General features: G+C 46.7%; 6 protein-coding genes across 23 annotated transcripts; 2 read left to right on the forward strand and 4 right to left on the reverse strand.

Moving 5' to 3' along the window:
* Window positions 1-4773: 4773 nt before the first annotated feature.
* CRAMP1 (cramped chromatin regulator homolog 1) lies at window positions 4774-125110 on the reverse strand. Of its 4 annotated transcripts, none has more exons than XM_054041597.1 (21): window positions 124688-125110; window positions 121793-122142; window positions 105238-105431; window positions 103870-104023; window positions 100878-100961; window positions 89436-89484; window positions 77811-77896; window positions 76482-76605; window positions 72480-72561; window positions 64940-66166; window positions 52416-52590; window positions 46947-47128; window positions 42858-42932; window positions 23224-23305; window positions 22282-22386; window positions 20564-20742; window positions 19773-19853; window positions 17355-17592; window positions 14108-14272; window positions 11133-11278; window positions 4774-9504 (listed from the first exon to the last, which is right to left on the reverse strand). In XM_054041597.1, the coding sequence occupies exons 2-21, from the start codon at window positions 122139-122141 to the stop codon at window positions 9340-9342; spliced, it is 3942 nt and encodes a 1313-aa protein (XP_053897572.1). In that variant the 5' UTR covers window position 122142; window positions 124688-125110; the 3' UTR covers window positions 4774-9339. The 4 variants fall into 4 exon arrangements, with proteins under 4 accessions (XP_053897572.1, XP_053897570.1, XP_053897571.1 ...); XM_054041595.1 differs by lacking the exon at window positions 124688-125110 and adding an exon at window positions 122650-122787; XM_054041596.1 differs by lacking the exon at window positions 124688-125110 and adding an exon at window positions 122603-122684 and having other exon boundaries at window positions 17364-17592.
* Window positions 125111-172392: 47282 nt separating this feature from the next.
* IFT140 (intraflagellar transport 140) lies at window positions 172393-401021 on the forward strand. 6 transcript variants are annotated; one of them, XM_054041945.1, is made up of 31 exons: window positions 172394-172645; window positions 179032-179211; window positions 188669-188890; window positions 203868-203989; window positions 205866-206008; window positions 215115-215290; window positions 225859-225950; window positions 228543-228649; window positions 229184-229332; window positions 240704-240907; window positions 241433-241505; window positions 245653-245744; window positions 268505-268632; window positions 275836-275953; window positions 280790-280920; window positions 309849-310005; window positions 314902-315033; window positions 316372-316407; window positions 318381-318580; window positions 385100-385277; window positions 389172-389362; window positions 390526-390621; window positions 391121-391253; window positions 391345-391488; window positions 392207-392335; window positions 394065-394247; window positions 394720-394926; window positions 395294-395506; window positions 395590-395756; window positions 396148-396289; window positions 398306-401021. In XM_054041945.1, exons 2-31 carry the CDS (start codon window positions 179065-179067, stop codon window positions 398510-398512), a joined length of 4419 nt encoding a protein of 1472 aa, XP_053897920.1. In that variant the 5' UTR covers window positions 172394-172645; window positions 179032-179064; the 3' UTR covers window positions 398513-401021. The 6 variants fall into 6 exon arrangements, with proteins under 6 accessions (XP_053897923.1, XP_053897920.1, XP_053897924.1 ...); XM_054041946.1 differs by lacking the exon at window positions 172394-172645 and adding an exon at window positions 173596-173678; XM_054041947.1 differs by lacking the exon at window positions 316372-316407 and having other exon boundaries at window positions 172395-172645.
* Window positions 281527-362017, reverse strand: TMEM204 (transmembrane protein 204). 3 transcript variants are annotated; one of them, XM_054041961.1, is made up of 3 exons: window positions 360902-362017; window positions 341287-341442; window positions 281527-282383 (listed from the first exon to the last, which is right to left on the reverse strand). In XM_054041961.1, exons 1-3 carry the CDS (start codon window positions 361179-361181, stop codon window positions 282361-282363), a joined length of 459 nt encoding a protein of 152 aa, XP_053897936.1. In that variant the 5' UTR covers window positions 361182-362017; the 3' UTR covers window positions 281527-282360. The 3 variants fall into 3 exon arrangements, with proteins under 3 accessions (XP_053897936.1, XP_053897935.1, XP_053897934.1); XM_054041959.1 differs by lacking the exon at window positions 281527-282383 and adding an exon at window positions 323375-323807 and having other exon boundaries at window positions 360902-362007; XM_054041960.1 differs by lacking the exons at window positions 281527-282383; window positions 341287-341442 and adding an exon at window positions 323372-323807.
* On the forward strand, window positions 283984-289373 carry LOC128844318 (PAX-interacting protein 1-like). Its single transcript, XM_054041958.1, has 2 exons — window positions 283984-287877; window positions 288771-289373. The coding sequence occupies exons 1-2, from the start codon at window positions 287583-287585 to the stop codon at window positions 289271-289273; spliced, it is 798 nt and encodes a 265-aa protein (XP_053897933.1). The 5' UTR covers window positions 283984-287582; the 3' UTR covers window positions 289274-289373.
* On the reverse strand, window positions 362103-445757 carry TELO2 (telomere maintenance 2). 6 transcript variants are annotated; one of them, XM_054041955.1, is made up of 21 exons: window positions 445476-445636; window positions 444068-444419; window positions 442177-442454; window positions 441973-442041; window positions 440017-440164; window positions 438365-438467; window positions 437296-437364; window positions 434111-434252; window positions 431683-431819; window positions 430697-430785; window positions 429443-429553; window positions 427323-427411; window positions 415978-416069; window positions 413434-413550; window positions 412628-412699; window positions 411784-411954; window positions 410750-410841; window positions 406379-406478; window positions 405840-405904; window positions 404852-404967; window positions 362103-362213 (listed from the first exon to the last, which is right to left on the reverse strand). In XM_054041955.1, the coding sequence occupies exons 2-21, from the start codon at window positions 444397-444399 to the stop codon at window positions 362158-362160; spliced, it is 2448 nt and encodes an 815-aa protein (XP_053897930.1). In that variant the 5' UTR covers window positions 444400-444419; window positions 445476-445636; the 3' UTR covers window positions 362103-362157. The 6 variants fall into 6 exon arrangements, with proteins under 6 accessions (XP_053897930.1, XP_053897928.1, XP_053897931.1 ...); XM_054041953.1 differs by lacking the exons at window positions 362103-362213; window positions 445476-445636 and adding exons at window positions 400567-402087; window positions 445687-445757; XM_054041956.1 differs by lacking the exons at window positions 362103-362213; window positions 445476-445636 and adding exons at window positions 400567-402087; window positions 445687-445711 and having other exon boundaries at window positions 444367-444419.
* A 2435-nt stretch (window positions 445758-448192) lies between these two features.
* On the reverse strand, window positions 448193-466543 carry RNPS1 (RNA binding protein with serine rich domain 1). Of its 3 annotated transcripts, none has more exons than XM_054041903.1 (8): window positions 466459-466543; window positions 463391-463582; window positions 462923-463078; window positions 462393-462584; window positions 456803-456905; window positions 455699-455852; window positions 454953-455094; window positions 448193-449358 (listed from the first exon to the last, which is right to left on the reverse strand). In XM_054041903.1, the coding sequence occupies exons 2-8, from the start codon at window positions 463459-463461 to the stop codon at window positions 449253-449255; spliced, it is 924 nt and encodes a 307-aa protein (XP_053897878.1). In that variant the 5' UTR covers window positions 463462-463582; window positions 466459-466543; the 3' UTR covers window positions 448193-449252. The 3 variants fall into 3 exon arrangements, with proteins under 3 accessions (XP_053897878.1, XP_053897880.1, XP_053897881.1); XM_054041905.1 differs by lacking the exon at window positions 466459-466543 and adding an exon at window positions 466339-466419; XM_054041906.1 differs by lacking the exon at window positions 463391-463582 and having other exon boundaries at window positions 466459-466535.
* Between the last annotated feature and the right edge of the window lie 71140 nt (window positions 466544-537683).

A 537683-nucleotide genomic window follows, 5' to 3' on the forward strand; every position in this document is an offset into this window, starting at 1 on the left:
GGAAGACCTTCGCCTGCTGCTCCATTTCAACATCTTCAAATTGACTTTGCAGATATGCCAAAGGCTTTTGGGAAAAAGCACCTCCTTGTTTTGGTTTGCCCTCTAGCTTCCTGGGTCGAAGCTTTTCCTACTGCTAATTGTACTGTTGCCACAGTGGCGAAGATTCTCCTTAGAGACATTGTACCCCGTTTTGGCATCCCTCTCGTGCTTGACTCAGATCGCGGACCTCACTTTACTGGTCATGTCCTTGGCCGTTTAGAACAAGAACTGGGCATTTCACACTCCTTTCATACACCCTACCACCCCCAGTCTAGCGGGAAAGTTAAGCGTATGAATAGGAAGCTTAAGTTTACATTGGCTAAATACTGTCAGGAAACAGGGTTAAAGTGGCCTCAGGTACTTCCCTTGGTCCTGTTTCACCTTTGTACTCGCCCAACCTGTGTATTGGGATTATCCCCCTTTAAACTGCTCTATGGACACCCCCCTTTCAAAGGCGGGGCGCTACCACGTGCTGATGTTTCACTATTGGGAGGGGATCATATGACCGCGTGCCAGTTTCTCTCCCTACAGGCTCGCCTCCGTACCCTTTGGAAAGCCTCGCAGTTTTCCCAGACCATGCCGCTGGAAGAACAGATCCACCCGTTCCAACCAGGGGACTTCGTCTGGGCCAAAAAGTTCGTTCGTGGCGACACCCTCCAGCCAAGGTTTACTGGACCCCACCAGGTTCTTTTAACAACCCAGACTGCAGTGTTCCTGGAAGGACGCAAATCTTGGATCCACCACTCCCACGTCAAGCCAGCCGTAGTGGACCACAGTGACGGACCAGCAGCTCTTGCCACCACTGAGGACACTGCCTCTGACCAGTGGACCAGCTTACCTCTTTCAGACATCAGACTTAAATTGACTCGGAAAAAATGAGAGGACCTTTTATTCTGACAACTGTATGTTTTTTATTATGCCTTTTTAGTTTATTTTCTGCTTATGAAGATAATGCTTTTATTAGATATTCCCACGAGGTTAAAACTCGTATTTTAGGAAATAGAAGTAATTGCTGGGTATGTACTCAATTTCCAGTAAATGCAGAACAGGGACTCCCCTTCACACCCATTCCCCTGACCACTGCTAATATGACTTGGATGCCACTGGCTAGAGTAAAAGATCCAGTCCAACACAATCTTACATGGAACAAAACAGGAGTGCCAATTAACAGATATCTCAGGGTAACCAATCAAACAGGATCACTGTGTTTTGTTAAAGAAAAGGGGTCAACTTTTGTGGGAACAAGTAAATGCAACATGTATTTTAATGGCACCGCCTTTAGTAAAAATCTTGGCTTCAAGCCTTGCGCATCCCACTTATCCCATATGTGGATCCCTCACCCCGATCCAACTTTTTCATGGGTGGGCAAGCCTTCAGAGTCAGCTTTTAAGAAGCCCTGCTCAGATCACGAGGGTGTCCAACTAATTGCTAAGGGACATATGATTGCCTTCTACAACTGCTCAAGCAGTACTATACTGCCCTTTGAAAACACCACTACCAAATTGTGCCTCTGCAGTTTGCACAACGACCCGTCTGCGTTACCAGGGGAACAGTGGTCCAATGGGTGGTGGGTTACCTCCTACTTTGAGAAATGGAATACCCGAAACGCATTGTATGGAACATACTGGGTGTGCGGGCCCAAAGCTTATTACTTTCTCTCCCCTGATTGGGCAGGGTCATGTTATTTAGCGTGGCTAACACCGCCTTCTCGCATCTCCCTCACTCCCCCTCATTTTCCCCATGTTCGTAACATCCATGAAACCTTCAGAGATATTAATATCCGTGATGGTTTGTCGTGGCAGTGGTGGGCTGGTCTCATTAGCTTGAGGGGTGGTGTCATCCATCTACAGGGACTACTAGAATCTTTAACCAATGAAACTGCGACCCTATTTGAGAATCAGGCTGGGGAAATGTCCCAGCTGCGCCAGTTAGCTTTGCAAAGCCGAATGGCTTTAGACATAATGTTAGCAGCCCAGGGAGGAACTTGTGCCCTCATAAATGAAGAATGCTGTGTTTTTGTAAATGACACCTACTCTGACACTTTTCAACGTACCAAACATCTAAGGGAAATGGCTAAGAACTACTCCTCTGGCCAGCCACCTTATGATTGGTGGGGAGCCTTATGGAATTGGCTGCCTGGATTTGGGTGGGTTAAAAAACTCTTGGTGGGTATTGTTGGGGCCGTAGTAATCCTTATAATACTGTGTTGCTGTATTCAGTGTGTCCCCTCCCTCATAGACTCATGTGGGTCAGTTTATTCTTTTCCTACTTCAGCCAAGGGCCTTACTCTCTTCGAGTTGGCCCAGGCTGAAATTGCCAAGCGGCCCTTGGCTCCTTAAAATGGGGTGTAGCTTTTGGTAAATAGTTATCCCAAAGCTACAAATGGAGGAATGTTGAGTCTGAACTTTTGATGAGCTTAAACTTAACCCAGACTTGATGTCTCTGTCTGAACTTTTAATCAAAGCTCTGGACCTGCAAACTACTCATGACACCCCCCTCCCCTTAAGTAGCCATCTCCCCTTTTCTCTTTCTTAATTTACATTTTTAACCTGTTTTATCCTGTAGAATCTTGATTATGCATGACCATTATGATCTGTTAATCACTTTGTTTACTTCTGTGTATAAATATTGATGCTCACCTCTAATAAACTTGCCACACTTACTCTGAAGCCTTTCAAGCTAAGGATAGTGTGAGCCCGTTGATCAACGAATTGGTGTCTGGTCTCTGACAGATTGTGAGCCCCATACCAACTCCGCACGAACTCGGGTGCTGGAGAGGTGAGTGAGGATTTGCTTTTTTACCTAACAATACGTCAGCAGCCCCCCATGAGCTCCCCCGCTCACTCCCAGTGCCTCCCACCCACCGACCAGCACCTCCCCATCAATTGTTTCGTGGCATGCAGGAGGCTCGGGGGGGGGGGGGGGAGAAGTGAGGGCACAGCAGGCTCAGGGGAGGAGGTGGAGTGGGGGTAGAGCCTGTAGCAGAGCCAGGGGTTGAGTAGTGAGCACCCTCTGGCACATTGGAAAGTTGTCACCTGTAGCTCCAGCCCTGGAGTCAGTGCCTATACAAGGAGCCACATATTAACTTCTGAAGAGCGGGTCTGGCTCCGGAGCCACAGGTTGGTCACCCTTGCTTTAATGGAAGATCTTCCCTGTCCTCATCTACCTGAGCACTTCCTAGGCTTTTGTTATTTTTCCACATTGTTAAATAGCATTCAGGTACCAGTGCAGTTACTACACAGGCTTAGTGTTTTATGCAGCCCCACAATCAAGTTAGCTGTCCTCTTCTTCTTTCTCTGCAACCTGGTGGAGGGGTGTTTGCCTCTTTGGAAGAAAAGGAAGCATTAAAAAAGGAAAAATATAAAAGTTCTTGCTTTTATTTATATTCTCTTCCACCTTGCCCCCCAAAAATCAAATCTAGAGCTTTTGGAATTTTTGTTCAGATGATATGAAACAAAGTAATACCTCAATTACATGGCTCCACACTGTGAAACTGAGTAAATGCAGGTATGACATTAAGAACATAGGGTGGCAAGGATTAAGAGTGACAAGAAATGTCTTTATAGGGAGTCTGAACTTTTTTGTAGGATGGAACATAGTTTAAGGCACTTTTACACGCAGGAAAATTAATCCAAATTAACCATAGGTGTGAATTTAGAGCGTATTAAACCACATTAAGACCCTATATGGGCACTCACTTGGCATTAAAATGCCTTTAATTCGGTTCAACTTTATTCCTGAGAATTAAGCTAAACCAAATTAAGGTCATTTTAATTCCAAATGAGTGCCCACACAAGTGTTAATGTGATTGAATGAATATGCTTTAGATTTACCACTTTATGTAATCTGGATTAATTTACCTAAATTCCTCTAGCTCAGGTGTTGGCAACCTTTCAAAAGTGGTGTGCCGAGTCTGAATTTATTCACCCTAATTTAATGTTTCACGTGCCAGTAATACATTTTAAGATTTTTAGAAGGTCTCTTTCTCTAAGTCTATAATATATGTAAAGTAAATAAGGCTTTAAAGATGTTTAAGAAACTTCATTTAAAATTAAATTAAAATGCAGAGTCCGCCGGACCGGTGGCCAGGACCCAGGCAGTGTGAGTGCCACTTAAAATCAGCCTTCGGCACGCGTGCCATAGGTTGCCTACCCCTGCTCTAGCTAGACAAACCCTTAGTGACTCTCACATTTGACCTAGCCCCATTCCCACCTGAACATTCCACCTCCCCTCTCATTCATCCAGCTTTGTTTTAACACCCTGAGGCACCTACAATTGCTTATATGTGTGAAAAGTAATATTATGAAGGTAACATTCAACTGTCTTTAGTGTGATGCAGAGCAGCTGGAAAAAGGGGCAGGATCATGTGACTAGACAGCTCCTTGAGGCCTCTAGTCCATAGAACACAGTTGAGGACTTATGTTGCTAAGACAAATAGGAGTGAAGAGGGGAGTTGCAAGATACAGAAATATCTTAAGGTGGTTCTCTCACCAATATCTTCTAGACACCTGGGGTGAAAAATCTTGGCACCACTAATCAATGGGAATTTTGTCACTCACTTCAATGGAGCCAGGACTTCACCCCAAGAATTTAAATTTTGAAGACAAATCTCAATCGCATTGTTTCCAATGGGAACATCACCAGTCACTACCTAGTAAATACTGGTTAAAACCCAAAACTTAATGAGAGATTGCAAGGCAGAAACTGCACATGTAACAAACAACTGAACATCAGTTAGACCAAGTATTAGTATGTATTTATGCACAATAAAAACAGCTTTACAAGTTGAACTGGAAATTTAAACAGGAAGTTTAACAGCTTTTGTATATTATATTAAATAACCAAAACACCTTTTTCCAAAATTGGTAAAGAATAAATAATATAATTTACAATATGGTACAAAAAATCAGTAAGGACAGGCATTCTGCTTTATACATACACTATATTTGTATATTTATAATCTATAAAACAAATTCACATTTCAAACAAGCCAAAAACCTTAGATGATATGGCTTAACTATTATTAAAAAACAGCAATAAATTTTGCTGCCAAACCAAAAGCTCTAAAGCCAGTTATCATGTTTCAGTAACTAATGATAACTTATTGCCGTAGTGCTTGCCAAGGTTTCACTTATTTAACATTTATAAATCACTGTGAACTCAGGAGATTTAAAGGTTTGAAAAGATTAAAAAAGTGCAGTACTTTCCTTACAAATGCATCTGTCTTTTGAGTGTAAAAAAAATGCAATAGTAATTTCCACTGCGGGATTGATAGTCAGTAGACGAGCTTTCTTTGTAGATTATGTTTGATCCAAGCTATTTACTTCAATTTAGAAAGATAAGTAAGAAGGGTGTCAAGGAAAAGTTACACAATGCCATTTTAAAAACCAATTAAAATTCCTATACTGGGTAGATTTACTGACGAAGGACAGAATGAATTGTTTGGCTGAGCAGAATCTGATGCCCTGGTAGCTGGCCCATTACTAAGTGCACACGTGCAGAAAAAGGCAGATGTATTCTTTAGGAGGTAATATTGTTTTATACCCAAACTACAGTGACAAGTTTCATGTTTCCAACATCCCACTTTAGGGGAATACAAAGAAACCAGTTACATCATTCCATGTACACTCACAGGCTTGCCAGTCAAACAACTGAGGTTAAAAAAAAAAAAAAAAAAATCTAAACTTTAAGTCAGAGCACAAGTTTTACAGGAACTTACATCAGAAGTAGAGGCCAGGTTGTCAATGTCTATTCCCCCCTCCCTGCCTCTTCACAGTGCCTCATGAAGATAAGAAAATAATGGAGTAAGCGTTACTCCCCTGAAACAATCCTGCCTGCAATTGACTAGCAACATACTTGAACAGCTGTTCAGAAAAAGCTGAAAAGTTGTTCTGGTTACTTAGTCATGTTAGAGGAGCTGAAATAGCATAATTCAACTTTTATTTTTTTTACTTTAAACAAGATGTTAGCTTTCCCCACGGCAGCCCTAGGTACAGTCTGTTGAAGTCCAGCACACAATGGGGCATCTGCTAGAGATCCACCAATTCCTAGAGAAAGGTATCTCCCAAGGTATGTCTACAAGCAACTTCACGAAGACTGTAAGTTCTCTATTGATCTGAATTTAAAATTTTGTTTTAAAATTTTCCCTGACAAGAAACTTTGCATTGTAATAGCAAAACCCAAGCAAAACAATGTGCAGGGTATCATAACATTCCTGAATCAGAGACCAGATATAGTAGGTGGGAATATTCTCTGTGCACTGCAAATATCAGGAAGAGGGGAGCGAAGAAGGGGGCCATGGAGACCATGGGGAGAGGAAAGGATGTTCAAATATGTATTTATAAGAAGAATTTTTTAAAAGGCAGATGCTAAGCACATTTTTATCATAGAATTTCTGGGTGCTGAAAGGTAGCTCTGCCCTATTCTTCATATTTGCCTCCCCACCTAGTGCTCCTGTTCTGCCTTGAGAAGTCCAGGATATTAAAATCTGCTGGCCTCATGGGCCATTACAAATATCCACCACATTGAGATTCATCCTGTAATAATTTTTTTGCTGTGGCAAGGCACATGGGCTGTAGACAGCTCACTACATTCTGGCGATAGTCTCATAAGCAGATCCTGGTGAAATGTCATACCCTTCACTTGCAACAGAGTTGGCATAATCTAGACCCCATGCGGGGAAGAGTGCCTCACAAGATCAATGTGACATCCGTCCTATTATCAATATCTATTTTGGGGGGCGGGGGAAGGTTGAAGTAACTAAATATACTTGCCAGCATAAGGCTAACTTCTCAAAATTTAAGACATAAAAACCAACTGAAGGCTCAGATTTGTTGCACTTGACTAAAACTTGTCACTTCTCCTTCTACTTGTGCTAAATGTCATTATGTTTCGATAATCCACGGGCACATCTATACTAGGAAGCCTCTGTTAGTTAGCAGAAGTATTTCTGGAGAATACAGATGGCATTACTAATGCGGGTAGCCAAAACCTGGAGTTTGTGCTTTGAGAAAGACTGGACTGAAAGACATCTGAACTACAACAATCACTGGAAAGATTCAGACAGTGGGATTAATGGAAATCCTGGTTTCTACCAAGTTTGAACCCTTCAGAAACAAATATACATGACTAAGTGTAGATTTGACTGGCAACCTTAAATGTGTCTGTGTTCTAGGACTGTGAGAGACCCTGTAAACTGTGATAGGATTTTAGACCGCCTGTTCTGAGAGGAAAGAACTCAGGTGACTTATAGCCAAAGAAGGGAGTTAGCTTATTAGTATGAAATCTGCCCCCCCCTTAATGTGCTGACCCACTGCTTGCTAGTGATGCAGGTCTGAGTCCCTGCTGGGAACACCCAACTGTACGAATGCGGTGTCTAGCTGGGCAGGTGGTTCCAACATCCAAGAGAAGAACGAAGCAACCAGACACAAGGCATCCTACAGCATGAATCAAAGGAGTGGCCTCCAAGTCTTTCCACCCATTAGAGAAGGAGGTAAATAAACCTGCTCTGGATCACAGAGTATGAACATCAGAAAACTGGTTAAATTCTCTCTTAAAGCTAGAGAAGCACAATGCAAAGAATATGCCAACCAATATCAAAAACGTCTAACTAGGTGGGGGTAAAGTGACAGGGAACATTGTATGCCCAATCAGTGCTTTGTGGTCAACATTTTAATAAGACTCCCAGTCAAATGCTTTGTAGGAGTAGGTAGAACTACATCCAGAGCACAGCACGAGTTGAGAAAATGAAGCCCTGGTAATGGCCTTAAGGATAGAGGGGTTTATGTTTGAATCATTAGCGAACAGCTATGTATATAAAAGTTTGAGGTTTATACAGGACTAGCATCTATTTCTTCAGAGCGACCTAAAATAGTCAAGGGGAATCCTTTTACTGGAGGCTGCAGATAAATGCTTTAAAAACAGGCACAGTAAAAGTATCCTTTTCAAGACTGATGGGAAAAGAAATAGGAGAAGGAAGGATGTATCCTGAGCTATTAAAAAGCAAAAGGAAAACCATCTGTAAAGGAAGTAACGTTACTAGAACTCCTTTGGACCTGCTGATATCAGGACTTGGGTCTTTCAGGCATTAAAACACTATACCATAGAAATGCATAACAGCTTAGCTGGGAACTTCTGGACCCATCAGTGCCAGGGAGGGACTACAGTGAAAAATGATGCCCTGAGGTACCACAGAGCATCTAGGTAGGCCACGACAGGGTGGAGAGGTCAGATTAAGATAAGACTCATTGAAAGACATAAGATTGCTGAAATCTAACTTAATTATTTATATGAACATTATTCTTTCCTATCTCCTCTCCCATAAGAATCCCCAATGAGATGCTGGATCTGGTGTTTATGTGGAGAAAGATGGTGATATACAGATTTCCTAACAAAAACAAAACCTATTAAGACAAAGCGTTAAGAGTGATTCCAGGAAGACCCCTTTCTGCAGTGTTTTCTCTCCTGGAAAGTAACCATCTTCCAGGGAAAACAGACTCCCATTGGTGGGGGGTGACTCAGTGCACTGTCCAATGCGATGAAGAATCCTGTGTCAGCCTGCTAAAAGGAGCAAATAGATTCAGTCAGAAGGATGGTGGCTGTGATGTAGGGTAAGATTTAAAAAACAAGAAAAATCCACAGAGATCCCCCCCAATATTTAGGGGAGCCTACATGAGCCCCAAAACAAGAATGCAGGCTTTTGCCCCACTGGAATGTTCAATAAACAAGGCGTAGCCAAAGAAACAATGTTTTTTAAATTGCAGCACAAGCATCACAGAGGAATGGTGCCTTTCAGGAGAGTGCAAGAAACTTCAGTTTGACTGATTCAACAATCGTGCCAAACAGTACGTTTCAAGATGTGAATAGAAAAAGGATTTCCCTCTCCCTCTACCCCTCAATTTCAATGTGGATCCCAAATCATGGTATGTTGATCAGCATGCAAAAAAAGATTCAAGTCGAAGAAGTTTCTAGCCATACTCTTGTCCAAGCTTCTTGCCTAGGCCATGCCAAAAGTACAAATCCAGGACCACCTCAAACTCATTTATTCACCATCTTATATCATTGATGCAGACACATCACTCCCTGTAATGTTTCACGTTACATTTTCCCCAGCGTATTGCACATTCTAGGACTTGCAGATACTTCTTCAGACCTCTAAAGACAATGCTGCTCTTCTAGAAAGGCGTGCAGTGGACGACAGCATTTGGACATCAATTGCATATCCTCAACTTGCCTCTCAGATCCAATACAATAAATTCCACTAAGCTGAACAGTCTCCACCAGCGTACTGGTCTCTTATGCTCACTGTGAGAGGTCACCAATGGGGGGGCCGCTTCCTCCTCCATCAAAGAGGATTTCCCTACGGGTTGGCTCAGGTATTGACAGCTCCTGGGCAAGATCGTTGAAACGAGATATGTAATCTATGCTGTTCTCATTCATCATGCAAGCTAGCTGGGAATCCACCACCTAGAAAATGGATAGGAAAAAAGAAACCCACAGATCAGCAGAGGTTTGTCTCATTCATTTGGGTTAGAGAGAGTAACACTTGCCTGTGACTAATAAGGGACCAGATAATACAAGCTGAGATCAGGGCCACATAGGAAAGTACAAGATTTTCACCTCTAATTTATCTGTTCCAATGCAGCCCAGCTCAACAGTTATCTGCTGGCTCTTCAGTGGCCTCTCTGAAATGAATTAGTAGCCTCAGTCCAATTTTAGTTGACAAGTGTCCACTTCACAAAAAAATTCAGTTTGGTATGTCTGTGGCCACCTAAGCCAACAGGTTAAGAATGAATGGTACATACCAACACATCTTTAAAGCTGACCCTCCAGATCAGCAGTGAGATGCATTGGCAGAGTGATGTGGGGTAAGCTTGCACAACTGCTGCCTGCACTGTACCTGTTCTGTACATAAACAAGACTTCCTTCTGCAGGATCCTTGATGACAGACCTTTTAGAACACTGTTTTTGTTAAGAATATTATTAAACTGTTGTGGCTGCTTCCCCCACCCCCAACAACATGACAGCTTGCCTAAAGTAACAGCTAACATATCACCTTCTCTTTGAAGGGAATGTTAACCAGATGACTGCACTGAGTCAGTTAAATTCTATACAAGTACAATGCTATGAGCTCTGAGTTAACATAGGCTTAATTCACTACAGCAAAAACTGGCAGTCTTTGCTGACAGAAAGTTGGACTGGAGGCTGCAGTGGCATAAAGGTGCTCACTCTCTCACCTCCCTGTCCAGAGTGGAGGCATTGTTATAACAGCCAGCAATGTATATTGAATCAGCATAGTTCTGCTGCAGGTCTATGGATCAAGGTATGGAGAACAGCTGGACTAGAACTCCCTGTATGCGGAGTTCAAAGCATATCATCTATAGCAGCGTTTCTCAAACTGGAGTCATGACCCACTGATCAACTCCACCCACTCCCTCCCAGCACCTCCTGCACACCGGGGAACAGCTGTTCAGCAGCATGCAGGAGGCGCTGAGAGGGAGGGGGAGGAATGGGGATGAGGCATGCTCGGGGGAAGGGTTGGAATCATGTCATGGGGCCTCCAGCCACGCTGATCAACTCCACCGGGGAACAGCTGTTCAGCAGCATGCGGGAGGTGCTAGGAGGGAGGGGGAGGAATGGGGCGCGCTCAGGGGAGGGGGTGGAAGGAAGCAGAGAAGGGGTGGGGCCTTGAGGGAAGGCCTGGAGTGGGCACAGGGCCTGGGACTGAGCAGGAGGCTTGGGGGTCCCCAAAATTTTTTAAATCAAACTGGGGATTCTTGGGTTGCTAAAGTTTGAGAACTGTTGATCTATAAAATAGACCTGATCTCCACCAGCCAGCGAGGCAGGAGTCATAAGGTTGCTCACAAGAGTTCCACATAGCAACTCATGCAGAACATACCACCAGTTCATTTTGCACCTTCTGTGTAATTCTGTTTCTCTGCTCTGTTAAATGTAAAGCCTGGCATCTGCCATAAGCATCCCAAGGAGATAGAATGAGTAACATGAACAATATTATTAAAAACGGAAGCAAGCAGGTCCATTCAATGGTAATTATTTCAGGTGCAAATACAGCCTGATGTGCTTTGACCACTTACCTCTGCTACATCTGCCAGAGATCGAGACACAAAAGAGTCCCGTGAGTTTCCATCCAGCAGGCTGGGTCCCAATAAGGAGGTGCCACTGGCAGTTCCAACAGGAGTTGGCAACATTTTCCGGCCCTTCTCGGGGGAGATGAAACTTGCTGTACAGAAAGGAAAAGCATAAGAGCATAAGAATGGCCCTACTGGTTCAGACCAAGGGTCCATCTAGCCCAGTATCCTGTCTTCCAACAGTGGCCAGTGCCAGGTGCCCCAGAGGGAATGAACAGAAAAAGGTAATCATCAAGTGATCCATCCCCTGTTGCTCATTCCCAGCTTCTGGCAAACAGAGGCTAGGGACACATTCCTGCCCATCCTGGCTAATAGTCCTTGATGGACCTATCCTCCATAAACTTATCTAGTTCTTTTTTGAACCCTGTTATGGTCGTGGCCTTCACCACATCCACTGGCAAGGAGTTCCACAGGTGGACTGTGCGTTGTGTGAAGAAATACTTCCTTTTATTTGTTTTAAACCTGCTGCCTATTAATTTTGTTTGGTGACCCCTAGTTCTTGTGTTATGAGATGTAGAAAACAACACTTCCTTATTTACTTTCTCTATACCAGTCATGATTTTACAGACCTCACAATCATATCTCCTCTTAGCCATCTCTTTTCCAAGCTGAAAAGTCCAAGTCTTATTAATCTCTCCTCATATGGAAGCCATTCCATACCCCTAATCATTTTTGTTGCCCTTTTCTAAACCTTTTCCAATTCCAATATATCTTTTTTGAGATGGGGCGAACACATCTGCACGCAGTATTCAAGATGTGGGTGTACCATGGATTTATACAGAGGCAATGTGATATTTTCTGTCCTATTATCTATCCCTTTCTTAATTATTCCTAGCATTCTGTTCGCTTTTTTGACTGCTGCTGCACATTGAGTGGATGTTTTCAGAGAACTATCCACAATGACTCCCTGATCTCTTTCTTGAGTGGTAACAACTAATTTAGACCCCATCATTTTATATGTATAGTTGGGATTATGCTTTCCAATGTGCATTACTTTACATTTATCAACATTAAACTTCATCTGCTATTTTGATGCCCAGTCACCCAGTTTTGAGAGATCCTTTTGCAGCTCTTTGCAGTCTGCCTGGGTTTTAACTATCTTTAGCAATTTTGTATCATCTGTAAATTTTGCCACCTCACTGTTTACCCTTTTTCCAGATCATTTATGAATATGTTAAATAGGACTGGTCCAGAACAGACCCCTGGAAGACACCACTATTTACCTCTTTCCATTTTGAAAACTGACCTTTATACCTACTCTGTTTCATATCTTTCAACCAGTTACCAATCCACGAGAGAACCTTCCCTCTTATACCGTGGCAGCTTACTTTGTGAGAGAACCTTTAGTGAGGGACCTTGTCAAAAGGCTTTCTGAAAATGTAAGTACACTATATTCACCGGATCCCCTTGGTCCACATGCTTGTTGACCCCCTCAAAGAATTCTGTAGATTGGTGAGGCATGATTTCCCTTTACTAAAACCATGTTGACTCTTCCTCAACAAATTATGTTCATCTTTATGACTGACAATATTGTTCTTTATTATAGTTTCAACCAGTTTGCCCGGTACTGAAGTCTGTAATTGCCGGGATCACCTCTGGAGCCCTTTTTAAAAATTGGTATCACATTAGCTATCCTCCAGTCAGCTGGTACAGAAGCTGATTTACATGATAGGTTACAGACTACAGTTAGTAGTTCTGCAATTTCACATTTGAGTTCCTTCAGAACTCTTGGATGAATACCATCTGGTCCTGGCGACTTATTGCTGTTTAATTTTATCAATTTGTTCCAAAACCTCCTCTAAGGATACCTCAATCTGGGACAGTTCCTCAGATCTGTCACCTAAAAAGAATGGCTCAGGTTTGGGAATCTCTCTCACATCCTCAGCCGTGAAGTCCGATGCAAAGAATTCATTTAGTTTCTCCGCAATGGCCTTATCCCCCTTTAGTGCTCTTTTAGCACCTCGACTCTCCAGTGGCCCCACTGGTTGTTTAGCAGGCTTCCTACTTCTGATGTACTTAAAATTTTTTTTGCTATTACTTTTTGAGTCTTTGGCTAACTGTTCCTCAAATTCTTTTTTGGCCTTCCTAATTGTATTTTTACACTTCACTTGCCAGTGTTTATGCTCCTTTCTATTTTCCTCACTAGTATTTAACTTCCACTTTTTAAAGGATGCCTCTTTGCCTCTCACTGCTTCTTTTACTTTGTTGTTTAGCAGCAAGTCAGTGTATTGAACTTGTGCATTTGAAGGAGGAGGAGGAGAGGTACGTGGAAACGTAGCACAAAGGAGATCTAAAGCCATCTCTCTCCTCTACCTCCTCAGAATAAGAAATTACTAGCATGAGCACTACCAGCAGGCTGCCAAATGGATCAACTAATCACCTTTGCCCAAAGGAGGTAAACACACATTACACTGGAGACACTAGCCATAAAGCTATTCATTTTTTGAGCTAACTCAGAAAAAACAATTCTCTCACCTCCTTAGAATTATGCACCATGCATACAATGAAACCTACAAGTTCCAAACAGAAGAGCTGGTGGCATCATTTTGCTGTTTTAGCAGAACACTCAAAATGTTTCAACCTAAAAGAGGAGTCTGACTTGCAAAACCTAGCAGACTACAAAAAGGTCTCAGTTACTCGCTCCAAGGTATATGCTGTTGCCCTGTGCCAGCTGAGCAACTTCTATTTCAGGAGCAGACTTCCAAATCTGGGCTGAATGAAAAATTAAGTCCATCTAGGGATAACAATTCCAGTTAGAGAGGAAGATGGGAAGGAAGGGGAAAAGTCTTCCAATGTCCTACTGAGTTTACTCTCTTCCAGGGACTCCCTCCAAGTCAAGGGATTGGGGCTGGGTGAAGAGAAGCTCTTTAGAAAAGATAGGACCATTCCTCCATCATAGTTTTCTGTGTACTGACACTCACAAAACAGGCTGCTGAGAGAAGAGTCGGTAGAGTCGTTGGGGTACCACTGTGGATCATGGCTCGGAGAGGCAATCCAGTTCTGCTGAGGACTGCTGGAGGGGGATGGAAGACTTTTGGAGCTGTCACTGCCATTCAGTTTCGCAGGGGAGAGGGAAACACCTTCATCTGTAAGCCAATGCAAAGAATCAATGACCGAGTCAATTCTGTAAAGCTACCAGGACAACTTCAAATACTTTGGGGTGTTCAACACATTTTCAGGCAACTGGAAGCAAGGCACTACATAATACTCTTAGTAGTAATGCCATTGTACAGAGAATCAACCAACACCAAGCTATTCTGAACTACAATGGCACTACTCAGTGGAGTAAAGAGAACTGGATTTAGTCCTAAACTAACTCATCTTAAGGATATTGACTGGTTGATGAAAGAATTTAGCTATGGTGTAGTGCAATTTCCCGAGGGAGGAGTGTGATAGTGGAAGGTAGGGATCTGAAAGGCCCAATTTAGCTCAGTCCTAATTGGACTAGGTATGTCAAGATTTCTGTGGGAAAAGGAAATAAGATGGAAGCTACTGTCCACACTCATTTAAACAAACCATAAGCAAACTGAAAATATAAAACCTTTAGGGGACAGTTGGTCAACTGGATAAGTGGCACAAAATCACCATAGTGTGAAAGATCATTTGATGCTGTATCCATTGGGTGTTGGGTCTCTCTATAGGTTCTCTGCTAGTAGGTGAAGAGGTTTAGGCCCTTATTGACTACCAGGTAAATGAGACCTAACCCACTCCTGCATGCCCAATAGGGAAGGGTTCTGATGTGCAACTGGGCTAGCCAGACATCTGGAAAAGAACACCAAGTTGCTCAGAATTCAGATCCACAATTCTTTTTTAAAAAATTCCCCAAGATGTAAATTTTTAAAAACTGATGTCAAAATTTTTTTGAGTAAAGAATATTGTTTTTAGAAGCATACACTATTACATCGTAAAGCATGTTCACAAATGAGAAACAATACAATTATTCAATCTAATGCAACACTTTAAAGGTGAACTGCAAATCTGAACAAGTAGAGTTAATCCCAGATTTGTATGCCAAGTATGAGTGGGTGCTTAGTCCTGCGGGAGGTTTTGACTGACTTGTTTTAAAACTGCATCCCCCACTTCTCAGTACATGCTGCAACTTCACAGATAGTTTACTAGATCAGTTACACTACCTGTCTCCTTACAACCCAACCCATAATACTTCTGGTATCTGCAATATCCAAAATTTGAGTTTTAGGCTCTGACACTGACTTTTTGTGGGGTCTTGGGCAAATCAAATTAGTATGGCATTTTAAATGACAAAAAGTGATGTGATGGGGCTCTATGTTTGTTTAGATCAACATTTCTAGATCAAATTTGCTCAGCTGACCAGTAAAAGGATGTTTTAAATGTCAGTCCTACAAAGTCACCCTGGAAATGGCTCTTTCCTTCTTCTGTAACCTCAAAGATACTAAAGATGATAAGTATCAGAGGGGTAGCCATGTTAGTCTGAATCTGTAAAAAGCAACAGAGGGTCCTGTAGCACCTTTAAGACTAACAGAAGTATTGGGAGCATAAGCTTTTGTGGGTAAGAACCTTACTTCTTGCATCTGAAGAAGTGAGGTTCTTACCTACGAAAGCTTATGCTCCCAATACTTCTGTTAGTCTTAAAGGTGCCACAGGACCCTCTGTTGCTTTTTTCCTAAAGATGATGTAGGTCAAACTATGCAACCCCATTGATCTTTATTACCGATGAAGATGCAGGAGAAGTAAAGAACCCACTTTGAGTCTCAAAGATCTCAAGGTGAATTTGCAGACCTGAATTTAAAACACATTTTTCCTGGTAAACTGAGCAAATTTTACCTGGAAACACTGACACACAAACATAGAATTATAGAAGTGCATGATGAAAGGGACTTCGAGAGGTTATCAAATCCAGTCCCCTGCCCTCAAGGCAGGGCTAGTAATAACTAGACCATTCCCGACAGGTGTTTGTCTAACATAAAACACTCTGTATTTTTACAGAGTAATATTTTAGAGCAGAAGTTCACTTTAACCTGTCTCAGTTTTCCCTATCTGTGAAATGGGGATAAATGTTCCATTCGCTTGCATATTTATTACTTTAAGAAATCCCTTACATACGAAAGTCATGGTATAAGACCACCAAGGCCATGTCTCTACAGGGTTAAATGAAGGACAGGATGACAATACTTAGGCCATATCTAAACTAGCACTTATGTTGGCAAAACTTTTGTCGCTCAGGGGTGTGAAAAAAAACCACACCTCAGAGTGTCATAAGTTTTGCCGGCATAAGTGCGTTTGTGCACAGCACTCTGTCCGCGGGAGACGCTCTCCTGCCGGGGTGGCTCCAGGCACCAGCGCAGCAAGCATGTGCCTGGGGCGGCCTGCCGGTCGCCGTGAGGGCAGAAGTCAGGCTGCCTTCGGCGGCATGCCTGCGGGAGGTCCGCCGGTCCCGCGGGTTTGGCGGCAATTCAGCGGCGAGTACGCCGAAGGCACGGGACCGGCGGACCTTCTGCAGGCATGCCGCCGAAGGCTGCCTGACTGCCGTGCTTGGGGCGGCAAAATACATAGAGCCACCCTGTCTCCTGCCAACGTAGCTACTGCTGCTCATTAAGCTGGTTTTATTATGTTGATTGGAGAGCTTTCTCCCGTCGGCATAACGCAGCTACAATAGTGCTCTTACAGTGCACAGCTGTATCAGTACAGCTGTGCCGCTGTAAGCTTGTAAGTGTAGACATGGCCTAAGTTCAAAAAAATAATTTCTTATGAAGACCCATGGTACCACTGGTCAAAAGGCTGCCTAATTCACTTAAGGAATATGTAAGAAGCCATATTCCCTTCCTCATGTGTGTCTACAGTGCTACCACTGAAATCAATAGGTAACTCACAGGGAGATCAGAGAGAAGATTTTGGTCCTTACTATTTAGTAAGCTATGGAGGACACTGCTGCAGAGCTGTTCAGTAAGTTCAGAGAGCTACCAAAGCTCTCTGCTAGGCCAGCAACAACTTAAATGTACATTAATTTAAAATGCACAGTCAGACTCGTTAAGAAAAAGAGGAACTACACAATTTAGCTTCTCAAAGGATATCATTAAATCCACGATGATGCCGCCTAATAAGGGTTTTTCTGATATTTAGAACATGCTGCAGTTAATAGCATTTTTCTAACTTTAAGTCAAGATAAGGCATTCTCATTACTAGTCTTACTGTATTGACCAGAGCTGATAGCGATTTCAATGATAGAGTCGCTTATTTGAGTGGCAGGTTCTCCCTGAGAAAGCACATCTTCAGGTGGTCCAGGAAGAGAGATATCCAGCAGAGCAGAGACGTTGGGAGGACACAGATGCGTACTGGAGGCTTGTGATGGAGGAAGCGGAGGAGTGGAGACACCATTCTGGAGAGGAGTCTTGGACAGTTCTGACAGAGAAAGGACTGATGTGTCCTGCTGTAAGAGTCAGAGAATGAACGAGTCACTAGTTTGCATAGGACTTGGACACTTCTAAAAGTTACAACAGACAGATCATGTGTTGCAGAGATCCTGAGCATTGGGTTGAAAGAGAAGAACAGCTGGATGCAACAGAAGCAGAATAAAAATCAAGCAGAACAGACTCCTAGCATACCCTGTTCTGCCAGTCCAACTACCTGATGAAATATTTTTTTCATACCAAGAATAAGAGATCTACAGGTTCTATGCTCTGGACACCTATCAAAAACTTAAAACCACACAAAACGACAGCTCACAAGCATACTCATGCCACTACTCAGCCCATACCCTCCTCAATAGCCTGACAAAAGTTGGGTTTTGCATCACACCCAAATGCAACTGATTTAAACTAGAGCATTTCCAAAACCTTCTACAACTGAAACCAGTGAGAGAGTTAATGAGAGGAGTCCCATTATACTACAAGACCATTCTTAACAGCTGAATATTGAATCAGGCTTTGTCAGCTGAGAAATATGCAGCTGCTTGGATATCACCCCTGATTTAATAAGGCTTATTTTTCTTGACTAGACCCAGTGTCCGAGAATAGCTTTTCCCTTAGTAACACTACACCCACAGGGGTGGGGATGATCACTTCAGTACTATAAGCATATGGAATACTGCATGGCCTAACAAGTTGGAAAATATGGAGGACTTCTGCAGCCAGCAGATTCCACTCCAAAAGTTAGCCCTACACCTTCTTCCACTAAAATAACTGGAGTTCCACCATTAAGTGCTCACACATATGTCCTTGACGAGTGTCTCAACATCACATTTGAAGTTGCATTAGCCACCAGACTAGTCTGAGGTTATAAAATTAACATCCATTGAACAATCCTTGCTTCTGTAATTAGCCATGAGCTAGACACAAAGCAAAGTGTTTCTCTTAAGAAGATATTGGTTATGCAACTAGTACTTTCATCAAGATTACCTATTGGATAATGTTCCTCCAGTGATACAGTGACAGCTCTGCCAGAATGCATACTTTACTCCTGGGGAAATTCTGCATCACTGCACAATGCAGAATTTGCAAAGAATTAATGTTCTGTGCAGAATTTCATTCCCCCCCTCCATAGAATTGATGCTGCAGAGCTGCTGGCTGCCATTAGGGGCTGCTGGACCCAGCAGAACCTGCCTCTCCAGCTCACAAATACAGGACACCATATGGGAGGGGGTCAGAGCTGGAGGGTTCTGGGCAGCTGCAGTTCTCAGCATGTCCTGAAGGAAGGAGGCAGCATGCAGGAACACCATATGAGCCTGAGACCCAGCATCAGGCTGTTTCTCTCTCTGGATCCCTGGGCTCTGGTAGGTAGGGGGTGTCCCATGGCTGGGCTCTCGGAGTAGGGGATGTGGGTGTCTGAGACCAGAGGAGCAAAGTCCCCCCCCCCACCCAAGATGTGCCCATTTGGCACGTGTGACACACCCACAGTGAGGCACACAACGAAAACATAACAGAGAAACAGGAACTAAGTTGTTGTAGGGGTTTCTTTAACTCTCTACTCGCTGGGGGAATTTTTGTTTTGTTTTGTTACAGACATACTTGCTGACAGGTATTTTGAAATAAGTTACCAAAATAACTGAAACTAGTTTGATTATATTATGTTATTTTGGCAAATAAAATATGCAGAATTTTTTTATCGTGCACAGAATTTTTAATTTTTTGGCGCAGAAGTCCCCCAGGAGTAATACTTATTTCAGTTCCTGGGGTCTACTTTCCCTTCAAACAATGTTTAAAATAGACTGGTGCAGTATAAAGGTACTTGTTTGCTTTGCTAAACACCTCCACTGTACCAGTCAATGCACAAGCATAGCATTAAACAAGACTGGTTTGCTCTTCAGAGATCAGAACTTGTCAGTTTCACTCTGCTCTTCTGCTCTGAGGAGTATAAAATCACAACATAAGCAGCTGTCCACAGCAACCTGTGAGACTTCCATTCCAGCACAGTAATAGTCATGGAGAACAATTACCCTGATGGCTGTAGGAAAGGCCATATGACCTGCAGACTATTTCTACAAGAATGGTTAGAAAATGGGGGCATGGTGAAAAGGGGACACTGGAATATGAGTCCCTAAATAATGCTTGTGTGAAGAAAATCACTGCTATAAACTTCATGCAGCTGCTGTTTGATCAGCTCATACTGTACCTGGAATCCATCAGGGACCGCCTTCTGCTCTTGCTGTGTGGGTAGGTTAATGAAAGGAACCCGACACCTACTGCTTGAACCCTAGAAGTGCAAAAGGGACTACATGAGTCACACTCATACACCAACTATAGCAAACTTAGCAGGAGCTACAAGAGACAAGCACATATGATCATCCTTGCCACAATTTCCCCCTTATCCCCTCTTCTGAGATGGGATCTCAGGGATACTGCTCTCTCCACTACCTCCCTGGGATGGTGGCAAACACTGACACCTCTTCTAGGTATGGATAAGGGAAACAGTAAGGGCCATCACAACTCCCACTTATAAAGTAATCTCCTGAAAGAGGATGCAGCTGGAAACAGAACGCAGGCACTTGGAGACCCATGTGAATATTCTGTCACGGTAGGAGAAAGCTATTCACTACTAGCACTCTCTTGTTGTGCCCACAATTCCTTACTCAATACATCTTTCTCAAATGGTGCCTTGCCTTTTGGCTTCAGACTTCTGGAGTGCAGATCAAAATTGCATGGCTATAAGATTCTCTACAGGATGGAAACCTATTTTCCAACACAGCAGTGCCTGTTTCCCTAGATTCTCCCCATCAGGTCCTGAACATCACACACCCACCAATCCACTCCGGCCTGGGCTAGGCTTGCTCTGAAAAATGCATCCATTCAACAAACCTCAAGAGGAAGCTGACAGCAGAGTCACAATTAATACAGGGGCTGGCTTTTTACACAAAACAAAGGAGATGATGAATGCTTTGACAAGCCTATTCAAGAGATACTGACCCCTACTGTGCCGATGGAGCTTCCATTCTGATCTGCCTCTGCCGACTCCTGCCCCGTGACCACTGCAGCCACACCGTCTGGTGACAGCGGAGACACACCTGACAAGCCCTCAGAATCCAGGACAGGCAAGGGGCTGCCAGGGATAATACCAGCACTTTTAGCTGCCAAGTCAATAGCACCTTTGGTAAAATAGAGAGAAAAAGATATTAGAGATCTTTTCTTTCATTGACTGCCCATCTCTCCTATAAATATCTTTGTGGAGGAATTGAATCAGGCCATGTAGCTAAATCTTAACATAAACATAGAGATGCAGAAGTGGTCATATTAGTTCAGATCCTGCAGACATGCTGGTTGTCCATATTTAGGAGGTGCAGCATTTTTAGCAAAAAATATTTATCATTTTTCCACTCTGTTCCCTTAAGGCACCCCCAGTCCATTGTACTGCATTTCAATGGAGTTTAAAAGAGATATCCCTATTTTTCTCCACAAATGTTCCTAGTAGCATTTAAATGCAGATATGCTGTTTGTCCACCTGGTTTTAAATTTTGCAGTACTGTAATGCAGTTGGTTGTGTAATTTCTGGGAAGTGCCTATAGTTTGAGAGAGGTGCTGTAAAACCAACGTAACAGTCTCATCTAGTACCTTGCTTCTGGCTGCAGCCTAGGCTTGATATTTCTGTTGGAGGAAAAACCCATAATGCACTTGGCCAGCTGTGTTATTCTGCATGAGGGAGGAAGATTTCTCCATATTAGCTCATCAGCTTATTCTCTGAAGCATAAAGTTGTGCTCTTCATTTTAACTTGCACAGGGCACAGCATTTAGGGAATTTAAACTTATCCAGCTCTTACAACATTTAACTGGGTCTTCCTGTGGCAGAGAATTCCCTAGGCTAAACGGCACACAATATGAAACAGGATTCCTGGTTACATGTTCTCACTACCAGTTCATTTAATTAAGGGGCATGTTCTTTTGTTATGGGGCAGGGTAGGAAAGGAGGGATTGGTGAGGTCCCCTCCATGTCCAGTATTCCAAATCTTGTCTTGGTGGATAAACTATTAGGGCTTAAAACAAAATGTAACACATACATATGCAGAGCTGAACCTGAGCCACAAAGTCTGTGGCCTAGTCTTCACTTACCGGCTGGTCCGGCGGCACGCCATCGATGTTCTGGGATCGATTTATCGCGTCTGGTTAAGACGCGATAAATCGATCCCGGAAGTGCTCACAGTCGGCGCCGGTACTCCAGCTCGCCGAGAGGAGTACGTGGCGTCGACGGGGGGAGACTTCCAGCCGCGTCTGGACCGCGGTAAGTCCGGACTAAGGTACTTCGAATTCAGCTACGTTATTAACGTAGCTGAATTTGCATACCTTAGTCCGAAGTCCGGACTAAGTGGGGACCAGCCCTTTATTCTAACTTTCCCCAGAGATCAGGAGATCCATGATGCTGGGTTTGGTTCAGATCCATAGATACATCCATTCATCCACATGCCAAGTGTTAGGATACGAGCATGGTATGTGATACTAGTTTGGAGTGTGTCATCAGTGCCCACTCTCCTTCCCTACAGCAAATCTCTCCATCCAATCACCTATTGTGATGCAAACTGTTTTTATGTACAGCAAAGTACATATAAAAGCAAGCAAAACATTTTAAAGGCACCAAGGATTTGTACCTGAATGCAGGAAATCAAAATATGCCACTTTTATGAGGGGAGACTTACTGGACAGGTGATTGGTAGCTTGTGTTGGAAGAACCTTGGGCACAATGGGTCGAGAAACAGCAGCTTTAGTCAGTGAAGACTGGATTGGCCGAAATGAACCTCTCCCTAAAGGGTGAAGAATTAAATCTCAGAAGGAGCCAAAACTGGACATCTTCCTTAAACCAAAACACAGCACTGTTAAATGGGAGCAACGTTAACAATCAAGAGGTAGAGGGAATTCTAAGCAGCTTCCAAACTAAGCTGACACTGAAAGCAGTGATGAAGTTAAGACTTCAAATAGTAGCAGCACAAGCTAATCAGCAGTTCATTGCCAGGCAAGGCAATGGCAATGGCAATATTACATGTAACCACTGCTGCATGCCATTATTTCCAATTAAAATAACCTTGAGGTTCTAATGCTGATTTTGAGATCCATGGTGGGATGCAAATTAACCTGTGTCAGTGCTATATTCAAGAAAAGGCCAGAAGGAAAGGCCAAATGGCAGACAAAATACTGGTCAGTGAATCTATTTCACCATATGAAATTCACGTAACATTCTGACGCTAGACAAAGCCTAACGTAAAGTTGAGTATGACTACTCTCTAAGGAAAAGAATTCCTGGCTCAGTATTTTCACCCACAAATTCTGTTTCTTTATATAGAATCCCATGGAACTGGGGTTAGAAAAGAGGGAGAGAAACTGAGGAGAAATTATTACAAGCTATGTAAAAATCATCAAGAAACAGAAGCTTGTCACCCCCTGGGACATGACTCAACTAAACTGGTGAATGTTTGTGGTTTTGAAAGGACTTTTTTTTTTTTCTTTTAAAGATTATTCCCTTACTCCTCACCACACACAGTGGTAAGAGAGCTTTCTAATTCATCCCAACGCAGCATCAACTCAGAACTTAATATTTCCCCACTATGGATCTTCATTTTGTAATGCAGAAAGGGCAGAAGCACCTGTTATGGAAGAGTTGGATAAGATGGAGAAGGAGCAGACATGCTGAGATGGATTTCCCGATGGCCTGGGGAGCAGTGTTCTCTGCATGGGGGGAGATAACAGACCAAAACAAATTTAAAATCAGAACAAAGTGAGTTGGTTTCATATAGTGCCTTTTGCAGTTGTGATGCCTTACAGAATAAGGAGTTGAATGTCAGTACAGCAGAGACTACGTGGGCACACACCAGTCAGACGCGGCAAGAACCCTTTCTGCTTCTGTTTGAGAGGAAATGTAAGCAACATGCCTCTTCTTTCTCTGCAAAGTACCATGACATTGAACTTCCATCTAGACTACATCCAGAGATAGATGTGAAGTCAAACTCAGCTCCTGTCTCACTGTTAGTATAGCAGTCTCCAAGTCCCTAGAGCAGTTGTTCTCAAACTTTTTTTTCACGGACCACTTGAAAATTGCTGAGGGTCTCGGCGGACCACTTAATCATCTTTCCAAATGTTGTCTGTACCGTTAGCTAACTATTGTAAAGTGCTTTGGATAAAAGTGCTATATATAAAAAAAACGTAATAAACTTTTTTTTGTTCTACAAATAAAAGCCCACAACTCATATTTTAATATTAGTAGTCTTACCTTTCTAATGCGATGATGTGCCCTCTCTCCTCCACCATGGAAACCACAGAGCTGAGGCTGGGGAGAAGGGGGGGTCTCTCCCTCTCTCCCCCACCGTAGCAGCCACAGAGCTGAGGCTGGGAAGAAGGGCCATCTCTCCCCAGCAGCCGCAGCCCTGGAACTGGGGAAAGTCGCCTCTTTCTCTGGCCGCTGCAGCCCTGCACATCCCAAATTCCTCTCATCCCCTCTTCCCACCCCACTGTTCCCTCCCACCTACCCCTTATTCCCCCCCCAAGGCCACCAGTTGCATCTTCTCCAGGGTCCAGGCATCTAATTAGTGGAACCATGCCTGCACAGCTCCACTAATTAGGTGGGTGGCCCTTCATTCTCTTGTGTGCAGCCGCCCAGGCACGCACCTTAGAGGGAACTATCGGTGGACCACCTGAATGGAGCTCGTGGACCACAATTTGAGAACCTCTGCCCTAGAGTATTACACTGTAGTGTCACCTTTGAGCATGGGCACAAGCTTTTGTGTGGGACTTGATCCTCTGTTATGGTTATTAACTAAATGATAATAAACAAGGAAGGAAACTACATTCAGAAATTTTAAAAGATGGAATTGTATGGAACAGAACATCTCACTGAGGCCTGTCAAATGCAATTTCTTAGACACCGGAGACCTCTAAGGCAGAGCGTGGACTCTCTCTTCTTGTCCCTTACATATAGCTAAGGGGACTAAAGAGCCCCTGGTCACACGCCAGCATTTCATAAGACTTTCAAACAAATGTCAAATAATTTTCCCATTTTCTTGTACTTTGTTGTTCCTGCCAGTCACATCAGCCCTGAGTCTCCCCTTCCCCCCCCACCATCTGTGCTTTTATAATCATATTTTTCTTTTTTGGCTGGGATTTGCAGGGAGCCTTAGAGAGGCCAATGATAACCACCTACCAGTGAAATTCAGAAGGAGCTGGACACCTTGCTCCCTTCAACCCCACTGAAATTCCCAGCCTTCATTTTTAAATTAGTGCCCCTTTGAACTGAGTTTGTTTTTTCTGGTATAATCTGCCTCCCCTGCATTCTGTAGACATTTCAAAAACAAACAAACAGTCAGTGGAAAGACAAATTGAAGATCTTGTTGCAATAAGGAATGGAGACACCAGGATTCCAATTGTACACAAGAGATAAAAGTCTGCAGGACTGAAGTATAAAGCAGAATCCCAGTTAGAATATTCCATTTGTTCCAAACATTCTTCCAGACCAAGTATATTTTTGCTTTCCCAACCTCCCTTCCATGTGGCTACACTACACTGTTACTACAGCTGCTGAGGCAGGAATCTAACCAGGTTAGTTATTAAAGAGGCCAAAAGAGAAAGTTACTTACCTTGTGCAGTAACGATGGTCTCCCCCTCCCTCCCCACCCATGGGTGCTCCATTTTAGGGGTGTATGTATCCCTGTACTTCTAATCAGAGACCTTTGGTACCAGTCTCTGTTCAGCCTGCACATGGTCTCTATCCCCCTCCCTCTGTGCTCTGCCTCGAGGCTAATTAGCACTGCACGGGTGAACCCTCAGTTCCTTCTCTATTCTGAAATAGAGGGGAGGAGGGAGGAAGGGTTGTTCAGCAACCATAGGGGGACACATCTCGAAAAACCATCGTTACTGCACAAGGTGAGTAACTTTCTCTTCTTGAGTAGTGTTCTATGGGTGCTGCACTATAGGTGACTCCTGAGCAGTATCCCCAATGGGAGGTTGGGGCTTCGGAGTCTAGTTTGTTATGGATGATAGCCCTATGAAGCTGAAGATGGTGTCAGAAACAGTCTCCAGTAATCGCAGTGTTCTGCGAACGTATGAGAAGATGCCCAAGTCATTGCTCTGCAGATTTCCAAGATAGGGACATTCTTGAGGAAGGCAACCAAGGAGGAAACCAACCTCGTGGAGCGTGTGCGGATTCCAGATGGAGGTACCACATTGCAAACAATACAGAAGTGTTTAAAACAAGTTCAAGACCCATTTGGAGAGTCTTTGGGCTGATATTGCTGTGTCTTTATACCTTTCTGCAATGGAAAGGAAAAGCTTAGGAGATTTCCAAAAGGCCTTCATCCAGTCCAGATAAAAGGCCAAAGCTCTCCTAACATCTAGCACAGGGGTCGGCAACCTACGGCATGCGTGCCAAAGTTGGCACACGAGCCGATTTTTCCTGGCACGCAGCGTGGGCTAAGCCACTCAGCCCCGCCACCACTCTGGAGTTCCCGTTGCCAGCTACCAGCTCCTGCGGGACCCGCCACGGGTCCAACTCAGCACCTGCTGCTGGCCTGAGGGGAAGGAACCGCAGGCTGGCAGCGGGCTGAGACCCCGGCTGCAGGAGCCGCTGGTGAAAACCCCAGAGCCGCGGCAGGCTGAGCTGCTCAGCCTGTCCCGCTCTGGAGTTCCCACTGCCGGCTCCTGCCAGCTGGGGTCGTGCCGCGGGTCCAACTCAGCACCGGCTGCTGGCCTGGGATTCCTTCCCCCAGGCTGGCAGCGGGCGGAGATCCCAGCTGGCAGGAGCTGGCAGCCGAAACCCCAGAGCGGTGTTGGGCTGAGCCGCTCAGCCCGCCCTGCTCTGGAGTTTCCGCTGCCGGCTCCTGCCAGCCGGGTCCCCACGGGTCCAACTCAGCACCTGCTGCTAGCTTGGGGGGGGGGGGGGGGGGGGGAAGGAACCCCAGGCTGGCAGCGGGCTGAGACCCCGGCTGGCAGGATCCTGCAGCCGAAACCCCAGAGCGGGGGTCGGGCTGAGACCTCAGCTGGCAGGAGCTGGGGGCAGAAACCCCAGAGTGGTGGCAGGCCGAGCCAGTCGCTGCTCTGGGGTTCTGGCTGCTGGCCCCTCGCCAGCAGGGGTCTCTACCGCGCAGCTCCACTCACCTTGCTTCCGGTTGGAGGCTCTCTTGCAGATAGGGTCCAGGTCTCCAGCCCTGCTCAGGCCTACCAGCCACCTACTCCACTCACCTCAGCTGCCAAAGAACGGTTACTTACCTTCTGTAACTGTTGTTCTTCGAGATGTGTTGTTCACGTCCATTACACATTAGGTGTACACGCGCCGCATGCACGGACGTCGGAAACTTTTTCCCTTAGCGGCTCCCGTCAGGCCAGCAGAGCCCCCTCCCTCCCGCCAGAGCAGCGCCCCGCTCTAGGGTATATATATCCCTGCCGACCCGACCCCTTCGGTTCCTTCTTGCCGGAGACTCCGACAGAGGGGAAGGAGGGTGGGAAGTGTAATGGACGTGAACACCACATCTCGAAGAACAACAGTTACAGAAGGTAAGTAACCGTTCTTTCTTCACGCCCATTACACATTAGGTGACTCCCAAGCTTACCATTGGAGGTGGGTAGGAGTCAAGGTACAACTGACTGTAGCCCAGCCCTTCCGACCACCGCGTCCTCTCTGGTCTGATGGTGGATCGCGTAGTGGGCTGTGAACGTATGTACGGATGACCAGGTGGCCGCTTTACAGATTTCCTGGATAGGAACCTGCTCCAAGAAGGCCGTCGAGGACGCTTGGGCCCTAGTCGAGTGGGCCCGGATCTCTGGGGCCGGAACGTTGGCGAGCTCATAACATGTGCGTATACAATGCACAATCCATGCCAATAAGCGCTGTGTCGAGATAGGCAGGCTCTTATACGTTCCGCAATGGCAATAAACAGCTGAGGTCCGCTCCAGGTAGAATGCTAATGCCCTTTGAACATAAAGGGTATGGAGGCTGCGGTGATAAGGGTCCGTATGGGGTTTAGGGAAGAACACCGGTAGACAAATGTCTTGCCCCATGTGAAACTGCGAGACCACTTTTGGGAGGAATTTGGGGTGCGGCCTCAGTTGCACCTTATCCTTATGAAAAACTGTATAAGGGGGTTCTGAAGTGAGGGCCCTCAATTCCGATACCCTCCTGGCCGATGTGATGGCCACGAGAAACGCCACCTTCCACGAGAGGTGCATGAGGGAGCAAGTGGCTAGGGGTTCAAAGGGGGGCCCCCCATGAGCTTAGTTAGGACTAGGTTCAGACTCCACGCAGGGACCGGTGGGCGCGAGTAGGGGAACACCCTCTCCAGCCCCTTGAGGAATCGGGCTACTGTGGAGTTGGTGACACTCCCAACTCCCCCGGATGGAATGCCGAAATGGCAGCCAAATGCACTTTAATCGAGGCGGGGGCGAGCCCCTGATGCTTGAGGTGCAGTAAGTAGTCCAGGATCGATGGAACTGAGGCCTGCAGAGGCTGTATGTGCTGAGGCTCGCACCAGTGGGAGAACCTCTTCCATTTGGCCAGGTAGGTCGCTCTTGTGGAGGGCTTCCTACTACTAAGGAGAATTTGCTGAACCTGGTGAGAGCACCTGTGTTCCGCATCATTCAGCCAGAGATACCACGCCGTGAGATGTAGCGACGACAGGTTCGGGTGGAGCAGGCGACCCCTGTCTTGTGTGACTAGGTCGTGATGGAGGGGGAGGGTGATCGGGTCGGCTATGGACAATTCCAGCAGGGTCGTGAACCAATGCTGTTGTGGCCAGGCCGGGGCGATGAGTATAATTGTCGCCCTGTCCCTGCGGGTCTTGAGGAGGACCTTGTGGATGAACGGGAATGGAGGGAAGGCATACCTCAGGCTCCCTCCCCACGGAATCGTGAAGGCATCTGCCAATGATCCCGGGCTGAGGTTCTGAAACGAGCAAAACTGAGGGCATTGACTGTTGTCCTTGGTGGCGAAAAGATCCACCCGGGGAAAGCCCCACCTCCGGAAGATTGAATGCAGGATGTCCTGCCTCAACGCCCATTCGTGCATGTGGTAGGATCGGCTGAGGCGGTCCGCTAACCCGTTTTGAATCCCTGGGAGATACGTTGCAATAAGATGGACCGCATGGGCTATACAGAAGTCCCATAATTGGAGTGCCTCGCGACAGAGGGGAGAGGACCAGGACCCGCCCTGCTTGTTTATATAGAACATGGCAGTAGTGTTGTCGATCAGGACTGCCACGCTGTGACCTTCTATGGTGACGTGGAAGGTCTGACAGGCGAGGCGAACCGCCCTCAGCTCCTTCAGATTGATGTGAAGCAACCTGTCTTCCCTGGACCACAAGCCTTGGGTCCGCAGTTCCCCCAGGTGTGCCCCCCAACCCAGGTCCGACGTATCTGTTACTAACGTCAGACTGGGTTGTGGGGCAGCGAAGAGGATCCCTTCGCAGACCTGCTGTTGATCGAGCCACCAGCGGAGCGAGCCCAACACCCGAGCCGGGATCGTCACCACCAGATCCAAGGGGTCTCTGTTGGGGCGGTACGTTTGGGTAAACCACAACTGCAAGGGCCGGAGCCTTAGGCGGGCATGTCTGATTACATGTGTGCAGGCTGCCATGTGTCCCAGGAGCTGCATGCAACACCTTGCCATTGTCGTGGGGAATTTCTGGACGGAGCTTACGGCCCTCTGAATTGTCAGGAACCGCGACTCTGGGAGGCTTGCCCGTGCGGTCACCGAGTCCAGGACTGCACCTATGAAGTCCAGTCTCTGTGTGGGAGCTAACGTGGACTTGGGCACGTTGACCAGGAGGCCGAGCCTGCCGAACATCTGTAAGGCCAGCGTCACGTGAGAGCGGACCTCTGCCTCCGACCTGCCCGTGAGGAGCCAGTCGTCCAAATATGGGAACCTTCTTTTCCGAAGGAAGGCTGCTACCACGGACATGCATTTCGTGAATACTCGTGGTGCTGATGCCAGACCAAAAGGCAGGACCGTACATTGGAAATGGCGCTGGTTGACGGTGAAGTGCAGGAACCGCCTGTGGGCCGGATTGATGGCGATGTGAAAATAGGCATCTTTCATATCGAGGGCAGCGTACCAATCCCCCGGATCCAGGGATGGGATAATAGTTCCAAGGGAGACCATACGGAAGCACGTTCTGACCAGAAACTTGTTTAGTTCGCGCAGGTCCAAGATAGGACGGAGGCCCCCTTTTGCCTTGGGAATCAGGAAGTACCTGGAGTAGAATCCTTTTCCCCTTAGGTCTGGTGGGACCTCTTCCACTGCTTCTACTGTGAGACGGGTCTGTACCTCCTGCATGAGAAGTTGCTCGTGAGAGGGGTCCCTGAAGAGGGACGGGGAAGGGGGATGGCAGGGAGGGGGCGAGGAAAACTGGAGGGTATAGCCCGCCTTCACTGTGCGCAGGACCCAGCGGTCCGATGTTATGCGCGACCATGCCCGGTAGAAATGGAACAGGCGGTCCTTGAAACTTAGAGGAGGATCCGGCATGGAATGTGGTACGCTGTCCTCGAGCGTAACTTCAAAAGCCTGGTTTGTTCCCTGGCTGCGGCTTGCCCTGGCTGTGACCTTGGCCCTGGTTAGGCGTATTGTTACGTCTCCGCCTGTTATCCCTGCCACGACGGCGGTACGGTTCGTGCCGAGGGCGAGGGTGGTACTGCCTCTGCGGTGGTTGAGGCTTAAAGGGCTTGCGCTGTGTCACCGGGGTATGCATTCCTAATGACTTTAGGGTTGCTCGCGAGTCCTTGAGGCTATGTAGTCTGGCATCCGTTTGGTCTGAGAACAAGCCCGAACCTTCAAACGGGAGGTCCTGCAGGGTGGTCTGCACCTCTGGCGGAAGGCCTGAAGCCTGTAACCATGCCGAACGCCTCATCACTACCCCTGACGCGATTGTCCTAGCCGCTGCATCGGCTGAATCGAGGGAGGCCTGCAATGAGGTCTTGGCTATCGCCATCTCCTCGTCCACCAGGGCCGTGAACTCAGGATTTGCGTCCGGAGGTAGGGAGTCTTTAAACTTGGAGACTGATGCCCAAGAATTAAAATTGTGTCTATTTAGAATCGCCTGCTGATTAGCGATCCTCAGCTGGAGGCCCCCAGACGAATAGACTTTCCTTCCAAACAAGTCCAATCGTTTTGCCTCCTTGCCCTTGGGCGCAGGGGCTTGCTGGCCATGACGCTCTCGCTCGTTGACCGCCGAGACCACCAGCGAACAAGGAGATGGGTGCAAAAAGAGTAAGTCAAACGCTTTAGATGGGGCGAAGTATTTTCTCTCTACGCCTCTTGCAGTTGGTGCACTGGAGGTCGGCGTTTGCCACACCGTCTTATAGTTGGACTGGACTGTCCGTATAATCGGGAGAGCGACTCTGGAGGGCCCCTCCGGGCTCAGGATGTCGACCATGAGGTCCTCCTGTTCTACAGTCTCCTCCGCTTGCAAGCCCAGATTGAGGGCTACCCGGCGAAGCAGGTCTTGGTGCGCCCGATGATCAATCGGGGGGAGGGCCGGACACTGTCGTGCCCGCTACTGCCTCGTCCGGCGAGGAGGAAGAGGTGGGGGCCTTTTGCCCATCCTCACCTTCCTGCAACCCGTCATCAACTGGTTGTTCCTCTGGGGCCTGTCCCACGGTGTGGGACTGGGACGGTACCGTGCTCGGTGCAGAGTCCGCTCCCTCCCGCTCCTGCGGTCTAGAGATAGTTGCCTCCTTGTGAGAGGGCGGGCGGTACCGCGGAGAGCGGGATCGGTACCCTGATGGCCCGGATCTCGAGGTCCTAGATGGGGGCCCTTGCTGGTGGTAGGCCCAGGGTGTCCAGAACGGCCATTGGCTTGGTTGGCCCCATTGGGGATGGCCAGAGGCTTCGTAGTCTCTACTAGCCTGTGCCCTATGGGCATACCCGCCGTACCGGCCCGAGTCAGTCTCCGACACCACGGACGGTGATCTGGAAGGCCACGGCGGAGCCGTGGAACGGTGCTGGTCCAGGTTTGGGGAGTAGTGCCTCCACAACCAGGACTTGGAGCAGCGTCTCGCCGACCTGGACCTGGATCGGTACCGGTGACCGGGAACGACTACGGGTGGTCGGTCTCGGGGAACGTACCGCCGACGCATCCCGGTGCCGACTCGTGTATGGCTGCTGAGTCGGTGCCGACCGCTTACTGAGGCCCGACTGCTGTGGCGCTTTCTGCGCGGAGGGCAACCGGGAGTCCACCGAGGCGGAGCTCGACCAGGACCGGTGCCTTGAACGGTGCCGAGATGGCGACCGTGATGGGCGCACCATCGCCGGCTTGCCTCTGTGTGGCAGTCTTGGTGGAGCGTCCTCAATTTGTGGAGGGCCCTCAACAGACAATGCAATGAGGGCCTTTGCTGCCTCAAATGTGTCCGGAGTGGAGGGCTGTTCCAAGAGCTCCTCCAGCCCTTCTTCCTCACTTGACGCGCCTATCCCGGGGCTCGACAGGCCTTTCGGCGCCGGAGCCACTATCGGGGCCTGTGCCGGGGCCGTGCCGGCCTTAGGCGCATTCGAAGTCTTCGCCGGCGCTGCCCTGTTATGCGGGGAGCGTCCTCGGGCCTTGGGTTGGCCCTTCGATTTTGTCGGCGAAGACGACCGGTGCCGTACATGCCCCCGTTGGGTCGGTGCCGTGGGCTTTGAGTGACCCGCCGGTGCCGGTTCCCGCACCAATGCCGGGGCGCTCCACACTGAGGCGGACGGTGCCGCCGAAGTGGAGGGCTGTAACGTCGTCTCCATGAGCAGCTGCTTGAGGCGAAAGTCTCTTTCTTTCTTAGTTCTGGGCTTAAAGGCCTTGCAGATCTTGCAGCGCTCTTTCTGGTGAGCTTCCCCCAGGCAGCGGAGACACGAGTCGTGGGGGTCGCTCAATGGCATAGGCTTACGGCACGTGGCACAAGCCTTGAAGCCTTGGGCGTGCGGCATGCCCCGCCACCCAGGGCCGGTGCCGGGGTTGACCAAACAACCACAGCAGGAACTTTAAGTACCTAATGAGCTGTTAACTACTAAGCTTAACACTAACTACTAAATAACTGATAACTGTTGCAGATAACACTAATGACTATGCTAAGGGACACTCTCAGACGAGAGACAGAGTTGTTCCAATGCCGCCACGGACGGTAAGAAGGAACTGAAGGGGTCGGGTCGGCAGGGATATATATACCCTAGAGCGGGGCGCCGCTCTGGTGGGAGGGAGTGGGCCCTGCAGGCCCGACGGGAGCCGCTAAGGGAAAAAGTTTCCGACATCCGTGCACGCGGCGTGCGTACACCTAATGTGTAATGGACGTGAAGAATCACTCGAAGGAGAATCTTGGTTTCCAGCCCTTGCTCATCCTGCTTTCGGGCCTGGAGTCCCAGCAGGCCACCCTTTACATATAACAATAATTTGGTTATATATTACAGACTTATAGAGAGACCTTCTAAAAAGCGTTAAAATGTATTACCGGCACGCGAAGCCTTAAATTAGAGTGTATAAATGAAGATTTGGCACACCACTGCTGAAAGGTTGCCGACCCCTGATCTAGCATGTGCAGTATAGCCTCCCTGTTATCACAGTGAGGCTTAGGGTAAAAAGTCAGAAGATTAATCAGTTGGTTCATGTGAAAAGACAAGGTCGCCTAGAGGATGATCTTTGGATAGGGCCAAAGAGTAACCTCATTTTTAAAGATTATAAAGAGTGGTGCACCATTAGTGCCACTATTTCCCCTGTTCTCCTTGCCGAGGTGAAGGCTACCAGAAATGCTGTCTTCATTGACAGGTATGTGAGTGAACAAGTGGCCATAGGCTCAAAAGCATGATCTAGTGAGACTCTTTAAAACTAGATTTAGGTCCCACATTGCAGTGGGATGTCTGGGTTGGGGAATGAGGTTCACTATGTCCTTGAGGAATCTTTTTGTAGTTGGGTGGGAGAAATCTGAATATCCCTCTACTTGTTAATAGAAAATTGCTGTGGCCGCCAGATATACTTTGAGTGAACTGAGGGACTGATTGGCCTGACACCTTGAGGTCAGCACACACCATGGGAAGGGTAGAAGATGCCAGGGTAATTTGTCTGGAATTGCCCAAACCTGAAACCTAGTTCGCTTCTGCAGGTAAATATGACGGGTAGTAGATTTTCTACTGTGTAGCAGCACTTCCTGTACCGCCATGGAGCAGCAGCATTCTGTGTGTTGGTACCACGAAGAAGCCAAGCCTTGAGCTAGGATATCTGCAGGTTGGGATGGAGAATGTGTCCTTCGTTCTGAGAGAGGAGAGAAGGAGTGGGTTGAAGAGAGATTGGTGGACACATTGCAAGCTGTGACAGGTATAGGTATCATGTTTGTCTCACTCAGGTGGGAACAATCAGAACAACATTTGCTTTCCCTCTTTTTATTTTTAACAGGGCTTTCAACAGCAGAGGGAATGGAGAAAAGGCATATAGAAGGTCCTTGTCCCATGGAAGAAGGAGAGCATCCCCTAACAAGTGTTTTCCAAGGCCAATCCTGGAGCAGCAGTGTGGGAACTTCCTGTTCAGTTAAGTAGCAAACAAGTCTACTGTCGGTGTCTCCCATTGATAGAATATGCTGGGTTCAGTTCCCATTTGTGGTAATGTGAGAACTTGCGACTCAGAGTGTCCGCTGTTGTGTTCTGCATTCCTGGGAGGCAGGCTGGCTGCTGATATTAGAACATTGTGGCAGATGCACCAGTTCCAGAGCTTTGGTGCTTCCGCACACAGGGAGGCCAATCTGGCACCGCCCTGACAATTTAGATAGTATATGCACACAATGTTGTCTGTCATGACCTTCGTGTTTGTACCTCTGATCAGTGAAAGAAAGTGAAAGCAAGTGTTCGGAGGTTGATGTGGAGAGTCGCCTCCGTGGACGACCACTTGCCGAGTTGTGAGGTTGTTGAGATATGCACCTCAACATATGAGGGATGCAGTTGCAGTGAGAAGTAATATCAGGATTGAAAGTTGTGTGAACTTTGCATGAACACCAATGCAAACATTTGTTGGGTCTTTCCACCAATCCAGGGAGTGTTTGACCCTGGAAGGCATCAAGAGAGGTTTGTCTAACTTGTCTGTTTCGCCTGTAAACCGAACTGAACCCTGTCTACAGACATCATATGTGAAGTCCGGCATGATATATTACAAACGTGCCAGCTGCCATGTGTCCTAGAAGCTGGAGGCAATGTCTGGCTGATGTTTGTGGACTAGTTTGAACTGTCTGAGTGTTGACAGGCTGTGAAATCTGTGTTGTGGGAGGAGCGCACACACATGCAGTGCATTGAGATCAGCCCCTATAAACTCCAAGTACTGTACCAGAGTTAAGGTTGACTTTTTGATGTTGATTAGTAGCCCTAGCTTCATTAATAACCCCCCATTGTCCTGTTGGTTGGCCATAGGGCGTCTTTGAAGGAGTGGGCCCTGAAGAGACAGTCATCCAAATATGGGTAGATCATGATCCCCAGGGTGCATACGTGAGCCGCTACTGTGGAGAATACTCTGGGAGCCAACAGAGGCCAAAAGGGTAAGGATTCTGACCTAGGGTAAGCCAGAGGAATTGTCTGGAAGATGATAGAATCGATATGTGGAAATTGGTTCTCAGCTCTCAACCTTCAGGATGCCTATCTCCTTATTCCATAGATGGAATAATCACTGGTAGTGTGACCATCTAGAATTTGTTGAGACTTCACATATTTCTTCAATGCTCTAAGATCCAGTATGGGTCTCCAACCTCCCTTTTTCTTGGGGATCAGGAAATATCAGGAATAAAATCCTTTGCTTCAGAGATGTGCGCGAACAGGTTCTATGGCTCTTAGAGATAGGAGGTGATTTATTTCCTGTCTTAATAGTCTCTTGTGAGAAGGATCCCTGAAGAGAGAGACAGATAGGAAGAGTAGAGAGGGAGGTGACGTGGACAGAATACCCATGGGAGATAAATTTCCAAAACCCATCTGTCGAATGTTGTGTTCCCAGTTCTCATGGAACAGAGCCAGACAGCATCTAAAGGGATGTGAGAGGTCGAGAGAGCTGGTGTTTTAGAGTGTGGCATCAAAATTGGTGTTTTGAGGTGGAAGGCTATGACATGGAGGCCTGATGGTTTGCGGCTGTAGCAATGTAATGGGTAATTGAGCGGAAGTGACTTCTGTGATGGCTGAGGACTAAGTTTCCTTTTTTGTCTGGGCATATAGATCCCCAGCAACTGAAATGCGACTATGGAGTATTTCAGAGTGTGGAATGCAGCATTGGTCTTGTCTACAAACAATTTCAGGCCTTTGAAGGGGAGGTCCTTGACCATCATCTGAATCTCCTTCGGTAGTCTCAAAGATGCAGCCACGATAGCTGTCAAGTTCGAACAGGCTGCAGTTTCCACGGCATCTAATGCGGTCTGGAATGCTGTTTTTGTACGATGGCCTGAAATTGGTCCCTATGTGACTCCGTCAGGTGATCAATAAAGGTGTTAAGCTTCGCGTAATTTGTGCAGTCATATGTGGCCGCTAAGGCTTGGTAGTTTGCAACTCAAAATTGCAAAGTTGCAGAAGAATAAGCCTTCCTCCCAAACCAGTCAAGTCTCTTCTGATTCCTATCATAAGGGGTGGATTTTGAGTAGTCCTAGTGGCCATGGGAGTTCACCGAATTCACCATGATGCAATTAGGTGGTTGGTGGGAAAAGACATACTTCTTGTTGGCCCATTTGCACATTGGTTTGGCCGATGCTGATGTTTGCCACATGAGTTTGGCTGGATCCAAAAGCCCCTCGTCAATGAGGAGGGCGATCTTTGAGGAGGAGGGTGTATGTAAAATGTCCAGCAGCTTATGGTGGGTGTCCCTCACCTTCTTGAGAGGTATTTGTAATGTATCTGCACCCTCTTTGTAAGATCCTGAAAGTACCTAAAATTTTCTGTCATGGAAGAAGGAGGGGACATCACTGCCTCATCTGGAGAGGAGGAAGAGAAATTAGTTGATGGTGTGGTCTCCTCTTTTAGCTAGATCTCCTGTTGTTCGGATATTTCCTCAGGAGGTGCTGAGGCTCTAGATGTAGAGGCAAAAGGAGAGCGCCTCACGGATTCCCAGTGGGTTCCTGTGATGGGATCCCACGGTATCTGGAACTGGGGCACTGCTGTGCCGCCTTAACTCTCCAGCCTGGGCTGTCACTAGCAAAGCATTGTGAGAGACAAGCAGCAAACCCCTCTAGGTGAGGTTATCACTCAGTACAACAGCATGTGGAGCCCCACACCCAGCTGAATTGCACAAATGTTCCCTGAGCCACTCATGAATATCACAGAGAAAGGAACCAGCAAATCTGCCAAGCCCCCAGAACTGTATTGTCGTGACCAGTATACGTTCATTACCCGGTCCACCCTCTCTCAGTGTGGAGAGGACACACACCAGCCTTCGTAACCTGAGCAAAGATTTCCCAAGCACTTCAACTAAAAAACACCGTTTTAGGTAAAATATAAAACAGATTTATTAACTACAGAAATATAGATTAAGTGATTATAAGTGGTAGGCTTAAAAGTTCAGAGATAGTTACCAAAGAAAATAAAAACTAAGCACACAGTCTAAATCCTAGACCTTATTAGACTGAGCAATATTTGGATCAGTTTCTCTCATCCCACTGGATGTTGCAACTAGGTTACAGTCCTTAATACACAGGCTTTCCCTTTAAAGCCTTGGACCAGTTTCCTCAGTTCAAGTCTTTGTCTTCCCAGCATTCTTCTTCCCTTCAGCATAGGTGGGAGAAGAAAAAGGTGAACAGTGTCATCACAAGGACCTAATTTTATACTTTTAGTCCATGCCCCTGGAAAAAATACTAGCCCAGGCATGCCTGATGGGCCTTGCTGAGTTACAGGGTTGAGCAATCCCCATTGTGTGGTGCTTCTCTTACACAGTTGTAAATCCCTTGTTTACAACTCCCCTGCTGATTAATGGTCTTTTAACACCCGTATGGGTGTGGATCACCTCCTTTGTTGCCACTAGAGAACTAACAATGGATGATGCCCAAGTTTGCAACATATTTCAATAACACTGCTCTACAGCCAAAATGCTTCTGAAATAAACGTAGTCAAACTTTACTAATTCTGGGTCACTGAGAACGAAAATGATGCTTAAAATTGTTGATTGGCTCTAGTTTTCAAGATATGCTATTGGGTCAGTATATACGACCCTTGACTTGGGAATGGCGGAGGATAAGTGAGTTATAAAGGGAAGGGATCTCAATTTAAACCAGAAATGACTAAAATACATCTTTGACTGGATCTATGAATAAATCTATGACTGGGTTTGGACAGTACTTGCTTTTTAGGCAAAACAATGAATGATGCAATCTGAAGCTGGTATTGCGTCATACATGATATGAATTGCATCATGTTATTCCTAGATGTCATGGATGATGCAATCATAACGAAGCTTACATCACTCTGCTGAAAAAATTGCCCTATATCAGCTCTAGAAATCATACAGTGTCATGTCTCTTATTTGTCAGTGTTTGGTTTTGCAAAGGGACACATTTCTGTTTAGCCAAAGTGAGCTGAGATGCCTTGTACTTCTGTGAACAGTGCAGATCATCACAAACATAGCAGAAGTTAAGTGACTTTTGCATCACAGAAGCGCAGTATAACCACTATGGTTAAGAAAGCCTATCACCTTTATTTTGGCCGCAAAATTGGAGATCAGGACAAGAGGTGGGCCCCACACCTATGCTGCAACACTTGTGCAACAAATCTTCGCCAGTGGTTGAACAGGAAAAGGAAATCTATGCCTTTTGCAGTGCCAATGATTTGGAGAGAGCCAACAGACCATACCAGCAATTGTTACTTCTGCATGGTGCCTCCAGTTGGGAAAGGTGTGTCAAAGAAGAAAAAGTGGACTGTGCATTATCCAAACATTCCATCAGCTATACGCCCAGTACCCCACGGAGAAGGACTGCCGGTGCCTGATGCACCAGAATCACTCTCATTTGAGTCAGACGAGGAAGAGGATGAAACTTCTGGTCCTGAACCACCAATGTCACAGGACCCACATTTTCTCCCATCCTCTGAACCACACCTCATAAACACAAGGTGAACTGAATGACCTTGCCCAAGAGTAAGGCAGAGCTGTTGGGCTCCAGACTACAGCAGTGGAATCTCCTGGCAGGTGATGTTAGGGTTTCCATGTTCCGTGACCGTCCAAAGGATCTTGTCCCATTCTTCTTCATGGAACGTGATCTTGTAGCCTGCAACAACATCGATGGTGTGATGGCAGCCCTCAACATCGTTCACAATCCAGATGAGTGAAGACTGTTCATTGATTCATCGAAGACAAGTCTTAAAGCTGTTTTACTGCATAATGGCAATGTTTTGCCATCAATTCCAGTTGGTCATGCAGTCCATATGAAGGAAACCTATGACAACATGAAACAACTTTTGAGGTACATAAACTATGACCAACATCAGTGGCAGCTTTGTGGCGATTTGAAGGTTGTTGCTCTCTTGCTTGGTCTGCAGACTGGATACACAAAGTACTGCTGTTTTCTCTGCAAATGGGATAGTCGTGCAAGAGATTTCCACTACATCAAGAAAGATTGGCCACTCCGACAGTCATTGGAGCCTGGGAGGAAAAGTGTTCAGCATCCACCACTTGTTGAATCAAGGAAGATCTTGTTACCACCCTTACACATCAAGCTGGGTCTGACGAAGAACTTTGTCAAGGCCATTGACAAAACACAAGCAGCTTTCAAGTACCTCTGTGGAAAATTTCCAAAGTTAAGTGAAGCTAAGATAGAGGAAGGTGTCTTTGTTGGTCCTCAGATTCGTGAACTTCTTCGAGATGATGCATTTGACCATGCACTGTGTGGCAAGGAAAAGACGGCATGGAAAGCCTTCCAGTTAGTGGCAATACATTTTCTCGGAAACAACAAGGCAGACAACTACAGGTTGTTGGTGGAAAACCTCCTCAAGGCATACAAAAGCCTTGGTTGCAACATGTCACTAAAGATACATTTTCTGCACTCTCATCTAGATTTTTTTCCACCGAACTGCGGAGAAGTGAGCGACGAGCACAGCGAGCGATTTCACCAGGACGTTGCAACAATGGAGAAACGCTATCAGGGCAAACGGAGCCCATCAGTGCTTGCAGACTATTGCTGGACAGTGACAAGAGATGCTCCATTTAATCAATACAAGAGACAAGCCAAGAAGCGCCGAGTAAACACTGAATAGGACTAAACTATGTACATAATAGTTTTTTGCCTTTTGTTTCATAATAAATTTTATTTATATAACCTTTTTGGTGATTTTTAAAGTGTTACATAAACAGGACAGGTGAAATATTATCCTGTAAAGCAACCATAAACACATGAAAAGACCTAGGTTTACAATTTATGATTAAAACTCTACTATCTACACAATATACATAGACATAAAATGTAAAAACTTAAATATCTTAGAAACAGTAGTTGTTTTAATTGTCATATTTGAATTCAGCACATCAAAATACATAATAAATAGCACATTTTATCTCTGAAGCAGACGACTTCTCAAAAATTGTAGACCAGTGTAACCACTACACAGCAAAATCTCATAAGATCATACACACTGATGTACATATTTTCATCAGATCATGATTTTTTCTATGATATATTATATGGCATGTTTTGTATGAAATATCAAAATCATATATAAATGATGAATATGGGGATTACAGGGCACTACTTTGAGGTACACAGTTCTACAGTGACCCTGGATGCCTGGGAGGCCTGGTGTGGCCACTGTGGCAGTGGAAAGGGCATGGGTGGCAGAGCCCATGGCTGGTCATACTGTGGGGTTGGGATCCAGAGTGAAAATGTGCCTGGGAACGTCTGAGCTGATGGTGGGAGGGAGCATAATGTGAGTGAGAGAGAACCTCCTGCTGGCCGCTATCATTTGGAGGTGCAGATAAGGAGACTGGAGGCAAACTGCTCAGTACTGGTGGTGATTTAGGGTTTGAGATGCATCCTGTACTGAGTAAAGGAAACTCTGGGGTTTCAGATATCACCAGGTTGTTAGAAAATCTGAACTCCTGCAGTGCCATGGTCATCAGTACTGTCAGGGCTTGCCAGTGCTGACTCGTCAGTACCGAAGCAATCTGATCTTGACCAGGATGAGCGGTCCAATGAGGTTTAGTTGGTTTTGGTACTGAGGGTTTCCGTATCGGTGCCAACTTCCCATAGGCAGTACGGTCTGTGCTTCTGTCTGATAGGCGGTACCACTACCTCAGCACCTGTGCCCAGAGGGTCCTTAGGTTTACTCCAGGTGTCCTAAACAAGTCGTGTGGGTCATCCAGTGAGGAGCCATCAGTACCAAAGTGACTCAATGTGATGGGGATCTCCTCTAGCTGGTTAGGGACTCACTGTGAGGGCTTGTGGCGCTCTTTTTGGAGATGTTTCACAGGGAATCTGAAGGTTTCTTCCTTGGTTCACCCGCTTTGGAAGTAGAAGGCTGCAGTGATGGCTCTCATCGCTGAGGAGACTCAGGACCCAGGTCAACTGCAGGTTGCAGAGCTCCCACCATCAGAAGTAGTTTTAGCTTTATTTCTCAGTTTTTCCAGGATCTGGCTTTCAGTTGCTGGCACAACACACACTTTTGGGGAATGTGGGCCTCCCTGAGGCACCATATGCAGCGGGACTATCCATCTGTTACAAGTATGGACTCCTTACAGGAGAGGCACCCCTTCAACCTGAGGGAGCTGGGCATGCCCCTTGATAGGGGCAATCCCCAGTAAAGGGGGAAAAAAATAAAATAAAAGCTTGTGGGGGTGTGTGTGGAAGGTAAAAGAATAGCAATGGACCCTATCACCTAAGAAAACGCACACAAAAACACTAAGGCTATGTCTGTGCTGCACTTTTGTTAAACTTCTGTTGGTTAGTGTGTGGGTAAAAAACCCCCACCCCTAACTGACAAAAGTTTTAGTGACAAAAAACACTGGTGTGGACAGTGCTTTGTTGGCAGGAGATGCTCTCCTGCCAACAAAGCTTCTGCTTCTCATGGGGGGTGGCTTTATTTTGCAGGTAGGAGAGATCTCCTGCCGGCAAAGAGCAGCTACACTGCGTACCTTAGCCGCTGTAAGGTACGCAGTGTAGATATAGTTTAGATCTTTAGAAATCCTTTATCTTAGTCATTCTTAAAGTATCTGTGAACTGACTGCTAATCGCGCCATCTCTAGCCAGGGGTGGTTGAGAAGGAAGTAAAGGCGGCTCGCCGCGCATAATTAATTAGCCTACAGGCAGAGCACGATGAGAGAGCATGTGTATAGGCCGAACGGACACTGCTACTGAAGATCTCCGATCAGAAACACAGGGACGCATACACACCTACAGTGGAGCACCCATAGGGACACTACTCAAAGAAGAATCCTTGTTCCCTACGACTCTTCAGTTTTATTTCCCCAGAGGACATGACAGAGGAAGCTAAACTCTTATTTTTAGGTTTCAGAGTGGTAGCCGTGTTAGTCTGTATCAGCAAAAAGAACGAGGAGTACTTGTGGCACCTTAGAGACTAACAAATTTATTTGAGCATAAGCTTTCGTGGGCTAAAACCCACTTCATCGGATGCATGCAGTGGAAAATACAGTAGGAAGATATATATACACAGAGAACATGAAAAAAATGGGTGTTGCCATACCAACTGTAACGAGAGTAATTAAGGTGAGCTATTATCAGCAGGAGGGAAAAAAAAAACTTTTGTAGTGATAATCAGGATGGCCCATTTCCAACTGTTGACAAGAAGGTGTGAGTAACAGTAGGGGAAAAATTTAGCATGGTGAAACAGTTTTTACTTTGTATAATGACCCATCCACTCCCAGTCTTTAGTCAAGCCTAATTTAATGGTGTCTAGTTTGCAAATTAATTCCAATTCTGCAGTTTCTCATTGGAGTCTGTTTTTGAAGTTTTTTTGTTGGAGTATTGTGACTTTGAGATCTGTAACTGAGTGACCAGGGAGGTTGAAGTGTTCTCCGACTGGTTTTTGAATGTTATAATTCTTGACGTCTGATTTGTGTCCATTTATTCTTTTGCATAGAGACTGTCCGGTTTGGCCAATGATAATAGCTCACCTAAATTAATTACTCTCGTTATAGCGTGTATACATCTTCCTACTGTATTTTCCACTGCATGCATGCAATGAAGTGGGTTTTAGCCCACAAAAGCTTATGCTCAAATAAATTTGTTAGTCTCTAAGGTGCCACAAGTACTCCTCATTCTTCTTATTTTTAGGAAAACCTCACTGACGGTCTACACAGCAAGAAAGCAAACTCCAGACTCAGTCAATTTCTCTGACCTGTACCACCAATGGCTTCCGCAGGTGCCTGTTCCGCAATCTCCTTGGTTTTGGCAAGAAGTAGTCTGACTGCATCTGGGAGTGGGGGGGGAGGAAGGGGGAAGAGGGAGAGAAAGAGAAAGGAAACACGTTACACAATATTTTGACCACCCAGTCATGAAAAATTCCTCCCTACGCTCTGTTGATGAATAACGTATCTATAAAAAAGACACCAGAAATAAAACAGCTCTTTACCAAAACACCCCAGCAAGAAGCTGGGAATGGATCACTTGATTACCTGTTCTGTTCATTGCCTCTGAAGCACCTGGCACTGGCCACTGTCGGAAGACAGGATACTGGGCTAGATGGACCTTTGGTCTGACCCAGTATGACCATTCTTAAGTTTCAAACCAGTCTAAAGTTCTTCATGCCAAAACTACCTGCAGACCATATATACCTCCCTCATCTTTGGTGTATGTACAGAGTATTGAAAATGTATATTATTCTAACTGCAGGCTGCTTAAAGTTAGACTTCAATGAGGGAAAAGCTCCACTGAACTATGTACACTATGTTTAATTTCCCTAAACTAGAAATTGATACTTTAAGGTCATCTTCCAGGTCTCTGCAGCATTGAAGCAGCTTGGTCCAACTGACCGGGCATTATACTGGGAATCAGGAGACCTGGGTTCTATTCCTGAGTCTGCTCCCAACTTGCTGTGAGACTCTGGGCAAGTCACCTCACCTCTACATGCTTCTGCCTCCCCTGCTCCCCCATACTTGGTCTGTTTGTCTATCTACACTTAGGCAGTTTGGGGCAGGCCCAGTCTCACTGCGTGTTTGTAGAAGGTCTAGCACAATGGGGCCCTGATCTCTTTTAGGGCCTCTAGGAACTACTCCAATAACTTTTTCTGTCAGGAATACTCATTTTGTAAACTAAGCAATACATTCTTTTACCAGTTTTATGGGGAGGAAGCTCACTCCCAAAGGAAATGTTTTACTAACTACTCATCTATCATGGTTTGGTATGAGGTTACTTACCTGTTACTGGAGGTTCCTGGAGATGAACCTATATTCCGCTGTGGATTACACATGCACAACAGGCACTCAGAATTCGAAAGTAGTGTCTGTTGAGCCACACATACGCCCCAACTTGCTTCGTGCTTCTGTCTGTAGTGACAAAGGGCAGGGCAGATCGCATCTCCAGTTCCTTCTCCAATGTGAATCTGGTAGATCCGAAGCCAAGGAGGAGGAGGGCGGGAAGTGGAATACAGATGGTGACCACCCATCTCAAAGAACCTCTACTTAGAGGTAAGTAACCTCTTCAAGTGATGGTCCCTATCGTATTCCATCGTGGATGACTGACAAGCAGTACCTATGTAGGAGGAGGGTGTGAGGATGACAACAGAAGGGTCGTGTGGAGAACCACCATGTGAAAGGAGTCATCTGCCACCAAGTCCTGCACCCAGGTGTAGTGTGTGGCAAACATGTGGACAGAACACTCCATGTGGCTGCTCTAAATAGGTCTATGAGAGACACATCTTGAAGGGATACCTTTTGGGGTCCCCTCCAGTTATATGAGATAGGTATATCTCCATATAGAAGATAGTTGCTACCATGGTTGTGCCGGTCTATGTGGTGGTGCATAGGAGTGGTATGGGAAAGGCGATTCTTCCGTCAGTTCAGATTCATCCGAAAAAGAGGACTGGTTCCAAAGGCAGTACCATTGGAGCCAATGGAGAGGTGTATAGCATACATGTGAGGGGGCGACAGCTCCTGTACCACAGGCACGTCTTATGGCAGAGATCTGAGTTCCCTGGAAGTGGAAGGACCCGATGGGAGGAGATGACTATGGATCCAGTAAAGCAAAGACATCTTGGGGTGCAGCCACAGATTAGGATCTCCCTGGCAGAAGGGACACTACTGTCTCATTTTTGGCTGCTGGTACTGGTGCTCTACTGGTGCTGGAGGGTCTCACGTTTTGTGAGGTGCTGGAGATGGTGGTACCAAGAGGTTCACTGCCTGGAACCAGTGTTCTCACTGTTTGTGGGTCTTTTTCTTGTGCCTGTGAAACGTAGAACATATGTTGTGCCATTGGGCCAAGCTGGTGGAAGGAATGTTTCTTTGAGGTAAGACTTGGAGGAAAATTTAATCACATGCTTATGGGAGTGCTTCCTAATCTCCCAAATAGGCCCCTCCCCCAAACGGCGGAGCCACCCCCTGACATCAACTCTGTGGGAGTGGCTCCGCCGTTACCAGAGTTGGATGTAGTAGCAGCATGAGGCACACTCCTCACTGATTCTGGCAGATGTATGGGGGATTCTCCAGCCTGGGTCTCATGGCCTTCTCCAGAGATACTTCCAGAGACAAAGTGCTTGACCTTCTCTGCTACAGCTGGGAAAAGACTGACAAACACTGCACCTAGCTGCAATGAGAGCTTCTTCCAGGCTGTAGAGACAGCATTGGTGGTTATTGCTGACTGAGAAGGATTGCGGGCAGGAGGTGCAGTTTGAAATGCTGGGCATAGTCCAGTACTCGAATGAGGTATAGGGGGCATGGGGACTAAGGGTATGTCTACACTTACCTCCGGGTACAGCGGCAGGCAATCGATGTTCTGGGATCGATCCCGGAAGTGCTCGCTGTTGACGCCAGTACTCCAGCTCGGCGAGAGGAGTACGTGGCATCGACGGGGGAGCCTCCCTGCTGCGTCTGGACTAAGGTACTTCGAATTCAGCTAAGTTATTAATGTAGCTGAATTTGCGTACCTTAGTCCGAAGTGGGGGGTTAGTGTGGACCAGGCCTAGGGGAAGTTGCTGACCTCTGTTCTGAACTGTTAAAACTACAACTAAAACTGAAAACTATGTACAATTAAAGGTATTAGAGCTGCATCAGAGATGATGACACTGAAGGTTCCAACCCAGACCACGTAGCGGTGAGAAGGAACTAGAGATGCGGTCAGTCTGCCGTGACTTTTATCACCTCGAACGGAAGCACGAGGTGAATCAGGGTGCATGTGCAGATCAACGGACACTTCTTTCAAGTTCTCTGACTCTGGGTGCATGTGTAACCCACAGTGGAATACAACAGGGACCATCACTCGAAGAAGAACAAGTAGTTATTGAGTCAACAAAACTTGATGGGACATTTCAAACTTTGATAAATAAAGATAGATATCAACTAGTTTTTCTACATGTGTAAATAAGACAGAACTTTGGCTTCAACTGGTGAACTTTGCTAATTAAAGTGCCAGCGAGATGGCATTCTGGCTTTCAAGTTGGTGTAGCTTTGAAGCTCAGCTGTATGCTCAAGCACCTGACAAGCTTCTTCCAGTGTAATGCCAGGTCTGAACACTGCTGGAGGCATTTCTTCGTAAGGAAGATGATGCTTTTTAATATTCAAATCAGTCAGTCATTCTTGGACTAGTAGCATTTTAATCCCCACCAGGAGCTTAGTCAGGCTCCAGCATGCTACATTTTTTGTTCACTGGTCTCTGTAAGAGGGTGTGCCTGCCTGTAGTGCCCCCTGCTGGCCAAGTGTGGCCCTGTAGAGGCCTGCCTCAATTTCCCCTTCTTTCAGGACTCAAACTCCACACAGGCTCTCTCATGGCTAACACCATCCTTGCTTCAGACTGGTTCAACAAACAGTTCACAGCAATTCTCAAAGTCCCACAATAAAGTCCACCACCACAACACGAACGTTCATATTCAGCCAGTTCCGGAGCTCTTCTGTCCCAGTCTGCTCTCCACCAAGCAGCCGCTCCCTGCGCTTCCTAGCTGGAGCTCAGCCTTCTTCAATTCTTTTTCTCTTGGTCAGAAAAATCAGCAGGCAACCCCTCTTTGGGCTCTCTTGGCCCTCCCCTGGTTACTCTGGGTCTCCTGTGGGAGCCTCCTGCTCTCTACAGCCTCTGTCACAGCTTCTTCCTCTAGCTGCACCCTTACCTCTCTGGGTTGAGACATCTGTGGGTAGCCTATCTTCTCCTGCTGCTGTCTCCCCCTATATAAGGCCCAGGTGCCATCCCTTAAACCCAGTTGGGCAGCAGGTAATCAGTCAGAGGTACACTGGACCCTGCTCCCTCTTAAAGGTGCCAGTCACCCTGCAACAGTTTCACTTACACTAATTGTGTCCAAGTGCTGTCGGAAGGTCAGTTCTGCTTCCTTGCTAGGCACGAACAGCTTTCCATGTCGGCTATTGGGTGGTAGAGTCGTGGGAACTGCAAAGAGCCCACCGTCTGCATCAGCTCCTCCAGAACTTGAGGGACCAGCCGCCAAGAGAGGTCTAGGGGGGTTCCTCAAACCTGGAAGATTTTAATCAACCATTTAACAAAATAAAAACTAATGGAATTATATTTAGTAGATGGAGAACAGAACTGGGAATCAGGACTCCTAGATTATATTCCTGGCTCTGCTACCGACTGACTCACTGTGTGACCCTGGGCAACTCTCAACCTTTGTGTTTCAGTCTCCCCATCTATACAATGGGGATACACTTATCTACTTCACAGTGATATTGCAACTCATTCATTTGCTTTGAGATCTTTGGATGAAAATAGTTAACCAAAAGCAACACATTAATACAGACAGAGACATCTATGGATCTGATTCAGAGTCTCACATGACTATACTGAGAAGTGTATCTCTTATATTTGCTGAAACAGTTGAGGGCGGGTTTCCCAAATGGTAGATGTACATGACTGATATTTTCACTAGCAAAAGGAGTGTAATGCAAATATGGGCTCAGTGTCCAAGACTCTTGTATTGTTTATTTCTGGTTCAGATTGATACTGTATTTGAAAAAACTAAAGTATGAAATATAGTTGAACAACAAGGTAAATACAAGGGTACAATCCCTATGTAAGTTTCTGATTACAGTAAATTGAGAGACCATTGCTCAGTTCACTAGAAACACCCCGCCACTATTCCCAGAGGTACGAGGCAATAGATTTTTGCATAATTAAATACGGTTATGATGGTTTAGTGATAATTTCATTTTTTGAAAATTAAATGTAAACGGAAAATATCTTGGTTTGGTCAACAATGCAATGTCACACTCCAAGCAGCCAATCAGTTTTGAAAGCACACTGGCTGAAATCCAATATTGCTAATATGCTATGATGACAACTGGAAAGTGTGTGAAATTTACATTGTTCATATAAAATTGGGTCTCTATATAACAGTTTATTATAATGCATAATACTTTACTTAAAGAGTGCTTTGAAGAACATTAACCCTGACTTACCTAGTTTGCAGTGGATATGTGTTCCCCATTTTACAGATGCGGACACTCAGATACATATGAGATAAAAGCGTAGGGCCGCATTTCAAATGAGCTCAGCACCCAGGAGCTCCAGCCCTTTTGAAACTTAACTACAATCGTGGATGCTGAACTCTAAGAAATCTATTTCAAGATTTTGAAGAGCTACTGAGCAACACAATTCTCATTGACTTCAAATGAGACAGTTTAAAAAAAAAAAAAAAAAATCAATTCATAGTAATTTGGTTAAGGCCACACAAGTCAGTGGCAGTGGCCAGGTTCAGTTAACTAGGCCACACCATCCTTTCTAAAAATCACCTAGAGGTTTTGGTTACAAACCAGGAGAGCAAAGCCCACATGGTTTGTGATGCAACTAGTTACCAATTTTTATTTGGCAAAAAAAAAAAAAAAAAAAAAAGAGTTAAACAAAACTGACATCAGAAGGTATTTTCTTATATAAAGCAGTAAAAAGGGGTATCAAATGTACAAAGTAAGACACCATTCAGTGGATGCAATATAGTTTATGGGATCAAATTTAATTTTGTTTAAACTTTCTAGTTCACACTGTATCTCTCCTAACTGCTCTGCTTGTTTTTCCCCAGCAGTGTACAATCCCCTTTTTCCTCATCCTGGCCTCCTTTGCTGCTGCTCTGAAGCTGCCTGTTAGTCAAGGCTTTCAATTCCCCTTAGACTTAAGAGTGTGCACAAGCTGGCTTTCAAATTGTTACTTTCTGTTGGAAAAGCTAACTCAATTTAGCTATAAGAAGAAGTTAGAAGTCAGAAAGGCTCAGGATAAAAAGCACTGAGAAACCACAGCTAGATGGTTCATTTCTAAAAACCTGACAATTTATTTTCTGGCAGCCATTATACTGCAGACTTTTAATAGCACTTCATGCATGGATGAGATGGAGTTTGTTACTGTGTACTAACAAAGTTATGATCCAGACCACTGAAAATACATCTTAGATTTACTATCTGGGAGTAATTTCCAAATTCAGCACCCAGATCAGTGCTACTAAGAACCATATTGATAGTGTAAAAAACTACTTAAATTCAAATTATGATTTTACATTATTTTCACCTTAGTGAGTAAAATCCTGTAACATAAGAGTGGCACTATATCTCTATATGTTGTGATTAGCAGGTGTGAATGATGCAGGCTAACGTATAACTAGTAAGAGATGTGAACAAGAAGTTATATAGAAGCAGGCACCTTTTTTTTTATTTCTAAGGGACAGATATACAATATAATATCTCAATTAGAGCTGTGTGTATACTGGATTTTCTGTTTCACTGGCAGGAATACCATTTCAGATTTGGTGGGGGGGGAGCAACTTTAACCATGATTCCAGGGGCTACTTAAGCACCTGAAAACTTACTTTGCAGATGATAGGTATAGTGCTCCTGTCAGCTAATTTCTAAGTTAACTCCTATATAAAGAAAGAAAATTAAATGAATATCTGACATCTTGTGGCTAGTCACTTAGGGGACACTGTTTAACATTGGAATAGATCATTTCACTTTTGGAAACATCCTACTAGGAGAAGGCCTGGTGATTTTAATACTGCAGCTGCATGGAGCTCTAGGGGTGTTACCAAAGGCCTGGTCTACACTGGAGGGTTGGGGGGGAGGGGGAGAAGGGGAGAGGAATTGATCTAAGTTACGCAACTTCAGCTACGTGAAGAATATAGCTAGAGTCGACGTACTTAGATCTACTCACTGCGGTGTCTTCACTGCAGTGAGTCGACCGCTGCCGCTGCTCCGTCGACTCTGCCTGTGCCTCTCACAGCAGCGGAATACAGGAGTTGACAGGAGAGCGTTCAGGGATCGATTCATCGCGTCTAGTCTAGATGCAATAAATCAACCCCTGCTGGATCGATCACTGTCCGCCGATCTGGCAGGTAGGACATACCCCAACTACAAATAAAAATAGGCTAGAAACTGACTATAAACAGGAGTGAAACCAACAGTTTTAAAAAGCAACAGAGGGTCCTGTGGCACCTTTAAGACTAACAGAAGTATTGGGAGCATAAGCTTTTGTGGGTAAGAACCTCACTTCTTCAGATGCAAGAAGTGAAGTTCTTCTGAAGAAGTGAGGTTCTTTCCCACGAAAGCTTATGCTCCCAATACTTCTGTTAGTCTTAAAGGTGTTACAGAACCCTCTGTTGCTTTTTACAGATTCAGACTAACATGGCTACCCCTCTGATACTTGACACTTTTAAGTCACTTTCACTTTGGTTTAAAGGCTAGTTATTTTTCAGAAGGCCCTTAAAACAGCACTACAGTGATTGAGTTGCAGTTCTCACAGGAAAATATTTAAAATCGAGCACCAAGAGAATTCCACATTTTAAATTTGAGGAAAAAAATTGAGCCTTATTATTTAGAGTTTGTGTGCGCGCATATATAATTTTTTTTTTTTTAAAGTACCTCTGTGTTTGGAAGCTGTGCCTCAGTTCCCATTACTATAACATGGGAATAATAATACTTGCCTTTCTGCCGTATCGAATTATAAGGGAGATAATTATAGAGATCTGTGGAACAGGAACTGGGCCTTCTTAATGGTTTCCATGGTGCTTAGCACAATGGGGGACTCCTACTGATTAAGGTCTTTGGGCACTATTGTAACATTAGTCAGCTGTTGAGATGCCTTCTGGTGGTAGCTGAAGGAGACTTATCTGGTGAGTGGGATGTCGGTGGAGGACAGGTCAATCTCTGTGTTGGCCAGCAGTGCAGCCTTCATCCCCCACGAGCTCAGCACTGCTGGCAGAATTTGCAGCACAGCACGGACACACACCCGTCCTTGAAGCTGCAACTGCCAGTGGTCAAGATGGCTGTGGACCAGAAGAGTCTGTCCGCAGTCTCCTCCCAGGGAGAGGTGAGGGTGCTCCCTGCTAGTCTGAGAGCAAACTGACCCCCACCCTTCTTCAGCTCCCCCTCCCTCAGGATCCTTGCCCCAGAGACCGTTTCCCCTCAGCTGCTCCTCCCACACACACTGCCTGCCCCCTCCCTCAGAGTGTAGTCCTATGCCCTCACCTCTCCTTTCCCCTGGTGATTGACTTCCCTTTCCCACCCCACTGCCCCCATCTTTCTTTTCACTAACAAAAAGGTTTTTTACAGTTAGACCTAAAAAATTACTGGGCTCTTTCCTGAAAATTAAAATACACTCGTCTGCAAACAAATGCAATGAAGATTTAAACTAAGATGAAACTGCTACATATTACTCTATAATGAGAAACACACAGAGCCCTAAGTACTGTGTTTTATAGCATTAATTAAATTGCTCATTAAGGCACTGGCATTACAATAATGATATAAAAATGCTGATATAAAAAAGCTTGACACCTTCATGGCCTGTTCTGCAAGCCATAAAATGTGTGATGACAAAAGCAACTAGACTGAGAACATTGAAATTCTCTGTTCACACAGTTGTGGCTGACAAGTGACTAACTATCCCCTCTAGTGGAATAAGAAGGCAATTCATGCTCATTCAGTATTCCAACTTGGTAGAATGACACAGGAATGTCTCATTTTAAATGTTATTTTACCTGATCTTAACCAACATACTTATTATCCCCACATCCTTCACCCTTATAACACTGTACAATCCAACATCAGTCATTATCTCACAGAAGCAAGCTTCCCCAGGAAGACTGACTAGTGAGCGGCTTCCTTGATTGGAAAATGTTTTAAAGTCACATAATGTTAACCTGCAGTATTCCCACATGTAAATTCATTATTGAGGTGGGTAGTTTGTAGGATTCAAAAAAATAAACCTGTATACAAGTAACTTGTAGTCACTCTAGATAAATTACCAGGGATATGCGTCTTCAACTGTCAAGAATGAATTATCATCCCTTCCCAACCAGACACAGAAATAATATTGCAGAACAGACCAGGTGCATTATGGGTAAGTTTAAGATTTTTGTCATGGTTATTTTTAGTAAAAGTCAGGGACAGGTCACAGGCAATAAACAAAAATGCACAGAAGTCCATGACCTGCCCCTGACTTTTACTAAAAAAAAAAAAAAAAAAAAACAACTGACAAAAATGGGGCTGACAGTGGGATGAGAGCCCAAGCCCTGCTGACGGATGGAAGGAGGGGTGGGGGGTTCAGCACCCACTACCCGCAGTGGCTGAAAGTTGCAGGGCCCCTACCACCACCTGCAGCAGCTGAAGCTGAAAGTGTCAGAGGTCTCACCGATTCCGTGACTTCCATGACATAATCTTAGCCTTAATTATGAGAAGGGTTTCCTCTGAAGGATGGAACACTGGGGTAGTGACTTAGTGGACCAATGGTATGATCCACTGAAGTCATTCCCATGGGTGCTCACCTGAGGAGCTGGAACTAACATTGGGAGAAAAGGTCTTGTTGCGAAGAGCAGATTGGTTTCGTGCACAACCTGGACTCCTGGTGCTGACGGCAATCACCTTTCCAGGAGGAGTCAGTGATTGCTCTTCTTGAGTAGGTTTTATAGGGGATGTGGCGACAGAGTTCATCTCAGGGGTCTGAAAAAACAAGCACAATTGTTCAAAACGCTGCCAGAATATCAATAAATTTAACAAATGCCCTTCCAGGAAACTTAAAAAGTCATTAAGAACGTATCCATTATAGTGGGACTGATCAGCATGTTCCTGCATTCGGTTAATGCATACCATATGCGTGGGGTTACCAGATTTCCCTATGCTGAATACGGGACACTGGTAAAATTAGCCCGTTAAAAAGAAACACTACATACAGTAACTCCTCACATAAAGTCGTCCTGGTTAACATTGTTTCCTTATTAGGTTGCTGATCCATTAGAGAACATACTCGTTTACAGGGCCGGCTCTAGGATTTTTGCCGCCCAAAGCAAAAACAATTTTGCCCCCCCCGCCCCTAATTTAATTACCCCGGCCCCGCCTCAACTCCGCCCCTTCCCCAAATTCCCAGCCCTGCCTCCTCCCCCCAGGCTCTCAAGCCTAGGAGGGAGGGGGAGAAGCGGCACCATGCCGCGGCCGCTCGGGATCTCCCCCTCCCTCCCAGGTTTGAGAGCCTGGGAGGGAGGGCAAGTAGCGGCGTGCGAATCAACTGTTTCGCGCGCCGTGGCAGCAGCAGCGGAGGTGAGCTAGGGCGGTCGGGGCACATTTTTAGGGGCGGCATTCTGGCGCCGGCCATGCCGCCCCTAAAAATGTGCCGCCCCAAGCACCAGCTTGTTTTGCTGGTGCCTAGAGCCGGCCCTGCTCGTTTAAAGTCGCACAATGTTCCATTACAAGGTTGTTTGGTTCGCCCCGCTATGCTCACCCGGCGAGCGAGCAAGCCTCCAACCCCGCTCCCTGGTAGGAATGCTGGGTGGGCAGAATGGGGCAAGCCCCCGTGCCCTGACCCCACTCCCTGGCTGGAACACCAGGCGGGCAGAGTGGGGCAAGCCCACATGCCCCAACTTTGCTATGCCCCTGCCTCAACCACGCTTCACAATCATCACTGGTGAGTACAGTATTAAAATGTTTGTTTAAAAATTATTTAAAAAAACTTCACTGTATATGTATATAATGACTTTTGTCTGGTGAAAATTTTTTCCCTGAAACTTAACCTCCCCTATTTATATTCATTCTTATGGGGAAATTGGATTCGCTTAACATCGTTTTGCTTAAAGTAGCATTTTTCAGGAACCTAACTACAACATTAAGTGAGGAGTTACTATAGTTGGATTTTTTATTTACCTTATCTTTAAGGCTTTAGGGTTCACACCAGGAGGAGTGATACATATACCCCTACCCCCACCCCACAAACACATGGGGAGAAGTAACACAGACACACACACTCTTCTACAACTCTCTTATACGGGGGAGGAGGGGGGAGGTGAATGACCAACCCAACCTTCCCTGCCTGGCATTCTCCGCCCGCCATGCCTGGCTGGGCCCCGGGATGGACCCGCCTCTCCTGGTACCGCGTCTTCCAAGGCAACACACTGGGGGGAAGGGGGCGGAAGGGGGCACAGAGTCACATGGCCCCGTCCCCAGATTTCTGCCACGGTTCACACCAGAATGTGGCCAGCAGCAGCCTTTCAGCACTGTGTGGTAGGGAAGGGATGGGAGTTGCTTCCAGTTGTGGGAGGAGGGTGGACGAGGGAAAGGTTGACTTAGCCCATGTCTTTGCAGAGCTCATCTCTTCTCCTTCCCCCCGCTGCTGGAAGTAGCTTATCCCTTATTGCCTACAAAGTGTCGAAAGGCAGCTAACACCTCCAGGCTGCTGCTGGCTGCAGACATAACACAGCTGCCTCCTGTCACTCGGCTACAGCGTGGGCAGGAAGGGGTTAAGCCCTAAGGATGCACTGTGCACCAGGGCCCAGAGAACCTGATTGCAGGGGCTTCAGCGAACCCAGCTCAGCAGAGAAGAATACCTAGGGGATGGAGCAGCCCCACACTCCCTGGGGGTAGGACCCAAGGGGGTGGGCAGGCAAAGAGGGTGCTAAGCCCCTGCCTGGGGGGCTGCTGTGGAGCCTTGAGGGTCAGGGCACAAACAGGCTGGAAATTGCTTCCCACCACCACTTCAGAGCTTAGCTGACAAGCAGAGAGGCTTCCCCGTGGCAGCACTCTGTGGGGCTTTGGCACATGCAGGGTTCGGCTCCTCCTGGCCAGTGCCCCGGGCCGGAGGGTCTTGGGCTTTCCTGGGGCACCAACCCAGCCAGAGGCAGTGGGGGAAGGAAGGAGCCTGACAACCAGGCTGTTGGTGAGCTGAGCACTCCGACCAGAGGCTGGTTCTCCGTGCAGTGCTGGGAGTGGGACGCACACCGCCTGAGACAATATGGAGGACAAACGGGGCTGGGGAAGGGGTGTGAAGGGGCACAGCAGGGAGAGGATAGCGAGAAGGGGAGTACGTAAAGGGACGGGGGGTGGGCAACAGAGGTGATACATAGCTGGCCACCGCCTGGTGCCTGCCTGCACTTACCAATCACCGCAGCTCGCAGTGCGCAGCCAGTGCTGGCTGGAAACAGGACGGGGGGGGGGGGGGGGGAAGGGGCCTGCTGGCCAAGAGACGGCATGCAGCAGGGGGCTGTGCTGACGGAGCAGCAGGAGGAGCAGCTGGCCCCATGCACTGTAGTTTCGCCACCAGCCTTGCACACCCACCCCCATCCTCGACAACTGGACCCTCTCACTCACCGCTGGTGGGTGGGCAGCTGGCGAGAAGAGATCCAGCCAGCAGCAGGACCCACCATTACTGACGGGGGGAGAGAGAAAATACAGGACATTTTGACGATTTTTAAGAAAGTCAGGACACCTGCAGGATGGCTTAAATATAGGACTATCCCCTTTAAAAACGGGGCATCTGGTCACCCTACATATGTGAAACTTATTTTGTTAGAATCAAGTTGGCATTTCATAGGTCTCATCATAGTGCCAGCGGTTTGGGATCTTATCAGAAAAAGCCATAATGGAGGGAGGATAAAGACTTTCTTTAAGCTACAAAAAGGTCTGCTTTTAGGTTCAGTAGCAAAACTGACAACTTAACTATCACATACTCAGTAACCATCCAGTCAGGACCAGCTCCAGGCACCAGCGAAGGAAGCAGGTGCTTGGGGCGGCCAATGGAAAGGGGCGGCATGTCTGGGTCTTCAGCAGCAATGCAGCGGCAGGTCCCTCAGTCCCTCTCTTCCTCTTTGAGCTGCTGCTGAAGTGCTGCCGAATTGCCGCCGATCAGCTTTATCTTTTTTTTTTTTTTCTCCTCTTTTCGCTTGGGGCAGCAAAAAGCTGGAGCCGGCCCTGCATCTAGTTGCTTTCTTTTGTTGCAAAAATATGTGGACAACAAAGTCTGGCTGTAAAATGAGCTATTCTGACGGCATCAAAGGTGATCTGTTCTGAAATGCTGCCATTTTCCTATTTCAGATTATATCATAGCAATTAAAGTCAGAGCCACATGGTGAGGCTCTTTGCTAATGTTCCAGACATATACAGTTTATTTCACTACAAAAGTTGTTTATGATGTTTTCTAACAAAGGCTGTCTTTTAAAAGAATCCGTATGTAACCACAGGCATAAAATTACCTCCCACACTTAATTGCAATGCAATTTGCTACGGTTTGTTTTATGCTGATAATCTTCATTTAAAGAAAAGAATCACAGCACACTTAACCATTCTGGCTTGGTTAGAATCATAGAAATATCAGGGTTGGAAGGGACCTCAGCAGGTCATCTAGTCCAACCCCCTGCTCAAAGCAGGACCAATCCCCAAATGGATCAGATTTTTGTCCCAGATCCCTACATGGCCCCCTCAAGGGCTGAACTCACAACCCTGGGTTTAGCAGGCCAATGCTCAAAACACTGAGCTATCCCTCCCTCCTGGGTTACATACAGTCTTGTGAAAAGAGTCAATCAATGCATCTTTTGTTAAAGCAGATTTTTATCTTTCACCTCAACAGCATGGATTATCCAGACAAGCAAAGCTGAATTACAGTCTGAAATTCACAACTTCTAACCTGCTATTAAGAAGGTATTTCCAGGGCAGACCTGGAGAAATTGCAGCAAGAGAGAGTAACCTCTGATCACATGCTTCATGTGGCAGCAAAGATCAGGCACAGCTGACAAAACTGATTTCCAGTGGAACTTGAAGTGCCTCCTGGCAGAAGTATTTTACCTTCCCTATAGCCATCTGAGCTGCAGCAGGTTTAAAAGAATAAAACTGCAGGAGGTTTCCAGTTCTATAATTGCTGCAATTAAAAAGTAAACATTTCCTCCCAGAATGCCTGTCATCTCCCCACAATATCACAATACAATCGATATAAGAATGTTTACTTTTTACTGTCAGCCACTGTCATATAAACTGGCTCTGGTCATATAAAGAAATGGGTGTACTTACCTTTTAAGTTTTATTATCTGAAAGGACTGTTAATTTTTCCAGGATATCTCATTACCCTGATGAATGAAGCTGAAATATCAGGAATGTACTTCCAAGTTAATGCCTTCACTGGGCTTTTTATTAATTAATTATTATTATATTATTAATGATATTGTTCCTCTTCCTACTTTGCATCTACTCACATTTATAATGAATGTGGTTTCCCTGGATATTACATGTGTCTCCAGGTGTGAAGCTTTCTATCACTAACTGCTAGGAGAAGAAAGATCAGCACAGATCTGTACGATGCCTGACCACAAGGCAAACCAGAATGAAAGGCAAAACACCTCTACCCCGATAGAACGCGGTCCTCGGGAGCCAAAAAATCTTACTGTGTTATAGGTGAAACCGCACTATATCGAACTTGCTTTGATCCACCTGAGTGTGCAGCCCCGCCCCCCCCGGAGTACTGCTTTACTGCGTTATATTCAAATTCATGTTATACTACAAATTTTCCAGCACAAATGATTAATGTGCAATTTAATTTGAAATAACTATGTAAATATCACCTTTAACTCAAGTTTATTCAGTCAGACCTGTTATATTCTAATTCCTTCCAGCTCATCAACAGAATCATTTATTAAGCTCCAATCAGCTACACCATCGAAAACAACAGGCTGAATGGGCATCAGAGGGCAGAATTTGCCCTGTAAAATCCTTAATATTGGTGAATGATGTGCAAGGAAGGAACACAGACTGACTCAAATCCCATCTGAGATCCACAGGGCTGGCAGTTGATAAAAAACAGTTACTCACCTTTGTAACTGTTGTTCTTCGAGATGTGTTCCTCATATCCATCCCAATTAGGTGTGCGCGCGCGCCGCGTGCACGATCAGAGAAATTTTCTACCCTAGCAACACCTGGTGGGTCAACTGTGGAGCCCCCTAGAGTGGTGCCTTCATGGCGCTGGATATATACCCCAGCCGACCCAGCGCCCCCTCAGTTCCTTCTTGCCAGCTACTCTGACAGAGGGGAAGGGGGGCGGGTTTAGAATGGATATGAGCAACACATCTCGAAGAACAACAGTTACAAAGGTGAGTAACCGTTTTTTCTTCTTCGAGTGCTTGCTCATATTGATTCCAATTAGGTGACTACCAAGCCTTACCTAGGCGGTGGGGTCGGAGAGAGACATCGCTGTGTGTAAAACCGCTGATCCGAATGCAGCATAGTCTCTGGACTGCTGTACTAGCGCATAGTGAGCAGCGAAGGTGTGTACCAATGACCAAACCGCTGCTTTACAAATATCCTGGATCGGGACATGAGCCAGGAAGGCAGTTGAGGAGGCTTGGGCCCTCGTAGAGTGGGCGGTGAGGCACGGCGTCGGGACACCGGCCAGGTCGTAGCAGGCACGAATGCAGGACGTAATCCAAGAGGAGAGACGTTGTGAGGAGACCGGTAAGCCCTTCATCCGGTCGGCCACTGCAACGAAGAGTTGTGTCGATTTCCTAAACGGCTTTGTACGCTCAATATAGAAAGCCAGGGCTCTGCGTACGTCCAAGGAGTGCATATGCTGGTCTTGATGGGTAGCGTGCGGCTTAGGATGGAAGACGGGAGAAATATATCCTGGTTCACATGAAAAGGTGAAACTACCTTGGGAAGAAAGGCAGGGTGGGGGGCGAAGCTGCACCTTGTCTTTAAGGAAAACTGTATATGGAGGCTCAGACGCAAGGGCCCTGATTTCAGAAACACGCCGTGCTGAAGTGATGGCTACAAGGAAGACTGTCTTCCAAGATAGGTACATGAGTGAGCAGGTAGCCAATGGCTCGAACGGGGGCCCTGTGAGCTTGGAGAGAACCAGGTTGAGATCCCACGCCGGAACAGGTTGGCGTTGCTGTGAGTACAGTCGCTCTAAGCCCTTAAGGAATCTAACAACCATTGGGTTAGAGAAGACCAAGGAAGCGGGTCCTCCTGGGTGGAACGCCGATATAGCGGCCAGGTGAACCCTGATTGAAGATATCGCCAAGCCCTACTGTTTCAGGGATAGGAGATATTCGAACACAAGGGGGATAGACGCCTGCAAGGGGGGGCGTGGCTCGCTGCCCGCACCAACAGGAGAAACGCTTCCATTTGGCTAAGTAGGTGGTCCGTGTAGAGGGCTTTCTACTTCCCAGCAGAATCTGTTGCATGGGATGCGAGCATTGCAGCTCTGTCCGATTCAGCCATGGACATCCATGCCGTGAGGTGGAGCGACTGCAGGTCGGGGTGACAGAGTCGGCCGTGGTCCTGAGAGATCAGATCTGGGCACAGAGGAAGCGTGATCGGTGTTTGAACCGATAGCTCCAGAAGCGTGGTGTACCAGTGCTGTCTTGGCCAAGCTGGAGCGACTAGAATCATACGTGCCTGGTCTCTGCGTAGCTTGAGCAGTACCCTGTGGACCAGTGGGAATGGAGGAAAAGCACAGAACAGCTGGTCCTTCCACGTTAGAAGGAAAGCGTCCGACAGGGAGCCCGGAGATTGCCCTTGTAGGGAGCAGAACGCGTGGCACTTCCTGTTGGCTCGAGATGCGAACAGGTCGACCTGGGGAAATCCTCACCTCTCGAAGACGGAATAGATTATGTCTGGACGAATTGACCACTCGTGTGTCTGGAAGGACCTGCTGAGACGGTCCGCTAGCGTGTTCTGGACTCCAGGGAGGAAAGATGCCGTGAGATGTATCGAGTGGATAATGCAGAACTCCCACAGGCGGATAGCCTCTAGGCATAGGAGAGACGATCGGGCTCCTCCTTGCTTGTTGATGTAGAACATGGCCATGGTGTTGTCGGTGAGGACTGACATGCAACGGCCATGTAGGAGACCGAGAAATGCCTGACAGGCTAGGCGCACCGCCATCAGCTCTCGAACATTGATCTGCAGAGCTACTTGGGATGCAGTCCACCGGCCCTGGGTATGGTGCTCCCCGAGGTGAGCGCCCCAACCTAGAGATGAAGCGTCGGTGACCAGGTGCGGGGAGGGTTGTGGGGCGTGAAACGGCACTCTTGCGCAAACCGCCTTGTGATCCAACCACCAGGGGAGAGAGGTCAAGACCGAGTTTGGAACCGTGACCACCATGTTCAGGTTGTTCCGATAAGGACGGTACACCGATGATACCCAGGCCTGAAGTGGGCGAAGCCGAAGTCTGGCATGCCTGGTTACGCAAGTACAAGAGGCCATGTGACCCACCAGGCCAAGGCACGTCCTTATTGTGGTAATCGGGAAGGCCTGGAGCCCTCGAATGATGCTTGTGATGGTGTGAAACCAATTGTCTGGTAGAAGAGCTCGGGCGAGTCTAGGACTGCCCCGATAAACTCTGGGTTGGCTCCAGAGTGGACTTCTCCTTGTTGAGTAGGATGCCTAACTCGTGGAATGTTTGTAGTATTATCTGGACGTAGGCTTGAACTTGCTCCCTGGTGCGGCCGCGCACCAGCCAATCGTCTAGATACGGGAACACCTGTATCCTTTGCCGACGAAGGTATACTGCAACGACAGCCATACATTTTGTGAACACTCTCGGAGCGGCAGACAAGCTGAAGGGAAGGACGGCAAATTGGTAGTGCATCTTGTTTACTACAAATCGAAGGAAGCGCCTGTGTGGGGGGTAGATTGCTATGTGAAAATATGTGTCCTTCATATCGAGGGTGGCGAACCAGTCTCCAGGATCCAGGGAAGGGATGATGGTCCCCAAAGAGACCATGCGGAACTTCAACTTTACTATGAATTTGTTGAGTCCGTGTAAGTCTAAAATGGGTTGCAGACCCCCTTTTGACTTGGGGATCAGGAAGTAGCGGGAATAAAACCCCCTGCCCCTTAACTCTGGTGGCACCTCCTCTATGGCTCCCATAGAAGAGAGGAGGCCAAAAACCTCCTGTATAAGGAGATGCTCGTGAGAAGGGTCCCTGAAGAGGGACGGGGGGGGGGGGGAGAGGGGAGGGGAGGAACGAAGAAAACTGTAGAGCGTATCCCCTCTCCACCATGCAAAGGACCCAACGGTCTGATGTTATGAGGGACCAAGCACGGTGGAAATGGGAGAGGCGATCCCAAAAGGAAGGAGATGGATCCTGGGTAGTGGCTGGGGCGCCATCCTCGAGCGCACCTTCAAAAGTTTTGTCTAGGACCTGAAGGTGGCCTAGGCAGGCCCTGGTTCTGACCAGGTTGAGGGGCGGTCAACCTTCGCCTACCACCTCGTCCCCGCCTTCTGGCGAAGTCCTGTCTCAGACGAGGCGGGGGAGGGTAGAACCTTTGAGGCTGGGGCCCTGGGACATGCATCCCCAGGGAGCGCATGATAGTTCGAGTCCTTGAGGCTCTGTAATCGAGAGTCCGTCTTCTCAGAGAACAACCCCTGGCCCTCGAAAGGTAAATCCTGCAGGGTCTGCTGCAGTTCTGGCGGCAAGCCCGAAACCTGAAGCCAGGAGACGCGTCGCATGGCGATGCCCGATGCTAGTGTCCTGGCGGCCGAGTCCGCTATGTCCAAGGAGGCTTGTAAGGAGGTCCTAACCACCTTCTGACCCTCCTCCACTAAGGCACCAAACTCCTCCCTTGAGTCCTGGGAAACCAACTCTTTGAATTTACCCATGGAGTTCCATGAGTTGTAACTGTAGCGGCTCAAGAGCGCCTGTTGGTTCGCGGCTCTGAGCTGCAGACCCCCCGCCAAGTACACCTTACGCCCGAACAAATCGAAGCTCTTAGCGTCCTTCGATTTGCGCACTGCGGCCTGCTGGCCATGACGCTCTCTTGCGTTCACCGAAGACACAACCAGTGAGCACAGTGGAGGATGGGTATACAGGTACTCATAGTCCTTGGAGGGGACGAAGTACTTCCACCCACAGCCAGCGGGGTAGAGAGGAACGGAGGCAGGGGTTTGCCATATGGTAGTGGCATTAGCCTGAATCGTCCGAATCAGTGGTAATGCCACCCGGGATGGGGCATCAGCAGACAGGATGCTCACCACCGGGTCCTGCACCTCTACTATCTCCTCCGCCTGGAGGTCCATATTACGCGCCACCCTACGTAATAGGTCCTGGTGGGCACGAAGATCTATTGGGGGCAGGCCCGAGGCTGTTGTGCCCGCCACCGCCTCATCCAGGGAAGATGAGGAGGATGCCTCCGGGGGCAAGGGGTCTAAAGAGGGGTCCTGTTCTAAGGGTCCCTGAAGCGGAGGATCCCCTGCCCCGGGGTCCATGGCCTGAGGTGGTGTAGGCACGGGAGCCTCCATGTCCCCTGGGGGTGCGGGAGATGGTGGCCTCCGGGACTCTGGGTTCAGAGCGTGCCGAGCGAGAGGCTGATGGTGGAGCCCCTTGCGCCTAGTGATATGCCCAGGGGTCCAGAAAGACCAATGCGTAGGGTCCTGCGCAGGGTCCTCTGTCCCCTCCTGCCAGTGACCCAAGTCAGCAGCAGCCTGACTCTGAGGAGGGTATGCTGATCGCGAAGCCCCGTCGGAGGAGCGAGACGCTGATCTCGAAGGCCAAGGCGGTGCTGAACGCGGCTGAATGGGCTCAGTGTGATACGGTGCCGATCCGCAGGCGATTGGTTTCTGAGCGGTGCCGGTGAGCGGTACCGTGATCGGGATCGGTACCGCTGGCCATGTTGGTGCCGAGACCCGGATCTGGACCAAGACGAGGACGACCGCCTGTAGACGTGGTACCGGGAGCGGCCCCTCGAACTGGAGCGGCCTCGTACCGGTGCCGAGAACTACATCGTGACTCTGATCGGTACTGATGATCCTGACGGTGCCGAGACGTAGATCGGTGCCGTGAAGAGGAGCTAGGCCGCGAGTACAACCGGTGCCGGGGTGAAAGTTGGCGCCGGGACTGTGAGCGGCGTCGGGACCTGCTCCGAGACCTGGAGTGGTGCCGCGAGTCCATGCTTGGAGACGGCGGGCGTACCAGGGCAGGCTTGCCTCTGGATTGCACTGTGCGAGGAGCGGGCGGTGCCGCGGGTTGAGATGGAGCCGATAAGGTCTTTTGCCGTCGCAAAGGTCTCCGGAGTCGACGGGAGACAGGGCTCCACCACTGATCGAGGTGGTAAGCCAGTTCGCACCGGACTCAACGGCCCCGGTGCAGGAGTGAACGGTGTAGCCGATATCTGCGACTTCTGGCGCTCTAAAGTCGGACGCGGCTCTACCACTGGTACCGGGGGAGCCGGCGTCTGCAGGACAGCAGTCCCCTGCGTCTTGCGGGATTTCTTATGCCCTGGAGACAGGGAACGGCGCCGGGGCCCTTGTGGCGGCCGCGGTGCCGAAGGAGGCCAGTGCCGTGAGGCCTTATCCGCGTCTGCTCGCAGTGTAGTACCGGTCGGTGCCGCAGGGGCGCTGCGCACCGAGGCGCTCGGTGCCAGAACTTGGCGCGCCGAGGGAGGATCTGGGCTAAGTGCTGCCTCCATGAGGAGCTGCCTAAGCCTAAAGTCCTGCTCCTTTTTGGTCCTCGGTCTGAAAGCCTTACAGATCTTGCACTTTTCTGTCCGGTGGGACTCTCCTAGACACTTCAGACACGGGTCGTGTGGATCTCCCGTTGGCATAGGCTTAGCACAGGACGCGCACGGCTTAAAGCCAGGAGCCTTGGGCATGAGCCCGGCTATGCACCGGGGGGAAAAGGGGGAGAAGAAGCCCCCTTAACCCCCGCTAACTATTTACAACTATTTAACAATCTAAAGACTATACAACAACTATAACTACAACTATCTACAAGAATTGACAGGATAAGCTAGGGAGAGTGGAGAACAGCTATGCCGCGCTCCACAGTTCCAATGACCGTCAGGGGCGGTAAGAAGGAACTGAGGGGGTGCTGGGTTGGCTGGGGTATATATGCAGCGCCATGAAGGTGCCACTCCAGGGGGCTCCACAGCCGACCCACCGGGTGTTGCTAGGGTTGAAAATTTCTCCGACGATCGTGCACGCAGCGCGCGCACACCTAATTGGAATAGATATGAGCAAGCACTTGAAGAAAAATATTTTTTACGTGTAAACTGAGCACATTTATTCTAGAGTCACTAAGATACAAACACACATTGCCACTTCTAGGGAATCACTTTCAGAGCTCACTTCTAGACCAGTAGTTTGTTTTTATATCTATCTATCTATAAAATCATCTTGGAGTCAGAAGCATTTATCATTTTTTACCACTGCAGCAGAATGGAGGACCTGACTGGTTCAGCCACCGAAGAGAAATCAGTTCATTTTCATGCCAATACTTTAAAAAGTCAAATTAACAATAGTAATCAAGGGTTTATAGTCCCCCCTAATAGATTAACCCTAAATAGCCTAGCATGCTGCTAATCTCATGACTTGGCTGCTACAGCAGCCATGTTAAATATTCATCATAACTAAGGCTATGATTTGGTCATGGAATCCGTGACTTCCGCAGACCTGTGACTTTAGCCCACAGCTGCTGGGAGCTCCAGGGTATCCCCACCTCCTGTGGTGGCCTGGAGCTTTAGGGTATCCCTGCCGCCACCGGCGGGGGGTGGGGGAGAAATCACCCGGCAGCTCCCCATTGGCTGGGAGTTTTGGGGTACCCCAACCACCGAGGGCAGTGCGGGGGAATCCCCCGGCAGCCGCCCAGCCTCCGCGAACAGTGGTAAGATCCCCCGCAGCCACTGGGCAGGGGCCACAGCTCTCAGTCATAGCAGGGCAGGGTGCTGGACCCTCCTCCCTGTTTTGTCATGGACATTTTTAGGAAGGGTCAGGTAGAGGTCATGGTTTCCGTGAATTTTTGTTAATTGCCCGTGACGTGTGACTTTTACTAAAAACGTTCATTACAAAATCGTAGCCTTAATCATAACAGCTACTGAAGCTGAAGACACATGGAATATTCAGTTAAAAGTTAAAATGGGATAAAAACTAGTAGCTGCAGCATATAGTGGAAGGCGTTTAACTCTGCTGCAAGCTGCCTGGGATGGTTTTCAGATAGAAATCTCTAAGGTCTCCATAGGGCTTACCATGGAAACAACAGGAACAAGTAATTGTCTCCAAAAATCAAGTGTCATGCATAGGTCATCAGTGCTAGTTACTTACTGGTTTGGGGTTGACTTCAGTGGAAATGAGTTTTAAGAGGCAGTTGAGGAGTCTTTGTTTGTGAAAGATGGAAGATGTGGGGACAGCACTGGGTTCGGATGTTTCCTCCCTGGAATCCTGGGTTTCTGGCCCTAACACAGCTCGCCAGTCATATTCCAGCTGCAGCTTGTTTGGCTTGCCCATCATGAGGTAAACCTCAGCCAACGTAAGGCTCTCAGAGTTTCGTAGACTCCATCCCTCCTCTCTGACCTGTTGAGCAAGTCGGCTCGGGTCATCCTTGAGAGGCTTTGCAGAAGATTGTCCCGGAGGTGAATGCAGAAATGAAGAGCTCAGCTTCTCTTGAGTCTCCTCCACTACTGCATCTTGTAAAACCTTAGTAAAAGCATCAGCCTGTGGTCCCTGGCTGTGGCTAGCTTCTATCCTACCTCTTGCCATCTGTGCAGAGCAGGGGTCAGCTGCCTCTGTACTCTCAGCTGGAAGAGCCACAGGAGAGGCACTCCCAGCTGAGGGACCAGGATCTTTCCCTTGCAGTTTGTCTGTGCAAAAACATTTCTCTGGGACAATCAGATCTTGACAGGACTTCATATACCGAGGGAATGGATCGAGCAGAGAGAGTTCCTCCAGGTCAGGGATCTTGCTGCAAACACAAGCTGTATTGCATGATGGTAGCTTGGTTGCTTGGTCACTGGCCAGGGCCTCCTCGCCCTCGGTGCAGAAAACCACGGGGATCGGCTTCTCCAGACTCCCTCCCGGGTCCTGAAGTCCAGAAGGTGGTTTTTCGAGAGAGTTTGTGATGCTGAGATCAGGGGGGCCTTCTGTCAGGCCACTCTCTGGGGAGACATCTCCAGGGCTTGCAGAGACTTCCGCTATGGGCTGAGAGGTTCTGCCTGGCTCTACAGTGCTCTCGGTCCTTCCGCCACTCTTACCCTCTGATCCCCGAGGGTACTTCAGCTGCCCTCTGGCTGTCCCCTGACCACTCTGTATGCCTAGGATTTGAGCAGGAGGCAATAAGTGAGAGTCCTTTGTGTTCTGTTTGCATTTGCCAGTTTCCTGCCAATGCACTGTGCAGAAAGCCTTGGAGTGAACTACTCTGGCCACCTCAGGGAGAGGGATGAGAGTACAGTTCTCTCCTGGGAAGAGATGAAGCACCACTTTCTCCTGTGAGAGGCTGCCTCTTGCTTCTGAATCTCTGGAGTCCTGAAGCTGCTGTTCCTCTAGTGTTTGACGCTAAATATACTTTGTCAAAGATTACAACCATCTTACATTATGCAGATTAGCTGCAGCATCAGCCACAGATACCCCTAAAAAGAACATCTGGCCGCCCAATTTGCAGTTTAAGAAATTAATAAACAGCTCTCCATTCAGGAGAAATGTGTATGTTCTGTAATCAGGAATTATGCCTTTACATGTTGAGAAGGGAATATGCCCAAGACCACAATTTTTCCATGAACAGCAAGCTGATACTACATTCTAGAACAAGGTCATTGGTCTCAGCTTCACTTACAGATTTATAGTTTAAGGTCAGCAGGAACAATTCTGATTATTTAGTCTGACCTTGATAACACAGACTATAGGACTTACCTGAATTAATTCCTGTTTGAATTAGAGTACGTCTTGTAGAAAAACATCCAACCTTGATTTAAAAATTGCCGGCAATTGAGAACCCATTGGATCTTGTTATATCCTTGTCTGCTAGACTGAAGAGCCCTCTACTATCACATTTCTGTTCTTCACGTAGGTAGTTACAGACTGATCAAATCACCGCTTAACCTTCTCTTTGATAAGCTAAATATATTGGGCTCCTTAACTCTATCACTATAAGGCATGTTTTGACCATTCTTTAATCATTTTTGTGGCTCTTCTCTGAACCCTCCCCAATTTAAAAACACTCTTGTGCAGGAGACTAGAAATTCCATGGCAACTTTGTAGTCCATTTTTATACCAAAATCAGTGAAAACTTCCCTTTTTTAATTTAAACAAAGTCAGTACAGTAGCCCCATGTTATATATTTTCATCTTGGTATCTGTCTCCACATGCAAGGTGCTACTCTGCAGCTGCTGCAAGGCTTACAAGTTAAAGGCTTACAAGTTGAAGAAAAAATAAACTAACAGAAGCGTGAAAGAGCTAGGAAGAAGAGAATAGTTGGCATCTTACAAGTGTTTTTACTAAATTACAAAGATTAAAGTTTAGAGGTAGGGATATTAAAAAATACATCTTTGTAACAAGCGCTGGGGCTTTGTGATGGGTTAACGAGGGCCTGAGAGGTTAACTGGTGTCACCTGTGAGAGGGAGAGCCAGGGTTAGTTAAGAGCGAAGCTCAACTGGGAAAGACTGGGATTGCAATATAAAGGTAGGAGGCTGAAAGCAGAAGGGAGGAGCAGAGAAAGAGTTGCAGTCACACCCTAGGAAGTCAACCGAGACAAAGGAAGAAGTCCAGGAAGAGGATAAGCCCTGAGATCCTGGAGCAAGGAGTCTGGCAAGAGGCTATGAGGAGGTGAAGTAGCCACAGGGAGTACAGAAGGCATCCATGGTAAATCCAGAAAAAGGCAAGAAAGAGAGGCTGTGTAGGAAACTCCTCAGGAAACAGCAACAGGGATTGGTGCTGAGCAGACCCGGACTGCTGGTTATAAGGTCCCTAGGCCAGAACATTGTAGTGGGTAGGCTTGGATTTCCCTGACACCACTGGTATAATGGCACTGAGCCCCAAGTTGGAGTTGAACACTGTCCAGAGAAGGCATTTGGATGTAGAACTGATGAATGAAATTGTTTTTAATTGTTCACTTTATTAATGTAACTTCATAAGTAAAGTTTTATGAATGAAACAATATTCATTCATAAAACCGGTTACCCCAATAACTGGCTAATTAACAGTTAAGATGCTTGTTAAACGCCATAGCTGTTCAGTCAGCTGCCTTTGTAAGTTTCACTATCAATCCAACTCCTGCTTAAATCACTGAGGCTTGGTCTACACTCACCCCCCAAATCGAACTAAGGTACGCAACTTCAGCTACGTGAATAACGTAGCTGAAGTTCGAAGTACCTTACTTCGATCTTACCTCGGTCCACACGAGGCAGGCAGGCTCCCCCGTCGACTCCGCGGTACTCCTCTCGTCTAGCTGGAGTACCGCAGTCGACGGCGAGCACTTCCGGGTTCGACTTATCGCGTCCAGACAAGACGCGATAAGTCAAACCCAGAACTTCGATTGCCAGCCGCCGAACTAGCGGCTGGGTGTAGACATACCCTGAGACTTGCACTGTTTCAGTATTGTAACTTCTGTTCACCATTTATTACACTTGCCTACAGTGTAACTTCTGTTCATTGTTTGCCATCCATTATGCTTGTCTATATTGTAACTTCTCCTTCAGTGTTTGCCATATTGTAATTCAAACCCCATTTTAAAACGCTTACTCCATTTTGTAAGGGCTTGCTGCAACCTTCATTTTTGCAAACCCTGCTGTAATCTTATTAGTTTAGTTTAGATGTGTGAATGAGGTATGTATGGATGATAGAATCAACCTCCAGCCCCAGCCTGTCCTGATTAAATAAAGTTCAAACACCAACGGCTGAAAATGCAGACAAGAGCCCTAACAAAGTAAGAAGAATCCACCCTAAAAAGAAAAGGTACAATAGAAGGAAGATCAAAGCCCGGTCCAAGGCTGAAAGTCAGGTCATCAATTGATGGATGATCAATCACCAAACCTGAAGGCAGCGTGACACAGCAAGACCTATAAACTCTGAATTCAAACTAAGCCTACAAAAAGGATGGGTGAGATGGAAAACTTTGGAGGAGGGTAACATTCTGCTGCCAACATGGAAGGGTATCGGTGCATGCCCAACAGAGACCCAGCTCGTCATTGTGCCCGGCTTTCCTGACCAGTTACCGCCACAAGCTACGAACCCAAGCTGCAAACTCAAGCCACAGACTCAAGCAGGACTGGTAACTATGCAGCAGCTGCAGAACATCTGATGGATGTGTGTGTGTATAGGTATTAGGTATAATGTGTGTGTAAGGATTAAGATATTCGTTATTGGTCATAAATCAAATTATCATAATAAATGTGGCATCTTTATCTTGTCCCCTTTAATAAGATCCTGCTAGTTTTTATTGGTATAACACACTGAGCCCCAAGCTGGAGTTGAACACTGTCCAGAGAAGACATTTGGACAGTGGTCCTGTTAGACTGTCACCTCAGAAAGGGTGGTCTAAATGAGGACATACCTGGACAGTCAACTTACTAGAAAAGGGCCATCCAATGCCCTGAGAGCTACTTTCCTAGATCTAGACATGAAGTGGTGCACTAGCAGTGACCGGGAACCTTGTTACAAGGACTGTACAAGAGAAAGTTGCTCACCTTGTGCAATAACAATGGTTCTTCGACATGTAGCTCCCTATGGGTGCTCCACTGTAGGCATACCTTCGCCCCTAATTGGAGATTTTAGGTAGCAGTGTCAGTTGGCCTGCACATGCACTCTCCCTCCCTCGTTGTTGGCCTCAAGACTATCTAGTGCTGCACGGGCAAATTGCCCCCAGTTCCTTCTCTACCACAGAGTGCCACATAGAGAACTCTGAAGTAGAGGAGAGGATGACGGGTTATGGAGCACCCATAGAGACAAACATCTCAAAGAACCATTGCTGCTGCACAAGGTGAGTAACTTCCTCTTCTTTTTCTTCAATTAGTATCCCTATGAGCTAAGTTCCCTCTAAGCTGTGCGGCCAGTCGGCCGCCCAGCAAGCTATCAAGTGCTGTGCACGGCAGGTGTCCCTCCGCCCACTGTGTGCTGCTCCTGCCCTTTGCCCTGGAGCTGCTCCCCGAAGCCTCCTACTTGCTATGCAGAGTGGGGTGGGAAGCGGGGTGCTGATGGCAGGGTGTGCCCCTCCCCCCACCCCTGTACCCAAACTCTGCAGAGCCGGGATAGGGAGGGGAACGCGACAGGGCTCAGGAATGGGATGGAGGGAGCTTGCTGGTGGCTGCTGTGGTGGCTGCTTTGAATGCAGATCTACTTAAAAGGGCAACGTACAGCAGCAAATCATAGGGCTGAAGAGAAACAGCGCTCAGGGTTTTAGTGAGGCTCCATTTTGCCATCATCTGAAATTCTGCACTTTAATTAAAGTAATCCCTGAGTTTCTATATTTTTCCATTTTGTATACAGAGTAATAATACTGTAAATTGATGTGTAAACACTAGAATGACAGTAACCTCCACAGCGCTGCCTCTGGTGGAGAGAGAAGGGCTAGCTCCTCTGCAGAGTAAGGAAAAAAGGGCTCCTTTCAGTGAGGAATGCGGTCTGGGAAATGTGTTCTCCCACCCTGGATCCATGTTGCCTGGGACTGGGGCAATGGCCTGACTTCTCTATCGGCATGCAGCTCCATGTCAGAGCTGTCAGCCAGGACTCCACACTTAGTGTGTACAGATACTTTAAGTTTTAGTCCCCTGACTAAGAATGGGAGGAAGCCACTCCACTTCTGCCAGAACTCAAGGACATACTGTATATATACACATACTTCTTCCTGAATATCATCCTCCTGTGCCAGTGCATACACACTGGGACTTTAAGGAAAACCACCATATAGCATGAGAGTTAGCAATATTGATTATCTGAAGAATGCCCCAGAGCAGCTGCAGTCCACTGGGGAGTCCTGCCAGGCTGTGGACGTACTTAGAGGGGAAACGCATGTCTGTCTTGCGCACACGCATGTGCGCACACACACACACTATCTGTGTCACACACACACACTTTCACACTCACCTCTTCACATACTTTGATTATTGTTGGTGGTGTTATTTCTTGATACTTCCTGCAATGCACATATATTCTCTGTAATTTTAGGCTTTCAAAGTGCTATTATTTGAGTTTTTTGGCTGGTCTATGCATTTCATAATTTTTATTTCTCTCTTATGCTTAAATTTAATTCTTTGAGTAGTGAGTTCTAAAATGCCTAACCTGTCCTGGCTGAAGTAATTACCCCTATGGTAACTTTTTAAAAATATATATTATATCTAGGTTTTGTTTCTACTGGTGGCGCACATCCGCACATTACCTCAATAGTTTGGTGCACGTAACAAAATTCATTCCACACATGGATGGAAAAAATTAGAGGGAACATTGCCTATGGATGCTCCACTGTAGATGACTTCACAGCAGTATCCCCCCGGGGGGCTGGATTTCAGAGTGGAGTCTGTTATGGCAGAGAGTATGCTGGAGCCAAAGATGGAATGGGAGGCTGAGGCTCTCACGAAACATTGTGCAATCATGGAAGTGTGGGCAGAGGCCCAAGTTGCTGCTCTGCAAATTTCCAAGACAGGGACATCTTTAAGGAATGTGACCAAGGTAGAGATTGACTTCTTGGAGTGCACACAGACTCCAGAGGGAGGCAGCAGGTTGCGCCCCTGATGCCAGTGATTAATATATTAATGGTGCACTTTTATGGGATGTGCGATTCTTCCAGACACTTTAAAACAGTAAGAGTGCCCATATGTTACTAAGATTGCAGGAGAGAAACCTCTTGAAACTGGGGGAACCGGGCATGCCCCCAGGGGGGTGGGTTTATCACCCTGCAAAAGTGAGGAATGCAGAAGAAAGTTGGTTCTTCTCCCCCCTCCCCCTTTTAAAAAAAAAAAAAAAAAAAAAAAAAAAACGGAGAGGACAGAAAGTCTAAAACTACTAAACGCCCTGGGAGGGGGGAATCCCCTGAGAAAAGGCGGGAAACATGAAATAAACATGGGTTGTTTTTTTTAAATCTCAATGGGGTAAACGGAAACTATAGCTATTAAGGGAAACAAAAGGACTAAAACTACTACTACTTATGCTAATGACACAGAGAAAGAAGAGACAACTGCTCGCTCTGTTTGAGACCAAAGGCGGTCGAGAAGGAACTGGGGGTGATTTGCCTGCGCAGTGCTAGACAGATTTGAGGCAGACCATGAGGGAGGAAGAACGCATGTGCAGGTGAACAGACACTGCTACAATCTCTGATTAGGGGCTCAGACACACCTACAGTGGAGCACCCATAGGGATACTACCCAAAAAAGAATATACAAATATGCCACACGTGGCAGCAGTACAAGCTTCCAGCCAACTGTCCAACTAACAAACAGTCTCACAAGACCATGATTAAGGAATATCTAAGAGCAAGGTGCTAGATCAGTCCTCCTTGGCCTCTTTGCTGAGGCAGCCAACCGAAGGGCCAATCATCATGATGAATTTTGTAATGTGAACATCCATCTATGAGCAATTGGACTGAGCCCACTGGAAAAAAAAAATGGTGAGCTTCATTTAAAATCAAATATATTTTTCCTGGGAATTCAGGATAGAAGAGCTGAAGGAAAGGGAGAATGCTTCTAGATTCCTGCTAGAGATTTCTTCACTTCACCAGCTCTGAGATATTGGCATCTTACCTTTAGTAAACAGGGGACTGGTGTTCCTTTAATGGAGATTTGTGTGTGAGAGAAAACAGGGAGGTTAGAATAGCGAGAGAATTGCCCTGAACATGGTACACAAAGCAGACTAACAGTTTTGCTCTAAACAGAAAAAGGATACAATGCGCACTTCATGGAGAGCCCACTTCTGTTTCAGGAACTCAATGAGGCTGGAGACCTTCCGATGTAACTCCACTATCATCCTGCACAAGAGATAAACAATGCAAGAGAACTGAGAACTCAGTCAGCAGAAACTCAAAGCACAATCTGCTCCCAAAACAGAATCAAGGAGAGAAATTGGACTAGCACAGTGTGAACTAGGAGCAGAGACTGCAGCAATGTACACACTATGCAGAGTTATCCATGCACCTACCCCTGTCTTACTGTAACCCCCATGAGAAACAGGAGGCAGTTATAATGCACAACACTAACATGTAGGTAACTCATGATTTCTGAGTAAACTCAAAATTCTCTGAGATATATATTGCAGAGGTGACTTGGGCTCTCAGTTTCTCCTGGAAAAAAGAGAAGAGGAGGGGAACGTTAGCTATGACTCTTAGCAAGTAGAACATGAAACTACAATACCAAGGATGGTAAGGAGGATAAAATTGGGATAAAATTTTTGTTTTCTTCCCTTGTCCTCAAAATGTCTGGCCTCTATCACATGATGGAGGATAAATCCTACCCTAAAATACTAACTCTCTCCCCCCCTCCGCCACCTTATGGCATTTGGTTATTATTTCTGAATTCTTCATTGAGGAAATGAAAGTTACACTGACCAAGGTCCAGGACTTGTTATACTCAGTCCTGGACTAGTGCTAAGAAAGTGCTGGGCAGCATTAGAGTGATATCATGAACTCCCAAAAGAATGCTGTATATCCCTGGAAATCTAGAAATCTTTGCTTTTCATCAGTATGTAGCAATTGCCATGTCCAGAATCACAGAAACCTATCATTTCAACTGCTATTTTGCTTCTTTGTCCTCCCTCTCAACACACTAAATCCAATACATCTTAACTAGAGCTAGTGCCACAAGCCAGTGATCCACCTGGATCCCCTCAACAATTAATGCTTTGTGTCATCTATGCTATCTAACTAACTTCAGTAGTTCAGGAGAGAAGCTGGTAAAGTCATACATGAACCAAAATAAGGGGATTTAAAGCAGAATGGTAATCAGAATGATATTTTAAAGTCTGATATCACATGACCCACTAGAGAGGTGGTTCTCAACCAAGGGTATGTATACCCCCGGGGATAGGCAGAAGTCTTCCAGGGGGTATATCAACTCATCTAGATGATTGTCTAATTTTACAACAGATTACATAAAAAGCACTAGCAAAGTCAGTACAAACTAAAATTTTATATAGACAAAATGAGAAAGTAAGCAATTTTTCAGTAATAGCATGTTGTGACACTTGTATTTTTATGTCTGATTTTATAAAGAAATTGTTTAAGTGAGGTGAGACTTGGGGATACACAAGACAAATCAGACTCCTGAAAGAGGTACAGTAGTCTGGAAAGGTTGAGAATCACTGCACTAGAGTCAAGCATTTTGTCAGACAAGTACAAATGCTTTCAGGATCAGCAAATTTAAACATGCTGGTCCTGGACTGGTGATTAGATTCATAGATTCATAGATTCATAGATTCTAGGACTGGAAGGGACCTCGAGAGGTCATCGAGTCCAGTCCCCTGCCCGCATGGCAGGACCAAATACTGCCTAGACCATCCCTAGTAGACATTTATCTAACCTACCCTTAAATATCTCCAGAGACGGAGATTCCACAACCTCCCTAGGCAATTTGTTCCAGTGTTTAACCACCCTGACAGTTAGGAACTTTTTCCTAATGTCCAATCTAGACCTCCCTTGCTGCAGTTTAAACCCATTGTTTCTGGTTCTATCCTTAGAGGCTAAGGTGAACAAGTTCTCTCCCTCCTCCTTATGACACCCTTTTATATACCTGAAAACTGCTATCATGTCCCCTCTCAGTCTTCTCTTTTCCAAACTAAACAAACCCAATTCTTTCAGCCTTCCTTCATAGGTCATGTTCTCAAGACCTTTAATCATTCTTGTTGCTCTTCTTTGGACCCTTTCCAGTTTCTCCACATCTTTTTTAAAATGCGGCGCCCAGAACTGGACACAATACTCCAGCTGAGGCCTAACCAGAGCAGAGTAGAGCGGAAGAATGACTTCTCGTGTCTTGCTCACAACACACCTGTTAATGCATCCCAGAATCATGTTTGCTTTTTTTGCAACAGCATCACACTGTTGACTCATATTTAGCTTGTGGTCCACTATAACCCCTAGATCCCTTTCTGCCGTACTCCTTCCTAGACAGTCTTTTCCCATTCTGTATGTGTGAAATTGATTTTTCCTTCCTAAGTGGAGCACTTTGCATTTGTCTTTGTTAAACTTCATCCTGTTTAACTCAGACCATTTCTCCAATTTGTCCAGATCATTTTGAATTATGACCCTGTCCTCCAAAGTAGTTGCAATCCCTCCCAGTTTGGTATCATCCGCAAACTTAATAAGCGTACTTTCTATGCCAATATCTAAGTCGTTGATGAAGATATTGAACAGAGCCGGTCCCAAAACAGACCCCTGCGGTACCCCACTCGTTACGCCTTTCCAGCAGGATTGGGAACCATTAATAACAACTCTCTGAGTACGATTATCCAGCCAGTTATGCACCCACCTTATAGTAGCCCCATCTAATTTGTATTTGCCTAGTTTATCGATAAGAATATCATGCGAGACCGTATCAAATGCCTTACTAAAGTCTAGGTATACCACATCCACCGCTTCACCCTTATCCACAAGGCTCGTTATCCTATCAAAGAAAGCTATCAGATTGGTTTGACATGATTTGTTCTTCACAAATCCATGCTGGCTATTCCCTATCACCTTACCACCTTCCAAGTGTTGGCAGATGATTTCCTTAATTACTTGCTCCATTATCTTCCCTGGCACAGAAGTTAAACTAACTGGTCTGTAGTTACCTGGGTTGTTTTTAGTTCCCTTTTTATAGATGGGCACTATATTTGCCCTTTTCCAGTCTTCTGGAATCTCTCCCGTCTCCCATGACTTTCCAAAGATAATAGCTAGAGGCTCAGATACCTCCTCTATTAGCTCCTTGAGTATTCTAGGATGCATTTCATCAGGCCCGGGTGACTTGCAGGCATCTAACTTTTCTAAGTGATTTTTAACTTGTTCTTTTTTTATTTTATCCGCTAAACCTACCCCCTTCCCATTAGCATTCACTATGTTAGGCATTCCTTCAGACTTCTCGGTGAAGACCGAAACAAAGAAGTCATTAAGCATCTCTGCCATTTCCAAGTTTCCTGTTACTGTTTCTCCCTCTTCACTAAGCAGTGGGCCTACCCTGTCTTTGGTCTTCCTCTTGCTTCTAATGTATTGATAAAAAGTCTTCTTGTTTCCTTTTATTCCCGTAGCTAGTTTGAGCTCATTTTGTGCCTTTGCCTTTCTAATCTTGCCCCTGCATTCCTGTGTTGTTTGCCTATATTCATCCTTTGTAATCTGTCCTAGTTTCCATTTTTTATATGACTCCTTTTTATTTTTTAGATCGTGCAAGATCTCGTGGTTAAGCCAAGGTGGTCTTTTGCCACATTTTCTATCTTTCCTAACCAGCAGAATAGCTTGCTTTTGGGCCCTTAATAGTGTCCCTTTGAAAAACTGCCAACTCTCCTCAGTTGTTTTTCCCCTCAGTCTTGATTCCCATGGGACCTTACCTATCAGCTCTCTGAGCTTCCCAAAATCTGCCTTCCTGAAATCCATTGTCTCTATTTTGCTGTTCTCCCTTCTACCCTTCCTTAGAATTGCAAAGTCTATGATTTCATGATCACTTTCACCCAGGCTGCCTTCTACTTTCACATTCTCAACGAGTTCCTCCCTATTTGTTAAAATCAAGTCTAGAACAGCTTCCCCCCTAGTAGCTTTTTTGATTTAACGCTCTGCAACCCTATTTGCAAATAGAATGCCACAGGCACCAGGAGAGGACAAATCCTCAAATGAGAGGGAATGAAGTTGGAAAGGTGCCCTGTACCACACCTGTACATTTCCTCCCTTCATTTTCAACATATAAGATCCATCTTGCCCTTGGTTACCTGAGCCGTGGGTTCTGGGCAAGGCTCTGCACCCGAGCCCATGCATGATTATTTCGTGGCTGTAACTCCACGGGGACCCTCAGAGGAAGACGTACTGGCTTCTGATCCTCCTCATCACTAATGCCTAAAGGAAGAAGGAGAGCAAAACAATGGGTCAAAGCAGACAGGTGTTCCTGACACATGCAACTCTGTCAGAGATGCAGCTAAATATTCAGGCAGATGAATTAAAAATTGTAGGTGGGGAAAGCATTATAAGAGCATTTGGGCAGCTCAAATTCACCAGTGGAGCCTACTTCCTCAGATTACCTCCAGTTCTGATGCACCAATGTTATCTTTGGACACTGCAATTGCACTAGAGCTGACAGTTGATTAAGCAGTGCTATGTCAAAACACAGATGGCTAGGAACTGACAAGTATAATTGTTCAGATCTTTAAATTGCATTTAATATTGCTCGCTGATGAAAGTGTGCTTTGTATTGAGGTGGAAAGAGTAAAGAAGATCTGAAATGTTCAGTGCTAAGCAACATGCAGCTGTTCATTTGCTGGCACTAGGATGAAGACAGCCATCCACAAGTACAGAACAGCCTGAGTAAAGGTCTGCTTGTGCCTAATTTTTAAGCCTGAACTGGTTTTGAACTGGACCCAAGACCACCCAACCCAACCGTAATAGAGTCATTAACTGACCCTTCCCCCCCAACCTGAGTCAGTGCCGCCACCTCCTGCCTGTAGGGTCGGCACGTTGGCAGCTGCATGCAGTGACTGCATGCCTTACTCCTATCAGCTACCGTCCCCGCTGCGCTGTGCACACACTGCGGAGTGAGAGGCACTGCAACTCCTTGGCGCACACCTAGTACAGCGAGGTGGTGGCAGCTGGCAAGAGTGTGACATGCAAGCCACTGCACTGACCCCATGGGCAGGAGAAGGAGAGATCCTGAGTGGGTCAGGTTGTTTTCTGACCCGACCAAAACCTTACACATAGTCTGGTCCTGTCAGGTTCAAGTCGGGTTGCAGGCTCTAAGCCCGAGATGCAAAGCAAAAAGGATTTTCTCCAACGTAGCAACTTCTTTTCCAATTTCTCTATTTGCATGGTACTTTAGCAGCCAGCATCAGATCTCAAGATCTATAGAAGTGGATTTTTCTCAAAGTTGTATCACTGGTGATGCAAATGAATGGGGCAACTAGAGAACAGGAACATCCAGTGCCCCAAAAGAACCTGAGATAGCATGAATTCCCTTGCCAGAGAGGCATACACCAAAGAAACCCCACTGCCACTCACACTCTCCTGATCATCTGTTACAACTCTTTCCCATTTCAGCTTCTCTTACGTACCATCTGGGTCACAAAGTTTCTTCAGTGCCCTGCACATTGGAGCTTTGATCCGAAGGTTTCTCCCTTTGTAGCGAACAGTCGTGGCCCTAAGTAGATTTGAAAGAGAAATATTTATAGGCACTATGACTAAAGCAACATATATATAGTTCAGTAAAAAAGTTGGATACAAAGAATCCTACATGACTGGGCAGGAATGCAAGGGGTTGCTGGGCAGGAATCCAGACTTACAGGGGCACGTTGAGGCCTTTGCCATCTTTTAGTCTCCTAAAAATGAAACAGAAGTGACTCTTGTACCTCTGCACTGCTAGACTCACAGGAAGCACTATACAAGAGGCTGTCCATTGAATGAGAAACCCTATATGAAAAACAGGCTTGAATTCTTTGTCACCTTGGCAGGAAGAGATGATCCTCAAAGCCAGCCTTTTTATTTTGGGGTGGCCATAAAAGACCATTGTTGTGTCTTACTTTCCCCCCCCATGATTGCACCACAGGGCCTGCTTTGAAGATTCCGAAGAGTCTTTAGATTTGAGAGCATGCAAAGAATCCTCTCGAAGGCCATCACCAAGCTCCTCTCGAGCAGAAATGAAGCCCAGCTGCTTATGCTGGGGGTTTGTGCGTACTAAACATTTACAGTATGGCTAGACTGTCTTTTGGCTCCACCACCACATCAATAATCATAAGCCTCCTGAGAAGATAATTTTTGTTTTCCTTATGTGAAAAATGTTACTTTTAAACCTCTTTCCCCACCCCCACTCCCCTTAGGCTGTCCTGCTCTCTGGTTACAGGCCCATGATGCAGGGGCTGAGAGCCCTGAGCTGCTGATGGTGGTAACCAGAAGGGGAATCTAGACTGTGCAGAGGAGATCCTGCAGAGTGTGAGAAGAAGCAAAGGAGTGCTGGAGGCTGCCCCTACAGCAGGGCCACCTTCTTTGTTTGATCGAGGGAAGACAGATGGACTAGTAAATGGTTCCTAACCTAGGCTGCTAAGTGGGAAAGCTGCTAACAAGGGGGCTCTGGAAACTAAGCAGGCCAGGGGAGAAATGCAACAGATCAAATAATGAAGTAGGCCCAGATGTGTGAACCATTAAGCTGTGCGTTTCAGCAGATTCAGAAACTCCCAGAGCTGTCAGAGTAGATTTTCATTTGCACTGAGCTGTCAGAAGCAAGGAGAGCTCTTTTGTACTGGCATCATTTGATGAACTTTTGTGATACACAAGAGGTGATGACTGATTCCTTAATTTTTTTTTTTTTTTAAAAGCTCTCAAGTGAAATAAAAAAAAAAAAAAAAAAAAAAACTTTTGTTGCTTGAAACAAAAGCTACTTGCTAAGCTGTGAAACAATGCTTCCTACCCTCAGTCTGCTGCAGACCTGTCAGCCATGGGGCCTTCCCAACAGTACGCAAGGACTGATATTTCTTCACACGGATGCAATTATTGTAACTGCTATAAGCATATCATTGCTGCTTTTTTTTTTTTTTAATTTAACCAAAACTTGGGATTGTTTGGCGCCAACTATTAGATTTGATGGACCTCAGGGACTAACACCAGGTCTCTGGCAGTGACCAATACCTGAGCCTCAGAGGAGGGCACAATATACACCTGCCTGTCTATGCAATGAAACAGTTGAAGGATGGGATTCCTTCCTGACCACAACAGCAGAGATCTTATGCCTCAAAACATGAGTTTTGATTCCCTTATCCTAGCTACAAATATTACTGATCATGAAGTCAGAGTCCTTTTGAAAAAATCAACCTCCTGCAAACAAGTAGATTTACAAGAAACTAGCATGTGATTTAGCAATCCTGGTTAAATACAAACAAGGACAAAACTGGCATGAATGAACCTCATTCACAAGGATTGAAATCTATCTTCCTAGAGGGTGCAGTGTGAGAAGGCAACAAACTCAGTTGAGAATGCCTCTATCAGACTGTTTTGCCCGAGTTTAGCTGGCAAACGCTTGAGTTTTGCTTTGGGCAAGCATAGAACCTCCTCTTCGTGTCTGACTCACCAGATGTATGATATCAATCACTCAACCTTTCATCAGAGACCCAAATTTCCATTTCCATTGGAATTTGGGGACCTAAGCAGTTTGCAGGTGTCTGTGCTAGTCACAGTGCCACCATCTCAAGAGTGACACTGGGGATAACAGCACTGAGGATTCTGCTCTAGGCCATGTTGTCTGGAACGGGAATTGAGTTGGAAAGATCTAGTGAGTCTGCAGTCAACAAAAAGCTCTGGATATATATTATCTTTGTTCAATATTTATTATTGTTTCTCCTTCCCCCAAAATAGTAACTACAAAAACTTAAATGAACTGCAAGGTTGTCTTTTACTGTAACTCTTACAAAGTAACAGAATTCAAGGACATTTGTAACATTCTACAGCAATATTTACGAGAGATTCACAATGCTTCCAGCAACAGGACTACCCCAAAATTCTGTCTGTGCAAGGCAAACAGAGATCACAACCAACCACTGCTTGGAACTCTCCATCTACACAACAGCTGGGACAGCTATTTTATAAGTATTGGTTGCAAAGCAAGGTCTGGATCAGGTTCTGTTGCATCAGTACAGTCTCCCCAATGAGGACATAAAGGTACAAGCATTAGACATACAGTACACTGCTGCAGCTCCCTCCTACAATGCAGTGCCTCATGTTTGGTAATCATCAAAAACCCTCATTCCCACTGACAGTTCTGGGCATTATGGGAGAAGCCTTTTATGAAACCCATGTTGGATAGGATAAGGTGCAAGAACACACATCATGGTTGTAAGGCGTGTTATGCCTGGATGCACCAGAATGGTTCTAGCGGATGCATTGCTGCTACATGGACATGTCAAATCATTATGTGGACAAGTGGGACAACAATGGATTCACACAATCAGCACCCCGGTAATCATTTTTTTTGCTCAGTAGACACACTCAGTTTTCCACTGTAGTAAGAGGGGAAACCATCGTTGTAATCACACCTGCATTTATAACCTGATCCAAAGCCCACTGAAGATAGTGGAAAGTCTCCCACTGAATTTAATGGGTTATGGATAAGGCTAAGATTTTGTCACAGAATCAGAGACTTCCAGAGACCTCCATAACATTTTCCGCTTCAGCCCCAGTGCAGCACGGGGCCCCCACAGCTGGCCAGATGCCATGGACAAACCCTCGAACTCCCAGCTGTGGGCCCACAACTCCGAGTAGCCACAAGTGGCAGGGGACCCCAGCACTCAGCCACAATGGGTGGCCCCCTGGAGCCCCAGCAGCAGTAGGTGCTGGACCCTCCTCCCTCCCCATTTTGTCTCAGTTATTTTTTTAGTAAAAGTCAGGGATAGGTCACAGGCTTCCATGAATTTTTGTTTATCATCCATGACCCATCCGTGACTTTTACTAAAAATATCTGAGACAAAATCTTAGCCTTAGTGATGGATCAGGCCTTTTTGGTACAAATCTGAAAAAAATGTGGAGAAGCCCCATAGGAGGTGTAAATTATCATAGCACCATCAACTGCTATGACAATTTAAAATAGCTGAGGATCAGCTCCTGTAACTAGATTTTAATTAAATCAAAATTTCTCAGACAAGTGTCTTCAATGTAGTATCACACAAATTTACTGGTGCTGTACAACTGTATCACACAAGCCATCAGCTCAGTTTAAGTGCCTGATCCATGTCCAGATAAGGGTACATTATTGACCCTACACAAATAGCTTAATAATTTCAAGTTAATAACCAGAGGTAGGGTTGTAAAAATGTAACAACCACCCTACCAGATCACTATAGTTTTACCAAAAAAACCAAACGCTAGGAAATTCTAAGATAAGGTTCACACTTTGTCAATTAAAAAAAAAAAAAAAAAAATCAGATTTTTGGAACCCTCCCTCCCCCATAGATTAGGTCTTCATTTTAAATTTCCTGTCTCCCTACCCATTTAAAATATTTTACCACTTTTTGCCAATTTATTGCATCTCTTATGTAATGTAACTGATCCAAGCAGAAGAAAAAAGCATTGGTCATTGTTTGTATTTTTGTTGCATTATGAATTTTGACAGCGTTGCCCACAAAACATTTATGCACGTTGCACCTGCCACATATAATGGTCTACCTGCCATGCTTCCTGCTCAGCTGTCTGCCACCTGCTCAGACACACTTTGGGCAGCAATAACTCGCCAGCAATAACCGCTACTGAAACATCACTCTGGCACTGTACACATGTATCTAGCTACAAAAATAAGGGCAGCTGACCAGTATACCATGTGATCCTAGGCATGATTCTCTCTGCAATACATCAGATGTAAGAACTGCAGAGACAGCAGAGAAAGGGGAAATAAAGGAAAAGAAAATAAACCAAGTATAGAGTAAGTAAGATAAAGGCAAAACTGCTGGCAGTGCTACTGCTGGAGGACCACATCATGCTACCCTGTGTATTTCATGGGCTACCACAGTTTAGAAGCAAGCAATCAAGTTGTGCTCCACCAAATTATTATACATTAAAACTATTTATTTACCTCAGGTAGCTAATCTAAAAGGATGAGAGAGAGATTGTTGGTGTCATTAGGCATAACCCTAGGTAACTCGGGAGGGTGGAAGACCATGAGTGTCGATGAAGCCTTCCTGCACTAGGCCTAAATGAACCAAAGTCCTTCCATGTTTAAACTCTAATCGACCTCAAAAGCCGGATGCAGAAATTGGAATGTGTAACAGCCAGTTATCAGGTGCAAGCGGTAATAATGAGGCCTGCATACTTCTGGCTAAAAGGCAAAATAACAAATCAAAGGAAAGGAACAAGATAATAATTAAAAGAAAAGTTACTAACAAGCTGGACTTATAGCCGCCAAGATGATGTGACTGCTATAGAAGAAGGGAGGGGGAGGGGGGAGAAGGAAGGGAAAAGCTTAGCTGCAAAAAGAGAAAAGCTGCTTATGATGGTGTGCTTGATCTGAGACGTGCCAGTCTCCTTGCACCGCTTTGAGATCTCAAATAAACTTTGATTGCTTCTCCACCCTGGTGTTCATTGCGCGAAGCACACCGGGCAACGAACCCCGCTGTTGCTTTCCTGGGGCACTCTGTGCCGGCAACAAGATGAAGAATGCTACACCAATATATTCACATGGAAATTCACCATGTCTGGAAGGAGTCCAATAATCAGTTATTGAAACTTTAAACTAGTGTAAAATTAAATATGGCTGAAGGAGGTTGATTCCTAATGCAAACACATGGCACAGCAGGGATAGGGGGAGGAGTAGATTAATTTAAAAACACGACAGATTAAGGAGTATCAAAACAGAAACAGCCTGCAACTAAAATAGTTATCTTAAAAATATGCTCTTCCTGCTTAGCTCTTGGTTTCTTTTAACCGGGGATGTTTCCAAACCTAACAAAGTGCTGAATATTCAAAAACCGATATTACACAAAACATGATTAAGAATCTTTAGTATTAGTTCACATCCTCAGCATTTCCTATCTGCTGAAATAGAGATTGTGATGTTTGAGGGCTTTCTGCAGTATAGATTCCAGTTTGATTTAGGTATTGAAAGATTAATTGAGAGTTATCAAACATGAATGTCAAATATATCAATTTTAATCCTACAGTATGCCCAAGCACCCAACTCCCAGCGAAATCAAAGGGGAACTGAAGCACAGGACCTTGCAATACCATTCCTACACCAAACAAAGCAACCCTCTGAGTTTAACCGAGAATGCAAGCATTCATCAAATGGACACAAAATTAAAAATTTCTTACTTGTGCTATTAACATTATCAAATTATTTGAATTCTTTGATTTGTCAGAGATGCTGTACACATTACCAGTGGTGGTGATTTTGTTTTGAATTTCTCTCAGTTTAGAAATAGAACATCCATCTACGCACATACACAGCCCCTATTACCACAGTATCCAAGCACCACACAATCTCTAATACATTTAACATTAGCACACAGCCCTATGTGGACACTTGAGGCACACAGAGATTAAGAGATTTACTCAAGTTCACCCAGGATGTCTGTGGCAGAGTAGGGACTCGAACATAAACCTCCCACACGCTAGGCTAGTGGTCCTGCCCACTGGTTCATCCTTCCTCTAACAGATTACTTGGTTTCGCTGTCTAGTCCTTATGAACTAGCACGCATCTAACACTGGATTTACAAAAACACAGCCAGAGTAGGTTTAAATCCCCCACATGTGTCTTCAGTGGATTTAAAAAATCCACAGAAACATTTCTCTTGAGCCTAGGCTTTGTAAAACCTTTATTTACTAAATAAAACATAAAATTTGGGGCTAAATCCACCAGCGTCACTTTTAACAACTCTAATACAATATGATGTGATTGGAATAACAGAGACTTGGTGGGTAACTCACATGACTGGAGCACTGTCATGGATGGGTATAAACTGTTCAGGAAGCACAGGCAGGGGAGAATAGGTGGAGGAGTTGCACTGTATGTAAGATAGCAGTATGATTGCTCAGAGATCCAGTATAAAACTGGAGAAAAGCCTGTTGAGTATCTTTGGGGTAAGTTTAGAGCCGAGAGCAACAAGGGTGATGTGGTGGGCATCTGCTATAGACCATCAGACCAGGATGAGTCTTTCTTCAGACAACTAACAGAAATTTTCAGAACACAGGCCCTGGTTCCAATTGGGGACTTTAATCACCCTGATATTTAATCACCCTGGAGAGCAATACAGCAGTGCACAGACAATCCAGGAAGTTTTTGGTGTGTTGGGCACAACTTCCCGGTGCAAGTACTAGAGGAACAAACCAGGGGCCATGCTCCTCTTGACCTGCTGCTCACAAACGGGGAAGAATTTGTAGAGGAAATAGAAGTGGGTGGCAACCAGGACAGCAGTGACCATGAGATGATCGAGTTCAGGATCCTGACCAAAGGAAAAAAGGAGAGCAGCAGAATACGGACCCTGGACTTCAGAAAAGCAGACTTCGATTCCCTCACGGGATCCTGTTGGCAGGATCCCCTGGGAGGCTAATATGATGGGGAAAGGAGTCCAGGAGAGCTGGCTGTATTTTAAAGAAGCCTTATTGAGGGCGCAGGAACCAATCATCCCAATGTGCAGAAAGAACAGCAAAGATGGCAGGCGACCAGCTTGGCTTAACAGTGAAGTCTTCGGTGATCTTAAACACAAAAAGGAAAATTACAAGAAGTGGAAACTTGGACAGATGACTAGGGAGGAGTATAAATATATTGCTCAAGCATGCAGGGGTGTAATCAGGAAGACCAAAAGCACAATTGGCGTTGCAGCTACCAAGGGATACGAAGGGTAACAAGAAGGGTTTCTACAGGTATGTTCGCAACAAGAAGTGGTCCGGGAAAGTGGGGACCCTTACTGAATGGGGGAGGCAGCCTAGTGACAGATGATGTGGGAAAAGCTGAAGTACTCAATGCTTTTTTTTGCCTCGGACTTCACAGACAAGGTCAGCTCCCAGATTCTCTGCACTGGCCAGCGCAATATGGGGAGGAGGCGAGTAGCCCTCAGTGGTGAAAGAGCAGGTTAAGGACTATTTACAAAAGCTGGACATACACAAGTCCACAGGGCTGGATGCAGTGCATCCAAGGGTGATGAGGGAGTTGGCCGATGTGATTGTAGAACCATTGGCCATTATCTTTGAAAATTTGTGGCGATCGGGGGAGGTCATGGACAATTGGAAAAAGGCAAACATAGTGCCCATCTTTAAAAAAGGAAGAAGGAAAATCCAGGGAACTACAGACCGGTCAGCCTCACTTCAGTCCCTGGAAAAATCATGCAGCAGGTCCTCAAGGAATCCATTTTGAAGCACTCAGAGAAGAGGAAGGTGATCAGGAACAGTCAACATGGATTTACCAAGGGTAAGTCATGCTTGACTAACCTGGTTGCTTTCTATGACGAGATAACTGGCTCTGTGGATATGGGGAAAGCAGTGGACGTGATATACCTTGATTTTAGCAAAGCTTTTGATACTGGCTCCAGTATTCTTGCCAGCAAGTTAAAGAAATACGGATTGGATGAATGGACTATAAGGTGAATAGAAAGCTGGCTAGATCGTTGGGCTCAATGGGTAGTGATCAACAGCTCGATGTCTAGTTGGCAGCCGGTATCAAGCGGAGTGACCCAGGGGTGTGTCCTGGGGCCAGTTTTGTTCAACATCTTTATTAATGATCTGGATGATGGGATGAATTGCACCCTCAGCAAGTTTGTGGATTACACTAAGCTGGGGGAAGAGGTTGATTTGCTGGAGGGTAGTAGGGATTGGGTCCAGAGTGAACTAGACAAATTGGAGGATTGGGCCATAAGAAATCTGATGAGGTTCAACAAGAACAAGTGCGAAGTCCTTCACTTAGGATGGAAGAATCCCATGCACTGCTACAGGCTGGGTACCGACTGCCTAAGTGGCAGTTCTGCAGAAAAGGACCTGGAGATTACAGTGGACGAAAAGCTGGATATGAGTCAGTGTGCCCTTGTCGCCAAGAAGGCTAACAGCATATTGGGCTGCATTAGTAGGAGCACTGCCAGCACATCGAGGGAAGTTGTTATTGCTTTCTATTCAGCACTGGTGAGGCCACATCTGGAGTACTGCATCCAGTTTTGGGGCCCCCACTACATAAAGGAGGTGGGAAAATTGGAGAGAGTACAGCAGAGGGCAACGAAAATAATTAGGGGGCTGGGGCACATGACTTACGAGGAGAGGCTGAGGGAACTGGGACTATTTAGTCTGCAGAAAAGAAGAGTGAGGGGGGATTTGATAGCAGCCTTCAACTATCTGAAGGGGGGGTTCCAAAGAGGATGGAGCTAGGCTCTTCTCAGTGATGGCAGAACAAGGAGCAATGGTCTCAAGTTGCAGTGGGGAAGCTCTAGGTTGGATATTAGGAAAAACTATTTCACTAGGAGGGTGGTGAAACACTGGAATGGGTTACCTAGGGAGGTGGTGGACTCTCTAGCCTTAGAGGTTTTTAAGGCCCGGCTTGACAAAGCCCTGGCTGAGATGACTTAGTTCGGGTTGGTCCTGCTTTGAGCAGCAGCTTAGACTAGAGGACTTCCGGAGGTCTCTTCCAACCCTAATCTTCTATGATTCTACAAATACATGTACACAAAAAGCTCTGTTCTCAGTTTGGTACCTCCTGTTTTACACAATCAAGGGACGCAACTCCAGTACTATAAAAATAGGTTGTAAGGGAGGTGTGGGTTGGCTAGAAAGTGATGAAGAGTCCCAAGAATGTTTAACAATACTTTGTTCCATAGTTGCCCAGTATAGAGATTCTAGCTGGCCACTGTTGGAGCAAAGACTAGATGGACCACTGGTCTGAACTGGTATAGCAACGCCAACATTCCGAAAGAAGTTATAATTAGCTCTATTTTGGCCTATTTTCTAGACCCCCACGGCTTCAGGTAACTGCTGACAGCAGTGCAAAAAGCTTTACATTTGCTCAATTCTAGATGCTTCTGGGATTTTTAAGGTAACTAAATCAAGTGTGACATTTTGTGTCAAGGATTCTTAATTGTCTGAAATAATTAGTGGATTAAGTTTCCAATCAATACTTGCTATTTGCAGCCCAGGTTTCAGCTCAGCTGCAAAGATTCTGACCAACACATCTAGTCATTTAGTTTTGATAAATAATGAGTGAGGATCTTGTAGAAAGTCAGAGATGCTGCATGGTCTAAGTAGAATGAAAGAGGTCAAGACACTAAGTTCAAGTCCCAGCTATGCCAGTAACATGCTGGGTAATTCCTCAGCATCTCAAAGTTTCCACACTTGTCAAATAAGGCTAATAGTTACCTATCTCATGAGGGGACTGCGAGGATAATCTACTTTCATATATGTTTCCTGTTGTGTTTGGGAAGGGGGAAGAGAAAGATCGCCTGCAACTAAGAGTGTGATTATGGCTTTCTAGCACCATGTGGGGTAATTTCAGCAGCACAGTGAGCTGGAGAAAGAAGGTTTTAGTCCATATTGTATTTGACTGTGCATGTGGAGTTGCAGGACTGTGTCTCTATCCATCTTCCCTGGATTAATGTACACAGACTGCCATTTGGGTAATGGAAATACAATTTTACACACTGCTGTTGTGTAGTTTGCTCGTCAGAATGACAGGAAACTTTTCGGGCAGAAAGAGGATGTCCCTCTTCTGCCTGATAAGAGCAGAGTCAATCTGTGCTATTTCATCTGCCAAAGAGTGAATAATTCTGGATTTCCCAATAAGAAAAGTAAAACCTATCTACACTCCAGGTCATATTAATAGATTGAATTTTAATATATTTAAGTGCAAGAATCCATGTTTCTGAAATGCTTGGATATGAGACAAAATCTTTGTAAGATAAATATCTAACTTTCTCCCAGGCAATCATCATTTGGTTAGAACAGATGAGATTAAAGAAAACTAAGGCCCCAGTCCAGCAAAGTGACACTGACAAGAAAACCCCTGAGCCTGTAAACACCACACTACAGGACTGGGGCCTAAATTTGCTAAAAATTAGCATGTTCTTGTCATCATGTTGTGCTGGTCAGAGTGCTTGGATGACACTGACTTTATAAGAGATCCCCAATCCACCATATATACCTATGTCCTAAAGTTTAGGTGTTGGAGTAATGAGCCATTTAGAAATGCCTAAGAGCTAAAAATATAACTAGTACTCTCTTAGCACAAATACAGTATCTAAATAGGCCTACAACTGGTGAAACTGTTCAAATACAGTTATGCTTATTAAAAAATGTTTAACTGAACATACGTGCAAGAGCACAAAAATGGCTATAAAAGCAAAATAGTGATGGGAAGAAAAAAAGAAAAGCAGACTAAAAATCCCAAAATTTAAAAAAAAGGATTATATGTAAAATTACATGGCTGGCACACAAGATCAAACCCAAGTGGCAATTTTTAGCACATCACTTTTGCTCTAATTTTAACAGACAGAAGCAAACTATCTAGAGAACAGCCAACAGGCTATTCCAAGATCTGTGAGCCTATTGCAAGTCTTACAAAAGAAGTGCACCCTGGAGAGGGGAGGTCATTAAGATTAAGGTCAAATGCTCCGTTGTAAGGTTCATGCTGACTGTATACAAGGAAAGGATTCGAAGAAACTGTCAGCATTGAAAAGCAGAACAATTCAATTATTTAACCCTCCCTCCACCTCCCAAGAAGTATTTCATGCATTAATTTCTAAAAAGTAGTAGAACTGCCTACCACTTATATAATCCAGGGGATAGTGAAGTTCAGGAGTGAGGCCCCAATCCTGCTTGAAGTCAAGGAGACTACTTGTGCTTACAGCTAAGTATATCCATAAGTGTTAAACAGGATCAGGGCCTAAGGTACATTGGCAGAGCTGTGTGAAGGCCTAAAACCACAGTAGTGCTGAAAGTCATATTCTGTACATTCAAATCAATTTTTTTTTTTTGAAGACATCTTCTACAAAGCATTCACACTATCAGGGAATATTTTAGTAAATACACCAGGGGTAAAGTTTATTTAAATTAGTTTGCCTCTCAGGAAAAGGTAGGGGAAAATATGAAACAAGGTTATTTCATATTTTTCAGCATATTAAATCAAATTACAGCCCTTACAAAGTAATAAATGCTCTCTGCACTGGGCCATCAAGTCAGCAATCAAGCTGCTTTATGGTCTGCTTTTATTAGTTGCGAAAAAAATTCTCACTTACCCAATTTGAATCAGTTCATTAAGTTTTGTTGCATTTTTATCATCCATACCTTTAAGTGAAAAAGAAAACAAACACAACACACTATATTAGGAATTAAATAACAGGACACAAATTATAATCATGTCTGCTTACCTTATAGTTTATGATGTTGTATTACAATGGGAAGATGCTTTTGATTAGCATAAAAATACCAGGGCTACAACAAAGTTCCTGAACATATTCTATCCATATGCCTCCGTATAGTACAATTCAGTTTAAGCAAGACACATAGGGTTTATACACACCTACTGTGTTAATTACATTTCAGTCACAGATTAAAAGACAAAAAGTTCATCAGTTCTGCAAAGGCCCTAGGTTACTCAGTGTGAATCGGACATTGCAATATTGACAGCAAAGATACCTGCTCTTCATGCTCTGTTGCTTAGGCAGCATAGCACTATGGAGAAGCCTGAAGCCCTTACAAGTTTGGATGCCATACAATAAAAACGCACATACACCCCCACATCCTATGCAATGTACTGCACATTTTGAAACACACATTATGATACCCTAGAGGATATAAATCAAGTTAACAAAGCCTGGATCTACTTGCAGAGGAATTGACCTTTCCCCAGCAATGCTGGATGTCATTCCTGACACGCTTTCATCCTTCCATGGCATCTGCAATTTCTGGGAATGCAGACAACTGCCTACTTTCCAAAGGAAAGAGAAATAAGCTGATTCCGGCAAGCAGCAGGGCAGACCTGCAATAAATAATACCTGGGAGGGGAGGTTGCTGCTCATGTCTATTGGGCAAACAGAAACAGAAAGAATTTTCAAGGTGACGGTGAAGATAGTACATAAGAGGATGCAAATGATTAGATAATACTGCAGATGCATAGACAACATGCACGCATCCTCAAGATCACTGGGCATGACTGTGATGATTTCCTGTCACATTCAAGATGGGGTCAGTTGATGCTCCTGGTCATTCTAAGGGTATGTCTACACTACGAAATTAGGTCCATTTTATAGAAGTCGATTTTTAGAAATCAATTTTATACAGTCGATTGCATATGTCCACACTAAGCGCATTAAGTCGTCAGTGCATCCTCACTACCTTGGCTAGCATCAACTTACGGAGCGGTGCACTGTGGGTAGCTATCCCACAGTTCCCACAGTCTCCACCGCCCATTGGAATTCTGGGTTAAGCTCCCAATGCCTGATGGGGCAAAAACATTGTCGCGGGTGGTTTGGGGTACTTGCCCCTCCCTCCATGAAAGCAACGGCAGACAATCGTTTTGCACTAGACACGAGGGCAATTAAAAGAGCACAGCAAGGCGCGCTGCGCATCAGAGAGGCTTTGAAAACCAGTTTCATGACTGGCCAGGCTTCGGTGTGACAGTTGTGTGTGTTTCTCCTTGATGCAAACCCGCCCCCTTTGTTGATTTTAATTCCCTGTAAGCCAATCACCCTCCCACCTTCGAAATAAAGTAACTATTGTTTTGAAACCAAGCATTCTTTCTTTATTAATTAAAAAAATATGAGAAACCGGACAAGGTAGCCCGGGTGGGGTGAGGACGAGGGACGGACAAGACCACATTGCCTATTGTAGCCACACTAAAAATCAAACTGTTTGAATGACAGCCTTCTGTTACCTGGGCCATCCTCTGGAGTGGAGTGGCTGGGTGTCCAGAGCCTTCCCCCCCCCCCCCGCGTTCTTGGGCATCTGGGTGAGGAGACTATGGAACACGGGGAGGAGGATGGGGGGGTTATACAGTGGATGCAGCGGGGATCTGTGCTCTTGTTGGCTTTCCTGCATCTCCAACAGATGCTTCATGATGTCGGTTTGCTCCCCCATTAGCTTCAGCATCGTGTCCTGCTTCCGCTCTTCGTGCTCACTTAAATTCTTTCCTGGCCTCTGCCACTGAATGCCTCCATGCATTAAGCTGTGCCTTATCAGTGTGGGAGGACTGCATAAGCTCAGAAAACGTCATCGCGAGGGCATTTTTTTCACCTTCTGATCTGCGATAGTCTCAGGGACGGAGATGATAGGGGGAGCGTAGAAACATTCTACGTTCTACGATTCTGGGGGGACTGCATGGTCACCTGTGCTGCTGAGTTCGCCACGCTGACCCAACAGGAAATGAAATTCAAAAGTTCCCGGGGCTTTTCCTGTGTACCTGGCTAGTACATCGGAGTTCAAAGTGCTGTCCAGAGCAGTCACAACGGAGAACTCTGAGAGCTCCTGGAGGCCAATACCGTCGATTTGCATTTGCACTACCCTAAATTCGACCTAGCAAAGTCGATTTTAGTGCTACTCCCCTCGCCAGGGAGGAGTACAGAAGTCGATTTTAGAGCCCTTTAGGTCGACGGAATGGGGTTGGTTGTGTGGATGCATTCATTTTTAAAATCGACCTAACACGGCTAAATTTGACCTATCCTGTAGTGTAGACCAGGCCTAAGACAAGGTGCGGAGAAGCGGGAGATACACTGCTGGTGTCTTCTATTGACAATGCAACCTGCCCTGCCTTTGTCATGAAGCAGATCAGAATTGCTTCTCCAAGATGGATGAGCACACTGGAGATCTTTGAACTAACAGAATAAAGGGAATGTGAACAGTCTAAACAGTTCAATTCACGAGACAATAAAGTAAAATCCCCTAGTGAGGAGAGAATGTAGTAAAAAGTCCCCAGGGGCACCACTATACAGTAGGGAATTCAAATGATCCACCAATTATGCCTTTTGTTGTTGTTATTTTATAAATAATGCAGTCTTTAAAAGGAAATAAAATTTTAGAACATTCTACATTTAGTTCCCACATCCCACCAGCAAAGCCATACACACAGATGCTACACCATCCCCGCTAAGACATGGTCCCACCAAAAATGCTTGGGTCCAGACTGAATGAAACAAAACACATAGGACAAACTAGTGCGGAAGGGCTAAAGAAGTTGATTTATTTAGAATGCATCTTACCGAACAGTTTAAGTTTTTATTGCTGATTATGACTGATAACGTTTAAAGATTTAAGGCCTGATTTGGAGAACAGCATCATCCCAGACTGATTTTGCAGGCACAAATAATGGCAGATGCACGTGATATAGTTTATATATTTAATTGCTTGATTTTCAGGAACAACCAGGTAGCCAGATATATAAATTAAATGTATTTCACCTGCAAAACTGTGGATGGTTGTTAAAAAAAATAAAATAAAATAAAATAAAAAAAAAATAAAAAAAGAAAGGACAGTTACTCACCTTCTTATAATTGTGGTTCTTCGAGATATGTTGTTCACATCCATTCCAATCAGGCGTGTGCGTGCCACATGCGCTGTCATCGGAAACCTCTTCCCTCAGCAGCTCCCATCGGGTCGGCTAGGGAACCCCTGGAGTGGCACCCTCATGGCGCTCAATATATGACCCTGCCGACCTGACCCCCCTTCAGTTCCTTCTTGCCGGCTACTCCGACAGAGGGGAAAGAGGGTGGGTATTGGAATTGACGAGACCACCACATTTCAAAGAACAGCAGTTACAAGAAGGTGAGTAACCGTCTTTTCTTCTTCAAGCGTTTTTTCATGTCGATTCCAATCAGGTGACTCCCAAGCTCTCCCATAGGGGTGGAGTTGGAGTTAAGGAATCACTGTTTGGAGATCTGCTCTGCCGAAAGCTGAGCCGTCTCTAGAATGCAGGGTGATGGCATAGTGGGTGGTAAACGTGTGCACCGGGGAGCAGGTTACCGCTCTGCAGATTTCCTGGATGGGCACCTGGGCCAGGAAAGCAGTGGACAAGGCTTGAGCTTGTATCGAGGGGGCCATAATAGCCAGGGCTAGGAACTTGGCAAGGTCATAACAGGTACGGATGCAGTCCATGATCTGGGAAGAAATGCGTTGTGAGGAGACCAGAAGCCCCTTCATGCAGTCTGCCACTGCTACAAACAGTTGGTTTGACTTCCTGAAAGGCTTTATGCGCTCAATGTAGAATGCTAGTGCTCTCTGCACATCTAGCAAGTGAAGCATCTGCTCCTGTGCATTAGCATGTGGCTTGGGAAAGAAAACTGGTAGAAAAATGACTTGGCCGACGTGGAATTGGGATACCACCTTGGGCAGGAAGGCTGGGTGCGGCCTGAGCTGTACTTTGTCCTTGAGGGGGCGGGGGTGGGGTGGGAGAGGAGGCGGAGGTTAACACTTTTAACTCTGACACCCTCCTGGCCGATGTGATGGCAACCAGAAATGCCACCTTCCATGAGAGATACAGAAGGGAGCATGTAGCCAGTGGCTCGAAGGGGGCCCCCCATTAGCCTAGCTAGAACCAGATTGAGGTCCCAAGCAGGTGGACGGACTGTGGACATAGCCATTCCATGCCCTTAAGGAAACGGCCCACCATACGGTTGGCGAATACCAAACAACTTAACTCTCCTGGGGCGAGAATGTCCACCATCGCGTCCTCTGACCCAATGGATTTCCTCCACCTGTAGACCCATGTTACGGGCAATGCAGCGGAGCAGGTCCTGGTGCGCCCTGTGGTCAATGGGCAGATGACCTGAAGCTGACGCTCCTGCCACCGCCTCATCAGGTGAGGATGACTAGGAAGCAAGTGGGAGTACTGGGTCCCCGTGCCCCTCTGTGCGCCCTGATTGCCCCTGGGTTGCACTGGACTTGTCCAGTGGTTCGACAGATGTGACCTAGGCTATGGGAGGGTCTCCGCTGTCTCCTCTGTAGTATGAGGGAGCAGTCTGGACAGGGTCACCTCTGTAACCAGAGGAGCAGGTCTATCCATCGGTAACTGGGAAGGAGGACGTCCCGACGCCACCAACCTAGAAACCCTCGAAGGGGTACCCTGGACCTGATGGTAAGCCCAGGGAGTCCAGAAGGGCCATTGCGTGACGGGTAGCCACTGTGGCTGCCAGGCCAACTAAGCATGTCTCCGGTGCTTATCCAACCTATGTCTACTGCACCACGAGTAATAGGAGTCAGCCTCAGAGTCTGAGGATCCCGAGAGCGATGACCACGGTGATGGCAACCATTCCTGAGCAGGCAGTCGATGCCGAGAAGACGAAGTCGGGGATCGGTGCCGCGACGATCATGTTGAGGATCCGCACTGGCTGTCCCATGACCGAGACAGTGCCACGTGTCTGGTGCCGAAGAACAGCTGCTGTGCTCTGGTGCTATGTCTCGGTGCCGGCCCAGCAAGGGTGTTTGTTTGGTGCCAACTCCTCAGTGCCGGAGACACAGATTCCCTGGCGCCGGGAGTGCAACAATCTTGTACCGAGGCCGGTGCCGGGCACTATTGCGGAGATGGAGACCGGGAACAGTGCTGGTCTGGCAATGAGGAGAGCCTCATCATCATGGGCTTGATGGCACCCGTCTAGGCGGTGCCAGAAGCTTCTCTCTAACAGCAAGGGGCTGAGGCACAGTAATTTCTATAAGCTCCTTGGCAGCCTCAAAAGTGTCTGGGGTCAAGGGGGGCTCCAACGCCTCCACCAGGCACTGATCTGCTGGTCAGTCACTGAGTGCTAGGCTCAACAGTGCCACCTGGGGCGCCGGAGTCAACGGCATGAGATCTTGCTGCTTGGAAGTTGAGGCCTTCCTCTGGGGCAGCAAAGTCTCCCCTGCTGGTCTCACTCTCTGAGGAGAGCGCCCTCTGTCCACCTTCTTATGGCGCTTGTGGGGCACTGGAGATGTTGACCGGTGCTGGACCGCTGCTCCTTGCTGCGGTGCCGGGGATCTTTAGTACCGACGGTCTCTCGCACCATAGTCCTTCCTCAGTACCAATTCACGGACCGATGCCAGGGCACTCCGCACCAAGCTTGAGCTCTGACCTTGGCGGTCCGGTGCCGCTGGACCGAGTGTGGCTTCCATTAACACAGGTTTCAAATGGAAGTTGCATTCCTTTCTAGTTCTGGGCTTGAAAGCCTTGCAAATCTTGCAGGGCTCAGACTGATGCACCTTTCCTAGACACTTCAGGTGCGAGTCGTGGGGATTGCTATTGGCTTTCTGCCTACATTGCAAGATTTAAATCCTTGGGCTTGAGGCATTCCCTGAAGCCCAAGGCGGGGTGAGGGGAGAACTACAAACAACAATAAATTAATTACTTAGTCCTACCCTGTTTTTGTTTTGTAATAGGCTAAGGGAACACTTGCAAGCAAGCAAAACGCAGTTCCAACGCTGCCACGGACAGTAAGGCCTGGTCTACACTAGGAGGTTATGTCGAATTTAGCAGCGTTAAATCAAATTAACTCTGCACCCGTCCACACAACAAAGCTATGTAGTTCGACATAGAGGTCTCTTAAATTCGACTTCGGTACTCCTCCCCAACGAGGGGAGTAGCGCTAAATTCGACATGGCCAGGTCGAATTAGGGTAGGTGTGGATGGAAATTGACGCTAATAGCTCCGGGAGCTATCCCACAGTGCACCATTCTGTTGACGCTTTGGACAGCAGTCCGAGCTCGGATGCTCTGACCAGCCACACAGGAAAAGCCCCGGGAAAATTTGAATTCCTTTTCCTGTCTGGGCAGTTTGAATCTCATTTCCTGTTTGGACATCGTGACAAGCTCAGCAGCACTGGCAACAATGCAGAGCTCTCCAGCAGAGATGGCCATGCAATCTCAGAATAGAAAGAGGGCCCCAGCATGGACTGATCGGGAAGTCTTGGATCTGATCGCTGTGTGGGGCGATGAGTCCGTGCTTTCGGAGCTGCGATCGAAAAGACGGAATGCAAAGATCTACGAGAAGATCTCCAAAGCCATGACAGAGAGAGGATACAGCCGGGATGCAATGCAGTGCCGCGTGAAAAATCAAGGAGGTGAGACAAGGGTACCAGAAGACCAAAGAGGCAAACGGACGCTCCGGATCCCAGCCCCAGACATGCCGTTTCTACGAGGCACTGCATTCCATCCTAGGTGTGGCCGCCACCACTACCCCACCACTGACTCTGAGGATGGGATATTGTTGACGCCCGCTTCCTCGGAGATGGTAGTGGACGGGGAAGATGAGGAAGGAGATGAGGAGGACGAGGCAGTCGACATTGCTTACAACGCTGATTTCCCAGACAGCCAGGATCTCTTCATCACCCTCACAGAGATCCCCTACCAACCGTCCCCAGGCGTTAACCCGGACCCAGAATCACGGGAAGGATCAGCCGGTAAGTGTTTTAAACATGTAAACATTTATTTTGAACAGAACATTAATATTAACTGTGGGTTTTTCATGATTATATTGTCCTAGGCACTTAAAGTTTTAGTCTTTGGCAGTGCAACTGCTGCAAAAATCTAACAATGTCCGGTATATCTTGATTGGTTTGCCCTAGGCGCTCTACTGTTTAGTCCTTGCCAGTGCAGCTACAGTAAAATTCGGTCTATATGTCCGGGGACAGAGCAGAAATCCTCATGGGACATCTCCATGAAGCTCTCCTGGAGGTAATTGGAAAGCCTTTGCATGAGGTTCCTTGGGAGAGCGGCCTTGTTGTGTCCTCCATAGTATGAAACGTTTCCGCGCCAGGCTATCATCAAGTACTCTGGTATCATTGCCTTACACAGCATGGCGGCATACGGCCCTGGTCTTTGCAGGCTTTCACGAAGTATGCATTCTTTGTCGCTGTCTGAAATCCGCATCAGAGTGATGTCGCTCATGGTGACCTGCTTTGAATTAGGGGAATGTTAGTATTGGGACTGCTTGCCTATTCCTTTACAGAACTGTAACCGGCGGTTTACAGCCATGCAGTGGAGGCGGAAGAGGGTCAGCATAGAGGGATCTTTCCCGGGGATAGCCGCGAGGGGGTGGGACAGGGGCAGAGTTCATGCTTGCCGGATTGCTGGGAGCAGGAACTGGCCAACGCTAGGAGCATTGCTTTGAACGTGAAAGTAGGGCAGTGCTATTATTAAAGTTTTAAGGTGTCACAAGTCTACGGCTTACCATGTCAGCCTGCTACTCAAATTCTGCTGTCCTGTTCCGCTTCTGTGATCTGCACTGCAAGACCACAGGGACTGAATGCGAAGGCTGAAAATTCGACCTTGTCCTGAGTGTGCATGTGATAGGTGCTGTGAATGGTCTTGTTCACAGAGAAATACTATTTTCTTTGTTCACCAAAAAATTTATCTTTCTGAGGAATTCACTCCCTTTTTCTCATCCCACAGCTGTGACTGTCTCCCAACCTACCCGGTCATCAGACTCCCAGAGGCTGGTGCAGATTAGGCGTAGAAAGAAAAGGACACGGGACGACATGTTCTCAGAACTTATGGGCTGCTCCCGAGCCGAGGCAACCCTGCAGACTGAGTGGAGGGAGAACATGTCCCAACGCCAGCGAGCACACAGCGAACGGGAGGAGAGGTGATGGCAGGAAGACCAGCAGGCGACTCAAACGCTGCTTGGACTAACGAGGGAGCAAACGGACACGCTCCGGCGCCTTGTGGATGTTCTGCTGGACCGGAGGCAGGAGGATAGAGCCCCGCTGCAGTCTATCTGTAACCACCGTCCCCCGCCACAAAGTCCCAAGAAGGAGGGGCTGCAGAGTCAGTGAAAACTGTCACTCTACCCCTGCAGACTGCTCAAGTGGCAGAAGGCTGTCATTCCCCAAAATTTGATAAGTCCTTTCCTTCCCGCCTCACCCAAGCCCCCATCCCAGTTTCATCCCCTGTCTAGTCGCTAATAAAAAATATGTTTCTGTTAATTACTATTTCCATCATGGTTTTTTAGAGGACAGTCTGTTGGAAGGGGGGGGGGGAAGGGGGTCGGTACAGACACGGGGGCAGGTTCAGCAGCAGGTCACACACACAGTGCAGTCACTAGGCACCCTGGTTAGCCTGGGAGGTGGTTTTCATTTTCGGGGGGGGGGGGGGCGGCGAGGGGGGGGGCTATGTGACTTTGTGGCGGGGGAGTGCGGTTAGAGATCTTATGCAGCGGTCCTTATCCTGGATCACAGAGCCACGCAGCAGCGGATCTGTAACCGTCCTCCCCCTGCCACAAAGTTACATCGCCCCCACACACACAGAGTCCCGAACAGGAGGGGTGGCAGGCTCCGTTGAAACAATCAGTCCACCAGTGCGGACCACTGTAGAAGCAGGAGCCTGTCATTCCTCGAGTTTAGAAGCGTCCTTTGCATCACTACACTACACCCGCTCCCCACCACAGTCTGCGTCCCAGTTTCAACACTTTACCACGAAAACAGTAATAAAGAAAACGTTCATTAACAAATTTTCAGTGATTTTATTTTTAAACGTGGGTTGGAAGGGGGTGAACGGGGTATGAAACTGGAGAGGATAGTGAACATTCACTGGGTAAAGAAACGGGGGCAGATTCAGCTTCTCTGTAAACAAACTAAATAGTCACAGGTTACCCTGCTCACTCAGGAACCTAGCTTTCAAAGCCTCCCGGATGCACAGCACGTCCCGCTGGGCTCTTCTAATCGCACGGCTGTCTGGCTGGGCGTAATCAGCAGCCAGGCGACTTGCCTCAACCTCCCACCCCGCCATAAAGGTCTCCCCCTTGCTCTCACAGAGCTTGTGGAGCACACAGCAAGCTGCAATAACAATGGGGATATTGGTTTCGCTGAGATCAGAGCGAATCAGTAAGCTTCTCCATCTCCCCTTGAGACGTCCAAAAGCACACTCCACCACCATTCTGCACTTGCTCAGACGGTAGTTGAAGAGTTCCTTTTCACTGTCCAGGGCGCCCGTATAGGGCTTCATGAGCCAGGGCATTAGCAGATAGGCTGGGTCCCCGAGGATCACTATAGGCATCTCCACATCCAACAGTTATTTTGTGGTCCGGGAAGTAAATACCTTCCTGCAGCCGTCTAAACAGACCAGAGTTCCTGAAAACATGAGTGTCATGAACCTTGTCCGGCCATCCGACGTTGATGTTGGTAAAACGTCCCCTATGGTCCACCAGTGCTTGCAGCACCATTGAAAAGTAGCCCTTTCGGTTAATGTACTGGCTGGCCTGGTGGTCCAGTCCCAGGATAGGGATGCGAGTTCCAGCTATAGCCCCACTGCAGTTTGGGAATCCCATCGCGGCGAAGCCATCTATGATGACCTCCACGTTTCCCAGGGTCACTACCTTTGACAGCAGTACATCAACGATTGCGTTGGCTACTTGCATCACAACAACCCCCATGGTAGATTTGCCCACGCCAAAGTGGTTCGCAACTGACCGGTAGCTGTCTGGCGTTGCAAGCTTCCAGAGGGCTATGGCCACTCGCTTCTGGACAGTCAGGGATGCTCGCATCCGGGTGTCCTTGCGCTTCAGGGCAGGGGACAACAACTCACAAAGTTCAAGGAAAGTTCCCTTCCGCATGCGAAAGTTTCTCAGCCACTGGGATTCATCCCAGACCTGCAGCACTATGCGGTCCCACCAGTCCGTGCTTGTTTCACGTGCCCAGAATCGCCGTTCCACAGCATCAACATGACCCAGTGCCACCATGATATCCACGGCGCGGGGTCCCGTGCTTTGTGACAGGTCTGTGCCACTCTCAGACTTCATGTCCTCATCGCGCTGCCGTAGCCTCCTCGCCCAATTTCTCAGCATCTGCCTCTGGAAAATGTGGCTGATAAGGTGTGAGGTGTTGACAACGGCCATAACTGCAGCGATGGTCGCAGCGGGCTCCATGCTCGCAGTGCTGTGGCGTCCGCACGGTCACTCAGCAGAAAAGTGCGCGAACTGATTGCCCGCCGGCTTTCAGGGAGGGAGGGCGGGAGTGACGGTTGGATGACGACAGTTACTCAAAACCACCCTCGACACATTTTTTTCCCCAGCAGGCATTGGGGGCTCGACCCAGAATTCCAATGGGCAGCGGGGACTGCGGGAACTGTGGGATAGCTGCCCACAGTGCACCGCTTCCAATGTCGACGCTTGCCCCGTTAGTGTGGGCTCACACAGTCGAATTACTGTCCTTAGTGTGGATACACACGTTCGACTTTGTAATATCGATTCCACATATTCGATTTAAGTGAAATCGAACTACTCTCGTAGTGTAGACATACCCTAAGAAGGAACTGAATGGGGGTCGGCTTGGCAGGGTCATATATTTAGCGCCATGAGGGCGCCACTCCAGGGGGCTCCCTAACCGACCCGATGGGAGCTGCTGAGGGAAAAAGTTTCCAATGACCACACACGCGGTGTGCACACACCTGATTGGAATCGACGTGAACAAGCACTCGAAGAAGAATAAAATAAAATCAGGCCTGTGTTTTCTGTATTATCTGCATAAAGAAAGCTAAATAAATATTATGTTAAAAGAAAAATGGGAATTTCATGTGACTGGCCAAAAAAAAATTCTTATAGAAAAAGAATAAAAAATCCCTTAAGAAAGCTACACAACACAGAACTGTACCAGAATACAATGGGGAGACATTTTGAAAGCCACCAAAGCACAACAGTACAAGGCAAGCCCAGCCCTCAAGGTAGAACTCCTTGATTCTACAGTACAAAAACCAAATTTCCACCACTTGAGGAAATTCATACTCACAGCCCCCAATCTTCTTCCTTAGTTCCCCATAACAGACTAAGCCATAAAGTTCCAGGGAGGATTTTTTCAGCCCTTGAGAAAACACTGCAAAACAAAATAGGTATCAGGTGAGATATGAGACAGAGGGAGAGAGAGAGAACCTTCATTGCAGATATGCCATGAGCCGTAACAGATCAAGTAACTTTCCAACAAAAACACCCTCAGTGAAAGGGACAAAAATCCACATATTTAATCAATACACAAAGATCTCACTGCAGACAGGCCTAAGTCCTATTGCACAGTAATGCTAAATAAGAGAAGTGCATGTATTTCGGAGCTATGATTTTATATCTGTGAAATGCAACAATTTTATATCGGATCAAAAACCAAGAAGAGATTTCACAGAATTCAACAAACAACGTTTCAGCAAAATGAACTCAAATTAGCAGTGACAATTTGCTATTACCCCACAACTCCATCATCACTTAAGTTAGCTGTCTATAACTATAATCAAATTAAGTTTCAAGACACATTGATGCCTTCTGGAAAACTCAACATACATACACCTATGTGTTGAGTGACATACACACACTTGAGTTTTCTAGAAGATATCAGTAAGTTTTGAAATTTTATGTAAGTATTTTTTCCTAATTCTTGGGTCAATTTCTGTAATTTTTTCTTCCAACAACAGAATACATTGGTGTGGGCATTTTATTTGTATTGTGGTAGCATGTTCCAGCTTATATCCATGGCTAGTGGTAAAAAAAAAAAAATCCTTTGGCATACAAATCAGACCAAGAAATCCTTATACCTGATGCTGCGGTGACAATCGCAATTCTCTTTGATTTGCAGGCTACCAATAAATCCAAAATTCAACCATATGCATTTTCACCAGTACTCAAGTTTAGCCACATGCGCCTCAGATTCTTAAACCTCTACACTGGCAGCTAAGCAGCTTTCATGCCTTGCAGATTTAGGTATTTTACCTTCATTTATTCATTTCTGCTTATCCAGACCACAACTGACGATCTACTTTGGAAGGACTTCTGAACTTATATGCAGATAGGTTTCTTCCAATGCTGGATTTGCAGGGTCATTTATTTTTAAAATTAAAAACTAAGACTTCTTTGATCTCACAAACTGTGACCATCTTCTGAGTATAGAGAGAACACTCGAAGAATACCTATGCTAACCGTACTTTACAAATGGAAATCTTCTTAAACATCCTAATCTAGGGACAAGACCAATCAATTTTTAAAGAGATTTTACTGTAGAGCCTTTACATGCTTCTTCTGCTTTTCCTAGAAGCAGGTTGTAACACATGCTACAGAATGACTTTCATTTGCAACTGGTCATCAGCACTGAAAATCTTATCTGTTTCTCTCAGACAAGCACATTTCTTTAACAAAAGTGGGTTGTACCTGTAAAAATTAATGGGATGAACTGATTGTGGGGATTATGGCAAAAGTTAAAAGACTGTAGGGGACCTGTTTTTGCTGCTCAACATAAGAAGCACTCTTGATTAGTTCTTTTGAATGTTAAAAGACATTAAATGTTAGGAATTCACACACTTTGCTAGATAAATTTTTTTAAGTCCATCATCTAAACAAGGTTACCAGCAAACAGTCCTGGACCCTAGTTTCACCTTTACTAAGTACAGTAACTTCCCACTTAACGTCCTCTCGCTTAATGTAGTTTCGATGTTACATCCCTGCTTCATTACAGAACATACTCATTTAAACTTGTGCAATGCTCAGCTATAACGTCGTTTGGCCGCCTGCTTTGTCCATGGCTGGCAGCCCCCTATCAGTTCCTCTACACACACCCCCTCCCAGCACGTCCTGCCCACCAGCAGAGCCCGCGCATCAGCGCCTTTCCCCCCGCCTCCTGCCCGTGGCAATCAGCTGGTTTGTGGCATTCAGGAGGCAGGGGAGGGAGGAGGAAGCTACACGCCGCATCCTCGCTCCTCCCCCCAGCCTCCTGAATGCCGCAAATCAGCTGATTGCCGCAGGCAGGAGGAGCAGGCGCTGATCTGAGGGGTCCACCGGTGGGCAGGAGGCGCTGGGGGGGGAAGTGGGCATAGGGGAGCTGATAGGGGGGCTGCCAGCCTGTTTAATACCTGTATTAAATTGCTTGTTCAAAATTGTTTAAAATGTATGTAATGCCTTTTGTCTGGCAAAAAAAGTTTCCCTGGAACCTAACACCCACCCCCGTTTACACTAATTCTTATGGGGAAATTGGATTCGCTTAAAGTCACATTTTTCAGGAACATAACTACAATGTTAAGTGAGGAGTTACTGTACATACAAGTCAAGTGAATTCAGAACTCAGTTCGCACTAATTACTGTTACAGGTATAAATCACTATTGCCAGTTATTTGGCTATCTGGTTTCCCCACCGCTGTCCAACAAGGGGAAAAAGCATACATTGCTTAGGATTCTTGGATTGTCCATTCAGTGAAATAAAGTAACTTAGATGTTTATTGAATGGACAAGTGCAAGAAAAGTTCAACATTTCAGCCATATGTTAGCATGCAGACACTTTGCTTTTTTACTGGATTTTGCTTGACCCAAGAAGTTGGGATCACTGAAGTCATGATTAGCTACAATACTCTGGCTGTCTATCAACGAAGTCGAAACCCTTGGAGCAGTGACATCCAGGATATGTTGGAAGAGACATCTTTTTAATCTGGCTTTTTGTGATTAAAGAGATGTCTATTTATTATTATATGAATATTTATTATAGGTGCATGGAGTTAGTAACAGGAATGGTCTTGTTTTGTAACCAGCTGTTGGAAAATATTTTGTTTTAAATTTGTAAAAGTTGTGGCCATGACAAGTACAGTACAAGGTATTCAGCGATATCTTAATAGTATCAGATATTTAGTTTTCTTATCTTCACCATTCCTGTGCTCTGAGACGATATTAAAAGACAGGGCTCGTACTCCCACCAGAACTAATACTTATCCCAGACTCTGAGCTGGTCATGGAATCCACTCCCACTGCATACTCACCATTATCAAAATCAATATATTTAGAGATCTTGTGCCAGGTGCGGTAGTAGAAGTGCCGGACCTGCTCTTTGTTCTTCACCATGCTTGCCGGTTTGCCTTTCTTCTTGTACTTCAGAGCAATGTTGTTCTGAATAGCTTCAAAGTCCTTCCCATGCTGAAAAAGTACAAGATTCAAAGCCAATTGAGGAACAAAAAATGCAGAGGATAAAAAGGATGAGGAATCCCATCTAATGACACAGACTATCATCTTCTGGACTTTATGATTTAGCTAGGGCTTTTCCATTTCTCCTATCCAGTTATAGACCTGGCCAGATCCTGTTTAGGAGTTTAAGACTGTGTGACAGCTGGTGTGTGAGGGTTGTTCGCTGTCAAAGTTGTTATCCATTTCTAACTTCTATAAAACGCTATAATAAAGAGCTGAGGTTATGCTGCCATGTAAAAAAATAATGCAGCACAATTGTATACATTTTATTTCTGAAGGTTGGGATGGGGGCACCATATGTATTTTTCCCCATTGGAAACAATTTACACTACTTTTAAATTGTGCTTTCATTACAGACATTTTGTAAATGAAAAATAAAATACTAATCATCACAGGATTTCATTGTCGGGGCTTCTGTGTTCATTATGGAATGCTCACATCTATTAAGTATCAGAGGGGTAGCCGTGTTAGTCTGGATCTGTAAAAAGCAACAGACTCCTGTGGCACCTTTAAGACTAACAGATGTATTGGAGCATAAGCTTTCGTGGGTGAATACCCACTTCATCAGACGCCTGACGCTTATGCTCCAATACATCTGTTAGTCTTAAAGGTGCCACAGGACTCTCCACATCTATTAAGAAGTTCCTGCTAAGGATTTAACCTTTTGCTTTTTCAGGCAGATGGAATAAAATAGAGAAATGGCCTTAGCATTGCACAGGAATGATGCAACCTTGTCCATTACATCTGGAGACAGAAACTTTATTTTAATAGACAAGTTCAAAACATGTACAAATTCTATGGACAAGGTAAGAAAATATGAAGTTTGGGGATTGCATGCATATAATAAACTGATTTCTTCTTCTAGCTTTACAGTGCCTGATATTTTTAAGCAGATAGCTTTGGTTCTGCCTCAGTGCAAGAAGATGGACTTGACTTCTCAAGGTCCCAGCCCTACCTTCTTATGATTCTATGGTTCACATGCATTGTGCAGCCAGTTGTGCTCACTTGTATACAGAATATGTGCACTTAAACTAATTTGAAATGTCATCCTCTACAAACTCCCAAATCAAGTTTTCATTTAAACATAAAACCAAGCCAACCAAGCACGGGATCCATAAGAAGCACCAGGCCAGCTGCCTGCCTTTCTTCTTCCTCCATATACACACCTCATAAAGTCCCTCGAAGAAGGTATTCTTATCCTCTGTGCTCCATGATTCCCACTGACGTCTGACTTTCTTTCCTTCCTCCTTCTCTCCACCCGAGGTCCCCAGGTTCCTTGCGGCAGTCTTAGAACTCCCAGCAGGAGCGCTGGGAGGAATTCCTGATGTGCTACCAGATGAGGTCCCTCCATTATCTGTCCCTTTAGACAAGTGAATTTAGAAGCATTGAGAGAGGTCACGTATAAAGGGGAAAAATCCTAGAGAATTAAAAGAAAAATGTCTGATTTCTTGACTGTACCATTTTTTCCAAGGTTTTCACTTGAAACATTAGGCAGATGATGAGTTGCTGAAAGCTATGAAAAGCAGCAGTATGCCTCAGTGGGAGGGTTAGCAGGCAAACACAAGGAAGGTTGGAGTGGGTCAATTATACATCTCCAGAGATATGGAAGATAGGTGAAAGTATCTCTTCAGAGGTGCCAGAAGGATAATGCAAGCTGTAGTCCCTATACTGGCATATAATAGAAGTACATATGCCCTGGCACAGCTGAAAAGAACCTAAATACAATGTTGAATACTGATGTGCACATGAGTAATCCACTGAACTGAGGGCTGCAAGATCTGGCTTTAAAACTCAAACTGCAATATCTCAATTGATTAAAAAAAGAAACACTAATAAATGATCACATCATTCAGTGGAGAAGTGTTCTGAGTAATCCCATCTTCTGTACATAAAGCAGCATCTTTGGAGTGTGACAACTCTGAAGTTGTGAGCTGTATCTCAAAGATGAACAAGGCCCATCGTCAACACCCAGTCCCATGTTGGTCTGACTGCTCTCCATAAACACAACTGCCTGTCTGGAAGCAGCACCCTTGTCAATTTGTCAACACTCCAAAAGGCAAGATTCAGAGAGTAGCATCATAGGAACAGTGAAAATAGGATGATAAAGCTGGTTGGAAAAAGAGATGTGTCAGGGTTCTTTCCCCACTCTGAACTCTAGGGTACAGATGTGGGGACCCGCATGAAAGCCCCCTAAGCTTATTTCTACCAGCTTAGGTTAAAACCTAGTACGCTGCCACCACCAAGTGATTTAACAAGAAACAGGGAAAGGACCACATGGAGTTCCTCTTCCCCCAAAATATCCCCCCAAGCCCTTACACCCTCTTTCCTGGGGAGGCTTGAGAATAATATCCTAACCGATTGATTACAAAGTGATCAAAGACACAGACCCCTGGGTCTTTGGACAATGGAAAAGTCAGTCAGGTTTTTAAAAGCAGGATTTTATTAAAAAGAAAAGGTAAAAATCATCTCTGTAAAATCAGGATGGAAAATAACTTTACTGAGTAATCAGATTCAAAGAGCCAGAGGAACCCTCTCTAGCCTTAGTTTCAAAGTTACAACAAAAACAGGGATAAACCTCCCTCTAGCAAAGGGAACATTCACAAGTTGAGAAAACAAAGATAAACTAATACGCCTTGCCTGGCTGTTACTTACAAGTTTGAAATATGAGAGACTTGTTCAGAAACATTTGGAGAACATGGTTTGATGTCTGGTCCCTCTTAGTCCCAAGAGCGAAACGCCACCAAAACAAAGAGCACAAACAAAAGCCTTGCCCCCTAACCCCAAAGATTTGAAAGTATCTTGTCCCCTTATTGGTCCTTTGGGTCAGGTGTCAGCCAGGTTACCTGAGCTTCTTAACCCTTTACAGGTAAAAGGATTTTGGTGCCTCTGGCCAGGAGGGATTTTATAGTATTGTATACAGGAGGGTTTTTACCCTTCCCTTTATAGTTATGACAAGGTTGCTTAAAGAAAAATAAAAAGGAAATGATAGGGAAGATGCAAAGAGCTATAGTAAGTGCTGCGGCAGCACTGTGACGTGGGCAGTGCAGACACGCTTTATCACTGGGGGAGAGCTCTCCCAGCAATAAAAAAAACCCACCCCAAATGAAGGGTAAAGCGTGGTTCCCAGAGATAAAGCGCGGTCTATACTGGAGCTTTTCAGCACTAAAACTTTTGTCACTCAAGGGGGTGGTTTTTCATACCCCTGAAAAACTAAAATTTTAGCACTGAAAGTGGCAGTGTAGACACAGCCTAAGTCACAGTGCAATAAGGTTCCATATTACCATTATTTCACAATAACAAAAGCCTTTTAGCTTCTGCACTGTTCTGGTATGATTGCTTTGGGTTCTCATGAGCTCTAGAATCCTAGTGGCTTCCCAACTAGTGCCAAAGTAGAAAAAAATTCTCTCCTCTTTCAAGAATCCTAAGTGTATTAATCCCCCACAATTCAGATGTCATTGAAGAGAATTGGAGCTCTTCTCTATTCACCTTAACACAGTCCTTTAGCTAGAAAAACCCTAGATTGTCAATCAGTGATAGAATACAGCATAATACTAACTTACAAATCTGACAGTTCTCACAAAAAAACATTGCCCCACCCCACTTCTCTATAAAGATTTTAGAATATTTACTTACTACATTACATTTAAAAAAAACACACCATCTTCAATAACATGCTATGAAGCACTAACATTTTAAAATTAGACTACCACTGTCTAAATAGAGATACATTTTGTCACACAATAGCCTCTATTTTAATATCAAACCTGAGTTTAATATATCATAAAACATTACACTTATTACCATCACTCTAGCTAGCTATCACATTTGGTTGAAATGTTGGATACTCATACTGTCCTCACACATAGTATTTACTTTTGTGTCATTTTGTATACCCTGCTTTCCTGTTATTTTAAGGAGAATATGTTGCCTCAATTTGTTTTTATTATTATTGTTTGTGAAATTTTGTGAACTGATGAGTAAGCAATCTACAGTAAAATTTCCAAGCTGTGTGTGTGAATAAGCAAGGTTCTATTATATATATATGCTTAGGTTTAAAAATAACGTTTGAAATTAAATATTTGAAAGCAGTTTTTTAATTTACCTACTAACTCTGGAGTTCAAGATTCTGTGTTCCCCATATAAGAGTTGGGGACATCGGACCCCAATAGCATTGCAACAGAGTGCAGGGAATTGAACTGTTCTACGTTTATTACGTTGTGCAAGGGAAAGAGAAACCTGAAAGCAAAACTTAGAGGAAAGTGTGACTACTTTTGTTTCAAAAGACTAATGGTTACTAATCTGGGATGCTAAAAATAGTTTTGCTTTATATTTTAAAATAACACACAATATTCCCAACTAAATTGTTTAAAAATATTTTGTAAGAAAACTTGCAATTACATATTTTTCTTTTGAGTGTAACTATACAATATTTCATATGAAGTGCATAGTTAACAGCAACAATTTTAAGACTGCTTCTTACGGTCTCCTAGTTTAGACTTGATCTTTCAGCAGAAAATTACTACTACCTTGGGGAGGTGTGTGAACCAAAAGGAGGTTCAGTTTACCAGAAGTAGAGAAAAATCAATTTAATTTTTAAAATACTTTGCAAATAAACAACTTCTCTATCCCCTGACCCTACTCTCACACATTTATAGAAAAAGTTTGAAAGATACAGAAACTGTGAAATAAATAAAATCCCCAAAAGGCTAGTATTTTGACATTAAGACGCGATAGCTTTTTAAACCATTCTGCACTGCTAATAGGTGGCTGAGAAGAAAAAAAACTGGTTTAAAACCAAGAATTGCTTATCAAAAGAGACAGATCTGAAATGTTTTTTCTAATATGTTATTTGAAAATGACATTTCAATCTATCATTACTATAAAGATTTCTCTCAGACATAGGTAGGGCCCTGCAAATCTGAGCTATCCGCTTTATATCCACAGATATCCGTGGACCATGTTTGCGGACTGGATGTGGATACAAATTTTGTAGCCGCACAGAGCTCTAAACTTAGGGGGAGATCCTGTAGACAATCTATCCCTGGGAATCAAGATCCTAGTCTTCAAACCTCTAGCCAACAAGGGGAATTCAAATCTATCCTCTTTTTGGATACAGTCTCTCCTGCTAATGGCTGTCAGAGTGAACTCTTCCATTAGAGCAAAGAGGAGGTGAGACTCAAACCAGGAAAGTATTCTTTTGAATGCAGTCCTCTTTTTACTTTCTGAACGAATGGTTTTTAGGTGTCCATCTATACTCGATTAATCTCCACAGCCCAAAAGTCAATGGCCAGGCACAGATTTAATCAAGGTTTTTCTACAGGCCGTACAGTATGTTTGGTATCTAAAACTTTCATCCTAAAACATGAAAAGCAAACTTAATGACGTCTAAGCATCTAAAAATTCCAATAAAAATTAAAACTATTTTTCAGAAATTAAATCAGTTTTTTTAAAAAAAAATACTTATCACTTTCATGTTTTGTTTCATGCAAGTGGGGATTCTATTGAGCTTTTCTTCCCCATGCGGGTTTTAGAAACTTCATTAATTTAGCTTCTAAATATTATGCTATTTAGTTCAAAGATGCTTCACCCTTCCTTTCTCATCTCATGTTTGGAACAACTAGGCTCTCTGAAACTACAGGTTCCAGTCCTAGAAAGGTCAACTCAGCCCTCTATCTTCTTAAAGTAGATACATTAAATTTCATGCAGTATATCATGCATGATTCTTTTGGGTAAGACCTTAAAACCCAATGTTCTATCAACTCTGCAAAGGCATTAGAACCCTTTTAACTCTTCCTAGGAACAGAAGTTTGCAACAGAGTCTTTTGCAAATTCCTCCTCCCTCATTATTGTGCACAATGCTGTTCACCAGCTGGTTGCCATGATCTACCCTAGTGTGGCTGCATTTCAGTGGGGCAGTGTGGATTATCCCTATCACATAACTTTGTAAGTATTTTGGATGGAAGGGACTGAAGAAAATGAAGGTATTCATGCATCATCATCATCATCATCATCATCTTTTGCCTTCGGAAATCCAGGATTTAATTTCTCGCTATACTATGTATATATTTTATGTGCACACATGTTGTCGCTAATGAATAATTTGAAACTCAAACAAAGCATTAAATCAAAAAGCTCCATTGAAGCTCGCCATCTGTTACAAAGTTGTTGGATACTGAAAGAGGATTATTTCAAGAATCTCAGTTAGGTGTCTATTCTAAAAAAACATTTATAAAAGGCCCTTGTTGCAGATGAGATACAGAGGCTTTTCTTGATCTGTCTACTGACATCAAGTTACATGAGTCCCAAGACTGGTCATCCCACAGGATCATACCTCTGACAATTCCTTCCACTACCCTACACATGGGAGAAAGAACTCTTGCACAGTAGGTAGAAAGCACTGAGTTTGGAAGCAAGAGTTCTTAGCATTTGGTTCTTGTGCTATTAATTGTGAAGGCAGAAGTTTCTACACATGTTGATATTTGCAATGACCTGTAAGGTACAAGTCCAAACATAACTACACGTATGAATCCTACAACACTGGTGTTTTGGCTCCGTTTACTCATTTTGTTAGTACAGTGGTCCCTACACATTTATACGCCTGGTAGTACTGGTACATCAGACTTCTGTGACTGCCTAGCTTCACCATGTCCCTCTGTGCTGGGTCTCTGGGCCTGCCTCTCAAACTGTGCAAATTTAAACCTCTATAAATTCTGGACTGTTGGTAAAACCTAGTACTTAGCCTGGTAAACAAGTACACATAAATGAAGAGGTCAGAAATCACATTAGGCTGGACAGGACTCAATTTTTAGTATTCCATCTGGCCTTCAGAAAACTGAGCTAGTTTCCTTCTTGTGTGGCTTGAGTTTTATCTTCATGATCATCATGTTCTGACTGTGAGAACCCAGATGTTCTACTTAGAAGCGTTAAGACAGGAAATTTGCTAAAAAACTGCACAAAAAAAATATAAGGATTGAAATGCAAAAACCTAACATGCACATTAGAAACAATGGAATACCGCATACATCAGATACAGTAGATGAGTCAGAGACAACATTGGTGTCTCATAAAGGCTAGTCACGAGGAGTTCTTCCATCCAGGGTCCAGGTACAGCTTAATGTTAGGTCTCCCACACCCATTTTAGAAGTCAGAAAATTCACAGCTTTACCTGATGGGTCTAGCATACAAAGGGTCACTCTCCAATAGAGAGTTAATCTCCCCTGTACCAGCCTAATTGAACATACATTAGATTAGGCTCCCCTTATCCACATTCTATAGGCCAATATTAAAATGAGTACAGTATCCAAAATGTCATTTTCAAGGGTCACTTGTCAGCTGCCTGCTAAATATCTACCAGGTATATCTGTTGGAAAAGAATGTGGCTTTTACAGTTATTCGCATAGAACAAGGGCAAAATTAAGAGTTAAATATGCTTTTGTCTCCATTTCCTAAAGCATATCTATTGAATACCATCTTTTAAGGTATCTTTTTAGATCTTTTGGCCTTTCATTATAGCAATCAGTAACACTAGGACTGCATACAACTTCTTCAGAAGTACTTCTTAGCTGAAGGATTGCATTAGAAAGACTATGGTAGAATATTCCTTCTTGGCTCTAGGATTTTATGTGAGCCTTTGAATTAGTTTTTAACAGTCCAGCACAGTTACATAGCAAAATACTTATCCCTATGGCCCAGGTGCACTTGTGTAAGGTGTAACGGATTAGGTTTCAGAAAGGTTACAAAAACACCCTATGTGCATAGCAATATCTTTCTTGTTGAAAAAGCAACCAAATACAAGACACGTCTAAGTCCCATTGTTAAACCGCAGTCAACATCCTTTCATTGGCCAGATACAACACAACACACTGCAGTGGAAAAATTAATCTGTCAACCCCACAAAAAGCATGTACTTCAGGAATTCAGTAAAGCATCTTGATCTGTGGGTCAACCCTCCAAAGCTGAAGCCTGGATCTGATTTGCTTTCTGCCCAGAGAGGGAAAAGCAGCTCCAGCTAGGAATAGGATAAAAAGCAAGCATGGCTGATGCTTCCGTTTGAGTATTTCCCTGTAATGGGAAAACTAGTTCATAGCCTGTTTGCCTTTTACAGCAAAGGGCATGGGCCTCTCACAAGTATAAGTCTAGGACAGCACTAGCCCCTGGATATGTTCACACGCTGTTTTACTACTGATACCTGATGCTTCAAACAAGGCAGTTAAATGGCCAATAAAGATGAAGCCTAATAGCAGGCTTCTTCCATCTCCCCTACACTACATGCACAAATCAGACAGCTGAAGTGTAGCTAAACTGGTTTCATTCTAACTGCTGTCAGGGACCTATACCCAAAAAACATCTTTAGAAGCATTCTCTTCACCAGTGGTTTTCAAACTGTGGGTCGCAACCCAGTACTGGGTTGCAGCAGCTCTGGTCAGCACCTGCGACCAGGCTGTTAAAAATCCCGTCAGCGGTGCTGAACGGCTGAAGCAGGTTAGTCCCTACCTGTTCTGATACTGCGCTGCACCCTGGATGTGGCCAGCAGCAGGTCCAGCTCCTAGGCAGGGGGGCAATAGGGCTCCACGTGCTGCCCCCGTCCTGAGCACCGGATCCGCACTCCCATTGGCTGGTTTCCAGCCAATAGGATCTGGGGGGCAATGCCTGCAGACGAGAGCCGCGTGGAGCCACTTGTGCGCCTCCGCTTAGGAGCCAGACCAGCTGCCAGTCACTTCCGGGGCGCAACGCAGTCCACGGTGCCAGGACAGGCAGGAAGCATGCTTTAGCACCCCCCCCCCCCCCCCGCTGCACAGCTGACCGGGAACCACCTGAGGTAACCCCGGGCCCCAATCCCCTACCCCAGCCCTGAGCCCCCTCCCACACCCCAAACTCCTCATCCCCAGCCCCGTTGGGTGACGGACATCAACAATTTTCTTCAAATGGGTCACCAGAAAAAAAAAAGTTTGAAAACCACTGCTCTACACAGTACATACTTTAACAAGGGCAGACATATACATGGCTAGTATGGGCATGGTATATCTGCATACATTGTACACCATTTTAAATAAACGTGGCATGAGGCTCCCACCCATAGTAAATCAGTATTCACTTGCTCTCACATTAAAAGAAAGGGCTAAGAAGTGCTGGTGTCTAAAATGGGCACACCTCTAGGCATACAACTGAATGCTCGTTTGTATTTCCAACTTGTAAAATTACTTAGCAAGTTTAAGACATGACAGAGATACCATTAAGTTTATGTGAGCACTAAATAGAATCATAGAATATCAGGGTTGGAAGGGACCTCAAGAGGTCATCTAGTCCAGCCCCCTGCTCAAAGCAGGACCAATTCCCACCTAAATCATCCCAGCCAGGGCTTTGTCAAGCCGGGCCTTAAAAATCTCCAAGGAAGGAGACTCCACCACCTCCCTAGGTAACACATTCCATTGCTTCACCACCCTCCTAGTGAAATGCTGTTTCCTAATATCCAACCTGGACCTCCCCCACTGCAACTTGAGACCATTGCTCCTTGTTCTATCATCTGCCACCACTGAGAACAGCTGAGCTCCATCCTCTTTGGAACCCCCCTTCAGGTAGTTGAAGACTGCTATCAAATCCCCCCTCATTCTTCTCTTCTGGAGACTAAACAATCCCAGTTCCCTCAGCCTCTCCTCATAAGTCATGTGCTCCAGACCCCTAATCATTTTTGTTGCCCTCCGTTGGACTCTTTCCAATTTTTTCACATCCTTCTTGTAGTGTGGGGCCCAAAACTGGACACAGTATTCCAGATGAGGCCTCATCAATGTCGAATAAAGGAGAACGATCACGTTCCTCGATCTGCTGGCAATGCCCCTACTTATACAGCCCAAAACGCCTTTAGCCTTCTTGGCAACAAGAGCACACTGTTGACTCATATCCAGCTCCTCATCCACTGTGACCCCTAGGTCCTTTTCTGCAGAACTGCTACCTAGCCATTCTGTCCCTAGTCTGTAACAGTGAATGGGATTCTTCTGTCCTAAGTGCAGGACTCTGCACTTGTCCTTGTTGAACCTCATCAGGTTTTTTTTTGACCAATCCTCTAATTTGTCTAGGTCCCTCTGTATCCGATCCCCACCCTCTAATGTATCTACCACGCCTCCTAGTTTAGTGTCATCTGCAAACTTGCTGAGAGTGCAGTCCACACCATCCTCCAGATCATTAATAAAGATATTAAACAAAACCGGGCCCAGGACCGACCCTTGGGGCACTCCGCTTGAAACCGGCTGCCAACTAGACATGGAGCCATTGATCACTACCCATTGAGCCCGACAATCTAGCCAGCTTTCTATCCACCTTACAGTCCATTCATCCAGCCCATACTTCTTTAACTTGGCGGCAAGAATACTGTGGGAGACCGTAATCAAAAGCTTTGCTAAAGTCAAGGAATAACACATCCACTGCTTTCCCCTCATCCACAGAGCCACTTATCTCATCATAGAAGGCAATTAGGTTAGTCAGGCACAACTTCCCCTTCGTGAATCCATGCTGACTGTTCCTGATCACTTTCCTCTCCTCTAAATATTTCACAATTGATTTCTTGAGGACCTGCTCCATGATTTTTCCAGGGACTGAGGTGAGGCTGACTGGCCTGTAGTTCCCCGGATCCTCCTCCTTCCCTTTTTTAAAGATGGGCACTACATTAGCCTTTTTCCAGTCATCTGGGACCTCCCCCGATCGCCAGGAGTTTTCAAAAATAATGGCTAATGGCTCTGCAATCTCACCCGCCAACTCCTTTAGCACCCTCGGATGCAGCGCATCCGGCCCCATGGACTTGTGCACGTACAAGTATCAGGGGGTAGCCGTGTTAGTCTGTATCTACAAAAACAACAAAGAGTCTGGTGGCACCTTAAAGACTAACAGATTTATTTGGGCATAAGCTTTCGTGAGTAAAAACCTCACTTCTTTGGATGCATAGAGTGAAAGCTACAGATGCAGGCATTATATACAGACACATGGAGAGCAGGGAGTTACTTCACAAGTCACGTACAGTTTTTCTAAATAGTCCCAAACCACTTCTTTCTCCACAGAGGGCTGGTCACCTTCTCCCCATGCTGCACTGGGCAGTACAGTAATCTGGGAGCTGACCTTGTTCGTGAAGACAGAGGCAAAAAAATTGTTGAGTCCATTAGCTTTTTCCACATCCTCGGTCACTAGGTTGCCTCCCTCATTCAGTAAGGAGCCCATACTTTCCTTGACTTTCTTCTTGTTGCTAACATACCTGAAGAAACCTCTCTCATTACTCTTAATATCTCTTGCTAGCTGCAACTCCAAGTGTTATTTGGCCTTCCTGATTTCACTTCTGCATGCCTCAGCAATATTTTTATACTCCTCCCTGGTCATTTGTCAAATCTTCCACTTCTTTTAAGCTTCTTTTTTGCGTTTAAGATCAGCCAGGATTTCACTGTTTAGCCAAGCTGGTCGCCTGCCATATTTACTATTCTTTCTACACATCGGGATGGTTTGTTCCTGCAACCGCAATAAGGATTCTTTAAAATACAGCCAGCTCTCCTGGACTCCTTTGCCCTTCATGTTATTCTCCCAGGGGATCCTGCCCATCTGTTCCCTGAGGGAGTCGGAGTCTGCTTTTCTGAAGTCCAGGGTCCATATTCTGCTGCTCTCCTTTCTTCCTTGTGTCAGGATCCTGAACTCGACCATCTCATGGTCATCTCAACTATTATCTCTTTCACTTACACACACCCCTTACAGGATTTTATAATATGGCGGGGGGGAAATGCAATCAGACAAAAAATAAATTAGCATACAATGGCTCAGCCTGCAAGAGATTTTTTTATGACAAAATTTAACACAGAATTTAGCTAAGTTGTACATACACAAAGTTGGGATTTATGGACATATTTTGTGTCAACCCACCTGGAGCATAGTTTATTTAAAAGAATATCATTAGACAGCATTCCTTATTAAATTTGTTATTATTAAGGATATGATTTAGTCATGGATTCCCCTCGCAGCTGTGGCAGATGCTGGGGCTGTGCAATCCCACCCCCGCAGCTTTGGCTGGGGCTGTGGCCCCCCGCACTGGGACCTGGGCTGCGCGCCCTCCCCAATCCCACAGCTTTGGCCAGGGCTGTAGCCAAGGCTGTGCCTCCGACCCCCTAAGGCTGCAGTGTTCCAGCTTTCATTCTTTCCAACTCTTTTTCTCCCCATTATACTTAACAGAGGTCATACACAGGTCACGACTCCCATGAATTTTTGTTTATTGCCCACAACCTGTCTGTGACTTTTACTAAAAATAACCATGACAAAATCTGAACCTTATAGTATTTAACACACAAAAGTTATATCCTTAAGTGGAAAGGTACAGTTCCCATCAGTGTTCCCTCTAAGCCACATGCCTGTGTAGCCACACCCCTTACAGGCCTGCACCAAGTGCAACTCAGCACCTTGTAGGCAAGGGAGCTGCACTTTGGTGCTACTGTTTGGGGGTATAATGGGAGAGGTTCTGCAGAGCTCTCCTGTTCCCTAGTCAGAACAAGGGAGAGGGTGCAATAATAAACACAGAACACGTAATGAATTGGAGCAAGTCAATGGGGAGGAAGGAAATGGACTGAGAGAATGAAGGGATAGACTGAATTAGACAGAGGAAGGCTATGCTGATAGGTTTTAAACAGTTATTCATTCTCCAGAGATTAAACCAATTTTCAAAGCTCAAGGGTAAAAAAAAAAAAATCAAGTATCTCAAAAAGGTTTCCTGTTTGCATGACTGTAATTTGCAGTCAGCCAGTGCCCTAATACATGTCCTATAGCACACGCAACACATGGAGGCCCGAGAATCAATTTGGGGTTCCTCTTTCTAGTGAATTTTACAGGGCCAGCTACAGAAGAATATTTAGCAAGGAATGTGAAGGGTAACAAGAAGAGTTTCTACAGGTATGTTAGCAACAAGAAGGTGGTCAGGGAAAGTGTGGGACCCTTACTGAATGGGGCAGGCAACCTAGTGACAGATGATATGGGCAAAGCTGAAGTACTCAATGCTTTTTTTGCCTTGGTCTTCACAGACAAGGTCAGCTCCCAGACTGCTGCACTGGGTAGCACAGTATGGGGAGAAGGTGAGCAGTCCTCAGTGGTGAAAGAACAGGTTAAGGACTATTTAGAAAACCTGGACATGCACAAGTCCATGGGTCCAGATCTAATGCATCCAAGGGTGCGGAGGGAGTTGGCTGATGTGATTGCAGAGACATTGGCCATTATCTTTGAAAATTTGTGGTGATCGGAGGTGGTCCCGGACAACTGGAAAAAGGCAAATATTACCCATCTCTAAAAAAGGGAAAAAAGAGAACCTGGGGAACTACAGACTGGTCAACCTCACTTCAGTCCCCGGAAAAATCAATCTATTCTGAAGCACTTGGAGGAGAGGAAGGTGATCAGGAACAGTCAACATGGATTCACCAAGGGCAAGTCATGTCTGACCAACTTGATTGCCTTCTATGATGAGATTAATGGCTCTGTGGATATGGGGAAAGCAGCGGACAGGATATATCTTGACTTTAACAAAGCTTTTGATATGGTCTCCCACACTATTCTTGCCAGCAAATTAAAGAAGTATTGATTGGATGAATGGACTATAAGGTGAATAGAAAGCTAGCTAGATTGTCGGGCTCAACAGATAGTGATCAATGGCTTGATATCTAGTTGGCAGCCAGTATCAAGCAGAGTGCCCCAGGGGTTGTTCCTGGGTCGGTTTTGTTCAACATCTTTATTAATGATCTGGATGATGGGATGAATTGCACCCTCAGCAAGTTCGCAGATGACACCAAGCTGTGGGGAGAGGTAGATATGCTGGAGGGTAGGGATAGGGTCCAGAGTGATCTAGACAAATTAGAGGATTGGGCCAAAATAAATCTGAGGAGGTTCAACAAGGACAAGTGCAGAGTCCTGCACTTAGAATGGAAGAATCCCATGCACCGCTACAGGCTGGGGACCGACTGGCTAAGCAGCAGCTCTGCAGAAAAGGACCAGCGGACAAGAAGCTGGATATGAGTCAGCAGTGTGCCCTTGTTGCCAAGAAGGCCAACGGCACATTGGGCTGTATTAGTAGGAGCATTGCCAACATATCGAGGGAAGTGATTATTCCCTTCTATTTGGCACTGGTGAGGCCACACCTGGAGTATTGTGTCCAGTTTTGGGCCCCCCACTACAGAAGGGATGTGGACAAATTGGAGAGCATCCAGCGGAGGGCAATGAAAATGGTTAGTGGGCTGGGGCACATGACTTATGAGGAGAGGCTGAGAGAACTGGGGTTATTTAGTCTGCAGAAGAGAAGAGTGAGGGGGGATTTGATAGGAGTCTTCAACTACCTGAAGTGGGGGTCCAAAGAGGATGGAGCTAGGCTTATCTGATACACACAATGCACTAGATAAATCGCTCAGCAAGTGAAAAAGTGGGCAGGATGGAGAAAAACAGCATTGATGTTTCACTTCAAGATGCTGCTTATGTCACCTTTTCCCCTAAACTGCAAAATGCAACAACTCAGTGTGCTAATGGAGCAAGAATCCAACTGGAAATACATTCCAACTTATTTTAAAGTCAAAGTTCCCAAGAGATTTCCCTCTGCTGAACAGAATCTGAGAAAGAGGATGGATAAAAAGTTCCCTAAACTCCACTGATTCCTCTTCAAACTATAGTCAAACTATTTCCACCCCCCCATCACTTTTAATTGTATCCTAAATATAAGTTTATTATTTATATAATAGGTTTACTAAAATAATATGCCCAAACAGCACAAATTACTACAAATAAAACTGATTGGTTTAAAAAAAAAAAAACACATCACTTACAGGTAAATCATGACAAATAAACAATGAGGCCCAACCAATGCACTGTGATGAGCTACTATTTAAAACAAATTAAATGCCATGTTTAATGACTGTGCCTTTGCTAATTTCCCTCCTGACACCCTCAAGAATATTTGGAAAGGTAATCATGAGTGTATTAGGGATGTAAGAGTTTAATCGGTTAACTGATAAGCTTGATGCTTATTGGTTCCTGTTAATGGTTAAAACTCCACCCAGGGTCCCGGCAGCCACGCGCCAGGAGTCCCAGCTGCTGCCCGCGTGCCCGGGGTCCCTCCGGGCTGCTGGCCCCGTGGCTGGGATCCCTCCGGGCTGCCAGGGTCCATCACGGTTGGCGGCCCTGCATCCAAGGTCCCAGCTGCCACCTTGCTGCTGCCCGGCATCCCGGCGCACCCGAGGTCCATCCCGGTTGCTGGTCCCACGCCCGAATTCCCAGCTGCTGCTCTGTTGCCACCCAGCATCCCAGCACGCCCGTATTCCCTCCGGGTTGCCAGGGTGCCAGCAGCAGGGAGCGCCGCGTAAAATGAAGGAGTGCTGCAGCACCCCCCGCACTCCTAGTTCCCCAGGTAAATGTTTAACCCCGTAACCGATAGAATTGTAATCTGTTACTGTTTTTAAATGTTATTTACATCCCTAGAGTGTATTATTGGAAGATCATAACACAAGGTGGATTTCTGATATGGTCCAAATGTAGCTGCAGAATGGCTAGTGTTAACATGGCCCTTGCAGCTGTCATCTGGCAGCAACATGCCAATGGAAAGGCTTGAGCTCTGATAGCAGATCCAAAGGTTTGGGGAATCCCACATGAGTACTGCAGCAAAGCACAAGCTGATGACAGTAACCAGCTCAGATACATAATTTTTTGTGGGGCTGGGGAGGAAGGGTTTGAGTATGGGATGGGAAAGGAGATAAAGAAAACTGAATTAAAAAAAAAAATAAAAAAATAAAATCGCTGCTCTAAAAGCCTCCTTCCTTCAATTTGTATCCTGCAGGAAGATCACATTGTGTGGTACTTCACTTGGAATGTAAACACCGTTAAATTTTGATCACAAGACATGTCATTATCACAGAGAGAATTTAGACGAACCAGTAAAATGTGTCAGAGCCTACAACTTTGGACATAAAGAATTCAAATTCGGAAGCATCACACACTCCACAGCTCCATTCTCTAAGATTCTGACAGATACAATGACAGCCATATCAGAGGAACCACCTCCAATGCCTTCATAGCAAAACTAGCCAAGTGGAGTTTCTAGCTGCTTTCAATTTGAAATGTGTTATTGACTATCCTCAATGATTTAATAAAATTCCCCAAAACATGGACAAAATATAGTCCGGTACAGTGATGTGTTTCTCTAATTACCGAAAAGATTCTAGTCATTAGATTGTACTGTGCATAACTTTCTTTTGTTAATTTCAGTATATGAATCTTAAAATAAATGGAGCTTGCTTGCTGATTTAGTGTCAGCAAGGCCATTTCAAGCCATTCCACGGTTTTGAAAATGTGTGTATGCGTTTAATATATAATATACACAAATACATACACATTTACCATGCTGATTACGGAATATATACATCCCAGAGAGATAACAGTAATATTACTCACAATCCTTAAAATAATTAGCTGCATCTCAACTATTCTTCTGTTTATTTTGTTTAAGTGCATTGGGTAGAGAATTATCTAGACTTCTCAATACTAGACACCCCACATTGAAGATTTCGCTGAGCCTTTAAAATATTAAGTAGAATTTACTAACCTATCAAAAAGTACTTTTGTAAACTTTACAAAAATATTTGCCACACAACATACTTAAAGTTTTGTTTAAATACACCTAATGGGACATGCTGCCCTGCAAAGTTATATTTTATTTATTTTTAACGCAAAGCTAATATTGGTTCTCAGCATTTTTACCTTCTGTATACTAGGTGAAGATTCAGTACTTGGGAAAGAAGAGGTAAAGTGACCGCTGAAACATATTTATGAAGTACTGAGTTATTTTTAAGGACAGGTGGAGGTAAGAATTGCTTACTCAGATAAAAAGGTTAAGAACAACAAAGCATTACTTATCCTCAAAATAATGAAAATACACTTAAGTATTGGTGCCCAAAGTAACTAAAATTATATCCAAGTATCACTCAATTATGGAGCCAGGTATCAACCAGAAAGCACAGTTTGCACATAATAGTACCAAGTCTCTCAAATATCCTTTCCCCTGTTCCCTCTATCTAAAGAAGCAACAGCTCTGAAGAAGTCATCCATGGAACTAAAGTGAAATAACTAATTGAAAGGGTTAACATATAAGTGCCCTGGACATTTCTGAATTAGTAACACACTAGCAGAGGATGCTGCACAGAACCTAAGGCAACATGGTTAGACATGTTTACAGAATGTACATTTCAGACATGTTTCCAAAGCCAGAGTTCTTTGTTGCAATAGTCTCACAAATTATCGTGTGGGGGACAGACAGCAACCTCTCTTTCAGATATTATCCTGCACACTCAATTAATATTCTGTTGTAGCCCAATGCTAGTAATTCTGTGTGTAATCACCTAACCTAACCCATTTTGCCACAGTCTAATTTACTAGCCAAAATAAAGGAATTTATAGGGTAAATGCAGGTGCTAAATATCCTCATTGATATTAAATGGAGAGGGGGAAAATATCCATGCATACATCCAGAGTGCCCATTTTTGCAACTTAAACATGAGAGTGGGCAGCATTCAAGCTGAAACCTTGGGGGTAACAGAGAAATTCCTATACTACAACAAAACAAAAACAAGACAAAAGATAGTTCTGTCCTTCAGATGCTGTCAGCCTCTGAAAATGCACTTGACCCCCACCTCCACCCCTGCCCCTTGAGTGTGTTTTAGGGGTGACAGAATACAGTACCTTTTCCTTTTGCAGTAGTGCTGCTGCTATTGCCAACTGAGCAGGATGCCTGAGAATCCTTCCTTAACCTCTTGCTCTGAGGTCTGACACTGGACCTGAGAAAATGATGCTGGTCCTGGCTGTGGGAAGGCTGGAGAGAAGATGGGACTTGGGGTAAATTGGGGCTGGATGAGGGGTTATTAGTGTTGTTGTTAATAATCTTCTCTTCTTTCTTTGTGCTGCTCCTGCCTGGAGCTGCCTCTCCTCCTCTTCCTGCCCCTTCTTCCAGGGACTCCTCATCTCCTCCTGCTCGCTTGCCTAGCTTTTTCACCCCTTCCTCCCCGCTGCTGTCTCCCAGCTTCACTGTCATCCTGTTGGGGAGGAAAGAAAAAAGGGGGGCACAAAGTCAAACCACAGACCCCCACTAGAGAGGGAGGAAAATCCCTGGGCTGAGAGGGGAGAAGTTTAGCTGCAGAAATTCCTCTCAACATGGCCGCCGTTGTTTGTTACTAAATCCCCTTTCGTTTGCTGTCCCGACCCAACAACCTGTGCCGAAGGGTGGAAGGGGAAAAGCCCCATAGGAAACCCCCCAAACCACCCCAAAAGGGAGCCAGGCGCCCCCGGCGGACCCCTGGCACCTTCCTGAAGGGATTAGGAGCGCCTTTGGCAGGGAAATTGCCAAGCCAAACTCAGGCGTTTGGAAGCGCTCGACAGGCACACACACACAGAGAGAGAAAAACAGCCACCAAAAAAATCCCCCCAGCGGAACAGGGGGAGCCGCAGAGCATGGACAGGGGCTCCTAAAAGTGATTCGCCCCCACCCCATCCTACCCATTGTGCTGTTCCTCTGGCCCAGGGGGGCTCTTCTTTCTCCTCACCATGGAGCCGAGGTGATCCGACCTGCTGAGGGGGGGAAATTCATATTCCTAGATGCAGCAGCAGCTTCTCCTTCTCTCTGTCTCTCTCTCTCTCTCTCTCTCTCTGGGGCTGGGACTGGCCAAGGCTATGAAGATTTCCAACCACCCCCCCCCTTCAAATTACTAGGCACCTTTCTGCTTTACCCTAAGCTGGAACTTTTCCCCCAGGAAGGTGGCAGACCGTCGAGTACACAATGAGCCCAAAAGCTCTCTGGTGGCTTTGCAAAGGAGCATCGCTTTGGGGGCTGATCGCCTGTCAACGTCTGCATTTTAAAACGGCACACCGGGAGAGGATTTGGCTTTCCAAAGCCATGAATTTTACTTGCTACGTCATCAACTTCCAGCATTTTTATACTTATTGTAAGCCCCCACCCCAATTAAAAAAAAGCCACAAAACGCTCAGATCCAAACATTTGCTGTCGTTTTTTCAACCCTAAAGAAAACCGTTCAGCTCAAAGAGATTCTGCAATCACTCTGCCAAGTAAAAAGTTTAAGCACATTATTTGTTAGAAGTCCACTTAACTGGACTCTGCGGCCACTGAAATGCATTATATATCATCTTTAATTCCAAAATTGACATTTGGACCCACTGTAGCCGATAGCCTGACCACTCGCTTTGCTCTGGTTCATAAATCTGCTCAATTATTATTTTAAATTCAATGGAAAATATCACACTACACACGAAAGGTTTTAGACACTGAGACTTTTAGCAGATTTAATTTTTACAGAAGGGAAAAATATTACAGACACTATATCTAAAAACAACAAAAATACACCTTTCAAGAAAGACGCCATACTAAAATAAAATAGAACGATCTAGCAACAGCAATGCAATCGCCTTATCACAAAACCAGAATCCATAGTCCAAATTCAATTAAGAAAAACCAACTGCCAACAAATTAGTAAAATTCCAAGTAACAACAAAACTAAAACATTTACTACACACTGAAGTGAATACAGAAAAAGCAGACACGAACATAATGCATTTTTAAAAGGAGTCTGTTGGCTGCACAACTATTGTATAGTACAGTGATTTTGTTAAAAAGGGCTGACGTTAAAAGTACATGTTTTTCTCTCTAGGCTTTAAATTAAGCCGTTATATTTACAAGTGTAGAATTATTTTGGGAAATGTTCTGTCAACCGCGTACACAACCCTTAATACACATTAAAACTTGGTAAGCGATCCATCTGACAAATCATCCCAACTACACACAAGGCAATTTACAGTTTGTTCAAAACAAACTTTACCTACTAATAAGACTAGTGGTGTAGGATATTTAAGTGGGGGGGGGGGTCCAATTCCTTTGGTTGAAAGAGGGTGGTTACAAGCCCACCGTTTTTTTCATGGTCATAAAGTAAACGAATACATCCTCCAACAACCAGGGCAACAGGGAAGAAAATGTACCCTCTTCATCAGCACAAAATCTGCATAATGAAAGGCGATGTAATGGCTACTGAAGTATCAGAAAAAGCAAGTCTCATAACCCTACTTTCCAACAGTTTCTTCTATAAACTCTTCTGGCTAAAACCTCTCATGCTTATCACAGTTGCAACTCTCCTCCCAACTCACCCACCCAGCTGTTGTCGCGTAACTCCCTTCTCCACATTACACCTGTTTTTCCCTTTCCTCTAAAACGAAAAGATCTTGACACTTTTATAGCCTTTGCTTTTCCACATCTTCATGCTCTGCTACCGCTTCCTCTGGTAAAACCCACACTCTCCTCTATAGGCACTTCTCTTCTCCCCAAAAATGTATTAAGACTAGAAAAATGTGTTTTAATAAGGAGTTGATCTGTGGTTCGTCTGTCCTTCTTTAGACCCAAAAACACACGAGAGGGAAGACAACGGCAGTGTCTTCAGGTCCCACGGGGCAAAATGCCCTTCCACACACAAAATACAGATGCCAAGTTTGGCTTCCTGAAATTGCTCCTCTTTTTCTTGATGCAGACGTCCCCCCAGCCCCAGATCCTAGAGGCCCCATCTCCTAATGAAGCGTTACCTGATGCATCAATACCCCGCTGCAGCCTTTGAGCCCCAGGTTTTCCGGTTGATCTTCTGGCTCCGGCAGTCCCAGGTCCCCCCAGTTGCACCCCAAATCCGCCAGTTCGTGCAGCTGCCTCAGCACGCCAATATCCTTCGGTTCTAGCTGTCCCCCCACATCCCAGTTGTTTCTGCAGCAGCCCGTGCTCGGCCGGAGAGGCGAAGCCTGCTCCCCAGGCTCCCCCAACCACGGCCTCTGCCCCCGGCCGGCACAGCAGGCCGTTCTCCCCAGGCCCCCCGACCTAAGCAGCAGCAGCCCCCACCCCTCAGCCCTGGAGCTCGACCCTGCAGCGGGCCGCGTACAGAGGCCCTGGCAGCTGGACGCGGTTCCGCTTCCTCGTCACCCTGAGGCCGGCGGTAGCGCGGGGGAGCGCAGCGGGCAGACGCGGGTCCAGCTGAGCGCGCGTCGATACCCCCCTCCAGACCCCAAACAAACCACCCCATTGGCCGACGGCGAACGGGCGAAAGGCGAGAGGCGGGGCCGCAGCCACACAGCTGGCCAACCAGAGAGCGGCGCGCGGACGGTGACGCAAGCCCAGCGCAAGGGGAGAGGCGGGATCTGGCCAGCCTATGCTGGGGTGGAGCGGGCCCAAATCAAGAGGCTTTTGATTGGCCGAGTGAGGGCCAATGGCGATACTCGAGGGCGGGGTCTGAGTATGGAATTCCCTTCAGAAGCGTCCGGGAAGCGGTGTGGCCTGTGAGATTGGCGTTTCCCAGCATGCAGTCTGACTGGGCTGCTGCCAGCACTCTGAAGACAGTGTCTTAGATCCGGGGCGGGGGCAGAGAGCTTGTCACGTGACAATGGTAACACATCTGGGAAGGTCGGCTGTCTTCCAGAACTGAGCAAGAAACATAGCAGCCAACACAGGGAGCTGTATTAAATATTATCTCCACTCCATTGGGTGGTGTGGCTGCAGAACTAGAAGTAATTTGCAAACTAGATACCATCAGATTAGGCCTGAATAAAGACTGGGAGTGGTTGGGTCATTACAAAACCTAAACTTAATTTCCCCAATACTAATTTCTCCCTACTGTTACTCACACCGTCTTGGCAACTGTCTATAATGGGCCAGTCTCTTACCACTTCAAAATTTATTTCTCCTCCCTTGGTATCTTGCTGTTAATTGATTTATCTCGTTAGACTGACTTAACACTTGGTAAAGTACCCCACATTCTTTTAAGTATCAGAGGGGTAGCCGTGTTAGTCTGAATCTGTAAAAAGCAACAGAGGGTCCTGTGGCACCTTTAAGACTAACAGAAGTATTGGGAGCATAAGCTATTCACTTGCATCTGAAGAAGTGAGGCTCTTACCCACGAAAGCTTATGCTCCCAATACTTCTGTTAGTCTTAAAGGTGCCACAGGACCCTCTGTTGCTTTTTACACATTCTTTTATGTATTTATACCTCCTCCTGTATCTTTTACTTCATACATCTGATGAAGTGAGTTCTAGCCCACAAAAGCTTATGCCCAAATAAATTTGTTAGTCTCTAAGGTGCCACAATGACTCATTGTTTTTTGTTTGTTTGTTTTCGGGGGTGGGGGGGTTGCTGATACAGACTAGCACGGCTACCACTGAAACCTGTGTTACTGCAGTATCTCTTAATCTTTCCAGACACTGTACCCTTTTCAGGAGGTGGATTTGTCTTGCATGCTCCTAAGTTTCACCTCACTTAAAAAGTACTTGCTTAAAAAATCAGCCATAAATCTGCTAAAGTGTCACAGTACATTATTACTGAAAATTTGCTTACTTTCTCATTTTTACCATATACTTATAAAATAAATAAATTGAAATATAAATATTGTACTTACATTTCAGTGTATAGTCTATAGAGCAGTGTAAACAAGTAATGGTCTGTATGAAATTTTAGTTTGTAATGACTTCACTAGTGCTTTTTATGTAGCCTGTTGTAAAACTAGGCAAATATCTAGATGAATTGAGGTACCCCCTGGAAGACCTCTGTGTACCCCTGGTTGAGAACCACTGTGTTAGGGTGTTCGGCCACTTGGCTATACTGTGCTTAAGGTACTGACTCTGAGGTGGCCACAGTCAAAGAAACTGCAGCTCTTGTGTTGCTGCACGAGGGGAGCTCTGTAGCCACTCCAAATCTGGTACAGAAGCCTGCTAGGTACTCTGCAACCTACCATGCACAAGGGGTATGTGATGTGTCAGAAGTAAAGGTAACCTAACTAGTGCCAGAGGAGAACAGAAATGGAAAGAAAACAGCAAAGAAGAAGAAAAAAGCAACAAATGCTGCAGGATCAATCCCATCAACCTGCCACTCCTCGATGCCCCAGAAAACTTCAGCTTTGACAGACCTTCAAAATTGAGAGAGTAGAAGCAGAGCTTTGCCAAGATTCCACATTGCTAGTAAATTCCACCAGGAAATTGGAGCCATCCAGATATTGTCTTTAAATTATGCTGTGGGGAATCAGGCAGAGTATATCTTAAAATTCTGTGATTTGCTGATGATAGTCACAAAGATGACCATTAAAGAGTTCCGGCTTTGATGCATACTTTGTACCCCAGAGAAATGTGGTTAATGAAAGGGTGTGTTGTCAGCAGAGAATTCAATAACCAAGTCAATCTATTGAATCCCTTATAAGAGCTGTGCATGCCTTTGTGGAAAACTGCAATTTTGGGACTGTAAAACATGAAAATATCAGAGATAGGTCATTGGGCTTACCAATAAAAGCTCTCACTTAGCTACATTTAAAGACAGATGTAACTCTACAAACAACTGTCTAGATCACAAAGCAGACTGAGCAAATGCAGCTGCAAAACAAAAGGCAGGCGCAACTTGCAAAACTAGAAAATAGCTAAGGTACTGTAGAGAGACACAGCATGACTGCTAAAAATAATTATAAAATCCCTGAGGCAATGAGGGAAAAGTCCCAGGCAAACTACAAATCTTTCAGAGTAAATGTACAAGATGTGAAAAAATTCATAGCCAGAGAAAAATATGTCCAGCCAACAGGGCCGGCTCTGGCTTTTTTGCCGCCCCAGGCAAAAAAGCCTCCCCCCGCCCCCCGGCGGGGAGCGCAGCAGGGGAGGGTGCCAAGCCCGGCCGCAGTCCTGCTCTCCCCAGCCGGCCGGAGCGCTGCAGGGAGGGCGGTGAGCCCGGCCGGGGCCCCGCTCTCCCCGACCGGCCGGAGCGCCGGGAGGAGGGTGGAGAGCCCGGCCAGGGCCCCGCTCTCCCTGACTGGCCGGAGCTCCGGGAGGAGGGCGGCCCCGCTCTCCCCGGCCGGCCGGAGCATTGCGGGGAGGACGGCGAGCCCGGCTGCGGCCCCGCTCTCCCCGGCGGGCTGGAGCACCGGGGGAGGGCAGCGAGCCCGCTGCGGCTCCACTCTCCCCAGGTGAGCGCTGCCCCCCTCCAGGTGCCGCCCCAAGCACATGCTTGGTAGGCTGGTGCCTGGAGCCGGCCCTGCCAGCCAAAGCTACAAGATGTAGCTTTGCACACAATATGGACATTTTGCAGCTCTTTGCTGCATTAAGACAATCAGAGAACTGACAGTTAAGAGCTGTTGTTTTGGGATTGATCATGTGATGACACAGAGCCTGAATGGAGAGTGAAACTAAACATTTATGGAAAAACTATTGACTAACATTTACTAGGAGCAGACATGACAGATGTATCACAAGGGACATATAACCACTTTCAACCCCTCCCAGAGTTGAAATCACTGATACAGTCCTGTGTAGTAGCCCTGAAGGTATTCTGAACAGCACGCGCCAGTTCACCACAGAAACAACTTTCAAAGATGAAAGCTTCGCATTCAGCGTGCATGTGATCAAAGAATCAAAGACCAACAATCTTCTCAGCCAGTGTGGCAGCCATAATGGGCCTAGTGAGCAAGGTATAAGAACTTGACTGAGTATTTGGTGATATTGGACTTTTGAAAGGAGATACAATACAAATGATCTTAAGAGATAATCCTGAACCATACAGTGTACATACACCTCACAGGATTCCTATTCAATGGCTTCATGAAGTGGAAACTGAGTTAAAGAGATTGGAATGGTTTGGCATAATTGAGAAAATCTCTGAGCCAACAGCATGGTGAGCCCAGTGGTACTGATTACAAAAACATGGAAAAATACAAATCTGTGTGGATCTTAAAAGACATAACATAGCAGTTGTCAGAAAAATATATCTTCTCAACACTGGATGACTTCTTCCCCAAAGTGAAAGATGCCACTGTATTTTCCAAGATGGATTCTTTAGTGGAGTCTGGCAAATTCCTTTAGTTTAAGAGAATGCTAATCAGCCTACATTTATCACACCCTCTGGGAGATTTTGCTTTCAAAGATTATTTTTGGGATTACCAGTGCATCTGAAATTTTTCAAAGAAAGATGGCAGAACTGTTAATAAACACAGATGGGGTTGCAGTTTTTGGGGGTGATATTTTGATATATGGATCATTGATGTAAGAACTTGACAAAACCCTCAATGAAGTTCTCAGCTTAATCAGTCAGTCTGGACTGAAGCTAAATAAGGAAAAGTCCATTTTCCACATATATCAGATCAAGTTTTGGGGACAGACAATTAACAAAGATGGAATCAGTCCTAGCCCTCAGAAAGTAAAAGCAATTTGAGAATGAATTCACCAATGAATGTACCAAAACATCTTGGCTATGGTGGCCACATCAAGAAATTGCCTTCAAAGGGGTAAAATAAATTATTTCAACAGCACCAGTTCTCAAGTACTACGATGTGAAAAAAACAACAATGGTCTGTGTGGATGCAAACAGCGATGGCCTAGCTGGTGTATTGTTGCAACAACATGGATCTGTGTGGAAATCCAGTGTATTTTTCCCTCGCACCTTCACAGAAGCAGAAAAACTACATGCACAGATTGAAAAGGAGTACAGCACAGGGGCACGTGAGAACTTTTACTTATATCTATGTGGATTGGATTATTTTTCACTGATAATAGATCATAAACCACTTGTAACACTCAACAGAGAAGACCTGGAGCAAGCACTGCTGAGATGCCAATGTCTTGTGATAAGGTTAATGCAATTTTAACCTAAATATGTTAATGGGAAAAATCTGGTAGTAGCAGATATGCGGTCAGAGAGCCAAGCATTGCACTCAACTACCCATGAGCTTGAAGATGACATAAAGGTGTACGTTGATGCTGTGGACTCATACAGTAGTGTCAGAAAAGGGACTACTACATCATCTACAAAAAGTGACCTTGAGAGATGTCACTCAGAGAACTGCCAGATCTAGAACCTGGTGATGGTGTTTGTGTTAAACTGGATGGAGAAAAAGGAGGGAGAACTCCAGCTGTCATAAAGAAAAGAAATCACCCTAGATCATATGTGATTGAGGCTGACAATGGAGAGTTCAATAGAAACTGCTGACATCTTGAGTTTGTTCCTCAAAGGAACAACCAACAGAGCAAACTCTGCAGGTGGTGAATGCGAACAAGAAGACTCAAAGATTCCATACTGACCTCAGCCAGTCATTGCAACTAATAGACAGCCAGACAACCGAGCTAATAGATGTTTGGGTCATGTAATTAGAAAATCAGTATGATTCAGAGACACTTAACAGACTGATACATACTGAACTTTAAAGATAGTGTAATCGTGTAAATGTTGTAAATGGTAGGAGTGTAAAACGGAAAGGAGATGTGATGGAATGCTAAAACTATATTATAATAATCCACCATTAGATGGCGCCATGCATAGCATTCCTTACCTGAACTGGTAACAGCCGTATCTGGCAGTGCATTAAACTATCTTAAAGAGAACACATCTTTTGTATTTCTCTCCATGATCTATATCCAGTCCAAATCTAGTACAGAAGCCTGACTTGCTAGTAGAAGCCCTGCAACCTACTATATACAAGGAATACATGACACTCTCCCTTTCCGTGCTTCATTGTAAAGCTACTGGCTGAAACACACTTCTTAAAAGAGCATATTTCTATATCTTTTCTGTCTGCCCCTGAACAGCTCATCCCCTTGAAGTTTAAATTTTTAACAACACATTTTAGAGCTGGACAAGTTACTGGCTTTACCACTCATCTGGATCTGGTCATCTTCTGTTCTTGAGGAGTAGGGTGACCAGACGTCCCGTTTTTAATGGGACAGTCCCGTATTTAAGCCCTACTACAGGTGTCCCTACTTTTTCTTTAAAAAGGGCAAATTGTCCCATATTTTCTGTGTCCGCCCCCCCCCCCCCCCGCCCACATCAGTACTGGCGGTTCCTGCTGCTGGTTGGATCCCTGCTTGCCAACTGCCTGCCCACCAGTGGTGAGTGGGGGGGGGGTCCAGTGGCTGTCGATGGGGGTGGGTGTGCAAGGCTGGTGGCGGGGCAAAGATGCAGTGCACGGGCCAGCTACACCCCCTGCCGGTCTGTCAGCGCAGCCCCTGCTACGTGCCGGCTCTCGGCCCCCTCTCCCATTTCCAGACGGCATTGGCTGTGCGCTGCAAGCCTGCAAGCAGGTGCCAGGCAGCGGCTGGTTACATGTCGCCTCTCCTGCCTATCCATTGGCCCTTTATGTGCTCCACCTCTTGCTGTCCTCTCCCTGCTTTGCCACTTCGCCCTCACCCCCCCCCACCCCCCGCGTGAGAGAGATGTACGGGATTGTGTGTATGTATCACCTCTCCCCATGTGTGTGGGGGGGGGTAGGGATGTGTGTGTCACCTCTCCCCGTGTTAACACTAAAGCCTTAAAAAAGGTAAATAAAAATAATTCAACTACACAGTATTTCTTTTTAACAGGGTGTGACGGGGCAGACCGGCCCTGCACTGGCGCAGCAGGGGTTAACCCTTCCTTCCTGGCAGAGGAAGCCCCACCCCAGAAGCCCTGCTGGGCATGCTTCAACTGGAGGCTAGGTATAAAAGCCTGCAAAGCTGCTCAGTTGGGGCTGACCACTGGAGGAGAAGGATGCACACTGCCAGCTCCTGAGGAGGGACAGCCCACGCTTCAGGCTCCAGGAGCCAGCCTAGCCGGCCCACACCCTGGATCCCAGATGGAGGACCCGCCAGAGGGGAACGGACCGGAACCCATGTCTCCGGAGGAGTCTGGGACATTGAGGGTAGGAAGTGACCCAAGGGAACTTTAGGAACCAGCTGCGTTAGAGCAACACTGACGATCGGCGTACTGCAGCCAGATCCCCACCGAGCCAACGGCAAGGGGAACCCCGCCATTAGGAGAGCCCTGGGTCGGGACCTGGTGGAGAGGGAGGGCCCAGGTCCCCCTATGCCTCTGGCCGTTGGGCCACCCTACGCTGCTACTGAGGGTGAGACGACGGACGGGACACCACCAGGAGGGGGTGCTCCACTGGACAGAGCTAATTCCCAGAAACAACCAGTAGGCGGCGCCAGGTGGTGAGTCCCAACCCTGTTACACAGGGGTTCAGTCAACTTGTCCCATATTGAGTATAGGGAAATATGATCCCCCTATTGAGGAGAGTTTTTTGTATAGCTGATTAATTTCTAATCACCAAATCCCAGAGGTGTAGACTCCTTTTCAATAGAATTCTTCCTCCACTGAGGTTATGATGTAAATACTCTTGCTACTATGGTTATGTATCAATTTAACTGGGTTCAGCACCAGATGCCTCTTGTTTCTTCTCTACTGTGTACCTTAGTCTTAAGCAAGTAAGATCTCAGAATGCATGTACTTTCTGCACTGTATTGTCCTTCAAGGACTGTGGGAATACCCTATAATTGTATTATGTAATCAGACCCTTCAACTTAGGAAGATGCACTTTTTATTGCATAGAAATCACAAACTGGACATCAGACCTCAATAGGTAAATTGACCAACCATGTCTTAAAATTTCAAATACAGGAATTATGTAGTTGCATATCCGCAATAGGGGCTGTTTTAATAAGTTGGTGGTTGATGAGCATATCAAACTGGTATGTATATGTGCTTCTATATTATCCTAAGCCTGTGAGGAAACTAGGTGATCAATAAGGTGTCAGCTGCCACTAAGGATTCCCCTTGTGGATGTTCAACAATAGGTTTAAAATCAAACATATAACCTGTCTCAAAGGGGATAATTTCCAGATGAATAGAAGCGGCTTGTAGTAAATCACATGCTTGAATTAATTTTTTTATGAAGCTTTTGCATTACCATGTTACCACATTCTCTTCCATGTGCAAATTGAAAAGATGCTATACATTAAAATAGGGATATTAGTTGTTTCCTTTCTGTACTTTTAGGAAACCTCTATTTAATCTAAGTGGCTTCCATGGCTAAGAAACAGAAGGAAAAAAAAAAAAAATAAAACCTGAAGTTTTTGCCCAAGAAGGAACAAGAATTCTGTTAAGGCTTGAGACTCATCACACTATTCTACACCATTCTGGGCAATTCTCAGATTGTTACTACTGCATAATATTTTGTATGCTTTGACTTCTTCTTTGTTTTTTAAAAGTTCTTTAAGTCTTACCTCCAAAATGGTATGTCTTAATTAAAAAAAAAAAAACACAGGTAAAGAGGGTTACAGTACTACATAGGTCGTTTTTGCTCAAAATTCCAAAACTTCATGGTCAAAACAATATTAAAGATTTAGGGCTGGATCCCACAACTGGATCTGCTTTGGCACACCCTGACTTCAGTGAAGAGTGTAGGGAATCTAGGCTCACATGGAGCTTGTTGCAGGATTAGTGCTTTAAAAAAAAAAAAAAACTAGCCCAAGAGGATTTCTGGTACTCAGGGGCACCATTTGGAGGGGTTGGAAAGCTCCTGTTCGCGCCCCCCCGCCCCCAGTTTCGTACAGGTGTATTCCCAGGGGGAGCACTTAACTGCACAGCATTAGTATGGAATCAGAGTTCGCAGAAGAGAGGAGCTGCTCCCAGTTTGTGCCCCTGGGGCAGAGAGTCAGTATTTTGTTTACAAACAGAGGCAGGGTGATTAATGGCATATTGAGCTTCATTCAACTGCATATTGGGCTGCATTAGTAGACTCATTGCCAGCAGATCAAGGGAAGTGATTATTCCCCTCTATTTGGCACTGGTGAGGCCACATCTGGAGTACTGCATCCAGTTTAGGACACCCTGTAGCCAGGTGAAGGACTCACCGATGCGGCACCTCCTGCTGGTTGTCTTGGGAATTAGCTGTCCAGCATATGGAGCACCTCCTCCTGGGCAGTGTCTTGCCTACCGCTGGCCCCCGTGTCCCTTCCAGACCCCAGTGCCCATCTTTCCCTGGGGTTCTACCCCAGCAGTAACCCAGCGTCTGGCTCTCCCCTCCCAGGGGAACCCCCAACCCTCTATCTGCACCTTACCTTAGTGGCTACTGCCAGTCATCATCTAGCCCCCATTCACTGGGGCAACTGCAGTCTGTAAAAGGCCACTCATCATTGGCAAGGGGGTTTGGACAGCTGCCTCTGCCTAACTGCAGTACCTTTCTTTAGGCCTTGCACAAGGCCTGCAGCGTGGGGGTTTGCCAGGCTGGAGCTCCCCAGCTCCCTTGCCCTATTCCCCAGTACTGCTCCAGTTCAGGTACCCTTTTCTCCCAGGCAGCCAGGTCCTTCTCCCTCCACACCTAGAAAGAGACTGACCTAGCCCCTGGCTCACAGCCCTTTTATAGGGCCAGCTGTGGCCTGATTGGGATGTAGCCCCAGCTGTGGCTGCTTCCCCAATCCACCTAACCTTCTCTCAGGAGCAGGGAAACTGCCTCGCTACACTCCCCACCACCTGCCCCTGGAGGAGGGAGGGCAGGGCCTGAAGTGCCTACGCACTCAGGTCCATGTCTTCCACCTCCAGGCCCTGCAGAGACTCCTTTATGGTGCAAGTAGTCCGGCGTGGAGAGTACTGGCGCACGCCTTCCTGCGCCGCTTCTGAGGGCTCCGATACGACCGGCAGCCCCTTTATCTCAATCCGAGAGGTCTTCGGCGAGACCTCTGCGAGCTGCCGGTCTTCTACCAGGACCTCCTCTGGACCTGGAAACTGTTCTCAGCAACCAGGTCCATGGCGGCCACCGGGGGGCGGATCTCCTCGCGGAGCCCCTGCTACACAACCCCCAGCTCCATGTGCAGGTGGCGGAGTCCCCCGCGGTGCGCCAGAGGTTGGTCCTGGCAGAAGTCACTAGAGTCGGAGACCTCCTGGACTATGACCGGGGAGACTGGCTGGATCCCCTGAAGCTCGCTCAGCGCATGGGGCTCTCCAGGCTTTGTACTCCCCGGCGCATACTTCAGGAGGTGAGGGCTGCTTTGCCGCCCGCAGCTCGGGTTTGCCTCGACGGGGTCCTGCACGAGGGCACGCCCCGCTCACCCTCCACCCTTGGCCCTCGGACCTTTTCATCAGGCCCCTGCCCCGTGGATCCAACTGGCCCCCCCGCCCCTTCTCTGTGAGCCGGCTGCATGACTTGCAGCCGGTTCGTTTCCGGACCGCGCCAAGGAAACATCTATACACGCTCGTGCTCCACACTCTTCGCTTCCTCACCCTCGTGTCCCGCCCCGATACGAAGTGGTGGGACCTCCTGCCACCTGTCAAGGGTGAGAAGCCCTGGTGGGCCAGCCTCTATTCCACCCTGGTCCCGAGGCCCACCGGGGATATCAGCTGGCGGCTCCTTCATGGGGCCGTGAGCACGGGCGTGTACTTGGCGCGGTTTACCCCTGTCCCAGACACCTGTCCTTTCTGCGGCATGAGGGAGACCCTGGCTCACGTTTACTTAGAGTGTGCCAGGTTGCAGCCCCTACACCGGCTCCTCACCGACATTTTGTTGCAGTTTTGGTTACACTTTTCCCCTCACCTTCTCATTTATGCACGCCCTATCCGTGGCCTCACAAAGTCACGGGACCTCCTGATCAACTTCCTCTTGGCCTTGGCTAAACTGGCCATCTATAAAACCAGGGAGAGGAGGTTGGCCGATGGAGGTTCCTGTGACTGTGGGACCTGTTTCCGATCCTCTGTCCGTTCACGTATCCGGGCAGAGTTCCTCTGGGCGGCGTCCACTGGCTCCCTTGACACCTTTGAGGAGCAGTGGGCACTGTCCGGGGTTCTCTGCTCGGTATCCCCGTCAGGTTCCCTTCTTTTGACCCTTTGACCGCACTCCTGTCCCTGTTTTTACATTAGTTGTCCCCCGTAATTATTTGAGTTCCAGGCCCTGTAGATCCTCCCCTTAGGCTGGGGGGGGACCCTTTAGCAGTGGGCGGGCATAAGCATAAGCCCGCCCACTTCCGAAAACCCAATAGGTACACTCCCCACCACCTGCCCCTGGAGGAGGGAGGGCAGGGCCTGAAGTGCCTACGCACTCAGATCCATGTCTTCCACCTCCCGGCTCTGCAGAGGCTCCTTTATGGTGCAGGTAGTCCGGTTGTGGAATTTAAGTTGCCCACCCCCCAAATCTGAAATGGCACTCCTACTGGTACTTACCACACAAGTGTTGTGTTATAGAATTTTTCATGTGCAGTGCTTTAAAAAGGTGGGTAAGCATTAGCTCCACTTTGCAGATGGAGAAATTTTCACAGGAAATGTTGCTTTCTACATTTGTTATTTTTATAGTGCCATAAACTTACATGGTGCTTTACAAACCTATAAGAAGACACGTTCATTTCCCCAAGGAGCTTAGGGTCTCAGGCTCTGAGCCTGCACACATGCACATAAATAAGTTTGTACACTTGAGTAGTGGGACTAGTAATGTGTGAAGTTACTCATATGAGAAATGTTTGCAGAAATGGAGCCCAATAAAAGACATTGGGCAAAAGCTGAGATAAGGCAGGGTAGTGGTGGGTTTTGAAGATGGCTGAACATTTTTGCATTCCTTTTTATAGCAGACAGGGTCCAAGAGGATATGCTTGTGGTAAGCTTTTACATCAGCACAAAACAAAATGCAATTCAACTTTTATGTTAAATTAACATAGTTCCATTGTTATGGCAGTAGTGTAATTTTGGTTTGTTTCACATCCTGTATATTTTATGGTCTAAATTAAACAGAAAAATATATTAAGTTGCACATTTAACAAGAAAAACAGGAATAGAACATTTTTGCTGTATTGAATGTGTATAGCATTGCTGTAGGAACTTAAACTCTTATGTCCTAACTCTAATTTAACCATGCAACCTCAATGTTGCATCAGGTTTTTTTTAAATTCAGTTTATAACATGTTATAATATTTGGCCAATAGAATATCCTCGTAAGCCCTTTCTTAGCTATAAAAGAGAGCCACCAGCATGGTAAACATCTTTCTATATTTTTCCTTTTCGATTGCCTTATGTTTGATGCTGTGAAATCTCATTCATGGCTCATTCTTTCCTCTTAAAATATTTTCTGTTTAATGTGAAAAATGACAATGGACTGTCCTTCTATAAAAAAGGCAGTCCCTGTCCTTTCCTATGCAGGTAAGATGATTTAAACAAGTGGTCAAATCTCCACTGTTATTAATCCTTACAACGTATTAAATAGAAAGCACCTGGTCATATGGACTTAACTAGTCTTTCAGTGCTCAGGGTCATGCGTTCAGAACAGGATGAAGCATAGTGGGTATTGCTAGGGCTTGTACACTCCTTAAGCCTGTCCTGTACCTATCCTTGTATGTATTACTCTTGTAGCTGTGTCAGTCCCAGGATATTAGAGAGACAAGGTAAGTGAGGTAATATCTTTTATGGGACCAACTTCCGTTGCGGAGAGAGACAAGCTTTCACTGTGACACTCTGAATATCTTTCCCAGACCTGAAAAGAGCTCTGTGATGCTTGAAAGCTTGTCTCTCTCCCCAACTGAAGTTGGATCAATTAAAGATATTACCTCACCCACCTTCTCTCTGTACCTATCCTGTCATTAAACAGGAGACTTCAGATTTCCTGGGCTGTTAATCTGGCACCTTTCACAAGTACAATAACACAAGTTCAATGACAAAAAATCATAATAATATGGGAGGAAGGATGGTCTTTTGATGAAGGCATTGGACTGGGATTTAATTAATCTGTCTTGTATACTCAGGTCTGGTCTACACTATGAGTTTAGGTTGACTTTAGCAGCATTAAATTGAATTAAGCCTGGACACGTTCACATGACGAAGCCCTTTCTTTCGACTTAAGGGGCCCTTTAAACCAGTTTCTTTACTCCACCTTTGATGAGGGGATTAGCGATAAAATCGGCCTTAGCGGGTCGGAATTGGGGTAGTGTGGACGGAATTCGACGTTATTGGCCTCCGGGAGCTATCCCACAGTGCTTCATTGTGACCGCTCTGGACAGCACTCTCAACTCCGATGCACTGACCAGGTAGATAGGAAAAGCCCCGCGAACGTTTGACTTTCATTCCCTGTTTACCCAGTGTGGAGAGCACAGGTGACCACGCAGAGCTCATCAGCACAGGTAACCAAGGATCGCAAAAGAGCTCCAGCATGGACCGAACGGGAGGTAGGGGATCTGCTCGCCATATGGGGAGACGAATCAGTGCTAGCTGAACTCCGTAGCAGTAAAAGAAATGGCAAAATATTAGAAAAGGTCTCAAAGGCCATGAAGGACAGAGGCCATAACAGGGACGCACAGCAGAGCCGCCTGAAAATTAAGGAGCTAAGGCAAGCCTACCACAAAGCCAGAGGCAAACGGAAGGTCCGGGGCAGAGCCGCAAACATGCCGCTTCTACACGGAGCTGCATGCCATGCTAGGGGGTGCAGCCACCACTACCCCAACCGTGTGCTATGACTCAGTCACTGGAGAAACACACAGGGAAGCGGGTTCGGGGTACGAGGAAGATGAGGATGAAGATCATGTAGATAGCTCACAGCAGCAAGGAAGTGCAGAAACTGGTTTCCCCAACAGCCAGGATATGTTTATCACCCTGGACCTGGAGCCAGTAACCCCTGAACTCACCCAAGGCGTGCTCCCAGACCCTGAGGGCACACAGGGGACCTCTGGTGAGTGTACCTTTGCAAATATTACACATGGTTTAAAAGCAAGCATGTTTAATGATTAATGATTAATTTGCCCTGGCAATTGCGGCCAGTACAGCTACTGGAAAAGTCTGTTAACGTGTATGGGGATGGAGCAGAAATCCTCCAGGGACATCTCCAGAAAGCTCTCCTTAATGTACTCGCAAAGCCTTTGCAAAAGGTTTCTGGGGAGGGCTGCCTTATCCCGTCCACCATGGTAGGACACTTTACCACACCAGGCCAGTAGCACGTAGTCTGGAATCATTGCATAACAAAGCATGGCAGCGTATGGTCCCGGTGTTTGCTGGCAGGCAGACAACATCCATTCCTTATCGCTCTTTGTTATCCTCAGGAGAGTGATATCATTCACGGTCACCTGGTTGAAATGGGGTGATTTTATTAAGGGGACATTCAGAGGTGCCCGTTCCTGCTTGGCTAAACAGAAATGTTCCCCGCTGTTAGCCACGTGGTAGGGGGGGAGGGGTGAAGTGATCGTCCCAGAGAATTGGGTGTGGGGGGAGGAGGGAGGTTAGTTGGGTTTGTGCTGCATGTTAACCCGGGAACCGCAGCCTTCTTTTTACATTGCAAACCCATTTTAAATGGCCAACCCAATGGGTGCTTGGTATGGGAAATGAGATCGCTACTGTTTGAAATCATTCCCACATGTTAAGAAGGTTAAAAGAGCCAAAAGACTGTGGCTTACCATGGCTGCCTGCAAGCCGAAATCTGTTGCCTGGCACTGCATGAGTGATCTCTCACACCAAATCGGCAGGCCCTCAATATAAGAGGAAAAATGCAACCTTGTAACGAAAGCACATGTGCTGTGTAATGTGAACAGCAAAATTTAACGTGAAAGAGTGTACCCATTGTTCTCTAAAATGTCGTTTTTTTTTTTTTTTTTTTTAACCACCTCTCCCTTCTCCTCCACCAGCTGCAAATGTTTCTCCTTCACAGAGGCTAGTGAAGATTAGAAGGAGAAAATGGCGGACTTGGGATGACATGTTCACGGAGCTCCAGATGTCCTCCCACGCTGAAAGAGCACAGCAGAATGCATGGAGGCAGTTAATGTCAGCCTACAGAAAAGCACAGTATGAACGAGAGGAGAGGTGGCAGGCTGAATCGCAGGATGAACAGAGCAAGTGGCGGGCTGAAGATGATAGGTGGCGTCAGCTTGCAGACAGAAGGCAAGAGTCGATGCTCCGGCTGCTGGAGCATCAAACTGATATGCTCCAGCGTATGGTTGAGCTGCAGGAAAGGCAGCAGGAGCAGAGACCGCCGCTACAGCCCCTGTGTAACCAACAGCCCTCCTCCCCAAGTTCCATAGCCTCCTCACCCAGACGCCCAAGAACACAGTGGCGGGGGACTCAGGCCACCCAGTCACTCCACCCCCAGATGATTGCCTGAGCATCAGAAGGCTGGCCTTCAATAAGAGTTAGTTTTAAACTGCAGTGTGTCCTTTTCCTTCCCTCCTCCCCCACCCATCCCGGGCTACCTTGGCAATTATCCCCCTAGTTGTTGTGTGAATGAATAAAGAATGCATGCATGTGAAGTAACAATGACTTAATTGCCTCTGCAAGCGGTGCTCGAAGGGGGAGGGGAGGGTGGGGTGGTTGGTTTACAGGGAAGTAGAGTGAACCGGGGGGAGGGGGCGGAGGGTTCATCAAGGAGAAACAAACAGAAGTTTCACACCATAGCCTGGCCAGTCACAAAACTTGTTTTCAAAGCTTCTCTGATGCGCACCACGCCCTGCTGTGCTCTTCTAACAGCCCTGGTGTCTGGCTGCATGTAATCAGCGGCCAGGCAATGTGCCTCAACCTCCCATCTGGCCATAAATGTCTCCCCCTTACTCTCACCGATATTGTGGAGTGCACAGCAAGCAGCAATAACGATGGGAATATTCATTTCGCTGAGGTCTGAGTGAGTCAGTAAGCTGCACCAGCGCGCTTTTAAACGTCCAAATGCACATTCCACCACCACTCAGCACTTGTTCAGCCTGTAGTTGAACAGGTCCTGACTACTGTCCAGGCTGCCTGTGTACGGCTTCATGAGCCATGGCATTAAGGGGTAGGCTGGGTCCCCAAGGATCATGATAGGCATTTCAACATCCCCAACGGTTATTTTCTGGTCTGGGAAGAAAGTCCCTTCCTCCAGCTTTCGAAACAGACCAGAGTGCCTGAAGACGCGAGCATCATGTACCTTTCCCGGCCATCCCACATTGAGGTTGGTGAAACGTTCCTTGTGATCCACCAGGGCTTGCAGCAGCATTGAAAAGTACCCCTTGCAGTTTATGTACTCAGTGGCTTGGTGCTCTGGTGCCAAGATATTCCATCTATTGCCCCACCAGTTTGGGAATCCCATTGCAGCAAAGCCATCCACTATGGCCTGCACATTTCCCAGAGTCACTACCCTTGATATCACCAGGTCTTTGATTGCCCTGGCAACTTGGATCACAGTAGCCCCCACAGTAGATTTGCCCACTCCAAATTGATTCCCAACTGACCGGTAGCTGTCTGGCGTTGCAAGCTTCCACAGGGCTATGGCCACTTGCTTCTCAACTGTGACGGCTGCTCTCATCCTGGTATTCTGGCACTTCAGGGCAGGGGAAAGCAAGTCACAAAGTTCAATGAAAGTGCCCTTACGCATGCGAAAGTTTTGCAGCCACTGGGAATCGTCCCACACCTGCAGCACGATGCGGTCCCACCAGTCTGTGCTTGTTTCCCGGGCCCAGAATCGGCGTTCCACAGCATGAACCTGCCCCAGTAACACCATGATTTGCACATTGCTGGGGCCTGTACTTTGTGAGAGGTCTATGTCCATATCAATTTCCTCATCACTCTCGTCGCCACACTGCAATCGCCTCCTCAGCTTGTCCTGGTTTTGCTTTGGCATGTCCTGGCTCTGCATATACTCCAACACAATGCACGTGGTGTTCATAGTGCTCATAATTGCCACAGTGATCTGAGCGGGCTCCATGATCCCAGTGCTATGGCGTCTGGTCTGAAAAAAGGCGCAAAACTAGTATCTGACGGAGGGAGGGACGAGTGACGACATGGCATACAGGTACAGGGAATTAAAATCAACAAAGGTGGCTGTGCATCAGGGAGAAACACAAACAACTGTCACACAGAATGGCCCCCCCCCCAAAGATTGAACTCAAAACCCTGGGTTTAACAGGCCGTTGATTTCATGGAGGGAGGAGGAAGCAAATGAATACAGAACAAATCTATTTTTTACATCTTAAGCTGGCAGATGACAGTGCAGCATGACTGATAGCCCTCGGCATCTTCTGGATGCTTGGCAGAAAATACTGGGCGCTTGGCAGAAAATAGCATACTACGACTGATAGCCATCATTGTCGAGACTGCCCAGGTGCCCATGATTGACAGCCACTGCAGTACGACGACGACAGATACCAGTCATAATATACCATCTTCTACCAAAAGGCAAGGGGCTGCTGCTATGTGCAATGCAGCCCCACGTCTGCCAACCCCACGTCTGCCAGCACCCAGATGGCCGATGAAGGCTATCAGTCATACTGCACCGTCTACTGCCAAAAGGCAATTAGCTGCTGCTGTGTAGCAATGCAGTACCACGTCTGCCGGCACCCAGAGGTGACGGTGAGCTGAGCTGAGCTGAGCGGGCTCCATGCTTGGTGTGGTATGTTGTCTGCACAGGTAACCCAGGTAAAAATCGATGCGAATCGATTGTCTGCCGTTGCTCTGATGGAGGGGGAGGTGCCTGACGACATGTACCCAGAACCCCCCGCGACACTGTTTTGCATCATTCAGACATTGGGATCTCAACCCAGAATTCCAATGGGCAGCGGAGACTACGGGAACTGTGGGATAGCTACCCACAGTGCAACGCACCGGAAGTCGACGCTAGCCTCGGTACTGTGGACGCGGTCCGCCAACTTCATGCACTTAGAGCATTTGATATGGGGACACACACAATCGGCTGTATACAACCGATTTCTATAAAACCAGTTTCTATAAATTCAACCTAATTTCGTAGTGTAGACATACCCTTAGACTGTAAATTGTTTATGGCAGTAACTGCCTCTTACTATGTGTTTGCATAGTGCCTATCATGTTGGGGTCCCTAGGTTGGGGGATTCTAGGTCCTGCTGACATAACATTATTTCTATTTTAAAGGAAGTGCTGAACAATCTAAAACCAATTGATCTCATCTTGAGTTCTGGATGTTTGTACACCCTGAGTTTTATGTCTGATTTCAACCCCCTACCCTTTTTCTCCCTCCCCTTGCATTTCTGGTTAACTTATGGTGTGGAGTCATTAACTTTTTTTCCACCTGTACCCCCAAATTATGAAGTCTTTCCTTCTTGATAACAAACTGTCTTTTTATACTGTGACTACATAATCCCAGAATCCCTTTAACTGTTTCTGCCATAAAGGGAATACTGTAATACCTCATTTACATTACATTATCATGTATGGCCAAAGATGGCACTTACATTCAGTGCATATAAATTTGATAATTTCTCATTTAAAATTATAGCTATAATGGTATAACTATGTTCTCTGTGCAAATTTAGACCCTAATACTTAAATTTTGTATGCATGTGTTTAATGTGACATCACTGGGGCTAGACGGTCACAGGGGTCTGCTCAAACAGAACAATTTTAGGATTGTGGTCTTGATGAATTGCACACTTTCCCCTGCTATATTTTCAACAAACATAATTATGGCAGCTATTTAGATTTTATCACAAAAACGTTGGTGCTGTAAAAATATTTCATATCAACTCCTTTCCCCCACCAAAAAAAGGAGACCTTTTAGGGGTCACAAACAAAAGGTGATGAAACACTGATATTTCACTATGAAATATTATTAATTATTTGTATTACAGTAGTGGTCAGAGACCTCAATCAAATCAGGCCCCACTTTGTTAGGCATGGTACAAACACAGAGTCGGACACTTCCTGTTCTCAAGTGCATACAAACGAATGGCCTTGTGATAGGGCAGCAGCCCCTCACTGGAGGACAAGGGGTTAAAAGCAACCCTAGGGAGGCTGTGCCGGAGGCAGCAAATCAGAGGAGGTCTGAAGGGAGCAGCCAATCAGGGCCAAGTAGGCCCATATATTCTCGCATGATATTCTTATCGATAAACTAGGCAAATACAACTTAGATGGGGCTACTATAAAGTGGGTGCATAACTGGCTGGATAACCGTACTCGGAGAGTAATTATTAATGGTTCCCAATCCTGCTGGAAAGGGATAATGAGTGGGGTTCTGCAGGGGTCTGTTTTGGGACTGGCTCTGTTCAATATTTTCATCAATGACTTAGATATTGGCATAGAAAGTAAGCTTATTAAGTTTGCAGATGATACCTAACTGGGAGGGATTGCAACTGCTTTGGAGGATAGATTCATAATTCAAAATGATCTGGACAAATTGGAGAAATAGTCTGAGGTAAACAGGATGAAGTTTAACAAAGACAAATGCAAAGTGCTCCACTTAGGAAGGAACAATTAGTTTCACACATACAGATTAGGAAGAGACTGTCTAGGAAGGAATACGGCAGAAAGGGATCTAGGGGTTATAGTGGACCACAAGCTAAATATGAGTCAGCAGTGTGATGCTGTTGCAAAAAAAGCAAACGTGATTCTGGGATGCATTAACAAGTGTGTTGTGAGCAAGACATGAGAAGTCATTCTTCCGCTCTACTTTGCGCTGGTTAGGCCTCAACTGGAGTATTGTGTCCAATTCTGGGCACCGCATTTCAAGAAAGATGTGGAGAAATTGGAGAGGGTCCAGGGAAGAGCAACAAGAATGATAAAAGATCTTGAGAACATGACCTATGAAGGAAGGCTGAAAGAATTGGGTTTGTTTAGTTTGGAAAAGAGAAGACTGAGAGGGGACATGATAGCAGTTTTCAGGTATCTAAAAGGGTGTCATAAGGAGGAGGGAGAAAACTTGTTCACCTTAGCCTCTAAGGATAGAACAAGAAGCAATGGGCTTAAACTGCAGCAAGGGAGGTTTAGGTTGGACATCAGGAAAAAGTTCCTAACTGTCAAGGTGGTTAAACATTGGAATAAACTGCCTAGGGAGGTTGTGGAATCTCCATCTCTGGAGATATTTAAGAGTAGGTTAGATAAATGTCTATCCGGGATGGTCTAGACAGTATTTGGTCCTGCCATGAGGGCAGGGGACTGGACTCGATGACCTCTCGAGGTCCCTTCCAGTCCTAGAATCTATGAAGCTATGAATCTATGAATATAAAGAGGGGTTGCAAAGCAGAGGAAGGCAGTTCTCTGCTGGGAGCCCAGGGAGGAAGGACTGTGTCCCTGAAGGGCCAAGAAAACTGCCAGCACCCTGGACAGAGCTGTGCTGCAAACAGGGGCTGAGGAAGTCAGAGACAGCTCCTGGCTGGCTGTGGGGTGGGGGTGGGGTTCAAACTGAGGCCCTGATACAAGGGTAAAGAGAGTGCTGGAACCATGTGGTAAGTGGCTAGACTGTGGACTGAAGTTTGCCACTGGTGGGAAGTGGCTGAACAGTGGACTGCAGTTTCCCTGGAATGGGGGAGCATAGTGTGTGGCATGGCCGGAGGGCTGTGTTGCTGAATAGGACGCTGCGGTCCTTGGAGAGACATGGGTCCAAAAGTGGGAGTCATAGTGGCAATGCACTACCTGAAGGGGGTGCACTCAACTGGAGAGCTAATTCCCAAGACAGGCTGAGGAGACACCAGAGTGGTGAGTGGACCCTGTTATGAGTGGTGGAGAATGCAGGTAGCACGGTCACCCCGATCAGGGGAGGCGAGTGGCCTGTGGGGATGAGAGACTAAAGAAAATAATTAAGGTGGGGATGATGGATCTGGAGTATGCAGAGGTCTTCCTTTCAGAGGGTTATTTTGCCACCCCAGGCTGGACACTGGGGTTAGTACCCCAGGAGAAAGGGACTGACAGATAGCATGGAAGGCTGAAGACCCTGCTGCAGGAAATCCTGGAGAACCAACAAAGCAATGGGAGGCACAGTGGTACCTCCGGACTTATCTGGGGCAGTTGGTTAAAGAACAACAGGCCCTGGTAAAGCTCCTGTGGAGGGAGGTTAATAGAAGCTGCAGAGAGCGTGAGGAGAAGCCAGGCAGCCGGGCCAGGAGGCTGGTGGCTGGGCTGACTGATTGTTATACCTGCGGGTGGCAAGGACACTGGAAAAGAGATTGCCCCTACTGGGCTGGGGGACTGAAGCCTCCATCAGAGAGTGGGAAGGAGCGAGAGCCCAAGAGTTCCCCCCTGTAAGGAGAACAAGGAGGGGATGGGCATGTTGAGCCTGTTGCCCACAGGTGCACCTACAGAGGGAGTGCCCTTAAATAAATTGCAGGGTCAAGGGTAGCCTAGGGGAAGGGGCTGAACAGGAGCTGGCCAGCACCATGCTGTAAACAGGGGCCGAGGAAGCCAGAGACAGCTCCCATTGACTTAAAAGTGAGCTGGAGGTGCTCAGCTCTTCTGGAATTGAGGCCTGTAATGGGGTCAACTCACCACTCTGGCACCTCCTCAGCCTGTTTTGGGAATTAGCTCTGCAGCTGAGTGCACCCGCTTCAGGTGGTGTATTGCTGCCGTGACAGTGTATCGTGACTGTGTATTGCTCTTGGACCCACATCTCTCCAAGGACCGTGGATTCCTCTTCAGCGACACATGCTTTCTAGTGTCCAAGACTTACCATGCTGTAAACAGGGGCCGAGGAAGCCAGAGACAGCTCCTGGCTGGCTGCTGGAGGGTGAGGTTGCCGACTGAGGCCCTGATACAAAGGTAAAGAGGGTGCTGACACACAGTTTAAGCCCCAGCAAAGCTCTCCCTTGGCTGAGGCAGGGGGTAACACAGTGGCTTATGGTTCTCAGTGCCCTGAGGAGTGTCACAGCCTCATCTGTAACTCATAAGACACTTTGGCAAGAAATTCTTTATGGGGTTAACTGACAAATACTGAAAATGGATGCTGGTATCAAACACATGATAGGACTTCCAGGCCTTATAGTAATTGAACCCTTTGAAGTGCGTGTTAATTAACACACTCTTCCACTTCCCTTGTTTCTCTCAGCAAAAAGGCAGTGTGGTCCAATGGATAGAGCACTGGACTAGGAATCATGAGACTATCTAACCTGCTCTGTAACCTTCATCAAGTCACTTCAGCTCTGGTTTAAGATACTTGCTTCCCTTTGTAAAGTCAAGTGCTTTAAGATCTAGAGACAAAAGGGATTTTATTACTATTAGGAAAACTAATATTTGCATAGGGCCTCTCTCTTGGTGATATTACTGCCTAACACTAACTATGATATGTCTCTAGTTTTATTCAAAATTATATTGGCCCTCTTTCCTTGTGTAAACTAGATGTCTGTCTTTCCTAACTGTAGTCCTTTTGAATGCTAATTCAGCTTCCCTTGACTTGCCTCAGGATGTTACCTGAAGCAGAATACTTGTCTGAGACATGCATGTAAAGAAACAATCTTTGATTCCTGGTAAGATGGTATCCAGCACAGTGCTCATCTCCAGATTCTCACCAAACAGCTTCATGTATGTCCAGCAATTTCCATCAATCTAAGATGTCATATTTTCCCAGTAGGAAGATAAGAGAGCTATTTCTATTTAATGTAGGAATCCCTAGAAAACAAGGTGTTACACATTCGCTCTCCACCACTGCACTTTTCTCTCCTTAACTACCCTTTCTTCCATGGAATGAGAATATTTGGTAAATGTGGAAGATACGTGCTATTTAGAACAAATGATGTTCCAGTTCATTGTTACCCTCTAATTTCCTTTGAAAGCAACTCATGCAGTGTGATCCATTCTTTATTAGAGCTATCAGGCTTTGGACTGGAAGCTTTTTTTTTTTTTTCTTTAAGAAGAAAGGAAGGCATGGCTTGGAGGTCTGGAGCAGACCCCAGTTCCCAGACCTGCCTGCTGTCCCTGAAGGAAAGGGCCTTCTCTTTACTTAAAAAGATGTTTGACATTATTAACTATCTTCATGTAAAAACAAACCCTTTTTGCTGTGAAGACACAGCCTTCTTCAGGTCCTAAATCTGTCTCCTAACCCAGGCAGGAGCATCTGGCAGAAATGGGGAGTTTCTATGATGTCTTTGCAACTGTCTCTTGGCACTAAAGACTGAAATGCAAGACCTCTGAAACCAGTGCCAGCTGTGTCAACCAGACCTACTTCAGGCATCATGGCACTGACAAAACTGCTGGCACAAATGTCCTTTTTGGCACCGAGTAGATCCTCAGCATCAACTATGTCCTCAGCACCAAGTAAGACATCAGCACTGATGACGTCCTTGGCACCAAGCAAGTCTTTCAGCCAGAAGTGCTGGAACAATTTTTATAGTGGGGGTGCTGAGAGTTATTGAACCAAACTGTAAACCCTATATATGATGGAAACCACTTCAAACAAGGGGGTGCAGCACCCCTAGTTTCAACACCTATGCTTAAAATCCCATCTGCCGCTACTCAGGAGAATGCACTCCTCCTTCAGCACTGATCCATATGCTGGCACTGACTATGATCTTTCCTCCTCCACAGGAGTTTCGATATCTTAAAGACCTGTCTGTCTCTGATGTGTCTGCATCCCCACTCCTCGGACACGACCTACCTCCACTGCCATCCTCATCACCGGAATCACATAACTCTTCTCCTTTCCCTAGTGATGAGGAGGAGGACGTGGAGTACTCAATTCTACACTCATACATGAGAGAACCTCACAAGGCCTTACACATTACACGCAATCCACCACTGCACCAGGTCCATGGTATGACCCACCATGGATGCAACCCCATGTGCTGCTCCCTCAGCACTGGCCATACTGGGATCCTTGGGCCATGCATAGAGCACAGTTTGGGAAACCTCCCACGGACTGGAGCCAAAGGCCTTCACTTTCTTCATCGGCCTCTTGTACACCGCAGGTTAAGCCTCTGCCCATACCATAGGAAGAACAGCAGGAGGAAGATATTCCACCACCACTCCACTTCTCCTCTTCCTCTCCTGATGAAGCTATCATGCCTCCATCTCCTTCTGCAACTGACTACTTCAGTAGGGTGACCATATTTACCAAAGTAAAATCGGGACACCGTGCTGGCTGGCCTGAGCTACCTGGCTTCACCACTCACCTGAGCCCCCTCCTCTCCTGTAGTAAGATGAGGCCCTGAAACATAAAAACCTTGTATCAGAGGCCCAGTATGAGGCCTAAGGCCTGAATTAAAGTAATGGTCAAGACTTTGCTAACATAAAGCAAAGTTAAACTGTGAGCCAGAGGCAGGCCCTGCTCACAGAAGCTTGCAAGGTAAGGGGTGATGTTGCAAAAATACACAAACCTAAAAGGTACCAGAACACTCGGATACTTGCACATTCCACACAGATAACAAGGAACAGGTTGACCCATCCTAAAGATGGACAAAAGGGTAATATGATGGATAGAGTTGTTTTGTTCAAACCAACATGTACAAGGTGAGAGGCGGCACCTTGCTGCATAGAGGGGTTGTACCTTGCTACGTAGAGGGGTTGCACCTCAATATGTCAGGAGTGATGTGTAACTTGTTTGTACCCGTGTATAAGAATACATCCCTGGGGCAATGTCTCTGTCCGGCCTAGGGGACAGTGGAGTGTCCCGCCACTGACTGAGCTGTGTCTATTGTCAGGAGGCACATATTCATAGTATGTCCTGTAGAGTCTGCTGGAAACTATTACTGTGCTTTGTTTGACAATAAACCCGACCGGGTGCCTTCGTCCCTTATTGGAGTCTGTGGTCATTGGGGGTTCTCTTGGGGTCTGCTGTGCCAGAGATCTGCAGAGCCAGGGCAGCACACAAAGGCAACACACGCACGCAGCCAACTGTTATCAACATTGAACTGTTAGTTTCAGTTTAAACCCTGTTTAGTTTAGCCAGATTATTGATTTTTATATATCTATATATAAATATAGATATATAAAGTTAAGATTTGTAAATTGAAAGGCCATCTTGATTTGGCAAAAGGACAAGGTAACCTCCATTTTGTGTCAGGTTCTTGTTCCCCCAAGCCAAGAAAAGGCGGGAAACGGGGAGAGCGGGAACGCTGTTGCTAGGCAACAAGCCCCTATATAGGTGGATGAGGGGAGGAGCTGGGGGTTCCTTTTGCGTTCCTGGGAGTTTGGAGTGGTTGGAGCTAAAAAGGTCCCAGACTCTCTCTCTTGGTGGTGTGGTCAGGGGCGGCTCCAGGCACCAGTGCACCAAGCACGTGCCTGGGGCAGCAAGCCCTGGGGGGCAGCAAGCCATGGGGGGGCGGCCTGCCGGTCGCCATGAAGGCAGCAGTCAGGCTGTCTTCGGCAGCATGTCTGTGGGAAGTCCGCCAGTCTCATGGTTTCGGCGGCAATTTGGCAGCGGGTACGCAGAAGGCGCGGGACCGGCGGACCTCCCGCAGGCATGCCGCCAAAGACTGCCTGACTGACGTGCTTGGGGGGGCAAAATACATAGAGCCGCCCCTGCTGGCAGGCCGCCCCCTGCGGCTTGCCGCCCCAGGCATGCGCTTGGTGTGCTGGTGCCTGGAGCCGACCCTGCTAGGCACAGTGGAACCTGTGCCGACACAACATCGAGGGAAAGGGTTCTACTCCCACTACTTTCTGACCTAGAAAAAGACCGGGGGATGGAGGCCTACACTAGACCTACACTGACTTAACAAATGCATGAGGCTAAAAAGATTCAAGATGGTCACATTGGGCACAATAATTCCTGCACTGGAGTAAGGGGACTGGTTCACAGCCCTCCACCTACAGGGCGCTTATTTTCATATATCAATTCATCCAGCTCACAGACACTTCCTACGATTCACAATCGGTCACAACCATTTGCAATACCGAGTTCTTCCTGTCGGACTCTCCACTGCGCCAAGAGTCTTTTCCAAGACTCTATCCGTGGTCGTGGCTCACCTCAACAGACATGGGATCTCTCTTTTCCCCTATTTGGACGATTGCCAACTCCTATGGCGAGACACTTCAAGCTACCCATTTCGCCATCTCCCTCTTTCACAGCCTAGGCCTCCAAATAAACATCCAAAAATCCACCCTGACTCCTACACAACAGATTGAGTCCAGATGAGCTCCAATGAACTCAATTCGAAGCAGAGCCTCACTCCCAAATCACAGATTCCTCGCTATCACACAGCTTATACGCACGCTCTCTGTTTGTCCCAGGACACAGGCAAGAATCTGTATACAGCTCCTTGGTCACATGGCAGACACCACCTTCGTGGTCCAGTATGCCAGGCTGCACATGAGATGTCTTCAGGGCTGGCTCAACTCCACATTCAAACCCAACAGACACACCTTAGGGATGCTACTAACGCCTCCTCCCAATGTTTTAGCTTCCCTACATTGGTGGACAAGACCAGAAAACCTCTGCACGTCTGTTTCTTTCCAGCAACGATCCCCAACACTCATGCTCACAACAGAAGCTTCTCTAATCGGTTGGGGAGCGCATCTAAGGGAATGCGCCTACACATAAATCTCGTAGAGCTCAGAGCAATGAGGTGAGCATGCCTTCACTTTCTTCCCCTCATAAAGAATAAATCTATTTGGGTCTTAACAGACAACATAGCATGTATGTTCTACATCAACAGACAAGGGGAGCCTGATCACATGCCCTATGCATGGAAGCCATCCGACTATGGAATTGGTGCATACAACATCAAATACAAATCATTGCTTCCTACATACCCGACTGCCACAACACTACTGCTGACCCTGCAATACTTCAAGAGCTCTTCTCCCTCTGGGACACCCCATCAATAGACCTCTTTGCCATGACCCAGAATCGAAAATGTCGTCTGTTTTGCTCCAGAACGGGACTTCAGAACTGTATCCCTAGGAGACGCGTTCCTCATCCCATGGAACATCTCTCTCCTATAGGCCTTCCCACCAATCCCTCTGTTACAGGGTTCTTCAGAGATCGAGACAGACGTTGTATCCTTACCTACTCCGCATGTCCTCCCGTCATCTCCGGGCTCTCCCCAGCAGGCCAGATCTCCTTTCCCAGGGGTCCTTCACCCCCAGCTCCAAAAGCTCCATCTGATAACCTGGTTCCTTCATGGTTCCAAACCCACGAACTAGCCTGTTCTGAGCAAATCTGCATAGTAGAAAAGTCTGGTGCTCACGTAATCACTTAACACCCAATACGGTGACCCTCCCTAACATCCTAGACTACCTTCTGCAATTAAAACAAGATGGAATCTCGCTCAACTCCATCAAAATACACCTGGCAGTGCTTACTATCTTCCATGACTTGTTAGACGGTTACTCACTCTTTACCACTCCACATAAAACGATTTCTCACGGGCCTGCCAAAATCTCTACCCTGAAATTTACCCAACGGCAGCTACATGGAATCTTAACCTCATTCTGCACAGTCTCATGAAACCTCCATTTGAGCCCTTGGCTATCTCATCTCTTCTTCATATGTCCATGAAGGTAGCTTTCTTAGCTGCAATAACATCAGCAAAGACAGTCATTCTGAGACCACATCCTAAATTTCTCCCTAAGGTGGTATCCACCTTAACCAACCAATATACTTACCTACTTTCTACCCCAAACCTCACAAGACTCCGCACGAGGCAACCCTGCATACCCTCGACGTCAGGCGAGCAATTGCCTTTTATTTAGACAGGACTAAGCTATTTTGTAAGTCCCCACGACTCTTTATTACAGAAATATCGAAAGGTACAACTATCTCTAAACAACATCTGTCCAAGTGGAACTCTGACTGCATCAGATCCTGTTACAGCACTCAAAATATTCAACCGCCCGAAGGCATTAGAACTCACTCCACTTGAGCTATGTCAACATCCGTTGCCTTCTTACATAACGTAGCCATTCCTGAATTCTGTAAAGCGGCTACATGGTCATCTGAACACACGTTTGCCAAACACTATACTATCACGCAAGATACCACGGCAGACACTATAGTAGGTGTAGCAGTGCGGGCCCTGCAGCGCCTCCTGCTGGTCATCTCAGGAATTAGCTTGTCCAGCCTTTGGAGCGCCCTCTGCAGGCCGGTGATCCGCCTTGCCACTTCTGGCCCCCAAGTTCCTCCTGGACCCAGTACCTTGTACCTGGGGTGCTGCCTCCTAGCAGTAACCCCTCAGTCTTAGGATCTCCCCTCCCCGGGGAACCCCTACCCACTATTCCTACCTCACCTCAGTATAAGGCTACTGCCAGTCATTTTCTAGCCCCATGCCCTGGGGCAGATTGCAGTATCAGCCACTCATCATAGGCAAGGTTGGGTTTGGACCTACTGCCTTTGCCTACCCCTGGGCTGCCCTCTGCAACCCCTAGTACCTATTAGCCTAATGCTAGGCCGCAGCCTGGGGCTTTCCAGGCTAGAGCTCCCCGGCTCCTCTGCCTTTTCCCAACCCTGCTTCACTCAGGTATCCTAGCTCTAGCTCCTGCAGCCAGGCCCATCTCCCTCTACCAACAGAGAGAGCCTTCTGAGCTCCTGGCTCCCAGCCTTTATATACAGGCCAGCTGTGGCCTGATTGGGGCGTGGCCCAGCTGCAGCCGCTTCCCCAACCAGCCCAGCTTTTAGAACTGCAGCCCTCTTTCGGGGCTGGTTTCAAGCCCTTCAGGGCAGGAGCGGATGTCCACCCCGCTACAGTAGGCCATACAGTACTCCCTACAGTAATCCCTGCCGCATCTCCAAAGTCCCACTGACCATAGTGAATACTGCTACACATTCACCTAGAGTGGAGTACCCACAGGGACAGCACTCGAAGAAGAAGAAAATAAAAAGTTACTCACCTTGCAGTAACTGAAGTTCTTCAAGATGTTTCCCTGTGGGTGCTCCACTCCCCTCCCTCCTCCCCTCTACTTTGGAGTACTAGTATTTCTCACGGTAGAGAAGGAACTGAGGAGGGTGTGGGACGCACTCATTCAGGAAGAGTCCAAAGAGATGGGATATACCAACTGAGCGCGTGCGTCCCAACCAGGCACTGCTACCGAAAATCTCCCATCAACGACGCTGGGATGCACCGTCACCTAAGGTCAGCGGTGGCTCCAAGCACCAGCGCATCAAGCGTGGTTTCGGCGGCAATTTGGCTGAAGGTGCGGGACCAGCGAACATCCCGCCGGCTTGCCGCCAAAGGCTGCCTGACTGCCGTGCTTGGGGCGGCAAAATACATAGAGCCGCCCCTGGGTGTGGTATAATTTTCCACACTGACTACTGGCCTGCAGTAGTCACTCAGTAAGTGTTTTGGGTTAATTGATTATTTTATTTTGGGAAAGCAAACTTGCACACACGGACCTGGTCCGATTAGTTAGTTTAAACTCACATTTATAGACGACGCAAAGCGGGATAGGGTGAGGGTTAAGATAGGGCTACGTACCTGTCTCTTCCATCTGCCATCCACCGTTGGTGTCCATGGCTGATCTCGGTGATCCGGATCCTGAAGTCTCTCCATTGGCAGCCCCTGGAAAAGGTACAAGAACATCTTTGTATCATTGTGTATGTGTGCGTGTGTATGTATTCTGTTCCAAATCTCCAGAGTCATTAATCCATCCCTCTTCCCTTCTTTCCCTTCCCTTTAGCAAATAAAGTGTTATGGTTCATTCGTGTGTGGTGTTTATTGGAACCAGCTCTGAAAGATGGGCTAAAAGGAGAACTCAGTGGGAGGTAAACTGAAAAAGAAAAATCCTTAGAGAGCAGAGCGCCATACTGGTGGCGTCTGACAACACCCCCTGCCCTCATTGCACGGGGCTGTCCCAAGCCACCTGGCATGCTACCTGGGACTGGGGTTGGGGCTGACAGCCTGAGCACTATGCCACCCTGGGCTGACTGCCTGAGCCCTACACCACCCAAGGCCCGTACTGCCCAGGGCTCACAGCCTGTGCCCCACCGCTTTGTGTCGGCACTGGCCTCCCCAAATGTTCCTCCATGCCCCCCCTTAAAGAGGCGCAACCCACTTTTTTGGCAAAAATGGGCCTTGTCCCATTTGCGTTTGACAACTGATGAGAGCAACTTGCAATTGGCAAGCACAAATGGGACAAGGCCCATTTTTGCCAAAAAATAAGGACATCCAGGACAGGGCTTAAAAAGGGGAACTGTCCTGGCCAAAACAGGACCTAGGGTCAACCTAGACGTTAGACATTTTTAGGAATTATTTCAGAGGATTGCAGACTCTTTTCAGATTTCATTAGAAGAAGTAATGGACCAACAACACAAGCTGCTTGACATCCTGCACACATCCTCCTCTTCTAAAATAGCCCTCCCTATCAACAAAGCCCTACTTGATCCTGCAAAAATAGTCTGGCAGATCCCAGCGTCCATTCCATCAACTTGCAAGTGGGTGGACAAAAAATATCATGTTCCCGCAAAAGACTTGTGTAACCCTTCTGCGCGTCTGAGTTGGCAGCAACGAGGGCCAGGTTCAGTATCTAGGGGTTCCGTTTCAATAACACAATGCAAAACCGGCTCGAGCCCCCACCCAGTGACCTGGGACAATTACATATCACCTCCCGGGCGCCTCTAAGAGGCAATACTTCCCCTTTTGCAAGCACAGAGTCTGAGTGTAGCAAAATCCTTTTAATAAAGGAGGGAAACAATGTGGCATTATGTTGGGGAAACACCACAAACAGGATTCACAACACAAACCATGAGCAAAAGACCCACCCCCCCAAGTAAGTTTGGCAGTATCCTTTTCCCCTCAGGGTCTTAAGTCCAGCAACCCCAAAAAAATCACCCAAAGTCCCAAAAGTCCAACACCCCAAAAGTCTCTTGAGTCCAGCAACCCAAAAATCACCCAGAGGTCTCTGTCCCTGGTCAGTGCAGCCCCAGAGTTCAAAAGATTATCTGCAGAGTTTTACCTCCCAGGCCGGGGGGGTGGGCAGTAGTGTTAAGGGGCACCTTACGTGGTCCGAGGCCGACTGCCCTGCCTCTCCATGGGATTCTGCTGCAGCCTTCACCGTGAGCCATTCCACCAGCCGCTCCGCTCCATCAGCCGTTCCGCGAACTGCTCCACTCCACCAGCCACTCCGCTCCACCAGCTGTCCCGCAAGCCCCTCCAGTCGTCCCACAAACTGCTCTGCTCTGCCAGCTGCTCGGCAACATATCTTCAAGCCCCACCACAACACTCAGTGGTTTCAACTCTCAGTAATTTTAGCTCTTTAGTGATTTCAGCTTGTAGTAGGGGAGCCTCAGTGCTGGTGTACCATTGGCCCAAAGTGAATTCATCTCAGCAGCCTGTAACTAGACTCCTAATAGAATTAAAATTAGCTCTGATATTCCACAGTAGAGAGAGGAGGAAGTCATCGGTATTTCAGGCCCTCAAAGGGGGCCCATACCATCAAGTACAAATACCTGTCCCCAACCTCTCTCAATTCACTGGGTTTTAGAACCCATGTCCCTTGTCTAGCAAGCGCTACTTAGTTGATGGCAAGTCCCTCTGTCATAAAACAGTTTCATTGTCCTTGATTCACATAACCAGGGTAACAACACTTTATTCTTCCTGCCCCAATAACAGAGAAACTGGGGATCCCACAGCAGCCAAAGTGACCATTTTGGGCTGCTGTGGGCTCATGCTAGGCGGGGTGGGTGTGCCTATGCAAACAAGATCAGCCCCTGAAGTTCTTTTCCATAACTCGCCACAATTCACCACCAGATGTCAGGGTAGAGTTCATCTTGACTCTGCTTACACTTGGAATTACCTTTTAGTCACTCCACCCTGAATTCCCTAGTTGTCCTTTTTCTTGCATGGCATTGACATCAATACCTATCTCTACCATCCACCATGATAAAACTGGAAATGACTGGACCTCTTCGGACTAGGGCTGTCAAGTGATTTAAAACATTTAAATCATACTGTTAAACAATAATAGAATACCATTTATTTAAATATTTTGGAGGTTTTCTATATTTTCAAATACAGGCTTCAGCCCCCCTTGGGACACGGGGCTTCAGCACGGCTTGGGGCTTCAGCCCTGTACTATGAGGGGCCCACCATCAATCAAACGTAGGCCCCACCCCCTGACCCCGCAGGCCCTCGCCCTGGGGGTATTACTTCTGGGATCAAGATGGACACATGACCAGAAGCAAAGGGTGTCATGTGACCCCTCTAAGAACTCCTCCCACTGCCCTCTACCAATCAAGATGGATTCCAGCTGCAAAGGACCTTCTGGAGAGTGGATTTGACCAGTTGGGAGGGAGGAGGAGTTCCGGGGGGGTGACCCGCCCAGAAGAGGATCATGTGACGGCTCTAAGAGCTCCCCCACTGCCCTCTACCAATCAGAGCACTGCACCGCTCTGGGAAGTCCCAGCACTGCGTGGAAGATGCCATTTTGTTCCAAGAACACGTGTTTTAGAAATCATGGAAAGGCTGAGAGGAAACATGGACTCATTCACCACCCCCTGAGAACTTCGGATTTTGTTTTAGCTCCGAGGGCCTTCGACCGCCTGTGGAGGAAGCGCTATATCAGTGACAGTTCCGAGGAGGAGGGAGCGGCCCTGGGGAACCATTTGGCCCAGCCCTTGATGGATACACTGGAACCCAACCCCAAAACCCAACTGCACGTGAGGAAGACCGACAAGCGTGACGCCCTCTCATTGTCCAACCCCCTAGAGGAGGAAGGTGACCGTGGCTTGCGGGAATCACTGGTGGACAAGGTGAACAGAAACGACATCACACAGGTAAATGAATGATTATGAAGTGACAGTTGAGGATGGGGTGTAATGGGGTTAGGAACCAATCCGGGGTTGCGTAAATCTAAAAACAAGCGGTGGAGGCCCTGACCAGCATTGCATCAGACCGCGAAGACGAATTGAGCCTGCCTTGTTTTCGCTCAACACTGGTACAAATCATTGACGAGGACGCCGAGGATGATGGCTATATGGATTTAAGGAGGAGGCTTGGCATGGAACTAACTGAGCCAGTGCCACGTTATGAATGTAAAAAAAAGTCATGAGTTCTATTGTACGTGCTGCTGTTTATGCTGTCCTTAATCACTGTCTTAGGGAAAAGCTTTTTGAAGATTGTGAGGGCTGTGTCATAGACGCGCCAGCCCAACGGCACCATGACTGCATGAGTTGGACTTCGGAACATATAAACTGCAAACTCCGGGACCTGTGTGCTGACCTGTGTTTGGAAAGCTTATTAAACACTGTTATTGCCATAGATTATGCTTTGCAAAGTCTCTGCCTAACCCAAGAAAATTTAGCACAAGGGGTGACCTTGGTAAATGCTGTGCAATTCGGGCGAGACCCTGACAGTGTTTTAAAGAAAACGACCGAACCGGAAGATGCCTGCTTACAGCGTTATATTGACCATCTGGTCCACACAAAATGTTATAGAACCCTGCTTAAGAAAAAGACTATTTGTATGAAATCTAAAAGGATTAAGTTAGAGAATGGTGAAGGGACAAACATGCAATATAAAATCTGGTTGCTGTGAATATATATATATTGAAAAGGGCTTTGTGACTATCTGTGTTTCTGTTAGAAGGTCCGTGTGGCCCTTAAGTAAGATAAAAGTTTTGATGGAGCCTCTTGGTTTGTTTTCAAGGGGTTGTATGTGTTTTAAATAAAAAAATAGTTTGTGAGAAACTAGCTCTTGTGTCTTTGTGTAAAAGAGACCCATTGACAGCAAAAAAGCTGAAATGTGTGTAGTAGAATCTTGTGGGGAACTCTCCCCAAAAATGTGTTTAAAATAAAGCAAAAAAAAAAAGGCTTCTATATAAAACAGGGATGTTTGAGACATCGCTTTGAATACAATAGAGCTGATACCCTGTTGAGCTGATGGTTTAACCACACCCCCACTGAATAGCCAAGCTGACTCTATTGCAGGGTCGGTAACCTTTCAGAAGTGGTGTGCCAAGTCTTAATTTATTCACTCTAATTTAAGGTTTCGCGTGCCAGTCATACATTTGAATGTTTTCAGAAGGTCTCTTTCTATAAGTCTATAATATATAACTAAACTATTGTTGTATGTAAAATAAATAAGGTTTTTTAAATGTTTAAGGAGATTCATTTAAAATTAAATTAAAATGCAGAGCCCCCCGGACTGGTGGCCAGGACCCGGCCACTGAAAATCAGCTCGCGTGCCACCTTCGGCACATGTGCCATAGGTTGCCTACCCCTGCTCTATTGAGTCTGTAGGTCTAGATGATTACCCACCCTTGTTACCATCAGGGTTAAACGTATTGGTGATCAGTAATTAAGTTTGATGGGTGTACACCCACAGTAAGGGGGGTGGGTAGGGATTGTGAGCTCTGATTAATATTAAATGAAATAAAACCTCAGGAGTTCATAGATGCTGTTGGACAGTTTAAATATAACCCCAGGAGTTCGTTGACTGCTATGGGTTAGTCTTTCTAGCAACTCAAAGTTTAAAATAATATATTTACATAAATAAACAAGGGTCCAACCCAAAACTGAAACGTTTCAAGGGTTCACAAACCTCCACCATATTTTATAAAATAAGCATTTGCTGTAAGAACAATCAAACATTTAAAAGCTATGAAAAAACCCTAAGAATCAAACATTTAAAAGCTATGGATATTTGTAGAGTGTTTACTATGGTTGTGCTACATCCATTTTATTTCAACAAACCAAAACTTTAAGCATGAAAGAAACATGATTTAAAAAAACAAAACCCTAAGTCATTCATTAATATCTGCAAGGTCACTCCTTTACCCTGTGGTGGAAGGTAACTTTCTGCAATTGGCTTTTAAAAGCGTGTGTGTGTTTGTGTGTGTGTGTTTTGAATGTTTTTTATTTTTAATTAGTTTTAATCATAAAATTGTGAGATAGGGGTCTGTGCATGATATAGATGTGGTTTTTTTTTAAAGTATATGGCTGCAAACTGTTGGTTTGGTTTGTTTCAAATTAACAGGGTTTTTTACTCTGCAAAATGTGATGTGTTTTTAAAATGGGTTGTTTTAAAATTAGTTAGCATTGAAATTATTATTGGTGATTTAGGGGACCTATGGAAGACATAGTTATGGTGGAGGGATTTTACAAGTATTTTATTGCACAGTTTGTTTTTGCGTGCATGGCGGAAACATGTGCTTGTATTAATTGGAAAAAAAAAGTCCAGGTTTTAGAGAAACACTAGTGGAGAAATAAACCAAAACCTATGTTTGTTGTACAGCCTGAAATGGATTATTTTGTTTTAAAGTTATGACTTTTTAAATTGAGAAACACCCTAATGAGTATTTTATTTTTTAAGTTTATAAGACAGTTTAATGTGTTTTATAATAATAATGTTGTCTGCTCCACAGTACGGTCAAAGCATGAGAGATCCTTAGACCAGAGGGTAAACAAGCTCAAAAGAAAGAGGAAAGAGACAGCAGAAAAGGAAAATTAGCCAGCATCAACGGCGGATGGATGGCTGAAGCCCAGTATGTATGTTTTGCTTATTGGTTTGGTTATTTTATGAGGCTTAGTATTTTAAGCAAATACATAGGGGTGGGTGAGAAAGATGGTAAAGTTAACTCTTGTAAAATGTTTATTTGATGCTAAATTGGAACAGCTCTGTTTTTCTTAATCAGCCAAGGGCAGCTCTCCTGACAATGTTTTAGTCACACCTCCACCAGAACCACCAAAGAACCAGAAATCTGCTCTGAGACCTTTAACAACAACAACAACGCAAAACAGCACAAGAGCGCAGACGAAGCATCAGAGCAGTCGAAAGCTCATATATGTCAAACCCAAGGACAAAACAAAAGACTCTGGTAAAAAGCAACCACGCAAACAACTCCAGTTCCTCAGCAGTCAATACCACACCAAACGCTGAGAAAACTGTGAATGAAAACACATTCACAAACCTGGAGCACGTGTTTTAGGGGTTGTGAATAATGAAACAAGGACTGAAAGCTCCTGCAATGCAGGGGTAGCTCCTTATGAAGTATCCGACAATTGTTACAAAGTATTCTCCCAGCTCCATAAGCTCAGCACAGCTCTTCGGTATTCTAAAAAGATTTGGGAAAAATATGACTCTTTGTTCAGAAAGCTGGTGGGCGCTGTATCCTCAGGGGTTCTAAAAGAAAGGAGGACTGGAAACTACATCAAAAATGCAAAAACTCTTGCAGCTGACTTTGAAAAATACTTTAGTTTTCCAGAGAGGTGGCTCTGAACAGGCGTGACTAGTTGTGGAAAGGGGTGTGACGTTATTGGTATAATCTGGGACCATATAGAACATGGTTGCAACCAGGGTCCTGTAGTGGCACCAAATCTTATAGAAAGGGGGTCAAATGAGGTGTCGTAGACAAGGTTATGGTTTGCTGGTTATGATTATGCTGTCCATATGTGTGTAACAATTTTGTAGTTGAAGTTATGAATATTGGCTCTATACTGTCTGTATTTCAAACTTATGCTATGCTTCTGGGTGACATCCCAGACAAGCTGGTGTTAGCTCTGCCTAGCCTGCTTGATGGCCCATTAAGGACCATCAGCTATACAACTGACCCATGGAGAGAAGGCAAATACGCCTTGCAACTCAGCAAAGTATGCAGGAACTGGCCCATGTGACTCCAGACTCCATTTTGCTGTAATTTTCCACAGTAAGGACAAAGAGATGTTCTTACACCTGGAAAAGACTATAAAAGGCTGCTGCAGCTCCTCCATCTTGTTTTCAATCCTGCTTCAGACCTCTAAAGGAACTTTGCTACAAACTGAAGCTCTGAACAAAGGACTGATGACCCATCCCAGCTGGGGATGTATTCCAGATACTTGATTTGAACCTGCAGTTTCTATCACTGCTACAAGCCTGAACCAAGAACTTTGCCATTACTGTATGTAATTGATTCCATTTAACCAATTCTAGCTCTCATCTCTACCTTTTTCCTTTTATGAATAAACCTTTAGATTTTAGATTCTAAAGGATTGGCAACAGCATGATTTGTGGGTAAGATCTAATTTGTATATTGACCTGGGTCTGGGGCTTGGTCCTATGGGATCAGGAGAACCTTTTTTTTCTTTTATTGGGGTATTGGTTTTCATAACCATTTGTCCCCATAATGAATGGCACTGGTGGTAATACTGGGAAACTTGAGTGTCTAAGGGAATTGCTTGTGTGACTTGTGGTTAGCCAGTGGGGTGAGACAAAGTCCTCTTAGTCTGGCTGGTTTGGTTTGCCTTCGAGGTGGAAAAACCCCAGCCTTGGGCTGTAACTGCCCAGTTTTAGCAATTTGTCCTGAATTGGCACTCTCAGTTGGGTCCCGCCAGAACCGCATCGTTACAAGGGGTCTGGGTAAAAGGGGCATCCTCAAGGGTACATATCAGCTAAGGCGTAAACAAAAGGTGGGACAGCCTTTGGGGGATAAACGGACGGCTGCCCAAAAGTTATGGGCTAGGGTTGCTGTAAATTTTTTTTAAAAGGCTAAAGAGGTGATGAGGAGAAAAAAACCAAAAAGATGCCCCCTGTTGGAGGCTCTCCAACTGACCTGCAGGGTGGTGGTGACTCTCTGATTTAGAAAATGCCCCAGAAGGCTCTCTGGATGGGTCCCTGTCTACTCCTGATAATCCTCGTGGTGACCCCGCGGAGTTTGACTCTCAAATAGCGTCTGACGTAGAAGATGCAGCTGATGGTCCCAGAGAAGAACCGCCAAGTAACCCTGAAAATGCAGATGCAGACCCCAAAACAGACATGTATATGGAGTGAGTGAGACATTGGCAACAGAAATTACCTAGATTTGGGGTTTCAGTGTATTGTGAGCAATTTTGTTTTGTCGTCTAAGCCATACACGGGGATACAGTTAGTTCTCAATGACGTTAACAGTAGGGTAGCCCCTGACTATTATGTTCAGTTACGTTTAGAGAGTTGTAATTTAACCAACCCTTTGGTTGAGAAGAACTAGGGATGAGCTGTCTGCTGAAGACTTCTTAAATCAGACCTCAAAGCTGTTACAGAGTAAGAGAGAGATGCATGTTGATGGGACATTGCGCCTCATTGTGACAGTTGTAAAAAACATGGGTGGAGGTGGCTGTAGAATTTTAAATTCTATCCTCAGTAGTCAAATCATCCATAAAAAGAGATAGTGTTTAGTAGACCTGACTTACACCAGTACCAATCTGTGTTTTGTGGGCAGGCTCTTGGCTGTCATGTCTGACTGCAACCCAAATTATTAGATGGGGTGAGAAAGTTGCATGAGAAACTTGGGTGGTCAGATCAAAAAAGGACTATGCTAAGTGATGTAGCGGCATTTGAACAGCATTTAGGAGTCAACATACAGGTGGCGCTTTATGTGATGTGCTTTATGTGGGTGTTTTTTTTAAAACGGGGAGCCCAGTGTACCCCAAGACTTTTTTCATCCTATTGCATGATGAGCATTATTATGGGGTTCTGGATGTGAAAAAGTTGTTCGGTGAAAAAAATGGTGAGTTTTGCCACACGGTGTACAGTCACAACCACTCTTGCAGGTATCGTTGCCGCCTCTGCTTGAGAGTGACGTGCTCAGAGAGTGTGGGCGTGCAGCTGAGGTGTTGTAGCTGTAGACTGTATTGTCGCTCCAAAGAGTGTTTAGACAGACATGTCGACTGCGCATCGAAAAAACAAGTTGAATGCCTGTCTAAAACTATGTGATCAGTGTCAGTCTTACAAGGGGCATAGGTATAAAGGGAGGTGTTGTAAGCAGTGTCAGGATTTGATCACTGGTGAGGTAGACATCCACCTGTGTTTTATGGATAGCATTAGAAAGCCCAAATCATCGGAAAAGTATATTTTTTATGATTTTGAATGCATGTAGGAGACGGGGTTGCATGTGCCCAATTACATTTTTGCTATGTCCCTAAAGCCGGAAAAATCCTGGGAATTGAAGGGCGGTGAGTGTCTTTCTACCTGTGTTAAGACCTTTATTGCCAAAAAGTTCTGGGACTACACGTTTCTAGCACACAATTCCAAAGGTTACGATGCGTACTTACTTACGTCGTTAGTTACTGAAGGAAAAGATGTGCATAGAACTGATAACTCAGGGTAGTAAACTAATGTGTGTGGAAGTTAAGGCCCTGGGCATTTGTTTTATAGACTCTTTAAACTTCTTGCCCATGAAGCTTAGCAAGCTCCTACAGGCGATGGGGTTTGAAGGTTGCAAAGGGTATTTCCCACATTTAAAAAAAAAACACTTTAAGAAACCAAAATTACGTGTGGCCTATGCCCGGGGTGGAGTACTATGGTGTAGACAGCATGATGCCCGGGGAGAAAGCAGAATTTCTTGACTGGTATTGGGACAACAGATATGAGACTTTTGACTTGCAGGAAGAGCTCACATGTTATTGTCAGCAGGATGTCAACATTTTGAGACGGGCCTGTTTCCTGTACAGACAGAGGTGAAAGTAAGCCGATACAGTCCACTACGGTGTACTGGCAAGAGCCAGTACACCGTGCCGGACCGCACCGGAGATTTAAAGGGGGCGGGAAGCCCAGAGCCCTTTAAATCCCGCCCGCAGCTCCGGTGGCCGGGCTGGGGCCGGGATGTAAAGGGCCCGGAGCTCCGCGGCGCCCAGGGCCCCGGGCTCTTTAATTTGCCCCTGAGCCCTGGGGGCTCCCAATCACCTCTGCAGCTGGGAGCCCCGGGTTGATTTAAAGGCCCTGGGGCTCCCAGCCACAGCCGGTGCCCCAGGGCCTTTAAATCTTGAGAAGCCACGCCTCTTCTGGTTGAGGCCACGCCTCTTTCGGATGAGGTCACGCCCCCCTTCAGGACTATGGCAGTCCTGGTAAATCCTGTAAATTACTTTCACCCCTGTGTACAGAGAAAAGATTGTGAAAATGACAAAGATAGGAGATATTGTAGAGAGGCCCTGGTAAATTCACAGAGGTAAAATTGTGTATAGATCCTTTCCAGTACATAATGCTGGCATCTGTCTGCATGCGTATATACAGGTTCTTGTTTTTGCAGCCTAACGCAGTAGCTCTTCTCCCTCCAGACAACTATCACAGGCAGAAAAAGATATATTCGACCCCCTCTATTCAGTGGCTGTTGTATATGCTCACAAAGAAAATATAAAGATACAGCATGCTTTACAGGGTGGGGAATTACAAGTAGGCCCCTATTTTCTAGACGGTTACGCTGTCGTTGATGGGGTACACACAACCTTTGTGTTTAACAGGTGTCTTTTCCACAGCAGTGTGACCTGTTTTTGTGAAAAAGCACAGAACCCTATGACGGGGACAACTTTTGGGTTTCTTTATTACAAGACGCAGCTCAAGACCGACTATTTGAAAAGACTTGGTTACATAGTGAGGAGTGGGAGGTGATGATCGAAACAGAAAGGAAGCTTGCAGATTTCCTAAACTAAGCCCAGCAGCCTCAGCCTCCATGCCTAGGGATGCTCTTTTTGCGGGGAGGACTAATGCTATCCGCCTATATTACAAACCTAACTTTGGTGAAGAAATCCACTATTATGATTTTACCAGCCTGTACCCTTTTGTAAACAAAACCAAAGAATACCTTCTCTCTCTCTCTTTCTCACATACACACACACAAAACCCCCAGGAGCTTTAAATACACCAAAACAACAGTTTGCAACCAAATACTTTTAAAAAACCCACACTTATCTCTAGCATAGGCCCCCGAATCACTAACAACAATTTAAACATTAAAACTAATTTTAAAAAGACAAACCACGCTACGCAGGTGGTGTCGGAGAGAAGGCTTTGGATTCTTCGACCATGGGATGGTGTTCCAAGAAGAAGGAGTGCTAGGCAGAGACGGGCTCCACCTAACGAAGAGAGGGAAGAGCATCTTCGCCAGCAGGCTGGCTAACCTAGTGAGGAGGGCTTTAAACTAGGTTCACCGGGGGAAGGAGACCAAAGCCCTGAGGTAAGTGGGGAAATGGGATCCTGGGAGGAAGCACAAGCAGGAGAGCGCAACAGGGGAGGACTCCTGTCTCATGCTGAGAAAGAGGGACGATCGTTGAGTTATCTTAAGTGCCTATACACAAATGCAAGAAGCCTGGGAAACAAGCAGGGAGAACTGGAAGTCCTGGCACAGTCAGGGAACTATGATGTGATTGGAATAACAGAGACTTGGTGGGATAACTCACATGACTGGAGTACTGTCATGGATGGATATAAACTGTTCAGGAAGGACAGGCAGGGCAGAAAAGGTGGGGGAGTTGCGTTGTATGTAAGAGAGGAGTATGACTGCTCAGAGCTCCGGTATGATACTGCAGAAAAACCTGAGAGTCTCTGGATAAAGTTGAGAAGTGTGAGCAACAAGGGTGATGTCGTGGTTGGAGTCTGCTATAGACCACCAGACCAGGGGGACGAGGTGGACGAGGCTTTCTTCTGGCAACTAGCAGAAGTTGCTAGATCACAGGCCTTGGTTCTCATGGGAGACTTTAATCACCCTGATATCTGCTGGGAGAGCAATACAGCGGTGCACAGGCAATCCAGGAAATTTTTGGAAAGTGTAGGGGACAATTTCCTGGTGCAAGTGCTGGAGGAACCAACTAGGGGCAAAGCTTTTCTTGACCTGCTGCTCACAAACAGGGAAGAACTAGTAGGGGAAGCAAAAGTGGATGGGAACCTGGGAGGCAGTGACCATGAGATGGTCGAGTTCAGGATCCTGACACAAGGAAGAAAGGAGAGCAGCAGAATACGGACCCTGGACTTCAGAAAAGCAGACTTTGACTCCCTCAGGGAACAGATGGGCAGGATCCCCTGGGAGAATAACATGAAGGGCAAAGGGGTCCAGGAGAGCTGGCTGTATTTTAAAGAATCCTTATTGAGGTTGCAGGAACAAACCATCCCGATGTGTAGAAAGAATAGTAAATATGGCAGGCGACCAGCTTGGCTAAACAGTGAAATCCTTGCTGATCTTAAACGCAAAAAAGAGGCTTATAAGGAGTGGAAGATTGGACAAATGACCAGGGAGGAGTATAAAAATATTGCTCAGGCGTGCAGGAGTGAAATCAGGAAGGCCAAATCACACTTGGAGTTGCAGTTAGCAAGAGATGTTAAGAGTAACAAGAAGGGTTTCTTCAGGTATGTTAGCAACAAGAAGAAAATCAAGGAAAGTGTGGGCCCCTTACTGAATGAGGGAGGCAACCTAGTGACCGAGGATGTGGAAAAAGCTAATGTACTCAATGATTTTTTTGCCTCTGTCTTCACGCACAAGGTCAGCTCCCAGATTGCTGCACTGGGCAGTACAGCATGGGGAGAAGGTGGCCAACCCTCTGTGGAGAAAGAAGTGGTTCGGGACTATTTAGAAAAACTGGACGTGCACAAGTCCATGGGGCCGGATGCGCTGCATCCGAGGGTGCTAAAGGAGTTGGCGGGTGAGATTGCAGAGCCATTAGCCATTATTTTTGAAAACTCATGGCGATCGGGGGAGGTCCCAGATGACTGGAAAAAGGCTAATGTAGTGCCCATCTTTAAAAAAGGGAAGAAGGAGGATCCGGGGAACTACAGGCCAGTCAGCCTCACCTCAGTCCCTGGAAAAATCATGGAGCAGGTCCTCAAGGAATCAATTATGAAACATTTAGAGGAGAGGAAAGTGATCAGGAACAGTCAGCATGGATTCACGAAGGGGAAGTCGTGCCTGACTAACCTAATTGCCTTCTATGATGAGATAACTGGCTCTGTGGATGAGGGGAAAGCAGTGGATGTGTTATTTCTTGACTTTAGCAAAGCTTTTGATACTGTCTCCCACAGTATTCTTGCCACCAAGTTAAAGAAGTATGGGCTGGATGAATGGACTGTAAGGTGGATAGAAAGCTGGCTAGATCGTCGGGCTCAACGGGTAGTGATCAATGGCTCCATGTCTAGTTGGCAGCCGGTTTCAAGTGGAGTGCCCCAAGGGTCGGTCCTGGGGCCGGTTTTGTTTAATATCTTTATTAATGATCTGGAGGATGGTGTGGACTGCACTCTCAGCAAGTTTGCAGATGACACTAAACTAGGAGGCGTGGTAGATACACTAGAGGGTAGGGATCGGATACAGAGGGACCTAGACAAATTAGAGGATTGGGCAGAAAAAAACCTGATGAGGTTCAACAAGGACAAGTGCAGAGTCCTGCACTTAGGACGGAAGAATCCCATGCACTGCTACAGACTAGGGACCGAATGGCTAGGTAGCAGTTCTGCAGAAAAGGACCTAGGGGTCACAGTGGACGAGAAGCTGGATATGAGTCAACAGTGTGCTCTTGTTGCCAAGAAGGCTAACGGCATTTTGGGCTGTATAAGTAGGGGCATTGCCAGCAGATCGAGGAACGTGATCGTTCCCCTTTATTCGACATTGGTGAGGCCTCATCTGGAATACTGTGTCCAGTTTTGGTCCCCACACTACAAGAAGGATGTGGAAAAATTGGAAAGAGTCCAGCGGAGGGCAACAAAAATGATTAGGGGTCTGGAGCACATGACTTATGAGGAGAGGCTGAGAGAACTGGGATTGTTTAGTCTCCAGAAGAGAAGAATGAGGGGGGATTTGATAGCAGCCTTCAACTACCTGAAGGGGGGTTCCAAAGAGGATGGAGCTCGGCTGTTCTCAGTGGTGGCAGATGACAGAACAAGGAGCAATGGTCTCAAGTTGCAGTGGGGGAGGTCCAGGTTGGATATCAGGAAAAACTATTTCACTAGGAGGGTGGTGAAACACTGGAATGCGTTACCTAGGGAGGTGGTGGAGTCTCCTTCCTTGGAGGTTTTTAAGGCCCGGCTTGACAAAGCCCTGGCTGGGATGATTTAGCTGGGAATTGGTCCTGCTTTGAGCAGGGGGTTGGACTAGATGACCTCTTGAGGTCCCTTCCAACTCTGATATTCTATGATTCTATGATTCTATGATAACCACCCATTTTTTAAAATACATCACATTTTGCAGACTAAAAAACCCCGTTAGTTTGAAACAAACCAAACCAACAGTTTGCAGCAATATACTTTAAAAAAACCCACATCTATGTCTTGCACAGACCCCATCTCACAATTTTACCAATAAAGCTAATTAATTTTTTTTTAAAAACACACACATACGCTTTTAAAAGTCAATTGCAGAAAGTTACCTTCCACCACAGGGTAAAGGGGTGCTGGCAAATGGCTATTCTGTTTCCCCCCCATGTGTATTTGGGCCTTTGGGTTAAAGAACAAGCAAAATTTTAGTTAGTATTATTCCCCAAATGCATCAACCCCCTATACAACCAGTTTAATACCTGGGTTCTTTATTAAACAGTATTAAGCACAACTTTGTTTCAAACAAACTTCAAAGTCTGTAGTTAGCAGGTTGATTTGATCACTACAGCCCTTAATTAATAGATACTTAAGGAAATTAGGCACCTCTCCCCAAAGTTCCCTTTTGTGATCTGAAGGGTGGGGGAATTATGTTGTTTGCACAAAGAGGCTGCCTTTTTTTTAATTAATACCTTTTCCTGTTTCAATGAAAAAACATCACTGTAGGGCCTTCTTACATTGTTAAACAGTAAATCACCATACACAACAATCTTTAATATTACTGTACCCGCTCCTGACTGGGGGGATCTTGCAGATATCAGTGAATGTCTATTTTTTTAATATTTCTTTCATGCTTAAAGTTTTGTGTTGTGTTGAAATAAAATGGATGTAGCACATCCTTAGTAAACACCCTACAAATACCCATAGCTTTTAAATCTTTTTACAGCAAATGCCTGTTCTACAAAAGTATGGTGGAGGTTTGTGAACCCTTGAAACATTTCAGTTTTGGGTTAGACCCTTGTTTATTTTTGTATATTATTTTATTGACTTTGAGTTGCTAGAAAGAGTGACCCATAGCGTTCAACCAAATCCTGGGTTATATTTAAACTGTCCAATAGAGTTCTATCAACTTCTGGGGTTTTATTTAATTTAATACTAATCAGAGCTCACCATTTCCACCCACCCTCCTTTACTGTGGGTGTACACCCAACAAACTTAATTACTGATCACTAATACAAACCAAGAGGCTCCATCAAAACTTTTATCTTACTTAAGGGCCACACGGACCTTCTAATAGAAACACAGATAGTCACAAAGCCCTTTTCAATATATATTTTTATTCACAGCAACCAGATTTTATATTGCATGTTTGTCCCTTCACCATTCTCTAACTTAATCCTTTTAGATTTCATACAAATAGTCTTTTTCTTAAGCAGGGTTCTATAACATTTTGTGTGGACCAGATGGTCAATATAACGCTGTAAGCAGGCATCTTCCGGTTCGGTCGTTTTCTTTAAAACACTGTCAGGGTCTCGCCCGAATTGCACAGCATTTACCAAGGTCACCCCTTGTGCTAAATTTTCTTGGGTTAGGAACAGACTTTGCAAAGCATAATCTATGGCAATAACAGTGTTTAATAAGCTTTCCAAACACAGGTCAGCACACAGGTCCCGGAGCTTGCAGTTTATATGCTCCGAAGTCCAACTCATGCAGTCATGGTGCCGTTGGGCTGGCGCGTCTATGACACAGCCCTCACAATCTTCAAAAAGCTTTTCCCTAAGACAGTGATTAAGGACAGCATAAACAGCAGCACGTACAATAGAACTCATTACTTTTTTACACTCACAACGTGGGGGCAGAAGTAGTTTTGGCACATCAGTTTTCAGTTTCTAAGTGGGTTTCTGTGACCCAACCTGTCACACGGGGCGCTGCTGTATTCAGGGCCAGCTTTAAGCCGATTCGGCCGACTCCCCGGAATGGGGCCCCGCACCTAAGAGGGCCCCGCAACGTCCAGGGCTGCTGGCGGAGCAGGGAAAGAGAGAGAAAAAAAAAAAGCCAAGTCCTGCTTCTCCCCTCTCCCTCCAGCGCTTGCGCCGCCATACAGCTGATCAGCGCAAGCCTGGGAGGGAGGGGTGAGGAGGAGGAATGCGGCGTGTTTGGGGAAGAGGCGGGGCCAGGGTGGGGGTTTGGGGAGGGATCCAATGGTGCAGAGAGGGGGCGGGGCTGGGGGCAGGGCCAGGGTGGGATTTGGGGTGGGGTCCAATGGGGCAGGGAGGGGAGGGGCTGGGGGCGGGGCCAGGGCAGGGATTTGGGGAGGGATCTAAAGGGGCAGGGAGGGGCGGAGTCGGGACAGAGTTGGGGCGGGGGGGCACGAGACAATTCACGTCCTGGCGTGGGGCCCTGCACCTGCTAAAGCCGGCCCTGGCTGTATTCACCATGGAGCACCCATAAGGATACACATCTTGAAAAACCTCAGTTACTGCACAGGGGGAGTAACCGTCTCTTCTATTCCTAGCTCTGTCACTGGCCTGCTGGGTGACCCTGGCTTGTAGGGTGACCAGATGTCCCGACTTTATAGGGACAGTCCCGATATTTGGGGCTTTTTCTTAGGGTTACCATTCGTCCGGATTTACCCGGACATGTCCTCCTTTTTGTGCTAAAAATAGCGTCCGGGGGGAATTTGTAAAGCACTCACAATGTCCGGGATTTCCCCCTCCCCCGGAGCGGCTGGGAGGGCTGCAGGAAAGTCCCGGGCTGGACTCCGGAGCAGCTGGAGAGGAGCTCCGCCCTGCATTCTGAGCAAGTATCTCAGCACAAAGTGCAGCCCTCCCCTTTTGCAACTGGGAGCGGTTACTGCCATGCAGCGTAGCAAAACGGGAGCGAGAGCACTTTGTGCTGATACAAGGGCTGCTCTCCCCTGCAACCCGGTCCGGGCCAGGGACCGGGTTTTGTTGTGCAGGGCCAGGGACCGGGTTTTGTTGTGCTGGGGAGCTTAGCCACGTGTCCGGCTCGCACAGAGCCCAACACCCTGTTCTGAGCAGCAGGGTAAGGGGGGCAGGAGAAGGGGCAGGGAGGTTCTGGAGGGGGCAGTCAAGAAACGGGGGGGGCATTTTGGGGGGAGTGGAGAAAGTTTTGGGCAGTCAGGGTACAGGTAGGGGGTAGGGTCCTGGTGGGCAGTTGGGGGGGGGGTCTTAGGAGGGGGCAGTTAGGGGACAAGGAACAGGGAGTCTTAGGTAGGGGGTGGGGTTCTGGAGGGAAGTTAGGAGCAGGGGTCCCAGGAGGGGGCAGTCAGGGGACAAGGAGCGGGGGGGTAGGGGGCTGGGAGTTCTGGGGGGGAGCTGTCAGGGGGCAGGAGTGGGGAGAGGGATCGGAGCAGTCAGGGGACAGGGAGCAGAGGGGTTTAGATGGGTTGGGAGTTCTGGGGGGGGCTGTCAGGGGGCAGGAGTGCGGAGAGGGATCGGAGCAGTCAGGGGACAGGGAGCAGAGGGGTTTAGATGGGTTGGGAGTTCTGGGGGGGCTGTCAGGGGGCAGGAGTGGGGAGAGGGATCGGAGCAGTCGGGACAGGGAGCAGAGGGGTTTAGATGGGTTGGGAGTTCTGGGGGGGGCTGTCAGGGGGTGGGGAGTGGTTGGATGGGGCGTGGGAGTCCCAGGGGTCTGTCTGGGGGTGGGGGTGTGGATAAAGGTTGGGGCAGTCAGGGGACAAGAGGTAGGGAGGCTTAGATAGTCCTGGGGGGCAGTTAGGGGCAGGGGTCCCAGGAGGGGGTAGTCAGGGGACAAGGAACGGGGGGAGGGTTGGGAGGTCAGGGGGGGCGGGAAGTGGGAGGGGCAGGGGCGGGGCTAGGGCGGGGCTTCTCCCGTCCTCTTTTTTGCTCGCTGAAATATGGTAACCCTATTTTTCTTATATAGGCTCCTATTACCCCCACCCCGATTTTTCACACGTGCTGTCTCGTCACCCTTCCGGCATGTCACTTCCCTGCTCTGTGGTTCAGTTTCCCAATCTGTAAAAGGGGGCTAATGAGACCGACTGCCTTTGTGAAGTGCTTTGAGAGCTACTGGTGAAAAGCTCCTTATAAAAGAGAGCTGGTGTGATCTCCTCCCACCAGGGGCAGGCCGGACAGGCAGCAGCGGCGCACGCTGCGCGTGGACCGTGGTGGGGACGGGAGCAGCCCCTCCTCCCACCTCATCGATTTAAAGGGCCAGCCCCATTCGCGCAGTGGCGAGAGCGTTCTTCGGCTTTTAGGTTCGGCGGTTTCCGTGACCGTTCGGTTTAGGCCGGGGGGTTCCGGGACCGTTCGGCTTCCCCGGCCGTCGGGTTCGGCGGTTTCCGTGGCATGGGCTCCGCTGTTGTCAGGGGTAACGCTAAGCATCTCGGTGCGAGTGGAGGTCTGGAGGCCGCCACGCAGGCCTCAGCGTGTCTTTGCCCTCACGCACTGGGCCATCTGCGCTGTTGCTAGCGGCGGGTAAGAGTGCGTGGAACTGCGGGGCGCGGACAGAGGGGTCCCGGGTCGCAGGCCTTAGAGAACGGCCTGGCGTGCGGTTGCTTTGCCCCCTACCTCTGCGAGAAGCTGTTCGGGCGCCGGGCCCGTCCTGCTGGCGGCGTGCAGAATCCGGTTCGGGCGTCTGGTCTGTTCGGGAGGGGAGGGAGCTCGGGATCTGGTTCTGAGCCCAATTGAGCCTTCGGAACCTGTGTGTGCGCGGGGGTCTCTTGCCCTCCAGTCCGGTGAAGTGTGAAAAACTATCTGACGTAATTTGTTACCAGTAGCAGTTTGTTACACTACAGTGAGTATGAGCTATAAATTGGAGAAGGCAGCTATTGAGAGAGCTTAAGAAACTTGCAGTTAAGGGTCAGATCTTTTATTGTAGGGGAAGGGAGTGATCTTGAAGATGCCTGTTGTGGAATCAAATCTTATGCTTAATCATGATTAGAAAAAGGGTTTTTTGATATTTTCCCAGTAAAATATTTTCTTTTTCTGTTTGTTTTACAGTCCATTTGACTTGTTTACTGATGTACTGCTTCTTTGTTGCTGTACATTTTAATAAATAATTTGAACACAAAAATGAGAATTAATAAATAAATTGGGGGAATTGGCCAGTGTCTTGTCGTAAAAATGAATGGATTCTGCCCACGTGGAGTTCATTGTTGGTTCAGGGTCTAAATTAGACTTTTTACAGTCCTTTTCACTTTAAAGTTTACTACTTTAGATTATTAAATGGGTAAGATCAGTTTTTTAAAAACTGAATTTGACAATATCCCTTGAAACCTGGCTTTTAAATCTGTGCCCTTTATCTGCAGTGTGTCCATCTTTGGGTAGATCTATACTTACTGCCGGGTCCGGTGGTAAGTAATCGATCTTCTGGGATTGATTTATCGCATCTTGTCTAGACGCGATAAATCGATCCCGGAAGTGCTCGCCGTCGACCCCGGTACTCCTGCTCCGTGAGAGGAGTATGTAGAGTCGACAGGGGACCCTGCCTGCTGCGTCTGGACCCGCGGTAAGTTCGAACTAAGGTACTTCGACTTCAGCTAGCTGACTTCACGTAGCTGAAGTTGCGTATCTTAGTTCGAAGTGGGGGGTTAGTGTGGACCAGGCCTTTGACTTCTGTCACTTGTATAATATACCTTGATTTCGTATATTTTTTCATATATAATATTTAAAACCCTTTTAGAGTTTGTTAAAATATTACAAATAATGGTACGGGGGAAAGAAGCATCCACGGAGAGACTTTATAGGGGTAATTGCAGAGTTTCTGAGGGAAGTGTCCCAGAAAAGCATCTGGAAAACTGTTTATTATTGTATTTGCTGCAAGATTCACTGACCGGTATGTAACTGAGCAAGAGGGGAAACCTTTGTTGAGGAAGTTGATTTGGAATCTGGGGTAGCTGTAGGGTGACCAGACAGCAAGTGTGAAAAACTGGGACAGGGGGTGGGGGGGTAATAGGAGCCTATATAAGAAAAAGACCCAAAAATCGGGACTGTCCCTATAAAACTGGGACATCTGGTCACCCTAGGTAGTTGATATTCCATGTGTGATATTATAAACATCTTTAGGAGTTGTGGAGATCAGGGCAGAAGAACTATAATCATAATTGGCTTGCCTGAATCTAAATCGTGCAGCTGTGGATGAGGACTGTTCAAATGGTGTGCTGGTTTGTTTTTATGCATTGCAACAACCTTAAACTTGCTAATCTGGATCTCAAAAAAAATTCTCCCTCTCTCTTAAGAAGTTTGATTTTTATTTTGAAAGACATGTTACTATTTAAAGTTTCAAAACAAAACCCTACCAAAATAAAATGTTCCACTGCGCACACAATTATCTCTTGGATATGAGAGAACAAACCTCGTGAAAAATGTTACTCACATTGCTTAATGAACTACTAGTAGGCGTGCAGATTCTAACGATTAAGGTAGTTGAAAGAGCATATATAGATTTATGGACTGCTGTGCCTGAATGGAGACCCATTGAGAGCCGAAGTCCCAAAAGAGTACTTTAACTCCAAGTTCTTGAAACACTTTTGGGGCACCTTGGTGGTATTTCAGAAGTATATTTTGGGTTGATACTTAGGCTAGAGCTCTGAAGGCAATGATTAAAATACTATTTGGCTGCTACTCACTTAAAATATATTTAAGAAAATGCATTGGAGCTAGGGTAGCCTGGGTTTGGGAGATTATTAAGAAGATAAAGATTGGCATATTTGTAGATGTTGTATTTCATGATGGATTTAATCACCCATGTGCCTGAAGTCTCTAACTTTCCAAGGAGAGGCTCTCTTGTTCGAGACTTTGCAAAAAATAAAAAGTGCTGGAACTTACAACAATGAAAGACAATCCTGGCCTTATGTTTGAAAACATTTCTTAGGTGTGGTAAGTTTGAAGGGGTTAAACATTTCTGGATCTTCAGAGGCAAAGCTACAAAATCAGAAGTTTGATGCTTCAGTGAATGTGTGGATATCTCATTTACCAGGTTACAGCAAGCATCACTAGTGTGGTTTTAGAGCTTTGACTCAGTACTGTGGTCTAGTTATTTAAATATATAAGTAGGCCTATTATGGCAATTTCATGTAGGTATTCAGAGAGAAACTAGGAGTGCCCTCTGTTGGGGGTTGACTCTAAAATTACATGGTAATACCACCAAATCTGCAAGGATTTCACATTTATGTTTAACTAGATTTTAACTACAATCTATGCCTTTTGGAATATATGTAGTCTTGTAGCCATGTCGGTCTCAGGATAGTAGAGAGACTAGGTGGGTGAGGTGATATCTTTTATTGGACCAACTTCTGTTGGTGAGAGAGACAAGCTTCTGAGCTTTTCAGAGCTCTTCTTCAGGTCTGGGAAATGTACTTAGCTTTTACTCAGTGTCACAGCTAAATACATCTACTATAAATAACTCAAAGAACATCCTACACCACAATTTACCCAGGAATTTAAGGATATCATCAAATCCTTCCCCAAATAACTACAATAGAATCTCTACAACCTCATCCCCCACTTACCCACCCTGGGGACTTCTATGAGCTTCCCAAGATATGCAAACAATGGAACCAGGCAGACCCATCATATCTGGCCATGGCACTCTTACTGAAGGACTACAGGGACTCCTAGAAACCATCCTCAAACCACTCACCACATAAAGGGCCAGCTTCCTCTGAGATACAACTGACTTTTTCAAAAACTCTGCAATATTAACAACCTCCCTCAGAACACCATCCTTGCCACCAAGCATGACCTCTCCGTATACACCAACATACCTCACAATAATAGGGTCACGGCCTGCCTCAAATATCTACAAGACAATGGACAACCCTTGAATATCCAGCCCAAACACATCACCGAACTCGTCTATTTAATCCTCCCGCATAACAATTTTACATTGAACAACAAAACACTTTGCCCATACCCTGGGAACAGCAATGGGTACTAGGATGGCTCCCTAAAATGCTAACCTCTTCATGGGCCACCTTGAAGAAGAATTTCTGGACATATGCATCACAAAACCAATGATTTACCTGAGCTGTATGACGACTTTTTCATCCTCTGCACAGATGACCTAAACTCCCTCATATAACTACAATTCCCCCCCACATCCATTAAACTCTCTCCACAACACACCACTAGCATAAACTTCCTGTACACCATGATCAGCTTCAACAATGGAACTCTACATACAACAATATACAAGAAACCCATGGATCACCACATCTACCTTCAAAGATCCAGTAACCACCCCAAAAAATCTGTTATCTCCAGCCACGTACTCAGATACCACAGAATGTAATCCGAGGAGAAAATCAGGCATATATACCTTAACACAGTTAGGCTTGGTCCACGCTAGGAATTTACATTGGTATAGTTACGTCTCTCAGGGATGTGAAAAATCTATATCACCTAGAGCCATACCTCTACCAACCTAACTTTTGGTGTAGACAGCGCTACAGAATTCATTCATTGACCTAGCTACCGCCTCTTGGGGAGGAGGCTTACCTACAGGAATGGGAATCCCTTCTGTCGATGTAGGTAGTGTCTACGCTGTAGCGTTTTAAGTGTAGACATACCCTATATCAGGCCTTTACCAAACAAGGATGCTCCACCAGAAAAATAGATTGCATCATGGTACAGGCCACCCAAATACCCTGAGAGAACCTGCTTCAATAGGGAAATAAAATCCCCCTCTGACTGCACACCCCTAGCTGTCACCTTCTGCCCCACACTGAAACCCATATGGGCAGTGCAGACCTTAGGGGTGGGCTGTGTGGATGTCATAGTCAGGAGGGCGCTGTGTGGCAGCACAGAGGTGAATGTTGGCAGGGGAGCGCCCAGATTTCTCCCTGCTTCCTCCCAGCAGAGGAATGGGGGTGCGGGGGCGAGCAGCATAGGTGCTGCAACTAAGGGTGCTGGGGATGCTGCTGCACCCCCTGGCTTGAAGTGGTTTCCATTATATACAGGGTTTACAGTTTGATTCAATGGCTCTCTGCACCCCCCACTGTACAAATTGTTCCCGCACCCTGGCAAGTGGTGACACACAGATAAATCCCCCCCCTCCCCGCAAAGTTCCTCCATACCCCCCTGGGGGTTGTAAGGGTGTGTGTGAGGAGAAACAGCATGGACCTTTGCTCACCAGGCTGTGCTGTGAGGCAAGCATTAGGAGCTGCTGCTCTCCCCTTACACGGCCCAGGTGGGGAAAGTGACCTGGATGCAGGGAGTGTTGGACATTGCTCCTTGCTCCCTCTCTCACAGCCCCTGGGGAGGGGGGGCCATGGAGGAGCAGGGCAGCAGGGGATGGGGTCAGGGCAGCAGGGGATGGGGTCGGGGGGTTCCTGGCTCAGAGGGGCTGGGCTTGGAGCTGGGGGTCAGGGCTGTGGGGGGCTGGGATTGGGGGTGCCCAGCTCAGGGGGGCTGGGCTCGGAGCTGGGGGATGCCCAGCTGGCCAGTTCAGAGGGGCTGGGCTCAGAGCTGGGGGTCAGGGCTGTGGGGGGGATGGGGTCAAGGGGTGCCTGGCTCAGAGGGGCTGGGCTCAGAGCTGGGGGGAGGATGGGGTGTGGGGGTGCCCAGCCCAGAGGGGCTTATCATGTGCTTACCCCCGCCTCCCCCCCTCCCAGAGCCCAGCGTGCCGCATCCAGGAGCAGCCCTGGGCAGCGCTGCAGTAGCGTGGCTTTGATGAGGGGTTCATGATGCAGGGGGCTCAGGGCTGGGGCAGAGGATTAGGGTGTGGGGGGATGAGGGCTCTGGCTGGGAATGAGGGGTTCATGATGCAGGAGGGGGCTCAGGGCTAGGGCTGGGGCAGAGGATTAGGGTGTGGGGGGGATGAGGGCTGGGGTTGAGGGGCTTGGGGCGTTGGAGAGGCTCAGGGCTAGGGCGGAAGGGCAGGGTAAGGGCAGCCTGCCCTGCCATTTAGGGATGGGGGGGCACTAGGACCCTGGGGCAGTAAACAGCCGTTGAGCAGGAATGTGCCGCACAAGCAGGCCGTGCCGCTTTCTTTCAGGCAGGGATGCTCCGGGGCGGGAGGTGTGTGTGTGGCAGGCGCGACCCACGGGGGTGTGTGTGTGGCAGGCGGGGGCTGGCCTGGGAAGGTGGGGGAGGGGCCGACGGCTGACGGGAGAGTGGAGCCATTTGCCCACCCCTGCATTAGGGTGTGCCTGTGCACACCCGGGCACACCCATGACTAAACGTTATGTTGTTCTTTCAAAATCTTACAACTGAACATTGACTTAATACAGCTTTGAAACTTTACTATGCAGAAGAAAAATGTTGCTTTTAACTATCTTCATTTAAATGAAAGAAGCACAGAAACAGTTTCCTTACTTTGTCAATTTTTTTTAAACTTTCCCTTTATATTTTAGTAGTTTAGGTTTAACACAATAGTGTACTGTATGGGGGGGCGGCAGTTGGTCTCTGCTGCCTTTTTGCTGTCTCTGTGTTTATACAGGGAATTCGATTTTTATTAACATTTAGTGATAAAAATCCAATTCTTCCAAGTCTAATTAAGCCTAACAACTTTAAACCTAATAGAGGCTTAATCATAATATACTGATTGTCATTTTGGGACATGAAGTAATGTTTAATCCGTGGTGTGTTGTAAATTTGGCAGGGAAATTCTGGATTCCTTCACTTTCCTTTGAAATAATCCAGTTCAGGCCACCGCTGGAGGCAAGATACTGGCCTACGTGGACCATTGGACTATTTCAATAAGGAAATTTGTGTGCTTCTAAAGGTTGTACCAAAACGTCATTTTCACCCTTTTTATTTTCACCATAGTACAGTGAAGAAGATGGTTTTTTTTGTTTTTTTTTAAATCTTGCCCAGTTCTTAATTTAATCTGTTAGAATTTTTTTTTTTCCCTTGCACAGATCTGGACTCTACCTAGGACTGTGTATGTCACTATGGCTGTGTATGTTGGTCACAGAATAGAAGTCCCTGATTCAGTTGGGTCCCCTTCCAACATAACTTGGCACCCTCTTCATCCACTTCTGGCTGTTGCTTCCATTAGCCCAACATCTGGAGGCAGTGTGGATATCTATTTGGAACAGGTAAGCATCCAGGAACTTCTACTTTGGTCTTGATGTTACTTTGCTGTGATCTCTTGATTGCTGTTATAACTGTGGTGGAACGGAATTATGAAGTTCAGCAGGTTTTTTTTTAAATAAATATATATATTGTAGGCTGGTTTATATTCCTGGAATCCTTCTCTATCAATTTTGGTTGCTCATAATGCTCAGTGATATTGATGGCTAATCAAATTATCCTAATTAATTTTAGACTTTCCTGAAGTCAGTAGTGAGTTCCTCATGAATTAATTGTATCTAAACAACAGAAACACCACCTTGAGTTTTACAGACTACTGGCTTTTTTATTCTTCTTTGAGCTGATTGCCAGCATACTGTTGATCTAGGGGCTACTTGGTGGTCATAGAATGAGAAATGCAACTTTACCTGCCAAATGTACAACAACATACCATGGATTAAACACTACTTCATGTCCCAAGATGACAATCAGTATATTATGATTTAGCCTCTATTAGGTTTAAAGCTGTTAGGCTTAGGGTATGTCTACACTACGAAATTAGGCCGAATTTATAGAAGTCGGGTTTTTAGAAATTGTTTTTATACAGTAGATTGTGTGTGTCCCCACACAAAATGCTCTAAGTGCATTAAGTCAGTGGACTGCGTCCACAGTACCGAGGCTAGCGTTGACTTCTGGAGTGTTGCACTGTGGGTAGCTGTAGGTAGCTATCCCACAGTTCCCGCAGTCTCCGCCACCCATTGGAATTCTGGGTTGAGATCCCAATGCCTGATGAGTCTGCCTTAACAGTGTCGCGGGTGATTCTGGGTACATGTCGTCAGGCCCCCACTCCCTTCCTTCCTTGAAAGCAACGGCAGACAATCGTTTCACGCCTTTTTTCAGCCCAGACGCTATAGCACTGGGATCATGGAGCCCGCTCAGATCACCTCGGCAATTATGAGCACTATAAGCACCACGTGCATTATCTTGGAGTATATGCAGAACCAGAATCTGCCAAAGCAAAACCAGGCGAGGAGGAGACGGCAGCGCAGTGACGAGAGTGATGGGGAAATAGACATGGACATAGACTTCTCGCAAAGTATGGCCCTGGCAATGTGCACATCATGGTATTAATGGGGCAGGTTCATGCCATGGAATGCTGATTCTGGGCCCGGGAAACAAGCACAGACTGGTGGGACCGCATCGTGTTGCAGGTGTGGGACGATTCCCAGTGGCTGCGAAACTTTCGCATGCGTAAGGGCACTTTCATTGAACTTTGTGACTTGCTTTCCCCTGCCCTGAAGTGCCAGAATACCAAGATGAGAGCAGCCCTCACAGTTGAGAAGCAGGTGGCGATAGTCCTGTGGAAGCTTGCAATGCCAGACAGCTACCGGTCAGTCGGGCATCAATTTGGAGTGGGCAAATCTACTGTGGGGGCTGCTGTGATCCAAGTAGCCAACACAATCAAAGAGCTGCTGATATCAAGGGTAGTGACTCTGGGAAATGTGCAAGTCATAGTGGATGGCTTTGCTGCAGTGGGATTCCCTAACTGTGGTGGGGCAATAGATGGAACCCATATTCCTATCTTGGTACCGGAGCACCAAGCCAGCGAGTACATAAACCGAAAGGGGTACTTTTCAGTGCTGCTGCAGGCACTGGTGGATCACAAGGGACGTATCGCCAACATCAACGTGAGATGGCTGGGAAAGGTACATGACGCTCGTGTCTTCAGGAACTCTGGTCTGTTTCAAAAGCTGCAGGAAGGGACTTTCTTCCCAGACCAGAAAATAACCATTGGGGATGTTGAAATGCCTATAGTTATCCTTCAAAGGGGTAGCCGTGTTAGTCTGGATGTGTAAAAGCAGCAAAGAGTCCTGTGGCACCTTATAGACTAACAGACGTATAGGAGCATGAGCTTTCGTGGAAAGCTGTTACGTCTGTTAGTCTAAGGTGTGTGACAGACCCAGACCAGTGGGGTACAGGAGTCTGGTAGAGGGCAAATATACTGGTTACTGGATGAGTAGTTTTCTGTTCCCTGAGTGACCAGAGCAGGGGCTGCACTAGAGTAATCAGGAACATGCTAGAACCAGTTAAGGCAGGCAGGCTAATTAGGACAACTGGAGCCAATTAAGAAGAAGCTGCTAGAATCAATTAAGGCAGGCTAATCAGGGAACCTGGGTTTTAAAAAGGAGCTCACTTCAGTTTGTGGTGCGAGTGTGAGGAGCTGGGAGCAAGAGGCGCAAGGAACTGAGAGTGTGTGCGCTGCTGGAGGACTGAGGAGCACAAGCGTTATCAGACACTAGGAGGAAGGTCCTGTGGTGAGAATAAGAAAGGTGTTTGGAGGAGGCCATGGGGAAGTAGCCCAGGGAGTTGTAGCTGTCATGCAGCTGTTACAGGAGGCACTATAGGCAACTGCAATCCACAGGGCCCTGGTCTGGAACCCGGAGTAGAGCGCGGGCCCAGGTTCCCCCCAAACCTCCTAATTGACCTGGACTGTGGGTTCTTCCAGAGGGGAAGGTCTCTGGGCTGTTCCTCAACCCACATGGTGAATCTCTGAGGCAAGAAAATCCGCCAATAAGCGCAGGACCCACCAAAATAGAGGAGGAACTTTGCCACAGGACTCTTTGCTGCTTTTATAGTTTATCCTTGGGGACCTAGCCTACCCCTTAATGCCATGGCTCATGAAGCCATACACACGCAGCCTGGACAGTAGTCAGCAGCTGTTCAACTATATGCTGAGCAAGTGCAGAATGGTGGTAGAATGTGCATTTGGACGTTTAAAAGCATGCTGGCGCAGTTTACTGACTCGGATAGACCTCCGTGAAACCAATATTCCAATTGTTATTGCTGCTTTCTGTGTGCTCCACAATATCTGTGAAAGTAAGGGGGAGACATTTATGGTGGGGTGGGAGGTTGAGGCAAATCGCCTGGCCACTGATTACGCACAGCCCGACACCAGGGCAGTTAGAAGAGCACAGCAGGGCGTGGTGCGCATCTGAGAAGCTTTGAAAACCAGTTTCATGACTGGCCAGGCTACGGTGTGAAAGTTCTGTTTGTTTCTCCTGGATGAAACCCTCCCCCCCCCGCCCTTGGTTCACTCTACTTCCTGTAAGCTAGCCACCCTACCCTCCCCCCTTCGATCACCGCTTGCAGAGGCAATAAAGTCATTGTTACTTCACATTCATGCATTCTTTATTAATTCATCACACAAATAGGGGGATAATTGCCAAGATAGCCCGGGAGGGGAGGGGGAAGAGGGAAGCGCCAGGTGGGGTGGGGGAGGAGGAAAGGACAAGGACACACTGCACTTTAAAACTTTAAAAATTATTGAAGGCCAGCCTTGGGCAATCCTCTGGGGTGGAGTGGCTGGGTGGCTGCAGGCCCCCCCACCGCATTCTTGGGCATCTGGGTGAGGAGGCTATGGAACTTGGGGAGGAGGGCTGTTGGTTACACAGGGGCTGTAGCGGCGGTCTGTGCTGCTGCTGCCTTTTCTGCAGCTCAACCATACGCTGGAGCATATCAGTTGGATGCTCCAGCAGTTGGAGCATCGACTCTTGCCTTCTGTCAGCAAGCTGACGCCACCTATCATCTTCAGCCTGCCACTTACTCTCTTCAGTCCGCCACCTCTCCTCGTGTTCGTATTGTGCTTTCCTTCACTCTGATATTGTCTGCGTCCACGCATTCTGCTGACCTCTGTCAGTGTGGGAGGACAGCAGCAGCTCAGAGAACATCTCATCCCGAATGCGGTTTTTTTCGCCTTCTAATCTTTGCTAGCCTCTGTGAAGGAGAAACATTTATAGCTGGTGGGGGGGGGGGAAGGGAGATTGGTAGTTAAAAAGACACATTTTAGAGAACAATAGGATCGCTCTTTCCCATTAAACCTTGCTGTTCACATTACACAACACGTGCTTTTGTTACAAAGTCGCATTTTGCCTCTTGTATTGAGGGCCTGCCGGTTTGGTGAGAGATCACTCACGCAGTGCCAGGCAACAGAATTTGGCTTGCAGGCAGCCATGGTAAGCCACAGTCTTCTGGCTTATTTAACCTTCATAACATGTGGGAATGGTTTCAAACAGCAGCGCCCTCATTTCCCATACCAAGCGGCCGTTGGGTTGGCCATTTAAAGTGGGTTGGCAATTTAAAAGGAGGGGCTGTGGTTTGCGGGTTAGCATGCAGCACAAACCCAAATAACTCCCCCCCCCCCCCCCACACACACACATGCAATTCTCTGATGATCACTTCACTCCTCCCCCCATCACATGGCTAACAGCTGGGAACATTTCTGTTCAGCCACAGCCAAACAGTCGAGCAGGAATGGGCACCTCTGAATGTCCCCTTAATAAAAACACCCTGTTTCAACCAGGTGACCATGAATGCTATCACTCTCCTGAGGATAACACAGAGAGATAAGGAACAATGTTGTTTGAATGCCAGCAAACACCGGGACCATACGCTGCCATGCTTTGTTATGCAATGATTCCAGACTGCGTGCTACTGGCCTGGCGTGGTAAAGTGTCCTACCATGGCGTACAGAATAAGGCAGCCCTCCCCAGAAACCTTTTGCAAAGGCTTTGGGAGTACATTCAGGAGAGCTTTATGAAGATGTCCCTGGAGGGTTTCCACTCCATCGCTATACACGTTAACAGCGTTTTCCAGTAGCTGTACTGGCTGCGAATGCCAGGGCAAATTAATCATTAAACACGCTTGCTTTTAAACCATGTGTAATATGTACAAAGGTACACTCACCAGAGGTTCCTTGTCCGCCCTTAGGGTCTTTGAGCACGCCTTGGGTGGGTTCGGGGGCTCCAGGTCCAGGGTGAAAAACGTATCTTGGCTGTTGGGGAAACCGGTTTCTCCGCTTCCTTGCTGGGAGCTATCTTCAATCTCTTCATCATCATCTTGCTGGTCCCCAAAACCCATGTTGCATGATTCTCCATTGACAGAGTCAAAGCACAGGGTTGGGGTAGTGGTGGCTGCACCCCCAGCATGGCATGCAGCTCAGCGTAGAAGCAGGATGTTCATGGCTCTGCCCCAGACCTTCCATTTGCCTTTCTGGTAGGCTTGCCTTAGCTCCTTAATTTTCATGCAGCACTGCTATGTGTCCCTGTTATGGCCTCTGTCCTTCATGCCCTTTGAGACTTTTTCTAATGTTTTGGCATTTCGTTTACTGGAACAGAGTTCAGCTAGCACGGATTCGTCTCCCCATAGGGGGAGCAGATCCCATACCTCCCGTTCGGTCCCTGCTGGAGCTCTTTTGCGATCCTGGGACTCCATCATGGTCACCTCCGCTGATGAGATCTGCACTCACCTGCACCTTGCCATGCTGGCCAAACAGGAAATGAGATTCAAAAGTTCGCGGGCCTTTTCCTGTCTACCTGGCCAGTGCATCTGAGTTGAGAGCGCTGTCCAGAGCGGTGACAATGGAGCACTCTGGGTTAGCTCCCGGAGGCCAATACCATTGAATTCCGTCCACACTACCCCAAATTCGACCCGGCAAGGCCGATTTCAGCGCTAATCCCCTCGTCAGAGGTGGAGTAAAGAAATAGATTTAAAGAGCCCTTTAAATCGAAAAAAAGGGCTTCGTCGTGTGGACGGGTCCAGGCTTAAATCGAGGTAATGCTGCTAAATTTGACCTAAAATCGTAGTGTAGACCAGGCCTTTGTTAGGCTTGGAAGAATTGGATTTTTATCACTAAATGTTGGTAAATGTTGGTTTTTTTTTTTTTTTTTTTTTTTTTTTTTTTTCCCCGTGTGTACACAAACCAAGGAAAAAATATTTCCATTGGCAATATTTGAAATTTCTAATAGGCAAAACAAGAAGAATGTAGCTTGAGAAGTCATTAGTTTGATTTAAGGGGGAAAAATTACAGTGAAATGGATGCATGCTTAGTTCTTGTGAACACCAAGCCAAATTTTATCTTAGGATATTCAGCACCAAGGAAATATTTATTGAGGTTTCAGCTTGAATTTGTGTTCCCCATATCAGGGAATGTAAAAAACAGAATAATTTCTCCACCCAGAATAATTTCTCCACCCAGAGGGTGAGCCAGCTTGCTAGAGTCAGATCATTTTATCATATAGGATCTGTCCATGTTATGGTTATTGCTTACTGCAATTGTAGCATGATTTCCCTAGTGTGGACATCTGAAGAAGTGAGGTTCTTACCCACGAAAGCTTATGCTCCCAATACTTCTGTTAGTCTTAAAGGAGCCACAGGACCCTCTGTTGCTTTTTACAGATTCAGACTAACACGGCTACCCCTCTGATACTAGTGTGGACAGTGACTCTCTCCCTCTCTCCCCCCCCCCCCCCCGAGAACTGTATAGACTTCTCAAGCAGGGTGGATTTGATTTAAATTAAATTGATTTAAATCATGATTTAAATCACTAGTCAGGAAGACTCGATTTAATCATGGATTTCTACATAAAAGTGCATTTTTGTTGATTGTTATAACCTTAATAAATATTCTTCACAACTCAGAGATAGATGTAGGTTTCATTTTTAGAAGGTACACACTATACATTTTTAAAGTGATTTATTTTGAAAACTTTTCAGATTAGTTTTACAGCTATATCTGAAAATGAATGATTGGTTATTTCATTTACGGAAGGTAATTGAAGCAGATAGTTCACCTCCCAGTGACTTCATAAATATCTCCAATTCAACAGGTTAATCCTTAATATTTGGTGGCTTTTCTTGCCATGTTGTATTAGGAGGAGAACATCACCAGTCAGACATTTAAATTGTTTTATTTAACTAAAACAAAAACGTTATGTATTCTGGATTTTTTTCTTCAACTGCGAACATAAAATATTTTAACAAAACAAGCATATGAATTTTTGAATTTAAACAGTCAATATTTTTAAAATCAGGTTTGTTTCTGTTAAAATTGTTTTTAACTAAAATAGTTAAATGAAACATTAAAAAAAAAAAAAATTTAATCGTCTGTCAGCCAGGTCAATATGAGAAACTTAAAATATTGGCTTCTGCGGCTAACTCAGTCGTCTTCACCTTCATTTTCCTGTTTGTTCATAATCTGGAAAAGAAAAACAAGCTTTCCTGCCTTTTCAGGTTCCAAACGATTTCTCAGTTTGGAATGAATTAGTCCAAAGGAAAAAAATTCTTTCTACACCGGCAGAAGAAGTTATTGCTGTTAAAAGTGAGATTATTACTTCAACAGTCTCTGAATCCAAGTGCTTAAGTGACTTCCACCAGCTCACTTGTGTGACTTTTTTTAAAACATCATCAGCAAACATGTATGTCTTGAATGGTTCATCCTCTGAAGTTTATTATAGTTGGCATTATGGAGGGATGATTGCTGGATGTCCATGTCATAGCCAACTCCTCTTCTTCAGCAGTTAAGGTTTGACCCTGGTACCGAGTATTGAGAATATTGAGCTGGAGATAGTGCTTGTCCCATTCATTTTTTTTAATGCTTGTTATTTAACTCTGTCATTGCATATTTCTCTTTTTAAGATCTCACTCAGTTCCTTCCAGATATCAACAGCGTCAGCAATAAAACAGCTATTTCCCTGCATTTTGTTCAAGGCTACAGAAATAGGCTTCAGGGTACTCAGCATGTGTTCAACATTTCTCTTAAGCCCAATGTTGAGAACTTTGGCTGTGACGGTGCCATCTATTATTTCACGATTTTGTTCACAAACTGTCATCAGATTAGGCCAGTTCTTGATATAGTGCTCAAAGCAGTCCACTACTGAGTTCCATCGCATGTCTTGTGGGAGAGTTAGCTTGGTTCCTCCCACTTTTTTCAGAACAGCTGCTGCAAAGTGGTTGTTACGGAAGTATTTTGCAATTTCAACATTAGCCTTTACTTCTGGAACACTGAAGTCTTTGGCTAGGAGGTGCATCAAATGAGCACTGGAACCATATGTTATTAGCTTAGGACTCTCTTCACTGTCTTCTAAATGATTTCTTCTCATCTTGGATACATTTGCAATATTGTCTGTGACCAAACTGCATACTAGACATTTGAATCCCCCCCCCCCCAGTTTGTTATAGCTTTTATTGCTACTTCTTGTAAGTATTTTTCTGTGTGTGCATTTCCTGATGTATCAGTTGTTTCTGTAAGGAAAACATTCTCTTCTTCTGTTGTCACATAAGCACATATAGCAGGATCATTGTGGACATTGCTCCACCCATCAAGACTCAGGTTAACAATTTTACCCTCTAGACCTTTTGCACACTGCTCAATTTCTCTTTCATACACTTTATCCAGCAATTTGCCTGCGACATCTACTCTGTTCGGTGGACTGTATCCTGGTCTTAATGACTGAACCATGTTAATGAAGTGTGGGTTCTCAATCATATGGAAATGAGAGTTTGTTGCATAAACAAACGAGGGAATTTTTTCATCAATTACCTCTTTTTGTAATCTGCTGGTTCTTACCACAAACTTATATATAGTTGTTTCTGGCTGATGGAGATTTTTTTTTTTTTTTTTTCTTTTTGCTAAAGGTGATATACTGTGGCTATGTGACATACGTGATGTGACTGAAACACTATCATTGGCAGATAACTTGGAAAGTATAGAAAATGATGGTGATCTTGAAGGTGGATAGTCTTCAGACAAAATAAGTCAATGCAGTTATTTAATTATTATTACCATACTGCTCATTTAGTATTACTCATTGCATTCACTGACACTCAGTACTACTTTAAAGGTGAAATTGTAAAAGGAAGATCTGCCTATTTCAGTTTTTTTTTTTTATAATCACAGCTGCATCTAAAATAATAGTACCATAGAGTAACAACTATATTTTTTTGCTCAAACATGAGAATTCAAGAATAGTCCAGAAAGAAGACAGGCAGTCCTTAAACCCACTAAACCCCCTCTTTTGTCATATGACTGAGGTGTGTTAATGAACCACTTCACCTTGAAGGGTCTCTGAGAATATGCGTTAACTACTTATGCTAAACAATCTGTTCCACCTTGTATTTGGCTGTGACACTCTGAATACCTTTCCCAGATCTGAAGAAGAGCTCTGTGTAGCTTGAAAGCTTGTCTCTTTCACCCACAGAAGTTGGTCTATAGAAAAATATTCAATCACCCACCTTGACTGTCAAAAGTATCCTCTTGTACCTTCAGTCCTAGAAACCTTCTCAATCCCCAGTACATGAATGAAAGTTTCTTTAGTGTCAGTGAGAGTTCCTTGTATATACCGAGAGAAGATAGAGCAGAAAAGCAAAGTGAGGCAGAGACTTTTAATACCAATATTGTATGTGTTCATAAATAATTGTCACATATCACTTTTTTTAAACAAATATTTATACATGTGAAGTACTTGTGAACAACATAGGAAAGAAATGTCTTGTGTGTCCCCACTTCAGATGTTACTACAGTGTGGTCTATGCTTATCTTGCCTCTATGGCAGAAAATATCTTACTTGGTGGAGGGCAGATGTGTGTTGAATTGGAAGAGGGTTTATCCCAAAGCCCTGTAATGAGGTCTGTTTGTTTCCATTTGCAGGGAGAGCATGTGCCTGATTCACACACTGAAAGGAGTTTTCGGGCCACATCCCTTAGCTGGCACCCATCCCGACTGATCCTGGCAGTGGGCTGGGAGACAGGGGAAGTGGTGGTGCTTAACAAACAGGACAAAGAGCACCACACAGTACCCCCCAACCATAATGCAGAAATTACTGTCCTAAATTGGAGTACTAATGGTACCCGTCTTGTGTCTGGTGATAGGGTAAGTAGCGAAACTGACATGCAATCAGTGTGCTTTATGCTGTATAATGTGTCCTGGAGATGGAGAACGAGAATGGGATTTTTAACAGTAATGGACTAATGGGGCAGGGGGTGGGGGAAATTTCAAGGAAAAGATGAGTCTAATTTCATAATAATAATTATTAGTTCTTCGAGTGATTGCTCATGTGCATTCCAATAGATGTGTGCGCACACCATGTGCACGATCGTCAGAAGTTTTTCCCCTAGCGGTACCCGTCAAGTTGGTTGTGGAGATCCTTGGAGTGGCACCTTTATGGCAATGTATATAGGTCCCTGCTGACCCGCCGCCTGCTCAGTTCCTTCTTACCACCAATGATGGTCGTTGGAGCAGCTCAGTCTCTTGCATTCACAAGTGCCTACCTAGTGGTTCCCTTTTCTTTGTTGTACATAGTTGTTGTTATATAGTAGTTTGTAGTTGTTTGGACTCTACTTCGGTGGGCTTCCCCCCGCCCTAGTTTTCCCAGGCACTGGGGCATGCCTCGGTCACAGGGGTTTTAGGCGTGCGAGAGCTGTGCTAAACCTATACCCACAGGCGATCCGTATGCTGCCTGTCTCAAGTGTTTAGGAGAGGGCCATCAGACAGATAAGTGCCCAGTTTGCAGGAGTTTTAGACCCAGGACTGAGAGAGAGTGGGACTATCATTTGAAGCTCTTCCTGATGGAGTTGGCCCTCTGCCCACAGGCAGCACTGAAAGCGGCACCGGCATCATCGGTGCGCAGCGCCCGGGTCTCAATGCGGGATGTCCCGGCACTGAGGAAGAACTCCTTCAAGGAGTACTGGCGCCACTCCCCAACTCATAAGGCCAGTGCCACCAGGCAGCACTGCTCACAGTCCCTGGTGCTGCACAAGAAAAAGAAGGTGGACAAGGGTCGTTTCCCTATCAAGAAGCCACGAGGGGACTCCAGCGGGGTGCGTCCTCTGGCGGGACACCCACGGTCTGGGCCTCAAGACCCGGCACACCTGAGTCTGGCCCCAACATCTGGTGACCTCCTCAACTTGGGAGGATTTGGAGGAAGAGCTCGACCTTCCCTCCACGCTGGATACCTACAAGGCAGCATGGGACCTCATTGCCATGGCGGCACAGGTCCCGATACTGCAAGTCCAGGCACCGTCGGCGGCACCAGCTGCAGCATCTATCCTGGCACGGCATGTGGTTCCGGCACCCTTTCCAGCACTGATGGCGGCACCGCATCTGGTTCATCATTGTGGCAAGCCTGTGATTTTTACGGCGCTGCTCACCATCTCCCCGGTACTGCTCCTGAGTACTGTCGGGCTCCACCCCCCTGTGGTCAGGCACAGACTACTTGTCCAAGTCAGACGCTGAGTTTTCGGTCTCTCGATGCAGCCACTATCACTCCTGGCACCGGTCCCGGCACCGCAGACCAGTGGCATCATCGGCACCGGCGGTCGCCTGGTTGCCCCAGTGGCAGGGCCAAGTCCAATGCCTTTTTGGACCCCGTGGACCTACCATCAGGCTCAGGGTCAGGGCTCCAGGCTGGCATTGGTGACATCTGCATCCTGCCCCCCCCCCCCCAGCAATGTTGGTGGCTCGCCACACCCCCAGGGCTCCTGAGGACCCGACACGAGACAGGGACTCTGGACTGTCATGCTCAGGCGCAGCACCCGAACCAGTGCCATAAGTGACACTAGAGCCACCTCCAGTCACAGGAAGCTCTGAGGTACCTGACCCAGCCTCCAGAGAGCCAGAAGGGCAGGAAGACCCTGTCCTATGAGCCTCCTCCTCACCAAACAAGGCGGTGGCAGGCACCACCGCCACCCTACCGGCAATGGACACCAAGCAGAAGAGGTGATGGAGTCTGACTGAATGGTGGACGTCCTTGCCCCGGAGGTTCCTTCTAGATTGCCATACATGATTGTCCCAGATCGTGTCAGATCGCTGGGCCCTCAGCACGGTAGGGGTGGGATATTCTATCCAATTCTATTCCCTCCCACCCTCCTTCCCCATCCCTCTTCAGGGACCCTTCTCACAACTCCTCTTGCAGGAGGTGCAATCACTTCTCGCTCTGGGGCAACAGAGGAGGTTCCTCAGGAGTTCAGGGGCAAGGGGTTCTACTCACGCTATTTCCTCTGGATCTGTGAGACCTCAACATATTCATAAGGAAAGTGAAGTTTCGCATGATCTCTCTGGCCGCCATCATTCCTTCCCTGGATCCAGGGGACTGGTTGCAAGACTTTGACTTTCCACCGCTCTTGACTTGAAAGATGCGTACTTCCATATTTCCATTATCCCGGCCCACAGATGATTCCTGAGATTCGTGGTCAGTGGCTAGCACTATTAGTTCAGGGTGCTCCCATTTGGGCTCTCAGCGGCCCCCGGGGTATTCATCAAGTGTATGGTGGTTGTGGCAGCCTTCCTCCGGAAATGTCAGGTGCAAGTATTCCCGTTCCTAGATTACTGGCTCATCAAGGCCAAGTTGCAAGCACGGGCCACAGAGCATGCGTCTCTGGCGCGGGCCACATTTTGTAGGCTGGGACTCCTATTGAATGTGCCCAAATTCACACTGGCCCCGATACAGAGAATAAAATTCATAGGGCTCTCTTGGACTCCACGCAAGCCAAAGCGTTCCTGCCTGAGGTGCATTTTCAAGCACTCACGGACACTATCAAAAATCTTCGCCAATTTCCCACAACCACGGCTGGAAATTGCATAAAACTATCTGGGCATATGGTGGCCTCACGTATGTGGTCCAGCACGCCAGGTTACGCCTTCGGCCCCTCCAGGCATGTTTGGCGTGGGTGCACACGCTGGGCAGGGACCTGCTGGATGCGATAGTTACCCTCCACCCTTGCATCCTTGAGTCTCTCCACTGGTGGCTGCAACCACAAGTTGTGCAGGAGTACCCTCTGCCAAACCCCAACCTATGCTATCCCTAGTCACAGCCGTCTTGGCGCTTGGTTGGGGAGTGCACCTAGGCAATATCAGAGCCCAAGGCCTATGGTCCCACACAGAACTATCGCTGCATATCAACGTAAGGGAGCTGAGGGCGGTTCGTCTGGCATGCCAAGCGTTCCAGGCCCGCCTGCAGGGTGCATTTGTGTCGGTGCTGACAGACAACACTGCAGCGTTGTTCTATATAAACAAACAGGGTGGTGCTCGCTCCTCTCCGCTGTGTCAGGAAGCCCTCGAACTGTGGGATTTTTTGCATTGCCCACTTGATACACCTAGAAGTGTCACACCTTCTAGGAGCGCAAAACAAGCCAGCCGATCACCTCAGCTGCTTGTGATCATGAATGGTCCCTCAGGCCAGACATCACTCATTCAATTTTTCCAGAGGTGGGGCTCTCCCCACATAGACCTGTTCGTGACATAGAGCAACAGGAAGTGACAGCGGTTCTGCTCTTTCCTGAACCACAGCCCAGGCTCCATTGCGGATGCCTTTCACCTTCCATGAATGAGTCACCTGTGGTACATGTTCCTGCCCTTCCCTCTCATACACAAAGTCCTCCTCAGGACTCACCAGGACGGGGCTTCCTTGATCCTCATAGCACCAGCGTGGCCCTGCCAGCACTGGTTCACCATGTTGTTGAACCTCTCGGTGGACAGATCAGTAGCGCTTCCTGTGTGCCTGACCCTAATCACACAGGACCACAGCCGTCTGAAACACCCAATCTGGAGTCCCTCCATCTCATGGCGTGGAAACTCCATGGCTGAACCCTCTTGAGCTTCAGTGTTTGGACCCAGTGAGGGAGGTCCTGCTGGGAAGTAGGAAACCCTCCACTCGTGCCATGTACCTGGCAAAGTGGAAGCGTTTTTCCATCTGGTCTCTGCAGAGGGGAACTGAACCGCAGCTAGCGCCAAATCCCCTTATTTTGGACTACCTGTTATAACTTAAGCAGCAGGGGTTGGCAATATCATCTCTCAGGGTATACCTGGCTGCCATTTCGGCCTTTCACTGGGGGCAGCAGGTAGGTCAGTCTTTGGTAATCCCATGGTGGGCAGGTTTCTCAAGGGCTTGGACAGACTTTATCCCCAGGTAAGACGGCCCGTTCCCCAGTGGGACCTCGACCTGGTCCTGTCCGCACTCATGGGGGGGCCCCCTTTTGAGCCTATGGCAACCTGCCCTCTGTCCGACCTTTCCTGGAAGGTGGCCTTTCTGGTGGCCATAACCTCAGCCAGAAGGGTATCCGAGCTCAGAGCGCTGGCTTCGGAGCCCCCCATATGGTCTTTTATAAAGACAAGGTGCAGCTACGCCCTCACCCTGCATTTCTGCCAAAGGTAGTCTCCCAGTTTCATGTGAACCAAGATATATTTTTACCTGTGTTCTTCCCTAAGCCCCATACCAGTAACAGAAAACTCATGTTCCATTCCCTGGATGTTAAGCATGCCCTAGCATTCTACGTTGAGCGCACAAAGCCATTTTGTAAGTCACCATAGCTCTTTATTGCAATTACAGAAAGGATGAGGGGGCTCCCAATCTCGTTCCAGCGCATTTCATCATGGATGATGTCCTGTATCAGGACTTGCTACGACCTGGCAAAAATTTCAGCCCCTTGGCTTACGGCGCACTCCATGAGAGCGCAGGCGTTGTCCCCAGTATTCCTGGCATAGGTCCCTATCCAAGACATATACAAGGCAGCAGTGTGGTCTTCCATCCACACCTTCACGTCACGCTATGCCATTACACAACAGGCGAGGGATGATGCAGCCTTTGGCAGGGCAGTCCTGCACTCAGCAACCAGGTGAACTCCGACCCCTCCCCCAGGGAAACTGCTTGGAAATCACCTATCGGAATGCACATGAGCAATCATTCGAAGAAGAAAAAATGGTTATGAGAGGTAGGTAACTGTTGTTCTTAGAGATGTGTTGCTCATGTCCATTCCAATAGGGGTGTGAGCGCGCTGTGTGCACGATCGTCGGAAGGTTTTTTCCCCTAGCAGTACCTGTCGGGTCGGCTGCGGAGAGCCCTGGAGTGGCGCCTTTATGGCAGTGTATATAGGTCCCCGCCGACCCGCCGCTTGCTCAGTTACTTCTTGCCGGAATACTCCGACAGAGGGGAGGTGGGCGGGATTTGGAGTGGACATAGCAACACATCTGGAAGAACAACAGTTACGAGAGTTAGGTAACCATTCTTTTGCATGCTTCTGAAACGGAAATGGGTTTATATCAGGATTTCCCCAACTTCATTTATTGGCTTTTCAATAATGCTCATTACTATTGTATCTAAGCATCTTTAAATATTAATTAATTTAACTTTACAACATATTCTGTGGTAATATTATCACCATTTTGCAGATGTGGAAACAGAGGCACACAGCAGTGGCATAACTTGCCTGAGGCCACCTAGGTAGTTTGTGGCATAGCTGGCAGTAGAACCCAGATCTCCTTAGTCTCAGTCCAGTGTCTTTACGATGAGCCCTCCCACATCCTTCCTCCACTTTTGTATAGTGACCCTCCCTCAAACGCAGCAAAAACGCTTGAGTCTTCTTAGTATCAGTGTATTTTTAGTTGGAGCAAAGAGCAAAAAGACTGTAGTGGGGGGAAAATGTGTTGTGGAAATATATTTTAAATACATTAATCTTAATTTCTTGATGAGTTAGTTGCTCTTTTATGTGGCGAAATGAGGAATTATCTATTGATATTCAATGTTGACCACTAAATATTCAATACTGGATTCTGTTTTTGCCAATTCCTGAGCCAAAAAAGAAAAACGCTGTTCCTTTTGTCTATTTTCTGCGAGCTTTTTTTGACACTCCCTAAGATAAGACACAGCTTCTCCAGAGATTTCAGCTTTTACTGTCAGTATGAATCAATGAAAAAGTGTAGATCTAATTATTGGCTGTAAAACTTCTATGATGTTTGGTGGTCTTGACAAAGAAATTGACTGATAAAAGCCACAGTCGAATTGTCCATTTGCTTATAGGAAAATTGGGCAACAATGGTGAGATTGAGATTGCTGGCATGCAGAGACCACTGCCTATCAAGCAGACCAATTGTCTCATTGTTTACTTGTACTCCCCTATCTGGCTATATCCATTTATTGTTCTTATTTACATAAAATCCTTCAAGAAAAGGAAACAAAATGGCTTTCTTTCCCTCTGGATATCAAAGTTGCTCAATTACAGGACCATAAGAGAATGCCTGCAGAAAGAGGTGAGTGGTATGTCTTGAAGATTGTGAGACTTGACCTCAGCCTAATCTCCTTTAAGGAGTTTTGTAGCCTAGTGTCCTCATCTAGGAATGCCCAGCCCCAGTAATTCAAATTTAGGCTCCAAGAACCACTGACAATAATTCTTAAAACTGGAGCAGCAACCAGTGAGGATCAGGAGCTCTTTATTTACATTCTAAGTACATAATACTTTGGATAACTTCCAGCTTTTGATGGCTCGATAGTATTGGAAGGGTCCAGGTGTTTTGAATAAGTATCTTGAGTGTTTTTATGAAACACATGGCTTTTACAGCAAAAGGCAAAAGCGTTGGGCTATTAGAATGGTTCAAAGGATACCAAAATGTCTTAACAAATAAATCTCATGGATACAAATGTCACTGTGTCATCTCCAGTTGCCATGATGAAAGCTGGCTTGGAAGCAAATTGAAGACTAGCTTGGCCTTGGCTGAGTAAATACTTCTATTCAAGAGCTCCAATCTTGTCTTCTAATTCTTTTCCACGAATATTTACCCCCAGGCAGAGGCTAATAAGACAATTTAGTTTCAGATTCCAGGCTTTGCTAGTAGTTGGGGAGCAAAGATTAACTTGACATTACACTATGAAAAGAAAAAAATTCTCTCACTAGTAAACGTTTGGGGGGAAAAAATATTTTTAGCCGTTTTTGGCTCTCTTTTATTCTCGTGTGGAGCTTTAAAGTAAACCATCAGGGCACGATCAGATACATGAAGAGACCCGAATCAATAGAACATGAATGGAGTCTGGGTTTATTACAGTGGATAAACCCATTTATTGGGTGGCATAAAGGAAAGGGGGAAAAGTGTGCTTTTGAAGGATAAAAGTCTGGTCATGAAGTGAGAGTCATGAATCTTATGCAATTTTATGCCCATTACACTTCCCCATTTCATCCTTGATGTTACTAAAACATTGAAGGTGTAGTGAGCTTTTTTAGGGGTGGAAGGAGCAATCTGACTTGAAAATAAGGTGTGTCTAGTTGTCGAGCAGAAAGATGACCTCAACTCAGGATATATATGGGAGTAATTTCCAGCTGTTTTTATGTGCATCCAGGCTCCCCTTTATAACGAGGCACTTGGTTGCTTATAGAAGCAGTTGGGCATGGAAAAAAGGAAGTAGAACCAGCAACATGTGATGTTTTCACTTAGCAGACACCACCAGCCAGAACTCTGAACCACCAGTGGTCCACAGACACCATTTGAGAGCCACAGTTTTACAGCTACTGTTTTGGGTTGTCTGTACACTTGAACAGACACCACTGCATTGGTAAACATTTGGATAATATTTTCAATGAAAAGCATGCAAAAGGTATTGATTTTGTTTTTAAAAATTAAAGCTTAGATTCTGATAACGTAAAGATAAGAGGAGAATTATATGGTCACTTTTGTGGCTTCAGAACCATGCTATATGCCGGACCTTAGGTGAGATGCGTTGGAAGAGCTGTGTGGAAGTGCTGTGCTATGCTTCATACAAGTACTACTAATCTTTCATTTTCATGACGACTAAATTCACTTACAGTATATTAAAGAAAAAAGAATAAATACTAATAACCCTTGTGACGTTACTGACATAACCTGTGACCGTATAGATCATTGTTGCAACCACTGTGTTATATTCGCAGCAAACATTGTACAAAGGTTATTGTGTAAGGTGTCTATAGAAAGATTATGATTTGTTGATTATAATTATGCTATCTGTATGTGTATATCATTTTTGTAGTTGAAGTTATGAATATTGGCTATGTACTTGTATATCAATGTGTTTTGATTCTAAAGTAGCCTTGGGCCTTGGCTACACTTGCAGATGTACAGTGCTGTGAGTTAAACCTGACTTCGTACAGCTGAGTAGGGAAAGCACTGCAGTCTGTCCACACTGACAGCTGCCCAGCGCACTGTCGTGGCCGCATTTGCTGTGCCATTGGGAGCGGTGCATTATGGGCAGCTATCCCACAGAGCACCTCTTCCCATTCTGGCGCAGTGGGTTGTGGGAAGCGGGCGTGGGTGCGGGGCATTCTGGTTCCTGTCCCAACGCCCCATGATGCATCGCTTCGCATCCCAGAAATCCCTTGGTTTCCGTCCACCTTTGATGCCATTTTTCTACAGTTTCTGTGCAGCATGATCTGTTGTCTGCGGGAAATGGAGCCCAAACTGCTGAGGCGTATGCTGACTTATCTCACCAGCATGTCACGTTTGGCTGTTGAACTATTCCTTAAGATTCAAAGTGACAGTGAGGGTGAGGAGTCTGATGATGCTATCGAGCCGCGTAACGCGGATGACACGAAATTGCTTGTGGCATTCATGGACATGCTCAGCACCGTGGAATGCCGCTTTTGTGCTTGGGGAAACAAGCACCGAGTAGTGGGATCACATCATCATGGAAGTCTGGGATGATGAGCAATGGCTGCAGAACTTTCGGATGAGAAAAGCCACTTTCATGGGACTGTGTGAGGAGCTTGCCCCCACCCTGCGGCGCAAGGACACGAGATTGAGAGCTGCCCTGCCAGTGGAGAAGCGGGTGGCTTCTGCAGTCTGGAAACTGGCAACTCCAGACAGCTACTGGTTAGTTGCAAACCAGTTTTGAGTGGGAAAGTCAACCGTTGGAATCGTGTTGATGCAAGTTTGCAGGGCCATTAATCTCATCCTACTCAGAAGAACCATGACGCTGGGTAACGTGCAGGAAATAGTGGATGACTTTGCACAAATGGGGTTCCCTAACTCTGGAGGGGCGATAGATGGGACGCACATTCCTATTCTGGCACCACCCCACCTAGGATCCAAGTACGTTAATCGGAAGGGGTATTTCTCTATGGTTCTCCAGGCGCTTGTGGATCACCGTGGGCGTTTCACTGACATTAACACAGGCTGGCCCGGAAAGGTGCATGACGCACGCATCTTTCGGAACACTTGGCTGCTGAGGAAGATGCAGGCCAGGACTTTTTTCCCAGAGTGGAAGATCACGGTAGGGGAAGTTGAAATGCCCATTGTGATCCTTGGAGATCCTGCCTACCCGTTAATGCCGTGGCTCATGAAACCCTACACAGGGAGCCTTGACAGCAGCAAGGAACGGTTCAACTACGGGCTGAGCCGGTGCTGAATGACTGTGAAGTGTGCCTTTGGCCGTTTAAAGGGCTGCTGGTGATCTCTGTATGGGACGCTGGACTTGGCCGAAAACAGCATCCCCGCGGTTATATCCGCGTGCTGTGCCCTCCATAATATTTGTGAAGGGAAGGGTGAAAGCTTCACTCAGGCATGGACCTCCGAGGTTGAACGCCTGGAGGCTGAATTTGCACAGCCAGAGTGCAGGGCTATTAGAGGGGCCCAGCGCGAGGCTGCAAGGATTAGGGATGCCTTGAGGGAGCAATTTGAGGCTGAAAACCAGCAGTGATATCTGGTGCCCTGCACGGGAGTGAAGTGCAGTAGTTCCAATCTTTAGGATTCAGTGTTTGCTAAGCAGACTTGCAGTGCCTGTTTATTTCCTGGGCTAAGGAGTCTTTTACTTTATGCAATAATAAATAATGTTTTCAAAGCCAAAAAATCCATTTATTGAAAAGAAACAAGGGGGTGGAGTGGGGAACGGTACAATCACAGATTCGTGTATTTTCTGTCTGGTGTGCTGTGCAGTAAGTGCTGCACTTCAGGATAGCTATACTGCATGGTGATGGGGGTTGTGTGCAGAGGGTAAGGGTCGTGGTTTTCAGGGCTGGGTGGTGACGATACTGGTGTTGGAGGCAGCTGATGGTGTGAAGAACACAGAAGTTGGGGAAAGTGGGTTGGAGGTGACAGTGGGGCACAACGGAAAGAGTTTTGGGACAAGGGCTGTAGGGGGGATGTGGCGTTTGCGCTTGCGGTATTGCTCCTTCTGCATGGCTACGAGCTCCTGGATAGTGTCTGCTTGGTGTTCCACGATGCTTATGAGCCGATGCGTGCTTTGCTGCCAGTGCTCCATGCTTTGCTGCTGGTGCACTGCGTTTTCCTCCAGTTCTGTGCTTTCTCATTCTCTTTAATAGATTGCCCCATCACTTCTTGCAGCATGTCATCTTTGCTTTTTCGCGGTCTCTTCCTGAGTCTTTGCAGTCTCTGAGCAGGCGATAAGAGGGACGGCTGAGGTCTCAAGGTTGATGCAGTTGTATAGGCAAAATGCAACATTTAACAGAGGCAGCATTGTTTATACCAGACAGAGTAATGATTCCCCCCCGCACTTAAGGAGTAGAAAACACACACAGTCTACACAATAGCATAATTTTCCTGTCCGAAACAGAGCACACATATCCTATGGGAGCCTCAAAATGGTGAGTAAGGGGGACTGATTGTTTCAGGGCTGCACTGTCCTCTGGGTTTCTGTGCCTTGAGGAGAGCCAACAGCTGCAGGGGGCACCTACACTGAACACTGTCCAACATTTTCCACAGGAGTTTGTCCTGAACGATATTTCGCTGCTGAGGGTGACCTGGGAAGCAAGGGAGGGTCTTCTACTGCAATGCGGCTTCCGCCCTGGCCCATATGCAGCTTGCCTGTGTGCAGCAATGGTCCCCCCGCCCCTCGCGGCACAGTGGTGCGGACACCTTAGTCTGGCTGGGACAAGGACCACGGTGGCTCTCCCGATAAACCTGCGCAAGCGCATTGTACACGTTCTGGATGAGACATTCGAGGAGATTACCGAGGCCGATTACCGCGATGTGATAAACCACATCAATGCACTATTCCGCATCTAGACATGCATGCCTAACCCTCCTCTCCCAAAGAGCCCGCACCAAAAAAATTCCTTACTGGGAACCTGCTCTTCTGTTTGTCCTCCACCAAATACCAGCCGCTGCGACTGGCTACCTTCCTCCTGGCTGGAGAAGAGCTCCTGGCTGCATGGCTCCAGGGATTCTGGGGTGTCTCCATCCAGCCAACCACCCTCACTCCCATTTTCCTCCTCCTTCCCCCCCCCCCACCGGCTCTGAAGTGTCCGTGGTGGTGCTCGGAGTGGAGGTGGGGTTAACCCCAAGTATCGCATCCAACTCTTTGTAGAATCGGCTGGTCGCGGTGGGAGCACCCGAACGGCCGTTTGCGTCGCGGGCTTTGCAGTAGACACTCCGCAGCTCCTTCACTTTAATCCTGCACTGCAGAGCGTCCTGGTCATGGCCCCTTTCCATCATGTCCTTGGATACCTTCCCGAAGGTATCGTAATTCCTATGGCTGGAGCGCAGCTGGGACTGGACAGCTTCCTCCCCCGAAACACTGATGAGGTCCAGCAACTCACCATTGCTCCATGCTGGGGCTCGTTTGGCACGTGGAGGCATGGTCACCTGGAAAGATTCGCTGATAGCACTCCACGCCACGCCGGGCTGAGCAAACAGGAAGGGGATTTTTCAAATCCCCGGGGAATGTAAAGGGTGGGTCACATGGTTGGTGAACTAATGACCAGAGTGGCTAGAACAGGCATTGTGGGATACTGCCGAATACTTCTGGAGACCAGTCATAGCGCATTGGGCGGCCACACTGGCACAGCAGCGCTATACACGCTATTCCTCTCGGGGACATGGAGTACATGCAGCACTGCAACCACGGAGATACAGTGCTGCAAATGCCTTGCCAGTGTGGATGGGAAGTGAGTTACAGTGCTGGGGGCGGCTTTACAGCGCTACAACTTGCAAGTGTAGCCGAGGCCTTAGTAAAGCATTTGGTCAGCTTCTTGAGAAAGGAATTTGCAAATTAAGTGCCCAATCAAGAAACACTTAACTGACAAGCAACAGAGGGTCCTGTGGCACCTTTAAGACTAACAGAAGTATTGGGAGCATAAGCTTTCGTGGGTAAGAACCTCACTTCTTCAGATGCCAAGACAAGGGATCTTGGAAGACTCCAATCCACATAAGAAGTCTACCTGGGGATGGTCAAGATAGCAATGGCTGCTGCCTGTAAAGAACTAAGTCATGCATGGACATGTGACTTGCCCATGTGATCCCAAATTCCATTTTTGCTGTAATTTTCCACAGTAAGAGGAGGGATAGCTCAGTGGTTTGAGCATTGGCCTGCTAAACCCAGGCTTGTGAGTTCAATCCTTGAGGGGGCCATTTAGGGATCTGGGGCAAAAATCTGTCTGGGGATTGGTCCTGCTTTGAGCAAGGGGGTTGGACTAGATGACCTCCTGAGGTCCCTTCCAACCCTGATATTCTATGAAAGGAGTGTTCTTACACTTGGAGGAGACTAAAAGGCTTATGCCTCATCTTCTCTTCAGTCCTGCTTTTTACTTCTGGAGAGACTTTGCTACAAACTGAAACTCTGAACAAAGGACTGAATGACCCATCCCAGCTGTGGATGTACTCCAGAGATTTGATTTGAACCTGCAGTTTATTTTATCACTGCTATAAGCCTGAATCAAGAACTTTGCTATTACTGTATGTGTAAACCTTTAGATTTTAGATTCTAAAGAATTGGCAACCATGTGATTTGTGGATAAGGTCTAATTTGTATATTGACCTGGGTCTGTGGCCTGGTCCTTTGGGATCGTGAAAACCTTTTTTCGTTCACTGGGATATTGGTTTTCATAGCCATTCAACCCCATAACGAATGGCACTGGTGGTGATACTGGGAAACTGGAGTGTCTAAGGGAATTGCTTGTATGACTTATGGTAAGCCAGTGGGATAAAACCGAAGTCCTCTCTGTTTGGCTGGTTTGGTTTGCCTTAATAGTAAAGGAACTTCAGCTTGGGCTGTAACTGCCCTGCTTTAAGCAATTTGTCCTGAATTGGTACTCTTAGTTGGGTCCCACCAGAACCAGCATTGTTACAACCCTTCACTGTAATTTGTCTTAATGAAATGAGATTGCAGTTTAAATTATACGTTTTTATTCTGTTTTTGTTCATTGCCTAGCAGAGTGGGCCCCCAATTGCAACTGGGCACGCCAGGTACTACCATAATAGAAATAATAAATAATCTTAAAATTCCAGCTGCAAAGCTGGTATCATAAGTCAGCTTTTGGGGATTGTGAATGTACATGTCATGCTACATTGTTCCTCTGCTTCTCTGTTTGCTTCATTTTTCCACTCAGCAGAGGGTTGAAATTGATAGGTATCCAAAACTGGAGTGCTTCAGACTGCAGAATTCTTCTCAATTTCAACTCTTTGCCAATTTGCAAAAACTGGGCCCAGGGTCTGAGGTTCAGCACAATACCTGTACTTGAATCATTATGTCTGCCTGTATTCTTGGTCGAAACAGAACCAGCAACTCAGACTTATTTTGTTTATCAACTGTTGGCTCTCTTGTTTAGAAGCTAATATATTTTCTCTGATAAAGGGGTATGTTTTGTTAAAATGCATATCTTCAGAAGGCTGTGTCAGAATTAGGGCCCAACAACTTTGTCATTGTTAAATCTTGCAATGGCAAGCATTTGATTTAAATTAGTTAATTAGATTTTGATGTTCCTGTGATTTAAATATTTATGGGACTGGAGAGGTGCTGTGGGCAGCATGTTACTGAGTTCATGCAGCTTGCGCAATTGGATCACTGTTTTGTTATCATACACACATGTATAGTGCTTGTGAACATGCATTCACTTTTGGACACTTCTTTTCTAGAAGGAAGGAGAGCCATAAGTGGTGTTACTTATTTGATATGCATGGCCTGGGGGCAAGGGGGAGAGGTAGAAGCAATTGTATGTTGTTTGGACAGAGAAGAGAGTAAATAAAAGTTCTGTATTTCAAATGGCTACATAATGTTGGCAGTAAACTGGTTTCAGAATGGGAGATTTCAAGCTTCACAAGCTTATAATATAAGCTCATAATAAAACATGCTAGCAGTCTTCAAATATTTGACGAGGTGAAAAATGCCAAGAAGAGTGAAATATGGTTTTGGGTGGAGCAAGCAGGTATAATGGGAATTAAAGGGAAAGTTTAGGCTGAATATCAGGAAAAAAAAACTACTTGACAGTGAGCTCTATTAGACTGTGGAACGGTCTCTCAAGAGAAATAATGAAGGGCCATTGGTTGAGACACTTAAAACTAGACTGGATGAAATGCTAGAAAATGGGCTCTGAGGAACAATTTTGCATTGACTCCTGTGATGTGGACTACATAACTAATGACCTAATGAGTGTTTTTCTTCTTTAACTTCTCTTACGGTTCTCTCAACTTCTAAGAATGTCACTTTAAAATTTCTTTCTGATCCTAAAAATGAATCAGTCCTCACTATACACTCACCCTGATTTTTTTATTTTTTTTTTAAAGTGTTGCAACATTTCTAAAATTCTCTCTTCTGTGCTGGGAAATCCATAAATAATGACTCTGTGTTTCCCTGATCATGTGTGCTTTTGCTTTGCTTGCCTGCTTGGCCTTGAATATAGGCAGTGGATTGAAACTAACAAGAGTTCTAGAGCTGGATTCTTGTTAGTTTTAGTAACCTGACTGCTCACAAGGAAGAAAAAGGGTATATGGGGTATGATGAGTACATGCAAGTGCATGTGTCTTGGTGCATATGTGCAGAACAAAACAAGGTTGGTCCAATTTTAGGCCTGCCAGACTTAGCAATGTCCTTTTCATTAAGAATGGAAGTAATTTAGGCACTTTTCCAAACAGCTTCATTTTAAATAAATAATGAAATGCCACCATTTAAAAAGTCACTTGAAGTCTCCGCCACCTCGGAAAGGGGGAGAATCTTACCTACATATTAAAAAATAAAGATGAAAGGTACTAAATAAGAGAAAAATACCAGGTTATCAGAAAAAGATATTGCCTGAAGTGATTATTTAATGTCCATTGAGTAGTTCGTCTCCTATTATTATCTGTTTGTGAGGAAGGTCTATCTTTTTTGCAATTCTTCCAGCTTGGAGTCCTGGTTCTATGGAGACTGGACCAGCGGGGTCGAGTGCAGGGCCCCCCTTTATTGAAACATGAGTATGGAAAGTATCTTTCTCACTGTATCTTTCGGCCTCCATCTCCTGGCGAGTAAGTGAAAATGCCCCAGTCGGAACTCTTCTAGACTATGTCTCTCTCTTTAGGGATGGGGATTTCTTATTATTAGGTTTGTTGCACAGTGTTCCCATGGAAATCCAAACACACACACCTTGTAGTGGCTCCTCCTAACTGCTCCAGCCATCAGTAGTGCTTATCTGCCTTAGATGCAAAGCACAATTACCTGCTGCCTCCTATATCACCCCACTATGAGTGCCCCTTACTCTCTCTCCTACAACCAGATCCTCCTATCTCCCAGCCTAGCTCTCAGACCACCCTTCTTCTGCCTAGTCTCTAGTTTCTCCCCCAACTGCCATCCCACTGCACGCACCTTCTGGCTTGTTTCCAACACCCTTCCCTGCTGACTTCTTCCTCATCCTCTGGTCCCAGATCTTCCTCCTCCCCAGATTCAGACACCCTTTTGAACGCATTCCCCTGCCAGCTTCCTCATATGCATGTATGGTTCCAGGCTTTTCTCCTTTTCTTTTCTTCCAACTATCATCTCTCTTCTCTCTCCCCCCTTTCCCCCGCACCAATTGGTACTCTTCTAAGCTCTTTTTCCCATTGGTATCTCTGTGCCTTTCCTTTGGTTCCAGGTCCTTCTTCCAGCTCCTGCTGCTGACTCCCTTTCCTCTGCAAGGATCCAGGTCCCCTTCCTCTCTTCCCCGTTGCTGCTAGCTCTCACAACTCCAGCAAGCAATAATATTGATATTTCAGAGGACTGGCAGCACGACTGCCTGTGATCATGTTAACAGATGTGATTTATACTAAATACAATGATTTTAAATGTACAGTGGGTCCCCAGTATAGATTGGGGTTGCGTTCTTGAAAAGGGTGATGGATACCGAAATGACTTGTATTGGGGACCCGCTTGTACACCAGTGGTGTAGACAGGAGGGGACACTTGGGTGGGCATGCAATGACGGGAGCGGAGGGTTAGGAGCGATCAGGCTGCCTCTCCCCCTCCTCCAGCCGGCCTTGCAGGGGTGGGGGGAATAAACGCTCTGGCCAGGAACTCCCGGAAAATGGGGAGCCCTGTAAAAATGTGTGCAACCCCACCCGCTCCCCTGGTGCTCAGGGCTTGCCCTGCTATGCTTGCCTGGCACTCCAGCTGGAGAGCAGGGTTGGGGTGCAGGGGCTTGCCCCGCTCTGGCCAGGGAATGGGGGTCGGGGGCTTGGAAGCCCCTGTGCTCCGACCCCACTCTCTGTCAGGAGGGCCGGGTGAGCGGAGCAAGGCAAACCCCCGACCGCACTCCATGGCTGGAGCTCCAGAGGTTGGCAAGTCCCCACGCTCCGACCCTGCTCTCTGGCTGGAGCACCAGCCGGGCAGTGTGGGGAAAGCGCTGTGGTGGGAACACAGTTGGGATTGGGGGGGGCGGGGGGCTGGATGTTAAGTGAGTGGGCCACAGCCCACCCGTGGCTATGCATATCTGTTGCATATGTCGCTCATCAATAGGGGAACGTGTTCCGATTCAGATTGCTCCCGATCCGCATATCCGTCGTTTGCAACTTATAGTATAGTACTGTAGTACTGCAAACTACGGCTGTGTGGGAACGACGTGAATCGGAACACATTCTCCTATTGATGAGCGACGTTATGCAAAACAACGGATAAGGGGGAGATGTATACTGGGAACCCCCCTGAATATCCTTCTATAAGCAGGAAATAATACTAAGTCATGATAGAGATTAAATCATATTGAATACATTTGAGGATTCCAATATCTCTGCTGAGCTGAGTGTGAAAGATCTCTCCATCATGAATAGTTGCCACAGTTTGTTAGTGGGAATCCCCATCCATTTTTTCTGGATTAAAAAGTTCTGTGCCAAATAGGGAGCTGGAAATGAAATGCCTTTTGGTTGCCTGCAGGGACCTGGTACAGCTAGCCAAAGCAGCGGTGAGTGGTGATGAGAAGGCCCTGGATATGTTTAACTGGAGAAAAGCTGGAATCGGACTGCCTCTGAAAGTGGGACCCCAGGAGGGGTTGTCCTTCTTCATCAGTGTGACTGATGGTAAGAAAAACAAAAACCCAAACAAACAAACCCTGCAGTCTGTTGGGAAATGTAGTCACTTTAATGTTTTCAAAACTCTTCAGTGTAAGGTGGTCTTGTTTTCACTTGTGCTGTTGCACAGATTATTCTTAGGGGGGGAAATAAAACACCTAGTAAGATGAAGTGTATAAAGTCACGAAAATCCTAACCTCTTCAGAGGTGAGTTCTCTGTACAACATCCTTCTTCAGGACCAGTCCTGTTGGGATTGGAAGTCTTGGGAGCAGGATAAATGTTTGGAAGGGTAGTGGCTGTGATGACATCAGAAGTGGAAATAGCTGATTCCTAGTAATGTCATAAAGAGGTATCAAAAGTTATCTTCCTATTTTGCATGAGGGATTTTCCTGTTAGAATAGAGCTGGTAGCCTCAAGCACTGCTGTAAACTCAGTGGTTATTCCATTGAAGGAATATACTCTACCCCTTTGAGTGGACTTGATTAATCACAGCCTGGTCTATGCCTGTTTTTCTTTTCAGAAAGAAAAGGAGGGTAATCTGTACCATCCAAAAGAGGTCAGAACTAGAGAGAAGCTATTTGTCCCCTTCCTTTCCAAAGATAGAAAATAATTAATACTTTGTGTGGTTGCTAGAACCAGCTAAACCACCAATGTTAAATGATGTCTAAAGCATATTTTCTATAAAAATTATAAATCTTAATATCTCCCTTTTTTTTCTTCTATAGCATGATGCATCTATTCAGTCTTTTTTTTTAGTGTCTGTATTTTCCCTTAGACTAATTTGCTTCATGTGATCTCCCCCATCCCCTCCCCCAAAATCTTTTCTTTAACATCTTTCTTCCCTATTTTCACTTCTAGTGGATTTTTTCCCCTCGTCTTTTTCTTTCTCTAGCCCAGTTGCTCCCCTCTCTCTAAATCTCCTGCCTACTGGCCCAGGACCAGAAAAGATCCTCCTTATACAGCTGAAGAGTGTTTTGAAGGGTGGGCTGGTGACCAGTAAATATGAGTGCTGCCCTCCAAAAGCAGATTAACTAGATCCCCAGAGTTGTCAGTTAATTTATGCTAATCTCCCAATAGAGTCGTGGTTCTGTCTGCAAGGCTGCATCTACGCTGGCAAAAATGGGACTCCTAATTCAACACTGGTTCACCACAAGTAGTGGTAGCAATGGTGGAAACTATACTGCAGACAGGACTCAGGCATTTTGACTATCATGTAATTGGATTTGTTGATATAAAATGGCATTATTTAATTCATTGAGATGGATTACTTGAAAATATCATTGATTAGCAATACTGGGGAGGCAGCATGACCTAGTGAATAGGGCAGTGGACTGGGATTCTGGAGTCCTGGGTTCAATATCTGATACTGCTTTGCTGAGTGATCTTGGGCAACTAATTTCCCTCTCTGTGCCTCAGTTTCACTAGCTGTAAAATGGGACTAATGATACTGAGTTCCTTTGTAAAGTGTTTTTGAGATCTCTCAATGTCTGTTTTATTAATTATTTATTATCTGAATAGGCAATGCCACAGTGAATTCTAGGAAAGTGAAACAGTAAATGACACTGACAGCAGTTCCTTAATAGATCAAAATGGTGACATCCTTTTAGTGAAGAAGAAACCTCTTTGAACAGTGATGTGTTTTAAATTCCATTTGCAGGGGAGTTTAGCTTTACACTGAGTATTGTCTTTAGAGCAACCATTACAATGATACACCGCTTCACCTAGTGACAAACTCCTCATTGTGCAAGTGTGTGTGTTTTCTCACATTTTCCCTTTGTTTCTTTGATATGCTATCTAAGCTCCAAATTAGGGGCCAAATTCTGATTGCCCGACTCATTTAAATAGTTTGTTTCAGGAATATACATGTGCCATTCTAGGTAGTGGTCTTTTACTGTTTCCATTACACCTCTACCCCGATATAACGCGAGCCGATATAACATGAATTCGGATATAACGTGGTAAAGCAGCGCTCTGGGGGGGGCGGGACTGCGCACTCTGGTGGATCAAAGCAAGTTCAATATAACGCGGTTTCACCTATAATGCGCTAAGATTTTTTTTGGCTCCCGAGGACAGCGTTATATAGGGGTAGAAGTGTGTAAGTTAGTGTGTTGATAATTATTGAAGTCTAGCTTTAAATCCTATCTAGGCTGACAGCAAACAGCGTCTCAGACCAAGAGCTATCTTTTCAAAAAAGAAGAAATTAAAATAATTTGGCCACTTTGGGTATATTTATGCTGTAATCATGGGGTGTGACTGCATCTTGAGTAGACATACCTGCTCTAGCTTTAATCTAGCCACAGCTTCACTGCTCTGGTACCCAAAATAGCTAGATTAAAACTAAGTTTGGGTATGTCTATACCAGCTGCAATTACATCCCACAATTTCAGTGTAGACATATCCTTTAAGAGATATGTTTCTTCTTTGAGTGCTGTCCCTGTGGGTGCTCCACTTCAGGTGTTGGTGTGTCCAGGCGCTGTTGATCAGAGATCTTCAGTAGCAGTGCCTGGTCGGGGCGCGTGTGCGCAATAGCTGTCTCATAGCACCATTGGCGCCTCACGTCGGGCGCATACGACCCAACCCCTTCAGTTCCTTCTCAACCGTCCTCAGCCTGAGACTGAGCTCTGTAGCGGTGTTGAAGAAAACCTAGAAAAGAAGTAGATAACATTAGATTGTTTAGGTAAGCCTCAGTTTGTCGTAATTAGTTGGTTCACTTAGTGTTAAGTTTCAGTTAATCTTAGTTAGACAGTTCATTCCTCAAAAAAAAAAAATTAAAAAAATCCTCCATTCTGCCCCTCCCAAATTAGCACTACGAGGGCTGTTAAAAATATGCCTGGCTCCTCAGGTTTTTAAAGATGCACTTCGTACAAGGAATCAATACCTATTTCGGATGGGCACTCACTATGCATTCACTGCTTAGGTGAGTCGCACATATCACAAAAGTTCGCTTACAGCAGTATTCTCAAAACTTGAGTGAGGAGAGACAGATCTCCGACTTGAATTTCTCCATTAAAATGAGTTTCTTATGCCTACTTGAGACCCCAGATAACCCTCGACAAGGGACTCTCAGGGCATATCCTCTGTGGACAGAGCTAGTACCCTTTCCTCCACAAAACTGAGAAAATGGCCACATCCTCCCCAAACAGAGAACCATTTAAAAAAAACGGTCTCTGGTGAGATCTCTACCCTCGGTGCCAACCTCAGGCAGTGTGAGTATCTTTGAGGCACCAGGCGCTTCCGGCACCCTCTGTACCGGGACTTCTGCCAGCAGGGGAAAGGACTCGAGTGGTAGGCACAAACCAGCCTCCTCCTCCACGGCACCAACTATTCCTATGAAGGACACAGTACCACAACCTTTGCCATTGGCGATGCCCCCTCTGCCCGCACCGACTTCATCAGAACAGTCAACAAAGAATTCAAGGATGGCACCATTGGCACTGACTAAGGCCACATACAAATGAACAGCACCGACCAAATGACCACCGAATGTGTCAGCACAGAAAGACACGACATCGAAAACAGCAGCACCACATCCTCTTACACAGAAAGTAGACATTGGAAGTAGAGTCTACCCCCAGATCTCCACTGTTCGGCACCGACGACTCGCGAGTACCAACAGCACTGGACCAGCCGGAATCCCCCACTGCTCCACCATTTTCAAGTGAATATGAGGATGGCCTTGAAGAGGCAGTCTTCTCATCAGATCACTCCTCACCATCAGGCACCAGACCACCAATGTCCCACAAGATCAAGAGAACAGTTTACCAGGGACATGCATCCTTGGCTCACAAATACCTGGACTATCGCCCTCTTTCACACCCTAGGGTTACAAATAAAGTAACAGAAATCTACTCTAACCCCAGTACAACAATTGGACTTCATTGGAGCACATGTGGACTCAATAGAGGCCGAAGCATCACTACCAATGACCAGATTCTCAGCATTGACCACTCTCATATCAGTGGTCACAAACAGCCCATGGGTATCAGCATGTACCGGCCTACAACTATTGGGACATATGGCGGCCACTACCTTTGTAGTAAAACATGCTTGACTACATATGTGCTGCCTACAGGGATGGCTGAGCTCGGTATCCATACCATGAAAGCACAGCCTGAACAAAAGCTTAACACTAATATCAAAAGTCCAACACTTCTTAAAATGGTGGACAAGTCCAAGAAATTTATGCTCAGGGATCCCATTTCAGCAGGATCCACCATCCATACTGATCACAACAGATGCCTCACTGATCAGCTGGGGTGCTCCCTTGAAACAACATACAATGTGAGGGAAGTGGTCGCTCACAGAGACACATTTACACATCAACCTGCTCGAATTACGTGTGGTTTGCAACACGTGTATCCATTTCCTCCCAATAATAAGGAACAAAACAATAAGAATCATGATGGACAACATGGCATATATGTTCTACATAAACTGACAGGGTGGAGCACGATCTCACTCCCTAGGCACAGAAGCCATAAAACTATGGAACTGGTGCATAAAGCACAAAATCACCATTACAGCATCATACCTCCCAGGCTGACAGAACATGATGGTGGATACATTAAGCAGACAGTTTCCCCAAGAACACAAGTGGGAACTGAATGACAACATCACAACACACATTCCACATGTGGGGGTTCCCACACTTGGACTTATTTGCGACCGAATGAAACAACAAATGTCCAAGGTTTTGCTCACGAGCAGGACTGGGAACACGATCCCTAGGGGATGCCTTTCTTATCAGATGGAACACACTTCTCCTGTATGCATTCCCACCGATACCGTTAATCTCCAGAGTAATACACAAGATACGAACGGACAGAGCCAAGGTCATACTTATAGTCTTGACATGGCCCAGAAAGACATGGTTCCCATACCTGAGACTCATGGTGATCTGCACACTATACACTCTCCCTCGGCGATGGGATCCTCTCTCACAAGACTAAGGTCAAGTCCTGCATCTGGACCTGGAGAAACTTTCACTTGAAGGCGTGTCTCCTCCCTGACTCCAACATGCCGAATTAACCTGCTCCGCACAGGTTAAACAGATATTACTAAACAGCAGAAAGACATCCACTCGTACCACTTACCTCCAGAAATGGAAGAGGTTCTCCCTATGGTGCCAAAACAAACACATAACCATGCTTACAGCACCAATTCATTTGATCTTTGAGTGCATAGTAGAATTTAAAAAATCAAGACTGTCCACAAGTTCAGTTAAAGTAAACCTCGCAGCCATAACTGCTTTCCATCATAAGACTGATGGTGTCTCAGTATTCACACACCTGATCACAAAGTGTTTCCTCACAGGTATACAGAACATGTACCCAGAAATAGGCAAACCCCACACCGGCATGGGATCTAAACCTGGTCCTCAGAGGCCTTATCAAAGCACCATTTGAACCACTTGCTACTTGTTCCCTACTGCACCTATCAATGAAGGTAGCATTCCTGGTCACGATTACATCCATGCAAAGAGTAAGTGAAATAGGGCCTCTTGTGGCCCACCTTCCACACACCATATTCTTCAAAGACGGTGACGCTTCGACCACACCCAAAATTTGTCCCTAAGATAACATCCTTTCATTTCAACCAACCAATTCACTTACCTGTGTTTTACCCTAAACCACACAGGACTACACAAGAGACAGTCCTCCACGCTCTAGACGTTAGACATGCTTTAGCATTCTACCTAGATAGAACAAAACCATTCCGAAAATCACCAAGACTTTTTCGTCTCCACGACTGGATGATCAAAGGGATCTGCAATATCAAAACAAAGACTTTCAAAATGGATCTCCAATTGCATCCATCTATGCTATCAACAAAAAATAGAACTCCTGACAGGGATCAGAGCCCATTTGATGAGATAAGTATTGACCTCAACTGCCTTTTTGAATAACGTACCAATCACAGAAATATTTTGAGCCGCCACTTGGACTTCACAACACACATTCATGAATCACTATGCAGTAAGGCAAAGCTCAGGCTCAGATGCAATACTAGGCCTAACAGCGCTACCTTCAACTATGCATACAACTCTGAAGCCCATCCATCCTCAGTAGGGCACTACTCCACAATCACCTGAAGTGGAGCACCCATAGGGACAGCACTTGAAGAACCTCAGATACTGTACAAGATGTACCCTCTCTTCTTCGAGATGTGTGTCCCTGTAGGTGCTCCACTACCCACCCTCCTCCCCTCTACTTTGGAGTTCGTATTAAAGGCTCCATGGTAGAGAAAGAACTGACAGGGTTGAGTTGTGCACGTGCTAGATGAGGTGCCACCAGCCCTGTAACACAGCTACTGTGCACATGTGCCCCAACCAGGCACTACTATCAAAAATCTCGGATCAGGTGTCAATGTGTCCTGGCGCTATTGAAGTGGAGCACCCACAGGGACGCACATCTCGAAGAACCTCAGTTCCTGCATAAGGTGAGTAATCCACGCTTTTTTGCATTCATTAATCCATAATGGCTCTATTTAAAAAAAAAAAAAATGCAGTGAGATGTTAGTGTAGACTATGGAGTGCCTTTTGTAATTAAAATAAATGACAAATTAACAACATTTGAAATGTTTATTTCTGTGCTTTTTTACTGGCCTGGATTAGATGTATTACAAGCATTTCTAAAGCTCTCATCACCATGGTAAAACAATCTACAAAATTCAGTTATCAGACCTTATATGAGAGAGTTTGTCTAAAGCAAAGATATTTTAACACTTGAAATTTACCAACAACACTCTTTCATAATGTCTTACACAGAATTGTTGTCATGGCTGCATGCTACAGGTGATTGGTGCACTTCTGTAGAAGTCTGACCTGAGATTTCCAAAATGTTTCATATCCAGACTCTGGTCTGTTCAAGGTATCCTGACCTATACTGAATGCACCCTTGTTGTGTATTCTTTGAAGACATCATTAATTTATTTTACTTTTTTGTCTCTTCCAGGCCATTAATAGAGAAGAGAACAATATTCATCCTAATATACCTCCCCTCTGAACAGTATCCACTCTCTGCTACCCTTTGTCTTTAGAGTCTAACCCGCTCAATTAGCTGAGCACTTGATAACTTTTTTTTAGAATAGTCTTTTTGTGTGACAAAAAGTGAAAAACTTTCTTAAAATTCAATTAAAAAGCTTAACTAACCTTTTCTCTTGCTACTGGAGAGGACCTTGAAACAGTGGGTGGTCTTAAGCATATGAAAGTTGATGCTTTGTGTTGCAGTAGCCAAGTGCAACAGAATAAATTAAGTACACAATTCAAGATGAGATCTAAAAACTGACCATTTATTGTCATTAAAGATTCTATGGAACTTTCAATAGAATAATGTCACTAACCCCAGTATCCTGGCCAAATTACAACTGGGATAATTACATGCTGCCTAACTAAATTCCCCTTGCGATTTCAATTTTATATACAGTATTCTCCATTTCATGGCTAAAGCCCTGAACCTGAACGAGCTCTGTGCAAACATACTCCATTTAGGTTAATGGGACTTTATGTGCAGGGGTCTGCCTACATGGAACTCATTTTAGACTCTGATCCTGAACTGTTATCTAGTGTTGCTGTGCACTGACAGCTGCCATGTTGAACACTAGAGGTACTTGCAATGTTCCCTATATATGCCTTCTCGCAGGGGTATTGTGAAGCTTGCTGCTTGTAAAATGGGTTGAGATCCTCCTGTGGAAAGTGGTAGATAAATACAAAATATTATGGTGGGGTGGTAGTGAAGCCATAATAAAGGTTGCATTAAAGAACGGTATTTAACAAGAGAGGAGAAAGAGAATATTCACTAAGTGTTTGTTTCAGTTTTTTTCTGGAATAAAACTATGAGTGTAGCAGGGCTTTTAATTTTCTGTGCAGTTGCAATTTGGAGGGTGTAGTGTATTTAAAAATAAAACAAAATGGAAATAAAGACAAATGGCTTTTGTAATTGGGTCTCTAGTGTCTTACTATTTTTTTTTTTTTTTAAGAACTCCTTTGCAAAGAGCACACATGGAGATTTTACACTAAACTTATGTGTATTAGTAGTTTACATAAAAACCTCTTTTATAGTTTTACTGTTTTAGAATTTTGGGGAAAATTTTTATTATTTAATTATTGACTTGATCTGCCCCAATATGAAAGTGCTACATTAATGATATGATAGTGTTTGCTAGGCAGTGATCTGTGTCTATACATGGGAGCAGATTTGTCAGATTCCAATGTCTCATTTAATATTTCGGTATTAACTTCAGCACTGCCATTCTGAAAGCACTGCATTAACTAATGGGAACTTTCTTTTCTAGGTAGTGTCATATGAGTTTCACACATGACAGCAGATTAAACAAGTTGTCAGGGCCTCATTTAATCTAAGGTTGACATTTCTCCATAGTTGAATGTTTGCTGCAGCTGCTGTTATTCGCTGTCATTATTTTCTGTAAGGCACTGTATTTGCTTTTCATTTTTCATTTCCAATTTACATTGCTTCTTTAAAAACTAAGGAAAGTCACATTGGAAAAAACTGTTTTAATGTAAGTTAGATTGCTCTGTTCTAATTTAATAACATTGTCCTCCTACAAATACACAGTTATGGTCAACAACCAAACTTTTTCTCTAAATACACCAATATAAAATGTTTACCTTTTTACTATTGTCTTTTCACAACACATTGCTAACATCCAAGGTTTCAGAAACTATCCTGCATCTCTAACTGGGACCATACAGACAAGAAGGACACACATATTAAAGGTAGATGTCCTCCTTTTAAGATAAGCTCTTAGTTTTGGATTTCTTTGAAGAAAAGAGAACAACTTTTTTTTGTGTCCTTCTTGTATAAACTACTATACTATTTTAACTCCAACAGTGTATGAGAAGAGAAATAAAAATGTGGTTGTTGACCTTAACTGAGTATTTGCTAGCTTTTCAGCATTTGAGGAATATGTTGTTATTAAAGTAGAACGGAATAACCTTAACCGAGATTAAGCAAGGCTTTTTTTCTGTGTAGCCTTGCCTCTGAATAACTTCTGTTTGTGGGTTTGTCAGACCATTAATATTATTGATCATTAATTTTTGTGGTTTACACGTGTCTTGGAACAGAACAGTATGTAACTGGCTTGTGTTTACTGCAGGGTCTGTGCATTACGTGAATGAAAAAGGAAAGACAAGCCATGCATTGAGCACAGACAGTTCAATCCGAAAGCTCCTGATTATGGAGAAGAGGGATGTTTTGGTGGTAATAACAGAGAACCTCCTGTTGTCCATGTACACAATCACTCTTGAGGGAGAAGCAGAGGAAATTATGAAGGTAGGTGAGGTAGGCTGAGGGGTAAAGAGTAGGTGCTGCTGAGGTACAATATCAGTTTCTATAGATGTATAGTTCCACTTTTACTTTTGCCAACTTTCTGTTGTATGAAAAATTCATTAAGGCCCACCTTTATTTCTTGGAGAAAACCCCACCCTTTAAGGAAATACATGTTCCACCTGGGGGGATTCTGCGCCTCAAAATGAAAAATTCTGCAAATTTTGTTTGTCAAAATAATGCAATATAATCGCACCAGTTTCAGTTGTTTTGGTAATTGATTTAAACTACAATACAGAAAAAAAGTCACTTGGTAACTAATACCCTGCATTCCAGTTATAATCCTGGATTTTCATTTAAATTATATTACAGAACACCAAATGGGGAAAAAAAAAAAAAAAGTAGAACATCATTTCAAATTACTCAGATTTTCACACATGAAAGTCGTACAATTTTGCTAATCATTGTCCTGGACCTGGCTGGGTACTTTGGAAATGCTTGGTTCTGATTGTCCTGACATTTTATTGACTGCTTGGTGAAGGTTTTATTTGCCTGCAAAGTCTGTTTTTTTTTTTTTTTTTTTTTTTTTTAAATGGGTAAGTAAAATAAATCCTAAACTGTAATCTAACCCCATTGTGTCACTTAGGCACTTTTTACCTGTGCCAAGCACATAGATCTTCCTAGCTATTTCCTTATTATCATTTATAAGGCTTTACATCACTTTGGCAATGTAGGGGCCTTAAAAATGTTTACAGATTTTATGCTCCTGGGGGAATTGATTGAGAATGGGAAGAGCTAACTAACCATAGGAACATTAACAATGTTACTATGCAGGCAGGCTGCTACATTTGTGCCTTAGGGAATGAGATAAAACAGCTACATTAACAAAATACGGTTTTGTTTTACAAAAGCTATTTTCTTTAATTTAAAAACAAATTTTCAGTAACATACTAATATTTAATTGTTTTTTAGATTCTCAAGAAGTTACAGACATGTTACTAGGCAGGCAGGCAGGCTGCTACATTTTTGCCTCGGGGACAAAGCCTTCCTCGTGCATAATAAAAAGACCTACCCCCCCTCCACGTCTGGTGAGCCGCAGTAGCAATCGAGAGAGACTGAGTCTCGCTTGTTGGCCCCCTGATGGTGATCAGCATCTCTCTGGCAGGCACGCACATCTAGCTCTCTTCCCCCGGCTATAACGTGCAATTGTAGCCAAGGCCCTAGTCTAGTCCCCTGTACTCATGTCTCTGAGGCTGCTCCAGGCATGCTGGAACAGACATGTTGCCTGGGCTGCTGGGGAAGAGGCGTGTGTCCCCCCCGCAGGTTTCTTTTGCATTTTTCTGTTCGGGTGGCACAGAAATATGCAGACCATATGAATTCTGCACCCCCGCAGGGACGCAGAATTCTGTCAGGAGTACAAGGTGGAGCCAAGAATTGTGGTGGTTATTTCAAAAGCATGGGTTTTCTTTTGCATCCCTGGTTTCTCTGTTCTAACCTTTTCTCTCGGGGCCCTGCTCACTCCTGTCCCTTCTCAAGTCCACAAATATCTCAGAGACCTTTATGCTGGTAAAACACCCAGTGCCATTTATTTACAGTGTTGGTTCCCACCACCCTTGTACACTGTTCAGCCTTACACCTACAGTCTTAGGGAGCCCTCAGTTCCTGAGGCAAGCAGGCAAGAGTGATCTTTCTCTGTCTGCTTCCTTGCTCTGCCTTTTTGTATATTCTGTCTGACGTTAGCCTTCTAGCTCTTCTCCATCCATCAGTTAGGCACAGCTCTTCTTAACGAGGTTTGTTCTGCAGTAATTAATTGGAGCTGCAGTGACCAGAGTGCTGGCTCAAGGGCTGTTGCCCAGCACTCTGTCACACCTTTCTTTTCTTCATTTTTGCCCCCACCCTAACCCATTCACCCCCATTTGCCCACTCATCTCTACTTTCTTGTCTCCTGTCCACTATCTGTCTACACAGACACTGAACATATCCTCCCTCTTTCTATAGGTCATAGATATGTGTATACACTTTGTGATGCAACAGCCAACAAACACTTTTTAAAAATCCTAGTTTTTCTGCTAGAATGTTGTCAGGATAAACAAATGTCTTCAACTGTTCCCATTACTTTAATTTTTAGTCCCATTGGAGCAAGGGTCTGATGGAGAAAAAGATGGTGGTAGTATTCTTAAAATATCCACAATCCCAGCATTATTGGTTGCCTCTATTAAAAATTAGTGCCGTATATACTCAATCATGAGACAGTTCCTTTATAAGCCATCCCCCCACCCCCCAAGATGGATAAGTTAAAAATGGTAAATTTTTATAACCCGTTCATAAGCCGACCCTATAATTCAGGGGTCAGCAAACTTTGGCTCCTGGGCCATCAGGATAAGCCGTTAGTGGGCCGAGATGGTTTGTTTACCTCGAGGGTCCACACGCACGGAGGTAAACCTAAGTAAACAAAGTGTCCAGGCATGCCAGCTGCTTCCCCTGACAGACCGGGATAGCACCTGGTGGGGAAATTTTTTGTGGGGGAGAAGCTGGGAGTCAGGGGAGTAACCCCTACATGACCCCACCCTTAGCCCAGGACCCCCAAACTCTCCCCTTCCTATCCCTTCCCACCTTATCTGAGGAGGGCCAGGGGAGGATGTCTCTGACCTGGCTGGAGCTGCTCCGGCAGGCTGGGCAGCACGGCCACAGCCTGCTCCGGCGGGCCAGACTGGGCGGCGCGGCCGCAGCATGTCCCAGTGGGCTGGGCCTGGCGGCACGGCCTCAGCATGCTCCAGTGGGCCGGGCGGCATGGCCACAGCCAGCTCTGGGGGATGGGGCCGAGCAGCATGGCTGCAGCCTGCCAGCTTCGGAGCTGCAACTGCTTCAGAGGCTGGGGGGAGAGCAGTGTGGCCAGAAGCGGAGAGACTCTGGCCCCACCTCTTCCCTTCTGTCTCTGCTGGCTGTGCTGCCTCTCCTTGCTCCCTCGGTTGGGGGGAGGGGCTGTGTCCCACTTCTCCTTCTCTATTCCCGTTCTTAAGCCGACCCCCTTCTCTGGTGCTTCCCTTTTTTTTACTAATAAAATTCGGCTTATGAACACGTATATACGGTAGTTAAGGATGGTGACGGTTATATTGTCACCATTAGTCACTAGCATTATCATTCCATTAAGAATGGGTGCAGTACGTACCTTTCTTAGAGCTCCTGTTTCTGTCTTCAGATTCAGGATGATGGTTTTTTGCTCTTGTTACAACCACAAAGGCTAGAAATGTAAAAATAATAAAAATAAAATTAATCTAAAATTCTGCAGAAATGGATGGAGCTACTCATGAAGGGCTGCATAGGGTTCCACTTAAGAATGGCTTTATCCAACCCTGACATTCAGCCTGGCTACATGTTTAAAAATACAGTGATATTGATGTTACAGTTCCTTTTACCTGGGCTCGGAAGTGTCCATGGTGGTCGTTGCAGTGGAGGTGGGATCACCCCCAAGTATCGCATCCAGCTCTTTGTAGAATTTGCAGGTCACGGAGGCAGCACCGGAATGGCCGTTTGCCTCGTGGGCTTTGCAGTAGGCATTCCGCAGCTCCTTTACTTTAACCCAACACTGCACCGCATGGCTCCTGTCCATCATAGCCCTTGATATGTGCCCAAAGGTATCGTAATTCCTATGGCTGGAGCGCAGCTGGGACTGCACAGCTTCCTCCCCCAAAACACTGATGAGGTCCAGCACCTCGCCATTGCTCCATACTGGGGATCGCCTGGCGCGTGGAGACATGGCCACCTGGAAAGATGCGCTGAGAGCACTCCACGCCTGGCTGAGCAAACAGGAAGGGGATTTTCAAAATTCCCAGGGAATTTAAAGGGCGGGTCTGATGCTTGGTCACCTGAGGACAGGGCAGCAGAGTACAAAAGTGATGACCAGAGTGGCTAGAACAGGCATTGTGGGACACTTCCGGAGGCCAATCAGAGCGCATTAGATGTCCACACTGGCGCTGCGGCGCTCCAGCAAGAGCGCAACAAACATTATTCCCCTCGGGGAGGTGGAGTACTAGGAGCGCTCCAGCCGCGGAGTCAGAGCGATCTACGTGCCTTGCCAGTGTGGATGGTGAGTGAGGTAGAGTGCATGTGGCGGCTTTATTGCGCTATAACATGCAAGTGTAGCCAAGGCCCTAGTCTAGTCCCCTGTACTCATGGCAGTACTAAGTATTATCTAGACCATTCCTGACAGGTGTTTGTCTAACCTGCTCTTAAAGATCTCCAATGATGGAGATTCCACAACCTCCCTAGGAAATTTATTCCAGTGCTTAACCATCCTGACAGCTAGAAATTTTTTCCTACTGTCTAACCTAAACCTCCCTTGCTGCAATTTTAGCCCATTGCTTCTTGTCTTATCCTCAGAGGTTAAGAAGAACAATTTTTCTCTCTCCTTGTAACAACCTTTTATGTACTTGAAAACTGTTATCTTGTCCCCTTCAGTCTTCTCTTTTCCAGACTAAACAAACCCAAATTTTTCAATCTTCCCTCATAGGTCATGTTTTCTAGACCTTTAATCATTTTTGTTGCTCTTCTCTGGACTGTCTCCAATTTGTCCACATCTTTCCTGAAATGTGACGCCCAGAACTGGACACAGTACTCCAGTTGAGGCCTAATCAGCGCAGAGTAGAGTGGAAGAATTACTTCTCGTGTAATGCTTACAACACTCCTGCTAATACATCCCAGAATGATGTTAGCTTTTTTTACAACAGTGTTACACTGTTGACTCATATTTAGCTTGTTATCCACTATGACCCCCAGATCCCTTTCCGCAATACTCCTTCCTAGGCAGTCATTTCCCATATTGTATGTGTGCAACTGATTGTTCCTTCCTAAATGGAGTACTTTGCATTTGGTCCTTGTTGAATTTCATCCTATTTATTTCAGACCATTTCTCCAGTTTGTCCAGATCATTTTGAATTTTAATCCTATCCTTCAAAGCACTTGCAACTCCTCCAGCTTGGTATCATCTGCAGACTTTATAAGTGTACTTTCTGTGCCATTATCTAAATCATTAATGAAGATATTGAACAGAACTGGACTCAGAATTGATCCCTGCGGGTCCCCACTCATTATGCCCTTCCAGCATGACTGTGAACCACTGATAACTACTCTCTGGAAACGGTTTTCCAACCAGTTATGCACCCACCTTGTAGTAGCGCTATCTAGATTGCATTTCCCTAGTTTGTTTATGAGATGGTCATGTGAGACAGTGTCAAAAGCTTTACTAAAGTCAAGATATACCACGTCTACCACTTCCCACCCCCCCATCCACAAGGCTTGTTACTAGGGTGACCAGATGTCCTGATTTTATAGGGACAGTCCCGATTTTTGGGTCTCTTTTTTTATGTAGGCTCCTATTACCCCCCCACCCCGTCCCGATTTTTCACATTTGCTGTCTGGTCATCCTTCTTGTTACCCTGCCAATGAAAGCTATCAGGTTGGTTTGACACAATTTGTTCTTGACAAATCCATGCTGACTGTTACCTATCACCTCATTATCTTCTAGATGTTTGCAAATTGATTGCTTAATTATTTGCTCCATTATCTTTCCGGGTACAGAAGTTAAGATGACTGTTTTGTAATTCCCCGGGTTGTCCTTGTTTCCCTTTTTATAGATCAGCACTATATTTTCCCTTTTCTAGTCATCTGGAATCTCTCCCGTCTTCCATGACCTTTTTTTTTTTTTTTTTTTAAAGATAATCGCTAATGGCTCAGATATCTCCTCTGTCAGCTTCTTGAGTATTCTAGGATGCATTTCATCAGGCCCTGGTGACTTGAAGACAACTAACTTGTCTAAGTAATTTTTAACTTGTTCTTTCCCTATTTTAGCCTCTGATCCTCCTCATTTTCACTGACATTCACTATGTTAGATGTCCAGTCACCACAAATCTTCTTGGTGAAAACCGAAACACAGAAGTCATTAGCACCTCTGCCATTTCCACATTTTCTGTTATTGTTTCCCCACCCTGTCATTGAGTAATGGTTCTACCCTGTCCTTGGTCTTCCTCTTGTTTCTAACGTAACAAGAAAACATTCTACAAATACACTTCATGTCTCTAGCTAGTTTGATCTTGTTTTGTGCCTTGGCTTTTCTAATTTTGTCCATTTACCGGACAGTCTCTACGCAAAAGAATAAATGGACACAAATCTGACATTAGGAATCATAACATTCAAAAACCAGTGGGAGAACATTTAAACCTCTCTAACCACTCAGTGACAGACTTGAAGGTGGCAATTTTGCAACAAAACAACTTCAAAAACAGACTCCAAAGAGAGACTGCTGAATTTGAATTAATATGCAAATTAGATACAATTAACTTAGGTTTGAACAGAGACTGGGAATGGTTGGGTCATTACACCAATGGAATCTATTTCCCCATGTTAAAATATCCTCACACCTTCTATGGGTCATCTCGATTATCACTTCACAGGTTTTTTTTCTCTCTCCTGCTGATGATCGCTCATCTCAATTGATTGGCCTCTTACAGTTGGTATGGCTACTCCCACCTTTTCATGTTCTCTGTATGTATAAATATCTTCATTCTATGCATCTGATGAAGTGGGTTTTAGCCCACGAAAGCTTATGCTCAAATAAATTTGTTAGTCTCTAAAGTGCCACAAATACTCCTGTTCTTTTTGTAAATTTAAAAACACTAAAAAAGGACAGGAGTACTTGTGGCACCTTAGAGACTAACAAATTTATTAGAGCATAAGCTTTCGTGGACTACAGCCCTCGAAAGCTTATGCTCTAATAAATTTGTTAGTCTCTAAGGTGCCACAAGTACTCCTGTTCTTTTTGCGGATACAGACTAACACGGCTGCTACTCTGAAACCTGTCTTTAAAAACAATGTTTTGCAAAGATTTGATTACCCCTGAAACATGTAGTTAAATTTAGGAATCTTACGAGGGATATTGGTATGAGTAATGGGGAATATGTGAACAGAATGAAAGATTTGTTGGGAAAATGGGTGAGGGGTAAAGGTGTTACAAGTTTTGAGGGAATGTTTGATCTCATGGCTCAAGAGCATTTCCTAGGCATATGTAAGACTGATGTAAAGCAGTGTCTATGTGACAAAGATGTAAAGTCTGTGGATGAGATGGAGTCTCTTGCTGATGCCTTCGAACAGACCCAAGCATCTATTGAAAACAACCCATTGAAAGAGGTCTTTGAAGCTGGTGGGAACGGAGATCACATTTTATCCCTAGCAAGAGGGAGGGTAGCTTGGAGGCTGGGTACTCACCTCCCCAAAACCATTCATCTAACTCTCATCCAAATCAAAAAAAGAAATAAAAGCAGAAGAGCCCAAAAGGTGCTATCAGTGTAATTCCGCTGATGGCCTGAGGAATAAATGCCTTGTGTTAGGAGGAAGCAGGCAACCAATAGCTCATGTTAGTTCTGCTGTCCTCAACACAGAAACCCCCCTGGCAATCAAAATCTATCATATTGGTTTTGTGAGATTAGCCTCTGCAGAACCAGACATTGAGCATGTTACGGTTGTCCAAATTAATGGTGGGGAATGCTTGGGGCAGAGGGATATAGGGGCTCAGATCTCTCTGGTTAAGCAGAGTGTGGTTCCAATGGCCAGTATGTTACGTAGCCAAATGGCAGAGATTGTGGGGGTGGGCAAAAGCAGATTCCTCGTACCACTAGCCGAAATCCATGTGATTTTGGGAAGGTTTGGAAAATGTTTTGACGGTGAGGGTAATGGAACACCTCCTAGTTGACCTGCTTCTTGGTAACGATTTTTTCCGTGTAGCTCAGGTTCAAGTATTTGCTTGCAGCAGGAGGGAGTTTTATGCTGGGACCTCCGAGGGAAATGGTAAGGTCTCAGGAACTGCTGAGAGAATGGGAGAGAGTCTCCTTGATTCTTGGGCAGCAGGGGGAAGCCACATGCTTCCAGTTGGGAGGGTGGTTGAGACCAACTACTGCACTGCAGCTGGAGGCAACACAGTCTCAGGAAGGGAGTGGGGTGTAATGCCTGCCAGGGAGAGAATTGTCCAGGTTGTTAGCTGCCAGCAAGTTGCAGCTGAACCAGAGGAAAAACCTTGCTCTAGGGAGCATAGGGAAATGTATCCCAGAGGGGAGCCCAGAGAAGCAGAAGGGAATCTCAGAAACCACTGAGGTGGATGAGTATTCCAGTGACTCTGTCACATGGGGAAGCAGTGAGCTTCCAAATCTGGGAGGGGCTGAGACGAACTCCTTTCCAGTAGAAGGCAACATGCCCTCAGGAGCAGGGGCAGGAGAGGAGTTGTCAGTGATTAAGGAAACTGTCCCAGTTGTTAGCTGGCAGAGTTTTACAGCTGAACAAGGGACAGGCACCTTCCTAAGGAGCACAGAGAAATGGGTTTTAAAAGGGGGCCCAAGGAAGGAAACTGGGAAAGGAATAGTAGGAGGACAGGAATGTCTCTGCACTGGTCACGAAGGATGCCCGGGACCGGATGGCTGAGTCAGCATCTTTGCACTCAGCCTGTGACTCATGTTTTGAGAAAGAACTGTGTAACTGACCTTCTGGAGGCGAGCAGTCACACAGCTGACTTCTCGGGGACAGAGAAAGATGTGGTGGAGGGTACTTCAATCAAGGTCCCAGTTTTTCAGGATGCTATTTCTGATAAGTTTTTGAAAAGTAACTGTCTCTTTACATCAAGTTGCAGCTTCAACACCTGTGATAACAGGGGAGTTCAAATAAGAAAATTGCCAGGTGATGGTTTGTGAGAATGCAAATGACCCAACGGGCAGAGAGGGGGGTATTTTCCCCCAGGCTGGTGAGAGACAGAGAGCAGTTATGGGAAAGCTGCTGGGGAAAGGTGCATCTGATCAAAGGGTAAACGCACCTCGCCCAGAGAGTACAGAGCACAGCCCTCTAGGGGGGCAGAGAGTGACTCAGTGCTGGAAGGGGGAAACACAGTAACCCCAAAAAGGGAGCTGGATTTTTTTGTATATGTACAGTCCTGGGGTTGGGAGACAGCTCCCCGAAGGGCCAGTCAATATGCAGAATCCCCCTAAACTCCTATCTTGCCAGACCCTGAGGTACCCAAATTCCAGAAACATAGTTAAAATAGGAACCCAGGCAGAGGGGAACACTGGAAGGATAGAAAAGCCAGTGACTGATTACATGGGAGAGAGTCAAAGGACACCATGGGTAATGAACAAACCAACCTCAAACCAGACTATCTGAACAGAGAGCGTGGTATCATAAAGATACTTGTAAATGCACATCTATGATAATTTTGGTATTAAGGTAAAGTTTTGGGGATAAGAATTTTGACACTGATGTTAAACCTTATGGTAACACTAGTTCTCAGTTAATATGTGTAAACAGATTTAAAGCTTATCACAGCAGAGAAACCATAACAAACCTGGTTTGCTGTGTGTGTGAAAGGGGAAACTGAGGCACACTGACTCATGGCCTTGATGGCTGGCTGCCAAGAGAAGTATAACACAAACTGCCTTTGAGATAGTGGTATATTCCTGAGGTACAGTGCTGGGAGCTGGGTGGATTTGGCTCTGGTGCCTTTTTCTGTGTGATTCATGAATGGCTCTGGGAGCATTCATGCAATCTAGCTGGGTGTGGGGTCTCAACATGTGGTTGTGCTGAGTGATAGCACCTGGAGGGGTTGCTGCTGTTCACTAGCAAGGCATTGTGAGAGACATCCCAAGCTGGAGAGAGTTCAGGGGGCACAGCGGTCCCACGGTCTCGGGCTGCACCCTGGGGGAATGCTGTCACAATAATAGTAGACAACCCTTTGTTTTCTATATTACACCATTAATTCTGCAGCAGTTATGGCAGAATTGTGACATAACTGCTCTGAATATTACAAAACTAGAACCATTAAAAATGTATGCTAATCTGTTTTAATAAGGCTTGTGGTGGGAGAGCCCAAAACTAATACTATCTGTTCTTACTCAATAAGAGATGATTTTGGGGTGTTTGTCGCAAATGATTCTGTATCATGAATATCTGTAGCATGTACTGTTTATCACAGCACACTTGGCCGGTTAGCAAGCCTGGTCTTATGCAGAAATAAATGCTCTTGGAGAAATAACCCTGTTTTTTGTATCCTACGTCACAACCACAGTCATGACCCCAAAGTTGCTATTCAATGGAAACTAATGCACATTGTTGCAGTGGATTGAACCATTAGAGACTATTGCTTTTAAAAAGCTATTTTTAATTTTTTTTAGCAAGATTCAGAAAAGGGATTGGACATTTATTTCTATAACTAGAATATATAATAGTTAATCCTAACAAATTTTGGAATAGATATTCAATCTTGTGCTTTAGAATTTAAACCACCCTTTAACTGTTAGGGATTCGGAGGAGATCTACTTCTGCCTAATGCAAGGTTTCTTTCATCTTTCTCTGAAGCACCTGGTGCTGGCCACTGTCGGAGACACGATACTGGACTTGATGGTCTATGGCCATGGTCCAGTATGGTAATTCCTGTGTTCCTGCTTTGCAACCCAGGTATGCAGTGCTGACACCTGCTGTTTTTTCAATTATGTCCCTTCTAACTGATGTGTTGTGGTTTTTTTGTTTTTGTTTTTTGTTAACAGGTGAAGTTGAGTGGAAAGATAGGTCATTCTGCAGACATTATTTTAATCGACCGTAGCCTCCTTGTTACAGCAATAGGTGAAACAGTCCTCAGGTAAGAATTTGACTTGAGACACAAGAGACTTGCCAGCTGGAAGAATCTTGTTCAGCGGTGGACCAAAGATTCAGTTAACTCTAGAGTGCCTTTGTTTTCATATTATTCATCTAAAATAGAAAATTAATATTTTTTGTTTGTTACTCATTGTTTCTTATTCTTCAAAATGAATTGAAGCCTGTCTAATATTGTTGAATCCCTAAAAGTTTTCACATGCTTTCCTTTCTCCCATGGAATCCATATTTTATCTTCTGATATCATCTGACCTCTTTCCTCTTAAACTTCAGGCTTCACTTTGCCTTTGTCTGTTTCTTTCTCTGGAAAAGTAGAGTCCTTTGATTTTGTGCAGGGAGAGGATGACCACTTCGTTGTTCTTCCCAACTTGTTGGCTGATTCTTTTGGCAGCATTCACATCAACAGTGGAAAAAAGGACTCGTGTGCCCTCCTGTCAGGAATTCTCTCTTCCTGTCTAGGATAACTGGAGAAGTGCTGTAATGCTTATATATACCTCTACCCTGATATAACGCGACCCGATATAACACACATTCGGATATGACATGGTAAAGCAGTGCTCGGGGGAGGGGCTGTGCACTCCGGCGGATCAAAGCAAGTTCGATATAACGTGGTTTCACCTATAACGTGGTAAGGTCTTTTAGCTCCCGAGGCCAGCGTTATATCTGGGTAGAGGTGTACTCTATTCTTTCAAACAGGGGTGGTGCTTTGCTTTACTACTGTGCTGAAATATTCTGCGTGCTTTTATTTCTTTGTATATTAAGAATATGTTCTTTCCTTTTGGATTTCTAACCTCATTGCAACTGGGTCATCCTTTAACATCTGTATTACTTCTTTATATTTGTATTTCATTGATATCAATGAAATGCCAAGATGGGGCATGTATGTTCAGCAGCATAAGAGGCATGCTTTTCTTGAACATAGGCTTGCTAGTATGATCAGCCACAGTCACCTGGTTAATTTTGGGAGAATGATAGTAAAGACGCAGCACCATTTTCTAATTGGCAGGGAAGGCATTTGGCTTCAGTGCTTTTTTCCAGAAAACCCCCTTGAATTCAAAGTGCTGTTAGCAGTTAATGGTAATGGGGAGCATTTTAAAAAAGACGGAGAACCATCAGATGGGAAGTAAAGGGATATCCAATCCTCTCTGAATAGATGAGGCAGTTTGTTTCCAAATCTTTTTTCATACATGATATCAGAAAACAGAGAAAATAATAAGTTAAAGGAAAAAAGTTAAATAATGAGTGAAAGTTAATAAGTGGCTTCTGCTCATTCCATAGACTAGTGGTCTCCAACCTTTTAAGCAAAGATTACCTTTTGAATTTAAGTGCAACCCAGGATCTACCTCAAAGAAAATGTAGAAATAACAGTAATCACACTAACCCAAACACCCGTGCCTCATCCCCTGCCCAACCCCTTCTATGAGGCCCCACCCTGCTAATGCCATCCCCCCTCCCTTCGTCGCTTGCTTTCTTCCACCCTCACTCACTTTCACCGGGCAGGGACAGCAGGTTGGGGTGTGGAAGGGGGTGCAGGCTCTGGGCAGGGGCAGGGAGTTTGGGTGCAGGAGGGGGCTCAGCGCTGGGGCAAGAGGTTGGGGTTCAGGAGGGAGTGCTGATTTCAGGAGGGGGCTTGGGCAGGGGATTGGGGTGCAGGATGCGGGCTCTGGGAGGGGGCTAAGGCTGGGGGTCGGGGTGCAGGAGGGGTTTGGGTGTGGGCTCCAGCCGGGCACCACTTATCTCAGGCAGCTCCTGGGTGGTGACGCAGTGGGGCTAAGTCAGGCTCTTTGTCTGCCTTGGTCCTGCGCTGCTCCTGGAAGCAGCCAGCATGTCTGGCAGTGGCTCCTGGAGTGGGAAGGGCAGGTGATGCCATGTGCTGCCCCTGTCCGCAGGCACCACTCCTGCAGCTCCCATTGGCCACGGTTCCCTGTTTCCGGCCAATGGAAGCTGCGGTGCCTGCAGGCGAGGGCAAAGTGTGGAGACCTCCTGCTCCCTCCCCCAGGGGCCGCAGCAATGTGCTGGCTGCTTCCAGGACAGGGCCGGCTCCAGGCACCAGCTTAACAAGCAGGTGATTGGGGCAGCCAAGGGAGAGGAGCGGCACCTGCGGCAATTCCCTCACTCCCTCTAGGAGCGAAGGATCTGCCTCTGAACTGCCGCCGCCGATTGCGGGGTTTTTTTTTTTTTTTTTTTTTTTTTTTTTGTTGCTTGGGGCGGCAGAAATGCTGGAGCCGGCCCTGTTCCAGGAGCAGTGCGGGGCCAGGGCAGGCAGGGAGCCTGCCTTAGCCTCGCTCTGCTGCTGGACTTAGCGGCCTATCTCCCTGTTTGGCTGCAGGAGGGTTGGCAACCCTAGACTGAGACAGATTGACTGTCAGAGGCTCCACAATCAACCAGATGATTGCGATCTACTGGTTGGTGACCACTGCCATAGACGGCTGCTGGCAGTTTCATTTTAAAATGAAAATGATCTGGGCATTCCAGGAATAAAAAATGTGTGCCCTGCATTGTATCTCATTGAATCTCTTCAGTCAAACATCTGGAAGGATATCACTCTTTAAAAGCCCCTTGTTTTCTGTGAACTTAGGTTCTGGGATTTAGAGCGGAATGAGAATTATGTGCTCTTTCCAGATGTACAGCTTGGCTTTGAAGCAGGGGAATGTGTAAACTCTGTCTCTTACTGCACTGTTAAAGGTAAGAAACCCTGTGAGAACCGTGATCCTTAGCTCATAAACCTTGTTGTGAAATGTTTGCCTTCAGTGCTCTGTAGCAATTTTAGTATAGAGTTCTCGTATTACTGTGTCCAGCAGGATACTTTTCAATAGTAACAAATCTGCTGTGGGGACCTTATCTACTCTGCGAACACAAATGTGTAGCTGTTTAAACTAAGGTTCTCTCATGACACAGTTAAAGCACGGTTCCATCTTGGAGCACAGAAGGGACCTTAACACACTTACAGCCATGTGATATTTCTTGCAGTTTCTCCTCAAGGGAGGTTCAACAGGATTGTTGGTATCTAGTCAATATGGAGAGACCTTGGCAGAGCTGTATGGGGATGCCTGCATACCGCCTGTCTATAGTGTTGCAAGTCTTTTTTTATTTTCATGAGCACAATTCTGACTGACGGATTACAAATAAAAGCAGACTTTGGTTATTTTTTACCTCATTTAATGTTTGTTGTTGTTTCTGAACTTGATTTAAAATATAGAACAACTTTATTAATGGCAGGTCTTCTAGCAGCTGGTACCAATAAAGGGAGAATAGCTATGTGGAGGAAAGCATCCGTGTCCAATCAGAGCACACGGGCATTGGAGGGCAAGGACAGATGGAAGCTTCAGACCCCTACAGAACTGGAGGGGAATATCACTCAGATAAAGGTAATTCTGGGTTGAGTTGATCCCTTTCCCCTTTAGGATTGTTTGCTGTCAGAGGAAGGTGTTGGTAAATCTTTCTAATACTCTGCATATTCCCTGTATCCTCTGGTTTCCAAATATTAGATTTGGGAAGAGAAGAGTGTCAGACAAAGTGGCCTAAATATGATACTTTGCATTTCTTTGACAGTTTCCATCTGAGGCTCTTACAGCACTTTACAAATAATAACTTATCTACTTCACAAAGAGATAGCGTTATCTGTGTGATCCTCTTTTATAAAGGTGTGTAAACTTGCAGAGACTAAGGCCCAGATTTTTAAAGGTAATTTGGCATTGCTGTGTTCAGTGTTGCGATGCCTAACTTATTAGGAGCCAAAATGTCATTTTACAAATGGATCTAGGCACTTAGGAGGCCTAATCCCTGACTGTCAATGGGATTTTGGCTCCTGATTTCCTAGATCCCCTTTGAAAATGTGTTAGACTCCTAAATCAGTTAACTGAGCACCACAATACCTAAATACCTTTTAAAAATCTGGGGATAGGGTACATGCCCAAAGTCACACAGTAAATCAGTGACAGATCTAGGATTAGAACTTGGGATGCCAACTCCCAGCTGTGTGATTTGACCACAGAACCATTCTTCCCCTCCAAATTGGAGAAAAAGAGCTTAAATGAGGACTCCAGATATTTTCAGAGATTTTTTCCCTCCTAATATGTATAATTTCTCATATTGCAATGCCGTGAAATTACTTCATCCTAAAACACATGTTGGAACATACGCTTGCAAATTTGCCACAACTGCTATTACAGAATTGTTATTTCGGTATAAAATCCTGTGTGGACATTCTTACTCTGGAATGAGAATGTCCACATGGGCATTTATACCAAAATAACTATTCTGGAATTAATGATTTTACCAAAATAGCTGTTCCAAATTTTCAGGTGTGGACGTACCCTGGGATAAATAAATTTCTCAAAAAAAGCGGACTATTCAGCTGGATATTCCTCACTTGTTTGTTTTTCTCCTGCAGTACTTGGCAAGTTTTGGATGCTTCTAGTGTAACACTCTTGAGAGCAGTTAGGCATACGCCATCTAGTAGAGAGGGAGTTGATCTACTGGTGGGACTAAACAATCACCATTGTCCTCAACCCAAACATCTCTATTTTAATGTCTTATTGATCAGGAAATCCATTTGATTCAGCATCCTGATCTGGCTTTCTGGCCCAGGAAAACAGGAAAGCTTTGCTTTCAGATCCTTCTGTGATCTTTTTTCAGCCTTCCGTTTTCAAATTTGTGCCTTTTTGATTTTTAAAAAAAAATTTATAACTTTAATATATAATATTATTTTGTTGCCCTGTTTTAACTTGAGGAACAGGCCCCCATGCTCTTTTTTGTATGTTTGTTTAGGAAGGGGGAGTCAGTCATGAATGTATCTGCCTCTTTGCAGGGGAAGGGGGTCTGAGATTTCTTGTTTCACTTTTTAGAATGGAAAGTATATAACATAAATAGTGCTTAGTTGGGTCACTGTCTCGTGCTGTCCCAGGCAGTTACATTGCGCTGTGCGACCAACTGTCCCTCAGTTCCTTCTCTATTGTCTCTATTGAGTCGGAGAGATTAGTAGCACCTCTTTCTTACTTTTAGATAAGATAGCTTATAGTTAATAGTCAACTTAGTAGTTAGATAATTAATTGTTCTTACCCTTTTATACTTGTCTTGTTTTATTTTATTTAAAAATTTTTTTTTCTTTCTTTATCCACCTTATTAGGAAGATAAGGCTAGGCTTCTCTAGAGTTACTGCTTCCCTTCTTAATTTGGGACAGAACTTCTTCGGCATGCCCAGATCAACAGGATTTAAACATTGCCTTGACTTGCAGACTGTCAAATCCCTATCTCTGACAAACATGCGCAGTGTGTCCACTGTCTCGGTGAGACACACATCCGTCAAAAGTTTACTGTGATGGGGTGTACAAACACCACACTGGGCAATAAGGGTTTAAGGGATTATTTTGGGCTCAGCCAACCTGCCCCACCACACCTGCAGCAAATGCTCCATCTGCTGGAGGAATTAAAAGGCAGGCAATTAGCTCATTTGGGGGTAGAGCTGGAGGTGAGCAGACATGCAGCCCACAGCTCCAGCAGCACAGAGCAGAGGGAAGCCTAAGACTCTGACATAGCTGCCTAAAGGGGCCCTCCCTGAGGGAAGGGAGGACCCACCCCAGAGACAACCAGAGAGGGAAGGATCCTGTGGACCTTAAACATTGGTATCCCCCTCTTATTTCTTGTGGTTTGGATTTCCCCACCAGGGGAAAGCCTTGGACTAAGCTGATCCTGGAGGGGGACAAGAGGAAGAGGCCCAGGGAGGCCAGCCTTAAGTAGCCTTGGTTGCCAGACTATTGGTAGCCCAAAGGGCCCTGGGTTGGCGTCTGGTGGAGTGAGAGGGCCCGGGCTTCCCTCCCGACAACTCCCTTTGCAGTCACGAGCTGCAGCCCTGACTACTAGGCCACGCTCCCCAACAAGACCCCAAGTGAGGACCATTACATGTCCACACTGCTGTAATCTAAGGACCAGAACAAGAAAAGCGAGGAACCTTCAGCTTAAGCTCCTTGTGATGGAGAAACCTCTCTGAGACCTGCGTTGGACCCTGAGTCGAGGACCCCTGCCAACAGTCGCCATTGGCAGCCTCTGACAGAGGTCCTGTCTCAACAGCTCCTACAAAAGAGACTCTATTCAAGAAGGCTACAAAAAAGCAGGCTCAGATTTCACTGCAACGGGAATTGGTTAAGAAAAAGCAAGTCTCCAACCCCCAAGACTACCTTGGTGCCAATATCACCAGGCACATTGGACTCCGAGACACTGGGACCTTCCTGTACCACGTGTTCCCAGAGAGTGAAAGACCCTAAGTGGGCAATCTCAGATGGAGGCACACAAGGCAAAGTAAAACCCTTCACCTCAGTACCCACAGAGCCAAAAAGACACTCTCTGCACCTGGGGGTGCAATGATGTCACCTGTGGTACCTGTACAGCACAAACACAAGATCCTTGGCACAAGTGGCTACTACTCACACTCACCACCGCAGCACTGACATCGGTACCAGCATTCACGGTACTGTACCAATTCCCAAGACCTACAGAGCTACTGGTCTCTTCAACAATGGAGTTCCCGCTCCTCGGTACCGACGGCACTCCAAATTGGTTGGTACCAAGGCCCCTGACCACACCACCTAGATCGGTTCCCCCTTTCTCCAGTGATGATGATGATGAAAAGGACGAAGGGGAAATATATGCACCTCGTCACTCTTCACCCAAACCAGAACAATCCCACCAAACAGAATACCACTCATCTTTAGAGGCATATAGCTGATAAGGGCACCCGTGGGCGCCGCTTCCCATGCCATTCCCACCAAATTGGCCCTACTGGAAGCCATTGGCAGTATACAGGGCACAACATCTCAAGTCCCCCAGCCCATCAAGATCTAGAGCACCACAATCCTCTTCATCACCTATACCAGGACCCTCAGAAACACAGAAGGAGATGACTGAGGAAACTGAAGAAATCTCAGACCAGGAAGCCTTACCACCGGTGAACCTGTCATCTTCATCACCGGATGAAACTATAATGCCGCCACCTCTCCACAGGAGATGACTTCAAACAATTCCAGGAACTTTTCAAAAGGGTGGCAGAGTCCCTAGACATACCCCTAGAAGAGGTACCTGAATCGCAGCATAAACTGCTAGACATACTTCAGTAACACTATCTTTGCCTAGGAAGATGTCTGATTAACGGTGCTATTATGGAACCTGACCGACACAAGCAACAGCATCTCCCTCATACAAAAGATCAGACAAGAAATACTATGTGCCATCTAAAGGAGTGGAGTTCTTGTTCGCACACTCCACCCCAAACTCACTAGTGGTGGAAGCAGTAAATGAGAGGGGAAAGCAAAACCATACTAGAACAACCCTGTATGACAGAGAATGGAAGAGGTTAGTGTGATGTTGCACTCCATATGTTTTATGGAAATATGCTTATAAGTGTGAATATGATGTAACTGGAATATGCTTTATGCAAAAGGTCTCTTGTAAGGTATCATAACAAAGGTTATAAGCTACTGAACATATTCCTCCTATTTGTATGCATGTATCATTCTTGTATCTGAAGATAGAAATATGAAGTATAACTCTGAGCATTTCAAAATGGTGACACTAACAACTATAATTCCAGCATTAGAAAAGGGGGATTGGCTCTCAGCCCTTGACCTGCAGGACACATATTTCCATATTACCATCCGTCCATCACACAGAAGATTCCTAAGGTTCACCCTGGGAAAACAACACTTCCAATAGAAAGTATTACCCTTCAGCTTGTCAACCGCCCCAAGGGTTTTCTCCAAAGATTTAGCAGTGGTGGTGGCACACCACCGCAGACACAGAGTCATGATGTTTCATATCTGGATGACTACCTCATAAAGGCACCATCACAACACGAAGCAATGAACACCGCTCAGAGTACAATAACCCTTTTCACAAACTTAGGGTTACAAATAAACATGCAAAAGTCAACACATACCTGTCCAGAAACTGGAATTCATTGGAGTTTGTCCCAACTGTTCAACAGCGACAGCAGCCCTACCTCATCAATGCTTCATCACACTTGTTCACTTAATTTGGACAGTGACTGACAATCCACAAACATCTGCCAGAACATGCTGACAACTTCTGGGACATATGTCAGCAATGATGTCTGTCATCAAACATGCCAGACTACACATGAGATGCCTGCAGGCCTGGCTTCGAACAGTGTACGTACCACACAGGCACTGCCTAAGCAGATGTCTTTTAATGCCAAATAAGTTAAAGGATTCCCTAAAATGGTGGACACAATCGAAGAATGTCTGTACAGGAGTCTCATTTCTACAAAGGACTCCAACAATGACAATCACCACGGATGCCTTCCTAATAGGCTGGGGAGTGCATCTACTCAACAACACAGTCCAAGGCCGAAGGTCCCCATCAGAGTCCAACTGGCACATAAACTTGCTGGAGCTAAGGGCAGTCTGCAACGCATGCAACCACTTTCTACCTCTAAACAAAGACAAAGCCATCAGGACCCTCATGGACAATGTAGCATGCACGTTTTACATAAACCACCAAGGTGGCGGGACGGGCGTGATCACACTCCTTATGCACAGAGGCAATACTGCTCTGGAATTGGTGCATCAGCCACAACATTGACATATCAGCATCCTAATCTTCCGGGATGTCAAAACACAACAGCAGATGCGCTAAGTGGAGAGTTCTTACAGAATCCTGAATGGGAAATGGACCCTGGAGTTCTACATATGATATTCAAATTATGGGGATTCCCTACCATAGACCTCGTTGCAAGTGCCCGCAATATTGCTCTAGAGCCAGACTGAGACCCCATACCCTAAGTGACGCTCTCCTCATCAAATTGGGTGCCCTATTAATGTATGCATTTCCCCTGACCCTACTCTTAACCTGGGTCAGAAACAAGATCAAGAGGGACAAATCCAAATTCGTTCTAATAGCACCCAGATGGTGGTGTGCCCACCTCAAAATCTTCCTCTAATACCTCATCTTCTCTCCTAAGATGCAGGACACATACACCATCCAAACCTCACAATACTTCACCTCAGGGCCTGGCTACTCCATGGCTGAGAGGAAATGAAATGACCTGTTCGGAGGAAGTAAAAGACATATTACTGCACAGTCGTAGACCAAATATAAGAAAGACATGTATTCATAAATGGAAATGGTTCAACATATGGTGCCAGGACAAACATATCATATCAACATCCTCCCCTTTACCAAGGGTACTGGATTACATATTAGAACTAAAAACCTGGGTCTCTCTACAAGCTGCATCAGGGTACGTTTGGCAGCTATCGCAGCTTTCCACAATAATGTGGCTGGTGTCACCATATTCGCCCACCCAACAACTAAACATTTCCAAGGAAGTGAGAACGCTTACCCCGAAATAAGGAACCCACCTCCTACATGGGAACTCAACCTGGTATTACGCTGACTTATGGGAAAACCATTTGAGCTGCTGGCCACCTGCTCATTACTCCACCAATGAAGGTGGCTTTCCTCGTCGCCATTATGTCCGCCATATGGGTGGGAGAACAAGGTGCCCTAATGGCACCCCGCCACCCCCATACACCACTTTCTTTAAAGATAAAGTTATCGTAAAACCACACCCTAAATTCCTAGCCAAGGTTGCCTCCCCCTTTCATTTGAACAAACCCATTTTACTTACCTGTGTTTTTTCCAAAACTGCATGCAGACAAGAGAGAGGCATCACTCCACACACTGGATGTTCAAAGAGCATTAACTTTCTACATGGAAAGAACAAAAACATTTAGAAAATCACAGACTATTTGTCTCTATAACAGAATGATCAAAAGGGAAAACCATTGCAAAGCAGACTATCCAAGTGGATATTGGGATGCATCCACCTTTGTTATCAAAAGCATCAATTACAAGCCCCAATGGGAACTTGCACACACACAGGTGCCAACTCTGTGGGTGCTTCAGGGCTGGAGCACCCACAGGGAAAAATTAGCGGGTGCTCCGCACCCACTGGCAACCAAGCTCCCCCTGCCCCTACCCCCTCCTCGTCCTCAGAGTGCAGCGTCCCTGCTCCTCACCCTCCCAGCACTTTCCGCCCACCGCCTAAGAGTTGTTTGGTGGCGCTTAGGACTTTCTGGGCGGGAGGGGGAGGAGTGGCGCGCTCGGGGAAGGAGGCGGTAAAGAGGCAGGGCAGGGACCGGGACTTGGGAGAAGGGGGTGGAATTGGGGTGGGGCAAGGGTGGTGCAGAGGCGGGGCCAGGAGCTGGGGTGGGGTCGAGCACCCACGGGGCAGAGGGGAAGTCAGCGCCTATGCGCACACACTTCCAGCATCCATAGCCTTTCTCCTCAATGTCCCCATTATTGACATTTGCAGAGCAGCAGCTTGGACATCTGCTCACACATTCACAAAGCGCTATGCTGTATAGAGCAACAGTCATCATCAGACGCTCTGTTTGGACTCTGTTTTATCAACCAGCTCTAATGCAACTCTGAAGCCTGTACCTTCCACTGAGGGGCACTGCTTGACAGTCACCGAAAGTGGAGCACCTACAGGCATGCTTCTGGAAGAAGACAGGCTTACTCACCTTGTGCAGCAACTGAGATTCTTCAAAATGGTTGTCCCTGTGTGTGCTCCACTACCTTCCTTCCTCCCCTCTACTTTGGAGTTTCACGCTAGATTCTCTGCGGTAGAGAAGTAACCGAGGGACGGCTGGTTGCACAGTGCTATGTAACCGCCTGGGTGGCATGTAACGGCGACGACACGTGCGTGACCCAACTAGGCAGTGCTGCTACAGATCTGATTACAAGCGCAGGGCGCAGGGTGCAGCATCCACAGGGACAACCCTCTCAAAGAACCTCAGTTACTGCACATGGTGAGTAACCCTCTCCTCTTGAAATCCTCAGATAATTCTTCTAAAAAGTTTTTACCCACTTTTCCATGAAAACCCCCAGCGAGGCAGAAAGCCATAAGAATATATTGAGGCCAAAGGTCAATATCAGCTGAGTTTGGCTCCTGGCCAGTTTAATATTTCAGTTTGTTATAATCTAGCCCAATGGTTTGTGAAGAGAGGTAGATGGGAAATACTCTCTAGTTCAGAGGTTCTCAAACTTTAGCAACCCAAGGACCCCCATTTTGATTTAAACATTTTTACAGACCTCCCCCGCCTCCCCCCCCAGCCGGGTTCTAATTTTCCCTGGGGTTGCTCAACCCCCAGCCCCAGGCCCTGCCCCCACTACACCCCTTCCCCCAAGACTCCACCCCTGTCCCTCATCTTCCCTGCCTCTTTCTGCTCCCTCCCCTGAGTGACCCACATCCCCACTCCTCCCTCTCCCTCCCAGCGCCTCCTGCACACTGCTGAACAGCTGTTCTGCGATGTGCAGGAGGCGCTGGGAGAGAGAGGGAGGGGTTGATCAGTGGGGCTGGTGGCTGCAGACATGACTTGTGGACCCCCCGGAGTGCCCTCGCGGACCCCAGTTTGAGAACCACTGCTCTAGTTCATTTATCTTGGAGTATAATAGTATGATAGCTGTCAATCAGTGCTGTTAATCAAGTACCTTCAGAAATAAAAATGAAAAATAAAGCTATAATTTAGCCTTATTTTCCAGATCACAGATTTGGTAATAGTACAATTACCACCATATACAGCTATTTAAATCAATGTTATTAGAATGGTGTAGTCATAGAAACACCCCAAATGTTTTGAATTCAGTGTTATGGTTAAAAACAAACACATGAAAATCTGAAAATTAAAATGTTCTACCAGTAGCTCAAAAATCCCAGTAAAATGCAGGAGCCTTGGAGACTCACCATGCCTCAAACTTTTAGAGCTTACAAGTTCTGCAGGATAGAGTTTCTGGAGCCCATTCTGCTTCTGCAGCACTTATAAATTCTGCAATTTATCCTAACACATTTGGTGTGTCTACTCTGACAGAGTTTCTAAGCCCCACATGGATCCCATACAAGGAACCTGGGAGCTCTGTAATATCTGTGGTGCATTCATGGAATTATCATACGTTTCAAAGAAATGTAGTTCATAACCCCACAATGAGTCCACCAGACTTTCCAAGAATAGTCAGACATCAGGTCTTATTGAGATCATAGAATAAACCAAATCTGGAACCTGTGGGCTAAGCTGTTTTTGATAAATGACTTTTCAAAGAAAGAAAGAAAAATCTTTTGTAATGGAAAGCTGATGCAAATTTGACAATGCCACCCCAAACTTTCTGGAAAAAAGTCTCATGTGACAGGACTAAACATAAGAAACTTCAGGCTTTAAAGTTAGAAACAAGGGACAAAAAGGGGCATACGGCATCAAGCAAGTTACTATCTTAACTATATACATACAGGCTACCATCTGTTCATTAAAATGAATAACTACACAAGTCATCCCAGAGTCAGGTCTTACATATCCTACAAAAGTCCTATTCACTCAGATTTTGGAGTCCCCTAACATGGCCACCACAGCTTTGTTTTCTTTCCTGATCATCATATTATTATTTATATTACTGTAACCGCAAATTAGAGGCAGTTTAATGGTCCTAGATGATATACAATTTATCATCATTTTCTGCTGCAAAGATTGGCAGGATAAAGTAGAGTTGTAGCAATTTACTGCTGCAGGAAGCTCTGTGTACTAACATTGCACAAGTGGCTTTATTTATTATTTATATTGTTAGCTCTTGAGGGCAGGACCATCTCTTTGTTACAGATTTATAATGTGCCTAGCACAAAGGGGCTGGTGCCTTTGGGGGCTACTATAATGTAAATAATAGTTTATTAATGTACAGCAAACCCATTGAACTTATTTGGGATACATATACCTTGCAAAACTTAAATGGCATTTAAATAACTGGTCCAAGTGAGCCATACAGTCAACTAGATTGGTTATCTGTTAATAAAGTACAAATGAAGGCCATAGTGAAGCAGTAAGATCCCAGAACTGGGCACTTGAGACATTTTACCATCACAGCTCTTCTGATGTGTTGTATTTGACTGGCATAAAGAACTGCCTGAAGTACTTGGAAGGTGTCAGTGATGGACAAGTGTGAACAAATGACTCTTCTACCTTGGGAAGACTCCTGGCTTTACTGGCTGTGAGATCTGCTGAAGGGTATTATCTTGAGCAGTCTGATCTTGGATTTGAGGGCTTCCTTGAAAATTCTCTGTCTATCCAAAATGAAATTGGTCAAAGAGGCCTCAAAGAAGACTCCAAAACAGTGTTCTCCCCTCTGGGAATCAGTTTAGCAATAGGCTTAAAACATTATGCTGTATATTGGTCAAAGCCAGGCACGTATGCTTCCTATGGCTTTTTTTTTTTTTTTTTTGGGAGACATTCTATAGAACTCAGGAGAGAATTATATTTCCACTACATAATGGCTTAAAACAGAGAAGGAGAGCCTTCCTATTTATTATGTAGGCTTTTGGAGTAATTTTAATAAAATTCTGTTGATTATTTGTAGAAACTGATTAGTCTAATCCCTATTAAATTCAATAGAACTCTCCCCAGTTATTGCTTATGAAAGACTTTTGTGTGATTGGTCTTAACATTTTTTTTGGGGGGGGAATAATCCATATTTAATAATATTTAGTTGGAGTAGGGTGGGACTCAATAGGGAAAAATGCTCTCAGACCTCTTCATTTGCGCACATGATGGGTACTGTATGGATTGGGAAATTGAACTGCACTATTGATTGAGATGGCTGGCAAAAGAAGGTGAAATTAGAACTAGATATTCATAGTGGCAATTCATAGTCATTCATAATGACAGTGAATAGTCATTGGACAAGACTGAGTGAGTGAGAGGGTGACTCTATAGCCTGGTGGTTGGGACACTCCAGTAGGATGTCGGAGACCCAAGTTCCTGTTCCTGTTCCAGTGACTGTTTATAAAAAATGGAAAAGCTTCAGTGGGAGAGATTGAGCAAGACCTTCCCCAGAATATTCCATAGCCCATTGCACTCTCCTGCAATTTTCAGATCTGTTCTCCACATCACTACAGGGAAAATTGAACTCAGGTCTTCCACATCTCAGGTGAGTTCCCTGACCACTGGGCTAAAGTGTAGTAGGGCAGCTGCTGCTACTTCATTCTCCAGTGCTGCTGCCTACAGTCTAAGTCTTGGGGGGGAAATGTTTTTTGGTTGAAACTGCATTTTTCATCTACAATATTTGAGCCAGCTCTAGGTGAAATCTTAAGAAAACTGGAAATAGGACTGTGGGTAGTCAAAGAAGAAACAATTTGTCATGGGAAAGAACTTCACATGCACATCTTGATTTTATAGGAAAAAGTATTAGCTATCTTGTTGAGTACCTTTATCTTTCTCTAACAGTACTGAATGCAAGATGGTATAATAGTGGCAAGGGGATGGGATGAAAAGAGGTAAAACAGGCTCTTCCATGTACCCTTCTTCTTAGTGTATGTGCAACGTGCCTCAAGTGGCACATGACCAGAATTTGATCCGCTGGTTGGATTGTTAGCTTCTCCAGCTGGGGTTGGGTACTGACAGGGAGTGCAACATGAATGGTGATTCATGCCCCCCTCTAGGTACTGAAAGAGTATGGGTGCAAATATGGTTATAGCATACCCTGAAGAAGTACAGGGGATATGCATCCTCTTGACTATGCCTGAGTTCAGAAACTAGGATTTCATTTTGAGATTATATTCATATGTATGTTATACGTGCTCCCAACCCTGAGTCTATAACTGAGGGCCCTCTGAATTACAGTGTTTCAAAAATCTCTGATTAAAGTGTTTTGGATTTTTCTCACCCTCTTTGTTGTGTGTAGTGGGGCTCCAGGAAAAACCTACTGGCAGTGAACAACATGAACTCCGTGGTGATCCTCAGCGAGCAGGCTATGTCATCTCATTTCCACCAGCAGGTGGCAGTAGTGCAAGTGTCCCCAAATCTGCTTAATGTGACCTTCTTCAGTACAGGAGCCACGCACAGCCTCCGCGTTGATATGCACATTACTGGAGTATTTGCCACTAAGGTAACTCACCACCTCAGCTGTTGTGGGCAGTTTCTTTTCTTGCCGAAGACTCACTCACTTAATGTGGTTTAATTATTTCAGAGATGGAAATCCAAGCTTTCCACCATAATTTCTCTAACTCTTCTCAGATTCTCCCTTCTTTGTATTTTAGTTGCTTTTGCAGTATATGTGTGTTGTTGGAAAATAGCATCACTACTACAACAGGCACATTCCAATGGAGCTCATTTCCAGGCAGCACAATTATTCATTAATAGCTCTCTGGTTAGTGACCTCTGGGCATTGGACAACCCAGTAAATATATAGAGGAAGGTATAAGGTGATGGCTGTGATGGAAAGTTTATTCCATTGTTGGTTGTTCATGCACAGAAATGAATATAGCATAGACTCTACATGGGATTTTGTATGAAAAGGATTTTAGCAGAATTACTAGATTGGCACTAAGCTGAGTTACAAATCGTTGAGGGATTTCATGCATGTTACCAGCAGAAACGTAACTGCTTTGTAACTTCTCTGTGGCTATTTCAGGATGCTATAGTATTCTGGAATGGGAAGCAAGTCACTGTCTTTGAATGCTCAGGAGCCACGTTACGAAATGCAGGTAGGACTTCACAAGAAGTAGCCCACAGGAGAACATGTATGAGGGTGTTGAATCCCCCCAAAATTATATGTTCACTGAACTCATGATAACTCTTAGGCTTTAATAATCATACTTTGCATTTCAGAACTCTACAAGCACTAATTAGCCCTCACAACACTCCTGTGAAATGGTTAGTATTCCAATTTTACAGAATAGGAAAATAAGGCATAAAGAGGTGGACAGATCCTTGATCATCTGAGTCAATGACAAGAACAGAACTCAAATCCTGGCTCCCAGACCTTTGCTCTAATTATTAGCTGAAACCCCTGGATATAGCGTGCAGTTTGATACCTGAACCTCTCTACATTCTTATATATGTATCATGAGTAGTACTAAGGGGGGAACTGACCTGTAGTAGAAATGATTGATAGATAGGATATCTCCATTAATTTATTTATCTATCTATCTCCTAGAATTGGAAGGGACCTTGAAAGATCATCAAATCCAGCCCCCTGCCTTCACTAGCAGGACTAAGTACTGATTTTGCCCCAGATCCCTAAGTGGCCCCCTCAAGGATTGAACTCACAAGCCTGGGTTTAGCAGGCCAATGCTCAAACCACTGAGCTATCCCTCCCCCCACTGTACACTTCCAGTCCCTTAGGGGTCTTGATAGCATGGAAACTGCTAGAGTAGCTTGATTATATCTCTGAGATGCCTTTTTCACAGGTTAAAAACAAAACAAACCCAAGCTAAATCAGTTTAAAATAACCCACACAAAACTCGGACCCTGATGAAGCACATTCCAGAGACATAGTTCTTAATAAATCATATGTAAAAGTCTGACCTTATTGCATTTGCAAGTGTGATACAAATGTAAGGCTTTATTTTTAATGATATTATAATGCAATATTTACTTTGAGTGCTGAGAGTGCTGGGAAACTGGAAACAGACTTATGTGCCAGTGTTAACAGATAATGCCTGCTACCCACCACAAAACATGTTCACATCACTTCTGATCACTTCATTTCACTCTTCTCTTGGGCACTGCTCCTAGTTAGTTTAGTGCTAAGAAGCTGCACTAGATTAATAAGAATTCATTGCAAATTAATGTTCAAACATAGAAGTCCCCTGTCATGGTTACAGGGCCAGCTGCACCTCTGACTCGTTGATGGTCTGAGTGCATCAGGTGTCAGGCAGGCCTCATGCCTTTACCTCTCCTGAGGTGAAATTCCGCAATTCTTCTCTTAAGACTGGGCCCTGGCTACAGTATGCTGTGTATGAACTGTGCTTACCCTATTCTATTTAGGTTCCTATACTGTGCTCACCACCATAGTATCTGAACACCTTCTAATAGTAGAGGTCCAACTGGGTTTGGTACCTGTGATTTCTCCCTTTGGGAGTGTGTGACCAAACAGTCTTCTTAAAAGCCTAAGTATTGTTTATTTTAATAGTAGGAACAAAGCATTTAAAGTAAAAGGATTTTAAAATGACAGTTTACATGCATGTCTGTCTTACCTAAAGCCCTACCATCTTGTGATGGTGAGCTAGGCATGCCTAGCTTCTTCAGATACCCTTGTGGGAACTTTTTGTCAGTCTGCCCCCTGCAAACTGTTCCCCAACCACTACCTGCTCACTGGAGAGAGAGATTTTTTTTAAACTGCTCTAGTTCTTTTGATCTTCTGATTCCCAGGTATGGATGATGCTGTCAAAAGTGATTCTCTAAGTTGACTGGAGCCAGGGGGTAGACTCTTCAAGGCCAATAGTTCAAGCATTTTCTCTAAAGAACCTTCAGATGTTTGCTGAGAAGTGGCTTATTGTGAGCTATTCTTCTTCCCGTCTTGCTTGTTTTGTCCTTACAATCCTCCCTATTACTAAATCAACATATTCCAGTAACTATCCCAATAGCCAGGTCAACATGCAATATTCACAGATTGTTCCAGAGCACCTCCAATTCTGTTGCACCCTCATTTACAATTTCCCAATTGTAGCAAAATCAGGGAAGGGTGAATCATCTCATCTGATTGTAAAACTGGAGCTGGTCAATTTCCTTCTCTCTGCCTCCCGCTACTCTTCCACCCCTCACATATGAACAGAGCATACGGAGTGCCTTCTGTTAGAGTTATAATTTCATACTCTGGATGTAGTTCCTGACGAGAAACCAGCATAAGGGACAAATGATGGTGGAGAAGGGGGGAAGAATTTTGGGAAGTACTGCAGAACGATTGAAGAACAGATTTGTTGTGAGTTGGAAATGACCTGCTGTCAATGCACACTGCTTTATTGAGACCGCTGTAGGGACTAGCAGGGCCAGCTCTAGGTTTTTTGCTGCCCCAAGCAAAAAAAATTTTTTGGCTGCCCCCCGTCCCAGCCCTGGGCTCCTCGCCGCACCTCCCTGCTGCCCCAACCCTGGGCTCTCCCCCACCATCCGCATCCCCCGCCCTGGGCTCTCCCCCCCCCGACCCACACCCCCTGCCGCCCCAGCCCTGGGTTCTCACACACACACACACACACACACACACACACACACACACACACACACACACACACCTGCTGCCCCAGCTCTGAGCTTCCCCCCTACCCCCCATCATTGCCCCCCCACACACTTCCTGCCACCTCAGCCCTGGGTTCTCCCCCCCCCCCCCCCCCAACTGCACCCTCCTGCTGCCGCAGCCCTGGGTCACTGGTAACTCGCTCCCAGGGCGGGTCATTCAGCAGGAATTTTGGATGTGCACAGAACACAGCCAGGATTGGTTCCCATATGGTTACAGAACTGCAGTAAAGGGAACAATTTTCAGCTTGTGTGATTGGAGGATATCTAGATGCATATTATAAGACTGTCCTACATAAATGAGGAAAAGTTGAGGTGCCTTTATTATTCTTTTGTTCCACTCTTTCTTTCTATGGGGAATTTGCCAATGCAATATCACTGTCTTCCTTTTAAATAAACAAAAGGCAATGGCTGTTGAAAATAGCAGTTCCAGTCCTAATAACCACTGGGAAGCATTTCTTGCTCAATTTTATCCCACTTTTTCTATAGCAAGTTACAGTGGATCAGTATATTTGATTTGGGAGAAATGAAGTAACAGCTGCCCAAACTGAGCTTGAGCACTCCTGAATTTTGAGGTGTTCAAATCTGGAAGGCAGGTGCTGGGGGGGGGGGGGGGGGCAGGGGAGCACGGCAGCATGTATGCAGCAGCGTGTCTGGCGCTGCGCGAAGCCAGACACGCTGGTCTGAGTGGCACGATAAGGGGGCAGGGGGGTTGGAGAAGGAGTAGCAGGTTTGGGGGGGCAGTCAAGGGACAGGGAGCAGGGGGGGTTGGATGGGGCGGAGGTTCGGGGGGCAGTCAAGGGACAGGGAGAAGGGGAGGTTAGATGGGTCAGGGGTTCAGGGGGGCAGTCAGGGAACAGGCAGCAGTTGGATAGTCATGGGAGTCCCAGGGATTTGTCAGGGGACAGGTAGGGGATGGAGTCCTAGGGGGGAAGTTGGGGGGGTTCTCAGGAGGGGGCAGTTGGGGACAAGGAGAAAGGAGGCTTAGATAGGGGGTGGGGTCCCGGGTGGGGGCAATCAGGGGACAAGGACCAGTGGGGCTTAGATAGGGGGTGGAGTCCTGGGGGGCAGTTGGGGCAGGGGTCCCGGGAGGGGATAATCAGGGGACAGGGAGCAAGGGGGTTGGATGGGTTGGGGTTTCTGTGGGGGGCAGTCGGAGGGAGTGGATGGTGGCAGGGTGGGGGCTACCCTCCCTCCCCATGGAGTGTGCTATTTTTTTGAATGTTAAAATATGGTATCCCTACCCTTCACAGTGCAGCTCTCTATTCAAAGCAGGCTGCAGAGTGAGGTCTCAGCTTCCTCACTCCCTCCCCCTCTTTCCTGTTGGTAGTGGCCAAGGGAATGCTGGGAAATGTAGTTCTTTCCCTGCTCCAGGGCTGGCTCTATAGGCAGGGAGCTAACCAAGGAACTACAGCTCCCAGGGCCCCCTGTTGGTTCTCAGCTTCCATGCTGGATCCCTGCCGCCCCTGCAAATGGGCTGCCCCAAGCATGTGCTTGCTTTGCTGGTGCCTAGAGCCGCCCCTGGGGACTAGTCGCTTCATGAATTAAAGAGCATGCATTACTTTGATTGATAGCACGTATCCATTTATTCTAATGATGGTATTCTTGTGAATGTTCCAGGCTCTTTTCTCTGTGATTCTCCAGTGCTTGCCATGCATGAAGAAAGCATTTACACAGTTGAGCCAAATCGGGTTCAGGTCCGCACCTGGCAGGTGAGTACTGCTGGTCCAGGGCTGGTGGAGCAATGGGACGGTTAATAATACATTACTGAAGTGCTGGGTTCAAATCAGGGTTCAAAGTGCCTGGGATGCTTATTTAGTGGGTTTACCCTGCTTCATGTGGTTGACCCACACTGTTTTTTCTTGCTTAGTTTCTCCTCAGATCAGTGCCTGAGGCAAACCAAACCCAGATAGAGGTCCATATGTTCTTGTGGTATAGGGTGCTGGCCCCACTGATTATTCAAGAACCCCTTTCTTACTCACCAGAGAAGGGCAGTGACATATAGGGTTGAAACTACCCAGTCATCTCTCATCCCTCTCAGAGGTGAGGTGCTGTGTTTATGGCTGAAAAAATACAGATTGGGGTTCAGTATATGTAGCACCTCTACCCTTGGCATAGGAAGGAAAATGTGCTATTAAAAGTTTTTTGGCTGAAGGACCTGTGTCATTTTCTATATTCTAAAACACCTAGCATATTTGGGCACTACTACAATCTAAATAATAAGAAACAAAAACAATAGACAAAGGGACTTTGTAAGGGCCAGAGTTTTTAAAATGTGTCAAAATATGTGGGCACAAGCAGGTAAATGCATGTGTAAAATATAGTTGCATGCCTAGAATGGATAAATGTGCATGCAAATGGGTGCGTGCTTCTATAGTCAGTATTTCTGTGTATGTAACTGCATTCTTTGTGCAAACATGTACATGTTTGTATCCCCAAGTAGATTTTGTGAGCACGGGGGGAGGGATAGCTCAGTGGTTTGAGCGTTGGCCTGCTAAACCCAGGGTTGTGAGTTCAGTCCTTGAGGGGGCCACTTAGGGATTTGGGGCAAAATAAGTACTTGGTCCTGCTAGTGAAGGCAGGGGGCTGGACTTGATGACCTTTCAAGGTCCCTTCCAGTTCTAGGAGAGAGGATACCTCCATTAATTTAAAAAAAAAAAAAAAAAAAAATCTCTTTTGGAAACTTTCATTCTAAAATCTATGGCGTTTAAAAATCAGCAGAGATAAAAGATCCAAGAGAGACTTAAACTGGTTTCATAAAGTACCTGTACAAAACAGGTCTTGGTTTCCAGGACTCAGTAACTAGTTATTCAAGTATACACCTTATATAAGTAAATTAAAGAGATACTGTCTAGTCAATTTTTGCCCAGAATTTAAGTTGTATAAAAATAATTTTAGGATTTGTAAAATCCAATAGAGATGTTTCCATGAAATTATATTTAAATTCCAGTTAAAAAGGCTTTTGGTTTAGATTTAAGTGCTCCCTTGCAGAGTTTGTAACTCAGACTACTTCAAGTAATTTCTCAGGTCCATTCCATGTCAGGTGTGCACAAGCCACATGCACTGTTGCCGGAGATTTTTCTCCCAGTGGTATCTGTGGGGCCAGCTTTAGCACCCCCTGGATGCCTATGCTTATGCGCCAGTATAAGGGGCACTGCCGGCCCTGCGTCCTTCCAGTTCCTTCTTACCGCCCATGACAGTTGCTGGAACAGTATACTCCCTTGGGATGCCCTGGTCTCTGGGTGTCAAGCCATGTGCTGCCTGCACTAAACTCATGCCCAAGAGTGATTCCCCATGCCAGCTGCTTAAAGTTCCCGGGGGAGGCTCATGTAAGAGAAGTGTGGGATCTGCCAGGGCTTTAGACCCCACACTTAAAAAGACTGGGACATCAGGTTGAAAGCTCTGCTGATGGAAGCCGTGCTTAGATTGGGCTCCGAGCTGGTTGGACTTGGCACTGAACATATCTGCCTCAGTGTGTAGTGTGCCTCCGGCACCATGCACCCCTCAGCACTGCTCTACATCCCCAGTGCCGAGAAAGTGGCACAAGAAGCATGCCCCAAGAGAGCGCTCCCCAGTGCCCAAAGGGCACCATAGAGACTTGGGGAGCGAGACGTGACCTCTGCCAGGCCACTCGCACAGCCCAACCTAGGAGCCACCCCATACGCCTGGGAATAGCAGAGGCACAGCACACCTGAGGACTCCCTCCATGTTGGAAGCCTTTCAGGTGGGTCAGGGACCTGATGGCCCTGCCAGTTCCTCTTACACCTAGGAACTGCGCGCCTACCACCAGGGAACCATCAAGGGCAGTTGTATTGCGGGGGAAGCCTATACTGGGCCTTCCATCACAGGCACTGACTTTCCAAAGTGCCAGGCGGTGCTCGACCCCTGGCTCTGCCCCAGGCCCCACCCCCACACCACCCCTTCCCCCAAGGCCCCCCCCGCCTCTTCCTGCCCCCTCTCCACTCCCACACTGCCTCTTCCCACGCGGTTCCGCTCCCTCCCCTGACCACGCCGCATCCTCTCTCCTCCCCACTCTCTCCCAGTCTCCTGCACACTGCAAAACAGGCATGCAGGAGGCTGGGAGGGGCACTGATCCACAGGGCCTGCTGGGGTGAGCAGGAGGTGCTGATAGGGGGACTGCTGGTGGGTGCTCAGCACCTACCATTTTTCCCCATGGGTGCTCCAGCCACAGAGTCCATGCCTATGCCCTCCACCATGGTCCCCAGCCCAACACCAGTCTCCATCACTTTCCCGACGTCAGTCTCCAGCGGGCCGGAACCGGTCGCCGATGCCCAGGTGCTGGTCGCCTGAGAATTGGCACCGATCACCCGATCCTAGGCATTGGTCACATGGCACTGATCCCCTGAGACCAAGCACCAGTCACTGGAGTCCCGGTGCCACTCACCAGAGTCCCAGCACCGATAGCTGTCTTCCTGTAGCTGGTCTCTGGTACAGAGGCATCGTTCTCCAGCTCCCCATCATAGCCGGCAAGAGGGTGCATCAATGACACTGCCCTAGTCTTCATATGAGAAGCTCTCGTCAGACTCTGAGGGAGGCAGCGTCCCCTCAAAAGAGGCGCCATCACCTGGCATACCAGGTGGACCTCTGTGCTGGCCCATCTATGGGCCTGTGGCCTCCGGGGAGTGGCCAGTCCAGTGGCAGTACTGGAACCCCTGGGGGTTCCCAGCGGCACTGGGACAGTTCTCGTACCTTCCATCTGTACCCATCTGTGGTGGTCAGTACTGAAGCCAGGTTCAAACTCAGACCCGGTACCAAAACCCCAGCAGTATCCCTAGTTGAGATGGCCACAGAAGAGGTAAAGGATCTGGCCATTCGTCCACACTGGCATCCCCCTCGTCTTCCCCAGATGAGGCACTCGTGGGTCCTGTTAACGCCCTGCCTTCTGATGATTTGCGAGCCCACCAAGAGCTCCTTGAGAGGGTGGCTGCCAACCTGGGCCTGGAGGCAGAGGAGTTCAAAGAGCCAATGGACGCCCTTTTTGATATTCTTGTGACTCCTGCCAAGGTGGCTCTGCCTGTGCATAAGGAGGTAAAAGCACTATGGCAGATGCCTTCATCTCTGCTCCCAATTTCTGAAAGGGTGGAAAAGAAGTACTATGTGCCCACAAAAGGGTTCAAGTATATATATTCTCACCTGTCCCTGGACTCTCTGGTGGTCGCTGCAGCCAATGAGAGGGATAGGCAAGGCCAGTCCCGTGCAACCCCCAAAAAATGAGTCAAAACACTTGCTTCTTTTTGGTAGAAAGGTTTATTCTACTGCAAGTCTCCAACTCTGTATCGCAAACCAGGAGGTGCTGCTGGAGTGATATGACTTCAATGTTTGGGACTCCATGACCAAATTTAAGGACTACCTGTCGCAACAATCACGGCAGGAATTCTTGGTCATTTTGGAGGAAGGAAAGGCAGTGGCCAGAAGGTCCCTCCAAGCTGCCTTGGATGCAGTAGATTTGGCAGCCAGGTTCATATCTGCAGTCTTCGGACTGTCACAAGAGGTGCAGCAGCTAGTGCAGGATCTTCCATTTGAAGGGTCCTCACTATTTTTGGACCAGATGGACTCAAAACTGCATGGCCTCAAGGATTCCAGAGCCACACTGCGGTCCCTGGGTGTTTATACAGCAGCAGCCTCACGAAAGCACTTCAGGCTTCAGCAGCCCCTTAGATTCTCTGCTCCACCCAGATTCGAGCCCTACAAAAGAAAGAGGAGAGGAGAGGTTACAGATGCCAGCTGGGCCAGCTGGCCTCTGCCACTGCCCAGCCGGGCGCTAGCCGTTTCCCAAGCGGGAACAGATGTTCTTTTGAAGGCATGCTCAGGGATGGATTACCAGTCTCTCCCTTGGATCAGCACACCCCCTTTTTGTTTTTGGAATGCCTTTTACCATACCTCTCTGCTTGGGCATCAATAACATTGGACCACTGGGTGAAATAAACTCCAGTTTATTTCAATCCATACATCACTTCCCCCATTCCCCATCCCTCTTCAAGGACCCTTCTCACAAGCAACTTCTTGTCCAGGAGGTGCAAGCCCTCCTATGGACAGGGTCTGTGGAGGTAGTTCCTCCAGAACTGAGAGGGAAAGGATTCTATGCCCACTATCTCTTGATTCCCAAGGCAAAAGAGAGCCTGAGCCCATCCTAGATCTGCATCATCTCAACAAATATCTCAAGAAGATGATGTTCTTCTTCGAGTGATTGCTCATATCGATTCCAATTAGGTGTGGTGCGCCATGTGCACGGCTGTTGGACAGTTTTTCCCCTAAGCAGCATCCTGCAGGTTGGCTGTGGAGCCCCCTGGAGTGGCACCTCTACGGCGCTCAATATATGACCCTGCCGACCCGGCACCCCCCCAGTTCCTTCTTACGGCCCGTGATGGTTGTTGGAACTGTGGCGGCTTGCTTAGCAAGTTTTCCATGTGTCCCTAGATTCATTTAGATAGTAGTTGTTCTGATTTTTGTTGGTAGTTTCTTTTGTTTTGTTGTAGTTAGGGGCAGTTGGGTTGGGGGGCTTTACCCTCCACCCTGACTGTCTTTCTTTGGGGCTTTCATGCCCAAGTCCCTGGGATTTAAGTCCTTCAAATCCTGCTCCAAGCCCATGCCAACGGACGACCCCCATGACTCTTGTCTAAAGTGTCTGGGGGAGGCTCACCAAGCCAAGAAGTGCAGGATCTGCAAGGGATTTCATCCTTGGACTAAAAACGAGTGGGACTTTTGCCTGAAGCAGCTCCTTATGGAGGCGGCTCTTAGACCCCAGCCTCCTTCGATGTGGCAGGACCCGGCACCGAACTCTTCGGTGCGCAGCGTCCTGGCGGCGGAGGACACGGCACCGCAGATGGACTGTGGCTGAGACCTACGGCACTGCCGCTCCCCGGCACTGAAGCCGGGAACATCGACCTGGCACCGCTCCCACTCCGTGGCACCGAAGTGACACTGGAAGCCAGAAAAGGGTGGCAGAGACCCGGCCCCTTGGAGCCGACCTCTGTGGTGCGTCCAGGGGAGGAGTGCCCAGGAGTGAAGGTCATGGACGGGGCACCGTTGACTTCGGACCCGTGGGGAGAGCCATTGGACTCCCCATCCTGCAGCGTGGTGGAAGTTCAGCTACCATCTACCCCGGACACCTTTGCGGCTGCAAGGGACCTCATCGCCATGACAGCACCGGGGTCCCCTCTGCTTCTCACCGAGCCTCCGGTGCCACAGCGGATGGCACCGTCTCGAGGCAAGCCAGCACTGATCCATCCGTCGACACTGTTGGCTCCGTTGGGTGAGCCTTGGCACCGCTCCCCATCATGGCGCTGGTCCTACTCGCAGTGCCATTCCGGATCACATCAGCGCTCCCGATCACAGCACCGCACCGCTCGCCAGTCACCTTCATGGAGCAGGTCCCGGACCCGACACCGATCCACTACCATTCACCGGCTCGGTGCAGCTCCTGGCCACGGTACCGATCCAGGTCGCGGCACCACCCTCCTTCTCACCACTCATAGGTGCAGATCTGCTAGGTACCACCCTGGCTCTTGCGGTCCCAATCTCATTCCTCGGGTTCGGAGAAGTGGTCACTGTCTCTTCGGATTGGGACTTCCACCAGTTAACCGTAGCCCCCTGATGTGGGGGCAGGACTATGGCCGCTGCACGAGCAGGGGCCCACCCAGTGGCCATTCTGGACCCCGTGGGTATACCACCAGGCCCAGGGTGCACAGTCTGGAGCTTCCTAGTCAGCCGCCTCTGAAACAAGGGTGCCGGAAGCCTCGGCCAGTTGGCCCACTCCTCGGAGTGCAGAGGAACCATCATGCCCCATCCCTACCTCGGGACCCCTTCCAACTCTGGTTTCCGATCCTGGACCTACAGTCAGTGACATGGGGCATCAAGCCCCCATAGAACAGGGAGGTTGAGATGACCCTCTCCCCCCTCTCTGGCCTCTTCGTCCTCCTCCCCTGACAAGCCCCTGGCAAGCACCTCTATTTCTGTGCCGCCCCCCAAGACCTCCTGCGCAGGGTGGCTCGCAACATGGGCCTGCAGGCTGAGGAGGTGGTGGAATCGGAGGACCCGGTGATGGACATTTTGGCCCCAGAAGGTCCATCAAGGGTGGCCTTGCCCCTCATCAAGACCATTCAGGCCAATGCCAAAACCATCTGGCAGACCCCGGCCTCTATTCCCTCTACGGCCACAGGGGTCGAACGAAAAAACTTTGTACCCTTGAAGAGCTACAACTACCTCTTCACGCACCCGCAGCCCTGCTCGCTGGTAGTTGCAGCCATGAATGAGAAGGAGAGGCACGGGCAGCAGGCCTCGGCACCTAAGTCTAAGGATGCCAAGCGGCTGGACTTGTTTGGCTGCAATGTATACTCCACAGGGGGACTCCAGCTCAGGATTGCTAATCAGCAGGCACTCCTGGACCGCTACAACTTTAACTCCTGGACACATATTCCAAAGGTGGGGCTTTCCCCAGGTCGACCTGTTTGCTACCCGAAGCAACAGGAAGTGCCCAGCATTCTGCTCCTTCAAGGGTCTCAGCCCGGGCTCCCTCATTGATGCATTCCTTCTACCCTGGACAGGTCGCCTGCTCTACGCCTTTCCTCCGTTCCCTCTTGTGCACAAAGTCCTGTTCAAAATCCGCAGGGAGGGGGCATTCTGATAGCTCCGGTGTGGCCTCGCCAGCACTGGTACACCACACTGCTGGAGCTGTCGGTGGACATACTGGTCACATTGCCTCTCCTTCCCGACCTACTCACTCAGGACCACGGTTGCCTCTGCCATCCTGACCTCTGGTCCCTCCACCTTGGAAGCTGCATGGCTGAACCCCATGGAGCTTCTGTGTTCGGACCAAGTAAGACAGGACCTGCTAGGCAGCAGGAAGCCCTCCACTAGAGCCACATACTTGGCAAAGTGGAAGAGATTTTCGTGTTGGTGTGACCGCACCCCCCTCAGGAGAGGGTAACCCTCATTTTGGAGTACCTTCTGCACCTGAAATAGAAAGGTCTGGCAGATTGTTCCATAAGGGTTCACCTTGCTGCCATCTCGGCCTTCCAACCAGACGCATCTGCCGCTCTGTCTTCACTAACCCTATGGTTGGTCACTTTCTCAAGGGCTTAGACCATCTATACCTGCAGGTCCACCAGCCTATCCTGCCTGGGATCTCTCTCAAGGCTCATGGGGCTCCTGTTTGAACCGCTGGCCACATGCCCCCTCCTGTATCTTTTCTGGAAGACCGCTTTCTTGGTTGCCATTACGTCTACGAGACACATCTCTGAGCTGAAGGCCCTCACCTCAGAGCCGCCTTACACAGTCTTCCACAAGGATAAGGTGCATCTCAGACTACACCCAGCCTTTCTCCCTAAGGTGGTGTTGAACTTTCACACCAGCCAGGACATTTTCCTGCCCGTCTTTTACCTGAAACCTCATGCTGGTTCCTGGGAACAGCGGCTGCATTCACTCGATGTCCGCAGAGCCCTGGCTTTCTGCATCGACCACACTAAACCCTTCAGAAAACCGACCCAGCTCTTCGTGGCAGTAGTGAACCGGATGAAGGGCCTCCAGGTCTCCTCTCAGAGAATATTCTCCTGGATCACGTCCTGAATCTGCGCTTGCTATGAGCTGGCCAGGGTGCCAACCCCAGCTCTCACCACACACTCCACTAGGGCCCAGGCCTTGTTGGCAGCATTCCTGGCCCAGGTGCCTATCCAAGAAATATGTTGGGCGGTGACTTGGTCCTCGGTGCATACCTTCACCTTGCACTACGCCATTGTCTGGCACGCCAGAGGTGACGCGGCTTTCGGTAGAATGGTGCTCCAATCTGCAGTCCTTCACTCCGATCTGACTGCCTAGATAAGGATTGGGAGTCACCTAATTGGAATCGATATGAGCAATCACTCGAAGGAAAAAAAAATGGTTACTCACCTTTTGTAACTGTTGTTCTTCGAGATGTGTTGCTCATATCCATTTCAACAGCCCCCCCTTCCCTTCTGTCGGCATAGGCACTGAGGGGGTGATGGGTCGGCAGGGTCATATATTGAGCACCATGGAAGCACCACTCCAGGGGGCTCCCACAGCTGACCTGACAGATGCTGGTAGGCGAAAAACTTTCCAATGGCTGTGAACGCGGCGCGCGCACACCTAATTGGGATGGATATGAGCATCACATCTCCAAGAACAACAGTTACAAAAGGTGAGTAACCGTTTTTTCCGCATGGTCTCCCTGTCCTCCATTATTTCTCTTGCTAGATCCAGGGGACTGGTACACTGCCCTCGATTTTGAAGGACGCATACTTCTATATCTCCATCTTTCGGGGACACAGGTGCTTCAAGGGGTCAAGTCCAACACAGCATCTTGGTACAAGCCACTTGCAGAGTGCTGGGCCTCCTAATAAATGAGCAGAAGTCAACATTGGTCCTGGTGGAAAGAATAGAATTTATAGGACCGTGTACTTGACGCCTCTCAGGCCAGGGACTTCCTGCCGGAGACAGGCTCAAAGCCATGTTGGACTTAATCACCTAAGTGTCAGCACACCTGCTGATGACTGCCTGGGTGTGCCTATGTTTACTAGGCCACCTGATGGCATGTACCTTTGTGGTGTGACATGTGTGACTGCATCTTAGACTGCTTCAGATGTGGCTCGAGTTGGTCTACTCACTGTGCAGGCACCATCTGGACTCTCCCCATTCCAGCATTAGTCCTGGCTTCCCTGACGTGGTGGTTAGACCTGGCCTCAGCTCTATTTGGAGTACCTTTTTGAGTCCCTGTGGCTTTCGATCATGCTGGTATCCGACACATCAGACCTGGGGTAGGGGGCCCACCTTGGCAGCCTTAGGACCCAAGGTCTCTGGTCAAGGGATGCGCTGTCATTACACATAAAGGTGAAGGAACTCGGAGTGATACGCCTGGCCTGTGAGGTGTTCCTTCCACAGCTCTCAGGCAGAGAGGTGCAAGTACTGACTGACAATACAGTGTCAATGTTTTATATCGACAAACAGGGAGGGGCATGTGCTAGGTCCTATGTTAGGAAGCCCTCAGGCTGTGGGATTTCTGTGTGAAGCACTCCATTCACTTGGAGGTGTCGCATCGCACCAGAGAGCGGAACATGTTGGCAGATCGCCTCAGCAGGTTGTTCTCCTCTCATAGCAAGTGGTCTCTCCGCTTACAGGTCACCAGCGTCATCTTCCAGAGGTGGGGGACTCCCCAGGTGGACCTTTTCGCCTCCTCACAGAACAAGAAATGTCACCACTTTTTGCTTGAGGCTCGGTCCAGGCAAAGGCTCTCTCTGATGCCTTCCTACGGTCATGGTCAGACGACCTGCTGTACGCTTTCCCCCGATTCCCCTAGTTTACAGGGTTCTTAAGATCAAAAAGGACAAGGCAAAGGTTATTTTGATTGCCCCAGTATGGCCTCGCCAGCATTGGTTCTTCTTTGCGTGATGTCCCTGTGGGTGCTCCACTTCAGATGTTGGTGCATCCCTGCGCCTTTGCTTGGAGAGTTTTAGCAGCAGTGCCTGTACAGGTTGCATATTTGTGATGCCTGTCTGACTGTGCCATTGGAGCCTAATCTAGCGCACGTGTGACTCATACCCCTCATTTCCTTCTCAACCATCCCTGGCCTGAGACGGAGCTCCCAGCAGTTGCTCAAAGACAAACTGTTTTCAGTAGTTTTAGGATAAGTTAGATTGCTTGGATAGTGTAAGCTTTTTAGTTAGTTTACTTCCCGGTCACCAAAAAAAAAAAATCTTTTCCTCCCTACTCCCCTGTTTGAACAGAAAAATGCCCAGTTCATCCAGTTTTAAATGCTGCCAGACATGCAGGGAAGTGATGCCTGTGTCGGATGGACACTCACAATGCATGAAATGCTTAGGTGAGTCGCACATACCTTAAAAGTGCGCTCACTGTAGCAACCTCAAAGCCCGGGCTCATAGAGACCGAGACCTGAGGCTTAAAATGATCCTGATGGAAAAGTCCCTGCAGCCTGTTTCTGAATCGGGTCAACACACTCCTACCACAGCCAGATCAAGGGAGGCCTCTCCAGCGACCTCGGCAAAAGCTCATTCCTCAAAAAAACCGGTGAGGAAAAAAGTATCTTCATTGCCATACAGAGAGCAATCCAAGAGAAAACACTCTCCAGCCAGATCGCTCTCATCAGTGCTGACTGTACAACTCCTCAATACATATGGGGCACCAGGAACATCTGGCACTGTCCGTGCTGTGACCCATGCCAATCCCCAGCGCTGAAGCAAGACCAAGCCCTCCTCCACTGTAGCGGGGTGGTCACCCGCTCCTGCCTTAAAAAAGGTTTAAAACAGCCCGGGGGGAGAGCTGTGGCAGGGAAGGAAAAGCTAGGTTGATTGGGGGAAGCAGCCACAGCTGGGGCCATGCCCCAATCAGGTCACAGCTGACCCTATAAAAGGCCAGTGAGCCAGGAGCTGACAGACACTCTCTCTCTAGCCTTTTGAGAGGGAGGGACCTGGCTGCAGGGGGCTGAGAGAAGGTACCTGGAGTGGAGCAGGCTGGGGGAAGGCCAAGGGAGCTGGGGAGCTTTGGCCTGGAAATCCCCCAGGCTGCGGCCTAGTGGAAGGCCAATTAGGTACCGAGGTTGCAAGGGGCAGCCCACGGGTAGGCAGAGGCATCAAACCCCCCTTCCCTATGATGAGTAGCTTTTACACTGCAGTCTGCCCCAGTGAGCGGGGGCTAGATGATGACTGGCAGTAGCCCACGACTGAGGCAAGGTAGGGATAGAGGGTTGGGGGTTCCCCTGCGTGGGGAGACTGCGGGGGTATTGCCAGGGGGCAGCACCCCAAAGACAAGGGGCACCGGGTCCTGGGAGGGACACGGGGGCCAGCGGCAGCGGGACACCAGCCTGCAGAGGGCACTCTGGAGGCTAGAAATGCTACTTCCCTGAGACAACTAGCAGGAGGCGCCGCAGCGGTGAGTCGCGCACCGTCACATCCACCATGGAACCATTGACGCCACTGAAGGAGGCGGCACTGAGAATAGCTCCAATGACCATGCCACCTCTTACAAAAACAACGGCACCAATGAAAGCACCAGCACCAACATCATCAGCAACAAAGCTGTGGCACTGCACCACTTTCTTCATCAGAAGGACTTGGTGGTAGCCTCAATGCCGGAATCTCCACTACTCAGCACAGACTGCTCCCCGGTGCCACGGTACCAGAGCATCAGTTGTCACCGGGGGCCACTGCATTTTCAAGCAAGGAAGATGATGAAGAGGTAAAAGGGGTGTTCTCCCCCTGCCATTCTTCTCCTGCCTGACCATCAATAACATCTGGACTTCTACACTCAAGAACGATGTATAGAGATGACATCGTACGGACACCCATGGATGGGTCCCCCCATGCCGTTCCCTACCCACTGGCAGTAATGGGATCCTTGGGGACCTTATAGAAGGCAAGATATCAGACCTCCTAGCCCACACTGGGAAGGCATCAGATCCCCGCTGCCACCTTCAGTGACTGTGACTCCAAACCTCAAGAAGAGCCCATAGAGGAACTGGTGGAGAGTATAGAACAAGAAATCTTCCCCAATATCAACAACTCCTCAGCTTCTGCAGATGAAGCAACTATGCCTCCTCCACCAATGACTGCTGAAGACTTTAAACCGTTTCAGGAGTTGTTCAAAAGGGTAGCCAGATGATCTGAAAATAGCTCTTGAAGAGGTACTGGAAGCACAACATGAGCTGCTTGACATTTTACAGACCTCCTCAACATCTAAAATTGCTAAGAAAGTCTGGCAGACTCCTGCCACCATACCACCTACGTGTAAGGGGGCCAACACAAAATATTGTGTCCCCTCAAAAGGCACGGAGTTCTTATTTATCCACCCCACACAAAATTCTCTTGTAGAGGTGGCCAACCAGAGAGGGAGACAACAACAGTATAGGCCCACCCCTTCTGACAAGGATGGTAAAAGCTGAGACCTGTTTGGCCGCAAGGTCTATTCCTCCTCCACATCACAGTAACTCAGAGTTGCCCACTATGTCGCACTGCTGGCCAAATATAATCACAGGAACTATGGTAAATGTATGGATTTTATTAATGACATTCTGGAGGGAAAAAGAGACCACTTTAAACAATTGGTTTCCAAAGGACAGCTTATAGCAAGGACAGCGTTACGGGCGTCCCTGGATACAGCAGACACATCAGCAAGATCCACCTTCGCTGCTGTAGTCATGCGTTCAGCTTCATGGTTGAACTCCTTGGGTTTCCTATGTGAAATCAATCCACAGTGGAAGACCAGCTGTTCAACGGTGAGATGCTCTTTGCAGCAAAAACTAATGAGGTGTTACACACCATAAAGGACTCCCCGGGCGACCCTCTGCACGCTTGACATCTATACACATGCCACAAAACGGAGGCAAAACAGGTTCCAAGCATACCAGTGAAACAGACATAACCTTACCCATAACAACAGCAACACCCTTATGAACAACAAAGGCAGAGACAGAGACTACAAAGACACAGACCACCACCATCATCAGCATCTCAACCTTCTTCATCTTCAACACAGCAAATTTGAAAGATTAATTGAGGGTCTGAATGATCTCCCACTTATTACAGTGCTGACGACACCATCCATATACCCATTCGGAGACTGCCTCTTCCCCTTCTACCCGAGGTGGTATTCACTCACCATGGACAAATGGGGCCTAGAAATCATCAATACGGGCTACTCCATCCCATTTATCTCTATTCCCACCCTCCCCTCCCTCTTCAGGGGCCCTTCTCACGAGCATCTACCGCATCAAGAGATAAATCATCTGATACAACTAGGTGCAATGGAACAAATTCCCACTCACCACAGAGGGAAGGCTTTCTATTCCCATTGCGTCTTAACCCAGAAGAAGAATGAGGGGTGGCGGCCCAACTTGGATCTCAGAAAACAAGTTTGTCAGAAGGCAAAGATTCAGGATGGTCACATTAGCAACAATCATACCAGCACTGGAACAACGGGACTGGTTTTCAGCCCTCTACCTACAAGAAGCTTATTTTCATATTACCATACATCCTGCCCACAGGAGGTTCTTGAGATTCACACTTGGAACAGACCACTACCAATACCAAGTCTTATCTTTTGGTCTATCCACCTTGAGTCTTTGTACTTGCAGTCGTGGTGACGCACCTAAGAAAACAAGGAATCATAATTTCCCTTACTAGACACTGCCTACTGAAACCCAGTCTTGAGAGGAGGTCATCTGGATCACTCGACAGACTATTTCTTCCTTTCAATACTTGTGGTTTCTCCATGGTTCACTCATGATTAACTAACCTGCTTGGAACAGGTCAAGCATACCATACTAAACAGTAGAAGGTAAAACTTACCTGCAGAAGTGGAAGAGATTCACTGCATGGTGCACTGACAAACACATCACTGTGGTCTCCGCACTCCTGTCTTTCATATTAGATTACATACTTGACTTAAACTCTGGACTATCTCTTAGTTTGACTAAAGTACACCTAGCTGCTATCAACGCCTTCTACCAAAAAATTGATGGCACAATAGTATATGCCCATCCAATCACTAAACGCTTCCTCAAAAGAATTCAGACAATCCACCCTGAACTGCATGCACCCATGCCGCCATGGGACCTGAATTTTGTTTTTAAATCTCTTACTAGATTGCCATTTGAATTCCTGGTGACTTGCTCTTTACTACACTTTTCCATGAAAGTCACTTTCTTAATAGCAATCACATCAGCCAGACGTGTGGGTGAGATGGGGCACTCATGGCATACTCATTATATACCATATTTTTTAAGGAAAAGGTTACTATGAGGACACATCCAAAATTTATGCCCAAAATTTCTTCATCTTTCCACGTTAATCAACTTATACACCTCCCCGCATTTTTCCCCAAACCATATGAGAATGCACAGGAAGCTACGCTACCCATCTTAGACATTTGACGGGCTCTGGCATTCTACCTGGATAGAACCAAACCATTTAGAAAATCCCCAAAACTATTTGTATCTGTGGCAGAATGATCCAAAGGAGGGGCTATATGAGCGCAGAGACTATCAAAATGGATTTCAGGTTGTATTCATCTGTCCTATCAAGTAACTGGCATACAACCCCCAGCAGGCACCAGAGCGCATTCTAACAGATCAGTGGCTTCGTCCATAGCCTTTATTAAGGTCCCACTCATATGTAGAGCTCCCACCTGGCCTCTGAAGCACACATTTGCAAGACACTATGCAATTACACATGGCCCAGAATCAGATGCACGGCTATGTTAGCGGTATTATCCTCTATTAACCAACCAAGTCCAAAGCTCCTTCCATCCTCATGAGGGCACTGCTCTAGAGTCACCTGAAATGGAGCACCCACAGGGACATCACTCAAAGAAGAGGAGGTTACTCACCTTGTGCAGTAACTGAGGTTCTTCAAGATGTGTCCCCCTATGGGTGCTCCACAACCCATCCTCCCCTCTACTTTGGAATCCATAAAAGTACTTTACAGTAGAGAAGGAGGGGTACAGGTTGCACATGCACTAGATAAGGTGCCAACAGTGCTGCGAGATAGGCATCATGCATGTGCTACTCACACAGGCATTGCAGCTGAATCTCTCCGAGCAAAGGTGCAGGGATGCACTAATACCTGAAATGGAGCACTCATAGGGGGTCACCTCGAAGAACCTCAGGGTGAGTAACTTTCTCTTCAGCATGCCCCTAGATCTTGCAGTTGCAGCCCTGTGGATGCTCCCTCTTAGACCAGACTTGCTGTCAGAGGACCATGGGCAAATTCTCCATCCGAATCTAGCAGGCCTGCACTTGACCGCTTGGCTGCTGCATGGCTAAATCTGGATGAGGGAGTATGCTTGGAGCAGGTCTAGCGAATTTTGCTAGGTAGCAGAAAGCTCTGTACTGGGGCAACCTACCTGGCCAATTGGAAACGCTTCACTTGCTGGGCAGCCAAGCAGAACCTGTGCCCATCACAGACATCCTTGCAGTCCATCTTGGAATATCTTCTTCACCTGAAGCAGCAAGGCCTTTCACTGTCTTCAGTCAAGGTTCATCTGGTGGCCATCTCGGCGTTCTGTCCCCCAATCAGAGGCAGATTGGTCTTCGCCCAGGAGATGACAAGGAGGTTCTACCCACAGGTCCGTGACCCAATTCTGCTTTGGGACTTAACCCTGGGACTCTTTAGGCTCACAAGGCCTCCGTTTGAGTCCTTGGCATCCTTACTGCTTCTCTCCTGGAAGGTCACTTTCCTGGTGGCAATCACTGGCTAGGAGAGTTTCAGAGCTTCATCCTTAACCTCGGGGCCTCCTTACACTGTTCTTTAAAGACAAGATCCAACTGTGTCTCCACCCAGCCTTTCTACCAAGATAGTATTGCAGTTCCATGTCAACCAAGACATTTTTCTGCCAGTCTTCTTCCCAAAAACCACAAGTCAGAGGAGGAAAGATGCCTACATTCTATATTGACTGGATGAGCCCCTTACATAGATCAATGCAGCTGTTTGTCGCTATCGCGGATAGAACGAAAGGTCTCCTGGTGTCCTCACAGAGGATTTCGTCCTGGATTATGGCCTGTATCTGGGCATGCTATGAGCAAGTGAACGTCCTGCCTCTGGCCATTGTGAAGGCCCATTCTACCAAGGGCACAAGTATCTTCAGTGGCCCTCCTGGCGCAAATACCAATCCAGGACATCTGCAGGGCTGCAACATGGTCGTTGATCCACAGGTTTGCATCCCATTATGCAATCAGGCAAGAGGCCAGAGACTACTCTAGTTTCAGGAGAGCTGTGTTGCTATCGGCACGCCCATGAACTCCTAGCCTACCTCCAAGGACACTGCTTGTGAGTCACCTAACATGGAATAGACATGAGCAAGCACTTGAAGAAGAAAAAAACGGTTACCTACTTTTCGTAACTGTTGTTCTTCAAGATGTGTTGCTCATGTCCATTCCATGACCTGTCCTCCTACCCTGCTGTCAGAGTTGATGGCAAGAAGGAACTTGAAGGGCGCAGGGCCGGTGGCGCCCCTTATACTGGCACATTTGTGCAGGCCTCCAGGGGGTGCTAGAGCCAGCTCCCCCAGATACCACTGGAAGGAAAATCTCCAACAGTGCACATGGCGCATGCACACCTGCCATGGAATGGACATGAGCAACACATCTCAAAGGACAACATTTACGAAAGGTAGGTAACCGTTTTATTGCAGCATTGTGCTAGTCTATGAGAATCAGAAAGAGAAACCTATGATTGGTCCCTAATATGTATGGTTATATGTAGAATAAATACAGAATTTCTGTACCGAATTCAATATAACTCAAAGGAGATAGGATAGACTGTGTTTCACTTATGTATAATTTTAAAAAATATGACCACAAGCATAATAAAACTATCTAGCAAACCAAATTCAATTGTGTTTTGTTTCTGGTGTCATGGAGGCTAAAAGTGCTGTGAGCATGGTATGTTTGACTCCTAGAGACAGGATGAGACTCATGTTGCACTGTGAACTCTGACTTGCTGATTGGTTAAGCACTGATAGATCTAAAGGGAATGCTATCCATTTATCCCTCTTAGTTGAAGAAAATCGCAATCCTATCTTTTGGGCAGGATAGTTTGTAAAGTGAATCTTTGTGAAGATCAGAGGGGTAGCCATGTTAGTCTGGATCCAATCTACATGGGAGGTCCACTTCCTAGACACCACGGTACGAATAAGTGACGGTCACATTAACACCACCCTATACCGAAAACCCATCGACCGCTATGCCTACCTTCATGCCTCCAGCTTCCATCCCAGACACACCACATGATCCATCGTCTACAGCCAAGCGCTGAGGTATAATCGCATTTGCTCCACCCCCTCAGACAGAGACCAACACCTACAAGATCTTCACCAAGCATTCTCAAAACTACAATACCCGCATGAGGAAATAAGGAAACAAATCAACAGAGCCAGACGTGTACCCAGAAGCCTCCTGCTGCAAGACAAGTCCAAGAAAGAAACCAACAGAACCCCACTGGCTATCACCTACAGCCCTCAGCTAAAACCTCTCCAGTGCATCATCAGTGATCTACAACCCATCCTGGACAACGACCCCTTGCTTTCACAGGCCTTGGGAGGCAGGCCAGTCCTCGCCCACAGACAACCCGCCAACCTTAAGCATATTCTCATCAACAACCACACACCGCACCATAGTAACTCTAACTCAGGAACCAATCCATGCAACAAACCTCGATGCTAACTCTGCCCACATATTTACACCAGCAACATCATCACAGACCTAACCAGATCAGCCACAACATCACCGGTTCATTCACCTGCACGTCCACCAATGTAATATTTGCCATCATGTGCCAGCAATGCCCCTCTGCTATGTACATCAGCCAAACTGGACAATCCCTACGTAAAAGTATTAATGGACACAAGTCAGATATTAGGAATGGCAATATACAAAAATCTGTAGGAGAGCACTTCAACCTCCCTGGACACACAATAGCAGATTTAAAGGTAGCTATCCTGTAGCAAAAAAACTTCAGGACCAGACTCCAAAGAGAAACTGCTGAACTTGAGTTAATTTGCAAATTTGACACCATTCGCTTAGGATTAAACAAAGACTGTGAATGGCTAGCCTACTACAAAAGCAGTTTCTCCTCCCTTGGTTTTCACACCTCAACTGCTAGAAGAAGGCCTCATCCTCCCTGATTGAACTGACCTTGTTATCTCCAGACTGATTCTGGCCTGCATATTTATACCTGCCTCTGGAAATTTCCACCACATTCACCCACAAAAGCTTATGCTCCAATATGTCTGCTAGTTTATAAGGTGCCACAGGACTCTTTGTTGCTTTGTGAAGATGTATGTTAAAGCTTTGGACCTGTAAAGCAGCTCACAGGTGGGGAGACTTTGACAGAGGGACCACCAGGAAGACCAGTTCTTCTTCACGTGCTTGCTCATGTCAATTCCATTGTGTGTGTGCGACAACCGCGCACATGGGCGCGTGCAGAGACTTTTTCCTTATTGGTATCCATAGGGCCGGCTGTGGAGTATTGCGCTCATGCTGCAGTATATCGTGCATCTCCGGCCCTATGCCCTCTCAGTTCCTTCTTACTGCCTGTGGTGGTCAGTCGGAGCACCTTTGTCCCTTGCTTTGCAAGTGGTCAGTGGTTCTCTCCTATCTCAGCCTTGTGCTTCTAACTGTAAATAGTTTAATCATTGTTAGTTAGCCCATAGACTCATAGACTTTAAGGTCAGAAGGGACCATTATGATCATCTAGTCTGACCTCCCGCATGATGCAGGCCACAAAGCTGTCCCAACCCCTTTCCCTTGACTCTGCTGTTGAAGTCCCCAAATCCTGTGGTTTAGAGACTTCATGTAGCAGAGAATCCTCCAGCTAGCGACCCCTGCCCCATGCTGCGGAGGAAGGCGAAAAACCTCCAGGGCCTCTGCCAATCTACCCTGGAGGAAAATTCCTTCCTGACCCCAAATATGGCGATCAGTAGAACCCCGAGCATGTAGGCAAGATTCTCCAGCCAGACCCTCATTGGCCGTTGATACTATTTACCAGCGATGGCACGCTGTTCATTTAACTAAAATCATGTTATCCCATTAAACCATTCCCTCCATAAACTTATCTAGCTTAATCTTAAAGTCAGACAGGTCCTTCGCCCCATCGTTTCCCTCAGAAGGCTGTTCCAATATTTCACCCCTCTGACGGTCAGAAACCTTCGTCTAATTTCAAGCCTAAACTTACCCACGGCCAGTTTATATCCATTCGTTCTCGTGTCCACATTAGTACTGAGCTGAAATAATTCCTCTCCCTCCCTGGTATTTATTCCTCTGATATATTTAAAGAGAGCAATCATATCCCCCCTCAGCCTTCTTTTGGTTAGGCTAAACAACCCAAGCTCCTCGAGTCTCCTTTCATACGACAGGTTTTCCATTCCTCTGATCATCCTAGTGGCCCTTCTCTGTACCCGTTCCAGTTTGAGTTCATCTTTTTTAAACATGGGAGACCAGAACTGCACACAGTACTCCAAATGAGGTCTCACCAGTGCCTTGTACAATGGAAGCAGCACCTCCTATCCCTACTAGATATACCTCGCCTAATGCATCCCAAGACCGCCTTGGCTTTTTTCACCGCCACGTCACATTGTTAGCTGTTAAGTGTCTAGTTAGATAGGGTCCTGGTGGGGACTTTGCCCCAGGCAGGGTATGCTCCAGTTTCCAGATTTCAAGCCTTACTCCACGTGTAACAGGCCTATGCCTGTTAGTGACTCACAAGATAGTTGTCTAAGCTGCCTCAGGGAATCCCACATAAAGGAGTGCTGTCGCATCTGTAAGAACTTTTGTCCTTGGACACAGAGAGAGCGCAACATAAGCTTTAGGGTACTCCTGATGCAGGCTGCCCTGTGCCCAGCTTTGGAGCCGGCACGGCCCGACATGGCACACAGCGCCTCGGCTTCGGTGCACCCCTGGCAACAGGCTCTTCCCGGCACCGATCTGCGGTGCCGAAGAAAAAAACAAAGAAGTCGGCACCAAGCAAGCCCGACCAGGGGGCTCTGGGCAAAAGACCCTGTTCGGGCCTTACGCCCACTCCAGACCTGCAAAAGGGCTTAGCCCCAGGGAGTTCCTCCCACCAAAAGCACCCACCACCAACTCCAGGGAACGGTGGAGGGCCCAAGCCAACGGTGCAGTCAAGGTACACCTGGCAGCCATTTCGGCATTCCACCCTCTGTTTCAAGGCAGGTCGGTCTTCGCCCATCCTATGACAGCGCAGTTCTTGAAAGGTCTGGAGCGCCTCTATGCGCATATCCGGGACCCGGTTTTCCCCCCCTTGAATCTTGTGCTGTCAAGACTCATGGGACCCCCCCTTTGATCCCTTGGCTTCCTGCTCCCTCCTGTTTCTATCACGGAAGGTCTCCTCCTTAGTTGCTATAACTTCGGCCTGTAGGGTATCCGAGATCAGGGCGCTCACGTCGGAACCGCCTTATACGATCATCGATAAGGACGAGGTCCAGCTGCGTCTACTGCGTCAATTAAATGTTTCTCAGTTCCATACTGGCCAATACATATTCTTACTGGTCCTTTGTCCAAAGTCTCATGTAACGGATGGGGAATGCAAGCTGCATACCCTGGACATCAAATGGGCACTGGCCTTCTACATAGATAGAACAAAGCCGTTCCGTAAGTCCACGCAGTTGGTTGTTGCTGTTGCAGACAGGATGAAGGGTCTCCCAGTGTCTGCCCAGAAAATTTTGTCTTGGATCACGGCCTACATCCGTTACTGTTATAAGCTGGCAAAGGTGTCCCTGCCCACGATCGTGACGGCTCACTCGATTAGGGCGCAGCCGTCATCGGCAGTCTTCCTTGCTCAAGTGCTGACCCAGGAAATTTGTTGGGCTGCAACCTGGTCACAGACTCATAGATTTTAAGGTCAGAAGGGACCATTATGATCGTCTAGTCTGATCTCCTGCACAACGCAGACCACAGAATCTCACCCACCCACTCCTGTAATAAACCCCTAACCTATGTCTGAGATATTGAAGTCCTCAAATCATGGTTTGAAGACTTCAATCCTCCAGCAAATGACCCGTGCCCCATGCTGCAGAGGAAGGTGAAAAAACCCCAGGGCCTCTGCCAATCTGCCCTAGAGGAAAATTCCTTCCTGACCCCAAATATGGCAATCAGCTAAACTCTGAGCATGTGGGCAAGACTAACCACCCAGATACCCAGAAAAGAATTCTCTGTAGTAACTCAGATCCCACATCATCTAACATCCCATCACAGACCATTGGGCATATTTACTGCTAATAGTCAAAGATCAATTAATTGCCAAAATTAGGCTATCCCATCATACCATCCCCTCCGTAAACTTATCATGCTTAGTCTTGAAACCAGATATGTCTTTTGCCCCAGAACTTCACTCCTCTCTGATGGTTAGACACCTTCATCTAATTTCAAGTCTAAACTTCCTGATGGCCAGTTTATATCCATTTGTTCTTGTGTCCACATTAGTACTGAGCTTAAATAATTCCTCTCCCTCCCTGGTATTCATCCCTCTGATATATTTATAGAGAGCAATCATATCTCCCCTCAGCCTTCTTTTGGTTAGGCTAAACAAGCCAAGCTCCTTGAGTCTCCTTTCATAAGACAGTTTTTCCATTCCTCGGATCATCCTAGTAGTCCTTCTCTGTACTGTTCCAGTTTGAATTCATCCTTCTTAAACATGGGAGACCAGAACTGCACACAGTATTCCAGATGAGGTATCACCAGTGCCTTGTATAACGGTACTAACACCTCCTTATCTCTACTGGAAATACCTCGCCTGATGCATCCAAAGACCGCATTAGCTTTTTTCACAGCCATATCACATTGGCGGCTCTAAGTCATCCTGTGATCAACCAATACTCCGAGGTCCTTCTCCTCCTCTGTTACTTCCAAGTAATGAGTCCCCAGCTTATAACAAAAATTCTTGTTATTAATCCCTAAATGCATGACCTTACACTTTTCACTATTAAATTTCATCCTGTTACAATTACTCCAGTTTACAAGGTCATCCAGATCTTCCTGTATGATATCCCGGTACTTCTCTGTATTGGCAATACCTCCCAGCTTTGTCTCATCTGCAAACTTTATTAGCACACTCCCACTTTTTGTGCCAAGGTCAGCAATAAAAAGATTAAATAAGATTGGTCCGAAAACTGATCCCTGAGGAACTCCACTAGTAACCTCCCTCCAGCCTGACAGTTCACCTTTCAGTATGACCCATTGTAGTCTCCCCTTTAACCAGTTTCTTATCCACTTTTCAATTTTCATATTGATCCCCGTCTTTTCCAACGTGTCGTCCGTCCACACATTAGCTTCGCACTATGCGCTGACCCAACGAGCTCAAGACGACGCTGATTTTGGCAGAGCAGTGTTCCACTCTGCAAGACTGAATTCCGAGTCCACGTTGGAGGATTCTGCTTGTGAGTCACCTACAGTGGAATCGACATGAGCAAACACTTGAAGAAAAAATGTTTACCCACCTTTTCATAACTGTTGTTCTTTGAGATGTGTTGCTCGTGTTCATTCCTCCTGCCCCTCTGTTGGAGTTGTCAGCAAGAAGGAAGTGAGAGGGCGTAGGGCCAGCAGCGCCTGATATACTGTGGTGTGACCGCAGCACCCCAGAGGGCACCACAGCTGGTCCTATGGATACCACTAAGGCAAAAGTCTCTGACAGCTGCACAAATGGGTGCACACACACCTACAGTGGAATGGACATGAGCAACACATCTTGAAGAATAACAGTTACAAAAAGGTGGGTAACTGTTCTCCCCCCACCCCCCTGGTCTATTGTATAGCTGTTCCTAGATAGGATAGTATCAAGAAATTGCTGTGATGCACTTATTAATTGGTGGTGGTTGTTGGGATAAAACAGAAGTGGGCTTGATGTGCAAGCTTAATTAACAGAAAAACCTCCCTGTCAGAAAATTAACATTTAAAGTTGCTGTTCTCTCCCCTCCCCAGGGTACTGTCAAACAGCTGCTGGTGTTCTCTGAAGCAGAGGGGAATCCCTGCCTGTTGGATGTCTGTGGGAATTTCCTGGCTGTGGGAACGGACTTGGCTCACTTTAAAATCTTTAATCTCTCTCGCAGGTATCATTAAGCATTTACAAGGGTCTGAATCTATAGCTCAGGTTTCTTTCTTTCTTTTCTTTTTTAAATCTTAAGGGAATTTTGTACTGGTGAAAAATACTAGACTGACAACCCTGGAGACTGAATTCATAGAATAGATACGTCAAAGGCAGTGGGAGTGCAGACTTTCTCATGGTGCATGCCCTGTAGAGGTTATCTTGGCCTATTCAGTCCTTGGCTTCTTAAAAAAAAAAAGTATATATATTTTTTACTTTATAGACTCCTGCCAAATTTTGCTGCTCTATCTTCAGTGTTTTCAGGGAGAAGCTGAGGTTAGAAGACCCAGCCTTACCTAGTGAAGTGTATTGCAAGGTCAGTAGTATCTGATAAACTGATGTTGTTTTATACACTCACAAATCACTCTTGTGAAGTTGACCCTTTTGTATTCTCAAGTTCTTCTTCGAGTGCTTGTTCATGTCAATTCCAATCAGGTGTGAGCACCCTACATGCACGACAGCTGGACGATTTTTTCCCCTAGCAGTATCCGCAGGGTCAGTCTGGGTGCCCCCCGGAGTCGCACCTTCATGGCGCCTAGTATAGATCCCTGCTGACCCGACCCCCCCCCCCCAGTTACTTCTTACCACCTATGACGGCTAGCTGGAACTCCATTGCTCTTTCCTCGGCAAGCATGTGCTTCGCAGAATCACCCTTTATGTATATATAGTTAGATTTAGTAGTAGAGTAGTTACACTTAGTGTAGATAGTTTTTCTCATAAGTTTCCTTTGGGGTTTCCCCCTGCCCCTGATGCTTTTCCCTGGCCACTGGGGTATGCCTCAGTCCCCGGGCTTTAAGCTGTGCTCGGACTGCGGCAGGTTTATGCTGAGAAGTGACCTGTACACTTCGTGCTTGAATTGTCTCGGTGAGGGTCACCTTAGGGAGCGTTGTAATATTTGTAGAGGGTTTTGCCCCAGGACCCTTAAAGACAGAGAACAGCGCTTCCGAGTTTTACTTATAGAGGCAGCACGTGGGCCTCAGTTGGAGCCCAGTGCACCGGACCCAGCCCCAAGTGCCGCTTCCTTAGTGCGCAGTGCTCCAGCACCATCGATGTGCAAGCCAGTGCCGAGGAAGGACTCCTCTAGAGACCCTCAGCACCGCCACAGCTCCGCGCACAGATCCCAGATATCTGTGAGGCCCCACTCCCTGGTGCCCCACAAAAAGAAGGCCAATAGAGGGCATTCCCCGACCAAGTCTAAAGACCAGGTGGCCAGCAAGTCCCTGTCAGGCACCCAATCGGTGGGCCTTCTGCTGACTCCTGTCCCAGGAAGGAATCCAATCGAGTCCAGACCCACACTGCTTGCCGGCACCGATTCTTGGCCCAATACGTTCTGTGGGCAAGCCGGCGATGATGGTGGTGATGAGGGTATCATCCCCAGTGTATCGACTCCTGGCACTGGTGGCTCGCTCCGGTCCCCGAGTTGGCATCTCTCGCCAGCATCAAGGGGCTCCGCTCCTCCTTGGTCATCACAATCGGAAACCTCAGTCGGAAGCGGAGTCATCGCATTCCAGTAGGAGCAGAAGCTCTCACTCCTGTTGCAACAGACAGCCTTTCCCAGCACTGTGGCCAGGCCTGTGGCAGGCTCTTCAGTGGCCCTTCTGGACACCCTGGGCCTATCACTAAAGCCAGGAGCAGAGCCAGGATTCCAGATGGGCATTGGTGGCCTCTGCTGCACACGCCTTCCGCATTGGGGATCCTGGCAGGGACCCATCCAGCAGCCATACCGACATCAACCATCTCCGCACTGATTGCGGCGTTGACGAAGGGGGCACCAGTTGCTTCACATCCTTGTCACTGAGCGCGGCTCCAATCCTGGCATTGTCCGTAGCACCGACAGCAGCACTGGTGATCCTTGCCCCACGGGACCCCAATGGGGCCGAGGGCAGGGAGCAGGCTCCAGTACCGGTCACCACCTCATCCTCCTCGTTTCCAGATGAAGCGATGACTGGCTCATCAACCTCTCCAGCCTTAGAGGACAGCAGGGTCCTACAGCAGCTGCTAAGACAGGTGGTCCAGAACCTAAACGTCAAACCGAGGAGGTGGTGGAGGAGGCCGACCCGATGGTCGATAGCCTTTCCCCTCCAGGGCCATCCCATATCGTGTGGCTGCTGATTGCGACCATCAGCGATGCCACTAACACCCAGTGGCAGACCCCATCCTCGTTGCTGCCTACGTGAAAAGGCAAGTGGTATGAACACTTATATACGCACCCCCTGCTGGACTCCCTGATAGGGAATGCGGCCAACCAATGCGAGCACCAGGGCTACCAGAGGCCCTCTCCAAAGAATCGAGAGGCCAAAAACTGGACCACTTCTGGAGGAAAATCTATTCAATGGTGGTGGTTGGGGGGGGGGGGGGGGGCGTATTTGCAGCTCCGTATCGCTAGCCATCAGGCGGTGGTTAGAAGGTACAATTACAATACTTGAGGGACCGTGGAAAAATTTGCAGAACTCCTGCCTATGGACTCTCACACAGAGTTTTCTGCACTAGTAGAGGAGGGCAAATTGATCTCTCGTGCATCCCTGTAGGCAGTCTTAGACACTATGGAAACAGCGTCTCGCACCATGGCTACCGGGGTAGCGTACCTACCGGGGTGGCTATGAGAAGGAGTTTCTGGCTTCAGGTCTCTAGCCTTCCGTACGAGGTACAGCAGACAGTCCAGGACCTCCCTTTTGAGGGTCAGTCTTTGTTCTCTGAGAAGACTGGCTCTCGCCTGCAGAGTCTCAAGGACTCTTGAGCCACCCTGAAATCCCTGGGCCTCCACACCCCTGCCAACCAACAGAGGCACTTTAGACCTCAGCCCCCACTGAGGAATTATCAACCTTAGGGTAAGCAGGAGGGGCACGCAGGAAGAGACCTCATTCCTCCTCTGGGCAGGGGTCTGGCCAGTCTAAACCCTCCTGAGGCCAAAAACAGGCCTTTTGAAGGTGCGCCCTGGGGTGATGCACCAGTGCAAAGACTGGAACCATCCCGCCTTACCTTTTCATCCCGTCTATCCCCTTTCTACCCTGCGTGGGCCCGTATTACATTGGACCGTTGGGTGCTCCACGTGGTAGAGAGGGGATATTCACTTAAATCTTCTGCCTTCCCGCACTTCCACCACCCTTCCCCGTCCCTCTTCAGGGACCCTTCTCATGAGCAGCTCCTTATACAGGAGGTGCTCTCGCTGCTCTTGCTGGGGGCAGTGGAAGAGGTTCCTCAGGAGCAGAAGGGCAAGGGCTTCTATTCCCAGTATTTCCTGACACTGAAAGCCAAGGGCAGGCTCAGGCCCATCCTAAACCTGCAAGAGCTCAACAAGTTTATGAAAAAACTCAAATTCCGCATGGTCTCCTTAGCCTCCATCATCTCTTCCTTGGGTCCAGGAGACTGGTATGCTGCCCTTGACTTGAAGGACGTGTACTTTCATATAGCAATCACACCGTCCCACACAAAATACCTCAGGTGACTGCGTTCCTCCGCAGGTGGCAGGTATAGGTGTTTCTGCACCTCAACAACTGACTGATCAAGGGCCGCTCCAGGATTCAAGTGGAGGTACAAGTCGACTTCATAAGAGCGATGTTTGATGAACTGGGCCTTCTGAATGTGGGGAAATCAACACTGTCCCCGTTCAGCGGATAGAATTTATAGGGATGGTACTGGACTCAACTCAGGCCAGGATGTACCTAAGGGAATCAAGGTTCCGGACCCTGGGTGACATTATTTGGAGTCTCAGGCAGTTTCCCACCACCACAGCAAGGAATTGTCTGAAACTCCTGGGACACATGACCGCTTATATCTATGTGATGCAACATGCAAGGCTCAGATTCCACGACTGGAGCAACTGGCTACCCTCGGTGTATTGACCAGTTCGGGACAGTTTGACAGGGTTGTGACTCTGTGTCATGTGGTCCTCGACTCCCTTCTGTGGTGGCTTTACCCACAGGTGGTGTGTGCAGGGGTCCTCTTCACTAGCCCCCAGCTAATTCTCTCATTGGTTACGGATACTTCAGACCTCAGGAAACAAGGCCTCTGGTCTCAGGCAGAGCTCGCTCTCCACATCAATAGCAGAGAGCAGTACTCCTGGCATGTCACCCTTTCCAAGCCCATTTAAGGGGGGAGATGTGTATCAGTGATGACAGACAACACCACGGTAATGTTTTATATCAACAAACATAGGGTGGCATGCTCCTTTCTCCTGTGCCAGGAAGCCCTCATGCTGTGGGACTTCTGTGTAGAGCATTCGATACACCTGCAAGCATCGTACCTCCCTGGGGTACAGAACGAGTTAGCGGATTATCTCAGCACATCGTTCCATGGCCACGAGTGGTCCCTGGGCCTGGACATCGCAAACTCCATTTTCCAGCAGTGGGGCTTTCCCCGGGTAGACCTCTTTGCCATGCAACACAACAGTTGAGCAGGGGGTTGGACTAGATGACATCCTGAGGTCTCTTCCAACCCTAATCTTCTATGATTCCTGAATCACAGCCCGGGCTCCATAACAGATGCGTTCCTCCTTCCCTGGAGAGACCATCTCTTATACACGTTCCCACCTGTCCCTCTCAAGAAGTTGTGATATTGAAAGCACTTAGGCTTGGGAGTCACCTGATTGGAATGGACATGAACAAGCACTCAAAGAAGAAAAAAGTTACTCACCTTCTCATAACTGTTGTTCTTTGAGATGTGTTGTTCATGTCCATTCCAATACCCACCCTCCTACTCTGCTGTCGGAGTAACTGGCAAGAAGGAACTGAGGGGGGGTTGGGTCAGCAGGGCCCTATATTGAGCATCATGAAGGCACGATTCCTATGGATACTGCTAGGGGAAAAGTCTTCCAGCATTCGTGCATGCAGCGCGTGCACACCTGATTGGAATGGACATGAACAACATATCTCGAAGAACAATGGTTACGAGAAGGTGAGTAACCGATTTTTCTAGGTCTGAGATTTGGGGTCAAGGGTAATGGCTTCAGTGATCGGTTTCAGATGTCACTGCTGCTTCTCCATGAGTTTGAATTCTCAGTGAGGACTTGGACTCATAATCCCAGAGAGCAAGAAATTCATGCACTGTTGTAAGCAACACATATAGTGTATTCAGGGCTTCCGGATCTTCAGTGTTTGATTATTGGAGTAATAATGGAAACAATGAGTATTTCTTTGGGGATAAATGCAGTGTTTTTACTGGAATGGAGTTTGCATGGCTTATCTCTTCCCCTTTCCCCCCACCCCCTAGAGGGAAGGGAAACTTGAAATAATTACCCTTTTGCCCACAATGATTTCCATCCGGGTGACACTGAGTAACAGCATCATGATTTGTCACTGTCATTCACTAGCCAAAGCCTTCTGTGGTAAGGCTGATGGTGGCAAAGTGAGTAGCTTGATACTCTCACATGTAGGAAACCTGGCTTTAGGAACAGAACAGGGCATTTCACAGATATCTCTGAGAACATAAGCAATATTTTTGGGCAGTGCGGGAGGAGTCCACAAAAACTTTCTCATGGTGCTGACTTCAGTCTATAAAGCACTTTGTGGATTGGGTCTTGGATACTTAAGACTATTTCTTTCCCTTTGTACTTAGTACACCTCTACCCCTATATAATGCTGTCCTCGGGAGCCAAAAAATCTTACTGCTTTATAGGTGAAACTGCGTTATATCGAACTTGCTTTGATCCGCCGGAGTGCGCAGCCCCGCCCCGCCGGAGCATTGCTTTACCACGTTATATCAGGTCGCGTTATATCGGGATAGAGGTGTTGTTGAGAACAATTTGGATATTTCTACTGCCAACCTGTAAGTACAAACATAAAAGGAGTAGAGGGTCCTCAACTTTGGAATTAACTTCCTCTATTGAATCAAAAGAGCCGAAGTTTGTTGACCTACAGGGCAGGGCATACCCCCCCTTTTTTGGGGGGGGGACTTTTCCTGAGGTGAAGGGCTTGATTAAGTTCTGAAATGAGTGAGAGTTTAATTAATATTAGTCGTACTGCTATGTTGAAGTGTGCTTCTACTCTGACAAGTGACTGTGTCAAATTTGTACATTTTGACTCCACACTTCTGCTCCCTGTGTGTGTTCAGAACCTTATCTGTTGACAATTAGTGACAAAATAAATTTGAGAACCCTGCAGAACCAAGAGGGTAAGCTGAATTCTGTTCTTTCTTATGTATCATCAGCAGAACAATTTGCAAAACTCCAGTCAGTCAAACCTGTGAAAACCCATTAGCAGCACTGGCATTGCACAGATATCACATAGGGCCTAATTTGAAAACCTTGGGTTTGTGCAGGGTATCACTATGACTTGCAGGGCCTTTATTATTAGTGTTGATGTTGGAAAGTGAAAGAACCTAGCTTAACTCTCAGATGTCAGGCTGAATTTTTAGGGCTGTAAAAAAAACTCATTTACTTGTAAAGTGAGCATATTTGATCTGGAATTAACAAGAGACAATAAATAGAACCCCAGAATGTTATTTTTACATATGAATTCAGAGGCCATGCCTTGTTTTCATTTTATAAATCTAAAAATAAATACTGTCACTCTTGTTAGCTGTGTCCTCTCAGGCACAGAGTGAATGCTGTTACTGTGGCATCTACAGTAGGAAGGATTGATTGGATATAGGGAGAAAGGAGGACAAAACTAGGATCCTTTTAGTTCATGCCTGCGTTATCCACACAGGGCTCTTACAGCACAGCAGCACTTTGATGCACACTGCTGTTCATATGCCTGGAGTCCAAACTGCAAGGCAGTGTAGATGAACCCTTACAACTTTTCTATGTGGAGAATCTGACTAGCATAGCTAAAGTGGAATAATGATTCCACTATAGTTATGCCAGTATAACTTTTAGTTATGCCAGTATAACTTTCTCATGGGGACGCGATAGTTATTCCACTTCAGCTATGCCAGTCAATTTCCCTGTATAGACAAATCCTACTTCTCCTGAAACAGGATGGCAGGATTTTCTTGTTGCAGGTGTTGGAACACTGCAGAACATTTTAAGTTTACTCCTGTTGCGTTTAAGACTCTAAAGAGGAAGCTAGAGTCTGGGACAAAAGGTTAGAAGACCTCAAATATTTGGGTCTTGTGCCCTATTTGATTTGATTATTAAAGGTCTTTTTTCTGAAGTTTGAAAAATATTTTTAACTGTTTTTCAAGCATTGACACTTGGCACCACATGAATCACTATTATCTGTTCCCACAGAGAGGCAAAAGTGCACTGCAGTAGTAAGAACTTGACTGAGCTCTTTCCTGGCCTGGGAGGCATTGCATCGGTTAAGTGCAATGCTAATGGCAACAAAGTCAGCATCCTCGTCAACAAGGTGAGACAGGACTCGCCACATAGCACGCTGGGGTCTGAATGTGACACCAAATGCTAGACTAGCTATAATGCAGAGATATTCATATGGAGATATACCTAGCTCATAGAGCTGGAAGGGACCCTGAAAGGTCATCAAGTTCTGCCCCTGCCTTCACTAGCAGGACCAAGTACTGATTTTTGTCCCAGATCTGTAAATGGCGGCCCCCTCAAGGATTGAACTCATAACCCTGGGTTTAGCAGGCCAATGCTCAAACCACTGAGCTATCCCTCCTGCCTTAACTTCTCTAATATAAACCCACATAGAGCATAGCCAATCTTCAGGAATCAGAATTTCTGCTGTAAGCATTGATAGAAGCACTAAAAGTTTTTGTAGGTCCAAGGGCTCTAGTGTCCCATCGCTGGCCATTGGAGATATTTGCTAATAGAAGTTGCGGATTGGCCATAAGCCATTATAGGAAATCTCATCGTATCATCCCTTTCATAAATATATCAAGCTCATCCTTAAAATGGGTGCCTGCACTACTCCCCTTGGAAGGCTTTTCCAGAACTTCATTCCTCTGATGGTGAGAAACCTTTATCTAATTTCAAGCCTAAACTTATTGATGGCCAATTTATATCCATTTGTTCTTGTGCCAACATTGGCTCTTAACTTAAATCACTCCCTCTTCTCTCTCTCTCTCTCTCTCTCTCTCCCCCCCTGATATTTATCCCTTTGATATATTTATAGAGAGCAATCTTATCTCTCTTCATCCTTTGTTTTGTTAAGGAGCGTGGTTTGTTTAGGCTAAGTCTCCTTTTGTAAGGTAGGTTTTCTATTGCTCTGATCATCCTAGTAGCCTTCTCTGCACCTGTTCCAGTTAGAATTCATCTTTCTTAAACATGGGAGACCAGAATTGCACACAATATTCCAGATCAAGTCTCATCAGTGCCTTGTATAATGGTAACAAACCTTCCCTATCTCTACTGGAAATATCTCGCCTTATGCATCCTAGCATTGCATTAGCCTTTGTCAAGGCTGCATCACATTGGTGGCTCATAGTCATCCTGTGATCGACCAATACACAAGGTCTTTCTCCTCCTCTGTCACTTCCAACTGATACGTCCCCATCTTATAGCAGTAATTCTTGTTGTTAGTCCCTACATGCATGACATTGCACTTTGCACTATTAAATTTCATCCCATTTCTATTACTCTAGTTTTCAAGGTCATCCAAATCTTCTTGAATGATATTCTGATCCTCCTCCATATAGGCAGTACCTCACAACTTTGTATCATTTGCAAATTTTATTAGCACACTCCTGCTTTTTGTGCCAAGGCCATTAATGAAAATGTTAAATAAGATGGTACCAATACTGATCCTTGAGACGCTCCTCTAGTAACCTCTCTCCAGCCTGGCAGTTCACCTTTCAGCATGACCCGTTGTAGTCTTCCCTTTAACCAGTTCCTTACCACCTTTGGATTCTGGTATTAATCCCCATCTTCTCCAAATTAACTAATAATTTCCCATGTGGAACTATATCAAATGCTTTACTTGAAATCCAGGTAGATTAGATCTACTACATTTTCTTTGAGAAGAGATTATGCTGGTCTGGTACAAACTACCTTTTATAAAACTGTGTTGTATTTTATTCCAGTTACTGTTTGCCTCTAGGTCTTTAATTACTCTCTCTTTCAAAATGTGTTCTAAGACCTTGTATACAGTTGAGGTCACACTAACAGGCCTGTAGTTTCCCACATGATTTCCCCTCACCCCCACCCTTTCTTAAGTATAGGTACTATATTTGCAATTCTCCAGTCATAGGGTACAAACCCTGAGTTTACAGATTCATAAAAAATCCTGGCTTTGGGGTTTGCAATTTCTTGTGCCAGTTCCTTTAATATTTTTGGATGGAGATTACCCAGGTTCCCTGATTTGGTCCCATTAAGCTGTTTGAGTTTGGCTTCCGCCTCGTATGTGGTAATTTCTGCTTCCATATCCTTGTTCCTGTTAGCCACCCTGCCACTGCCCTCAAGCTCCTCGTTACCTTTATTAAAAACTGAGGCAAAGTATTCATGTAGGTGTTGGGCCATATCTAGATTATCTTTAATATCCATCCCAACATCAGTGTTGAGCAGTCCCACTTCTTCCATTGTTTTCTTTTTATTTATATATCTAAAGAACCTTTAACTATTGGTTTTAATTTCCTTTGCCAGGTCCAATTCTCTTGGCTTTTGGCAATTCTCACTTTACCCCTACACTTTCCGACCTCCAGGAGATAGCTATCCTTGCTGATCCATTCCTTCTTCCTTGCCTTGTAGGCTTTCTATTAATAATCTATTTGAGACACTTGTTCATCCAGTTGGGTCTGCAATTCTTCCCTACAAATGTTTCTCCTTGCTTGGGATGCAGGCTTCAAATAGTTTCTGGAACTTTGACTTAAATCAGTCCAAGCCTCCTCCACATTCAGATCCTTGAGTTCTTCAGGCCTGTCCACTTCCCTAACTAATTCCCTTAATTTTTTTAAGTTTGCTCTTTTGAAATCAAGGACCCTAGTTGCAGACCTATTTTTGTTTATCCTTCCATTTAGTTTAAATTGAATTAACTTATGATCACTCAAATTAAGGTTGTTCTCTATATCCAGTTCTTCTATGAGGTCCTTGCTACTTACCAATACTAAATCTAAAATGGCATCACCTTTTGTTGGTTCAGTGACTATTTGGTGAAGAAATCTGTTTGGTATCACATCCAGGAATATCTGGGTTTTATGTTTATTAGTAGCACTTGTCCTCCAATCTATATCTGGGAAATTAAAGTCTCCCATAATTGCATAATTCCCAGTAGCTTTTATTTCATTAAAAATATTAGAGGCCTCTCTTCATATCCAAATTGGATCCTGGGGGTTTGTAGCAGCCCCAAGCACTATTCCAGTCTGTTACCGTTTTTCCCATAGTGATTTTGACCTAAACAGATTTCATTTTATCCATTCCATTACTTCTAATTTCTTTACAGTCTTCCTCATAATTAATATACAATGCTAATCCACCACCTCTACCTTTATTTTTCTCTTTTCTTAACAGCACATATCCTTCAATATCTGTATTCCAGTCATAACTACTTTTTACCATGTTTCCATTATCCCTATAATATTTGATTTCACTTACTGCACCAGTAGTTCTAGTTCCTCCATTTTGTTACCCAGACAGCTTGCATTGGTTTACAGACATCTTTCTTGTTTCTGCTTGGCTTCACCCAGATTCCTCACCCAATTAGGTACAGTCATTTTACTGTCAGTATTGCCTATTTGACTGTTATTGTCATTGGTATTGTCACCATCTTTCCTTCTGTCATCTATTCTCCCACCCTCTGTTGTTCCTTTCTCCATTGCTGTATTCCCTTTTACTTGATTTTCCTTCCTCTCAGTATTAGAATCAGGTGTGAATATTACATGAGAATCTCCCAACTGTCTCAGCCGAATTCCTACTTTAAAGCTCTTTTAATCAGTTGTGTAAACATCCATCCTAGAAGTCTATTTCCCTTCCTGCTTAGGTGGACGCCATCCCATGAGAACAATCCTCTGTCTGTTAATGCCTCCCAATAGTGGAATGTCCCAAAGCCCTCTTTATAGCACCATTATTTGAGCCATCTGTTGATCATCATAATCTGGTCTTGTTTTCACTCTCCTCCACTAGGGACAGGTAGAATCCCTCTGAAGATCACCCGAGCGTCCATTTCTTTCAGCACCTTCCCAAGCCTGGCATAGTTTTCCTTGATGTGTCTGAGCAAGAATCTAGCAGTATAGTTTGTTCCCACATGAAAGACAGTCAGTGGATTCTTTCCTGCTCCCATTAGGATCCTCTTCTACCTTAGGACCACATCCCATATCTTAGCTCCTGGCAGACAGCACACCCTTCTGTTCTCCAGATGAGCTCTGGTGACAGGCCTGTCTGTTGTTCTTTGTAGGGAGTCCCCAGTGATGTAGACTTGCTTCTTGTTGTTGGTATGATTGTCCGACCTTCCCTCTTTTTTGTTCTTTCTGGCTGCAAGACTTCTTGTTGTCTGTTCCCACTTGCAATCTTCTGCGAGTTGTCCTCTATCCTCCTGGGTCTCTGAACTCTGGCTAGCTCCATTGTTTCTTCTTGTAGGACTAGCCACTCTTCTCTTCTTTCTTGCTCTCCCATTTTCTGTTACTGCCTGCCTCTCCCCTTCATTTTCCAACTCAGTAAATCTGTTCCTCAGCTCTATTTCTCCTTCACTAGCTGGTCTTTTCCTCTGCTTTATTCTCGTAGTCACATGCTTCCATTGTCCACTTTCTTTATCCAGCAGTCTATCCTCACAGTTCCCTGGTCCAGCATGCATCTGCAATTCATGACGTTTCCTTTCAGCCTCCTCTCTCTCTCTCTCCATCACCTGCTCAAATCTCTTTTGAAACTCAGCCATGGTTTCTAGCTGCAACTCCAAACCTCAGATCTTCTCTTCCATCAGCTCTATCAGGTGGCACTTCATACACACAAAGCACCTTTCCAATACCCTCTCCAGAATAATGTACATCCCCACAACTTCCATATCCAGTCATCTTCACTGTCTTTTCCATTCCTTGGGTCACTACCACTGCTGCCTCTGTAGCTGCCATAGCCTTCCCTACTAAGCTACTGTGAAGAAGGAAAAAAGAATCCCAAAAACCAACCAAAAACACACACCCCCAGCTAAATCCCCCATTCAGACTCCTTTGTTTTCAGGTGTTTGTTGGCTCCTGTACTGTTTGCTTGCCTGTGGGCTGCCTTTATAGGCCAGCTGAATTTTACCTTGCTGGTCTCTTCTACTGCCGGCTCTAACTCTTTCTCTTTTCCCCTTCCATAGGCTGATGAGAATCTTGACTCTAAGATCTGTTTCTATGATATTGAAATGGACACAGTCACACTCTTTGATTTCAAGGCTGGACGAGGGGATGGTGGAGCCGTGCCCTCCTACTCTGGACAAGAACCTGAAAAGTAAGAAAACTTCATTTTGGAAAGTTTGGCTTGTGGCTTTAGGATAGGAATCTAAGGCCTGGTCTACAGTGGGGGGGGGGGGGGGGTATCGATGTAAGATACTCAACTTCAGCTACGGGAGTACCGTAGCTGAAGTCGACATATCTTATTCCAACTTACCTCCCGTCCTTACAGTGTGGGATTGACAGCCGCAGCTCCCCCATCGACTCCGCTACCACCGCTCGCTCCGGTGGAGTTCCGGAATTGACGGGGAGCACGTTCAGGGATGGATCTATCGCGTCTTAACGAGACTTGATATATCGATTCCAGATAAATCGATCGCTACCTGCCGATACGGCGGGTAGTCTGGACGAACCCTAATTTACCAAAACAAGCCATTCCTTGATGCTGGAAGAACTCTGCACAAACTAGCGAGTTGCTCTGCTTTAACTAAATTTATTTTTTTAATTGATTTTACTTAAATCGGGACAAAAACTGTGTATAGATAAATCTTGTTGGGGCTTGCTTTCTCTGCCTTTTAGTGGGATATTTTGTTGATAACCACGTTTATCCCTGTTATTGCATATGTAAATTTGAATAGTAACAGAATTATGGCTGACTAGTGTCTAGAGACTTCACAGTTTATTTTCACAGAACGATTAGACCTCTAAATTCTTGCTGCCCAAGTTTACAGTGGTGAGGAGTGTTGTGAAGATTGCATGCTCAGATCTTAGAGATATTAGTGACTTGTGCCATACACATTGCATTCTCAGAATAGTTATGCCAAGTATGTGGGGACTCATCCACTTCCCCAAGCAGAGCCTAGAGTGTAGGAAGGGAATGGGAGGGCATCCTGGAGATCCTAACAAAGGAAAAGCGTAACATCCAGATCCTCATCAAAATGTTTTCATTTCAGGGAAAAACTTGAATGAAATGCATGCATTTACATCTGTTTAAACTTAATGTTTTGGTTTTCAAACTACACCATCTAGCAATAAGTAATAGGTTAGAAATTTTGGTCACAAGGCAGTGGCATGCAGTGAACCGAGAGTGAGGCTCAGAATATGGTGGAACGATATAGGTCCAGAATTCTATTTAGCCCTTCAGAAATGTACGTTGTGGTTCCTCGCTTGTGCCAAGCCACTTTTGAAATACAGGCTTCTGTCTTCAGCAATCGTTCCAATAGGTATTACAGACAAGCATGCAATTATTGACATCCGCTCTGAAAAATGAGAGGTTCCTAGGAGTGCCCAGCTTATTCGTGAATGCACAGAAGGCAGATTTTGAGTCTCTTAGGTTTTAGTTAGTCATCCAGATAAATACAGCAACAGGGCAAATTTGAGGATGGTGGAAGCTTTAAACTGTAGCATTCTGTTCAGCCTGGCACAGGTCACTGTAAAACTGGAGGATTTGTGTCAGCTGGTATGCAAGTAGAGAAAACACATTGGCATCATCTGACATTTATGCTTTTGGTGTGTAGCATCCTGAAATGAGAGTGAGAGCATCAAACAATTAAAAAAGCAATAATAATAATTAATAAATAACCCACTCTGCTTCCCCCTTCCCTTCCTCCTGAAGGCAACAAAGTCTCTTCCAGTGTCAGTGTTGCAGATTTTTCAGATGCAGCCCAGTGTGGCAGGAGCCATTCAGATTTCAACCTTTTGCCAGGATTCTTTTGCAAGATGTAAGAATGACTAGTGCGCTAAAAACTTAGCAACCCTCCACCCCCCATATTCAGATGCTTCAAATGGGAAAATCTGATACATTGTGGCAGTAAAATCTAAAAACTCCCAATTTTTCACATAAACCATAATCTTGTTTTTGAGCCTAGGGATTAATTGTCATGAGTTAGATTGTGGAGAGACGTGTTAAGGTGTCTTTCTGCTTTGTTTTAAACCCTTTCCCCTCTCATTCTGGGGGCACTGGTAAAGGAGAAAAATAATCACTGCTGAGGCCTCTGTTTTCTCTCTCCCTTTACACGGATACTTAGCATTTAGGGTCATGCTTTGTTTTCAAAGCACCATGCAAACATTAATTAACCCTCACAGGTATTGTGAATCTACCTAGGATTTTATATGGCCCTGATCTTGGTGCTATGTAAATGCCTGAGGTATGCAAGTAAGTGTTAGCTCCCATTTTACAGATGGTGGAAGTGAAGCATAGAAAGTGATTGACTTTCCCAAGGCTGCACAAAACGTCATTGGCAAAGCCATGATAAAAATGCGGGAGTTCCTGGCTTACTGCTCTGTGCTCAGTCCACTAAACTACAACACCTCGCTGTTTTTTTAAAAATGCTGAGTTTAGTACTTGTGAAAAGTGCTAATTTTGACACACCTAGAGAAGTCTCCTATTTGCAGCCTGAGTACTGAGTAAGCAGCTGCAGCAGTGCTGGCTCCCTCATTGTATCTCAACTTCGACATAAAGGAACCACCTCTCTGGATCAGAGGGCAGATCTGACTTCATGGCATGTTCATTCCTTGATCTCTTGGCTCAGATCCCCAATGATGGTACATATTTTGTTTAGTTTTGTGCAAGAGATGTGGTCTCTTTTCCATCAAGAATAGCAACTCATTTTGCACAGGCCACCATACAGCCATCAGATCAGACCTCTTGATTGCTACTGAGCTGGATTTGAACCCGTGACCTAGATGGGTAAGACACTACATGTATGTCTATACTGCAGCTGAGAAGTGTAATTTTCAGTTTGCGTAGACATACCTGCATTAGCTCTGACTGAGGTAACATGCTAAAAATAGCAGTGAGGCCATGGCAGCTCATGCAAATCACCTGAATAAGTACCTAGGGCCTCTGATGGGTTTGTACTCAGGTGGCTAGCCTGAGCCACTACCCATGCCACCACAGCTACACTGCTATTTTTAGCATGCTAGCTCTGAATGAGGTGGCGCATGCATGTCTATCTGAGTGAAGAATTACACCTCCCAGCAGCAGTGTAGATGTATCCTTAGTGTTTGCTGATTGGCTAAATGTTTATCTGCATTTGTGGTATCATTAGCTTTTATACATGGAAATGTTTAATGTTCCTGGTATTAAAAAAAAAAAAAAAAAAACAGGACAAACTAAAAGTGGTGCAGTGTCAGATAGATAATGTGCTAATGAAATGCTGTTTAGGAGGCATTGAAAATTGTGATTTGTACAGTTGATGTTGAAATGCAGTAGGTTTTATATTTGATGAGTAAGTGCAGATAAAGGAGGCTGTTTAACTCTTGTACTTCTGGCAGGATTATTCAATAGAATCATAGAATATTAGGGTTGGAAGAGACCTCAGGAGGTCATCTAGTCCAATCCCCTACTCAAGGCAGGACTAAATCATCCCAGCCAAGGCTTTGTCAAGCCGGGCCTTAAAAACCTCTAAGGATGGAGATTCCTCCACCTCCCTAGGGTAACCCATTCCAGTGCTTCACCACCCTCCTAGTGAAACAGTGTTTCCTAATATCCAACCTAGGCCTCCCCCACTGCAACTTGAGACCATTGCTTCTTGTTCTGTCATTTGCCACCACCGAGAAGAGCCTAGCTCCATCCTCTTTAGAACCCCCCTTCAGGTAGTTGAAGGCTGATATCAAATCCCCCCTCACTCTTCTTTTCTGCAGACTAAATAACCCCAGTTCCCTCAGCCTTTCCTCGGAAGTCATGTGCCCCAGCCCCCTAATCATTTTCGTTGCCCTCCGCTGGACTCTCTCCAATTTGTCTACATCCCTTCTGTAGTGGGGGGGGCCCAAAACTGGACGCAGTACTCCAGGTGTGGCCTCACCAGTGCCGAATAGAGGGGAATAATCACTTCCCTCGATCTACTGGCAGTGCTCCTACTAATACAGCCCAATATGCTGTTGGCCTTCTTGGCAACAAAGGCACACTGCTGACTCATATATCCAGCTTCTCATCCATTATAATCTCCAGGTCCTTTTCTGCAGAACTGCTGCTTAGCCAGTTAGTCCCCAGCCTGTTGCAGTGCGTGGGATTCTTCCTTCCTAAGTGAAAGACTCTGTACTTGTCCTTGTTGAACCTCATCAGATTTCTTATGGCCCAATCCTCCAATTTGTCTAGGTCACTCTTGACCCTATCCCTACCCTCCAGCGTATCTACTTCTCCCCCCAGCTTAGTGTCATCTGCGAACTTGCTGAGGGTGCAGTTCATCCCATCATCAGATCATTAATAAAGATGTTGAACAAGACCGACCCCTGGGGCACTCCGCTTGATACCGGCTGCCAACTAGACATCGAGCCATTGATCACTACCCATTGAGACCAATAATCTAGCCAGCTTTCTATCCACCTTCTAGTCCATTCATCCAATCCATACTTATTGTGACAAAGTTCCTTCCCTGCCTTGGTGGGTCCTGTGCTTCTTGGTGGATTTGCTCGCCTCAGAGATTCACAGCAGCCTCCAGTTTGGCCACTTTTGCTAGTGGCTCAAACCTGCCGTTCACTCAGCTAACCTCATCACTGGCCAGCATGGGGAAAGGGAGGAGAACAGTCCCCGCAGTCTCTGCTGACCCACCTAGTGGGTTGGGGGATAGGCCAGGGACCTTCCCCTCTGGTGGGACCCACAGTCCACGTCACCTCCTCTTGTCTCGAAGTGGGAGTTGGGGGGAACCCGGGCCCGCCCTCTACTCTGGGTTCCAGCCCAGGGCCCTGTGGATTGCAGCTGTCTACAGTGACTCTTGTAACATCTGCGTGACAGCTACAATTCCCTGGGCTACTTCCCCATGGCCTCCTCCCAACACCTTCTTTATCCTCACCACAGGACCTTCCTCCTGATGTCTGGTAACGCTTGTACTTTGCAGTCCTCCAGCAGTACGCCTACTCACTCTCAGCTTCTTGTGCCTCTTACTCCCAGCTTCTCACACACGCCCCTCACTGATTGAAATGAGGTCCTTTTTAAACCAGGTGCCCTGATTAGCCTGCCTGTCTTAATTGATTCTAGCAGCTTCTTAATTGGCTTCAGGTGTCCTAAGTAGCCTGTCTGCCTTAATTTGTTTCAGCAAGTTCCTGATTGTTCTGGAACTGCCCCTGTTACCTTACCCAGGGAAAAGGGACCTGCTTAACCTGGGGCTAATATATCTGCCTTCTATCACTCTCCTGTAGCCATCTGGCCCAACCCTGTCACATTATTTAACCTGCTGGCAAGACTATTGTGGGAGACCATATCAAAAGCTTTGCTAAAGTCAAGATATATCATATCCACAGAGCCAGTTATCTCGTCATAAAAAGCGATCAAGTTGGTCAGGCTTGACTTGCCATTGGTGAATCTATGTTGACTGTTCCTGATCACCTTCCTCTTCTCCAAGTGCTTCAACATGCCGGACCCCAGTAATTTGTACCGGCTTCCACCCCCCCACCCCTCGTCGGCCCTGACAGAGTACACGCCTATGGCTTTGGACAGGTACATGCTCTGGGAGGCCAGCCCCTTCTGTTGGTCGCACTGCTATGACTACAGTCTGTTTTTAGTGTTGCTAGATCAATTAGAAGCCCTAAGGCTTTGTCTGCACACACAAATAGTTAAAGTGGTACAACCCCCCCACCCCTACCATCTCTTGGAGAGGTGAATTAAAAGACTCTTCCGTTGATGGAGGAAGCATCTACACTACAGTGGCACAGCTGCACCAATGTAGCTATGCCACTATATTGGCTGTAGTGTGGACATACTCTTAGACACCTTTATACCCGTATTACTGTGTCCACACTTGGGTTGGACCAGATAACTATTTCCGTTAAAAAACAAACACACACACAATTAGCCCAAAAAGTCACATTGGCATAAAAACTGTGTGTGGAGCGGGTCTCAGGCACCAGGAGGCTTCACATCTGAGGCCTGAAACAAAGCAGCAAACACAGGTGTCAGACCTGCAGGGTGTTCAGTGATTGGTATAATCTGGGTGATGTACTCAGGTCTGACCTAAGAATGGAAGAACTGTGAGATTCCAGCCCAAGCTAGGAATATTGGCTCCCTCTGTGCTGACTTTGTTTGCAAAAAGTTAATCATCATTACCTATCTCCAAGAAGAGGAGATACCAGAGGGAAGATGAGAAGGCAGTCAAACCAAGGCCTGGTCTACACTACGAGTTTAGGTCGACTTTAGCAGCGTTCAATCGAATTAAGCCTGGACACGTTCACACGACGAAGCCCTTTCTTTCGACTTAAAGGGCCCTTTAAACCGGTTTCTTTACACCACCTTCGACGAGGGGATTAGCGATAAAATTGGCCTTTGCGGGTCGGAATTGGGGTAGTGTGGACGGAATTCGACGTTATTGGCCTCCGGGAGCTATCCCACAGTGCTTCATTGTGACCACTCTGGACAGCACTCTCAACTCAGATGCACTGACCAGATAGACAGGAAAAGACCCGCCAACGTTTGAATTTCATTTCCTGTTTGCCCAGCGTGGAGAGCACAGGTGATCACGCAGAGCTCATCAGCACAGGTAACCGTGATGGAGTCCCAGGATCGCAAAAGAGCTCCAGCATGGACCGAACGGGAGGTACAGGATCTGCTCGCCATATGGGGAGATGAATCAGTGCTAGCTGAACTCCGTAGCAGTAAAAGAAATGGCAAAGTATTAGAAAAGGTCTCCAAGGCCATGAAGGACCGAGGCCATAACAGGGACACACAGCAGTGCCGCATGAAAATTAAGGAGCTACGGCAAGCCTACCACAAAGCCAGAGAAGCAAATGGAAGGTCCGGGGCAGAGCCTCAAACTTGCCGCTTCTCCGCTGCATGCCATTCTAGGGGGTGAAGCCACCACTACCCCAACCGTGTGCTATGACTCCCTCACTGGAGAAACACAGAGGGAAGAGGATTCGGGGAACGAGGAAGATGAGGATGGAGGTAATGTAGGTAGCTCACAGCAGCAAGGAAGCGGAGAAACTGGTTTCCCCAACAGCCAGGATATGTTTGTCACCCTGGACCTGGAACCAGTAACCCCCGAACTCACCCAAGACCCTGAAGGCACACAGGGGACCTCTGGTGAGTGTACCTTTGTAAATATTACACATGGTTTAAAAGCAAGCGTGTTTAATGATTAATGACTAATTTGCCCTGGCAATCACGGCCAGTACAGCTACTGGAAAAGTCTGTTAACGTGTATGGGGATGGAGCGGAAATCCTCCAGGGACATCTCCAGAAAGCTCTCCTTCATGTACTCCCAAAGCCTTTGCAAAAGGTTTCTGGGGAGGGCTGCCTTATCCCATCCGCCATGGTAGGACACTTTACCACGCCAGGCCAGTAGCACGTAGTCTGGAATCATTGCATAACAAAGCATGGCAGCGTATGGTCCCGGTGTTTGCTGGCATGCAGACAACATCCATTCCTTATCTCTCTTTGTTATCCTCCGGAGAGTGGTATCATTCACGGTCACCTGGTTGAAATGGGGTGATTTTATTAAGGGGACATTCAGAGGTGCCCGCTCCTGCTCTTCTGAAAAGAAATGTTCCCCGCTGTTAGCCACACGTTGGGGAGAGGGGTGAAGTGATCATCCCAGAGAATTGGGTGTGTGGGGGGGGTGGGAGGTGATTTAGTTGGGTTTGTGCTGCATGTTAACCCGGAAAACACAGCCCCTCCTTTTACATTGAGAACCCATTTTAAATGGCCAACCCAATTCATCCTTGATATGGGAAATGAGGGCGCTGCTGTTTGAAACCATTCCCACATGTTAAGAAGGTTAAAAAAGCCAAAAGACTGTGGCTTACCATGGCTGCCTGCAAGCCGAAATCTGTTGCCTGGCACTGCGTGAGTGATCTCTCATACCAAACCGGCAGGCCCTCACTATAAGAGGAAAAATGTGACCTTGTAACGAAAGTGTACCCATTGTTCTCTAAAAAGTGTCTTTTTTTAACCACCTCTCCCTTCTCCTCCACCAGCTGCAAATGTTTCTCCTTCACAGAGGCTAGTGAACATTAGAAAGAGAAAACGGAGGACGCGGGACGATATGTTCACGGAGCTCCAGATGTCCTCCCACGCTGATAGAGCACAGCAGAATGCGTGGAGGCAGTCCGTGTCAGACATGAGAAAAGCACAGTATGAACGAAAGGAGAAGTGGCGGGCTGAATCACGGGATGAACAGAGCAAGTTGCGGGCTGAAGATGATAGGTGGCGTCAGCTTGCAGACAGAAGGCAAGAGTCGATGCTCCGGCTGCTGGAGCATCAAACTGATATGCTCCAGCATATGGTTGAGCTGCAGGAAAGGCAGCAGGAGCAGAGACCGCCGCTACAGCCCCTGTGTAACCAACAGCCCTCCTCCCCAAGTTCCATAGCTTCCTCACCCAGACGCCCAAGAACATGGTGGGGGGGCCTCCGGCCACCCAGTCACTCCACCCCAGATGATTGCCCAAGCATCAGAAGGCTGGCCTTCAATAAGAGTTAAAGTTTTAAAATGCAGTGTGTCCTTTTCCTTCCCTCCTCCCCCACCCATCCCGGGCTACCTTGGCAATTATCCCCCTAGTTGTGTGAGGAATTAATAAAGAATGCATGAATGTGAAATAACAATGACTTTATTGCCTCTGCAACTGGTGCTGGAAGTGGGGAGGGGAGGGTGAGGTGGTTGGTTTACAGGGAAGTAGAGTGAACCGGGTGGGGAGGGGGGCGCGGAGGGTTCATCAAGGAGAAACAAACAGAAGTTTCACACCGTAGCCTGGCCAGTCACAAAACTCGTTTTCAAAACTTCTCTGATGCGCACCGCACCCTGCTGTGCTCCTCTAACCGCCCTGGTGTCTGGCTGCGCGTAATCAGCGGCCAGGCAATGTGCCTCAACCTTCCATCTGGCCATAAATGTCTCCCCCTTACTCTCACCGATATTGTGGAGCGCACAGCAAGCAGCAATAACAATGGGGATATTCTTTTCGCTGAGGTCTGAGCGAGTCAGTAAGCTGCACCAGCGCGCTTTTAAACGTCCAAATGCACATTCCACCACCATTCGGCACTTGTAGTTGAATAAGTCCTGACTCCTGTCCAGGCTGCCTGTGTACGGCTTCATGAGCCATGGCATTAAGGGGTAGGCTGGGTCCCGAAGGATCACGATAGGCATTTCAACATCCCCAACGGTTACTTTCTGGTCTGGGAAGAAAGTCCCTTCCTCTAGCTTTCGAAACAGAGCAGAGTGCCTGAAGACGCGAGCATCATGTACCTTTCCTGGCCATCCCACGTTGATGTTGGTGAAACGTCCCTTGTGATCCACCAGGGCTTGCAGCAGCATTGAAAAGTACCCCTTGCGGTTTATGTACTCGGTGACTTGGTGCTCCGGTGCCAAGATAGGGATATGGGTTCCGTCTATGGCCCCACCACAGTTTGGGAATCCCATTTCAGCAAAACCATCCACTATTGTCTGCACGTTGCCCAGAGTCACTACCCTTGATATCACCAGGTCTTTCATTGCCCTGGCAACTTGGATCACAGCAGCCCCCACAGTAGATTTGCCCACTCCAAATTGATTCCCGACTGACCGGTAGCTGTCTGGCGTTGCAAGCTTCCACAGGGCTATCACCACTCGCTTCTCAACTGTGACGGCTGCTCTCATCCTGGTATTCTGGCGCTTCAGGGCAGGGGAAAGCAAGTCACAAAGTTCCATGAAAGTGCTCTTCGCCGCGCTGCTATAGCCTCCTCTGCTGATCCGGGTTTCGCCTTGGCATGTCCTGGCTCTGAATATACTCCAGGACAATGCGCATGGTGTTCATAGTGCTCATAATTGTTGCGGTGATCTGAGCGGGCTCCATGATCCCAGTGCTAGCTATGGCGCCTGGTCTGAAAAAAGGCGCGAAACTAGTATCTGACGGACCAGGGGAAGGAGGGAGGGACGGAGGGCCGAGTGACGACATGGCGTACAGGTACAGGGAATTAAAATCAAGAAAGGTGGCTGTGCATCAGGGAGAAACACAAACAACTGTCACACAGAATGGTCCCCCCAAAGATTAAACTGAAAACCCTGGGTTTAGCAGGCCGTTGATTTCACGGAGGGAGGGGAAGCAAATGAATACAGAACAAATCTATTTTTTACATCTTAAGCTGGCAGCTGACGGTGCAGCATGACTGATAGCCTCTGCAGTACTACGACGATGGATACCAGTCGTAATATACCATCTTCTACCAAAAGGCAAGGGGCTGCTGCTGTGTAGCAATGCAGCCCCACGTCTGCCAGCCCCACGTCTGCCAGCACCCAGATCGCCCTCGGCCTCTTCTGGGTGCTTAGCAGACAATACTGGGCGATTGGCAGAAAATAGCATACTACGACTGATAGCCATCATCATCGAGACAGTAGCATTTCTGCCCAGGTGCCCATGATTGACAGCCACTGCAGTTCGACGATGACGGTTGCCAGTCGTAATATACCATCTTCTACCAAAAGGCAAGGGGCTGGTGCAATGCAGCCCTACGGCTGCCAGCACCACGGCTACCAGTCATGCTACACCGTCTACCGCCAAAAGGCAGTTAGCTGCTGCTCCTGTGTAGCAATGCAGTACCACGTCTGCCGGCACCCAGATGACATATGGTGACGGTGAGCTGATCTGAGCAGGCTCCATGCTTGCCGTGGTATGTTGTCTGCACAGGTAACCCAGGTAAAAAGGCGCGAATCTATTGTCTGCCTGTGCTCTGACGGAGGGGGAGGGGCCTGACAACATGTACCCAGAACCCCCTGCGACACTGTTTTGCATCATTCAGGCACTGGGATTTCAACCCAGAATTCCAATGGGCGGCGGAGACTGTGGGAACTGTGGGATAGCTACCCATAGTGCAATGCTCCGGAAGTCGACGCTAGCCTCGGTACTGTGGTTGCGGTCCGCCGACTAGAGCACTTAGAGCATTTTATGTGGACATACACACAATCGGCTGTATACAACCGATTTCTATAAAACCGGCTTCTATAAATTCGACCTAATTTCGTAGTGTAGACATACCCTAAGTCTCTTCCCTTCACTATTAGATTTTACTCCTCGGGGAACATTATGCTAAAAAAATTCAAATTCTGCATCAAAAAATGCAAAATTCTGCATATTTTATTTATCAAAATAATCCAATATAATCATACCAGTTTCACTTATTTTGGTAATTTATTTAAACTACCGTACAGGAAAAAAAAATCACAATAACTGTGCAGCATTTTCTAAACACAAAAGTTAAGTTAAAAATAGTTGGTAACTAAGATCCTGCATTCCAGTTATAATCCCAGATTTTCATTTAAATTACAAAACTTTTATTTTGGTGTTTGGTGTTCTGTAAAGTAGAATGTCACTTTAAATTGCTCGGACTTTCACACAAGAAAGTCATACAGTTTTGCTAATCATTGTCCTGCATTTTTTTAAATGGATAAGTAAAATAGATTCTGAGCTGTAATCTAACCCCATTGTACCTCTCTGGAACAGGAAAAAAGCGAGAAAGCACATAGACCTTCCTAGCTGAGGATTCCATTACTCTCATTTACAATAAGGCTTCTTTACACCACTCTGGCAACGTAAAGGAGCCTTAATTGACCAAGAATGGGAACAATTAACTAACAATGGAAACATTAACAGCCTGCCTGTTTAGTAGTTACATTTCTGCTCTGCCTCAGGGACAGAGCCTGCTTCACGTAGCCCTACATCTCCAAGCCCAGGATGCAGCAACAGTGAAGAGAGCGAGAGAATGAGTCTCTCTCACTCATTCGCAAGTAGGCAGGTGCCCAACCTGACCCCCTTAACATCTCTCTATGGATGCACACATGCATGCCTAGCCTCTCTCCTCCCCCCTGCGGTGGTCTTCTCTCTGCTGATGGCTGCTCCAAGCAGATGCACCCGGGCTGCCACGAAAGGGGCGTGTGTTCCCCACAGATTTCTTTTGCTCCCCCATTTTTCTGCGGGGGAGCCAAAAAATCTGCAGAAGCCAGCAGGAAGAGAACTCTGAAGCCTCATCGGTGTCACTCACCCTCTTCGGACGAAGAGGAAGAGGCATTGGGCCCTTCAAGCCAGTTGCTCTCAGTCAAGCACAGAGGAGCTCCTCCGGTATTGCCAACTGGTTCTTGGCCCCAGGGCTAGTGGCCTCTCCCATGGTAGTTCTGGAACCCCTGGGAGTTTCTGCGGGCACCTGGGACTCTCATACAGTGCTCTGTGTCAGGCGCGTCAGACAGGTGACCGTCTCCGATCCTCCCCTGGTGTCGGACGCGGGGTTGGAGCGCAGTGACCAGGAGCCTCCTACCAGGGTAGAGACTAACCCAGAGGTGGAAGTGGCACCCACTCTTCCCCCAGCCCCTGCCTCATCATCATCATTGTCTGATGAGGCAGTGGCGGGACCATCCCAGTCAGTGCCTCAGGACAATGCTAAGGCACATCAGGAGCTGCTAAATGGGTGGCAGCAAGCCTGGGCTTACAGGTGGAGGAGTTAGCAGAACCCTCCGATGGTCTGTTTGACATCCTGGCCACGGTAGCCCTGTCCAAGGTGTCCCTGCCACAGGATCAGAATATTTGTATATTCACCCTGCCCCAAACTCCTTCGTGGTATCTGTGGTCAACAAGAGAGAGAGACAGGTGCAACCTGGCCCGACTCCCAAAAATAAAGACAGCAAGAGGCTTGACTTGTTTGGGAGGAAGGTTTATTCATGTGCCAGCCTCCAGCTCAGAGTGGTTAAACACCAGACCCTCCTTGGCAGATATGATTTTAATGTTTTTTAAATTGTCAAGTTCGCAGACGCACTGCCCAAGGACTCCAGTTCCTGGCTATACTCGAGGAGGAAAAAATGGTGGCGAGAGCCTCTCTCTGACGTTCCTGGGTTCGTTGGGTGGTGAAGAGGTTTACTTTAGCTACAGCTCCCAGAGTCTCAAGTCTCCCCCTGGGTCTCAACACGTACTGTAGGTAGGACATTCTGAGTTCTCGGAGTTTGTCCTTCCCACATCTCCTGGACTAGGTTGAGGATTCCCTGAGGCCGTCTCCCATATAGGAGCTCTAATGGGGAGAAGTCTGTAGAGGATTGTGGGACTTTCCAACTGGCAAACAGGAGGGGTGGGGGATCAGCTGATCCCAATGGTGGAAGTCTTCTGGCATAAACCTTTTCAGCATCTGCTTCAGGGTTCGTTCAACTAGGCCATCCGTTTGCGGGTGATAAATGGAGGTACAGAGGCTCTTTATTCTCAAAAGCTCACCGACCTGTTTCATCAAGCGGGATGTGAAATTGGTGCCTTGGTCAGTGAGAATATCCTTGGGAACTCCTACTTGAGCAAAGGCTTTCAAAAGTTCCGTGCAATAGTCTTTGCATTGGTGTTATGGAGTGGGATCGCCTCTGGATAGGAAGTCGCATAATCAGCTATCACCAATAGGTGTTTGTATCTGGTGGTACTCTTTTCCAGGGGGCTGACAAGGTCTATCCCAATTCATTCGAAGGGGACATTGATGACAGGGAGAGGGACAGGGGGGCTTTCATCCCCCTTTTGACCTGACTTGGTGGCATTCCAGGTAGGAGTCACAGAAGTTTTTAACTTCTTGATGTATGCCAGGCCAGAAGAAGCGGTCTAAGATCCAAGCGAGAGTTTTCTCCTGTCCAGGGTGGCCTGTGGAGCGGATGGCATGGGCCAATCGCATGACTTCTTGCCGATGCGGCCGAGGGACAAGGAATTGTGAATGGATTTCCCCCATCTGATGGTCCTTTTCCAGCCAATATAATCTTTCCTCTTGGAGCTCAAAGTGGGGATACTGCGTAGCTCAGTGGGGCTCTACAACCTCACCGTTAATCACTGGGAGTTGTTCGTAAGCATGGGTCAAGGTCTCATCCTCCCTCTGGTCCTTCACAAAATCCGTCTCTCAGGTCAGTAACTCCCCTTCCAGGAGCGGGGTTTGTAATGTCTCCTGATTGGGCGGATCTTCCCGCAGCACTCCCTCTTGGTGGGAACCCCCTTCCCTGGGGTCCTGCTCCTCACCTACTCCTGCCAGGGTCATGGGCTGGGATTCCCTGCCTGCCCTGGTTCCCTCGGACGCTTTGTCCGGGCTCCCGGGAACAGGTCTACATCCCCTCAATAGGTCAGAAAAGTGCTTCCAATCCCGACCCAAGATAACAGGGTAGGCTAGGGTTGAGGCTAGCCCTACTACGAGGGGCCTTGTGTTGTCCCCTATGATGACCTCTACCCGGGCAATGGGATAGGGTTTAATATCCCTGTGAATGCATTGCAGGAAGATAGTCTCTCAGGGGGCTTCAGGGTTGAGGACCAGGTCATCCCGGACCAGGGTTTGCCCACACCCAGAGTCTACTAAATCTATTATCTCAGTTCCATTTATTTGTACAGAAACTGTTAATTTTGCTGGGGTGCACTTCCAGGCACGGCTCTCTGCTGTCCATATGTGTCCATAGCTGCACTCCATATAGGGGCATTCCTGATAATGGTGGGCCGAATGCCCACAGGAGAAACAAGCACCCATAGTTAGCCCTGAGACTAAGGGACCTATCTTCCCCCAGGTACTTGGCCCCCTCACCCTTCCTGGCTTCTGGGCAGGGAAGTTGCTTGAGGACCCCAGACTTTATGTTCGGGCTGGGGTTGGAGGGCCTGGGGCTTCTCCTGGGCTCCTAGCCCTGGGCTCAAGGGCAGGCTGGGCCCCTGATAAGTGGGGGGCCTTGGTGAGCACCCAGTCTAGTTTCTGTCTCCCCTGGCTGGCTTCCCCTTTCTGTCGAGGGGCCCCTCTGGAGTCCAGCAATGGCTCAGAAGTGGGGGTGAGAGCCGTCTCAGCTGCCAGATAGTTTTCCGTCAGTCTCACAGCATCAGTAAGTGACTCTTTTTGATGTCTGTGTAGCCAGTCCCTACCCCCTTTCAGGAGGATTTGGGCAAACTGCTCCACTAGGATGAGTTCGGCCACCTCTACTCTGGTCTGCCCTTTGGGCTTTAGCCATCTCCAACATAGGTCTCCCAGTTTCTGGTCGACAATCCGGGGTCGGGCCCCTGGAGAGTCCCTTTCCCCACAGAACCTCTGGCGGAAGGTCTCCTCAGTAATGTCGAGGTAGTCCAAGATGGCTGCTCTGACCTGGGGTTAGTCTTGGGCACTCCCTGTATCCAGTCCCCAGTATGCAGCCTGTGCCGGTCCCATTAAGTAAGGTGCCAGCAGGATGGCCCACTGGTCAGGGGGTCATTGGGCAGCTGTAGCCATCTGCTCAAAGGTTGTCAGAAAAGCCTTGGGGTCGTCTTCAGGGCCCATCTTTGTGAGTTTCATGGCTTGGGCCCGGGCCTGGAACCCCTGGGACTGCATCAATGCTACAACTTGTTGAACTAATCTTTGCTGTTGTTCCTGTTGTTGGGCCCCTAAGTCCCAAACCAGTTGCTGCTGCTGGGCAGCCATTTGCTTTAGGAGTTGTTGCTGCTGCTGCGCCACCTGCTGCTGTTGGTTCTCGGTCATCCATTTCAACAATCGTTCCAACTCCATTGTTGCTGGCTGACCATCCCACGTTGTTCTAAACCAGGCTGTTTGGCCACCTAGGTCAGTCAGTCTCCCCTTCTCTCAGGGGTGAGATCGAATGCCCGCGTTCTCCACCAATTGTAATGGTCTTCACTCAAGGTCTGGTTGGAAAGCGTGGCCTAGTGGTCAGGGCCACAACACAGGACAGCGAAGGGGGTTCTGGAGAGGGGAGTGTAACGATGCTGTCTTTGATGGGACACAACTGAGAGTATCAATTCAGGACCAATTGCTTAGAGCAGGGCAGTTACAGCCCAAAGCTGGAGTTCCTTTACTATTAAGGCACACCAAATCAGCCAAACAGAGAGGACTTATGGTTAGCCAGTGGGGTAAAACCAAAGTCACACAAGCAATTTCCTTAGACACTCCAGTTTCCCAGTATCACCACCAGCAGCTAGTTCTTATGGGGATGAATGGTTATGAACACCAATACCCCAGTAAGAGAGGAAAAAAAGGTTCTCCCGATCCCAAAGGGCCAAGCCCCAGACCCAAGTCAATATACAAATCAGATCTTACCCACAAATCACTCTGATGTCAATTCTTTAGAATCTAAAATCTAAAGGTTTATTCATAAAAAGAAAGATATAGATGAGAGCTAAAATTGATTAAATGGAATCAATTACATACAGTAACGGCAAAGTTCTTGGTTCAGACTTGTAGCAGTGATTAGAAGACACTGCAGGTTCAAATCAAATCTCTGGAGTACATCCACAGCTTGAATCGGTCGTTCAGACCTTCAGTGTAGCAAAGTCCCTCCAGAGGTAAGAAGCAGGATTGAAGACAAAATGGAGGGGTTTCCAGGGCCTTTTATATTCTTTCTTTTGTGGGCGGAAACCTCTTTGTTCTCCTTTGCAAAATCACAGCAACAAGATGGAGTTTGTAGCCACCTGGGCAAGTCACATGTCCATGCATGACTCAGTTTGCAGGCGGCAGCCATTGCTCATATACTACCTTGAACGTCCCAGGAAGACTTCTAATATGTGGATTGGAGTCTCCCAAGGTCCATTGTCAGTTAAGTGTTTCTTGATTGGGCTCTTAATCTGCAAATTCCTTTCTCAAGAAGCTGACGAGATGCTTCACTAATGCTACTTAGAATCAAACACATTGAGATACAGATACATAGGCAATATTCATAATTTCAACTACAAAAATGATACACACATACAGATAGCATAATTATAACCAGCAAATCATAACCTTTTTATAGACCCCTCACACAATAACTTTTGTACAATATTTGCTGCAAATATATAACAGTGGTTGCAACAATGATCTATATGGTCACAGTTTATGTCAATAATGTCACAGGAAGTCTAGGCCCTCCCACTCCACTGGGCTTTGACCCAGGGCCCTTTTAGCTACCAGTAACCTGTCAACCAAGACTACTTAAGGCTGTCCTCCCTGGGCCTCTTCCTCTTGTCTCCCACTCTGGGGTCACCTCAGTCGAAGACCTTCGCCTGATGGGAAAACCCAAAACCCAAGTAGGCCAGAGGGAATCGCCACTGTCCAGTGCCACAGGATACTTCCCTCTCGGTTTGTCTCTGTGGACGGTCCTCCCTTTCCTCCCTGAGGGACCCTTTGGGCAGCTGTGTCAGAGCCTTTAGGTTTCGCTCTGCTCTGCTTTGCTCTGCTCTGCTCTGCTGGAACTGGGCTGCAGGTCTGCTCACCTTCAGTGCTGCTTAGCAAATTAGCAAAATTGACACCTTTCAATTCCTTCAGCAGATGGAGCATTTGCGGCGGAGCAGGGCTGGCTGAGCCCAAAATGAGCCCTTAAGCCCTTGTTGCTCAGTGTGGGGTTTGTACACCCCAGCACAGAGTCCTATCATAACAAGGGCAAGGGCTACAAGTGCCGCCAGGGCCACTAGTCAGGCTCAGCCTTGCAGTCGGGTTTGTCCTGTTTCCCTCAAGGGAACAAACGGGCATTCTGAGGGTGCTCCTGAGGGTGACATGCCAGTCTGCAAACTGGATCCTCCCCCTCTTTGTTTTGCCAACCGCCTTTCTTGTTTCCTCCCTGCTTGGGCCACAATAACTACAGACTGGTGGGCCCTCAGCACTGTGGCAGTGGGGTACGCCCTGCGTTTATTTCTACCCTTCCCTCCCAGCCCCCTTCCCCATCCCTCTTCAGGGACCCTTCTCATGAGCAGCTGCTCGAACAGGAGGTACAGGCCCTTCTACAAGTTGGGGCTGTGGAGGAAGTCCCCACGCATTGAAGGGGAAAAGAGTTCAATTCCCAGTATATTCTCATTCCGAAGGCCAAAGGCGGTCTCCACCCCATTCTAGACCTGTGGGACCTCAACAGATATCTCAAGAAGTTGAAGTTTTGCATGGTTTCCCTAGCCTCCATTACCCCTTCCCTAGATCCAGGAGACTAGTATGTCACCCACGATTTGAAGGATGCCTATTTTCATATATCAATATTCCAAGGGCACAGACATTTTCTGCGTTTCCAGGTGGGGACCACTCACTACCAGTTTATGGTGCTCCCCTTTGGCCTTGCAACAGCATCAAGGGTGTTCACCAAATGCATGTCAGTGGTGGCCGCTTACCCCAAATGTCGGGGTACACAGATCTACCCGTACCTCGAAGACTGTCATAAATATAAAGGGAAGGGTAACCACCTTTCTGTATACAGTACTATAAAATCCCTCCTGGCCAGAGGCACAAAATCCTTTTACCTGTAAAGGGTTAAGAAGCTCAGGTAACCTATCTGGCACCTGACCAAAAGGACCAATAAGGGGACAAGATACTTTCAAATCTGGGGAGGGGGAAAAGGCTTTGTTTTGTCTGTTTTTTGTTCTATCTGTTGTTTGTGCTTGCCGGAGACAGATCAAGAAGGCAAGCAATCCAACTCAGTTAGAATTAATAAGTAATAATAAGGAAATGCATTAGCTTACTTTTATTTTGGCTTGTGATTTTCCTTGTTTAGTGGGAGGTTTATCCCTGGATTTGTAACTTTAAGGTTTTACCTAGAGGGGAGATCCTCTATGTTCTTGAGTCTTTTGTTATTCTGTAAAGTACTTACTATCCTGATTTTACAGGGGTAATTCTTTTACCTTTTATTTAATTAAAATTCTTCTTTTAAGAACCTGATTTTTTTCATTGTTTTAAGATCCAAGGGTTTGGGTCTGTGTTCACCTGTACCAATCGGTGAGGATATATTCTCAAGCCTCCCCAGGAAAGGGAGTTTAGGGGTTTGGGGGAATTATTCTTAAGCCTGCCCAGGAATAGGGGTGTAGGAGCTTAGGGGGATATTTGGGGAAGGTAGGGCTCCAAGTGGCCCTCCCTAAATGTTTGTTTAAATCACTTGGTGATGGCAGCGTTACCTAATCCAAGGTACAAGGAAGGATTTGTGCCTTGGGGAGTTTTTAACCTAAGCTGGTAGAAATAAGCTTAGTGGGTCTTTCATGCGGGTCCCCACATCTGTATCCTAGAGTTCAGAGTGGGGAGGGAACCCTGACAAAGACAGGCTCATCAAGGGCCACTCCAGGTCCCAAGTCCATTGCAGTGTCAAAGTGCTGCAGGACTTGTGCCGAGCTCTGGGCCTGTTGATAAACAAGCAAAAGTAAATGGTAGTTCCGGTCCAGAGGATAGAGTTCATTGGCACGGTGCTAGACTCTACCGAAGCCAGGGTGTTTCTACTACAGGACAGGTTCAACTCAATGTCAAAGCTAATTGCTAACCTCTTCGTGCACCCAATCACCACAGCCAGAGTCTGTCTCAGGATGCTAGGCCACATGGCAATGTGCACCTGCGTGGTCCGCAAGGCTCAAAATGCGGCCCCTCCTGCTGTGGCTGGCAATGGCCTATTCCCCGTCCAGAAATCACCTGGACAGGGTTGTCGCGATCCTGTGCAGCATACTCACCTCCCTAAAGTGGTGGTTTAACCCCAGGAGGGTGATGGCAGGGGTGCTGTTCATGAATCCTCGACCCTCGATCTTGCTGATATCAGATGCCTCAGACCTTGGATGGGGGGCATATATTGTGACAATGTGGAAACCTGGTCCCCGGTGGAGGGTGCACTGCACTTAAATGTCAAAGAGCTCAGTGTCATCCGCCTAGCTTGCAGGGTCTTCCTCCCCAAGTTGTTGGGTCAAGCGGTGCGAGTCCTGACAGACAACACGGCCTCTATGTTCTATGTGAACAGGCAAGAGGGAGCGTGATCATCGGCTCTTTGTCAGGAAGCCATCCATCTGTGGGATTTCTGTATCCAGCATGGAATCCACATGGAAGCGGCACATCTCCCTGGTGTTCACAGCACGCTGGTGGACTGCCTCAGCAAGTCTTTTTGCTCTCACCACAAGTGGGAGCTCCATCCCGAGGTCGCCAGGATGCTCTTCTGCAGGTGGGGAACTCCCTGAGTGGATCTGTTCGCCACCAAACAGAACAGGAAATGTCGGCATTTCTGCTCCCTGAAGGGTCTAGGCGATGCATTTCAGATACATTTCTCCTGTCATGGGTGAGCGATCTGCTGTATGCTTTCCCGCCGATCCCTCTTATCAGCAGAGCCTTGTCAAAGATCAAAAGGGACAAGGCTCGTGTCATCATGGTCGCCCCGGCGTGGCTTCGCCAACACTCGCTCATGGACCTAGGTGTGGCCACTGCCCGAATGCCCGGATCTCCTATCCCAGGACCATGGTTGGCTCCTGCACCCGAATCTCGCCCCACTTCACCTCACAGCTTGGCTGCTGCAAGGCTAAACCCAGAGGAGCAGACTTGCTCCAGTCAGGTGCGGCAAATTCTCTTGGAAAATAGGAAGCCCTCAACTAGAGCTACGCACCTGGCTAAGTGGAAGCCGTTCTCCAGCTGTGCGGTGGAGCATAGTATCTGACCAACCCAGTCGTCTCTCCAATCCATCCTGGATTATCTGCTTCAGTTGAAGAATCAGGGACTCACTTTCTCCTCCATCAAGTCTACTAGGCAGCCATATCGGCATTCCACCCGCATATTCAAGGTCAGTTGGTGTTTTCACATGACAAGACATGACAGTGAGGTTCCTGAAGGGCCTGGAAAGGCTCTTCCCGCTGAACAGGGACCCAGTTCCCCAGTGATATCTCAACCTGGTCCTCTTTTGAGGCTCACCGGGCTGCCCTTTGAGCCTTTGGCCTCATACTTCCTCTCTCATGGAAGGTGGCTTTCCTGGTGGCCATTACCTCAGCGAGGAGGGTCTCCGAACTGCGGGCCCTCACGTCAGAGCCACCATATACTGTTTTTTACGAAGACAAGGTCCACCTGCAGCCCCATCCAGCTTTTCTGCCTAAGGCGGTATCCTCCTTCCATGTCAACCAAGACATCTTCCTCCCGGTGTTCTGTCCTAAACTACACTCCTCCAGTGAGGAGAGGCGGCTACATGCTTTGGATGTTCGGCATGTGCTGACTTTCTATTTGGAACGCACCAGACTTTTCTGCAGATCAGCTGAACTCTTCATAGCAACAGCAGAAAGAATGAAGAGCCTTCCTGTGTCCTCTCAGAGGATCTCAAACTGGATCACCTCTTGCATCCATACCTGCTATGAGCTGGCTCAGGCCCAGCCGCCATCAATTTATGAAAGCCCACTCGACCAGAACGCAAGCGTCCTCGGTGGCCTTCCTAGCCCATGTCCCTATTCAGGACATCTGCAGGGCCACGACATGGTCTTGGCAGCACTCGTTTACCACGCATTACGCCATCACCCAGTAGGCCAGAGATGATGCTGGGTTCAGCAGGGCTGTGTTGCAGTCTACATGTCCATGAATTCCTACCTGCCTCCGGTGGTACTGCTTAGGAGTCACCTAGAATGGAATGGACATGAGCAAGCACTCAAAGAAGAAAAGACGGTTACCTTTTTTCGTAACTGATGTTCTTTGAGATGCGTTGCTCATGTCCATTCCATGACCTGCCCTACTTTCCCACTGTTGGAGTTTACGGCAAAAAGGAGGGTTGGGGGAAGCTGGCGGTGCCCCTTATGCAGCTGCATATGCGTGCCACTCCAGAGCGTGCCAGAGCCGGTCCCCTACGGATACCACTGAGGGAAAAACTTCTGGCACCGGTGCATGTGGTGAGCACACACACCTAGAACGGAATGGACATGAGGAACACATCTTGAACACAAGTTATGAAAAGAGGTAACTGTCTTTTCCTTCTTACCGCCCGTGATGGCTGTTGGAACTCCCTGCTTTGTCTTGGCAATATTCTTATAGTGGTTCTTATACAGTTTGTTTGTTTGTTAGAATAGTTTTTAGTAAGTTTTAGTGTGATAGAGTTAAGAAATCTCTCCGCAACTGGTGAGGTGCCCCTCGCCTTGGTCTCTGGGGTTTAAGCCTTGCTCTTCCTGTGACAAACCTGTGTCCACCAGTGACCCTCACTTGAGCTGTCTCAAGTGTTTGGAAGAGACCCACAGGAATGATCGCTGATAGATCTGTCGGGAGTTTTAACCGGGCACCCAAAAAGACAGGACATCGAGACTAAATAAACTCTTGATGGAGGTAGCACTGAGACCTGCCTCAGAGGTAAGATCTGACTTGGTGCTGCGTACATTGTCATTGGTCTGCAGTGCGCCTCCCACTGGTAGAGGCTGTCAGCACTGTTCCTCCTCACCAGTGCCCAAGAAGAAACATCATAGACACCATGAAAAGAGCTGCTCTCCAGCACCAGGAGGAGATAGGCGAAGAGATTGGGATAGAGCAAGACCCGTGCTGGACCGCTCTCCCTCTCTGGCACCGCGGCAAACACTACCACTGACAGCTATGCACAGCTCTTCTGCCTCTTTGCCAGATGAGGATCTGATGACAAAGGAGCCCACCAGGATTTATTAAAGTGGGTGGTGTCCAACCTGGGCTTGCAGGCTGAAGTCGTCAATTTGCCAACCCGTGGCTTCTTGGACATCTTGGCAGCAACAGCTCCCGCAAAGGTTGGTCTCCCCCAGCATGAGGTGATTATGGAGTCTGTTAAGGCTCTTTGTCAGAACTCAGCCTCCCTCCTGCCCACAGCCAAAAGAACGGAGTGGAAGTATTTTGTAGATGTTAAAGGCTGTGAATTTTTATTTTCACACCCTACCCCTGGGTCACTCATGGTAGCGGCTGCCAATGAGAAGTATCGCTAAGGCCAGGTGGGGTCAACACCGAAAGCAAAAGAACTTAAAAAGTTGGGCCTGCTTGGGTGGAAAGCCTACTCAACAGGCAGGCTTCAACTTTGCATAGCAAACCGGCAAACATTGCTGTGTTGCTATAATTTTAACACGTGGGAAGCAATGAATACATTTAAATATAGGCCTCCCCAGAATAGCCAGCAGGTGTTCTTGACCCTCACGTAGGAGGGCAAGACAGTGGCCAGAGCCTCTCTGCAGGCAGCCCTGGATGCTGCAGATTCTGTGGCCAGATTGATAGCCACAGCCATGTGCATCACCATGCACAGAAGCTACTGGTTGCAGGCATCAGGGTTCCTGCAGGAAGTTCAACAGCCATTATGAGACCTGCCATTTGAGGGACCTGTGATGGGTTGGGTCACAGTAACTCCGTCAAGATTGTCACTCGATGTGCTGGGATATCACTGAGAGCAAACCCCACTACCAGAGGTGGCTTTCCTCCACTCCTGTCTTGCTGAGCTCGACACACCAGTCGGCTACAGCACAGACCAAGAAGTTGGGCCACGCCCCCTGCAGTTCACAGAATTTAGGGGACTGCTCAGGTAACAGGGACTTTCCCAGTTCCCAGTATTCAGTCTTTCCCCAAATGAATCCATTTTACTCTGTATAAAGCTTATACAGGGTAAACTCATAAATTGTCCGCCCTCTATAACACTGATAAAGAGATATGCACTGATCGAGAGATATGTTTGCTCCCCCAGGTATTACTTACTTACTTACTCTGGGTTAATTAATAAGCAAAAGTGATTTTATTAAGTATAAAAAGTAGGATTTAAGTGGTTTCAAGTAATAACAGACAGAACAATGTAAGTTACCAAGCAAAATCAAACAAAACACGCAAGTCTAAGCCTAATACAGTAGGAAACTGAATACCGGTAAATCTCACCCTCAGAGATGTCCCAATAAGCTTCTTTCACAGACTACAGAGTAGTCTCTCTACGCAAAAGAATTAATGGACACAAATCTGACATCAGGACTCATAATACTCAAAAACCAGTGGGAGAACACTTTAACCTGTCTGGTCATTCAATGACAGACCTGCGGGTGGCTATCTTACAACAGAAAAACTTCAAAAACAGACTCCAACGAGAGACTGCTGAGCTGGAATTGCAGACTAGATACAATCAACTTAGGATTGAATAAGGACTGGGAATGGCTGAGCCATTACAAACATTGAATCTATCTCCCCTTGTAAGTATTCTCACACTTCTTATCAAACTGTCTGTACTGGGCTATCTTGATTATCACTTCAAAAGTTTTTTTTCACTTCATTGGCCTCTCGGAGTTGGTAAGACAACTCCCACCTGTTCATGCTCTCTGTATGTGTGTATATATAGCTCCTAAATATATGTTCCATTCTATATGCATCCGAAGAAGTGGGCTGTAGCCCACGAAAGCTTATGCTCTAATAAATTTGTTAGTCTCTAAGGTGCCACAAGTACTCCTGTTCTTTTTTCATAGACTAGACTCCTTCCTAGGCTGGGCCCAATCTTTTTCAGACCAACGTTGTGGCTTATGGCCTGGGTCCAGCAATCACTCACCCCACCCCACCCCACTCGTAGTTACAGACCTTTGTTCCAGTTTCTTTCAGGCATCTCTTTGGGGTGGAGAGGCCATTTCTTGAGCCAGCTGAAGACAAAATGGAGAGTGGCCTTTTATATTCTCTCTCTTGTGGGCGAAAACCCCTTTGTTCTTCTGTGCAAAATGACAGCAACAAGATGGAGTTTGTAGTCACCTGGGCAAGTCACATGTCCATGAATGATTCAGCTTTTTGCAGGCTGATGCCATTGTTTATATGTTAGTTTGAACGTTCCCAGGAAAGCTCAGATGTGGATTGGCGTCTCCCAAAGTCCATTGTCAGTTAAGTGTTTCTTGATTGGGCACTTACTCAGAATAGTCCTTTCCCAAGAAGCTGACCAAATGCTTCACTGATGCTACTTAGAATCAAACATATTGAGATGCAAGTACATAGCCAATATTCAGAACTTCAAATACAAAAATGATACACACATGCAGACAGCATAACCATAACCAGCAAGTTACAACCTTTTCATAGATACCTTACTTGACCTCCTCTGTACAAGATTTGGTGCAACCATAGGACCTTGGTTGCAACCGTCATCTATGTTCATGTCAATAACGTCACAGGACCCTTGATCTTTTCAGAGCAAACAGATGCCAGGCTACATGGCCTAAAAGACTCCAGGCTGACATTACAGTCCCTGGGGCTGCATACTCTGGCACAGCCCAAGAGACTGTATAGGCCAAAACAATATCGGCATTTTTATCTCCAACCACCCTGGCATGACCAGAGGAGGAGAAGAAACAATGGGTTTGGGCGTAGTAGGCTACCTCCACCCTCCTCCACAGGGCCTTCACAGTTAGTTCTGTGTCATTCTGATGAGGTGCTCAAGGGTGACCTATCAATCCCTTTAATCAAGGATCCAGTCATCCCTATCTTTTCCATCCGCATTTCCCATTTCCTCAAAACTTGGGAACAGGTTACTTCAGACCGCTGGGTCTTAAACACCGTGGAGTTTAGAATTCCGTCTAGTTTATTTCTACCCCACCTTTCCACCTACCTTCCCCGTCCCTCTTCAGGGACCCTTCTCATGAGCTTCTGTTAGAGCAAGAAGTGCAATCCCTTCTCCAGATGGGAGCTGTGGAAGATGTTCCACTATAGCTAAGGGGAAAAGGGTTCTAGTCCCACTATTTCCTGATCCCCAAAGCCAAGGGAGGTCTTGGACCAATCCTTGACCTGCGTTGGCTCAACTCCTATCTCAAAAAGTTTAAGTTCCTCTTGGTCTCCTTGGCGTACATCATCCCATCACTGGATCCAAGGGATAGGTATACTGCCCTTGACTCGAAAGATGCATACTTTCATATGCTGATTTTTTTCCAAGGCCACAGAAGATTTCTGAGGTTTGTGGTGAACCAAGGGCATTACCAGTTTGCAGACCTGCCATTCAATCTATCAGCCACCCAGTGAGTCTTCACCAAGTTTATGGCAGTGGTAGCGGTATTTCTGAAGAGAAAAGGAGTCCACATGTTCCTGTACCTTGACGACTAGCTCATTAAGGGCTGGTCTCGAGCGCAAGTGGAGTCCAACATCGTCCTCATACAATTGACCTTCCGGGCATTAGGTCGTCTAATAAATGTGCAGAAGTCGACCCTGACGTGTTCAAAGAATTGAATTCATTGGAGCGGTTCTCGATTTGATGTTGGCAAATGCCAGTCTTCTGGAGGACCTCTTTTGGGCTATCTCAATGATAATAAGCTCCTTACAGTCATAATCGGTCACAACTGTCAGGCATTGCTTGAGCCTACTCGGCCATATGACTTCGTGCACTTACCTAGTTCAATATGCGAGGCTGAAACACAGATCTCTCCAAGCCTGGCTGGCCACAGTGTACTCCCCTTCCAGACATCACCTTAACAGGGCTCTCATGGTGCCTTCTCAAATCCTTGACTCCTTGACATGGGGTTGCACTGTTGGATGGTCTGCAAGGGGGTTCCCTTCGCAAGACTCCAAACCGTCTGTACATCTGGTCTCTAATACCTCTGCACTGGGCTGGGGAGCCCACTTGGGACAACTCAGGACTCGAGGTCTGTGGTCTAAGCAGGAGCTTTCGCTCCATATCAATATCAGGGAACTCAGGGCAGTCCAACTGGCTTGCCAGGCATTCTTGCCCCACATCATGAACAGGCCAGTTTCAGTTCTCACGGACAATACATCAGCCATGTATTACTTGTATTACAAGCAGGGTGGGGCCGAGTCCCATTTATTAGTATGTTTGGCTAGTGTAATAAATAGTGTGACCAGATGTCCTGATTTTATGGGGATAGTCCCGATATTTGGGACTTTTTCTTATATATGCACCTATTACCCCCCCAGCCCTATCCCAATTTTTCACATATGCTATCTGGTCACCCTAGTAATAAATAAAGTGGGGGGATAGCTCTCTTTGATCGACACCCAGCCAGCCAGTTAGCTGTAAAATACCTCTTGGGAGCTGTTCTTTACTTGCTTTACCTGTAAAGGGTTAAAAAGTCCCCCAGGTAAAGAAAAAAAGTGGGCACCTGACCAAAAGAGCCAATGGGAAGATAGAACTTTTTAAAATTGGAAAAGAAACTTTCCCTTTGTCTGTTCTCTCTGGGCCGAAGGGCCACAGCAGCCAAGCCAGGTATGATTATAAGTCATCAGATCATGCCTAGAACTACTTATCTGAACTCCAGTGTGTAAGTAGATCAGAATGTTTAGCTAGATGTGATTAGGGTTATTGCTTATTGGCTTGTGGACTCTTCTGCGATAACCCCAGATGCTTTTGCTTGCTTGTAACCTTTAAGTTGAACCCCAAGAAAGCTATTTTGGGTGCTTGATTTTTGGAATTGCTCTTTTAAAATCTTAGCAAAAGCCTAAGTTCCAGGCTTTGTGATGGTGCACCCCATAAGGCTTCATGGAAATATGCTTGTGAATGTATATCTATGACATAACTGGAATATGATTTATGCTACATACACCATGTAACATATCTCTGTAAAGGTTATGATCTACTGAATCTATTCATCCTATTTGCATGCATGTGCCATTGTTGTATTCGAAGTTATGAATATTGGCTGTGTACTTGCTTGATTTCTAAGTAGCCTTAGTAAAGCATTTGATCAGTTTCGTGAGAAAGGAATGTACAAATTAAGTGCCCAATCAAGAAACACTTAAAGGACAATAAATCCTGGAAAGCTCCAATCCACATAAGAAGTCTATCTGAGGACGTTCAGGGTAGCATGTAAACAATGGCTGCTACCTGTAAAAACTGAGTCATGCATGGACATGTGACTTGCCCATGTGACTCCAAAACTCAATCTTGGAGCTGGACTTTGCATAGGAGAGAGGAGGGGGTCTCCACCCACAAGAGAAAGTCTATTTAAACCCCTGGGAGACCTCTCCATTTGGTCTTCAGCTGGCTAAAGAGAGATTCTCCCCACCCACAAGGATACCTGAAAGAGACTGGAACAAAGGACAGTAACTACAGGGGGTGTGAGTGATTGCTGGACCCAGACTAGAAGGAGACTAGTCTGTAAAAGGAAGCTTACTGGAATTCCTCTGAGGGTGAGGTTTTTATCTGTATTCAGTCTTCTTACCGTATTAGACATAGACTTGCGCATTTTATTTTATTTTGCTTGGTAATTCACTTTGTTCTGTCTGTTACTACTTGGAACCACTTAAATCCTACTTTCTGTATTTAATAAAATCACTTTTTACTTATTAATTAACCCAGAGTATGCATTAATACCTTGGGGGGGGGGGGCAAAAACAGCTGTGCATGTCTCTCTATCAGCGTTATAGAGGGCGAACAATTTGAGTTAAACGGATTTATTTGGGGTTTGGACCCCATTGGGAGTTGGGCATCTGAGTGTTAAAGACAGGAACACTTCTCAAGTTGCTTTCAGTTAAGTCTGCAGCTTTGGGGCACATGGTTCAGACCCTGGGTCTGTGTTGGAGCAGACTGGCATGTTTGGCTCAACAACACAGGGCGCTGGAGTCCCAAGCTGGCAGGGAAAGCAGGGGCAGAAGTAGTCTTGGCACATCAGTTGGCAGCCCTAAGGGGCTTTCTGTGATCCAATCCGTCACAGTATTTTCTTTCTTTTTGTTTTTAGTAAAATTTACCTTTTTTAAGAACAGGATTGGATTTTTGGTGTCCTAAGAGGTTTGTGCATGTTGTTTGATTAGCTGGTAGCCGCAGCTAATTTCCTTTGTTTCCTTTTTCAGCTCTTCCCCGGAAGGTGTGTGTGTGAAAGGGCTTGAGGGCACTCCACAGGGAGGTATTCCCAAGTGCTCCTTCCTGGGTTCAAAGGGACTTTTGTTGCATTTGGGTGGTGGCTGCGTTTACCAAGCCAAGGTCAGAGAAAAGCTGTAACCTTGGGAGTTTAATACAAGCCTGGAGTGGCAAGTATTTATTTTTAAAATCCTTGCGGGCCCCACTTCTGCACTCGGAGTGACAGAGTGGGGATTCAGCCTGACAGCTAGTAACCCAGTACTCCTAAAGAAAAAACACCAGGAGTGAGTATTATACATCTTTCCCAGGGGATTCAATAAATGTGTTGTGAAATAAAATACATAAGAGGACATGTGATATGAAAGTGTTGGGCAAGCTATAAATACTTGAGTAATGTGTCAAACCTGGAACTCTTTGCATTGCTATTATGAGGTTGAACCTAATACAATGAATATTTGTGTTTATTATGATAGTTTATTGTACCTTGACTGCACTTTTAGGAAATTTTAAACATTTATATTATATATATGATGATAGTTTTGGGGCTATCCCATGGTATGTTTCATCCCTCATTTATGTTAATGAATTGAATAAGCAGCCCGGGACATGTTCCACCTGTCTTTACATGTTTGTCCTCCGTTTGATTTTGCAGGAGTGTTACTGAGCATCCAGAACTGCAAGATCGCATCCCTGTTAGCCACTTTTGGGACCATGGTGAACCAAGACTTTTTGTATGTGAAGCAGTCCTTGAACCAAGCCTGCAGTTTCCAGACAAGCAGCAGCGGCAGACAGAGAGCTCAGAAAGCACAGTATGTTTTTTTTCTCTTGCTCTGCTCTGATTTGTTTTTATCCCAGTAATAAACTATTGGTTCTGGCCTTCACTAAATTATCTGTGTAGATACTGTGATCCGGTGCACAGAAGGTAGCAGCCAAACAAACTTTTAAGAGTCCAGTACTTGTGACTTCTATTGGTCATAATACATTTTGTTGTTAGCAGGGGGGTTTGTGACAGGGTCGGTAGCTCACCGCTGTGGCGCCTCCTCCTGGCCGCTTCGGGGAATTAGTTTTGCGCCAGTAGAGCGCCCTCTTTGGGTGGCGTTCTGCCTGTCGTCTCGCCTCTGTGGACTGCACGGACTTGCGTTGCTCCTGACGTCGGCGTCCTCTTCCGGAGCACTGCCCTCCGACAGTGTCCCTCTGTCCAATCACACCCCCTTCCGGGGGGGGGGGGGGGGGGGGGTAAACAACAGCCCCACACCTTCAAGTCCGATCCTCACCATCTAGGATCTGGTGTGGTTCTGACCGGCCGCTCCCTGCGGCCCGTGGCTGTGCGTGGGGTAGCACAGCAAACAAAGGGGGAAAAAGGGGGGGAGGGGACTCAGGCCCGCCCACTACTCTGAGTCCCGGTCCAGAGGCCCTCGTGTGACAGTCTCACTGTCTTCCTTCTCCTTCCTCCTCTGACTATCCCTCTGGACCGCTTCTCCAACAGCCCTTCGCTACGCTAGGCCTCCTCCTCCCAGGCCTGCCGCCTAGCAGGCTATAGAGTAGGGCCTTCTCCCACTCTCTCAGGCTGGCCTGCACTGCGCTGTCCGTGGTGCTGGCCTCCCAGCTCTGGAGACAGACCTTCCCCTCCGAAGGCCTGGGACAGACTGACTGCTCCTGCTCTGGGCAGCCTTTTATATGGCTAAGCCGGGCCCTGATTGGCTGGCTCCAATCTGTCTTCTTATTGGCTCCCAGTAAGCCCTCTCCTGATTGGCCGCGCGTCTACGCAGGCGCCTAGGCCTGCCGCAGCCCAGTCTCTCTAGGTGTGGGGTAATCGCCCCACCACAGGGTTCATGCTGAAAATATTAGAACTCGTGGTAAGAAAATAGGAAAATCTTATGAGCAGGAGGCTAGTTCAAAATGTTTTTCCTGAAACTACCTAGAGCACTCATATTGTGTTTTTTGTAAGCTCAAATCAGAACAAACAGCCCAGGGTGTTTTAGTTTTGTTTATTCCCACAGAAACTCAAAGATATTGATTTTCATCATGAGATCATTGGGGCTTTTCTGGAGGGTTTGCAGAAGGCTCTAATGCGGCTCTTCATTGCTCATCTGTGGGGGTTTTCCCCCATAAGTATATATAGCTGAGAAAAAACATGAAAAACACTGCAAGTTACAAAGTAAGAGAGAAAGGGACATAACGCTATGAAGGAACCCAAATCTCAGTGTCGCAGGTAGATGTGGGTCTGAACCAATATCTGAAATTTGGGGATATTCAAAATCCAAGCTTGGATCTGGATTAGAATTGTGCAAGTGAGGTCTGTTTATCAGTGGATCAAACCCAAAATCCCAGATCTGAAACACCATTCCATTTTGAAATATGGATCCAAATTTTGTCTCTTGGACCCATCTCTAGTAACGAGATATGTTTACTTAGAATGATAAAGACCCTTCAGTTAAAGTTGAACTACAAAGTACCAAAAAAAAAAAAAGTATTTCCTCTATATTGCTTCTTTGAGACAGCCTTTATACCTCTTTATTGCACTTCCCAGAAATGGCTCTTATCTGCTTTTTTTACATTTTTTTTAAAGTGGTGAATTAATACTAAATGTTGCCAAGATTTAATTTTACCAGAGAGCCTGTCAAATAAATCAAAGGCTCTTCCTTGCTAATGTGCTTGCAGCACTCCTGACTTCACTACCCTGACAATGCTTCCTCCTCATCTGCTCTCTGGTGGGGATCCCTACAATTGTTCCTTGCATCTAAACTGTATAGGTCCATGTTGCCCCTTCCAGACCAGAACCATGCATAATCCTGCCATAATCCTCTCCAGATTAGACATATCAAGCCCTTACATTTCTCTTTGCTGCGTGATCTTGGCAAAATCTTTGGAAAATCTGAATAGTGGGGAAGTGATAGGTGAAGTTTAGGTTGCAGTCTTTTGTGGTATCACATTCTGGTCCTCCGGAGACCTTGTCAAGGTTCTCCAGCCAGGGGCAGCTCTAGGCACCAGCAAAGCAAGCACGTGCTTGGGGCAGCCCATTTGCAGGGGCGGCAGGGATCCAGCATGGGAGCTGAGAACCAACAGGGGGCCCTGGGAGCTGTAGTTCCTTGGTTAGCTCCCTGCCTATAGAGCCAGCCCTGGAGCAGGGAAAGAATTACATTTCCCAGCATTCCCTTGGCCACTACCAACAGGAAAGAGAGGAAGGGAGTGAGGAAGCTGAGACCTCACGCTGCAGCCTGCTTTGAATAGAGAGCTGCACTGTGAAGGGTAGGGATACCATATTTTAACATTCAAAAAATAGGACACTCCCTGGGGAGGGAGGGTAGCCCCCACCCTGCCACCATCCACTCCCTCCAACTGCCCCCCACAGAAACCCCAACCCATCCAACCCCCTTGCTCCCTGTCCCCTGATCATCCCCTCCTGGGACCCCTGCCCCAACTGCCCCCCAGGACTCCACCCCCTATCTAAGCCCCACTGGTCCTTGTCCCCTGATTGCCCCCTCCCAAGACCCCACCCCCTATCTAAGCCTCCCTTCTCCTTGTCCCCAACTGCCCCCTCCTGAGACCCCCCCCCAACTTCCCCCCTAGGACTCCACCCCTTACCTGTCCCCTGACAAACCCCTGGGAGTCCCATGACTATCCAACTGCTGCCTGTCCCCTGACTGCCCCCCGAACCCCTGACCCATCTAACCCCCCTTCTACCTGTCCCTTGACTGCCCCCCGAACCTCCGCCCCATCCAACCCCCCCTGCTCCCTGTCCCTTGACTGCCCCCCCAAACCCGCTACCCCTTCTCCAACCCCCCAGCCCCCTTACCGTGCCACTCAGACCAGCGTGTCTGGCTTCGCGCAGTGCCAGACATGCTGCTGCATACATGCTGCCATGCTCCCCTACGGAGCCACAGCTCCCCCCAGCACCAGCCTTTCAGATTTGAACACCTCAAAATTCAGGAGTGCTCAAGTTCAGTTTGGGCAGCTGTTACTTCATTTCTCCCAAATCAAATATACTGATTCACTGTAACTTGCTGTAGAAAAAGTAGGATAAAATTGAGCAAGAAATGCTTCCCAGTGGTTATTAGGACTGGAATTGCTATTTTCAACAGCCATTGCCTTTTGTTTATTTAAAAGGAAGACAGTGATATTGCATTGGCAAATTCCCCATAAAAAGAAAGAGTGGAACAAAAGAATAATAAAGGCACCTCAACTTTTCCTCATTTATGTAGGACAGTCTTATAATATGCATCCAGATATCCTCCAATCACACAAGCTGAAAATTGTTCCACTTTACTGCAGTTCTGTAACCATATGGGAACCAATCCTGTCTGTGCACATCCAAAATTTCTGCTGAATGACCCTCCCTGGGAGCAAGTAACCAGTGACCCAGGGCTGTAGCGGCAGGAGGGTGCAGTGGGGGGGGGGGGGCGGAGAACCCAGGGCTGGGGTGGCAGGAGGTGGGGGGGGGAGGGCAATGGTGAGGCGTGGGGGGAAGCTCAGAGCTGGGGTGGCAGGGTGTGTGTGGGGGAGAACCCAGGGCTGGGGCAGCGGGGGGTGCGGGTCGGGAGGGTGGGGGGGAAGGCCCAGGGCGGTGTGGCGAGGAGCCCAGGGCTGGGACGGGGGGCAGCCAAAATTTTTTTGCTTGGGGCGGCAAAAAACCTAGAGCCAGCCCTGCTCCAGCAAAGAGAAGGAAATAAAGACTTGATGCTTCTAATATGAAGAAGAAGCAGAACAAAATGTTTAGCGTTTAAATAATTTTGGGTCTTTAAACATAAAGAAGCAGAAAAGGGTCAAATAATATTTAGTTTGAGACCCTCTATTCAGCAAAGCACTTAAACTTGTGTTTAATATTAAACGTGTGAGTGGTTCCACTGACTTCAGTTGGGACTAGATGCTTCAAGTTAAGTGTGTGCTTAAGTGCTTTGCTGAATTAGCAAATAACTCTGATATTGGTGTGATAACCCAAAACAATCTGTGAGCTCCTGCTACTGCTGAGCAGCAATAGTAAACTAACAAATATTGTTCTTCAAACCTACAGGGAGGGTTACTGATCTCCAGGGATATTGTTATGCACACAGAAGGTTAAATAGTAGGCATCTATGTTTTGGTTGCTGAATGACAACTAAAGCCTTAGGCCTTGTCTACACTGAAAAACTTGTCTACGCTTGAAAAAACACCCCGCTGAGCAATACAAGTTTCAACACTGTAAAGTGGCAGTGTAGATTGTGCTGGTAGCTATTCCCCTCGTGGAGATGGTTTTATTATAGCTCTGGGAGAGCTGGAGCCGTGACAACACAGCCACATTAAAGTGGCAGCTTTTTAATGTCGGCTGTGTAGACATACCCTTAGAAAAGAATGTCTGTAGTGAAACATTTTGAGCTTTTAAAATGGCACTAGGAATGATGCTGGATTAAAAATAACTTAAAAGCAGTTGTGAGTATTTCTTTATGCCTATGTTGGGTCTTTAAAACAGAGACTTCTGGAGCAGGAGTGTGCTACTGGGACTTCCCTCTTCAGGGATGGGTAGGCTGGTTTCTGAGAGGCAGAGATGACTGGCCCAATGCAAACATAGTTTAAAGTGTAGAATGACTTGCTGGCCACTTACTGTAGGGAGGAAGCCTGTTGCTCTGCCCTCACCAGCAGGTGTTTGTGTGGTGTTTTTGTTCAAGTGAAGACTCTGCCAATTGAAAATGGAAAATAAAAACAAAACAATATTTTATTTCCCCTTCCAGCCGGATGTTTTAATTATATCATTCTTCAGTACTGAAGAGCATGGCCTTTTGCTTCAGGACAGCTTCCCGTTGCCTTCAACCTACCAGGCTCTTCTGGGCATCGAGGTGCCACATTATTACTTTGCAAAAAAGGTGAGAGATCACAAAGAGGACATCCTTTTCTACTTCTGCCACAACCACATGCTGACACCTTTCTTTGCACTTGAGGCCAGATACAGCCAAATGGAGCTTGGAGTAAGTAGGTGCAGCGCCAATGAAAGTTGTGACAAAGGATATTTCTATACTGCAATAAAAAAAACTGTGACCCGAAATCTCAGAGCTCAGGTCAGTTGACTCAGGCTCACGGGGCTCAGGCTGCAAGACTAAAAATTGCATTGTAGATATTCAGGCTCAGGCTGGAGGCTGGGCTCTGAGACCCTCCCCCTTTGCAGGTTCTTGAAGCCTGCAGCCTTAGCCTTGTGAGCCCGAGTCCTTGGGTCTTTTATCACAGTATGGTCATACCCAAAGATAGTAATAAAATGGATGTATTGACAATGTAATGTAAATTGAACTAATCTGGCATTCCATGGGTGTGCAAAAGGTGAGTGATATACAAGCTAAAGAGATGGAGCAGTTATCAGGAAAACCAACTAACAAAAGTGTAAAATAATCCCGTTTCTACTTTTATTTATGCCTGCACCATCCCTGATACTCTTGGGTGTAAAATTTAACTCTGGCATAAATAGGTGCAGTTCCTATTAACTTCAATAGGAGCTGCAACCTACTTACATCAGGACTGAATTTAGTCCCCACTAAATACCAAATGGGTATAAGTTACACTCATCTTCCACTACCATTGAATGCCTAATTGGTGCAAGTTACACTCAACCACCCTGTAATCAGGGCCGGCTCCAGGGTTTTTGCCGCCCCAAGCAGCCACCCCCACCCCCCCACAAAACAAAAACCAACCAACCAAACAAAAAAGTTGCGATCTGCGGCACTTCAGCAGGAGGTCCTTCGCTCCAAGCGGGAGTGAGGGACCCACTGCCAAATTGCCGCCGAAGAGCCAGATGTGCCGCCCCAAGCACCTGTTTGGTAAGCTGGTGCCTGGAGCCGGTCCTGCCTGTAACTTTTGATAAGTTTGAATGTGGATCCAAACTTTGTGGTTAGCTCCTAATCTCTTAAGAAAAGAGACTACACAAGAAACCTATATCTGGATTGTCTCAAACTTTGGGGAATTTAGAGCCAGAACTTTGCAACCCAAACCTGTTTCTAATAAATAGAATACAATAACCTTTCCAAGCAGAACTGGCTTTTATCTGGATTACATCTAATTTTGTTTTCCCTTTCCATAAATTGCAAGATGGAAAAAAAGAGCTGCTACATTCCAATTCCACCTTATGCATGTTTTTCTTCATGCTCTATGTTTATATTTTACTTTAATTTTTACCTCTCTCTTTCTCCTTCTGTATTGTTTTTTGCTGCCATTAGTTGTTGTTTCGGAGAGGATGTGTCTATAAGCCTGTTGTAAGTATCTATAACTGCCCCCTTCCACAGTCTTCATTTATCTACCTCTTTTCCCCCTCCATTTTTTTTTTCAATCAGTACATTTCTTTTAAAGGCTGAATTACTTGTTATTTATTTACTGACACAGTAAACATATCCTAGTCTTGTGACTATTTTAAACATGGAAAAGTCCATTTGACACAACCAACCTGTCTTAGATCTGGTCTACACTACAGAGTTAGGTCGACATAAGGCAGCTTACATCGACCAAATTATGTCAGGGTCCAGACTATAGTCTTGATCCCACCTATGTAAGTGCCCTGCTACATCGCCATAATAACACCACCTCCATGAAAGGCATAGGGCTTATGTTGGTGTAGTTAGGGCAACTGTGTCTGTGTAGACCCTGCAGGTTACTTGCTTACTCCATGCTGGAGCCGTGAAATTCACAAGAAAGCCCAGCTCACAGCTTGGGCTGTCACCCCGGGGAAGGTGGCGGGGCTCCAGCTGGAGCCCAGCTTCCCCCTGGTCTCTTGGCTCGCTGCTCCCAGACGTGCTACTGCCCAGGCTCCCTGCTCTGAGCTGGGCTGCCCCCCTGGGCTGTGCCTGCTCCACTTACAGCCAGGCTGCCCCCCCCAGTGTCCCCGCTCTGAGCCGGGCTGTGCCCGCCTGGCTCCCTGCTGGGAGGGTGGTCCCAACCCAGCTCCCTGTTCTAAGTCAGATTGCACCCACCCGACTCCCCACTCCCTGCAGGGATCCTGGGTACTGCCCACTCTGCGGGGTCCCGGTTCTCTGCACGGAGCCTAGCTGCACCGAGGCTCCTGGCTCCCCACGGAGAGCCCGTGGGCGGTGGGGGTTCAGCTGGGCAGAGTTGAGAGTCTGGGCTCTCAGCCCCCCACACTGCCCCTCTTAAGTAGAAGTGCTTCTGGTTAGGACGCGCACTCCACCGACAGAAGGAGAGTAGTGTGGACATGAACCACCTTAGTAATTACTATGGTGACTGTAAGTCGACCTAACAATGTCTTTGCCTCTCCTGAACCAGGAATTCCCCAAATTGTATCTAACACTCATTTGCACTGTGGTTTTCATTACTTAGTCTGGCTAATACTTCAGGTGTTTTATTCATTAATATGTGGCTTTAAATGTGCTCTGGCATAGTTTTTAGATTAACTCCCTTAAATATTAACATATGGCTTTTCCCTACACTTCTCTGGCAGTGAAAATGGCTTGAATAGACTGCCTAAATTAGTTAGAATGAGGATGGTTCCGCATCCACGGTGGCTCAGACCAAGATGTTTCATTGTGTTTGGCTTGTGAAAAGTTAATTCTTAAAACCTGAAGAAACTATTTGGTGCTGGTGACACAACAAAGGGATATCTCTTGTTTTGTTCAGAAGAATAGTTAAATTGCCCTGTGGTGGCTCTGAGTGGAGTTGTAATTTAGATCTTACTGAGGCTCCAGGGACTCCAAATTTGCCATTTTTGTGGAATATGGTTGTGAATCTGAGTACTAATAATGGGAACACAGGAGTAAAAAATAAGAGGTTCTGGATAGTTAACTTAAAAAATAAATTCACCATTGGGCAGAGACCAGTCATAGAAACTTTCAGCCTGAAAGGTTTAGAAATGTAGGGGTTATTATAGAAACTATAATGCAACCTTAACTGTAATAGTTACTCCTGCTCCTTCTGGGATACTGTACAAATCTATTATCTCTAACTGATGAAATACAAATGTTGAGCCTCATGACTTATGTGCTTTAGTAATTTTTAGAAACACTCCTTCCTATATTCAAAGGCACTTTGAAAAGTAGTATAGTATTAATTATTCTGACAACTTTAAGAGTTTGACCCTCCTCCCATTTAAGTTTAAGGGAGTTTTGTCATTGACTTCAAGTAGTCATATGGTTAAAATCTTGTAGAAATCTGTATCTGTAGGTCAAGGGAGTGTGTTGAAGCCTGCTTGGCACCTGAGTGATGGTAGTTTTCCTTTCAGCCAGGAGAAGCCGAGAAAGAAGCACAAGTGGAATCTGGCTCAGTACAACTCTCACAAATGGTTGCCAAAAGGCCCATGAGAGATTTCATTGGTCTGGAAGAGTGTGACAAAACTACCCGTGAAGCTATGCTGAACTTCAGCTTCTATCTAACAATTGGGGACATGGATGAGGCCTTCAAATCCATCAAACTCATCAAAAGGTGGGATCTAAATATTTGTAATGACTCATTTAGTGGTGGGATTTATTTTCACTTGAGTCATATGAAGTTTTGTTCCCTTTAGACTTCTTTAATTTTTCCTCCTTCTCTTTGCCCTCATTCACACTCTGTCGTCCTAAACAAGCTGAAACCTTTACCCTTTAGGTATTATATTAACTTTTTCTTTGCTGGTCTTGTACTATACCTGTCATGGTGGTGTCATCCACTGAGAACAATGAAATGTCAGGACATACCTAGTGCATCTAGCAGTACAGCAGATGGGATGTACCTGGCATGGTCAGCAGCAGTCAAATGAACTTCTATGACTGTATGATATTGGACATCTCATCTTCGTACCCATGCTCATGTTAATTTTAATGCTATTAATTGGTAGTGTTGTCAGATGTTGACTGCGTGTGTTCTCTCTGTGTGCTGACCCAGCTCTGCATAGATAGCTGGCACAGCAGACATCAAGCAAACTGCCTAATGACCACAAGATCCGTTTGTGACATTGCACGCTATATGATTTTATGAAAATATGCTAATGAGTATGAATATAATGTAACTGGAATATGCTTCATGCAAAAAGTCTCTTGTAAGGTATCATTACAAAGCTTATAATCTACTGAGTGTGGTCATCCTATTTGTATAAATGTATCACTCTTGTATCTGAAACTAGAAATATGAAATATAACGCTGAGGGCCTATTGTAATTATGCAGTGTGGGCCATTAATGGTGGTTTGGAATCTTGATGGCTCCCATTAACCAGGACAATTGTCTGTAAATGGCTCTGTTTTACTTGTAAGTCTTCCTGTATAGGTGTGTGCTGGCAAGTGGGTAACGAAGTTTTACAGTGACGTGATCATGTCATCTGAACTGGAATCCATCTTTAACCTGGTGTCTTTCCATTTAGAAGGGGGGGGGCGACCAGAGAGACAAAAGATTCCCGCCTGGTGCCAAAGCTATATAAGTGGGTGGAACAGAACAAAGGGGGCGGCCATCATGAGAAATCTCCTAGCTGGAACAAGGGCTATACCAGGGAAAGGATTGTGCCCAGACTAGGAAGGCTTCCAGTCTGTGAAAGAAACTTATTGAAACATCTCTGAGGGTGAGATTTTATCTGTATTCAGTTTTATTACTGTATTAGACATAGACATAGACTTGTTCACAATTCACTTTTTTCTGTCTGTTACTACTTGGAACCATTTAAATCCTACTTTCTGTATTTAATAAAATCACTTTTTACTTATTAATTAACCCAGAGTATGTATTAATACCTGGGTGGATGGGGCAAGCAGCTGTGCATATCTCTCTATCAGAGATAAGCTTTATACAGGGTAAAATGGATTTATTTGGGGTTTGGACCCCATTGGGAGTTGGGCATCTGAGTGTTAAAGACAGGAACACTTCTTAAGTTGCTTTCAGTTAAGTCTGCAGCTTTGGGGCATGTGGTTCAGACCCTGGGTCTGTGTTGGAGCAGACTGGCATGTCTGGCTCAACAAGAGAGAGTGCTGGAGTCCCAAGCTGAGAGGGCAGGGAAAGCAGGGGCAGAAGTAGTCTTGGCACATCAGTTGGCAGCCCCAAGCGGGTTTCTGTGACCCAACCCGTGTCACCGTTAAGTTATGAAGGCACTCAGTGAGTTTTTTTATCAACAAAGCACGGTCCTAATGCCCTGGCTCAATGGTTATAGGTACACTAACACATATATGCCTGTTGCAATGGACTAGCTCAGTTAGGGGGGAGGGATAACTCAGTGGTTTGAACATTGGCCTGCTAAACCCCAGGGTTGTGAGTTCAATCCTTGAGGGGCTATTTAGGGATCTGGGGCAAAAAAAAAAAAAAAAAAATTCAGGGACAGTACTTGGTCCTGCTAGTGAAGGCAGGGGACTGGACTCAATGACCTTTCAAGGTCCTTTCCAGTTCTATGAGAGAGGTATATCTCCATATATTATTAGTGGTGGGACTTTCCACTGTCCCCTAGGCCAGCTAAAGACACACTCTCTGAGACTCCATTTTATACACCGATACAAACAAGTTACATATTGCCCCTCTGACATAGTTAGTTACTGCCCCCTCATGTGGCTTGTTACCACCCATTACCTTGTATATGTTGGCTCAATCAAAACATCTCTATTCATCACACTGTCATCCTGACCTTATCTTTAAGAGAGGTCAATGTGTTCTTGTTATCTTTGGGGGGTGGGGGAGTGTTTGTACCATATTGACTGTCGGGTTGTTCTGGTACCATACTTTTGGAATGTGTTTGTGTGAGTGTCCTGTGCCTAGCCTTTTTTAGGAATGTGTGTGTTTTTTGCAATACCAGCCCTGTTCTTGCCAGGTCCTGTGAGCTTGCAAGCAGGCAGAGCCTGACCTCTGCTAACTTTGCTACTATGTTCTATATCAGCAAAGCTTGACCACTACTTTTGTTCAGGCCTCACACCAGGTCTTGGATACAAGGGCTTATGTCTCAGGCTCCCTTCCTACTATATGTAGATAATTTTATGGTATGTTGAATACATCTAACCTGAATCATGATTCATTACAAAATGGACATTATGAAAATATTAATGTGTGCTGAATGATGCAGTTGTTCAGGCATATTATACAGCTGCACAAGTCAGGACTTAACTACACTTCTTGGTCTGTTAAAAACACTTGGCCTCTGGCCATGGGCCTTTCAATGCACCTGATGGATTCAGATGTCTGGGGTAAACACACACCTTGTCACTTGTTATCACAGTGCACCTCTGATTAAAATAATTAGTTTTCAAATGTTACAAAGGATAGCCATCACTTTTCAAGGACAGATTTGCAAATAAAACATTCTGACCATGTGGATTCTCTTTTGTTAAACAGATAAAACATGATTGATAATGATTGATCTTATTATTTGCCATTCAAATACAAAATACATAATCTAAAGGGAATTGAACATTCACCACTTTATTTATACATTTAAAATAAACACAGTAATACCAAGTATTACAATGTTACTGACCACATAGGTGACTTTTAAATTTTAATATACATATTATAATATAGATATTGCAATATTAGCTGAAATAATATGTCTTAAATATTCCAATACTTTATTTTTAAAAACTGTAATTATAGCACAATTATTTTTAGAAAATACCTTGCTTTTCTGTAAAATAAGTCAGGGAAATGGAAACAAACTTCTGTTGTTTTTTATAAACCGGTATAAGAAAAAAATTATCAGCTTTATAGAACTCTGCTCTCTAGAGCAATGTATTGTGGGGGGCTGAATTCTAGAAGTCCTTGGTTCTAGAGCATCAAGCTCTGTAGAGCGCTACTGATTTTGGGCATCGTGCAGAGTGGCAACTGAGACTGCATTCCTTATTACGTGAGAATTTGGGGGCAGAATAGAACTCAAGAGCCACTTGATGACCACTTTTTAACAAAGTGAAGCAAAATATAAGGGAGACAGTGACAAAGATGAAAAGCAGAGAATTCAGCTGGGAGCAGCATAACAGCCTCAGAGAGAGATTTTATAACGTTCGCAGCTCATAGTCATTCAGTCTTATCAGTGAGTATGATCAAGGTAACATCTTATACTGGAAGTTTTAAAAACATTTCTCATTGCTGCTTGTCCTTTTCTAACTCTTGTATTTAGGGACTTCTGCAGTGTACTTTTTGGCTTGCTGATTTGCTGCCTGATACTACCTGCACATTGTTGACATGAGCCATCATGCTGTATAGCATCACACTTATGTACTAGAGATCTGATCTTGCAAGGTGTTGAATACTTTCAGGTCCCACCAGTTTATTTGGCACTGAGGGGTCTGACCTGCAAGTATCAATTCTTAAATGCCCAGTTCTCAAATTTGGGTGCTCTGATTTGCATTTGTGAGGTAATTATGCTCCCAAGTATCTGCTTTAGGTGCCAGTGTGCCAGCATGTGCAGAATGAACATGCTGACTTAGGCACCCAAGTTTGAAAATTGCATGCCAAGTCTGCGCACTTTGTGGGAAAAGAGAATTTAGTATATTCATTCATAGTAGCCATTTCTGACAAAATAAGTTAATAGTATATTTGGGGGTATGGGCAGGTCACGGTAAAACCTTTTCCCATAGCTATTAACCCACAGTGTAAACAATGGAGTGCACTTTCAGCACAGTGGGTAGGAAGTTTTAGCTGTGTACCTCTCTTTCAATGTTAATGGCACCTCTAGCTGCCTGCAAAATTAACTTAAACACTCCCAAAGTCTCTGTTTTTAAGGACAAAACAGTGTCTGAAAACACACACACTAATTTTTTTACACTCCTATAATTTACAAATGGCTAGAATTATATTACTTGCTTCTGGGGTTATAGATTGTGTTCCATGCTTCAGTGTGGAAGAAATGTTACAGCCAAATTAGATGTTCCTAAAAATTGGATAGGTCAGGCTCACCTTAAAGGAAACATTACCTAAGCCCAAACTATGCTTTTGTAAATTTTGACACCCATGACAAATTTCCTGCTCTGTCAGACTGTTTATCTATTGGGTCCAAAGGAGGCTTCTGAACACAGCTGAGCCCTTGAGCTTGTTACATTATTATTAGGGAGCAAGATAACTTCATTCAAAATAAGGGAAGAATTTAAAGTAGTAGGTTGCCCTTTTCTCACTTTCAGTACCCTGACCACACTCACTCTGTCTCTGCCACAGTTGAAAACTCCTGGCATATGGCTGTAAAGTTCTATCGGGATGCTTGTGCTGACAACCTAATATTTTTCCATTGTACAGTAGAGGAAGAGGGGTGCTGTATTATATATATATATATATATATATATATATATTATGTGTATTATACATATATATAGATAGATGGAGCCCATCCAAATAATAATTGAGGGCCTCTTTACAAAAGAAGTGAGCTTTGTGATGTCCTTCAACACTTAGTTTTAAATTACAGTGTATACTTATAGAAAACAATTCCAATGCAAGTCTCCTCAGAGGACTCTCCCTTTTCAAGCACATGCTCTCAGCATGGTGACTCAACATAGTCATTCTCCAGCCCCCTGCGGAAGTGAGCAGTCAGGGTGCGGCTAATGACAATGACCCGAGGCGCCATGCAGTCCTCCCGCCTGTGAAGGATGTTCCATATGAGGATGGCGGCTGCCAGTGTGGCCAGGAGGCAGGCCCCAATGTTCAGGTAGCAAGACCAGGACAGGTTGGTGTAGGGCCCTATACGGTAGAAAGTTACCAATCCAATGACCAGAACAAAACCTGCAAGCAGAGTGAGAGAGAGACACTTTTTCAAAATGGGTACTTCTCTTGAATTTCTCTAGCACATTTCACCCCAAAGGATCCCACACTGCTTCAGAAATTATACACAGGGATCACTTTACCCAAAAACATGCAGCCTCTCTGGAGTGAAACCCAGGAGGTTTCTAGCAGAGCATAGAAACACTATACAACAGTTTAGGACAGTATAAGGACAGAAAAAGATAAATTATCCAGATGAAACTACAAGAAAAATTTAGGAAAATGGAATGTAATATTCAAGCTTGATTTTGGCCAGGTTTCTGGAGATAACACTTCTAAACTTATTAAATGTGCCATCAGAGGCGCTGCCTTTCTAATGTGGTGGTGGGTGCTTGACACCCCAGCTCTGCCACAGGCCCCGCCCCTGCTCCACCACTTCCCCCAAGCCTCTACCCCCACCCTGCCTCTTCCTGCCCCGTTCTGCCCCCTCCCCTGAGCATGCCCGGCCCTCGCTCCTCCCCCCTCCTTCCCCAGTATTTCCTGCACGGCACGGAACAGCTGATCTGCAGTGGGTGGGAGGCAGTGGGAGAGAAGGGAAGGTGCTGATCGGAGGGGCCGCTGGTGGGCGGGAGGCACTGTGGGGCGGTGGGGCACTGGATGCTGGTGGGTGCTCAGCACCCACCGTATTTTTTAATGTGGGTGCTCCAGCCCTGGAACACCCATGGAGTCAGCGCCTATGTGTGCCATAGATTCTTTAACATCCATATGGTCAGAACCTCATTGTATATCTTGACCAAAAGAGTGGGTACCTGGATTGCCCCCTCCACATCAGGCCTATTTCTTTCCATGCTGATTTAAAATATCCTGTGCCCCACCAATCCTCTTTTGTATGCTTTTTAGTACTTGTATCTCATTGATACTATTGGTGACAAAGGCCTATGATTTTTCATGCCGCCTTTCCTACTCTTCCTGCCAATGCAGCAAGTTGGTATATTGATTAAAAATATGTATAAAGCAACTTCCATCATTGAGAAAACTACATTAATTCAGAAATACATCTTTAAAAGTATTTAAAACAAACCACCCATATAAACTATAAGTAGGTAGAGAAGGTACATAATAGAAAGAATAAAAATATATTGTAGAGAAAGGGAGATGGAGAATATAAGACTATGGGGGACCCCACCATCATGGTGGTAATTAAACTTTTGAAAAAAATGTTTTCAGGTTAAAAGCCGGGAGGGAGGAAAATCGAGGGAGAGCAAGGTCCAGCACCAGTGACAACCAAAGCAAAGTCTTTGGCTATGTCTACACTAGCAAACTTAAAGTGGCGCAGCTGTATCAATGCTGTAAGATTGCTCGTGTAGCTGCTCTATGCCGATGGGAGAGAGCGCTCCTGTCGACATAATAAAAACACCTAAATGAGCAGTGGTAGCTATGTCAGCAGGAGAAACTGTCCCACCAACATAGTGCTGTGCACATGAGTGCTTATGCTTGCAAAACTTATATCAATCAGGCAGTGTTTTGTTCACACCCCTGAGTGACATAAGTTTTGCCAACATAAGTGGTAGTGGTAGTCACCTAATAACCTAAAAGAAAATGGTAAAATCACTCAAAGACTGGTGATGTAAGTGTAATAATAACACTTTGCACTTCTCTAGTGCTTTTCTTTCAAAGATCTCAAAGTGCTTTACAAACAGTAAAGAGTGAAATTCTCACCACACCTCCTGTGAGGCACCATAAGTAGTAAATAATATTCTTCCCATTTCAAACTGAGGAAACTGACAGGTGAAGTGATTTATCTAATCATACAGGAAATCTGTAGTGTAGAGTAAAGGATAGGACTCAAATCTTGTGGCTCCCAGTCTCATGTGTGTTAACAAGACTGCCCTTCCTGAAGGATGCATCAATAATGCAAAATTGCTTTACAGCCCTCTATGCTTCCCTTCCTCTCCTCCCATTTAAAGCTAGTTACCAACTTTTAAGAGAGGTAATTTGTAGATCGACTTAGTTTGACAAGAACTTATACAAAGAGGCAAATATGTCTTGCTTACTAAGTAAAACACAGCTTCCTCTTCTCTCAAACACTTCCTTAACCACCACTATAACAGAAGAAATTAACATGGACAAAAGGACCCCATAATAGAGGAAGACTGAAATAAACAAAGGTCAATAAACAGCCAAAGAGGGATCTACAGATACTATCTCACTAAGTTCATGGGCAAGGAAAAGTCATGCATGAGCCAGTCTTTCCTAAGTTTCCAGTGTCTGCACGCTATCTTTCTGCATTAGCAGCATTGCTTGGAAACAGTGTTATCACAGAAGGTTTGCCTTTCTATTGTATATAAAGTCATCCTAGAAGTGATTGGAGATGCCGTCACTAGATACATATCCCTCACAGGGAGCACTAGTTGGGAGTATATCTCCCAGTGTTAGAAAGTAGCGGGCAACAGCTGTTAAGGTTTTCACTGTGCAAATAAGTTTTATTTTCATTGAAGAGTTTCAGACACTAATTTTTCTCTGGTGCAACTCCACTGAAGTCAGTGGAGTTATATAGAGCATGGATTTGGCCCCATATTTTTTCTAGAGCTTTTAAAAAGGTATTCTTTCAAGTCGATCTGCTTCTAGGTGAGGCAACCCCAGTTTGTCCTTGTTTTCTGTCCTTTCACAATCGCTTCTATGAAATTCTCTGCTCACCTCCACTTTTAACTTAAAACACCTTGTAGACTATGGGGGTGTGAATTGCAATGTTGCACTGTAACTACCTCATGTAGACCCTGCTGTTGGTAGTCCATCACTGACAATTACAATATTGTCACAGTTCTCATCTATGGCTATGCATATGACTCCGAAGTCCGAACCCTGATGCAACCCGGCCACACTGAGGGCATGGGAAATCTGTATTTATGATGTTTGATGATGCAGCTGTGTGGCACTTTTCATGTGCAGCCTGGAGATGAATTTGTCGATTCTGCTCAAACCTGTTACATGCTGATCTTGTCAGAGACCAGTGAGTCCTATTCTGAGCCATTTGCTCAAGTTCTTTGGGATTGATGCCAGCCCATTGGAGACTGCTCTTCAGATTATCTTTTACTCTTAGAGGAATTCTGTGCCAAAAATTAAAAATTCTGCACACAATATTTTTAAATTCTGCATATTTTATTTATCAAAATAACACAATATAATCATACCAGTTTCAATTATTTTTGGTCATTTATTTCAAAATACCTGTCTGCAAGTATGTTTGTAACAATACAGAAAACAAAGAAGATACAGGAAATTTTTTTGACAAATAGATTCCTTACTAGGCATATTAATACAGAACTCTGAGTAATAATTCATTTAAACTACAATACAGAACCGTGTTTCCCGCACCCTTCAGAAGCAGTGCAAAGGCTTGGGGGAGTCAGGGGTAATGGAGAAGCTGAGGGAGAGGGAAGTAAATTGCTGGGAAGGAGCCTCAGTGTGAACTTGGAGGGTTGTTGGGTATGGATGGAAAAAGTATGGAACAGGTTTTTGGGGGGTAGGGAGGGACTGTTAGGGAGCTTCCTCCATGCAGACCCTGGCTGACCCCTAACCTCTCCCCTTCAGTCAGGCACATCTAGCCCTGCCCCCATGTGTCCTTGCACCCCCCTCCACATGTGTCTCCATCCCCACTCAGACACCCACTCCCCCCATCCCCATGTGGCCCAGCATTCCCTTCCCCTGTCCCTATGTGGCTCTGTACCCTCCCCCATTTTCATGTGTTTCTGTGCCCCCACCTAGCCACTCCTCTGTCCCTATGTAGCTCTGCACCCCTTCCCCATCACCATGTGGCCCTGCACCTCCCTCCCCCCGTGGCCCTGTGCCTCCACTCCCATTCAGCACCTGCCCCAATCTGTCCTCCCCCCCCATCAGCCCCTGTCTGATGACACCCGCCCCAGCACCCTACGCTATCTGTCTCCCCAGAGCCCCTGTCTCCTGACCTGGCCTGACAGGCGCTGCTAAGAAGGGAGGCTCTTTCTCTTTCCTAGCTGGCTGGGAGCTGCTGCTGTGTTCTGTTGCCACAGCTCCCTCTGGTGGGCAAAAGGTGGAACTGCAGAAGTTATTTTCTGCTGGAAGCTGCTACTGTTATTGCGCCACAGTGCCCTCTGGTGGGGAAGAAGGCGGAACTGAAGCAACATTTCAGCAGAAGCTTTTTTTCTGCGCAAAAATTTAAAAATATGCACAGGTCATTAATTATGCACGCAATACGCAGAATTCCCCCAGGAGTAATCTTTGAAGCACTTATATGGACGACCCTTCTTTCTTTTGCCCTGACTCAGATCTGTTTTGGAAGATGGTGGTCTTCCATTCTGATGACGTGTCCGGTCCCCTTAAGTTGTGCTCTCAGTAATATTTCCTCAATGCTGGTTGTGTTTGCTCTTTCAAAGACCTTAATATTGGTCACTCTGTCCTGCCAGCGAATGCTCATTATTGAGTGGAGGGAATGAATGTGAATTGCTCAAGCTGTTTAATGTGACATCTATAAAGAGTCCACGTTTCAGATCCATACAGGAAAGATGTTAGAACCACTGCACTATAGATCTTCAATTTGGTGGAGCGACAAATGTTGTGTTGGTTAAGGACTTCTGTTCGGAGTCTGCCAAGGGCCGGCTGGCTTTACTAATTCTGGAGGAAATTTCCTTATCAAGGGAACCATCACTTGAGATGGTACTGCCCAAATACTTGAACTGATCCATATTTTTCAGCTGTGTGCCTTGGATGAAGATGGCTGGCACTGGGGCATTGGAATGAGGTGCTGGGTGGAACAAGACCTCTGTCTTCCTGAGACTGATGGCGAGGCCAAAGATCTGGGATGCTTCAGAAAATCTATCAACGATGACCTGAAGGTCATCATATCTATGAGCCATCAAGGCAAAGTCATCTGCAAAAAGTGCCTCACCGAGAAGTCTCTCCAGTGTCTTGGTCTTAGCATTGAGTCTTTGAAGATCAAAGAGGCAGCCATCGAGTCGATAGCAGATGTATATCCCCTGATCCAAGTCCCTTGTTGCATGGCTGAGAACACAAGCAAAGAACAAGTTGAGCAAATATGCAGCCTTACTTCACTCCATTCAAGATTTCGAACACACCAGAAAATGACTTGCACTGTCATGTGGTCATGGAACAGACAGATGATTTATATGAATCTTCTTGGGCAGCCCAGTTTATGCTGAATAGCCTATAGACCCTTTCTGTTGACTGTATCTAAAGCTTTGGTCAAGTCACTGAAAACTGCATACAGGTCCATGTTCTGCTCTAAGCATTTTTCCTGGACCTGTCTTATGACAAAGATCATGTCCATAGTACTACAACCTGGTCTGAAACCACACTGCACTTCTGGCAGATTCTCCTCAGATATGTTTGCAATGAGTCTGTTCAATAGAATGTGAGGTAGTATTTTCACTGCTGTACAGAGGAGAGCAATGCCTCTATAGTTTCCACAGTCAGCTTTGCTGCCTTTCTTTTGTAACAGTGATACAGTAATAACATCTTTGAAGACTTGTGGCATTTCTTCTTCCTCCCAGATGCTACTCAAGATGTCATGAAACACCTCGATGGCTTTGGGGCCTGCTACTTTATACAGTTCTGCTGGAATACCATCCTTTCCAGAGGCTTTGCCAGAGTTCAGTTGTTTGATGGCTTTCACAATTTCTTCAACTGATGGAGGGAGGTTGAGGGTTTCTTGGGTAAATGATTAAGGACACGCTGATCAACTGTGCATGGTTTATTGAGTAGACTATTGAAGTGCTCAGCCCATCTCTGTACAATTCACTTCTCGTCTTTGATGAGGGTTGTGCCATCTGCCGACTTCAAGGGGGCTATGCCAGTTTTAGATGGTCTGTAGACTGCTTTGAGAGAGTCAAAGAACACCTTTGCTTTTTTGTATCTGCATAATGCTGAACTTATGCAGCTTTCCTCTCCCACCACTCACTCTGCATTCTCCTCAGTTCAGACTGGACCTTGTTCTATAGGTACTTAAACTAATCTTTCTTTGAGATGGAAGTAAATTCATTTTGCCATTCAATAAATGCTTTATGCATGTCACTTAGGAGTTTGGAAATGTTCTCGTTGTTCTCATCAAACCAATCCTGATGCACCTTTATTTATTTATTTATTTATTTTTGCCCCAACACTGATTTAGTTGTGTCAATAATCACGTTTGTCAATAATCACTATCCTAGCAAGCACTGCTCAGTCGCCTAGGATGCTGCCGAACTTTTCCGCTGCCCCGGAGACGGAGCTGAATGGCCACTAATCCCAAGGTCGCCTACGTGCAGGATTGTGGCTACAACTGCCAGTGGTCATTTCCACCTGTCACTTTGCTACGCCCCCATCGCCGCAGGACTTGGATTAATGATATAATGTTAATGATGATAAGGTTTGATAAAATTATGTTAATAGGATGAGAGTTGTGAGAAAACCTGTGCAGGAAATTTTTGAGTGAGAAAGCCGTTGCACAGAGGCAGTCCCACTCTCTCTGCCACAGAAGCCAGATTCCAGCGGCACGAAGAATCGTTACGGCTGGGGACTTCCTTAGCTGCAGTTGGTGACCGGGACATCTTCAATGCCTTGTCATGCTCTCCGTACCCCCCAGCATGTTGCTGAACCGCCTGTCATGGCCGTTGAATCACAAATTAATTTCCTTTGCCCAGTCTGCCAGAACAGTCTTTGCATGCTAGAGAAAGGCAGTTTCCCTATTTCGCCAAGGGTAAAAGACCCTTTGGCTACCCTGTTAGGATGAACTGAAAGGTACTTACATCAAGTTAATGTACTCCTGGTTGAAGTGGGACTGTGTTAAGGTGAACTAGGTATCTTTTAGTTTATGCTGGCAGGGTCTGCAGAGGGCAGTTATACCCAATAGTTTATGGTGTTCTGCAGCTCACACCCCCATAGTCTGCATGGTGGAGCCATGTAGACAAACCTATAGTTAAGATCATTCAAGCTATGTCTTTATTTTAATTTCCAGTCTTCTCTCTCGTTTGGGGTACAAAATGACAATCACTTGATGGCTTTATTCCCCTAAAGATTTTGAGATCCAGCCTGCAGTGGACTTTTTGCATAGTGATCAGCACACTCAGAATGCTGACTTCATCAGAATAACTGTTTCACCTCTAAGTTTATCTATGAAGAAAACCTTGTAAAGACCCCAGCCAGTATTCTTTGTGCACTCAAAACTCCCATTGAAGTTGATGGGAATTGTTTGGTGTGCACAGAATGCCACATGGAACTCTAAAATTGTAATAAACTAGGTTTGCAATACAGATTTTTAAAAAATAGATACTTAATAGCTTTAATCTCCCCTTTTTGTAATACCTTTTTGGATTGCTTTTGATTCTCTGCTGACTTTGGTGTTTATTAGTTTATTGTTACTTTTGCTTTTAAGGCTTTATTTAAAGGCATTTTTTGTTAATAATAATTTTTTGTTAATAATAATGGCACACAGGAAGGCTGTGGCAGCCAGAAATTAAAACCACATTGCTTTAGTCCCCCAGTCTAATGCTTTAACCACAAGCCTCATTTTCCTCTGAATTCAGTGATGTTACTCCTGACATATACTGATGTGAGGAAGGAAAATCAGGTCCATTATTATTTGTGGAACGCATGCCTCATTTTTTTTAAACTGACCTCTTAGAGGTTGATTTACCTGTCTGTAAAATGGAGATGATAATTCTTTCTTTTTCCCACCCTTTGTTTGTTATGTCTATTAAAACTGTAAACTCTTTGGGGGGAGGGACTGTCTCTTAGTATGAGTTTATACAGTTCTAGCTTAATTGGGTTCTCATCTCAGTTGGGGCCTGTACACGCTACTGTAATACACATAAGACCTGAAATTATTTTAACTGATGTTTGTAAGCTAGACTAGAATTAAGTTTGTTGGTGTTCCTTTTAAGTAGGAAGAACATTGGGCCTAAACTACTTGATAGTGTGCCTTTATAAGTAAATAAAAAGTACCATTATATATGTTTATAATACTTAAGGCCAGATTCTGTGGGTGGGGGCATATTGGTTCAGGAAGCCCTTTCCCTTCCTTTCAGCCCGGAACAGGGCTAACCAGAACCTGCTGCTTATGCTTGCCTAGATGCTCTTGGGCATGAGAAGGCAGGGCCATGGTCTAACCAATCCAGCAGAAGATTGGTGCTGACACCAGGAAGTATATGCTAGATGCGGCTCCTCAAAGGTTACACCACATGGTTCCCTTAGTAACCCTGGATGCTTCCAGGAACTGCCACTCATGCAATACACCTCCCGCTGCTGTAATGCCCTCTCTTTAATAGGCAGCAGGTTTAAAACAAACAAAAGGAAATATTTCTTCACACAACGCATAGTCAACCTGTGGAACTCTTTGCCAAAGGATGTTGTGAAGGCCAAGGCAACAGCAGGATTCAAAAAAGAACTAGATAAACTCATGAAGGATATGTCCATCAACGGCTATTAGCCAAGTTGGGCAGGGATGGTGTCCCTAGCCTCTGTTTGCCAGAAGCTGGGAATGGGCAACAGGGGATGGATCACTTGATGATTACCTGTTCTGTTCAGTATCAGAGGGGTAGCCGTGTTAGTCTGAATCTGTAAAAAGCAACAGAGGGTCCTGTGGCACCTTTGAGACTAACAGAAGTACTGGGAGCATAAGCTTTCGTGGGTAAGAACCTCACTTCTTCAGATGCAAGACTGCATCTGAAGAAGTGAGGTTCTTACCCGCGAAAGCTTATGCTCCCAGTACTTCTGTTAGTCTCAAAGGTGCCACAGGACCCTCTGTTGCTGTTCTGTTCAGTCTCTCTGAAGCATCTGGCATTGGCCACTGTCGGAAGACAGGATACTAGGCTAGATGGACCTTTGGTCTGACCCAGTATAGCCATTCTTATATTCTTACATTCTCTCTCCTCCTCACATGGCTGTGGCTTCTAAAATTGTGGTAGAACCTTGCATGTTTACAGTACTACACACATTGTAGCAGTAGCTATTTCTCAGCGATTTAAATACTTCATTGTAAGACTGAAAACACTACTCCAAAGGGAATCAAGAAGAAAACACAGTTAACTGTATTGTGCTAAGCTCCTCTAAATATGCTTGCATCTGCAATAGGAAGTAGTGCACCATGATATATCATCTGTCTCGCCCAATTTATAAATATGAAGGAGGCATTACTGCAATAAATTCTGCTACTCCTGATGTAGCCATGTGGCTTGATCAACTTCAGGTGAAATTGTAGTTGCTGCTCTACACCAGTCATACAAAAGAAGAAGAAGAAGAAGAAAAAGATCAATCTTGTAAGCTTTTTTCCTTTCTGTACAAAGGATGCATAGATTATGAGTTGCCTGTTTTGCCGATATGTCACAAGGCGACATGCTGTACAAGTTAAGGTTCATAAGTTAACCAACAGTTTCACCCAGCGAATGCATGATAGACTTTGAAATGCTGATTAGAGATCAGGGCCACACAAGACAATGAGTGCCCTGGAAGTATCAGAATTATCCTGGCATCTATCTCCCTTGCTGTTCTGGTGCCTTGTAATAAGTGAATCACTGAGTTGTCTGGCTGGTCTTAATCAGTTTTTCCTTGAATAGATAATGCACAGAGTTGGTGATGATGGGCTTGATACAAAGACCGTTGAAGTCAGTAGTAGTCTTTCCATTGACTTCACTAAGTTTTAGATCATTGCTTATATGGGCAGCAATAACCTGCCTCTACTGTAACTTTAGATAAAATATATCACAATAAATAATTCTAGTCTGAGTATAGCAGCTGCATAACTTCCAATCATTGCTTTGTGTGTAGTGGCTTCTTCAGTATGCCAGTGTATCTATGGTACTGTTATGTCTAATGTGTGGAAATGCTGTGTGATTAGCACTTCCAGTTTCCTGACCTAAAATGAGATCCATTGGTACAAACCTGCTGGGGAAAATACCTACAGGTTTACTGGCATTTGTGAGTGCTGCATTCCCCAGACACACACTTCATCCTGTGCCTTGATCAGTTACACACAGGAAAGTGGCAATAGTCTGTTTACATTGCTTTATGGAACTTCAGAAAGGTAAAGAAATGCCTTAAGCATATTTCCCACTATGTAAACTTACTTCCAAACTCAAATCTATATTATTCTATTACCTGTCATTTTTTCTTCTATCTTTGAGATCACTTAGGGCAAGTTAGAATACTAAATTGGTATGCAGCTCTGGGCTAGACCAGCAGTCTTTGTGAGCACCTCTGTTCCATTTTGTGGAGTGATTATTCATCAGGAAAAAAGACTAAGGCTTCCTCACAGTGCTTAAAATAAAACTATTTTGGTTAGCAGGACTGTTTCCCTTCACAGGCCCTTTGCCTGAACCCTGGTTCAGACCAGCAGCTAATCATATGACAGCCTTTTCTCTTCTCGCAGTTTCATGCCAGGTTCTGAATGGGAAGGAGTCTGGAGATGGGGAGCTCAGAAAATGATTCTTACTTGGCAAAGAGCATAAGTGAGTCATAGGAGCTATTGAAGAGTAAAAACTGTCTGGTCAGTACAGTCTACCACAGGCTACACAGGAACTGACATTTAAGAGCAGAGAAAAGTGTGATGTAGGAAGAGCAAGGAATATTATTTGAGAGAGATCTTACAGTTCACTGTTTCTAACCTCTGTGAATTAGTTTAGGGTGAGTGAGTTGAGAGAGCTTTAAAATCAAATTTTTATGGTAAGTATTTGACAGGCTGAGTTACAGCATCCTCAATCAACAGTAATAGTCACCAAGGTAACCAGAAACTGATGTTAGGCTTACAGATGTGGGAGTTCAGCAGCAGAAGTGTGAAGAGAGATCATACTCAGTGAGAGATACTGTGGCGCATACTAGGAGGCTTCATTGTCACTGTACAGAAGTCAAGACAACTTTGTACTGCAGGGAATAGTACTATTCCAAAGACTAGATATTTCTTGAAGCAAAGAGCCCCATAGTTTATTGGAGCAGTTTGATCCTGCACACTGGATATCTCTTGTTTGCTTGTTATTACACCAATGAGAATGTGTGCCAGCCAAGATTTGTCTGAAACATCTGGTACATCTCTACCCCGATATAACGCGACCCGATATAACACGAATTCGGATATAACACAGTAAAGCAGTGCTCCGGGGAGGCGGGGTTGTGCACTCCAGCAGATCAAAGCAAGTTCGATATAACGCGGTTTCACCTATAACGCGGTAAGATTTTTTGGCTCCCGAGGACAGCGTTATATCGAGGTAGAGGTGTATGTCTGTTCACTAAATCACAGTGCTAAATTCATCATGCTCACCTTGTAGCAGCCTGGCCTTTGGGGAAGGTATTCACCCTTGTGGGAAGGTAGGGTTTTTTGCTGGGGAAGGACTGCTTTGCTTTCTGCTGGGCCTCTACTGGAGCATCATATCTGTGGGAAAGGCTATTCTGTAATCATTTGATGAGGGGTGTTCTAGGATGGGACCGAGAGTACTATCTGGTTATGTGCATACTGTGTGCTTTGCTGCTGTGCAAAATACTGTTGCACCATAATGCTGAAGTAAAGTGCACCCATTTGTTTAACCGAAAGGCATATTTCTGGAATTTGATGCATTTGGTATAATAAAGTAACTGGAATAGAACATTGTCATAGTATCAGTGTCTCCTGCTTTGATTAATAATAGCTTTTGCCTTCACTAAACCTTTGGCAATATTCTAGTCTATTGACCTTTTTTGATGAATATTGTTGAATATTTATTGTTTCGCTCATAACTTCCTTTAGAAGGAATTCTAGTAAAAGCGGGGGCTGGGATTCTGCCTTCCCTTATAGTGGTATGTAGCTTGCGGTTAATGCCCTTGTCATCAGTGGAATATGTTGATGCGAAACCAGTGTGAGAACAGAGTCTGACCCAGTATCAGGATTATTGAAAATGCTCTTTTAATCAGATTTTTTTAAAAAATAATTGTTTTAATATTGGAACTAAAACTATTCCCACTACTTTAAAATGACTGTAGTATCTTTGCGTTTTTTAAAAAAGATATTTCTTTCATACTGATAAACAGAGGATCAGAACTGTTTCAGTGTTTCAGTAAAACACCTGACAGGTGTATTGGGGCAGAGATGTAATGAGAAGTGTGAAGGAATAAGGGCATTGAGCATAAGTCACGTTCCATCCTTTTGGGGGGGGGGGGGGGTTTAAAAATTATATACAGTGTTTCATTTAATTCTGTTCCCTAGTCCTCAGAAGTATTGGGTTTATAGGCATCTTGATAGAAGTCTGCTTTAAGGATGGACTTGAGGGAAGCGAGGATGGAAGCAGATATTAGGCTGATTAGAGCCATATAAGTACTTGGATGGGTATTGCACATCAGTCATGGAAGGGTTCCAGGAGTAAGGCATGACACGGATGAAGGCATGGAGATGAGTGGAAGGACGAGAAGTGAACAGTTAGTTGCATGATTGATATCTTCATCTTTGTTCGGTGATGACTGTTCTGTTCTGTACTGCATTAAGATGTATGTAGGTTAATGGTATAGAAGTTAGAAATAGAGAATCCCATTAGCTCATCCATTCTATCTCCCTGCCAATGCACAATCGTCCCTACTCTGTATTGTGGGACTAGAGTGAACAGTATGTCTGCAGGGGTGTCTCCATCGGTTACCACTAAAAGACACAAGGTGTCAGCCAAAAGACACAAGGTGCAGACAGTTAGAAATCAAGGCTTGAAATTCAAGGGAAAGGTGTAATAAGGTGTTTGGCTATAAATGGCAAGCCAAGCAGAGACAGAAGGCTTCTTATTGTCTTCAGTATAGGGGCTGGACATTTATATGGATCTCAAGAATATCCAGAGTGATCGTAATTTAATAAGAAAAAAAATTAAACCTCATGTTTACAGTTTAAGCCAATCTCTTACTATTGGGGTATGTCTATGCTGCATTGTAAACCCAGGCTCTGACTCAGATTTAAGCTCAACCCTGCCCTACTGTCCATGCACAAAGCTTTCTGAGTCAGGTCAATAAGCCCTCAAGACCTGGGCCTGTGGACACACCCAGGAGGGTGGGTCTGAGCCTAAGTCCTGCTGTGACTGGGGTCCAAGCCCTGTCACTTTGTGGTGTGGATGCAGCTCAAGCCACAGATGTGAATCAGGAAGTCTGCATTGTGCAGTATGGACACTTTAGCACGGTTGTGCGCCCCGGGTCCAGGAATTGTAAACCCAAGTTTACAGTGCAGTGTGAATGCATGGAAACATGACTCCACAAGCATGTTTCCCACAAATCTGGGTTTACAATGCAGTGTAGCATATACTTGGAGAGCAGGATTAAACCTAATGTGGGGAGCAGATAATCCCACACGTGCCAATTGTGGGGTTCTTGCATCGTCCTCTGAAGCAGCTGATACTAGTAACTGTGAGAGAAAGGATGCTTGGCTAGATGGACCTTGGGTTTGATCTAATATAGCGGTTCTTGTGTTCCTAGTAGGTTAATCTTCTATAGATTCCCCTTTGCTACCTATCATTTTAGTACTTGAAGGAGTTCCCATTAGGATTGTTACTCTGTGAGATTTTTTTTATCCACCCTTATATTCAGCATGTTGCAGCTGTAACAGTTTCTTGGAAAAAAACTTCTAGAGAGAAATTTCTGAGGGTTGACACAAAATTCCACACACAAAACTCGTTCCATTTTCACCACATAACTTTTCCAAAGCAAACAGCTTTCTTTCCTGTGAACTGCGAGTTATTAGGTTTTGGAGCTGTGTGAATCCTAGTACAGCCACTGGAGTACTGCTTCCTCTCTCGTTTCCTTCCTCCCTGCTTCCTAGGGCTTTATTTTCTGTCAGAGGGTCATCCTTTTGAATGACTGTCAAATGCTCATGCAGGTGGCAGAAATAAAAAAGAAACAGGGCTGGGATCCGTCATGAGTGCTGGTGAGGTGCATGTTGATCAGAGATGTTTGTGTTGTCAAGGCAGAAGTTGTGATTGGGGGCCTATAGAGTATGACAACATTTGAAACTCACAGTTTTCTGTAATAAAAATGACTTCTCAGATCACAATAATAATAGGAAACCATAGCATAGTGCACATGCTATGTTGCTAGGATGGTATTCAGGGTGAAAACAACCAACACTGGTGATCACCAACAGACTGAAGACTATTGTTAAAAAAAAATTAATAAATCTGCCAGTGATCACTAGTGGTCCGTGGAGCCCTTGCTGGTGCACTGCAGGAGGAAAGATTGTGAAAGATCTTTTTATCCATCTTGTGGCTTGTGTCTGAACCACATTCTTCTTGAATTGTGGGCCCCAGAACTGGATAGAGTGTTGCAGCAGTATTCCAGCACCAGGGCCAAATGCAGAGGTAAAATAATCTCTCTACTCCTTGAGATTCCCCTGTTTATGCATCCAAGGATTGTATTGGCCATTTTGGCCACAGCGCCGCACTGAGAGCTCATGTTCAGCTGATTATCCACCACAATTCCCAAATCTTTTTCAGATCATTGCTTCCCAGGGTAGCATCCCCATTGTGTAGGTATGGCCTACATTCTTTGTTCCTAGATGTATACATTTATATTTAGCTGTGTTAAAACACACATTGTTTGCTTGAGCCCAGCTTAGCAAGTGATCCAGATCACACGAGGACAAGTCACTGATACCTTCATTATTTACCACTCCCCAAATTTTTGTGTCCTCTGCAAAATTTATCAGTGATGATTGTTTTCTTCCAGGTCATTAATAGAAAGTTTAAATCGCATAAGAGCCAAGAACAGATCCCTGCAGGATCCCACTAGAAACACACCCATTCAATGATGATTCCCCATTTAGAATTACATTTTGAGACCTATCAGTTAGCTATCTTTTAAACCATTTAATGTGCACCATGCTAATTTTAAATCTTTCTAATTTTGTAATCAAAATGTCATGCTGAACCAAGACAAATGTCATATCAGAAATGAAGGGGGCAGAATTCCACAGTGTGAATGAAACTCCACAGTCCTCATTTGACTATGTTTTGTGTAGAAAGTTCTTATAAATACATGTTTCATATCCACTGTTCTCTTCTTATGTGTCTGCCCTTCTTTATGGACTTGCTAGTTTACGCTGAAACCTTCTGGGAGGTTCTCCCTCTGGAACATAGAATTGGCTACAAACTATTGCCTGTAGTTTCCCAGTGGAAAAGATCCCGTCTCCCATCAGAAAACAAACAAAACACTCCTGATGTCTTAGATCTAGCAGTGTATTTTGTCCAATCAGCTGAACTTTTGGTCCCACTCACACTATGAATGTGTACATTGGTATAAAAAAAAATAGAAATAACACATTGGTCATGATGTTTAATGTTGTGTACTCTGGGCTTAATCCAGGAGACTTGGCAGGTGAGATTTTTGTGGTCAACTTGAGTTTCTTGATAGTGGAAGGAACACATTAGGTGCCAGGGGTACAAAGGAGGAAAGGACCTCCTCAGATACCACACTCCTAATGCCTCATCCCAGGATCGAGATTAACATGAATAGTCAGACTGACTTCCTTCACTCCCAGCCATCCCTCATCATCCTTGAGAAAGAGTGAGAGCTACTGGTAGAAAGTTGATCTTTGGGTGGGGTAGTGGAAGTTTACATCTCTCTCCTTTTTTATCTAAATGTGTTCATGCGAGAATATATCAACTGTATGGCCTGGAGAGAATTATTTTAAACATAAAACTTCATGAAGTGAATAAGATTTTAAATGGGTCTCCTGTAACTCATTGCAAGACTGAGAGAAAACATCCAGGTAACAATGAAGGTTCATCTAGTGGAGAGCAATATATCTGACAGTTGACCTTGCTCCCCTTTCTATCTTCCTATGAGACTCATTGCATCACCTCTGCAAACAGGAGCCGTCTGATTCAAACAGCCGATGGTCTTTCTTTGTAACAGTGTCACTAGCTGCCAGATTCCCTCTTTTCACACCTTTGAGTATAGACAGTTGAGTCCAGGAGTTCATTTGTTTTTTCTTTCACTGTTCTCATTAGCATTTTGTTAATCATTCTGACTCTGGCTTTCCTCCCTTTTCCCCTCCCAGCACTGGGGATTTCAAGGTTCAGCTTGCATAACAGGTAATAGCAGGCATTTCCTTCTCCTGTGTCGGGATATCCTGGCGCCCTTCAGTCTCTCTCTGACTGTATTTAAAACAGACTCCAACACAGGAAAAAAAAAAAAAAAGCCCAGTCTAAAATTAGCAGCCTTGATAGAAGAAAGGCACATGGCTGTCCACTGGACTGTTTGTCAATGAAACAACAAATCTAAACAGAGCCAGAATGCATTTCCTGTCTGTGGAAAACAGGCATGCTGAGCTTCAGAGAGGAGGGGAGAGAGGGAGAGAAAGGCAGACCCCACACCAAAGGGAAGAAAGAATTGGACAAAAGGCATCCAAAGGTAAAAGCAGTGTGCTGTGCTGCTGAGCTCACAAGAAGAGGCTGTGTGCAGATCTTGCTCTGCTAAGGCTGCAGTTTTGGATCCTGGCAGTGTTGCACCAATGCATGGGGTCCCACTGGACTCAGAAACTGAGTGTATTACAGCTTAAACTAATATGTCTCTTTGTGTATCATACAGTCCCTTCTCCTTATTGGGCCTTTGAATCCCAGTAGTCTTGAACGGGTGTCTCAGCTATCCTTCACCAGTGGCACTGCAAAGGCATTGCTGTGAGATTTAAACTGAAGTAAAGAATCGGGCTCTGACCTTAACATGCATTAATATTACATCACCATGTTTTTTTCCATTTAATTATACATTTTGGACCCAATCCTGCAAGCCCTTTGTGTATGGAACTCCTATTCAATGACTGTTCTTTGCATGGATATCTTGACTGACTTGTGTAGTAAAGGAAGGGATTAATGTAAAATGTTTATGATTTGATGCCAGTGGTTTCACTGTGGAGTAGAGATGAAACCATTTCCTCCTTTCCCCCACTGGATTCTGTATACAGTTATTATCCATGAGAATTACTGTGGGAATTTCATTTATAACTGTCAGTGTTTCCATAGTGTTTCATTCTGCAGTTTGTAGTTTTATTTACTAGTCATTCCCACTCATTGCAATCTTGCAGATCTCCCTGGACTAAAATTCAGTCAAGTAAAGGCATATAATCACACTGCAGTATGACTGCAGAAATTCATTCTGTCCTATCTTTACTCTTCTCTATAGTCCCTCTGGTATTCTTAGTCCTATTAAATCTTGAGGTTTGGCTTCCACTGTGTTTCCTTGTGTTGTGCCTTCTTTACTAATGAGAGCTACACAGTGGCTTGTTTTCTTGGTTGACTGAGGATTTATTCAGATCTATTCCAGAAATAATCTCCTGTTTGTGTTCTGCAGAAGCTCGTAAATCAGTGGGCTAATATTAAGAGAGCGCTATTGAGGGATAGAAAACATCTGACGAGATCTACTTTGGAATTCAAACCCTATTGCTGTTCTGTTTATTCTAAAAAATTTGTAAAGCAGAATACTCTGCCTGTCCTGATCTAGATAGGATTTACCAGGTCGTTCTCCGTGTGCAAAAAGAGGTACTTACTGGCAAGTTGGAACACAGCAGCTATGGCTTCCTCCCACCACTGGACATCCTGTGAAATAACAGGCAGTTCCACTAGGCCCAAGACGAAAATGAGCTGACCAGCAGTCAAGGCGACGGTAGCGATTAGGTTACAGGCCCGCATCATGTCAAACTGCACTGTGGGGGACACACAAAGACCGAGTAAGAGCATCATCTTAAAATAAAATCTTGGGGGTTGAAAAGCAATGCCCCACCGAGAAGCCGTGGCAGAGTTGCCAGATCCTGAAAGAATGCTTCAGAAACTGCATATCTGCTAATTTTATCCCAATTTATAACAAACTCTTACTCTGATCTGCATTCATGATTAAGCTATCTAAGAACAGGTTGCCTTTCAGTTACACAGAAATCTGTCATAATCTGTTCAGTGCAGACAGCCCTTGTATAAAGCAGATAGCCTTGTTTTCAGGGATAGCCTTCCAAAAAAGAATAAACATTTGTCCTTCTGGTTGCTTTATCCATACTTATAAGCACAAACTCTTTGGGGCAGGGACCATCTTTTTGTTCTGTGTTTGTACAGCACCTAGCACAATGTCTGTAATACAAATAATAATAACTCCCAAGGCAAACCTACTGCTTTGAACTCATTGTCTTTCTCCCAGTATAATAATGTTGCATTTGAGACCAACTGATGAGCTAAAGCCTGCATCTCCCTTGTTTAAGTGGGAGCTACAGGTAGGGGATTATGGGAGAGATTCTCAACTACTAAAATTTACTCCCTGTCCTAGTCTGTCAGAGCCCAGATTTGTTACTTTACCAGGCACATTGCAAAACTCCTCTTTTTCTGGATGTTTGAGTAGGGAATCAGTTGAGGGTAAAGGGGCAGTTATTTGTGGGGTTGTTGCAGTTTTCTTGTAATACACTGTACACATGTTGTGTCCAGTCATTGATATGTGTATACAGTTATATCTATAGTTGTACTGTCCAGTATTGTAATATTTACATATTACAACACACAGCACAAATATAGAATTAATCATGGAAATAAATATTTGGAGGCCAGGATAGGTACTTAATAGAAATGAACACATTTCCTAGCTGGTTACTGAATAGACTGTATTCATTGCAAAGTTTACTACTTTTAGTCAGGTTGATGATGTTTTTCTTCTTATTTTTCTGTTAACATGATGGATGTCCTGTTTTCATCTTTTTCCTTCCTTTCTAGCTAACGGTGGGCTTTATAAATGTCATTGTGCCAACACAACATCCCTTGCCTAATATGCCACTGCTACTCTGAAGTAGGAAGGGCTTGCCATGTAAATGGCCACACTTTGGAAAGGAAAATGTTTACACTGGCAATGAATGCAAATCTTCACCAGAATTGTCAAAGGTGACATAGTTGATTATGGATGGACAGTGTGAGTGCATGAGATACTAGGATCTGAGATTTCCTATGTGATGAAAATGTCACGGAAGGGTTAATTCTCAGCTATTGTTACACCCTGTTACATTTTCCCAGGCTTTTTTGGTAACAAGATTCCATGATTTTGCAGTGGCTTGTTCCCAGGTCTCACCAATTATTTATTGGGTTCTGACAAGTAAATGTGATGTTTGGTGCCAATACTCTATATTACTATGGAATGAAACTAGGAAATTTGTTGAGAACTAACAATACTTAGTGGAGTCCATTCAAACATGAACTTCTGTGAAAGGCATAAGTTGTGTTTAAAAAAACAGGTGCATACCAAAATATATTAAGAAATATAGTGAAACCCTTAAATGAATGCCCAAGAAGGGAATAAACCTGTCAAAAGACATAAAGGTAACCTGCACAGTGAAAAAGTGAGTTTGTGCCTCTTTGTTTATTAATATCATATAAAGAAGACACAAAAGAGTTTAACCCACAAATGGGGTAGTTTTTTGGGTTGTGTAAGGTTTTTTTCCTATTAGTTTGTTTTTATTAGAAAGGGAGATCTTGTCCACAGGTGCTAGCTTCCTCTTGCCCTGGGGGTGCTCAACCCTCACTCTGCCCCAGGTCCCACCCATACTCCACCCCTTCCTCCAAACCCCTACCTCACTCTGCCTCTTCCCGCCCCCCTTCACCCTCACCCTGCCTCTTCCCCACTGTGACATTGCACTCCATATGTTTTATGGAAATATGCTTGTAAGTGTGAATATGATGTAACTGGAATATGCTTTATGCAAAAGGTCTCTTGTAAGGTATCATTACAAAGCTTATAATCTACTGACTGTGTTCATCCTATTTGTATGCATATATCATTCTTGTATCTGAAGCTAGAAATATGAAATATAACTCTGAGGTCCTATTGTAATTATGCAAAGTGTGGGCCATTAATGGTGGTTTGGAAGCTTGATGGCTCCCATTGACTAGAACAATTGGTTGTAAATGGTCTTTTTTCTTGCAAGCCTTTCTGGGTGCATGCGGGCCAGCCCAGGAAGAATGAAGGCTGGGGTCTCACAGGACATGGGACAATGTCACCTGGTAATGAAATCCATCTTAAATCTGGTACTTTTCCATTTAGAAGGCGGGGTGGGGTCCCAGAAAGACAAAAGATTCCCGCTTTGTGCCAAAGCTATAAAAGGAGGTGGAACAGAACAGAGGGGCTGCCAGTCATGAGAAATCCCCTAGTTACCACCTGAGCTGGAACTAACAAGAACTGTACCGGGGAAAGGATTGGGTCCAGGCTAGGTAGGAGTCTAGTCTGTGAAAGAAGCTTATTGGAACATCTCTGAGGGTGAGATTTTGCCTGTAAACAATTTCTTAATGTATTAGGCTTAGACTTGCATGTTTTGTTTTATTTTGCTTGGTAACTTACTTTGTTCTGCCTGTTATTACTTGAAACTACTTAAATCCTACTTTTTATACTTAATAAAATCACTTTTGTTTATTATTTAACCCAGAGTAAGTGATTAATACCTGGGAGAACAAGCAGCTGTGCATATCTCTTTATCAGTCTTATAGAGGGTGGACAGTTTGAGTTTACCCTGTATAAGCTTTACACTGAGTAAAACTAATTTATTTGGAGTTTGGATCCTATTGGGAACTGGGTGTCTGGGGTGCTGGAGATAGACCAGCTGAGCAGTTTTTGGTTAAAGTCTGCAGCTGTGGAGGCGTGGACCAGACCTGGGTGTGTGTTGCAGTAAGCTAGCATGTCTGGCTCAACAAGGCAGGGTTCTGGAGTCCCAAGCTGTCAGGGAAACGGGCTCAGAGGTAATTCCAGCATGTCAGGTGACAGTCCCAAGGGGGTCTGTGTGACCAAACCTGTCATACCCACCTCTTTCCGCCCAGTTCTGCCCTCTACCCTTAGCACACCCTAGCAAGGGAGGTATGTGGATCCCACCCAGGGCCGGCTCCAGGCACCAGCGAAGGAAACAGGTGCCTGGGGCGGCCAAGGGAAAGGGGCAGCAGTGCGTCCGTTCTCAGTGACTCCTGCACACCACAGAACAGCTGATCGCTGTGGGCAGGAGGCACTGGGAGGGAGTGGGAGGAGTTGATCGGCGGGGTGCTGGCAGGTAGGAGACGCTGCGGGGGGAGATGGAGGAGCTGGCTGCTGGTGGGTGCAAAGCGCCCACTCATTTTTTTCCAGCCCTGGAGCACCCATGGAGTCGGCACCTATGATCTCGTCTATCTTGTTTTTCCTGGAAGAATCCATGGATTGGAGAACTAATAGCACAAGTACTAAGGAAGTGAAAGCCAAGCGATTGAGAAGGAAAATATTCTGATTTAGTCAGAATATTTAAAATTTTGTTTTTGTTTGATTATTTATCAACATCTATTTAATCCAAATGCCTTACATCTTTGCTAAGGATTCAGCACCCTGCAACTTCAGTCATAGTCTGAGAAAGCTCCCAGCCAGTTCCCTGATCCTCCAAGAAGACTTCCAGCAAAATAAGGAAGAGAAGACTTAATATTTTTGGTATTTGTAAGACAAATAAAAAATTAAAAAAAAAAATATAAAAAGCCATTTAGGTCTTCTTTTGAGTTATAAAAATGCATGAACCCAATTTTTCCCATGTAGGTCACCTTTAACTCCCTGTACAGTAAGTAATATACAATTGATTGCTGACATGTTAGCGTTAGATGTTAAGAGCCATATACTGCCAGCCTTACTCACGCTGGATAACCTTACATCTTGGAGTACCATTGAAATGAGCCAGTTCAGTAAGAGGTTAGCAGGATATAGCCCTAAACACATATAGTTTTGGTTTTCCTGATTAATCCATTTCTGAAAGCAGAGGAACTTACTTCTGAAAGTAAGGACCAGTCATAGAGTAAATTTTATGGTAAGACTCAGTGCTAATTTTGAAAGTGCAATTCCTTAGTAGTGGGAGCACTAAGCAGTCTCCCCACAGTGAACATGAAGTGTCATGAAGTGCTTTGGGACATGAACGATCATCAGGCACCTGCTAGGCTTTACAAACATCAGTAAAACTTGATGAATGTTGAAAGTGTCATACCTATATCATAAGTGTAGACTGTGGCTTTCTGAGAAATAGCCTTTTATAATATTATAAAGGCCTTTAGCTTGTCTGATGAGTTTGTAATAACTGTATCTAGAAACAGCCAATTCACAACCATTATTATTAAAGTCCTTTGTCTAACTATACCACTGAATCCAGAGGGTACTTAGTTCACATGTAATAAATTCTGCTGGCTTGTCCTTGGAATGTGTACTAACCACGGTCTGAGAAATACCAGATTGCTAGATTTTGTAAACTCCTATTGCACATCCCTGGTATTTGTAATGCCATGAGTAAGGCTATGATTTAGTCATGGATATATTTTATAAAAGTCATGGACAGATCACAGGCAGAAAATAAAAATTCATGGCCCATGATCTGTCCATGACTTATACTATAAATACCCCTGATTAAATCTTGGGGGTGGAGGGGGAGAGGTGCTGCTGTGGGGGGGCCAGGGGCAGCTGAGCAGCGGCGGCTTTGGCCATCCTGGGACCGCTGCCGGGGGCTGCCCACCCACCGCTCTTCTGGCTGCTCCCGGGACCACTGCTCAGGCAGTCCCTGGGGCCAGCTGCACAGGGCTGTCTGAGCAGTGGCCGGTGTGGCTGGCCCCAGGGCCGCTCCAGAAGCGGCTGGTGTGACTGGCTGCAGGGCTGCCTGAGCAGCTGGTTGCAGAGCCGCTCCAACAGTGGCTGGTGTGGCTGTCCCTGGGGCCACCTGAGCAGCTGGCTGTGGAGCCAGCTGCTTGCGCAGCCCTGGGGTCAGCCACACTGGCTGCTGCAGAAGTCGCAGAGGTCACGGAAAGTCACCGACCTCCATGACAAACACAGAGCCCTACCCATGAGGATCGAAACACCACAATTTTGTCTTAATAAACTCTGTCATTCATGACTTATTTATATTTGCTGTTACTAGGTTCATAGTTTTTTATGTCTATTGTAAGTTCTTTTGGCTTCACCCAGGGCTGTCCCTAGACATTTTGGTGCCCTACGCAGCCCCCTCCCATGGGGGGGGGCTGGCCCCAAGCCTCCGGGGGGCGGGGGGAAGGAGCAGGCTTGGGGAAAACCGCCCCCCAGTACGAGCTGGCAGAGCGGAGCGGGTTGGGGCCGGGTCGCTCCACTTCCTGCCACCCAGTGATTGCAGGGTGGCCCCGACCCTGCACTCACAGGGTGGCATGAATTGGAGTGACCCAGACCCAGCCTGCTCCACTCTGCTCCCCTCGCTCCCAGCTTTGGGACTTGGGGGGCAGAGGGAGAACCGCCCCCCAGCACTCACCGGTGGTGCAGCTGGGAGCCAGCGGAGCGGAGCAAGCTGGGGCCGGGTCGCTCCACTTCCCGCCGCCTGTTGAGTGTGGGACACGCCCGATGCCTGCTGCAGTCCCCTGAGACGTAGCTCAGGGGAAGGGGTGGAGTGGGGGTGGGAAGAGGCAGGGCAGTGGTGGAGGAGGGGCAGGGGCAGAGCAGGGGTGGGGGCAGCTTTCCTGGCTGGCTCAGCCGGCTGGGGGATCGGGCTGGCCGCTGGAGCAGCATGTATCTGCATAGGGCACCGGGAAATTTGGTGCCCCAAATTTCCTGGTGCCCTACTCAGCTGCGTAGTTTGTGTATGGGTAAAGATGGCCCTGGCTTCACCACAGAAATTATTATAGCAAGGAGTCCAGACTTAGCCAGTTTCCAACCATGACTAACTCCATCAGCTTCCTGCAGAATTTGTAGTAACCGTGAGCCCAGGAATAATTGGTTCATGATTATTATATGCTCTTGACAGCTGGGGAGTTTGTAGTAGCCTTGAACACAAAAATAGCTGTTTTGCAGACATTACAAGCTCTTGTTTTCTTCACACAGTTTATAATAGCTCTGAGTTTAGGAATGCCAATCCAGCCAATATAATAAGCTGTACAAAGAAGTATAGAAATATAACCAATGGTTTGTATATTAAAAGGAAGGTCAAATGTGGTTCAGGATGGAACCCCAGTAAGATGATGAAGGGAGAGCATAGAATAAAGGAGGAAATAACTGTCATGATTTCATGAAATATGCCAGTGCAATGACTTTAAAATCTATGCTGTGACAACAGTTCAGTACCTTTCCGTACTTCATATTATGATACAATTGTTTGTGCCCCTAATAGTTCCATTGTATGATGTAGCCTGATTTTTAGAATTCTTCTAGAACTGTAATGATTCCCTCTTCACTAATAACTAAAGCAAAAATAGTAGCAAACCGCCTTTATAAACTCTGTTGCTTCTCTGTGGCATTTGTAATAGCTTTCCGTGTAGAAATACGACTCTTTAAACTGTTGTCTTCTCCTCCAGTGAATGGTCATTCTAACCTTCATTCGGCTTGATTCTGCCCAGGGTTGTTGTTCTTGTGTAACCCCAGACTCAGACTCTTGGACTCTACGAGATAGTCAATACACCCCAAAAAGTGGGGCACGTCACGGAAGAAGTCTGACTAGGCTACCATGGTATTCAGTGCATCCCCTCACAGCCTCAGTTAGGAGATTTTAAAGATGCCTTCCCCCATCAGTAACACTAAGGGAGGGCAAGCCATAATGCTTCTTCTGTGTGTATTATCTGTCAACCAAGAAATAACTAGTTCACATCTTTCATAAAGCTTGGCTTCTATGCTGAGCATTTGTAACAACTGTGAAGCTTGAAATGTTCAGTTCATGAGCTTTATAAACTTTCTGCTTCTCGTTTAAATTTTATAATAGCCATGACTCAGTGATAGTTCATTTCAATTGTAAACTCTGACAACTTCTGCATGGAGGATTTTATAATAACCATGAGTTTAGAACTTGTTGCTTTGACTATTACAAACTCTTCTGTCTTTTCTAATATGTTTGCTATAGCTGTGATCCCACCAATAGCCTCGTTGTAACCCCTACATATTATCAGTTTTTCAGGAGGATTTGTATAAGCCATGATTCCTGAAACATGAGGTTCGCAGGACTTTAATGTTCTCACAAACTGGTGGCATTTGTGATAACTATTAACTTCTGAAATCTATTGTCTAAGGTTGTCGGGATGACAAATGTATTTTGGGCATCCCATTTCTTTTGTTCTGAACTCACTGCTGATATGGCCCTGTGTCATAAATATAAAGGGAAGGGTAACAACCCTTATGTATGCAGTAACATAAAATCCCTCCTGGCCAGAGGTACAGAATCCCCTTACCTGTAAGGGGTTAATCAGTTCAATTAACCTAGTTGGCACCTGATCAGAAGGACCAATGGGAAAAGAAGATACTTTCAAATGGGGGGGGGGGTTGTTTGTGCTCTCTTTGTTGGTTCCGTCTCAGGACAAAGAGAGAGACCAAGCAGGTAAACCAGCTCCTAACAAGATCCTGAAATGATACTGTACATCTAAAATTACAGAAATTGTAACTAATAGCAAGGAAATGTGTTTGATTATCTTTTGTTTTAGCTTGTGAATTTTCCCTATGCTAAGAGGTAATTTTATTCCTGTTTTGTAACTGGGAAGCAGAGTCAGAGGGGAATCCTCTGTGTTTTAAATCTTTGTATTTACCCTGTAAAGTTATCTTCCATCCTGATTTTGCAGGTGTGATTCTTTTACTTTTTTTATATATTAAATTAAAATTCTTCTTTTAAAAACCTGATTGATTTTCAGTGTCCTAAAAACCAGGATTTGGTCTGTGCTCGCTTTGTTAACCTATTGGTTGATATATTATTCTCAAGCCTCCCCAGGAAAGGGGGTGAAGAGACTTGGGAGGATATTTTGGAGGGGATAGGGCTCCAAGTGGCCCCTCCCTGAATGTTTGTTTAAATCACTTGGTGGTGGCAGCAATACCATCCAAGGACAAGGAAAGGAATTTGTGCCTTGGGGAAGTTTTTAACCTAAGCTGGTGAAATATAAGCTTAGGGGGTCCTTAATGCAGGTCCCCACATCTGTACCCCAGAGCTCAGAGTGGGGAGGGAACCCTGATACCCTGCCATTGATGTTAACTGTTTGAAGAAATTTCCAATGGTTAGGGGAGCAGACTAAGAGCCAATCAAACACTAGACTGAAAGCTAATCAGAAATTGGACTGGACATCATATAAGGAGTTCATCACTCTGCTACCAAGATCGCATCTTTATAGCTTTCTGCATCCTGCTACCATGTGAATTGTGATTGACATCAGTCCAGTGCATCCCTGGCAGAGTCCTGAGAATCTCCCTGTTCCTCCCCTCTCCTACATTCTCTAAGATCCCATTTAACAGCCACTGTCCACTTGGTCAATGAGGACTAAACAGGACTCTATTGTGATAGGCATTGAATGGCTCCAAAATCAGCGTAAGGGGGTCGCTGCTGAGCAATGCGAAGTGCTCCCACTCATTTTTCTGAATTTACTATCAGAGAGGAATGGAATTAATACAAAATCAGACTTGGGTCTCCTATAGGCCAGAGTAGAGTAAGCTAATGAAATGGTCAAAGCTGCTTTGTTTCAATTGCAAGGATCAGTTCAGGATTAGTGCAGTCTGTGTTTAGCACCCAAACTCCAAGGATGAAACCAACTCAAATTCCTCATCGCCTCCCTCATTTCCCTAACCATCTGGATTATGAAATGTTGGTTTGGTTTTGCTATTCTTGAGCAGCAGTTTTGTTTGTTTATGATATCCCCTGAGATATTTGTGCTCTGCAATTGTAGGTTAGTCATATTAGACAGTAATTTTGCAGTGTTCTGAAATAATGAGGCAGAATGATCTGATTTAAAAATCAGATTGTGCTGATTTTTTTTTCTTTCTTTCTGTTCTCTACATTGACTTATCAAGGTCAGAATAGTACCGTATATGCTCGTTCATAAGCCGAATAATTTTGGTAAAAAAGTGATGCATCAAAGAGTGGGGGTCGGCTTATAAACAGGTCTACACCAAAATTTGATGATTTAAAATTCTATGGAATCATTGAATTGAATATCTAATACATTGTCATTTTGTTTACCTGGAGCATCTGCAGGCATGGAGCCCCTCAGCTCCCTGTGGCCACGGTTCATGGTTCCCAGCTAATGGGAGCTGCGGAAAGTGGCATTGAACATATGAAGTCCTATAAAAATGCTAGATACTCTTTCGACTCATACCCTAGGTGTTCCAAGTTGAGCAACCAAAATTAGTGGACATTTTTTACAATTTTGGGCTTAATCTCTTTCAGTCTCAGTTCCCCACCAGTAAAATGGAGACAGTAATATCACCTCATCTCATAGAGGTGTTGTGAAGATATATATATTAATGTTTGTGAAGAGCTACGGTGCTGTGATGAGACCCCTATATGAAACACTCATGAGGAAATTAATTTTTTATTCAGTGCAGGGTTTGTATGGTGTGTATTAAATAAGGAATGGGGCCACACACTTAATCTGAAGGATAAAGAAAAATACTGAATTCACTGAATGAAAAAGGAATCCTTTGGGGGGAAAATCAGTGTGTGATCATGTAATTAAAGACTTTATCATAATGCATAATCACAAGTGGGCCAAATTAAGGTTGCATGGACAACCTTAATTTTCACAATTCCTAATTTTTGAGTGCTTGACTTTGCAACTTTAATGTTCGTTTAACATAGATTTTTTAGATGAAATTATTTACATTATAGTAGCATCTAGTAACCCTAAACAAGATCAGGGCCCCATTATGCAGGGCACTGTACAAACACATAGTGAGAGAGGGTCCCTGCCCAAATTGTTTACAGCCTAAATAGACAAGAAAAAGGGTAAGAAACAGAAACAGAAAGAGGTGAAGTGACTAATTATGCAAGTTCACAGCAAGTCATTGGCAGAGCCAGAATTAGACCTGTGACTCTATCCGTTAGACCCCTAACTCCCAGTCCATTGTTCTAGCCATTAGATCCTATGATATCTGGGGGCGGGTTCAGTGTTGACAGACACTTAGCTCCCTTTTCCAGCACATTAACTCTCCTTAGTTTTTCTGCTTATTAAGTGGGCAGTGGTTTCTGATATTTTGAAGCTAATTGTAAAACACAAAAACAGATATTGGCTATGTAAAAGTGCATCCTGGGATAACTAAATAATTGGAGTTATAGAAATATGCAGCAACAGAGTCAGTAGCTGAAGCTTTGAAAGAGCTGTCCTGTACTGATCTGAACATTAATGAATTCTTCTTGTTTTTAAAACCCAAGTAGAACTAGTTCTGGTTAGTATGTGGCTAGGAGACTTCCACATGAAAAGAAGTATTTAGGATCTTTGCATCTTTTGTGCACCAGAATGTTGCTTACATGTCTACTACTCAAAAAAAAATCAGATTATTTTTTAGATAGACAGAGAGTCCTACTGCTTTCAGATTGTTTCTTGCTGGAATGGGTTACACACACAAGATTAATCTTTTATTTTTATTATTTTGTCTCTTGGATAGCTCTATGTTGTGCAGTAAAATAGATGATAAAATAGATGTTGCATGCAGTCAAAAAATTCTCCGTCTTTTTCTTCTGTTGTATTTTTCATTTTAAAGAAATAGAAAACAAGGCAGCTCAATGCAGCTACATTAATGCAATGTTAAAGAGTTAAAGAGATAAAGAGTTCCGGTGAAATCCTGGCCCTATTAAAGTCAACTGACATTTTACCACTGACTTCAATGGGGTCACAATTTCACACTTTATGTATTTAATTTGGTAGGTTTACAACATTCCTACTAGGGAAGCAGTATGAGCTTTAACAAATCTCGCAGTCATTTCTGGAATGGAGGGATGGGTAAACTGATCAGTTTCTACATAGAGAAATGTGTACGGTTTGATGCCAGGAATTGAACTCTGAAAATGTTCCTTTATGCAGTGAGCATGTTTTAACAGTAAACTTAAGTTTATTGTATATCTTCTGCTAATGCCAAGGTTACTGTGTAAACATATATTCATTGGAGTAGTTTTGTATGTTTTAAGCAATTATAGGATGCTCTGCATTTTTTTTTAATCCACTTGGGGTGGAATTTTCTAAGACTTATAAATAACTTAATCTCTTTTAGAAATCTCACTCTTAAACTGAGAATTTAAATCCACAAAAGTCAGAAAAATCTATTTTTAAAATGGCAATGTTAAGTTGGCTCCATAGCACTTATGTGAATACATATACTACTTTAGTTATCCTGAGTTAACATTATGAATATTGACTTTTATATTTTCAACTTTAGCAAATCCTTACTCACATGAGTCGTACTGACTTCAGTGGCAGAACTTGCATGATTAAGGACTATTTGCATGTGTAAGGGTTTTCAAGATTGGCTCCCTGATGTTCCATTAACAATTTTCCTTATTTAGATACTGATTATATCTCAGAAGCTCAATCTGGGCCTTGACACTCCAGTGTTGTCAGCCAGTGAACCCATGATGTCTAAGTACAATATCTTAGTCAGTCTTCAGACAGCCTTATAAAACTGAAGCTCCTGACTTCTTTTGATCTTATGGTACCTACTGACTTCACAAGGTACTGTGCTCCACCTCTCAGCCTGTATGGGGCAGTACAATGGTAGGCAAAACAAGTAATAGATGACTAAAACAGTCTTCAGCTGCTAGTCTATGCCTGGCAACTGTCCAAACAGAAACATCAGAGACATTCCTAATGGACAGTGACATTGTCTGAATTGTCGTCTCTGTAAACAGATTTCAGTTTCTTATTCCCACACTGAGCTGTGCCCTGACATCATCCCCATATTTCATAGTGAAAATGTGCTTGTGTAAAGCATACATTGAGGCTGGACAGGTGTTTATATTTAGTGCTTGTGAATGTCATGTAGCCTCTCATGATATTGTGCCACTTCCCATCATTGGATATACTTGTTTGTAAGAACTACAATAAAAAAGAGCTCTCTTGATATGTGCATCTGTATTTGAAATAAAGCTTCCCACCGCTGGGGTTTTCTTTGTCTTCTGGAGCCCTGAGGAATCAAACAGAGTATACCCTACTCTACACCCCTCCCTATCCTTGAAGCTCCATAATGTTGCTAACATTCTTTGGACAGGAAGGGATTTAATGTGATTTACCGTTCTGAGTAAGTCATATCTTTCCATCCAGTTATTTTATGGCCATCATCACTGCAGTATCCAACTGTCCTGCCCATCAGTAAATGGCCACAGTGCTAACTGTTGAACAAGCAAGGCACTCACTGCCCCATCCAACCTGTGGCTGAACACATCACCTCCACAAAATTTCTTTTCTTAGGTGAAGTTTAGTGATCTGAACACAGGTCTGAGAGGAAGAATCTTTTAAGGTCTAATCCCAGCTCTGACACTAAATCTCTCTGTGACCTTTGACAAGTCAGTTAACTTCTTTTTCTCACAGGAATGTTGTGAAGATTAATTCATTGTTTGTAAAATGGTTTGAAGATGGGAAGTGCCATCTGAGTTCTCAGTAGTAATGGGATCAGTGTCATGGCAAAACCCTTAAGTTTGAACTACTAATCCTAAGGTTTGTCTATGTTAGGGATCTTTAGACTGGTGTACCTACCCTGATGCTTATAACCTTGGCCATAAGCAAAGAGTTTAGTTAAGATCAAGGCAAAAATATGGCCAGGTACTCACTCTCAGAAAACCACACTGCCCAGGTTTATCATTGTGTTGCACCATTTCAGAATCATTCCAATTCACAAAGATTTTATTTTCACTTAGTCTGCACTGACATTCCTACTCACAACTCACTTGATCTTCTGTCTCTCAGAGACTCTCAGAAGATTAGGGTTGGAAGAGACCTCAGACGCAGTGTTCCCTATAATTTTTCCCACCCATATGCGGAATGAATTTTGTTATGTGCACCAATATGGAGGTGATGTGTTAACAAAATTCATCTGGTGAGGGTGGGGCCAAGGGGTTCGGAGTGTGGGAGGGGACTCAGGGCTGGGTCAGAGGATTGGGGTGCAGGAGGTGAGGACTCTGGCTGGGGGTGCGGGCTTTCAGGTGGGGCCGGGGATGAGGGGTTTGGAGTGCAGAAGGGTGCTCTGGGGCTACACGGGGAGAGAGGACTCCACCCAGTGCTCTCTTTCCACAGCAGTACCTAGGCTGGGGCAGGAGGCACCTGTCCCCACCACAGGAGCTCTGGAGTTGGGGCTGAAGGATAGGCACCCTTCCTCTGGCTCCAGCAGGTCCGGACTGGGGGAGGGCCACTCCAGCCGTGCCTGGGGCTGGGCCAGGGGAGCACCACCACAGCTGGATCCCAGCCTCTCCGGGGTCGGTCCAGGCCACACAGCCCCATCCATGTCTGGGACCGGGCCGCCGTGGCCGCACCTGGGGCCGGGCCAGGCTGGGCCTGATCCGGCCACGGCTGGGCCCAGGCCCCTCTGGCCATGCTGCCCTGGCCACGGCAGGTCCGGACCACAGGCTGAGTTCGGACTGGGGCATGGGATTCTTCTGTCCTAAGTGCAAGAGTCTGCACTTGTCCTTGTTGAACCTCATCAGATTTCTTTTGGCCCAATCCTCCACTTTGTCTAGGTCACTCTGGACCCTATCCCCTACCCTCCAGCGTATCTACCACTCCCCCCAGCTTAGTGTCGTCCACGAACTTGCTGAGGGTGCAATCCATCCCATCATCCAGATCATTAATGAAGATGTTGAACAGAACTGGTCCCAGGACCGACCCCTGAGGCACTCTACTTGATACCGGCTGCCAACTAGACATCAAGCCGTTGATCACTACCCCGTTAAGCCCGACAATCTAGCCAGCTTTCTATCCACCTTATAGTCCATTCATCCAATTCATACTTCTTTAACTTGCTGGCAAGAATACTGTGGGAGACCATATCAAAAGCTTTGCTAAAGTCAAGGCATATCACATCCACTGCTTTCCCCATATCCACAGAGACAGTTATCTCATCATAAAAGGCAATCAGGTTGGTCAGGCATGACTTGCCCTTAGTGAATCCATGTTGACTTTTCCTGATCACTTTCCTCTCTTCCAAGTACTTCAAAATGGATTCCTTGAGGAACTGCTCAATGATTTTTCCGGGAACTGAAAGTTCTTTAGTTCCCCGGATTCTTCTTCTTCCCTTTTTTAAAGCTAGACACTATATTTAGCTTTTTCCAATCGTCTCCCGATCGCCACGAGTTTTCAAAGATAATGGCCAATGGCTCTGCAATCACATCAGCCACCTCCGTCAACACCCTCAGTTGCATTTCATCCGGCCCATGGACTTGTTCATCTCCAGCTTTGCTAAATAGTCCTTAACCTGTTCTTTCACTACTGAGGGCTGCTCACCTCCTCCCCATACTGTGCTGCCCAGTGCAGCAGTCTGGGAGCTGACCTTGTCTGTGAAGATTGAGGCAAAAAAAGCATTGAGTACTTCAGCTTTTTCCACATAATCTGTCATTAGGTTGCCCCCCCCCCCATTCAGTAAGGATCCCACACTTTCCCTGACCACCTTCTTGTTGCTAACATGCCTATAGAACCCTTCTTGTTACCCTTCAAATCCCTTGCTAGCTGTAACTCAAATTGTGCTTTGGCCTTCCTGATTACACCCCTGCATGCTCGAGCAGTATTTTTATACTCCTCTCTAGTTATCTAAGTTTCCACTTCTTGTAAGCTTCCTTTTTGTGTTTAAGCTCACCAAAGATTTCTTTGTTAAATGAAGCTGGTCGCCTGCCATATTTGCTATTCTTTCTGCACATTGGGATGGTTTATTCCTGCACCCTCAATAAGGCTTCTTTAAAATACCAGCCAGCTCTCCTGGACTCCTTTCCCCTCATATTAGCCTCCCAGGAGATCCTGTCCATCAGTTCCCTAAGGGAGTCAAAGTCTGCTTTTCTGAAGTCCAGGGTCCATATTCTGCTGCTCTCCTTTCTTCCTTTTGTTAGGATCCTGAACTCGACCATCTCACAGTCACTGCTGCCCAGGTTGCCACCCACTTCTACTTCCCCTACCAATTCTTCCCTGTTTGTGAGCAGCAGGTCAAGAGGAGCACAGCCCCTAGTTGGTTCCTCCAGCACTTGCACCAGGAAGTTGTCCCCAACACTGTCCAAAAACTTCCTGGATTGTCTGTGCACTGCTCTATTGCTCTCCAGCAGGTGTCAGGGTGATTGAAGTCCCCCATGAGAACCAGGGCCTGTGATCTGGAAACAGGGCCGGCTTTAGGCCGATTCAGCCGATTCGGCTGAATTGGGCCCCGTGCCAAGAGGGCCCCGCGCTGCAGCTCTCCACTCCGCCTCCAGCTCACTTCCCCCTCCTCCCCTCCCCTGAACGCTCTGCCCCCTCCCCTGCTTCCTGCGAATCAGAGATTCGCGGGAAGTCTGAAAAGAAGCAGGGGCGGGACGGCAGCACAAGCCCCACCCCCAGGAATCGGGCCCCGCTCTTGCTAAAGCCATCCCTGTCTGGAAACTTCTGTTAGTTGTCTGAAGAAACCCTCGTCTACCTCATCCTCCTGGTCTGGTGGTCTACAGCAGATGCCCACCTCTAGGGCTACCATACGTCCGGGTTTCCCCGGACATGTCCGGCTTTTCGCTCTTTAAATAGCCGTCCGGGGGGGATTTCTAAAAATGTCCAGGATTTCCCACCGGTCGGCTATTTATCAACCGAAAAGTGGCTGACAGAGTGGCCAAGCGCCGCTCACGTTGGGGTCTCGGCAGCCAAAGCCCCTTCCTGGCTCCTCCCATCCCCTGCAGCCTTAGCACGTAGCCCGGCAGCGCTGGGGGGCGGGGCTGTGCGCCTGTGAGGGAAAGCGGCGGCGGGGCTGGCAGTGGCGGCCAGAGCCCTTCCCCGCTTCTCCCCTCTTCCACAGCCTCAGCACACCTCTCGGCAGCGTTTGGGCCGGGCCAGGTGGGGCGGGGCAGGGCGGGGCGCACCTTGGGGCGCGGAGCCAGCCACCTGCTCTAAGCCAAGCGGCACAGTAAGGGGGCCAGGGAGTTGGAGAAGGGGGGCAGTCAGGGGATAGGGAGCGGGGAGGGGGGTTGGATGGGTTGGGAGTTCGGGGAGGGCTGTCACGGGGGCAGGGGTGTGGAGAGGGGTTGGGACAGTCAGGGACAGGGAGCAGGGGGGGTTAGATGGGTCGGGGGTTCTGGGGGGACTGTCAGGGACAGGGAGTAGGGGGGGTTAGATGGTTCTGGGGGGACTGTCAGGGGGTGGGAAGTGGGAGGGAGTGGCTAGGGGCGGGGCTACCACCCCAATGGAGTGTCCTCTTTTTTGAAAGTTCAGATATGGTAACCCTACCCACGTCATCACCCTTGTTGCTCTTGCTTCTAGACTTAACCCAAAGACTCTTTCTCACACATTCACATTCACATACATTTTAATTCCAGCTGTGTGAAATGGAATACATTTTGAAAGTCTTGTAATGGCTCCTGGTTTTTGGAAGAATTTGCCATGCTCTTGTGTTGTGAACATACATATTACTGCATACTTTCCCCTGTTTGATTTGGACAACCTTGTAGTAGTTTAGTCGCTTGGCTCTTAGTTACATACTACAGTATTGAAATGGAAGTTGTCAGCATATGTAAACACTCATTCTCAAAGGTTTTGCAAGGAAAATAACCCCAAATATAAAATAATAATGCATATATTAAAAAGCAATATAAGTATGAGATGCTGTAACCTTTTTTGTATTACTTAAACAGACCCATATGTTTTCTATTTGTCAGCCTTCAAATGGCACTGCAATGCAGTTTAATTTGGATTATAATAATTATGCTTAATCATCCGAAGTATTAAGCTTTAAACCACATCTTCACTTTTAGGAAATGAATTTACTCATTCAGAGGTTGATCAGTGTGTTTGCATGTATGTGTTTGTGATTTATCTATAGTTAACAGATGAGAACAATACATGCGTTGCTATTAGAGCTGTACTCTACAGCAACATAAAAACCAAATACAGGGCATGTTGTGTAATGAATGCAGAACCAGGCCCATAGTGACTATGTGGTCCTCATAAAAGCATCTTTGTCTTAAATGTATTCAGTAAGACTGTTGCTTACAAGATTTCTTATGAGGCAGTTTTTACCATTAAAGTTGCATGACCTTTTTTAAAAATATCCCTTTATAGAGATTCACAATTATCTTTTTATCTAAAACTTGCTCCCTGTGAGATAAAGAGTTGATTCTTGAGTCTTAAGGGACCTCATTTAAATTCAAAACATTGGGGATGCTTGTTTGCACGTAAAATGAATTATTAGACTTATTACTTCTATAATTTATGCACTTTTCTGAACTCAAGACATTCTTAGTCAAGATTTGCTTTTAATAGGTGAGAAATTGGTGCTCACAAAATTCCTCAGTGAAATTGATGCTTATATGAAAACTTTTGTAGGGCCACACATTTTCTGAATGGTGCAGAACAAGACATTCACATGCTAATTTGCATGTGATTTCAAAATGCCATGTGTGCCAAGAGCTTACACATGCTCTTGTGTGCAAAATGTCCACTTTTAAATAAACTGTGTGTACTCTTTTGGAGATGTAGCTTAGATTGTTAACCTGATGGAGTGGAATGACTCTACTGATGTAGTTACAGATAGCCATATTATTTTTGTAACTAGTTCTATGACATCATTAAGGATCAGAATGTAAAAAAAAATCAGGTCTCGGGCTTTTTAACAACTCAGGAGGTTTCCATTTCTGGGTGATGTCTGTACAGGCTCACACTTGGCACATGTGCTAAAAAAGTATGAATATTTTTTTTGAAGAAAAAAAAGGGTCTATACACAGGAAAGCATTGTTCTGCAAGACAAACAAAAGTCCTTCTTCATTTTCTTATTTTAATTCTCAAAAAGCATGGAAGGCCAATGCAACAGTCCACATTCTGGACTAGATGCCTCCAAAACTTAATTTTAAAAAATTAATTCTATATGCATTTTAAAACATTAAAAAACTCATCTGAAATCACCTACATCTAATTTTCTTCTTTTAGTAATAACAGTACTTTATACTTAAATTACACCTTTTAAGGACCTTAAATCACTTCAACGAACATGAATCAAACATTAACAAAGCTTGTAGACAATCCTATGAGGTAGGGGATGTGATACCAATTTTACAGCTGTTCACACTTTTCATTTCTGTCAATAAAGGATGCAATTAAATTACTGTTTAATTTGTATTAAAAAATGAACAGACCCAAAGCACTCCTGTTCTGAATGTTTATCAAATTTTATTCCAGACCCAGTACTCACAGATAAATGAACTGCTGAAAACAGAAGTTTGCAGTGAAGCTCTGTCAGCAGCTTAGCTGTAGCAATTGTAGCAGAGTTGTATGTTGCCGATTGAGCCCAATCCTACTTTCATGTCTTAAGTGAGAGCAGGATCCAGCCCTTATTGTTGTAAATATGATTAATGACCTGCACTCTTGATTATTCAGATAATGTTGTTACTGTTCTACAAGTTGGCTTATAAATTCTGTCTTAGCCAAAACTTTTAAATAGCTCCTACCACAGTTTAACCCATACATATTCAATCCATCCCATGGGGAGTCTATGAATTTACAAAAATGTGGTATTTAGTGATTTGAATGTTCCACTTGCAGAGTATTAACTGTCTGTTTTTCCATCAAGAACAATAAATATTTCCTTCGCCATGACTCTTCTCCATTTTATATTTTTTAATCCACCCAGGATCTTATGACCTTTTTTTTCTCTCCTCAGCAGAAAACAAGTGAGGATGGAAACTAGTATTATTCATTGTCTGTGTCTGGAGCCTTTGCATATTTCTTTTTGAATTCTTACTAGTTAAATACTTAAAAAAACAACAACAACAACAAAAACCACCACCACTACCTGGTCAAGGTTTTGCTGTCTTTAGAAGGAAGGGTTGAGCTTGCAGCAGAGTCTTATAGTTGAGTAGGTATGGCATAGGGAGAAGCACTAGAGAAGCTACTGGAGATGTCTCAAGGGTCTAGACTTGTGGTTCCCAGATGTATTATTTCTAGTGCACATTTTGCTAACCTTTTTCCCCAGTCTCATATAAGCTAGATAGTGAGATATGTTATACTTATTCTAGAGCCCATCACTTTCTATTGACTTGTTTATAACTGGCCTCATTCTTGTTTATTTGGGGCCTGATCTTGAGATGAGCTGAGAACCCCACAACTCCCATTGACTTCAGCAAGTGCTCAGCACCTCTCAGTTTCAGTCCATTAGACTGTAAGCTCTGGCAGGGACTTTGATGGAAAAAGTGCCATGCACACCAGTGGTGCTGTAGAAATCATAATCCAAAGTAAGCACAGAAGACAAAACATGGGACTTACGTTTGACAGTGCTACGAGATTCCTGGAACCCGGCTGACTCTGAACCCCAGCCCAGGGATTCACACTCTCGCTCCTCCCCTTGCCCATGTCTGGTGCCCGTGCCTGCACCTCCTCTTCCCTTCTCTGCCAGCCAGCACATCTTCCACAGCCCCACACTGCGCTTACGCCCATCCTCCAGGGTCTGGTATACCCAATTGGGAGTAAAGGCAGCTGCATTGTTAAGAATAAGTGAGACCAGAGCTACCAACACAGCTGTGGCTACCAGTTTCTGGACAGTCATATCTGACTGTTGACTGCTGCCAGTCTCTATTTGCAGAAGATCCAAGGTCCTGATGAGCTGCAGCACATTGAAATAGGACTTGATATAGGAGGCAGCTGCAGTATGATGTTATGGGGGGCTAGAGAACATCACCGTTCATTCTCAAAGTCAACTCCTAAGGTGTTTCTGACCAAGCAGATAAGAACACAGTCAGATAGGTAGAAGAATTCCATAAAATACAAGCACAAAGAAGAGCTTGCAGGTCTCTGTCCTTCCAAGCTGTGCCTTATCCACCTTCCTGCACCTGGATGAGCAAAGCCAGTCTGGTAATGAACTGAAGAACAGGGAGGTCCATTCCTTGTGGGACAAGGCAAAGCCAGAGAGTATCCAGTCTTGAATTGGGAAAACCTGAATTGTTCCTGGGAAAACAGACTGAAAGCTTGCAAACAAAATGCCTCAGCTCTTCAGAATGCAGCTGCAAGAAGAGAAAGAGACTCACATAAGAGTCATGAAGCAGCACCTCTGAAAGCCTTTTCAGCCACAAAATTCAGAACATCCCACAAACAGAAGGAAACTTCATTCTAAAATCCAAGCCAAATTTGAAGTGAATGCCTTCATCCCAAAGGTGCTCTGGAAGTTTGGAGTATCCTGAGGAATCTGCTCCTCTCCGGTTCCTCTTACACTGTCAGAGCAGCAAGTGAAAGAGACTGGAGAGGAGAAACTCTGCTGTGAGGAAGTGGGTTTTTTCCCTCCCCCTCTGTCTCTCAACAGAAAGGAAATGGTTGTTTTTGTGGCTGTTTTTGGTGAGCCTCAGGGCGTAGCCGACTGCAACAAACAGAGCCACTGCCACCGCAGTCAAACGTTACCAGGATGTGTTTCCTGAAAGGAAAACGTTATGGAGACCTCTAAAATCCTAGTCCCCCCTTCTTCTCTCACCTCCTTCCAGTGTCCCCCCTCCTTCTCCTTTTCTTTCCCTCACAGAAAGAATAGTAACCAGTCAGCCAGGGAAGCATGATGCTGCGGGACAGAAGGGATTTGGATCAATTTGTGCATCTGAAGGGATCACAAGAAACAAATCAGTGAGCACCACCCCAAACAAAATACAAACCCATAAATTCAACCACAATGTCAACTCTACAGAGGCAAATGCAGGGGAGCACTGAGGGCTTTCTTAAAGTTCTATATTGAAAGCAGACTGTATCAGAATTGTACATGCAAAATGTATGCAATGTAGCTGTGACAGTTGCATATCATGAAAATATTATGGCTCAAATGTTGCCCTTGTTCCTGTATGGAATTCTAAGGGGAGATGCAGTGGATGAGTAAAAGGACTCTAAGGCAGGGTTCTTCACCTGGGGTCTCAAAGAGTGTTGGGTTAGAGTCACTCAGCCCTTGCCCTGTTGTGGAAGAGAGGGAGATCATGGACAGATAGGAGGGGTGTTCTGAGGTGGTTCTGGAATGGAAAAGCGGAGGATGTTGCAGTATGGAACAGGTTGAGAACCACTGCTCTAATGCATTCTGCCTGTGCAGGACTGACACCCCAGTCCTGACTTGCTTTGCCCCCTTGTGGCTCTGCAGCTCTGCTGGGAAATCTGGCGAACCCCCTTCAGACTGTGAAAACAGCTCACTTCACTCTGTGGAAGTTATGGCCATGTCTACACTGCCACTTATGTCAGCAAAACGTATGTTGCTCAGGGGTCTGAAAAAACACATCCCTGAGTGACATAAATTTCTCCAGCATAAGTGGTAGTGTGCACAACTCTGTGTCAGCAGGAACGCTTCTCCCACTGACATAGCTACTGCTGCTCATTGGGGGGTAGTTTAATTATGTGGATAGGAGAGAGCTCTCCCGTTGGCATAGAGTGGCGACGAGAAATCTTACAGCAGTGCAGCTGCATCAGTACAGCTGTGCTGCTGTAAGGCCTCTAGTGTAGACATAGCCTTAGTGTTGTGACAGTTTTCACATACAAATGTAGAACTAACTGCAGCATAGCAAGCAAAGTGTGTGCACTAGCCTTGGGACTAAATGAGCATTGAGGAGAGCTATCTGAATTAAATGGATTAAAAACTGGTTGACAGATAGGTCTTAAAATGCAATTGCAAACAGAATCATAATTGAGTTGGGTATGTTTCTAGTGGGATCCCACAGCAATAAGTTCTTTACCCTATGCTATTTAACATTTTTTATCAATAACCTGTAAAAAAACAAAAATCATTACTGAACAGGTTGGCAGATAACACAAAAATTGGTGCAGTGGTAAATAAGGAAGAGGATAGGTCATTGATACTAAGCAATCTGGATAACTTGATAAGTTGGGTGCAAGCAAACAATATGTGTTTCAGTACAGCCAAATGTAAAGTCCTACATCTTGGAACCAAGAATGCAGGCCATATTTTGAGGCTGGGGGACTCAGTACTTGGAAGCAGTGATTCTGAAAAGACTGGGAGGATAATCTGCTGAATGTGAGCTTCCAGTGTAATGCTGTAGCTAAAGAGGCTATTGTAATCTTTGGATTTATAAACAGGAATGTTGAGTAGAAGTAGGGAGGGTTGTTATTATTTCTGTATTTGGCACTGGTGTGACTGCTACTGAAATATCGTGTCTAGTTCTGGTGTCCACATTTCAAGAAGGATGTCAAAAAATTGGAGGTTTCAGAGTGGAGAGAAAAATTGGAGAGAATTCCAAGAATAGCCATAAGAATTTATTAATTATTGGGAAACATATAGAGAAAGATGTGAGGAAGGAGCTCAGTCTATTTATCTTATCAATTCATAGATTCATAGATTCATAGATTCTAGGACTGGAAGGGACCTCGAGAGGTCATCGAGTCCAGTCCCCTGCCCGCATGGCAGGACCAAATACTGCCTAGACCATCCCTAGTAGACATTTATCTAACCTACCCTTAAATATCTCCAGAGACGGAGATTCCACAACCTCCCTAGGCAATTTGTTCCAGTGTTTAACCACCCTGACAGTTAGGAACTTTTTCCTAATGTCCAATCTAGACCTCCCTTGCTGCAGTTTAAACCCATTGTTTCTGGTTCTATCCTTAGAGGCTAAGGTGAACAAGTTCTCTCCCTCCTCCTTATGACACCCTTTTATATACCTGAAAACTGCTATCATGTCCCCTCTCAGTCTTCTCTTTTCCAAACTAAACAAACCCAATTCTTTCAGCCTTCCTTCATAGGTCATGTTCTCAAGACCTTTAATCATTCTTGTTGCTCTTCTTTGGACCCTTTCCAGTTTCTCCACATCTTTTTTAAAATGCGGCGCCCAGAACTGGACACAATACTCCAGCTGAGGCCTAACCAGAGCAGAGTAGAGCGGAAGAATGACTTCTCGTGTCTTGCTCACAACACACCTGTTAATGCATCCCAGAATCATGTTTGCTTTGTTTGCAACAGCATCACACTGTTGACTCATATTTAGCTTGTGGTCCACTATAACCCCTAGATCCCTTTCTGCCGTACTCCTTCCTAGACAGTCTTTTCCCATTCTGTATGTGTGAAATTGATTTTTCCTTCCTAAGTGGAGCACTTTGCATTTGTCTTTGTTAAACTTCATCCTGTTTAACTCAGACCATTTCTCCAATTTGTCCAGATCATTTTGAATTATGACCCTGTCCTCCAAAGTAGTTGCAATCCCTCCCAGTTTGGTATCATCCGCAAACTTAATAAGCGTACTTTCTATGCCAATATCTAAGTCGTTGATGAAGATATTGAACAGAGCCGGTCCCAAAACAGACCCCTGCGGTACCCCACTCGTTACGCCTTTCCAGCAGGATTGGGAACCATTAATAACAACTCTCTGAGTACGATTATCCAGCCAGTTATGCACCCACCTTATAGTAGCCCCATCTAATTTGTATTTGCCTAGTTTATCGATAAGAATATCATGCGAGACCGTATCAAATGCCTTACTAAAGTCTAGGTATACCACATCCACCGCTTCACCCTTATCCACAATGAAAAGGTTCAAGGGTGTTTTGACCACTGTCTAGAAGTACATACATGAGGAACAGAAATTTGATAATAGAGGGCTCTTCAGTCTAGCACAGGGGTGGGCAAACTATGGCCTGGGGGCCGCATCTGGCCCTCCAGATGTTTTAGTCCGGCCCTCAAGCTCCGTCGGGGAGCAGGGTCTGGGGCTTGCCCCACTCCGCGTGGCTCCTGGAAGCAGCGGCATGTCCCTTCTCCGGCTCCTGTGCGTAGGGGCAGCCAGGGGGCTCTGCACACTACTCCCGCCCCAAGTGCCTCCCCCGCAGTTCCCAGCCTCACCCTGGAGCCCGCATCCTCAGCCAGAGCTCTCACCCTCTCCCCCACCCCAACTCCCAATTTTGTGAGCATTCATGGCTCACCATACAATTTCCATATTCAGATGTGGCCCTCGGGCCAAAAAGTTTGCCCACCCGTGGTCTAGCTGATAAAGGTATGACATGATCCAATGACTAGTAGTTGAAGCTAGATAAATTTAGGCTAGAAATAAGATGCCAGTTTCTAAAAGTAAGGGTAATTAACCATTGGAACAATTTACCAAAGGTTATGGTAGATTCTCCATCACTGGGAATTTTAAAACCAAAATTTGATGTTTTTCTAAAATGTAAGCCCTAGTTCAAATGAATTAATTCAGGGAAATCCTAGTGCCTGTGTTATATAGGAAGTCAGACTAGGTGATCACAATGGTCTCGTATCCATGAAAGAATAGTATAAAACTAGCAGGGTCTGATGTTCAGAGATAAGGAATTTGTCATCATTCCAGAACAGTTTAATAAATAAACTTGTGAAGAAGAAAGTACGACTTTCTCTTATAGACAAGTCCTCAGGTATGAATTTAAACTGATTTAGTTAAACCAGTGCAAACACTGAATGAAGGTTCTGATTTTAGTTTGAGCAGCTTTTTTTGGTTTAACTTAGATGAATTGGAAATAAGGTTAAAGCTAAACCAAAATAAGTGTCCACAAAGTGGTTTGCAGCAGCTTAACTAAACTGGTTTAAAAATCAAGCTAAATTAAAGCCAATGCAACATTACCAAGGAGATAAGGCTTTATGTTACCCCTCCCTCAGGCACTGCATCTCAGATCACTGTTGGCACAAGAAGTTAGAACTAACTGCTGAATGTTCCCTCACAGACAACTCTTCTACATTATTCTCTAAGCTTCTCTTACTGAGACAGGATGGAAATACTTGTCCCTTAAATACACAGTGATTGAGGGCCTATAAATATCTAAAAAAGAAGGAAATAAGGCTTATCAGTTCAAGCTACAGGTACTTAAAAATGCTTGATTGATTAAGAAGAATGAGCTAAAGGTGTTAGCAGTGTGTTCATGGCTGACTTTGATAGTGGAGTCCACTGACATTTTAAAAAGCATGGTCTATGAGACTGAAACGGTATGTCTACACTGCAATAAAAAACTTGTGGCACTGAGTCTCAGAGCCTGCAATTAAGTTGGGCTTGTGGGCTCATGCGGTGGGGCCAAAATTTGCAATGTCAGTGTTTGGGCTCGGAGACTCCCTCCTTGCAGGGTCTTAGAGCCCAAGCTTCAGCCCTGGCCCGAACAGCTACACCGCAATTTGTAGCCCCACAGCCCGAGCCTCTCCCCATCCCCCCAAGCCTGAGTAAGCTGACCCAGGCCAGCTGCAGCCATGCCATGGGCCTTTCATTGCAGTGTAGACATACCCAAAGTGATCAGCCAGGTTTTTATAGACTCCTATTTTCAGTTTATAATTTGAATGTATATAATGTGCCCTCTGTCAGCCATGTCTCATATTAGCAATGCATTTAATTATAAATAGCTGAAAACAACCAGTCCAACCATTTTAAATCCCTCCACTTCTTCTTTTCTTCACACAAATTATTTAGTTTCAGAACATCCCATCACTCTTCTAAATTAAAAACAGTTTTAAAAAACTGAACATTGCTCATTAAAGGTGCTAGACTTTGGCGTGTCCCCAAGGAGAGGTGACGATCTTGAAGTTAAGGCACTAGATTGGGACTCAAGATCTGCGTTCAGTTCTCAGCTCTGCCTCAAGTTTCCTGTATGACCTTGGTCAAATCACTTACTCGCGGTGCATCAGTTCCCCATCTGTAGAACAGGAATGATAATACTAGCTGACTTTGCAGGGGTTATGGGAATACATTCATAAATGAGTGCGAGGCATTCAGATACCATGGTGATGGGAGACATACATTTATATGTATTTAACCATAGAGTGGATAGTGCAGTATCACTGTAAGTTTCACCACACCGCTCAACTAATATGCCCCAAATAGCAGTATGAGGAGCAATTCAGCATATTAATAATCTGCACTAATCATGGCATTTCAATTAGATAAGATTTCCTCACTTCCTGTCATAAATTGTTGTGTGGTGTTCCTATCTGCTGTTCTGTTCAACCCAGAGATAATTTAAGTTCAGAGGTGAGTTAAATGATCCCTGTTTATAGTTTGCATATCACTTCGAGTTTATACAGCATTTTCAGATCCTTCTGAACAGAAAGCAATATGAAAATGTAAGTTAGTATATTAATCTTATTTTCAGAGCCACTGCAAGCTCTCTAATTTAAGCTGATGGGAGAGAGCTTTATTTATTCATCCCCCCCGAGCAACATAAATTATACCAACATAAACTGTAGTGTAGACATAGCCTAAATTACTAATGTGCTGAATTCCCCTCCCTATTAATTTGGGGACAGTCATAATATATTACTTACCTGCCTTTTACATTTATTTAGATAGAGTGTAATCCTGTTAAAAGATTTGGTTTTGGCAGTCAGTGCTTTGATTGTTCTGTTCACATAATCACAATATCCAAATCTGTAAATTAGTAAAATTCCCAAATCAAGCACATTCACATTGCAAAGACACTGAGTTCTGCTAGGCATTTGCAGACCAAAGTAGCTCAGGGTATGTAACACCTATGATTGTGTGTAAATAATAGCAATAATAACTGGCTGTTGCTGGCACACCAATATTCCTCCTTGAAAGATTCCATGTACACAGGATTTGCCCTTGTGGCTCTTATGCTTCCACAGAGCAAGGCCATGCAGGAATCCCCCTAGCTCCTAAGAATTTTGATCCTTTAGAGTTCTTGTAGGTGTGTGGAAGGTGTGTTCCAACTGCCAGACCCTTTCTTGATCCTTCCAGCCAGTTCCTTTCAGAGTGGGAATCAATGAGAACCACAAATAAGAAAGATTATATAGAAACTGAAACTATGATTAAAATAGGAAGCATCTTGGACAGTGGCAGAACACTGCAGCAGATCTTCAAACATGGAACCCCCACTCTAAAGGGGTTGGGTGGATGAGTGGGGAGTCCAGTATGAGTCCAGGAGCGAACTGTTTCTATTGCCTGTTGCAGAACTTGTTAGGCCAACAGCTCAACACATGAAAGTTTTATTGCATATAATGTATTCTAGTATGAAATATATGATGCTGTGGCATAAGGATTTAATTTGTATGAGTTTGGAATGGACAGGGCCGGCTCTAACTCTTTTGCCGCCCCAGGCAAAAAAGAAGAGCGCCGCCCCACCGTAACACCCTCCCCCAGTGCCCCGCGGGGCCGCCCAAACCCCTCCCCTCCCCTCCCTGCCCAGTGCCGGGCCGGGCCGGGCCAGGCCACCCAAATCCCTGGAACGCCAGGCCGCCGAAACTCCCACCCCCACCCCGAGCGCCGTGCCGGGCCGCCGAAACCCCCCGCCCTACCCCCCCCAAGCGCTGCACTGAGCCGCCCAAACCCCCGGAGCACTGGGCCAGGCCGGGCCGCCCAAACCCCGCCCCGAGCGTTGCGCCGGGCCAGACCGCCCAAACCCCCGGAGCGCCGGGCTGGGCCGGCCAAACCCCCTGAGTGCTGCACCGCGACGCCGAAACACCCCCATGCTGCCTAGCCGAAACAAAAACAAAAAATAACAAAAACAAAAAATGGGGTTTTTTACCCCTCGAGTGCCCCCCGCCACCGCAACATTGGCCGCCCCTTCTGAGGTGCCGCCCCAAGCACGTGCTTGGTCGGCTGGTGCCTAGAGCCAGCCCTGGGGATGGACGTTTTCTTCAAGAGTTGCAGAGCCATGAGTGAATTATGCAGGTCATCCCAAACATGTGCCAGTACGATCATTAGTACACCACTCCACCATACAGTCTGTATCTGTCACAGAAAAACTATTCTAGGAATAATTTAGAGAGCTTTAAACATTTTAATTGGCACTGTTTTCATATGCTTTCTCCTATAAAGCTGGTGCCTATGGCTCCAAGCTAGCAAAGCACTTAAGCACATGGGTAACTTTAAACATAAGTAGTGACCCTGAAGTGAGTGTGGCTATTCACATGCTCAACGTGCATTATGGGATTAGGATTCTTGTTGCATTTTAGTCCTACTGTACAGAGTTAATCTAAAAAGAGCTTTTTTTTTAAATCCACAAGTGTCATGTTTCAAGTCTATTATACTAGTAGTGAGAGGTGTAAGAAGCACAAAATATAAAGGTTGTGACTAACTTCACTTCCAGCTAAAACTCACCTACTGTGCCGTAATATTGCACAACAGGAGGTAATACTAATGTACTTTTAAAATTTTTTTTTAAAGATTTACATATCACTCTTAAGGATCAGCATTAAATCCATAGGAGTCATAATGTTAAGGTTGAAATGGTCACTCTGTCTCAGCGTGTCCATGTCTAAGTACTGCAGCTGATTTGGGCCCCTAAAGGGATCCTTGGTCCAGTGGCCGATTTTGCATACCCTATCAGATATGAGTCAGAATTAGAATGGATTTCAGCTTCCAATCAGAGTTTCCTGCTGCTGTGGGTTAAAGCCACAGCACTGACGTTATTCTAACATTGTTTTATTTTTTGGTGTGGTTTTAAAATACTGTAATTCCAAGTAAACACATAACACTAACACATAATACTAACAATTGAAAAACTGCAGTAGATGTTCATAATTTTCCTTAGGAAACAGCACCTGCTTCATCCCATCCTTTTCCTTTTCATAAAAACACCCCAAAAGCAGCACGTAGGCAATGAGTGGAGTTTAAGGAAAGGGTGAGGCTTCAGTGTCTTACAGTGTTTGTATAAGCAAGCCCAGACACTGTTTACAGTGTGGTAAGCTTGATAGTAAACACTTCAACACAAGAATTGTACATCCACTCTATTCCCAACTGGCTGACTTAGACAGTTATGAACTGATGAGAACCTGAATAGATGGTATGAAGGAACTGAATGCATAATCATTGCCTTCATTCAGGGTTTTTAGTTCCCAAGTTTAGAAATGAAACTGACTTTCCTTAGGCCTGGTCTACACTACGGGATTAGGTCAAATTTAGGGCTCTTAAAATCAACTTCTGTACTCCTCCCCAGCGAGGGGAGTAGCGCTAAAATCAACTTTGCTGGGTCGAATTTGGGGTAGTGCGGACGCAAATCGACGATATTGGCCTCCGGGAGCTATCCCAGAGTGCTCCGTTGTGACCGCTCTGGACAGCACTTTGAACTCCGATGCACTAGCTAGGTACACAGGAAAAGCCCCAGGAACTTTTGAATTTCATTTCCTGTTCGGTCAGCATGGCGAACTCAGCAGCACAGGTGACCATGCAGTCCCCCCAGTATCATAGAGCGTAGAATGTTTTTACGCTCCCCCTATCATCTCTGTCCCTGAGGTTATCACAGATTAGAAGGTGAAAAAAACGCACTTGTGATGACATGTTTTCTGAGCTCATGCAGTTCTTCCTCACTGATAGGGCACAGCTTACTACGTAGAGGCATTCAGAGGCAGAGGCCAGGAAAGAATTAAGTGAGCGCGAAGAGCAGAGACGGGACGCGATGCTGAAGCTAATGGGGGATCAAACGGACAAGATGAAGCATCTGTTGGGGGAGCAAATGGACATGATGAAGTGTCTGTTGGAGCTGCAGGAAAGCCAACAAGAGCACAGACCCCCACTGCATCCACTGTATAACTGCCTATCCTCCTCCCCATGTTCCATAGCCTCCTCACCCAGACGCCCAAGAATGTGGTGGGGAGGCTCCAGGCACCCAGCCACTCCACTCCAGAGGATGGCCCAAGCAACAGAAGGCTGTCATTCAAACAGTTTGATTTTTAGTGTGGCTACAATAAGCAATGTGGCTTTGTCCTTCCCTCCTCCCCCACCCCACCTGGGCTACCTTGTCCATTATCTCTTTTTTTTTTTTTTTTTAAATAAAGAAAGAATGCATGGCTTCAAAACAATAGTTACTTTATTTCGAAGGGGGGAGGGTGGTTGGTTTACAGGGAATTAAAATCAACAAAGGGGGCGGGTTTGCATCAAGGAGAAACACACACAACTGTCACCTGAAGCCTGGCCAGTCATGAAACTCGTTTTCAATGCCTCTCTGATGTGCCGTGCGGCTTGCTGTGCTCTTCTAATCGCCTTGGTATCTGGCGTGAAACGATTGTCTGCCATTGCTTTCATGGAGGGAGGGGCAACTGATGACATGTACCCAAAACCACCCGCGACAATGTTTTTGCCCCATCAGGCATTGGGAGCTTAACCCAGAATTCCAATGGGCAGCGGAGACTGCGGGAACTGTGGGATAGCTACCCACAGTGCACCGCTCTGTAAATCGATGCTTGCCACGATAGTGAGGACGCATTCCGCCGATTTAATGCGCTTAGTGTGGACATACGCAATCGACTGTATAAAATCGATTTCTAAAAATCGACTTCTATAAAATCGACCTAATTTCATAGTGTAGACATACCCTTAGACTTTCACATTTAACTGGTCATTGTTGTCCGCTGCAACCACTCTCATACACTGTAATGTGGAGTGCTGTCAGGGAGGTCATCTTCCCCGAATGGAAGCAGAATCTGTCCTCTTTGATATGTCCAGTCTTCATTCAGCTGCAGTTTTAAGAATAATTTCCATCATGTCACAGTTAGATACAGAAGAATCACACAGCTTGACTGCTTTTCACAGCTGCTTTGTCACACCTTCATGAAGGATGCTTCTCTGCCTCCACTCCCAGTCAACGAAAGTTCTTCTGCTTGCCTACCAGTCAAAAGAGAACGTCTCAGTTTAAAAATGATCTAGAATCTGCTTCAGAAGATTGCTGAAATCCAGCCTGGGGTAGTTGTCTGTCCTAGCTAAAAATGTTAGTTAATTAAGGATATGATCCTGCACCTGAAGTCAACAGGAGATTGCAGTTGACTTCGGTGGGAGCAGGATAGGGATAAAGAGAAGAACCTTTGTTGGATTTGTGTGTATCACTGAAATGGAGTGTAGCTGTTCTCCAGACTTCAAGTGATCTTGGCAGGGGACTCCCCCTTTAGGATCACGAAGAAGTCTTTGAAAGTAAAATGCTCAGTAGTATATTTGACCCAAGGCAGGGACCCAAGGTGAAGGGAATTGTCAATTTTCTGCTGGCAAAGAAATTAGTGGTAAGAACAAAAATGTTGTGTTCTCATGTATTACAGAGAGATGTGTTCCCTGATTTCAGAGAGATTTTTGTGGTGAGGTACATTTTAACAAATATGCATCTCTAGAACTTCCAGGTTGGCATTCTATTTGATTTGGGCTTTCATATAAAGTGGCTGTTGAAATATATATAGCAGCAAAAAGATTAATGTCATGACATTAGTTTAATAGGAACTTGTCATAACCACAGCACTGTTGAAAAATAGCTTCTGAAAGGATCAAGTATGTCAGAGAAAAATTGAAACAATAATTGGGTAATAAAACTTGTACCCAGTAACATGGGGAGGGGGGATTAAAGTCGTTACACAATCCATACACTCTTTAGATGGTCTGAGTCTTGGGGCCAGTCTGTAGCACAGAGGCAGATCATCTCTGATTTATTAATGTGTTTCATGGATAAGCATGTGTCCCTTGAAATGAAAAAAGAGAGCACATTCTTATGGCTCTGATCACTCTCCCACTGCATCTGGTCTTCATTAGTTTCCCAGCTCTGGTTGATGAACTACAGATGTGAGTTAGCTTTCCAAAGAAAAACTCAGGGAACAGGAAATTCTCAGAATACAAGATGGGGGAAGGGTTGATTATTACTTGGAATTTTCTGTGTGTGACACCAAGCCCAAGACTGAATTGGAAATGTCACTGCTGTTTCATGTCTTTTATGCTGCAGTAATACTTGTCAAGAGATTAACAGCATGTGTCTGTGCTTTGGACTGAATTGAGAGGATGTATTGTGTGCATTCTATCCAGAGACTTTCCCTTTTATTACCTTCATCCATCTTGTTGTGCTACAGTTTTATATATTGATGGCTGGACATCTGTATCTGTGCTTCTCGGAAGTTTCTCTCTGCTTATTCATAAGACTGAAGCAAGAGATTCTGCCACTCTTAGGACCAGAGCGATTTCCCTGAAAAGCAGAGAGATATGGAAGTGCTTCTGTTGATATTTTATAGATCCTGTTATCTAAAATGGTTAGTTGATATATGCCTACAGCCATACCAGCTTTCGCTGTGAACCTGCCAGACCTCACAAGCTGAGCAGATAATCAGTCTTGCAAGGGAAACCTTAATGAAGAGCTTGGTGCTGTAAGAAATGGTATTGGTTATTCACTGTTCTCTCTGTCGCTGTACTCTCTGTCACCATGGGGTAGGAGCATTTTGCTGCTGGAGGTACCATCTTTCTGATGAGAGGTAAAACTAAGGTCCTGGCTGTGACACTGCACCCCATATTCTTCACAGTGATATTATTATGATATTATTATGGCATAATTTTGATGCATTTTATGTAAGATGGGCCATGTAAGGTGTCACTGAAAAGGTTATGCTTTGCTTAATATAATTATCCTATTTGTATGCATGTATCATTTTTGTATCTGAAATTATAAATACTGACAAAGGCCATGTCTACACTAACAATTTGTCTTGACAAAAGTGATGTTGACACCCAAAAGTCAACATAATAAAAATCGCAATTTCATGTTCACACTTGCTCCCTCTGTCGGCAGATCGCATCCACAGTGGGGGTACCATCATCGACAGTGTGAGGAATGCACTGTGGGTATCTATTCCACAGTCCAGCTCGACACCTTCTGTCGCTAGGTGTTGTGGGACAACGGAGCAGATTGCGGCGCATCTTGGGACAGGGCTAAATGTCTCTTGATGCATTGCTTTCTGTCCCAGCACTCCATGGTCTTCCGGCTTTCTTTGACAACATTTTTGCATGGCCCTTCTTTGCTGTGCACCCTAGCATTTTTGTGAGAAGAGATGGATCTCGCCCTGCTCTCCTATGCTCTGTTAACTATCATGAAGACTTCGCAGACGACAGTGCAGTTAATCATGAAGTTCCTAACTGAGGAAGACTCGCAGGTACCCGACATTCTGCATGATATGGATAGGAGCAACTTTAGATTGCGTTTGGCATTCCCAGAGCAAGTACATAGGGTAGACCATCACTTTTGGGCTCGGGAAACAAGCACTGAATGGTGGGATCTTATCGTCATGCAGGTGTGGGATGATGAGCAGTGGCTACAGAATGTTCGGATGCAGAAAGCCACCTTCCTGGAACTGTGTGCGGAGCTCACCTGACCTGTGGCACAAGGACACCAGAATGAGAGCTGCCCTCTTGGTTGAGAAGCATGTGGCAATTGCTGTATGGAAGATGGTGATATCAGACTGCTACTGGTCAGTCGCAAATTAATTTGGAGTGGGGAAGTCGACCTTTGGGGCTGCATTAATGCAAGTGTGCAGGGCAATAAATTGAATCCTGCTACGAAGGACCGTGACTCTGGGAAATGTGCGTGAAATAGTGGACGACTTTGCAGAAATGGATTTCCGTAACTCTGGAGGGGCAATAGATGGCACACACATTCCTATTTTGGCACCAGTTCACCTTGCGACAGAGTACATCAATAGGAAGGGGTACTTCTCCATGATGTTGCAGGCACTTGTGGATCACCGTGGGCGTTTCACTGACAGCAATGCAGGGTGGTCTGGGAAGGTGGTCTTCAGGAACACAAGCCTGTATAAAAAGTTGCTAGTGGGGACTTTCTTTCCTAACCAGAAGATTATAGTGGGGGATGTTGAAATGCCCATAGTGATACTAGGGGACCCTGTATACCCCTTACATCCGTGGCTCATGAAACCTTACATGGGAGACCTGGACAGCAGTAAGGAGTGGTTCAACAACAGGCTCAGTAAGTGCCGGATGACAGTTGAATGTACCTTTGGCAGATTAAAGGCGCGCTGGCAATGCTTTTATGGCAGATTAGACCTCACCGAGAATAATATTCCCATGGTCATAGCCGTGTGCTATCCATTGCATAATCCCTGTGACGCTAAGAGTGAAAGGTTTGCTCAGGGGTGGAGTGCTGAGGCAGATTGCTTGGCCACTGATTTTGAGCAGCCAGATACCAGGGCTGTCAGAGGAGCCCAGAGTGGGGCTATTCGAATCAGGGAGGCTTTGAGGCAGCACTTTGACAATGAGCACCAGTAACATATCTCTGTCAGAAGTGCTTCAGTGTTACATTACCTATAGTTTTCCTAGGGGCAATGATGACATTTGGAGCCTTATATTCTAGTAAGTTATATGCCTGTTCATATATTGGTACAGCCTGCAATCTCACCTTGTAGAAAAAAAAAAAAAGATGATTTACCATTATAAAACTTTGCTTTTATTGCACAAGAAACAGCACACACAAACACACAGATGCTTGGCAGGAAAGGAAAAACCAGGAAAGGGCAGACTTTCACAACTGTGTGTAGGTCCAGCCATCATTGTGAAAGTTGTTCGGGGGGGTGGAGTGAAGGGGAAACCAAGAAATCCCAGGAAGTGGAAAGGAATATGCGAGCGGAGTTTTGGGGGGCATGGAAAAGAGTTCTGAATGTGCTGCAGTGGAGGTCGAGCACTGATCTGCTCAGTCTGCAGCATTATTAAGGACTTCAGCATCTACGTTTGCTCCTCCATTACTTTAATCATCTGCTCAGTTGCATCCTTAACAAAGCCCTTTTCTGTGCTGCTGTTCAGCTTCCCAGTACTCCTTGCATTCCCTTTTTTCTGCATTGGAACACTGCAGGACCTCCCTGAACATGTCTGCTGCATCTTGGGCACTTTCTTATCTGATGGAGACACGCGGCCATGGTGTGTGGGGTGTTCCTAAAGGCTACATCTGGTGAAGCACAGGGGACAATGTACAGAAGTGGGATTGTTAAGTTCATGCACAGCATTGAAACATTTCAATTAAATACACCTTTTACAACATTGTCATTGCTTTGTCACTGACCCTAGCCAGGCACACATCTCTGCGAACACCCAAAGCATGGTGAGTGTTGGGGGGTGGGGTGCAGAGAATGCTCCACATGGGGAAAAGAGCACACACTCTTTGTAAGGGTTGTGGTGCAGCATTCTAGGGAACAAATTCTAAAATTCTCCTACACTTTTCCACAGGCGGGGGTCATTTTAGAAGACTTCTCACTGCTAAGGGTAAGCAGGAAAACAAGGGTACATCTACTCCATACTTGTGGCTTCCGCCCTGCTCCCTATGCTGCTCGCATATGTGCCGCTTTGGTCCCTGCACAAGTGATTGCCGAATGATGAGGAAAGTTTCCTACAATGGGGGAAGGAACAAAGTAGATCTGCCACGGAACCTTCAGCAGAGGATTACTGAGTACCTCCAGGAAACTTTTCTGGAGATCTCTCTGGAGGATACCCATGAGATCTCGGTGTGCATCAACACTCTGTTCCACTGTACCGATTAAGTACACAGAGAAATGTCCAGCTCACATAAACTCAGCCAGCCTCCCACATTTCTATGCCCTGAACCCACTTCTGCACTACACAAGCCACAGCCACTTACCAGGCGTCTCATCTCCTACTTCTTGCTCCCCGGAGAGCAACTGCTGAGATTGGTTAGACGCCTCTGGAGTGGAGAACAGTTCCTGGCTGTCTGCCCCACCGAGCGACCCCGCCAGGAGCTGCAAATCCTCATATAACTCCACCTCTTCATCAGTAACTTCATCCTCTGGGTTAGGTCCTCTTTCCGCCACCTCTGTGCCCTCCAAAGTATCCACAAGGCTCTTGGCGATGAAGGTGGGGTTGCATGCAGCTCCTTATAGAACCGGCAGGTCTTAGGTGATGCACCTGAGTGATGGTTTGCCTCCCTCGCCTTATGGTACACCTGCCTCAGCTCCTTTATCTTCACACTGCACTGCAGCGTGTCCCGATCATAGCCCTATTCGCACAAGCCTCGAGAAATCTGCCCATAGGTATCCCAATTCCTATGGTTCAAGCGCAGCTGGGACTGCACAGCCTCCTCTCCCCATATACTGAGCAGATCCAACAACTGTGCAGTGGTCCAAGTGGGAGAGCGTTTGCTGCAATAACCCGCCATGGTCACCTGGGAAGATGCGATGAGCCAGCAGGAAATGGAATTTCAAAAATTCCCAGGGCTTCTAAGGGGGAGGTGCGAATGGTTGTTTACCTGGCTGCTGGGGAGTGTAGTTCAAACTGCTGGCCAGAGCAGTCAGGATGGGTGTAGTGGGACACCTCCTGGAGGCCAATTAAAGCGATGAAGTGAAGCATGGTGCCTACACTGGCACTTCGTCGACAAAAATGTAGAGGAAAAAGATGTAAATCTCTCTTGAGGGTGGATGTATTTTGTCACCAAAACCAGGCATTTTTCCCAACAAAAGTTGCCTCACAATGTGTATGCACTCACTGTTTTGTCGACAAAGAGCAGTTTTGGTGACAAAATTTGGTAGTGTAGACAAGGCCTATGTATCTGTACTTCAAATGTAGTTACACCTGTGTAATGCCCACTAGACAAGATGCTTTCAGTCTAGATAGTAGGTGGTGAAGGGCCTATTCAAGGTAACCGGCCATTAGGAAAAACAATAGGCCTTCAGAGAAGCTTATCCCCCATCTGGTGAGCCTTCCTGAGAACGCTACAGACAGCCTGTTAGTGATGGCTGCTATGACTCTACAAGGGCATATGACCACAAGATCCTATCTTGGGATGTCAGTATTTTTCCACAAACTGGTCTGGGAACCAAGCTTTGGAACAAAGGGTTCTCACCATATACAAAAGCTATATAAGGCAGGAAGTGACATCATCTGTGGTTCTTCACTCCCCACACAAGAAGACACCTGGAAACACCTGAGGAACAAAGACTGAACTGGGGGAAGTGCTGGACCCTGTGTGTGAAATACCTGTGGATTCCAGGCTGCAAATCAAGTATAGCTGGTGCCTCAAGAATCTACCAGTCTGACTATACCATCAGTTAGGGTGAGACTCTGCTATTCATAACCAATCTATTTAGTATATTAAGCTTAGTTTGTGTTTTTGTTTATTTGCTAGATAATCTGCTTTGATCTGTTTGCTATCACTTAAAATCCATCTTTTTTAGTTAATAAACTTGTTTTGTTTTAATCTAAACCAGTGATCTTTGACTGGAATGCTTGGGGAAAATCTCTGCTTGTTTACCACAAGTGTGCATTGTTCTCCCCACGTTGCGGGAGAGGCGGACCAGGTATTAAACTCATATACTGGACAGATTTGACCAGGGCAGGATGGTAGTGCTGTGCGATCCTAGGCTGGGAAGCTGATGGTTAGAGAGTCTGCATGTAACTGCAGCTAGGTGTGTCCCTACCTGTGTGAATGCTGGTGAAAGTGCAGGTTGGAGGGCTTTGCAACTTGTCACAGCAGTACAGTGTGAATGGGAGCCCAGGCTGGTGGGTCAGAGGGCTCAGTGGTACCCCAGTTCCAGGTGGCACCCCAGGGGAAACCCGTCACATTGGCCATCTGGGATCATTAAAGATTCCATGGCCAGTTTGCAAGAATTGTGGACGGGTTAATCCCAGTGTCCTGGCCATATTTCAATGCTGGGAGTTACGATATCCCTCCCTGAATTCCCCCTGCAGTTTCAGATGAATACAATATTTCTCACTTACTGACCTACACTCGTTTGTGTTTCTGTGTGTTGTTAAACAGCTCCAGTGTTCCAACTTAGATGTAGATGCATTTCAGTGGTGGATAAAGAAATAGACTCATAGACTTTAAGGTCAGAAGGGACCATTATGATCATCTAGTCTGACCTCCCGCATGATGCAGGCCACAAAGCCGTCCCAACCCTTTCCCTTGACTCTGCTGTTGAAGTCCCCAAATCCTGTGGTTTAGAGACTTCAAATAACAGAGAATCCTCCAGCTAGTGACCCCTGCCCCATGCTGCGGAGGAAGGTGAAAAACCTCCAGGACCTCTGCCAATCTACCCTGGAGGAAAATTCCTTCCCGACCCCAAATACGGCGATCAGTTGAACCCCGAGCATGTAGGCAAGATTCTCCAGCCAGACCCTCATTGACCATTGATACTATTTACCAGCGATGGCACACTGTTCATTTGACTAAAATCATGTTATCCCATTAAACCATTCCCTCCATAAACTTATCTAGCTTAATCTTAAAACCAGACAGGTCCTTCGCCCCCACCGTTTCCCTCGGAAGGCTGTTCCAATATTTCACCCCTCTGACGGTCAGAAACCTTCGTCTAATTTCAAGCCTAAACTTCCTCACGGCCAGTTTATATCCATTCGTTCTCGTGTCCACATTAGTACTGAGCTGAAATAATTCCTCTCCCTCCCTGGTATTTATTCCTCTAATATATTTAAAGAGAGCAATCATATCCCCCCTCAGCCTTCGTTTGGTTAGGCTAAACAACCCGAGCTCCTCGAGTCTCCTTTCATACGACAGGTTTTCCATTCCTCTGATCATCCTAGTGGCCCTTCTCTGTACCCGTTCGAGTTCATCTTTTTTAAACATTGGAGACCAGAACTGCACACAGTACTCCAAATGAGGTCTCACCAATGCCTTGTACAACGGAAGCAGCACCTCCTTATCCCTACTAGATACACCTCGCCTAATGCATCCCAAGACCGCATTGGCTTTTTTCACCGCCACGTCACATTGTCGACTCATAGTCATCCTGTGGTCTACCAGGACTCCAAGGTCTTTCTCCTCCTCCGTTACTTCTAACTGATGCGTCCCCAGCTTGTAACTAAAATTGTTGTTAGTCATCCCTAAATGCATCACCTTACACTTTTCACTATTAAATTTCATCCTATTTCTGTTACTCCAATTTACAAGGTCATTCAAGTCTCCCTGCAGAATATCCCGATCCTCCTCCGAATTGGCAATACCTCCCAATTTTGTGTCATCCGCAAACTTTATCAGCCCACTCCTACAATTGGTTCCGAGGTCAGTAATAAATAGATTAAATAAAATTGGTCCCAAAACCGAACCTTGAGGAACTCCACTGGTGACCTCCCTCCAACCTGACAGTTCACCTTTCAGTACGACCCGCTGCAGTCTCCCCATTAACCAGTTCCTTATCCACCTCTGGATTTTCATATTGATCCCCATCTTTTCCAATTTAACCAATAATTGCTCGTGCGGTACAGTATCAAACGCTTTACTGAAATCAAGGTCTATTAGGTCCACCGCATTTCCCTTATTAGATAAGTCTGTTACTTTCTCAAAGAAGGAGATCAGATTGGTTTGGTACGATCTGCCCTTGGTAAAACCATGTTGTAATTTGTCGCAATTGCCATTGACCTCAAGGTCCTTAACTACTTTCTCCTTCAGAATTTTCTCCAGGACCTTGCACACTATGTATAGTTTGTATATCAGTTTATTTTTGCAAAACACTTGGGATCCTTTGGGGTAAGAGATACTATTAGATGTAAGATATTGCTACAGATTTTCAGATGCCATGCTTTATATCCATTTTTTATGCATGAGGCAATTTTTGCCAAAAAAACAAGTGCATCACCTGCATTGGGAGTGGATGTATTTTGGTTGATCAGTTCCTTTAGGCAAACATAACTGGTTAAAATGTGGGGTGATGTTAACTGTGAAATACAAGGGAAGTTAGTAAAACCTTTTATTTTCTTATATGCCAAAAACGTGATGCCCACAAACATGTCAGGATGAAGACTTAGTTGCAGTTTTCATGGTCTGTGGCAGAGTGTGGTGCATGGAGTGCAGAGTTTAGCTGCTGGAAATAAAAATTCAAGCTGATTTTCCACAAAGTGCTATAGCAAGGAAGCATGAAGGCACACAGGCATAAATCCCTACCATGGAGAGTGCTCTTGTTGAGAGGTAGGTGCCGTCAGGAAATAAGCACACTCTGCTGCAACTCTAGGATAGGGCTGGAAGAGGGTTTCACTATGGAATCTAAACCCAGTTCATACAAAGAGGTCTTAGTTCTTCCAGGAAAATGTGAACTCTTTTTTATGGATGAGGTTCAGATTAGTTAGACAAAACATTCTCTCAGTCATTCTGAGGGATGGGGGGTGGGAAGCACTGTGATCAAAGGGGGTAGGCATTATGTTCATAGACGGATCCAGACTCGTGTTTGTGGCCCGCTCTTAGCATGTCCATTGCAATGTTATGAATTTCCCAAATGGTGTTAATATTTCCTTGTGTCAGTAGAGTCAATCTTCAATTACCCAAATGCCATTTAACCAAAATACACATTTCCAAAGGTCAGATATGTCCAGCCAAATTTGACTTCAGTGCTGAAGTTGGTGTGTGCAATCCACCTCCTGCTGAGCTGTCCAATGCTGGGGGAGGGAGTATTTAGGAGATCCTGAAGGGTTCCCCTGATTACCTGACGATGTATGGCATCCTGGATATCTTCATATAAACCATGAGTTAGTGTGGTGTTTAATGTCACTGAATCCTTAATAGCCACTTTACTTACTTAATGTCACTTTAATGACATACTGCTAGAGAGTCTATCAATTTATTCTTGAAATGGTGTGAAAATGAAGGAGTGGAGGGGTGAGGGGGTGTTAGTATGGCAAGTGACTGAGTTAATCAGAAACATAATCTATCTGTGATTCTAAATAGGATTGCTTGAATACTCTGTTTTTTTAATTCAGTGACTATATAAGTACATTGTGGGACATGGGCAAATCAGACTCTTAATATCTTTATTCCCTTTCAAAGATATGCTGTCTTCAGACTGACAAACCCCAATATATAGTCTTGTTCCACTAGACAGATTAAGGCAGCATTTGGCAGCTTCTGTTAGCATCCTACAGCCTTCATAAAATGAATCACATGAACTTGTATATTTCTCCTTTAATGAAATACACTCATGCACATGTCTTTAGTTCCTGTCTTGATAGCTTATTTTTTTATTGATTATGTGCTTTGTTCTTTTTGTTTATCCAAACGAGTTACAAAGATGATACCCAAATGCAGCCTAGTTTTTTAAAGTATTTTCTTCCGCTGTTGCTAGTTTTAGTTTTTGTTGCTGACAGTCATTCAGGTAAAATACCCAAACCATCTCCCAAAACTTGATTGAGGGCCAAATCCTCAGCTGATGTAAATCAGCATAGCTGTGATCAGTGGAGATACCCTGAGTTACAGTAGCTGAGGATTTGGCCCTGAAACTTCTATAAGGCTTTTCACTCGTCTCTCTCCCCCCTCCCTTACCCCCAATTAATTTTCTTTTTTTCATGCACCTTTTGGGTTCTGGCAGGGTCTGGACATGTCAATGTAATGCAAGAGGAAGCTGTTTTTGCATCATGTCCAGTCCTAGCAATGCAGATGCAAGAAATTTGTATAAGCATCTAAACAAACATTTTAGCACTTTAACTGAAACAAACCTCTGAACCATGGAAAATTTGCCTGTGACTTATTATTTCTGATCTTTTTCTGTTTAATTTTCTCTCTAAAATCCTAGGCCTGATTTAAAGGTATCTCCTGTATTTAAAAGGACATCAGCACGGAAATGTTGTACCTGTTGTTGTTACAAGTAACACACAATCTTCCCATTGGAAAGATTAGGGGGAAAACATTTTTCTGTAGGTTTTTTTCAATGTTTTCGACTGTGTGTGTTTGAGGGTACGTTGTGTCTAGTCTGTTTTGATGTTTCCTGTTTAGTCAGTTTCTCCTGTTTGTGTGTGTCTTTCCCACAGCAAGAGGGAAGAGAAAAACATTTTTTTTAAATAGAAAAATGTGATTGTAAAATCACAAAACCTGCAAAGGAGACTGAGGTGCAGGTGCAGGACTTGATCCTGCATTTAATTCATCTTTTTGAAATAGAGTTTACGTCCAGAAGGGGCCACCAGATCATCTAGTCTAACTTCCTGCATACCATGGTCCACCAACACCACCCAGCACCCACACACTAAACCCAACAACCAAAATGAGATCAAAGTATTACAGTTTGCAGGAGACTAGAGCGTTCTATGCCACAGGCAGAAAATAGGAGGGACTAAGGTGCACTAGTGCCCAAGGCCCCTGCAATATCAGGGAATTGATTAAATGAGATACACCCAAATAATCCTGCAAGTGACCTGCACCCAAACGCTGCAGAGGAAGGCTAAAAAACACCAAGTCACTGCCAGTCTGACCTGGGGGGAATTCCTTCTTGACCCCACAGATCGTGATCAGTTCGACCCTGAGCATGTAAGCCAAAACCAGCCAGCTAAGCATGAGAGAGAGAATTCTTGGTTCCACCTCAGAGCTCTGGACCACCCTGTCCTGTGTCCCATCTCCAACCATGGTCATCACTGATCTTCAGAGGAAGATGATTAAAAAACCCAGAATACACTGCTGGAGGATCCTTTTTTGACCCTTTCTGGTGACCAGCTGAAGTCCTGAAGCTTAAGCTTTAGGAACATAAAACATAAATTGGAAGGGACCTCATCCCCACCATCACAACCAACCCTGTCATACAACTAGACTCATGAATTTGTCCAGTTCTCTCTTAAAGCTAATAAGTTGTTTGCCCCCACAACTCCTATTGGGAAGCTGTTCTCGAACCTCACCCTTCTGATGGTTAGACACCTTCTTCTAATTTCCATCCTGAATTTGTTCATGACCAGTTTATATCCAATTGTTCTTGTGCCAGCATTGTCCTTTAGCTTAAATAGCTCTGGCGCCTCCCTGGTGTTTTCCCCCTGGATGTATTTATAGAGAGTATTGCTGTAGTGCCCAGGTGCAACGCTCATGGACCAGGACCCCATTGTTCTAGGTGCTGTACAGACTGAACAAAAGTCAATTTTATCTCTGGGATTTTTGTTTGTTTTTTTTGTTTTAAATAACCTCAGGTGTAATATGAGATCTACCATGAAATGTTTGTGTCCTGGTATTTATTCCTTAATTTCAATGCTGGATGTGAGGATAGCATCTAGCAAAAACTGTCACTTCTATAGCTTTATAGAGATTTCGTAGTGCTAATGGCTCTTTTCAGATCAGTGTGTTAGCATTGGGAAATTCTCACTCTATGCACCACAGGATCAAAAGAAAGAAAAACATTCCAGAGCTGGCTGTTAGTACATCTTCGGGATTTCTGACTGAGTTTTAAATTAAGACACAATAGTTGATCAGATATTTCCTATGCATCATCCTGACTATTGAGTTTAGCTGATATGCGACTACTGGATTGAACTGTGGAAGACTGGCAGCCGAGCATTTTCAGTGCAAAGACCTCAGCACAAGAACTGCATTCAATTCCCCAGAGTCCCAGCTCACTGAGCTTCACAGCACAGGGCAAAGCTTATCTGCATACCCAAGAGTTTTCTTGAGTTTTGTGTAGATTGTTTTTAAATGATAGGCAGTACCTGGCTAGAGACTATTCCTACCAGTTGTAGGCATTATCATTAATTTTCACATTTTAAATGATGCAAATCAACCCAGAGGCTGCATAATAAATATAATTGCTTCTGTTTAGAGAGGAATCTGAAACAAAATTTCTCTTAGTCCCCACACAGCAAGTGTGCAAGCTCTTCTTATAGTATATCTGTTTGCCTATATACAGTAAGTGTAAAAGTTCTAACAGACTGCTTCTTTCCCCTCTCACTGCCTCTTTCAAATCCTCTGCATACATTGAGGACTGTCCTTGTACTGGAGAAAGCTTTTCTCTAGCGAATCCCATCCCTATTTCTATTGTGTGGGGAGGTTCTTCAGGATAACAAATCCCCTTTGCCTTCTCATTTCTTGTAGTGAGGCAGTCTGGGAGAATATGGCTCGCATGTGTGTGAAGACGCAGAGGCTGGATGTTGCCAAAGTTTGCCTTGGAAACATGGGTCATGCCAGAGGAGCTAAGGCATTAAGGGAGGCGGAACAAGAACCAGAGGTGGAAGCCAGAGTGGCCATGTTGGCGATTCAGCTGGGCATGCTGGTAGGGCTTACTGTGGCAACTTGCCCATTTTCTAGTAATAAGCAAAGGCCAGAGTCAGTCAGCAATCTGAGTGAGATATGCATGCATCCTCGCATGTGAAGACAATGTAACTAATGACAAGTATTTTTGCAAAGTCTGGGCAGGGTGCAAAAATCTTGGAGAACAGTAAATGCAATACTAATTTTCTAAAAAGTAAAGAGGGGTTTCTGACAGTTATTTTCTCACAAGTCAAACTTCTACCACTATTGAAATACTGAAACAAATAATAATGGGGGTGGAGTGCACCTTCTAAACATGTAGGGCCCAGTTCTGCCACTTACTCACCTTGAGTAGGACCTTGTTCTACAGTCAGCATTATGGGCACTACTCAATATGAGTGAGAGTGGCTGAATTAGACCTCTAGAGATTACAGTATAATGAGACATAAGCAGGATAGGTTTATAACAAATGAATCTTCCCAGGCAAACATGATTGTTTTAAAAAAAAACATATATAGCATTAAAAATACCAGATGAGGAAAACATTATTTAGGTAATATATATTTGGACTGTTGTGGAACATTTGATATGCTGTCTCACAAACCTTAGGGCTTGATTCTGCTGTCCTTAATCACTCTGAACTTGTCTAGGCTAAAATAAATGGTGTCTTCTTAAAATGGGTTAGCTAAAACATTTTAACTCACGTTTTCAAACTGGAGTGTAGAAAAGGCAAGTTGTATTTTAACATGTGTTAGGTGGTAGAGGAGAAACCTAGTGAGTAGCCAATAGTTCACCCTCCACCCGCTAAGGCATATTAAAATACAACTTGCCCTTTGGACACCTTTTATGAGAGTCTAGACAAGCCCTTTGAATAGTATCTTTACTCCACCAATAAAATTGGGACCTAAACTGGCTTTGAGAATCACGTTGTCATGTGGACTGAAAACTAACTGGAGAACTATAAAGTAAGGGTAATGATAAGCAGCCATGTACTGGTACCAGGTTAGCTCTTATTTAATGTCTCCATTAATGATCTGTATAAGAAGGACTAAACAGCGTTTTAACAAAATTCACAGATGATACTAAATTGAGAAGCATTGCAAATACCAGGGAGGGCAGAAATAATAAAGGGTCCAAGAGGTTAAAAACATGGGTAGAAAATGAAAAGAAGATATATCTTGGAAAAATACAAGTTAATACATCTAGAAAAATCATACTGAGTGGGGAGTAGAAAGCTGGAAAGCAGCACAGCTGACAGAATCCAAGGTTCATAGGAGACCACGAATTAGATAAGAAATTGCAATTTTGGGCGCTGTTTTCAGAGGCACTACATCTTGGAGCTTTGATTTCATGGTCTATCTACACATCATGGTGCAACTGCAGCTGGAGTATTGCTTTCAAATTTAAGCATCTCATTGCCAGAAAAATATTAATGAATAGGAGGAAGTTCAGAGAAAAGCAACTCAAATTGTTAGGATCCTGAAATGGATTCATATACAAGAGGAAAGATTTGAAAGAGTTGAATATGTAGAATTCGGCTAAGATCAGAATGTGCTAACAACCTACAAATATTTGAAGGGTATGAATGGTGGAGGAATTGTTCTGGGTGGTATAAAGGCGTAATTAGGAAAATTCAGGCTGGATATTTGTAAAAAGCTTCAGGACAGTGAGATTTATTAGGCTCAATGGAAGTGGGGAAAGCCCCTCTGCTCGGACATTTAAAACTAGTTTTGGGGAAAAACACTAGCAAATGTTCTGTAGAAAACAATCCTACATTAGTAAGGAGAGGGTCTAGAATAGGAACTAACAGGACTCTTCCATATCTAGGGTTTATTTTTCTCTGAAAAGAAATGGGAATCAGGAGGAAACAGAATTTGCTCCTTCTGTCCTGCCACAGTGTATCTCCATTACTGTACACAGAGCTCAGCTGGAAAGCAGTTGGGTGGGGCAGGAAAAGTCCTTGACACAGGAGTCCATCTCAAAGATTAAAAATAGCAGTTTTAAATTTGTTTATTGCTTGTGTCACCATGGGCCAAATCCTAAGGCTCTAACTCTAAATGAAGTCAGTGGAAGTTTGACATAAGTAAAGGCATCAGGTTTTGGTCTGCATTAATAATCTAAGAACATAATCCGTGTCTCAGGGACCTAATGTGGAGTGAGAGGGTTCTCTAAGTGCTGAATCCTTGTTGGTGAGAAAACAGCTACAAAGTTAGCAAAGCTCTCCCAAACTCCTTAACTGGGGTAATGGGTCTCTCCTACCGCAGCCCAGAATGGTTATGCCAGCGAGTAACTCCAATATGAGCCATTTGATAACCTCCATTATCAAATGGCTTAGTGTTGTGTCACAATCAGAGTTTTATGACTGGTGGCTGCTCATGTCACTCCCACCCCTGGTTAATATCACCCAGTAAATGCTGTGATATGAGTGCTTTCTTTATTTTCACATAAACATCCAGTTTCTCAGTCACAATGCTGATATTCCCGGCTACGTATATTTAGTAGGTTCAAATCCCTCTGTCTTAATCCTTTTTACTATGCAATGCAATCCGCGGTCTGGAGTAATTAACTGCTCAGAAGTGCACTACCTATCATAGAATATTAGGGTTGGAAGAGACCTCAGGAGGTCACCTAGGCCAACCCCCTGCTCAAAGCAGGACCAACACCAACTAAATCATCCCAGCCAGGGCTTTGTCAAGCTGGGCCTTAAAAACCTCTAAGGATGGAGATTCCACCACCTCCCTAGGTAACCCATTCCAGTGCTTCACCACCCTCCTAGTGAAATAGTTTTTTCCTAATATTTAACCTAGACCTCCCCCACTGCAACTTGAGACTATTGCTTCTTGTTCTGTCATCTGCCAGCACTGAGTACAGCCTAGCTCCATCCTCTTTGGAACCCCCCTTCAGTTTGTTGAAGGCTGCTATCAAATCCCCCCTCACTTTTCTCTTCTGCAGACTAAATAAGCCAAGTTGCCTCAGTCTCTCCTTGTAATTCATGTGCCCCAGACCCCTAATCATTTTGTTGTCCTCTGCTGGACTCTCTCCAATTTGTTCACATCCTTTTTGTAATGGGGCCCCCAAAACTGGACAAAATACTCCAGATGTGGCCTCACCAGTGCCGAATAGAGGGGAATAATCACTTCCCTTGATCTGCTGGCAGTGTTCCTACTAATGCAGCCCAATATGCCGTTAGCCTTCTTGTCAACAAGAGCTCACTGTTGACTCATATCCAGCTTCTCGTCCTCTGTAATCCCCAGGTCCTTTTCTGCGGAACTGCTGCTTAGCCAATCGGTCCCCAGCCTGTAGCAGTGCATGGGATTCTTCCATCTTAAGTGCAGGACTCTGCACTTGTCCTCGTTGAACCTCATCAGATTTCTTTTGGCCCAATCCTCCAATTTGTCTAGGTCACTCTGGACCCTATTCACCTCTCCCCCCAGGGTAGGGTCATCCGCGAACTTGCTAAGGGTGAAATCCATCCCATCATTCAGATCATTAATGAAGATGTTGAACAAAACCGGTCCCAGGACCAACTCCTGGGGCTGCCAACTTGACATCGAGCCGTTGATCACTATCCGTTGAGCCTGACGATCTAGCCAGCTTTCTATCCACCTTATAGTCCATTTAGTTGGGGATTAGTCCTGTTCTGATCAGGGGGTTGGACTTCCAACTCTGATATTCTATGATTCTTCCAATCCATACTTTTTAAACTTGCTGGCAAGAATACTGTGGGAGACCGTATCAAAAGCTTTGCTAAAGTCAAGATATATCACATCCCCTGCTTTCCTCATATCCACAGAGCCAGTTATCTCATCATAGAAGGCAATCAGAAAGCTATCACTCATTACTGCTTAGATGTAATCCCTGTAAAGTACTCAGCAAATCCAGATAACTTTTCACTGTTTGTTCGCTCTCCTTTCAGGAAGATGCAGAGCGGCTGTACAAGAATTGCAAGCGCTACGACCTCCTGAACATGTTCTATCAGGCTTCTGACCAGTGGCAGAAAGCTATGGAAATAGCTGAGACTCATGATCGGGTTCACCTGCGCACCACATACTACAACTATGCCAAACACCTGGAGGCCACTGCAGAGTGCAATCTTGCACTCAACTAGTAAGCAGCTTCCTGTAGAAAAGGCCAAGCACCTAGAACTTAGTTCTGAACACAAGAAATCCTGAGTTTTAGCACACTGCTGTGGACAGCAGAGGCAAAATTGGTAGGGCTGTCTGCAACTGGCAGATAACCAGTTTTTCCCCTTTTCTGCCACCTTTCATCTGAGGATCTCAAACTATTATTAAAATAAACCTGGCAATGGGGGAAACTGAGACACAGAGAGGTTAACTGACTTGCCCAAGTTCACATGGAAAGTCTGCAGTGGAGTCAAGACTAGAACTTGGATTCCTGTCTCCAAAGCCTATGCTTTTAACCACCAGACCAGCCTTCCCTTTTGCACCTTGTTGTATGCATAAGCCCTTGTGTTGGAGAGTTCTTGATCCACCTGGCACCCCAGGGATTCATTGTGGCTCATGTGTTATGAACCTGATGCTTATGTGGCACCCAGAATTCTTTTCAGTGGCTGCTGAGATCCTGGGAAAGTTGGTGGAGAAGTTGTTTTTAGAATGCATCATACTGGTTTAAATTTTATTTTATGCATGGTTCCCTTATTATGTAAGGTCACAACATGCTCTAGCTCAGGAGTAAAAAAGGGTTTTGTGTGTGAGGCGATGTGATTCAGTTAATGGGAAAGAAGGAGGGGAGAAAGTTGCAGATAGATGGGTTAGTACAGTTAAAGGAGCAACCTTCCAACTGTGGGTTAGAGAGTGAAATTGCAGTGGAGATGAGCAGGCAATATGAAGACTTGTGTATGAGGTGAGGAGACAAGATCTGTATTGAATATCCTTTACCATCTCTTACCCAGCCTCCCAATCATTCCTGGTACAAGCTGTGCTAGGTATAGTGGGGGCTTCGATGTGCATGTTGGCTCTTTGGCCCCAATAAGATTTTTGATTTTTCTGCACCCATTTTTATCTCAGTGATCACCACACCTTGGTCTTATCTCAGCAGCACCTTGGCCTTTATTTTTCCTTGGCGTATTGGCACTCGGCCAGCACTGTTCCTGCAGTTGATGAAAAGCACTGTATAAGGACAGAGTATTATTAGTATTGTTGTTAATTCTAGAGACTAAAGAACTAAAATAAAATGGATTAACATAGCAGTTGAGCGGTTTGCCACAAAGCACTGATATCCACCATCTAATGTGCCCTTTTTCTACACAGCTATGAGAAATCGGACACACATAGGTTTGAGGTGCCCAGGATGCTCTCTGAAGATTTACAAGCCTTGGAGATCTATGTCAACAAGATGAAAGATAAGTTAGTGCCATGTTACATCCTCCCTTACCTGAAGTGTGTGAAGGAGTGGTATCCTGAGGGGGGAGTTTCAGGTTTGAGAGTACTTGTTTTAACACTTTGCTGCCAGGCGTTCAGATTTTCCAGGTTAATTCAATAGAGAGGAAACATGCTAGTAGGGAACACTTTTGCTAATGCATTATACCATGCAGTGCTGGAAGTTTGTTCATTTGTCTGCTTTGGTCATGAATCTTGTTCATTAGAAGGGACCCCACTGTATTGTGTTGGCGAGCTAGTGCTACTAGAGTTGTGACTGAGAGAGCTGAGTAACACAGGCCAGAGACTTTCATCCAGTTTCCCCTGTATTGAGCTCCAAGACTTGTGTTTGACTAAAGCACATCTTCTTGAATGGTAGCCAGTCTTGATTTGAAGACTTCAAGAGAGAGAAAATCCACCACTTCCCCTGGTAGAGTGTTCCAATGATTAATTACCATCATCATCACTTATTTTGTTTCTTTTCTAGGAGCTTGTGGAAATGGTGGGCACAGTATCTGGAGAGCCAGTCAGATATGGAATCCGCACTAAGATACTATGAGTTAGCTCAGGATTATTTCTCCCTGGTCCGTGTTTACTGCTTTCAGGGCAACATCCAGAAGGTAAGGCAGCCTGCTTCCCACTGCTCCCAGGAGTGTCCACGTTCTTGTGTTTAATCTGGGCATGATGTGAAGGGTCTGGCTCTCTTTTCAGGCTGCTGAAATAGCGAATGAAACAGGAAACTGGGCAGCATCCTATCACCTGGCCCGCCAGTACGAGAGCCAGGATGAAATCAAGCAGGCTGTGCACTTCTACACTAGGGCCCAGGCATTTAACAATGCCATCCGCTTGTGTAAGGTATGACAGCATGTACACCTGAGTGCAAAGAGTTCACCCCCAATGGCATCTCTCAGGCCATGTACATCAGAAAACGTAGCCAACCTGTGAGATTAGCGTGGGCCTTCTCCTTATGTAAAGTATGACATACTGCTTGCTTATATAACTGTGTAGTTGATTATATTGGTTCCTACCCACACCTTCTAGGAGAGAAGGGGTCTGTAATGCGACACTCACAATACTGACACCCCTTTAGAGCCCAAGTACCCCTCCCCACAAAAAACCCTCTCCTGAAATAAACAAATCAACAACAAACAAACCAAAAATGCTGCCCCAAGCAGAGTTTTGACTCCACAAAAGGGAAGACCAGAAACTCCATGAAGTTCACTAGGGACTTTGCTGTTGCTATTGATTTTATATGGAAGGTGGTCAGATACAGTGGTGATGGGTGGCAGTATAAAACTGTAGGGTAGGTAATTAATGGCACTATGAAGTCTGCTGTGCTGGAAGTAATCATAGAGTATTTGCTTGAAGATGGGGGAGGGATAGCTCAGTGGTTTGAGCATTGGCCTGCTAAACCCAGGGTTGTGAGTTCAATCCTTGAGGGGGTCACTTAGGGATCTGGGGCAAAATCAGTACTTGGTCCTGCTAGTGAAGGCAGGAAGCTGGACTTGATGACTTTCAAGGTCCCTTCCACTCCTAGGAGATAGGATATCTTTATTTATTTACTTTTGAGTAGGAGAACAATCTAGATGACCAGCTGATGAATCTGGCTCTGCTGAGTTCCCCAGAAGACATGATAGAGGCAGCCTGCTATTATGAAGAGAAGGGGGAACAAATGGACAGAGCAGTCATGTTGTACCACAAGGTAACTCTGACTCAGCGAAGTATAAAGCTTTCAATTGAGACCAAGACACTACAGTGGTCAGCTACCAAATCAGCTGAATACCTGATTATCTGCATCCATTCCTGATGTGCAGCACCCCTTGTTAATCCATTCCTGGGCCCCCTCTACAGCTCTGCCAGTGCCCCTCAAACTGACCTGCAGCAGTACTTGCTGTTCTAATAATAGAATCATAAAAGTATAGGATGGAAAGAGATTTAAGAGGTCATTTAGTCCAGTCCCCTGCAATCAAGGCAGGACTACCTAATAACTAGACCATCCCTGACAGGTGTTTGTCTAACCTCTTCTTAAAAACCTCCAATGATGAAAATTCACAACCGCCCTAGCCAATTTATTCCAGTGCTTAACTACCCCATAGGAAGTTTTTCCTAATGTCCACCCTAAACCTCCCTTGTTGCAATTTAATCCCATTAATTCTTGTCCTATTGTCAGAGGTTAACAAGAACAATTTTTCACCCTCATCCTTGTAACAACCTTTTACGTACTTGAAAGCTGTTATCATGTCCCCCCTCAGTTTTCTTTTCTCCATCCTAAACAAACCCAATTTTTTCAGTCTTCCCTCATGGGTTGTTTTCTTGACCTTTAATCATTTTTGTTGCTGTTGATTTTTTCCAATTTGTCCACCTTTCCTGAAATGAGGCACCCAGAACTGGACACAATACTCCAGTTGAGGCCTTATCAGAGTGGAGTTGAGCGGAAGAATGACTTCCAGTGTCTTGCTTACAACACTCCTGCTAATACATGCCAAAATTATGTTTCCTTTTTGGGGGAGGGGGGGGTGAGGGGGCAACAGTGTTACATTGTTGACTCATATTTAGCTTGTGATCCTCTATGTCCCCCAGATCCATTTCTGCTGTACTCCTTCCTAGGCAGTCATTTCCCATTTCGTATTGTGCAACAGATTGTTCCTTCCTAAGTGGAGTACTTTGCATTTGTCCTTATTAAATTTCATCATATCTAATCTTTAATCAGTATCAAACTGAGTGATGGCTTTGGTAATATCAATATGTGGTCCCAGGGGACTTGATTGAGTCCACCTATTTCACTTCACTTGTGACATACATCACATTTCAGATGATATCTGGGAGATGAACTCACTTTGTACTTTGTAGCCTCCAGCCGCATTTGTCCAATGCCAATAAATCAGCCCGCATTCACTACAAGACAATATTGGTGGGGAAGGCGCTGCATCACTGCAGAAGACTCCCAGCACAGGCAATCAGTGCTTTTTATATATCAGTTGATAGGGGTTCCTACTTAGCTGTGCAAGCCTCCTTTCCTCTGTCTGCCTGCTGAAGTTGAGCAGACAAGTTCTGCACCAAGTGCTGTACTAGAGGCAGAATACAGAGAATCCTCTGAGTCTCTGGCCAGCCAGTAGGTCCCCACTCTCTGAATTTATAGTGTGGTAGCTCTGCAGCAGAATGGCAGGCATGTAGGTCACGGCAGCTGGGAAGGGCTACTGTATGTTTCTCTGCACCTCATGTTGGGTTAATTGGCCTTAATAACTAATGGAGACCTTCATACAGAGCCTGCTGATCAAGAAGGAAAGGACTGGAGGCACAGCAGCTGCTGATTTTGCCAGAGCTCTGCGGCAGAAATCTGGTGTCTCTTTCCTAATGGCTTGTTGCCATGAAACCTGTATGCAATCAGTACAAGAGAGGGAAAAACTAAAGGGCTGTCTCTGGTTTTGCAGGCAGGACACTTTTCCAAAGCACTAGAGCTGGCTTTTGCCACACAGCAGTTTGGTGCCCTGCAGCTGATTGCTGAGGACCTGGATGAGAAGTCAGACCCAGCCCTGCTGGCACGCTGCTCTGACTTCTTCATTGAACACGCCCAGCACGAGAAGGCCGTGGAGTTGCTGCTAGCAGCCAAAAAGGTAAAGCCTTTGCAGTGTTCCTGTGAACTCTACAGTATGTGACTGTAGAAGAGCAGAGCTCAGGAGTGAGCTGAGTTGCCTCCTGGGCCCTCCCCACACTGCAACAAATCCCTAGTTGCAGAATTTTTATCTGGATTTTGAATTCTCAGAGTTCCCTGATGCAGGGTTTTGGCTCAGCCCCTGATATAGCTACGGCCTAGCCTAGTCTTTCAGATTTGGAGTCACCTCAAAGATCAGGGTCTTCAGCTGCAGGGTTTTGGTTTAGGGCCATCTCTGAAGTTAAGATTCTGCAGCACAGCTTGTCTGAGTCCTAATCATCTGGCCTTTGCGGAGTTCAGATGCACCCATTCACACAGTTGGAAAAGGCTAAAAAGTTGTAGACTTGAATTCTAGCCGGCTAAATGTGGTTGAGGTCCTTCTGGTGCAGAATATTTAGTTAGCAGCAGTTCATTGCTCTCTCACTCTTCACCAGTACCATGAAGCCCTGCAGCTTTGCTTGAATCAGAACCTGACCATCACAGAGGAGATGGCCGAGAAGATGACTGTCTCTAAGGACTCAAAGGAGCTCTCTGAAGAGTCTAGGAAAGAACTGCTGGAACAGGTTGCCGATTGCTGCATGCGGCAAGGCAATTACCACATGGCAACCAAGAAATACACTCAAGCAGGAAACAAGCTGAAGGTGAGGAGAAGCTACAGTACTAATGTTTGAACCCCTTGGCATTGTAGGTGTGGAGCTCCAAAATACACATCTAATCTGCAGGTAAAATGATTGAGTTGAGGGACTAATCTCAGGGCTACCACGAGTTGGTTTAAGACAAAAATACTCATGTTAAATAATACTTGCCAGCCCACCCAGAGTTGCCTGTTCTCAGAGCTCAAACCCTGCAGGGCCCCTCTGTCAGCATGAGATCTCCCTGTTCACGTTCCAAGAATTGTACCTCAGTTTGTAGAAAGGGTATCCAGGAGTTTCTACCCATCTCTGCCTGGTTGCTTGCTTCCTCATGTTTCTACATTGCTAACAGCAATGATTGTTCTCCCGTTTGCAGGCAATGAGAGCACTGCTGAAGTCTGGCGACACGGAGAAAATAGTGTTTTTTGCTGGAGTGTCCAGACAGAGGGAGATTTATATCATGGCAGCCAACTACCTACAGTCACTGGATTGGCGAAGGGACCCAGAGATTATGAAGAACATCATTAGCTTCTATACCAAGGGAAAGGCCCTTGACCTCTTAGCTGGCTTTTATGATGCCTGTGCTCAGGTATGTCCCTGTCCATTCTCAGAGAAGTTTGGTTTGTGACAGCTGGGAACAGGACACTTATCTTATTTGTCTTCTCTATGTAGGTGGAGATCGACGAATATCAGAACTATGAGAAAGCACAGGGAGCACTGACTGAGGCATTCAGGTGCCTGTCAAAGGCAAAGACAAGAAGTCCTTTAGAGCAGGAGAGCAAACTGGCACTTTTTCAAAGCAAGATGGCTTTGGTCAAGCGATTCATCCAGGCTCGAAGGTAATTTGCTGTGCTCAAAGCACACAATGTATATGAAAATCTGTATCCGAGGAAAGTTCTCTGCTTTAGCAGCAACACAGTCCCATTCAGGAGACTTACTTCTGAAAGCACTCATGAGACTTTTGGCCTCAGGGAACCATATGGGTGTAGGGGTTGACTTTTGAGTAAAAGGTAGCCTTGAGGCAAGTGCCTCATGTGCTGATTTATGAAGCCTCTGCCTACCCTTCTAGTTGGAGCTAAGATACTATGAGGATGTCCATCTTACAGAAGGGAGGCTATGGGGCATACACAGGTCTCAAACTGTGGTTCAGCTGAGAGCCAGATGCAATAAGGGAGAATCTGTCTCCTCCCCCCATAAGATATTTACAGTTTCAACCTGTTCTTTCACTAGAGTTTACTCTGAGGACCCAAAAGAGGCAATCAGGCAGTGTGAGCTTCTCCTAGACGAGCCAGACCTTGACAGTACCATCCGCCTAGGCGATGTCTTGGGCTTTCTGGTTGAACATTACTTACAGGTGGAGGAATTCCAGATGGTAAGTTATTATTTGGGCATCATGCATGTTTCTGGCACTGTATAGAGGAAGACAAAGGGGTGTACAATCTAAATGTTTGCATCCCTAGGGAATGCAGCTCACTGTTGTACACTCTCAACCTTCGCAAGTGTAGAAGTGCCAAAGTAGACAGCTACCCTTGGAGTATTTATGTTGACCTTTGCCCTGTAAGAGAGCTGAAGTATCACTGCTAAGCACTGTGTGGTGCTTGCAGTTTTGATCCCAGTGTAGGGTATGCCAAAGGAGCAGCAAGACTGAATCCATATTTAATCTGTGGTGGGAGAAAGAAATTTACTTTACAGACTTGGAGAGTAACATATACAGAGGGGGCTCCTGGGATACTCATAACCATTGCCATTAATAGAGAGGGAGGAGCAGTAGGTCATTTTTGGTCATTTCTCTGCAATTGCACTGCGCCTCCGACAGCCACCTGGCTGGCCCAGAAAAAATGGGAAATCATTAATTTGTAGCCATCTGGGGAAGTGATGAGTCATTTGTTCAGAGCAGGAAGTGCCAAACAGCAAAGTGCAGAATGGCACAGGATTACAAGCCTTGAACTAAAAGTAACCTGCTGTTCTGGACCAGCCAGGTGCTGAGCATCTTGCTCTCCCGCTCTGGGCACTAACCTGTTTATTACAAGCTGTCTTGACTAGAGCCACTCAAAAATTTTCTGATGAAGCTTAGCCAGAAGCTGGGAATGGGTGACAGGATGAATTACTTGATGATTACCTGTTCTGTTCATTCCCTCTTGGGCACCTGGCACTGGCCACTGGCGGTGGACAGGATACTGGGCTAGATTGACCTTTGGTCTGACCCAGTATGGCCGTTCTTATGTTCTCAGCTGAAAAATGGTGAGTCGTTAGGCAAAACATTTTGCCAAGTCTAGTGCAGATTTGATCAAACTTTTCCTGGACCAGTAACAGGTTTACGTGTGTAATGGAATGTGTAATGTTACACATCCATCCATTGGAAACCTGCTAGTGTTCTGGAATTGACAGCTCTGCAGCAGAAAGTCTGGCAGCCCCACCTGGAAGTCCTAAGACTGGCTCCCAGAGTCTGGGGCAGCCCTATGACGCAGACTATTCCAGGGCCAGAGATCCTAGGGCTTCCAGGCTCCTGGGGCCAGTTGGCTCCCAGCTCAGGTGTAGGGCAGCCTGAGAGTCCTTGGCTCTGGCCTAATCTGAATGGCAGGGCTGCCCTAGACCCTAGCAGCCCCAAGAACCTTGCCCCAGAGCTCTTGGGGCTGGCAGGCTCAACCATGGAGCAATGAAAGTGACATTCTTATCAATTTTACATATTTTGTTTCAGGAATGCTCTATTTCACTTTAAAAAAAAAAAAAAAAAAAAAAAAGTGGGTCTGAGAAATTTGGGTACCCTCAGAAGAACTAAAACCAAAGTTTGACATCTCTAGCCTTGACAGTGCTTCAGGTATCAAGGCAGAGGACAGAGGGCTGGGATTGGAAAATCCGGGTCCTTTGGTTTTCAAAGCTAATCACAGCTTTTATTTAAAACACTCTTCATTCTATCGATTGGTTTCCATGTTATTGCTCTTCTGCAAAAACAAGCAAAAGTTCCAGGGTTTACTAAAAGTTTAGGGGTTAGTGAATTCCCCAGTTCCGTTTTTTTTGTTTTGTTTTTTAAATCTTGGAAAGGGCTGGTGAGTATCCATCACTCATCTAACCTGGGAGGCTCTAGTCCCTCTAGAGAGTCATCTCACAGGCCTCCTAGGAATCCCCAACAACACTGAACAGTTTAGTGTGATGCCTGGACTGAGACTGCAGTACCCTCTGTGCTAATACCAATATTGGACAAACCCTGCAGGTAGCTGAAGGGAACTGGTAAGCCAGCCCTGCACTGGTAACTCAGGTTGAATAGGCTGGGAGGTCTGAGCCTAGCAAACTGTATCTGAATGCAACGTATCTAGATGCTTTTTGCCACGCTGCTGTGATATGAGAATAATAAGAACATATCTCATACCCTACCATCTATTACCCCTAGGCCTATAGATACTTGGAGGAGATGCGGAAAAGAATTCCATGTGTAAACCTGACCTACTATGTGAATGAACGGACCATTGAGGCAGTTCACAGAGGGCTGGGCATCCCCTGGAACCGGAACCCTGTCCCAGAACGAATTCGCCACAACAGCATGGAAGACAACAAGGAGGTGGAAGAGGATGTAGCTGATGAAGTCGAGGATCCTTGATGGCTTACTATGTAAACTGGCAACAGTCACATACTGCTGTGAGGAAGCCTGGCAATTGCTACAGCCCCCAGCTACCTTGTCTAGGCTTATTAAGGGCAGAAAGTCAAATTCTTCAGTAATGCACAGCCTGCTGCTGTAGTCTGCTTGGGTCATACTAAGAAGATTCATTTGTTATGTATAAGCAAAACTATTAAAGCTCAAGCACCAAGGCAGGGCAGAGGGACAGGTTGGGCCTCAGACAGATACTTTTTTAATCTTACTTTTTTAATGTTCAAATTTAGAGAGACTTTTAATACTTCAATAAATTTTTAAGGAAAAAAATGAATGTCCAATCCTAATTAAGGCATCAGCTAATCCTAATCCCAGAGTGGAGGAGCAGCAGAAAAGTGAGTGCTGAATCGAGCATGTCTAGCTCTGTCTATGCATACAGAAAGCAGTTTAGTTAAGATACACTTCGCAATGATATGACAAGGCCTCAAATAGTAGATAGCTCTGGTCTGTTAAAGGACCAACCACTAGGACAACACGGTGAGCTGTTCCCTGAGAGTCAAAACTCGAGGAAGCAAGGCTTTTTTTTTTTTTTTTTTTTTAAATACCATTTTAGGAGAGTATGGGTCCAGCAGTGCCAGAGTCATGCAAAGCCTTATCAAAATTCAAACCAGTACCTTCTGCAGAAGTAGGAGACTTCTTCCCTGTTAACTAGTCCCTCTAGATCTTGCATTTAATTTAGCAAAGGATCACTTGGAGTATAGCTTGCAGTTATGGAAGAAGAAATTCTACCTCCTCCACTCCTGCGTAGGTTGGAGTTTGAGTAATTTATCGTGCACAGTTTTCTTAAGATGTAGCCTGTTTCCCAAACCAAACCCTGGATTTAAAGTGGATAAAGTTCAAAACTCTGTGCTTGATTTTGGGGTTGGAAGGATAGCTCAGTGGTTTGAGCATGGGCCTGCTAAACGCAGGGTTGTGAGCTCAATCCTTGAGGGGGCCACTTAGTGATCTGGGGCTAGTGGTCCTGCTAGTGAAGGCAGGGGCTGGACTCGATGACCTTTCAAGGTCCCTTCCAGTTCTAGGAGAGAGGATGTCTCCATTAATTAATTGGAAAAATATTCCTAGTGAAACATCAGAACCATTCTCACTGGACTTGGCAGACAAGCCTCATGACTGAATATCTAGGTTAAGCTCGGAGGCAGGATCAGACCTGTCAATCTCTCCCCCTCAATCTCACCTTAGCACTGTCCTTATCTAAGGCCATATCTACACTTAAAAGCTTAGAGTGGTACAGCTGTGCTTCTATAAGTGCTCATATAGCTGCATTATGCCAACAGGAGAGCACTCCCAGCGACATAATAAAAACAAGCACTTATGCCAGCAAAACTTATGTTGCTCAGGGGATGCTAGCATAGGCATGGCCTTTGTTTCTCTTGCCAGGGATAACAGCAGGGACTATGTGTTTTCAGCAGCCACCTAAACACATTCCATATTACCTGATGCTAAACAGGAGGGTTGGAGTGGCTGGTTTCCTTCGTGATATTTCACAAATATTGAGCAGTTTGGTGTTAAGGCATAACTCATTTCAGTCCCACTTTAAGAACAAGAAGCTCCAGCTTTTAGCAATAGGTTCTCTTTAATAGTATGCTAGTACAGACTGCAGCATGTGAAGTACTCAGTCTCCTTCCTCTGCTTGCAGAGCTTCCAACCATATTAAGACTATGCACACCTGAGGAAAGACACCTTGTAACTAGAAACTAGAGAGCCCTTCCTCCCCCACACCGTCCCTGGTGGATAGTGTCTCTGCTCTAATGTTATGCATATTTTCACTAGGCAGGAGTCTACTGGAGCTGCTCAAAATGTGTAACTCTTGACCAGAATCATCTCTACAACAAACCACTCAATCCACAGTATTCTTGCTACCAAGTTAAAAAAAAAGTATGGATTGGATGAATGGAGTATAAGGTGGATAGAAAGCTGGCTAGACTGTTGGGCTCAATAGGTAGTGATCAACAGCTTGATGGCTAGTTGGCAGCTAGTAGCAAGTGGAGTGCCCCAGAGGCCTGTTTTGTTCAACATTTTTATTAATAGTGATCTGGACAATGGAATAGATTGCACCCTCAGCAAGTCTGCAGATGCCACTAAATTGGGAGGAGTGGTAGATATGCTAGAGGGTAAATATAGGGTCCAGAGTGACTTAGACAAATTGGAGGATTGGGCCAAAAGAAATCTGATGAGGTTCAACAAAGACAAGTGCAGAGTCCTGCACGTAGGATGGAAGAATTCCATGCACTGCTACAGGCTGGGAACTGACTGGCTAAGCAGCAGTTCTGCAGAAAAGGACCTGGGGATTACAGTGGACGAGAAGCTGGATAGGAGGCAGCAGTGTGCCCTTGTTGCCAAAAGGCTAACGGCATACTGGGCTGCATTACTAGGAGCATTGCCAGTAGGGAAGTGATTATTCCCCTCTATCCAGTACTGGTGAGGCCACATCTGGAGTACTGCTCCCCCCCCCCCCCCCCCACTACAGAAAGGACGTAGACAAGTTGGAGAGAGTCCAGCAGAGGGCAACAGAAATGATCAGGGGGCACGGGTACATGACTTACACGGAGAGGCTGAGAGAACTGGGCTTGTTTAGTCTACAGCAGAGAAGAGTGAGGGGGGGATTTGATAGCAGCCTTCAACTACCTGAAGGGGGGGTTCCAAAGAGGATGGAACTAGGCTGTTCTCAGTGGTGGCAGATGACAGCATAAGGAATAATGGCCTCAAGTTGCAATGGCGGAGGTCCAGGTTGGATATTAGGAAACACTTTCACTAGGAGGGTGGTGAAGCACTGGAATGGATTACCTAGGGAGGTGGTGGAATCTCCATCCTTAGACATTTTTAAGGTCCGGCTTGACAAAGCCCTGGCTGGGATGGTTTAGTTGGAGTTGGTCCTGCTTTGAGCAGGGGGTTGGACTAGATGACCTCCTGAGGTCTCTTCCAACCCTCATCTATGATCCCTCCCAGGAGTCTGGTAACTTGCCTGCCAAAGGCTGACTGCTAGGAGACCCTCAACCCTTCACTACAGGGATACCATGGAGCTAGCCCCATGAGGTAAGTGGCCACATCCACTCCTCCTGTCTTCCTGAAGAGAAGTCTGCTGTGAGGTCTTCATTATATTTTTAACTGAACATTCAACTCTGCCAAGGCTATAAATAGCTGGTGCAGAGTGGGTTGGAGAGGGGGAGGTGTAGAGAGGATGGCAGAACTAGTCCATTTTCCTGCATCTGTACACCCTGTACCAGATAGCAAATAGCTCACTAAGTTGGCCCCCACTATAAAGTCCAGGTGTCAAGTTGGGCTCCCTGGCTTTAGCTGTACACCCTGTCCCTTTTCTTCTCCAGCCAGGTGATTGGTGAAGCAGCCCAGCAGTGCCTATGAACACCCAGCTGGCAAATGTGTTAGGTGGAGGTCACCTTTGTTTCCAATTTCCCCCCACAACTAGGAAGGGACACTTCTGAGTTTTTTTAGCAAGTTCTCCATTAGCAGTAGGTTCTGCCAGGCCAGCCTCCTGCAGTCCCCATCTGGGTCCTTCTCTGCTACATCTGCAAAAGAGGACAGTGCTATTATTTGAGAGTAGGAGGAAAACAAGGATGCTCTTTACAGTCCTTTCCTGAACTGCTGAAATCCAATAACAGTGAAAGGAAACTAACCCACTTCTCATACTGCCCAGATGATACTCAACTTATCTCCAGCGAGATATCTACACTCAGATTGCTTAGACCAAACATTGGTTTTAGCCTATGGTGCATGCTCACTCACCCAGGTGCACACTAACACTTAGAATGTTAATTCCAAAGTGAGTGGCATGGGGGCAGGTAATGTAGGTGGTGTGGGAAAGAAGGGCCAGGTTTTAAGGCAGCTTCTAACTGTGTACAAACAGACTATGTGCACACAAGAATCACCAACAGATCACATAACCATGTGCACAAATGGGTGTAGTGGAGAATAAGAATAGCCCCTAAGTATCACTAGCAGTCAGCTGATGGAAGTGTAAGACAGGCCCAAGCCATCATGGTGCCTTCACACAGACCTGGCGCTGTGAGCAGCATGTAAATTAAAGCATTTGCAGAACATCCATGAAACGTATTTCAAAGGCCCATAATGGGCTCAAAGTAAAAACTTAGGATGCACTCAGGAAGTCAGAGCAGGAGGGAGTCTGGAAGAGCAGAGAGTCTGTGTGAGGATATCCTGTACGCACAAGCGGTGTGCTCAGAGCCCAGCACTGTATCAGCCTAAGCACATGACTCACACGGCTGGAGTAGGGTTATTTATAAACTCAGGGAGAGCTCCAGGCTGGTGTTTCCATACTCAAGGTGGGGGAAGCAGCCATATGAGAGTGTACAGCCCCAGTTTCTTAGCCTGTGATATGCAATTGGAGAGGATGCCAGAGCATGGAGCTTGAGCTAACTATGCTGCAAGGGTGGGGTAGGGAGAAAAGGGGAATGACCCTGCACCTCAGTGAAGTCCTGACATGAGAAGACACACACTCCCTGCAAACTGCTCCAGGCCTCATGTGGGGTAAAGGGGATTCCCTCCAAGGACCTCTGCAGCTGAGCCAAAGAAAAGACATAATCCCTTCAAGTTGATGGAGTAACTGAATTTTAAGGGCAGGACCTAGCATAACCTACCCAAGGGGATGAGGCAGAATAAGGAAAGTGACAAATTAAATGCCGCTTAGAACTCTCGTCCTCAAAATGCTCTGCAGCTGAAGCTTATCAGAAGTGACCAATGCAAGAATGATGTGCCTTCTCCAACTCAGGGCAGCTTCTCCCATTCAGGGATGGCCATCAAGTCAGCATTTGCCAACCAGTCCTCCGCAGCAGTGGGAGAGAGAGACAGCTCAGTTGTTTCCCGTTCCAAGTGCAGAGGAATTCTGTAGTACCTGATGGAAACCACCGACTTTCTAATGGCATCCAGGGCACTGCATGTGACAGACTGGTTCTATCTGGGATGGAATTAGAAAGTAAAGTTCTTGGGGCAGGAACCGAGGCTTGTGTGTATGAGGGGGCTGTGCAGGCTTGTGCTGCAATTATTATGCTCTTATCACCATGCTACCTGAACTCAACTGTGCTCACTACGTCTGTACAAGCATCACCACTGATACAGTGTATCTTCCTAGCACCAGAAGAGGCATCCACAAGACTAGTTTCAGACACAAAGGAGGTGCTGCTATCCCAGTCCTGCCCCTCTCCTTGCCAAGTACAGCTACAACTATCAGCTAGTTAAAGACAGATAGACCACAATGTTCCTTGTACTGAATTCCTCAGACATTTACAACATTCCTGGAAAGACTCCCCTTGCCCTCAGGAACGTTACAGCAGAGGGAGGCAGATCCCTCAGCGCACACCATGTCATGGGAAATGTGGAGTTTCTGGCCCCGGTGGCTGCTCTTTCCCTTTAAGGGCACAGAGCTATATAACCTGCAGGGATCAGAGACCGGCTGTGTCGGTGTCACTTCCGGCCCAGCCCCCATGGGAAGCCAGTTTTCTAAAATGTCAGGATGGTGAAGGAAACCAACAGAGGGCAGAAGAATAGTAAAGGGACCAATTAGCACACAGAAGTGTATCCAAACCTAGCCAGAGGCTGAGAGCATACAGTGCCATTTCCTCTTGCAAGTTTCCAGCATGTCACCTCAAAGGCAGTGCTGTGTGATACGTGCTGCCATGTGCTGCAGGCCACACTCCTGCAGTGCAAGCTGGCTGAGTCAATCACTCTGTTTTGTAGACCAGATGTTCATTCCCTCAGCACTAGGAAATTTGGAAGAAAGGACCATGCCCTCCTGCTCTCATCCTTTGCCACCATGAAAACTGGTATGAGGATGCTCCCCATTTACCATGCACCCAGTGCACCTGGGTTGTGTAAATTCTGCCAGCTCAGGAACACACTGGTTGCTTATCAGAAGTTCAAGGTCTGCAAGTAATTTAAAACATGAAGGTCCAGCCTACAAGTCCATGGAATATGAGGGGACACAGTGCTTGGCGTAAGTGCACTGCATTCTGGGACCTGTAGTCTCCATAGGCCGTATTTCCCTACAGAAGGTGAGGGTGACTATGTTAGAATGCTATAGGCCATATTTGGCCCAAGGCGTGCACCTTGGATGCCTCTGCAGCACACCCTCCCTTGCAGCAAGGACTGTACTGGATTGATAATTTGGCCCCTTCCTAACACGAATGATACATGCACTTCAACATGAGGCTCTATTCAGCAGCCCAAAGAAAGTAGCAAAACATCCCTTATGCCTTCTGGTCCTACAGACACTACACCCTGTTACTACCACCACCACCATCCCCTCCCCCCACCCCTCACCTTCCAGCCAGGACTGGGTCTCCAAGAACTCATCTGTCATGTCCTCCAACAGCCGCTCACTGGGGATACTGAGGAGGACGGAGGAAACTGCAGACAGGAGGCCCTGACGCACATACCTGATGGAGAAGCAATGACCCAGTGAGAGGCTGCAGCTTCTCTCTTCCTTTCACCTACACACCACATTAGCTGCTCTTCTCTACACAGTGTTTTACTGCAGTGCCCTCAAGTTTCTCACAGATGGCTACTGCCAGCACAACCAGACTCCTAGTGAGCAGGGATTTAATCAGAACTGGCAGGCCTGGTCCCCTTGCTCAGCTCTATGCTGCCACGCAGCAGATCTGGGGCCAGTCTCTTGCTCCCTGGACCAGAAGAGGCTGGGAGCCTGTGGAAGCCTGGGCTGGGGGTGAGCAGAAAGGCTAAGATCTGCTCAATACCCTTCCAGCTGTGATGGTTTAAAATCACAACCATTCAGTTACTCTGAGCTCCTACAGAAAAAATATCTTGCATGGTGAAGCCACCTCAGGGATAACTCAAAAATGGGTCCAAAAGACTTCTGCCATGCTTCCTACATGCACTGACTGCACCTCTGGACAGAGAAGACATTCGAGAGGTTTCAAATCAAAAGGTGAGTGAGGTGCCAGGACACAGGAGTTGGCAATGAAAGCTCCACCTTAGCCAAAACTATCGTGGCTGCTGTGATACTAGGGTTAAAGGAGTGTTTAGTGCTGATGGGGCTCCCAAGGACAGCCCCATCTCCTGCCTACATCAATCTCTTCTGCCTGCATGCGGCACTGCAGGCTTTGCTCTCATATGGAGCAGGGTGGGGAAGGGGGCAGAGGTGAGCAAAGAGAATGGTGCATTAAATCATCCACATAGGCATCAGGCAATACTCTCTCTGTCTGAGATTGAAAAGTCCCAGTAAGAGCACCTGGCCCTCGAGCTGATCATCTTCCCATCACCAAAATAACCATAGAAACACACAACTCACGAGTCTGTGTGGAAGCGCAGGGTCCAGACGAACTCCAGCAGTGACTTTCCCATGGCAGCAGCTGCCTGCATTGAGGGGAACACAGTGAATAGACAGCTTCTCACACACTGACCCACAAGGGATATTGATTTGTCCATGTCCAGGACCACATACAATGGGAAAAAGTCACCCAGATGGGTCTCTGGGGAACTCAATGCCTCTTATAGCAGTCAGCACATACTGGGGGCTTTTCCTCCATTCAGGCCCCTCTTGGGAAGCAGGAAGGTAACTCTTAACTCCATTTTGCAGATGGGGAAATAGGCAGTAAAGATACATGCCCAAGTACACACAGGGAGCAGAATGCAGGATTCCTAGCTCCCAGCCCTGTTCTCTTTCCAGCATCTGCTAGCTGCTCACTGGTATGGCATCCCCCTACACACGGAGGTCATTCCCCAATGAGTGCAGCAGGCACCATGCTCCAATGCCACTTCAAAGGCCATCTCGGGGCTCACCCCCACTGCAGTCAGCAAGTGCTGCATTATGGGCCTCAACTTCCTTACCACAGTGTGGATGGCAAAGTACATCAAGATTGCCAGAGTGTGCGCCAGCCTTCCCAGCACAAGGTGATCGTCTCCCAAAAGGTCAAAGGTCACCAGAGGCCTGCAATGCAAGAGACACGGTTCCTTTGGGTTGGCAAGTTTTCTTATTGCCTTTTCAAACCTGCCAGAATGTGACTTGGAAGGTCAACAGGAAACACTGTGTCCAGCCCACCGACCGCTACACCTACCTTCATGCCTCCAGCTTCCACCCCGGTCACACCACATGATCCATCGTCTACAGCCAAGCACTGAGGTACAATCGCATCTGCTCCAACCCCTCAGACAGAGACCAACACCTACAAGATCTTCACCAACCATTCTCAAAAACTACAATACCCACACAAGGAAATAAAGAAACAGAGCCAGACGTGTACCCAGAAGCCTCCTGCTACAAGACAGGCCCAGAAGAGAAACCAACAGAACTCCACTGGCCATCACCTACAGTCCTCAGCTTAAACCTCTCCAACGCATCATCAGTGATCTACAACCCATCCTGGACAATGATCCCTCACTTTCACAGACCTTGGGAGGCAGGCCAGTCCTCGCCCACAGACAACCTGCCAACCTTAAGCATATTCTCACCAGCAACCATGCACCGCACCATAACAACTCTAACTCAGGAACCAACCCATGCAACAAACCTCGATGCCAACTCTGCCCACATATCTACACCAGCAACACCATCACAGGACCTAACCAGATCAGCTACAACATCACCGGCTCATTCACCTGCACGTCCACCAATGTTATATATGCCATCATATGCCAGCAATGCCCCTCTGCTATGTACATTGGCCAAACTGGACAGTCACTACGCAAGAGGATAAATGGACACAAGTCAGATATCAGGAATGGCAATACACAAAAACCTGTAGGAGAACACTTCAACCTCCCTGGCCACACAATAGCAGATGTAAAGGTAGCCATCTTACAGCAAAAAAACTTCAGGACCAGACTCCAAAGAGAAACTGCTGAGCTCCAGTTCATTTGCAAATTTGACACCATCAGATCAGGATTAAACAAAGACTGTGAATGGCTATCCAACTACAGAAACAGTTTCTCCTCCCTTGGTGTTCACACCTCAACTGCTAGCAGAGCACCTCACCCTCCCTGATTGAACTAACCTCGTTATCTCCACACTGATTTATACCTGCCTCTGGAGGTTCTTACCCACGAAAGCTTATGCTCCCAGTACTTCTGTTAGTCTCAAAGGTGGCACAGGACCCTCTGTTGCTTTTTACAGATTCAGACTAACACGGCTACCCCTCTGATACTTGTGTCCAGCTGGTCACTGGCAATCTCAGTCCTGGAGACAGTGGCTACCAAAGTAAAATGGAGAATGCCTCCCACCACATCTACAGGCTCCCATGTGCCCCCCAAAGTGTGCGGAGAACAACACTGCTCACCATCTGGCCAGGGGAACTTTTGACTTGGCTTGCTGGTGAAGTCTGGCTGAACTAGGAAGAAATACATGCAAATGCCAGGTCCCGTTTTCTTGTTGTAAACAATCAGAACTGAGACAGTATTAATGCTGTCTGTAACATGCCTTCCTCAGGCAGGTTAGGACTTTGCCCAGGCCCTTAATTACCTTAGAGCATCCTTACCCGACAAACATTAAACTGCTGCCTAGATTTGGTCAACTATGAATCCAAGCACCTGGCAAGGTGAAGGAAGCAACACTGTGGCCATGGGGGCTATCCAGGGCCACAGACTGCAGCGCCTTACAGTTGAGATGTAATAGCTTGTAGGAATGTTGCCTGATAACCATGCATAGCACCAAAACTTCAGTCATGTCCTTCCACTACTGAATGAACTGTCTGGACTGTTTTCAGAGTAGCAGCCGTGAACTGTCTGGACTGTTAGTGTCAGAGCCCCCTTGTGGCCATTCAAAGGAACAACTGCTTAGCATCCTCCAAAAGCAAAGCATCACTCTCCATGCTCCACCTCTTTCCCAGACACAGAGCCCTGTCCATCAGACTCCTGGAGTAGGCTAGAGCCATCCAAATGCTTCTCCGGCATCCCCCATTGTACCTCCTGCCTACACAGTCCTGCTGACAGCTTATTTTTATTACTATAGTTTCAATCAGGGAAGTGTATTTAAGGAGGATCTCAAAATACTTAACAGATGTTCATTCTTCCTCATCACCCCCCAAGTAAATTAGATCAGAGTTTTCCAGAGGACTGGAGAAGGGCAAACATAGTGCCTGTCTTTAAAAAGGGGGGCGGGAGGGAGAGGATCTCAGAGACTTATGGACTGGTCAGCCTAACTTCAATACCTGTAAAGATACTGGAACAAAGTTTTAAATTCTCAATTTATAAGCACCTAGAGGAGAGGGGTTATAAGTAATAATTAATATGGATTTGCCAGAACAAATCATGCCAAACCAACCTACCTTTCTTTTGTCAGAGTTCCTGGACTTGTTGTTGGGGGGCAAGCTGCAGACATGATATATCTTGATTTTAGGAAGGCTTTGTCCCACATGATATTTTCATAAGCAAATTAGGGAAACGTCATCTACATGAACTTACTATAATGGGGGTGCATTACTTTTAGTACAGCCTTTCAAAAGTTGTTATCAATTGTTTGCTGCCAAACTGGGAGGGTGTATCTAGTGTGGTGCTGCAGGAGTCTTTCCTGGGCCCGGTACTATTTAATATTTTTGTTATTGACTTGGATATTGGAGTGGAGTATACGATTATAAAATATGCAAATGACACCAAGTTGGGAGGGATTGCTAGCCATTTTCATTGATACTCCTGGAGCTTCCTTACTGCTAGAGATGGGCTGACTAGTACCGAACACAGTCTAGTGCTTCTGTTCTCTGATCAGTTATAGACAATGAACATGACAATCTGAAGAGTTCTTTTTTTTTTTTTTTTTTTTTTTTGAAAGGATCAGCCCTGTGATGCTGGGAGCTCCATATTCCCCAAGGATACATGGGGCTTCAGTATTACCCACAGATAGAAACCAGGAAAACAGGAGATTCTGCTGAAATTCAGCCTCCTGAATTGTGGGTTCGTTTCCTAGCCCCAATACAACTAAGGCATGGCTTGGTTGTGCTCAGTACACCGCAGAGCAACTGAAAGAACCCCGGCAAAGTGATTTCCTATTTTAATCATTGCTCACTGCTCAAATCTATAACCGAAGTAGGATTCTCTACCATTTTCTCTCCCCACCAGTGCACACATACATTTGCCTTTGCATAGCCACTGAGTATAACAGGCCCTGTTTAAGGGCACTGACACGTTTGTTGGAGGAAAATAATCAGATGGACTTTGAAAACTGGTCCAGCAGAACTTCTTCAGGGGCTGATCCATGGTCTACTGAAGTCAGTAGAAATCTTTCCACTGAATTCAATGGGCTGAGGATAAGGCCCTGAAAACCACTGCACATTACTGACTAGTGAATTAGTCAATAGGAAACTATGAGCAAAGCAGGGGTATTATAGTCAAGTAAGCTTTGTCCAGTTACTCTGACAACTAGTATTATTTATGATATTTCTGAATGTACTGTAGTTTAAAAAAAAAAAATAAGGAAGGAAGCTGCCTTGATATGAACCATTACAGCAGAGCCGTCCTGCTACAATAAATCTCTAAGAGGGAAAAACCCACCAGTGTGTGTGCAGACTAGCAAGCATCTAGCCTCCATTTTATCATCCTCCAATAAGCAGACCAGGAATAGCTCAAGATCCAATTTCACTGACTCCAAACATGGGATAACAAGACCTGTAATTCATGCAAGGTCTGGTCTGCTCTAATCCAGCTCCAGAAGGGTTGGCTAACAGCACTAACACCACACTTAGGCTTACAAAGAAGGCTATTTCCATTAGCCCTGCTTGTTAGCATACATTTTCTTGCTGCAAAGCTGTTTGCTCAACTAGGCATACATTTCCAAGAGTGACCAGTAGTTTAGGTGCTTCCATTTCAGGATGCCCAACTTGACACACCTTAGAGCATCCTGGTTTTCAGAGGGCAGGTTCTCAGCACTTTCTGAAAATGAGGCCCCTTTAAGTTGTCTCAATTGGGCTCCCAAATCCCTAGTTAATTCTGAAAACACAAGCCCTCGTCCCAATTCACTGCTGTATTATGGTCACTTTGGGAAGATACAGAGCCTAGGAATTTGAGTTGTGGACTGGTATGTGGCTCTCCAGAAGTTCTATTCCTGACTCAGGCACCAACTCCCTTGGGGGCCTTGAGAAAGTCACCTCACCTCTCTGTGTCTCAGTTCATTCACTGATGACATTAACAGAGCAAGGTCAAGGTCCACCCTCGCAGTCATGTGTTGCCATAGTCCCTTGGTAAGTCAGGACCCCAAGGCACTTGCCATCTCACCTGTCAAAGTTCTGAATCAGGGGGAAGAAGAAATGTCCAGCTAAAGAACTGAATTTGTTTGGGCCACAAGCTGGTTCCACTAGAGACTGACCCTGTCCAAAAGAGAAAAGAGGTTTAGAGAGGAAACAGTCAGCTGCAGTAAGTGCCTCTGAAGGGGTTACACGACCTCACTCCTCAGTGCTATCAGACCTAGCTGCTGCAGAGAGCACCGTAGTAGCATTTTTTTTTTTAGCACTGAAGTGTCTTTTGTACCTTGCAGTGTCCTGACCGACCACTGCTGCTCTCCTACACTCCTGACATTGCCCCTGACTGGCATTTACCAGCTGGGCCTACACTGGTTCAACACTGCATGCTTGAGTCAAATTCCCCAGAGTTGGCTTCCCCATTTCCAATTCCTCCTCATCCCCATCTCTGAGGAGTTCTACACAGTCTGGGTCCAGCCCTGTGGTATGGGAGGGGGAAAACTTGAGGGGAAGCAAAGCAACATGCACAAGATAAGCCTCACTTCTGAGCCTCACCTCCCAGCACAGGAGGTAAAGGAGCTCTGGGAGTTAATCAACAACTTCTATCAATGCAAGACAGAGGGAAGCTATGGGGGTTAGAGATACAAAATGGAGGTGGTTGGCTCCCAGGATGGGACTGGAGGAAGGGGCTCAGAAATGAGTGGTGGAGCTACAGCCCCGTCATGGGGGTAGGCAGAGGGCAGCTCTGTGGACTGGAAGCACTGAGTGGAGACTGGGAGCTCCCAATGTGAGGCAGGGAGTTCAAGATATAGAGACAGTCCCCTCCCAACATGGGGCAGGAGTGGGGGTGCAAGTGCTTCAAGGAGTTGGATGCAGTCCCCTGCCAAGGAGACGCAGAAGACTGTGGAATTCTTTTTTTAAAACCAAGTTACCCAGCCCTTTCATGATGCTGCATTGGTCCCTGGCCTAGATAGGATTCTGGCAATTCTCAGAGTTAGCCCTACTGCAGCTCTCTCTGCTTTGTGGTATGAGGTGCTCCTGTATTTCCATTGTTGAGCAACCTAGCCTCACCTTCGCCAAACGGTGTGTCTTGCTTTTGATCCTCTCATCCACAATCCTTCTCCAGTTCTGGGAGCTGTCACTGCCAGAGACGGTCTGGATGCAGGGACTCTGGGTGCTGCAGGGTTTATTTTTCCCAGAGGCCTGGGGCTGAGAGAGTTCCTGAGCAGCCAAAGCTAGGACCTAGATAAAGGGAAAGAGATTCCATTAGAAGACAACAATTCCTTCTCCCTAACAAAGAGACTAAGAGCAACAGTCACCTGCACTGAGCTTGTGGGAATAGGGCGGGCACAAAAGAGCTCAAGTGAGGGTGGAAGGACTGACCCCAGAAGTTTGAGGCAACCGAGTGCCTCTGAGATGCTGCAGAGGGTATTCTGCGGAGGAGCTTACCTGTCCAGGCTGAAAAGCAGACAGCGGCTCCTTCTCTAGGTACAGTAAGTGAAGTGGGGTTGCAGCATGGGGAGGGTGCCTGGTTAAGAAGTTAATCAGGCAGTAGACTGAAAAAGCACCAGGAAATTTTAGTAAACTCCCTAAAAAACACTGTCTGCTTCCAGACAAGTGGTCACCATCCTGGCCTATGCGTTGCTATCTCTTTCCTCCCTGGTTCCCATCACAGCTGTACAGTGCGTTAACCTTTGAGGGCAGGAAATGAAGGGCAGTAACTGATGTTAACGTAACAGCTTCCCCCAGGCTGCTCCTGCTTTGCCCCATTGTCCTTTTTAATCAGGAGTCTAGGGATTACCCCAGCTCCTCTCTCAGAGACAGGTCTGATGCAACAGGGGGACTCATGGATGGGAAGGTAAAAGGAAGGGGAGGAGCTAGAGAACAAAGAGGAAGGAAGAGGTGAGTCACTTACATCCAGAATGTCCATGCGCTGATAGAGACTGTAGTTCAGGGAATAGAACTGGGAGGTCAGATACTGCACCACCTGCACCAAGCCAGGGAATAACGAGCATGAACCAATAATTGGGGAAGAAGCCTGCTCCCCCCACCCCTCCCAACTCCTCCCCGAGGGCTGGAGTTCTAAAGAGGAGAAATCCTAACTCCTGTTAGTAATAAACCAGGAAAATCCACAAATGGGGGAGAACCACCATCCGAGCACGGGAAATTCAGGGACTTGCACTGCCACATCCTCCCAAGAGGAAGCCAATACCTACCAACATGATTCTGCCATTCTATAGCACCTTCCACCCAGGGTCTCCAAGTGCTCTGCAATCAGTAACTAATCCAACCTTAGCACGTCTCAGAAGCAAAGAAGTCTCCTTTCACAGATGCGGAAACTGAGGCACAATGAGGCTATGGGACTTGCCCAAGGCTAGCTAATTTGCCCTGAGACACACTCACATTTCTCCATCACCTCTGGACACTTCCTATCCAATCATTTCAATTGTCTAAATCTCTAGCCCAGAGTTTCCCTCTCAGCCACTAACCCTCTAACACCTTGGCTCCAATCATCCCAATGCAGATACTCGTTCCAGTTCATGGCCCAGCTAGTGAGGAGGCAGGACAGCTCTTCACACAAACTCAGCCTGCTCCCTAAAGGGTCATCCAGCCTGCCATCATGGAAACTGCTTCTGCCATGCCAGCAAGAGACACCAGCTGCAATTGCTCAAATCCTTAAGCCTGTGCCTATTACGAGGAAGGAGAAGCACAGAGACTTACTGGTACTGGATCTGTGATGGTGACAGCCACTAGGGCTCTCTTACGGAGCTCCACAAAGCCTTCTATGTAGGTCTTTTCCTCCAGGTGCAGCAGTACTTTAGCCAGCTCCATGCTCACCTGCACAAAATACAAAAGCAGAGAGGCCACCTGCTGGGCAGCAAGCTCTTCCCTCTCCTGAGGGTTTACAAAGGAAGATGCAGAAACAAACTTCATCTTGGCTGCCTCTGAGAGGACTGGACATGAAGAGGCAGGGCCTGACTATCAGACACAGCAGAGGACATGACAAGCCAGGGTGCCACTGAGATAGGACTGCTCAAAGCAGTGACTAACCACTTGGTTGACATCCATGCCCCTTTTAAACATGGCTTTTGGAAGAACTTTAGTGGCAAAGAATGGAAAAGACACCTCAGTAAAACCTACAGTGCATGTGTGCAGTAAGTGATCCCTCTAGTGGCCAGCAGGGGCGGCGACTTATATTCTCTTGTGGTGCCCGGGCTCCAGCAATATTCAGGGCTGGGGGCCGGGCTCCACCAATGTTTGGAGTTGAGTCTCTCTCCTGGCCCCTGCCTACCCCCCACCCCCGGAGCGCCCCTGCCTGAGTGAAAGCCGCACAGCTCTCCCTGGCCTCCACTGCCAGCAGCTACAGGCCAGCAGCAGGCTGAGGCAGCTGCTGCTGCTACTGTACCTCAGGAGGGAGAGGGGGAGGGAGAGGGGGAGGGAGAGGGAGCACACACGTGCTTGGCAGCCCTCCCCTCCCCAGACACCAGACGCCGAGGGGGCTTCCGGCGGGAGACATCTGGAGTGGACCTCCATGACTCACCTGAGCAGCTGCTGGGGCTTCGGTGAGTGTTTGACCCTGTGATCCACCCCCCTCTCCCCTGCAGCCACCACTCCTGCAAACACTGGGCAAGGGGCAACCCCACCCAGGGCCGGTGCAAGGAAGTTTCGCGCCCTAGGCGAAACTTCCACCTTTCGCCCCCCCTCCCCCGCCCCCAGCTAACCCCGCCTAGGGAGACTCCCCCCGCGGCAGCTAACCCCGCCCCAGCTCAACTCAGCTCTACCTCCTCCACTGAGCACACCGGCACCGCTCTAATTCTCTCCCCTCGCAGGCTTGCGGCGCAGATTGGAAGAGACTTAGAGCAGGGGCTGTGTGCTCAGCGGAGGAGACAGAGTGGAGGTGATCTGGGGCGGGGAGGTGATCCCCTGTGCACGTCCCCCCACCCCCCATTACTGCGGGCGGCCCTCCCCATGCACCCCCGCCCCAGCTCACCTCCACTCCACCTCCTTGCCTGAGCAGGCTTTTAGGCGCCCCCAACCACTAGGCGCCCGCCTAGTTTGCCTAAATGGTTGCACCGGCCCTGCCCCCATCCCCAGTGAGGCTATGGCGAGAGGCAGCAGGGGAGGAAGGAAGCCACATGTGATGGCAGTTCCCTCCCCCCCCCCCAGCACCTACCACCCCCTCCCAGGCCCCCAAACTCCCTCCCAGAATCTGCACCCCCAGCCTACACCCAAACTCTGTCCCAAAGCCTGCAGCCCTCACCCCCCACCTACACCCCCAGGCCCTGCCCCAGCCCAGAGCCTGTAGCCAGCCTCCCTCCAGAGCCCCACCCTTTTCCCTAGCCCAGAGCCTACAACTAAACTCCCTCCCAGAGCCTGCACCCCCACCCTGTGCCCCAGCCCGGAGCCTGCACCCAGCACCCAAACTCCATCCCAGAGCCTGCACCTCAGACCCCAACCTCTCAACTGTCTTACACCCCAATTCCCTGCCCCAACCCAGGGCCTGCACCCAAGACCTCCTCCCCCAACCCAAACTCCATCCCAGAGCCTTAGGCAGGTGGGGGGCAGAGTTGGGGGGGGGGAGGGGGAGGCTCTGAGCGTTCTGGACACCACCAAAATTTCTACAAACCTACCGCCCTTGGTGGCCAGCCCACACAACAGAATAAGAACTTACAACTGCTACCAGTTACATCTCTTGTTCAGTTGGTAGAGGCCCATGCTTTTGGCACTGAAAAGATCCAAATTCAGTCCCTGCAGATGACCCATGGTGAAGAGCCATTGCATCAGCACCCCCTAGTCCCAATTTCTCTCTGCCCACCCAGGCTCTGCATCTTGACTAGTCTGCCCCAAACATCTCTTGATGAGGAGCCAGAAAGAGTGGAACACAATGGGTCTGATGAAAGCATAAAGACATTTTGTTGTCTTCTGATTTGCATTGCTGCACCTGCTTAGGCTTCAAAACTGCTCCACAGGCAGCTCTGCTCGCCCTGGACAAAGTGTGCCACTTCCAATATACTCCTCAACCCGAAGCTCACTGGAAGGCTCTACCTGTCTCCTGGTCTCCATTCCCACTGCAAAAGGATTCCAAAAAAAGACAAGAAGAGCCAGCTGCCATCACCATGGTCTGTCCCAACTCCAGGGCAAGTCAGCCTGGTCTGTCGCTCTTTATGTGTTACCGTCTTGCACTGTGTTATGCCTAGCTTCCTTCTGAGGCCAAGATGGCAACCCTCTGACTAAAGCCCATTGGAACAGCTCATGAGGCCTTACCTCTCTTGTAGTAGCTGAATTCCTTCGAATCAGACTCTCCAAAACCTTCATTGTAGCTTCCCACTTGTCCATGTCTTCAGATCCAGTTAGGACTAAAGATAAACAAAAACCAACCACTTCAGTTCTGCTGACCAGCTGAGACAATGTTTCTACTAGCAAGAATCCCAGAGATATCCCCTCCCTTCCTGCTCTTCAAGAGAAAGTTGCAACCAAGGCCAGATGTAGAAATTCAGCATCTAGTGTAAGAACCTGGATAGACAGGGAGATAGTTTGTATGGCCCCGAGTCTCCCCTGCTCTAACTAGTCTCTTCCATCAGGAAGAAAACACCAACTCAGCAGAAAGATCAGACACTAGAAACTAAACTGAGGTTACTTAGGCCTGGTCTACACTACAATGTTAGGTCGACATAAGCTGCCTTGTGTAAGCTTAGTTGTGCATGTGTCTATGCTTAAATTTGTCTCCCACCGACGTAAGCTCTCCATTAGGCCGACATAGTGACTCCACTTCTCCAAGTGGCATTGAGCCATGGTCAGTGTACTGAGGTCAACAGTGTGAATGTAGACATCTATGATGACCCTAACAGTCCTCCAGCAGTTGTCCCAGAATGTTCAACACTGACCACTCCAGTCACACTTCGTGACCTCTAGGGCAGTGGAGTTCACGGAGTCCAGAAGTCCCATCACCCTTTAAATTCCCTGCAAACTTTTGAAATGCCTTTTCCTGACTGTCCATCTTGGTGAGCACACCTAGCAGATCTCCACTGTTGTATGCAACTGCCCAGCTGACTACGCTGGTTGTATGTTCCAGATCCACTCCAGGCCATAGTGCATCTCCTGGGCCTGTGGGGAGAAGAGGCTATGCAAATCACAGCTATAGACCAGCCAGAGAAACATGGACAGCTATGAACACATTGCGCGGGGGATGCAGGAGAAGGGGGATGCCAGGGATCAGCGGCAGCACTGCATGAAAGTGAAGGAACTGCAGCAGGCATATCAGAAACCTTGGGAGCCCAACAGTCAATCTGGTACTGAGCCGCAGACATGACGCTTTTACAAAGAGCTGCATGATATACTTGGTGAAGACCCCACTACCATCCCGCACAGCACCGGGGACACCTCTGAGGAGCCTAAGTCACAGGCCACTGCATGAAAGGAGGCGGAGGAGGAGGAGGATCATAGCATCATAGGACTGGAAGGGACATTGAGAGGAAGGGGACATGCAACTGGGGTGGTCCAGCTATGCTCAGAGCCAGGATCTGTTTGAGATTCCAGTGCAATCCAGTCAGTCCCAGCAGTCAAGCATACGCAAGCCCGATGCAGGGAAAGGAACCTCAAGTGAGTGTGTAAATTAATTTCCCATTTCAATGATGGCACCCCCAACTTAGCAGGATCACAGCTGTGACATTCCCCAGGGTGCAACCTGAACTGTTGTGTCCTCTAGCCTGGGATGCCTTTTAGATTGCTTTGCTAATAAAACAGCAAACCCCTACAGGCTCTGTTCACTCCCAGCCACCAGCATGCAAAGTCACTCCCAGCTGAATACATAAATGATATGCCCTGCCATCCATGAACAGATACAGGGAAACACCCACATATCCCTCAGTCCCAGCCTTGCCCCCCAGAAATGTACTGTTCACTAGCCCACTGGAGGGTACAAGCTCATAAATTAGTCCAGCATTTCAACAAAGGGTAATGAACATGCACTAGCCCTGCTGACCCGAGCTGAGATTTCCCAAACACTTCAAACACACACACTGGTTTAGATAAAAGAGTAAAACAAGTTCATTAACTTGAGAAAGATCAAATACGTGATTTACAAGTGATAAGGCATAAAAGTCAGAATTGGTTACAAAAAAAAATAATATGATAAGCATGTAAGCTAATTCCTAAGCTTTACCAAGGCTAGTAAGTTTAAAAACAAAAAGGTTTCTCTCACCCAAAAGTTTACAACTGTCTATACTGGCTGGAAGAACTCCAGGCCAATACCACTCTCCCCAGTTCAATGATGTCCTTTTGTCTTTCAAGCAGGGAGTGGGGAAGAAAGGTATCTAGAGGCATTTTTCCCCCTTATAAATCTGACCCTTTGTACTGGAAAAGTCTTTCCTGGGTTATGGGGTCAGGCAGTTCCATGGCATAAGTGAGCTGCCAATTGTCTTTCAGGTGAATTGTAAATTTCTTATTTCCAACTCCCCTGCTGATGGATCTGTGATTAAGCATCAGAGAGGTAGCCATGTTAGTCTGTATTCACAAAAACAACAAGGAGTCTGGTGGCACCTTAAAGACTAAAGGCTTGTCTACACTGGCAATTAACAGCGCTGCAACTTTCACAGTCAGGGGTGTGAAAAAACACACCCCTGAGCGCAACAAGTTGCAGCACTGTAACGTGCCAGTGTAAACAGTCCCCCAATGCCGGGAGCCACGCCCTCGTTGAGGTGGGTTTTTTTAAGAGCGACCACGCAACTCACGTTAAAGCGCTACCACGGCAGTGCTTTCGCATTGCCAGTGTAGACTAGCCCTAACAGATTTATTTCGGCATAAGCTTTTGTGGATAAAAACCCCACTTCTTCTGATGCATGAAGTGAAAATTACAGATGCAGCCATAAATATACTGACACATGAAGAGAAGAGAGTTACCTTAAAAGTGGAGAACCAGTGTTGACAAGGCCAATTCAGGTGGGCCTTAAGTGGGCCTGACTGGTATATAAGGGCAGTCAGCAGCGAACCAGCTGAGCGGCGAACAGCAGAGGCTAACAGAGGGAGTTTGCCTGGGGAGAGCTCACTGAGGCTTTCATCTGCAGGTTCCTCTGAGTAGTTCCTGCAACAGTTGAGGAAGCTCTTAAGAGGACGGTGATATAGAAGGTGAGCGATTAGCTGTTGTATCCTGCACAGGTTGTGCCATGTTTGTCTGTACAAAATGCAAGCTGGTCTCCATATTGGAAGAGAAGGTTCGACGGCTGGAGAAACGAGTATCTACTCTGCGCTGCATAAGAGAAAATGAAGATTTCCTGGACAGACATCAGGAGATGCTTCTACAGCCACAATGTTCTGAAGATTCAGAGCAGGCGCAGCAGGGACAGAAGGATTGTGAAGGGGTTTGGCAGCATGTGACCTCCAGAAGGAGAAAGAGGAGTGTCCACGCACCAGCAATGGAGATACAGGTGAGCAATCGTTTCCATGTTCTCTCTACAGGTACTAATGAGGAGAGTGGACTTGATGACCCATCTGAGGGAAGGGAGCAGAAGGAGACTCCACCAACTGGAAGGCAAAAGATGCACAGTCCCAGGGATGGGGGTTCCATGACCACCACTCCCAAGAGGAGGAGAAGGGTGGTGGTGGTCGGGGACGCCCTCCGCAGGGGGACTGAGTCATCTATCTGCCACCCCGACCGGGAAAACCGAGAGGTCTGTTGCTTGCCAGGAGCTAGGATACACAATGTGACTGAGAGACTGCCGAGACTCATCAAGCCCTCGGATCGCTACCCCTTCCTGCTTCTCCACGTGGGCACCAATGATCCTGCCAAGAATGACCTTGAGCGGATCACTGCAGACTACGTGGCTCTGGGAAGAAGGATAAAGGAGTTTGAGGCGCAAGTGGTGTTCTCGTCCATCCTCCCTGTGCAAGGAAGAGGCCTGGGTAGAGACCGTCGAATCGTGGAAGTCAACGAATGGCTACGCAGGTGGTGTCGGAGAGAAGGCTTTGGATTCTTCGACCATGGGATGGTGTTCCAAGAAGGAGGAGTGCTAGGCAGAGACGGGCTCCACCTAATGGAGAGGAAAGAGCATCTTCGCCAGCAGGCTGGCTAACCTAGTGAGGAGGGCTTTAAACTAGGTTCACCGGGGGAAGAAGACCAAAGCCCTGAGGTAAGTGGGGAAATGGGATCCTGGGAGGAAGAACAAGCAGGAGAGCGCAAGAGGGGAGGACTCCTGTCTCATGCTGAGAAAGAGGGACGATCAAGGAGTTCTTAAGTGCCTATACACAGAGGCAAGAAGCCTGGGAAACAAGCAGGGAGAACTAGAAGTCCTGGCACAGTCAGGGAACTATGATGCGATTGGAATAACAGAGACTTGGTGGGATAACTCACATGACTGGAGTACTGTCATGGATGGATATAAACTGTTCAGGAAGGACAGGCAGGGCAGAAAAGGTGGGGGAGTTGCGTTGTATGTAAGAGAGGAGTATGACTGCTCAGAGCTCCGGTATGAAACTGCAGAAAAACCTGAGAGTCTCTGGATAAAGTTGAGAAGCGTGAGCAACAAGGGTGATGTCGTGGTTAGAGTCTGCTATAGACCACCAGACCAGGGGGAAGAGGTGGACGAGGCTTTCTTCTGGCAACTAGCAGAAGTTGCTAGATCGCAGGCCCTGGTTCTCATGGGAGACTTTAATCATCCTGATATCTGCTGGGAGAGCAATACAGCGGTGCACAGAAAATCCAGGAAGTTTTTGGAAAGTGTTGGGGACAATTTCCTGGTGCAAGTGCTGGAAGAACCAACTAGGGGCAGAACTTTTCTTGACCTGCTGCTCACAAACAGGGAAGAATTAGTAGGGGAAGCAAAAGTGGATGGGAACCTGGGAGGCAGTGACCATGAGATGGTCGAGTTCAGGATCCTGACACAAGGAAGAAAGGAGAGCAGCAGAATATGGACCCTGGACTTCAGAAAAGCAGACTTTGACTCCCTCAGGGAACAGATGGGCAGGATCCCCTGGGGGAATAACATGAAGGGCAAAGGGGTCCAGGAAAGCTGGCTGTATTTTAAAGAATCCTTATTGCGGTTGCAGGAACAAACCATCCCGATGTGTAGAAAGAATAGTAAATATGGCAGGTGACCAGCTTGGCTAAACAGTGAAACCCTTGCTGATCTTAAACGCAAAAAAGAAGCTTACAAGAAGTGGAAGATTGGACAAATGACCAGGAAGGAGTATAAAACTATTGCTCAGGCATGCAGGAGTGAAATCAGGAAGACCAAATCACACTTGGAGTTGCAGCTAGCAAGAGAGGTTAAGAATAACAAGAAGGGTTTCTTCAGGTATGTTAGCAACAAGAAGAAAGTCAAGGGAAGTGTGAGCCCCTTACTGAATGAGGGAGGCAACCTAGTGATAGAGGATGTGGAAAAAGCTAATGTACTCAATGCTTTTTTTGCCTCGGTCTTCACGAACAAGGTCAGCTCCCAGACTGCTGCACTGGGCAGCACAATATGGGGAGAAGGTGACCAGCCCTACGTGGAGAAAGAAGTGGTTTGGGACTATTTAGAAAAACTGGACGTGCACAAGTCCATGGGGCTGGATGCACTGCATCCGAGGGTGCTAAAGGAGTTGGCGGATGAGATTGCAGAGCCATTAGCCATTATTTTTGAAAATGGCAATCGGGGGAGGTCCCAGATGACTGGAAAAAGGCTAATGTAGTGCCCATCTTTAAAAAAGGGAAGGAGGACAATCGGGGGAACTACAGGCCAGTCAGCCTCACCTCAGTCCCTGGCAAAATCATGGAGCAGGTCCTCAAGGAATCAATTATGAAGCACTTAGAGGAGAGGAAAGTGATCAGGAACAGTCAGCATGGATTCACCAAGGGGAAGTCGTGCCTGACTAACCTAATTGCCTTCTACGATGAGATAACTGGCTCTGTGGATGAGGGGAAAGCAGTGGATGTGTTATTCTTTGACTTTAGCAAAGCAGTCTCCCACAGTATTCTTGCCGCCAAGTTAAAGAAGTATGGGCTGGATGAATGGACTGTAAGGTGGATAGAAAGCTGGCTAGATCGTCGGGCTCAACGGGTAGTGATGGATGGCTCCATGTCTAGTTGGCAGCCGGTTTCAAGCGGAGTGCCCCAAGGGTTGGTCCTGGGGCAGGTTTTGTTTAATATCTTTATTAATGATCTGGAGGATGGTGTGAACTGCACTCTCAGCAAGTTTGCAGATGACACTAAACTAGGAGGCATGGTAGATACACTAGAGGGTAGCGATCGGATACAGAGGGACCTAGACAAATTAGAAGATTGAGCCAAAAGAAACCTGATGAGGTTCAACAAGGATAAGTGCAGAGTCCTGCACTTAGGACGGAAGAATCCCATACACTGCTACAGACTAGGGACCGAATGGCTAGGTATCAGTTCTGCAGAAAAGGACCTAGGGATTACAGTGGACGAGAAGCTGGATACGAGTCAACAGTGTGCTCTTGTTGCCAAGAAGGCTAACGGCATTTTGGGCTGTATAAGTAGGGGCTTCGCCAGCAGATCGAGGAACATGATCGTTCCCCTTTATTTGACATTGGTGAGGCCTCATCTGGAATACTGTGTCCAGTTTTGGGACTCACACTACAAGAAGGATGTGGAAAAAAATCAGAAAGAGTCCAGCGGATGGCAACAAAAATTATTAGGGGTCTGGAGCACATGACTTACGAGGAGAGGCTGAGGGAACTGGGATTGTTTAGTCTCCAGAAGAGAAGAATGAGGGGGGATTTGATAGCAGCCTTCAACTACCTGAAGGGGGGTTCCAAAGAGGATGGAGCTCGGCTGTTCTCAGTGGTGGCAGATGACAGAACAAGGAGCAATGGTCTCAAGTTGCAGTGGGGGAGGTCCAGGTTAGATATTAGGAAACACTCTTTCACTAGGAGGGTGGTGAAGCACTGGAATGCGTTACCTAGGGAGGTGGTGGAGTCTCCTGCCTTGGAGGTTTTTAAGGCCCGGCTTGACAAAGCCCTGGCTGGGATGATTTAGTTGGGAATTGGTCCTGCTTTGAGCAGGGGGTTGGACTAGATGACCTCTTGAGGTCCCTTCCAACCCTGATATTCTATGATTCTATGAATTCAGTCAGGGTGGATGTGGTCCACTCCCAATAATTGATGAGGAGGTATTAATACCGAGAGAGGGAAAATTGCTTTTGTAGTGAGCCAGCTACTCCCAGTCCCTATTCAAGTCCAAATTAATGGTATTAAATCTGCAAATGAATTGTAGCTCTGTGGTTTCTCTGTGAAGTCTGTTTTGAAGTTTTTTTGTTGAACGATGTGAGTAATGGCTGCTATGACTCTGCAATGGACATGTGACCAGCCCACATGACTCTGGATTCCATTGTGGGAGCATGTATTTTTCCACAAACTGGGCTGGGAACTGTTTTTTAAACAAAGGGTTCCCTCCATATTCTAAAGCTATACAAGGCAGGAAGTGACATCTATTCTTCTTCACTCCCCACAACTGAACACCTGAGAGAAGCTCCTAAAGAAAGACTTGGAATGGGGGAGGGGATCCCAAGCTGCAGAACAAATGCAGCTTATCCCTTAAGAATCTGCAAGCCTGCCTGTATAATAAGCCAGGGTTGGAATTTGCTAATTCATATCCTATCTTTCTAGGATTTTAGGCTTAGTGTGTGGTTTTATTTACTAGAGAATCTGTTTGTTATCCCTAAAAAAAAAAAAAAAAAAAAAAAAAAAAACCACACACACACAGCCTGTTTCGGTAGTTAATAAACTTGTTTATATTTTAACCTAAACCTGTGTGCCTTTAAGTAACTTGTCTGGGAGAAAATCTCAGGTTGGTTACCACAAATGTGCATATTCCTCTCCACATTGAGGAAGGTGAGGACATATTAATGAGCTTACATTGTGCAGATCCCTGTGCAGTACAAGTAGACATAATTTCGGGTTTATACTACAGAGGGGCGTGCGTGCCTCAGGAGCTGGGAAACTGGCTGGGGTCTGCTGTTTGCATTCAGATAGCCCAGTCTGGGTGAGTGGTGCTACCTGCTGTCATGTTGGGTGATAAAAGGGCCTGGGTGAGGCTAGCTGTGTCCCCAACCTAGTTGTGTGCGTGTCTTAAAGAGATGCAATTCCCACAGCTTCCAGACTGCACCTCAGGGGTGACAACCCATCACACCTGTATTCAGTGCCACTGCCCTAGACTCAGTTTCACGCAACTGAGCAATTCCCTCCTCATTTCTTTCATCCTGGCGTGCCACACGCACCCTGGCTGGTGCGGAGAGTGGCGGTGTGCACAAGCACTCCCAAGCAGAAGTGTCAATCAGCAAGTCTTGTTTAAAACTCTAGGGGAGCAATGGAAGGGAATTCTGAAACTTAACTTTCACTTTCTATTGTGACTATAGGGACAATGGTACCTCTCTGTGTTTTATCTGTAGCTACTGCCATTGCAACCTTGAGGAGTTCCCCCTCCAAACCCGCGGAACGCCTGAGCCAGAAAAGGAGGAGAAAGAAGAGGACTTGGGATCATATGTTCAGGGAGATCCTTCAAGCCACTGCTGCATTGGACAGTGAGCACAGGGCCTGGAGAATGAATATTGCAGACTGTATGGAAAAGGAAAGAGCAGACAGGAGAAAGGCCCAGGAGAGGGAGATGCATCAGGACATAATGGGGTTTCTCTAGTTGCAATACACAGGTGCTGCAGACTCTTGAAGATCTACAGGTTCAACAATCCCGGGCTGGACTCCCTTTGCAGTCCATAGAGGACTCCAGTATAACACCTCCCTACAGGCCCCCTCAACATTCCACATGGCAGCAGGGGCCACATCCCTATCCCGACCTCTCCCCCACCAGAGGACTTTAAGGACAACCAGAGCCTCATGTACACTGACCTGAGTGTGCCAAGGTTGACATACATGTAGCTAAAATAGACATCAATGTTCCTTCCCCTTCTTTAGGCTTTGTTTCATAAATTAAGGTTTTAATGCATTTGTTTTTAACTTGCACAGAATTGTTTTTGAAGTGTTTTCATTACTCAATAAAAAACTATTGTTTGGAAAATAATCCATCTTTATTAGTTCCCAACCTATGCTACATAATGCCTGGCAGCAGTAAAAAGCACCACTTAGAAGTTATGTCACAATGCACAAAAGACTCATAGGATCAGTGGCACAGCATAATCATAAATGCACAGAAAGTACCACAACATTAATAGGTTCATTGTCAGTGTTATGTACACAGATGTACACCAAGCAGCAGGGCCAGGTAAAGCATAGGACACCAGAACGCATTACTGTGGCTTGCTGTTAGAGTGCTCTTGCAAAGCTTTCATGAGCCATATAGCTCTGCACTGAGCTTTTCTCCTAGACTGTGTCTGGCTGTTCAAACTCAGGAGACAGACGCTCCACCTCCACCCTGGCAGCAACTGCAGTGGAACCCCGCTATAACGGGATCATTGGGGTCCAAAAGATTCAATCGCGGTAAACGCGGGGTTGCGTTATAGCGGGGTTCCACTGTACTTGTGTTCAGCTTCCACACCCTGGCTAAGGGGAGGGAGGGAGGGCAGCCAGGGCTTCCTTCAGCCAGGGCGCTCGCCACTCGGCCCCTCCTGCCGCCAGGGCCCTGATTCCTGGGAAGACACTTGGGATTGCCGGCTGGGGGAGACCGAGGCCGCGGGGCTGGCCGCGCTCTGGACGGCGCTCTGGCCAGGGGAGTGGGGCCCCCAAAAGACAACCGCCACCGGCCTGCCGTGCTGACTGCCGGGAGGGCTCCGCCCCACTCTGCAGCCCACTCCCAGCAGGGTGCTCCCCTCCTCTGCACTGCCGCCCCCTACATCGGTCAGCGGGGAGGAAAGGACGCGGGCTGGAGCCGGCCCTGCCGGGGACAGAGGTAAGAACCCCAGGGGCGCGGCAGGACTGCAGGGAGAGTTGCTCCTGCTGCAACTGCTGGGGCATGGATCCCAAAAGCCCCGCGCCCACCAGACTTGCCCCGCCCCTGCTGCAGCCGCCGGGGCCAGACTCACCCCACATTATAAACGAATTCGCGTTATAGCGGGGCGCGTTATAGCAGGGTTCCAGTGTATTCCCCCTTTGCTTCACAGATTTTATGCAGGACACAGCAGGCAGCTACATCGATTGGGATATTTTTCCTCGCTGAAATCCATTCTTCTGCCAGCACCCCTTCAATCTTCCAAAAGCACACCCAACTGCCATGCTGCACCTGCTGTGCCATGAGTTCCCTCTTTCTTTGGTGCGGTCGAGGTGGCTGGTGTATGGCTTCATGAGCCAAGGGAGTGATCCTTGGGGAGCCCAGGATCACTGGCATTTCACGATCGCCAGTGGTAATCCGCCAGTCAGGAAAGAAAGTGCCTGCTTGTAGCTTTCCAAACAGTCCTGTGTTCTTAAAGATGCGTGCGTCCTGAACCTTACCTGGCCAGCCAACACTGATGTCGGTGAAGTGTTTCTGGTGACCCACCAGCACATGCATAACCCTAGAAAAACAGCCCTTTCTGTTGATTTACTCTGTGGCAAGGTGGTTTGGTGCCAAAATAGGGATGCATGTGCATCATCTATCGCTCCACCGCAGTTCGGGAACCCCACTGCTGGAAATCCAACCATTATATCCTGCACATTGCTAAGTTTAACAGTCCTGCATAGCAGAAGAAGATTAATGGTCATGCATATGTGCATGACAATGGCCACCACAGTGGATTTTCCAACTGCAAAATGGATTTCCCAATGACCACAGTTTCCGAAGTGCAATCACCATTCACTTCTCCACTGTCAGTGCAGCTCTCGTTCTGGTGTTGCTCCATTGGATGGCTGTGGCAAGCTTGGAACACAGATCGAGGAATGTGGCCTTGCACATCTGAAAGTTATGCAGCCACTGCTTGTCATCCCAAGCCTGCATTACGATGTGATCCTGCCAGTCAGTGCTTGTATCTCGGACCCAGAAACGGCACTCCACCATTTGCACCTGCTCCGTGAATGCCACCAACAACCTTGAATATGGTTCTCACTATGTCCCACAGCAATCTGCTCTTCAGCAAATCGTCATGTTCCTCGGAGCTCTTCTTGTGACTGCAAATACCCAAGTATCATGCATACTGTGCTTGCAATGCTCATGACAATAATGCATGCTACATGCTTTGGTCAGAGATGGTGGACAGCAACAGGCCCCAGGCAGGTTCTTTGGGTTTTCAAAATAGGCATGAAAATGATAGCATTAGGGGGTGGAGAAAGCTGCATGATGGGAACTTGATCCTGCAGTAGCAGTCACCCTTGCGCAATTTTTTTCTGCCCTACTGTGCACTGCCAAAACTTCCCAAAAGACAGAGCACTGGACCGTGGCATACCTTCCCATGGTGCACTGCACATCGAAACAAACACCCCAGGTGAGTATGCCCAGTGTGGATGCAAGGAGCCAAGTATGCATGTGCACCAGTGTGGTGGCTTTATGCCGACATAAAGTGCATCAGCAAAAGTTTGTAGTGTAGACATGCCATTAGGAACTAACAATTCAAAACTGGAACACCAATTTCCGAAGTACCACAACTTTGAGTCAACTCACAAAAACTAGCCTGTACCAGGAACCACCCCAGAACAGAGTAAGAGATGAGCATTTCCAAGTGAAGATTTAATAGACTCTACCCAGAATCTCCTACCTTCAATACAGTCTCGGATATAGACAGGAGCTTTCATCTTCTTCAGCTCTTTATCCTCTGACATGTCGTAAGGGATGAGATCATCATCACTGTGAAAGAAGCGTAGGCATGAATTAGTCCACGTGGATTCGACCAGGTCACCTTCTCCTCCTTCATGCTAAACAGGAAGACAGGGCACATTCTCCTCCCTTCTCACCTTTCCATCCTTACACCAAACAGAGGTTGCTCAGTACCCCAACCTACAAGGATCCAGCAGGCAAAGGAAGCATTGGTTATCAAACGTTGAGGATGGTGAGATGGGTAGAGCTCTGCAAATCTGTGAATATCCATGGACCATTACTGTGGATAGTGGAGTGGATGTGGATACAACCACACAGGGCTCTAAAGATCTGCTACTCCTTAACTGATCTGCTGATGAACAGGGAGGCATGTAAAATAGGTAAACCCTTTCCTGAACTTCCCTAAACACATTAACTGGTGGAGCTCAGCAGCCAATGGAAAGCGGAAACTACATTACTGTAACAAGGGAGAAACTGGTCAGGAAGAAGCCCTACCTCTGTCTCTGGCGGAGCCTGGCCTGCGGCGTCCAGCTCGGGCAGCCTGTTGCTGGACAGCAGGCCGGAGTTGGGGTTGACCAGCACCTGTTTGCCATGTCACTTCCCATCCAATGGCTCAGGCCCCATGGACAGGGCCAGCATCCCCCCCACCATGGCCTGACAGCACTGACCGTGCTCCCAGCCCACCGGCTCCTGTGCACCAGGACCCTCCCCCAGCCATGGGGATTGGAGCAACCAGGGCCCCAGCACATATATGCTTTCCAATGTACATTTAATTTTGATAAATGCAAAGTAATTTCATCTGCCATTTTGTTGCCCAGTCACCCAGAAAGATAGAGAAAAGTGTGTCCAGGATTGTGGTTTGGAAAGACTTTGGGAATTGCACAGCTGGGCTAGACAGTTGTTGGGGAATTACACAGTAGTGTCTGTAACTTGAAAATGTGCCTTTTATGTGGCGCTGCATGGATCGGAGATAACTTTAGTCTTAAATGGGCATTGAAATTAGTTGCTGCCTACGTCAGAGGAGGGAATGTTTTATCAAAGGTGAATGATGTCTTTTTTTTAAATCTTGGTAGCCCAGCTGGCTACTTAATTTAGCTACTGCAGGCCTTCACTACCCAGCCCCCATCCAGAATTGGGATACTGGGTGGATGGATTTCCCCTTGCTATAGACTGCTGGCTACTGCCTGAAACAGTTAACTTCAAGCTCCTTGGAAGTAATAGAGTAGAGTCTGTCTCTTTCCAGCAGACTGTGCAGAGGAGTCTGTACCTGTGGATACTGGCGGGTTTTAGCCCACGAGAGCTTATGCCCAAATAAATTTGTTAGTCTCTAAAGTGCCACAAGGACTCCTCATTGTTTTTGCTGATACAGACGAACACGCCTACCACTCGGGGGGGGGGGGGGGGGGGGGGGAGAGAGAGAAGTGGTTCAAAACTGAATCCAGACTTAAAACCAGATTTCTTTATCCAATAGGCTATATTTTGTGGCTGTGAATGCAATCTCATCCCATTAGCCTGGATGTGAGCATGCTAATGTCATGGGACAAAAAAAAAAAATTGGTCTGAAATAATAATGGTCCTCTGCACAGTCATTTTTATCCATTAAATTACTCTGTATTTAATCCCCCCAAGTAATTGTCTGAAATACCTAAAAGGCACCAAGCCCATGTTATAGATTAAGAGCTTCCAAACGTCCAGCTTAATAAAGAATGTTTTTATGGTAACAAAACCAATGGCATGGGGGAGCTCTGCTCGGATACAAAAATGTGGATGTGGATCTGCATCTGCCAGGATCAACACATGCAGTCTCCTGAATTCAGTCCCTGCCCTCACACTGTCTCTTCTCTGCAAGACCTCGCTCCCCCACTTGCTCATCTCTGCTCCCTCCCTGCCCCCTCTCCCTAGCCCTTATATCTGCAATTACCCTTTACACACAGCCTGGTTTGCTCCCCAGTTCAGATGGAGCAGTACAGCCTCTCTCACACAGTCAGCTTTCAAGGATCTGTCATTTACTTTTTAATTTCAAATCAGCTTTTTGCTTAGTAGTTTAGTTCTTGCATGTACCTGTCAAGCTCCAAGTCAGATCCCTCCTCTGGCACTGCAGGGGTTGCTGGGTGTGGGTTCCCACTTGGTTTTGACACAGCTTTTGGTGTAGCAGATGGACTGTTATTCCTGCTGTTGGCAATGAGAGTGTCAAAGGCATAAAGTAACAAGGATCTTAAAAATCCATGATCACAAGCAGGAGACTAGATTTTTCCAAGGTAAAACCCCCAATCCATACACCCACACCCTCTATCTACAGTAGGCACTGGAATCTCATTTCAGTGTGGGTTCAGCTAGAATGGTCCAGCTAGGAGGAGAAAAAGCTAGGGTAGCTGTACAGGTGTGGGGAGACCTTATGATGGGGGAAAGAGTGGAGATGGCAGACAGCATGAGCTAGTTCCCTGGACTGCCACCTGAGCTTGTTTTAGTTCCTTACAAAGATTAAGACTGTGCTAATGGAGAGAACCCAAAACACTCTGGGTAAGAGCAGACACACAGTCATCTCAGGGCAGAGGAAGTGTTGGCCTATGTATTCTTAAGAGCTATGAAAACCATGAACAAAATCAGGAGGCACCATTCAGTAGTGGTTAATGTATGAGAGAGTCAGGAGATCTGAGCTCTTCACACAGATCCGACAGCAATTTGCCATGTAGCCTTGGGCACATCACTTTCACCTCTCCACATCTCAGTCACTATTTCTACCTCATAGTAGCATTGGGAGGCTTCACTCACTAACCTCTGTAAAGTGCTTTGAGATCTTCAGACAGCAAATCCCATGGAAGGTCAGAGTATAGCCAGAAGCTAATGCTTTTGGGCAGAAGTTAATACTGTATTTCAGTTAGTAATAGATGGAGCTGTGGACACACAGCTCCCAGTCTACCCTGAGATACCCAAAGATTCCCCAGCCCATTTGGATCACTTCAGGGGCACGCAGAGTTACAAGAATCCTAAGGAAATGCAGTCAGAGACAATTCTAAAACATGCTTCCATTTGACCTTTGAACTAGAAACATGCTTGCTGCAGAGATAGCCAATTGTAATGCAGAGCACAGTGAATATTACAGCAATTTACACCTTAGTGGATTCTAACAAATACAGACTTCCTGCCTTCAGAGCTGGGATTGTCTGTCTGGAGTTTACCATCCACCAACGTGGAAGGATTATAGTCAGAGATAGGCCTTGTCTTTATAACCTTTACTAAGAATGATTTGCCTGGTATCTGTGCTCACTATGTTTTTACACTAGGCATATATACAGCTATGAGTGGCAATCTCACCCAGCATTTGGCAGGTCAGTGACATGGAGCTGTAGTGGTGCTGTCTGCTGGAGAGACTTTAGCTCTCTGGTCTCATCATCATCTTCATACTAGACATGCAAAATAGAAGTTACTGTATGCTGAGGAGGCTTTTACATCAGTTAAATACAATAAATCTGCAGTTGAAGGTTATGAGAGCTCAGCACCTCTCAGAATTGGGCCTTAGTTTTTAAATAGCGAAGGATCAAATGATAAATGCATGTGGAGATTTGCAATCTCAGCCATATGCACCTTTCACACTGGGCTCAGGATATACAAGTTATTGCTTGGTCAGATTTGGTCTCAGTGTTATTTATAATCTTTAAAGCATTTAACAGGTCTGAAGTCACAATGCAGCACTACAGCTGATGCTGTGCAAACAATACTTAAGATTCTCAAAGGCAAGTATGGAGCTGTGGGGTTTAATTCCCATTGAAACGAATGGGGATTGTGCAGCTAAATCCCCTACTCAGTCTTGAAAAAAACTCACAACCACCAGTGACTTTATACACCCTCTTTCTGGATGTTCACCCCAGTTTCAGGACTCTAATCAACTCCCGCTGAAGGGGATTTCAATGGGACACCTCCCATTGATCAGGTGCTGCATGATATGGAAATGTAGCAGTATTAATTTTGGAGCTGGCCATCCTAAACCCTGTTGTCATGTCAGAGTTCTTGACTCTGCCTGGCTGTGACCAAGTCCTCCTGAGACATATGCTCTCTCTCTCACCACACCCCCATGCACCCCTCACCTTGCCCTGGCCCACATCCTCTATGCGGCCTTTGCATCTTTTCAATGCAATTCCATTTTGCAAACTGATATCCCCTCATTCTGAAGGGTACTGGTGCCCTTCTTCCCTTCCAGAGAGTAGGGGTCAGCAATGACAGCAGCAACACAACCATCTGCTTTAAAGGGGACATTTCTCCCCCTCCCTGCACAGCAGAGTCAGGCATCACTGTATTCTCACCTGGAATTTCAGGCTGGGCCCATCTGTAGTTATTCTGGAACTGATGCTTTCTGCCACTATCATTCCCAGACGCCGAACCCGTGGCAAGTTGCTATCCAGGCGGCATTTCATCCCTCCCATCATGCTGGTGAGAAGTTCTGAAAGGACAAGCAGCACATGGCAGAGTGAGCACAGCATCCCTGACTATGGCAGCTCCCAGATAGCACACCTAGCTAAGAACCCAAATCTTTAGCTACACAACTCCCACTACAGGCAGAAAGACGGACAAAGGCCCTGGGGTGGAGGCTGACACAGATTCTATACAGCAATTCTCTTCCTGCAGAGCTGTTTTCTTTCTCCATCATGTCAAGAAGCTATGCAGCAGGGCTAGGTTTTGAAGCCAAACACAATGGTACAAACATCACACATCCTAGAACCTTTGTTTTAATAAAAGAGTTTACCAAAATACCAAAAAAGTGTGTTAGGCCAAATTAATCCCAGGCATAAATCCAGTGGCTTCAAAACTGCTATGACAGATGAAATGTTATTCATCTGTCATAGCAGTTGACTGTGTTATGATGGAAATTGCATCCATTTTGATCAGTGCAACAACCTGGAACTCACAGAGGGAGGAATACTTCTCACCATGTGCCTGAGCTGTGACAGGTAATTACCAGTGGCATTTCTGAACCCATTGTTCAGAGTGGCAACTGTCTTTCATCTCCCCAAATAGATTCTGACTGCTGACAGGTTGATAGTTATTCACCAATAAAAGCTTACATCTCTCTAACGTCAGAGAGTGAGAAATCTGATCATTCATTAACACACCATAGTTTGTATCTATACAAGGCCAGGCTTTAACAGAAGAATCTTGAGTTGGCTAGGACGAAATAAACTTGTTTTCTAATAATAATAATAATAATAAATAGCACTTATGTTTTCAAAGCACGGCATGAAAGTTAATTCACCCTCTCAAGAGCCCCCTGGGTGTAGGTGAATCATCATTTATTATTTGTATTGTGGTTGCACCAGAAGCCCTAGTCCTGAATCCAGACCCCCATTGTGCTGGGCGCTGTTCAGACACAGAGTGAAAAAATGGTCCCTGCGATCAGACAAGAGATAACAGGTTGATACAGACAGACAGCTGGGGAGCACAAGCAAACAATGAGAGAGGCTAGTCAGCATGATAGGCAGTGGTCTCAGCACACCAGCAGCCTGACTGTTGTCAGTAACTGTCTATGTAATTTTGTTACTTAAATATTAATGTAATTTACAAAGAGGGATCAGAGATGACTTATCCAAAGTCACATAGTAAGTGTAAGGACTGGGAACAGAACCCAGGAGTGTTTGACAGCACTACTGCTCCACCAGGTCCCCAGAAGTTCTTTCAGCTCCTGGTTCTGAACTTCCAGTGTCTGCTCTAACCACTAAGAAGCACTCCTTATCCTAATCCAGACAGAACATAGCATGCTGAAGAGCAGCACATGGAAGAGCTCTCTTCCACACATACAACAGGCTGAATGAGTTAATCTACATTATTCACAGGATTTAACAGAACATGAGTTGTCATACAAGTAGAATCACACAATCAAGGTTTCCCACTCTAAAACAGAACATCTCTTTTGCCTTGCTATTATGATATTATGCCATGATAGTGTTCTATATTTCCACACCCCCATAACCCATATCTGAATTAAACCAGACTAGATTATGGTTTAGGAGAAGGATGACAGTCCTGGCTAAGAGTGGGAGTCCAAAGGCCTGAGTTCCATTTCCTACTCTGCCGCAGATCCTCTCTCCAGGACCTTGAGAGACAGGGAGGATTTGACGTGCCCAACTGCTCCTTCTCAAAAATCTATGTGCCCTACCTCATCACAGATATGTTCTGAAGATTAACCAATCAATGATTCAAAATGCTATGAGGTCTTCAAAAGAAGGTACTACAGATGTTCCTATTGCTAGTCAGCATCTCTGACACCGAACTTTCATACTGGTGTTAAATTCTCATGTTTTCAGCAAGGCAGCCTTCCTTAGCCTCCAGAGTCCAAATCCTAAACTTTGTTTCAAAATCATCTTGCACTATAAATACTCAGCAGGAATAGGTCACCTCATGATTTTCCAGATTTCAGAACTTGTGGCTTTCAGATACTGGGAGTTTAAGATAAGGTCCAAAGTGAAAAATGCACAGAGAAGAAATTGGTAAGGCCCTGATCCTCTAGATACTTACACACATAAGCAGCGTCACTCACATGAATAGCCTCGCTGAATTCAGTGGGACTACTCAAATGATCAGAGCTTGGGTATGTTTGTAGGATCAGGCCTGCAGGATGTGGACCCAATGGTTATGATTAGGGGCATCAAGGACAGAGGGCTAAAGAGGGGAAAAGTTAGAATCCAGTGGAGGAAAGGAGACCTCTTTGTTCTCTCGGCTCCTTCCCTCCTCCCTCACCTTGTCCGTTGCTCTCTATTTCAGGCTCCTTCAGGTGGGAGAGGCAAATCAGGATGGCCTTGCTAACATACAGTTGTTGCTCAACTGGACAGTGTTTCACAGCACTGCTGCTGCCCCAGGTCTCCAGGAGTTCTTTCAGCACCTGGTTCATAAGTTTACAGCATTAGCTAGATGGAGTGGGTCTGTGCTGCATCTGAAAGTCACTCTCTCACACAAACACACCACACCCTCAACCAACCAGGTGGCCTAAAAACTACTCTACCCTTCACTCAGCATAATCAGAGCCTGTAAAGTGTGGTGGCCTCTTGTGCAGGGCTCCAGCTCTCCACTGAGAGAATTTCTGTGGCAAGGGTCCTGAATTCCATGACATACTGGTGCCACTGGCTGGAAATTTCATGTCAGCTCTGGGTAAATTAAATAATGGAGGTTTTAAATTCAATAAGACAATGACTAATGCAGTCAGTGCAGAAAGCCTGGGGTTATTGATTTTTACATTACATTCTATTTATTTTATGCTTACCCCCGAAAAAACCTCCCAGTGTGCTGAGACTTTTGAGCGGTATGGAGGCGAAGCGTTCCCACCCCTTTGTGTGCAGGGCAGAGGCAACAAATTTTTTGGTAGGGAAAGGAACTTTAACACCTCGCTCCCTAAACTAGTAACCAGCAGCCTCTCTGCTACCCACATTCTCCATCAAACACACAGGACTGATTTCTGATGCCCAACCTCTAAACATTTCAGTCACAGCCCAATGGAGGTCAGGCTGTCATGGATATTGCTATATATTAACGGATGGAAAAAAAAAAATCAGTTATGTAACTCAGTGAAAAGAAGGAAGTGGAACAAAACAATCTAAGAGATAACAGTAGTTACAAAAGGGGAAAACCAGTTCCCCCACATCACAGCAGAAACTCTCTGGATGAGAGTAACCACACATAGCTCCCTTTGGAGCCATTCACCAGTGCTTCATGTGGTGATCAAGAATGTTTTAAAGCAATAAGGGGTACTCCTTCACCACTGAATCATAGCTCACTGCCTGTGTTAGCTAAAATTGTTTTAATGATTTGCCACTGTCTGAAGGAAAACATTTTAAAAACCACTTAAATCATAGAACCGGAAGGGACCTCAAGAGGTCATCTAGTCCAGTCCCCTGCACTCAAGGCAGGACTGAGAATTATCTAGACCAGGGATCTCAAACTCAAACCACCACAAGGGCCACATGAGGACTAGTACAGTGGCCCTTGGGCCACATCACTGAAACCTTTTCATACGATACAAAAGTTATGGGGACCGATGGGTTAAGAGCCATTGGTCGTGAGTATGCACTGAACCTCACAGAAGGCAGCTGGCAGCACCTTTCGGCCTCCGGTCACAGCCCAGAACAGCAAGGGGCTGGGACACAGGTTTTGAATCACCCCTTGGGTCATCTCTCTGTTAAAACTTCCTTTGTGTGGAGCTGAGGTGCCTTCTCCTCCCACTGAGACCAGTGGGATCTCAGGGTGCTTAGCATCTTTCAGAACAGGCTCGCAATGCACGTGCATTGCAACAAAGCCCTGAAGCCAAGGGGAACAACAGGTATGATTCAAATCACACCACAGATGCCCAAACACACAACCCGCTCTCCCAGACCACTCCAAATTAATCCCCCCTCTGGGTCTTCCTGTGCATCCTGGCTCCTGTTTCTCTCTGCTAGACTGTAAGCAGTTTGAGGTCTTACTAAGCACATTGCTGGCACCTAATGAAAAGAGGGGTGTTACCATAGCCAAAAGAGGTATCTAGCACCCCTGCCCTGCCTCTTCCCACCCCTTCCCCGCCCCCATTCCAACCCCTTTCCCAAATCCCCACCCCGGCCCCACCTCTTCTCTGCCTCCTCCCCTGAGCACGGAGGTAGGTGGAGGAGTGGTGACACTGTGCCTATGGCGGGCCGCAGGAAATGGGGCCTGTGGAGTGCGTGTTTGAGACCCCTAATCTAGACCATCCCTGACAGGTGTTTGTCCAACCTGCTCTTAAAACTTCCCCATGATGGAGATTCCACAGCCTCCCTAGGCAATTTATTCCAGTGCTTAACCACTCTGACAGTTAGGAAGTTTTTCCTAATGTCCAAGCTAAACCGCCCTTGATGCAATTTAAGCCCATTGCTTCTTGTCCCATCCTCAAAAGGTTAAGAACAATTTTCTCCCTCCTCCTTGTAACAACCTTGTATGTACGTGAAAACTTATGTCCCCTCTCAGTCTTCTCCAGAGTAAACAAATCCAGTTTTTTCAATCTTCCCTCATAGGTCATGTTTTCTAGACCTTTAATCATTTTTGTTGATCTTCTCTGGACTTTCTCCAGTTTGTACACATCTTTCCTGAAATGTGGCGCCCAGAACTGGACACAATACTCCAGCTGAGGCCTAATCAGCGCGAAGTAGAGCAGAAGAATTACTTCTCATGTCTTGCTTACAATACTCCTGTTAATACATGAACTAAGAGGAGTTTAGTATACGAAGGGCTTATTAGAAACACTACGAAAATGATTTTTAGCCTTTCATTTGGTGGCTTCCCAATTGGACCCCTCTGCTGTTGTGCCCTAGAAAATAGGAGGATGATCTTACAGTTAGAGCCTAGGGCTGGGTCGGAGGACTCCTGGGTTCTATTTCCAACTGTCATTGACTCGCTCTCTTTGGATAAGTCACTTCAAATCACTTCTCTCCCTCCCTTTCCCCCTCCAATCTATAAAATGGGATTGATAAAACTAACCTACCTCACAGGGGAGTTGTGAGGCTTGGGGATCCACAGATGTGAGATGCTACAGAAGTACAATGTATCATTAGAAGCTCTGGGAGGACTGTGGCCTATTTAAGTGGGACGGCAACTCTTCCTTCATTTTGAGCCACATTTCCTTCCTCTTCTATTCCCCCTGCCTTCTCAGCATTCCCAGGTGGCCCTCTTACTACTTTTCTAGAGATGAGACAGAAGGGCAGTGATTCCTATGAAGAGGACTTCTCTGCTACACTTTGAATGAGGCCATGTAGCTCTGTCCAGGACCACCATGGGGGCATTCTTTATCACCCCATTCACACAGGTGATCCTCATTATCAGCTTCATCATACACCACGGAAGCATCACAAAATGAGGGTTCAGGAGTAAAAATTCCAACATACACACACAATAAAATAAATAATCACTGAAGGTACCTAACTTACTTTGATCAATAAGGAACGTCGAAGGCTGTCTAGGGCCAGATATCCAAGGAGGTTCTGCAGCACTGCAGTCTACAATGAAAACAATAGGATTAGTTATACTGAGCAGAAAGTTATTCATCAGCAAGGACTTTACACACTCACACTCTCCCCTTCCACCCCCTCCCATTCCAGGTGAATTGATCAGAATGTTCAGGGAAAGACTGTGCAGAGTTTATGCAAACCCACAGCGCTCTTAGGAAAGTTAGAGCATGTTGTTGTGCCTGGGTATTTCAGTGCCTAAACTATTTCAGATCACACAGTTTTAGTGATGTCTACGGCACCCAAGAGAGGGTTCCTTCTAGTAAAAACCCCACTGAACCAACCCATGCACAGCAAGTCTTATTTAAAATATTGCTCCTACTATTAAACAAAAGGAACGTTAAGTCAGGGAACCTTGTCCTTCCCTGAAGTCTTGTGCCTCTCCCCCACTCACAATCTAGTTAATGCTCAAGATACTCCAGAACATAAGGCCGAGGACGATCTTCACACTACACCCTCATGGGCTCCAGTGCTCACCCACTGCCCTGTTTCACTTCCACATCATTTCTCTCCAACCTCTGAGGGCACAGATAATTCCAAATCAAACGCCGAGCTTCTTCAGTGCACTCCTTCTCCCTGTCCTTTTGGAGGGAAGGTCACACTTGCTCCCAGCCTCTCCCCCTGGATTCTAGATGGGATCAGGGCCTCTAGCTCCCCAGACTGCCAATGTCACATGCAAATCCTCCCTTGGTTCCCAGGAGAAAAGGTGACAACACTGCTGGTCACCACAGATTAGGCTTGTATTCTGCCTTGTAGGTCAGCGTCTTGAAAGGAACCACCTGGTCTGCCTTACTGGACAGGGAGAAGTTATAGCGATCTTCAGCTGAGGTCCAAGTATACGTGAGTATGGAGTCTGGGGAAAGGCTTCAGAATAAAGCCCACGACCAGAGACCTGGCGCTTACCTGGGCAAGAATTCAGCACATTGAAAAACATTGGCCTTCCTAACAGCTAGAGGCTTACATTCCCATATTGACACAGCAGAGCCCTTACCACATAGCTGTATTGCAGGAGTAGTAGTTTCTGGGTCACCACAAACTGAGCTTTCTTGTTTTTCACAACCAGATTCCCCAGTAATCGAGACAAGACATCCGCCCTAGCAAGACAGGTCAGCAGCAAACTATCAGGGATCCATTTATCTGAACTGCTTCAGGCGGATTTCAATCAAATCATGATTTTGTAAGTGGCTACCCATTTGCAATATAATCAAAAGTCATAGATCAGTCAAACAGCTTCCATGCAGTGCTACCACACAACTACAGAAGTGATTAATGTAGCAAAAAGATCTAGTGCTGTTTCAAATGCTGTCGAAGGATTACCAGTGAATGAATCCCCAGCTATTCCAGTCCCAACCTTTCCCAGGAAGTGGCAACATGTGAAATGATGGTGCACGGGCCAAGATCCTTCAAGAAATAATGTACTGGTGTTTATACACCTGAGGGAATTCTGCACCAAAAAAATAAAAATTATGTGCACAATATTTTAAAATTCTGCAAATTTTGTCAATAACTAGATGTGGCTCCAGAATGGCAGTGGGGAGCACAGGCCACTGGCTGCATTGAGGTGGGAGATCACCCTGGAGCCCCCACCTCCTCCAGTACAGGCAGTCAGCAGTGAGGCTGCACCTGACCCTGACACAGTGCAAGGGCTGGGCCTGCCCCAGAAACACCTCGGGGCCCTGCCCCTCTATGCCAGGCGCACCAGGTGTGGCTGGGCAGGCTCAGCCCAGCAGGATCTAAGTGTGGAGAGATCCAGGTGTGTGGTGAGAGGTTTCTGCGTGGGGTAATCTGGGTGCGGGTAGCTCAGGATGCACAGGGGCTCGTTGGGGGGTGCAGGGGCAATGGGACTCTGCAGGGGAGCCAGGTGATGGTGGTTGGGCTCAGAGGCAGGGTCTGGGTGTGGCAAAATGGGGCTTGGCGGGGACTCAGAGGGGGGGTCCGGGTGCAACTGGTTGGGGCTCAGTGGGGTGGGGGGCTTGTTGGACAGGTCCAGGTGTAGGGAGGCAGGGCTTGTCAGGGTGAGGGTTCTATGGGCCTGCGTAACGGGGGATCCTCAGCTGCTGCCGAGGGGACATCACATACCAGGCTCCTGCTTCCCCACCGTGGTTTCCCTATCCCCTTTTCTTCTCCATCCCCCTCTCCTCACTCCCACATCCCCCTCCCCATTCCACCCCCCTTCCTTCCCCACTGCCTCTTCCCCCCACACCCCTTACCCAGCCCCACTGCGGGCAGTCACTGTTCCACAGAAAATAGGAAGGCTCCCAGCACACAGAAGGAGAGCACAGCTGGCACTAGGACCCAGGAGGCTGTGTTCCGCTGCAGAGTCAGCAGAGCCCCAGACCTAACCGAGCTGCGTTTGCAGAAATGGGGGTGGGGGAATGACACATAACCCTGTGTGCCCCAGCACGTAACCCCCATGCCTCACCTTTGTTTGGGCAGCAATCCTGCCCCCCCCAAAAAAGCTGCATACATGATCACTGCCCACCCCCACAGCTTCCCTTTGCTTCCCTGCTGTTTTCTGCAGGGAAAAGCAAGAAATCTGCAGGGAGGCTGTTTTCTGCGGGCGTGCAGTCCCGCAGAATCCCCCCAGGAGTACGGTGTAGCTAGAACAAGTACTTCCCTCTCCCCCAAATCTTGATTTCTTACCCTGGTGCTTTCTGAACAAAGCCGCAAACCACTGCTTCCATCCAACGATCTGGCACACACTCGACCAGTCGCCAGCACATCCTCTGCCAGATGCAGTCCACCTTTGTGAGATCCATTAGGCGTGGCACCAACACATTCAGAATCTCTTCTGTATTGGGAGAGAACAAAAGGAAGCTCACTGATTGGAGGGAGGTGGGGCAGTAGCACACTGCATAGTCCATGTGGATGGTTTGCAAAATCAAGCTGCTTATAGAGAGATAAACATGAACACAAGTTTGCCCCCAATGATTCAGCACCTACAACACAAAATTCTTCTCACAGGTATGCCCTACCTGCAGGTTCACCTGGGCTTTCACTTGTAGCCCTAGTAGCTGTGACACTGGCAGACCAGGTGTCAGCTCATACCAAGGCACATATGTCTCCACTGAACACTGACAAGTACATAGCTGGAACCAGTCTGGTTCACCTGTGTGTTAGTATTATAAGAATGGGTTTAGACTTTATGAAATGCTTGTAAGTTGCTGCATGCATTAATCTCATTTATAATATCTGCATGCCATATTATAAGGTAAAAGCATTTCCTCTGCAATTGTAAATCACAAGACAGAAGAGAAGCATTAAGAAATGTGAAATACTAGTTTCCCCACAGGAAATGTTATCTTCTTCCCAACACCAGACAAACTATTGTGGAACATCAGAGGACAAAATACTTTGTTGATTGCGCCCCCGCCCAACCCCTCATGAACAGCTGAATTTGCAACCTGAAGCAGAAAGGGGGGGGGGGGGGAGGGAAGAAGAGGAAGGAAGGAATAAAAAGCCCTAACAAGGAGGATCTTTTATGCTGCTTGGGCTTTGAGGGCAAGGATTACTAAGCATAAGCAAAAGATCCCCAGGGCTTGGCCGGGGTTAGCCCCAAAAGGACATATAGATCTTGCTTATTAAAGAAGCTTCTATTACTCTTTGACACTTGAGATTGGAAGTCATTTGTGTGTATATACATTTACCTCTTTTAAACCTTGTAAATAACTCTTTCCTTTTTCTAGGAAAGAAATTTTTAGATATAGTCAACCCTCTAATAAAATTAAGAGTTACCTTTGGTGTGAGGCCTAAGGAGAAGTTGACCTGGGATAAGTGACTGGTCCTTTGGGACGGGGAGTAACCTGAATATTGTTGTGATTTTTGGAACCATCTATCACAAAGGAAGGCTTTTCAGGGTGGCAAGCTAGATCACAGTACCCAAGAGGACTATCTGTGGCTCCATGTTAAGACTGTTATAGTGCTTGAGGAGTTTACACTTGAGAATTGGCTGGTGAAATCTAAGTATAGAACTCACAACTAATTTGGGGTTTGTACCCTGCTTCTTAACAGTCTGCCCTGAGGCTGGTACCCACATGCTCTTGAGCCACTGCAGGACAGCTTGACAGTAGCTTCCAGGAATCCCTTGTTGAAGTAGGAGATTGGAACTCCTTCCTTAACTTCCCCATCTGTTACATGCTACTGCACATGGGGAGCAGCCTTCACCTGCTCCAAAATGCTAAATGAAACCAAAATGAAGGCTCATCACATGCACAGCCTGTTATCTAGAGGCTGTGATTTTTAACTCATTGGTGTTTGCAATGCATTTTCAGAACCTCAGATGGAAGGCACTAAGGAAGTATAATGCCCAGGATAGCAGGGCTCCTGGAAGATTAGTGTTCTCATTGACTCTTGGGAGAAGGAGAATGGAAACACTCAGATCAGAGGGGGGGGGGGGGGGGGGAATGTAACAGACACACAGTTGGGATGCCTCAGAAAGGAGAGAAGGCCATGTCTACAAACTGTAGGCAACATCCCAGGCCACGAATGAATCTACCCTCAACCTCCCTCTTTTAGTGACCACCCTATTACAATCACAGTTCCTTGTTGATGTAATTCTATCATATCTTTTTGCCCAAAACCATGTTACAAGGCACTCACCTTGTCTCCCATGCACGCATACCTTCCCCAGCACTTGAGACATGAAGGAGATGGAACAGTCCAAGCCACCTGTGGTATAACGAGACATGTTTAATGAAACATTTAGATTGACAGCCATTGACATCTTCCTAAAGGCTGATTATCAGACCTCCCCTTGTATTGTTTCATTCTCTCAGTGCAGCTGTAGTTGGTCTGCAATCTCACCTCTTAATGAGTCAGAGATCCTCTGCAACACCTGGATGATTTCAGTAGCCAGCAGAGGGAAATAGTTTTGTGGGAAGAATATAGGCAGGTTATTCCCCTGGAGCTTGTTGCACAAGTGGTCAGGCAGACACACAACCTTGTTGAGGAGGGTCTCTTGAAATGTGGGTAAACCAGCCTCTGCCTGCTGATGACAGACCTCCCACATCAGAGCCGACATGCGTCCTGTCTGCAGAAACTGTTCCAGGATGCTAATGACCTTCATCAGGCGAAAGCTGGGACTGGAAAGAAACAACAGTGCCCCCCCTTTAATTAATGAGGAAGAGGACACACAAATGAGAATTATAGAACTTCAAGGGACCTTGAGAAGTCATCTACTCCAGTCCCCTACACTCATGGCAGAACTAATTATCTAGACCATTCCTGACAGGTGTTTGCCACTCCATCATTGGAGATTTTTAAGAGCAGGTTAGACAATCATACCACTTTCTGCTGTGATCCCATCAATCACACATAGTGCCACAATACATCAGAATGTAATTTAAGATTAACTGTGAATTAACACTGTAACCCTACAGCTCCTTCTGCCTGGGACTTTCACCTCACTTTACATTCGTTAATGAATTCAGCCTCACTACCTCCATGGGAGGTGTGGAAGAAGCATCATTTCCCCATTTGCAAAACAGGGGAAAATGAAGCACCAAGAGCTGAAGTGACCCTCTCAAGGCAACACAGTGAGTCAATGGCAGAGCTGGGAATAGAAGTCAGGTCTCCAGGCTCCCATCCCTGTGTTTTAACCACATTACAGTCTATCAATGTAGTTATATGCCTTCTATCCTTGGGCCCTGAATCATGACCAGGATGCCAAAGCCAGGAATCATCATCAGGACCATCTTGAACATTCCCCTTTTATGCTTTGATGTGAAAAGACCTCTCTATGATGCAACCACAGCTGAGCCTGGGGATTTGATTACAACACACTCATTCTTTCACATCATTACAACTATTGCAATGTGTAGTATAGGCAGGACAGTGCCCATATTCAACACCCAGATTAAAGCATGGGAAATGACCACGGAGTTAGCATTATTCATGGACAAGGCTACAAATAGGTCTTTTCTGCACTAAACTGAAACCATATTTACCAGATCATCTGACTAGGTTGGAATTGTAATGTGAAGGGGCCATCACATGTTTACATGCTGTGGCAAAGTTCTGCCTCTATCTTGGTAGGTCCTGCGCTTATTGGCGGATTTTCTTGCCATAGAGATTCACCATGTGGGTTGGGGAACAGTCCAGAGACCTTCCCCTCTGGAAGAACCCACAGTCCAGGTCAATTGGGAGGTTTGGGGGGAACCTGGGCCCACCCTCTACTCTGGGTTCCAGGCCAGGGCCCTGTGGACTGCAGCTGTCTATAGTGCCTCCTGTAACAGCTGCATGACAGCTACAACTCCCTGGGCTACTTCCCCATGGCCTCCTCCGAACACCTTTCTTATTCTCACCGCAGAACCTTCTTCCTGGTGTCTGATAACGCTTGTGCTCTCCAGTCCTCCAGCAGCACACCCTTTCACTCTCAGCTTCTTGCTCCTCATACGCACACCACAAACCCCAGTGAGCTCCTTTTAAAACCCAGGTGCCCTGATTAGCCTGCCTTAATTGATTCTAGCAGCTTCTTAATTGGCTCCAGGTGTACTAATTAGCTAGCCTGCCTTAACTGGTTCTAGCAGATTCCGGCTTACTCTAGTACAGCCCCTTCTCTGGTCACTCAGGGAACAGAAAATTACTCATCCACTGACCAGTATATTTGCCCTCTACCAGACTCCTGTACCCAACTGGTCTGGATCTGTCACAATGCTTTTAGTGCTAACAAATATGGGGCTGAAGCCAGGCTTACCCCATAGAAATAATGGAGTCCAGCAGAACCAGAAAGGCTTGGTCAGCTGGCCCTTCCAAGAAAAAGCTATCCCATAATTCCTTCTGCTGATCAGAGGTAAGAAGTTCTATCCAATCTGGACTCAGGTTACTGACAAGACCTCGCAGAAAGGCAGAAAAATGCACACGGGTAAATTCTTCCCTCTCCTTCAGGGGGGCTTGGTTTTCAGTTCCACCTAGGTAGCACTTAATTGTGCCAAGCGCCTCTGAGATCTGGACTCCATTCCTGGAAGAGGAAAGGATGTTGATAGCTTCTCGTACCGCATGTCCAACTTCAAAGGGCTCGGGATCCATCGGTAAAGTCACTTCTGGAACTGATCAAACAAAGGGGAAAATGAAACAGAGAATGATGGTGCCCAGACACCTGGCTACTGCGATCCTTCTGAAAAGGCACTCTGTTTAGCCTGCAGACAAGATGAGTCTGGTAGTCTCAGCCCAGTCATTAGTGGGTGTTTCCCCACATCACAAAACTCCCACATAAATTGGCTGGCCTGCAGGCCTCTGCCCAGCACTGGAGAATTATTAGTTAATGAATTTTTCACTTGACCAGAGCTCAAAGAGCCGGGAATTTATTTGTATTGCAGTAGCACTTCAAAGAAGAGCCCTGCAAATTCAATAGCCACAAATAATTTATGTGGATCGGATGCACATGTATCCGCACAGGGCTCTACTTAAGATCCCCTGTCACGTACCAGGGTTCATGGTTTGACTGGGATCAGAGCCCCATGGCACTAGGTGCTGTAGACACATATGGAGCCTCAGGATGCTAAGTGTTGTTTGCACAGGAGCTGACTGAGATCAGGGTCCTGTGGAGCTAGGTGTTGTACACACACACACAGGGCTTCAGGACATTAGGCACAGTGCATGCACACATATGGTCTCAGGATGCTAGGTGCTGTGCACACACACACTGGGCCCCAATGTGCTAAGACTTTACACACACACACACACGACCTCAAAGCACAAGGAACTCCTCTTTTCCTGCCCCTGACACACATCCTCAGGGTGCAGATGCTGTGCATGTGCACACACACACACACAGGGCCTGTGTCACTGCACATGCATATATACAGGCCCACCACTGCACACACACATGGGGCCCACAGTACTAAGTGTTGCACGCACACAGTGCCCCCCACACACAGGACCCATAGCACTCTAGGTGCTGCACACAGGGACACACACGGCACCAGGCACAGCTCACACTCAGGCACACACATGGACATGGGGCCTGCCGCGCTAGGTGCTGCGCGCACATACACACACGGGGGGGAGGAGGGACCGGTGTTAAGCGCTGCACACACACTAGGCCCCCAGCTTTAGGTGCTGCGTGCACACAGGCGCACACACACAGCCCGCTGCGCGCACACCGTGAGGGGCGGTCCCGGTCCCAGGCGCTCGCAGCCCGCCTGCCTCGCTCTGCAGTGGCGCCGGCCGGGGTCCGCAGCGGCCCGCAGCCCCCCTCGGTCTCGCGGAGGGCAGGGGCAGGAACGGGGCCAGCAGGACCCCCGACCCAGCGCGAGGCTCGAGTGGGGGCGGGGCGCGCTGTGTCTCCCCCCCGGAACCGCTTTACAGACTCACCCCTCCGGCTCGCGCGCTCTTCCCGCCGACACCTTCGCGCTCTGTCACCCAGCCTAAGATTCGCCACACACCCCACTCCCGGTCCAGGCCTGTCGAATCTGTTGAGCCAGGACTGAAGGCAATGGTTGAAATGCCCCGTCTTAAAGAGACAGTAACACGTGACAGGGGAACGTTTGCTCTTCCCAGTTTCCGGGGCTGTAGGTGTTCCCACTCCAGGCAGGGCTGGATTAACCTTTTGTGGGCCCAGTGCCAAACATAGTTGTGGGCCCCCATGGGGACAATGCAGCATGGCACAGGGAGGTCGGTCCCTGGAGTGAGCTGCTGTCCAGGGACATGGCAGGGGCAACCCCACTCCGCCCAGCCTGCTGCAAGGGCACTATTTACAAACCAGCAGTTGCCAGACGCACAGTGTCTCGCCTAACCCTGTGCTGCCAACATGCCCCTTTCCCTCAGGGATGGGCCTATGCCACACCACAGAGCCCCCCCCCACACACACACCTAACACTGGAACAGCCCTCCAATTCCCTATGGCCAGAGCCCCCACACACACTATGCCTAGTGCCCCCCCCAAGACCCTGCCACAAATGCACAGTACCCTGCCCACCACCACCCCTGCCCAAGCCCCACCACAACTGCCCAGCACCCCACACAGAACCCCTGCTCTCTAGTGCCCCAACACACAGATCTCCCCCACCCCAGCCCTCCAGCCACCAACTCCCCCACACCCTGCCTCCCAGCAGCACTCACCGGCCCTGCTGAGAGGCAACTGTCTGCCAAGCTGAGCTGCCAGTGCAGCCAGGGCTGGTCCCAGGGCAGGGAATCACTCCTGCCCCTCAGGAGTGGTGCAATCAGCCAGGCCAGGGCCTGCCCCAGCCAAGCTCCCTCAGGACCCACTTGCCTGGAGGGGCCCAGTCAAGCCCTCCACACTGTGTCTCCCCCAACTGGCTGAGACTGGCCAGGATTCTGGACCAGTTCCTGGCAGCTCAGCTCCAGGGAGACAGGTGGGGCCCCACAGGTGATGGGAAGCAGAGACTGCCTGGAGCCGACGGTGCACTGGGCTCTGGCCGGGGGCAGAGAGAAGCCAGGGGGTGAAGAGGAGCCTTCGGCAGGCAGACGGAGAGGAGCAAGTGGTTGGAAGAGCCAGCGGGATCTCGGGGCACAGTGCAAGCGGAGCAGGCTGGGACCTTCTGACCATGGGCCCAACTCCATGGCAACATTGTAAACCTGCACTGCCTCCACATACTCACTATTCACCCCACCTGAGGGTCTCCCACACCCAGCTCCTACCCTGTGGTGTCTCCCAACCAAAGCCAAGTCCCGAGAGCTTACAGCGGCGCTACTAGGAGGCTCATTCAAGGAATGTCACAGCACATGGGCTGGGGGTGGGAGGGGCTGATCTTGGGCCCAGGACTGGAAAAGGCAAAGGTGTAATAAGGAACATGCAGACTAGCCCAGAATGGGCTCCTGGGATTTCTTTATCCCGAGCAAGCAACTCTGCTATGGGGGGCAGTACCCATAGAGGAAACATGTTCTGGCCAGAGGCTGTATGTGTACGTGCCTTATGAGGACAGGTTGTATTAGCTGGGCTACATCACGTCTACCTTGTGATCTGGATTGGCAGCTGCACGCTTAAGCCTGTTGTCACTTGGTCAGGGCTGCAGGGAGTTCTTGGATTTCCATCTCCTAGCTGCAAAGGAGATATTCTGTTGCCTGTTCCTGCCTCTTTACACTGCTCTTCTTCCTGGGCTCCTGTTCCACACCACTGTGCCTCTTAATGCAGCACCTTGGAGCAGGCTGTCACCCAGCATCAGGTGTATTTGACTCCCTCCCACATTTGCCTAGGGCAGTTAGTGGAATGTAACAACATACAGAATGACTGTCCATCATACTTTTTTTTTTTTGCTTATTTTTTTGCAAATTTAGGTTTTTACTGAATGGCACTGGCTTGTCAGCTCTGTTGATCTTTAGTCACAAAAAGCCCTCCACTACTGCTCCAGTGGCTGTCTCTCACTGCTGTCTTGGCAGGATGCAAAGGGAAGAGATTAGAATTCCAAGTGATTCCTTCATCAACTGAGAACAGTATGGGTCTCACTACAGACTCTGACCCATAGTAGCAGAAATTCAGGAGTGGCATCAGCCTCCTTTGAAACTAGTACCCATGTGACATGCCCTCTGGTACAACTATGCTGGGAGGAATCTCTGATCAAGCCTTCCAAACTGTAGCTGAAGCAGCAGGGGAATAGAAGGGAAGAAAAATGCAGTTCAGGCTGCACTTGCTTTATTTTTACTGTGTGCATGCACTGGCCTCATGCCACAATCACTGTTCTCTAGCTCAAATTAATTCCATTACTGTTCCTCTTGATCAGCCAGCTGCCATTGCCAGTAACATGAAGCTCACCATTTCCAGGCTTAAGTGGAAAAGATTTTATCTTAACATTTAAAAGAAAAAAAAGGAGCTGTTCTAGTTGCTTCCTCTATACACAATGTACAGGTGAGGCCAATAGTCTACAGGGAAGGAGCTAATTAATATTCTTTAATCTTAACCCTATTGGTTTATTCAATATGGTCATTCTACAAAAATACAAACACAACCTGCTTAAGATGCTACAAAGTTAGACACACAAAAAAAAAAAATCAAACTTTGTAGATTGACTGTACAACAGATGGTAAAATTACTTGCCTTTTGCAAGATTACCCAAATTAATCCAAGCAGCATCAATCTCAAACCTCTCCCTTTTCATTGCGGTAAAGTGGGGTTTTGATACTTTGTTGCCAGTTTGTATTGTGTTTTCTAAAGGTGGAAACATTTACACCATTTGGTAGAGGGTTGTGTGAAATCTGTACCAAAACCCTTCAGGAAGGGCAAGGGGATCCCTAAAGAGTGCAGTTACAAAACAGTCCTTCGATTCCTGGCCTGTTTCTAATATGCAGTAGATGACATACAGGGGGACTGGCCAAAAACCATCATCTTTAATGTCATGCAAGTCTGCAGTACTCTGCCTCTTTGTGCAAACAGAAGTTTATGATCTCACTATTCGGGGCATGGGAGCAGAATGACAAACTGAGTATTTAAGTTTGAGGCAGATTTCTGTGTTTGGGTACCACCAGGTCTGAAGGTCTGCACTGGTGCCTTGAGATGGACATAGCTGCCACCACCACCTTCTCTTAGTAGTAGCCAGCCTTATGATTCCCCAAATAGGTCAGTACTTAGTTTTTTCTGCATGGCATGCTAAGCCTTTGGAATTCATGAAGCAGCAGCCTGCTGATTAGAGGAGCAGAGGCTATATCATCTTTCCTACTGGTAGCTTGTCCAGAAAACAATATACCACATTTGCAGCCTTCAACCCAAAGCCATGTTTAAAGCATTTAGGTTCAATGCCTTGAATCTAGAAGCTGCAAGGCACAGATTGCCTACTGGCCAGGAAACCCCTCCTCTTAGTTTCCCTTCACTGCCAGGTTTCGATTTCTCTCACTTCCCCTTACCCAGGCCCATTATAAAAAAGGTACAATATTTAGTCTGGTGGGTTTTAAGTTAAAAAATAAAAAGCTGTCCAGTCTTTTTCGCTTTATCGTGAAGAATTTGAGCTGGAGCGGCTGCGATGACGTCTTCGGCCTGGAGATCTGGATCTTGACCGTCGGCGAACAGGGGACCTGCGTCTTGGAGATCTGGACCTGCCCAAGAAAGGAGGAGAAAAGCTTCATTAGGAGACAAGGACAACAGGTTTAAATTATTTTACACACATCTAGCACCTTTTATCCAGAAGGATCCCAAAACATTTTATACAAAGAGCTCTAGTGAAATGTAGCCATCTCTGGGGTGGAAGGAGGCAGCTCAACAGCACACAACTCAGCAAGAGAGAATATTTTGACCAAGGATACCATGGCAAGCCACCAGAGAACAAACTGGACCTTGGGCTTTTAAATTCTCACCTGAAAGACCTTGCACCACTCAAGTAAAGAGCACTATACTCTTTATTTCACAGAAAAAACATACTGTTAGCATACTGCAACTTCAGAGAGTTTTCTCCCTTAAACAGAAAGGGGATCAGAGCCTGGACTACAAACAGAAGCCAATAATCTTAACTGACTCTGTAGGACCTATATATGCATCTAATGGGAAGCACAAAACAAGATATCATGAACTTAAAGTCAAGAAAAAAAATGGTTACCCGCCTTTCATAACTATTGTTGAGATGTGTTGCTCATTTCCATTCCGTATCAGATGTGTGCGCGCCACATGCATGGAGATTTCCCCCCCCCCCCCCGTGGTACCTGTAGGGCCAGTTCTAGCACACCCTAGAGCCTATGCTCATGAGCCAGTAGTATAAGGGGCACCATTGGCCCTGCACCCCTTCCAGTTCCTTCTTGCTGTCAACTCTGACGGCAGGATAAGAGGGCGAGTCATGGAATGGACATGAACAACATCTCGAAGAACAGTTACAAAAGGTAGGCAACCATTTTTTCTTCGAGTGCTTGCTCATGTCCATTCCATGTCAGGTGAATCACGCAGTGTCCTTGGAGGTGGGCTGGGAGTTCACAGGCATGCCAACAGCAACACAGCTCTCCCAAAACTGGCGTCGTCTCTGGCCTATTGGGTGTTTGCGTAATGGGACGTGAATGTGTGGATCAACTACCATGTTGCAGCCCTGCAGATGTCCTGGATCAGTATTTGCGCCAGGAAGGCTTGTGCTCTTGGTAGAATGGGCTTTCACAATGGCCAGAGGCAGGACTTTCACTTGCTCATTGCATACCCGGATACAGACCGTAATCTGGGACGAGATCCACTGGGAGGACACCAGGAGACCTTTCATTCTATCCACAACTGCGACAAACAGCTGTGTCGATCTGCAGAAGGGGCTCATCTGATCAACATAGAAGACTAAGGCCCTTCTCACACCCAGAGAGCGTAGGCATCTTTCCTCCTCTGACTTATGCGGTTTTGGGAAGAAGGCCAGCAGAAAAATGGCTTGGTTGACGTGGAACTGCAATACCATCTTGGGTAGAAAGGCTAGGTGGAGACGCATTGGACCTTATCTTTAAAGAACACAGTGTAAGGAGGCCCCGAGGTTAAGGCTTGAAGCTCTGAAACTCTCCTGGCCAAAGTGATTGCCACCAGGAAAAGTGACCTTCCATGAGAGGAGCAGCAAGAAGCAGGATGCCAAGGACTTGAATGGCCAAGAACCTAGGCCGTCCGACCATAACCATAGAAAGGAATCAGAGATCCTTTACTTTTGACCAAGCCTAGAGCAAAAGTGGTAACATTTCTTGTTCTGTGCAGAGGCGAACAGGTCCACCTGGGGAGTCCCCCACCTCTGGAAGATGATGCTGGTGACCTGCGAGTGGAGAGATCACTCGTGGTAAGAGGAGAATGACCGGCTGAGGTGATCTGCCAACACATTCCACTCTCTGGGGAAACGTGACACCACCAGGTGAATGGAGTGCTTCACAAAGAAATCCCAGAGCCTGAGGGCTTTCTGACAGAGGACCTTGGAGTGTCCCCCTCCGTTTGTCGATATAAAACATTGACACTTTTTCATCAGTACTTGCACCTCTCTGCCTGAGGCCTGGCCAGGCATATTGCCCTGAATTTCTTCACATTTATGTGTAATGACAGCTCATCCCTTGACCAGAGACCTTGGGTCCTGAGGCTGCTGAGGTGGGCCCCTCACCCCAGGTCCGACACATCTGATACCAGCATGATTGAGGGCCACGGGCAGTGTTCCCTCTAATTTTTCCCACGCATGTGCGGAATGAATGTTATGTGCACCAATATGGAGGTGATGTGTAACACATCACCTCCATATTGGTGCACATAACAAAATTCATGTGGTCGGGGTGGGGCCGAGGAATTTGGAGTGTGGGACGGGGGCTCAGGGCTGGGGCACAGGATTGGGGTGCGGTGGGGGAGGGCTCCAGGCTGGGGCCAGGGATGAAGGGCTCAGGGCTGGGGCAGAGGGTTGGTGTGCAGGGGATTGCGGGCTCCAGCTGGGGGTGCAAGCTCTGGGGTGGAGCCGGGATGAGGAGTTTGGGGTGCAGGCTGCCCAGGGGCTACAGCAGGGAGAGAGGACCTCCCCCTCCCCCACAGTGTTCTGCAGCACCACCTGGGCTAGAGGGGGCAGGGGGAGAGGCACCTCTCCCTGCCACAGCAGTTCCGTGCTGGGGGAGAGGCACGCGCCATGAGCCCCTGCTGCATGGCTGTGCATCTTAGAAGGAACTTAGGCCATGGGGACTCTAAGGGTACTCCAGATAGAACCAATCTAACCACCATGTCAGGGAAACTAGGACTGACACAGGAATGGTGAGAATAGAGTCAAGATGGTGCCTGCTCAGTAAGTAGACCAACACGAGCCACATCTGTAGCTCTCTGAGGTACAGTCGAGCATGCCCCACCACGTAGTTACATGCCGCCATGTGGCCTAGTAAACATAGGAACACCGGGCAGTCGTCAGCAGGCGCACTGACACTCAGGTGATTAAGTCAGACATGGCTTTGAACCTGGCCTCGGCAGGAATTCCCTGGCCTGAGATGTCGAGTACAGCTCCTATAAATTCTGATCTTTGCACTGGGCCCAATGTTGATTTCTCCTCGTTTATTAGGAGGCCCAGCACTCTGCAAGTCACTTGTACCGAGATGCTGTGTTGGACTTAATCCCTCGAGAAGCCTTTTATCAGCTAGTCGTCAAGGTATGGGTGATTTGTATACCTCGGCACCTGAGGTGGGCCGTGATTACTGCCATACGCTTCGTGAAGACTTGCTGGGCTGCCAAGAGGCCAAAGGCAAGTGGTGTAAACTGGTAATGTCCATGGCCCACCATGAACCTGAGGAAGCACCTGTGTCCCCGAAAGATGGAGATATGGAAGTATGTGTCCTTCAAATTGAGGGCAGTGTACCAGTCCCCTGGATCTAGCGAGGGAATGATGGAGGCCAGAGAAACCATGCAGAACCTCAGTTTCTTGAGATACTCGTTGAGGCAACGCAGGTCTAGGATAGGCCTCAGGCCCCTTTTCGCCTTGGGAATCTAGAGATAGTGGAAGTAGAATCCTTTCCCTCAGTTCTGGAGGAACTACCTCCACAGCCCCTGCCTGTAGGGCTTGCATCTCCTAGACAAGAAGTTGCTCATGAGAAGGGTCCTTGAAGAAGGACAGGGAAGGGGGCATACCGAAGCAAGGGAGAATACTGTTCCAGCAACTGTCACTGGCGATAAGTAGGAACTCAAAGGGCACAGGATCGGTGGCACCCCTTATACTGGTGCAGGAGCATGGGCCTCCAGAGGGTGCTAGAGCCAACTCTATAGCTACCACTAGGAGAAAAATCTCCGGCAATGATGTATATGGCACATGCACACCTGACATGGACTGAATATGAGCAAGCACTCGAAATAAGAAGAAAGGATTTTTATTCTTAGGATTCACTAAAACCTAAGTGTTGGTAAGTGAATAATCAGACATTCCAAAACGTAGCTGTGCTTGGAGCGCAGAATGACTGCACATCTCAGCGGGCATCTCTTATCCACCCCTTAAACATCATGTTTTGTAGACCACTTCCTATAGAGTTCCAGTCCTCCTTGTTATATACAGTGGATAGAAGGATATATACAGTGAGGGACCATTTAGGGAAGAAAGTTAGTGTCTAACTTTAGATCCTAAGTGCACTAAGGGGCTTCCAGCATGTTGGAAAGAAATAGAGAGAAGAATGAAGTCCAACTCAAATTAATCATACATCAGATTCTCCTTATTCTGCCAAGTAGGTCTTTGCTGCCACAGCCAAGACAACACAGAAAGCTGACTTTTAGATGCAGGGAAAGGGTTTGCAGAACATCACTCCAGGAATCCCACCTCTAAAGAAACTGATAGTCACGCTCTAAGTTTGGTCAACACTGTAGTCAAAAGTGTAATAGCCACACCAGGTTTAAACAGAACATGAGTTGAAACCATATTGTCAATGTAGTTTTAATAGGGCCCAAGAGGGTTATAAAAATCAGATGAACTAAACTGGTACAATAGAACCTCAGGATTTATAAACACCTCGGGACTGGAGGTTGCTCGTAACTCTGAAATGTTCGTAACTCTGAACAAAACTTTTGATTCTTTCAAAAGTTTACAAAATGAACTTAATACAGCTTTGAAATTTTACTATGAAGAAGAAAAATGCTGCTTTCCCTTTATTTTTTTAGAAGTTTACTTTTAAACACAGTACTGTACTGGCGCTTTTTTTTCGTCTCTGCTGCTGCCTGATTGTATACTTCCAGTTCCAAATGAGGTGTGTGGTTGACTGGTCAGTTTGTAATTCTGGTGTTCATAACTCTGAGGTTCTACTGTACAAAGATTAAGGAAGGACAGAGATTAAATGAAGGAGGGAAAAATACAAGAGCTAACATCTGAAGGATATTAATAAGCAGAGTTTGGTGGCTGATGGATATACTGTAGATCTTACATCATGTCAACTCAACTATTAAGTTTCAGAGTGGTAGCAATGTTCATCTGTATCAGCAAAAACAACAAGGAGTCCTTGTGGCACCTTAGAGACTAAAATTTATTTGGGCATAAGCTTTCACGGGCTAGAACCCACTTCATCCGATGCATGAAGTGAAAAATACAGAAGCACATGCATGAAGTGGGTTCTAGCCCACAAAAGCTTATGCCCAAATAAATTTGTTAGTCTCTAAGGTGCCACAAGGTCTCCTCATTGTTTCAGCTATTAGGTTATGTCTACAATACAGCTGCATAGTTACCACACACTTCAAGGTAGACACAAGTGGTTTTTCCAGCAATGTAGGTAGTCCACTTCTCCGAGAAGTGGTAGCTAGGTCAACAGAAGAGTTCTTCTGTCAGCCTAGCTGTGTCTACACTGGGAGTTAGGTCGACATAGCTACATCACACAGGGCATGACATTTTTCACAGCCCTGAGTGATATAGCTAGGTCAATCTAAGTTTTAGGCCCTAGTATGTAAGGAAATAGGTGTCTCAAAAACTTCAGAAGCTGTTCTGAGCAGGGCCCAGTAAAGATCACCAATCATGTCCCATAGTGGTAACAGCAGCTTCTAACAGATCTTTAAGAGTTTGTGTTTACTAAACCAGGAGTGAAGATGATTAGTCTCCAGGTTTAATAGGTCACTGATACGGTTTGCTGAAATCAAGCCCAGGGAGGCAAAGTTACCAATGATGAAATCTGTGCCGGAGAGAAGATGCTTGGTGCCAATAATTAAACATTACCACACCCCTGTTTAGCTTACACACTTTTACGGGACTTCATAAAATATGGCTCACCTTCTCCTCATGCGAGGTGGTGACCTACGCCACATTGGTGGTGGCGGCAGCATCCTCCTTGGTGGGCTAAAGCGCCTGGGAGGTGGCCTAGGTCGAGGTGCCAGTACCGCTGTAGCAGTGATCTCCTGACCATCAATCTGTCCTGTTTACAGTTAAAAAGACAAAGAATAAGCTAAAAATTTCCAGCATCAGTGTGCTACACACAGCACTATCGCACCCCTACTACAGACTTCCATCCTCACACGGTTGCTGCTTTGGTACATTTGGAGCATTCATGATCTAGTGGTTACAGCAAGAAATCACGAGGCCTAGGGTCTCTCCCCAACTTTGCCACTGACTCACCGTCTCGCCCTGAGCAAATCATTTAGGCAGTCAACTTAAAAATCACTTCTGCCTAAAACCCACGAAAGGTTTAGAACCTACTATTCTGACCAGCAACAGTTCAGATGACAGAGTTGGGGTTTTTTGGATCATCCGACTTTGTGCGACAGTACTTTATGTAAGGTCAGTTTAGCTGTTTCCCCTGTATGGTTGGTTTCGCTGCTTGTAAGAGTCTGTCACCCAGCAAGAGAGCAGAGAAAGATTGGGGGGAGGAGGGGAATTAAGAAAGTGGTATTGTAAAACCACAAAAGTTGGTAGGACAACTCAGGGGCAATGATCCTTTTAACTCATTTGTATCAACCCTCATATCCTCCATGGGTTTCTATTAGTCCTGCTGGTTTCTTTGTACAACATCTGGTACATACCTCCATCCATATGCTTCAGTGCCTTTTCAGCATCATCTGGATTCTCAAACTCCACATAGGCATAACCCTTGGAGAGATGTGGATTTAACCTGTCAACTGGCATGTCAATCATTTTAATCTTCCCATAAGTGGAAAATATTTCCATGATGTGATCCTAGAGAAAAATAGTGATTATTAAGGACAGTGCCAATTCCCACTACCATGTGGTATTGATAGAGAATGCTAAATTGGAGGCATACCCAATACAAGATCAAAAACCAATACCAACATCAAGGAAGACCAATCTTATTAACTGGATATGGATACAGTTTAAATTCCCACCAGCTCTCTATTGCTACCTATTCAGTTTCTTCCTCGGAATTCCCAAATCCTAGACAAATGTATACTGACTACCCTCCTCAAAAAAGGCCAGAGGATCTAGGCTGTGGTAAACTTTTCAGGAGCGAAAGAATGAATGAAATCACGAAGTTTATGTGGGAAATGGCAAGGAGAGGGGCTGTCTGAGGTCAAATGCTCAAGGCGAAAGATGTGTTTTCTCTTTAACATTTAGAATCATTTATATAGCATCATATAGTTACATGTTCCCTCTACGAAGGCCTCGCACCTCACCAGAACAATTATCTGGCAAGGAGGACTGAACTGAGCACCACTCCTGCAGATCAACCGCCGACATTCTCAGCTGGCCTACAGTTGTAAATTTTTCAACCAAGGGGTCAGCTCCTCTTCATCTTCCAACCAAGACAAATGTAAGTTACATAACACCCTGCGAGAGAACCAGGAAACCAAGTACAGGGTTTAAATCTAAGTCCCCTGCTTGATAACACAGGGCACTTGATCTGGGACATGGCATACAGGTCTGTTGAGAACCATACTCTGCCATGGATTAATTGCTCTTGGCTTGAGCCAAGTATGCTATGATCAGGTGCCATGCAGGTTTCCCCACAGACTGGTCTGCTAATGCATATGGATAATGTAAGAACTTCCAACACAGTGACACCTGATTGCAACCTAGTAATAAACGGTTTCTGAAGATACTATTTAAAAAACTCAAATCACTCTCCCAAAGATGTGAAAGTTCAAGGATAAAGAAGGGCGGGCCATTACCTTGGTCACATTTCTGGTGAGTCTCCCAACATGCACTTTGGTAGGTCTGGGCGATGGACTCCGTCTCTTCCGCTCTTTTTCATCTCTCTTGGGTGGCTTAGACCTGAGTTGAATATTACCGAACTATCAAATCTCCTGGTAACATACAAGCCAATCCCCATAACTAAGGCTACATTTTAGTCAAGTCATGGACAGGTCACAGGCAGTAAACAAAAATTCATACCCCGTGACCGGTCCATGACTTTTACTATATACCCCTAACTACAACTTGGGCTGAGGGGGATGCAGGTGCTCTGGGGGGTGCCGTGGCACACGGCCCGGGCCCCCTGCTGATGTGTCATGAATCCATGACTTCTGTGATGGACTTGCAGCCTTACCCATAACACATAAAGGTGACTTGCAAAGGATCTTTTTGAATTGGACTTGTATCTTGTTTTGCTTCTTTATAATAAATAAGGGTCTGAAAATCTGCAGGAGTGGAGAGTTTAAAAGGTTTTTGCTTGCTTTTTAATTCAGAAATATCCTTAATGTCAAATCTATTTTTCTCTGATTTTGCTGGAGGAACTCTTGGGATCTAGAGCATGTGTACCATGAGTTCTCATACATTAACTGAAGAGGGGCTAGGGTCTTGCTGGGTTCATAGCCAAACCTAGTAACCACTTCCATCAGCACAGGTTTGGTTTTGGCAGCTTTCTGGCTATGGACATGTTATTAGGATGGAAGACCAATGAATTATGAAGCAAGCCTACCAAGGAATGTTCCTACATAGCACGTTGGACTGTTGTTGCCAAAAGCTTAAGATAAGATTGCTGGTGATGGACATAAACCGAATATCCAGGCAGACCACCTTAAAGACCTAGCTAGAAATTGATCCAAGTGGCACTCAATAACAGATGCATTTAAATACTTTAAAACAAAAACAAAAAAAAATGTTTTGCTATTGCTCAGCTTTCAGTTTCTTGACTCGTGATCCCAAATGCACTAGGTTCATTAGTCAAAGTCTGCCAGGGTAGAGAAGATTTTTTTTTTTTTTTTAAACAAAACAAAAAAAGCAGATAAACTTTTGGAAACAATACTTCAGACCCTCTATGCCGGGGCGGGCAAACTTTTTGGCTTGAGGGCCACATCGCGTTTCCAAAATTGCATGGAGGGCCGGTTAGCGGAGGCTGTGCCTCCCCAAACAGCCAGGCGTGGCCTGGCCCCGCCCCCATCCCACCCCTCCTGCTTCATGCCCCTGACGGCCCCCCGGGACTCCTGCCCCATCCAACCCCCGCTGTTCCCTGTCCCCAGAACCTCTGCCCATGACTGTCCCCGCCACCCCATCCAACCCCCCCTCTCATTCCTGACTGCCCCCCCAGGACCCCTACTCCCATTCAACCCCCCTGTTCCCTGCCCTCTGACCGCCCCAATCCCTATATACACCCCCGCCCCCTGACCACCACCTTGAACTCCCCTGCCCTCTATCCAACCCCTCCTGCTCCCTGCCCCCTTACTGCGCTGCCTGGAGCGCCGGTGACTGGCGGCGCTACAGCCACGCTGCCCAGAGCGCCAGGACAGGCAGCCATGCTACCTGGCTGGAGCCAGCCACGCCACCGCACAGCACAGATCACCGGGTCAGGCCGGGCTCTGCAGCTGCACTGCCCCAGGAGCTCACAGCCCCGTCGCCCAGAGCATTGCGCTGGCGGCAGAGCGAGCGGAGGCTGTGGGAGAGGGGCCGGGGCTAGCCTCCCGGGGCAGGAGGATCCCGCGGCCATAGTTTGCCCACCTCTGCTCTATGTACATCACAAATAAATGAAGGGGCACTGTAACAGGGTGCTGGCTAAGGAACCTGAGCCAGGCCTCTGTCACACCAGCTCCAATCAAAAAAGAAGAATTCGAGCTGGCTGAGTAAGCCCAGGCCTGAGTGGCAGATGGGGATCAGCTGCCAGCCTCTTTAGCCAGGGGCTATATAAAGGCCTGAAGGAAGGAAGCCAAAGTAGGAGAAAGAAAGGGAGGAGCCAGAGAGTTAGAGGGAGTGGGAGCTCTTCTCTGCTGGCGGCAGGAGTCAGCAGTTCCTGGGGCTGTGAGACTGAAACTGTTTGTAGCTAAAAGGTGATGGGAAAGTAAACTGTAAATAAAGAGCATGGGTGATTGCACCAACGCAGAGGTCTCTGGCTGGTTTATGGGTGCAGCAGGGGCAGAAGCCAGAGAGGTTCAGCTGCACCCCTGTTACCAGGACCAGTGCAACCCATTAGGCGACCTAGGCGGTCGCCTAGGGCACTAGCATTTGGGGGGCGGCATTTCGGGTCCTTCGGCAGTGGCCACCGGATCTTCAGCCATCCCGGTTGTTGTCAGCATTTAGGCGGAGGGAGCTGGGGCAGTGGGGCGCGGGGAGGGCCGCCTGCAGCAAATAATGGGGGGGGCGGCACGCAGGGGAACTGCTCCCCGCCCCAGCTCACCTCTGCTCCGCCTCCTCCCCTGAGCACGCCACCCCGCTCTGCTTTTCTCCCTCCCAGGCTTGCAGCGCCAAACAGCTGTTTGGCACCACAAGCCTGGGAGGCGGGAGAAGTGGAGCAGCCACGGCATGCTCGGGGAGGAGACGGAGCAGAGGTGAGCAGGAGCGGGGAGCTGCCGCATGGCGACCCAGGCCGGGAGGAGCTGTCGTGGGGGGCCCCTCAGGGTGGAGGGGGAGCGCGCCTTAGTGCAGAGAGCTGCCACAGGGCTCGGGGGGGGGGGGGGGGGGCGCAAGTTTCACCTAGGGCGTGAAACATCCTTGCACCCTCCCTGCCCGTTACAGGCACAAAGCCAATTATATTGGGGGGGGGGGAGAAAAGGGGCATTTATCTTGGTCTGCCAATGAAACCCCTTCACAATAGTCGTTTTCACATAATTTTAGCAGCTATCCCAGACAGGTTTAGGTTAATACAGACATACCATTTGAAAACTGAGTTTTCAAGCTTTCAGATACCAACCAATGGATCTTATCTGTTTTCCCATCTGTTAAATGGGGATATTACCTCACAAGGGCATATTGGTGAAGACTGTTTATAGTGCTTTGAAGTGGTAAAGTTGTATGCAAGTACTAAGTATTATTAACTGCTCAAATTGGTGGCTGCCAAGAGAAAGAATCACACTATAGGGGTTGCATAAAGGGGGTGGGAGAAGCTAAGGCATGGGAATAAGAGCCCATCTATACTAAGAATATTTTAGAAAAGTTTCACAGCATTGCTAATGGGAACCCTAGTGTAGACGAGTTGTGGTTTAGTCTGCAGACGAGAAGAATGAAGGGGGATTTAATAGCTGCTTTCAACTACCTGAAAGGGGGTTCCAAAGAGGATGGATCTAGATTGTTTTCAGTGGTACCAGATGACAGAACAAGGAGTAATGGTCTCAAGTTACAGTGGGGGAGGTTTAGGTTGGATATTAGGAAAAACTTTTTCACTAGGAGGGTGGTGAAGCACTGGAATGCGTTACCTAGGGAGGTGGTGGAATCTCCTTCCTTAGAGGTTTTTAAGGTCAGGTTTGACAAAGCCCTGGCTGGGATGATTTAGTTGGGAATTGGTCCTGGTTTGAGCAGGGGGTTGGACTAGACTACCAACCCTGGTAGTCTATGATTCTATGGTTGCTGACACTATATTGGTTAGAGTAACCTCCAGCAGAGTTAAGAGGACAGTACTGAAAATTATGTTTGCAACTGAAATCCCAATGATACTATGGCTCCTAGCATTGCTAACATCAGTTTAGTTAATGGGGGAAAATTCTCCTAAATTTCCCTAGCATAGACAGAGCCTAAGAGACAGCAGGCTATTATTCTTTACCCCTTCGAAGTCAAAGAACAGTGAGAGATGCAGGAGGTGACATGGGCACAGTAAACAGGCAAATTATAGATCTAGCAATTCAGAGCTCTCTGATTTCTGCTCTCTAGAGAGGGACCCTGGTGCCATGTGATTATGCAATCGTTTAAATTGCTGCGTATTTGTGGATTTTTTTTTTAATTGGTACATAATTGTACTCCAAATTAAAGCTTTGGATTTTTTTTTTTTTTTTTTTTTTGAAATAGTTGCTAAAAATCACTTCACATTGTGAAGTGAATGTAAATTGATGCTGTAGAAATGTGTGCCTAAATCTGGGGGGGGGGGGGGGGGGGGGGAAGAAAAACCACCACACACACAGCTTGAAGATAAAAGTTCCCAATTATTTCATTGGAATGTTGGCGCTGAAGTCTGACAAATTAAAATGTCAACAGTAGCTATTTCTGCTAAAATGCTCACTAGTGAAATATCAGGCTAATAAATCTATCATTTTTAGAGGTACTGGCAGGGTGTAGCTGGACTACTTGCTATCAAGTCAAATCTCATCTTACCCCCAGAATTTAAAGTGAAGAGAGTAGGGGAAAAGATGCAACCCCTGTCTGTCTACCAGCAAAAGCTGCAACTGCATCCTGGATAGCAAAACTCAGAACACCTCCCACAGCCTTTCTGGTCATCAAAAGCCTAACCCATCCCCCTAACCTGTTGATGTGGAAAGCCAGTTATTTCCACATCAACAATTACTCAGTATAAAGATCTGAAACATGCTGAAAATTACTTATATCCCAATCCTGCAAACACTTACACACACATGATTAACTTAGCTATTATAATTACTACCATTTGCAGGATCAAAGCCATAGACTGTAAGCACGTTAAGCGGGAATCATAACTTTTGATACATGCACATACAATGTCTAACACAATGGGAACCTAATCCCTGTTTGGAACCTTTTGTACTATAACAATACAAATAAACTCTGATGGTGGCCTAAGGAAAACATCAATAAACCACCAAAAAGCATACTGCACCGATTACAATAGACTGAGTGGGAGAAGCAGAGTACCTGACATACACAAGGCCTTTGTTACAGACCCCAAACTTTCATACTTTTAAGATTTGTTTTCAGCCCTTCCTAACCTCCATATCTAGGAGAGTAAATGAAACATTGTACCTGTATAGCACCTTTGTGGGGGAGAAAAATCAAACTGTTTCCAAACAACTGTCCAGTACAGACACTTCTTTTTTGGGGAGAACAGTTCTGTACTCAGAAGGAACTGGACTAGACAACTTATGATTTTATGACTATACTCACAGCACCAGTTTCATGTTATACCCAAAGTGAAGAATTCTAGAGAAACAAAGAAGCAGATTCTACTCAGTTCAATTTCTACCCTAAAGAAAAACCATGATTCATTGCAATTTTTCCACCAGTTTCAATCGGCTACAAGTCCCAGATTATGCAGATAAATAGTCTGATATGCCCCACCTTCTGTAGATCCCAAATAATCAGGCATGGATACATTTTAGATATGTGATTGTGTGTGTGTGGTATATGTGAGAGTCAGTTATGAATTAATGAGATCTTTAAACTCCTTCCTGAAGAACATGTAGTTAGGTTACAAGTGCAGGTGGCATCCATGCTCAAGCAATAGCTAGATTGTATCTCTGGGATATGAATAAAGCAGACTATTTTTTTTTTTTTTTTTTTAAAACAGATTACTTCTCTGTTCACAAGCCTACACCCTCCATGGCAACTTCCCAACCACCTGATAATTTTTACTGGATGAATCAAACTCACTTGGAGCGGGAACGTCTCCTGTTGTCATGTCTACGTCGAGATGGGCTTGGGGATCCAGAGGAACTGCTGGAACTGGAGCTACGGGAGGTGCTGGAGCTCCCAGAGCGGCTTGATGCAGAGGAGGAACTGGACCCACTGCTGGAACCAGTGCTGGAGCTGGACCCTGAACTGGAAGTGGAGCTGGAGCGGGACCTTTTTTTTTGGGGGGGTGGGGGGGAGGGGGAGAAAGAGTGCAGAATACACAGGGGAAAGGATAGCTGAATATCGTCTCCAGGTAAGTACAAGACAAGAATCGGTGGTTAAAGTGATGAGAGCTCAACCTCACAGCTAACATTATTTCAGCCAAGGGAGAGACTGCACTCTATGCAAAGCATACTCATTGATAAAGCAAGAGGGTCACTTTTTAGCAACACAATCTCCCAAGGAGTCTTCTAATATGGGGAACCACAAAGCAGATTTGTAGCATTTGAACAGGAGCATAACTCACTACTATTTGGGCTATCACTGGGATGCAGAGAAACTCTAGTTACCTGGTACTGCTGCTACCACTGGAAGCACTGCGCCTTTTGCGCGTTTTGTCCCGACCACGATCCTTTTCGCTTGATTCCTTGGTGGACACTTTGTCCTTGGATCTGTCCTTGGATTTGTCTTCAGTCCGATCTTTGCGCTTGGTTGGAGAGGGAGCCCTTTAAGAAGAAAAGATCAAAAGAAATTATTTCACTTTAAACAAAACACTGAACTTTAAAGCCAACTTAGAATAACCATTATTGCAGAGCTAGAACACTAAGATTTTTAATTTTTTTTTTTTTTTTAAAACAGATCACAAAAGTTCATGCTACAGAGAAACTTTAAAGAAGGAAGTCAAAGTTGTAATTTAAGAAAATTCTCATTGTGAGAAGAGAGATACATTTCCAATTCCACATTCTCATTGGAAACACCCTAGTATCCTACATGTCCCCAATGGGGATAAGCCTAGAAAATTCAGACAGAATTATTACCTAGTGCTGGATTTTTTATTATTTTCTTTGAATCCTAGCAAACTCTTCTTTTTCATTCCTGAAAACTCCATTTTCCCTTCTGAGGCGTCCCAAGCAGCACTGGATGGGCCTCACTTATCTCAAATCTCACTTCTAACTCCTTGATTCTGAGAAACGATCCCTAATCGAGTGCAATAAACTCCAAAGAGCGGCCTAGTGACAAGATAAAAGGGTTTAGAAACAAGAAATAAACGTATTGGCAAAAACAACAAACCTACTTTTCAATAAAGGCAGCAGGAGGTGGGGGTCAGCTAATGAGGTATTGACAATTTCATATTGTACACACAGTAGTTACTCACATTGTTACATTGCTATTAGAGCCAAACACCTGTGCCTGCTCACACACAGATACACACTATCCATCTTGCTGAAGACTTGACATGGATGCCTCAAGGTGTCAGCTGACATTTTCATAGGAGTACAAAGGGTACAAATTAGCAAGCCGAGATGTATGGCAGACAGGGAAAACATGGATTTTCCACGAGTTTTCCTCTGCCAGGTGCATGAGTGTTGCCTAACCTGCCTTGTGACAGCCATCCACCCCTCAGAGGACTAAGCACTGCTTCCTCTAGAGCCAACTGCTGCCACAACATATGTTGGTTAGCAAAGGGGTGTTTCCCAAAAGCTGCATAGGGCACTCTGTCTCCCTACTTTCAGTGGATGCAAGCTGCCTCCATTGCTCTGCCAACCTTGGAAGCAAGGCACTGAGCTGAGGAACCAGTCTGATGCACAGTTGTAACTGCAAAAGTGCATGTTCGAATCTCTCTTGGTGGAAGGCTTACATGGGGCTCAGATTTCATCCACCCCTACAGATCTCTTTGTACTCTTGATACAAATAAAGGACACAAATCAACACCATTAATTCATATTAAAATACTAGTCATGAAATGAACCCTAGGTGCAATCCATAAGAGGTCTTTTTATCCCATATGTAATATGGTATCCCAATACATCTTCACGTTTTAACTAAATTGGTGGATTGCTTACCATTTAATAAAGGTGCCAGAGGTATGTGACCAAATAGCCCAGGGGGTCTCAAACTGGGGGTCAGGACCCCTTGGGGAGGGTCATGAGGTTATTACGGTGGGGTCATGAGCCATCAGCCTCCACCCCAAACCCTGCTTTGCCTCCAGTATTTATAATGGTGTTAAATATATAAAAAAGTATTTTTAATTTATAAGGGGGGTGGTCGCACTCAGAGGCTTGCTATGTGAAAGGGGTCCACCAGTACAAAAGTTTGAGAACCACTGTAATAGCCATTAACAGCAATTGTTAGGTTGCTCCTGTTTGGTTTATGCTCACTACAGAGCCAACTTAGCAGTCACCATTATGGTGGTTGTAAGCTGTATACGGTATCTCTATTATCCTAGTCAATTCATTAAGTATTTGGAAGGCGACTGGACATTATTTGCATTTTTAAAAGTGACTATGCACTGCCAGACCCATAAAACAGGATACATAATGCTACTAACAAAAATGAAGCTGGATACTTAGGCACATTACATAAATTAGAGTTTAGAAACATTTGGTAATAAGAATAAACTCCATGTAGTTTTCTGGATTTCACATTGTTTTGTCCTTTGCATCTGCAATTCTCTTATACGGATTTTCTGGGGCTCAACAATTTACCCATTGTCTCCCTTCCCCCCCCGCCCCCCCTAGAAATACATGTACCCTCACTTAATAGAACAAATGCTATCTTGCTTATTTACAATCAACAAATTGACTGCAAATGTCTACTTTCTGATGAGTAGAAACTGAAATCTCAGTGAATGAGACAAGACTACATGACTTTCACCCAGTTATCAGCGTATTCAGGCTGAGACTTCGAGGGCAGGGGACTAGACTCGACCTCTCGAGGTCCCTTCCAGTCCTAGAATCTATGAATCCTAGCTAACACTCACTGGAAAATAATTCCATTAGGAACAAGTTATGTATATATCTACAGACAAACGTATACATGCATGGATGGCATTTGCAAGAATATGCTTTTTTCCTACTTATTACCAAGAAAACCTCTCCACTAACAAATGAGTTTTTCTGCAACACCTAATATCTAAATGAAAGACAAACACAAATCATACAGGATGTGTTGGTTTGATACTTTACTCTCTCACTTTTCTTCTCTAAGGAGTTGTGCACTACTGCTCTACTCTCATGAAGTTACATTACAGTGATGGGTGAGGCAAACTCAGCTCTGCCAAAGACTTCCTGTATGAACTTAGCTATTAAGGCAAGTCATTTAGTCTCAGTCTTTCTGTGCCTCCAGGTCTCCATTTAGAAAATGGTGATAACATTTCCTTATAGAAGTGTTACAAGGTTAAATTCATTAGCATACAAGGAGCATTTAACTACTACAGCGATAGAGACCACAGAATTACCCAGATAAATAAATGCCTGTGTTCAGTCTGTATCTCAGTTTGCACAACGTTTTTGGGGGGACATGTACTGCAATCTGCAGTGCCAGATGCACTATGGGTTTGTTAGTGACCACAGAACATGTGCGGCCTTACTATGAACATGGCCACGATGATGGCTGAGAAACAGGGATAGAAAAACACAGCCCCGAAGAGGATCGATAGAGAAGCGGACCCTCCCCCACAACTGCCCCTGCGGTTAGCAGGTGCAACAGAACAGGAGATGTGGAGGGAGAGAGTAGTACTAGAGCATGCGCCCTGTTCCAGAGCGGCCCACCCCGACCCCCAGCTACAGGGGAACGCAGCTTCACCATCCCCGCTGCAAAACCCCAGCGGGGCAGCCTGGCCCAAGAGCAGATCGAACCCCGAAAGCACGAGGAGGAAGAAATGCCTCTGCGGCCCACCCCTAAACTTCCACGCAGGCTTTCCAAAGGCCCCTCCCCCAGGCTCCATCCTCCGGGACGGGTTAGGTCCCGGCCTTCCCATCCCCACCTGCCATATCCTGCTCCGTAGCTCCAGGCCCCTCCTCTCGGGGTCCGGAGACGATAGCGGGGACCCCCGACACCTCACCCAAGCCGGATGGCACCAGATCCCCGGCCGCCCCCTACTTACATCCTCAGCGCCCGCCACGGCCACCGCTCCCGAGTCCCGACCCCGTCGCGCTTAATAGACGCGGCTCCGCGCAGAGCGGGAAGCGTTCCGGACGGCGCATGCTGATGGCGTCAGCCGCCAACGGAGCAGGGGGATGGGGAAGGCATTTAAAGAGACAAGGCAGATTGGTCCGTGTCCCTCGCTGCTGCTGGCAGCGTGGGCTGTGGCAGGGCTCAGTCTGTTCGCGGCCCCCTGGATCTAATGGGGGCTGAAGTTACGGCTACCACCGACTGCGCCGTCCTGCGTGGAGAACAGCCTCCCGTCCCCACTCTCTCAAAAGCTCCCCGCAGGGCTCCCACAGTTCACCCGGTTTGTTGTCCCTGTGTATCCACACACATAAAATATCAGGGTTGGAAGGGACCTCAAGAGGTCATCTAGTCCAATCCCTGCTCAAAGCAGGACCAATTCCCAACTAAATCATCCCAGCTAGGGCTTTGTCAAGCCGGGCCTTAAAAACCTCCAAGGAAGGAGATTCCACCACCTCCCTAGTGTTGCCGGCACAGGGGCCCGAGGACAGCAACAGTGAGGTTCGTTGCCCGGAGTGCTTCACGCCAATAAACATACCGGGGTGGAGAAACAATCAAAGTTTATTTGAGATCTCAAAGTGGTGCAAGGAGACAGGCAAGTCTCAAATCGAGCACACCAGCAAAAACTGTTTCTCTCTTCTTTATACATTTTACAACTAAGCCCCCCCTCTCTACCACCCCTCCTCTACTCCCCCTCCCCTCTCTACCGAAGGCATGTTTATACATTTAAGCAACTAAATCATTCTAGGGCTATAAATCTAGTTTGTTAGTAACTTCTCTCTAAACAGTTATTTGGTCCTGTTTACCCTTAGTTTATTACCCCTTCCCCAGCTAGAAACATGCAAATCTCATCATTATTCTTTGGTACCTGAAATGAACAAGGTCGTAATTGCTAACTAGCTATTTACACATTCCAATACCTGTCCTTGGTTGTTAAGGTTGATCAGAGTTAAACATGGACGGTGTGGAAGCAGAGAAAAGAACTGACAGAAGGGAACTGCAATGCATGATGGTTGTTAGCAAGAGTCAGGCTTCGTAGAAGGGAACTGCAATGCATGATGGTTGTTAGCAAGAGTCAGGCTTCGTTAGCAAGAGACAGTCTTTGTTAGCAAGAGTCAAGCTAGCTGTGACCCTGATAACCCTGATAACGCGAGATTTGTAGAAGCCAGGATTGTGTGAGGATTGTGTGAGACGGGTGAGAAAGAGCTGTGTAAGAAGTCATTGTGACCTCAGTATAGATAAGGTGTAGAAGACCTTGTGTAGATAAGGTATAGAAACTAATTGTATGTAGGCAAGAGTCAAAACAAGTAAGGAAATGAGATATTAAGATGGCCTATGTATAAACAAAATGCAGCTGTCCCTCATTATTTCTGTAATGAAAGGTATAAATGCTTGCTGTAATTAGTTACCAGAGAGAGACCTACTTGCTCTCTCCTCTGCACATGTGAGAGTTAATAAAGCGTCTGACTTGCTGCACCTAAACAAAAACAGTGAGAACTCAGTTTTTCTCCGACAATTTGGGGGCTCGTCCGGGATGGCAACGCCCACTGAGGCAACGGCAGCTGCTACGGATCGTTCCCCTTCGAACCCCATGGCGCCACAATAGAGGTAAGAGACCTTTTGAAATCTCTATTGGGGTGTCGGAGGAGGACTGTCCGTGGGGCTGTCTGCCCCTGTTGGGCTCACGCCATCCGAACTTATTGACTGTGCAGCAAGGTCAAATGCTGAGCGGCGTAATAGGGGAATTGTTTGCCGCCCCCTGTAAGCATATGCTAGGTGCATAGGGTTTGCACCTGTATTGAGGAGTTGTTACTGCCTCAAGAGGGGTTTTTACCGCCTCAAGTGATGCATCAAGGTACTTGGGAATAGTACCTGGAGGTACTCAGGAGTAGTACCTGGTAGAAGGCCTTGGTATGTTGGTGTGTGTAGTCTGTGTGTGTGTGTGTGTGTGTGTGTGTGTGTGTACACAGTGTGAATTGAGTGTTACCGGAAGACGCCCAGAGTACTCTGCGAAGTCTTTTGGCTCGTGACCAGAACTACTCTAACGCAAGCCCGGTAACTAGAGGATCTTTAGGAGATCTGACCCATGTAGGTTGACTCGGCCTGGCATCGTCCGGCGAGGAGGCTACCTGGGTCTAGGAGTGTGTGCACCCATCTTCCCTCCCCTTTTCCTCTCCGTGTGAGCCACTGACAGTCTGACCATCTCACTGGATGCAACAGAGTAAGCGGCGCTTTCTCTCTGAGATTAGCCGACGCTCTTTGCTGAAGGGAGGTGTAGGGGGTCATGGCTATCCTCGTTAGTCACTCCTGTGTGAATACCCTGTAGGGAGAGATCCTTAGTTTATGAGCCGCTAGCGCGGACAGGGCATCCTTCCCCTTTGAGTGTGTGATTGGAAAATGGGTGGGGGACAGTCTAAGTCTTCCCTTTCACCCCCTAAGGGTACCCCAGCTTATTTCATGTACGTACATTATGGTCCGAAAACCTGCAGGTATTTAAATAGTTGGAATCTTTACACGCGTGCTAATCCATCTAAACAATGTCCACTAGAAGGTACCTTTGATTTAGACAAACTTAAATACCTTAAAGAAACTCTGGCTTCACCAAAAGCCTCTGATACACAGTGGGAGCAATTTGTCTTTTGGTGGGAGGAAGCAACAAAGAGACTCCACGAGTCTCGAGTGCGGAGTCTAAAAGACTCCCAGGAAAAGTTAAAAGCTCAAGTGCAACATTTACAGCTTAAATGCAAGGCATCCAGCTGTCTTCCCCCTAGGGTGATTCCTTCAGCTCCTGTGTATCCTAATCCCGTTCAAGCAATTCCTTCTGCTCCCCTTTATCCCCAATTAGTTAGATCTGACCGTGAGGAGGAAACTGCTGAGGATATTTTAGATTTCTTCAGTAACATTCAGCAGCAGCAGCAGCCCGTGCTGCCTCCTCCCCCTGCACAGCCTGGGTCTGCTAACGAATCTCACCCGGCAGTGCCAGTTTCACCACCGCATGTATCAGCTGCACACATTGTTCTCTCTTCCCCTGGGAGAGAAGCCTCCTCTTCACCACAAAGAGGTGATTCTGAGCCTCCCAGTAGCTCCCCTGATTCTAATCCCTCTGAGGAAAGTACCCGTTATCTTACTAGAAGTGTGGCACATGCACTCCAGGTTCCTTTAAGAGGCCTGGAACTATTTCTCAAATGCGTACTTTTCTTGGCATGACTGGGTACTGTAGACAATGGATTTTAGGCTATGCAACAATGATTAAACCCTTACAGGATCTGACTAAGTCAGGTACCCCTGAGCCTCTTCCTTGGTCTCCAGAGGCTGAACAAGCTTTTGTTGCTATCAAGCAAAGTCTGTCCAGTGCACCAGCCCTGGGACTTCCTGATTATGCTAAACCATTCACTCTTTTCTGTCATGAGCGTAATGGGATTGCTTTGGCTGTATTAACGCAAAGGCACGGAGACAAACACCATCCCATTGTTTATTACAGTACTGCCCTAGACGCTGTGGCAGCTGGATTTCCCCCTTGCCTGCGTGCTGTAGCTGCAGCAGCTCTTGCTGTACAGGTATCTGAATCTATTGTCTTAGGATCTCCTTTGATTGTTGCTGTCCCTCATGCTGTGGCTGCTCTCTTGTTAAAATCTAAGACACAGCATCTATCCACTTCTCGTCTTACAAAATATGAGCTTGTCTTGTTGTCTTCATCTCATATTACTTTGGCTCGTTGCCCTGTTCTAAATCCTGCCTCCTTGTTGCCTGGGCCCGAAGATGGAGACCCACATGACTGTGTGTCTGTGACATCGGTTCTCTCTCGTCCAAGAGATGATTTACTAGATGTGCCTTTGCAAAATCCTGATCTTATTTACTTTGTAGATGGTTCGTGGTTCGTGCTCGCGAGATTCTAAGGGCAAATTGGTTGCTGGTTATGCTGTGTGTTCTCTGCACATGCTGTTATTGAAAGTGCTTTCCTTCCTACTGTGTTTTCTGCTCAAGTGGCCGAACTTGTGGCTTTAACTCGAGCCTGCATTCTCGCTCAGGATCAAGCAGTTACAATCTATACAGACTCTCGTTATGCTTTTGGAGTGGTACATGATTATGGGTTGCTCTGGAAGTATAGAGGTTTTCTTACATCCACTGGTTCTCCTATTAAGAACAGTCTGTATGTCTCTGCTCTTTTAGATGCTCTTTTATTGCCCAAAGCTATAGCTGTCGTGAAATGTACAGCTCACCAGACCCCTCATGATGAAGTTACCCGTGGAAATGCTTTGGCAGACTCTGCAGCCAAAGCAGCGGCCCTTTCTGCACCTCAGGCTGAATATACTTGTGCTTTGATTGAACAGCCTCCACTAGCCTCCCTTGAGGATCTGGCCAAGATCCAGGAAGCAGCACCGGCAGCTGAGAAACGTTTATGGAGTGCTAATGGCTGTATTCTACACCCTGATCATCTTTGGCGTGCCCCAGCTGGTCGCCTGGTTGCACCGAAGATGCTAATGCCCTATCTTGCTCGTGTATACCACGGAATGGCTCACGTGAGCAAAGGGGGGACGGTTGCTGCGGTTAACCGAGATTGGTGTGCGTTGGGGTTCCCAGTCATTGCACATCACTACTGTCAACAATGTGTGATTTGTCAGCAGCATAACATTGGTAAAGCTGTTAAAGTTAGGCAGGCAGCTCACCCTCCCCCTTGGGGACCTTTTGTAAATATTCAGATTGATTTTATTCAACTGTCTAAATGTTGTGGCTATGAATATGTATTGGTTTTGGTGGATGTATTTTCAAATTGGGTTGAAGCTTTTCCCTGCAGGAAAGCAGATGCCAGGACTGTTGTGGTACAAAATCTTTAAGCAGAAGTTTCACGATTTGGCATCCCTGTGAGTATCAACAGTGACCGTGGAACTCATTTTACTGGACAGATTGTAAAGGAGTTATGTGCAGCTTTGCAGACTCAACACAACCTTCACTGTCCCCACCATCCGCAGTCTGCTGGGACAGTGGAACGCCAGAATGGAATTCTGAAAAATAAACTGGCCAAGATTTGTGCTGAAACAAACTTGAAGTGGCCAGATGCCCTTCCTCTGGCACTAATGAGTATGAGGGCCACTCCCAATCGAAAGACTGGACTCAGCCCTCATGAGATTCTGACAGGGCGCCCGATGAGACTACCAACTGCGCCCCCACTGACCCTAGCTCAGATGGACATTCATTTAATGGATGACACAATGCTTAAGTATTGTCAGACACTAATGAAATGTGTTAAGTCTTTCTATACACAGGTGAAAGAAGCACTACCCAAGGATCCTGTGCAGCCCTGCCACTCGCTGGAACCAGGAGACTGGGTCTACATAAAGGTCCATCAGCGAAAGACTGCCTTGGCTCCACGCTGGAAAGGCCCTTTCCAAGTCCTGTTAACCACTAACACTGCTGTGAAGTGCCAAGGACTGCCCACCTGGACCCATGCTTCGCACTGCAAAAAGACCCCTCCGCCTGGAGAGGATTCTCCAGCTGCTGATCAGCCTATTTCTCCTGCTAACTCTGCTGTGCCTCCTGGACAGCAGGGAAAGAGGACAAGGTGAAGTGCTAGTAACCTCTCCCTTGTCCACTGACAGATCTACTGTGCCTTTGAATTCTTTTACAGGAACCACACCAGTACAGGGTGAAGTGCTAGTAACCTCTCCCCTGCACTGTGGTGAATCACAACTGTTTTTGAAGAAGAAAAAAAGAAACACTCGCTCTGCTGAAACCACCAAAGTCCAGAACTTTCTAACTACAAAAGACATTAAGAACTGGCCCTGGTGGAAGAAACGAAGTATTGTTTATTGGCAAAGAGGGAACTGTGGGGAACATTCCTGGGAATGTGGGGTCCAGTGGTGGGGTGGATTCTTTCCAGGATCAGGGCTTTGTGCTTATGGACAGGTACCTTCAGGATGCACTGCCCTCCCTAATTGGCTTTCAGATGATAAATATCAAAAACGCCTTGCCACCACAAAGACTACACCTACCACTAGTCCCTTGACCCTTGCCACCACCACTGTAACTTATCCAGATACAAACAGTACTACACATTCCAATGATGAGAAATTGGGCCAACTAGAGAAGGCCATAGGCCTTGTTTCTGGAGCACAACTAACCCAGGTACAGGCTGGAGTTGGTGAGTTACATGTTATCTCCGCCCTTAGTTTTATGACCCAGAAGTTACTGACAGAGATGGTATTGAATATCACTGAGGCTGGGAAGGCATTGCAGTGGGATCTAGCATGCTCAGAGATTCAGGATTTCTTGAATGACCAGCTAATGGCCATTCGGAATGATCTAGAGCACCAGGCTTGGCCCACTGCCCTTACAGACACGTCAGGAGTGCCATCTGACCTGTGGCCATGGAGACATACTTGGAAACTTTCTGGGTGGAAGTGTGGACGTTCTCAGTGCTCCTTCCAAGCATATGGACCGGTACAGGGGGTGTGGGCTCCCACATACTGTATCCTGCCGGGTCCATGGGGAGGATGCATATGGGATTGGGTAATTCATCGAGACATCTGGGAAATTAGACCACCTGGTATGCCCAATCGATTTTTAGTTAGTGCTCCTAGGATTACACCTGACATTTGGATGGGGTTAGGTAACCTGTGGACATTCTGGCCATTAGAACCCCCACAGCTTCAGTGTACACGTAAACTGAAGCCAGGAGAAGTTGTCACTGTCTATGACTACGTTTGCTGGGAGGGTAGGGGACAAGGAACTACCCTGACAGGACACTTACTCTTCCAAGCTAATGATAGCTGTGTGTATGTTAATGACACCATATCCCAAGACATACATTTTAATCTCACTACCACTGCAGGCAATCATATCATTTACTGGCCTGCAGATAGAGTTTTTCAAGTAGCCCTTAGGTTCCAGATACCCTTTAATTGGACTAGCTTACTATCTGATAGATTTCAAAATTTGCTTTCATTGTTACCTGAGATTCAGAAAATCTCTGAGGTACAAGGGCAAATTCACATGCTTCAAAATGTATATCAAGTAGAAAAGTATGCCTTTCACACTGCTTATAGAGTATCTACCTTATGTACGAAATATGATGTATTGGTCTTTATGACAAAGGCTGTACAACAACCCCATTATAGTATTGCTAGGGGAATGTTATTGCTTGTATTGTTATTAGTTAGTTTAGGATTATGTTACTGTTGTTGTAAAAGACGTAATAATAGTAATACCTTTCATGTTCATGCTAATCATGCATTATCATTGCATCCAATCAAAACCCCAAAGGTTGAAGCATCTAATTTAGAATCTGAAGTCCAGGACTTGATGCAAATAGAGATTTGAGAATGTTTGTTGTACTAGAAGTACAAAAGGGGGGGGTTGTGGAAGCAGAGAAAAGAACTGACAGAAGGGAACTGCAATGCATGATGGTTGTTAGCAAGAGTCAGGCTTCGTAGAAGGGAACTGCAATGCATGATGGTTGTTAGCAAGAGTCAGGCTTCGTTAGCAAGAGACAGTCTTTGTTAGCAAGAGTCAAGCTAGCTGTGACCCTGATAACCCTGATAACGCGAGATTTGTAGAAGCCAGGATTGTGTGAGGATTGTGTGAGACGGGTGAGAAAGAGCTGTGTAAGAAGTCATTGTGACCTCAGTATAGATAAGGTGTAGAAGACCTTGTGTAGATAAGGTATAGAAACTAATTGTATGTAGGCAAGAGTCAAAACAAGTAAGGAAATGAGATATTAAGATGGCCTATGTATAAACAAAATGCAGCTGTCCCTCATTATTTCTGTAATGAAAGGTATAAATGCTTGCTGTAATTAGTTACCAGAGAGAGACCTACTTGCTCTCTCCTCTGCACATGTGAGAGTTAATAAAGCATCTGACTTGCTGCACCTAAACAAAAACAGTGAGAACTCAGTTTTTCTCCGACAAAGGACAGAGTTTAAACATGGAAGAACTCTGACTCAGGCAGGCATAGTAACCCCAACAGTTCCCTCCTTTGAGAATACTCAACAAGCTTTTGGCTGAGTTTTCTCATATTCTGTAGACAAGATACGATTGAGTGCCATGGAGCTGGGGTTCTCAATGAGAGAGAATGCTGGGATTTCTGGGGAACGGGGGGCACACAGCTTACGGAGGAGCAATTTAAAACAAGCAATTAGGAGGAGGGTGACCAGGCACAGTACTACACCTGTAAGGAGGAGATGCACAAGGCTATTACCCAGTCCTCCCAGGTTGGGCAACCAACTCCAAAGGGAATCAAAAACTGTGGGTTCTCTTTCCTGAGCCTTCCACTGATCCAAAGCCTGTTCGGCTAACAGGACGTGCTTGTTAATGTCCTGTGAGTTTTCTGGGACATAAGTACAACATTCACTCCCAATAAGGACACACACCCCGCCCTGGGAGGCTAAAACATAATCTAAGGCCTGTCTATTTTGCAGGGACAGCAACCGGAGCTGGTAAAGCTCTGAGTTAAGGCTTTTCTCTATGGCCAAGGTCTCATTGGCATACTTGGTGAGAAACACAGAGAGCCTACGATAAAATTGAGCCAGTCGTCCTACCCCATAGGATGGGAGAAAGATCATACCCAACCTGTCTCCTTCTGTAATGGGCTCTGGGGTGGCATACAAAGATCTATGCTGCCTGGCGCGGCCAGGGGCAGTTTAGGGAGGACACGAAGGGGAGGGGCAAGATATCCTAGATAACAACTTCCATACCACTGATGCGGTAGCCACTTATAGGCAGAGGCACCACAAATATAAAAGGAGTGGCCATTCCCTACCAAGCCATTATAACCGCTACTCCACCTATTTACTTGTCTGTCATTAAACGATCTGAACCGGGCAGTAGAGTCGGACTTGCCGTTAACATAGACAGGGATGGAAGCATCACTGTCAGGGGATAAATAATACTGACAGGTGCTATTCCCAGCAAACCAGGTGTGATTGCTGGACTTAAACTGTCGATAGCACACCAACCCAGGGGCTACTGGCCGTAACCTAATAGGGGAAGGGATATATGTTGAGTTGGCCTGCGGCTTCCAGGGGTCGTCCCTTAATGCATACTGGGACTCAATGGTACAGTTCTGTAACAAGGGGGTACCTGAGGCATTTTTCCCCCTACTGAACCATCCCCAACAGATATCTGACCAATTCTGGGGAACCACCCTCCAGGGTAACCCTGCAGCATGGTGTGGGATTTAGGAGCATACCCAGCAGTTGGAGAGGTTAAACTCTTGGGCAAAGCGAACCTTCAGGGACTCATATGTGTTTGTCTCTAAGTTAATAGGGATTCCTTTCCATTCCGCATGTGCCTGGGGGGAAATGGGAGTTAACAAGAGGAGTATCCCTATGGCAAAGAGTACCACTATGGCAGACCCTGGATCTGAACTCATATTAGGCAGGTGATCCTAGGGCCTAACAATCACAATTCCCCAAATACCTACAAAATAACAATTACCAATAGTAAGCAGATTAAAAACAAAAGGGACCAGGCCACCAGGTTAGGCCGGCCCTGTGAAAACAAACACAACCAACGCTCAGAAGTCTCGCAGGGAGTGCGCTGTGACTGTCCAAAGAGATCACAGGGCATTCCCAGCAGACACTATTGTCGTCTGAATAACAGCTTAAGTCCCAAATCGTCGCAGGCAGTCTTCTCTGCAGGCTGGACGGTCCACCGTTCAGGAGCAGGCACTGCTTTCAGACGAGAGTGATGCATCCAGTTCTTGTGTCCCTCAACCTTTGCTGCTGTATGGGAGACCAGCAGGATGGTATAGGGTCCCTTCCACTTCTCTTGGAGAGGCTCGTCCTTCCAGGTCCGGACGAGTACGGAATCGCCTGGCTGCAAGGAGTGGATTGGGGCATCCAGCGGGAGAGGCTGCAAATCTTTGGTATACCTGTGGAGAGAACAGAGAACAGCAGACAGAGAGCACATATACTGAGATAAGAAGCCACACCCCATTTCCCACTCCCCTGCCAGAACCGGTGTACCATTCATAGGCCATGCCCTTCCAAACATAATCTCGAAGGGACTGAGCCCTAACCTGCCCTTAGGGAGAGCGCGAATGCGGAGCAGAACAAGGGGCAAAGCATCAGGCCACTTAAGGGAAGCCTCTTGGCAAATCTTTGAGAGGAGCCGCTTAAGTGTCTGATTTGTACGCTCCACTACCCCACTGGCCTGCGGTCGCCATGGCGTGTGAAGCTTCCAGGTGATCTGTAGGGCATCCGATATCTTTTGAACGACTTGGGATGTGAAGTGTGTTCCGTTGTCAGATTCCATCCACGGGGGGAGCAATCTGAGCCTTACTCAGTGCTACTCGATATCCTCAAAGTCCAACAAAGTTCAGGAGGCTCACAGTGGCTTTAAGGCAAGAGGTTAGACCCACTGCAGCAATTAACAAGTCATCCACATATTGTAGGAGGAGGACTTTGTCCTCATTGTCCCACTCCTCCAAGTCTCTAGCCAGGGCCTGGCTGAAAAGGGTGGGGGAATTTTTAAATCCCTGAGCCAACACTGTCCAGCAAAGCTGCTTTCTAACCCTCCTTTTGTCCTCCCATTCGAAGAGAAAATCTCCTGAGACTGGAGGTCAACCGGAATCGTGAAGAAAGCATCCTTTAAATCCAGGACTGAAAAATGGGTGTACTGCCCCCCTATCGAGGCCAACAGTGTATACGGATTTGGAACAAGGGGGTGTAGAGTCTTAACCCGCTCATTAACTGCTCTCAGGTCCTGGACCAGCTGGTATGTGCCATTGGGCTTTTGTACAGGCAAGATAGGAGTGTTCCAAGCTGACTGGCATTCTCGAAGTACCCCACACTTTAGGAACTGGTCTATAGTTTCCTGCAATCCCTCTCTGGCTTCCCTTTTGATTGGATACTGCTTAATTCGCACTGGACCTTTTCCTGGCAAGAGCTGAACAGTAATAGGAGTATGATAGGCTGCCTTTCCTGGGATCCCTGATGCCCATACCAGAGGAAAAACCCGCTTCTCCCATTGACTCCACTCTGGGGCTTGCATGGCTGAGGGCTCAATTGCAAGTGTCATTATCCAGGCATTCTCTGGAGGTAAGGTGAGGCTTATTTCATCTTGAGTAAAATGCAGGGTGGCACCTAAGCGACAAAGCAGATCCCGTCCTAATAGAGGTGTTGGACAATCAGGGAGGTAAACCAGTCTGTGAGATAGAGTTCTGTTTCCCAAAGCACATTCCGCTGGGGCATATACTGGGCACTTAGTTCCTTTCCCTGTGGCTCCCACCACAGTGAGAGAATCTGCCACGGGCAGCTGAAGGGGTTGGTTTACAGCAGTTCGTGCAGCTCCAGAGTCTATTAAAAAGTCTATGTCTGAATCTCCCACCCGCATTTTTACTCAGGGTTCCGGGGGCAGGATAGTCCGTCTCCCCTGACACCCCTATTCTTGATCCTCCGCTGCCATCATAGGGGTACCTTCCCTTTCGGGGCACTCATTTTTCCAATGTCCCTCCTTTCGGCATATGGCACACTGGTTGCCACCCAGACGCCTTTCCTGTGAGCCAGGGCACCTACGTCCACGTCCTCTCATTCCCCGGCCCCTTCCACCTTCCTGAAATCTTCCCCTGCCACCAGCCTGTACTGCTGCAGCCATCATTTTCACTTGCCTCTTTTCCTTTTCTCCCTCCCTAAGGCTGTAAGCCCTGTTTGCAGTTTCCAAAATCTGTGCCATTGTCATGCCCATCAAATCCTCCTTTTTCTGCAGTTTCCTTTTAATATCAGGGGCCGCACGGCTGGTAAAGATACCCTTTATAATTGCCTCAGTAGCCTGATCATCAGGGTTTGCATTAGTAGTTTGCCTGATGGTATCCCGAATACGCTGCAGAAAAGCAACCGGACTCTCTTTTGGCTCCTGTACTAGCTCATACGGCTTAGCCCAATTATTATGTCAGACAGCTGAGTGTCGGAGACCATGTAATAGGAGTTCCTTGTATACAGTGAGACAGGTGAGATCTGCCGGCACGTTGGGATTCCACCGGGGGTCTGCTGTAGGGACCTGAACTGCAGCAACAGGAACGTTTGCTGCGTTTGCCTCATGTCTAAGCTGTGCCTCCTCCCGTGCCTTAGACACAACCTGATTACGCTCCACCTCAGACAGCAGGGTCCGCATAAGGACATTACAGTCATCCCAGTCAGGCTTATGGCTAGCCAGACACCCTTCAAAGACCGAGATAAACTTGCTTGGATTCGTAGAGAATTCCCCTGCCTGTGCCTTAAAAGCTGCTAGGTCCACTGGGTTAAAAGGCACATGGGTATAAACCTGCATTGTAGTGGCTGGGCGATTGTCTGTTCCAGTACGGGCTATCCGAGTCTCAGTAATCAATGGCTAGAATCCCACCGGGGGGGCAATCTCTGGGACCTGAGGCACCCTATCTTTATACGGTGGGGGTGTTGGAGCCGAAGGGGACACCGACTCTGCCATTACAACCGGGGGAGGGTTCTGAGGACTAACAATAGTTACTACCGAACCTGTCGGAGTCAAATTACACTTTTGCAAAAGATCTGATCTATCTCTTAACAACATAAACAACTGTACATACATATGTTCATTCCATTTACCCGTGCGCTGACAAAACAAAAGCAATTGAAGGGTCGTATTATAAAATAAGTGATCCCTCCGGTGGCCACCTTTCCTGGTCCTCTAGCTGATATTGAGGCCAGTCTACTGTACAGAATCTTTTTAATTTACTTTTAACCAACGGATCCGATCCAAACACTTTCCAGTTCACCAGAATGCATTCTAAGGGCGTACACCTTGCCCTGCCTGCAGTACTCTGTCCCTGACCCATACTCTAGGGAGACACTGGGCGTCCCCAGGTCAAAACAGGTAAAGTCCCCACTGGACTGTTCCTACCTTATCCAAGGGTCCGGTTCTGCACCGTCACCGTCGCCCTATCAACGGGACCGGTTCCCCACCGTCGCCCGCAGCTGCTTCTCCACTAATCAAGCGCGTTGCACCGTTGTGCCCTCCGGGGTCGACCAAATCACGTCTCCGACGAGGCCCCCGATGAAATCACCGGTGCGCGCTGGGCGTCGGTCGTCGCCGTAATCCGTCGGCCACCAGGAGGGATCCGGGCAAGGCTAAATTTCAGCCTCGAGCCCACCCAAGGACGCCAAGACTGTTGCCGGCACAGGGGCCCGAGGACAGCAACAGTGAGGTTCGTTGCCCGGAGTGCTTCACGCCAATAAACATACCGGGGTGGAGAAACAATCAAAGTTTATTTGAGATCTCAAAGTGGTGCAAGGAGACAGGCAAGTCTCAAATCGAGCACACCAGCAAAAACTGTTTCTCTCTTCTTTATACATTTTACAACTAAGCCCCCCCTCTCTACCACCCCTCCTCTACTCCCCCTCCCCTCTCTACCGAAGGCATGTTTATACATTTAAGCAACTAAATCATTCTAGGGCTATAAATCTAGTTTGTTAGTAACTTCTCTCTAAACAGTTATTTGGTCCTGTTTACCCTTAGTTTATTACCCCTTCCCCAGCTAGAAACATGCAAATCTCATCATTATTCTTTGGTACCTGAAATGAACAAGGTCGTAATTGCTAACTAGCTATTTACACATTCCAATACCTGTCCTTGGTTGTTAAGGTCGATCAGAGTTAAACATGGAAGGACAGAGTTTAAACATGGAAGAACTCTGACTCAGGCAGGCATAGTAACCCCAACACTAGGTAAAGCATTCCAGTGCTTCACCACCCACCTAGTGAAATAGTGTTTCCTAATATCCAACCTGGACCTTCCCCACTGCAACTTGAGACCATTGCTCCTTGTTCTGTCATCTGCTACCACTGAGAACAGCCAAGCTCCATCCTCTTTGGAACCCCCCTCAGGTAGTTGAAAGCAGCTATCAAATCCCCCTCATTCTTCTCTTCTGGAGACTAAACAATCCCAGTTCCCTCAGCCTCTCCTCATAAGTCATGTGATCCAGACCCCTAATAGTTTTTGTTGCCCTCCGCTGGACTCTTTCCAATATTTCCACATCCTTCTTGTAGTGTGGGGCCCAAAACTGTACACAGTACTCCAGATGAGGCCTCACCAATGTCGAATAAAGGGGAACGAGCATGTTCCTCGATCTGCTGGCAATGCCCCTACTTATACAGCCCAAAATGCCATTAGCCTTCTTGGCAACAAGAGCACACTGTTGACTCATATCAAGCTTCTCGTCCACTGTGACCCCTAGGTCCTTTTCTGCAGAACTGCTACCTAACCATTCGGTCCCTAGTCTGTTGCAGTGCATAGGATTCTTCTATCCTAAGTGCAGGACTCTGCACTTGTCCTTGTTCAACCTCATCAGTTTTTTTTGACCCAATCCTCTAATTTGTCTAGGTCCCTCTGTATCTGATCCCTACCCTCCAGCGTATCTACCACGCCTCCCAGTTTAGTGTCATCTGCAAACTTGCTGAGAGTGCAGTCCACACCATCCTCCAGATCATTAATAAAGATATTAAACAAAACTGACCCCAGGACTGACTCTTGGGGCACTCCGCTTGAAACCGGCTGCCAACTAGACATGGAGCCATTGATCACTACCCGTTGAGCCTGACGATCTAGCCAGCTTTCTATCCACCTTACAGTCCATTCATCCAGCCCATACTTCTTTAACTTGGCGGCAAGAATACTCTGGCAGACCATATCAAAAGCTTTGCTAAAGTCAAGGAATAACACATCCACTGCTTTCCCCTCATCCACAGAGCCAGTTATCTCATCATAGAAGGCAATTGTGATGCAGGCACGACTTCCCCTTGGTGAATCCATGCTGTTGGTGTCATTAGGCATCGCTACCAGGTAACTTGGGAGAGTGGAAGCCCAGAAGTGCCGATGAAGCTCTTCTGCTCTGGGTCTACCTGAACCACAGAACCCCATCTTGTGAACTCTCACCTACTTTCATGCTAATTGCCTTGATGCTGAAGCAGAATATGTAATGGTCAGCTTTTCTAGCAGATGGCTGCAGTTTCACTCACACTAGTAGAAATAGTAAAGATAAAGAAGCAAGGGAAGGGAGGGGTAGTTAGTTTGCAGGCGTCTAAACCCAAGGTCACAGATATGCATAAGACTGGGAAAGTTTTCTCACAAGCTTATGTAGAGCTTATTGTAACTGTTGTCTGAAAGGGAGGGGTAAGGGGGAAAAGCCAGACAAAGAGATGTATGCGAACAGTTTGGAGTATAAAAGGTAAAATTTGTTTGTATTTGTTGCACTTGATTTGAGACATGCTGGTCTCCTAGTGCCATTTCAGATCTCTGAAATAAACTTGGCTTGCTTTCTCCCCTCGGTGTCTTTACTGGTGCCAAGCACACCGGGCAATGAACCACTGTTGTCCCCTCGAGCCCTTTGGGCGGGCAAAATGCTGACTGTTCCTGATCACTTTCCTCTCCTCTAAGTGTTTCATAATTGATTCCTTGAGGACCTGCTCCATAATTTTTCCAGGGACTGAGGTGAGGCTGACTGGCCTGCACTTCCCCGGATCCTCCTCCTTCCCTTTTTTAAAGATGGGCACTACATTAGCCTTTTTCCAGTCATCCGGGACCTCCCCCGATCGCCATGAGTTTTCAAAGATGATGACCAATGGCTCCGCAATCACATCCGCCAACTCCTTTAGCACCCTCGGATGCAGCGCATCCGGCCCCATGGATTTGTGCTCATCCAGTTTTTCTAAATAGTCCCAAACCACTTCTTTCTCCACAGAGGGCTGGTCACCTCCTCCCCATACTGTGCTGCCCAGTCCAGCAGTCTGGGAGCTGACCTTGTTTGTGAAGACAGAGGCAAAAAAAGCATTGAGTACATTAGCTTTTTTCCACATCCTCTGTCACTAGGTTGCCTCCCTCATTCAGTAAGGGGCCCACACTTTCCTTGACTTTCTTTTTGTTGCTAACATACCTGAAGAAACCCTTCCCATTACTCTTAATATCTCTTGCTAGCTGCAACTCCAAGTGTGATTTGGCCTTCCTGATTTCACTCCTGCATGCTTGAGCAATATTTTTATACTCCTTCCTGGTCATTTGTCCAATCTTCCACTTCTTGTAAGCTTCTTTTTTGCGTTTAAGATCAGCAAGAATTTCACTGTTTAGCCAAGCTGGTCGCCTGCCATATTTACTATTCTTTCTACACATCGGGATGGTTTGTTCCTGCAACCACAATAAGGATTCTTTAAAATACAGCCAGCTCTCCTGGACCCCTTTGCCCTTCATGTTATTCTCCCAGGGGATCCTGCCCATCTGTTACCTGAGGGAGTCAAAGTCTGCTTTTCTGAAGTCCAGGGTCTGTATTCTGCTGCTCTCCTTTCTTCCTTGTGTCAGGATCCTGAACTCGACCATCTCATGGTCACTGCCTCCCAGGTTCCCATCCACTTTTGCTTCCCCTACTAATTCTTCCCTGTTTGTGAGCAGCAGGTCAAGAAAAGCTCTGCCCCTAGTTGGTTCCTCCAGCACTTGCACCAGGAAATTGTCCCCTACACTTTCCAAAAACTTCCTGGATTTTCTGTGCACCACTGTATCCCTCTCCCAGCAGATATCAGGGTGATTAAAGTCTCCCATGAGAACCAGGGCCTGCGATCTAGCAACTTCTGTTAGTTGCTGGAAGAAAGCCTCATCCACCTCATCCCCCTGGTCTGGTGGTCTATAGCAGACTCCGTGTCTGCCCCCCCCGGCCCACGCAATCTAACTGCCATCTGCCATAACCCCATGCCAACTTTCTGAGGGAACAAAACCAAACAGCCTTGTACCGTCCCCTCTCTAAGGCCCCGCCTGGCCTACTCCATCTGCCCCCCCCCGTCTCCCCCTCCCCCCCGTCACTCGCTCTCCCCCACCCTCACTTACTCGCTCATTTTTACCTGGGTGGGGAGGGTCCCTTGGGTGTTCGGTTGAAAACTGGACACCAGGAAACCCCACCCAGTATCTTCCAGGGTCTACTCATCCTACACAACAGCACCTGCCATACCCCCCATGTGTCCCTCCCACCCAGCATCTGCCATGGACCGTGCATCCCACCCAACACCACCCAGCATCTTCCAGGTCCCTGCTTGTCCTATATGATGGCACCAGCATCTGCCATAGCCTCCACGTGTCCCTCCGACCCAGCATCTGCCATAGCCCCCCTGTGCTCCCACCCAGCATCTGCCACAGCCCCTGTCAAGGCTGATTCCCCACTCTGACACTTCAAGTGCAGAAGATGGGGGCCTGCAAGGATTCTAAAAATTAATACTAGCCACTCCAGGCTTGTGTTAAATTCCCAAGGTTACAGCTTTTCTTTGACCTTGGATGGGTAGATGCTGCCACCACCCAAGAGCAAAAACCCCTTTGAGAACACAGGAAGGCATACTTGGGAATTCTTTCATAGATTCATAGATTCATAGATTATAGGACTGGAAGGGACCTCGAGAGGTCATCGAGTCCAGTCCCCTGCCCGCATGGCAGGACCAAATACTGCCTAGACCATCCCTAATAGACATTTATCTAACCTACTCTTAAATATCTCCAGAGACGGAGATTCCACAACCTCCCTAGGCAATTTGTTCCAGTGTTTAACCACCCTGACAGTTAGGAACTTTTTCCTAATGTCCAACCTAGACCTCCCTTGCTGCAGTTTAAACCCATTGTTTCTGGTTCTATCCTTAGAGGCTAAGGTGAACAAGTTCTCTCCCTCCTCCTTATGACACCCTTTTATATACCTGAAAACTGCTATCATGTCCCCTCTCAGTCTTCTCTTTTCCAAACTAAACAAACCCAATTCTTTCAGCCTTCCTTCATAGGTCATGTTCTCAAGACCTTTAATCATTCTTGTTGCTCTTCTTTGGACCCTTTCCAATTTCTCCACATCTTTTTTAAAATGCGGCGCCCAGAACTGGACACAATACTCCAGCTGAGGCCTAACCAGAGCAGAGTAGAGCGGAAGAATGACTTCTCGTGTCTTGCTCACAACACACCTGTTAATGCATCCCAGAATCATGTTTGCTTTTTTTGCAACAGCATCACACTGTTGACTCATATTTAGCTTGTGGTCCACTATAACCCCTAGATCCCTTTCTGCCGTACTCCTTCCTAGACAGTCTTTTCCCATTCTGTATGTGTGAAATTGATTTTTCCTTCCTAAGTGGAGCACTTTGCATTTGTCTTTGTTAAACTTCATCCTGTTTAACTCAGACCATTTCTCCAATTTGTCCAGATCATTTTGAATTATGACCCTGTCCTCCAAAGTAGTTGCAATCCCTCCCAGTTTGGTATCATCCGCAAACTTAATAAGCGTACTTTCTATGCCAATATCTAAGTCGTTGATGAAGATATTGAACAGAGCCGGTCCCAAAACAGACCCCTGCGGTACCCCACTCGTTACGCCTTTCCAGCAGGATTGGGAACCATTAATAACAACTCTCTGAGTACGGTTATCCAGCCAGTTATGCACCCACCTTATAGTAGCCCCATCTAATTTGTATTTGCCTAGTTTATCGATAAGAATATCATGCGAGACCGTATCAAATGCCTTACTAAAGTCTAGGTATACCACATCCACCGCTTCACCCTTATCCACAAGGCTCGTTATCCTATCAAAGAAAGCTATCAGATTGGTTTGACATGATTTGTTCTTCACAAATCCATGCTGGCTATTCCCTATCACCTTACCACCTTCCAAGTGTTGGCAGATGATTTCCTTAATTACTTGCTCCATTATCTTCCCTGGCACAGAAGTTAAACTAACTGGTCTGTAGTTACCTGGGTTGTTTTTATTTCCCTTTTTATAGATGGGCACTATATTTTCCCTTTTCCAGTCTTCTGGAATCTCTCCCGTCTCCCATGACTTTCCAAAGATAATAGCTAGAGGCTCAGATACCTCCTCTATTAGCTCCTTGAGTATTCTAGGATGCATTTCATCAGGCCCGGGTGACTTGCAGGCATCTAACTTTTCTAAGTGATGTTTAACTTGTTCTTTTTTTATTTTATCCGCTAAACCTACCCCCTTCCCATTAGTATTCACTATGTTAGGCATTCCTTCAGACTTCTCGGTGAAGACCGAAACAAAGAAGTCATTAAGCATCTCTGCCATTTCCAAGTTTCCTGTTACTGTTTCTCCCTCTTCACTAAGCAGTGGGCCTACCCTGTCTTTGGTCTTCCTCTTGCTTCTAATGTATTGATAAAAAGTCTTCTTGTTTCCTTTTATTCCCGTAGCTAGTTTAAGCTCATTTTGTGCCTTTGCCTTTCTAATCTTGCCCCTGCATTCCTGTGTTGTTTGCCTATATTCATCCTTTGTAATCTGTCCTAGTTTCCATTTTTTACATGACTCCTTTTTATTTTTTAGATCGTGCAAGATTTCGTGGTTAAGCCAAGGTGGTCTTTTGCCACATTTTCTATCTTTCCTAACCAGCGGAATAGCTTGCTTTTGGGCCCTTAATAGTGTCCCTTTGAAAAACTGCCAACTCTCCTCAGTTGTTTTTCCCCTCAGTCTTGATTCCCATGGGACCTTACCTATCAGCTCTCTGAGCTTCCCAAAATCTGCCTTCCTGAAATCCATTGTCTCTATTTTGCTGTTCTCCCTTCTACCCTTCCTTAGAATTGCAAAGTCTATGATTTCATGATCACTTTCACCCAGGCTGCCTTCTACTTTCACATTCTCAACGAGTTCCTCCCTATTTGTTAAAATCAAGTCTAGAACAGCTTCCCCCCTAGTAGCTTTTTCAACCTTCTGAAATAAAAAGTTGTCTCCAATGCAGTCCAAGAATTTGTTGGATAGTCTGTTCCCCGCTGTGTTATTTTCCCAACATATATCCGGATAGTTGAAGTCCCCCATCACCACCAAATCTTGGGCTTTGGATGATTTTGTTAGTTGCTTGAAAAAAGCCTCATCCACCTCTTCCACCTGGTTAGGTGGCCTGTAGTAGACGCCTAGCATGACATCTCCCTTGTTTTTTGCCCCTTTAAGCCTAACCCAGAGACTCTCAACACTTCCGTCTCCTATGTCCATCTCTACCTCAGTCCAAGTGTGTACATTTTTAATATATAAGGCAACACCTCCTCCCTTTTTCCCCTGTCTATCCTTCCTGAGCAAGCTGTACCCATCCACACCAACATTCCAATCATGTGTATTATCCCACCAAGTTTCAGTGATGCCAACAATGTCATAGTTGTATTTATTTATTAGCACTTCCAGTTCTTCCTGCTTATTCCCCATACTTCTCGCATTTGTATATAGGCATCTAAGATACTGGTTTGATCTTTCCTCCCAGTTTTTTCCTGACTCTCCTTTCCTGTGGGGTACCCTTAAGCCCTTTCACACACCCCCTCCGGGTAAGAGCTGTGAAAGAAAAACAAAGGAAATCAGCTGTTGCCACCAGCTAATTAAACAACATGTGCACAAACCTCTTAGGACACAGAACTCCAATCTTGTTCTTAAAAAAGGTAAATTTTATTTTAAAAAATGTACAGCTGAAAACTCAGGTTATTGATAGATTTAAAAAGAGCAAATACAAAAATTAAGAATCAAGAATAGCTTTCTTGAGGTCCAGCTTAAGGGTTACAAGCAAAACAAAAGCACCTGGTGTTAGCACAGAAGAATCCACAAGCCATAAAGAAATAAAAGAAATAAACCTAATCATGTCTTCCTAGACATTTCCTGATCTACTTACATATCTGGGGTTTTAAATTAGTAGTTCCTAGGTATGATCTGATGATTTTCCATACCTGGCCCAAAACTTCTTACAGCATTGCTGCTCTGTCCCTTCTCTCCAGGACAACAACACAGACGAACAAATGGGAATTTTTTCCCCCCCAATTTTAAAAAGTTCTAGACTTCCCATTGGCTCTTTTGGTCAGGTGCCCACTCCCTTCCTTTTACCTATGCAGGGAGACTTGTTAACCCTTTACAGGTAAAGCAAATAGAAAATAACTACTAAGAGGGATTTTATAGCTAACTGGCTGGCTGGGTGTCCATAAAAGGGAGCTACCCCCCGCCCCCCATTTCATTTAACACAGCATCACATAGCAGCACAGCACCCAGCCACATTTGCCACAGCCCCACATGTCCCAACCAGCATCTTCCATGGCCCTGTGTGTCCCAACAGACACCACGCTGTTTGCCATGGCCCTGTGTGCATTCAGCAGGTTCAATAAGACATATTCCAAAATAAATAGTTACAAGACAGAGTCGGGTTCCTGCCATTCCAAGCAAAGCATCAAAAACATGTTCAAAGCAGGATGTCCCAGTGTTAAAATTATCTAATACTCAGGTTAAAGAAAGAGTTTCTATGCATCTGGGTATAATACTTATCCAAAAGTACAAAGTTTGGTTTTAAAAATCATAAAATACATATCATACATAATTTGCAATATCCTAAATTAAAGTTAATAAATTTAATGATACGCTTTAAATATTAGCATTAGGGCTGTCGATTAATCGCAGTTAACTCATATGATTAAGTCAAAAAAATTAATCGTGATTAAAAAAATTAATTGTGATTAATCACAGTTTTAATCACATTGTTAAACAATAGAATATCAATTGAAATTTCTTAAATTTTTTGAATGCTTTTCTACATTTTCAAGTATATTGATTTCAATTACAACACAGAATACAAAGTGTACACTGCTCACTTTAGATTACTATTTTTATTACAAATATTTGCACTGTAAAAATGATAAACAAAAGAAAGTATTTTTCAAATCCTCATTCAAGTACTGTAGTGCAATCTCTTTATCGCGAAAGTGCAACTTACAGATGTAGATTTTTTTGTTACATAACTGCACTCAAAAACAAAACAATGCAAAACTTTAGAGCCTACAAGTCCACTCAGTCCTATTTCTTGTTCAGCCAATCGCTAAGACAAACAAGTTTGTTTACATTTATGTGAGATAATGCTGTCCTCTTCCAGAGGGACATGCTGGCCACATCCCGAGATCTGCCTGAGGTAAGTGCCACCCAGAGACTGCACTCCTCATCCCCTCCCACGCCCCAACCCCCTACCCTGAGCCTCCTCCCACACCCAAACTCCCCCTCAGAGCCCATACCCTGCATCCCCTCCTGCACCCCAACCCTCTGTCCCAGCCCTGAGCCCCCTCCCACACTCTGAACCCCTCAGCCCCAGCCTGGAGCCCCCTCCTGCACCCCAAACCCCTCATCCCTGGTGTGACGGGTTCGGTCAAAAAGACCCCTTGGGACTGTCACCTGATGTTCTGAAATTACCTCTGAGTCCATTTTCCACTGCCAGTTTGGGACTCCAGAACCCTGCCTTGTTGAGCCAGACATGCTAGTCTGCTGCAACACAGACCCAGGTCTGGTCCACACCCCGAAAGCTGCAGACTTTAATCAAAAACTGCTCAGCAAGTCACCTATCTCTAGCACCCAGACCCCAATAGGATCCAAATCCCAAATAAGTCCGTTTTACTCTGTGAATATATATATAAGCTTATACAGGGTAAACTCATAAATTGTCCACCCTCTATAACAATGATAGAGAGGTATGCACAGCTGTTTGTTCCACCAGGTGTTAATCACTTACTCTGGATTTACTAATAAACAAAAGTGATTTTATTAAGAATAAGAAGTAGGATTTAAGTGGTTTCATGTAATAACAGACAGAACAAAGTAAGTTACCAAGCAAAAATAAAACACGCAAGTCTAAGCCTAATACATTAAGAAACTGAATACAAGTAAATCTTACCCTCAGAGATGTTCCAATAAGCTTCTTTCATAGACTAGACTCCTTCCTAGTCTGGGCCCAATCCTTTCCCCGGTACAGTTCTTGTTAGTTCCAGCTCAGGTGGTAACTAGGGGATTTATCATGACTGGCAGCCCTTTGTTCTGTTCCACCCCTTTTAATATCTTTGGCAAAAGGCAGGAATCCTTTGTCTCTCTGGGTCCCCACCCCTCCTTCTAAATGGAAAAGCACCAGGTTTAAGATGGATTCCAGTTCCAGGTGACATGGTCACATGTCCTGTGAGACCCCAAGCCTCCATTCTTTCTGGCCTGACTCACATGAACACAGGAAGGCTTACAAGTAGACAGAGCCATTTACAATCAATTGTCCTAGTCAATTGGAGCCATCAAGCTTCTAAACCACCATTAATGGCCCACACTTTGCATAATTATAATAGGACTTCAGAGTAATACTTCATATTTCTAACTTCAGATACAAGAATACTACATTCATAAAAATAGGATGAACACACACAATAGATTATAAGCTTTGTAATGATACCTTACAAGAGACCTTTTGCATAAAGCATATTCCAGTTACATTATAGTCACATTCCAAGCATATTTTCAAAAAGCATATGGAGTGCAACATCACACCTGGCCTTACTCCAGAGCCCACCCCCCCAGCCAGAGCCCTCACCCCCCCAGTACCCCACCCCCCTGCCTGAAGCCCCCTCCTACACCCTGAACCCCTCATTTCTGGCCCCACCCTGGAGTCTGTACTCCCAGCCCAAAGTGCTACTCACTCCCATACCCCAACCCCCTGCTTCAGCCCAGAGCCCCCTCCCACACTCCAAACCCCTTGGCCCCAGCCCAGAGCCCTCTCCTGCATCCCAAACCCCTCATCCTCAGCCCCACCCCAGAGCCAGCACCCGCAGTCAAAGCCCTCACTCCCTCCCACACCCCAGCCCCTTGCCGCAGCCCAGAGCCCCCTCCCACACCATGAACCCCTAATTTCTGGCCATACCCCAGAGCCCGCACCCCCAGTTGGAGCCCTCACTCCCCTGCCCCAGCCCGGTGAAAATAAGCGAGTGAGGGAGGATGGGTGAGAATGAGTGACAGAGGGAAGGGGATGGAGTGAGTGGGTGTGGGGCCTCAGAGATGTTGCAGGTTAGGGTGGGGCCTCTGGGAAGGGGCAGGACTGGGGGCGGGGGTGGGGAAAGGGTGTTAAATTTTGAGTGATTAGAAAGTTGGCAACCCTATCCAGGCCTACCATGGAGAGTGTGAGCATTCCTTCTAGCCCAGGAATCTTCTCTGTCAAAACACACATGCTGCCATCACCTTCATACTTACAGGAAGGTTTGCCTCACTGGAGGTGGCCCAGAAGTTAATTCCTCACTCTATGTGTTTGTATTTAGTGCAGTCCAGCATATGTCATGTAAAGTACAAACTGCTGACTGCCTGGCATTCAGCTCCAAGGGAACCTACTCAGAGTGCATTAATCCCACTTCTGCTCTAGTGCTGTCAAGAAAGGAAAACCTCTTAGAAGCATAAGTTGCCCACCTAAACTGAAGCATATCCTTGGACATTTTGGTAAGACCTTGCAAAATCTTGTTAAGTGTTTTCACCTCTCAGTCCCTTCAATGCACTGGGCCAAACTATGCACTCGTTTATATCTGTGAAGCCCCAATAAACAGAATGGAGCAATAGGGGTGTTATTGAGAGTCGGATTTTCTCCCTGATATGTAAAGAATGGCTGGAGTACCTTCCTCCACACCCATCTCCTCTATATAAATATAAATCTCTTATCTAGCACTTTTAATTGCTAGATCTCAAAGTGCTTTCCAACAGGAAGTCAGTATCATTATTCCCATTTTACAGATGGTGAAACTGAGATGCAAAGATGAAGTGACTTGCCTAAGGTCAGTCAGCAAACTAGTGACAGAGGCAAAGCAGAATCCATGTCTCCTGTCTGGTACTCCAGAAGGCCATACTGACACACATATGGAGCAAAGAAAAGTCCTGTGACTCCTGTTCTCCTTCTTCACATGTTATTTGGGTTAGAAAGGAGATGAGACTCTTCTACAAAAGGCTGGAATGTGCTGAAGTGAAGACTTGCCGTTGTGCACCTGCATTAAATGTGAGATTAGGAGTCCTCCATCCCACTAAGGCTGCTTACATAAAGTTGCATGTGCTGTAGTGTCTGCAACAAAGCCAATGCATTGCAGTAGACATTTCACTCTCTTTGAGACAGCAGCTGCTAATGCAGCACATCTTGTAGTGTATCTAACAGGTAACTGTTATGCCTTTGTTTTCAGTGTTCTGCACCTTTAAATCTCTAAGGATTTTTCTTTCTGCAGAGAAGTGCAGTTGGTTTGTGTTCACTTCAGAGCCAACAGTTATAGTGGAGACACATACACATTGCTGTGTTATGGAGACTTTACTTGTGTTCTTTCTTGATTCTCTTAATCCAGAAAAGGTCATTCTGAAGGAACGTATTGGAGTGTCCTGTGTGCATGTTACAAAACATAACTAATTTAAGCACTCTTAGCAGTACACTGAGTAGAGATAGATAAAATATCATTTTTGCCTTTTGTTTTAATTTAAGAATTTGTCCCATTTTTGTGAAACATTTACACTAAAATGGCTACAGGGAAAATTGTGCAAAGAAGCAAACTGGTGCAATTCTATCTACTTTTTGCTGCCAAATTGCCATTTCTATGAAAATGGAGTAAATAACATTGTAGAATACTGTCCTCAGTTTTTCATAGCCCCAATTGTGGTTCTTTTTCTGCATTGATATGATTTTACTAGTGACAGCTCAGCCTAGAAGTTACATGCTGCGGCTGTTACTTTGTTTGAGAACAGGGGCCCTGTCTGTTACATTGCCATTGAGGGTGGGAATGGTGGGGGATGTGTATAAATAAACATCCTCTTTGAAAGCCTAGGTTGCTGAATCTTTGACTGAGCATTGCCCTACCCATACTCCCCTTGGTGCTGCCATGGCAGAGCTGGAAAGAGTAGCTATGAAGAAACAGACCTCATGATTGCAAGTGACATTTGGGTGAGTAAGCAGAGTCTGAATGAGCTCTCCCCTGACATCTAGTGGTGAGCTGTGAAAAAAGACTTCAGTAGCTGATCTCATTTGCATGGACACACCCACCCTGCCTAGGTGCTCAACATGACGGATTGCTTGCCCAAATGATCACTTGTGGATGGTATTGGATCCCAAGTCTCCTTCTTATTGGGGCAGGAGTAATAAAGGGTTAACCTTCTTGTGTGTGTGCCGGAGGGACCCACGCTCAATGAAACCGCAATCGCTAAGTATTGCCTCTTAGAGGCGCCCAGGGAGTGGTGTGTAATTGTCTCAGGTCAGTGGGTGGGGGCTTGAGCCAGTTTTGTGCTGCATTGTTGAAAAGGAACCCCTAGATACTGAAAATGGTCCTTGTGGGTGCTGGCTCCACCTAGGGTGACCAGATGACAAAGGTGAAATATCGGGATGTGTGTGTGTGTGTGGGGAAAAAAAAAAAAAAAAACCGGAGGCACCCCCACACACACACCAGCTCGCCTCATCTCCACCTCCCCCCGTAGGGGAAGGTGCCCAGCTGGTGCAATTCCACCCACTCAGACAGCAGCATTTCAGGCAGGCGGCAGCTCTGCCCTGCAGCACAGAGCACCGCGGGATTAGGAAGTGAGCGGCTAGGGCATGCTCAGCCTGCGGCCGCTGTGACCCCACCGAGTTGCCCTGCACATGGGGCGAGTCTGTCCCCACGTACAAGAACAGCCTGTAGCGCCGACCCACCCGCAGCCCGTCCCTGTGCTGCAGCTCCGGGGGGTTTGGGGCGGGGCAGGGCACGGCCCACGCAACAGCTAGGCAAAGGGGCCAGGGGACACGGGAGCCCTCGAGGAATGGGGGCCGCCAGCCACCCCAGGAGAGGGGGCCGGTGGGTGGCAGCTCTGCCTCTCAGGCGTGGGGTCTCGGCGCAGCACTGGCGGCCTAGCCGGGTGCCCTGCAGCCTCTCCCACCTTCACCTGGCTCAGGACGCTGGACAAACAAGCAATTTTGTCCTCCCGCAAATCCCCGCCCTGGCCCTACCTTCTTCATGGCCGTACCATGCATGCTGGTGTCACCCCCTCCCTCCAGCACTTGCGCCACCATGCAGCTGATCAGCACAAGCCTGGGAGGGAGGGGGAATGCAGTGTGCTTGGGGAAGAGGCGGGGCCAGGGTGAGGATTTGGGGAGGGATCCAGTGGGGCAGTGAGGGGGAGGGGCTGGAGACGGGGATTTGGGGGAGGGATCCAATGGCGGAAGGAGGGGGCGGAGTTGGGGGGGGCATGAGCCCCTCTGGGCTCCACCTGTGCACCGGAGCGGAGGGCAAAATTGCTTGTTTGTTCCGCGTCCCAACCGAACATCGGGCGGGATGTGGGACAAACAAGCAAATATTGGGACAGTCCCGATAAAATCGGGACGTCTGGTCACCCTAGCTCCACCTGGCAGAAGGGTTACATTTTTGGGGGCTTGTCTGGGGTACCTGGGTCAGTACCCCTTGAGTGATCCATTAAATTGGGGAAACCATTTTGCTATATTTTGGGGAAAATTTCAGTTTGTACAATGGCTGTACACATATTAGAAGATTGGTGCAAGGGGATGAATATTAACCCTAAGAACTGTCTTCTGGTGACAGGGATACCAGAGGCGCTCGATGAGGGATCAATATAATCTATTTTAAGGGCAGCCACTGAGTGCCCGAGTAAGTGCAAAATGTGTTGTTCTAGGAGCAGCAACAATCTGTATGCTATGTATAACCTGTATGCTCAAAAGATCTGTTACACTCTCCCTCCCCCCCATTTTTGTTTCCTCTCCCTCTTTGAATACTTGTGAAGTGGCTTTCCCCCTCCCCCTCCCTCCTGGAATGCTTGTGGAATGAATGGGCTGCTTGAACAGCAGGAAGATCAGAAGAGCTCCCAGGTAGACAAAGTGTCTGGAACTCTAATTAGGCAGCGATCACATACCCAATGCAAGGACACTGCATGGACACTGCCTGAGGTGGAGTGTGACCAACCAGATGTGGCCAAGTTATCTCTAGTTGCAGGCCATGAGGAGCAAGTCCTTAAAAGGGGAAGGGGACATGTGCTCAGGAGTGCACTCACAAGATTGTACCTCCCATAAAGGCCCTTCGTCCGGATCACCTGGGCTGTGGTTTGCCGCGTTGCATTCCATTGTGCCTCGGGATGACTTACCTTCATTGCACCGTCCATCGCTGCGCTGTGGGACACTTATCTTGAAGGATCCTGACATCTCCAGTGCCGTGGCGGTCCTGGGAGTGTGAGTATGCGAGTGTGAGTGTGACATCCCTCCCCCTTTCTTTAGAGCTTAGCTATCAGTATAATAAACATGCTACTTTCTGCCAAACTCTGGTGGGTCATTAGTCCTCCCTAAGCATACTAGCTGGCCCAATTTCAGGTAACATTACTGGTGGAGAATGCAGGCAGATTTGACCCAAGAGTAGTGGTTCCCTGGTGCCCCCTGGTGCTCTCTTGAGCGGGTCCAGCTCGAGCCTGTGTGAAAAAGTGGTAGGCTAGCAACCCACTGCAGGGAGAAAAAGGATGCTGCTACTAAGTATGCCACTGTGGGGCAAGGGGAAGGAAAAGGCGAAGCAGCCTGAGTGAGAAGACACGCCCCCTTGGGGAGTGGCGCCACCACCCCGAGTGTTGTTAGAATGGCTCCAAAAGAAAGGGGCAGACCCCTGGATGCCATGGGCGGTTCCCCCTGGGAGTACAATTCATGAATTGGAAAAGGAACGGGATATGTGGAAGGTGCGGGCTTTGACTGCTAGCGCCCAGGCGTCTTCCCTCTCTGTAGCCGCAACACAGGTGGCAGCAGCAGAGGAGGAGCAGGAGCAGGTGGAAGTAAAGAATGCTGCTCTGAGTCAGGCAGTTACCTGCCTAAAGGATCTGGTCCTGGAGGGGTCCGCCTGGGAGAACAGGGTCCGGGGGGCTTATTCAGCTCAGGTTGCCGCCGTTGGGGTGGAAGCCCAGGGGGGTGCAGGACCATATGATGATTGGGACAGGGATATCTGGTATGATCCGGATCCCCTGGATCCAGACCCCGGATGGCTGGACCCCAGACACTGTGTTGCAGCGGTCCGGAGGGTGGTCTGAAACTGTGGGCCTGCATCCGCAGGGGGCAGAGCAGCCCCAAGTACTGGACACACTGTGGCAGAGACCGAGTTGACCCCCGCACATGCAATAGAGTTAGCAAAAACCCTGGGTGGCATAGTGTCAAGGCTGCTTCCCCACTCTGAACTTTAGGGTACAGATGTGGGGGCCTGCATGAAAACTTCTAAGCTTAACTACCAGCTTAGATCTGGTCCGCTGCCACCACTCTCGATGCTAATTCCCTTCCCTGGGTAGCCTTGAGAGACTCTTCACCAACTCCCTGGTGAATACAGATCCAAACCCCTTGGATCTTAAAACAAGGAAAATCAATCAGGTTCTTAAAAAGAAGGCTTTTAATTAAAGAAAAAGGTAAAAATCATCTCTGTAAAATCAGGATGGAAAATAACTTTACAGGGTAATCAAACAAAGAGCCCAGAGGACCCCCCTCTAGCCTTAGGTTCAAAGTTACAGCAAACAGAGGTAAACACCCTAGTAAAAGGTACATTTACAAGTTGAGAAAACAAAGGTAAACTAACATGCCTTGCCTGGCTGTTTACTTACAAGTTTGAAATATGAGAGACTTGTTCAGAAAGATTTGGAGAACCTGGATTGATGTCTGGTCCCTCTCAGTCCCAAGAGCGAACAACCCCCAAAACAAAGAGCACGAACAAAAGCCTTCCCCTCCCCCCCCCCCCCCCCAGATTTGAAAGTATCTTGTCCCCTTATTGGTCCTTTGGGTCAGGTGTCAGCCAGGTTACCTGAGCTTCTTAACCCTTTACAGGTAAAAGGATTTTGGAGTCTCTGGTCAGGAGGGATTTTATAGTACTGTACACAGGAGAGCTGTTACCCTTCCCTTTATAGTTATGACACGCCCCCCCAAATCACAGATAGTGTTGGACAGCCGGTTCCACGCTGGCTGTGATTTCTTCCTGGAGCTCTAGGAGAAAACAGAGTTAATAAGACACGTGCATCTTTAGATATACTACTGATTATATCAAAACTAACAATATGTTCCACATTCCAAGAACAATTTTTAACCAGTTGATTCTGTGAAACTTTCCTGGGAGAGTGCATCAGCCACTTTGTTAGAAGCCCCTGAAATGTGTTGTATTTCATAATCAAAATCTTGGAGAGCTAAACTCCACCGAAGAAGTTTTTTTGTTATTCCCCTTGGCGGTATGAAACCACTGTAGCGCAGCATGGTCTGTTTGTAGTTGGAAACGCCGTCCCCAAACATATGGGCATAGCTTTTCCAGCGCGTACACAATGGCATAGCATTCCTTTTCGCTGATTGACCAGTGGCTTTCCCTCTCAGACAGTTTCTTGCTGAGAAACACGACAGGATTGAATTCTTGATCCGGTCCTTCCTGCATTAAAACTGCTCCCATGCCCCGCTTGGACGCATCTGTGGTTACTAGGAACGGTTTGTCAAAGTCTGGGGCCCTTAGCACAGGGTCAGACATGAGTGTTGCCTTAAGCTGGTTAAAGGCCTTTTGACACTCATCAGTCCACTGAACTGCATTTGGCTGTTTCTTTCTGGTTAGGTTTGTCAGCGGGGCGGCCATTTGGCTGTAGTGTGGTACAAATCGCCTATAATATCTGGCCAAGCCTAAGAAGGATTGGACCTGTTTCTTTGACTTTGGAACTGGCCACTTTTGGATAGCATCCACTTTGGCCTGTAGGGGATTTATAGTTCCTTGATCCACCTGGTGCCCCAGGTAAGTCACTCTGTTTTGGCCTATTTGACACTTTTTAGCCTTAACAGTTAGTCCTGCCTGCCGGATGCGCTCGAAGACTTTTTCCAGGTGCTCCAGGTGTTCTGTCCATGAATCAGAAAAAATGGCCACATCATTGAGGTAGGCAACTGCAGATTCTCCCAATCCCGCTAGGAGACCCTCTACAAGTCTTTGGAAGGTGGCGGGTGCTTTTCGCAACCCAAAAGGGAGTACATTGAATTCATACACCCCTGCCTGGGTGATGAAGGCTGACCTTTCCTTAGCGGGTTCATCTAGTGGTAGTTGCCAGTACCCTTTGGTTAAGTCTAAAGTAGAGATGAATTGGGCATGTCCCAATTTCTCCAATAGCTCATCTGTGCGTGGCATTGGATAGTTGTCAGGATGAGTTACAGCATTTAGCTTACGGTAGTCCACGCAAAAGCGTATTTCCCCATCTGGTTTGGGAACTAGAATCACTGGAGACGCCCATGCACTGTTAGAGGGGTGGATTATACCCATCTGTAGCATGTCCTGGATCTCCCTTTTTATAGCAGTTTGGGCATGAGGTGACTCCCGGTAGGGTGGGGTTCTAATTGGGTGAGCATTACCCAATTGGGTGCTCACCCAATTAGAACCCCACCCTACCGGGAGTCACCTCATGCCCAAACTGCTCTAAAAAGGGAGATCCAGGACATGCTACAGATGGGTATAATCCGCCCCTGGATTATACCCATCTGTAGCATGGGTAGGGTGGGGTTCTAATTGGGTGTGTCAATGGAGTGGTATGCCCGTTCGGTCCGTCCTGGAGTGGCTGCGAAAATTGGTGCAAAGCTTGTGCACAGCTCCTTGATCTGCTGTTGCTGCAGATGTCCACGGGTCGCGGAGAGGTTCACCTCTTCCACGCCACCATCCCTTTTTCCTTCGTAGTAGACACCTTCAGGCCACTCCGCGTCATCTGTTTCCTTGGCTGTAAACTGGCAAACGTTTAATTCTCTGGAATAAAAGGGCTTAAGAGAATTAACATGGTATACCTTAGCCTTTATGTTGGAGGTGGGAGAGGCAATGAGATAGTTAACAGTTCCTAGGCGCTCCTGGACCGTGAATGGTCCTTCCCACGACGCTTCCATTTTATGGGCCTGGAGCACCCTTAAGACCATGACTCAGTCTCCTACTTTGAAGGACCGTTCTCTGGAATGTTTATCATACCAGGCCTTTTGCTCTTCCTGAGCATCCTTTAGGTTTTCTTTAGCAAGGGCTAAAGAGTGTCGGAGGGTGCTTTGTAGGTTGCTTACAAAGTCTAGAATGTTAGTTCCTGGAGAAGGCGTAAACCCCTCCCATTGCTGCTTCACCAACTGTAATGGCCCCTTAACCTCACGGCCATACACAAGTTCAAATGATGAAAACCCTAAACTGGGATGTGGTACAGCCCTGTAGGCAAAAAGCAACTGCTGCAATACTAGGTCCCAATCATTGGAGTGTTCATTTACGAATTTACTTATCATGGCCCCCAAAGTTCCATTAAACCTCTCCACCAGGCCATTGGTTTGATGGTGGTAAGGGGTGGCAACCAAGTGATGCACCCCATGAGCTTCCCACAGGTTTTTCATGGTCCCTGCCAGGAAATTAGTTCCCGAATCTGTAAGGATGTCAGAGGGCCAACCTACCCTGGCAAAAATGTCTGTTAATGCCTGGCACACACTTTTAGTCCTGGTGTTGCTTAAGGGTACTGCTTCCGGCCATCGGGTAGCAAAATCCATGAAAGTCAGTATGTACTGCTTTCCTCTGGGTGTCTTCTTTGGGAAAGGACCCAGAATATCCACAGCTACTTGCTGAAATGGGACCTCAATTATGGGTAGTGGCTGGAGAGGGGCTTTAACCTAGTCTTGGGGCTTTCCCACTCGTTGGCACACCTCACAAGACCGGACATAATTAGCAATGTCCTTGCCCATTCCCTCCCAGCGGAAGGACTTCCCCAACCGGTCTTTGGTTCTGTTCACCCCAGAATGGCCACTGGGATGATCATGCGCTAAGCTCAAGAGATTTACCCGATACTTAGTGGGAACTACCAACTGTCTTTGAGGATGCCAGTCTTCCTGGTGCCCACCAGAAAGAGTCTCCTTGTATAAAAGTCCTTGTTCTACAAGAAACCGGGATCGGTTAGAAGAACTGAGAGGCGGTGGGGTACTCCATGCCGCCGCCCAAGGTTTGTGAAGGCTGTCATCTGCTTCCTGCTCGGCCTGGAACTGTTCCCTTGATGCTGGAGACATCAGTTCCTCCTTGGACTGTGACTGGGGCTTGGTCCCTCTGGAAGGATGCAGGTGTTGGGGCTGTTTCCATTGACTGTGAACTGCTGTCCGCTGGTGCACTATGTGGTATTTCAGGCTCTGGCTGAGCCTCTTGGGTAGGGTTATCTGCTGCTTCTGCCAGTTCAGGCTCGCTGGTGCCCTCTGGCGTTGAAGTGGTAGACAGGTTTGCAAGCGCTGGACTCAGTGCTGGCAATGGTTCTGGTACTGGTTGCGTTGCCAGTTCCGGTTCTGGGACTGGCTTTGGCTGGGTCTCTGGGATTGGATCCACTACAGCTGTTGCAGTCGTTGGCAGGGGATCCAGTTCCACCACCTTTGTTTGGGTCTCTGGTAACACAGACGGGGCCCTGGTGGACGGCTCAGGACCAGGGATGGGGGTGAAAGCTTGCTTAGCTTGGCTGTGGGTGACTATTCCCACCCTCTTGGCTAGCTTCACATGGCTGGCCAAGTCTTCCCCCAGCAGCATGGGGATGGGATAATTGTCATAGATTGCAAAAGTCCACATTCCTGACCAGCCCTTGTTCTGAACATGCAACTTGGCTGTAGGCAAGGTTACAGACTGTGACATGAAGGGTTGAATTGTCACTGGAACCTCCAGGTTGATGAGTTTGGGGTCCACTAGGGATTGGTGGATAGTTGACACTTGTGCCGCAGTGTCCCTCCAAGCGATAACCTTCTTTCCGCCCACTCTCAAGGTTTCCCTTCACTCCGAAGGTATGAGAGAGGCATCTGGGTCTGGGGATATTTGGTATGATTGTGGTGTAATGAACTGTAATCGGTTGGGGTTCTTGGGGCAGTGAGCCTTTATATGTCCCAGTTCATTACATTTAAAACATCGCCCTGCTAAGGTATCACCGGGGCGATGTTGGTTGGTGGAGACTGGTGTGGTGGGGTGAGAAGGCGTCAGGGGTTTCCCTTGGGATGTAGGTGGGGCCTTGGGTTGTCCCCAGTGGTAAGGTTTTGTTTCGGGTTGCCCCTTCTGATATTCACTCCAACTGCTACTAGTTTTTTTCTTTTCTGCCACCTCCACCCATTTGGCTCCAATCTCCCCCGCCTTGGTTACAGTTTTGGGCTTCCCATCTAGGATGTACCTTTCTATTTCCTCAGGAACACCCTCTAAAAACTGCTCCATTTTTACTAGGGAAACCAGATCTTCTAGAGATTTAACATTTGCTCCTAGTACCCAGGCATCACAATTTTTGTCAATGTGGTAGGCATGTCGGGTAAATGACACATCTGGTTTCCACCTTTGGGATCTGAACTGCCGATGGGCATGCTTGGGTTTTAGCCCCATTCCGAGTCTGGCCTTGTTTTTAAAAAATTCATAACTGTTCATGTGTTCCTTAGGCATTTCAGACGCCACCTCTGCTAAGGGTCTACTGAGCTGCGGCCTCAGCTCTACCATGTACTGGTCTGTAGTGATGCTGTATCCAAGGCAGGCCCTTTCAAAATTTTCTAAGAAGGCCTCAGTATCATCGCCTGCCTTGTAGGTGGGGAATTTTCTGGGATGGGAAGTGGTACCTGGAGAGGGGTTGCTAGGATTGGCTGGTATATCCAGCCTAGCCCTTGCTAATTTCAGTTCATGCTTCCTCTCTTTTTCCCTCTCCTCCATCTCTTTTTCTTTCAGCTCCATAGCTCTCTTGTGGGCCTCCTCTTTGGCTTTCTTTTCAGCTTCTTGCTCGAGATTTTTTAATTGAAGCAGTCTCTGATTTTTTTTTCATTTTCTTCTGCTTCTAGTCTGGCCAGTTCTAGTTTGTTAGCTACTTCTTTGGTAGTCATTTTCCTGTTTTCTTGTGCTGGGCCATACCCCTCTGCAGTTGATTGAAACTGGGATGCACTCAGCTCAGGCTGCTGCTGAGGTAACAGAGACTTTCTAACTAACTATCCCTGAGAGGTAGAAAGAAAAAAAAAAAAAAAACAATTCAGCTTGTAAATTCCTTTTACCAGCTGTTTGCTCACTGATTGAACCCTTCTCTTAACAAAGACCCTTGTTAAAAAAAACTTAACACCTCTGCCTTCAGGCAAGGAGAGATAAGATATGCATCTACCTTCAGCTCTGCTTTCCAAGCAGCTAGAAAGGAGAAAAAAAAAATCTCACTGGCTTTTGGTTTAAAATGATCCCACTGCTACCACCATGTCAAGGCTGCTTCCCCACTCTGAACTTTAGGGTACAGATGTGGGGGCCTGCATGAAAACTTCTAAGCTTAACTACCAGCTTAGATCTGGTCCGCTGCCACCACTCTCGATGCTAATTCCCTTCCCTGGGTAGCCTTGAGAGACTCTTCACCAATTCCCTGGTGAATACAGATCCAACCCCCTTGGATCTTAAAACAAGGAGAAATTAACCATCCCCCTTCCTCCCTTCCACCAACTCCTGGTGGATCAAGATCCAACCCCCTTGGATCTAAAAACAAGGAAAATCAATCAGGTTCTTAAAAAGAAGGCTTTTAATTAAAGAAAAAGGTAAAAATCATCTCTGTAAAATCAGGATGGAAAATAACTTTACAGGGTAATCAAACTTAAAGAGCCCAGAGGACCCCCCTCTAGCCTTAGGTTCCAAGTTACAGCAAACAGAAGTAAACACCCTAGTAAAAGGTACATTTACAAGTTGAGAAAACAAAGATAAACTAACACGCCTTGCCTGGCTGTTTACTTACAAGTTTGAAATATGAGATACTTGTTCAGAAAGATTTGGAGAACCTGGATTGATGTCTGGTCCCTCAGTCCCAAGAGCCAACAATCCCCAAAACAAAAAGCACAAACAATCCCCTTATTGGTCCTTTGGGTCAGGTATCAGCCAGGTTACCTGAGCTTCTTAACCCTTTACAGGTAAAAGGATTTTGGAGTGTCTGGCCAGGAGGGATTTTATAGTACTGTACACAGGAGAGCTGTTACCCTTCCCTTTATAGTTATGACACATAGATAATACCCCAGAGGGAAAATGGGTACACCATGGACAACTCAAACAAGCAGGGTCTGCCGTGGTGAGAGCACTGTGCTAATTTGTTTCTAAGCTTCTATCTTTCAGCCTCTGAACCGGAACATCAGGAGAGCTGGTACCAGCTGAAGAGTTACAGAAAAACCATGGTTATAGTGTTGTGACAAAGTCTGTGTTCAGTGTTGTATGTTCTGTGTTCCATGTTCTGTGTCTGTCTCTGGTGGGTGTTCTGTGCTAGCATTGGGTCCAGAGAGAAAGAGAGAGAGAGAGGATAATGTTTTCATTCCTCAGCTAACAGAGAGCCGAGAAGCTAGACAGGGTAAAATGCCTTTTCCTCTTTCTACTTCCCCCATCTCCAACCAAATTATCAATTACATCCACCTCTGTCCAAAAGACTTTGGTCCTTGTAAAGGGGTTTGTTAGGGTCGCCCCTCTCTGGGGCGGCTGGGAGCCAGGCCGCCTCACTACTGAGGTCCGCTGAGGCAGGGAACTAGCCGGGTAAGGCAGGAAATGGTCAAGGGCTCAGGCCCTCAGGTAGGGGCTGAGCAAATAGTTCTAGAACAAGCCCGGGCCCTGGGGCAGGGCAGCAAACAAACAGGGGCTCAGACCAGTGGCGTAGCCAGGTTCTAACATCAGGGGAAGCGAACACAAAAAAAGGCGCCACCCGCTGCCGTATCAAATTACTAGTTACATACTTTTAAATTTGTTATACATATTTTGTACTTAAAATAAAAACACAAGAATGATATTGCTTTATAAGTATGTGTGTTATTTTGCATTTAAAATATAAAAAGGTTTACAGGATTGTATATAAAATCAAAACAATACGTTATTTACTTATTTTATAGTTCAAAGACAAGATCAAAACAATACGATCATCTATGAAGCACTACAACAGCCTCTTTCGTCTAAGCTTCATTCTAGCAAAGTTATCTATTACTTTATTATAATTTACTTCAGTAGCCAATTGTCTTTCAATGGAGAGCAAACCTAACCCAGACAATCCATCTTGTAGCAAGAAGAAAAAACGATTCCTGAACTTGTGTGGGGCAAAGGGAAGGAGAATGCTTCTAACCTTTTATCTAGTGAGTCTAGATAGTCTAGTGAGTTTGCCTGAAAGGGGATTGTGTAGGAATCCGCCTGATGGGCCAAAGGTGATCCTGGATGTAAGCAAGACCCAGAAAAAGTCTGTTGCTGCTCAGGAAAGTGTTCCTTTAGAGCAAGCCCTAGGTAAAGAGGGTAAGGGAAGAATTTCTGTGAGGGTGAATTGTTGCTTAGAGAAGCTCCTAAGGGAAGGAATCCTCATGGTGATCTGTACAAGACGTTTGCTGCAACTGAAGGGTGCGAAAGTGATTTAATCAGGGAAGTTTTAGTTCCTAATAGCCAGAAATTTTCTGTTGTGAATGGATCCACTGACTTTCCTTTTGAAAGATCCAGTGTGGGTAGCTTTAAGAAGGTCTCAGATGGAGTAAAAGCTGTTAAAGTTGAGCAGCCGTATACCCAAGTGGCTGTGTGTGACCAGCCAGGTTGTTGGGAAGACAATGGTGTTGGAACAGGAATGTCTCCATGCTAATTCTTTAAGTGAGCAATCTGTGCTTCAGGGTCTGAGGACAGATTTGGTTACTGGGGTTTCAAAGCAGAACAGTTTTATGGCTGAATGCTTGAGGATGCAGAGGAGAGCAAGCAAACTCTCACCCTCAGACTCTTTGAATTGGTGTGGTATCTCTTTAAGACAGAGTCCAGCCTTGGAAAGGATAGCAGTTAAGGATATGAAAACTGGTGGACTGACTCCTGTCTGTGGGTATGTCTACACTACGAAATTAGGTCGAATTTATAGAAGCCGGTTTTATAGAAATTGGTTGTATACAGCCAATTGTGTGTGTCCCCACATACAATGCTCTAAGTGCTCTAGTCGGCGGACCGCGTCCACAGTACTGAGGCTAGCGTCGACTTCCGGAGCACTGCACTATGGGTAGCTATCCCACAGTTTCCGCAGTCTCCGCCGCCCATTAGAATTCTGGGTTGAGATCCCAATGCCTGAATGATGCAAAACAGTGTCGCGGGGGGTTCTGGGTACATGTCGTCAGGCCCCCTCCCCCTCCGTCAGAGCACCAGCAGACAATAGATTCGTGCCTTTTTACCTGGGTTACCTGTGCAGACAACATACCACGGCAAGCATGGAGCCCGCTCAGATCAGCTCACTGTCACCATATGTCATCTGGGTGCCGGCAGACATGGTACTGCATTGCTACACAGCAGCAGCAGCTAACTACCTTTTGGCGGTAGACGGTGCACCATGACTGGCAGCCGTAGGGCTGCATTGCATCAGCCCCTTGCCTTTTGGTAGAAGATGGTATATTACGATTGGTATCCGTCATCATCGTACTGCAGTGGCTGTCATAGAATCATAGAATCTCAGAGTTGGAAGGGACCTCAAGAGGTCATCTAGTCCAACCCCCTGCTCAAAGCAGGACCAATTCCCAGCTAAATCATCCCAGCCAGGGCTTTGTCAAGCCGGGCCTTAAAGACCTCCAAGGAAGGAGACTCCACCACCTCCCTAGGTAACGCATTCCAGTGTTTCACCACCCTCCTAGTGAAATAGTTTTTCCTGATATCCAACCTGGACCTCCCCCACTGCAACTTGAGACCATTGCTCCTTGTTCTGTCGTCTGCCACCACTGAGAACAGCCGAGCTCCATCCTCTTTGGAACCCCCCCTTCAGGTAGTTGAAGGCTGCTATCAAATCCCCCCTCATTCTTCTCTTCTGGAGACTAAACAATCCCAGTTCCCTCAGCCTCTCCTCATAAGTCATGTGCTCCAGACCCCTAATCATTTTTGTTGCCCTCCGCTGGACTCTTTCCAATTTTTCCACATCCTTCTTGTAGTGTGGGGACCAAAACTGGACACAGTATTCCAGATGAGGCCTCACCAATGTCGAATAAAGGGGAACAATCACGTTCCTCGATCTGCTGGCAATGCCCCTACTTATACAGCCCAAAATGCCGTTAGCCTTCTTGGCAACAAGAGCACACTGTTGACTCATATCCAGCTTCTCGTCCACTGTGACCCCTAGGTCCTTTTCTGCAGAACTGCTACCTAGCCATTCGGTCCCTAGTCTGTAGCAGTGCATGGGATTCTTCCGTCCTAAGTGCAGGACTCTGCACTTGTCCTTGTTGAACCTCATCAGGTTTTTTTCGGCCCAATCCTCTAATTTGTCTAGGTCCCTCTGTATCCGATCCCTACCCTCTAGTGTGTCTAGTTTAGAGTCATCTGCAAACTTGCTGAGAGTGCAGTCCACACCATCCTCCAGATCATTAATAAAGATATTAAACAAAACCGGCCCCAGGACCGACCCTTGGGGCACTCCGCTTGAAACCGGCTGCCAACTAGACATGGAGCCATTGATCACTACCCTTTGAGCCCGATGATCTAGCCAGCTTTCTATCCACCTTACAGTCCATTCATCCAGCCCATACTTCTTTAACTTGGCGGCAAGAATACTGTGGGAGACCGTATCAAAAGCTTTGCTAAAGTCAAGGAATAACATCCACTGCTTTCCCCTCATCCATGGAGTCAGTTATCTCATCATAGAAGGCAATTAGGTTAGTCAGGCACGACTTCCCCTTGGTGAATCCATGCTGACTGTTCCTCTCCTCTAAATGTTTCATAATTGATTCCTTGAGGACCTGCTCCATGATTTTTCCAGGGACTGAGGTGAGGCTGACTGGCCTGTAGTTCCCCGGATCCTCCTTCTTCCCTTTTTTAAAGATGGGCACTACATTAGCCTTTTTCCAGTCATCCGGGACCTCCCCCGATCGCCATGAGTTTTCAAAAATAATGGCTAATGGCTCTGCAATCTCACCTGCCAACTCCTTTAGCACCCTCGGATGCAGCACATCCAGCCCCATGGACTTGTGCACGTCCAGTTTTTCTAAATAGTCCCGAACCACTTCTTTCTCCACAGAGGGCTGGTCACCTTCTCCCCATGCTGTACTGCCCAGTGCAGCAATCTGGGAGCTGACCTTGTTTGTGAAGACAGAGGCAAAAAAATCATTGAGTACATTAGCTTTTTCCACATCGTCGGTCACTAGGTTGCCTCCCTTATTCAGTAAGGGGCCCACACTTTCCTTGATTTTCTTTTTGTTGCTAACATACCTGAAGAAACCCTTCTTGTTACTCTTAACATCTCTTGCTAACTGCAACTCCAAGTGTGATTTGGCCTTCCTGATTTCACTCCTGCACGCCTGAGCAATATTTTTATACTCCTCCCTGGTCATTTGTCCATTCTTTTTTGCGTTTAAGATCAGCAAGGATTTCACTGTTTAGCCAAGCTGGTCGCCTGCCATATTTACTATTCTTTCTACACATCGGGATAGTTTGTTCCTGCAACCTCAATAAGGATTCTTTAAAATACAGCCAGCTCTCCTGGACCCCTTTGCCCTTCATGTTATTCTCCCAGGGGATCCTGCCCATCTGTTCCCTGAGGGAGTCAAAGTCTGCTTTTCTGAAGTCCAGGGTCCGTATTCTGCTGCTCTCATTTCTTCCTTGTGTCAGGATCCTGAACTCGACCATCTCATGGTCACTGCCTCCCAGGTTCCCATCCACTTTTGCTTCCCCTACTAGTTCTTCCCTGTTCGTGAGCAGCAGGTCAAGAAAAGCTTTGCCCCTAGTTGGTTCCTCCAGCACTTGCACCAGGAAATTGTCCCCTACACTTTCCAAAAATTTCCTGGATTGCCTGTGCACCGCTGTATTGCTCTCCCAGCAGATATCAGGGTGATTAAAGTCTCCCATGAGAACCAGGGCCTGCGATCTAGCAACTTCTGCTAGTTGCCAGAAGAAAGCCTCATCCACCTCATCCCCCTGGTCTGGTGGTCTATAGCAGACTCCAACCACGACATCACCCTTGTTGCTCACGCTTCTCAACTTTATCCAGAGACTCTCAGGTTTTTCTGCAGTTTCATACCGGAGCTCTGAGCAGTCATACTCCTCTCTTATATACAACGCACCTTTTCTGCCCCACCTTTTCTGCCCTGCCTGTCCTTCCTGAACAGTTTATATCCATCCATGACAGTACTCCAGTCATGTGAGTTATCCCACCAAGTCTCTGTTATTCCAATCACATCATAGTTCCCTGACTGTGCCAGGACTTCCAGTTCTCCCTGCTTGTTTCCCAGGCTTCTTGCATTTGTGTATAGGCACTTATGCTGAGAAAGAGGGACGATCGATGAGTTATCTTGAGACAGGAGTCCTCCCCTCTTGCGCTCTCCTGCTTGTGCTTCCTCCCAGGATCCCATTTCCCCACTTACCTCAGGGCTTTGGTCTCCTTCCCCCGGTGAACCTAGTTTAAAGCCCTCCTCACTAGGTTAGCCAGCCTGCTGGCGAAGATGCTCTTCCCTCTCTTCGTTAGGTGGAGCCCATCTCTGCCTAGCACTCCTCCTTCTTGGAATGCCATCCCATGGTCGAAGAATCCAAAGCCTTCTCTCCGACACCACCTGCGTAGCCATTCGTTGACTTCCACGATTCGACGGTCTCTACCCCGGCCTTTTCCTTGCACAGGGAGGATGGACGAGAACACCACTTGCGCCTCAAACTCCTTTATCCTTCTTCCCAGAGCCACGTAGTCTGCAGTGATCCGCTCAAGATCATTCTTGGCAGTATCATTGGTGCCCACGTGGAGAAGCAGGAAGGGGTAGCGATCCGAGGGCTTGATGAGTCTCGGCAGTCTCTCAGTCACATTGTGTATCCTAGCTCCTGGCAAGCAACAGACCTCTCGGTTTTCCCGGTCGGGTCGGCAGATAGATGACTCAGTCCCCCTGAGGAGGGAATCCCCGACCACCACCACCCTCCTCCTCCTCTTGGGAGTGGTGGTCGTGGAACCCCCATCCCTAGGACAGTGCATCTTTTGCCTTCCAATCGGTGGAGTCTCCTTCTGCTCCCTTCCCTCAGATGGGTCATCTAGTCCACTGTCCGCAGTAGTACCTGTAGAGAGAACATGGAAACGATTGCTCACCTGTCTCCATTGCTGGTGCATGGACGCTCCTCTTTCTCCTTCTGGAGGTCACATGCTGCCAAACCTCCTCACAATCCTTCTGTCCCTGCTGCGCCTGCTCTGAATCTTCAGAACATTGTGGCCGTAGAAGCATCTCCTGACATCTGTCCAGGAAAACTTCATTTTCCCTTATGCAACGCAGAGTCGACACTCGTTTCTCCAGCCCTCGAACCTTCTCTTCCAACATGGAGACCAGCTTGCACTTTGTACAGACAAAGTCGCTTCTGTCCTGTGGAAGAAAGACAAACATGGCACAACCTGTGCAGGTTACAACAGCTGATCGCTCACCTTCCATATCACCGTCCTCTTAAGAGCTTCCTCAACTGTTGCAGGAACTACTCAGAGAAACCTGCAGATGAAAGCCTCAGTGCGCTCTCCCCACGCGAACTCCCAGGCAAACTCCCGCTGTTAGCCTCTGCTGTTTGCCGCTCAGCTGGTTCACTGCTGACTGCCCTTATATACCAGTCAGGCCCACTCAAGGCCCACCTGGAACAAAGCACTCCCAATCATGGGCACCTGGGCAGACATGCTCAGTCCTATTGAACTGTCTTGATGATGATGGCTATGACTCGTAGTATGCTATTTTCTGCCAATCGACCAGTATTTTCTGCTAAGCACCCAGAAGAGGCCGAGGGCAATCTGGGTGCTGGCAGACATGGGGATGGCAGAGGTAGGGCTGCATTGCTACACAGCAGCAGCCCCTTGCCTTTTGGTAGAAGATGGTATATTACGACTGGTATCCATTGTCATCGTACTGCAGTGGCTATCAGTCATGCTGCACCGGCGGCTGTCAGCTTAAGATGTAAAAAATAGATTTGTTCTGTATTCATTAGCTTCCCCCTCCCTCCGTGAAATCAACGGCCTGCTAAACCCAGGGTTTTGAGTTCAATCTTTTGAGGGGGGCTATTCTGTGTGACAGTTGTTTGTGTTTCTCGCTGATGCACAGCCACCTTTCTTGATTTTAATTCCTGTACGCCATGTCATCACTCGCCCCTCCATCCCTCCCCTGGTCCGTCAGATACTAGTTCCGTGCCTTTTTTCAGACCAGGTGCCATAGCTAGCACTGGGATCATGGAGCGCGGTCAGATCACCGCAGCAATTATGAGCACTATGAACACCATGCGCATTGTCCTGGAGTATATGCAGAGCCAGGACATGCCAAAGCAAAACCAGGACCAGCCGATGAGGCGATTGGAGCACGGCAACGAGAGTGATGAGGAAATTGACATGGACATAGACCTCTCACAAGGCACAGGCCCCAGCAATGTGGAAATCATGGTGTTACTAGGGCAGGTTCATGCCGTGGAACGCCGATTCTGGGCCCAGGAAACAAGCCCCGACTGGTGGGACCGCATCATGCTGCAGGTGTGGGACGATTCCCAGTGACTGCAAAACTTTCGCATGTGTAAGGGCACTTCCATGGAACTTTGTGACTTGCTTTCCCCTGCCCTGAAGCGCCAGAATACCAGGATGAGAGCAGCCCTCACAGTTGAGAAGTGAGTGGCGATAGCCTTGTGGAAGCTTGCAACGCCAGACAGCTACTGGTCAGTCGGGAATCAATTTGGAGTGGGCAAATCTACTGTGGGGGCTGCTGTGATCCAAGTTGCCAGGGCCATGAAAGACCTGGTGATATCAAGGGTAGTGACTCTGGGAAATGTGCAGGCCATAGTGGATGGCTTTGCTGCAATGGGATTCCCAAACTGTGGTGGGGCCATAGACGGAACCCATATCCTTATCTTGGCACCGGAGCACCAAGCCACCGAGTACATAAACCACAAGGGGTACTTTTCAATGCTGCTGTAAGCCCTGGTGGATCACAAGGGACGTTTCACCAACATCAACGTGGGATGGCCAGGAAAGGTACATGATGCCCGCATCTTCAGGCACTCTGCTCTGTTTCAAAAGCTGGAGGAAGGGACTTTCTTCCCGGACCGGAAAGTAACCATTGGGGATGTTGAGATGCCTATCATGATCCTTGGGGACCCAGCCTACCCCTTAATGCCATGGCTCATGAAGCCGTACACAGGCAGCCTGGACAGTAGTCAGGACCTGTTCAACTACAGGCTGAGCAAGTGCTGAATGGTGGTGGAATGTGCATTTGGACGTTTAAAAGTGCGCTGGCGCAGCTTACTGACTTGCTCAGACCTCAGCAAAAAGAATATCCCCATTGTTACTGCTGCTTGCTGTGCACTCCACAATATCGGTGAGAGTAAGGGGGAGACATTTATGGTGGGGTGGGAAGTTGAGGCAAATCACCTGGCCACTGATTATGCGCAGCCAGACACCAGGGCCATTAGAGGAGCACAGCAGGGCGTGGTGCGCATCAGAGAAGCTTTGAAAACGAGTTTTGTGACCGGACAGGTTACGGTGTGAAACTTCTGTTTGTTTCTCCTTGATGAGCCCTCTGCCCCCCCCCCACCCGGTTCACTCTACTTCCCTGTAAACCAACCACCCCACCCTCCCCTCCCCCCTTCGAGCACTGCTTGCAGAGGCAATAAAGTCATTGTTACTTCACATTCATGCATTCATCACACAACTAGGGGGATAATTGCCAAGGTAGCCCTGGATGGGTGGGGGAGGAGGGAAGGAAAAGGACACACTGCATTTTAAAACTAACTCTTATTGAAGGCCAGCCTTCTGATGCTTGGGCAATCATCTGGGGTGGAGTGACTGGGTGGCCGGAGGCTCCCCCGCCGTGTTCTTGGGCGTCTGGGTGAGGAGGCTATGGAACTTGGAGGAGGACTGTGGGTTACACAGGGGCTGTAGCAGCAGTCTCTGCTCCTGCTGCCTTTCCTGCAGCTCAACCATACACTGGAGCATATCAGTTTGATGCTCCAGCAGCTGGAGCATCGACTCTTGCCTTCTGTCTGCAAGCTGACGCCACCTATCATCTTCAGCCTGCCACTTGCTCTGTTCATCCCGCGATTCAGCCTGCCACCTCTCCTCTCGTTCATACTGTGCTTTTCTGTAGTCTGACACTGACTGCCTCCACGCATTCTGCTGTGCTCTGTCAGCGTGGGAGGACATCTGGAGCTCCGTGAGCATATCGTCCCGTGTCCTCTGTTTTCTCTTTCTAATCTTCACTAGCCTCTGTGAAGGAGAAACATTTGCAGCTGGTGGAGGAGAAGGGAGAGGTGGTTAAAAAAGACATTTTAGAGAACAATGGGTACACTCTTTCACGTTAAATTTTGCTGTTCACATTACACAGCACGTGTGCTTTCGTTACAAGGTCGCATTTTTCCTCTTATAGTGAGGGCCTGCTGGTTTGGTGTGAGAGATCACTCACGCAGTGCCAGGCAACAGATTTCAGCTTGCAGGCAGCCATGGTAAGCCACAGTCTTTTGGCTTTTTTTAAACCTTCCTAACATGTGGGAATGGTTTCAAACAGCAGCGCCCTCATTTCCCATACCAAGGATGAATTGGGTTGGCCATTTAAAATGGGTTTGCAATGTAAAAGGAGGGGCTGCGGTTTCCGGGTTAACATGCAGCACCAACCCAACTAACCCCCCTCCCTCCCCACACCCAATTCTCTGGGATGATCACTTCACCCCTCTCCCCACCGCGTGGCTAACAGCGGGGAACATTTCTGTTCAGCAGAGCAGGAACGGGCACCTCTGAATGTCCCCTTAATAAAAATCACCCCATTTCAACCAGGTGACCATGAAGGATATCACTCTCCTGAGGATAACGAAGAGCGATAAGGAATGGATGTTGTCTGCATGCCAGCAAACACCGGGACCATATGCTCTAATGCTTTGTTATGCAATGATTCCAGACTACATGCTACTTGCCTGGCGTGGTAAAGTGTCCTACCATGGCGGACGGGATAAGGCAGCCCTCCCCAGAAACCTTTTGCAAAGGCTTTGGAAGTACATGAAGGAGAGCTTTCTGGAGATGTCCCTGGAGGATTTCCACTCCATCCCCATACACGTTAACAGACTTTTCCAGTAGCTGTACTGGCCGCGATTGCCAGGGCAAATTAATCATTAAACACGCTTGCTTTTAAACCATGTGTAATATTTACAAAGGTACACTCACCAGAGGTCCCCTGTGTGCCCTCAGGGTCCGGGAGCACGCCTTGGGTGAGTTCGGGGGTTACTGGTTCCAGGTCCAGGGTGATAAACATATCCTGGCTGTTGGGGAAACCGGTTTCTCTGCTTCCTTGCTGCTGAGAGCTATCTTCCTCATACCCCGAACCCACTTCCCTGTGTGTTTCTCCAGTGAGGGAGTCATAGCACACGGTTGGGGTAGTGGTGGCTGCACCCCCTACAATGGCATGCAGCTCTGCGTAGAAGCGGCAAGTTCGCGGCTCTGCCCTGGACCTTCCGTTTGCTTCTCTGGCTTTGTGGTAGGCTTGCCGTAGCTCCTTGATTTTCACGCGGCACTGCTGTTATAGCCTCTGTCCTTCATGGCCTTGGAGACTTTTTCCTAATATTTTGCCATTTTGTTTACTGCTTCGGAGTTCAGCTAGCACTGATTCATCTCCCCATATGGCGAGCAGATCCTGTACCTCCCATTCGGTCCATGATGGAGCTCTTTTGCAATCCTGGGACTCCATCACGGTTACCTGTGCTGATGAGCTCTGCGTGGTCACCTGTGCTCTCCACGCTGAGCAAACAGGAAATGAAATTCAAACATTCGCAGGCCTTTTCCTGTCTACCTGGTCAGTGCATCTGAGTTGAGAGTGCTGTCCAGAACAGTCACAATGAAGCACTGTGGGATAGCTCCCAGAGGCCAATAACATCGAATTCCGTCCACACTACCCCAATTCCGACCCGCTAAGGCCGATTTTATCGCTAATCCCCTCGTCGGAGATGGAGTAAAGAAACTGGTTTAAAGGGCCCTTTAAGTTGAAAAAAAGGGCTCCGTCGTGTGAACGTGTCCAGGCTTAATTAGATTTAACGCTGCTAAAGTCGACCTAAACTCGTAGTGTAGGCCAGGCCTCAGGTAATGCAAATTACTTGCCTGGCTGGGAGAGGAAGGACTTGCTAGTAACTGTAAGCACAGAGAGCCCACCCAATCAGCCAGTGAATTCTTTTAAGCAAGAGAAATCAGGGTTTGATCCTGCAGGACAAGGAGGAAAGAGAAAACTGAATTTTGCAAAGGGAAGCCACAGGTTAACCCTAAAATGCCCAAACTACAATGGTATTGAGCCAAAGGTGTGGCATGACAAACATGATTGTAAATGGACACTTGCAATGAATTTGTTGTTGTTGCTAATGGTAATTTTTGTAACAATGTGTTGCTATTACCACAAACTGTAAAAATGTACCAGGTGCCTAATCTTTTGAAAAATCCCTTGAACATGTTAAAAGGAATACATAAGAACACACTTTATGTAACAGGCATTGTTATACTAGTGTTTCACAGTTAATGCCTGTAAACATTATTGGAAGTTTTCACAGGGGAAAAGACATTCCAGACCTAATGTGCTGTATGAAAAGGGAAACTGAGGCACACTTCCATATTGCTTTCATGGCTAAATGCCAAGATTCCTGTACTATGAACAACATTAATATCTACATTAATTTGATGTTAACTGGGTTCCAAACATTTGCCAGAGCTTGTATGGATAAAGTAGCTGTTTTCTTTAGCTCTTGGGAAGATCACATGAGTCATACAGGAATCCTGCTGCAAGAGCAGATCCAATCCAAGCCTGAACCAAGAACTTTGCCATTACTGTATGTAATTGATTCCATTTAACCGATTCTAACTCATCTATATCTTTTTCCTTTTATGAATAAACCTTTAGATTCTAGAGGATTGGCTACAGCGTGATTTGTGGGTAAAATCTGATTTGTATGTTGACCTGGGTCTGGGGCTTGGTCCTTTGGGATCAGGAGAACCTTTTTTCTTTTACTGGGGCATTGGTTTTCATAACCATTTGTCCCCATAATGAGTGGCACTGGTGGTGATACTGGGAAACTGGAGTGTCTAAGGGAATTGCTTGTGTGACTTGTGGTTAGCCAGTTGGCTGAGACCAACGTCTTCATTGTCTGGCTGGTTTGGTTTGCCTTAAGAGGTGGAAAAACTCCAGCCTTGGGCTGTAACTGCCCTGTTTTAGCAATTTGTCCTGAATTGGCACTCTCAGTTGGGTCCTGCCAGAACCGCATTGTCTAGGGTTACCATTTGTCCGGATTCCCCCGGACATGTCCGGCTTTTTTGAGTTAAAAATAGCATCCGGGGGGACTTTGTCAATGTCCGGGTTTCCCCCCATGCAGAGCGTGCACGGCTTACAGGGCAGCCGGCCGGATCGTGCCACTCGCACGGGGCTCCAGCAGCCTGAGCCCTTCCTCCACTTCCCCCCTCCTCTCCCCTGCAACTTGAGACCAGTCCCCTCCTCTCTCTCCCTCCCTCCCCCTCCCTGTATTCGCAGATCGCCGGCTGGCTGTTCGCCTCGGCCTCCGGCAGTCTGGAGCTCCGACCCTGCTCCCCTCCCCCTGCTGCTCAGCACGCTGCTCTGCAGCACGGTAAGGGGGCCAGGGGTCAGAGAAGTGGCAGGGAGGTTCTGGAGGGGGTAGTCAAGAGACAGGGAGCAGGGGGAGGGTTGGATGGGTCAGGAGTTCGGGGGGGCTGTCTGGGGGTTGGGGGTGTAAGGTTTTGGGCAGTCAGAGTACAGGTGGGGGGGTCTCAGGAGGGAGCAGTTAGGGGACAAGGCACAGGGAGGCTTAGGTAGGGGCTGGGGCTCTGGAGGGCAGTTAGGAGCAAGGGTCCCAGGAGGGGGCAGTCAGGGGACAGGGAGCAGAGGGGTTTAGATGGGTCAGGAGTTCTGGGGGGGGGGGCTGTCGGGGGGTGAGGGTGTGGATAAGGGTTGGGGCAGTCAGGGGACAGGTAGGGGGTAGGATCCTAGGGGGCCAGTTAGGATGTGGGGAAGGTCTCAGGAGGGGGCAGTCAGGGGACAAGGAGCAGGAAGGCTTAGGTAGGGGGTGGAGTCCTGGGGGGCAGTTAGGGGCAGGGGTCCCAGGAGGGGGAAATCACGGGGACAAGGAGTGGGGGGGAAGGTTGGGGGTTCTGAGGGGGTGGGAAGTGGGAGGGAGTGGAAGGGGCAGGGGCGGGGCTCCTCCCGTCCTCTTTTTTGATTGTTGAAATATGGTAACCCTAGCATTGTCACAACCCCCCTTTAATGCAATCCCAATGCTGCCTCTCCAAGGGAGCTGAGCCCCCAGGATCCCAATGAAAAGGGCTGGGGAGGGGGGGCTGGTTTGCTTTCTGAAAGGCAAATTCTGCACGAAAAAAGCAAGTCCTACTGATGTGTCATTGAATGAAGGAGAAGCCCGGAGCACTAGCTCTGCACTTGGGCACACCTGGAGTGTCAGTGATCAGGCTTGCTGTCCTGGCCCCCAGCCCCCATGCTCAGCTCATGCTGCCTCGCACTCTTCAGGCCAGGGTCACCACCCAGATGGAGGCAGGGGCAGCGCAGCATCTCGCTGTGAGGGGGCCATTGCTTGCACGCCCCCGGTGGGACAGCCCCTCTCATCTCTCCTGGGGGGCTGCTCTGCAATCTGTGGCCACTGGAAGCAGGCAGCACAGAGGAGTGGGGGGAGCATAGTCCCCCGCATGAGAGAGACAATCGGACAGAGGTGGGCAGGGTCTGTTGGGGGTTTGCATGGGGGAGAGGGGGTGGGGGCTGCACTGGAAGACTCCAATGCAGCACCTAACCACGCTGGCTCTGTGCATCATGAGGCCACTTGGGAAAAGGAGGCAGCAAGAAGGAGAGGCTGAGGAGGAGGTGCCCTTCCCCTCCCAGCTGGGTCTGTGAGTCCCTGATCTCACAGTCTCAGCGCTGCAGGCACTCAGCCCCCAAGGTACTGGGCTGCAGTGCAAGCTAGAGGGGCTGATACAGAGAAGTCAGGACCAGTCAGAGCACTTCCCAGGTCATCATGAAAACTCACTCCTGGAAAGCTGGGTGAGGTAATATGGGGCAGTGGGGGTGTAATATATATCAAGGTGGGTGAGGTAAAATATTTTTTATTGGACCAGCTTCTGTTGGTGAGAGACAAGCTTTTGAGCTTTCACGAACAAAAGTTGCTCCAATAAAAGATATTACCTCACCCACCTTGTGGCTCTAATTTCCTGGGAACAACAGGGCTATACCAACACAGCATACAAAAATGCAAGATTCACATGAACAGCACAGAGTGACTATCATCACACCAGGACACTATTTTCACAATTCATCTTAGCATAATGTCATCATCACACCAAGGAAGTAGCACCAGCACAATGAGATAAATATAGCCACATGCGCATGCCAAAAATTCACAGTACAAGCACACTGGGATCCACACAGCAGGATAGTAGTGTCAGTTTAGCTCTCAGTCTTTGAGTCCATCCTCACTAAACCGAGTCCAACGGTTCAGCTAAACACAAGGGTACACTGGCACAATAGGAGGAGTTGCAAGGCACTAATTCCCAGTCCCAGTGCAAGGCAATATGGGATCCAGGCAGCAGGTCCTTAGAACCAGAATTTGTAATTTCATCCCACTCTCCTGTGAGTAGGATGAAATTAGAGAAGTTACAGAAGGCAACTCCCAAGAAACAAGGCACTTGACCAAATGGCTGGGTAGATGTTAAACAACCATCACCAGCCATTGTGTGCAGCAAGTGAATGACAATTAGTAGTTGAATGACCACTATCAGAGAATTACTCAACCCTGGGACTCAGTAATACCCCCCCCCCCTTCCTCCCAACATGATCACAAGACAAGCCCTTCCCTTAGGAGACAATTCAGGTTTCCCCTGATAGGAGAGGGAAAAATCAGGCTACCTTTCCCTGCTCCACAACATGGTGCCTGGACTTGTGTTTGCCAGAGCACATGGACTAAACATAGGGTTACCATATTTTGTGCCTCCAAAAGGAGGACACTCCACGGGGCCCTGACCCCGCCCCCAGCCCCGCCCCCTCCCCCGCCCCAACTCCGCCCCCTCCCCAAAGTCTCCGCCCCCTCCCCTGCTTCCCGCGAACATTTAATTCGCGGGAAGCCTGGGCAGGTAAGGGGGAGTGTGGGGGGAGGAGGTGCGGCCCAGGCTGGCCCCCCCGGCGGCTCCAGCCTGGGTCGGCTCGGGCCCTGGGGTGCCGGCCCTGGCCCCCGGCCGACCACCCCCGGCCCGCCCAGCACTGCCGGCCGGCCCCCGGCGGCCCAGCGCACCCCCCCGGCTCCCGGCCCCGGCGGCCCAGCGCACCCCCCCGGCGTCCCGGCTCCCGGCCCGACCCCCCGGCTCCCGGCCCCGCGGCCCAACGCACCCCCCCCCGGCGGCCCGGCTCCCGGCCCGACCCCCCGGCTCCCGGCCCCGACGGCCCAGCGCACCCCCCCGGCGGCCCGGCTCCCGGCCCGACCCCCCGGCTCCCGGCCCCGCGGCCCAACGCACCCCCCCGGCTCCCGGCCCCGCGGCCCAGCGCACCCCCCCAGCGGCCCGGCTCCCGGCCCGACCCCCCGGCTCCCGGCCCAGCGCACCCTCCCGGCCCCGCGGCCCAGCGCACCCCCGCGGCCGCGGCCGCGGCCCCGGCCCAGCGGCCCAGCGCACCCCCCCGGCGGCCCGGCTCCCGGCCCGACCCCCCGGCTCCCGGCCCCGCGGCCCAATGCACCCCCCCGGCTCCCGGCCCCGCGGCCCAGCGCACCCCCCCCGGCTCCCGGCCCCGCGGCCCAGCGCACCCCCGCGGCCCCGGCCCGGCGGCCCAGCGCACCCCCCCGGCAGCCCGGCTCGACCCCCCAGCCCCGCGGCCCAGCGCACCCCCTCGGCGGCCCGACCCCGCGGCTCCAGCCCGGCTCCCGGCCCGGCTCCCGGCCCGGCACTGCGCCCCTGGACCCCGGCCCGGCACCGCGCGCCCGGCACCGCGACCCCGGCCCAGCCCTCCCTCCCGATTTTCCCGGACATGCCCGGCTTTTGGGGATTTCCCCCCGGACGGGGATTTGAGCCCCCAAAAGCCGGACATGTCCGGGAAAATCCGGACGTATGGTAACCCTACTAAACACATACAATGTTTTCACCCCTCAGCTCACAGAGAGCACAGCAGATGGTTTCAGCCTTCCATCCACACCCCCAAGGCAGAGATTGTAATTTCCCCTGATAGTTTTCCTCTCCTACCCCCCCACCCTTTCCCCACTGCCTCTTCCCTTCCACCCCTCACCCCCTAAGAGGCAGTCACCCAGATGCCAGGGAGGGGGAACCAAGTGCACTACATGGCCACTGTCTCTGAGAGGCAGGCATCTCTTCCTGGGCAGAGCGGGCAAGCAGGGACACCCCACCCCACAGGAGACACACCTCCCCCACACCCCCCATGCCTGTCCTGCTCCAGCTGCCTGGCAGGGGCTGGTACTCTCAGTCTCTCTGTGCTGCAGGTGATGTTTTTGGAGATGCCTCTGGCTGAGCCCCCTGCCCCCCACCATGCAGAGGGCCATCCCACCAGCAGCCAGGTGCTGGCTCTCACAGACACATGGGGGGGTTTCCAGTCCCCTCCCCACCCAAGCCACCCTCACCACAAGAAAGACCCCCTTTGAAATACACTTACCAGCTGCTGCTACTGGCTGCCTTTAGTTGGGTGAGAGGTTAGGAGCTGCTGCTGCAGAGCCAGAGAAAGCACACCTGCCACAGTGCCACAAGGAGCAGGTAGGAGAGGAGGTGGGGCTGCACTTCACCAGTGGGGTCTCCCAGATCAGCCCCTGCTTCAGGAGCAGTTCCCCTCTCTGATTGGCTGGTGGCCAAAAACCAGCTAAACAGCACCCACTCCCCTAGCTACCCTACTGCCCCCACCCCAGCCAAACAGCTGATGGCTCATGGGCCCCCATAAACAGTTGACTGGTGGGGTGGGTGCCCCTGCTCCCTATAGGGGCATGCCCCAACCAACCCCCTTCTTCCCCAAGGCCCCAGCCTCTCCTCCTCCCCAGGAGCCCAGCTTGCTGGAGGCGGAGCTCAGTGCTTTCTCCCGCCTGCTGGGAGGGGGCAGGGTATGCCTGCAGGAGCCCAGCTCTTAATCTTCCCCTACCTAGGCAATCAGCTGTGTTTCCTTCCTACTGGGAGACACACCTGATCCCCCAGGGTATGCTAAGCACCTCTCCGAGTCCTCCCACTGAGCCCAGCATGGGAGGCAGGAGCTTGGTTCTTATCTTCCCCTCCCGTCCCTGTGTGATCAGCTGTGTCTCCCTCCTGCTGGGAGATGCAGCTGATTAGCATGGTAGTGAGAGGGGGCGGGTTATGCAGCAGCAAGCTGGGGAAGCCGGCTTCAGAGTGGCACCCCTGGCACCATGGTAACCCCGCCTAACTAAGGTGCAGTTTTTGAAATATTTGCTGATGGGAAGCAGCTGCTTCCCCTGCACCCCTCCAGCTACGCTACTGGCTCAGACCCTCAGGCAGGGGCTGAGCAAAATAGTTCAGTAACAAGCCCAGACTCCCAGTTCTGGCATCTGGGGCAAGGGGGAGACTACCACCCGTAAGTGGGGTGGCAGGGGGGACACAGGCCTGCCCACTCCACTGCGTCCCAGCCCAGGGCCCTAACAGCAGCAGGCAGCCTGCTGCTGCATCAGTGGGGATCCTGGCTGCAACACACTGACATCGGCTCTGGGTGTGCCGCAGCCAGACTAGGGTCGGCTTCCCCTGGGCTACTTCCTACCTTCCCCTCTAGCAGTACCTGTGTCTGGTCAGTGTCCTCCACAGAATCAAGCACCATGGGCTCCTCAGGGTACTTGGCAAGCAGTAGGCTTGGCAGCTCCTCTGGGTCGCTTCCCTCCAGTAGGCTTAACAGCGTCTCCGGGGTCTGTTCATCCTCAGGCCTTGGCTGGTATGGCCAGTCCTCAGGTCCGTCACAGACTGCAGAAGTCTCCCCAGCAGGAGCTAGGTCCCCAGCATCTGGCTTCTCTGGTGGCCAGGCAGCTTCTGAGTGCTGGGATGCGGCTTTTATACTTCGGTCCTGCGTTTTGACCTTTGGGAGGCGGGCGCAGGCTCCAGTGCCTCTGCCCACTTTGGCATCCAGAGAGGCTTATCCCCCCCTGGGGCGGCTGGGAGCCAGGCCGCCTCACTGCAGCCCCCCCACCCCCTCAAGGCTGGCTCCTGTTCATCGGGGCCAGACCCGTCCATACCTCCCAAGCAGGCCAGAAAGTCTGCATTTGCGTGGTCCTTCCCAGCCCTATGGCGAACCGTAAAGGCATAGGGCTGTAGCGCCAGGTACCACCGCTGTATTTTCATATTATTATCCGGGCCAGCCACTGGAGTGCGGCGTAATCAGTGACCAACGTGAATTGGACTCCGAGGACATAGTAACGTAGGGCGTCACAAGCCCACTTTACTGCAAGGGCCTCCTTCTCCACCACTGCATAGTTCTTTTCCTGGGGAAACAACTTCCGGCTAATGTAGACGACCGGATGTTCTTCCCCGCCCACTTCTTGGGATAGAATGGCCCCAAGTCCTACTTCCGAGGCGTCGGTCTGAAGCAGGGCCGGCTCTAGGTTTTTTGCTGCCCCAAGCAAAAAAAATTTTTGGCTCCCCCCCCCCCCCCCCACACACACACTGCACCCTCCTGCCGCCCCAGCCCTGGGTCACTGGTAACTCGCTCCCAGGGCGGGTCATTCAGCAGGAATTTTGGATGTGCACAGAACACAGACAGGATTGGTTCCCATATGGTTACAGAACTGCAGTAAAGTGGAACAATTTTCAGCTTGTGTGATTGAAGGCTATCTGGATGCATATTATAAGACTATCCTACATAAATGAGGAAAAGTTGAGGTGCCTTTATTATTCTTTTGTTCCATTCTTTGTTTCTATGGGGAATTTGCCAATGCAATATCACTGTCTTCCTTTTAAACAAATAAAACTAAAACTTAAAAATAATAATAATAATAAAAAAAAGCAATGGCTGTTGAAAATAGCAATTCCAGTCCTAATAACCACTGGGAAGCATTTCATGCTCAGTTTATTCTACTTTTTCTACAGCAAGTTACAGTGGATCAGTATATTTGATTTGGGAGAAATGAAGTAACAGCTGCCCAAATTGAGCTTGAGCACTCCTGAATTTTGAGGGTGTTCAAATCTGGAAGGCAGGTGCTGATTCCCTTTCTGAATATTAGCTAAATCTGGAAAAGAAAAGTCAATTTCTGCTTCCATGGCTCAGAAGTGTAAATCCTCCTACGTGCAGGGGGTGCGGGGGAGGAGAGTCCAGGGCTGGGGCAACACGGGGGAGCCCAGGGCTGGGGTGGGGGGCGGCAAAACACCTAGAGCTGGCTCTGTCCCTACCATACACAGCAAGCTGCAGCATGAGGTTTCAGTTTCACACTCCTTCCCCCTCCATTTCCTGTTAATTGCGGTCGAGGGAATGCTGCGAAATGTAGTTCTTTCCCTGCTCCAGGGCTGGCTCTATAGGCAGGGAGCTAACCAAGGAACTACAGCTCCCAGGGCCCCTTGTTGGTTCTCAGCTCCCATGCTGGATTCTTGCGCCCCTGCAAATTTGCTGCCCCAAGCACCTGCTTGCTTTGCTGGTGCCTAGAGCTGGCCCTGGTCTGAAGGATGAACGGCTGGTCAAAATCGGGGCTATATAGGACCGGTTCACGGTGGAGACTTGTCTTGAGCGTCTGGAAGGCCTTGTCGAACTCTTGGGTCCAGACTACTTGCCAAGGGCTGTCCTTGGTCAACAGCCCGGTCAAGGGGGCTGCAATCGCTGCGAACTGGGGAATAAACCGCCCATAATAGCCAGCAAGTCCCAGGAACTGGCATACCTGGCATTTTGTGGCGGGCGGTGGGCAGGTTGCAATGGCCTGAACTTTTCCCACGAGGGGCTTCACTTGTCCATTCCCTATGGTATACTCCAGATAGATAGTTTCTTGCCAGCCAATGCGGCATTTCTTCGGGTTGGCTGTTAACCCTGCTGCCCGCAGGGATCTCAGGACCGCCGCTACCCGCCCTAGATGGTTTTCCAAATGGCGGCTATAGACAACCACATCGTCAAGGTAGGCAGCCGCGTAGTCCCGATGGGGTTGGAGGAGGTGGTCCATCAGCCGTTGAAATGTGGCCAGGGCCTCATGGAGGCTGAAGGGCATCCGAGTAAACTGATACAGACCCGTGGGGGAGGCAAAAGCGGTCTTCTCCCTGGAGGCCAGATCGAGGGGGATCTGCCAATATCCCTTGCTCAGATCAAGGGTGGTGATGAATCAGGCCTTTCCTAACCGGCCCAGCAGTTCATCTATCCCGGGCATCGGGTACGCATCGAACTTTGAGATGGCATTGACGCGTCGGAAATCGATGCAGAACCGTTGTGTGCCATCAGGCTTAGGTACCAGTACTATTGGGCTGCGCCATTCGCTCTGCGATGGATCAATGACTCCCAGGTCCAGCATGGCCTGTACTTCCTCTTCAACTACCTGCTGCACGTGATATGGCAAGGGCCTGGTTGCACCCCGGATCACCACCCCAGGCTCTGTCTGAATAGTATGATGGACGAGGGTTGTGTACCCTGGTTGGGCTGTGAAAGTGCAAGGGAACGCCTGGAGGAGACACTGGGTCTGCTTAAGTTGCTCCTCAGTCAGTGTCTCCCCGAGCTGGAGTCCTGCAGGGTCCTCCGAATGTGTTACATGGGGGCCCAGCTCGGGTTCCGGTGGGCAAGGGTTAATCAAGAGTCCCTCTCGCTCCCGCCTGGGTTTGAGGAGGTTGATATGGTACCTTTGAGTTTTCCAGCGCCGGTCGGGCTGGTTGATCTCATACATGACAGGTCCAACCTTTCGGACCACCTCATAAGGCCCTTGCCAATGGGCCAGAATCTTGGACTCACTTGAGGGGAGAAGGAGTAGAACCCGATCACCAGTTTGGAAGTCGCGGGTCTGTGCGTCCCGGTTGTAGATCTGGGCCTGAGCATCCTGCGCGGCTTTCAAATTCTCCCGAGCCAGGGCCCCAGCCTGAGTAAGGCACTCCTGGAGCTGGAGTACATATTTCAAGAGGCCCTGGGTAGGTGACAGGGCTTGCTCCCATGTCTCCCTCATTAGGTCCAACAGTCCACGTGGGTGGCGACCATATAAAAGTTCGAAACAGGAAAACTTTGTCGAGGACAGGGGAACCTCCCGAACCGCCAGGAGCAGAGGTGGGAGTAGCTGGTCCCATCGGCGGAGATCTTCCAGGGGGAACTTGCGCAACATGTCCTTGAGGGTCCGGTTAAACCGTTCGACCAACCCGTCGGTCTGGGGATGATAGACCGACGTGCGCAGTTGTTTGATCCCCAGAAGCTCACAGACCTGTCGCAACAGCCGGGACGTAAAGTTGGTACCCTGGTCCGTGAGAATCTCCCGGGGCAGGCCTACGTGAGTGAAGACCTTCACCAACTCACCCGCAATGGTGCGGGCCGTGATGCTTCGGAGGGGTATTGCCTCTGGGAAATGGGTAGCATAATCCACCATGACCAATATGTACTGAAACCCGGTGATGCTTTATGGTTGGGTGCCTCCCCGTCTTCTGTCCCAGCCTCGGGGGGCGGGGGGGAGGGGTCTCCTTCCAAGACTGGGGTGACCCTCAGGCTCTCCCTGGTGTTGCAGCAGAGGACTTCTGGGAACTCCGTCCAGTCCCGCCCCAGGATCACCGGGTATGCGAGGCGTGGGGCCAGACCAACCACCATCGGTCGGGTGACCCCATCCACAGTTAGCTGGGCTCGCATACTGGGGTAGGGTCGTATGTCCCCGTGAATACACTGTAGCTGGATCGTCCCCAGTCGGGCGTCAACCTGGAGGCCTAGGCTTTGGCGGATTAGTGTCTGACCGCAGCCTGAATCAATTAGGGCCATGGTTGGGTAACCCTTGATAACCACTGGCACCGTAATCTTGGTGGCTTGTGGACGTCGGGCCCGGGCCTCTCCTGTGCAGACCTGGCCGAAGCTGCAATCCATCTCTGTGCAGTCCTGTTGTAAATGCCCACATTTCCCGCAGGCAAAACAGGGCCCAAGGTCTAACCGTCCAGGCCGTGGCAGCGTTCCCCCCGCTCTCCAGGGAGGGCTCCGGTTGGTTCCTCGAAGAACTGGTCGAGGTGCTAGGGCTTGTTGCACTGGGGTCTCAGCTGGACGGGGTCGGGGTTCCGGACCCCACAGGGGAACCCATGAGTCAGTCCGGGTGGGCCCCCTTCTCTCTGAGTTAGGGCACTCCGACCCTGGCAGGGCTGTTTGGTTAGTCGGACCCACCGGTGCTTCAGCGGCCAGGAAGTCCTCCATCAGGGTGATTGCGGCGACTAGCATCGCAGGCCGATGGCAGAGCACCCAGGCCCTTCCTCGCGGCGGGAGGATATGAGTGAACTGCTCCAGTACTATTTGTTAGGTGAGTTCCTCCGGGGTTCGTCTTTCGGGCTGCAGCCACTGCTTACACGCCTCCCTTAGTTCCTGAGCTACCAGCCGGGGCCGGGTTCCTGTAGGGTAGCTCAAGCTCCGGAACCACTGCCGGAAGGTTTCTGGACTCACATCTAAGGCATCTAAAATTGCCACCTTTACCTGACTATAGTCCCGTACTGAGTCTGTGGACAGGCCCCAATAGACGGTTTGGGCGGTCCCGGTCAGGTAAGGGGCCAAGAGTGTATCCCATTGGTCAGGGGCCCAGCCGGCAACTACCGCCACCCATTCAAACGTCACCAGAAAGGCCTCTGGGTCATTGTTGGGGCTCATCTTTGTCAACCGGATTGGGGGGGGCGCTGCTGGGCTGCCCCAGGGGGCCCACCGGCTGGGGCTCCGCAGGACGGGGCAGCAGCATCGCCAACTGCTGCAGGCATTGTTGCTGGTGGTCTCGGTTCTGGTGTCCCAGTTCCAGAATCAGCTGCTGCTGTTGTGTCCCAAGCTGCTGGACCAGTTGCTGCTGCTGCTGGAGCTGGGGGTGGCCTGCTACTGCTGCTGCTGAAGCTGGGCTGCCTGCTGCTGTTGTTGGCTCTCCGCTAAGAATTTAATAAGCTTCTCCATGTCCATGGTTGCCTGGACACGTCTCCTCAGATCCCTCCTCACAGGGATCAGGGGATCTGATCCCCACTTCTGGTACCACATGTAAAGGGATTTGTTAGGGTCACCCCCCTCTGGGACGGCTGGGAGCCAGGCCACCTCACTACTGAGGTCTGCTGAGTCAGAGAACTAGCCGGGTGAGGCAGGAAACTGTCAAGGGCTCAGGCCCTCAAGTAGGGGCTGAGCAAATAGTTCCAGAACAAGCCCAGGCCCTGGGGCAGGGCGGGGCGGTAAACAAACAGTCTGGAGCTCAGGTCCTCAGGCAGGGGCTGAGCAAAATAGTTCAGTATCAGGCCCAGGCCCTGGGTCGGGGCGGGGCAGCAAACAAACGGGCTCAGACCCTCAGGCAGGGGCTGAGCAAAATAGTTCAGTAACAAGCCCAGTTCTGGTGTCTGGGGCGAGGGGGATACTGCCACCCGTAAGTGGGGTGGCAGGGGGGACGCAGGCCCGCCCACTCCACTGCGTCCCAGCCTGGGGCTCTAACAGCAGCAGGCAGCCTGCTGCTGCATCAGTGGGGATCCTGGCCGCAATACACTGACATCGGCTCTGGGTGTGCCGCAGCCAGACTAGGGTCGGCTGCCCCTGGGCTACTTCCTACCTTCCCCTCTAGCAGTACCTGTGTCTGGTCAGTGTCCTCCACAGAATCAAGCACCATGGGCTCCTCAGGGTACTTGGCAAGCAGTAGGCTTGGCAGCTCCTCTGGGTCGCTTCCCTCCAGTAGGCTTAACAGCTTCTCCGGGGTCTGTTCGTCCTCAGGCCTTGGCTGGTATGGCCAGTCCTCAGGTCGGTCACAGGCTGCAGAGGTCTCCCCAGCAGGAGCTAGGCCCCCAGCGTCTGGCTTCTCTGGCGGCCAGGCAGCTTCTGAGCACTGGGATGCAGCTTTTATACTTCGGTCCTGCGTTTTGACCTTTCTGAGGCGGGCGCAGGCTCCAGTGGCTCTGCCCACTTTGGCATCCAGAGAGGCTCGTCCCACTCTGGGGCGGCTGGGAGCCAGGCTGCCTCACTACAGTCCTCAATGCATCAGGTTTATTTTTTGTTAGGTTCTCTAATAATTATTTTGTTGTTGAGTTTTGTTATTAATACATTTGTATTGTTAGTTACGTTTTCTTGTATTGCTAATTCCACTTTCCTCTATGCATCCTGGTTCTACTTCCCCAAGCTCTGAAGGGTAGTTCATGGGACCCCATAATCTGTACAACTAAATTTTAGTTTAAGTAGCAGCAATTTCATCACATTCTCTGTTACTCCCTTCCAGTTCTAGGAGATGGGATGGGATATCTTCCAAATCAGTTTAACCTTGCATGACAATTGTGGTACTCCTACAAATCTTATTTGTTGTGTGTTCCTAAGGGTTAGGGTTGACTTTTATTGTTTGATGGCTATTGCAGCATCAAACTTGGGCCTCATTTTGTTTGTCAATGTACCCAATTATTGTAATAGTGATGGTTTTATTGTATTCCCAAATATTATGATTGAGATTGTTTGCATTTGTGTTTATGTTATATCTGATGTTTAGTCAATTGTAAGGGTTTTAGTTATATTCACCTGGTTATGATTGTTTGGTTTGTTTGCAACAGATCACCTGTGGCCTACAATGACAACAACTACTGCAATGATTATAGATCAAGGGGTGGAATGCTATAGGAGCAGCAGTGATCTGTATGCTATGTATAACCTGTATGCTCAAAAGGTCTGTTACACTTCCCCCCATTTTTGTCTCTTCTCCTTCTTTGAATACCTGTGAAGTGGCTTTCCCCCTCTCCCTGCCTCCTGGAATGCTTGTGGGATGAATGGGCTGCTTGAACAGCAGGAAGATCAGAAGAGCTCCCAGATAGACAAAGTGTCTGGAACTCTAATTAGGCAGCGATCACATACCCCGTGCTTGGACACTGTCCGAGGTGGAGTGTGACCAACCAGACGTGGCCAAGTCATCTCTAGTTGCAGGCCATGAGGAGCAGGTCCTTAAAAGGGGAAGGGGACATGTGCTCAGGAGTGCACTCACAAGATTGTACCTCCCGTAAAGGCCCTTCGCCCGGACTGCCTGGGCTGTGGTTTGCCACGTTGCATTCCATTGTGCCTCGGGATGACTTACCTTCATCTCACCGTCCATCGCTGCGCTGTGGGTCATTAGTCCTCCCTAAGCTTACTAGCTGGCCCAATTTCAGGTAACATTACCCTGCATTCTCCACCCGTAATGTTACCCAAAATTTGGCCAGCTGGTAAGGTTAGGGAGGACTAATGACCCACCAGAGTTTGACAGAAAGCAGCACGTTTATTATACTGATAGCTGAGCTCAAAAGAAGTGGGGATGTCTTCTCGCTCGGGCTGCTTTGCCTTTTTTTCCACCTTGCCCCACAGTGGCATACTTAGCAGCGGCGTCCTTTTCTCCCTGCAGTGGGTTTCTAGCCTACCAGTTTTTACGCAGACTCGAGCTGGACCAGCTCAAGAGACTACCGGGGGGCACCAGGGGACCCACTCTTGGGTCAAATCCTCCATTAAGCTGCCTGCATTCTCCACCAGTAATGTTACCTGAAATTGGGCCAGCTAGTAAGCTTAGGGAAGACTAATGACCCACCAGAGTTTGGCAGAAAGCAGCATATTTATTATACTGATAGCTAAGCTCAAAAGAAGGAAGGAGGGTTACACTCACACTCGCATACACTCCCAGGACAGGCATGGCACTGGAGATGTCAGGATCCTTCAAGATAAGTGTCCCACAGCACAGCAATGGACGGTGCAATGAAGGTAAGTCTTCCTGAGGCATGATGGAATGCAATGCGGTGAACCACAGGCCAGGCGGTCCGGGCGAAGGGCCTTTACGGGAGGTACAATCTTGTGAGTGCACTCCTGAGCACATGGCCCTTCCCCTTTTAAGGACCTGCTCCTCATGGCCTGCAACTAGAGATGACTTGGCCACGTCTGGTTGGTCACACTCCACCTCAGACAGTGTCCATGCAGTGTCCATGCATTGTTGTGTGATCGCTGCCTAAGACACCTTGTCTACCTGGGAGCTCTTCTGATCTGCCAGCTGTTCAAGCAGCCCATTCATTCCACAAGCATTCCAGGAGGGAGGGGGAGGGGGAAAGCCACTTGGGAAATGTCGGCCTTCTTGGGAAAAGAGGGAAAGACCTTGGCTGACATGCCGGGTCTGTTGGGCTTTGATCCAAGAGCCCCACGCCTGGGGGCTGCTCCCTCACCTGATGAGTGGGCAAAGGCTTTGGGGCAAGCATTAGAAAAGGTCGTGCAGCCCCACCCCTGAATCAAGCTCCTATCTTAAACTTATTTATTTTCTGGGGGTCTCACCCCAATACCTGGGGAAAACGGGTTTGAACCCTGGCTGGAACACACCACTGAAATGCTGCAGGAGGGAGCAGTACCTGATGCTGAAAAGAGATGGCGTTTGGTAGAGTGCCTCAGGAGTCCATCACTAGATGTAATTTTCACCCTGAAGCTCAGTAATTCTGGAGTCAGGGTGAAGGACTGTCTAGAGGCCCTTGATCATGCCTTTGGGAGAACTGAGGGCTCAGAGGATATTTATTGCAAGTTCCTTAATGCCAGACAACAAAAGGGTTAGAAGGTTTCTGCCTATATACAGAGGTTGGAGAAATTATTACAGAGAGACATCATAAGGGGAGCAGTGACTGTTGAGCAAATGGACCGGACTAAATTGGCTCGGATTGTGAGAGGAGTTCAATATCAGAACCCAATCCTACTCCACCTTCAATTAAGGGAACAACAAGAAAATCTACCGAGTTACTCTTGGCTTATAAAAGAGGTCTGAGAGGAGGAGGAGAGGCAGGCAGCTGGTGAGGTTTGGGAGGTTCAGTCACACCAGACAACTGGCACAGCATCCATGCGAACAACCAAGCCATTGATGGTGAATCTCCAAGAGGAACTTACCCAACGAGTGCAGGTTCTGACCCAGAAGGTGGCTGAACTAGAGAATACAATCGATCCAGCAAAGACTTCAAGGTACAAGGAACCCCCAGCTGCCATGATCCTGAAGTCTACATCTGAAAGCAACAAGGGAGAGGACAGTCCTTCTTCTGCTACAGGTGTGGCCAGGGTGGACACACTGCTGCAAGGTGTCAAAATGAAGAGAATCCCACTCTAGTATATCAAAAGCTGTCTGATAGTGAAACTCACTACCCAATCCACAAGCTGGAGTTCTTGGCCTTGAAATGGGCCATCACTGAGAAATTTCGAGACTACTTGTATGGTACTCAGTTTCAAGTGTGGACAGACAACAATCCACTGACTTATGTGTTAACAAGTGCTAGGCTGGATGTTACAGGGCAGAGACGGGTGGCCGCCTTGGCATGCTATGAGTTCAGCATTCAGTACCGATCAGGGAGAAGCAATGTAGATACGGTTACATTGTCCTGGCATCCACAGGCATCGGAAGTTGCTGTGATACTTATGGATGGAGTGAGAACTATTTGCAATGTGAGTTGTCGAGAGCCAGAGGCCTATGAGAGGCTTCATGGGTGTGTTGCAGAAGCTCTGGATCTGCCCCCTGAAAGCATGCCATCTGCCTCAGTGAATTATAGTGTTGGACCAATCTCCGTTGCCCATGCTCAATGCGGCTGACTGGCAAGAAGCCCAACTGCAATCTACTGAAATTCATGATACACTACTTGCCAAAAGGCAGGGGTGAAGCCCCGCTGTGATTATCCCACCTAACCCCGAGTATAAACTACTATTGAGAGAATGAAACAAACCAAAACTGATTCAGGGTACAGAGTACAGAGCCCTGGCCATGAGGGCCCTGCATGATGACTTTAGACATTTAGGAACTTATTTGTAGTAGGTTCTGTTGGCCCCAGATGGCGGAAGACATTCGTAGGAAATGTGAGACATGCACTCGATGTGTTCAGTGGAAAACTCTGCCCACTAGAGCTGCATATCTGAAGAATATCACCAGCAGCAAACGTTTGGCGCTGGTATGCATTGACTTCCTGTCTTTAGAAGTGGACAAGAGGAATGTTGGGAACATTTTAGTAGTGACTGACCATTTTACATGGTATGCGCAGGCATATCCCACACGTGACCAGAGGGTCACCACTGTTGCTTGAGTGCTGTGGGAGAAATATTATTCAGTGTATTGGTTCCCAGCTTGGATACACTCCGACCAGGGGCGGGACTTTGAGAGTCACCTTCTGAAGGAGGTGCTGAGGATAGCAGGAATTTAAAAGTCTACAACAATGCCTTATCACCTGCAAGGTGATCCTCAGCCAGAGAGGTTTAACTCTGTTAGATATGTTGGGGACTTTATGGCCAGAGCAGAAAGCACTGGAGACAGCATGTTGCGTTTCTGGTGCATGCCTACAATGCCACAAAGAACAATGCTACAGGAGTCACTCCATATCTCTTGATGTTTGGGTGAGAAGCAAGATTACCCACAGACTTGAGTTTTGGCATATCAGAGGATGGAGATAGCCATGAGACTCATCAGCCGTATGTATCCCAACAAAGAGAAAAGCTGCAGGATGCTTATCGCTTAGCTATGTCTGCAGCTCAGAAAAACTCAGACTGTAACAAGCATTGGTATGATGTTAGGGTGCCTTCGCAGGAGCTCCAGTGGGAGAATAAAATTCTGCTGTGAAATTTGGGTATTGCTGGCAAACACAAGATAGCCAACAGATGGAAAGCAATACCTTACCTGGTGGTGAAAAAACTGGGAGATCTGCCAGTCTACAAGATTAAACCCGAAGTGGGGTCAGGGCAAATAAAGACAGTACATAGAAACTTTTAGTCCCTGTGGGGGAGTTGGTAGGCCCCCCTTACGAAGTGGACCACAACATGGCAACTGGGCAGAACAAATGTGCTTGACCAAAGCCACCATCTAACATGGACAGTGGGCCTCCTGCGGCTAACCTACCCCTACTCAGCACATCTGAGAGTGAGTCTGAGGAGGAAAACACTACCATGGTGTATCCTAGAATGGAAACGAGATTTCAGTCTCGATCAGCTGAACCGAGGGAGAGCGCCACTTCTTTAGCCCTAAACCCCATGGCGGAAGTATTTAGGCCCATTGCTGGCACACCTGTGCCACCAATGAGACCACCCTGCGATGACACATTTAGGTTATTGGACAGTGAAGACATACAGGTGGAAAGTGTCCCGGATACCTTGGGCCTTCCACTATTAGAATCAGAGATGCAGGGGTCTATGCCAGTAGCCGAGGGATCCTCAAAAAAACCCGTATCATCTCTTGCCCAAGAAGATGTCCCCCCTGCCCCTGCAATGCCCACTCTCAATAGGCAGGACAGGGTTATAAGGCCAGTAAGCCAGTTAACTTATGATGTACCTGGGGTGGCTAGTGAAGAACCAATAAAACTTAGTTCACAAGCTTGTGGAAGCCATAATGGGTTTCCTGAGGCCCTTTGGGGGAAACTAATGAATTTGATATAATATGGAGTGTGATTTATCGGGATGACAAATTCTTGGCTGGGGGGAGGATGTAAGCAGAGTCTGAATGAGCTCTCCCATGACATCTAGTGGTGAGCTGTGAAAAAAGACTTCAGAAGCTGATATAGTTTGCATGGACACACCCTCCATGCCTATGTGCTCAGCATGATGGGATTGCTTGCCCAAATGATCACTTGTGGCTGGTGTTGGATCCCCAGTCTCCTTGTTACTGGGGCAGGAGTAATAAAGGGTTATCCTTATTGTGTGAACCGAGGGCAGCAGAACTGTACCTGGCATACCCTGATGGAGGGACTCACCCTCAATGGAATGGCACTCGCTAGGCAGGGAACATGGGTTCCAAAGCCCCATGAGTTGAGAGAGGGTGGGGGTAGGTACCAGTACTCGGTGGTGCGGGCCCTGCTTAAGGATTCTAGACAACATTTGATCCATCCTCTCTCCATAGTACAATAAAAGAGCTAATTTAGATTCAATTGAGAGTCTAATTACATGCTGCAGAGCTGAAATCACTGATCCCTAGGTCTAAGTATTAGACCTACTTTGGGACAGTGTCTCTATTGCAAGAGACTGCGCGGTGTGCACCAGCAGTGAGGCTTCTTCCCCCGCCCCCCCGCCCCCGCCACTAACAGCTGAAATCACTGAAAGTTATGTTAAGTGGGGGGGCCCTGAAAACATCTTGGTGAATGGCCAGCCAGGCATCTAGTGGAGAGGTGTGGTAACAGATGGCTTGATGATCAACAGATGGCTCAGGCAGTGGTGCTATAAGGAGGGCTTTGGGATGTATGGCCACTAGGAAGCATTCATGGACAGAGGACTGTTCTCTCGGAATGGACTTCACCTGAGTAGGGAGGGAAATAGACTTCTAGGATGAAGGCTGGCACAACTGATTAAGAGAGCTTTAAACTAGGAATTTGGAGGAGTTGGATGGGAGATGTCCAGGTAATCTCACGCCGGATATTAACATTGAGAGGGAAGAAAATGAAGTAAGAAAGGATACAGCCATGGGTAGGAGAATGAACATAAGGAAGAAGGGTAGTGTAGATACCAGTCTAATAGGTGATACTGACAGTAGAATGTCTGTGCCTAATCGGGTAAAGAATGTGAGAGAAGCCAAACAGCAAAAATTAAGCTGTTTGTACACTAATGTGAGGAGCCTAGATAACAAAATGGAGGAACTAGAGCTATTGGTGCAGGAAGTGAAATCAGATATTATAGGGATAATAGAAACATGGTGGAATAGTAGTCATGACTGGAGTACAGGTATTGAAGGGTATGTGCTGTTTAGGAAAGACAGAAATAAAGGCAAAGGTGGTGGAGTAGTATTGTATATCAATGATGAGGTAGACTGTAAAGAAATAAGAAGTGATGGAATGGATAAGACAAAGTCTGTCTGGGCAAAAATCACATTGGGGAAGAAAGCTACTAGAGCCTCCCCTGGGATAGTGCTTGGGGTGTGCTATAGACTGCCGGGATCCAATTTGGATATGGATAGAGACCTCTTTAATGTTTGTAATGAAATAAATACTAATGGGAATTGTGTGATCATGGGAGACATTAACTTCCCAGATATAGACTGGAGGACAAGTGCTAGTAGTAATAATAGGGCTCAGATTTTCCTGGATGCGATAGCTGATGGATTCCTTCACCAAGTAGTTGCTGAACCAACAAGAGGGGATGCCATTTTAGATTTGGTTTTAGTGAGTAGTGAGGACCTCATAGAAGAAATGATTGTAGGGAACAACCTTGGTTTGAGCGATCATGAGCTAATTCAGTTCAAACTAAATGGAAGGATGAACAAAAATAGACCTGTGACTAGGGTTTTTGATTTCAAAAGGACTAACTTTAAAAAATTAAAGAAATTAGTTGGGGAAGTGGATTGGACTGAAGAACTTGTGGATCTAAAGGTGGAGGAGGCCTGGATTTACTTCAGGTCAAGGTTGCAGAAACTATCAGAAGCCTGGATACTAAGAAAGGGGAAAAAACTCATAGGCAGGAGTTGTAGACCAAGCTGGATGAGCAAGCATCTCAGAGAGGCGATTAAGAAAAAGCAGAAAGCCTACAAGGAGTGGAAGATGGGAGGGATCAGCAAGGAAAGCTACCTTATTGAGGTCAGAATATGTAGGGATAAAGTGAGAAAGGCCAAAAGCCACGTAGATTTGGACCTTGCAAAGGGAATTAAAACCAATAGTAAAAGGTTCTATAGCCATATAAATAAGAAGAAAACAAAGAAAGAAGAAGTGGGACTGCTAAACACTGAGGATGGAGTGGAGGTTAAGGATAATTTAGGCATGGCCCAATATCTAAACAAATATTTTGCCTCAGTCTTTAATGAGGCTAATGAGGAGCTTAGGGATAATGGTAGGATGACAAATGGGAATGAGGATATGGAGGTAGATATTACCACATCTGAGGTAGAAGCCAAACTCGAACAGCTTAATGGGACTAAATCGGGGGGCCCAGATAATCTTCATCCAAGAATATTAAAGGAACTGGCACATGAAATTGCAAGCCCATTAGCAAGAATTTTTAATGAATCTGTAAACTTGGGTGTTGTATCGTATCACTGAAGAATTGCTAACATAGTTCCTATTTTTAAGAAAGGGAAAAAAGGTGATCCGGGTAACTACAGGCCTGTTAGTTTGACATCTGTAGTATGCAAGGTCTTGGAAAAAAATTTTAAGGAGAAAGTAGTTAAGGACATTGAGGTCTATGGTAATTGGAACAAAATACAACATGGTTTTACAAAAGGTAGATCGTGCCAAACCAACCTGATCTCCTTCTTTGAGAAGGTAACAGATTTTTTAAACAAAGGAAATGCAGTGGATCTAATTTACCTCGATTTCAGTAAGGCATTTGATACGGTTCCACATGGGGAATTATTAGCTAAATTGGAAAAGATGGGGATCAATATGAAAATTGAAAGGTGGATAAAGAACTGGTTAAAGGGGAGACTACAATGGGTCATACTGAAAGGAGAACTGTCAGGCTGGAAGGAAGTTACTAGTGGAGTTCCTCAGGGATCAGTTTTGGGACCAATCTTATTTAATCTTTTTATTACTGACCTTGGTGTGACGAACTGGGACTGTTCTTACTGTGGTCTTTAAATGCTGACAGGGGAGTGTGGCTAGGATAGTCTGCACTGGGGGATGGGAGACTGACCAACGGAGAATACCTGAGCATGTAACATGAGAACCAAGGAAGGGGTTAGAGGCCAGGTGACACCTTTGCCCGGGAAACTGAACAAAGGCTGTGGGAGGGGTCGCTGAAGAGAGGGTTTTCGGGAGCTGGCTGGTGATATGGCTGGGAGGGAGACGGGGCTCTGACCTCCCAAGGGAGCTGGGGTGCCTTGGGACCCCAAAATGGACCTAACTAAGGGGGGTCCAGTTGTCTGTGCCTGCAAGACCTGTCTTGGACTTCTATTCCTGTTGTCTAAATAAACCTTCTGCTTAACTGGCTGGCTGAGTTGGTGAATCGCAGGAAGCTGGGGGTGCAGGGCCTTGTGTCCCCGCCACACTCTGTGACACTTGGCACAAAAAGTGGGAATGTGCTAATAAAGTTTGCGGATGACATGAAGCTGTGAGGTATTGCCAATACAGAGAGGGATCGGGATATCCTACAGGAAGATCTGGATGACCTTGTAAACTGGAGTAATTGTAATAGGATGAAATTTAATAGTGAAAAGTGTAAGGTCATGCATTTAGAGATTAATAACAAGAATTTTTGTTATAAACTGGGGACTCATCACTTGGAAGTAACAGAGGAGGAGAAGGACCTCGGAGTATTCGTTGATCACAGGATGACTATGACAATGTGATATGGCTGTGAAAAAAGCTAATGCGGTCTTGGGATGCATCAGGCGAGGTATTTCCAGTAGAGATAAGGAGATGTTAGTACCATTATACAAGGCAATGGTGAGACCTCATCTGGAATACTGTGTGCAGTTCTGGTCTCCCATGTTTAAGAAGGATGAATTCAAACTGGAACAGGTACAGAGAAGGACTACTAGGATGATCCAAGGAATGGAAAAACTGTCTTATGAAAGGAGACTCAAAGAGCTTGGCTTGTTTAGCCTAACCAAAAGAAGGCTGAGGGGAGATATGATTGCTCTCTATAAATATATCAGAGGGATAAATACCAGGGAGGGAGAGGAATTATTTAAGCTCAGTACCAATATGGACACAAGAACAAATGGATATAAACTGGCCATCAGGAAGTTTAGAATTGAAATTAGACGAAGGTTTCTAACCATATGAGGAGTGAAGTTCTGGAATAGCCTTCCAAGGGGAACAGTGGAGGCAAAAGACATATCTGGCTTCAAGACTAAGCTTGATAAGTTTATGGAAGGGATGGTATGATGGGATAGCCTAATTCTGGCAATTAATTGATCTTAGACTATTAGTGGCAAATATGCCCAATGGTCTGTGATGGGATGTTAGATGGGGTGGGATCTGAGTTACTACAGAGAATTCTTTTCTGGGTGTCTGGCTGGTGAGTCTTTCCCACAGGCTCAGGGTTTAGCTGATCGCCATATTTGGGGTCGGGAAAGAATTTTCCTCCAGGGCAGATTGGCAGAGGCCCTGGGGGTTTTTCGCCTTCCTCTGCAGCGTGGGGCACGGGTCATTTGCTGGAGGAGTCTCTGCACCTTGAAGTCTTTAAACCACAAGTTGAGAACTTCAGTATCTCAGACATAGGTCAGGGGTTTGTTACAGGAATGGGTGGGTGAGATTCTGTGGCTTGTGTTGTGCAGGAGGTCAGACTAGAAGATCATAATGGTCCCTTCTGACCTTAAAGTCTATGAGTCTATAAGTGGCCAGCAGGGTGGCAGGTGATGAGGACCAGAGCAGTGCCCTGCAGAGGTGCGGCAATCAGCTGTTGGGGTGACGAGCGAGTGCCCGAGCAGTTGAGTGTGTAAGGTGCTTCCTTACGGACCCCCCGCTCCACACAGGGTGGGAGGTGAACTCTGCGGATGAACCTCTGAACTCTGGGGCTGCACTGGCCAAGGACAGCAACTGTGAGTGGGGTACAGAGAAGGGATGGGCACGTTAAAGGGATTTTTGGGCTTCTGGACTTAAAATCCTGAGGGGAAAAGGACACTGCCCAACTTACTTGGGGGTGGGTCTTTTGCTCATGGTTTGTGTTTATGAATCCTAGTTGCGGTGTTTTCCCAAATTAATGCTGAGTTACTTACCGCCTTTTATTAAAAGTTTTTGCTACACTCAGACTCTGTGTTTGCGACAGGGGAAGGATTGCCTTTTAGAGGTGTCCAGGGGATGGTATGTAATTGTCCCAGGTCACTGGGTGGGGGCTCAAGCCGGTTTTATGTTGTATTGTTGAAAAGGAACCCCTAGATAGTGAACCCAGCCCTTGCTGCTGGCTCCACCTGGCAGAAGGGTTACATGAGTATGACACTCACCACTATTCCCTTCTTTGGATAGGTGCTGGAAGTACAGGTGCTGGGGGTACTGCCTCACCCACTGGCTTGAAGTAGTAATAACAACCCAAATACATGGTTCCCACCAAGAGCACCCCTACTATAAAAATTGTCCTAGCACCACTGCATATGTGGACAAGCTATTCCTTGCCACAGCTCAGCTGAACCTATTACTGTCTTGTAAAATCAAAATGGGCTTTCTCAAGTCATTCAGTAAGAGGCCCCTTCCCTGTTAGTACTGACCCTGTGCTCCAGGATAGTGGTAGGGGCACTATACAGCTGGAGATACCAACTTTATCCACTTGCACAGAACTTTTCAGCTATATTTGTTGATGTGCTTTACAAAGGTAGGTAAGTCTCATACCTATTTTACTGATGGGGAAACTGAATGATGGAAACATTGCCCAAGCTCATTTTGATTTTACATTTTAGCACTGTGCCATGTTATTGGGTCATTACTCAATAGTGCTACTTCCTGACTCACCAACTTCCCCTCCTGCATCATCTGAATTGTCTGTGGAGATCTGCAGACCAGTTTCTGACACAGCAAGCCCCTGCTTATGTTATGAGCACT

The sequence above is a fragment of the Malaclemys terrapin genome, chromosome 10 (assembly GCF_027887155.1).
Source record: "Malaclemys terrapin pileata isolate rMalTer1 chromosome 10, rMalTer1.hap1, whole genome shotgun sequence".
Classification (NCBI taxonomy): domain Eukaryota; kingdom Metazoa; phylum Chordata; order Testudines; family Emydidae; genus Malaclemys; species Malaclemys terrapin.

Excerpts from the sequence above, each read along its gene's own strand:
- TMEM204 (XM_054041959.1), bottom strand. The coding sequence starts at position 361,181 with ATGACTGTCCAGAAACTGGTAGCCACAGCTGTGTTGGTAGCTCTGGTC. Across the intron at positions 341,443-360,901 it reads ATCTCGTAGCACTGTCAAAC|TGCAGTTTGACATGATGCGG; the intron begins GTAAGTCCCATG and ends TGTCCCCCACAG. Across the intron at positions 323,808-341,286 it reads TGCTGTGTTCCAACTTGCCA|GTTTTGTTCTGGTCATTGGA; the intron begins GTAAGTACCTCT and ends CTCTGCTTGCAG.
- RNPS1 (XM_054041903.1), bottom strand. The coding sequence starts at position 463,461 with ATGGAGTTTTCAGGAATGAAAAAGAAGAGTTTGCTAGGATTCAAAGAA. Across the intron at positions 455,095-455,698 it reads ACTGAAGCATATGGATGGAG|GACAGATTGATGGTCAGGAG; the intron begins GTATGTACCAGA and ends AACTGTAAACAG. Across the intron at positions 449,359-454,952 it reads CCACCTCGCATGAGGAGAAG|GTCCAGATCTCCAAGACGCA; the intron begins GTGAGCCATATT and ends TTTCTTGGGCAG.
- CRAMP1 (XM_054041592.1), bottom strand. The coding sequence starts at position 122,652 with ATGGTGAGGAGAAAGAAGAGCCCCCCTGGGCCAGAGGAACAGCACAAT. Across the intron at positions 104,024-105,237 it reads TCTTCGAGGGACTTTATGAG|CATGGGAAGGACTTTGAAGC; the intron begins GTGTGTATATGG and ends GTACTTTTTCAG. Across the intron at positions 76,606-77,810 it reads GAAACTTTGTGACCCAGATG|GCATTAGTGATGAGGAGGAT; the intron begins GTACGTAAGAGA and ends TTCTTCCTTTAG.
- LOC128844318 (XM_054041958.1), top strand. The coding sequence starts at position 287,583 with ATGGAAGGTCCGGGGCAGAGCCTCAAACTTGCCGCTTCTCCGCTGCAT. Across the intron at positions 287,878-288,770 it reads AGGCACACAGGGGACCTCTG|CTGCAAATGTTTCTCCTTCA; the intron begins GTGAGTGTACCT and ends CTCCTCCACCAG.
- IFT140 (XM_054041945.1), top strand. The coding sequence starts at position 179,065 with ATGGCTGTGTATGTTGGTCACAGAATAGAAGTCCCTGATTCAGTTGGG. Across the intron at positions 203,990-205,865 it reads CGGCCTCCATCTCCTGGCGA|GGACCTGGTACAGCTAGCCA; the intron begins GTAAGTGAAAAT and ends GGTTGCCTGCAG. Across the intron at positions 392,336-394,064 it reads CAGTCATGTTGTACCACAAG|GCAGGACACTTTTCCAAAGC; the intron begins GTAACTCTGACT and ends CTGGTTTTGCAG.
- TELO2 (XM_054041953.1), bottom strand. The coding sequence starts at position 444,399 with ATGGATCCCGAGCCCTTTGAAGTTGGACATGCGGTACGAGAAGCTATC. Across the intron at positions 431,820-434,110 it reads AATAGAGAGCAACGGACAAG|AACTTCTCACCAGCATGATG; the intron begins GTGAGGGAGGAG and ends TTGTCCTTTCAG. Across the intron at positions 429,554-430,696 it reads ACTGACCTGCCAAATGCTGG|CAGGAATAACAGTCCATCTG; the intron begins GTGAGATTGCCA and ends CATTGCCAACAG.